This window comes from Talpa occidentalis, unplaced genomic scaffold, assembly GCF_014898055.3.
Source record: "Talpa occidentalis isolate TD23 unplaced genomic scaffold, MPIMG_talOcc4v2.1 talOcc4.6, whole genome shotgun sequence".
Classification (NCBI taxonomy): Eukaryota; Metazoa; Chordata; class Mammalia; order Eulipotyphla; family Talpidae; genus Talpa; species Talpa occidentalis.
The window spans coordinates 9,689,535-10,266,250 of record NW_023604972.1 but is presented as its reverse complement, the minus strand read 5'-3'; the positions used below and the strand labels follow the sequence as shown (position 1 = coordinate 10,266,250).

General features: G+C 40.0%; 2 protein-coding genes and 1 pseudogene across 10 annotated transcripts; 2 read left to right on the top strand and 1 right to left on the bottom strand.

The window, feature by feature from the left end:
* The first annotated feature begins 104,208 nt into the window (after positions 1 to 104,208).
* KCNIP4 (potassium voltage-gated channel interacting protein 4) lies at positions 104,209 to 517,348 on the top strand. 3 transcript variants are annotated; one of them, XM_054687959.1, is made up of 8 exons: positions 104,209 to 104,391; positions 439,546 to 439,670; positions 493,214 to 493,283; positions 496,958 to 497,028; positions 512,672 to 512,779; positions 513,914 to 514,018; positions 514,580 to 514,642; positions 515,932 to 517,348. In XM_054687959.1, the coding sequence occupies exons 1-8, from the start codon at positions 104,292 to 104,294 to the stop codon at positions 515,977 to 515,979; spliced, it is 690 nt and encodes a 229-aa protein (XP_054543934.1). In that variant the 5' UTR covers positions 104,209 to 104,291; the 3' UTR covers positions 515,980 to 517,348. The 3 variants fall into 3 exon arrangements, with proteins under 3 accessions (XP_054543934.1, XP_054543933.1, XP_037386561.1); XM_054687958.1 differs by lacking the exon at positions 104,209 to 104,391 and adding an exon at positions 348,619 to 348,881; XM_037530664.2 differs by lacking the exon at positions 104,209 to 104,391 and adding an exon at positions 422,958 to 423,053.
* Positions 341,651 to 341,799, top strand: LOC119230246 (U1 spliceosomal RNA; annotated as a pseudogene).
* On the bottom strand, positions 509,585 to 532,731 carry PACRGL (parkin coregulated like). 7 transcript variants are annotated; one of them, XR_005128994.2, is made up of 11 exons: positions 531,287 to 532,355; positions 530,628 to 530,701; positions 530,351 to 530,505; positions 525,116 to 525,183; positions 523,281 to 523,371; positions 523,024 to 523,158; positions 522,449 to 522,556; positions 520,958 to 521,038; positions 518,428 to 518,689; positions 517,736 to 517,896; positions 509,585 to 510,446 (listed from the first exon to the last, which is right to left on the bottom strand). XR_005128994.2 is itself a non-coding variant. In XM_037530663.2 (9 exons), exons 1-9 carry the CDS (start codon positions 531,319 to 531,321, stop codon positions 518,633 to 518,635), a joined length of 804 nt encoding a protein of 267 aa, XP_037386560.1. In that variant the 5' UTR covers positions 531,322 to 532,355; the 3' UTR covers positions 517,906 to 518,632. The 7 variants fall into 7 exon arrangements, 1 of the variants encoding a protein (XP_037386560.1); XR_005128991.2 differs by lacking the exon at positions 509,585 to 510,446 and adding an exon at positions 532,391 to 532,560 and having other exon boundaries at positions 515,778 to 517,896; positions 531,287 to 531,450; XR_005128992.2 differs by lacking the exon at positions 509,585 to 510,446 and adding an exon at positions 515,778 to 517,635.
* Between the last annotated feature and the right edge of the window lie 43,985 nt (positions 532,732 to 576,716).

The following is a 576,716-nucleotide window of genomic DNA, read 5'->3' as shown; positions in this document are numbered from 1 at the left end:
ACAAACTTCAACTCAGCCCCTTTAAGGCCTGTGTGAGGTGCAGGAGGCACAGGGCCCTGGGCAGGACTGCAAGGAGGAGGGAACACTCCAGAATATTTCACAAGGTAGAAAGAGCGAGGCTTTGGAGTTTTCGAAACCAGGATGGGGCTGTTGGCTCTGTTCCACCATTCGACCCTCTGCAAAGATGTCAACAAGGTGTGTCTCAGTTTCCCTGTCTTTAAAATGTTAATAAAATGGAGCTAAATGAGATTATGGTCATTGGGTATCAAATCACCTACCATCCTATATAAAAGATTCAGGGAATGGTATTGGTTAGATTTTCTATCATAGTCCTTGTTACCTTGCATTTTAAGCCAGATCATTATAATGTCTTACTAAGAAGGCGTCACAGAGGTTGTCAGTCTTACCCCACTTGTCTCATGCTCAAATCTGGCACCCACAGTAGGATGTGAGCTTCTGTTCTCAAAACACCACCTTTTCTTTGAGTCTATAGCTTTGAAATGACTACCCCAGCCAGTGGAAAAGAAGGTATTGATGGCCCAAAGTTCCCTTGTCTCTGGGTAGTCTGTGTATCTATGACAGTGATTCTTTCTCTTGCTATCAATATCCAAAATGAAATAGGTTTATGACCATTAATTGCGTTAAGAATAAAGGAGTGAATTTCCTCCATGAAGGATACCCTGCTCTTCACACTAGCAACTTTTATGGTATTAACTCGTTCAAAAGGCTTTGCAAAAAAAAAAAAGAAAACATTTTTTTTTTTTAAGAGATAACAGAAGCTTGGGCTTCCTTCCCAGGCTCTGACTTCTCCAAAGAAACATCATTCTCCTGCAGCACAAATGACAGTGCTAGTGATGACAATGATGACGATAATTACAGCAGTTGTCATGGTAATTGTGACAATAATGGTAACTGATATTTATCAAGTGCTGATTTGGGACTGGGTGCCAGTTTGAGCATTTCATTGTTTCAGGTGTTTTGTCAATACCACCCTGTGTGAGAGGAAAGTCCTCCAAGACCACACCTGTAGTTGGTAAACGTGAGGACAGGATGGGAATGTAGAATGTAGTGACATAATCCTAAAACCCAACTGCCAAGCAGTGACAAGCCAGGTGAGAAAGACTCATTCCCTTCCAGAAATTTCTACCCTTTCTTCTCCAGGAGTCTTCTCTCCTGGCAGCTTCTCCCTGCATTTCCCCATCCTCATAAACTGCATCTTGGATGTGCATACAGGGGATTTAAAATAGAGAATGGTCAATGCAGGGACATCATGTGCTACTATGATTCTGCTTCTTAATTTTCTTTAAAATGGTAAAATTTTGAAATTCTCTGGCTCTCAATATGTACAACAAGCACAGATTCTCTCAACACTTAAATCCCTGATGGCTTATGTATGTTGTTAGGGGGGGCAAATTCTGCTTGCCAGCTTGGGAAAGATTGCCAGCTAAACAATATTTTTTTTTTTTTGTCTTGAACTTATTTCACTTAGCTAATTTTTGTGAAGAATAATTATCTTTTTTTTTTTTTTTTAATAGACAAGAATCCCCATTATCTTGAATGGCCAGATGCCCTAAGAACGATTCTTAAAATTTCCTTTTCCTTCCATCCTCACTTGACTCTGGATCTGAAAATGGACTTGAAATCTGCTTCATGCCAAAAATGACATTTTTCACATTATTTTCTCACATGTCCTTTAGTGAAAATCACTAAGACCACCTTAAGATCACTTTGATTACTGTTCCCACACCACTGATATATTTGGCAACACGAGTGACTGTGCTACCTCATTAAAGAATCTTTTACTTGCCCTGTGGGGAGCAAAAAGACACTCTTGAATTATTTTCTCTGCTATAAAAACCGCAATGACCACTAACTTCCGTAAAGTATGCCACAATTTAAGACATCCACATACTTTTTATTGCTCAAACATGTAAAATAGGAGTAACTATTTGTATTTTATAAATAATGAATATCAGAAAGTGAGGCTATGCAACATATGTCTCTCGTGGAACCAGGATCCCAAACCATTTTTTCTGACTTTAATCTCTTTTATTATCCCATCGTGTTGCATTAATCCATATTAGAATATTTTCTGGGATATTATGCCACTGTGGCTGTGTGAGTCTGTGATTATTAGGTTACAAATGACATAAACTTGTTTCTTAGTACTGACTTTTCACGTTATGCCACTGCTATTTCAGCCACCAAATGCCAGATGGGAAAGTGATGTCCTTTTTCACTACTCAGGAACAGTAACTATGGAATATGAATCAACTTCAGATTACAAAGAACCACTTGCTATTATCACAGATCTAAGAAAACTTCCCCACTGTCTGTGGTAGGATACTGAATTTTGTTATCCAAAAAGTTTTGACTATTCTTTTAAAAGTATGAAACACCTCTCTTATGCCACTAATATTCACTGTTATGTCATTTTTGCCCTGAGTTTAAAATCACCCATTTGTCCTCTTAGCAGTAAGCAGAATGTCTAAATTTTAATGTCCTGAATTCTCAATATGGCAAATTCCAGATTATTTTGTCACTTTGAAATAACCACAATGGGCCTCTCCTGGTGGCTCAGGTGGTTGAGTGCAGCACTGTGAAGCTGTCTGCAGCCTCTGCAGTGCTAGTTCGATCCCGGCCGGCCGGCCAGCTGGCGAGGGTTCCATATGGCACAGCAGACTTCTCCTGTCTGCCTCCTGCTCCCCTCAGCAGTGTATTTCATCAATATGCCTGTTCTGTTCCTCGCTTTGTCTCTGGTGAATCCTCTCACCCTCCCGCACATCTGGCCTGTACCCTGGTTCTTGTATAAATAAATGAATCTTAAAAAAATAAAGTGTTTTTATTAAAAAAAGAAATAGTACAAGTAATGATTAATCTATGATAGTATCTCAATAAAATATCTCCCTGAAATTTAGATTTGTAAAGCAATTGAAAGGATCATTACATGCTTTGTTTATTACAAACCTCCTGAGTCAGCAAGGAAAATCTTGTCATCAAACTCCTTTTATTAATGGTATATAGATGTGTGGGTATGAAAAGTGACTTCTCCAAATCCACTAAACTATTAGGTGTCAGATTGGGAAAATCAACTAGAAACTTCTTATAAGGGACGATCAAGACATTGGCAGTGGTCATGTTTATGTGTATGTCTCTATTAGATAGCTGACAGGAATTTGTTATGTAATTACTGAGATGCCCTGGACATGGCGGTGAAATTGGGGGTTATTAGCATAGTGATGGAAACCATTATTTGTATTGTATTAATTTCTATGTAGGCAGCATTGCTTTATTTCATTGTATCTGATTTAGGGATACAGGCTTACACCTCTTTAGATGGATGTTACAACATCTACCACCAAGACACCCAGAATCTTCTACCATAGTCCATTGTTTCTGATCCCCAAAATCCCCTCTGGTAGCCTCAATTCTACAATCAGATTTTTAGGTTTCGTTTTGGCTTAGTGTCATCTGTTCCTTTGCTTTGTTTCTTTATATTCTACCTTTGAGTAAAATCATTCAAAATTCGTCTTCTCCTTCTGATCTATTTCATGTAGCAAAATCCCCTCCAGGTCCACCCACGTTGTCACAAATAGCATTTAGAGCTATGTGCACGGATCCTACTTCTTCCTCCCCACTGGGGAGGGAGTGGGAATTGTATGGGGACTATAACCAAGATAAAAATGCAAACATTGTACAAAAATGAAAAATTATGTAAAAATATATAAAATTAAAACAAACAAACAAAAAATAAAGTTTGAGAAAGACAAGTACTAGATGGTATTGTTTTACACATGAAGTATAAAGAAATAAAACAAAAGGTTAAATAAAGTCAAATCAATAATTACCTCAATTAAAAAAAATAAAGCTATGTGTCTCGTTGAAGTCATCCAGAGTAAGTAAAGATAGAAAAGGAATGAAATATAAACGGAACCTGGGATGCTTAGAGTTCACCAGGGAGGGAATGATAAAGAACCAGCAAGAGGAATAATCGGGGCCATCAGTAAATTGGAAGAAATTTGGAAACTGTAACTTGGAAGATGTGAAAACAAAGACTGATAAGGAAAGAAAGTGGTCAAGTGGCAAGTATTCTGGATATGTCGGAAGGTAACACTGGAAATGACCTCACATCCAGCATTGCAACTATCTCTACTGACATTGCTCATAGAAGTTTGGGGCTGGAATAAATTCAGGAGGGGATGGGAAGAGAGGAATTGGGTAAGGCAAGGATCAGCTCTTTTGAAATGCATGGGGTGAGAGCTGTGGGTTCTTATTCTTAAAGTAAGTGATTGTTATGTCTCAAATGGATAAAATCAACAGGGACAATGGTGACATTAAGTACCGCAGCTCCCAGAGAAGTATTGAGGGCCTCATTCTTTTATCTCCTGGGGTGTTCTTTAATTCCTGGAGAAAAAGTTGTCCATGGTAGCCTCTAACTCACTTTTTGACTTAAAATGTCTGGCTTGCAGTGCCTTGAATTGAAGAGAAATATTATTGAAGGCAATTTACTTATTTCAGCAATAATGCAAAGAAATAAAAAGCCCAGAATAGGGGAAAAAAAAAAAAGAAAACCAAAAACTAAACATAGAGACAATGCAACATAAGAAAGATGAAAATAAAACAAAAATTGGGGCCTCCCTATTGGTTCAGGGTTCAAGTCCCAGTGATATCAAGCTGTTGCCAGCCACTGTAGCACAAGTTCAATCCCAGCCAGGGAGGTGACCCACACATCGTGCAGCAGACCTCTCCTGTCTCACCAGCTGCTCCCTTCAGCAGTGTATTTCAGTAGATCCACCTGTTCTGCTCCCCACTCTGTCTCTGGTGAATCCTCTCACACCCCACACTTCTAGCCTGTACCCCAGTTCTTGTATGCATTAATAAATCTAAAAAAATAAAAGAAAAAATGATAAGCAATTAAAAGGAGGACTGTAACACCACTCTTCAGTAACTCCTAACTCCTTTGTAAATGTGGTCAAGTTGCCGGTAGCTTGTTTTTTTTTTTTTTTTAAATTTTTATTTTTTTTTAAAGATTTATTTATTTATTTATAAAAGCACTGGGTACAGTCAGAAGCGCAGGAGGGTGAGAGAATTCACCAGAGCCAGAGCGGGGAGCAGAGCAGGCAGACTGATGAAATACACTGCTGAGGGGAGCAGCGGGCACGGCAGGAGAGGTCTGCACGCCATGTGGGATCCTTGCCGGCGGCCGGGGATCGAACCGGCACTACAGAGGCTGCTGGCAGCTTCGCAGCCCAGCGCTCAACTGCTACGCCACCAGCGAAGGCCTTTAAGATTTAGTAAATGTTAGATATTTCCAGAACCTCCCTATATGCCTTGCCATTTTCCCTCACAATAGCTATATCTACCCTATCTGACAAACTCTTTTCAATGAAGACAAATGTGCAATAGATTTGAAAGTAATCATGGAAGGATGAGTCGGGTAGAGGGAATTTATTATTAGCCCATGATCTTATTTGTATGGGGGAGAGAAAAAAAGACTCTGGGAGGTTATGTAATTTGCCCAACCTCTGTGCTTTCTATTAGTGCATCTTCCAATCAATTACATTGCAGTCTGAAATTGCAGACTCTACTGACTGGACAATGAGGAAAGGGGAATTGAGAAGGGCAGTGTAAACAAGGGCAGATGAAACCCCTGAAGCAGTGAGAATAATTTAAATTTGATACAGAAGGTGACAGGCAGCTCTGGAGGGCTAACAAGGGGAAGGATATGGTCAAAACTATGGGCAAGGAAAATTATTTTGACAGGGATTGTTACTAATTGAACATTTTGTAATTTAACACTGAGTTTGAGGTCTTAGGAAGATATTTTATAGCTGATCATTTTCTTTGTTTTTCCTAGTTTTACACCAATTGCTATTTGCTATACATTCTAGGAATTAGGCTCTTGTTTTGTTTTGCTTCATATCAGCAGGTCAAACAATTGAATTCTGTGAGTGCCACTAAATAGCTCAAATGCAAACATTTCATCTGGCTTAACACAATATAAAAATGGTTCTGATATGTATTCAAGCTGAATAGAGATGTATGATCCCACCAAGTTAATTATTAGCAAGAAAAAAAAAAGAGAAGTGTGATATTGTTTAAATAGCAGATGTGTTAATACAGAGTAATTATGTTGACTGAAAATGAGCAGTTCCATCAGGCAGACACCCAATTTTTCCCCCTACCAATGTCAACACTGAATGTCTTTTAATACACCGGAAAATTACTAGGCAGATTTGAAATAACAAAGCAATCACTGCAGGCTTTGTTTCAAATTCCTCTAGAGAATAGGACAAATAAAATGATTACAGTTATTTGAATAGTCAGAATTTTATAGCCTTTCACTTAGAAAAGCAATCTCCCAGTTAGCTGACAATTGATAACATCTGATATTTCCTGAAATGGCTTCACCTGAATATCGATCTGCCTTTCCAATCTGTGGGCCACCTGAAAGGAGATTTTTGCCCTTAGAGTGAACACATGTAAAATCTGTACATACACATGTGCATGTTTTGCTATTTCAAATTTATAGTCGAAATGTATTACCCGTGTATGAAATTTTACTTTTTTTTGTACTGTTAAGACAACTGCAACAATATTATGCTGGATATTAGTGAATTCAGAAGCTTTTTCCCCATCCACTATAATTGTCTTGGGTAGGATTTTGAATTTAATGCTTTCATTTTCCTTTGTAATTGATATAGAGAATATACAGGTCCACTGTGTTTTCAAGCCTGAGTGTTTGAGAAGGTCAAGTTTGGATTGTGATCTTCTAAGGTCAGGCACATTAGAGTTAAAAGTATTCGCAAGTGTTGTTTGCATGACTGTGAACTGAATAACACTCGGTCACCACATATCTGAGATCTGTGCTTCCTTTGTAGCAGAAAGCCAAATCAATGCTGTCTGAAACAAGTAGAACTTTAGGTCTTCAGAGACCAAGACAATTGGAAATAGGTAATTACTCTAATGTGGATGGACAACATTGGACCCATGGACTGGCAACTCTTTGAGCCTCGTTCTCTCATGCTGACAAGATAGCTGCCTCAGCTCCATGTATAACATAAATGTTCACGTCAGTAAGAATGGAGAAGGGAACTGTCCTTCCTATTTATCACAAAGCACTGACTTACTTTAGTGCCCTTAATCTGGCCAACTTTTGTTTATATCACTTTGGCCAGAACTATATCACATGACCCTTCCAATGTGCTAGAGAGTCTAGAAGGACTATAGAGTTTTTACAGTCTCACTAGTGGAAATATACAAGAAGATAAGTTGGGAATGAGAACTGCATTAATTAGTCACCTAATCATATCTGTTTCAACCAGTAAATTATACAGATTTCCCATCCATACACAGGGCTTTATTTATTTAGCTATATTTTGCTTAAGATTCCACCAGTCATTAGGAAGATGTTTACCAATTAACATCTCCAGCATTGATGTTTAATGGGATATTTAAGATCATGACTTTGAAATAACCTCCTATTCATGTACACGATATAAGAGGCACTCAGAAGTCAAGGTCAAGTTCAGTCTATCTTCTTATTGTCGACTTTCTCTACATTTTGATCATTTCTAGTCTATTGTTTTTCTCCCTAGAATTCTCCTGAATCCTTATTTTTTTTTAATATTGTCTAAGTTATAGCTTCAAAAGTATATTTAGCATAATCATATGAAATATTTATAATAGCATTACTATGCAAATTAACTTCAATTAAATTCAATCTGAATTCATTTTATTTGCATGTCTACATTAGTTCAAATAAGTACTTGGTATTTCATTAATAGTTTGTGCTTACCAAACAAAAGATACTAGAAATAACAAGTGCTGGAGAGGGTGTAAAGAAAAAAAGCAACCCTCTTATATTTTGCTGTCAATCTTGACTGGTCTAGCCCCTGTGGAAAATAATAAAGAGGTTTCTTAAAAGACTATAGGTGAGCCATGTGACGCAGTGATTCCACTTTTATGTATCCACATGAGCAGTACAAAAACACTAATTTGACAGGAAACTTGCTCTCCCATGTTCTTGTAGTACTATTCATAGTAGCCAAGCAATGGAAACAACTTAAGTACCCAAAAACTAATGAATGGATTAAGAAGATGTGATATATATACACAATGGAATATTATGCAGCAATCAAAAGGTAACTTAAGCCATTTATGGCAATATGGGTGGAGCTGGAAGGGATTATGCAAAGCAAAATAAGTGAGAAAAAATACAAGTACAGCATGGTGTCACATTTATATGGAATGTAGGAAAACCAAACAAATGCCAGATAAATTCTAACTTAAAAATTAGTAATTGAACACTGACTATAAAACAGGCACCTGGGGGAGATGGTGAGCAGAGAACAAAATGGGGAGTGAGTATAATGTTCTCTGGTTTTAGATGATGGTTGCCTTTGTAGTGGGTGCTCTCTGGCAAATGCATCTGAAGGTAGGATTCTGTAGGAACCTGGACTTCCAACACACTGACAATGATGTAAACTGATGATACCTCAATAAGAAAAAACAGTTTGTGATAGTTTCTCACTTTTTTTTCATATAATTTATCTAGGTCCGTTATGAAAATCCTCTTTCGATATTTTCATGTTTAACATTGTTAATGCAATTTTACATAGACCAGCTCACTCATACTATAACAACTAGTCTCATAAAAATATATTTGAATCATATATTCTATCAGGAAAAATGTTATTAGATTAATATGCATCTCTTACTCTGTCTTATAGAAATTACAAATATTATGATCTAAAGTTTAGAAAAGTTATATAGTTATGATCTAAAGTTTAGAAAAGTTATATATATATATATAGCTATAATAACTCACACAAAAAAACTGCATTCAGAATCCTCAGAAAATGTAAACTCTGGAACAGAAACATTACCTTTATCAACACCCAATTGGCTTTATCATGTCTCCTTTCCTGGCTTCCTTTGAACCTGGAGATGTGTGTGATCTGCTGCTGCCAATTGTCTTGACTTGGAGGGCTACATAAGTGTGTAATATTGAGCAACTTTGATGTTGGGTGAACACATGGTCTAGAAATAGCTGACAAAGGACATTGGTCTAATACAAAGTGCAGAGTGGTTTGTCATTGCAAGATTCAAGAAATTCATTGCTGGTGAACTAAATTAGTGAGTATGAACACACACACACACAGAGCTATTTGTAAAGTTAAAAGACCTAAAATCTTAAGTCCTATTGACTTCTTGTTGACTAATCACTTTAGCCACACAACTTTAATTAAAAGAAGGTTAAATTAACAAAAGCTTTATCAGCCCTTTTTGGTATAGAGGAGTTCAGATTCTTTGCTTATCTTGTTTAGCAACCTCATCACTGGGTATTTAGTGAAGTCACTTTGAAAGATCCATTGACCTCTATTTACATATTTCAATTTACCCTTTTGAAACCAATTCCACTAATCCAGGAAAGGAAGTTAGATTAATGGGAGTTGAGACATCCAGAATTACTGGGTCCACTTCAGATGGTGTCCCCTGTAACCCCAAAGGCTCCACAGAACTGACCCAAGACTCAGAAGAAGGGAATGTGGAACTGGCGGGAGAGCAGCTGCCTGGTGCCTCAAAGACACTAGAATCCTTTGTAAATTCCCAGAGATAAGCCAGAGCTGGTTTTTATGTGTTAGGTCATTTGACTTCAGTAAAATGTTTTGTTTGAAGAAAAAATATGGCTTGTTTTAAGATTTTGATTGTTGTTGTAAGCAGTTGTGCTGAGGAAATACAGGTGAATAAGCAGGAGGAGAGAAAGGAATTTCAGAAATGGTGTTGTCTTTGAGACTGTGAAATGGTCTATTATCTGGTGCTGTATTTTGTACCCAAAAGAGAAAATCTTTGGTGACTCATGCCCCAGGCTAGCCATTGCCTGGCACTCTGCTATTCAAGCACTGAGACAATGCAAGTAATTCATTGCGGCCATATAACTGCAGAAAGCAGAGAGCTCATTAGAAAACGTGGTTTCCTGACTCCACCTGACTCTACTCATCCTCTTAGGACTTTGACTTGTCAGTTTGTAAAATGGTGGCAATTATTTGTTAAAGACCTGCCATATGCCAGGCACTGAGCCAGATACCCAGGATCCAAATATGAACGTGATCTTGTGCCAAGAATGCACGGGAGAGTGGTCGTCACCAAGGGTCAACCAGCTGACATCAGTAATTATTGTAGGCTCAGCGGTGTTTGGAGCACTTCTACAAAAATTGTGTTTTAAACCTTCATGAGAATTTGATTTGGTGCATGATATACATGTTCCCATTTTATAGATATGGAAATGAGGCATAGACTGGTTAAATAATTTAACCCAAGTCATATAACTAGAAAATGCCGAAATGTTTCTGAGTTCTCAGAATTTCAGAGCCTGTGCCCAAAACAATTTCATTCTATTGCCATCCTTAAATCGAGGCAATGTGGCAAGAAGTGATGAGCTAGCAGTTTTGCCAATGCATTTTTTTTTTTTGTTTTTTTTAAAGATTTATTTATTTATGCATAGAAGAGCTGGGGTGCAGGCCAGAGATGCGGGGGTGGTAGTGAGAGGATTCACCAGAGACAGAGTGGGGAACAGAAAAGGCAGACTGACGGAAACACACTGCTGAGGGTTTCTCCCTGGCCAGGGATCAAACTCGTGCTGCAGTGGCTGTGGATTGTTTCATAGTGCTGTGCTTTACCCCTTGTGCCACCAGGGAGGCCCACAAATGCTTTTTGGAAACAATATTCTGTGCAAGTGTTATCCTCAAACCAAGGAAAGAGAAATAAATCAACCCTGAACAAGTCACAATTGCCAACATCAAAAACCATGTAAAGATGCAAGCAGAATACAAATTTGTGAAGAGGCACTTCTTCAGGTTTCAAAAATACGGATAATACCTTATCAAGTACTTTCCTACCTTCATTTGGACTCTCTTCTGGATTAAATATTGGTAGGAAGGTAATATAAGGACCAGCTATTTCATAGACTCTATGTGTCTGTCATTCTTAGCAGCCAGCAAGGTAATCCAAAAGTAGATACATACAAATTTTATGACACTCGGCACATTTACTCCAAGCAAGACCTTGGATTGGGTGCCAGGCATGAAGCAATGATCTAGAGACTGAATATTTTTGAGCTAGAGGCTGAATATTTTCAGTGGAGAAATGGTGTCACTTGTGTTCAAGAAATAAACCACCCCATCATTGCCAAGCTATAATGGTAAGGCAATGTTCATTGTGTCCCTTTATTGTGTCTATTATCTCTTCTATTCAAAGTCTATTTGTAGATATTGCATTTGTAAATAAATGCAGATTAGAGTAACTTCAAGGTCAATGGCAAAGCTGAAATAGAATCAGTGTTAATCACAGCATCTATAGAAGACATCCTCCATGTCAAAGTATCTGCAAACATCTGAGGTTAACGGTGGGATTTAAATCAGCTTATAGGGGAGAAAAAAAACTGTCCATATTTGTTATTTTGGTATAACTCCTAATGTCTAGCCCTTTATTAAGAACATGAAAATAAGCATTTTAGAAATTTGCTATCCAGTGTCACTCCTCAATTAACTTTTATTCATTCAGGCAGCTAGAATCAGTGTTCAACCCTTTTAAAATAAGAGGGTTCTTTTTCTATTCCCTTTGCTGTTATTGACACTGTTAATCATTTTAATTAGTGGCTTTCCACGATTGCAATCAAGCCCATTTAGACTCAAACCCCATAAACAATGAAGAGGTGAAAACAGCAGTTCAAAACATGGATTAATCTCACTGGTACAAAGTGGAAATAGCTGCATTTTAAATTGCTTCTATTCACCTTTAAACAATGGCATTCCCTGGTCCCGCTGCCTATAATGGCACCTGGTGGCTTTCGTGAAAGGAATCCACAGTCTTGCCTGTCAATGAACTTCATCTTCCATGTCCGGTCATACCTGTGTCTGCTTGTCCAGTTATTCCCCACCATGCCCTGTTTATGTTGTTTCATAGCAACTCCTAAGATCCTTTAAATTTCTTAAACCTGCCTGTATCTCCGACCCAACATGTGCAGGTTTCCCTGCCTTTATGTGCCCTTGAACTGTCCTTGTCCAGTGTTCCTTAGTAATGAGGCATTGGCTTTGTCAAAGATGTTAGAGAAGTACTGTGTCTATGTTTTCAGACAACCACAGTACATCTCTCCTGGGTACATTACTCAGCTGTTGCCACAATAACGCTGAGAAACAATTCCAAAATATGTCAGGAGGGTATGTTCACACTTACTTTGCCTGGTCTAAGATGGGCTTAGCCATTTTTCTGCTTCATGCGATGGGTCATGTAGGCTTGGCTAAAGCCTATGTCCAGGTAGTTACGCTTAGTCTTATGTTGGTCATTCGTGTAGGAACTGAATCAAGTCAGTCCCCCAGAAGGAAAATTGCCAAATACTAAATGCTTATCTTTCATAGAATGGCTACACTTAGCAATATGACTTTTTATTTTTTTATTTTTTTTAAAGATTTATTTATTTACTTATGCAAGCACTGGGTACAGTCAGAAGCATGGGGAACAGAAGCAAGCACTGGGTATAGTCAGAGTCAGAGCGGGGAACAGAACAGGCAGACTGACAAAATACACTGCTGAGGGGAGTAGCGGGTGGCAGGAGAGGTCTGTCACGCCATGTGGGACCCTCGCTGGTGGCTGGGGATCGAACCTGTGCTGCAGAGGCTGTGGGCAGCTTTGCAGCCCAGAACTCAACCGCTACGCCACCAGGGGAGGCCCTACTTATCCTAGTCAGTTGTCTGACTCTTATTTGGTAGGTGACATGGCACATGCTATCTTTTAGGTGAGCCAAGAAATCTTGTCAGTATTCCTAGGTCTTCACAGACTGTATTTCTTGGAAACTTCAAATTTACCACTGATATTAATCCTATTATTTCTAAACTTCATGGTCTTTCCATTTTCAATAGGTGACATGAAAGAGTTAGTTCATTTTGAATCCCGGGTCTGGCATTCACTGTCTAAGATTTCTTGAGCAGGTTACTTACCTTGTCTGAAAGGAGAGCCTACATTATAGACAGTTAAAAAAAAATAATAAATTGAACCCATGAAGATACACATTTCAATCTGCCTTGCAATATTTTCTGAAATTTTATAAAATTCATTGAAAAGCATATTTAAATATTCCTGACCAATAACTGTTTCTTAATTAATAGTAGTATGCACTGTTATTTATCTTGCATCATATGTAAGATATTTGATAATATTTATATATGGGAGATGGTAGGTGTTAGATTTCACTTGGACGGATTAGAAGGAGAGTATGGTGGCCTATAGTAAATATCTCACCAAAGGGACTCAGATTAGAAAGCAAATTGTACATAGTAGAGCATGAATCTGATTGGTGGAGAGAGTAGGAGACTGGACTCAATTGAAAAGAACAAGAAAATTAAGATTACAGTTACTAGCACTCAGAAGCATGTGCCTCAGCTGTTGCCACAATAATGCTGAGACACAATTCCAAAATATAATGTGAAGATGGTATTCTCACACTTATTTTGCCTGCTCTAAGATGGTGTCTGCCATATTTCTGCTTCATGGGTCATATAGACTTGGCTAAAGTCTGAAGGTTCAATTTAGGTTTATTCCATGCATTTTTATTCTGTGGTTCAGGCTAAACAGCAACAGTTCCTACAGTTCTCATGGCGGGTCATAGCAGAAAAAGCCCAGTTACCTATGCACATATCAAGCTTCATTTTGCACATCAGGGCTTCTAATATACTCTTGGCCAAGGCAAATCATGTGGCTTCAAACCATGGGTTATATTCCACCCATCTTCAAACAATAATATGAACATACCATTTTAGAGAAATGAAAAATTGGCTCAGTAAACTAACCTACTGCACCAAGGTTAAAATGGAATGGCATTAAGATTTAAAAACTGGTGAATCTTTGGATTATTCCTCTGGTGTTTCTCCTGCCTTCTGCAGAAAATCCAGATTTGTTCCAGAATCGAGAGCTCAAATTTACACTGGGTTTGAGAACCATCAATGTTGGAATAGGGTAAAGATTACACCAGTAAAAGAGGCAGTCAGCCTGATTTTTGACTGACACCGTTATTCACCTGGTTCATAATGCAGCCTGTATTTACCATGCAACCTTTAAATCCTTTGCTTTGGTGTGGGGGTGTTACTTGTTTGCTGTTTCTAAGGTTGTAGGTACATATTCAGGCAGCTCTTGATTACACACCTATTTGCTTTCTTAACTTTTTTTCTCCAGGAACTTTATGTCTCACTTTTCATTTTCCCTTACTTGAGTAGCATTTGTAAGTACAATCAGAAAAATCAGTTGTCTCATGGTTGGTGTTGGACTTTTACCCAACCAACTAATTTACACAGTGATCTTGAAGTTCCGATAAGATTGTATCTCCTTGTTTTGTGCTTGAGAATAGAGGTACTGTTTAGGGTTGTGAAACATCATGACCTATGTTAACATTTGCAGTGCATATCTAATCCCCAACCTGTGTGTGTGGAATAAATTCTGATTGTAGTGCTGTGCAGTTATCGTTATGCTTTACTTGATTGAGATCCTTTCTTTAGATCAAAGAATGGGAAGCAACTTAGTCTAAGTTTTGGGGGACACTTCTGATGACTCTTGGGAGAAATGACTGTAATTATTCTTTGAATGGTTTTCCTGACTTTTCTTAGAGTTTTACCGTCTCACTCGGCCAAAAGCCTTCTACAGGAATTTTTCTCAAGAGGAAATTGAGGTCACTCAGCTTTCAGATGTCTGTGCTCCTATGAGATTGTATCTTGTACTTCTATTATAACACTCTGAATGTATTGTGAATATTCTTTTTTTTCTCCCCCATCACAAGATTATAAGAACAATATGGCAGGTACAAGGCATTTATGCAAATATATCCAGTACCTGGCATGTTCTTTGTGGATAGTATTTTACAAGATGATGCCTCATTGTGCTTTGGGGTGCATCATACTGAATGTTATGAGGCAGACTTCACATTATATCATCCCTAATGTTTCTTAATTGTGTTTCTTATTCCATCTGAGAAATGGTGATTCATGGCACTAATCTGTCCTAGCAGCTTAGTTCAGCCATAATCGTTTTAATCAAATGACCATGTGCTCATTCATCTTGAGAGTTGACCCTCTTTGAGTCATCGCCCTGTATTTTCTTGAACATTTCCATTTTGCATCAACTTAGTACTAATTCTTGTTCTGAATCCCTCTGGTGATGTATCAGTGTTATCTGAATGGTCTCTAAGAAACATCCAGTACACAATCTATGACAGAATTGCCTTTGGAGGCTAGGTCTGAATTTATACATAGCTGAACATCATTTACTGACATTTTAGAAACCTGTCTCATCATTGTTGTGTAGTACATATACACTCATAACCTTCCTTCTGGGAAAAGTTACAGTCAAAGCAAACTGAACAAATGTAGCTGATACTCTAAGATTAAAAAGATTACAAAAGAACATGCCCTTCTTAAATTTATTATGTGTCCCTGATGTCACTTTTTAGTGATTGCAATGTTCTAAAGTAGATCTTTCTTGCATTTTTGTAGAATTTCTATTAGTTCTGAAGACTCTTAACTTTTACCTGAAAATTTTATGGTCCTCTTTGCTATTCATCTGTGCCTTCTTACACATAACTCTGTATCCCTTAGTCTTCCTTCCTTTGAATTTATTTGGTATCCTGGCCCTTCTCTTCTGTCTTTAATTCAGTATATTATATTGAAAAAAATATTATGGCGAGTTGACAAAAATCTGTCTCATCCCTCACTTTCCTTATGTCAGAGGATGTTGATCTTGTAAGAAATGCATACCAGAAACACATTCCATCCCATTATTTTTTACATAGCTTTGATGCTTTGTTTGAATACTTCTGTAAATATCTTAAATCAGTGCCTTTCTTTTGAAGGTCTTTGAATCTATTTGGAATAGTGTGACTATTTTTATCTCTGGCTCTACACATATATTTCATGATCCAATTTAGAAGCAGTAGAGTGGAGTGAAAGAGCTGGATTTACTCAATCTGAGGTTTTGAATCCTATGTCAGCCAGTTAACTACTGCCATGACCTTGGCTCCATTACTGAACCTCTCTGAGCCTTGGATTTCTCACCTATTAGTCTTTCTTTTTTTTATCTATAAAATCTTTAACCTTCCTGGGCTATTGTGAAGATAAGGAATACTATCAGACATGTAGTATTTCCTTCATAAATGATGCCAAAATAAAGCTGACATCTACTTGGGTGATATTCAGGGAATTACTTTTAAGTCATTACCCATAAAATTAATCTGCAGTAGCTTGATTTAGCTGTGGCTTCTCTCATTAGCATCATTGCACAGTGTGGTAATGGGCATGTGACATGCCTCCCTGGAGGTGATGGCATGACCCCCTCATATTGCATTGACCTTTTTTTTTTTTAATTTTCATAACAAACTATTGCTGATAACCTTTCTTTTTTGTTTTCCTTCCCTTTGAAATAAAGTCATTCAAAAGAGCCTTAGCCACTTTCAAATATGTATGCAAACCATTAAAATATGCCAGTAAGTACAAAATAATGTAAAGAATAGATTACTAAGGAATCATTTTTATTTCTGTCCATTGGGATAAAAGAGATGTCAATGGGGAAACAAACTGCACTGCATAGAATACCAAGTCTGATAGGAAGGAGGAGACCATATTAATTCTGCTAATACCTTCTGAGAACCGATGTGCAAGACGCGGTGTAGGTTTGTCAGTGTTACGAGGTTTTTCAGGCTTGTGAGGATGATGCTTTTGTCAGTGGAGCTGCTTCTGAAATGGAAGTTCTTTCTGAATTCTTTGCAGTGACTGGTAAAGGATAATGCTGAGTATAATCGACTTAAATGAAGGGAAAGATCAAAACTTAAAAGTCTTATTTCATGTTAACTTTAGAGCTACAGATCTTAAGATAAGTTAGAAACATTGTTTTGAGTAAGAATGGATGGTCAAATGACAGGAGAGATGGGTTTTAAAAAGCATTTTACTTTCTAATTTGGGGGTAAAACAAGTTTACAGAATTATCAAAATAAAATGGCATCAAAACAAATTCTTGTTTCCTATCCATATTTTAGAGGCTTTGCTGAACTGAAATTCATATTAGAAAATGTGCATCTTAAATCCACCATTCCTACCTTTACTTAAAATGTCCCCTGGACATTTTCTAGTCTCATGTTTTGATATCAAGCCCACTTATTCTGTGCAAGATCTTACTAAGGAGAATATTTTCTTAGTCATGGATTGGAAATTTCAGTCTCAATTTAGGAAAATACTATCCTGCTAAAAAAGAGTTGGTCCTCCAAGACCAACTCTAGTGTGAATAAAAAGTAATGATTAATATGATTTTATTGAAGATGTGATTTGACATAAAGTATCTTCGGCAAAAAAGAAATAAAAATTAGAGTCAAATGTTTAAATGTTTCCTTAGAAAAATAGTTTGGGTTTTACAGAACCGAATGTATGTCTTTAGGCATCTTTAACATTGATATCTTCTCTTTATTAAAGTATATATATTTTTTCCATATGTTCACCAAAGGGAGATACATGTTCAAATACCCACAGGCAATTCAGATAAAGAGGAAAAAAAGGGGTGTGTGTAGTGCCAAGATGGCACATAGCAGGATCACTATGATCTGGCAGACCGGGTAACGGAGGAGTCCTGGAGCCCTCCGTGGCTTTCTCAGGCCTTTATTGAGCTTTTACATGTTGTGCAGCAACCAGGTATACAGCAGGCAGGGATGCTGGGGGGAGGGGGGTCAGGAGGCTGGCAGGTCTCCAAGCGCCTGGCAAGTGTTCACTCTGGGTTTCTCTGGCCTTTTTCTCTCCTTCTCTCTCCTGCCTCTTCCTTCTGCTTCTCTTGGCAGATATCTCCATACTGAGCCATGGCCCACAGAAGTGAACAACACAGACTACAACAATGTAACAACAGCAGGTGCCCATCAGGCAGGGCAATCCTAATCGTGGGAGGGCAGAAAAGACTGAAAACCATTTACCCTGCAGTGTGTCCTAAAAAATAACACCCCAAAAGGGTTTCCACACTTTCAGTATCCTGTTGTAATACACCTTTCTCTTTCTGTGTAGTCTAAATATTTTATTGCTTTTTCAGAGAGTGCATTCACAGATTTTAAAAAGTTTTATTAAGGTATACTTTACATATCATAAAGTTAACTCATTCAAAGTATATGATTCAACAATTTTCATTACATTTACAGTGATGTGCATCCATTAAACCACTCCACTTAGAACATACCCATCACGCCATACTATTGGATTCATAAGTACATAACTTTCCCAAATAATGGTCTCAAATGGATGGCATTTGCTCATCCGTTCTTACCAAAAAACCCACACCAAAAGGTCCTCTATGATCATTTGCAATCTCTTATTTCTACTCTGGAATCCACTGAAAAAATTCCTGCCACAATGTCTTTGCCTTTTCTAGAGATTTCATTTAAGTGGCACCATACCCACAAATAAATAAATAAAGTTCTGCAATATGTGGTCTTTTGGCCTGCTTACTCAGCATATTGTTTTTGAGGTTCTTAAAAACTGCAGTATCTATTCATGCTTTGTTCCTTTTTTATTACCAAATAATATTCCTACACATTGCTTTTCATCTAGACTAGCGTACAACAGTGACTGCAAACATGTGGAATATCTTTCTTTTTCAAAAAGTAATTTATGTGACCACGACTTCTGAAAGAACTAAAGTAAAGGTCAATAATGTATATTATAGTTTCAGGTATCATTACATATAATATATGATCTACATTCTTATATGTAAATATGATCTGACCATATAGAAATATCTTACAGAAGTTTATCATTTCATTCATTCATAATTCATCCCTTGAAATATACTTTTATTTGAATAAATTTTTCTTCCTGCTCAATATGCTTACATACTTAACACATATTTTACTTCAAAGTATAGAGAGATGAGGTAAAAATAGGGTTTTTAAAAGATTTTTAAAGGGGCCTCCCCGGTGGCGCAGCGGTTGAGCGCTGGGTTGCGAAGCTGCCCGCAGCCTCTGCAGCGCCGGTTCGATCCCCAGCTGCTCCCCGGCCACCGGAGGAGGGTCCCACATGGCGCGCAGACCTCTCCTGCCGCCCGCTGCTCCCCTCAGCAGTGTACTTCGGTCCTTCTGCCTGCTCTGCTCCCCGCTCTGGCTCTGGTGAATTCTCTCACCCTCCCGCGCCTCTGACTGTACCCAGTGCTTGTATAAATAAATAAATAAATCTTAAAACAAAACAAAACAAAAAAATATTAAAAAAAATAAATAAATAAATAAAAGATTTTTAAAAAAGATTTATTTATTATTTATGCATAGAAGAACTGGGATGCAGGCCACAGGTGCAGAAGGTGAGAGGATTCACCAAAGACAGAGTAGGGAGCAGAACAGGCAGATCCACTGAAATAACTGCTAAGGGGAGCAGCAGGCAAGAAGGGAGAGGTCTGCTGCCCCATGTGTGGGTCACCTCCCTGGCTAGGGATGGAACTCAGGCTGTTGCTGAGACTTAACCCCTATGCCACCAGGGAGACCCAAAAAGATCATTTTAATGTTCTACTGACATATCAGGTAAAATGGCTAGTATAATTATCACAGGCAGTTTTAGTTGTCTCTTGAGATATCAAAATATTTATTTTAAAAAGTGTTTAAGATTATGTAAGTATAAAGGGTGTAAAGGATAAAGGGGGGCAAATGGGAAAAAAAAAACAAGGGACAGAAGTGAAAAAAATGACACATTCATTTCCAATTAAAATAAAAGCTGGAATGTATCAAATCATTATATTATACAGCTTAAACTTAGAAAATGTTATGTATCAAAAAAGCTAGTTATATGTATATATATATATGTATGTATGATTATTGTAAGACAAAAAGTGCTTAATTTTGAGACCATTATTTGGGAAAATTAGGTATTTATGAATCCTATAGTATTGAGCTTAAAGTTATGTTAGAGAAAGGTAACATTTTATGCCTATTCATTTTACTCCATCAATAATGTAAAGGGGTTAGGGCCGGATAATGACCTGATAGCACCAGAGTCCTTCAAAGGTCAGGTAAAAATAGGTTGTTGAGGATCTTGGTTTCATTATCTTTCCTGATTCTTCCCTGCTCTCTTCTCCAGTGTCCCTGCTTTCATTCTTTTTGTCTGCATCTATCTCATCTCAGTTCTGGACAGATTTCTTCTCCCTTGAGTTAAAAACAAATAAACAAACAAAAAACCATTGTTGTGAGAAAATAGGATTTATAAAGAGTGGTTGGAAAATTAAAAAAAAATTACAGTTAAGTCTAAGGGAATTTTAGGGCAGGCTCTTTATTGTATCTCCTGACAGAAGGCACCCTGCCCATCCTATCTGCAAGGCATCTGATGAATGTTTTCTAATAAATATGACAGAATAGCAGGAGACATGGGGACCTGCTGTAAAATACTAAAGTTCTATTTTGAGTTTGACTTTCTCTTATGTTTTAAGAATCTCAGTAAATAGTAAGTAGGAGTGTTGTGAGATGGGTCTAAGGAAAGGAAATTCCCTTTATTCTTTTTACTAAATACATATTGGAATAAATCAGATATTCCAAATGCAGATACCCTGTCCTTTTATTGATACAGAAGGTAAATGTGCGTCTACACATCCCTTAGCCTGATTTCCATGCTGCTTTGTAAGCAAGAATAAAACAAGAAATATCATAAATCATATGGCTCTAGTAGGATGGTATACATGCAAATGAATTGCAATGTTCCACAGTGTGGTTTTCCCTCTATAGATTTTAGTGAAAATACATCACCTTTGATATAAAAAAGTTGTGATATAAAAATTCAGTTAGGTTGAGAAATGCATGGAACATGGAATCCAGGAATGGGGGTGGGGACAGAAGGAATGGTTGTGGGAAGTAGTTAAAGAAACATGTTAGAAACAAACCACTAAATTGCTCTATTTCCTCAAGTAACATTACTTGTTTACTTTGCCATTCAACAAAAACTTATAAAGCACATGTTTTGTGTTACATAAAAATGTGAGCCACAGAAACATAGTTTATATTAAGCAGAAGAGTAAAAGAGAGGGTTTGGTTACTTTTCTTCAGGAAACATGGTTTCCATGTAATTGTGAGTTCATGCTGCAAAACATGTAAAGTGAAATTACCTTTTAATTTAATGATAAAGCTTTAAAAATTATATCTCAGATGGTAAGTCATATATCTTCTTGTAGTAGTAGGAATAATACTTAAACATATGTTTTGCAGTCTTTTGATTTCATTTGTTTTGACATAGTGGCTTTTCATGAGTAGTCTGAGGTTGGAACCTAGTATCAGGGCTATGTCTCTTATTACAAGACAGTTCTAGTGCTCTTGCTTTTAAATAAGGATCTGTTTTCAGGGCAACTATTATGGACAATCTCAGTATAGAAGATGGTTCTCTTGTCTATGTGCTATCTGCTCAACATCTAGCACTATCAAATGAGCCTGATTCGTCCCATCTGGCTCCAGGGCATGTTGAAGAAAGGCCTAATTGGTTCTTCTAATTATGTGATGACTTTCATTTCTGAAGCCTAAGGTACTAGATGTAGTCCTAAATTCCTGCAACGAGTGTCCTTTTCATCCCAACACTAGGTAACTTCTGGTCAACCAGTTGTCACAGTATTCTTTACCTTTCTTGAAATTCTAGCATCCTTGATTCCTTTCCCCACAATTAACAGCCCCAAAGAAAGCCTCTCAATTTCTGAACTTCCATCTAGGTAGCCTATGATGACTATAACAGCTTCTATCCCAGCCTTGAGTTATTCCCAGGCAGTGGCTTGAATTGTAAGTAGTACAGGCATGCATGCACCAGATGATTCTCCCAACTGCCTCAGTGTCCCTAGGAGCCTTACTTTCTATCACTTGGAGCATCACCCCCAAGAAAGGGAGGTGAGCATTTGTATATAACCTCCCATCCCTCTCTCAGAAGTCTCTCCAATTCCTCTTTTGGTCTCACAGACTCTTTCTTTACATCAATCCTGCCAATTCTTTCCAGCCTGTGATTTATAATAAAGGTATTATTAAAGGCAAACTGGAGAGATTTTAGAATTAAAAAAAATACTATTCTTGTTTTTTAGTACCTTAAGTTTTGTGATTATGTTCATGTGTTGAGTTAGTGTTAATGCAGCCAAAAGCTGAACATATTTTTTTCTTTTTTTTTTTAAATTCCTTCTGATCTTATCTGTAGCCAAGAGATACCTCTCATTAAATAGGGGGAGGTTACATTAAAAAATAAGTATTGTTCTAGTCTTTCAAAGACTGCAAATAATGCAATGTGAAGAGTGATATGATTGTGGAAATGTAGTCTCCAACAGAGGAAGTGACAGTTTGGGTATGTCCCACATTGATCTAGAATGAAGAATGTGAGTTCTCAAAGAAAAAGACTCTTCAGCTTGAAATTAAGCTCATAAAGATGAATAAGAGTTATTCTATTGGGAGGCAATTACTTATACCAGAAGAGAGTTAAAAATGGAGAGAATGGGCTACTTAGAGGGCAGTGTTTCAGGTACAATAAAAAACTCTACAGAGAAACCAGAGCAGAAACCAGAAGATGCCCTAGCTTGTATTAAGGACTCTAGACCTCATTAAGTAGAGGTTATTGAAGACCTTTTATTCTTTTTTTTTTGTTTTTTCTTCTTTAATATTCTCTTTATTTTAGTACATTGGCTTGCAAATTTTTAATTTTTTTTATTTTAACATTTATCATTTTTTACATTTTTCAGACAATGTTTGCTTCCCCCCACCCCTTCAGATTGAGTCCCCATAGAATCTCCTTCCCCAAGGCCCCGTGCACCATCTCCAGAGTCCCCTGTGCTCCTCTCTCCCTCCCTCTCACTATCCGATGTACATGTCACATGGTGTGCCATGAAGAAGAGGCTGATGGGAGGCATGACCTGGAGTATGACAGTAAAGGGGAAAACCTATAGGCAATTATTATGCATCATCCTGTAGCATAGATGATGGTGCCCTAAATTAGAGTGGAGTAGTATGGTGGGGGAGGGGAGAATTCAGTGGGCAGGCGAAATATTTAAATAATACATATTTTGCCCTTTTTATTTTTTACAATCCCATCGAATAAATAGCTCACCCCCCAGTTATCAGGGCAGTGCATTCCTCCCTCATGCTTATGTATCGGTGGTATGCCTCTTCCAGGGGATCTCAGGCATCTTGTCAGCATTGACAATTAGGTAAACATTGTCTGTCTCCTTGAGGCCACACAGAGCAGCTCTTACAAATAGAGAAAAGTAAGGCTGCAGCACTTGGAGAGGCCTGACCCATCTCTGGTACAATGTCAAAGTTACAACTGAAATGCCTTTGCTTGTAATTATTTTTGGTATTGGAATGACCCTGGTTGCAAATTCAGAAAGAAAGTCAAAGCTATAGGTCCTGTGTAATTATCCATCCGTCTCTGCTCAAATCGAACAGCTGGAGGCAGTGCAATTTCTGCATGTCCTGAGATTCATTTGGAGGATTTGGTCTCATAATAATTTCCCCCTAAATCTCTTCTGCATCCCTTTCTTCTTGGGCTGGCTAAACAATGACTTGGCAGGGAGCACAGCCAAATCGAATCAAACCAAAAAACTCAATCTTTTCCTTCTTCTGCTTGCTGTCTTTCTATGCTTGATTTCCTCAAAAAATAAAAATAAAACAATAGTTAATCATATTTAAGCCCTTAGAGGTGCTTGACACTATGCTAAGTGCTATACCTATATAAAATTATTTAGTCATTTCAAGATAGGTGTTATTTTATTAGATAGAATGAATTATTATCTCTATTATATAGATGAGCAAACAAAGACTTTTAAAAACAAATAACTTAATAGCACTGGTGTTATTAAACCTCAGGCCTCTCTTGCTTTTTGGTTGTGCACCTCTATTTTCTGTTCTCTTTCACTGAAATCACCATCATCCTCAACACCTTAGTGTCTGTACCTTAGCATGGAAATCAGGAATATGCTCTAGAAAAATCTCTGGGGAGGTGTTGCTTGGGATGAAAGGGGAGATTATTCTAGATCATTCATTTTTCAACATATGTCACATTCCAGATTCTGTGCTTGGTGCTGGATCTGGGCAAATGTTGTGAATCAAGGTTTTGGTCTCACTGCAGTGTGGCAAGTAGAGAAACTGGCTGCTGACAGGGGCAGATGCAGCGGGAGGAGGCATCAGGGGTGGCTCCATTCTAGGAAAAGTCACTAAGGAGTGGGGGGAACTGCCATGGAGGCGCCTGGTGCTGGGGGTCGGAGCACCTGACACCAACTTGCTCTTTTCCACCTGCCCTTCTTTCCCTTTGCTTCTTTCTTTCACCTCCGAATAACCTCACTCTGGCTTCAGACTGTGCTCAAAGAAAAGAATCATCCCTCTCCTTGCTCTAGTAGAAAGGCAGCTCTTCATGATGTTTTCATCTTTCTGGATCATCTGGGTTTCTGAGCAAAGACCACCTGGGTCAGAGGAGGGTTCCCTAGTAGCCCCGGGGCTGGGAGCTCCAGGGACGTGTACAGGCTGCCAGCTCCCTGAGAGAGTGGATTCCATCTCAGGACGTAGGTTGGAATGAGGCCTTCCCCGCCCCTCCTTAAACGTGAGTTTTGACATCATGGAGCAAAAGTTGCATATTCTAGACCCTTCCAGCTAATCCCACAGAGTTTTTTTTTTTTTATTTGTTTGTTTTGTTTTGCTTTGTTTTTTTCTACTAATCTTTTATCTTCCAATATCCTTCCAAGCCCTTTTCCAGCATCCCCTCCCAGGCCACATTTTGAGAAACTCTAAATGTCCCTGCATGGCTGGAATGCTGCCCTTCCACCTCTCTCCTTCTTGCCCTTGGGGGCTTCTTCCCTGATGCTTGCACAGGAGTTTAGTCATGGCTCCCTGGGTCTAGTCTTTGCTGCATGCAAGGGAGTGAAGGAGAGGCAGAGGAGCATGGGTCTTTCAGGAAGAGAATGGTGGGTGTATGGAGCCATTTTAGACTCTCAAAGGGTCCAGAAGGCCATCTGTTGCCTCCTAAGACACCAAAGGCAAACGTGCTTTGCTGCAGTACTTGTAATTCATTTTTTTTTTTTTTCCTAAAGGCAGCATGATTTCACATGGGAAAAACCTTCCCATGGAAAAAAAAAACTCACCCACCTATTAGCAACACATTGACCCTACTCATTTCAGAGCATACCTCTGGCATCACTGTTTACAGAGTGTGTGATTCTGTCCCCTGAGTTTACTGAGCTAGTGGAATTCTTCCCAAATCAATTCTTTCTAATAACAATGACATACAGCCCCCTGTCGTGGTGGGAAATAAGACTGTAGTCTAAGCCACTTTCAGTGAAGTTAGATATTCCATAGGATTCTTTTCCTGCTTCTACATCTGAAATGAGTTCTCTTAAGAAATAGGTGTGTGTCTAGCTTATATTTGCAAATCTGGGGGCCTTTAAATGTGTTTACTGCTCTGTGCTACTTCATTCATTTTCCTTTTTTCCTGTCTTCAGTCATTTTTCTTTGCATGTTTAAGTGATGGTTAACTACGAAGAAGACCAAAATAGACAAAGTAATTGCCCCTGTTCCTTTGTCTCTCAGTGACTTGCTGTGCTATAAATGTATTTAATCTAGACCAAACTGGGGAGGTAAAACCTAATTTAATAGCTATCAATCACAGGCAGCAGGCCTGTAAGAGGAGAAAATAAAAAGATGGTTCTGTTATGCAGTCCTCTCTCAGGAAAACAGTGAAACATTAGAAGCTACGTACCTTTACAAGCTCCCTTTAATCCCTCCACCAAGTTACATATAATTTGAAACCCCGTGTATTCCATTTCTACTTACATGTCACCACCCTTATATTCAAAAGTGTGACTGACATGTTAGCTAAAATATTTAATAAGAATCGAATATATTGCACTTCATTAGAAGGAAACAGAGCAACTTGATATGAAATTCAAATACTAATTAAATAAAGTCTCCCTATAAGGAGCTAAGTGACTGCTTTTCTTAGCCCCAGAATTATGTGTATGGCTATGCCTTTCAGGCTTCTAAAGGTGAGACTGTCTGCCTGTATTGTCAGTTAATTCTTCTAGAAGTTTCTATATCTGCTTGCCATAGTCAGAGGAGTTCAAGGGCTCACTGTGTGTTATTTCCCTGATACCTCATCCCCTACCCTCTTCACATGTCTCCTTGCTCACTGTGCTCTAACTTCTCTGGCCTCCTCTCACACAGCAGCTGCAACCATTTCAGTTTTTGTACTTCATTCATCCTCTTTCTGGACTTTTTTTGGTAACATGTGTGAGTAGTTCCCTCATCTCCTTCAATCATCACCACCTCAGTGAGGCTATCCTGATCTCTCTGCTAAGGTAACTACCTCCACACTCCTTGTCCAACTTCTGTGATCCATCTTTATAAAACATAGCACCATCTAACATATTCTCTATTTTAAACATCTATTTTGCTTATAGTTTGACTTTCCCAGTTAGAATGACAGGGAATCTTGTTGACTTGTTATATCCCCAGACTAGTGACCAACACAAGGGAGGCATATGAGAAATATTTGCTGAATAAATGCAAGAAAGATGATGAAAGTCATTCTGATCTTTTCTGCAAAAGCTATAAGTGTATTCAAAAGGAAATTGAGTGTAATGGAAGCGGTCTAAAGGTTACTTAGGTTAGCGACTAATAACCCTCTTGTAAATAGGTTGAACCTCTGTGGACTACATCACACCAATCCAGACAGTTTGGGTAAATAGTAACTTTCCCTAGATATTGAACATACTCATTCTTTTCGGTGGCTGAAATAAAACACAGAGTAAAGGAGCTGAAGATTCATCCCTTCATATATTGATGGCTTCTAAGATGGTCTCACTCATAGCAGGAATTTAAAAACCTAAATAAGGGACCAGGAAAAAGACTAATTATAATAAAGTAAAAATCAAAATCAACAAGCTGCTATAAACCAGAGACATGCTACAGGGGTGGGGGAGAAGGGAGTAGGATCAAAACAAGTGGGTGGGAATTGTTTGGGGACTATAACCAAGAGGAAAATGCATACATTGTGCAAAAATGAAAAATGATGTAAAAAACATATACAATTTAAAAAAGGAAAAACAAATCTATAAAATTAGAAAACCAGGCAGTCTGCAAGAGGCTTTAGACATTTAATACTAAATAGGGTCTAGTCTCTGTCCTTACTGAGCTCAGTGTGTTTGGGAACACATACAATAAAGCAACTCCATACAGTTCAGCACTGAGTGCTATGGGTGCTCAGTAAGCAAAGTTCTAGAAGAAAAAGAAGGGTCAATAAGCTGACCTACCTAAAGGGACCTGGCAAAGTGTTACAAAGAAAGGTAGATTGATCTGGATTTTTGTTTAAGACCCTTTCAATTATAAGTAATGGAAACTGAGCTCAATTAGGCTTAAGCAATTAAAGAAATTTATTAGCACAAGTATCTGAAAATATCCCGAGGTAGAGAGGACTTCAGAGCTGGGAATCAAAGCTCCATGGCCACCCCTCTGTGAGTTTCTCTGGTCTGATCTCTTCCTTGAGGCAGTTTCATCCCCACAGGGGACTTCTTTCTTAGCTTAGAAATGGCTCAGCACTGTGCCTAAGTGACGAATCTACTGCCGTGCCCCTCACACCGAGAGTTAGTTTTCCCCCATTAATGAATAGAAACATAATGGTTAAATCAAATTCAACTACCTAGGGCCGCTGTCCATCTGAATCAGTTATTGTGAGGAGATGCCATGGGCAAACTGATGCACAATTGGGTGGTTTATGTTGGTCCAGCCTCTTGATAGTAATGCTAATGTGGATAAATGCCTGGGTAGGGCATTCACCTTCTCTAAAGAGGTTGTTGAGGTCATTGATGATAATGGGGAGAGCATCTTGGCTCCTGTCTAGCTGTGTCCTGGAGTCAGCCCTCTTAGAAGTGGATGCCCCTTGAATATGCATGCCTTAGCATCAAACTTGAGTCAGCCACTTGCATTACATAAAAGGAAAGTGAATATCTTGGGGGAGTTTACAATAAACTGGGTTACTTGCCCAGCCCTACACTCACCACTAGAGAAGGGGAATGGAATTAGGGTTTGTAGCTTAGAGCAGGGAAAGTCCATTCTTGAAGCAATGTGCTGTGGTTGCTCCTATCCAACCACAGCAGTTACAGAAATGGGGAAGGGACAGAGAGTTGCTTATGCAGCAACTTTAGTGTGTCTGTCAATCTTAAATTATAAGTGGGAGCTTGCCACGAGATGATGGATAAAGGTATGATAAAAGTAAAGGAACACGATATGAAAATGCAGGGAAGGGCCTCTCTGGTGGTGCAGGGGTTACAGACAGTGCTATCAAGCTTCTGCCAGCTACTACAGCATAAGTTTGATCCCCAGCGAGGGAGCTGACCCACATGGCACAGCAGACCTCTCCTATCTCGCCTGCTGCTCCCCACAGCAGTGTATTTCAGTAGATCTGCCTGTTCTGATCCCCTCTATCTCTGGTGAATCCTCTCACTCCCCCCCACCTTTGGCTTATACCCAAGCTCTTGTATGCATAAATAAATAAATCTTTTTTAAAATGCAGGGGAATATAGAATGGCATATGCTCTTTTGGGGAAACTGGGGGTAGAGTGCCTGAAAAAGTGAGGCTCTAGACAAACTGGAATGGCTCCTACATATAAAGGAGACAAATGGGATAATTTGGAGAATAATTTGAAGTTCTGGGTCTTTTTAAGTCAAGTAATCATGTAATAAAATTGTCCATCATCATCAAGACGTGGAGGAAGTTACAGGAGCAGAAGTGATGGTTTCTGTCCTCAGAAGTCGTAGAGACAATCAAGTTGACAAACCAACATAGTACTCCAGCATGCTTCATTGACAAAGCTTGTCACTAACACTAATTAAAGGGGCAGATAAAATCTTTGAGAGCTGGTAGGTTCAGGAAGGTTTCCTGAAAGAGTCAAGAACCTGGAGAAACCTTGTAAGATGACCCCATGAGGAAGAAGTGGACATTCTTCATAAGGGGTAGATCCACATGTGTTGAGTCTGAAGCTTAGGGAAGGGCATTGTATGCACAGGAAAGAGGAAGGGGCTGCTGGTTGTGTACGGGATGAGCAGACAGCAAAGAGCTGCAAAAGGTAAGACCAAAGACTTCTGTATCCTCAATACAGGTTTTGAAAATTGATTTCTTTCTCTTACACTAATTTTTTTCATTTGTATGCAAGGACAGCCATCTCTTTTTACATGACAGTGTACGTAAGAACTAAGAAAATCTGAGTATACAACATGCTCCTGGGCGTGGAGATAATTTATAATTGGTACATCTATCTCTTCCCCATTCTTTTCTGATGGGCATAAGTATGAAGATGATGATGATGATGATGAAGATGATCAGATTAGAAACCCAGATTTTAGTAGCTCACTAAGAACAAAACAGAAAAAATAAAGAACAAAAGATGGTTAAGAGTGTTCTGACTTCTGATCAAGAAGAATGAGGCAGAGCCTTTCCTTTGGCCTTCTGTACTTGAGAGCACCAGTCATTAACATCATTTACTGTCTGTAACATTTTTCAGACTAAACAGGCAAAGGTTCATAAACAGATTTTTCCATCACCCTTGTCTTAATGTATCATAAGAGAACCAAATCATTGGCTAAATATTGATAAATTTTCCTCACCCTTCAAGAGCTTACGTTTCTGCATTTTTTGGAAAATAAGAAAATGAAAAATATTTTGACAATGATATTAAAGTTCATTTTTCACCAATATAGACTCTGCCCTTTCTCTAGTCTCAAGACATTTATTACCCTAAATTTTAATCTGTCCCAAAGTGAACCCCTCTACCTAAGGATTTTTAATATGGACTGCATCAACCATTAAGACATTCTAGTTCAAAAATGTGGTGTCATCTTGAATGATTGAGTCCTGACAGCTATAGGTTTCCTCTCTTATTTCTCTGTCATTGTCCTTCCTAGGTCACCCCCATACCGAGAGACTAAAATAGACCCTCATTTCAGGGTGTTCTATTCTCTGAGCCATCTGATCCCTTTGTCAATGTTGCCACAATGTTATCACCAAAATGTCACCATCATCTTGATAGTCCCCATTTCAATACCTATAGAGTGGCTGAAAGGTCAAAAAACATAAGCTACCTTTGTTATTAAACTGGATGCTTTCATTTGTTATTGCTGCATAAGTAGGCATCACACAACTTACTCTTAAAATTATCAAAAGTCTTGATTATAGTTTGCAGCTTCTGTGGGTCTGGAATTTGGAAGTCATTTGGCTGAGTGGTTTTAACTCATTTTTCAGTCAAAATGTTGGTCCAGACATCTGACCAACCTAAAGGCCTGAACTGGGGCTGGATGACCCACTTCCAAGATGGATCATGTGCTTGATTGGCGAGGTGGAGCCAGTTTTTGTTAGGAGGCCTAAGTTTCTCTCTTCACGTGCCTCATGGTACCACTTGAGTGTCTTTACAAAGTGAAAAGTGGCTTTCTCCAGAGAGATGGACAGAAGATAGTGATCACAACTGAAGTTATATCATTTTATTTTTTCAAAAGATTTATTTATACATACAAGAACTGGGGTACAGGCCAGAGGTGTGGGGGTATGAGGAGTAACCAGAGACAGAGTGGGAAACAGAACAGGCTGACTGACTGAAATACACTGCTGAGAGAAGCAGTGGGAGCGACAGGAGAGGTCTGCTGTGCCATGTGGGTTGCTCCCTGGCCTACTGGGGATCAAACTTGTGCTATAGAGACTGTGGATAGCTTCATAGTGCTGCGCTTAACCCCTTGAGCCACCAGTGAGGTCCTGAAGCGATATATTTTAAGTGACATTGCAAGTCACTCTGCTACCTTCTATGGTTAGAAAATAATCATTAAGTCCAGCCTGCATTCCAGGGGAGTGAAATTAGCATTGCCTTTGGAATGGAGAACTGTGAAAGAATCTGCAGACCTATTTTAAAAATATTATGACCTTAATCACATTTTTCAGGAATATGCTCAATATCATTTTCTTCAGTCTCCAGCACCTCTTTAGGCAAAGTACCCCTACATTTAAAAGAATAGGCCGTACTCTTAATCTGAATAAAATACAGCAAGTATATTGCCTTCCCTATGTCCTGGGCTTTTGAACATTTTGTAGTATATTGAAGGTGCGCCCATCAAGGAGCTGAATCAGTTGTTTTTATTGACAGCTATGCTTACTTACTTTTACTTTTGCTGGCTGGTCTTGTTACTCTCCCAATTTGTGTGTTTTTAATTGATGCCTCCATGGCTTCATTGAAACACTCCTTCTTCCTCTGCTCTGCCTTCTAAACCCTTAGCATTAAGCACTTAGAATAGACAAATTCTAGTCGGATCTACCCATGAGGAGTTGACTATTAGCCTTGGCAGGCATGGGCCCCTAGTTCCCACCAGTCATACACACTCATATTTATTTAACCTGATTATCTTTGGTTCAGCATAATTCTAACCATTTTGATTTTGTAATAATGCCTGTTCATAGTAAGACTTGTTAAATATTTATTGAATGAAAATTAGATTAAAATATTTAATTTAACCCAGATATTTAAAGTATAGCCATTTCAACTTGTAATCAATATAAAAAATATTAGCAATAGAGTTTGTATTCTTTTCTGAAGTTTTCAGAATTAAGTATATATCACATATCTCAATTCAAATGCTGTTTTTATTACAAATATTTGATCCATATTCAGATTATATATATTATATATATATAAAGAAAGGAGATTCACATGTACCTTATTGGAAACATTCTGAAAAGTTTTCCAATAATGAAATTAAGTAGCTATTTTTATATTTAAATGAAGTAACATTAAAATATGTAAGTTTCTTGGTCTCACTAGATGCTCTTGTAGGGCTGAATCACAATATATGACTGGTGACTACCATATTGGAAAGTGAAATCCGGAAGAAAAAATAAAAGTTGGGATCTCATAGTGTTATAAACTAACCTTAAGTGGATTAATGCTTGGAACTTGAAAAAGTGGAAGGAAACATAGCTCCTAACAATCAGAAATTGTCGATATTGCCAGAAATGAAATTTTGTTAGCAAATCACTATAATAAACATTATACTGGGCCTCCTAGTTTGTTACATCTAAACATAAAATAAATATAATTCCAAGTGCAAAATAGCATAGCAAAGTAATTTGGCATTAATAACATTTCTTAAAAAGGGTCTAAAGGATCAATTAAGTTGCATTGCATTAAAATAATTGAATTGAAACAATTGTTCTGAAAACAATTATGTTGCCATGAACACAGCAAAACATCCCCAGAGCCTTTTCTGCATCTCTCCTTACAAACCCTCACACCACAGGGCTTGTGCTTACGTCTCCTTTGCTGCCTCCTCAAGCTCTCCTCCAAACCCTCAGCCTATCCACTTCCAGTTCTTCCCTTTCTTCTCTGCTCACATCCAGAAACTTTATAATGAGTAAATCTTAATTTCATTCTTGCAATTTCTCATGTCACACTTTCTCATGATTGGTGCAACATTGAATTCTCCTTGGCAGGGGAGAGGCAGAAATTTAAGACAAAGGAGTGGGGAAGTCTCTACTTCTTTTATTTTTTTTAAAGAATTTTTTTAAAGATTTATTTATATATACAAGAACTGCGGTACAGGCCAGAGTTGGGGGGGCGGGGTGAGAGGATTCACCAGAGGCAGAGTGGGGAACAAAACAGGTAGGTTGACTGAAGTACACTGCTGAGGGGAGCAACAGGCAAATAAGGAGAGGTGTGCTGCGCCATGTGGGCAGCTCCCTGGCCAGGGATAGAACTCGTGCTGCAGATGCTGTGGTGAACTTCATAGTTTGTGTCTTAGCCCCTTGCGCCACCAGGGAGGCCCAGTCTCTACTTCTTTAGAAAATCTTTTAACAACAACATCAACAAAATACATCATTTTAATTAAGTTATATGCTTTAATGATAATATTTTTTATACATTCACATGAGTATATAAATCTTAGCTCGCATTGTTCTTTGGACTAGAGGCACTCATTGCCCTTTGTTTTAAAATATATATGCATATATGTATAAAGATTTTGATTAAAAATCTTTTCTATGAAAAGATGTTGAAATGGGCCAAGAAGATTGCTCTGTTTAATGTCTGTCGATAACTGTCTTGGTTTTCTGATTCTATGGGGTCTCTGTGTACTTGAGTTATAGGGTTAGCTATCACTCTAAATTATCTTATATTGTGTCCTGTGGAGATTCTGGTTTTTTGCCCTGTGATGATCAGTTTTACTAGGTTTGCACCTATTTAGCAAACTTATTTTAGCATGCCTAATGGCCTATGTTTGAGTAGTTGTAAAGTCCTTACAACTGGCTCAACATATTACCTTTTCTCTCCTTAATTAATTTTTCTTTTTTTACATTTTAAAAGGACAGGTTTACTAGGAACAAGAGAAAGAAAAAAAGAGGCCCCTGCAGTCACTTGGAGGCAGGAGCTGCCACTACTGTTTTGCAAAGGGACAAGCTTTGATTAAAGCCTTTGGGGTGGAAAAGGAAAAACTTTCTGACAAAAAAAAAATCACTTTAATTAAGTTATATGGCTTAAAATAAAAACCAGCAAGGGCATGGAGGAAAGAGTACTTGTAAAATTTTAGAGTTCAAAATAATGCATCAGTCTAGAATTTGGATTCTGGCACTAAACTGATATTGATCAGAATTGACTGCTTTGCCACCAAAGAGCTGTGTGAATTTGTTTAAGGTATTTAACTTTTCTGACCTTAAGTGTACTAGAATTTAAAATGTTTATTCATTCATTGATTTGTTCATTCAACATATATTTATTGAGTATATATTATACCCAAGATATTGTTAAGTAAAGTCTCTGGCAAACACCAATAAACTGAAGCAACAAGCAAATTCCCTGTCTCATGAATCATACATCCCTTTGGAAAATTCTGGCAGCTCTCAATATATTTGTTAGGGAATGACCAATAATCATAAGTACTATGAAGTGAGAGGGGGAGGGGAGGAGATAGGAGAGAGGAGAGCATAGTGGATACCGGTGAAGGACTATGGATGCTTTGGTGGTGGGAAACTGTGGTGACCACACCTGAGGGAAATCCTATATTGTGAAATAGCAAACAAGGATGTAAAATAATGATCCAGCATAAGAAAATAATAACAAAGATTTTAAAGGAAATAAAAGAAAATGTCAAATAACCAAGTTACTTCATTTTGTCAACTCTTACCTCAAGACAGAGGTTATCAACTGTGTCAAATGTGCCTAATCAGCCCAGTGAGATGAGAACTAGTACACTGGGTTTGACAAAGGGGAAGTGACCATGGAAGTGGGGGTTGTAGACTAGATTCTGAGTGAAACTGGCTTATAGATTTATGAATGACCAAGAGGGATATCAAATAAAGAAGCATAAGTATCAAGGGAAACAAGAAAACTCTGACTGGAGAGGGGTGAAGGGCCCAAGGAAGGCTATATGAAAATTAGATTTATTAGGGTATGCCCATAGGCTAATAACCCAGTGCAGAGGGGAAAATGATGCTGTAAAGGAGAAGAGATACATCCTGGAGATGTGGGGTCAGAACCCAAGCAGAAGAGTAGACTAGGTCTGTGGTGTGTCTGTGACCTGAGCAATCTGGGTAACCCAGGCAGGTGAGAGATTTGGCAATGGGGTTATGTGGACATTCTAGAAGGTTCTATTGTAGGGCTGAAGCCTTTTGGAAATAGCAGTAAAAGAAATACATGGAGAGGAAGACAGTTGTGAATGCACTTGCACCTACCCTTATTAGGAAAGCAGCTCATGAATGGAGTCTTGCCTCCTTCAAGGAAACCTGACAAGATTGAGCAGCCACTTACACCCTCTTAATGTTTTGTCTTTCTCAATGAAGAGAATTCCAAGGTGAGATATTCCTATTCAGTGTGACTATCATATCCATGATTGGGGTAATATGAAGAGACCAAGTCTGACTAGTGGATGAAAATTTGCAGATTCATTTATTCTTCAAGGCAGTAATAGCCATTTATGCTTCATGGATGAAATTTGAATTTGCAGCCCTGAGAAAGTTATCTATTTTTAAATAGCTCTACTTTCTTAAAAAATAGAGCATTCAGATTTGGGGAAATTGAAGTAAAATCAGAGAATTCATCTAGCCCATGAATCTGAAGAAGACAAATCATTTTTTTCCCTCATTTCTCTGCATTTCAAAGCAGTTAAAAATGTGTCCACTGTCGTTAGCTGGAGGATAAAGTATATGTTTTTCAAAAATGAATTACAGCAAAGGATCTTTAATGCCTCATTTTAAAGCAATGCTATAGGACATTACTTGCTTTTTCTTTTGTGACATAGCACTGAAGAGTCCCTTCTATGATTGTAGGAGTGTATATTAGGGGGAGAAGTAAAATTCAGTATCAATTTCATTATTAAAATATCAAGAAGTAGAGGAAGAAATAACATGGGCTTCTGAAAAACACAGACCTGGATTCTTCTTCTATCAAAGAACTGTTCTCATGCTGGTCTAGCACCTCTGTTTTCTAAACTTGTCCTCCCTAGAGAAAGGTCCCAGAATCTAGCTAAATTATGTAATGGTCCATGTCATAAGTGGAGAATAAGCTATGAATTAGCACATCAGACTCATTTTCACTGGTAACCTGATTTTACAGCAGGTTTCTCTTTGTCATAAGTATAAGCAGATAGAACCCAATGCTCTTTAATTCTCAGAGGCCAGCAAGTTAATCCAGGTTTACTTAAGATGCCAAAAGTCATTCCTTTACTTGCTACACTCACATCTGAAATAGGGAAATATCACTTGTCTCAAGTTCACAGACCCACATCCAAGGCAGGCAGATACACTTGCTGCTGAATTTTCTGAACAATGACACCTTAATAGGTCTGTCCCAGAAAAAGACAAATTGAAATGTTTGGGGAGCCCCTTGGGTTTCCCTTTGAGCTTGGGCATTGGAGATTTGTAAAATGGGACAGTTCTCGTACTTCTTCCTTCCTTAAAGAGAAAGTCTGTATTTTTCCTTGTTTGAGAAAGATCCAAATGAGTGATTCCAGGGTGATGGGGAATAAAATAAAAATAACACTCAACTGTATAGTTTCACGTGGTAATCTTTTTTTTAAAGATTATTCATTTATACATGCAAGAGCTGGGGTTCAGGCCAGAGGTGTGAGTGGGTGAGAGGATTCACCAGAGACAGAGTGGGGAACAAACAGGCAGATTGACCAAAGTACACTGCTGAGAGGAGCAGCGGGCGAGACAGGAGAGGTCTGCTGTGCCATGTGGGTAGCTCCCTGGCTGGCCGGGGATTGAACTCATGCTGCAAGGGCTGCAGATTGCTTCATAGTGCTGTGCTTAACCCCTTGCGCCACCAGAGAGGCCCTCATGTGGTAATCTTTAAGAGAAAAAATCAAGGTGATGAGTCTGGCTAAATGCCCTCAAGGAAAGAAGAGAACATTTGCATTCTACAGCCAACATCAATGGATTCAAGTCCCAGGTCTTAAAGGGTCATCAGTTATGCGATCACCCATTTGTTCTCACACCTACAAAATCAGACGCTTGGTAAAGGTCTTATCCAAGTCTGAAATTCTGCACTTTTGCTGAATGCAGTTCTGATGGAGAGTTCATCAGCCCTAACAGAGTCTACCTCATGTAACCCCTTAAGCCCATTCAACTCCACCCACTCTGTAAGCTCTGCGCTTGGCAGTGCTGGCTCACACATGAGTATCATTATGCCTGGAAAAGAAGAAGGAAGGCGAGATGGAAGGATGGGCGCCCAGGAAAGAAGAGAAGGGTCAGCAAGAGAGGAGGAGCTATCGGTATGCGGGCTTAGGCCTCCCTCTGCTACCGCCACCACATGCCTCTCTCTCCACCCAGGTCCAGCTCAAAGCTCTCTCTCAGGACTGGCCTTCTTGCTTTTTCTCTGCACCCAGGCAGCAGGTGCCACAGAGCTTCTCTTGTTTTTGCCTGTATTTGTTCCTCTAGACAGATTGAAGTCTTTGAAGTGGAAGAATTGGAACTTCTCACCCATGCTCTCCCGCAGCGCTCTGCGTAATGTGGGCATAGACTGTCTTCTGAAAACACCTGATGAAATAAAGCGCATTAAAGTGAACATCCCAGAGTATGGTGCTTAACATAGTGGCTGTTCCTGTGGCCTTTTGGTGGATGAATTCCCAGACTTGGAAACTGGGGAGAGGACCAGATAGGACCAGGGGAGAGAAGAGGCTTTGGGAGGATTGGCTTGATAGATACCTTGGCTTTTCTATTGAAGAAATTCCTGCACTTTTCTGATATGTGTGTTGACAAAATAGTTGTTATTCCTCAAAGAGCAGCATAGAAGACAGCTCACTGCACACTGCGGTATGATTTGTCTCTATTTGGTCTCAGGTCTCTTTCCCTGCTGGCCTTGCTGCAGGAGTTAGGATTAAGATGGTCAGAATTCCCCAATATTGAATGGAGCAATATTCTCCTGTAAAGTTACTCACTCAGTATCTGGAATTCAAATTTAACCAGACATCCTGTATTTTATCTAGCAGCCCCACAGAGGCTCAAGTGGCTTGAACCAGCTCCATTTGGCTTCAGCAACAACAAAAACAAGACCGTACGTGTCCATATCATCAAATGTCCCAGGTGGTAATTCTGAGCTTCAGGGGGGACTTAATGTGTCACTAGGAATCCATTTCATTTCTCAGCCCTGGCTACTACCCTAATGGCTTTATTTTCTGGCTTCATGTGGTGCTAGGTGATTGCAGACAATGCCAACCTCTCATCCTGTGAGGGTCCCTGTGGTGGGTGAGGACGGCTGCCTCCTGTCTTTCAGACCCAGTGGACGTGGTCTCGGGCACACTCTGCCCCCGAACCCGCCTGTTTTCTGGTCAGGGCAGCATCATGCTCCTATTGGTCAGCACTGAGTCACGTGCCCCAGCTGAGACTCTGCTGGAGGTGCCTGGGCTGATGGGTAGCAGAGGAGGTCCTTACGGACTGACTAGGGGTGCCCAACATTTCTCAATAAGAAAACGCATGCTGGGTGACAGAAGCCAGAGAATAAAAAAAGTGGGGAGCCTTTCACTACACTAGCTCTAGATTCCTAACCACATCTTTTTTCATTTTTTATTTTTTTCATTTTTTTTCTTTTTATGTATGTTTTACATCATTTTTCAGTTTCGCACTATGAATGCATTTTCATCTTGGTTATAGTCCCCATACAATTCCCACCCCCCTTGTTTTGATAAAGTAAAAATCAAAATCCACAAGCAACTGTAAACCAGAGACACACAACAGAGGGGGAGAGAAGGGAGTAGGACCTAACCACATCTTTATTGTTTAAAAGAAATGATGGCAGCAGAGGTTCTTGGCATTCAGCCAGTTTTCATACTGACCAAATCAAGTTGCTTTGACTTGAAGGATCAGTGTCGTCCTGCATGCAACTGGCAGCCAGGAAACTGGCGACTTGGGATGTCCTTTCTAGTCTAAATTCCCCAGTTCTGTGCATTGTAGCAGGAGGGTGGTTGTCAGAGAAAGATATATAGAAGTTTTCCAGGCATTTTATGTGTTGGGGATCAAAATGCAGATGCTAGAAGGATCATCTTACTATACATGGAATAGGGGTTTTATTTATATTATTCATCCTGGTTAGTTTCTACTCTGCTTCTGTAGCTATTTAACTGTCTATGCAAATGAGCCTGGTGTGTGTGCATGTGCGCGTGTGCGCTATACGCTTGCACATTAAAATTGTTCCTCAGTCACAGACAGTAAGTTGACTTTTTGCTCCAAATCAGAGAAGAAAAAGTAACTGAGATCCTAGAGGAATGATCAAACTCTAATGATTTTATATCAACAGGGTGTACCATTAAAATGGCATAGGTTATTCTAGTGCTGGCAGGTTAATAGCAACATGTAAGCTTTTAAACAAACCCTTTGAAACATTCAGATGAAAGGAATTAGGCTAGGTTTTAAAGTAAGAAATCTTATTGCTGTCTTTTCTGCACATGCAAATGAAGAAGGAAGTCGATTTTCCTTCTCCCTTTCTTCAGATGTTTTTTAATTTGCCCTCTTTGCTCCAGTCTTCAAGTTCAAAGGCAATTCTTCAGACCTGAATAGACTTGACCAGACTTAACCTTGACAAAAACATTCAGTGCAACAGGCCCAGACCTTGGTTAAAATTGTAGCTGCCGCTAATAACCTTGTGAGGTCTGGCATTTCAACTAACTCTCCAAATCATCCCTGCAGGGGTGACCCATGGTGTGTGTGATTGTGACCACTTCCAATTTTTGCACAACAGCTTGCTGACTTGGGGCTTTCTGTACCCAGTCATCTTGGAATAAAGTATCAGGACTTCCAGTGCATCAGGACATCAACCCCTTCAACTTATAGAGGGGAAGCGGAGACCCATGGTGGTAATAATAGCTTATTCCAGGGCAAAGAACTATCAAGATTCAGTCCTCCTGCCTCGTTTGCCTGTATTGTCTGCATACTTTAAGAGTGATCATGCATCTGTCATATTTAACTTTTGATAAGACCATCACATTCATGAAGCCCATTCTAGATCATTGGGTACAATAGAGGTGATGGTATATTTCAGAAGTTTCTAAAAAATATTGACACTGATTGTTAAACCTCTAATGTCTTACTTTGAGGAATAATGTAAACAAGGGATTTAGATGATTATTGGTAAAGGTAATGATATAATTCATGGATAGATATATGAATTTCAATGTTTCTGTTATTGTAAGTATCCCTAAGAAACTTCGTAATAATCAAAATGAAATGGGAGTGTTGAAATAGGTACTGCAACACCTATTGCAGGTGAGTTTCTTTTTATTTTCCAGATCTTGTCCCTTAGTTATTGGTACATAATTTATTAACACTTAGAGCATCAAATGTAAAGTCCTTTGTTTCATATTTACTTTTTAAGAGGCTTGAATATGAATATGTGACTTTGTTGTGCAAGATTTGCTTTTTAAATATGTATTTAAATTTTTGTCTCAGCTAAGGATGCTAAAGGAAATCCACCCTTCCCCCATTACAGAGGCAGATGCCATGTAAATATTGCATTTTATTTCCCTCACTGGGAAAACATGTGAAAATGTATTAGTTTCCTACTGTAATGGTAATAAATTACCACAAACTGGGTGACTTTAGAACAGCACCAATTTATTTTACATAGTTCAACCTTTCGGGAGTTTGAGATCATTTCACTGGGTTAAAATCAATGTGTTAGCAGGTCTGGGTTTCTTCTAGAATCTCCAGGGAAGAATCTATTGCTTTGTCTTTATTTATCTTCTGAAAATCATCCTTAGCCTACCCCCCCGGGCCATATCCCTCCTCACTCCAGTCTGCTCCCACCGCCCCAGGTTTATGTGCTCAAACAGCACAGCATTTTAATTCTGGCAATAATTCTTCCTTGCTAGTCCCTCTTCCCTGTGATCTTTCTGAAAACAGGTAGAAACACTTGTACCCAATGGTATGTCCTTCTATTGCACTGGTTCCCTCTCGTCAAAATTCTGTCATGTGGGATTTTTACACATCTTGAAGATTTCATAGTTAAATTAATTAGAAAAAATATCTTCTAGAGCTTCCAAAGGAAAAAAGAAGAAAAACATGCAACACCCAAACATTAAACAACTTTTGACTTGACTTTAATTCTTGTTCTGTGCCTGCTAATGATAAATATCTATCCTGGTGGATATTTGAAAGAGGTTTTCTAATAGTGATTTGACATTCTTTTTTAACAAATATATCGCAGATACAGTCACATATCCTCCTACTGAATAAACGTTTCCAGGAAAGAGAGACAAATCTTTGAACAATATTTCATCACAACAAATTTGATTCCATTTTATGTTTATATTTCAACGACAAGCCTAATACCTAAATCAGTGTATTTAAAAAGAAGCCCCTTAGATTTCTTCAAATGATTTATTACCTTAGTTACATTATTGCTTCAGGTGTAATCAGGAATATTTGTCTTCATGTCATTGCAACAGAGATATGAGATAGAATATGCTAATGTGCCTGTCTCTGTACATAATGTTTTATTACTCCTTTGTTTGTTTCAGTCTCTTAATTAGTGACAGTCATTTCAGCCATCCATCTTTGTTCAGATTTATGCAAATATTATAAGTTCATAATGAGCACTTTATAGGACCCTGTTTATCAGCCTTTATTTAGCGTTTGCTAGTCTATTAGTTTGTTCAACTCAGTAAAATGTCATTTGAAAAAGTTATAAAACTAAGATTTATCAATTGCACAATAACTAAAGGTTCATAAGAATAATTTTGTGTTTCACATCAGTGCACAGATACACTTATGAAGTTCAGTAATTCTTCCAATATCCCCTTATGCTTATGCCTCAATGCAGCACCCCATCTATATCTTAAGTGGCTGTTTTTTTTTTTTTTTCGTGATAAGGTCCTGTTAACATTTACTCCTAAAATGCCATTTGAATCGATTGACTCATTGCAATTTAAAAAAAGAATTCTGGTAGTTTAATGGTAATTGGAGTTAATGTTATAGAGGTTGATTAAAGTGCTTGTTGGTACTATAAGAATTGCACCCTTAATTATGATCTTCTTAATAGTTAGCTCACACAATCAAGACAAAAATTATCACTTTGCTTGCAGCTTTGCATATTCAGTGTGCAGTCACACATTTGGGTTACGTTGTTTTGCTCCAAAATTCTTATGGCCCATAGTTTGGCAGTGCTGATATGTAATTCTCAGGAGTGATTATATTGCCAGGGTCTCTAACTGTGTATTGGAATGTACAGGGATCAGTAGTTCCAGTAAAATATCCGGGTTGCTTCCCTTGCAATTCAGATAGTTTAGAGACTATGCTTGGTGGTGTGATTAATAATATAATCCCTGAACTACACTAGTTATAGACTAATGGTAAAAACAGACAGGGAATAAACAGTAAGCTTTCTAGGATCACAGACTGGACCATGTAACTATTATATCTCTACTGCTTTGCATATATCAGGAGAAGAATAGTTACGGAAGTAAAGCTGCTTGAATTAAAAAGAAATTGAAGCACAGAGGGTACAAAGGAATGTGACTGTAAGCATCTAAGTGGATCGCAACTTATTCAGTAAAAATTCAGAATTTTTCCAGGACACAAAGGGGTGCAAATTTTCTTTTTTCCTTTTTTTCCAAAGGTCTCATATTTTCTTTTTTTTTTTTTTTTTTTTGATAGAGGCATGCTTTATTTATTTGTTTGCTGGTTTGTTTGTTTGTTTTGTTTATACATGCACTGGGTACAGTCAGAAGCGCGGGAGGGTGAGAGAATTCACCAGAGCCAGAGCGGGGAGCAGAGCAGACAGAAGGACCGAAGTACACTGCTGAGGGGAGCAGCGGGCGGCAGGAGAGGTCTGCGCGCCATGTGGGACCCTCCTCCAGTGGCCGGGGAGCAGCCGGGGATCGAACCGGCACCGCAGAGGCCGTGGGCAGCTTCGCAACCCAGCGCTCAACCGCTGCGCCACCGGGGAGGCCCCAGGTCTCATATTTTCTTTAGGAATCTTGGAAACCTATGATTTTCCAGCAGTATGATGCAAAGGGTTAGGGTATTGCAGAGGCTGGTGTGGTGGGTGTGTCCTAAAAAAGGAAATGGGAAGGTTTTACTTAGCTGACATGATTGGGAATTTGATTGTTATTCTTCGAGTTGAAGGAACCATCAAAGATGTGCATTCAAGGCACATTCCTGACAGAAGTTAAAAGAACAGAGAACATTGCAGAACAGAGATGGGTTTGTGTACTCTGATATGTTAACATGGTCACCTTGCCTCAGAAAAGCTATCACGCAGACTTTGTTGTTAATTACATCAGAATCTGTAATACTTTTTGCTAGATAAAGTGCTCCAACTCTGATCTCAAGTGTCCTAATAGGAAAAGTAGGGACTATAATACTGATTTGAAAGATGATTTTAAAATATTGAAGATTTTATATATATATATATTTAAATGTTTTTTTAAAGATTTATTTATTTATACAAGAACTGGGGTACAGGCCAGATGCATGGGAGGGTGAGAGGATTCACCAGAGACAGAGCGGGGAACAGGCAGACAGATGAATTACACAGCTTAGGTGAGCAGTGGGTGAGACAGCAGAGGTCTGTTGCACAATGTGGGATTCTCGCTGGCCAGCCGGGATTGAACCCGTGCTGCAGAGGCTGTGGACAGCTTCACAGTGTGGCGCTCAACAGCCTGCACCACCAGGGAGGCCCAAAGATGATATATATTTTAAGTGCTTGGAGTATAATGAATGCTCATCAGATGCTGAGAAAATATAGAAATTAATTAACATTAATAATAGTGTATACTGAAATGCTGTAATTAAAAAAGGACAAAGATAAGAAAAGGCATTTCTCCAAAGGAGACATAAAATGGCCAGTATGTTCATGAAAAGATGTTCAAAATCACTCGCTGTCAGAGAAATGAAAATCAAAACCACATCGAGATACCATTTCACATCCACTAGGCTGTCAATAATATAAATCATAAATTTAAAACAAACACTGGCAAGGAAGAGGAGACATTAGAACCCTCCTGAATTGCTGGAGTGTAAAATGATACATTCACTTTGGGAAAAAAATGTCGGAGAGTTCCTCAAAAGATGAAGTATAGTCATGAATTGATCTAGCAAATCTGCTCCTAGGATTACATTCATGAACATATGTCCATGCAGAACTTGCATGAGAATGTTCATAGTAACATTATTCATAATAGCTAAAAGTGAAAATAACTCAAGTGCCCAACAACTGATGAATGGATACATGAAATGTTCTACATACATACCTATGATAGACTCTCATTAGTAATCAAGGGAGTGAATAGATAGATGCTACAAAATGAAAGAATAATGAAAATATGCTAAGTGAATGAAAGCCACTCAAATGACCACATACTGTATGATCCTATTCATAGGAAATTTATTTGAAATCTCCAGGATCGGAAATATCCAGCACTTTAAACAGGGCTGACATTTTTGAATGCTTAGAAGTAGTGATTGACATTATGATACACCTTTAATAAGAATTATTTTATTCAGTCATCACAAGTCTCTGAAGAGAGAGGTAAAGTGACTACCTCATTCTGGTTTGCTGGGAACTTTCCCATTTCAGCACTGAAACTCCCTTGTCCCACATCTCCCTGGCAAACCAACATGGTGGCTCAACCTGTGAAAGGATTCATTTTGGCTCATCTGTGAACCAAAAATTTGATAGGGTGCATTACTCTTTTTTTTCCAATAATAGACCGTCTTTAATTCTGTACTCCATTTTAAAAGCTAATTTTTAAATCTTACCCCTCTTAAATGTTACTTTTGATGGCATGTCATTTGTCAATTGGATCAACAAGCTTCATGAAGGGAGGCCAAAGACAGTCTCAAAATAGTAACCAAGTGTATTTTCAGAGATATCAACAAATGAGTTGCTACAATAATTAAGCACACCTGAAATATGGTGTAAAATATAATTATGAGTTTCATGGAAACTTTTATGTTGAACCAAAGAAAAACATGCCTCCTCTTTAAATGTCAAACTGATCATTGTGCTTTATTTTTCTTTTGGCTATAGAATGACATTTCCATGAACACTTATTTCTAGCTTAGTGATACTGAAAAACACAATAGCTATTACCAATTATTTAGTTCCTACTGAGCTGCCCATAAAGGACTTGTGAAAGCAGTGGCATCAATTGATATTCTTCCCCTTCCCTCTGCTGCCTGCTCCAGTTAAAGATAACATAGTCTGAGTCTTGGCATGAAATTAATCTATCCTATCCTGAGTCTCTTGCTTCCAAAAGCCAGTTTCTGTCTTCCCCTTCTGCAGCTCAACCCAAAAGGAAGTTATTTCTTTTGGGGACTGTCCACTCACATAACAATTCCAAATTTAGATTGTACAGGAGGAAGGGTAGTCTGTAGGAAATGTGCTTTCTGAATATTCTGTTTCTTTCAAAGTCTGTGGCAATTCTTTCCCTGAAGATAATGAGACCAGACAGGCATTTATAGCAGGAGCTAGCCTGCTGCCTGTCACAGGAAGCACTTGAGAAATGACAACTTTCCTTTCCTCATCTGAGGGAACTAAAACAAAGAACTTTGACCTCAGTGCTTTAAGTAAATCTTCCAGAAAAGTAGGGTTCATGAAGGAAGAGGAGCATAAACATGCCTCATGCACTGCAGTGTCAGCCTTGGCTACCAGTAATTAACAGTAGTTAAGGTGATTAGGTAGTTAGTAGTACTGCTTGGAAATATTTTTATGATTTATATTTTATATTGAAGAATGAATTAATGAATATGTCAAAGTATATCTCAAGGGGAAATAAGTATAGTTTCAAACAGGAGGCATAGAGAATATGTTAAATACTTTCCCTATTTTTGAAGACAGTTTCTTGTAAATATACTCATCATTTTGGCATACAAACAGCTGTAAAGTGGTAGCCTTTGTTGCAAATCAATTTATGGCTCAGGTGATGAAGAACACATGCAGTGAAGACAGTTCATCTCCCTCATACTTTTTGAGGAGCTTCATGTCTATTATTACAGGAAAGTCATTGTCTCAGCAGTTGTTCAGTTTCCCATTATATTTGAAGAGGGGAGTCAATTTCATGTCAACAAAGAGCAGGGATAAAAGAACATAAATAAAGATGCAATTACATTTTCAATGTTTTGAAAAGTAATGGTCAACTTCTTTATTGTTTCTAGTGTATTTGCTATTAAAAAGTCATTCCCTAGAATTTATACTATCCATTACACATTAAAATATAGTCTCGGAGCGACATTGCAGTAATATCCTTGCCTTGGTTGATGAGTGTTAGGTCAAGTACCTACAACATGTTCTGTTTTAGTTCTTCCAAAGTTGTATCTATTCAATTGTTGTTTGATTCAATGTTGATGTGTTCATCAAAATCACAAGTACGTTAGGTATAGTTATTTAGTGTTACATGAGATGAATTCTTTACTCCAGAAGACTCTTTTAACCTGACACTCTATAAGTAAATTCTGTGGCATCTGATTTGTGACATTTCTGGTTGGTTCTATCCAAAACTCAACCTATCTAACCACCCTCCCTAAGCATCAGTGTCAATCCATACCTTGATGAGGGTTGTGGCGATAGTGATGTTGATAATGAAAAATAAGATAATGGAGAACAACTGAGCACTTATTATAGGACTAAAACCTACCAAGAGGCTATAATACCTCAATTCTTTTTATCTTCACAGCCATCCTGTATGTTCTAGCATTTTCCTTTTATGGAGATAAAGAAACTGTGTCTCAAATTGCTGAAGACACCCCACTAGAAAATGGAAATTTAGATTCAGGTGTTCTGGTACTGGAGGGCACACTCAGTGCCACTGTACTAAATGCTCCTCATTCTAGAGCTCTTATATCTCTCTAGACCCAGTTCCCTATTGGGGGTAGGAGCACAGACACTCATGTAGCATGTTCTCTGCTTAATGCCTGCCCCACCTCCATTCGGTTGCTCTCTGTCTGTCTTTCAGTCTTCAAGGTCTATGTCAATGAAGACCTGGGAAACCCTGCTTCACCACAGCATAGGATAGACAAGGAGCTTATCTTCAGAAAAAAGCCAAGCATCCCTCCCAATGCCAGAAATAGCTCAGCAAATCAATGTAAATCACACTGTAAATATAGAGAGTTAATGATATTTGACTGCGATATATTTCATCTCCCCTTCCAATCTTTCCCTCAGAGAGTTCAGTTATTTAAAACAAAATTCCACTACCTCCCAAACTACTTCCATATGATAGAGACATTGCCAGTATTGTCATCCATAATTCACGGGACACTTTATCTCATTAAGTCATTTGTTGAGAGTGACAATGCCAGTTGGCAAACCCTTTGGATCAATTCTGTCCCTTTGGATTCACTGTGATTTGTGGGCACACAGGAAATGTCCAATGCATTCTAATCAGCACAGGCTTAACAACATGCCACATGTATTTCACATCAGTCTGGGATGGGGATTTTACTCTTGATTTTGTCCTCTTAGTCTACGAGGTTAAATTTATCTTTACTCTCTAGGGATCGTTCAAAAGATCCCTACTATTCCTGTTTCCTGTCAAGATGGACTATGAGAATTTAAATTAGAATCAGCTTGGATGACATAACATTAGTGAAGTAAACACACATACACACACAGAGTATGTCAGCCATTGGGGGAAAGCAGTGGACTAAAAAATTAGATCCTTATTACCATTGAGCTTAAATTATGCTGTGAGGAGAAAGAGGGATGGTGAGTGGGGAATTACTTAAGTAAATGCTATGTTTATATAGTTAAAAACTAGTTAATATGCAATCAGCATTGTAAAAAAATAGAGTATCGTGATATGATAGATAACACCATGGAAGTGTAGAGGGGAGGTACATTTAGATAGATGAGATTAGAGACTCTTACCAATAAGTTGATGTTTTGATGGGGTAATAATGTTTCAGGTGGCACCTGAAAGATCAGAAGGAGACGGACCTGGAAAATGCCAGTGAAAGTATTCTGGATAGAGAGAAAAGCAAGTGCAAAGGCCCTGCGGCACAAGAGAGCTTGGCATGCACTTGTGAACCAGCAAGATGTCAGTTGGCAGGGGATGGATTGAGTTAAGGTGGGATGGAGAGCAGGATTAATGGAATCTGTTTATCCAGGGGTCTTCCCTGGACCCCATATTAAGATCACTTACCCTGGAGCATCCTAAATTCCCCTTATCATGGGACTTATTATCTCTTTTTATATTTTTGTTCAGCATTAGATGGTAATGCTTGAAAAAAGATCTACAGTTTTGGCATTGTATTAGGTTTTTTTTTGTTTTTGTTTTTGTTTTTGTTTTTTTTTTTTTAGGAGAATGTGGGTTTAAACAACAGATATGCATTTCATCACAGTTCTGGAGCCTGGAGGTCCAAGATCAAAGTGTCAGCAGGCTTGGTTTCTTCTGAGAGCTCTCTTTGTGGCTTGCAGATGGCGGGCTTCATGCTGTGTCCTCAACATGGTCTTTGATCTGTCACTCACATCCCTGGTGTCGCTTTGTGTGTCTAAACTTCCTCTTCATAAGAAGACAATATTACTATTGGATTGGAGTCCACTCTAATGGCCTCATTTTAATTCATCACTCCGTTAAATGTTCTCTTTCAAATTCACTTGCATTCTAAGATACCGGGAGTTAGGATATCAGTATATGAGTGTGCAGAAATACAATTTAGGTTATATGTCACTACTATATACACAGTATCTGAAACATAGCAGACATTCAATAAATGCTTTGATGAATGTTGTCTTATTGCATAATTATTATCTTGATAACAGTTACATCAAATTATATGATAGCCTCCCATCTATAACTGCAGAAATTTAATCCTGAATGATTTAAGATTTGATGTATGGGTTCAGTTGACTTTTCAATAAATTAAATGGTTAGGTATAGCTTTCTTTATTACCAAGATTCAAAAATTACTTCACATGAAGCTGCTACTAAGTCGTGAAGTCTTCCACAAATACCTCATTTTTAGAACAGGATTCCAAAGGTTGAACATTAGTGTGTGTGTTGTGGGTAACAAATTGAACCAGATACACTCCAGTTAAAGTTATACCCTGCAGTTGCCTTCATTAGCTCCCCTGGATGTTTAGTCATTTTCATTTCTACTTTGAATTTAATCATATGACCCTCTTCAGTCATTATACTGATCCTTTAAAGCTGTTGATAACAGCAATGATTATCTTCAATTTTCAGTTGATTGATCTCTTTTTAACACAAACCTGTTCCGATCACTGCCCTGCTGAAAGCTCATCTGTGTTTTCTATTACTTTCGGAATGAAAGTCATAAGCCTTATCATAGTCTGTGATGCTATGAATGTTCCTGTTTTCCTCATTAGACTCTGAGCCTGTCATCCTTCCTTCCTGTGAGTTCTGGCCTAGGTAGACCGTTCACTGTCCCTTGATCATTCCACAAATTATAGATGTTGGCATGTGCTGCTATCTGTGTTAGGAAATCTGTCCCCTGGCTTTCTCATCTATTCATCTAAGGGTACACAACATTGCCTTTGGACAAGTTGGTGATGTCTCCACTTGCCTCCAGTGCATAGATATGTTGCGTTTGCTCTAAGCCACCTCACTTCTTATGAATTCGCCTGCCCCCTTCACAGAGGTTTGGAACTGTGGATCAATTACTTAAATATGTGTGTGATTGACAAATGCAGGTCTCCATGCTGGACTGTGATTGCCTTGTGGGAGTAACTGGGTCTCTTCATGTTCACTGATGCATCTCCAGGGCTTCTCAAGCTAACATTAAGGTGGTGCACAATAAATAGCTGTCGACATAAAGTAAAACTGGCAGTCACAAGGATGTTTGTTTACTTGTTGGTCATTCCAAAGTAGCAAGAAAATGAAACTCCATGTTTCCCATTTCATTGCACCATCTGATGTGGCTGGGAGCGTATGAAGCTCAAATTAAATTTGAAAACTAAGAATAAACCAACCAAATGAATCCAATTTTTAACTCACCTGCCCTAATGATTAACTCAGTTGGAGAGCTTATTTATACATGACACATGATTTTCCCAAAGTTCATTTTTTACCTCTTCATCTTTGTCTTGAGATGGCAGAAGCAAGATGAATGAAATTAAATTTTCAGTCTGAGTAATTTCAGTGGCAACAGTCAACTTAAAATGATTTTATGGGCATCATGCTAAGTTTCTTTTCCATGTACATGAATCACCCAAGAAACCAAGTACGTTGAAAAGCTAACCTAAAGTGCTACTTGGAGTGTGGATGCATATGAATGGTAAATCTAGCTCCCAAATAGTGTGTGTCATTGCTAATCACTACAAATCTACTGTCTGCCGAGCTGGGAAAAAGTTCCACTTCAGTTATTCATGGATCACCTCCTGGAGAGATACTGAAGACTTGGAAAAGTAAAATAAAAGTTTCAAGTTTAATTGGGTGACAGTGAAAAAGCAGAGAATTATTGTTTAAAGTTGAATTTTCAATGAAGTCAGTGGGATAACTGGAAGAAATGACATCTTGCACCTTCCCTCAAACTGACATTTGGTTATTAATGAAGGTTCGGAACACCTTTTAGTTGTTTACTTAAACCCACTGCCAAATCTGTAGGCGCAGCGGATCTCAACCACAGCTGCCTTTCACTAACAGTAAACAAGAGCTTTGATCCTCCAGATTTAAAAAGCAAAAAAGCAAACACACTTGGGTTTACATCCTAGGCTTTTCAGGCCTGGGCTGAGAACATAAACCTTTTGCCAGGCTTATCAATTGCCTCTTCCTCTTTTCTGTTCCCCATGTCAATCCTTGCATGCATTTATCAACAGCCCTGATGGAAATATTGTATGTATGTGAGTGGTAAGGAAAGGTACTGAAACCGGGAGGGAAATGGGTTTTAAAAATTATCTATGAGTGAAATAGATGTGTCCAATGTCATCAACATAAAGGGTGGTCTGTATCGAAAAGTGTGGATTTCTACTCAAGTTGAAATATCTACATTTTTTTCATTCGTAGCCAGTTGGTTGGAATAAGTTTTTAGATACTCGAATTTTCTCAGCATTTTGGTGATTCATTCTTGAAAGCCCATCCATCAATAGTCATCAAAAAATGTTCAAATTGGAAGTGCTCTATAGTGGAACTGGAAGCAATATGAAACATCTATGTGTGTCTGTGTGTGCAAAACATATGTGCTTATACACACACCCCTCCCCCTTAGGGTAAAAAGCACAGGGACTGTATTTTTCTCCAGTTGTTGAGGCCATTTCTACTTCAGAATTATATCAAGGAAGATAAAATATTAGCAACATTTAATATTAGCAAAACAGTGTAGAATCTAGCACTGCTAACATAGCATCATCTAAGGAAGCAACAGGAATCACGTCCTGTGCCCCAGATAGGCGATGTAACAAGCGTAGGGTGTGAGCCCATGAATTTAAGCTTTAGAGTCTGATGCTTTTCGAACATAGGCTTGCCTTTTCCTTGTTTGGTAACAGTGGCAAAGTTATAGCCCTCAATTTTCTCATTTGTAAAATAGGAATAATTGCAATGTCCCCTGCCAGTAACAGCTGTGCGTGAAAAATATTTATATATGAGAAAATCGTCCTGTGCTAGAGCATAGACAATCCCCAGTTAGAAACATTACATTTTCTCTTCCTTGAAAATTGTATGCAATAAAGACCCTGTTTGTCAGGTAATTCCAAAGACCCTGATGTCAGGCAGTCCCCGGGGTAGGTGTAGGGGAGAGCAGTGAGCAGGAATACATAATTACAATATGAAATGTGGATGCAATGATAAAAATTCTTCACAAAATTCCCAAAGAAAAAGGCCAAACCTAAATTGTTCTTGATGGGATATGTAAGAAGAGTTTAGAGAGAGTAGGGAATCAATCAACTGTTCCTGAAGGATTTAAATGAGCTATTGTTTACTCTGTTGTGTACAAAAGCCTATGCTAGAATGATACAGAAATTGGTTTTTGGGTTATTGGTTTCTATCATAACTTGGTTTACCCACTTGAGAAAATCCTACAGAGGAATTTCATAAAATTGACAAACTATGTGGTTTGGTCCCTAAAACAAATTTAATTGAGAGGATTTGCCCTAGACAAATTTTCCCACCAGGAGTAAGTGTGGTGTGAGAGGGACAGTCCTTAAGGATTTCAGATAGGCCAGTGGCATGACATGATTTGCTTTTTTTTTTTTTAATTATTATTTATATATATATTTTTTTGTGGGACCCTCACCGGCAGCTGGGGAATGAACCGGCGCTGCAGAGGCTGTGGGCAGCTTTGCAGCCCAGCGCTCAACCACTGCGCCACCAGGGGAGGCCAGACATGCTTTGCTTTTTAAAAGGAGGCCCAGAGAGCTGTATGGAGAGTCCACATGGGGAGTGTCCTCAGAGGGTATGTGTAGACTGAATGGGAGACTGTTCAATAATCCACACGCTTCTGTGGTACAGACGGTTGGGTCACGGAATCCCTGTAGGATGTGCAGGACCCTTCTCTCGCCTTGCTGACCTCCTAACTAGAGTGGCGATGATAAGCTGGAAGGGCCAGGAAGATGGATGGCACTCCCCAGCTCTCAGTCTCGCTTTCTGAATCTTTATTTCCATGTGGCATTAACTGAGCACTTCCTTTTACATTTGCTTAATATTCTGACAAATTGCCTGATAACTCAGGTGCTGTGGACGACCAGTGAGGCAGAGTGAGGCAGCAGCTTCGTGCGATGACGCGTTGCCTCTAACATCAGACATGTGATTTTATTTCTTTTCCCTTTAGCAAATCCTTTGTACAAAAAGATCTGATCTGGATTTTTACTGCAGTAAAGGACCCATATAATGGCTGCATGAGGATTTAAACCTTTTTGATAATCAGTGCGAGGTGAATTCCCATGGAGCCATCTCTCATGTTACTCTCTTTAGCAGTCGTCTCTGCAGGCCCTGTCACCATTTATTTGCCACAGCTGGACGTGGTCTATAAATAGCTCTGTGCAATGATGGACAGTTTTCAAGGCTTGTTGGCATGGAATCAATACGTGACTGAAGGGACCGTATGAATCAATTACATCGTCCCTGGCAGGGTTGCCATGGAAGCTCTAGCTCCTCATAGCACCTCACTTCTCCTGCACCGGTAGTATTCTCTGTGTATCTTTAATTAGAATGGATGCAATTTATTTAGTAATGGAAGGCTTACTTGAGCAAGTTCTGTGAAGGTGTCAGACAGAATTCAACCTGCCATGCATATTCAGAGAGGACTAATGTGAAATGCAAATGCTTCTTCTAATTTAATTCCTTACTTGACAAAGGGGGCAGGGATGGCTCCTATCTTGGAAGTAAGTGACCATTGATGGTAAAGAAATTATGTTTGATCTTTCATCTTTACTCAGACACAAAACAAGCACCAGTTCTTAAAATAGCTTGTTTTACTGTGGACATAATCATCCGTATATGCATTGCTTCCTTTGCTCTCTGACATGTCTTAGCATTTACATTGTCTACAACAGCTTGGGTTGGCCACAGCCCACGGGGTCAGAAGGGAATCATTACTGAGTCCCCAGATATGTCTGGCCCTGTGTGGATTTGGGAAGGGGTGGGGAATCAAAGACACACCTTGTTTTCAAGGCATGAATGAATGAGTTTGGGAGAGAGGCAGGCAAAGAGGCAAATCTAACCCACACTGCTAAAAGTCATGGCCAGTATCTGCAGAATTCTTTAATTGATCGAGGAAGATCAGAAAACTTGGCAAGACATGGAGGGTGCGGGCATTCAGTATACACTTCCTTAAAGGTGTGCTTGAGATGAATTTTTCTTTTTTAACTGAAATATCATTGTTTTACATCCATGCTAGTGTTTTGATTGCCTAGGATTTCCCCACTCTGGTGTAGTCACCAGAGCATGCCCACCCCCAAAGCACCCATAATTTTGACTACCGTCCACTGAGCTTTCCCTCTTTCTAGCCCTCCCCCAGTGGCTACCTCAGATTTATGTCCAGCTTTCGAGTTTAGAAGTTTGTCTTTGTCTGACCCTTTGGTTTTCTATCCTGTATTTATCTTTCTCCTTCTGGCTTATTTCATTTTGCATAAACTCTTCCAGCTCCAGCATGTTGCTGCAAGTAACATGGCATTATCTTTTTTGTTCACTGAGTAGTAATTCACTGTGTATATATACCTCATTTTCTTGATCTGCTCATCCTTTGGGGTCACTTATTTTGAAAGGTGGGTGATAACGGGCTAGCTTGATGATGGGGGACAGACATACTGGAGGAAAGTTACGAGAAAATACATGATTTCTAAAGAACCATAATGTATTTGAGAAACCCCAAGATGAGATTAGGACTAGACAAATGCTTTGTAGGTGCTCATGCCCTAAGTCAGATCTAGATCACGAAAGAACGTGCATTATTACTACCCTAAGAGTTCCAGTTTTATTTTACTGGGAGTTGGGAACTGTTTTTTACATGAAGGAGAAGTAAACTGTCACTCTGTGGGAAAGAGTAGTGAACTAGTTTTAGCAAAATTTTGCAGGTGACACATTTTGGGAAATGTTACTACACTGTAAACTCCTTTTGATTTAAAATTTGTATTTGCAGCAAAGATTTTGAAAGAAAAAATATGAAGTTGTAAATATAATTAGGGCAGAATTATATTATAACCACAAGTTACTTTGAGGGGTTTCTTTGAGTGACAACAAAAAATATTTCCACAGGGCTTGAGATATTCTTGAGTCAAAACTAGAAGCCCAAAGAGTAATCTGGGAATTTCAGGTGAGGTGTCCTGAGAATGGGTGTGTGTGTTTGAGGAATCCTCTTTCCTTGCAGAGATTTGGCAGCTGCTTATTTGAACTTAGGACTTTCTCACCCCTCCAAATGCTGCTGAAAAGGCCAATAATATTAATAATTGTAATTATTAAACACTAATAAAGTATGGTACTCTGGCCCTGAGCAGTTCACTTACATTCCCCACACTGTATTTCCAGCACACCACAAGGGCATTGTTAGCCACCTCAGGGTACAGATGAAGAGATTGAGGTTCAGAAATAGAAGTGAGCCAAGAGCAGTAGGCTGATTGAGAGCAGTTGAGAGGAAGTGAAACTTATGTTTGAATCCAGGTTATTTTCACTTTAAGGCCCTTGTGGAGGAATTTACTTCCTCAATCATTTTTTTTTAAATTTTATTTTATATAAGAACCGGGGTACAGGCCAGATGTGTGGGAGGGTGAGAGGATTCACCAGAGACAGAGCGGGGAGCAGAACAGGCAGACTGATGAAATACACTGCTGAGGGGAGCAGCGGGCGAGGCAGGAGAGGTCTGCTGCACCATGTGGGTTGCTCCGCTGCTGGCCAGGATTGAGCCGGCACTGCAGAGGCTGCAGACAGTTTCACAGCGCTGTGCTCAACCACCTGCACTACCAGGGAGGCCCCTCAATCATTCTTTTTTTTTTAAAGTTTATTTATTTATGCAAACAACTGGGGTACAGGCCAGAGGTGAGGGGGTGAGAGAATTCACCAGAGACAGAGCCACATTCTTTTTTCTAAGATTTATTTATTTATACAAGCACTGGGTACAGTCAGAAGCGCGGGAGGGTGAGAGAATTCACCAGAGCCAGAGCGGGGAGCAGAGCAGGAAGACCAACAAAATACACTGCTGAGGGGAGCAGCTGGTGTGGCAGAAGAGGTCTGCGCGCCATGTGGGTCCCTTGGCTGGCGGCCGGGGATCGAACCGGCCCTGTAGAGGCTGCGGGCAGCTTCTCAACCCAGCGCTCAACCCCTGTGCCCCCGGGGAGGCCCCACAATCATTCTTGAATGAAGCCAAGCACGTGTGTGCAGCCTCTTAGTATGGAGACTCAAAGCTGGACAGAATGTAAAATAAAACAATAAATATAAAATCTGCCCTCTGTGGTCTTGATGACTAATGTCCTTCTAGAAACATTGCTTTTGAATACTTCAATAACCCATTTGCCATCTGTTGCAAATTTAAATCTGCGTAGTTTATACATGCTCCTTAAATAACCACACTAAGTGCTTTTTGTTCCCCATTACCTTCAAATTCTGAACAACTCACTCTTCTGAGTATGATGTTTAAGGTTACTTTAAAAAAATAAATGTAAAGTCAGCTGCGTTTCCTCTGCTATCAGGTGCCTGAACAACACTGAGGTAAACTCGCTTTGGGAAGTGGATTTTATCTCATTTATAAAAGGAAAACTAAATTAGTCCTGGTGGATAAATAACTCCAAGAAATGCTTCCATATCTGTGCCAACTGGACAAGATTGAGCTTATCCAGTGACTGAGCTGCATTCTCAGAGGGCAAACCGGTACATTTGGGTACATTCCGGGATGGCAGCCTGGCTTCTGGGGAAAGTCAGATGGGCATGAATCTGACCCCACATTTTATATGGGATTCATCCCATAGTTCATGTCAACAATAGAAAGACCACCCACAGTGAAAATAAACTATCATTCTTTAAAAAAAAAAAAAAACTATCAGTGATAAAATACCATGCAAAATAGAAGGAGAGAAACAAATATTGCACGGTTTCACTTCTATGTGGAATATAAAGAAAGAGTGTAAATCTGACTGTAAAACTGAGGCTGCCAGAGGGGAAAAGGGTGGAAAGAACACTTGGGAGAGATGCAAGTGGATGAAGACTTAGATTCTGGAGGCAGGTGTGGTAACATACTCCTGAGGAGGTGGATGATGTATTCCTGAATCATATACGATGCTGTAAACCAATGTTACCTTAATAAAAAATGCATGACTAAAAATAACAACCTGTTGACATATCATGTACCTTTCGTGCAGGCCATTCCTGTTTGCCCCATTCTTTAAATAAGGCATTTGTAATAAGTCTTGCCTTTGTTGGCCGTGCTGGTTTACGTGGGTAGCTTTGACATGCTGGGTAGTCCTGTATGGCAGTCGTGTCTCACGCATTGTTAGATAATCCTCAAAATAATCTTGCAAGCTGTTTGTATTAGTGTTTCATTAGTGTATCAGTGTTACATTTCATTAGTGTATTAATGTTTGTATTAGTGTTTGTATTAGTGTTAATATTAAAGCTAGTGTTGTTTTTATATAAAAAATGGGAACACGGACTTTTGTGCAGATAAAATAACTTGTCCAGAGTAACAGCAGCCCGGATGGAACCGTCAAGTGAGCCTCAGACTTGTGCCCTCAGCTTTCTCAATATTCCATGTACATCAACCAATACCAAGAAAACAGGCAATGGATGGGGGTGGGGAAGGCGATCTAAAAAAACCCAGCTGTTGTGACCAAAAAGAAAAGAAAAGGTATGCTTAGAACAATCATGGGCTATTTTAATATACAAACCTTTGTAGGTCCAGATCTTTTCAATTGCAAGTTGTATTAAACTATTTATCTATCTCAACTTTCTGAAATTTCACCAAAATTTTTTTTTATCACACCTCTTTGTATTTTAAAGATATTTTCAGTGTTATTTGCCATGAAGAGACATGGTCTTCAATGTAACCTGTTCAATAAGCCACTGTATCCAATCCATTGAAACCCATTAATGAAGATATTATATTTGAATAATACTTTCTGCCCAATAATCTGCTAGATTCCCACTCACTTAAGTTGAATTCTAGCAACACAACTCTGCAAAGTGTATTTTCATATTTTTTTTTTTTTACCTTGGATCCTGTGCATTTGGGATTAACCGGTTTGATTAACATTGCTGTTGTCACTCCTTAACATTTTGGGATATCCAGGATTTTGAGAACTGAACAAAAGACTCTGACTTTGATAACTACTATCTGTTTGTCCCCATGGTTGTTTCATCAGTTTGTGTTCAAATTCCTTGTAGTTCTTCTTGATCAAAGGAAGACATTTCATGAATTTACTAGATACTATTCAACATCCCCTTTGAGAAAGTTCTTAATGCTGAGATTTAAATCTCTTCATGCAAAATCAAATCAGCGTCTTTTCCGCTACTAGCTGCAGAGTAGCTGAGTAGCCCCAAATAGAGAAGAACCTTATGATTAGCTTTTAAAAACCTACCTGTTATGAACTTTAATACATAAAACAGAACTAGGGCCTCCCCTGGTGGTGCAGTGGTTGAGTGCTGGGCTGCGAAGCTGTCCGCGGCCTCTGCAGCACCAGTTCGATCCCCGGCCACTGGCAGTTACCACATGGCGCAACAGACCTCTCCTGCTATGCCTGCTGCTCCCTTCAGCAGTGTATTTCATCGGTCTGCTTGTTCTGTTCCCCCCTCTGGTTCTGATGAATCCTCTCACCCTCCCGTGCTTCTGACTGTACCCAGTGCTTGTATAAATAAATAAATAAATATTAAAAAAAAAAGCCGCATAAAACAAAACTAAACAATAACTGAGGTGGTTTCTCAAAGAAAGGTTCTTGCTCTCTCTTTATATGTGTGTATATATAAACATACATACATACATAGACACACATCTCTACTGAAATGAAGAACTTATAAAAATAATTCTAGCTAATTTAGGTTATTGAGCACCTATTAATTTTAAATAAAAGGAATTTTAAGTAAAACTAATAAACAGGGATAGGAACCAATCTATTCTTGTGACAGGTAAGATTCAAGTCTGCTTATAATCACTTGAATTTCTTGTAAGTGTAATGAACCCTCCGAAGTGATTTACGAACAATGCTGTTTTCTTGGATTCTTCAATATGCTGCTGCTGATTGTCACTTCCAAAGCATTCTCATTACAGAGAAATGGTCATCAATCAAAACTTTCTGAAGCACTGAACGGTGTTTTGTAGTCCATTTGAGTTCATAAAATATGAAAATTTGGCAACAGTAGAGAGATGTTCATTGTGTTTCCTTAAGAGGTGACAACTTTTTTTTTAAATTTTAAGAGCTATTCAGAAATGTTTGTTTTTTTATTTTCAGAGATCAGACTTCCTAATTATCAAATATTTAGAGTTATTGTGACCTTTTTGATGACCAAAGTGTTGGTTCAGATGAATCCTGTTATATGTATTGGCCTTTTGAATGCTGAATTTGGATATTAGGGATCAATATTTAGATTTATGTAGTGTGATCACTCTCCTGAAATCATAGAGCTTTCAATCATGTGTCCTTCTGTTACAGCCTATAAACCTGGGCCACTCTGTCCTTCTCGCTCCCAGCTCCTCGGATGCTAAATACAACAGCAGCTGACATATCAAGGGGATTTACTGTGTGCCAGACACACAGCTAGTTCTTTATCCATATTATTTAACATAATTCTATTTATGCAGGAGGTACTTTTATCAACCCTATTGTTTATAGGGAGTGATCAATCAAAGTTGGATACATGCCTGATGTTAAACAGTTAGCATGTAGTAGAGTAAGAACCTAGGAAGCTGACTAGTTCTGGGAGGATCCAGATGTAATTCCTGTTTTCCAGCTTTCCCTCAGGCATCCTTTGTGCCAGAGGACTGCTTATCTACTGGTGTCTTGTACACCAAACTCATTCTTATTCCAGATCATTGCTATTATTGATCCTCTTGCCTAGAACACTCTATCCTTTGTCCTTTCATTTACTCAAATGTCTCAAGTGTCTCAAAGATCAGCACAAATCTCATCTTCCTGGTGAAACCCACTGGAACATTTCAGGCTTGTGCCTATAATCATTTAAAGATCTCTACTTTCAGGACCTCCTTGGTGGCCTAGGAGTAAGGTCTCAGTGTTATCAACGCTAAGGCTTGAGTTCAATCCCCAACCAGGGAGCTAACCCACGTAGGGCACAGCAGACCTCTCACCCGCTGCTCCCCTCAGCAGTGCATTTCAGTAGATCTGCCTGTTCTGCTCCCCACTCTGTCTCTGATAAATCCTCTCACTCCCCATACCTCTGGCCTGCACCCTACTTCTTCTCTGCCAAATAAATAAAGAAAGAAAGATCTCTGCTTTCAAAAGGACAAAGCCCAAACTTGTGAGCCTGGCTTGGAGCTCCTTTATGATTTTCTCCCTTCAAAACTCTAGTCAGATCTCCGGCTGAAGTGCCCTATTTGGCCTCCACCACTCCCACCCCGCCCCCCCACCCCCCCACCCCCATACACATGCACACACTACAGATTCCTGCATGCTTGTGAGTTAGATCCACCTCTTCCTACTACTCAAGGATTTTTCTCTGGAGTTCTTCACATTCTCTCCTTTTTGTTTTTTAAACATTCAGCTGAGAAAGCTTTTCTTAACCCCACTTCAAATTCCTGTCTTGTTCCTTCTTCTAAGAGATACCTGAGCACATAGTTTCTCCCCATCTCTCTCTTGACCACACTCTGATCAGAGTTTGTTCAGACAAGTCTCCCTGGAATGTTCCTGTCAAGGTCACCCAGGACTTCACTCTTCCCAGAACAAATGACTCAATCCCACCAGTCACATGTCCTTGTTGGAACTTTGCAGACAGGCCTTGGTCCTTGTTTCATGACAAATTCTCCCCTAAACATCCCTGTGCCTCCCCACAGCCCCTTCAGAGCTTGATTCTCGCTTTCTCTTACTATTTATTTAAAACTGGAAACTAACTCTACTGTCAACCTGTGCTGGCCTCGTTCTTCCCTGCTTCATTTTTCTCAATAGTACTTAGAACAGGTTTTATATTTTACTGCCTAATTCTCATTTGTATTATTTGAATATTAAATGTATTGAATTAATGCATGTACATTGTTTAGAGCAGGGCTGGCATGCAGTGTACATCCAATATAACTTTGCTATTTTTCCTTTGGGTATTGTTCTCTGCTGCACCTGCATTACATACCTTTTACTTTATCACAAATGAATTTAGTTGATACTTGGAAAATAAACTTAAGGCCTTAAGCCACAAATTTGAGCTTTTTGATACAGGCAATCCGGGGTTCATTGTAACTAACAATATCCTTTCTTTACTGAAAGCTTTTAGAATCTGGTGTCACTCTCTTATACATTGTTTCTGTTCATTACACCAGCCTCAGCAGGTGTCACTACCCCAATCACAGTGCAGTTGGGGACTTCTGTAAGGACAGAGACTAGATGTGGATTCAACCCCTAATCTATCTAAACCCAAGTTTAGTTGTTCATTCCGCAACCCTAGTATGATCAGTTTGAAATGGAATTTTATCTCAGCCTAGCAGAAGGTGTTGACAGTAAAAAGTATGTGTGCTTTATTTCAGAATCTGTCAGTTACAAACAATAGCTCCAAGTCTGCTTGTATCAGGCATCTTTGGGGAATTGCTTGCATTTTTTGCTATCTCAGATCAAATGTAGCAGAGCTAGAAAGATGTCAAATTGGGGGTTACTCCTAGGAGCTTCCATGTTTACAAGGTAGCGATAGCATTGACTTTGCATATGTAGAGTTGAAAATTTCCCCAACAGGTAAAATGTAGGTATGTGGCTTGTTTTTATAGGAATTCCTACACAGATGCCTTTCACAACTGCCAGCTCCCAATGGGTTTTCATTGTGCATCTAGTTTTTGACACAACTGTATGGGTTGGAAGAGATTCTAATGAAAACCTTCAGGTAAATATTCTCTAAGTTACAAAATGCTTCTGACTATAAAATGTCCGAACTTGCCAGAAGTAAATGTCCTGACCCAATCTGGGCTTTGATCCCCACTATCTTATAAGTTCTTGAAAAGTAGAAAGTCAATTTTGTAAAATCTCTAGTATGCAGAATAGTATGTGGCTAAGACACTGACAAAGAGATTAAAACAGACAGGCAGATAAAATAAGCAAAATAAGATGAGACAGAATAGGATAGAGTGGGTATGGATCAGACAAGATGGACAGAACAGGAGCTTCTGCCGGGTGAGGAATAGTTTCCTGTCCACTTTAGGGTAGCTTCATCAAAGGCAAGACCCTGTATTTTTTTTTAATATTTATTTTATTTATTCATACAAGCACTGGGTACAGTCAGAAGCGTGGGAGGGAGAGAGAATTCACCAGAGCCAGAGCGGAGAGCAGAACAGGCAGAACATGAAGTACACTGCTGAGGGGAGCAGCAGGCAGCAGGAGAGGTCTGCGCGCCATGTGGGACCCTCACCAAAGACTGGGGATCGAACCGGCGCTGCCAAGGCTGAGGGCAGCTTTGCAACACAGCACTCAACCACTGTGCTACCAGGAGGCCTGAGACCCTGTATTTTTTATTAACTTTTGAGGTTCTATTGTGATGCATTAAACTAGAAATGGATCTTTTTCTTTTCTTCTTTTTTTTTTATTTTTTAATAGGTAAAGATTCACTTAAAATATGGGCAATGTGAAAAAGGGACTAGTATTTCCCCCTCATTATCCCTAGCCTGAAGTCATACAGATTAGAGGGTGCAAGGGGCTTCTCTTCAAACTTGGGGTAAAGCCACCTCTTCAGTCCAAAAGCTTTCTTGTATCACATGCTTTCATCAATTAAAAAAAAAAATTCCTTTGAAGTCACACTGGTTTATGACATATAAGTGCCAGGCATGTAGCATTTATAACTTGATGTCTGTGTACACTACATCATGATCACCACCAAGAGCCTAATTTCCATCCATCACCCCACAATTGACCCTATCAATTGACTCCTATCACCACATTCCCCCACCCCCAGCATTTCCCCTCTGGTAACTGCCTATCTGCTCTCTAAAGCTAAGTGTGTTTGCTTTGTTTCACTAAATCCCACATATGTATAAATTAAATCCTATCTTTCCCTATCTGACTTATTTCTTAAAAAAAAAGATTTAGTTATGCATACAAGAACTGGGGTGTAGAGCCTCCCTGATGGTGCAGCGGTTGAGCGCTGAGCTGCGAAGCTGCCTGCAGCCTCTGCAGCACCAGTTTGATCCCTAGCCGTCAGCCGGCAAGGGTCGCACTTGGCGCGCAGACCTCTCCTGGCGCATCCGCTGCTCCCCTCAGCAGTGTATTTCGTCAGTCTGCCTGTTCTGCTCCCCACTCTGGCTCTGGTGAATCCTCTCACCCTCATGCTCTTCTGTAACCAGTGCTTGTATAAATAAATCTTTAAAAAAAAAAAAAAGAACTGGGTTGTAGGCCAGAGGTGCAGGGGGTGAGAGGATTCACCAGAGATAGAGTGGGGAGCAGAACAGGTAGATCTACTGAAATACACTGCTGAGGGGATGTGGGTCAGCACCCTGGCGGGGGATCGAACTCATGCTGCAGTGGCTGGTGATACCTTGATAGTGCAAGACTTTCACTCCTGAGCCATCAAGAAGGCCCCTACCTGACCCCTTATTTCACTCAGCCTAGCACTGTCAAGGTCCATCTCTGTTGTGGCAAAAGGCAAGACTTCACCTGTCATTTATTTCATTATAGCTGAGTGGAATTCTATTGAGTATATAAACCACATCTTCTTTATTCACATGTTCATGGAAGGCATTTAGTTGGTTTCAGACCTTTGCTATTGGAAACAGCACAGTGGACACGGGGGTACATGTGTCTCTCCTGCCTGAGCTGGCAATGAGCCCCTGGTGCATCCTCCTCGGGCTCTGCCTCTTCTCCCTTGTGGTCTCTGCACACCAAAGTGGCAACTTGAGCTCCCGACCCTCAGAATCCCCTTATTTTTCCCTCTGGTTTCCCTTTACTTCTGGAGACAGGGGGGACAGGGGAGATGTCATGTGAGGAAGTCATAAGTGCTCAAACAGCTGCAAGGAGTTGCTCTAAGTAGGAAGGAGTTGTGCTGAGGGCATCACTGCAACACGGCCTCCATGCAGGTGGTGAGGAGGTGGCCAATAGCACAGGATTGTGGGTATTTGAGTGGTGGGTATCGTGAGGTGACATACAATTGAGGAGGTTTGAACCTGTTTCCCTAAATCCTATACAGTGGTGTAAAACCAGGGTACCTCAATTAAAAAAAAAAAAAAAGTAAATATTTGAGAGTGGTTCCTTGTCTGCCAAACTAAACACATAGTAATTAGTTCTTTGTCACCCTGGTGTAGACAGCTGAGCATAAGGTCTTCATCAATAATTTTCAAGTCTAGCTTACTTGATGCTGTGTTGCGTCATTAAGAGAAATAATTGTGTTTATAGAATGTGTGGAAAATAAAGTTCTATGCCTCAAAGCTAATGTTTATACTTAAAGTCTGTCTATTTGATGGGATGACCAGGGAACCTTTGTGAACATAAACATGATTAGATATTTTTACAGCAGAGGATAACCTATTTTTAGTCTAGGCTCAGGCAGTGTGATCAGCATAAAGGAAATAATAGCAGAGTAATTTGTATAAAAATTAACATTTGTAATTTCAGGTATTTCGGAATGCTTTGTTGACTTTGGTAGATGACTAGCAGCTAGTTAAAACTGAGAGATGAATGTTTCCTTAATGGACACAAATATATCATCCAGATCTCAGGCTTCAAATTATGGCTAATCTGAATAATTTCTATTTTGAAGGTGTTTTAGATAAATGTTTGCTGCCAAGGTTAATAACAATGGGAACAGAATAAAGAGTTATTGGCTGAGAAAACAAAAGCAAAATAGAATTAGAAACAAATTGCATATAGTTTTAAATCCATCACACCTCGTAGGGTGGAGAAAATCAGACTATTTCAGGCATCAAAGGTTTGACTTTTTAAAATTTGACCTGGAAAATAAAGATAATTTTTAATGGTGCATTTGAACTTTAGATATAATTATGATAGCCCTTGTCCTGAATTACCTTAACATTTCCCTGTTGCCTGCCACAAAATTAAAAAAAAAAAAAAAAAAAAAAAACAACTTTTTTTTAAAATTTTATGTCTTTATATTTTTTTATTTTATATATTTTTTACATCGTTCTTCATGTTTGTGCAATGTATGCTTTCTCACCTCGGTTATTAGTCCCCATGAAATTCCCACCACCCATTCACCCATGTTCAATAAACACACTTGGTTGGTGCCTCCCTGCTGGCGCAAGGGGTTAAGCACAGCACTGTGAAGCTGTCTGCAGCCTCTACAGCACGAGTTCAATCCCTGGCCAGCCAGGGAGCTTGATCCACATGGCTCAGCAGACCTTTCCTGCCTCTCCCACTGCTCCCCCTCAGCAGTGTATTTCAGTCAATCTGCCTGTTCTGTTCCCCACTCTGTCTCTGGTGAATCCTCTCAACCCCCACCCTGCACCTCTGGTTTGTACCCCAGTTGTTGTATGCATAAACAATAAAAAAATGAAAATAAACACGTATGGCTGGATGCATTGATCATGGGAGAATGAATGTATGGATGGATTTAGGAGTTTTTTTCAGTGGTGTGATGTCTGTGGGTATAATGTGTTTGGAGGCAGAATGTCCAATTGAGGGAAAAATCCTAATAAGGTAACGTTACCTAAATGTTAACAATACTAAATTAAGCGTTAACAATGAGCTCTACAAAAGAGGGATGATCAATATGAGGAGGCTTAAATGGGTTTACATTTTCTTGGTCTCTGGTTCATATCTGGAGTCTAGAGCTATTTCCAGTGATTAACCTCTGCATTGGCAGAGAGAGGGAGGTGGGGAAGCCTTTATAGCTTTATGCCCTGCTTTTAGGCAGATAGGGGCAGAACAGAAAGCTTTTTTACAACCCCTTCTTCTCAACTGCCTTCAGCTTGAAGTAATCTTTATCCCAAAGAGGCATAGCTTGGAGCAGTATAAATTTTATTCTCCACATCAGTTAGTAAATATTAGTAAAACAACCCACAAGAATATTCCCAAATTTATCTTTGCTGACATTCTCCCTATGTTGTATGTCTCTATCCAAATTCCCCCTTTTGATGAAGACATGAGTCCTATTGATTTACCAGCCTAATGACCTCATTTTAAATTGATTACTTTTGTAAGATCCTATTTTGAAATAAGGTCATAAAATATGGGTTATAATTCCAACCTTTTTTTAAAAAAAAAAAAACACAGTTCATTTTTTCTGAAAAGGAAATTGTCTCAGAATATTACCTAAAAACAAGTGTCCATTAGGGTGGACACTTGCCTGTTACCTTATTCAAATTGTTGACCAGCAGTGATGCACCTGACATTTCCATCTCAACAAATGACGAATGTGGAATTGAGCGAGATCAAATAAGAAACACACTCTTGTGTGAATGATGGGACCAGGATTCAAATCCAGGTCAAAAGTCTGTGTGTATTCACTCTTCCCTGCCTGGTAGATGCCATCAATATTAGCAGGCCTTTTCATATAATTCTCTACTGTTATCGCTCCTATACCTAAAATAGTTCCTGGCACAGAACACATGTTCAAATAAACATTTGTTGAACAAATAATAGGGAATGTTAAGTGACTTACTCACAAGTGGTTTTCCTCATGGTCATATGGAAGAGTGAGTGTTCTGATGTGTGAGCATTAATGGAAGCCTATCTAGCCTGTGACCTTCCACAAAATGAAAAATGTCACCCTATACCATCATCAGTCAGTTTGAGATGTGGAGAGTTTGTTTTTTTTTTTTAATCTGCTACAAGACTCTTAATCATGAGTTCATATCGGAGAAGATGCATGCCCTATACAGCTTTGTGAGATATACATGTGACATTTATGATGAGAATGTAATTCCTACCCTCCTTCCCCTGCCCCATGGTACAGAAATCTATGCTGAGAGAGCTTGGTTTCAAGGGTGAGGCTATTTCAGAGATCTTGTACACCGCATGTGGGACTGTTACCTGGAAGTGGAGAACCAGGGTTAAGTGCTTGCTCTTGATGGTAGCAAGAACAATTCCTTTGTCAAGTGATGAGTGGACTGGGAAATGCAAAACAAGGTCAGACTCACCTTGAAGGTGGTAGAGGTACTGTGCATAGAAAAAGAACAAGATATTTTCTAGTCTGGGTGCCATTCAAACGATATTAATGTCAAAATAATAATTAATGATGTTAAAATTATAATATGTGAATATATTAAAATAAAAATTAACAGTACTTTTAAATTCAAATATGTTAAAAATATTGAAAGACCTGAGTCAGTACATATTAGAAAAATTTTAAGAGAAATGATTGACTGAAAGAGCTGTTGATGATATAAAGGGTATGGATGTGCAGAAATGCTTTCAGCAGCAATAATGACATTAAATGAATGAATGAGTATGTGAGGGCAGGAACACTTTTCTCTATGATCACAAGGGGTTATAATGTCCGATGTTACTTTTATTCCTATGTATTATTCGGATATACATCGTCCACGTTACACATGTGTAGAAGAACTAACTGTGATGGTGGGTAGGGGAGTCTGAGAGGGAGGGTTGGAAATCCCCATCTGGCAGAAGCACTTCCTCCATCCAGGAAAAGTAACTGAGCCAGGATGTCTTGCTGGCAAGTGCAGTGTCCAGCTTCTCCTGGCAGGGGAAAGCGTTTTCATTTGTGGTAACTGGTTTTCCTTTGAATTATCCTAGTACCTTATATTACATTTTCCATTCATATTTATAATATTCAAGAAGAAGATGTTACAAAAGTCTGTTTCATTACTTGAACTTTTACCAGATACACAGTTGGCTGGGAACAAGGGACAAGGAAGTCTGGAAGGAATCCAGTGTAGATAAGCAGGATGCTATAGCAGAGGATGATTCAAGTCATCGTCGGACTTAAAATTCTTGGCTAAAACCTAATGTGTCCATAGCAGTTTTCTGAGTTTTCCCAAATAATATATTGCTGATGATAAAGTACCAACATTGATGGATACTTTATTAAACAAAGTAGAGTGGTTATTCCTCTAATTAAATATATTTCCATTTTGATGAATGTTATTATTGAGAGAACAAGAAGGAGGTTGTGTTATAGAGGCAGCTGGCTGGGGAGCACACAGAACCTTGGTATATCCCTGGGAGTTTCCCTAGACAAGAAACTCTTTCATTATTTAAATCAGCACAGCAACATAAGGTTAAGAACTGCTGTTCTAGCTCTTTAGATTAAAGTTAATGTTCCTGAGAATTCTACCCCCTGCGCTGCCTTTCCCTCCCGCTTTATGACCCCAGAGAGCTGATGGAAACATTTCCTGTGTGATCAGCTCCTTTCCATAGCAGTTGGTCACCCCCATTTTGTGTCAGGGGAGGACTATGGGTAACTAAACGTAGTTTGTAGTGCCAAGAAATGCCTCATCTCAATTTACTGCTTCATTAGGGTTTAGAGAAGCAGTTGTTGGATGCACATGCTCTGTGCATGTTGGCATGCTGCATGCTCTGTACTTCTGGACACTCCTTCAAAGCCTCCCTCAGAGTACTTCTGCCCTCCCCATGCCCCCTACCACCACCTCTTGTAGACGAAGAACAAGTCTACCTTGGCTGACTGACCATCAAAGAGTATCATGTTTTGTCTCATTTTACCCTTCTGCCTTGGAGGGATAAATGCATTGTGTCCTTCAATGATAAATTTATAGTAGCTAAATATTGACAATCATTTATAGGATTTAGGCATTGTCTCTGCTCTTTTTTTTTTTTTTTAATGTTTGCAATAACCCCATGAGTCATGGACTAGGACCATTCTTACTGTCTACTTGAGCAAACAGGTTAAGTGACTTGTTCAGTGTTATTTACTAAGTTACTGAGTATCAAAGTCAAGGCTTGAACTTAACAAGGGTAGCTGCAGAGTCCTGATTCATGAACACTGCCCTGCACACTCTCTCATGGTGCTAGCCTTCTATTGTCACCACTAATCCTTTGTTGAAGGTTTCTCTCAGCCAGAAGCACCCATCCCACTCATCCATCTGGCCCCCTGTAACCAGACCATCAAAACCCAGCTTTATCCCCATTCCACCACAGACTCACCCTACATCTTCCAACCCACAGCTGTCTTTCCTTCAAATATGGGTTGTTTTCTGCATCAATTATTTTGACTCCTCGCATATGCTAGATGGTGAAGTCTCTAGAATTGTTGTTTATATCATTGTTTAACTCAGTAAATGTATAATGAATAAATTAAATGATTCAGTGCAGCTTTGAAGTATTCCAGAATGATACATTTTGGATCATCATTTACACATATATGTTAATGCTGGTTGTCTTATTCCCTTTGCTGTTCAAACAGATCTATATTGAATTGAATTGGTTTAATATTGGCATGAATTAGCTAAGGTGATGGTGATCATTCACAGAGACTGTAATCTCTCTATGGGCTTGGCTTACAGACCCCCAAAGAAGATGGACTAGGATGGCACACTGCTAGACAGAACACTGACTTGTCTATGCTGTAAGAACACAGACTGGAATAGATATGGACCAGGCTATTTTTCTTCCATAAAGGAGCCGTATGCCAGCACTCTGGTTTCTTTGTGATATAACTAGCAGAGACATCAGCATATGCTTTGTAAGCTTTTGACAACTTGGCTTGGGGATCAAGTCTACAGAAGAACTTTATTTTTATCATTGAGGGATTATTAGTGCGTTGGTAATAATGTAGCTTCTTAGTTGGCCATGGCATAAGGAAAATCATGCAGGTCTGGTTCTAGACAAGAAAGAAAACAATCAGATGACCTGTCAATCTCAGCACTCCTGAAATCCAATTAAGGATACCATGTAGATCTGTACAGTACTTCAGGTAACTCTCAGTGCACACAACTGACCACTGTGGATGAATGAAAACACGCTCTCTCCCTCTTCTTCCTTCTTTAAATCCTTCATTTTTTTCCAACTTCACAACCCACATTTTGAGCACATTCCCAACTATGCTTCTTCTGAGAGTTGCCTCTGAGTTCACCTCATTGATAAGGTGCAGGTTCTTACAGTTTGCCTAGTAGAAGACCTAGTAGAAGCCCTTCTGGTTCTAGCATGGGGATGAAACGGGTATTCTCCCTCTTATAGACAATTTCTTGCAGCATAATTTTGATGTATTATTATACTACTAATATTATTTACAATCTCCCTAAAGCTCCACATACCAATAGGAAATGGATTCAAGAAGAGAATGGGGTGAAGGGAAAATATAATCATACCACCAAAAGATGATGAAGATGATGATGGTGATAATGATAATAATAATGTACCAATTCCATATTAAGGACTTAATACATTTCACTTAAATAACACAATGCCCATATTTTGCAGATGTATATCTAAGAGTGAGATAGAACATTACTGAGTGTTAGTAACTTACTGTGTTGTTGTAAGTCTGCTCTCAAAGTCTGCTCTTCCCTTGTTCTGATCTATAACACAAGGAATTATATCTCAGGGTCTCTCGCTGATAGCCTTGCGGTTGAACTTAACCTCTGAAATCTAGTGGAAGGGGCTGGAGGCTGGAAGGGAGGCGTACTTGGCCTCCTCCCTGCCTCAGTGGAGGGCCTGACATTGGCCTCTCCTCACTGCCTCCACCCTCCTGGACAAGCTGCTCTGTGTGCCAGCTGCTACCTGTAGCTTCTCGTCCTCCTTCGTCCTAACTCTAGGGGAGGTGATGGCTTCTGTCTGGCTGGTGCTCACCTCTCTGTAGCCCTATAGTTCACCGTTTGACTTCTACGGTAATAAATCCCCTATATCAAACCACTTCGGTTTAAAATTCCTAAAGTGATTTTCACTTTGTTGGACTCTGTCTGATTCACTTGTCTAAAATCACACAGCTAGAAGACTGTGATGCTAGAATTCTAGTCCATTGTATCTGCATTCATACCTTTGTTCCTCACCACTCTCCTTATCTTCTGAAACTTCAATTTGAAAACAGTTAAACTAATATTTAGCTTAATGCCTAGAAATGTGAATTTTGTAGCTAGATATCCTCTTGATTGGTGAGATTTGATTATAGCTAAAAGCTAAAGCTGTGAGTCAGCATTGAGTCATCTTGTGCATTGTGGAAACTCCATAGTTGCTTTCTTAAATTAGGTACTTGCTGTATTACAGCTCAAACTGTGGTCTGAGTTCCAACAATATTAATATCACCTGAGAGATTTTTTTTTAACAAATTCAGAATCCTGGGTCTTATTGCACTCTGTGTTTTAACAAGATCCCCAGGCAATTTGTATGCACAATAAAGTTTGACAAACAGTGTACTAAAAGAATGTGATTGGAGTGAAGAATAAAGCAAAAGCATCCTTAAAATTTAAAGGATAACAACATCAAAAAGTTGCTTGTGTAAGTCTGTGTTCTTCCAAATTTAACAGCCACTATGCTTCAGCTTATAAATGAGTTATGTTCAAAATTCTGTTTGCTGGTACAATTTTAGAATTAATTTTCTCATCAAACCCGTGTTATGAATTTTGATTAGGTTTGCAGGCCAGCCCTGTGGAGCTTTGCTTAAATCATGTTGTGATGAGTATCAGTTCATTTTAATATAGACAAAAATCTCTTTACTCTTTTCCTAGACACAAAGTCTGTTCAGCATCCCCCTATTTTTCCATAGCTGAAAGCAGATTCAACTCAGGGTGACTCTTCATCACTTTATCATTCCTTCCCAAGTGTCAGCTCACGATGGACCCTTAACCCAAGCCTGATGTCACCCCAAAGTTATCTAGTGAACACCATTCCTCCCTCATTAAAAGTCTTAGCATAGGTCATTTTAGCAAGGAAATTTTTATGAAAGTAATAGACTTTATTTTATTTTATTTTTAAAAGATTTTATCTATCTATCTATCTATCTATCTATCTATCTATCTATCTATCTATCTATCTATCTATCTATCTATCTATCTATCTATTTATACAAGCACTGGGTACAGTCAGAAGCGCGGGAGGGTGAGAGAATTCACCAGAGCCAGAGCTGGGAGCAGAATAGGCAGAAGGACCGAAGTTCACCGCTGAGGGGAATAGCAGGCAGCAGGAGAGGTCTGCACGCTATATGGGACCCTCTCCCGGTGGCCGGGGATCGAACCGGCACTGCAGAGGCTGTGGGCAGCTTCACAACCTAGCACTCAACCTCTGTGCCACCGGTGAGGCCTATTTTATTTTTAAGATTTATTTATGCATAAAGAACTGGGGTACAGGCCAGAGATGCGGGAGGTGAGAGGATTCACCAGAACAGAGTGGGAAACAGAACAGGCAGACTGACTGAAACACACAGCTGAAGGGAACAGCATGCGAGACAGGAGAGGTCTGCTTCCCCATGTGGGATGCTCCCCATGTGGGATCAAACTTGTGCTGCAGAAGCTGAGGATTGCTTCATAGCGCGGTGCTTAACCCCTTGTGCTACCAGGGAGTCCCAGAAAGTAATAGACTTTAATTTAAACTAATAGCTAGTCATTAAACACCCTCAGAGGGGTTTTCATATTTACAATGGGATAGTTGTTAGCTCAGCTGGATCTCTAATTTATTCACTTAGAATAAATGCACCAGGAAGCAGCCTAACAATGAAGAGGTCAGAAGGGTAGTCCCCATCTGACATAGCCCATGGCATTCTCTGGACTACACCCCATCAATTTCCATAGTAGTCAACTTTTATTACAAAAGTGCTAACTTTACTGTCATTTTTTTGCAGTAATTCCATTGACATAGGACAATGGTTTCCAGCTGGCATGTGCAACTTGCTTATAAGTCAGGATTACCTGTCATGTAGAAACTGATTGGTTCTCTCTATATTAGTTATCCATATTACATAAAAATTTTCCCAAAATTATTGGCTGAAAGTACAAACAGTTATTATCTCACAGATTTGGTGAGAAGTTGGGTAGTTTCCACTCTGAATTAGGATGATGCGCGTGTGTATGTAAAACATGCATGTTTGAAGCTCTTATATGAAAAATCTCTGGAGGTGGAGTTAAGAGAATGTGCATTCTGTGTTCGCTGGGTGATTCTCTTAGACAATCAAATTTGAAAGCTATTGCTTCTCGGAAATGCCCTGATCACATAGATCCTGGTAGATTACAGATATGTGACATTTTTATTCGAGGAGTTGAATTTTTCTAGAAACTATAAAGAACAGAATCTTCATAATTCAAGCATTTTATTCACTGAAAGGGAATACCATACTTACAGAGATACTACACTACTTACAGAAGTGGATGGTAAGAAGAACATTATTGGAAAATTCAAGGCTCAGAAAAGAAAATTTTTAATCAGAACTTAGGATGCCACCTACCACTTCTTGACTCTGGACCTTAAGCTACATTGCCCACAGTGCCTCCCCATTACTAAATAGGTAAAAGAAGAAATGTTTGAACGTTGACATTTAGGGGGGCATGGATCAGAAAAATGATACAGAAGAGGGAGGAACAAAAGAACACATGTATATCGACAGAATCATTCTTTCTCTGCAGGGAACACAGCAATCTGTGAGTCCAAAAATAAGATTTGATGTTTCAAAAATGAAATTAAGGGAAAATGGAAGTTTGAGATCCCATATAAGATCCTTGCACATTAGGTAAGGCATTTGGAATTTGACTCATCAAGTGTTCAGGGAGGACAAAACAATAAATCACGGCTTGTATACACAAGTAAATTGGATTTATAGTCAAAGAAAGTGTGGAATACTTGCAATAAGTATGTATCCTTGGACATAATATTTATGTTTTCAATTCCCTCAAGAAGGAACAATGGCAGTGTTGAGCTACTTAGAGGATTAAATAACTGATGTAAAGATACCTTTGTAGATTTAAAAAAAATTACTCTATAGAAAAATGCACAGCATTCAGTTATCTTAGCCTCAAGTGATGTATCTGTTCCCTAATCACCCCATTCTAACTCCCCACCTTGACTGGGACCTGCTTTTAGTAATTTTCCTGAGGACCCCACCTCCCTGTGTTTGCCCCTATAGATAGTCCTCTCTCTACCCTTGTAGCTCACTACTTTGGTCTCTTTGCTACTCACCCTTCTAATTTTTGTAGGGAAAAACTTATCTTTGCAAACCTGACTCTAGGTCTCCATTTAGAACTCTGAATCCTTGTTTCTGCTGTGGGTCAGAGGGGGAACCAGCTCCTTGAATTATTCGTCACAAGGAATAAAAGCACAGTGGACATAATCTTGTTAAATTGCACCTTCGTGGGCACAGATCTTTCAGTCTTCATACTATTCCTTGGAAAAGCCAAGTCTCTGTCGACTAGTGAGAATCCATGAAGCGATCAGACTCCAGGTCAAGTCAATAATCACAGATGGTGGATTTGGTGCCATCAGAATGGTAGGAGTGACAGAAAATTCATGAGAGAACAAGCTCACCAAGGAAGGTCCAAGGAGCTGAGAGCCAAAACCTGAATCAAAGAGAAGTTTATAATTTGTGTAATACTATTCAGCTATAAAAAAAAGTTGAAATGTTGCCGCTTGCAACAGCATGAATGGAATAAGAGAGGATTATGCTAACCAGAGTAAGTCAGAAGGAGAAAGTTGAATACCAGTGATTTCACTCATATGTGGAACACAGACAAAGTGGTAGGTGTGGTTTGGTGACATACACCTAAAAAGGTGGGGTCCTGTATTTCTGAATTATAGTCACTGTTGTAAACCTATATTACCTTAATTAAACCAATATTACCTTAATTAAACCAATATTATCTTAATTAAACCAATATTACCTTAATTCTGAAGAAGTAGATATCTAGTCCTCTAAATTGTATGCAGTATAGTAAATCAACATTATCTCAATTAAAATTACATGTTACTAATAAAAAAGAGTTTATATTTTAGATATGGTAAGAACTAGAAACACTGAGGAAGAGGAATGTACAGAAAGAAGCATAAGATTCTGGCTTTAATAGCTAAATTAGTATTTCCAGAAGAAATATAGTCCACACATGCCTCTTCTCTTCCTGGTCCCCTGGGTGGCAATCATTTGCACATCCAAACATGCAGTGAGAATTGTTAAATGAAGGAAAATAAGAAAAGTGACATTTTCAACCTGATTAGCGTTTTCTTTATTTTTTTTTTCTTGATTTGAAAATGTGTTTGCCTAAACATATCAAAATATGTGTGCTTCATCCATGTGTCTGCACAATTATCAAGTGAAAGGGGAGCAGTCAGTGTGGGGAGAGCAGCGCCCTGGGACTCTGTAAGGGAATGGAAGTAAATCAAGTTAGAGTTGCCAATGTGTCATCTGAAGCTGGCATGTTTCCTACACTGCCCTAAAACACCAGCTGTCATAAAACCACAGAAAATTGTTCTCTCACATGCTAGAGGCTAGAAGGCTGAAATCAAGGTGTCTCCCAGGTGGTGGTCCTACTGAAGACTCTAGGGAAGATTCCTTCACTGCCTTTTCATAATCTCTGGTTGTTGCCAGAATCCTTGCATTCCTTGGCTCATAGCTACAGTGCCCTACACTCTGCCTCTACTACTATAGGGCCTTTTTCTTCTTACATGGTCTTTTTGTGAGAATGTCAGTTGTTGGATACCAGTCATTTCAGGCCCGTTCTGACCCAGTATGGCTGCATCTTAACTCACCTAAGGACATCTGCAAACACCCTATTTCCTATTTCCAAATTAGGTCATGTTACAAGGTTCAGGGTACACATAAATTTGTGGGGATACTATTCAGCCCAAGACAGAGCTATTTGTCTGCCTTGTGTACATGTAATGTGGACAATGTAGCATATGGATTTGACAATTGAGATGAACCTGATAAGTCCTTTTAATGCTTCTTTTTATTGGACCTTTACTTCCCACAAACTCAGCTATTAAATCTCATGATAGACTGGACTCTTATCTGTGTATTAAAGGAGAAATTGCATAAAAAGATACATTTTTTTTTTTTTATAAATTTTATTGTTATATTCCCCATACAATTGCAGCCCCCCATTCTGACCCCAATCCCTCCCCTCCCGCCCCCGCCCGCCTAAAAGTGTCTCTGGTTCATAGTTTTTTGTTGATTTTGATTTTCACTTTCTTATAGTTATTCATTTTCCTGGTCCCTTATTTAAGTTTTCTAGATTCCTGCTATGAGTGAGACCATCCGGTATTTTTCTTTTTCTTTTTGGCTTATTTCGCTGAGCATGATCCCTTCCAGCGCCATCCATGTTGCTGCAAATTGCATGTGTTTATCTTTTTTGAATGCTGAGTAATATTCCATGGTATATATGTACCACATCTTCTTGATCCAGTCATCTATTTTTGGGCATTTGGGTTGTTTCCAAAGCTTAGCTATTGTAAACAGTGCTGCTATAAACATAGGGGTGCAGGTGCTCTTTGGAATTGATGTTTCTGTGTCCTTTGGGTAAATACCTAGGAGTGGAATTGCTGGATCATATGGAAGCTCTATGTTTAGTAGGTCCAGAAATCTCCACACAGCTCTCCATAGTGGTTGGACCAGTTTGCACTCCCACCAACAGTGCACAAGAGTTCCTTTTTCTCCACATCCTCGCCAACATTTTTTGTTGCTAGTTTTTTTAATATGTGCCATTCTCACTGGTGTGAGATGGTATCTCATGGTAGTTTTGATTTGCATTTCCCTGATGGCAAGTGATGTTGAACATTTTTTCATATGCCTGTTGGCCATTTGCATTTCCTCTTCAGAGAAGTTAAAAAGATACATTTTTTTTTCTAAAAATAGATTTTTTTTAATCAGCAGTTTATACAATAATGATAGACACAATTTTGAATCATTTATGCCCTTCAGATGCCCCCAGCAGCTGTGTGTGATCAAAAATTTCAGCAGCAGTTATTCTGTAGACTTGCTCCATACAATAGCTCCTACTTGTGAGATCCTGCAAGTTATTATTCCATACATACCAGAACAAACCAGAGATAATATTAATCAAGGTCTGTTCTTTCAAGTGCAACAAATTTCAATTTAAAAAACAGATGGTTTCCAATAGTTTTCTGAGATCAGATCTACAAGAATAATTAGAAGGAGTAATCTGTTTAATACTGATATGATTTTTAAAATGTAAATGGGATGGTTTTAAATAAGAAGGAATACATTTTTAAAAATCTGCCAACAGGTAAGATAGTAGATCTTAGAAAAGGTTAGCAAGTCATAAATCTAGAAGGAATTATAGTTAGAGTATTTTAATGATTTTGCATGGGTCCAAAATCTTATCAAGTGTTATTGAGCAGGAGAGAAAAAATGATGACTAGTGTTTCCTTTTGGTTAATCAGTAAGGAAAAAAATATGAAAGGATAGATAGAAAGTTCTTTAAAAAATGGGAAATGTAATGTCTGCAGTGTACACTAATTTCAGGTTGGAGGATTCAATGTGAAGGAACATCATGTAGAAGTGTGTAGAAACTACACACAGTTAGACATATGCAAAGTATTGAGTGATTGATGAAGATGAGACTCTAGCAAGGCTAGAGGATGTGTAGAGCATTTATGAAAAATGACAGGCTTTCTCTACCATTAGCTCTGATCTCTTATTGACACCAGCCATGCAATTCCAAATTATGTGTGTTTCCTGAGATAGCCTATTAACATTTCAAATTCATCATAAGTGCAACTTTTTATCTTCTTCTGATGGTTTATTTTGACTCTAGTTATCTAATTGCTTTTCATGACAGCAACAAATCAGCCAAGATTGGAATTTTAGGGGATCTCAAAGGCCTCCATTATTTTTTCCTAAACATAATCTTTACTTGTCAGAAGTATTCTGATTCTAATTCGCTTACTTACTCCCTTTCTGTCCATGTCCAGTTCAGATCTCATATTCAGATCAACAGATATTCTCATAGTCAGGAATTCATTTTCCCTTCTTTCCCATTCACTCAACATAGAGATAAACAAACCAGATAAAACCTTCAAAAGTATGATTCTCGTTTTGTTGTCTTGATAACATTGCTTGGTTTTCGGCTTCAGAAGCTCCTAGTAACTGCCTTTCCATACCCTATGTTCAGACGAAAGCAAGCTACCTCTCATTCTATGAATTAGAACTCTGACTCACTGCTTTTACATTGATTCACACCATTAACTCTGAAATAATTTCCCTCTCACTCTTACTATAGATACTTAGCAGTTTTAAGATAAACAGATATTTCTGTAATTGGATAATACTGAGCTGTCCTACTGGTGTTTGGCTAAAATCAATTTACTTGTGTGTTTCCGATGCTGCAGTAGAGAGCAATCATATTTTATCATTCTGCAGCAAAACACTCCACCTATTAGGGGAAATCCCATGGTGTATCCCAGTGGGAAGCACAGGCTTACTCCTTATTACAGTATTTCATGGAGCTTGAAACATATTCTTAGGGGTGTTGACTTTAGTGAACCTTCTTTGTGTTTTGCATTTCTCTGCATCTAGATCTTTAACTCTCTAGCGATCTTTTGCCTTCTACAATTCTGTAGCCTTTCAGTGTAATCATTTTCTGTTTGTCAGATTAATTTATGTTTCGTCAAGTATAATGCAGAAGATTTGAGTAGCACAATCAGAAAATAATTTTACTAGCTGTGCCATTTGATCTGGACCATGAAAGCTTAACATGTCCTTGAAGGAGCTGATATAATTTTATTAGTCAGAGTTCAAAATAATTATTTGGGAATAAAGGTATTGCCTGGTTACTGTATGCTAGGGTTTGCTTTCATTTCATTTTTAACTTTCAAAGTAACTTTAAGGTTGATACATACTAGGCACTGCTCCTTGCATATCTAAGAGAACTTTAATTTGGGGGAGGTGGTAATGTACCCAGCAAAAATATAGGGTCGTCCAGCTTCCGATGCAACAGGAAATAGACATGTGTCTTAGTTGTGGCCAATGGGATCCAGTGACAGACCTTTATGTAGAGCACCTTTTACTAAAACTGCAAAGTCTTACAAAGGAAAGGGCTTTCATACCTTCTCTCTTCTGCAGTGGTTAATAATAAAGGAACTATCTTCAAAACAAGGACAAAAATCTATATATCAAGATTTGTCGTGCTGGGAACATATCTAGACAGCTCCCTTGCACACTTTAGAGATTATTTGTGTTTTGCTAATGGATTGCATGTTAATATATGTTTATAGGAAATACTATTGGATCTGTGGCTTGCAAATATCTGTCTTCCATACCATAAGTTGCCATAAATTGCTAAAGAATACATGTAGTACAATACCCTCTCTGTAAAGATCTATATCTACAAAAGCCCAATAATGTACCTTACTTGGGGCAACATATATATGTTGAAAAGTGTAACTGTGCTTGGGAAAAGTCATGGTCAAGTGCAGGAAAGTGTTGAGGTAAGGACAGAGGAAATTGATGGAGGTAGAAGTGATTAAGATGGGCTACAAATTGTCTCCGAGCACAGCCAATCAATTGTTTTAAAGTTCTGTGCTTGTTACAGGCATGTTCATTTTTTATTCTTTATACTTTTCCTATGTGTTAAATATTTAATAAGCAGATTTAGCAGTGACTTTTAAAAATTGGTTAGGCCACAGGCTTCGGAGGCAATTCCAATTCCAAAGTGAAATACCCCAGGATGCTCTGAACAGTGTCAGAATAAATGAAAAAAAAATGTGTATAATCCCTGAAATGACTGCTTTGTAGATAACATTTGTTCCTGGGATTTATACTTTATAAAATGTTTGATAAAAGAATCCATCTTATTTCGTTATGGTTTCATGCCCAGTTAACTTTGCATGAAACAAATGCCTTAACAAAAAATGGCAAGAAAAATACAATGATTTGCAAAAGAAACTCAAAAATTTGAGAGACATGTTGAAAGCATGATCTCCTTAGAACCTGGATTCTACGTGCAGCAGGAGAGCTCTGTAACATCCACTTTCTGAATCATTATTTTCATAATTCGTTCTAGCCTCCCATGTAATGCAGACCAAGAGAGCACTAGAGACCAGGAAGGTGATTTATTGTGTTTTGTTTTCTTTTGAAATCATTTAATAAATAAAAATAATAAGGCTTTTCAAGGTGCAGGACAATTCAGAGGATATCTAGTTGCTGTGTTGGTCCACAAACAGATACCTTAGGAATGGAGAATAGGTCTTTGCCAAGGTCAAAGGTGCCTGAGGGGTTCAGTGGGCAGAGACAAGAATGGGTGTGCTTTTCCACCTCATTGTATTAGGACCCCTCAGCATTTAGCAGTGAGCTAGAATCAGAGCTTCCCTCCTCTCCTCAATGATGTTCTGGCTTCTCTTAGGGTCAGGTCCTTAAAACCGGGAAAGGAGGGCTTTCCTGGTGGCACAAGGGTTAAAATCTCAGAAGTATCAAGCTATTGCCAGCCACTGAGGCATGAGTTCGATCCCAGGTCAGGGAGCTGCCCCATATGGCACAGCTGACCTCTCCTGACGTGCCTGCTACTGCCCTTAGCAGTGTATTTCAGTCAGTCTGCCTGTTCTGTTCCCCTCTCTGTCTCTGATAACTCCTCCCACCCAACCACACCTCTTGCCTTTACCCCAGCTCTTGTATGCATAAAAAAGGCTGAAGAACCTGAGTCATTGGTTGAATATCACACAGCATCTGGAAAGCAGAGGAGAGCCTTGAACTTGGTTCCCAGAATCTGAGCTGTCCACGAGGACTCTGCTGCTCGCCTACTGGGTACTTTGCAGATGTTGTCATGAAAGAAAGATGAATCGTTATGACTGTTTTCCTAAACTGACTTTGCAGTAGACAGTGGGCAAGTGCATTACAAATTTTTTCTGTCACAGCTTTAGTACATTAAGGAAAATAATGTCTTTATTAGTTCCTGCAATTTATTACTGAAGTGATATGATAAAGTAGTTGTATAAAAACCTCCAAGGTTTTTAGACTGTTATTAAAGAACAAGAAAACAATTGCCTTTTGGCTACCAGCCATTATTAGCCTATCACCAGAAGAATCTATTCTCTTTCTTTAACACATCTTTAATTTATCATGACAGGTTTATGTAGATTTTTTAGAGATTGTTTTATTTTTTGGTTGTTTTAAAGAGACAATGCCAGTGTGTTTCATCATGGAATTTGTTTTCATTTCTTTGATAAAAATATTACCCGGTAGAACAAAATTTCATAGCGAGATGTCAACAAGATAAACTCGTAAAATTAAACAGTGGTTTTGATAATATAGAGAGTATAAAAGCAAAGCACTGGGATTAGATTCAAGAACTTACATTAAAATTTGAAAATGATCTAATGCTTTGAGAAACCTGCTTTCATCATTGATTAAACATAAATAAAACTGTGTAGCTTAGAGAGCCATTGTGACTATTGCAGGCATATGAATGTGTGGACACACCTCTATTCAGAGCCTAGGTGCTCCAGCAGGGTCTGTTGAGTTTACTTATTTTTAATTACCTTACTGTATTTATTATTTAACACATGTGATTTTAAGTGCTTTGTTCTATACTGGTCCTAGGGGATAAAACAGGATATGAAAGAAGCAGTCTTTACATTAAAAAGTTTATATTCCAAGGGGGAAGGCAAGTAAGATAAAAATCACAAGAGCAGTTATTTCAAAAAAAATCAGTTATGTTAAGAGATTATCAAATAAGATTATGAGAACAAATTTTACAATCATATTATGGTGGTGTTGTGGGGACAGCTATTTAAATATCATGATCAGGGAAGATCTCTGTTTAGAGATAATATTTTACAGAAACCAAAATGCTGAGAAGGATCAATCAAAAATGAAAAGTTAAGCATAGACATTCAGGAAAAAGGAACAACATGTACAAAGACTCTGAACAGGTGAAGAACTTGTGTCACAGGAGCTGAAAGACAATCATTGAAGCAGGAACCTTGTTTGAATTACTAAGAGGAAAATAATACTTAATAAAGCATACAAAGGATTTGGAATTTTATTCTAAATGAAGTGGAATGTTACTGACTTTAAAGAATAGGATCCCAAAGTATATTTTAAGAAGCTGTTTGGATCCGAAGGATTAAGAGGAGGGCTAAAGAGGACAGATGGGAAGTTGTTTCAATATTAAAACCAAAAAGTCATGGGAATCTTTACTAATGAAATATATTAGTGGAGTTGGAGCGAATAGTTTGATTTATTTTTGGATGAAGACTCTGCAGAGCTGGTTACGTGAAAATGAAGAGGAGTGTCAGGTTCACTTCAAGGTTACTGTGCCTGGGTTTCTTAGTTGAGATGTTAGATGGAGCCTTTACAGTGATAGGCATGTCTGTTCTCACAGAATGAGCCTTATTGAGAAGAGACAGTCATGTGAGCAAACATTACTTTGGAAGGTGGTGAATGTGATATTCTGGGAGTGAATTAAAGACAAGGGATTGACAAACTTTTAAAGATTAGAAAATATTTCATGCATCACCTGATAGCTTAGTTGAACTATGGAGGTTGAGCAGAACTTTCTAGGAAAACAAGAATTAGATCCAGGCAAGTTGGAGAAGGTGGAAGAGCATGAGAAATATCACGTGGCTCTGTCAGATGCCAAGTCTAGCACTAAGCAGAAGTTTGCTCTGTATCACTTGTTATCTGCTGGGTGAATAAATGGATGAATGGGCCCAACAATTTTGCCTTCTCAATATAATTTACTAAGCTCCAATTTCTGGGCAAAGGAAATAAGGGAAGGACTCCTTGTACTTACATTTCATATTTCAATATGAAATGCCAGCTATGTAATTGCGTTGGAAATTCCTAGAGACAATATAAACAGGTATTAAATAGTGTGTATATGGTTGTGTGTTTGGAGAGAGACAGGGAAGGAGAAAGGAAAGGAGAGATCATAAAGACTTTTCAAAAAGCATTTTGATGAGGGCCTCCCTGGTGGCACAAGGGGTTCAGATGCTGCACTATGAAACAGTCCACAGCCACTGCAGCATGAGTTCAATCCCCAGCCAGGGAGTTACCCACATGGCACAGCAGGCCTCTCCTGTCTTTCACCGCTGCTCCCCTCAGCAGTGCATTTCTGTCCATCTGCCTGTTCTGTCCCCTACTGTCTCTGGTGAATCTTCTCACCCCCCACATCTCCGGCCTGTACCCCAGTTCTTGTATGCATGAATAAATAAATCTTTTTTAAAACAGCATATTGATGAAGTGAGCGTAAAAGGAGAATGCTCTAAGATGGTGAAAGAGAAATAAACTATTGGGCTCAAAAAGGGAAAAATATAACAAAATATAGGTGTTAGCTAAGAATGAGAAACAAAATCCATAGTCAAAGGTTACAACAGGAAGTCAAATGAGACTATCAACCCAGGACAAGGAAGATGTGGTCTTACACAGGAGCCAGGGCAGATGATCATGACCTGGGGAAACTGAGACATCCTAGGAGGATGAGTCATGGAGCAAATCAAGAATAATTCAATTCAATGCCAGTGCCTGATTCCGGTTTGACTTTCAAGGGGCAGATCCTGACTTTCTGGTCCAATCATTCAGTGTCATAAAGTGCTCTTGAACCCCGCCAGGAGTGGTGCACAAGGCATGGTTGTGAAAGAGGGGGCTCTTGGCAAACTTCAACAAAATAAATGGTGCGGGGGGAGTAAAGACACTGCTGAGGATGGGGTAGGAGGATTCTGGTAAAATTCATTAGCAAAAGGTAATCCTTCACTGGAAGTAGGAGTGACCAAGTTCAAAAATAATGTTGATTATATTTTAGAAGTTACAGAGCTCATTATTCATTAAAGACATCACATTTTTGTTGAAAACCATTCATGCAGAATGTTTTATGAGGTTTTAATTAAATTTGCCCAAGAAGAGATATGAAAGTATTCTTTGTTTCCATTTTAGGAGAATTAATACATAATATCTAGCCTGACCCTATAAATGGGTAAAATGAATGCCATCACTCAGTTCTAGTTTATTTTTGTATGAAAATCCATATTGTAACTCTTTAATTCTTGGAATTTATATAATCAGAATTATGTTGTCATAAACCATCACAGCCATTTAATTCCTGGGCATTGTATAATCAGAATCCTGTAGCCATAAATATTGCCCATAGTTCTTATAACTTTGACTGCACTGTGCCCCTTACAATCAGTTTTTCAAAATAGTATTTCAGAGGAGTGTTTGTGAGATTCAAAGATTTATTCAGATTCAGAGATGTTTTGTAATATATCCATGCTGATCAATTTATGTGCTTTTATATTATAATTATGTAATTTAGAAGGAAAAATTCTCACTCCTTAGCTTTATATTAATTGGTATCCCATAATGTCCCTTGCTGAAATGATGAATTTCCAAAAAGCGGATCTGCTCTTCAATGCTAATGAACATTTAAATGATCTAAAAGATGATTAAAAAGAAACCTGAGTGATCCTCATATATTATCCTAAACAAGGAACATATTCTTTAGCTTATGTAATCTCAACACATTGCTTTTAATTTGTTCTTCTACAATGAAGAAAGGAAACTTGCCAGTATATTGCTTGAAATGTTAATATCCTACTTGAAGAGGCTTTGAATACATCACAGTATTTATTGATGGTGTAGTGGGCCTGAAAATAAAACCTGTAACTAAAAAATTTTAGGTACCATTTATACCATCCTCTCTCCAAATATTAGTAATATTGCTCCTAAGAATTCCTCATTACTATATGCTACACATATTGTTAAGCCTTCATGGACTGATATAAAATGTTCCCTCTTCTTGGAGCGCTTCTCTCTGTTGACTTGGAAAACTTCTACTCATTCTTCAATACCCAGTGTGGGCATCATTTCCTTTGGGAAGTCTTCTTGGATAAATCTTCAAACCTACTATCAACAGAGTTACACTTGTGTGCCTCTGCATTCCATGAGTACCACATGCTTTTACCCAAATGCTAACCATGATTAGAACTGTATGTTTGAGTTTGTTCTTCTCCAGTAGACTGTGGGTTCGTAAGAGCAAAGCTCTCACTTTATTCTTTTTATATGCTAATGCTTAACCTACATTCTGGTACACAACAGGCATTCATGAATATTATTTGAACTGAGAATATTAGAAAGAAAATCTCAAATGGATATTTAATCTTTGATTTGTTTACCTCCTCATGCATTTATATCTTGTATCACCAAAGATTTGTAAACTATGTAAATTCAAATATTGGATCCTCTATTTCTTTGTATCCTTTTGGGAGCACATAACAATTTTTTTTTTTACATCATAAGTAATCAAATACTATATATAGGCTGTCAGTCTTTTTTCTCAATAAGCATATCATACAAGATGTGAAGCAGTTGTAAATTAAACCTCTGTTAAAATAATACACATTAGGGTTTAATTTACACAGAGGTTTAAATTAAACCTCTGTTAAAATAATATACACATTAGGGCCATTTTGGCTTACCTGAGACCAAGGAAATGTAGCCCATTGTTGTGGTAACAAAAGCACCAAGAAAGGCAAAAGATACTTTGCCATTATGGGATGTCATTTTACAGACGAGACAGTAATTTTCACAGATGGAATTCAACAGTTGGTGAAAAGCTGGCAACACTTTATCAATTCATGCCCCAAAATGCTGGATATTATTTTTCAGATCTCAATGATACCATCCTTTCCCTTCCACGGAATCCAGCACATGTTGAGTGTTTACTGTGTGTCAGTATTAGGGCAGTCACAGAGCAGAAGGTATAATGGCAATGTTTTGAAGGTAAACAGACTGGAATTCTACTCATTCCTGACTTTCTCATCCTAAGTGATTTAAAGCAAATTACTTAACTTCTTTGACCTTATATTTTTAATCTGTGAGATAAAGAAGATGCATGTCACCCTCATGGGAGTTTCTAAAGGAGATAGGACAAGCATAGTGTTTAGCATCTGGTTGATGCTCAAAATTTGTTAACCTTGCAGTTCACCGAAAACAAGAGACACTTTCCTCCACCATATTAGAGTGAAAAAAAAAAAAAACAAAAAGGAATCTTGAAAGGCTCCTTAGGAAGGAGAATGCCAGCTGCAAAGCGCCAGTAGGATGGGGGTTGTTTGCCAGCTGTCCTATCCCAACAGCATTACTATGTGTTAGATTTTTCAAAGAGAAAGGTGTGCCAAAGAGGTGTTATAATTCAGGTTCAATTACAGTGACTGTTATGTGTAGCCGGCTAGCCACCTATCTTGGCAAGTACTCTGTGCCCGGGTCCCGGATTTAATAGCAGTAACAGCTTTGCACCACTACTTCAGCTCCCCATTACTGTCTCCCCTTGATTTAGTGACAGCCTTCTCCCCTGAAGGAGGGTGCTGATGCCTTCTCCCTGACTGGCTTGGGTTTCTGGGGAAGTGTCCTTTCTGCTACAGAATGGCCAGAATGGATTTCTTATGTTTCCTGTTACTAGTTTGCAGTGGAACCAGATATACTTCCTTATTTCTTTTTCCTTTCTACTTTTTTCTTTTTTAACTAATATCTGTCACCCACACTAAGCAGAGACACTTTATAGAAGTATTCCTTGCATTCTATCTATTCTGCATTTCATTAGTCACTGATGAATATTTATTATAAATATAATATTTAATGTCTTTTATAGTTCAGAAAAAAGTCTACCCATAAATCAACATCAATATTGCTGATGTATTTTATGGAGATATATGTAAGGGAGAAAATCAAGATTTATTTCCTTCCTTCTTTGCTTCCTTCCTTCTTCCTCTTTCATCCCTCATCTTCTTATTCGTTTCATTTCCCCCCTCTGCTCTCCTATGCCCTCCTCCTTGCCTTATGTTTTATTCCTCAACATAATAAATCCATTGGCCAAAAGCCCCCCTGTGTTTGTCTAGTTCAACTCATTACTGTCCATCCCTCCACCCCTGTGAGTCTTGACTTGTGGCACATTTACAGTTCCTTGTATTTCCTGTATTTACATTCTCCCAATATTTGTAGATTTTTTATTATCTCAACTGGTTGTCACTTAGCCAAGTAATAGGCATTTATCTCCTTTAATCTGGCCTCATAAATCAAACCTTTCTTTTCTCTAATCATTTTTTTTATCCTTTTCTAAATGGTTTCCAATTTGTCTAAGTCTTTCTGCAATGGAAGTGCCTCAGATTTCATGCAGGAATCCAAGGCTGAAATCTTGCTGGCTGCATTTTGCCGTTCTTTCTTTCTGAATAAACATTTCATAACAATTAATTGTTCTGTGGTTCTCTTATCTTGCCAACTTATTGTTTTTCAGACTCAGGCAGAATAAGTCCTTACTGACCTTGTCTAAAGTAGATTAAAAAATATTCTAGGAGTCAGAGGGTTAAGTGTTTCCACCCCAGTTCCTCACTGTGTAACTCACTTTAACCTGGAATGAACACTGTTTTCAGGGCCAGGCCCCAGACTGGGGCCAGGCCCACAAGGTACACAGGGCATTCTCTGCACCCCGAGAAAAGGCTCTTAAATTTTATACCCCAGGACCTCCCTTATTCCATCCTCTTTCCAGCCCATCTATGAGGACAAAATAAAGTCTGAAAATGCTTTGAAAAATGTGAAAACATGGCTGAGCGTGTATACTGTCCTCACTGTACACCTGTTCAGTTCAACTGGTGCAGCTCCGTAACAAGAGACTTTAGCATGCACGGCTCCTACAAGTCCTTCCCTCTAGTCTCATTAATTCTCTCTTCCAGGTTTACCAGGGCCTCTGATGTTAGCACCTGCCTGCCCAAGCACTTCCATGCCAGGAGCTCAGTACACTCTTCAAACACAGAACTCACTATTCTTTATCCTGCCAACAAAATGGACTCATCTACTTTCCTATTCACTCAGAGCTCTGGTTATCTTCTTTCTGGAAAATAACAAATTTACCAGAAGAAATTGCATTTTTGGGCCTCCCCGGTGGCACAGCAGGTTGAGCACAGCGCTGTGAAGCTGTCCCTAGCCTCTGCGGCACGAGTTCGATACCTACCCAGCCGGGGAGATTCCCACATGGCACGACAGTCCTCTCCTGTCTTGCCCGCTGATCCCCTCAGCAGTGTATTTCGGTCCTTCTGTCTGTTCTGCTCCCCACTCTGTCTCTGGTGGATTCTCTCACCCTACCACCTCTCTGGCCTGTACTCCAGTGTTTGTATAAATAAATAAATCTTTTAAAAGAAAGAAAAAAAAAGAAATTGCATTCCTGCCAATGTCTATGAGGAAAGACTAGCTTATTATTAATGTGTAATCTATATCAGCCACACCTTCACAATTTCATTAAGGAATTTTGTAGATGTGCTGCTTTCATACCCAGGTACACTAATACATGGTTTATAAAACTATTTTGATCATGAACCCATGGTGAGAAATATGTATCCTTACTGCCAGTTTACAGGAAAAACATGTAAACTTAAATTAGAAAAGATTCCACAAAATAGAACTAACCCTTTCTACTTGCAAGGCACTTGCCTATTCTAATCAGTCTAGTCTAATCTATTATTGTCTTTCTAACTGAACTGTCTTATCCTAAAAAAATAACCTGCATTCCATCCTTTGCTGGATTCCATCCTTTGCTCTGTCCTCAGGTACACGCTAGTCTGTTACAATTTTAAAACTTGTTGTCCATGAACCTATTAAGTTGATTTTTGTCATTATGAATAAGACATAATCATTTTCTGAAAATAAAAACACTTGAATGGGTTATAGTTCAGTGGAATTAGATGGATTTATGGGGGGCAGATGTAGTGTTTGTGTGCACATCTGTGTGTCTGCGTTTGTCTGTTCAGGGTGGAAGGAGACAGTGTTGGGTGGAATTTGCCGCGGGGCATCCAGCACTATTGTATCATTCTCACTGCTATTCGACAGGCCACTAGTTAATTCCAGAGCCAGTCACATTCAACACGAGGTAATCAGACTCTCGGTGGACAGTTAGATAATCAAGTAGGACACTGAGGCAAAAGTGACATCCAGAGATCTCGGGGGGACAGTCAGAAATTGGGCGCTTTCTAAGCAAAATGAAGAATCCTGATGATAGAAAGGCAGGTATTAAAGTTAAACTGTGGATTTAGATAGAAAGGAAAACTAATTAAAATTTGGACCCACGATCATAGCAGGGCTGCAGGCAAGGTACCTGCCATGCTGTGTCGTGTATCTGCTGGCTTTTGCTCTTTAAGTCTGTTCTTACTTTAGATATTGGTCCAACTAGAGTCCCATCTTAGGAAGGTTAGACTTAGGATGTTTCAGTTTTATGATGGTGTCAAAGCCATATAAACCGTAAGTAGAAACCATCCTTTGAATTTCAGTTTTGATCTTGTCCATGCCTGGGGATAGGTGACACAAAGCTCCCTTGTGATTCTAGATAGTGGCTGTGGCCACAGTCATGCGATCATGAGGAGAAACAACCTTCTACTGGTTTCTAGTCTCGGGCTTCAACAGAAGAGAATTAAAAAAAAAAAAAGTTACTGAAGTATCGTTGGTTTATATAGTTAGTATTATGCAGTTAGTATTTGTAAGTTAGTATTTTGTAAATATTTTGTAGTATTTTGTAAGTTAGTATTTGCAGTCACCATAGTGCATCCACAACCAAAGGACCCCCAGCTACCCCTGCAGTCCACTGTGCTCTCTCCCTAGTTTGTTCTCACTTCTCTCCTCCCTCTTTGGGTCCCTCAGTTCCATGGTCAGGATTATCAAGGGTCAACTTTTAAGTTTGATTTTTTCTGGCCCTTTTTTTGGTTTTCCACTATAAGTCTCCAAATCCTCATTTTTCTTTCGTCTTCTGACATTTCACTTAGTGTATTTCCCCCCTCAGCTCCATCCATGTTGCCATGGTGACATGAGTTTATCATCTTTGATGGCTGAGTAGTATTCCATTGTACATATAGACTATATTTTTTGGATCCTTTCATCTCTTTGGGGCATTTAGTGTGTTCCCATAATGTGTCCAATGCACATAGGTCTGCAGTAAACAAGGGAGTGCAAGTCTCCTTTAAAAAAAAAAAATTGGGGTGGTATTCATCGGGAATATCCCTAGGAGTTGAATCACAGGGACATATGGCAGATCCATTTTTATCATTTCAGAAACCTCCATACTGTTTTCCACAGGGGCTGGACCAGTCTAGCTTCCCCCCAAAAGTATAGGTGGGATCGATCCTTTTTTCTCCACACCCTCGTTGTTGTTTCTGCTCTTCTTGATGTGAGCCATTCTCACAGGGGTGAAGTCATGACTCCTTGTGGTTTTGACTTGCATTTCTCAGATCATAGATGGTGATGAGCTTTTGACAACTCTGTCTCTGTAGCATCCGCATCATCTGGCAATGAATTTCAGTTCAATGCTTCACACATGCATCATTCCCCCCGTGCTGCCTGACCACACAACCATCTATCTGTCTTTTCCCTTCAGTACAGGGATCAGTACAACACATGAGATAGTCAGCACTATTATAACATAGGATTTGTGTGAGATGACCTTGTACAATGGTAGGATTATGTAAGAGTTCTGAGCACCTTTAGATAGACCAGGCTGAATGATGATGCTTGATAGGTTGGTGTACTGAATGCATTTTCTATGCATATTTGCGACTTACAATGTGTTTATCAGGATATAACCACATCGTAATTTCAGGAATATCTATTCCTGCAAATGCAGCCAGGTCTTTGTCCCCTTTAGACTAATCTTTGACTTTTGCTCTTTTTGTCTGTAATAGAGCGGGCACTCAGTGCCATATTAGAATTTGTACCTCCTTGTATATATTTTAATGCACTTCTTTGTTGTTTCTTATTTCAAGAGCTTCCTCTTCAAGTTGCTCTGGTATGTCATCTGCTTATGAGCTATTTGTACTTTATTTGTGCCTGTACCTGTACCTGATTCTTATCAGGTATGCACAGCCATTATCAAATTAGTGATATTCCAGAGTTCATTTTTTAACAGAAGAATTATGTTGAGTTTTCTCCATAAACCGTTTATGGCTTAAATATAATTACTCTCTAATCATGATTCTTTGTATTTTCAATTTAAAGGATTGAGTCCATGAAGAAATGTCTCTCTTATTCCCAGACCCGTTACCAAAATGAATCCAAGTTCTTATGTAAACTTGAGTTTACAAAGAACACATATCAAGGAACACTACAAAAGTAGCAGGGTTTTAGAAGGAAAAAAAAAAAAACAAACACAGAATACTGTGTGTCATTTTCTCTTCGGTGGTACAGTAGTCACAAAGCACTTAGATACACAATGTATAAATATCGAAAAAATAAAAGTAAATAAATGATAAACTCTATAGAAAAATGACCTTTTCAAAATCCCACTTCAAACTTTCAAAGTCAGGAGCTTAAGTGAATGGTGAATCTAAGATGCCTTTTCCAAATGGAATAGATTTGTAGAGACTCATTTCTACCCTGGGTAGTAAGAAATTATGAGGATCACTTTGGACTTCTAATCATCTCAGGTTACGTAAGCAAGGATAGTACAAAATTGAAAGACACCAGACGCTTAATCTAACCATGGATTTCTAACTCCTGTCCCAGAAATATTGTGCATAAGTCAATGAAAAAAAAAAAAATCAAATGGTCTTTGTAGCATTGTACCTTTTTCCCTTCCATCATTCCCTTTTTGGTGAAGTTGTTTGTAAATATACATAAAGTAGTTGCAATGTGACCAGAAGGAGCCACAATTTTCATGTGCATTGGGTACAATTTGAGTGGTTTTCCATGCTAAGGACAGTGAGGACACAGGTAGACTTCAGGCAGATTCCAGGTCCTGTTTGTTTTCTGCATGTGGAAATGTGGAAACAATCTGCAAGTGGAAGCCTGGCCAACCTCTCCAAGATCAGGAGCCCAGGATTGCTGGTTGACCAGATGTGTCATTTCCAGTGAGATGAGACAGAGAATCAACCATGTAAATCTTAGCTGCTGCCAAGATGTTCATCACATCTCAAGGACCCAAGAGCCACCCACCATCTTCAGAAAAGCTTACAAATAAGGATATGTCTCTAAAATTGCAATCCATTGTTACTGTCAACAATACAGAGGATTGCAAGCTTTCAGCATGTTGACAACCCAAATTTAGAGGGAATTCCCCAAATGAGAGCTCCAAACTAACTGGAGATGTGAGTATCGTTGAACAACTGCAGAACTCGCCTTCCCAAAGTGACCACTCTGCAAGGCAGAGACCCATTTTAATGTGAAAATTCTGACATTAAAACATAAAAACACTTCCATTTTGTTCTTTAAAATCACATCTTGTCACTAACTATACATACTTATATTCACATCTAAGGAATGATTGTTTTTTATAGAATTTTTTTCAAGAAAATAATGTCATAGGAAAAATATTTTTTACACATGGAATAGAAAATATTTTTGTGATTTATGTTAATCAAAATGATTTCTATGTGCATTAATCAAAATGTATTAATTTACTTTATGCTAAAATCATTAGGGTTTAAGAATCATGGAAAAAAAAAAAAAGACCTCTGGCATAAGAACAGACAGTGTGATCAAATGAAAACATTATGAAAACAATCTGAAATACTCAGCACCACAATGTAGATGCCAGTCTTTCTTGTTCTAATGACATGCATTTTCATCTCACAAGAACACAGAATCACCTTCCCACTCTTTCTCAATGGCTGCCCCTCCCCCCCAGAAGTGTGAAGGCCAGAGCAACTCCTAAAAACAAATTGATGTTACCTGTCATCTGATAACCATGCCAGACAGAACTCCTTGCCAGGCAATTTGGCTTCCCAAAGAAAGGGAACATACCTAAGCCAGTTGTTCCCAGCATAGAAGGCAACTTCTGTAAAGCTGTTGTAGAAATTTGGGAGGTGTCATTAAACAGTGAGGTAGTGGATCATAAATTATTTTAATAAAGCAAATGTAAATGTTCTGTGTGGTTAAAAAATACCATATAGAAAGTGGGAAGAAAGACACAATTTTTCAGATTGATTGTTTTAGGATTTCGATTATCTTAGAATGTTCTGGATTGTCTTAGAATCACACTGGAGTTTCTAGCTCAAGTAACTGGTCTAGTGGATGAAGCTCTCTACTTGCCAACAAACTGGTTTTGTAACTACTTTTCTTCATGCACTAATGCCATTAGGCATCAAGTTTCTAGGTCACCAATGACCTCACTTCTGCAGAAAAATAATGGAGGAAACTATTTCACACCATGGTGTAAGTGATTAATGTTTTCTGACACTCAAGTTGGTTTCAGGACACCTGGAGTGCCTAATGTGAAAAATTAATCTTGATGGTGGGATTCAAGGCACAGTGATTATTGTTGGAGGGATGTGCATCCTTGTCCTGCAAAGGGCATGTCATTGGTTTCTTCTTCCCTCCTTGGTCCATGCTTCCTTCATTTACTGCAACACTTACTGATCAAGCAATATATTCCAGGCACATGGATATAAACTGATCATACAAAGATAAATAGGATGCATGATCTCTCCTCTCAAGTCATAATTTCACAACTGACAACCAAGTCAAAAATCTTAGAAGGATCATAGTTGAGAAAAGAAGGGAATCAATCTTTTCTAGTTAAGAGAAGGGACTTGAGCAAAGCCCCAATCATGTAGAAACATTTAAGTTGATGATTAAATAAAGGATGGGGCTTTCTTTAAAGGAAAAAGAAGCTTGGAATAAGGAGCCCGAAATTTGGACTACAGAAGAAATTTGTACTACATCAATGCAGGATGTGAAGACAGATGGTTGGGAGATAAGACAGAAAGCTGAGTTCTCAGTGCTTTTCAAGGCACCTGTTAGGACAGACCTTGTATGCCTTACTGCAGTTTCAGGAATCCCTTCTGCAGTCACTGAGATCCAATTGAAAATTGATGCTGAAAATGACATGTTCCTATTACTGTGTCAGCAACATAGGCCAAGGGTAGGTCAGAAGAAGAAGAGAGTCTTAATAGAGTTATAATAGCTATGTTAAGTGGATACCATAGGTCAGACATGGTGCCCCATTCGGGGTATTATTTGGAAGAAAAATAACCACAGTACCCACATCATTCTATTTGTAACAATAACAGATGAAACATTTATTTTTCACATGGTGCTGCCCTGGATGCATCACATATTTTAAGTATTTCAATTCAACAACTGATGTGAAATTAATATGTGCATTTTATAGGTGTAGAAACTAAAACTAAGGCTGAGAGCTAGTATGTGCCCAAAGTGATCTAGTTAGAAAAGTAGCAAGTTAGGATGTGCTCCAGGCAGTCAGTTCACTGTGATGTACTGCAGGGGAAGTGAATGAGATATTTGAAAGTCTCCCATGGCCACTGGGAGAACATAGCTAGTTGCTATTACAATAAGAATTGGGAAAAATACAGGGAAAATGTGCTCTATAATGAATGACATCTGGAATGTATATAGTGGTTAAGGTCCAATACATGCTGCTCCTCACACTGGCCTCCATAGTGCTTTCTGCTTCATACACATCACGGGACCAAGCTGTCTGTTCAGCCCAGTGACAAACTGGTTAGCCAAAGTGCCAGTGTGGATTTTTGCAGCCATTTTTCTCATTTGGCTGCCATGAAGTTGCTGGTGAACAGTTTCCACTTCAGGACTTCAAATCTGTCTGTTATATTCAGGAACTAAATGCTCAGTAGTTCTGTCCTAAGTCTCCTCCCAAACTTTGTTTTAAAAAAAACATAATATAAAGAGTTCCTTCAGCTTCCATAACCACAGAATAGCTAATGTGCTGGAGCAGGAATAAACCTTGGCAGGTAAAATTCTAAGATCACCCCAAGTTTCTAAGCTCTGCTCAACACATCCCTTAAAATTCCTTTAATTTCAGTATGTGTATGATTTGTGAATATGATGGGTGATCAGTACCATAACTTTGGTACTTTATATGACAGAGGTGATGTTGCAGATGTAATTAAAGTCCCTAATCAGATGACACTAAGTTCATCAACAGGGAGCGATCCTAAATGAGCCTGGTCTAATCAAGTAAGCCCTAAAAAGAGGTTTGAGAAACTTGCTATATGAGATTATCCCCCTGGCAATGAAGGCGTGAACTGCCATGCTACAGAGTGGGCAAGGCATTGAGAATAACTTTTAAGAGCTGAGAGTGCTCTCTGTCTAGCAGCTAGCATTAACATAGCTGCCTCAGTCTTAACAACCACAGGAAAGGAATCTGCCAGTAGCCAGTGGCCTCAGAACAGAACCCAGAGCTTCAGCAGTGCTCATAGACTCACCCTATCCCTTGATTAAGCCTCAGTAGAGGACCCAGCTAACGAATTACATTTCTTTATCCACAGAAATTGTGAAATATTTAATTTGTATTGTGCTAAGTCACTTAGGTTGTGATAATTTGCTGTGCAACTGAAAAAGATCACACGTAATAATATAACACCGAAGTTCTGAAGTACTATCCTGAGATTTTCAAACCAGCATATCATGCTTACCCGATTTTCTTGATGGGGCTTCAAAAGGTTTAATCTATTAATGACTCTCTCTGTAAATGTAACAGGGAATTCCCTTAAATATCAAAAAAAGCACATCTTTAATTCTTTGAGACTACTTTATACTATACATGTCTATTGATAGTATTTTTTTCTTGTCTGTATGGTTCTACTAAAGGCAAGTGTTGTGTATATGTCCGCCTAACATTTAATTGTTAGGCGAAACTTGATTCTAACATGATATAAATATCACAGTTGTTATATTTTAAATATTCCTATTGAAAAGCAAAGTTATTAAAAAGTGATTAAGTTAGAGTTGTTAGTAATTAAACAACAACATATAAGTAGCATGAATAATTGTCAAGGGAATCGTGCATTACTTTTTAGATTTTGAATTTCTTTGGTGCAATAAAGAAGAAACAAATTTTATACTCAATTACAGTGAGGAAGTACAACATGTTAACTGTAATGAGGAATAATTTGTTGGGAGGAATAATATTTGGAATGAAATCTGGTTAACTATATATCTGCAACTAAGACTTCCATTAAGAAGGACAAAAATCTCTAGAAATTGTGCTGGGTTTAATGATCACATAAATAATATGGTTTCAATTATTTGAGTCTTATAAGTTCATAATAAATGAATTAAACATTGGACAACTTTGTGTCTTTTATTACTGTTACGGTATCGATTCTGATAAAGATTAGTTCCAGTGGCATAATGGGAATTAGCCTCATGTGACCTGATTTGGTTTTCTTATTAGATCTCAAACTGAAATACCTATTTGATCTAAATCTGATTTACACTTCTAAACATTGGCATCAGTCAGTTGTGATTTATTTCACTTGGCTTGGTTACTCATATGGCTGCATTTCCAGTGTTGTCCCTCACTTAAGTGATTTCATGTGTAGACAAAAGGGAGCAGCTCCAGGCACAGTCTGAAGATGAACTGTGGGGTAGGAAGCGATGCAGAGAGGTAGGGAATGGTCCTTCAGCCTGTCTTCACTTAATTTTGTGCTTTGAGGTCCCTGGTGAAGAAAGTTGTGATGAATTCAAGGAATGAAAAATTAAAAGAATGCTTTGACAACATGTAATAGAAGTATGGCTATTCACAAAGGGTTTAAAAATATCTTCTAGTAGGTGAAAAACTTTCTGGAGAATTTGGAGGAACTAATGGAACCCATCTATTCTTAACCGTGTCAAGTTTATAAAATGTGTGATTCTTGGCTAGTTTTTAATAAGCTGGGGAAAGGTCTCCCTAGAGGCTGTGTTACTTACACCGGTGAGAGTGTATGGGCAGATTAATGCAGTGTTTCTCACGGTGTGGTCCAAAGAATTCCTATAGTAGAATCATGAAAATGTTTGATAAAATTGGGGATTCTTGGGCTTCACCTGAGACTTATGGAATCAGAATCTCTGGGGAAGCTCCAAGGATTCATTTTAAAGAAAATCCCTAGGTAATTCTCAATTTTTAGCCCCACCTGTTAATATCCAGAAGTTCTCTGTTCTCTCTCACCTGTGCTAGATAATATTGCTACTATTTGCAATGCCCTGCATTAATATTATTTATTCCTGTAAGAATGCACTAAATTGCTGCTTCAAAGTGTTCCTGACTCACTGTCTATTCTTCTTGTGTTTAACCACCTTCACCGACTGATTGACTTGGTGGATTCATCCTGAGGACAATGTTGCTGGGTAAAGCCTGGGTACTGCCATTCCCTTGCCTCTGAGGATATTGTCTAGTCATGGAATGTGTAGTGTGAGGCAATAAAGTGTGTCCTCGAAAGTGAAAGTCCTCAGCAGATGACGGACTCTTAAACCATTCTAAACCCTAAGTAGAATCTGTTGTCTGATATGACACTAACACTTCATGGTGTTTGCTTATCCTGTAGAGTGTTCAAGGATGGAAAAGGATGGAAACTGACTACAATGGCCTCCAAGAAAAGAAAAATACCCAGGAAAAACTGAGGAAAAGTTTTCCTTTACTATAGTAGACATGTTTTTTCCATTTCTCTTAAGAAAGCAATTTAAAAGTCAAGCCACTATAAATGTCCAAATTGTTCCGATATGACTTGTAGTGAAGATGGTCATTCACAGGGCAGGTAGGTGTGAGCAATGTGTTTTCTTTAGAAATCCCAAATAGGTTTAAAATACCCTACTCCTTATCTGCATGGTAGTTGGTCATAATATTAGCACTGAGCTCATGTGGTGTGCAGCAAGGACTCAGTAAGTAACAACGTTAACTATGGTTTATTGAGCATTTACAACATGACAGTCTTTTGTGAGAGCTTTGCATGAATCATCTCAGCCACCTGTCCAGTGTCACAACATTATAAAGGAGCTGAGTGTGTATTTGAATCTTAACACGTTCCTAACCTCTGCCTCATTCTGCCCTTCATAGCTGTGGGTCGTTATGTCATCACATTATTACTGCGATACATTTCTGATTCACTGCTTCATGGCTGGTTATAATTTGAGTTTGTCTGGGAGGGACAGCTGTGCTCCCTGTTGACTCAGTCATGGGATTTAGCCAGACTTTTGTTGAATCAAGTAATGGTCAGAGGAGGAGAAAGCATCAGAGAGAGAAGATGGAAGCCCATTTCTTTTTTTAGGATTTATTTATTTATTTATACAAGCACTGGGTACAGTCAGACGCACGGGAGGGTGAGAGAATTCACCAGAGCCAGAGTGGGGAGCAGAGCAGGCAGAAGGACCGAAGTACACTGCTGAGGGGAGCAGCGGGCGGCAGGAGAGGTCTGCGCATCACGCGGGACCCTCCTCCGGTGGCCGGGGAGCAGCCGGGGATCGAACCTGTGCTGCAGAGGCTGCGGGCAGCTTTGCAACCCAGCACTCAACCGCTGCGCCACCGGGGAGGCCCCCTGAAGCCCATTTTTGATGTCAGAAAAGGAGCTGGCCTGAAAAGGAAAGAGGAAGAAACGTCTTGGGAATATCTGGGCAAGCGAGGTGTCTGGCTTTGACTGTTTTACACTCTGGGGAATTCTCCAGCAATATTAGTCCCTCTCCACGGGTCTTGTAATGCACACATCGCACGCTAAGAAAAAATAATGCCACCTACTCTCTGTAGGATCCAAGGCCAGTGTGATAAAGTTGATCCTGATTCCTGCCTCCCACTGTCATTCAGGCCTCCACATGGGCTCTCGCTCGCAACTGTTCTGCTCGCTTCCTTCAAGGCTTTCGCCCGATGCTGCCTGGATGGTGATTTTTGTGACTGCATGAAAGTGTTATCTGTTGTCACCTATGGAGTCAAATCCGGGTTTCAGTACTAGGTTAGATCTGTCCTGGAGCAGTCTACTGAGCCTCTGTTCCTCAGTATCCCCTGGTGAAATGGAGATTACAGTGGTAAACACCTCCCATGCGGGAATGCAGGGAAGGCTCTTTACAAAGGACTTAGTTCACTTTGTGGTCAAATAGTGATTCTTCTTCAAATATTATCTGGTATCACCTATTTTTCTTGTGATAAATTTTTAAGCCATGTAAAAACTGAAGATGGGGCTTTAATTACCCCCACCACCTTGCAGAGTCCCTGGATCCTAAGTTTCCCAAGTGAACACAGGATGAGTAATCAGAAACAAGCTGAGCACTTTAGTTTTGGGTCAGGCCAACTCACGGAGATTCTGAGATTAGGGCATGGAGAAAGCTTGTCCTCTTCCTGCCCTCACCCCCCCTCTATTTAATACCACCCTCAACATGGAATCAGAAAGACATGGCTAATCAGAACCCCTTTGTCTCTGCATCTGAGGGCAGCCCAGTTCCCATTCGGAAGGAAACATTTTTCTTTCAAATGTCCTATTGCTGAAAACAAGCAGAAACAGGCTCATTGCTGCCAGCAACTGGTGATTTTGAATAAACTGTACTTTAGGGACCTCCTTTGAAGTCAGGTGTGTGAGGGTGTCTCTAATTAAGTGTGTTTTGTTTTTCTGGGAAGAGGCCAAGAGCGGCTTGGTGGGGTCGCTCCTGGGAGTGAGCGACTCCCCAGAGTTGCCTCGTCCAACTTCCTTTAAGCATCGAGACCTTGATCTGCTTCTAAGTGTCCTTGTTAGGTTCTTGACAACATGGCATGTGGAAACATTTGGCAAACTATCACAGTGCCATCCTTCCTTCCCCGCTACCTCGTGCTCATCCCGTCCCCCTCCAGCCATCCCCAGGGAAAAGGGACAGAACTTTCTTGTGCTTAAAATCACATCAATCCAGGACTAACACCCCTTTCAGAACTGATGCTCCGGTGTTGGCTACTTCTCCCGGTGCTGTTATGCTAATGAAACATTTATTAAGTGTCCCTGGCAGCCACCTTTGGGATATGGGGTGATTTACTAGCTCTTCCAAGCCTCTATTTCTTCATTTCTTTCTTTAAAGTTTTATTTTATTTGTGCATACAAGAGCTGGGGTGTTGGCCAGAGATGCCGGGGAAGGGGTGCAGTGAGAGGACTCACCAGAGACAGAATGGGGAGCAGAACAGGCAGATGGACTGAAAGCACTGCTGAGGGGAGCAGCGGGTGAGACAGGAGAGGTCTGCTGTGACTTGTGGGTCACCTCCCTGGCCAGGGATAGAACTTGTGGTGCAGTGGTGGAGGATAGCTTCAGAGTGCTGAGACTTAACCCCTTGTGCCACCAGGGAGGCCCCATTTCTTCATTTCTTTGGTGGGAATGAAAACCTTTATCTTCTAAGTTCTGTGCATAGGTCAGTGCTTGGCAAGGAAGTGCTGCGCTGCCTGCAGTCTGTGTCATTTACATATCGCATAGCCCTCAGGACACCCCAGGAGAAGCATATTGACCCTATTTGTAGAGCAACAAATTTAAGGATGAAGTAACTTGAATGAGGTCAAAGATTTGGACTCTGTGCCCAGGTCTGTCTACTCTACTGGATTCTCTAGTATTTCTCTTATAATAATGAATTCCAGGCTCCAGTTTAAGGAAGGTTTTTGGATTAGTGTTTTCATTAGAGTTCAAGTTGTGACTTGAAGCTCAGAGTTTTGACGGAATCACTTCACGTGGTTAGACAAAGGTGTCCTTTCAGCAGAAAATCAGGGGTGGGTGTGGATGCTGTTCAAGGGGCTCCTCATCCTCCACACCAGTGGCATTGACTCTTGGGGCAGCGAGTCCCTAACTGTGGCCTTCCCTGTAGAGCCACAGGAGCCACAGACCATATTCACATTAAACTCCAGGGAGAGAATGTAGCCTGATGCTCCAGGGTTAGTTCAGGGCTCACAGGTCACCCTAAAGAGGCATTCTGCTGAGGGTGGTTTCCCCAGTGCGGGGTCTCCTTAGGGAATGTGCATAAACCTCACACGTGACCACAAGCAGACTTGACACTCTAGATTATAGGTCCTGGAAGAACAGTGAGAGAACAACTGGTGTTTTAGGGAAGGTGAGAGTATCACCTTCATCCCATAGCCAAATTCTTGACTCAGTACATCTTGATTCAATCACTGAGTATCGTAGTGACCAGATGGGCAAAGATCTTCACCTTCATAGGAAGGAGGTTATATTCTAGCAGAAGAGATATTAGTGAAACAAGGCAACAAATACACATGTTGGATTGTGACAATGCTTTGGAGGAAAGCAGTGCCAGGGATAGAGGGTGCTGGTGCACAGAGGGCAAGATCCTCTCCGTGATGGGACTTTTGGGGCTAAGACCAAAATGTAGTTGCTTATTCATGGAATGATCTTGGAATAAACCTTCCATTAGAGTGAACTAAAAGAGTATAAGCCTGAGCTTATGAGGTCAACAGTCTGAAAAGTAATTTAATTGGCCCTGGAAAGAACAATTCAGCTCTCAAGGGAACCTTAACTGTAGCTTCCTGAAAACTGTGTGGAAAGACCCTCAAACTCACACCTTGCACTAGCTTCCTGCCAACACAATTTTCAGTTCAAGAATATCAACTTCATTTCATTTTAATAAAACTTGCACATATTTTAAGGTAGACCATCTGATGTGTTCATATATATGTATTATATATACACATATTACATATATATATATAATGCAATAATTACGAAGTCAAGCTAATTAAACTAGCCATCTCTTTATATAGTTACCTTTTATTTTTTGGTCAGAGAGCACCAGACATTTACTTCTCAGCATATTTGAAATACACAAGACATTCAGTATTCTTAACCATGTGACTGCAAATATGTGCCGTTTGAACAGATTTCCCCATTTGCCCCACCTCCCTGCCCGAGGTTATTACTGTTCTAAGCTCTGCTTAGACGAGTTTGATATTTTTTAGATTCTACATAGAAGTGAGATCTGCATTAATTTTCTTTGCATCTGGCTTATTTCAGTTAGCATGATGCTCTTCAGGTTCAAGTTTATGCATCTTGTTGCACATGGCAGCATTCTTTTTTTTTTTTTTTTAAAGATTTATTTATTTATGCATACAAGAGCTCGGGTACAGACCAGAGATATGGGGAATGAGAGGATTCACTAGAGACAGTGGGAAACAGAACAGACAGATTGACCAAAGTACGCTGCTGAGGAGAGCAGCAGGCGAGACAGGAGAGGTCTGCTATGCCATGTGGGTAGCTCCCTGACTGGCCGGGGATTGAACTCATGCTGCAGGGGCTGTGGATTGCTTCATAGTGCAGTGCTTAATCTCTTGTGCAGCCAGGGAGGCCCCTGGCATTTCTTTTTCTAATGACTGGATGATATTCCATTGTGTGAGTGTGTGTTCGTGCGTGTGTGTGTGTGTGTGTGTGTGTGTGTGAGTTACAATTTCTTCTTTCATTCACTGACAGTTCCTTAGGCTGTTTCCATAGATTGGTTATTATAATTAACACTACAGTGAACATGGGGGCTCTGGTATCTCATTAACACTCCAATTTCATTTCTTTTAGATATATACCCAGAAGAGGTATTGCTGAATGATATGGTTACCCTACTTTTAGCTTTTTTGGAGAACTTCCATACTGATTTCCATAATGGCTTACCAATTTACATTCACACCAACATTACACAAAGCTTTCCATTTCTCTATATTCTTAATAATAATCATTATCTCTTATCTTTTTTAAAGTAGTCAGGAGACTACTTTGTATTTGACTACTTTGACTACTTTGTGGTTTTGCTTTGTATTTCTTTGCTAATTGATGATATTAAGCACTTTTTGCTACATACCTGTTAGCTGTTTGTGTATCTTTTTTTGGAAAATTATCTATCCAGGTGTTTGCCCATTTTTTAATCAGTTGGCTTACTGGCTATTTATTTGTATGAGTTTCTTATATATTTTGGATATTACTTCTTATCAGATATAAATTCACAATATTTTCATCCAATCCATTTGTTGAATTTTCATTTTATTGATTATTCCCTTTCCCGTGCAGACACTTTCCAATTTGATGAAGTCATGCTTGTTTATTTTTGCTTTTGTTGTCAGGGCTTCAAAGTACAAGGTCATTGACTTCCATTTGTGGGCCAAGCCGAAGGGTTCCACTGAGTTCTCTGGGGCAGGAAAACAGAAATCTCCTCTGAAGATCATAGGACATGTGTATTTAAGTAATAATCACCCTGTGAATGAGCAGAAGGAAGAATTCATGATTCAGTCAGTTACTAGTTTGGAATCTTTTCATGCTCTAATATTGCTGGGGTTAATGGATTAATTAGAATGTCAGAAAACAGTTTGGGAGAATCATTTTGGTTATTACCTTTAGTCCTGGACTGATGAATACTTCTGCTTATGTTGGGATTTTTAATTCATTGAAAGCTTTGGGGAATAATGGTAAGAAATCATGTGCCTTGAATTGAACAAATCAGAGGTTGAATCATGGTTTCATCACACCAGAAGCCTATCTTTGAACCTGATAGTTAATTTCTCAGAGGTTTAAAGTTTCCCTGTAAATCTTACCTGATGAGGCATTTTCAGTGTGGCTAAGAGGAAAAGCAATGTATGTATAACCTCTGACATGTGGTAATTACCTAATTGATGATCACCGCTATCACCCAACAAGCATCTTTTCTCTCTCTTTGCGTTCATGAAACATGCTGTTTCCTTCTTGGAGGCATCTTGGGGATGTTAAGGTAGGATAGGCATGATTTCTACCTTCTAGAAGCTTTGCTTTACATTGTACAGACATGTACCCAACCAGCTAAAATATATCAAGACAGGAAAAGGTACTATAAAACACACACAAGGGAGTGATTCCCTCCTATTCTGGTTATAGGAGTTTCATGGAAGAGGTTTCGGAACTTGACAAGCAGAGATGGTGTGGGAAGTTCTTTTATTCTTCCAATTAACTAGAGTGGTTTGAATTAAGGCATGAAGCTGGAGCTCAGAATGTGTTTGGGAGATGCTCGCAGAGCTGTCAGGTAGGGCAGAAGGACCCAAGCAGAGTCATAAGGAGAATTATTCCAGGAAGCACCCGATCATGGAGCCCCAGATGCTGTTGGAAGGTGTCTGGACTTCATTCAGTCAAGTAGGAAACCATGAAAGATTTTTGATGAAGGGAATGAATGATCTGATAGAACTGGACTTCAGAGAGATTACTCTGGCAACCCTCTGTGGTGTACACAGAGCACGGAGACTTGTGATAGGAACAAGAGCCCTTAGTGATGGTGGACATACCACGTTGCGAAAGGATGACTCATTCCTTGCAGCGCCCAGTGAGCTAAGTGCTAGGACCTTCCTCCTAGTTATAATGAAGCATGGGGCTGTCGAGTGACGCATCCAAGGTCACCCAACTGGTAAGCCTTTGCAGACCCAAATCTGCGTCTTTGTACTCCGAATCATTATACCCTATGTCCTCAAAAGCCAGCCAGATATCCAGGATGCCTGCATTCTACCCTGCTGTCTCTTTCCCTGACCTTCCCGGCCTCAGTTTGCTCATCTGTGAAACAAGAGACTTGACTTAGTTTCTGAGACATTTTCTAACTCTTGTTTTTCAGACCTCTATATTTTAATGTGGACCTGATCTTTTGGGGCAGCGGTAGTGTAAGTGGGGGCTAGGAGTGGAGGGAGAGGATGGGCAGGAAGAGGTTGGATGAAATGATAGTGTGAGATAAAAACAAAACTCTAAATAACTTTTGCTTCTGATTGAGATTTTTTTGTTCTCAGAGTTTCTCTGGCTCTACCTTTACTTAAATAATTAAAAAAAAAAAAAGCATAGGTGGCACACATTGAATAAAAATGCATATTTTCATGTTCTGAATGGTGGTGACGGTGCATCCTTTTAAGAATACACAGCTTCTCATCCCCATGTGTTGAAACCCTGTGACAGTTACTACTCAAAGCTGCTGTCAGTTCCCGGTGACCCAGACTGACCCTTATAAGGAAACTCATTGAAAAGGAGCAAGTCAATACCGAACGACTCCTTGAAGGCTCACTGCCCTTGGCGCTCAGCTACTTGGGACAAAACACACTTTTCCTGACTAGTAAACTGTTTCTGAAGCAGCTCGATCCAAGCTGTCGCTCCGCCCCTTGGCGAGTTCAGATTTTTCTCTTTATTTCGAGACATGGTGCTGGCCTCCCTGTCTGCAGCAGGAGTCCAGCCTGAGTTACTTTCCGTTTCCAAGGCAACTGACCAGCCCAACAAAGCCACCAGCTCTGCGGGCTGCTGGTCGGGGCTGCCCAGCCATCACCCAGAGCTGAGCTTCATTTCCCAGGACCTGCCTGCTGACCTCCTGGCTTTTCGGGGGATCTGCGCTTCACTTCACGCTGGCTGTCTCTCTGTGTAGGAGCGATGAGGAGGAAGCCGATCATTGTGACAGGCCTGACTTGATCTGGCTGCCAATTCTGACCTCTGCTGCGTTAGACAGTGTGCATGTATTTTCTCTCATTCACGCCCTTTCTTCCAGCCTCATCTAGTCTCCTTCTCTCTCTCTCTCCCTCCCTTCTCTGTCCTCTCTCCCTGGTGTGTGTTCTCTCTCTCTCTCTCTCTCTCTCTCTCTCTCTCTCTCTCTCTCTCTCTCTCTCCTCTCTCCCTCTCTCAGGCCCTCCCCCCCCTTCTTGGGCTGTAGCCTTCTTAATGTAGTTTAATGGATTTACAAAGAAAGCCAGGCAAAGGAGCACTTCTCACTGGCTGTGGTCGGACCATGAGCTAGCTGACCATGAACTTGGAAGGGCTTGAAATGATAGCAGTTCTGATCGTCATTGTGCTTTTTGTTAAATTATTGGAACAGTTTGGGCTGATTGAAGCAGGTTTAGAAGGTAAGGGAGTGCTCTTCAGTGATTTCTACAAATTCTCTGTTTTGCAATAAAAATTTCGGAAGTGAATGTCAGAAGCACCTGAAATGAGAGCAGGGAAATGTTACTCTGGGGTGGACATTAAGAGAGACAGGTTTTTCAGGGGAGAGAAGATGAATAAAATAAACTTTTTGTAAGTTTCAACAATTTTTTTTTACAACAAAGAATGTTAGAACTGTGAGAAACACTGAAGCAAAACATTAGAAATGCAGGGTTTATGATGAGGATGTGTGTTGACATTGAAAGTATTTAGTCTATATTGATATGATATTACTTCATCTATTATTTTATTTCATTGTATAAGCAAATTTTAGGTGGTATGTTGTGAGCTCCACTTGTTTCTTGCTTAGCAGATGTGTTCATCAAATAGAAATGCACTTATATGTATTTTAATTTCTTATGGTTTAAGATTGGAGCTGAAAAATGAAAAAGGTTTTTATATGGTTGTCTAGAGAAGTATTTATAAGGATTTCTATTTTGCATCCCAATGGAGACTCTCAATGTGCAGTCCCCAACTCATAGGACATAGAATCCAAATAGTCAATTGTTTTTGAAATGTTGCTATTTTCCTTCATCATAAACTCCTAGTCTCCTTAACAATCATCTTTTTCTTTAAAAAAACAAAAACAAAAACAAGGCTTGAACTTGCCTGTATCTTTTCCTGAATAATTGTTTCTTTGAGAATCAGAGTAAATTTAGATGATGATTTTTCTCTTTGCTCAGAGCTTATCTGAGAATATGTCATGCAGCCAGTTATTGTCTCTGTAAAGTTCTCAGAGCAATTTTTAAAAATATCTCCAAATGATGTTTGACGTTGTGGTGCTTCGGTATTGCTCCTGCTCCACATTTTAAAGTGGAGTAAACATGCAAAAATGTTGAAAATGTGTTTACCTCCAAAACTCCTCCAGTCTCCAGAGAATGATGGCCACATGTGACATAAATAAGGTTGCATGTACAAATAGCAATTACCTAGTTACAGTCAGTGCCTCTCTCTGATTCAGGATATCGGAACCTACCTTTGTAACTTCTGGTGGAAGGCAGAAGGGTGGTAAAAAGCAAGGATTGTTAAAGTAATTTTAAAGTAACTTCCAAGCCCTCCCTGATGGAAACCTTTATAGTTCTCGAGAGGATACCTTCTAAATCCTAGAAGTGGGGACACTTTGAAATTGACTTTATCTGGAATCAATAACACAGTTTCTATGCTCATTAATGTGTGTTATTTTACCTGCAAATGTGATTGGGACCTCCCATTTTAATGCACTGTTTTTTATTCTCCTGAGATTGATGTGAACGTGTGTGGGTACTCCTAGTTATGTTGAGAGATTTGTTTTGCCTTATTTCCAGGCTGATGTGTGGTCATTCTTCAAACTGTTTGACTGAGGGCTTTTACTCTTGATGTTGTTATGAAATTTACTCTACGGTTGGGTTTGTTTCAAGAGAATAATACTCACGCTCCCAAATTCTGAGCTGTGGGAAACTGTTTTTCCTGTTTCTTGCTAATTATACTTAGAACTGTATTGGTCTGTATTTTCTTTCATGTATTGTCTATTTTACAATATCAAAACTTTCCAGGTCTACATTGTATTCATGGTCTAGGGGAAATGTATTCGCTCATTACTTCAGTATAAATCAGAGCTGATATCCAGTGTTTTTAGAAACTATTTTAAAGAGTAAAATGTTGATCGCCACATGAAGGAGGAATTATATTTAGTGTGTAAAAGTTGCTAGAGACAGGGAATGATAGATCTTTGCATTTTAAGTTTGCATGAGACTTTTCTTCAGCATGAATGCTAGAAAGTCAAAGACTTTCAAAACATTATTTAAGTTGGGTGCATATGCTGCTTACTGAAGATCAAAACCATTGTATATAGTTTGTATACACTTTGAATCTATAGATGATACTGTGCACACCCAAAGTCACCACTCATTTTTATTTACTAAAAAAGGATAAACAGTATTTAATATCAAAGTAACATCTTTTATAGACTTTGTAAAGCACTCTGTAAAACAAACACTGCTTTTTCTCTCAGATATTTTTTTTTTTCACCAAGGAGTTTGTTGGGGGTGAGTGGGGTTAATATTATCTTTCACCTTTCTGATTTCTGTTTGCTCAGGTATCCTCTGAAAGAAATTTGAATATTATATAGAATAAATTGAACCTAGGTTAAAGCCTTAGGAGAATCATTTTGGATTATTTCCCTGAGCAATTAAAACTTTTCATCTAATCTGCTAAGAGTTTTCACAGTGTAGTAGCATTCCAGAAGCAGCTTTCCTTTTTATTGTTATCTATGCAATATGCTTTATGTTCTCAAGGGCATATGTAATACTATGCTTGCATAATGTAGATATTCTCTTGCTTAAAACATGTGTAGAATAAATGTAATTCAAAATAAATTGGCAACATGAAATATTTGCATTTGTTTATCTTTGAATACTTTGGCTTCCCTTTATTTGCAGGACACAGGGAGGGGTTGGGTCTGGGCCCTTCTGCTCCACTCTGTGGATGGCATCTGCAAGCACACAGGTCTATGGCATATTTTTATAAGTGAAAAAATTGCACTTTTGAGTGACATTCTTTAATATGACAAAAGAAAACCGCAGCAGCAGTACAGATTCTTACCCCTCCTGTGCTGCTCTCTTGCTCCCTAACCTTGGATAAGCACTTTACATTTCAGTCGCTTGGACTTGACAGTCTCCAGGGAACTCTCATTCCAACAACTCTGTGAGTTTACGGGACAACTGAAATTTGATCATTTATGTAACACATACCCTTTCTTATGCACTAGGTATCAATGGCCTAGTTAGGAATTGATCAACAGTGCACAGCTGTTAGACTCATCATTCCTCACCTCCATCGAGGGATAATTTATCATACCTCAGGGAGATTTTCATTGTATTTCAAGAGAATAGAGAAATGTCCTTTCCGGTAGCTCTAGAATTTGACATTTAGGGCTGCTATTTTAGGCATCCTTGTGATACAGTTTCTCAAAACTTAAAATGATGGTAACAAATAAGTACATCAGTCTATAATGTATTAACATTTCAAGGTTTACTTGTTTTTGTTTTATGTTTTGTTTTGTTTTTTTTCCCTTTGATAATTCTGTTAGACTTCAATAAGTTTTCTTTTGAAGAAAAGTAATCTTAGTATCAGGTCAGCATGCATTTAAACAACAGTTTTAATCTGAGCCAAGTTTTGAGGATAATGTACAATGCCAGTGTTTTGAATTCACAGGCTCATTCTACTTTATGAGGAGTTTGGGAAGTTTCAGATTATGCTGGTTTGCAACACTACTAAAACCTCACAATAGTAAATTGCCTGTTTCCCAGCTATAAAAATGAAAGTGGTTTTCTGTTAACATATTCCAGGGAGGAAGCGAATCAAAATTTTAATAGCAAAGCTATTTCATTATCTCTGTATGCAACACTGGGTTGGGAAAATATCTACTTTCATTCAAATATGTATTAAATCATGCTGAAATAGTTACTGAGTTAAGAAAGAGCCTTCCTACTCCATACTCGCACCCTTACTCACAGACAAAATTTTACGAAAAATGCAGTCACACAAGTCTTGATAAAATTCACTTTTATTGGTAATTATTTTTGCTCAGAAGACAAAAACAACTGATAATCTTTAGTCCTTTATCAACTATGCCCATTAGCATTTCTTTTGTAATTCTTCAGCTTGCTTTACTAGCAGATATCAGTAAAAGTATAGCATAAGCTTCTTCAAGAGATCTGAACCTGGTATGAACACAGGAGAATGGAGAACTTGGCTTCCTGGCCTGTGGCTGGAAGTGTGGCTGCGTTTAGTCTTTCAGTGAATTGGGCCAAATGGAAAACAGTATTGACTCTGTTGTTATTCCAAAGTCTTAAATGAGGACCAAGGGGCTGGAGATGACTGGAGCTGGGTCATGGTTTCTATCTCAAAGAGTTTACTTGAAATTCATACAGCATAGTTATAAAAAATTTCCTAGAATTCTGCTGCCCCAACTGCAATGGGAAACCAAAGTTGACATGTGTTTAGACTATCAGAAAATCTTCTAAACTGTGAGGCTTACCAAAGACAAAAATAATGTACAGTGAATCTAGAAAACAAACCACTGCTTGTTTTTTTTTTTTGTTTTTTGTTTTTTGTTTTTTGTTTTTTTACCAACTAGGAATGTAATAAGATACTACATATCCCATACAGCTTTCTTTAGGGTTTTTTTTTATAGTGAATAATTATTTCAAGAACTTAATGCTATAAAAGGAGTCATTAGGAGTATTTAGCGCGCTCAGAGATTATATTCAGAAAAATTCAGTTATTGCCTTATGTACTCATCACAACTTTTCCCCTTAATAGTCATGTAATTTAGGAAAAATATTTGAACTCTATAATCCTTATTTTTATGCATAAAATAGAATAACGCTAATTAATATTAATATGTTGCTTTGTTGAGAAATACCTATACACAAGGTAAATGTTAAATAGTACAGTATAATAGCAGATTGTATTAAGATGTGAAACATAGTAGCATATATATTAGTATTAATGTTAATATTACTATAGTAGCATCTTATTTAATTTTCAGTATGATCCTCTGAGATAGTACTGTCGTTCTCAGTTAGAAATAAGAAAATTCAAACCATAGAGCCTAAGTAAGTTAGTTCAAGTTTACTAAACCAGTAAGTTACGAAGTTTAATTCAAACTCGGCTTATCAGGTTGTAGATCATATTCTAAAATTTTAATTTCCTAGATATTGTAGCATGATGGCAATGGCTAATAATTTGGTGAGAGAAAGAGCATCTTAAGTCAAACAGCCATCAGCTCATTCTACAAACCTTCTTCAGCATGTTCTATAGGTGAAATACTCACACTCACGGCATGTTCATACTAACATACTGATTGTACTATTCTAAAAACAGGATAAGGAATACTATGAAGCCCCTATTGTGTAAATTAGACACACTCTTTTAGTATAAAGGAATCTGCATTAAATTGTATTCAAATTGGGGCCTCCCCGGTGGCGCAGCGGTTGAGCGCTGGGTTGCGAAGCTGCCCACAGCCTCTGCGGCGCCGGTTCGATCCCCGGCTGCTCCCCGGCCACCGGAGGAGGGTCCCACATGGTGCGCAGACCTCTCCTGCCGCCCGCTGCTCCCCTCAGCAGTGTACTTCGGTCCTTCTGCCTGTTCTGTTCCCCACTCTGGCTCTGGTGAATTCTCTCACCCTCTCGCGCTTCTGACTGTACCCAGTGCATGTATAAACCAAACAAACAAACAAATAATAAATAAATAAATAAATAAGACATGCCTCTAGAAAATTAAAAAAAAAAAAAGAAAATAAATTGTATTCAAATTGGACAGAGTCGTTGGGTTCTAGGATAAAAATTTAGAAGAAAGTAAATATGTGTGTTCGTTCTCAAACTAAGTCCTGTTTACGTTATTTGTCTGTGGGTGACACATGAGGCTGTCAAAAGTAGATGGAACAGAAAAAGGCTGGTGATTTTGGAGAAAGGTAAAAAATCAGCCTGTGTCACTACTACATAAAAATGGGGAAGGATCTAGTTACCGGAACAGGGTGCAAGAGAAGAGAGTTTATTACTATACAATAGACAGGATGAAAGAAGAGCTACATGTGCCCCCAGAATATCAACCATGCAAGACTGTAGGTGTTATTTCTCTTTTTCAGCTGGATAGAGTGGAAATTCAGAGAGATTAATAATGTGTTCAGGGTCACAGGCAAATAAGTGAAGGCATCTGGATTATTTCCAACACCTTCAAGCTGTGCTGATCCCAATGGCATTCACTGTGACTACAGAAGATAAATATCGAAAAATACAATATGACATAGATAAGCAAAAGCCATCAGTAATGTAAACCCTGTCTACAGAGCATGACTATAAATATAAGAAAATACTTGTTTTTATTTATTTTTTTAAGATTTATTTTATTTATACAAGAGCTGGGGTACAGACCAGATGCACGGGGGGTGAGAGGATTCACCAGAGACAGAGCGGGGCACAGAACAGGCAGACTGATGAAATACACTGCTGAGGGAGCAGCGGGCAAGACAGGAGAGGTCTGCTTACCATGTGGGTTGCTCCAAGGCCGGTGGGGATTGAACCGGCACTGCTGAGGATGCGGACAGCTTCACAGCGCTACACTTAACCGCCTGTGCCACCACAGAGGCCTGTTTTTATTTTAACTGAATGTTTGTACACCTAGTTTTATGTACAGATGGTCTGTTTAAAAGCAAGCTGTAATAATGCACAGAGAGACAGAGAGAGAAAAAGAGAGAAGTATCTAAAATTCACATCAAGTTGTGACTTATCAAAGTTTTAGAGAATGGAACATATTTCAGAGATTAACAGTTTCAAATTGATCATTCACTGAATGATCAGACAGAGGCACTGACTAACCAAATGACATGTTTTTACTTTTATTTGCATTTATTTTATGCTGAACATATTCCGGGGCCATAAGGTTTTGCTTCTTCTGTTTCTTCTGGGGTCTTTTTCTTCTCTCCAGTTTCCTCTTCTGGTGTGGGAACCAGCTGCTCCTTTTCAGTGAGGACGATCACAATACGTGGGGAGAGCTCACAGGAGGGTCTATCTGACTGTGAGCTCTGTAAATTCTGTGACCCGTCCTAGCAGCTTTGTTCGCCTGGATGTTCTCAATGACCAGAGAATCTACACATTAACCCTTAAGGCCAGCATTACTCTCTGCATTGTTAGGATATGCAATAAAATCCAGCATCAGGGGCTTCCCTGATGGCCTAGGGGTTAAGTCAGTGCTATCACCAATAAGACTTGAGTTAGATTCCCGGCCAGCCAGGAAGCTGACCCACGTGGCACTGCAGACCTCTCCTGTCTCTCCTGCTGCTCCCCTCAGCAGTGGATTTCAGTAGATCTGCCTGTTCTGCTCCCACACTGTCTCTGGTGAATCCTATCAACCCCCACAACTCTGTCCTGCACTTAGCTTTTCTATACACAAACACACGTACACACACACACACACACAAACACACACACAAAACCCAGCACTCATTGTGAGCCACTGACCCTGTGTCAGGCCCCACTTCAGGCCTGGGTGCACCTGCTGACTCCTCCCTTGTGACGACAGAATGCATGTTGCATGTGGTGCTTCTGCAGAGCAATCTCCTTCAGGTATGGGGTGGGTGGCCTTTTGGATGTGCATATCCTTGATGGCCTGGAAAGTTTCTTGAGTGTTCTTAAAATGAACACTAGGATTTAAATCTCTTGATTTATGGACTTTTGTTGGCTTTTAGGGGTCAAATGCATAGCAAACCATTTTCAGAGGTCACCCCAGGCTGCTTAGGGGCAGGACTGAATGTCATGTACCTGACAGAATTCTTCTCGAGAGAGAAAAAGCTAATGGGTTATACTCAGAAAACAAACCTCAAACATAATCCAAATTCCACAAAACATTTATCCAAATTGTAGTTCTTCTAGGTTATTCTGATAGTGGATCAAGTATTCTAAGACTTGGCTGATGGTAAGTTGCTTTTACACTTTGCATTATCATCAGAGACATGTGCTATGCAAAGAATCCTTTAACTGAAGGACTTGGCCATAAATTGAGGTGTTTTCCATCTAGATGACTTATCTGAATATGTTAATGGTAGAGACTCATTACCTGACACCTGACAATCAATATTGGCCCAGAGGATGAATTTCTGGAAGACTCAGCTTAAATACCCAATGCATATAAATTTGAATAACACGAATAGTTATCCTAATGGCTCATCACCCTGATTGTTAAAAACTGGAAGCTAAATGCTTTACCTCCTTAGGTGCCTGCACCATCCCACCTCTCTGCTTAAACTCCACTTCCACTGTCTAGACTGTTGGAAGCAATTCATTGAGACACATTTGAATAGGTCAAGTGATTCATCAAAACTCATCATCTTACTGCTGAAACAATACCACCTGTGTGTCTTTGTGTGTGTGTGTGTGTGTGTGTGTGTGTGTGTGTGTGTGTGTGAGAGAGAGAGAGAGAGAGAGAGAGAGAGAGAGAGAGAGAGAGAAAGAACTGGGGTTTAGGCCAGAGATGGGGGCAGGATGAGAGGATTCACCAGAGACAGAATAAAGAGAAGAACAGGCAGATTCACTGAAATACACTGCTGAGGGGAACAGCAGGGAGACAGAAGAGGTCTGCTATGCTATGTCCCTGGCGGGGGATTGAACGCAGGCCACAGTGATGACAGCGCTGAGACTTAACCCCTGTGCCACCAGGGAGGCCTAGGGATGTTTCAGTTCTTACAGAGGCCTTAAAACATAGACACTGAGAATAGACTCTAAAACCAAAGTAATTGGACTTAATACTTACGTTCCAATTCCAATGCATATTAGCTACATGACCTTGTGGAAATACCACAACCTTCTGTACTGAGTTTATTTCTGTCTTAAATGGGTATAATCATAGCACCTCACTTTCCTTTTCTGTGTGACTGGTTATGACTTAGTGTTTCTTGGGCTTAGAGTTGTGTATAGGATATAATGAATGATTTATGTGCGTTAGCATTATGGCCAGGTACCATCTTTCTTTCCGAAGGAAGGAGGGCACCTCTCAATATCTGAAACCAAAGCTGAAGCCATTGCTGGCTAAGCAAGCGAGAACTGCACTGGGCAGATACAGCCATTCAGAGCACCACACTGCAGATCGTCCATCGCAGGAATTACATTCTAACCAAACTCTGCTGTTACTAATAGGAAATCGTTATTGATTGATTGAATTGGGTTTAAAATTGGCTCGGGTGCTACTTGCAACTACAATCAAAGAACATGCATTTCCTTTTTTGAAACCACAGCAAATGAACTTTTTATTTTCATTGCAGACTGTTTAGACATTTAAGACTATTTATTGAGCAACTCCCAAGTGCCAGCCGCTGTTCTAGACACTGGGGTTGCAGTTGCAGGGGAGAGACACAAACCTGATGGTCGCAATCTCCTCAGCTAAATTTTAAATACTATAAATGCTACCAAAATTGTACAGGAGACAGAATAATTATAGCAGAATTCATTCTTCATTTATTCTGCTATGCCCCACACTTTGTTCTAGGTACGTTAGTGAACAAAACCAATGTCCTTGTGAATTTAATGTGTTAGTGGGGAAGCAAGACAAAAAAGATACATAAACAGGGGGATGCATAATCTGATATGTAATAGAAGCAAACAGAAAGTAAACAGCTCCAAATGGTACATAAGCCAGGGTGCTACTTATGACAGAGTGGTCAGAGAAAGCCTTTCTGAGAAACTGCCTTTTCTGTAAATATTTGGAAGAAATGAGTGTGAGAGTCACAGTAGAGTCTGGTACCAGAGGATCCAGGCAAAAGGATGGTACCAGGAAAAAGGATGAGCAACTACTAGAAGTTTTGGCTGGAACAGTGTTTTCTGTGTTCCAGGGGTCTGGGGTAACCAGTGGCGCTGGAGCAAATGAACTAGTAAGGCCTGGGGGAGCAATAGGGGGTTGGCCAAGATCATACCACGAGGGCCCTACACAGTCGTGGGCTTTACTCTTTGTTAACTGGCAAGTCACAGAAGGATTAGGATACAGAGTCACCACCAGCCCCCAATTCCAAGTTCTTCTATGGGCCTGACAGCAGCTTTCAAACCACAACTGCCTGCCCCAATTTTAACATGGGACCTGACCCCCAACACCTCATTGTCTTGCCCCAGATCCCATGTGGATTCATCGGTTTTTGTCTGACCTTCCTTTTCTGCAGGGGGAGATGGGAGAACTGCCTGTACTTGCCATGAGCAATCTTTAACATGTGCCCAAGACAAATATTCCTCTTTATGAAACAAGATCTGCTCTTTCTCCTGCTACATGGGGCAGCCTAGTCTTCACTGGGTTGCTTCAAGATCCTGCACTATATGCTTGATTCTTAACTGCATCTTTTACACCAGTGCAAATTGTCCTAATAAAATATAACTAGAGAAGACATTTTAAAAAAATCAAACAACATCCTTGAGTACCTTCCATAGAGAGACTATTATGACTATAGAAGTAAAAAGCCAAATTTCCCAAAAAGGCAGTCCATTGTTTTCCTTGGAGTAACCCCTCCTCCACCACATACTAGCTTCAAAGATAAATATTCAAATTGGATCTTTTCTAAATTGAGAGGAGAATAATACATTTATGTCCCAGACAGTTGTACTAATGCTTTTTTTTTTAACTAGTGAGAATTATAGAGACTATAGCCCACCCTCCTCATTTAATGATTAAATTGAGGCCTAGGAAGGTTAATTGAATTGTTAGAAATGACAAGACTAATTGGTTGCATTAGATATCATAATAATTACAGCATCTACAATAGAGTGATGAATGATATTCTAGGTGGGGAGGTAATAATTTTACTTATTTGCAGTAGCGATTTAAAAAAAAAAAACCTCTAAGAATAATTGCATTAGCTATAATTAGAGGAATTCTGGCTATTTACTTATGTATATGTTGTGAACATTCTTTCATCATTTTGTTATTTTTCAGTTTTGTTGGCTTATGGCCAGGGAGATGGAGGGGTGGTGTTCCCACTGCAGAGGCAGTAACAGGATTCCTGGTGAGACATGTGAAACTGTGAGGACTCAGCCTCGGTGTGGTGTGATGAGATACCAGCTTGGGTTCATCAGGAATTGAGGCCTAAGTCTCATTATCAGGGATCCACCCAGGCTCAAAATTAAATGCATGGTGCTCAGGCAGGCATCAAATGAACATAGAAGTGACAACCCAAATGGGGAGGTCTCAGTGTTGAAGAGCAAGAAGAATGCATACCAATACCACTCCCAAGCAGTTTCTCTGCATTATACTTGTTGGCAACATTCTTAATACAATAGTTATGATTGAAGATTTAAAAAATGAAAATATGGGAGACTCCCTGGTGGTGCAGCAGGTTGAGCGCAGCACTATGAAGCTGTCTGCTGCCTCTGCAGCACCAGTTCGATCCTGGCCAGCCTTGGAGCTACCCACATGGCACAGCAGACCTCTCCTCTCTTGCCCACTGCTCCCCTCAGCAGTGTATTTTGTCAGTCTGCCTATTCTGCTTCCCGCTCTGTCTCTGGTGAATTCTTTCACCCTCTTGCGCCTCTAGCCTGTACCCCAGTGCTTGTATAAATAAATAAATCTTTAAAAAAAATAAATGAAAATGTGTGCATGTTCAAGAAGTTTGGATCCCTTGTCTCCAATGACATACCTAGACAGGGTCTGGCTGGGATCTGAATCCATGCTGTCAACATGAAAGCACAGCTCCCCAACCATCACAGCCCTGCCTCTCAGTCTGTTCTAGATTATGGTCAGAGGCAGAGTTATCTTGATTCAACTGAATCCCTCATGTGTGTGTATTCCTTCCCACCCACATTATAAATATATACTCTCATACAGTATCCCATATCTGTGATTTTGTTCACTCTATTTTCATCAACTCTTCTCCCCCAGTTAACTAAGATTATGGCCCCACAAAATAATCTTCCCCTGTAGTGAACTTAGAAAATCTTGTCCTTCCTGGCATGAATAAGGTTCATGACTGGAAAGTGAGATCCACCCTCATTCAAAGGAAGTTCTTGTAGAGGGTCCCCATCTCCATAGCAGCTGTGAGGGAGATGCTCTCCAGATCTCCCAAAGAAATGACTTAGAAACTAGTTGTGTCTGACCTCCAAGAAGTCCCAGGCACCATGTGGTAGAGTCGCCAAGTAGAAGGAGCACATGTTTCATATCAGACAAACATGGATTTGAATCCTACTTTCTGCATTTGCTGCTTGTGCTGGGGCAGCTGACTTGATCTTTTTGAGTCTCAGTTGCATCCTACATAAGCTGGCCTTTGTCATAAGGACTAGTAGAGAGGACTCTAGTACCTGCTGTGTAATGTGCTCTAAGGGTGAGGTCTGACTGTTAGCTCTCATGCAGAACTCATGCAGGACAATGACTGCAGAAATGAGGCCTGGATGGACAGCCTCTATTTTATCATTTGTTTCACCAATGATTATTTAGTTACATGCTATAGTGAAATATCAATCTAGATATGCCTGTGTTTGCACTGTCCTCTCTCATTTAGGACAGATGGACCCTTCATATTCAGAGATATTCATTCATTCATTCATTCATTCATCTTATAGTTATGTAGTTCCTACCAGCTACTATTATAGAGGGCTAGGGATGTGATCAGGATAATAACCGAGGTCACTGCTGCTATAGAAGAGTTGCCTTGATGGTAGCAGAGACTCCCTCCTGTATGACATTAGGGAGGGCACAGAACAGGGGCATCCATGTTGGCACATTCAACATGAAAGCTGGGAGAGAGTCTTTTTGTCTACTTTTTTCTCAGTTTTTATGAAGTTGGGGAGGTGAAATGCATGTGTGGGGAAGGGAGGAGAATAATTGGCTGTTTTATGTAGAGAGAAAGTAAGAATAGTCTTTGTAAAGTTGGGGGAAGTGAATTTACTGAGCCAATATGAGAAGACTGTTGGGCAGTGCTGAGTGCCCCTTTGAGATCTGTAGTCATAATTTTCATGGGAGATTCTCCTGGACTTGGATAAAATAAGATTCTCCCGGATTTGGGTACATTACTGCAAGATCATTCTTTCTAGACATATTCGAAGAGAAGGATATAATTGGGTAGCAAATGGAAGGATAGAAAAAATAGCAAGGAATTTAGAGGAAAGATGCTTAATATAACCTCTAAATATGCTAACAACAGATATAGCAACTCAGACTATGGAGGCACAACCACAGAAGATTTAAATTGAACCAGTTGGGAATTGTGTCCTCCAGTTATGTGACAGAGGTCAGTGAATGAAAATTTCATTTCTCAATTGTGTCTACATAATAATAGTGTATAAATCAAAATAACCAGTAAAATTGCTCAATGATGAGATCCAACAGAGTGCTTAAAAATGCTAGTTAATTTTAGAGTGAAATTGCTTGAGGAAATATTTTCAGACATTCCCCCCAAACAACAGATGAAGTCCTTGAAGCTGTAGATGTACTTCAGAAATGGAGTAAAATTCAAATACACTGAAAGGAATTTTCAACATAAATTCTGAGTTTCAAAAATAAAGCTTTCCCATCAGAATGTTTTTTAACTGGGGATATATTTATACTTCTCTTGCACCTACAACTTTTAGCCACCATCTTATAGTATTGAAAGTTTCATCAGTGCCTACCTTCCAACATGTGTGTTCAATGGCTATTAAACTTAATGAGGCGATGTATTTTTGTATGTTCTAGTCTATCTACTTGTGTTGCCAAACACACTGTAGACTTATGGGTGAACAGACATGCATATTTCATACACACATACACTAAGAACAGAAATTCTGAAGTCTTCAGTTAATATGTATCAAACTCATTGAAGAACCTCAAGTCTTAATTCTTTTGTATCTGTGATGATTTCTTGGAAGGAGGATTTATTTATATTTAACCATGGGTACAAGTACAATTAACCTTTGTTCAAGTACAAAAGAGAGGAGTACAGTGAAAAGGAACACTAGGTAGAGAATGAAGTTTGATGATGGGTTGAAGTACAAGTTATGCCTTTAGAATAAAAATCCAACTGCAATTCCCAATTTAATTAGCTATTTCCTATAAGGCAACTTACCTAAACTTTCTGATCCACTTGTTTCTTCCATAAAACCCTCAACTGGATTTAGCTCAGACTACTGTCTATAAAGAATACATGTTGCCTAGACAAAGTGCTTAGTAGGGCTAGTTCTATTCTTACTTTGGTTCTTACTCCCCAGGGCCTGAAGCTGCCTTCTTCATCGGGAGGTGCCCAGTCTTGGTTTCCATCTGTCTGTTCTTAATCTGACCTGCTGCCTCCCCTTCAGTGTGGGTTCCTCCTGCCCCTGACTGGTGCCTTCTCCCTTGGCCAGGCTTTTACTCTGAATTAATTCAGTTTGGCTGAGAGCCCAATTTCATCCACATGTTGAGAAAGTCTCCCATTTCTCCAGCATATGTCAGATGACAGTGGCATATGCCTCTGTATTGAAAGGATGTTTAGGATATACTTCTTAAGTTTAGAGAACAAGTTTTAAAACAGTCTAAAAATAACAATCCCATTTTGAAAATACAAAGAAGCTGGGGGAGACTGAGCATCCCATTTTTAACTTCTTGAGAATGAAAATTATTCATTGTTGATGTGTAGTTGTTTAACTTTTTAGGTTAATTTCATTGTATTTTATTGAGGTGAGGGGTTAATTTTATAAGGGAAATGAGTGTCACTATGAAATGTACATATTGTTTTTGTTTCTCCCCACAAGAAACACAGTGCCCTATGAGACATCGCCATTTATCATTTTAAAATAAAAAATATATTTTTGAATGCAGAAAGCATATTTAAAATTGAGGTGATGTGTGCTTGATTTTTTTTTAATCTTTAAAACAGATAATTCAGAGGAAACATCTTGGAACAAATGAGAGATTTTCTTACTTTAAGGTCGATTGTCAATGACAAACTATTTCTACAATGGTCGTTAAAGAGCTGTCGCCAAAAATATTACATTGTCAATGAAATTATCAGGGGTCCAAGATATTGGTATTATACCTAAGAGTCTCACATCCCTAAAAAAGGAACTCATTTTTTACACTTTTTATAAGGAATTGTAGTTTTATGACTCTCGGGAATCAACCATTCCATGCCATTGATGGGCTTTGCTTCATTTCCTCTGAAAGCGAAAATTGGATTGGGTGTGTGATAGTTGAGAAAGGTGGGGCGGGAGGGGAGAAAATAGGGGGGTTTCTGCTGCTTGGCAATTCAAACTTCCCTTGCATCTGAGCTTCAGTAATTTTCTCTCAAACAGCAGTTCACTTACATCTGACTGGGCACCATTCATGTGAAAAGTTAGGTAAGAATTATTTAACATGGGGAACAGAGTAAGTGGAAAGGAGTGATAGAAGCTTCAAGAAGTACAAGGAAGCGTTTAAGACCAGCTCAATGATTCCATTAACTGGCTCCCCAGCAAAGAATTCTAAGTAGCTCTCAGACTTTTTTTTTCCCCTTTAAAACTTACTTTATAAAACTAGGACCGAGACATGAGCCCCATGATTTGTCTTTTTCATTAACTAGGTGGATTTTCTCTTGAATAATGAGTATGAAGAAGACTAGCTTGACTTTGATACAAATTGGGATAATTTAGTGTAGAAAAAATCTCTACTTTGAGACTCTAGACTATGATCTTGGAATACAATGTAGGAGCTGCACATTGACAGAGATTAAGTCCCAGGACAACACCCCAAAATGTGAACATTGTGAAGAGAGAAAAGTGTTCGGTTCCAGTAGTCTTGTGTTTTTATGCAGACTTGGCCTATAGCTAGTTATCTGATCTTAATTTTCTTGCTCACACAGGTGGGGATATAGCCTGATAGGGGTTCTCAGGAAGAATAATAAGCTGATCTAAATACAATGTCAAGTGCAGTAGCCGGCAGAGGTCAGCCACTGACTGCTCAGGTCAGCTGAGCCAATAGCCAGCAACACACACCATAGGTCTCATGGCTGAGTCTGAGCCATAGGCTGGGCACTCACCCACTTTGTTAGCTTGGACACCACACTGTCTTTGCTGTGCCTCAGTCTCCTCGGTAAATAGGAGATAATAATGGTTTTGCTGCTCTGTGGTTTTCAGCATAAATGAGTTAAAATATATAGCACCTCTAGTGCCTGGTCCAAGGTAAACACTTTGAAAACCTTTGCTCTTGGGCCTCCCCGGTGGTGCAGTGGTTGAGCGCTGGGTTGCAAAGCTGCCCACAGCCTCTGTAGTGCCGGTTCTATCCCCAGCCACCGCATGGCGTGAAGACTTCTCCTGCCACCTGCTGCTCCCCTCAGCAGTGTATTTTGTCAGTCTGTCTGTTCTGCTCCCTGCTCTGGCTCTGGTGAATTCTCTCACCCTCCCGCTCTTCTGACTGTACCCAATGCTTGTATAAATAAATAAATAAATCTTAAAAAAAAGAAAACCTTTGCTCTTATTATTTTTGATAGTCATTGATTCCTTTTCAAAATCTAGTTTAAGTGCTTATTTTGAAAAATTATTTTTTGTAATGGCGATAGTGGCTTCTTTGCTTTTACTTTTTTCTGCCTATAGCCTAAGCATGCACCCATGTATGGTCAAAATGTCATAGGAAAACAGACAGGTGACAGGTACATCATCACTTTGGTGGAGTAGCTGTGCTATGTGCCAGTGCTGGACTAGTCATCTGCAGGTGCCACATACCTCCGGCAACATGAAAGACCTTGAGGGTCTGTGTGCAAGTCAATAGACCCAGGTTCTGGGAGTCAAACATCTAACCCTCCCCAGGAATATTCTCATTGCTGTTCAGAGAGATGAGTTTCTGGCTCATGCTCGTATGCCCAACAGCAATACTTAGTAGAAAAACAACCAAAGCAATGGATAGGAGTAGCCAGACAAATGACCTTGAAGTAAACTTTATATAGCAAAGTTGAATTTGTACTGAAATTTTCTTTTGGGGTGTGTGTATATATATACATATATATATATATATATATATTCACACACAAATATATATATCATTTTATACACCCCCTCAAGGATACATATAGCTATATTGCTATCATATGATACTATTTATCAGATTTACCAATAACAAAAGCACAAAAAGTAAGGAAGAAGGTGGTAGAGAGTTAAGTAACATACTATAAAATCCTTGTTAGTCTTCACATTGGTTGTAAAATCCTTCCAAAGTTATTCATCTAGACTCCTTTACAAAATAGACTTGAGTGAGGGTCCTAAGCAGTTTGGAAGAGTAGAAAACTGTTGATTACCTGGTCTTGCCACACGTTTGCTGGGGAAAGTCTCTGGTAGGACTTTTGAGAAGTGAGTTAACTTGTCTGAGCTCCAGTTTCCTCATCTGTCACACAGAGATAATAATGTCTGTCTTGGGGAATGGTTATCGTAATTAAATGAGCTCACATATACCAGGCACTGGGAATAATAGCTGGCCTTACATAACTCTGTTACTGTTTTAGTAGTGTAAATATTCATCAGACATTGCATGAATATGATCTCACTTTTATCTTCATTTAGCAATTGTAAGGGATGTGGGACTTTGCTAAGTATTTCCTTGTATTTATAGGTACAGTCTAAGCAATATGCATAGTATGGTTAGCATTATTATAACAATATTACCTTCATTCATATAAACGATACTCTTTTCTTCAAAGTAATGCAAACTCATAAAATACCAGGCAATGCAGAAGTCGATGATATAAAACTTGAGCTGACCTAGTCCTCTCCCTTCTCTTCTTTCGTGTTGTGGAGGACTATTGGAAATTGTGATTTCTGAAGTGTTTTCAGCAGAATTTAAAGGTCAGTCAAGAAAAGATCTCTATTGCCTGGGCTTTAGGAGACACTGTGTCCCATACCCCGTCTAAGTGATTTGAAATAACCTCAAATATATTTAAAGTGTTGAGAATTTTTGTAAACAAATCAGTCTTGTATTGAACCCTCAACGATGCTTGCCACATACTAAACCCCAACAGAATGCAACTGGAAACTGCATTCAATTATAGGCAGCACAAAAAAGGGCAAAGGGCTTGGACATCTGAGTCCAAAAGGTCTGGATTTGAATTTGAGTGTTCTCCCCTCGGGAATCTGCATTATGTGTGTTTTCTCCTTAATGTCTTAAAGTTTTCTTGTTAGCAAAATAGAATAATATTTTATCCTCAAAGATTCATGCTGAAAATTAAATAGCAGATGAAAAGCAGAAACGTATGTCACAAATGTTACCTCTTTCTCTCCAATGAATGGAAAGAAATTTGCAGAGAGGAGTCGAGAGGCATCAGCCACCCCTAGGGAAGTGTCTTGCAAATTGTGCATTGAGGAGAAATGTTCTTGGTGGTGGCAGAAAAGAGGATGGCAGATGCCTCACTCTGAGACTTCCTTGTCAGAGAAAACACTTCTTGGGGCTTGATCTCGGGCTTTTACTACATTTACCACCAAACAACAAATCTTCTCTCCCCCATTTTGTCATTTCCAGGGCATACAGAGTAGCCTTTTGGGGTGCCATTTATCACATAATATGCACAAACCCTGTTAATTTCTACCTGCTCCACCAGTTACTGTGTCATTGTAACAGGGCAGGCTGGCCTTCCCACAGGCAGCGATCTCTGGAGGAGCATTTCTTTCATGTTCAAGTGAAATGCACATACAGTGTCCAATCAAACATTCTATTAGCCCCAAACATCTTTCCCTCTTCTCTGCCTATTTTAAGTTGAGAGCTTAGAGGCTGGCTTTCAAACTAGGCAAAATACAGACAGGTAAGGAGAAAAGAAAGGTAGGCCCGGTGAGTGGAGGGCATGGAAATGCCCCTGTCGATGGGCTTTTAAAGAAAGGAGCTGAATTGGAGGAAACCCCAAAATAGATGGAAGAACACAGGCCCGGGGCCCCGTGTTTCCAGTCTGTCATTCCTTCCAAAGGGCGCTTTGTAAGACTGCAGCAAGGCCTGTGGTGGTTGGAACAGAGCCAGGTCTTGCGCAAAGCTGGGTGGTGGTCCCACCCAGCCCCTCTGGTTCTTTTTGTTTGTTTGTTTTGTAGGTTGTATTTTCTTTCTTCCTACCAAAAAATTCTACTTGCTGAGAGTCTTTGATCTCTGACCACAAGAAAATTAAGATTACATAGAAATTTCTCTGTTATTCAAATGGACTTACTTGGAACATGTAGTGAGTAATAGGGACACTCTCTGAACTGAGGTTCTGAGGAAATCCTTATAAAGATTGTAAATGTATTAGTCAAAAGAGGATTTGGAGTGGGAAATATTTAAAATGCTGAAAGAAGTCAACTATTTTTGAGCAACCTCCGAGGTCCTCAGACACTATTTAAATAATGCATGTAATTAAAAATTATTTTTATCTATTCATTAAAATTGGGATTATGGAGAGTGCCACACACACTTGACTTAGTTATTTTAGCTTGATTTAATATTTAATTTATAAATAGATGCTAATGAATAGACCCAGGCCATAACAGGGGTGTTTTATGCATGTGTGTGTTTGAAAGGAAAAATATATCAAAATATGGTATCAAAGAAAAAGGTCGGGCTTGAAGGCACTGATGTAGGCATCAGGATGACTGGCGTGGCGTTTGACCCCAGGAATTCTCATTGGGGGTCTGATGTGGGCCAAGAGCTAGAGCAGATGCTGTTAGTTCCTAGCAGTTATCTTAACCCCCTTTTCCTTTCCCAGGTGGGTGTGCCCAAGCCCCGGTTGGACACGCACTAAAGTTCACCCCTGAATTCTCTAGTGAATCACCCTGAAGTGAGGGCAACCACAGAGCATGGAAATCACACACACACACACACACACACACACACACAGATATATTCAAGTCTCACTCCCTTGCTTCAAAATAGGGCAGGCCCCTCTATTTTCCCAAGTTCCCTATGGATTAGATTGAAACTAGAATATCTGGGCCTCCCTGGTGGTGCAGGGGTTATAGCCTCAGTGCTCTCAAGCTATCACCAGCCACTGCAGCATGAGTTTGATCCCCAGCCAGGGAGGTGATCCACATGGCGAGGCAGACCTCTCCTGACTTGCTCACTGCTCCCCTCAGCAGTGTGTTTCAGTCTGCCTGTTCTGCTCCCCGCTCTGTCTCTGGTGAATCCTCTCACCATCCTCACTGCGCACCTCTGGCCTGTACCCCAATTCTTACATGCATTAATAAATAAAAATAAAAATAAATAAATAAAACTAGACTCTCCCAGAAATAACCTCCCTCCTCCCATTTTCCTCTCTTCCTGCATCTCACTTTCAGTTTCTCCTGAAGTTCCCCCTCCATCAGCCAGGCCCACAGAGAATCTTCGTCCTGTTCTGAATCCAAGGCTCCCACCTAAGACAAGAGGCTTAACTAGTTCTTTTTCCTGGAATAATATCTACAAAATAAGAAACACCCCTTATCCTCACCACCCCAAGGTTAGGGTTCTGTAATTGTGGTCATTCCTGATTTAGCTGCTTTTTGCTGTCAATTTTATTATTGCTTGAATTAGAAGGTAATGTGTTGAGCTATTACACTCTTTTTTAAGGTTAAATAACAAAGTGTAGATAGAATACAGAGTTCAGAGCTCTCTGTTTGAGTATACCCTCATGGAGTATTTTAGCATGTGTTTTTGTTACCATTAGCCTTCATTAAATTGAATTTGCTTCCTCTACTTAGATTCAAGAAATATTTATTTTTACATGAATTAGTCCAGAGTAGTTCACATATATAGTTACAGTTCTCTAAGGATATTACACAAATACTCCAACAAATGTGATACACAGAAGGATTTACAAAGGCAAATGAAAATGGTTCCAGATATAGCAAAGAGAAATGGTGTATTCCTTTAAAACAATGAAAGGTCAATTCAGAGTGAGCTATGAGAGAGAAAAGTGTAAAGAAAGGAAGAATGGATGAATGGGTGGATTGTTGGGCGACTAGGAATATATAATAACTTTATTGAAGGATAATTAGTATGTCTCCAAATTGACCTATTTGATGTGTACATTTCAGTGAATTTTAGTAAATTTACCAATCTTCAAAACCATACTGATCTGGTTTTATGTTTTAAAGATTTATTTATTTACGCATACAAGAGCTGGGGTATAGGCCAGAGATGTAGGGGGTGAGAGGATTCGCCAGAGACAGGGTGGGAAACAGAACAGGCAGACTGACTGAAATACACTGTTGAGGGGAGCAGCGGGTGAGCCAGGAGAGGTCTGCTTCACCATGTGGTTTCTCCCTGGCAAGCTGGCATTTGAACTAGTGCTGCAGAGGCTGCGGATTGCTTTGTAGTGTGGTGTTTAACCCCTTGCGCCACCAGGGATGCCACTTATCAGGTTTTAGAACATTCCATTATCACCACAAGATTCCTCCAGTCCATTTAGAGTTAATCTCTACTTATTCCCCAGCCTCACACTACCACTGATTTATGTTCTGTTCTTATAGATTTTTTCTTTTCTGGACATTTCATAGAAATGTGTTCAGACAATACATGGCCTTTTGTATCTGGCTTTTTTACATAATGCTTGTGATCCACTGATGTAGCATATGTCAGTAATTTACTTTTCATTGCTCTATAGTATTCCATTATAGATGAATAACAACTTGCTTAACCACTCAATTGTTGATGGACGATTTGATTATTTTCACTTTGGAGTATTTTGTGGAGGGTAGATGTATTTTAACAGTTGAATATGAGCTAACAACAGAAGAAATGCTATGAAGTAAAGAATGGAGATAAAAATTTGGGTTGTTTTCAAGGAGCATCTAACATTTAGCAGAAGCAAAGAACATCATAGAGGATATGAAAAATAACTAAAACAATAATATGACTTGCCAGTGTCCATTGAAAGCAATACATTTCTTCTAATATGTTCCACCTAGAAAATATTTCATGCTAAAAATATTTTGAGACACTGGATAACATATGCCCCTCTGAGAAAATAGCAAGACTCACTAGCATTTTAATATTTCTGAGACATTCTGCACTAAATATCAATTTTCAAGATACATTTTAAAATACCTAAATTTTGTTTAATTTGAGAATTCACAAAAAGCTGTTTTTCATTAGTTAACATTCTTAATAATTCATGAATCTAATGTTATTTGGACAGATGTTGGTTACTCTATATAAAATAAATAAATACCAGGCTTTGCCTTGAAGTTTAGAACAGGAAATTGTGAAAAATTACTCTTTGTAAAGAATAATGTCATTTCTAAAATTAATACAATTTTCTGATTTTGTACCAACCCTCAATCCATACTTCGGTTAGGACAAATTTCATTTTGTCAACAAGCCACATTTTTAAAAGAAGGCAACACTATTCAATGTTCTTCCTTCAAGTTGCTGTTTTATAAAGTGTTGGTCACAAACCACTTCTCTAAATCATGGTTTTCCAAAGTTTGAGAAGAATTGCCTGAAAGCGCAAGCTATTGTTACAAGGTGATACATGGGGAAGACTTCCTGACACTGTATCGGGAGGGAGATCTTTCTACCCTTCCTAATTATAGTTCAATCTTTTGATTGTAGAATTGAAATTGTTTCCTTTCACTACCAGTCTTTAATACATCAAAACACTTATTTCTCTTCTTTGAAAAGAGATACCCATCTTGAGCTTAGATCTACAACTGGAAAACAATAATGTTTCATTATATCTGATCCTTATTTGCAAATGATCCTTATTTGCAATTTGGTAATGATATCACCTTTCCTTAAAAATAGCATATTTAAGAGTAAATGCAATTAATTTGAGTAAAATAAATAACAGCTTAAGTAAAATAGGGATATGAGTAGATATTAAAGCTGGCTATATGAATAACTGAAATTGGAGAACCACTGTTTTAAGTTTTAGTAAGAATGTCTCATGTTTCTAGGAAATTCCCTAATTATTATTTTTTTTTGTAAATGTTCTCATGTCCCTATGGTGATCAAATTCTGATATCTGGGAATCAGCCAGTCTATTTTAGAAGTTAGTCAAGTCTACAATATGCAGTGGTCTAGAGCTGAATGTTTGGGAGTGACTTGAAAACCACTATTTTATGGAATTTTTCTTCTTTCTTTGCCAAGGAATCTGCAGAGATTGCAGTAAGTGCTGTAAGGCCCAGGGCTGTTTCCACATCTCTCTCATTAGATGAAATCCACTCAGTCAGTTAGCACTGCCAGGATGTTTTACTTAATCCAATATTCAGATCAATGGGAAGTTGCCATATGTACACATATAACTGGTTTTCCAATAATTAGAATGCAACAGTAGACCAACACTCTCCAGTGCTGTGGATAATTTAATCTCTCTTGTTGAATCACACGTGAATTCAAAATTTCAAAGATTAAGGAGAATATCAATTGGATCTGAACTATATGTGTACAAAGATAGAATTTAATCAAGTTGTGATTTTCTTTACTGTGCACCAGAAAACAGAGTTTAATCTCTGCTTATGTTCATTTATTACCTTGAAGATTGACTTGTTGCTCTTCTAATTTTGACATAAATCAGTATCTTACTCCAGGCGTATGTGTGTCTCTTATGTATCTGCATCAGAATGCTGTTACTGTATCAGCAGAAAGAACTGGTTGTTTTAAAGCTAGTTTAGGCCATTGCAGAGTGTAAATTGTATCCTAGAGAATCAAGAGGATCCTTTCTATAGGTATAGGATATACAGATATGTGTGTTCCTCTTGTTTTCCTGGGTTTAACTAGGTAACAACATAATAACCAGACCATTCATGTCCCCTCCTCAAATTTAAGTCTGCTATACAAGGAATCCAAATCCCTAGATCAATAGGAATTTCCCTCCTAACTTCCTCCAAAATTCTTTTTCACACTTTTCCTGGACCCCAAGAATAGATTGTTTTTCAATGTCATAATTGTTTTTATGTCGATTTTAATGCCCAGCTAGTCACAAGGGTAAGAATTGAATCATATGTGTGACCCAAGTCTCACTGGTGTCTCATTGATCGAGTCTTTCCCCCAACAAACACTTTTTGTAAGTTACTGCAGGGAATTTGGCCATTTGAGGAAAAACAAGAGTGATTTGGGGCAGAAGAGTGCTATGAGATGGCTTTATATTTTCACTAAATTGTTTTCGCTGATGTCTTCATGGGGTGAGGGCATGGCAGAATCAGGAAAGCCAGTTTGAAGGCTTTTTGGTTACCAAGGTGAGAAGTAATGGCAGCATAAACTAGGTAGGGGAGAGCTTGCTTTGTGTTTTGCAATGTGCATGTTACATTTCTGTTTCCAACATATTGTTTAATAAATATGTGGTTCTATGTCCCTGTGTGCCTTATACACCACTTCCCAAATTCTTGACCTTCCAATAAATATAAAAAGAGCTATTCTCTGAATATTTACAAAATTGTTTCACTATCCTCAGGGATGGGCAGGCAATGGTGCATTATATAGATGCTGTGTTCAGCAGAATCATTCTTTTGCATCATATGCAGTTGAATGAATTTTGATTTTGAACAGTTTTATTAGATTTTCTTTTTGCATAGGCAGAGAAAAAGAAATAAATGGATGTGAACCACATATTCTGTTAATAACACCATTAAGAAATACTGTTATATTTATACAAAACCAGATGTGAATGACTAGATGTTGAATTCAGGATCTACTTATTAGCACTAACGAGAAAAGTAGTTGTTTTTCTGATATTGGTCATCTTATCTTTAGTAGTACAGCTTGCAAGTGCTAGAAATAATTGTGAAGTTACTTTTGGAATAGTTTAAGATGTGTTTTGTGAGGTGCTCACTTAACCTTGGAAAACCTGTTTTGTTTTGTTTTGTTTTTTTAACCTGGCCACATCCTTATAATTCATTTTTAAAATAATAAGCAAGTAAAATCATGCTCATTTTACAGATGAGGAAGCCAAGGTTCAGATACATTACACAACTGGGCCTGGTCACACTATCTTAACAGACCCAAATATGAACTGATGTCAGAAGAGTGTCATGTAGTATGTCCTCTGCTGTCGCCTCATTGTCTGGACTAGTGTAGGCTGAATTACTAGTAGAAGAATAAATTGCTGAATGAGCGAATGAATGGAGGCACAGAGCCAAGATTATAATACAACCTTGACATAATAGAAAAGACATAAGTTGTAGAGGGATGGGAGATGTGGTCTACAGATCCATGGTAGTAAAAGCCTAAAAGTAATAATTTATGTGATACTTTTAAACTACTATGTAGTAAAACAATAGGCTATACCAAGATGACCAATTTCCAAAAGATAAATCTAAATTAGAAGGTAAAATTAAATGTTTATTTAATATTCACTTTCATCAATGTAGTACATGAATTTAAATAAAATTGTTCCCCAAATCTTGTGACTCTCCCCCATAACAAAAAAAAAACCCACAATTTGATGAAAATCTTAAAAGAAGGCTCTTTGAGTCTCTATGCTACCTCTGAATTCTGCTCCACACTTGAGACTTTTTGTGACTTTACACTGTTTATTTACTTATGTACTTTTATGATAAATTACTTTTATTTGTATTTTTTGACTTTTCAATTTCAGATATTATTCACTGTCTTCCTGGTATACAAAGTGAAGTTTATTCTTTCTTACATACCTCTTTTTCTATGCCTAAATCCGTCTTCCAGTCTTTTAAGTGTCTTCGATGAACCTTCCAGGGCTTATGTTACTGCAATCATGTAAGGTCACCCAAAGATTTTAAAGATGGTGGACAGTGATTGCTTTCCTTTCTGTTCTCCTTGAAGTTAATGGCTTTTGCTTTTGAGTTTGCTGAATTTCCCATGCATGTCTGATTTCCTAATCTCAATCTCCAAATATTGTTCTCTCTCAGGACAGATAGACATATTCTAAAATCCCTTCATTCCATTTCTTCCCTTGGAAATCCCTCTTGGACCCTCTTCCTTTTGTTCTAATTTGCAGCTATTATTCTCTAGGTCTGCTGCCTCAGCTTCCTACAGAGGCTCACTTAGAAACCCCTTTGCTGAGAATTCCTTATTTCACTTAGCATCATCACCTTGTGATTTCACTCATTTATGGAATATAAATAACCAAAGAAATACAAGTTCAAACTGGAAAAACAACAAGAGTAGTTGTTAAACTCTGAAAAATATGTTCTTCAGGGGTATGGGGGAGAGAAAAAGGGGTGGGAGGTAGGGGGGCAGGGTAGTCTTGCTGAAAGCTCATGGCGGGGTGAGGCTGGGACCCATATGGAGGGGAAGTTTTACTCCCAAATCATATAGTTATGTAAATGAGTGAAAAAATTGATCACATTTGAGAGGAAAAAAATAATTCCTTTTGCCTCCCTCTTAGGTTGCATTCCCAATGCAAATAGCTTCTTATGTGCTACCCCTTCAATTAGGGATAAGAAAGAAAGAGGCCATTTAATTTTTTGAAAAATTTTCCATCATCTGTGACCTGTAGTTTATGTGGGAATTCTAGGTCAGAGAACAGTTTCCTCGGAATTATAAAAGCTTTACTTTTTCAATCTGCCAGTATTGTGTTTAAAAGCCCAGTGTAATTCTTTTCATCTAAACCTTTTCTTTTTTTTTTTTCCCCCTTCTGGAAGCTGTTAGCCTTTTATCTTTTTAAAATCCCAAATCATGTACCTCAGTATGGGATTCTTGCCTCTCACTGTTTTGTATCATTGGTAGGACTTTTCAATCTGAAAACCCAAGCCTTCAATTCTGGGGATATCTTTTGCTTAATTGGTTTGAAATGTATTTCTTTATCATTGACTCTACTTTTTTTTTTTTCCTAAAGATTTATTTTATTTATACATACAAGACCTGGGGTGTAGGCCAGAGGTACGGGGGGGAGGGGCGGGGTAAGAGTATTCACCAGAGACAGAGTGGGGAGCAGAAAACCTGGATCTACTGAAAGACACTGCTGAGGGGAGCAGCAGGGGAGACAGGAGAGGTCTGCTGTGTCATGTGGGTCAGCTCCCTGGCCAGGGATCAAACTTGGCCACAGTGGCTGATGATAGCTTGATAGCGCTGAGCTGAGACTTAATTCCTGTGCTACCAGGGAGATCCTGACTCTGCTTTTTTTCTACTGCAGATTCTATTAATAAATATTGTGTCTTGTGAATTGATTTTATAGTTTTCTAATTGTTTCTCTTCTGTTTTCCAATGCTTTATTTCTTCTTAAAAATATGGTTATTGAGGTAACTAACACTCTATATATTTAGGGGTGTAGGCTCCCACATCTTCAAATGTATGTTGCTGCACCACACCCACAAGGAAACCCCCAATAATCCTCTACCTTAGTGTCCCCTCCTCCACCTGCTCCCTTCCCTCTCTGGCAGCCTCAGGTCTGCAGTCAGATTTCAAGTTTGGTTTGGTTTGGTTTTGTCTGTTCCTTTGCTCTGTATTTTATACCCTACATGAATGAAAACGATAGATGAGTAGATAAAGAAGATGCAGTGTTTATACACACGGAATACTACTCGGCTACAAAAAGAGATGAACTCTCCATTCACAACAATATGGGCAGCACTGGAGAGGGTTATGCCAAGCAAAATAAGTCAGGAGGAGAAAGGCTGATTTCTTTATGTGAGCCTGTTGCAAATTTATTTTCTCCTTAGTGAATTTCTTCTTATATCTGCTGCAAACACATTTTTTAATTTCCCAGAGTTATTACTTTATTTTCTTCTTCCACAGTGACTACTTACTCTTTTCCCAATTTTATGAGATTTTAGAAATTTGCATCTGAGGCTTTCAAATATATTTCTGAAATTTACTTTCTTTTATTTCCTGTCCAGAAAGTTTCCTCTGAATCCCTTACCTTGTTTTGTCCTCTGCCTTTCCATCCCAGCTGCTGATGAATATTTCATAGCAAGATAAGAACATGGTGATTTCATGAAAGAGCAAAGCCCATTTATTTGGGGCTTTTGCTTCAGGCTGCTCAGTTAAAAATTCTGCCACTGAATCAGAAGATCCTGAAATGTTTTCCTATCTGTGGATCTTTCCTCTAGGCTTAGTACTGCTTTCCTATCATTGATCAGTTGGAGATTGAATTGGGCTATATCAAGCAGAAACTTAACTTCAGTTATTTAACCAAATGAGACTTTTCCCCCTGCCCTCTCAACAAAATGGCTGTGGGCCTAAGCGAGGTGTGATTTTTCCTTCCATCAAACTTGATGGCTTTAAAAAAGCCATTTGGCTTTCATCACCCGTATTTGTCACCTCGAGTCTCAACAAGGTTTATCCCACCCCAATCTCATCTCCATGTTCCAGATGGGAAGGTGGGGAAATAATGCGTGAGGAAAGGGTAGCTGTGTTACAAATCAATGAATGAATGAAGGAATGTCTAAATAAATAATCATTCCTAGAAGTATCTAGCAAAGTTCTTTTAAAGATAGTATACATTATAAAAGGGGAGGGAATTGTATGGGGAATATGACCAAGATGAAAATGCATGCATTGTGCAAAAATGAAAAATGATGTAAAAAATATATAAAGTAACATAAATTATAAAAAAAAGAAATTCAGGGGATGAACTTTTCTTATGGATGATAAAAGAAAGTGGCTTCTTCAGATGGAATCTACTGTTGGAAATGCTATAAACATTAGTGAAAAGATAATAAAGTATTTGGAAAAGTAAAAAAATATATATATAATATGCAGTGATTGCTTTATGTTCTGATTTTCCCTAAATTTAATAATTGCTTTTTCTTATTAAAAACCGTTTCTAGTTACAAGGGAGTCCAGGAAATCGAGTCCTATAGCTGCCAGCTCTCATTCTGAGCACAGTCAGGCTTCTCAAGGAAAGGAAGAAGGAAGAGTAGATTTTGAATAGGAAAACTAGCAGTGTTCACTACATAAAATAAAGTAGATACAACTCCTTGTCCATGGCCAAGTTGAAAAACTTCAAACCTAGAGCACTGTGTGCATTAACATCATCTTCATACCCAATAATATAAGATATAACTCAAAGTATAGGAGGCTATTCATGGACCTGCTCTAGCATTAAGATTAGGATGCATTTATCAAGGCAAGGTCCTAGTAGGTATTCCACTGTGTTCAACAGCTCTCCTTAGAGTTACTGGGGAAACCTCAGCACACACAAATGGAAAGAGTTTTTACTGATAAGTAAGTTCCCTTTAAATGGATAATGTAATTTTACTCTGAAAAAAAAAGACACATCTAATGCAATCTTACACTGAAAAATAAAAATAAAATGTCCAAAGCACAGCATCATGGTACTGCCTGCTATGCCTCTCCTTCACTCAAGCCTTTGTGAGCCCCTCCATTGCTTGGTGCCCTTCTGAGGCTTGAAATCTGAGAATTTAGATCAAACTGGACCTAGACACAGGTCTATTACCTGTTGGCTAAATGATGTTCGGTAAGAGATGAATTATCTTTGACTTTTATTCTCTTTGTTTATAGAATGATAAAAAAAAAGTGAAAAGCTATTACCTACTCCAAGAGATGGAGATGATTAAAATTGCAGTGTGAGGCACACAGTGGCTCCTGAATGAATGATTTACATGGATATTAATCATTCTATTTGAATTCATTAATTGATTAGAATTCATCAATCTTATTAATAATGATTCAGCATCTCAGTGTGTAACTCTTCCATTTCAAGTCTATTTTGGGAAAAAAAAAAAAGTTTACCAAAGCTTTTAGCTTTTGTATAGTGTTAAAGGATTGTTTCCACTTAGTCTGATCTCTATGCTATCGAGTTTATAGTGAATCTGATGGCTGTTGGCCAGCAATTGTGACACGAATGCAAGGGACAGAATTGCTGTTTAGAATGTTGGCGCTGAGGATGGCTGTGAATATAAATAACGCCACAGGCTTGACCAGCTGGGTTCAAATCATGGCTCTGGCATTTCCTTGGAGAAATGAAGACCTTGGACAAGTTAATGTATCCCTTATCTCCATGTCTATAAAATCAGATTGAATATAATATACACACCTCTTAAGATGATTAGGAGGATTATGTGAATAAGTATGTGTAAAGTACTTACAGTTATGCCTGATACTCAGTAATCACACTAAAGACCCATATTTTACTGTGAGGCTTATTTGATGTTTTTATGTTTAAATATATTTCTTTCATGACCCAAGGTACTATGGATTTATGCAATAAATTCCACATTTGCTTACGATAGATTTACATAAATCCACTTGATATGAAAGACTTATAAGTCCACTTTCACATTTTACATTTAGAATCTTAATATATTAATATAAAAGAAGTATTTTTATAGGCTATGACTAATTGAGCAATGATCTCAGCTATATAATAATATAACACAATAGTGAAAATAATACTATTGACTTTGGGGCTGATGAATGTATACTAAGCACTTTACATTTTAAACACTTAATCCTATGACAACTCTGTTTTCTTGGCTCCTGGGATGTGCTTGGGGCTGTTAGCAACGATTCCAGGACTATATAAACACAGACGAGAAATCTCCCAGAGCAGGTACTGAAAAGGGAGTATTGGCATGAGTGAAGCTGTTTGCCCTCCAGTGGCCCCTGAGACCACGTGTTCTATGCTTTCTCCAGTTCTCCTTTAAGATATGACTTCTCTTTATGTGAGATAATATTTGGAGAAAAAACATAAACAATTCTTACATTTCCCAGATAGGAAAAAGACTCATTTTCCACTCAGAGGATTGTTGGGAAAGAATAAAGACCAATCTATATTTATTCATATTCATTTGTAAATGACACATTCATTCTATTTTATAATTCCAACCTTAATTTTTTTCTGGTCTTCAGAAGTGCTGAGGACACCAGCTAACAGACCCAGCAACACAGAAATAGATGGGAGACTGTGGTGCCAACACTCCCTGCTTCTCAAGGAAGATGGTCAAGGTTGGCTGTGTGCTATTAATAGTGACTACTATTTCCCTGGGGAATTGTGTCACCCTCCCCCATTGGGTTGAATTTAGTGACGCCATTTACAAATGATGGGATCCCCTGTGCATGGAGAGGAGTCCTAAGCACTTGGCATTCTGCATAGTTCAGGGGAAAATGCCCAGCAGAAGGGAGAAGACACAGTAGATAGTGGAAATAGCAAAGAGAACAGAGTTTGAACCCTGTCTCAGCCATGCATTATTTGTTCAGTTGTGCTAGACTTGCGTGGCTGGAGTCCCTCTTGTATATCAAATGAGAAGAACAACCTTTGATTCTCATGGAGTTGTTGGAGGAAGGCATGAATTCTGTATTTCATTTGGACCAGGTCTGGGTTAAGATTATTAATAACTTGCTTTCCTAACTCTGGCTGTCACACTTGCATCCTTGGAGTGCCCATTTGTTCATTCTGCTCCACAGGCTAAATCTTCTGAGTTGTGTCCCTGTTTCGTTCATCTGTTGATCACTGTGCTCTCTGATGTGCCCAGTGGCATTTAGCATGGCTACGTCATACACGGATTCCCAAATGCATGACCTTTCAGTCTCATAATATAAGGAGAATCCATCTAGTCTCTGCAGACTTGCTTATCAGTTGTGAGAGTACAGGGGGGACTGCATGTCCCTCTCAGCCACCCTCATTGCCAATGTGGCAAACAATGATTCTTTCCCTTGCACTGGCTTCACAGTTGCAGGCCAACAACCATCAGATATGGTATAAACTTGATAGCATAGTGATCAGACTAAGTGGAAGCAATCCTTAAGCACTGTGCAAAAGTTAAAAGGTTTGCTAAACCTTCTTCCCCCCAATTTTCTTATCTAGAAAGTAAAATGTCTAAGCTAGAATCAAATGCAGATCTGTGAGTCAGCATCAAAGTCTGCCTATTGGACATACCAAATCCTGGTTTCTTTCTCACCAACAAGGATCTGAATATTAACAGTAGGGCCCAGACTAGTTTTCTGTTTATAATTGACCCAGGTTTGAGGACAGTGGGACTTGGCAATCATTGTATTTTAAATGTTGGCATTCTAAGGCTCCACATCAACACATTTAATGTTTTTAAAGTTCCTAAAAGAATAATTTCTTCAGTGGCCTCCTAGGTGGTACAGGTGTTGAAGTCTCAGGGCTGTCAAGTTATCACCAACCACTGCAGTATGAGCTCGATCCTTGCCAGGGAGCTACCCACACTGTGCAGCAGACCTCTCTTGTCTCACCCGCTGCTCCCCTCAGCAGTGTATTTCAGTAGATCTGTCTGTTCTGCTCCCCATTCTGTCTCTGGTGCATCATATCACCCCCCGCACCCCTGGCCTACATACCCAGTTCTTGTATGCATAAATAAATAAAATAAATAAATTTGTTTAAATGGGGAGAATGAAATTAACAATTTGTATAGTGATTTGGAAGCAACATCCTCATTCCCCTTTTTTAGAAATCACACGGCAATGATTGATTTCTGAATATAGAAGTATAGATCCTCAGCTGAATGAACTTGCCAGAGTCAGTAAATTTAAAACTTGCTGCAAGGTTAGAATAGTCAGACTTTGGGATTCTGAATTCTACAGTTACTGGGAATTTGAACTTAGATGATTTTATCAAGTAATTCATACTATTTGAGGAAATATGATAATTTCCATTGGAGTTGAAGATTAGAGTTCTGTGGTGTTTTCAGTAAGGCCAATTAGGAGTCCCTAGTAATTAAATTTTTCCATTGTGTAACCTTTTAGACGTATGACCTTTGACATTGAAGTTGGAAGTGATTACTACAAGTGTTCTCAATTTCCCACTAGCTCTGCTGGTTTTATTTAATTTAATTTATTTTTTTTTTTAAGATTTGTTTACTTATTTATACAAGCACTGGGTACAGTCAGAAGCGTGGGAGGGTGAGAGAATTCACCAGAGCCAGGGCGGGGAGCAGAACAGGCAGACTGATGAAGCACACTGCTGAGGGGAGCAGCGGGCACAGCAGGAGAGATCTGTGCGCCATGTGGGACCCTCACCGATGGCCGGGGATCAAACCAGTGCTGCAGAAGCTGCGGGCAGCTTTGCAGCCCAGTGCTCAACCACTGCACCACCAGGGAGGCCCCTCTGCTAAATTAAAGGATTCTAAGTTAAATGTCTAAGTTAAATGTCTAAGTTAAATGTCATATCCCAAAGTGAGAAATCAGGATTCCTCTCTTTGTGATTAGATTCCTAAAGCTTTTGTTCTAATTGTTGATGGTTACCTGTGACACGATTTCTGAGTGGTAAACATATGGAGATCTCTCAAGGGTGGTTGTTCCCTCCTTGCTCTTCCTTGTTTGGGTTCACAATATTTTAATCTCTCATACACTGATGGGGTGCTTTGCAATGTGTGTAAAGTTTTCATAGTAAAATATTCTCTAGTTTGATTTTCACATGAACATCTATTTCATAGGAGGATTTTTGTTTTTTGTTTTTTTTTTTTCAATGAAAGAGTAAGTTAAAGAAGAGAGAAGTTAAATGGTTTTTTCCAGGTCAAACCCCTAATGGTTCTCTCTCTTACCATCCTCTGCTTATTCTGCAATAATTTATCCAGCGGCTCCTATCTGACCACATACCATGATCAATACTAGACATTAGGGATTCAGATATGGAAAAGAGCTTTTCAAAGAGAGTTCTAGACTAAAAGAAGCACACTGTACATATGGACACACTCATATGCATGCATGCACACACCCATGCAGCAGTGTGGAAAGCGTTCCAAGAGAAGTAGCTACAACGTACAACTGCAGGATATGGAAGGTGGTCATGAACTCTGCAAGGGGGTCTGTGTGTGGTAAGAGAGCAAGTTGGAGGATCTGAGCAGATATTTTATTTTTTTAAAGATTACTTATTTATGCATACAAGACCAGAGGTGTGGGGGGTGAGAGGATTCACCAGAGCCAGAGTTGGGAGCAGAACAGGCAGGTTGACTGAAATACACTGCTGAGGGGAGCAGCAGGCAAGTTGGGAAAGGTCTGCTGTGCAATGTGGGTCACCTCCCTGAGCTGGGATTGAACCCATGCTGCAGAGACTGCAGATAGCTTCATAGTGCTGCATCTTAACCCCTTGTGCCACCAGGGAGGCCCCTGAACAGGTATTTTATATGTAGGTAGAAGTCAGAGGCACTGCAATTTGCATAGAAATCGGTGTTACATTATTTGTTTCAAATTGTTAGAAGAAAATTTATATAATATCAAGGAAATGTCAATTACCCTTATCACATAATATGGAGGACTGGATAATGCCACTAGCATTCTTTCTTACTGCCACTGCCAAAAGATGCCACATTTCTTTCTGGAGTGACTGGCTGAGTAGAAAAGGCTTTCAGTAAGATATGGCACAGGAAAGAAAACAGGCCTTTTATGAGAAATACTTCAGTCGCAGTCTCTCCATTGCTTGTGTCATCTGCCACCAACATGTTTTCCATTAGAAGAATCCACAATAGGAAGAAACTTCTCTAGAAGGTGTAGGTCTTCAAAGGGACTAAATGGGCAGACCCTGATGGAGTCAGAGGGATCATGCACTTTTTAGAAGAGGTCAAATTAATAAGAGAAATCTTTATTCAGTTGTTCTTTCAACTTTTGGTGTACCATCAGTAATAATTAAGAGTAAAAATAAATCATGGCAACTGTGTTGTCTACAAAGCAGCATTTTCAGAAAGTGCCTGTATTGTCCTTGGCAATGACACAATGAAAAGAGACGTAATCTAGTCAGGTAATTCATAAGCCTATTGCATTAAAATGCTCCGTCTAAACAAAGGTTATAACTCGTAGAGAAATAAGAAAGTAAATTTTTCTTTGTCTTACAATAACTGTGCTGCTAGATAATTGACAATGGGCTTTGGAGGGAAAATCAGAGAACCTTTGAATTCATTAGCATGTATACCCTTCATCATCCTAATGACACAAATGAAATATAAAATATTAATATTTGCAAGTGGCCTAGTAAAATAATGCCAGGAGGACAGTGTTGTGACATCTGGGGGTATAAATTGCTGAACTGCATTAAATAAGAGGAGCTGCCTTAATGCACCTTCTTTGGTTTAGCCATTTAAAAATAAAGTGCATTTATTTCTTTTATTGCACTACAAATGAAGGAAATGTTTTAAATTACTAGGAAAGAGATTTCAGAATTCATCTTTAAAAGATGGTGGTAATGCATGGTAATAAAGAATTTCAGGCCAGGGTTTTGCTGCTCTGTTTACTAATCTTTAAAATGGGGATCATAACAGGTTTATTTAAGAGGTTGTCTTGAAAATATACTTATGTACAGAATGTCCGACCAGATACCTGACTCACAGAATTCACTCATTAAACATTGGTGATTATCAAAATTTAGTCTTGTTTTTACATATGAATAAATAATATTTATAACATGGCAGATACTATTCTAAGTGATTTTCCTGAAATAACTCATTTACTCTTCCAACAACTCCATGTACTCATTACTACTTTTTTTTTTAAAGACTCATTTACCTATACAAGAACTGGGGTACAGGCCAGAGGCGCGGGAGGGTGAGAAGATTCACCGAAGACAGAGTGGGGAGCAGAACAGCCAGACAGACCAAAAACACTGCTGAGGGGAACAGCGGGCGAGACAGGAAAGGTTTGGCGTGCCATGTGGATATCTCCCTGGCCGGTGGGGAATCAAACCCACAACTGCAGAGGCTGCGGACAGCTCCACAGCATTGCACTCAATCTGCTGTGCCACCTGGTTACTACTTTTATCCTGAATTATAGAGGATGAAACAGGTAGAGAGAGGCTAAGGAAAATATCCAACAATTATTTGACTAGAAATGGAACCCAGCTGTCTTTTTTAGAGACTCTGACAACTGCCTCAAGATAAATTGCTGGTAATGCAGTCACCATAAATAATGATGCAATTTGACAGAGGAGAGGTATTCTATTTTTATTATTTGAACTGTTTTAATCATGGTAACATTAGGATTTTACCCACCAGATATTACCTCCAGAAGTTATTGGCCACCAAGTTATTCATATTCTACTACCATAGTCCACTGCACCTCCTGGCCTTTCTGTTCCTACCCTCCCACCTCCTTCCCCTTTGGATGCACCATTTGTATAGTCAAGTTTCAAGAGTTAGCTTTTAATAAGTTGTCTTTCTCTGATGCTTAGTTTGTGTTCTCTATATTTTGGTTATTTGTGACACAATAAAGTATTTATCTTTCTCCTTCTGACTTATTTCATTCAGCATTTTGTCTTCCAATCTACACACACACACTCACACCCTATCTCCATGATCCATTCATCTGCCTTTGGGCATTTAGGTAGTTTCCATATCCTGTCTGTTGTAAACAGTGCTGCAGTGAACATGGGAGTGCAGATTTTATTTCAAATTAGTGTTTTTGTGTTCTTTGGGTAGATACCAAGCAGAACAACTGCTGGGTCATATGGCAGATCCATTTGAAGCCTTTTGAGTTGGCACTTCTCCAAATAAGACATACAAATGGACAACAGGCACATGAAAGAAAAAATGCTCATCATTCAGGGAAATACAAATCAAAACCACAATGAGATACCAGCTCATATGTGTGAGAATGCCCCATTTAAAAAAAAATATCAGAAACAATAAATGCTGTCAGGGAAGTACAGGAAAAGAAAGCTTCCTGCACAGTAGGTGGGAATTTAAATGAGTCCAAATCCCCATGGAAAACAGCAGAGTTCTTCTTCATATTCTATAGTTTCTAGGCAATAGTGCCTCTTCAAGAACTAATATAAGTGAAATGTGTAGGGTACTATTGATGGAAATCCTTAGTACTCCTTGGGAATACTCTTTGGGATTGCTTGTAATAGTTTTGCCTCTCTGCCTTGTCCTATCCTGAGCTTATTTGGATTGCAAATGATCTACTTTCCCATTCTTGATAAGTTAATGTCAAACTATTGGATAATGTTTTTCCTTTCTCCTTTTTTTTTTTTAAAGATTTATTTATTTATTTATACAAGCACTGGGTACAGTCAGAAGTGCAGGAGGGTGAGAGAATTCACCAGAGCAATAGCGGGGAGCAGAACAGGCAGACTGATGAAATACACTGCTGAGGGGAGCAGCGGGCGCGGCAGGAGAGGTCTGTGCACCATGTGGGACCCTCGCTGGCAGCTGGGGATCGAACCGGTGCTGCAGAGGCTGCAGGCAGCTTCACAGCCCAGCGCTCAACTACTGTGCCACCAGGGGAGGCCCTTTTCCTTTTTCCTTTTCATTGATAAATTTCTGCCCCATTTTCATGCTTCATGAGTTTTTTAGCAACCTGCTGATTTATTTACAGAAATATTCTATTTTTTCCATGACCCCAATCGTCTAGTGGTGTTGCTCAAAAGCATCACACAGTAGCAACAAGGCCAAGCCCATGCCACATTTATATCTCTACCCCCACCCCAAGACCAATGGCAGGAAGTCCTTCTAGTTTTCTCCTTTGACTCCATCATTCCTTTCAACAGTGTGAGTATACTTGTTTCCAAGAACTGCTTCTAAGCTCAGGTCCCCCGAGAATCATAAACAACTTGTTGAGAATGCAGATGAACACAATTGCATGAGTAATTCCACCTCCCCTAAAATTCAATATGTTCAAGTATGAGTCACTTATTTTGACGAACAACAGCTTTTGTGTAGACAGCACTCTTGATGTTGAAAATAAGAAGTCTTTCCTTTTTAACTGTCTCCACTCTACCTGGAAAGACAAGGGTGGAAGAGTTGCTCATCAAAATGTCTCACACTCACCTGTCAAAGCAGGAGGGAAGAGCAGCACCATGAAATTCCCAGACTAACAACTTGAAGTCTTTACTGTCTGACCATAATCTGCCTGGTACTACTGTGGGGGAAAAATGACCTCGTTGAAAACCCTCCTCTATGTGTCAATTAAATCACTGCAATCTGTCGGCCAGATTAAAATTCTGGTTCCCAAACCACATTTCATACTTCAAGCTGTGTCAGCAATCCTTGTGAGTTCTGTAGAAATTGCTATTTTGGGGGAGATGCAATGGACCCACTGTCTGGGTTCCCATCACTTCACTGCTATGGAGCAGTTCTACTTTCATTCTTTTCACTTTAGATTTCCATGTAAATGCTAATTTGTTCAAAGAAGTTGGTAACTACAAAATGTTGAGAACCACTGTCCTAGGTAATGTTTAAGATTGCTTAAAACTTGGAAGGTTTTTCACTTTGAATCTAATATACTCTTTGGTGACCCAACTATTTAACTGAAGTATGAAAAGCTCCCTACCCACATGACCACCCTAGTATTCATGACAGACTAAGATGGGCTTTTCTTAGAAACAGAAAAGAAATAGAGCAAAATTAAGGTGCATTCAGTTTAAAATCATTGGCCAAATTCTTTGGCCCTGACTGGTAATATCTAGTCAACCCCAAGCTCTGTCTAGTAGATTCCCCATTATTGATTGATCTAGTGCCTCTTCCCTATTCCTTTTTTATCACTAGAAAACTGTGTTTCACTTGGATCACTAAGGCAGGCTTCTGAGGTATTTCCCCATCTATTTAGCAGTTGTGTCTCCTCACCATAATGAGTGATGGTTATAACACTTTCTTGTATAACACCACAACCAGACTCCTTCACGGGATGTGCTAGGTCCCTGCTCTTGTTCAGGTATGACCTTTTACCACCCCATCCTGTGAACTCTACTTTCCAGCCACACTAAAGTCCTTGTCAATCTCTGATCAACAAACAAATCTACCTTCACTTTGGTATTTGCAATTCTTGCCTTAAACACTGCCTGGCACAACATCAGTGTTTGGAAAGTATGGGTGGATGAATTGCTCCTTAGTTCAAATATCCCACAGGCTAAAAGACTTTGTGTGAAAGAAATATTTTTCTCCTTGATTGAAGCAGAGCCCAACACATGTCTATTACTTGCTGTTCTCCTCTGCCTCCCTCAAGACGAAGTCAAGCTCATTAATTTGGAAGTGTCAGTGATACATGTCTTCCATATTAATTTTGTGGAACATTAATGACTAATTAGTGAAAGAAAACATGGTAATATTGGTATTAAAGTAAGAAAATATTAGAATGGGAAATAGCATCATTATACAAACATTCATAGGCATTGAGAGAACCACGTTTGATGTTAAAGGCCTCTGTGCTCCACTTGGTCTCATTAAAGATCAGTAAAACCTGTTTATGTGCAGCCAGAGACTCTGTTTTCATCTAAAAATATTATTATGCAAACAGTCATTTCAAAATACACACTGAGACTTGAATATTTATTCAGTTCAAGAAAACTCTGCTTTTGATATTACAGAAAATGCAAATGAGGAAAGATTGATACATGAAAAACCCAATTCATTAAAAGTGACCTTTGAAAATGTGTTGTAAAACTTAGCTGCAGGATTGTTATGTTGTACACAGGATAGATGGTCTAAAAATAACTCCAGGAGAGACTTTTTTCTTCAATCCAACTTTTCTATTCAGGACTTGAGCTTAGTCAAACACAGTTATGATGTTATCCTCATCAGAGAATTTAAAAAGGAACTGAATGCATTTTTCAAAGAAAAACAAATTCAATTAAAAGTACACATAAATAGTAGGAAACTGCCAGCAGGATTATTATTCTAGTGAGGCAAATTCAGTAATATAAGATTTCTGAGTCATGCCTACTTGGAAAAAAATAAACATGAGCCAATGGCTATCATTTTCATCATCACACTAGAATCCTATCTAAAATGGTGATAGTTGAACCAGCTGCCTTGATTGAGTCATGTCATTTTACCTCATAACTAGCCTGCACTGGACCAGCTGTCATACCCACTTTACAAATAAGAAAAATGAGGCTTCAAGAGATCATGTGACTTTCCCAATACCTACTAGTAGTGAATGATGGAACTGGGATTTAAATTATATCCTGGCTGATGCCACATGGTCCACATTGTCACTGCTGTGTCACACCCCTTTCTGTCATCATGGGACTTTATCAGATGGTCATTCTGGGTAGTTCTCTAAGTTTTGTTTTATTTTTCACTTATTTTTGTTTGATTGGCTTTCTGATTTTTAAGAAATGATTGTTCAAGTCAAATGTTGTCCCTCAAAGAAAACAACTTTATATGTAAGCCAATGGATAATTTGTACAAAAATAGACTGAAATAGGAAGAGCAATATATTTATTGTCCATAGCAAGCTTTGGGATATGATATACTCAGTTCCTTAAAAAGAATGCTCGAATAGACTTCAAACTATATGATAAAGCCATAATAATTAAAACTGTATGGTATGGGAGAAAAAACAGACATATAGACTGATGGAATCGAATAGAAAACCCAGAAGTAAACCCACCTATTTATGGAAAACTAATCTTTGACAACGGTGCAAAAAATATGCAATGGAACAAGAACACTTTGTTCAATAAATGTTGCTGGGAAAACTAGACTGCTACATGCAAAAATAATTGAATCTTGACTACTACCTCATACCATGCACAAAAACCAACTCAAAATGGATAAAAGACTTGGACATAAGATTTGAAACCACAAAAAAAATAGAAGAAAATATAGTCAAAACACTACATGACATACATCTCAGAAAAATCTTTAAAGACACATTCCCCAAATCAAAGAAAGTGAAGAAAAAAATGAACCCCTGGCATTACATCAAATTAAAAAGCTTCGGGGCCTCCCCGGTGGCGCAGCAGTTGAGCGCTGGGTTGCGAAGCTGCCCGCGGCCTCTGTGGCACCGGTTTGATCCCCAGCTGCTCCCCGGCCACCAGAGGAGGGTCCCACATGGCGCGCAGACCTCTCCTGCCACCCTCTGCTCCCCTCAGCAGTGTACTTCGGTCCTTCTGCCTGCTCTGCTCCCCGCTCTGGCTCTGGTGAATTCTCTCACCCTCCCGCGCTTCTGACTGTTCCCAGTGCATGTATAAACAAAACAAACAAACAAATAAATAAATAAATAAAGCATGCCTCTATTAAAAAAAATTAAAAAAAAAATTAAAAAGCTTCTTACAACAAAAGAAACATTAACCAAAACAAAGAGATATCCCACAGATTGGGGGAAAAATTTTTACACACAATACTACCAATAAGGGACTGATCCCAAAGATCTACAAAGAACTTACATGACTCAACAAAAACAGTAAACAACCCAATCAAAAAATGGGCAGAATAGCTAAAAAGACACTTCTTCGAAGAGGAAATGCAAACGGCCAACAGGTATATGAAAAAATGTTCAACGTCACTTGTAATCAGGGAAATGCAAATCAAAACTATATCACAATACCACCTTACACCAGTGAGAATAGCACATATTAAATAAAAAATTAAAAAAAAAGGAAACCACAAATGTTGGCGAGGATGTAGCAAAAAAAGGAGCCCTCCTACCCTGCTGGTGGGAATGCAAAGTGGTCGAACCACTATTGAAAGCTGTGTGGAGCTTCCAGAAACTACTAAAAATGAACCATATGACTCAGCAATTCCACTCTTAGGAATCTACCCAAAGGACATAAAAACATTAATTCAAAAGGATACCTGCACCCCTATGTTTATTGCAGCACTATTTACAATAGATAAGATATGCAAACAACCCAAATGCCCAAAAATAGATGACTGGATCAAGAATATTTGTTATATATACACAAAGGAATACTACTCAGCAATAGAAAAGATAAACTCATGCCAATCACAGCACATGGATGGAGCCAGAAAGGATTATGGTCAGTGAAATAAATCAGAAAGAAAAAAAAAAATAGATGGTTTTGCTTAAGGAGGGATGTAGAGGAAACCAAATAAGGGATCAGGAAAAAAAATAACTATAATAAATTTTAAAAAACCAACAAATTAACAGGCAACTATTAATCACAGACACTGCAGGGGATGGGGAGGGAGACAGATCAAAACAGGAAAGGGAAGAGCACAAGGGACTATGGTGATGGTGCAAAGGTGAATTGGTGGTAAGAATTTTGTGGGGGGCCTCCCCTGGTGGTGCAGTGATTGAGCACTGGGCTGCGAAGATGCCCACAGCCTCTGCAGTGCCAGTTCGATCCCTGGCCGCTGGAGATGGTCCCACATGGCGCGCAGACCTCTCCTGCCATGCCCGCTGCTCCCCTCAGCAGTGGATTTCGTCAGTCTGCCTGTTCTGTTCCCCGCTCTGGCTCTGGTGAATTCTCTCACCCTCCCGCACTTCTGACTGTACCTAGTTCTTGTATAAATAAATAAATAAATCTTTAAATATATATATATATATATATATATATTTATATATATATATAGGAACTACACCTGAGAGGAGAAAGCATGCATTGTACAAAAAGAAAGAATGATGCAAAATATATATATATATAAAATAAATTTTTTAAAAAGAATGCTTGAATTCAGCTATAAATATGAATATAAATATGACAAGAATTGTCAGCACATGCACAATCAGTATAGACTCCCTAACACTTTCTGCTTTACCACTCTATCTCCCTGTGTCTTAAAATGAGTATTTAAATCTCTTTAAACCTCTATTTCTCATCTGTCAAAAGGAAATAATAATACCGATCTCATTGGATTATTGAGAGGACTAGCTGAGATAATATACCTAAATTGCTAGCATAGTGGAAATGAGCAAATGCTGAAATTTTTTTTTAATTATTACAGTCTTACTAAATTGATTACCCTAATATCATTTTATTTATAGACACTTTACAAAGTTACTAAGCCCTTTATCCTACAAAATTGTTTCTTCAGTGTTCCAGATATCATGAAAATTGATGACTTTTTTCATGAGTTCAGAAGTCAGAGACAATGTGCATTCAACTGTCTTCCCCCTCTTCAAATGGGTGTAGGATGCTGTGTTTTAATTTAGAACAGCAATTTCTGATGGTGAAAGTTATTTTTTACTGTGTTTCTGTCTCTTTGCCTCAAGGTCAAATACCTTCACTCAAAAGAAGCTCTTTGACCAGAGAAAACAAAATTGGTTTGCCTGTTGCTTTGATTTCCCAGAAATCTTTCCCATCATATTTTATTATTTTGGGTTCTTACCACTCTTGCTAGGCTCACTCCTACAGCCCAATAAGTGGTTTCTATGCTCCTGACTGCACTCAACAGAATTTATCCTCCACACTGTGGTCAGAGTGACCTTTCTAGATTTCAAATCTGTTTGTGAAATACTTCTTGCTTAACACTGTTTTTTTAAAAATTTATTTATTTATTTATTTACTTACTTACTTACTTATTTACTTACCTATGCAGGCTCTGGGTACAGTCAGAAGTGCAGGAGGGTGAGAGAACTCACCAGAGCCAGAGCGGGGAACAGAACAGGCAGGCTGAGGAAGCACACTGCTGAGGGTGGCAGCGGGCAGGGCAGGAGGGATCTGCGCACCATGTGGGACCCTCACAAGTGGCCGGGGATCAAACTGGTGCCGCAGAGGCTGTGGGCAGCTTTGCAGCCCAACGCTCAACTGCTGCGCCACCGGGGAGGCCCTTGCTTAACATTTTTTAACCGGGTTTTATCAACAACAAAATCAAAACTCTGTGCTCATGGCCTGACCCCTCTTATCCAATAGCCTTGTATCTAACTTCTCCTCTTTTGTCATTCCCTTTGCAAACAGACATAGATCAAGAACCTCCCTAAGAACACAAAAACATTGATTCAAAAGAACACTTGGACATCTATGTTTATTGCAGCACTATTTACAATAGGTAAATCCTGGAAACAACCCAAATGCCCCAAAATAGATGACGATGACTGGATCAAGAAGATATGGCATATATACACAATGGAATATTTTTCAGTAATCAAAAAAGATAAACTCATGCCATTCACAGCAACGTGTTTGGAGCTAGAAGGAATTATGCTCAGTGAAATAAGCTAGAAGGAAAAAGAAAAATATCAGATGGTTTCACTTATAGCAGGAATATAGGGGAACCAAATAAGAAATCAGTGTAAAAATAATAATAACAGCACGAAACACAACAAAGCAAAAACAGAAAATTATAAATCAGGGAGGCCCCAATTAATTTAATGTTTAAGATGATTCTCCTGGTGAGTATACTATTCTTATCCACATTTTACACAAGAAGAAACTCAGGCACAGAGTTTTAAGTAACTCAGCTGATGAACAAGGGGTATAGGAGCAGTAAATGTGCGAGTTTCTGGAATATAAATGCTTAACTTGTACTTTACGTTCTTAAATGCTATGCTACCATCTCTACCCACGCTGGTGTTGGAAGAACTTTTAACGCATACTTGCCAGGTATAGAGTTTGGATAAATACAAGTAGGTGAATACACTCATAATTCATTGTTTGTTTTTTGTGCCTTCCAGACAATCGTGTTGTTGGACCACAAGGCCAAATTTTATTTTGCAGAATTCTGTGCATCTGACTAGCTCCTCTAAAAATTCCCTGTGGCCATTATCCTTCTCAAGCTCAGTCTCCACTCTGTTCTTGGATCATAGAAGTCAGAGAAGTTCCCTTATCCTTATCCTGTATGTTTTACAGAATGTGCATGAAATTTTGGTGCCACACTGAACTTTTGGGTCACATATCTAAGTTTTGGGGTCACACACCTGTGCTACAGCACTTATCTGCCAAAGAGCAGAAAGTGTTGGTAGCACTTGGAACATAAAGGCCAACTGGAGTAAATAGTTGCTCAAATAAATCATGTCTTTCTAAGATTTAGTCCTCTATACACAGGACCCAGAAGCTCACTCTTCTCACTTGATTAGTTACTAAGAGAATGAGTCAGGCGAATCAAGCCTTACCTAGAACAGAGGCAGCAAGACCTATCATGTGTCATAAGTGTACTTTGTGCAGTCAGACTTGGGTTCCAGCAGAGCCTTCTGTACTGATGAGCTCAGAGATCCTGGTAGCACACTGTAGGCCAAATCTTAGTGTTTTCTTTTGAAAAATATCTGCCTCACAGCAGTGTTTGCTAGAAATTAAATAAAGTCCTGCCTTATTTTTGCCTCCCACATAGCAAACTCTCAAAGGGTAACAACAGATGATCACTACTAGGACTGCCAAGTGGACAGAATTCACATGTCAGCATGACCGAGACCTGCTATTTTCACAGCCATGCTTTATGAACACCTGAGTCCTAATCAGATGTTCCTTGGTGATGCCAAGGAAGTAAGAACAGGGCAGATAGCTCAGCCTGGGCAAAGAAAAGCATCAGGAAAGGTTTTGTTATTTATTCAGTCATTCATTATACAAATATTAATTAGGCAACTACAATAGTTGAAGAAAAAGCTCCCTCAAGTTGTTTTCAGTTTATAGTTCATGGGAATATAGTTAATAAATAAATGAACTTGTAACTCAATATATAATAATAGTTTTGGACAGAAACTAAAAAAATAAAATGAAGGTAGGTCATTAATGGAGAATAACTGGGTAGAAAAGTCGGGGTAAATTCTTAGTTTGTTTTCCCAGAAGCAGATCTTGGGATGAGATTTCTGTATCTACATGAGTTATTAGATGGCATCTCCAGTAAAGGGTGGTACAGATGTGGGGGATTGCTAGGAATAGAGGGGAACACACAGGAGTGTGATAGACTCTCAGGGGTCAACTTTGGCCCGGTCCTGCCAGATCGCTCTTGGGGAATTAAAGTTTATCTTCAGAGTTGGCCTCATCATCAGTTGGGGAACTGGAGAACTTAACTCCTCAGCCACCAGGCTCCCTGCATGGAGGGGGGTATCAATCAACAGCTACTCCCACCTGCCTGAGTATAGTTAGAGCCATTCTGGGAGCCTGAAGTCACCTCCAGTGAAGACACACAGATGCTGGCAGTTGGGAGGGACGTACTCGGAGAGGTCAAGCTCACAAAGATAAGAGAGTGACTTGAGGTGATGTAGGCAGAGTCTCGACAGCATCTGCTCCAGGAGTGTCATCCCATGGGATGACTTTAAAACCGAAACCTGAGAGATGAGAAGGATCCAGCCAGTGAAGGACACACAGGAGTGTCTTTTCCAGAAGAAGGAACTTGGGGACAGGCATTGAAGTAAGAAAGATCAGTGTGTTAAATTGTTGTAAGGGGCCCTCCCCTGGTGGTGCAGCAGTTGAGCCCTGGGCTGTGAAGCTGCCCACAGCCTCTGCAGTGCTGGTTCTATCCCCAGCCGCCGGCGAGGGTCCCACATGGCACGACAGACCTCTCCTGCCGCTCCCACTGCTCCCCTCAGCAGTGTTTCATCGGTTTGCCTGTTCTGTTCCCTGCTCTGGCTCTGGTGAATTCTCCCACCCTCCCGCACTTCTGACTGTACCCAGTGCTTGTATAAATAAATAAATAAATCTTCAAAAAAAAAACAAAAAAAACCAAAACAAATTGTTGTAAGTCAGGAGCATTATGAGTGGAAATAAAAATGTCCTAAGACTGAGAATATACAGGACCCAAAAATGTGTGGGTCATGGGAAGGAGTTGGGGTTTATCCTGATTGTGAGGAGTTTCCCTTTGAAGATGTAAAGCACTGGAATGACAGGTGATTCCATTTGTAGGAAAATCTGACTGACCATCAGACTCTTGAGTACAATAGGGATTGGACAAGAGCAGAAACAGTTACTATTCTGTCATGTATCATTTCAGGTGAGGCGACAGGGACAGCACCATCACCAGGGTGGAGGGAGTACTGAGGACACAGATGGGTGGATGCAGCAAAGATATTGAAAGTGGAGCCAGTAGTATTTGCTGAGGTAACAGTTGACAGTTGAGAGCATGGAAGTTGTTAGTTGTGTGTGATTTTCAAGCTTTGGGTGTCGCAACTGGGAGGATGAGGTGGCCTTTAATCAAAAATAGAAAGAATGAAAATCAATAAGGTCAGGTCAGTGTAATTTGAAGGTGAATACATATCCTTCAAGCTACCTTCTTCCAATGCCAGGTTGACTCTGAGATTCTAAATGATGTTCACGACAAAGGCAGATAATTAGTTCACCTGAAGTTGGGGTTCCCTCTTGATATTTACACGCATCTATCTTGGAAATGGCACTGAGGAGACTGTTCTGATGCTTTATGTGATTGTAATCAGGCCATGTTATACATCCTCTTGAACAGAGACTTTCTGGAAAATCTTTCCTTTTTCTCCCAGCAATGCATTACTTTTGGTTTCTTCTTTTAATGTGATAATTTCAACTACCATTTTAAAACAGCCTTGATTCAAAGCCAGATTCCCTGTACTCATTGAAGCTTTTTTACCAATTTCTTTACCTCAGTGTTTGATATTATAATCACATCTTATATGGCAACAGTAAGAAAAGAACCTGGAAAAAAAATCAGGAGCAGACTCTTAGGGAACTGTAAAGTTAGCCATTAAATTCTAACATCTCCATGAGAATGGAAAGAAGTTCTGCCATTGGAAACCTGTTGAAGTTAGCGTCGCTGTGAAAACAGCTGAGAACTCAATTGAAAGTCATTCCGTGTCTAAAATGATTTCCCTGTATCTTCCTGGGCTGACAGGTAGGGATGACATGTAACCTTGGCTGCAGCAACTACATGGGTAGGTCACAACTGTGTTCTTATCTTCTGTAAATGACAGGAGTTTTACTTTGTTTAATAACAGGAGTTTGACTTCAAATCATAATGGCAAAGAGGATCCATATTGTGAGCCCACTCATGTCTATTGTCAGTGAATGCCTGAACTGTGTAGAGAAGGACTCTGATGACCATTCTGGATTCAGCAAAATCATATCCACCTGGAGATAAGCTCTATTTACCATGGACATCAAAAGAAGAAGGGATTGGTAGCCAGGAGAATTGGGAGGCTCATTTCAATGCCCATATTGAATAGTTTACCTTGTCTCAGAAACTAGCGATTGTGTATTCATTCAGAAATACTAGACAGCATCAAACATGCAACAATTAGAATGGCTGCCCTAAGTTAAAGGTATTATAGCATGAGACGATTCATAATACTTTATCAATATCTACATGTGATCTCCTGGAGAAGACTTTGCCTCCTCATATTGTCTAAAATATAAAACACTGATCTCATAGGTTTAGGACAACGCTTTGTTGTATTTCAATGGTGCATTAAGCATCAGAATATTTCAGATTTGCTCTCTGAGAAGGTACAGGTAGGCATAGCTTCTCAAATCAAGAGAATCCTTAGAGGGAAATATGGTTTCATGTAGGCTAACCTCTATGAAGTCAAGGTCAAAACTCTCAGAACTAAATTCATGATCATTTGTATCTTGGTTTAAATTATACATAATCCTCTTATGTCATTTTTATGCTTCACCAGCTTTGAGTCAGGCACTTACAGTGAGGTCTGATAAGATAGATGTATTTAAGTGACTCTATTTCAAACATCACACACACATGTCCATCTCATTGTTACACACAAACACACACACATGAACACACACAGAGGCTTTTTCTTCCTTAGACATTCAGTCACATGTCGAATCATTAAGGTGGTGCACTTTGGGGCAGAAGTAGGTGCAGGAGACTTGTGTGTGGTTCAGAAAGAACCAGGAGAGCTGACATCCAGGCAATAGGCAAGGCAGGCTGCACTTTCAGGGGCTGAAATGCCTTATTTACACAATGCCTCCCTCCCTTCCTTCCTTAGCTACATGGCCCTTTAGGAAAGGGACTGCTTTTCTTCACATCTGGAGCTGTCCTGCTAAATGCAGAATGTCTGCTAAATATTAGGAGCTGAGCTTGTATTTTTTAAAATAACAAGTGTTCCAGTATCAAAACCAGTAGCCAAAGACAGAAAATGAGATGGGGGAGGGAGAGAAAGATGAGAGAGGAGATTAAATGCTGTGAGCATTTGACATCGCCAGTAACTGTGATAGTATGTGTTTGCTACAGCCTTTAAACTAGGAAATTGAAGACAGTTTTCACTTTCCAACCAGGTGTATTTATGCCCTTGTGGCCCAACAAAGCATCAATATAATTAGAACAGAGCAATTGTATTTGGCTATATGGCAAATAGAAGACTGAACACATCTGACTGAAGCACTAACTGATGACAGCTTGCAGGGGTGTGGTGGAGATAGTTTTCATGAGGCAGAAATGGAACACGGGGTAATGCATCTGGCTTTGGAGTCTGACAGTTCTGGATTGAAATCTATGAGTGTGGTTTGGGAAATTGTTTAAACTCTCTGGGCTGTATTTTGACCATCTGTAAATACAGGCAAGTCCCCCGTCCCTCCTGGGTGGCTAAGTGTTACATCCATACTAAAATGTCGCTAAGGACTGAAACACAATAGGCCCTCAAAACATGCCTGCTATTGTTATGATCATTATCAGCATCATAAATGTTTGAGTACTCTTTCTATAGAATAAAATAATATTCCTTCTTAACTTTTGAATGTCCGTTGGGCTAAAAGCCAAACAATTGTGTCTGGGGCTTTCTAAACAAAGCTAAGTTTGACAATGTATTTTGAAAGCACATTGAAAATTCTACAGCTTTATGCAAATCTAGGAGCATTTCATATTGTCATGTGTCTGATAAGCTAAAAGCATTCCAGTCTGAGTAGGGCTGTGTTTTAGGTTTTAAAATAAAAGGCAGATAACATTGGCAAGAAGCATTCTCAGCTTGACTGCATGTGGCCAATTTTCCGCATTGCTCAGGTAATTCAAAACAGAGGTCAAAATACAGAAACATAGAACACTTTCAAAAGCATAATCGATTAATAATAAGTTGAAAGCATCAGGAATTATTGAACAATATAGCAATTGTTATTTTGTGGAGAGAAGGAAGAAATTAATGTGTTAAAAACTTCATATTATTACTGGTGATTTCCCACAAATTCCCATGTTGCCAGATGGTGGGGGTCTGGATATTGTTGGGTACAGAAAACTGGTTAGGGGACCTTCCCTTTAAGAATATAACAGGGACATTATCATTCTGAGTTCTCTCTTTCTCATCTATTTCTTGCTAAGATGAGACTGTGTGTTCTTGAATACTATAATGTCTATTTCAGAAATAATTCGTTCAGTCAATGAATATTTAGCGAGCATCTATTATATACTGGATAAGACCAGCATTGTAGAGACACACTCAAGATTGATACATATTCCTCCCATATTTGCCAACTATGAAGTTTTGTCTCAGATCTGCCTAGACTTGTCATGTGGTCATTGATAAATCACCCAGAAGGACTTTGTTGAATTATGTTCATAAGTGATGCAGGGGTAGAATTATGGATCCCACCATATCACAGTTGTTCCAGAGGTTAAGTGACAGATTAGAATGTGTTTTCAAAGTTTAAAATTATTTTTGTGAAGTGCTGCTGTTACCATTGCTATATCATTTAAAAGTATAGAAAAGCATTTGATTCTGTGGACAAGCTTATGGAAGCAATTAAAAAAGATCAAGCAATAAAGGCAGATTTGATCAAGGCAAGATAAATAAAAGGTCAAAACAGTTTACTAGTTGGAATAGTCACCCCAAGCCATTCATTTCCTGTTCAACTCCTCCTGAAGTCCGCATTGAGAGACTCCGACAGTGTCTTAGACAGGTGGTTTCTCAAAGGTGGTGTGTGGACATCACGAGTGGGATGTGTTCAAACACTGACACTGATTCCTCCCCCAGTGATTCTGATTCAACTGAGGTGAGGACTGAACGTACATTTCCAACAAATTTCAGATTAAGCTGATCCTGTAGGCCTGGGGAACACTCTTGGAGATGTTAGCAAGCCCTGCTCTTGCTGAGTTTGCAAACTAAATGGGAAAACAAGGCTTGAAGGAATGAAAAAGTAATAATCCTTGTCCTGAGCATCAGACTCAGATCAAAGTGCCTACTTTTTAAGAGGTAGCTCAAATCTAACTTGTCCCCAACTGGGACTTTTTCTTGCTTTCCAGCCACAAAACTGATCTTGTCTCCCCCACCTCTTTTGTTGACAAACTCTCAACTCAAGGGTTCAAATTAAAAACTTAGGTGTTTAGCTCAGCATCCACCCCTATCATTGATTCATTGATTCAATAAATGTCTACTTAGCACCTAGTGTATGTCAGGCGCTGTTCTAGATAATGAGGCAGCAAGCAATGATTAAGACAAATCAAATTAAGACAAAATCAAATTTTCAAATAACTCAGGTTAATAAGTAGAAAAGACCTAGCAAATAAATAAGCACATGGTTGATAGCATGTACTGTAACCAGAAGGTGAGCATTTCATACCATCTCCATCATCCTGGATTCTGTCATCCTCTCATGCCTCGTCTACTGAGGTGGACACTTAAACTAAGCCTTCTACTCCTACTGTTCTCCATCCTCAATTTTCCACACGATGTTTAATAAAGCTTTAAGATATTTTTTCAGAGAGTGGCATGCTCCTCTTTAAAACCTCTGGGGACTTCCTTTGCATTTGATATTAAACCCAGACTCCTTACTTCACATGACAAAAGAGACCTCTCCAAACGCTCTTACTTTTCTCATCATTCAAAAAGCCCCTCTGGTTGTCTTTCTGCTCTCCGACAGAGTTCTGTCGACCTCAGGGCCTTTGCACGTGCAGTTCCCTCTTCATAATCCTTTGAAATATGATTGTCTTTGTCATCATTTAAGTCCTAAGTCAGTGTCACATCCAGAAAAATTTAGTTTCTGGACCTAATTCTACCCTATCTCCCTGTCACATATCTGTGCTTGTTTTTTCTTTCTTAGCATTTATTGCTCTCTGATATTATCTAGCTGGCTAAGCAGTTATTACTACAATAATGAGGCCAGTGACTTATTCAAATTTATTCATTATGTCTCCCGCATCTAGATTAGTGCCTCTTATATCATAGGCATTCAGTTAAAATTAATTCAGTAAATAAATGGATGTCCATGATTAATTGTCAAGACATTTCTTTACATTATTTAGAAGTAGCTTAACATCAATGACCATGTCTATTGCATCTTTACACCCCAGCGTTTAAACTTGAGTTGTGCACATAGTAGATGCTCAACAAGTGCCCACTGCATGAACACATAAACACCTCACTTCATTGCCTTTCTGTCAAAGCATCCTAAATTATATATTATTAGAAAAATTCATGTAATCAGATTTTAAACATTCCCCCCCCCAAAAAAAAAAAAAGTTTAAGGATGTTTTCTCAGTAGTGGCAAAGAACAAGATTAAAAAACAGCAACCCACAATGTCTTACCCTCTCAGAAGCTGGGGGAGGGGAGAGTTTGAGAAGATTAAATGTCAGTTGAGCAGATGCTGAGGAGGACAGAACATTGAAGAATGGATTTTTCCTGAAGATGGATTTTGATTGAAGAGAGAAGTGGCAAAAGGAGATGAGAGTTAAGGAGAAAAGTGGTAATGAGGAAGTAAAGAGGAAAGAGGTATATGAGAGATTGTTTAAGAAAATAGAGACAAATCTCTGTTCACATTTGGATAGTGTTACTTGGACAAGGGGCTGGAATTGTAACATTTAAATAAAGGCAAGATAAGAGCCAGTGAAGAGGGAGAGAAAGGATGGGCCTTGGGTCTGTGTATGGGAGCTCAGGCAGGGGGACAAGATGGCATCACAGGTGTGGCAAGATGGACAGAGGCAGGTGGATGGATGCAACCAAAGAGACATGGCCTCCCAGGAGTAACTCATCCAAGACTGACTTGGTCTGATAATATGTAATGAGACAAAGGTAAGCACTCACCCTCTCTTGAAGCCAGAATATCCTGGAAACTTCAAGAAAAATACAAATTAAAAATAGTGGTCCTATGTAGATGAATCCAGGAATGGGAGCAGGTGAATATCTGGCATAAGTAGATGATACAGATGGAAAAGCTTTCCAGGAAACATTAAAAGGAAAGGATTTGGGGAAGTCAGAAGTGAGGGTGTGATACTGTAGGAAATAGAGTGGGCAGAAATGAAGAGTTAAAGAATCTTTTAGTTTGGTTGCTGACTTGACCCTTTTCTAAGGAACTAATTTCCCTCCTCATAGCCTTAATTTCCTCTGCTGTGAAGGAAGATTGGCATTATTTGTGATAATTAAAAGAGATAAACCCAAAGCAGAGGAGTTAGATCTAGAGAAATCCTTAAAAATGGCACCTAGGCCCTCCCCTGGTGGCACAGGTGGTTGAACGCAGTGCTGCGAAGCTGTCCACAGCCTCTGCAGCGCCAGTTCGATCCCAGCTAGCCGGCGAGAATCCCACATGGTGCAGCAGACCTCTCCTGTCTTGCCCACTGCTCCCCTGCACAGTGTGTTTCTGTAGATCTGCCTGTTCTGCTCTCCACTCTGTCTCTGGTGAATCCTTTCACTCTCCATACCTCTGGCCTGTGCCCCAGTTCTTGTATGCATAAATAAATAAATCTTTAAAAAATTGAATGACTTGGGGACATTATTTTAAATGCATAACCCTGCCCTAGCCCTCCTCTCCCTATGAGTTTCTGGGTCTTTAGATCAGCAGTGGAGCCTGGAATATGCACAAGGAAATGTATGATCTCATAACCAAACCAGAAGTCTCTTAAGAGTTAGGATTGGAGGGCCTCCCCGGTGGCGCAGCGGTTGAGCACTGGGTTGTGAAGCTGCCCGCAGCCTCTGCAGCGCAAGTTCGATCCCCAGCTGCCAGGTGAGGGTCCCACATGGCACAACAGACCTCTCCTGCCGCCCGCTGCTCCCCTCAGCAGTGTACTTCATCAGTCCTCCTGCTCTGCTCCCTGCTCTGGCTCTGGTGAATCCTCTCACCCTCCCGCACTTCTGACTGTACCCAGTGCTTGTATAAATAAATAAATAAATCTTTAAAAAAAAAGAGTTGAGATTGGAGCAGTGCTAGGAGGATGTGGTTATTCAGTATGAAGCTAGCATGGAAGAGTTATGGTGGTGTTTGCAGAAGTTTGACCTCCAGAGCAGGATTCGTAACACAAAATATTCAGCAAATACCTGAATCTTCATGATCTAAGTCATCATGAATCCACCCCCTATAAAACCATTCATTCTTTCATTCACATTTATATTGTTGTATATCAACCATTGTCAACTAGTTCTAGATCATTTCTGTCACCCCCTCAGCCACCAGCCACATTCTGTCTTTATAAATTTACCTGTCTGAATATTTCATATAATTGGTACCATACAATCTGTGGGGTTTCATGAATGAATCCACTCTGTAGAATGTTCTTGAAGTCCATCCATGTTGTAGCTTGTATCAGAACTTCATTTGTTCCTTTTGATGGCTAATATTCCAGTGTATTCACATGCCACAATTTATTTAGCCATTTATCTTTGAAGGGCCTTTACATTGTTTCTAACATTTAGCTCATGTGAATAGTGCTATTTTGAACACGTCTGTGCATAAACTCTTCTTTTTTTTTTAAAGATTTATTTATTTATGCATACAAGAACTGGGTTTTAGGCCAGAGTGCAGAGAGGGAAGGGTGAGAGGATTCACCAGAGACAGTGGGGAGCAGAACAGAACAGGAGCAGACAGACAATGGGGAACAGAACAAGCGGATTGACTGAAATACATTGCTGAGGGGAGCAACAGGGAGACAGGAGATGTCTGCTGTGCCATGTGGGTTGCTCTCTAGCTGGGGATCGAACTCTTGCTGCAGTGGCTGCAGATAGCTTCATAGGTTGCGCCTTAAACCCTTGTGCCACCAGGGAGGCCTGTGTGCATAAACTCTTAATATTTAGATGTTTTTATGCTGGGGTCAGTACTCAGACCCTGTGTTCAAGGTTTTGATTTGAGGGAAAATGGAATTGCTGTGTTATTTTAACATAATTTAGAAGGAAAATTCCTTTTCTGGAACTGATTGGGCATTCTGCCCCTCGGTTAGGCTCAATGATGCAGACTAGAAAGCTGGAGAAGGATCTGTGATTCCTAAACCAGAGTGAACAATCAGAGTGAGTGAATTAGCTGTCCCATGGCCAACCTGACCAGAGCACAGGGCATCATAAATGACCTCCTGAAATGTACTCAACTTTTCTCTCACCAGAAGACTGCTTTCTAACAATGCCCAAAGAGAGAGTGGGGGTAAAACATTTTATAACTGTTGGCTGAATAACAGCTGAATGAACCAAAAATGAGCTTCAGAGACTCCTCACAGGGATCTGAGAAGCATCAGGGTTTGTCAAGCCTGCATGTGAATTGTGTCCAGGTAAAAAAGAAACTTCTGTGGCAATTATTTTAATGAAAAGGTACACTCAGGCCCATACATTATCCTAGCCATGGATCCATCACTGATGTCTCAGAAAAGTATGAGTGTGGCCTTTGATTCCAGGCTTTGTACTTCTGTAAAAACTCACTTCTGAGGAGTTCAAAGCGCTTTCCACGAGCTTTCAAGCCCTTTGTGGGATAGATGACAAGTGTTATTCTCATCTCACAGATGACAGGAAAGCTGAAATGAGAGAGGTTAAGTGGTGTGTTCAAGACTTATCCTTCGTCTTTTAGGATGAGCTCCCAGCTGCCAGAGTCCTCAGAGTTGCCCTGTCACCCTCCTGCCTGGTTATCACAAGGTCAATGTATAATAGTTACTAAAAATAATAAAGTATCTGTCAATGGTGGAAGACAGATATTTTCAATTCAGCACTGTCAACTGACAGTATTGAGTTTTTGGTCAGACTCTCCATAGCATCGGTGATTCTCAGCGCCAGGAAGGTTTCCACATTCATTTTTTGTATCATTAGTGTTGGGTATCGCACAGTTGTGTTAACATCACTGGTGTTCCGCCAAGTCTTCATAAGGCACCATCCTTAGGTGGTAGTGTGAAATGCTATACTTTCTTTTTTTTTTTTTTAATATTTATTTATTTATTTATTTATAGAAGCACTGGGTACAGTCAGCAGCGCAGGAGGGTGAGAGAATTCACCAGAGTCAGAGCGGGGAGCAGAGCAGGCAGACTGATGAAGTACACTGCTGAGGGGAGCAGCGGGCGGCAAGAGAGGTCTGTGCGCCATGTAGGACCCTCCCCCAGTGGCCGGGTATTGAACTGGCGCTGCAGAGGCTATGGGCAGCTTCGCAACCCAGCGCTCAACCGCTGTGCCACCGGAGAGGCCCAATGGTATACTTTCTTAACACAATTCATTTTTTTGTGGTGGAAGCCACGTTGTAAAGCAATCTTGAGCATGTTGTTGACTGAAAAGGTCACTGAGGTGTGATTGATTTTGAGTACAAGATGAGTTGTTTTTCCTCCCCTAAACAAAATGTATAGTAACATTCTTGAAGTGGGTAAACAGGGCTCTAGTTATTTTTTTATTATTATTTTTATTTTATTTATACAAGCACTAGGTACAGTCAGAAGCGCGGGAGGGTGAGAGAATTCACCAGAGCCAGAGCGGGGAGCAGAGCAGGCAGAAGGACCGAAGTACGCTGCTGAGGGGAGCAGCGGGCGGCAGGAGAGGTCTGCGCATCATGTGGGACCCTCCTCCGGTGGCCGGGGAGCAGCCGGGGATCGAAACGACACTGCAGAGGGTGCGGGCAGCCTCGTAACCCAGCGCTCAACCGCTGCGCCACCGGGGAAGCCCAACAGGGCTCTAGTTATTAAACCTTGTTCTAATATCTCAATATCATTTTAGGCCCTCGGTGTTCTTACCACAGGTTGAACATTAGAACATGAGAATTGCTGTGTGTATTTTCTTACTTATCTGTTAACTGTAAATTTAATCAAAGTGATGAGGAAAAGTCAGCTCGTAGAGCAGAATTTAAGATGAAAAGTAAATATTTCCTTGTCTGTATTATTTGCGTAGAATGATCCGGATTATATCACAATGCGTTATATTGTGATGATATATCTTAGCTCTCCTTTAATCCATTACAACTATATGAACCTAAAGTTTGCTTTCTGTTACTTACATGGTATTCCATTGTTTGGTTATATAATAATCCATTTAATCAAATCCCCTTGTGATAGACATTTTAGTTCATGATCAGTAAAAAAGCTATAAATAATGAACAGTTGAGGGCCTCCCCTGGTGGCACAGCAGTTGAGCACTGGTTCGATCCCCGGCCGCTGGCAAGGGTCCCACATGGTGCAGTAGACCTCTCCTGCCACCGCTGCTCCCCTCAGCAGTGTATTTCGTGGGTCTGCCTGCTCTGTTCCCCGCTCTGGCTCTGGTGAATTCTCTCAACCTCCCGCGCTTCTGACTTTACCCAGTGCTTGCATAAATAAATAAAAATAAATCTTTAAAAAATAATAATGAACAGCTGTGCATATAGCAATTATACATGTTAAAATAGAGGATGCATTTGCAGATAAGGAATTTCTAAGATAAAGGGTGACTATAGTTTGCACATGTGTATCTTCAAATATATGTATATTTGTTATATATAGATATATGAGTATAATATGTACTACATATTATATTTATTCCTATATCTTAACATACGATCTCCCTCTCTATGAGTGTGTATGTTTGTGTGTGTGTGTGTGTTTTGTTGCTACTTATTCCTGAAGAGATTTTAAATGAAAACACAATCTGTCAAGCCCTGGCCTAAAGTTTCTACTGAATCTGAAACTCCTAGTGTGCTTATTTAATATCATGTTTTTCCTCTTTAAAGCCAAACAGTTAATTCTGATTCACAGTTCAGTGAAATCCTCCATCCCACAGAATTGCCAACAAGAATACTAAGACTGTTTTCAGTCTATAGTTAATATAAAACTTGAATTTCTAAAAATCATAAAGCTCAACCTATTTTTATATTACTCATATACAGTTGAGAGGCCACTATCAAATTTTGTGTCCCGCACCATGCTCCTGGAAAGCCAGTGGCAAAATTCAGTTGAGGAGATTTCTGCTTCAAGGGGACAGGCAGCCTTTTTTTTTTTAAGTGACTGCTACTTCCTGAAAAGTTCAGGCATCCACTTAAGCTGAACAGTCATTGTCATCACTACATATTGAAATTTCAAGCAGAATGGGGAAAGATTTGTGATATAATAGGAAAGATAATTTATACTGCATAGAAATTTCCAAGGCTATGAAATATCTGTGTGGCTTTTTATTATAATCATCAGCATTGTGTGCAGATATTTTCTTTCTCTACGTCACTGAAATTTTGAGCAAGTGTGTACTTGTCTGGATGCTTTTATAACCATCTGTGATCTTGCAGAGAATTATTCCTGGAAAATAAAAATGCAGGAAAGAAACGGGGTGCTTCAGCCTTTCTGAGTAGCTTTCCGGTCCCTTTACACTTGTAGCGAATGTGCTGCTTGGATAGAATCTCTCCTAAAGAAGCCTGAAGGGATATCACAAAATCACTACTCTGAACCCCTGCTTAATAAAAAATACATAGAGACTTGCTTTGTCACAAGACAGTGCTCTCGGTTATCAGGAAGCTATTATGCTTGCATAGAATAATTAAACCACTGGTGTTGAACTTATTGAATAGTTCGAGGTGAAAAAAATCTTTCATAGAAAATATTGCAAAAGTCTTAACATCATTTATATGACTGGTACATTTTGTTCTTCAATATCAAAATGTTGCTACACTTTAGAGCACCAGACTGATTTAAAGAATGATCAGATTTAAATAAAATATTGTGCATATTCCAAATGAACACAACCAAACAATACTATCATGTTTATATATTTAACTCAGAGAAAACCAAAATGTCGGGGGGTGGGGTGATTTTTTGGTACAAAGGGGAACTAAGTATCTATGGACTGAGAAGGACATCTAGATTATTTCATATTTCACTGTCAATTCAAACTTTTCAGGGTGTCTGTAGTTACCTTGACTAAGGCTAAATGGCCAGGACTGCTGTTTTCTGCCGTTGTAACTAGGTTGAGGTCTCAGCATGGAAACTGATTCATGTTCAAGTGCACAGTTTATTAGACCAGTAGCTTAGACAAGTCACAGGGTCTCTCTGTGGTTCAACCTCATTGACTGTGAAGTGGTTAAAATGATAGTAATTTTCCCACAAGATTGCTAGGAGGGTTAATTATTATTAGACTTGCAGATTACTTGGTGTTGTGTTTCTCATATAGAAAGCACTTGTTATCCTCATCAATTGGGTGCATCTTAGAGTCACTGTGACTAGTTATTCCTTAAAGAATTGTCCCCAGTCCCCATGCTTAGAAAATTCTCTAAGAGCCAAGAGTCAATAAAGAGACAAAGGAAAGAAATGATATGTGTGGGTGTGAACTCTGCTGTTCAGTCTGCTAGGTATTTGATAGATCTCATTTCATCCTTTCACCAATCTTTCAAGTTCAAGAAAATAAGTTTTAAAATGGTTATACGTGTCAGAGTTAGCAGGCTACAAAGCCAGTTTTGAAACTTAGTCAATCTGGCTCTAAGATTGGAAGGAAAGAGCCTCAATATTCACATTTATACCATTCACTTTTTCTCCTCCAGCCCACCCCATCTCCGTGACCATCACTAATGTGTCATCAAGAGGCACTTCTTTGCAATTTGATATTTCTACTTTAAACTGTAGGCTTTTTTCCCTGACAGTTTTCCATTATCCAACTCTGCTTTATATATATTCCGTAGTATTGACATGGGGGATCCCCAGTATAATAGAATTGGCACCGATTACTAAAAATATCAGCCTCTTATATTGAATTCACCTCCATGTATAAGATGTTAAAATGTAAGTTTCTAATGTAAACTAAAAAGAAAAGTGTCCAGTAGATAGTCACAGTTTTACAGAACAAAGTGTGTGGAAAGTGCTAAATTATTCAAAAGTGGACCACTTAAGCTGGCGTGCTAGGGAGATGCAATTGCCACAGCATTGACTTTAAAATTAGTATATAGAGGTTCCAATCACACTCCACCACGTGATGGATGTGTGACTTTGCAAATTATGTTACCTCTTAAAGCCTCAGTTTTCCAGATGAATTTGAACAATAACAGTATCTATTCCATCGACTGACTTTTTAGACACAGGGTAGAATCCAGGTAAAGCCTTTTCACTGAGCTTGGTCCACATCAAACTGGGGGAGATGTTACACAGAACTGAGCACCCCCAAATTGTGACCTGAGCTTCATCAATGCCAATAATAGAGTACACTAATCCCAGAAGGAATATTATATCCTCTGGCACTGCTACACAAAGGAGAATAGCCTAAGTCTATGTATACCATAACCTATACCATATCATACCCTGCCTGGCTAAGTAGCACTTGGGAACTCCGCAGTTATCAAGGTTTTGGATAGCCTAAGCAATCACTAGTGAACACTAACAATTCAGGGAAACCCAAATAACAAGTCCATGCAAAGACTCCCAGAGAAAAAGAATGAGTCGAAGCCCAAATCCTTTTATTTTTTTTTTTATTTTTTTTTTTACATCTTGTGCTTCTTTTTTTTTTTTAAATAATAAATTTTATTTTTATATTCCCCCATACAATTGCAAACGCCCCATTCTGACCCCAATCCTTCCCCTCCCACCCCCCACCCCCAAAAAGTGTCTCTGGTTCATAGTTTTTTGTTGATTTTGATTTTGAAGTGATCGTTATAGGTTGTGTTTGCTAATTGGCTAGATTTAACTTATTCTAGCTCTCTGCACCTCTGATGCCAATAGCCAAGTCAAGAGTGTCAGGTAATATCATGGTACCCACGGGGAAAAAAAAATGGTGACACTGGCTCATGCACATACCATGACTTATTAAGGTGGATTGATTATGACTGTCCCCCTGTCAGGAAGACATGCAGTGTGGAAGCATCCCTGACTTCACCACTTGCCATGGTGCATGAGAACAACACTCACAGTGAGCAGGACCCGACTTTTATGTGACCCGCTCAACCCCTGCAGGCCTGTGTGTGAACCCCCTTAGAGACTAGAGATGAATATTTTACTATATTAACATATCAATCTTGATATATTAATGGATATTTCCTGATATAATAATGTTATAAAATATTAATGTTACTCATAATGTATTATTAGATAGCATAAAACTACATAACATAGCATCTTGTAGAGAGGTATGTAAACGTATCTGTGTGCATATTCAATCTCACCGTAATGCCGTTGGATCCAGCTTTCCTCGCCCTGTTTATTGGGGCTGATTTCTAGGGAAAAGCACCAGACTCACACCTCCCTGTTCTAGCTCTGGTAGGTCCCTGCGCTTCTGGTGTAACATTTTTAACCTTTCTCTTCCCCCTTCATAAGGGTGCAAAGTACTGATGAGTGAGAGTATGTGTCTGGCTCACCCACGCCCAGGGCTGCATATACTTAGTTCTAAATAGTTAGGCAGTGGTGTGAGATGGCTAACTGAAGACATGGGACTAGAAATTGAACCTATTGATGATAAAGTGTAAAAGCTAGGGCCTTCCTTGTGGACAGGGGTTAAAGACAGGGCTATCAAGCTTTCAGTAGCCACTGCAGCATGAGTCTGACCCCCAGCCGGCTAGGAAGCAACCCACATGGCACAGCCAACTTTTCCTGTCTCACCCACTGCTCCCCTCAGCAGTGTATTTTGGTCTGTCTGCCTGTTCTGCTCCCCACTCTGTCTCTGGTGAATTCTCTCACTCCCTAAGCTTCTGGCTTATACCCCAGTTCTTATATGCATAAGTAAATAATTTTTTTTTAAATGTAAAAACTATAACTTTTAAGCAACTCATCCTCTTTCGGTCTTGATTTATATTAATTTACAGGTTGGATTAGATGATCTACCAAGTCTCTTCCTAAAATTCTTAGATGCACTGAAATATGTAAACACCTTTGTTCATTTCATTTCTATTTTAAGCTCAACTTTACTGACTTGGGGCACGCTAGTAGTCCCCCCAACCAGGATATTAGTAATAATCTTCATCACTTAAGATCCCTGCAAGAACTAATTAATAAATAATAAGAAACCTAGATGAAAGACAAAAAGAAATGGGAAATTACTTATTATATTTTCATAATTGCATTTTAAATGGTAATAGTTGTGGGTCCATGTTTCACTTATGAGAAGAACTTTAGCTATTAGTACTTGTAGGAAAATTAGTTCCAATTTTACATTCCTTGTTCCCTAAAGACTAATTTTCATATTTTATTATTTTTCAACCTTTACCATAAAACCTAAAACCCAGATCTATCACAGTAAATCTGTAGGCCCTGTCTCCTTATTGCTTGAGAATAAAGCTTTCTCTCTCCCATTCTCCCAAACACTAACACAGCACCTGGCAAGGAGTAGGTGCCTCAGTGCTATCTGTTGTTGAATGAAAGAAGAAAAGCAGACATAACTCCACATAAAATGCTTATGGTGACTTTGTGGCTTCCACAGATGATGGATTGCCAATGATTAAAGGCATCCTCTTCAAAGATTTTGCTTTAGCACTCAGAAGAATTTTGCAGCATGCCTCACATGACCAATGTTCTGAAAGTAAGCTCTAGTTAGCAAAATTAGGCTATGCTTGGAAGAGTTTGGGGGGGAGACGTTGGTGTCTGCCACGTTGGATTAAGGTGGGTTGCGTGCTGAGATGAAGGAGATCAGGTAGTCTGTGTCCTGCGAATTCCAGTAGAGACTAGGCTGTTTGAAAACAGAGTTTCCAGCCACCCAAAGCTACACACCTCCACCGCCTCTGTATAGGGAAGGGATTCTTAGCTGGTAACACTGTGGTGTCCACATCCCTCGAAGAAAGACCACTGCAGAGATGACTCTAGCCCATGCAGAATCGGGGAGAATCAGAACCCCAGTTGGTCTCCTGTGCAGCAGAATTAGCTCTGACACCTCACGAGGTATAGCACCCGAAGCTGGAGTTAGTCCTACTTTCTTCATGGTGTACTTATATGTAGTTATGAGACTTCTGGCATGTGCAGGAACACTTCTTCTTCATTGAGAAAACTCCTCAGGGTATTTGCAAAATCTGAAAATTGTTCTCGTGTCCCCCTTGCTATGATTTATGTAAAGATCAGCATTTCTCCTTGTGGATGACACCCCACTTTGTGTTGTCTTTGGATCTCAGAGGGATGCTCTAGACAATTCACTATAGCTTGCGTCATTTGTGACAAATGATCTTGCACTAATCATTGCTCATGTCTTCTTGTGATCAGGACAAATATGTTTAAGGTGTTTATTTATGGCAGAGTGCAAGGTTATGGTTCTAAAACAAAATTGTGATACATGGTTCACAAGAAAATTGTATACAAGGTGGCTTAATTCGTATCTATGGCCCAAGGTCTCACCCCTTAAAAAAAGTTGGTGCTGATCCTAGGAAAGTGTCACTTCCTATATATTTTATAGACTTAGAAAAATTTTATATTGATGCTGTTTTTTATACCTGCACATATTTAACACTTCTCTGTTTTGTTTCTTATTTTCTTCTTGACCTTGATGGTTCTTTAATAGTTTCTGATTGCTGCGTAACAAAATGATATAAACTTGGTGGCTTTAAAGAATGTATGATCTCACAGTTTCATGATTCAGGAGTCTGAGCTCAGCTAACAAGGGTTGTCTGCTTAGTGTCTCCTAGGTAGCAATCAAGATATTGACCCAGATAGGTCTCCTGTGGAGACTGGATATGGAGGAGGGATGGGTCTGTTTCACCCTCGAGGTTCCCAGCAGTATTCAACCTCTGTGTAAAAATCATAGCAAGTTGCTTCTTCAAAGTCAACAAGAGAAGAAGATGCTGGTGGCCCAGATTCTGCTGTGATGCTCCATGTGGTCATATGCACCCTATCACTTTTGTCACATATCCAGGGTTAGATTCAGGTCACCAAACTCAAGCGAGAGGATTACACAAAGAGAAAAATTTCAGCAGGTGAGGGTCACGGAGAGCTCCTAAAGCACCTGTCATCACATGTCCCTCCAGGTGCTCTCATTCTCAGTGTGGCCTCAGTGACTTCTCTTCAAGTCTCAGCTCTGAGTCTAACGTATTATCCTTATCCATCTCTTGTGATCCCTGTTATTAGCTCTGGACACAAATTCACCTTCAAAAGGCTATCACCCATAATCTACGGAGATTTTGCATATGTGTTCACTTAAAATGTTTATTAAGCATGTACCATACAAAAACTATAAAAATACATGATATATAGAAATAAACAAAAACGATCCACCAAACCAAAGACAAAAGTAAAGCAAAATACTGCATTCATGGATTTTGTGCTCAGAGCTCAATGAATTTGGGATTCCTGTCTGCTTACTCAAATCAGAAACAAATAAAAATAAATGAGATTCTACAATTCTTCTAAATTCTGTAAAGTGTGTATAATAGAGTGGGGTGGTGTAGGCAGGGAGTCAGGGGAGCTTGGGCTAGAATGAAACTTCAGAAAACTCGTTTATTTCTCATTGTGGAGACAGGTCATTTATTTTCTCACTTTAACCTCACAAGCATTGTCGGCCACATTCAATTTAAAAAGAGTTAAATAAAGCAGCCCTAGGTCTAATAGTTTGTGGCCACAAAGTGAGATTTGGGACTAGATCTTCATTCCACTAATATTAGTTTCCCTCGTTCTTATTTGTATAGGAGAGCAATGAATTTGTTTGTCTATCCATTTTAATTCAGAAACAGTCTTCAGCGTAATAGATTTGGACAAACAATCTGTTGGCTTTTGATTCAGTGACATTCAAGAAAGGTTTTCTCTAAAATAAATTTGAATTTTTGTAGTGCATAAACAATATTCAATGTGTCATTTTATTAGAAACGAAATGGAAGTTTTAATTATTGTTATCAAGGACTTAGTAATTTAAAGCATCAGATCTCAGAGATGTGTCTCTTTTATACATGAATTTTAATAAAACATTTGTTCTAAAAATTGAGAAATATTCTGATAGTTTCAACTAACCTCAAACTTAAGTATTTTATGATGCATTAAAAATTGTATTTTTAGAATCAGAATTCATCAACATTGGGGCAGAATTAACATTCTACATCTCAGGTTGAGATAGAGAATTCAACTGGAAAGACATTTTCCTCTCTGTGGGATTAGTGTGTTTATATTTAATATTATAAATAGAATAGTCCCATAGTCAATTGCAAAATGTTTTTTTTTTTTCAAAATTAATTCTCTCTACTGGTATGAATGTGCACTATCTATTTGTGTGATATAGCATTATGACTTAAACATCTCTCTATCCCGAAAGCAAAAATAAGGTATTCAGATTATTGAAAGATATATAAGGAAGCTATTTTAAGGTGGCTTAGTCTTTAGACATTTATAGCCTGGTATTGGTGGTGAGTGAAGGGAAACTATTTGTTTGCCACCATTTGTTAATATTCCACCATTAAGGAACATGAATCAAAAATGAAATGAATTTTCATGGAAGTATTGAGCTAACTACATGGGACTGCACAAAGTTTCTTCCTCCTCTGGAAATCCATTTCCACACAGGATTGTCTGTTCTACGCACTGCAATAGATTGGGCATAGACCCAGTTAGAAGGAAGCCAAACTATGTTCCTAGAATTTCATTTGCAGGTCTTATACATAATGCTATTTGTTTAATAATTGTGGGAAAATAAAGCTATCGTCACACCAATGTCAATTTCTTTCATCGTATCAGTGTTCATGATTTTATTTTATTTTTTTAAATTTTACTTTCTTATATCATTGTTCTCCCCTCAGGTATAGTCCCTGTTTTTTTTTTTTTTTCTCACCACCAAGGCACCCATGAATTGTAACCATCACCCCTATTCTCTCCCATATTTCATCTTCAAATAGTGAAAGTAAACACTGGTGTATATGGAAAACTATTCAACAGAACGTCCTGAAAAAATATAAATAGACCTCTCTCTATTTTAATCCTCATTTTAATTTGATTATACCATGCATAGTGAAATACCTTCCACCAAAAAGAGAGGTTTCTAGTAGGATGCAGTTATTTTTGTTCAGAGAATAAATAGAGCTGAGGGAAGAAACAGCCACTTCTGTGAATCCTCTTGAGGAAAGTGGCCAATTGATCAAACATAATCACTAGCATGTTGTGTTGGAAACAATAACATTAATAACGTGACTAACCATAGCATTATGAGGTGTCAGGCCCTCTCTGTGTTTCATATCCATAGACACATTCAGTCATTAAGCAACCTGGGATGGGCTAACTATTAACTCCACTTTACAGATGGTATCTCTGGGGCAGAGCCTCAAAAAAATGCTATTGTATTTGCTCAGGGTCTCACCTAAGTGTAGTGTTTACAGATTGTAAAGTTTTTCTTCATAAGTTTGTTTGGTTAGTTGTTTGCTTTGGATGGGTGTTGTATGCTGTATGCTCAGAGAAACACTTGCAACTCTTTGGCCTTCCTCACAACCCTAGAAATGAGGCAGCCAGGGAAGCCATTGATCGCACTTGTAGTGAGTAAATGCTCTCACTGTGGCAGCTTAGCACTGGGAGCTTCTAGTTGGACCTCAAGGTCTATGGAGCTTAAAACCAAATGATGGAGAACAAACACAAAGCCTGACCCTCCTCCCAGAGCCTCAGGATGTGAGGCATCCTGCACAATGAACTCCCTCACAATACACGTAAAGGCTCCACTGGCCAAGCCCCAAAACTTTCTGAGTCAGTCATGTCAATTCTTAGAGAGCCCCTGCCATCCTGTCTGGCTTATTCCTCTGCAAGTACTGGAGTTTGCTATCAGCATCGTTCTGCCTTTAGTCCGCGACCCACAGCTTGTCAAACTGGGGACTCTGCAGAAGGCGCTGACTTGACTCTAAGGCCCACTTAAGTATCAAAGCATGAACCTGTTGCCTCTTCAAGAAGTGGTCACCACTCAAAAGGAGAGACATTTGCAAAATAATGTCTTTTCCTGTTTATAAAGGTAGCTTGTGAAAAATCTTTGGAAAAGCAGGAGTAAAAAGTGGTTTTTTTTGATTACTCAAGTTAGTACTATTCACTTCTGCTTATACATATCTACATATATTATGCTAATAGTTTTTCTGTGAACACACACACTTCGGATTATACCGTACATATAATATGTAAACTGTATTATTCCCTTCTTAACTGTTCACCATCAGTATACTCTCACATCATTAAATATTCAGCAACATCTTTTATAGCTCTGTAGGAGTCCACAGCCATACACATATAGGGATCGTTGTTAATTTATCTAACCATTCAGTATTATAAATAACAAGAGGAACATCCTTGTATATAAATACCTGATTGCATCTTTTGTTATTCTGTTTTATGGAGATATAATTGACATATAATAGCATATTAGTTTCACAACATAATTTGATATGTTTATAATGCAAAGTGATCACCACAAAATGGTAACTGCACATAGTTACATTTTTTTTCTTGTGATGAGAACCCTTAAAAGTAATACCCCTAGTACCTCTAGGGATTAAGTCTCAGCACTATGAAACTATCAACAGCCACTGCAGCATGAGTTTGATCCCCTGCCAGGGAACTGACCCACATGGTGCAGTGGTTCTCCTGCCTCGCCCGCTTCTCTCCTCAGCAGTGTATTTCAATGTATCCACCTGTTCTGCTCCCCATTCTGTCTCTGGCCCCCCACATCTCTGGCCTGTACCCCAGTTGTTGTATGCATAAATAAAAATCTTTTTAAAAAGGTGACACTCACAGTGACTTGCAAAGATACGACACAGTATTATTAACTGGTCACATGCTGTACTGACTGCCCCAGGGTTTCTTCATTTTATAACCAAAAGTTTGCACCTTTTGACTATCTTCAGCCATTTCTCTTGCTATTTCTTTAGGGTAAACTTCTGAAAACAAAATTGCTACGTGAAAACAAGTGTTCATTTTTGCGGGAAAGTGTCTTAGCATTCTAAGGGCTGGATATTCACTAACTGGCTGTACTTTGAGTGAGTCACACCACCAAGAAGAGATTTTTCATTCGCCAGTTGGTCTTCTTTCAGCTGTTTCTATTCTCCAGTTCAGCTTATGCCATGTGGCACCCAGGAAGCCTTCCCTACTGGGCCATGCCTCCCCCGGGGAGACATTGATTCAGACAAATAAGCAGGACTTCAGGCTCGAAACTGGGAATCGGTATCAACAGGCTAGAGGGGATGAGTGGCATTTGAGAAATCCTGCTGGTGATGAATTTTAATGGAATGAGTGACTTTTTGGTAGAGGGTAGATTTCAAACAGTAATGTTTGCTCTGTGGGATCTGTTTCCCACCACAGATGGCTTGAATATGGACAGGAATATAGGAATTCTTGCTTTTCCAGGGAGCTACTTTGGAAGTTTGAGGGCTCACAGAGCAGGTGTCTCTGGGTCCAGTCAGCAGAGACCAAGAAGGAGAAAAGCAACACTTCCACTGGTAGAATGTCTCAGTTCAGTACAGATAGTCTGAAGGCACATTTAATGAAAATAAATGGCTTTTGCACTCAGACCTTAATGGTCGTGATTTTGCATTTTCTTTCTACTCTCCAAGTTCTGAATTAATTAAGGGATTTGTAAAGAGGCATCTCAAGTAGGTGTATATAAATAACGCAGAGGGCAGTTTGAATATTGTGTAAAGGTCTGGAAGGATGAGTTCCATTAACCAAGAACGGGGAAGCTAGGACAGGCACAACCTTTGTATTGCTATAACCACATTACTTTTCATGAGATAAATTTGATTTATTTTTCCATTTAAACATATTACATCCATTCGAAACCATTAAAGCAGAAATGTAACATTTGAGTCTTAACCTGCAAGTAATTGATTCTGCTGATTGTTTTTCCTCATTCAAGTGTTTTTTTTCCACATTCAGATGCCTATATTAACCAGACTTGACATAGACTTGGTTTTGTACTGATTGAAAGAGTGGTTCAGTATAAAATGTCAGCAAGTCTTATCTGAAAATGCCAGAGCCAGAAAGTTATATCTGGTACTAAAATCAGAAGTTGACCTAATTTTAATTAGCCTCCAGTTAGTGAAAAAAATAATAAATGGTTATTTAGTTTGCCCTTTGAGATATGCAATTGGTGGATGTAACTTTCTCCTAAATTATGTCCCTTTGCCCTTCATGAGCAAATCATAAAACCAACGAGATGTACAGCTGCTGAAAACATATCTAACACCATGTACAAAATTAGGAAAATTAATCAGTACACAATATGATGTTCTAAAAATGCAGACATGTGAAGGGTCAGAGAAAGATAACAATCCTTTCACTCAGCCTCCCAATATCACTGAGATCAAAGTTACACTGGGAGCTATGTCAGGTGCTAGACGCACGAGGTTAGACAAGGTACCTGTCTAGTGGAATTTACTTTCCAATAAAGGAGATAGATAATGAGCAAGCACCTAAACACATGAGTTCAGATACTTATAAGTGTTGTGAGACAATAAAAGTAGATAATAATGGGATTTGGTCCTCCTAGATCTTCAACGTCCTCTAGCCTAACCGTGGTTGCCAGACTGCTTTATTTGCACAAATGGTTAGTTAGAAGAGCCTTAACTACACCCAACGTGTGGATGGAGATGCTCATGCTCGCTAAGTACACAGAGACGTGTTAGAAAGGAAGACCCAGTTAGAGTGTCAGAAGTGTGCCCAGGGGCAGGGTCACATAGGAAAAATTCACGGATCACTATAAAGTACCAACAGATCAAGCTGGCTATTTGAATTTTTGCATTATATATCATTCAGCCATTATTGCGATACTTTTTAATATTGTTAGTATTTATGTTTGCTTATAAAACTATTTGCATGAAGCATTGTTCCTTTACGCATGCTGAATTATATGCTCCCTCTTGCTAAGTTGCCACCCCTCTTTCTTGCACTTTACCTCTAATGATATGACCTCTCCTGACCTATTACAACACATAGATGTTTCTTGCTTTGGAACATTTGTCTAGGCTGTCTCCCTCCTTGCATGCCTCTCTTAGACTTTCTTATCTTTTTATTCTCATCTTAATTTTCCCCTGTTGTTCTTTTTCTTTTTTTAAGATTTATTTATTTATACAAGCACTGGGTACAGTCAGAAGTGCGGGAGGGTGAGAGAATTCACCAGAGCCAGTGTGGGGAACAGAACAGGCAGACTGATGAAGTACACTGCTGAGGGGAGCAGTGGGCGGCAGGAGAGGTCCATGTGCCATGTGGGACCCTCGCTGGCAGCCGGGAATTGAACCAGTGCTGCAGAGGCTGCGGGCAGCTTCGCAGCCCAGCACTCAACCGCTGTGCCACCAGAGGAGGCCCAATTGTCCCCTGCTAAAGAACTACTCCATGAGCTCAGTGCTCACCTCCATTCGGAGCTGTGCTTCCTGTCTCCATCACCATAATGCTCAGTGCAAAGCACTCTTTGTACCTTCCAGACAGCTTAATAACTATGTGGTAATATATCTGCTTTCTCCCAATGACTGAGTTCTTAGAAGGCTGAGAATGCATGGCCAGCACACATTAGGTCCAGAAAACTGTGTAGGCAAATGGATAAGTAAACAACTGACTGAAAGTCAAATTAAGACAGGTTGCTAGGGACAGAGAGTAAGTAAGGCATCCATCCTGACTTCAGAGAGCTGGCATAGACCATAGGTGATGGATTTACTAATGTACTTACAAATAAGTGGGCTCTAGTGCTAGAAGAGAGGTATAGTGTAGGACACTGGGGGATTAGCTGATTGAGCAATTATAAAGTGCAGTGTGCATTCTAGGGATTTGAGGAACTGTCTGGCATTCAAAGTGGGCACTGAGGAATCACCATTTTTTTCAATTTTTTAAATTTCTTTTTTAGGAAATGGGCTGGTTGTGCGATCTGGGGATTGTGAAGAGGTATTCAAGTCTGGAGCCTGTGTGAAAAACAATAATGTAGCTTTGATGTCCTGTTATAAACATGATTAGACATTGTGTTAATGCAACTGGAAGATAGGTGGAGCAGAGGGAGAGAGGCCTGGTATGGCTGTGCAACGAGGAGACATTACAGATGTGTAAAAGAGTAAAGGTGCGTGCAGGGTCTGGCTGCCTTTGTGGTGACCCAGACTGCACTATCTAGAAGGGCTTGGAAGAAACATGTCAGGGTATGAATGTAGAGTATAAGGACAGCACATAACTGAGGGACAGACCTTGACTGCATAGGACAACAGGATGAAGTCCTATCAATAAAGAACAAAGTGTGGTTTTAAAGGGAGGAGGTGACCAGATCTAGTGCCATCTGCTGGAGTCAAAGGGGAACGTTGAAAGATGGAGTAGTCATTGGCCTTCAAGGAAGCAAGAAAAGTAAACCACAGATCCTGGTGTTTCTTGGTCAGACAACTCTCCAGCTCTAGTCAGGAAGAATTGTACACTCATTTGTGTTCCATTATGTTTTTTCTTAAGCAGTTTTAGCAGGGTTCTACCCAAATTGTAGTCTGCAGGTAGGGTCTGTATTGCAAACTATTGGTTACCATTTGCAAGGATGAAGTACAGAAATTGAGCATAAACATTTAGAAATCATTGCAGCAATGTGATAATATCACAACATCACAAGCACTCTTCTGTACTTTATAAAACTATCTGGTACAATGAACTTTGAAGAAAAAGATTGAAATTGATCATAATATACAGCCTGAGAGTTCTGTTCTATATAGCCAGTCTGTCCCAATGAAATAAAGAATAGCTTTATTTAGAATATCTGTCTGCTTCTCCAGTAGTTTACATGTTCTGTGTGGAAGGTGGGTAAATGTATCCTTTGTGAAATCACAGCTTTAAACATGGGAGAAAACACAGTAAACATGATCAAGAAATAATTTCTATGGCTGTGAAATAACTACTTGGTCATTATTTACTGTTGAGAGAGCAGTGTTAGATTGACTAGTTGGGCTAGACTGGTCATAGGACTAGAAATTAAGAGACTGGACTAGACACAAGCAGGAATATAAACACAAATTTATAGTTATAAGCAGGCAAGTGACAATTCTCCTGAGATGTCCTGGCGGAGAGAAGAGCAGTGAGAGGAAACTGTAGAAAAGGTAGACCAGTTGTATGTTTCAAACTTTGCAGAACTTGAGATTTAGTTCAATATGTGGAGAAAGAGCCAAACTGTCTTCAAAATCACAGGGTAAAGTGAGATCTTTTGAACACACTTCCCTTCTGAGACTAACTTCCACTCTCAGACAGATTAAGCATCATGCACTGAAGAAATGGAAAAATGCTGCTAGTTTCCAATGACCCAAGCATGGCCCATCCCAAAATAAATAACCCATCATCCATGGCCCAGCAGAACTCTGCTCTTGGTGATGACCTGCCCTAAGAAAGACAGATGATTACCGATTTCACCGCAACATGCTCAGCCCTGTGGACAGACTGGGCAAAGGATCAGCTACAGATCTGTTCAAGCTCTTGTTGTTACACTTGATCTACCTAAAGAATTTCAATTAGTTTCCATCTGTGAGATTCAAAACTGAATTCTTCTGAGTGTCCTGAGGTCTTTATGAGCACCGGGCTATGTTGCCAAAGTGACAATTTGCAAGTAATTTCTGCCGTTTTCAGAGAATCAAAGTCAAGTCAAATTTGAAAAAAAAAAATTAGTAAAAGTCTAGCCAAGCCTCCATTATATAGAAAGGCACAAAGCAGTAAAATAAGTCCTTCTGGGCCCTCCCTGGTGGTGCAAAGGGTTAAGACGCAACCTGTGAAGCTGTCTGCAGCCTCTGCAGCACGGGTTCGATCCCCGAATAGCCAGGGAGCCACCCACATGGCACAGCAGACCTCTCCTGACTCGCCCGCTGCTCCCCTCAGCAGTGTACTTTGGCCAGTCTGCCTGTTCTGTTCCCCACTCTGTCTCTGATGAATCCTCCACCCCCCACATCTCTGGGCTGTACCCCAGCTCTTGCATGCATAAAATAAATTTAAAAATAAAATGAAATAAATTAAGTCCTTCAAAATCATGATGAATGAGTTCAAATTAACTAAACTTTTCCTAACTAAAACCCCGTACCCTTTATACTCCTTGTCAATGCTACTTGGTCAATTATCAAGTCACTGCAGTATGGATATCCCATTAAATAAAAAAAAAAAAAATTCTCCCAGATCCCAAGACCAGTTGAGCAGGAAAAAAATTATCTATCATTCTTGCTATTGCCCACTAACTACAGCCGTCCTTCTTCTAAAAGAGAACCCAGATGTGGTCAGTATAGATAATTTGTCTTGATCGTTATGCTAATTGGAAGGAGAAATGTTAGGTTGCCTGAGGACGATCCTCTGACTAATTAAGTAGGTGGACCTAGTAGCTTTTTTAGTGTAGGTTGTGACCTCCATCGTGGGCAGGTGGGCAACTAAAGGTAAACCTCAGACTAGAGATGACCAGGACCTCCCCCTCCTCACAGATAAACAAGCACACTCTCAAAATGGAGATTGCCAAAGACAAATGCTCATGCTCGATTTTGGTCAACTAAGTCATTTTGGGAAAGGTATCACCGATAGATGGCTTTTGCAGTTGAAACATAAGGAGACATTGATATTCATTATGCTGGTAATCTGTGCTTTTACCAAGAGTTAATATTTTTTGAACAGTTTTGTTTTTTAAAGATTTTATTTATTTATACAAGAGCTGGGGTACAGGCCACGGTTTCCTGGAGGGTGAGAGGATTCACCAGACACAGAGCAGGGAGCAGAACAGGCAGAGGGACTGAAAGCACTGCTGAGGGGAGCCGCAGGAGAGGCAGGAGAGGTCTGCTGCGCCATGTGGGTAGCTCTGCAGCTGGCCGGGATGGATCCCGCGCTGCAGAGGCTGCAGACAGCTTCACAGCGCTGCACCCAACCCACCGTGCCACCGGGGAGGCCTTATTATTGAGCACTGTTAGATGTGCAGTGCGTGCATTTACAGATTGATACTGTGCTGTGAGGCAGGTTCTGCTCTGCTCATTTCATACTTGGGGAACTGAGGTCCCAAGATGGTGATTGATTTGCCTGAAACCTTTCATAATCAAATCTAGCAGATGAGTTGCCCAAATCTTCTGGAACAAAGAACCACAAACATAGGACCTAAAGCAACATAAATGTCTTTCCCTACTGTAGTTACTATAGTTCAGAGTCTCAAAGTATAAAGTGGGTTGTCAGGACCAGCTTCTTATAGGTACTGTAGCAGAAAATTTGTTCTTAAAATACTAAAAGCCACCTATTTTCTTGACTCACGGTTTTATATTCCAACTTCAAAGGCGATGTATCTTCAAAGTCAGTTTCTCTCTCTCTCTCTCTCTCTCTCTCTCTCTCTCTCTCTCTCTCTCTCTCTCCCTCCCTCCCTCCCACACACACACACACACCCTGTCATCACATCACCTTTTTCTGACTTTACCCCAGTTTCCTTCTCAGTAGCTTTGTGATTGATTACATTGAGTCCTTGAATCATCCAGGATAAGTTCTTCATCCCAAGATATCCGTGTTAGTCACACGTACAACATGCCTTTTACTGTGTAAAGAAGCATTGAGTATCCTGCCTTCCCCAGCAGGGTTCAGGCCCTGGTCTGGCTGCAGGACCTGCTATGTGAAACCACTGCACCTTCATCGTACCTGAAAAAAGTTTCAATAAATACTTTATCTGAGTGTGTGCAGCACTGAGGGGCTACCTCTCCTGATAGATGCAATGCTGAAGTATACAACCCTGACCCTGCCCTCATGTGGAATACTGGCATTAAAAATAAAAATTCAGAACTCAAAAAATATATATAAGGATCATTGTTGAAGATCATGTGAAGTTCTATAAACAAAGACTAGCACAACGTGGAAAAGACTAGCAGAGACATGGAGGGGCTGAATAACAAATCAGAGGTCAAGGAAGACCTGCGGAGACAAGGAGGCGACATTTAAGCAAAAGTCCAAAGGATCGAAAAATGTCCATGATGGTGTTTCTATAAATAATACTTGGAAAAAAAATTTAAAAGGGTGTTGATCACAGTTGTATTAAGAGAGTAAATCACAGATGATTCCACCCTTCCTTCTGCTTTATTTTCCTTAATTTCCCAAAGTTTCTGAAGTGATAAAATATTATCTTTACATTAGGAACATGGAAAAAACTGTATTTTTTTTTTTCACAGAAACCCTCCATGAAAATGGATTTTGGGCCTGTTTCCAAAGTGTCTCTCATGCATATGTAATCAAGTTTCTTTCAGACCAAGGCTTTCTTACACTGCATTTCTCATTATACTCTGTATCACTCACACATGAGAGAAAGTAGAAAACCAGCCCTACAACAGAAATTGCAAAATATTTTTTTAAAGATTTATTTATTTATGCATACAACATCTGGAGTACAGGCCAGAGATGCAGGGGGAGAGAGGATTAAACAGAGACAGAGTGGGGAGCAGAACAGGCAGACTGACTGAAATACACTGCCGAGGGGAGCAGTGGACGAAACAGGAGAGGTCTGCTGCGCCATGTGGGTTGCTCCCTGGCAGACCCAGGATCGAACTCGTGCTGCAGAGGATGCGGATTGCTTCATAGTGTGGTGCTTAACCCTTTGCGCTACCAAGGAGGCCCAGAAATTGGAAAATATTTAGGATGTTTTACACATTCAGTATTTTCCAGGCTACCCTGCTTTTAATTTCAAGTTTGTTTATATTTTATATGTGGGAAGGGCACTGCCTCTACTGAAATCCAATTCCACTCACTTCTATTGCCCACAGGTACCTGGCCAGTCGATATTTAGAACAATTGATAGTTGAAAAAAGAAGCAGGTCCCTTTCATCAGTGTTTGAACTGTGAGATGCATCCAAATGCTGGTGTGCTTTCAACCAAATGTCACCATGGGCCACAGTCCCAAGAACTTCCTATGAATAAAAGAGAACAGGAAATAGAAATACTGTAGGAATATCTACGTGGGGCCAGGTCTGTTGTATTCATGTGGCTGTCTACGTTTAGATGGTAACATTTATCTTTCTGATTTATCTCTCTCTGAGGCCTTCCCTGCTCTACCCCAAGTCTGAAATGCTTATCTAACTGAACTCCCTCTCCATTCCTCCTCCTCCTGCCCCAGATGCTCCGCCCACCCCTGCCAGGGGAATCTACCTAAATGAGGCTCTCACCACCCTCCCTCCCTGTTCAAAATCAGTGTAGTCCTACAACTGTTGACTAGGGACAGGCCTCATGCTACAGCTCCGAGCTTCCCAACATGAGTAAGAAATAGCTCTGTCCTCAAGAAAATGAAGGTGTTTTTCATGTACAAGGTAGTGGGGAAAAGAAACATTTGAACCATGAGCTCCAACACGGAGTTGGAAAGGCTTTAAGAGCACAGGGGAATGAACAATGAATTATGTTCAGTTACAAAGAGGTAAGGCTTGAGGTTAAAGGACCTGGCATTGAATTCTAGCCCTGAAAATTCTCAGCTCTATGACTTTGAGCAAGTTACCTGATCTCTCTGACCCTTAGCTTTCTAATCTCTAAAATGAAAACAACGATATCATTCTTCCAGTGTGTACATGAACATTAAATAAACTGGCATAGGAAGATCACCCAGAACAGTGTCTGGCTGACAGACAGGATCCAATTCAGTATAAACTCCCCTTTTACATTTGATTAAAGTAGACATATTACTCAGCCTCCTATTTATCATAGCAGTTAACACATCTTATAAATACTTGGTGCTTAGAAGGTCTTGAGTTAAACTACATTATCAATACATCCAGTGATAGTATTGGCAATATAAACTGTGAACACACAGTGATAAAAGACACTAGCTACATATGTGATTGCTAGTATGTTCTCTTTATCATTTAATAATTGCATATCAGAATAATCCATGTTGTTATGTCTAACAAATCACTCATGGAGAATTGATCTTTGTGAAATTCTCACCCATGTGAAGTCATTTCTCACTCATCTTATATTCATCACACTTTGGAGATTCCTTAGGTAACATGTTTGTTTTTCCTGATCAACTGTGACTCTCTCAAGGAGAGCATGTCCTGTTATTCATCTTTCATCTCTAGCTCATGATGCAGCCTGTCATATGTGCCAAGCCCCTGGTCTCAGCCCTTCATTTCTGGAGGAGAAAAAAGATCCTGAAGAAATAGAATAACCCCCCTGATGTGCATGTGGCAGCAGCTGAGCCTGGAGAAATACTCACGTGTGTGAGGAGCCCAGGCAGGTGTTCAGGGGAAGTGATGCGTGTGCTGAGACTCAAAAAAAAAAAAAAAAAAAAGACAAAATGTTCCTAAGAAAAGAACACTCATTTAGTTAAATCCATGAAAGTGACTTTTAGTTAAATCACAAAGAAATATAGATTATGATGCTGTCTATTGAAGTTAACCATGGAAAACTCTTCCATTTTCATGACCACAAATCTGCACAACTTGCCAATGGAAACTGTTGATCAGAATAAAAAACATACAGCAAGTGTGCCAGGAGAAAGAAGAGATGTTCTAAGCCTTGCTTTTTGAATCAGCTCCATGAGACAACGGTGAGTGTTGCATCGTTTCAAGCATATACTTGAAATGATCAATAAGTTTCCCTGAAGACTTCTGAAAACACTCCAGAGTGAAGATAACATATTCTGTTATCACTGCAGTTAATTTGTGAGTCTGAGTAATTAGATCAATGGACTGTCAATATGGCCCTGTAGGAAGAAGCACTGTTCAGTGCTGTAGATAAGATCTTCCAGCCGCACTGCAGGGATCTCAGCACACATTCCCCCCTCCTCCACCCTGATATTTGGATGCTGGTGCCCTTGCAACTCATAATGGAAAGTTACCAGCTAAAAACAACAAATATTTTCAAAAAGTCCACCTAGGACGTTTGCTAAAAATTTGCACTGGGGCACAGAAAAGACTAAGTAAATGAATTACCTTCTGCTTGTCAGCCCCAGAGCTCAGCCTCACTATGGAAAAACAAACAAACAACAATAACAAAATAATAAATGAGAAAATGGCCTGAAAAATAGCAACAAGGAGAGACTATAGAAGACAGGGCCTGGGGTAGCTTTTTATTATTTTAAGGTAGAATTTGTATATGTATCTATACATACAAAAGCTGACAGGGCAATCAAGTTTTAAATTAATGAAAGAAAACTTACATAAATGATAAGAATTTATTTCTCAGCTTCCACATAGGGGATACAATGCTATATGTTATTTTTGATAATCAGTGGAAAGATGGGCTCTATGCATTCAACACAATCATCAAACTATTGGAAACTTCTCATCTATCTTTTAACAACAAAATTACAAAAAATTTGTATTATGTAGCTACGGAAATTTTGTTGACAAATTGAATGAGATAGCCCAGAACCAAAGACCTAGCAGGAACTTAGAAAGTACTACTTTCTTCTTTCCTGTGCAATGCTGCCTTCCAACAGTCTCTATATTGCATATTTCTTCTCATTTTCTCTTTTTTTCTGAGATAGAAGCAGCAAATAGACAGAGTAAACAGAGAATTTAGTCCATGGAAGACACAGCAGGAGGCTCACTGGGGAAGCTGACAGGCAGGGTACCTCGAGGGCTGTCTGAAGAGGAGCTTCCTCTGTCTATATTGATGGACGAGTAGCATCCAAGCCTTTATCATGAGGGTTGGTTCCCCCCAAAAGTGGGCTTTCACTTTTATCAGTCCTTCAATGGAAGAGAAGATCTCTATGACTCAGAGGTGAAGAGAAAATCTAGGATCAAGTTCACTTTGCTATTTGTGCTCAGAACTTGACAAGCATTTACACTGGAATTAAAGTGAACACTTAAGTCAGATGCTTATTTTGAGGATTTAGTCAAATAAACGCCTAGTACCCACTTTGTACCCAATATAACTTACTCTGTTTTCTCTCTAAGCAGCTTTACTTTCTGAAATGCTATTAGGTGCAATTATTCCATATAAAAAAGGCAAAAATGTACATTTTATACAACAAATATATGAGGATAATAATGGCTTACATTTCTAGAACACTTTAAAGATGTAAAATATCTTACATTCCTATTCTGTAAGAATTACCTGAAATGAGTAGGAGTGACATTATAATACCTGTTTTAAAAATCAGATAACTCAAACATCCTATGACCAAGTTCATATAGTAATAGGTTGTGTAGCTGGAATTCAAATCCAATTTCTTTAAGTCTAAATCTAGATGTAAACTCTGCTGCTGCTTACCATGGCTAACATGTGCTCATGTTTCACACATAAAATCTGGTGATTTTTTTTCAGAGTTGTTAATATCTATAAATGGGCTTCCTTTTGTCTCAAGCTTAATAATTATCCAGTGGTAGATATTAAATTTTCATTCATTTTATATTGGTGATCTCTGTCCATAACTTTCCTTGATAAGTTATTAGGTCTGAATGCTGTTGGAAATTCAGTTTAATTCTCCTTTTAAGAAAGGATTTGAGAAAATGCTATCTTCTTTCATGGACTTAGGGTGAAAGGATTGAAAATTATAGTCCCTTTGGTAGATACTTGGAAGGAATATGAACGGAAACTTTTTATTTTAATATTTTCAGTTATGCACATAAAATGTAAAATCTTGAACAGGGATGATCAACTGCTTTTTTTTTCACCCCACCAAAGTTATTAGATAACTTTGTCATTTTTCTGCAAAGGTCTTTTTAAAATAATTTTAGTTTATAGGGCAATGATAATGAAAATCAACTCATAATTATGTTATATAGTGGCTTCCCATCTATGCCTGATCTACCCAAGTAATAGACCCCCAGTGTCCAGCAGCATTCCACTTTTATTTAATTTACATGTTAATTCTCTAGATGATTTTGATGGTAGGAACTCTCAGCAAGTAAGTGTGAAGATCAGAATACTACATTCCAAAAGCACAAACCCTACCTCCTTCATAGAGGGTTTGTCAGTTTAATAACAGCAGCAGCTATGAACAAAAGTGCTCAGAAATATTTAGAGCAGAAAGAGAAAAGAGGCAACAATTCTCAATAAGTCAACAATCTTTACCAGTCAGCTAGCTAACTCAAGATAACATTTCCACTATTCAGAGTCTTTGAGAGCACTGCAATATACATTTCTTTATTAATAGCTCTCCTGTAATCCATTATTTAGGCATTGTTCCACATTAAATCACCATTGTGTCTGTCTCCTAAAGCAATACACCTGAGGGTTTTAAATAATATTTGACAGGAAGTTGTTAGAAGAAAATCTTATTTCAACTAGGTAAGCATGTGTGAGCATGAACACGACTCCATTTGGAGCTAAAAATAGGATACAGATGAAAAAATATTCAAGTGTTTTTTTTTTATTAGGACATTTTGTACTTAAAGTGTGATTTGCAAATGTTGGAATCACATTTATTTTGGTGAAGAATTAAATTCAATTAGTGATCATGAACATAAATGGATTTGGTGAAAGTTTATAGACATCTGCTATATTGTCAACAGTATAGAAGACACTGCTAGTTATGTAAAGGAAGGAAACAGATTATTTCCCTGAGTTTCAACAGGTTACAATCCTGTTGAGGTACCAAAGCATGTAGGGAGGGAGGGAGGGAGCAAGGGAGAGAAGGAGATAGATAGATAGATAATGAGAGAGATGATAGATGACAGGTGGACAGATGGACAGGTAAATGACGTATAGATAGGTAGGCAGATGATAGAGAGAAGGAGATAGATGAAGCCATGATGGATGGATTGATGGATGGATGGGATGGATAGAGGGTAGGATGGATGGATGGATAGATAGATAGATACATAGATAATAGTTTCCAGGATCTCTAGAGAGTATGTATAAGAGAGTATGTATATGTGTGTGTGTATATATATATATATACACACACACACAAATATATGCACACATATTCTCTAGGATATGTAAACATTTACATTTGATAAAATAACATTAAAGGTAAAAATGGTAAAGATTTGAGTTACTAATGAATAATTTAAAAAGTGAATTCAATAGGCCTAGCACTTGTAGTAGGCTTTAGGAAGAGATCCCACTAGAAAGAAGATAAGCAGAAGAGAAGAAAAAAGCCTGCTCTGGACAAAGAATAAAGTACAAATCTATGCATAAAACGAGAGGCTTAGAAAGGCCTGGGCATGGAATAAAAAGATCTGGAAGGTTGATGTAAGATAAAAGCCAAGGAAAATGTGGCTTGTTGTAAAACTAGAACAACTGATTATGAAGGGATTTTGATAGCTATTTTGGAAAACAGCAACAGGTAATGAGGGCATGACCATTTTACTCAAAAACTATGTTGACACACCTGACATGTCTTATAAAGAGTGTGTAGAGGATTTGCATCCATGATTAGGAATCACGAAAAGGAAGGAGGCAATTAGAAAGTGATCTAATTGTCCAGGAATGCAGAGAAGAGGTCTAGGCAAGCAGAATGGAGAACAGATATGAATAAATAATGGAGAATGCATTTCATAAATTGCATGATTTTAATTGATCCATTTTAGTTGATAGAAAGTAAATATTTTTTTAGTGGAAAGAATTAACTGATTAAAATAGGCTCTTCCTCTGAAGACTTCTTGTCATATAGCTATTTAAGAAATTTAGGTAAATGTCACACAGATGATTTAATATAGAATGAGGCTAAAGATAATGCATGACACCAGAGGTATTAACAAAGGGGCATATATTTTTGATGCCACCATCACTTGCAAAGTTAGTCTCCCCTAGAAATTTGCTACAAAGGAAGTTGCTTTCTGTGATCCTAGGTAGTCTGGGATTGCTTGATGATTTGTGGGTTGCTGGCTATAGGCATATATTTGTGAATCTATTCATTCAATTTTAGTGCACAGATAATTCATATTTATTGTGAAAAAGCTAAAAAAGTTTTAAAAAATGAAAAGACTAGAAATTCTGCAATCCCACACCCACAGACAAATATTGTTTAGAGTTTGAAATATGGTCTTCCTTTAGATCCTCTGTATATATATTTACAACAACGCTTGTTATATAAAGCATTTCGAAGCTTAATCTTTTCTTCCATTTATCCCTTTCCTAGTTATCTTTACCTCTTTTATCTTTTCACCTCTATTTTATTGAATACCCTTACGCTAATACATTTAACTTACCAAAAAAAAAAAAGCCATAATATTTCTCCTTAGCCCATAGTTTGGAAACACAGAGACTCCCCTACTTTCTGTAAATTTCAAGGAATCGTCACGGGCATAGCCAATGACTATCTGACCAATGTGGAATATGTATAATTTCCAGAGACTCAGAGATACTTTCAGAGAAGTAGTTGTGCAGGTTGCAATGGGCTGGCCCACACCTTGCACATTTGATGTTTTGGGGAGAGAAAGGGGAAGAAGTAGCAATGCCAACATCTGCTAAGTCCAGAGGAAAAATGAGCACAGTTTCAAAAGTGCAGGAAAGCACCAGAGGGGAGCCCCGAAGTGAGAGCACAGGTTTTCAAGCCTGAAATCCCTGGGTGTGTGTCCTGGCTCCCACTCACTTCAGCTGTCTTGTGAACTTCAACAAACTGCTAAACCGCTCCAAGGGTCAGTTTTCTGTAAAAGGAGAATAAAATAAATATCTCATAGATCTGTTCTGTAAAGTAGATGCCATGTGGCAGGTACCTGCCACACCGCCATGCTTCAGCTATGCCTGAACAAGAGGCAATGTCAACACCTATGCTCCTTAAAACAAAAAAGCAGCTGAGCTTCAGAGGAAAGCTTGCTCAGGGCCACATAATACAGCAGTGGCAAGAATGAGACTTGAATGGACCAGCTCATCAGCCCAGACACCTCCTCCTTGAGTAAATAACTGCTTCATTCCCAGTATATGGAGATTGTGAATAAACCTGCAGAAAACCCCATGATAGCATCCCCCAAAACAGTGAGTTGTGAAACGTTAGATTCCAGTCAGGCCCCCATCCATGAGGCATCCCCAACTATTCACAGCAAAGACATAGTCTCCATAGTCTCCCTCTCCACATAGTCTAACTCTTTTTTTTAAGATTTATTTATTTTTATACAAGAGGTGGGGTACAGGACAGAAGCATGGGAGGGTGAGAAGATTCACCAGAGACAGAGTGGGGAGCAGAACAGGCAGACTGGTTAAAATACACTGCTGAGGGGAGCAGCGGGCAAGGCAGGAGAGGTCTGCTGTGCCATGTGGTATTCTCACCGGCTGGCCGGCATCGAACCCGTGCTGCGAGGGGCTGCATACAGCTTCACAGCGCTGTGCTCAACCCGCTGCACCACCGGGGAGACCTGTTTGACTCTTAGAAAGGGTCACAGCCACTTAGTATGACTAATGTGGATGCGGACATTTTAGCTCCTGCAGTACCCAGAAATAATTTATTACCCTGACATTATGTAAAAGAAGTAAGTACAAAACAAATATTTATACTGGCATTTTAAAATCTGTCAGTGGAGCAGATCAAAGAGTCCCCATCTTTGCTTTATATCAAGATGAACTTCTTGGTACCTGTCATGGGGTGAAGATTATCTGGACGCCACAGGAAGCAAAGGTTACCCTTAACACAATGCAAAAGGGCAAATGGATGCTAACATTTAATTAAAGCCACAGGAAAAGAGTAGCAACATGCAGGTCAGTGTTGGAAGGCAGGTGTGCCAGGTTTTAGGAGACAGTCTGGGTGAGCACCAATGGGTGACATCTGTGGGGACAGCTGAATTGGCCGTCTGGGTGTCCCTGAAGTTATCCTGCAGCCGCTTGTCTTCAAGAGAAATGCAGTGGTCAGTTCCATGAAGGTTTTGAAGTCAGATCTGCCTGGATTTGAGAAGCAGCCCCTCAGCTGTGCCCAGCGAGGGCTGCCTGCCCCCTACTCCAGACTTCCGCACCAGCTCTGTATCCTAGTAACTCAGGCAAGCCACTGAGTCAATGTCTCTCATTTTCCTCTTCTATAAATTGGGGTTAATACTCATGTTACTCGGGCAATTGTTCGAAAGAGTAAACAAAAGAGTTTCTGTTTGGAACGCACATAGGATGTTATATTAGTATTTGTTAAGTATATTTCTGAGTCCCAGACCGACCACTTATGTGCTATACTTCTTAGATAAGTCACTTAGCTTTTTTCAGCTTCAGACTCCTCAATGGGGAAGTGGATTTAATCACAGTGCCAGTTGACTCCGTTGTGAAAGTTAAGTGGGAACTGCAGGCACCACACCTGGCCTACACTGGTCCAGTGATTATTTACTTGGTTGTGACTTCCAACTAGTTCAGAAGCTTCTGGGGTAGATGCTCTGTTTTCTCTGGGTCCTCCTTAGGGATTTCTGTATTGATGTCTGTAAAAAGAGCAAAGGATAGAACAAAGGTAAGCATGTAACAGACATGTTCGTTATAAGCATGTTATAAGCATGTAACAGACATGTTCGTATCCAAACCTGGAGGATGACCTCCAAAAAGAATTACATGGACACCCACTAAAACATAAAAAAAAAAAAAAAACGTGGAATTATACTCAGTGTAAAACAATGAGGTTTGATCTACTAATCACATAGTAATAGCCTCTCCTGCATCCTTGACAGGTCATCATCATTTCTCATTTAAACTTCCACTAATCCACAGTCAAGTCTTTCACTAAGTGAATGTATTCCTTCTTCCCTACATCCCAGAGGAAATTTAAAAAGAGCTCTCCTTGCTAGCAATTTTAAAAGTCTTGCTTTGGAGAGTCGATCTCCATTTACTGAATGGTAATCCTTTGAGATAAAGGATTAAGGATCTCCAACTTATTATTATACCCCAACTACATATGGACTAGTCCTATGTCTCTAGGAGACGCTCAACAAATGTTCATTAAACAAATGGTGTATGACCTATATGATGTTTTCCTTTCGGAGAATGTTGCTCATTTTAAGTGAAGCATCTCCTACACCAATTTTTCCTTCAGTCTATGTGTATTTTATCTTAGGTCAAATCTTGAAATCTAAAGAGATCAGTTTTCATTTCCTGACTAAAGTTGAATTTATATTATTTTTTAATACTTGACATTTTAATTTCATGGATAATTAGACCCCTGCGGACAGTCAAAATTGTCTGGTCATTTGCCATATTTGGGATCTGAAACCAGTCATTAGCAGAGCCCAGCCTTAGAGCTGAGTTACCTGACTCTAACCCCGCTATTCAGCCAGAGCTTTAAAATTTACAAAACTCCTTTAACCATGCATAAACTACAAAAGAGTAAATTGTGAACTTTAAATCCATGCCAAAGAAAGAAAAACAATGTGTTTTCAGAGAGAGAAACCAAGTCTCCAGGAAACAAAGGATAGCAGTGTTAGGAGAGCAGTAAAGTTGGGAGATACCAACATCTTCAGTTTCAATGTGTTTGTATTTTTACCTTTCATTTAACCAAACTAAGCCAGTCTGTATAAATATGGAGAGATCTTTAAAATGGGAAAAGCAGTGAATTACAAAGTAAAGGTCTATCCAAAGATGGTGGTGCTAGTCAACCTCTAAAGTATATCCTACCCAGTCCAGTATCAGCTAGACAATTCCAAGGCTCTCACAGTGAAACCAATCCAGGGATGGCCACATCGCAAGTGTGCCCTCACTTAATTCGTGAAGACAATGCTGTTTCCCTCCACGCATGGGCCATTTTGGGGTAGAAAACAGGGAAAAAGAGAACCAGCGCTCACAGGGTCTTAAACATTGGATAACTTTACTTACCAGGAAGAGAAAACTTTACTCACCAAAAAGAGAAACTGGGATATATCTAATTAGCAAATTTAAATCAGCCCATTGCTTAAATTCCTGCTGTTTTCATATCACTTGTGTCATTAAAATAGATGAAAATACGTTTGAGAAATTCGGAAGAAATATCTGTGAGGCTGCCTCATGGGTGGAATACCTGACATAAGGTTCTGAGAAGGCCCCGTGTTTACTTGCCTGACCCCCACAGAGTGGGAGCCAGCAGGGGTGTGAGCAGCGCAGTTCCCTGCCTTTCAGACACAGGAGCTCCAGGGCTGGCATGCAGCTCTGGTGAGCTGGAGACGTGTGTCTGCCCAGGCAGAAAGAAATCACAACATTCTTAATGAGGCATGGCAACTTGGATATTCTCTGTTGGAATCAAAGGATTAAGCTGAAGTTGTCTTGTAGCTGGTGAGTAATTAGCAATTCCAAGGGATAAAATAAAAATATGGTTATGGCTCTTTTCTTTGATGCCTGTCAAAAGCCCATTTATTACAATGCTCTTCTTTCCTGCCAATCAGTCAGTCAACAAACACCTTCTGAAGATCCACGTGCACCATGACTTGCAGGGGGTTACTCAGGGCATCTTCCAGCATGCTGTTCCACTTGGGTCCAAGGACACCTGCTCACCTGGTGTCCATGCTTTACCTTCAGATCCACTCTGTCAGTACTTGCGATCCCAAAGCCTCTTGCCCTTGTAGCCTAAGCCTGCTCTCAAGAGAGGCATGAGACACTTTTCTGAGCCCAATTTCAAAATGGTGAACTTCACGAAGGTAAATGCAACTCTAGACTGCGAGAGGCACTGAGTGTTGCTTGTTGGTGGAGGGTGTGGACTGTACTTGGATTTATGGGCTGGAGCATCCATGCCCCACTGCGCTTGACTGGACTGGGGTAAGAGGAGAGCAGTGCCCGCCACCAGGAGTTCCCTGAATGTTCAACAGATGTGAAGAATGGATCCAGCAACCTTTTCAGATTGCGCCCCTTTGTTTTTTTATTTAGTGAAGCAGCCAATGAGGCATCTGTGAGGCTGTTATGGGATGATAAGTGGATGTACAAGGTGCTAATACAGACCTGATGCAATGAAAGATGCAAAGAAAATAAATGGGACGTGCAGGGTGGAGTGAGACAGACCTCAACCCCAGGTCCTGACGCCACTTCTTAGCTCTGAGAACTTGGGCAAATTATTTTCTTTGTGTTTAAATATTTATTTTTATTTATCTATGCATATAAGAACTGGGGTCTAGGCCAGAGTTGCAGGGAGTGAGAGGATTCACCAGAGACAGCATGGGGAGCAGAACAGGCAGATCTACTGAAATACACTGCTGAGGGGAGCAGCGGGCGAGACAGGAGAGGTCTGCTGCGCCATGTGGGTCATCTCCTTGGCCGGGGATCAAACTCATGCAGTAGTGGCTGACAATTGCTTAATAGCACTGAGACTAATCCCTGTGCCACCAGGGAGGCCCTTTGTGCAAATTATTTTCACCTCTCTGAATCATGTCTCTACCATGAGGCTTAAAATTTTCTCTAAATTCTAGATTAGAGTGGAGAGTGAATATCATGCACTAGGATTTTTTACCCACTCAGTAGGCAATCAACAAGGTAGTGATTTTATAGGTATAAAAAGTAATAAGGAAGTAGATCGTATAGGACTGAAAAGACCTAGATGATGTGGGGTGTATTGACCTTATTAGAAAGGTCAATGTTAATTAGAAGGTGATGTCTAACTGAATCTGTTCTGATTCTGTTTTGAGAATGCTGATTTACCTAATTTCTTAATACAAGTAGAGCGCATTTTACTCTTTTGTTAAAGACTATAATAAATGGGCAGTGTCGTGCAACTGGGTAATTAATGAAAATGTATGAGCACTTAGGATTGCTGCAGGCACCACTTCAGAATTCTTCCCTGACATTTAGTCCTGTTTTCAGTTCCTTTTTGTGTATCTTTCTCTTTTATTATCCTTCATTTGTTGTCCTTGTAATATGAATGTTTTCAAACCTTGTCAACCTTTGGACTGCAGCCATTAAAAAATTTGAGTACCTATCAGTGCCTCTATTGAAACATCTATCAGGGAATGATAGATATTGCTAGAACAGAGGGCTTGATGGTGCTCATGTGAAGATTGCTATATAGGCATCAGCAGTCTCCAGTATATCCTCAAAATTTAACATTACTTACTAAAAGTTAACTGGGAAAGAAGTAAGTTGAAAGTCCGTATTTGGAATGAGAAAAATCCAGTAGTTTGAATCTCCACGCTCATCCCCTAAAAACCTTGAATAAGATACTCAACCATGTTGACTCAGTTTCCACTTTTATACAGTGGGCACAGCGTAGCTCCTAAAATATAGATGTGTGGCAAAGATTCATAAAGTGCTAAGCATCATGTCTGATGGTATGAGAAAACAGTTAATAATGATCACCCCATGTAAGGAAATATTCTTTTATCCCCTAACTATTCTCCAATCCTTGGCTTTATCATTAAGAATAAGTAATATTTCTGTGTTTTCATAGTCAGTTATAGACAGAAATGAGCGCTCACAATAGCAGTGGTTCTTTAAGATCCTCAGTGGTGAACACCTGACACTGTTTAACATCATGGAGGAGGGCGCTGGGGCAGGTGGGAAAACATACCAAATGGAGGTATTTTGAGAAGTGACAATAACATAATTACAGAATTTTACTCCTGGAATGCCAAATAGCTATCCTGAGCTTCATTTTTGGCTAGTATCCTTACTTGGATTATTAATACATACATACATGGATAGGTATAGATACATAATACCTGCTAAATATTTCCCTTTAAAATGTCTTGAAAGAATATCTGACCTTTTTGAGGGTGCTCAAGTTGTGATTCTTCATGCTAATATTCAAGACAATATATTTAGGTTTGCTTTACTTACGAGTGAGGGTCAAGTATATTTGTGCTAATTGAATCCAAAGTGAAGATATTCTGACAATTCTAAGTATTAGGTAACTTAAAGGACAATGTTCAGAAAAAATGGAAATTGCCTATATAGGCTTTCAGAGACAGAGTCCCTAGGATTAGCAGAAGGACTCAACTCACTGGAGAGTGATAATCTACTAAGGCAGAAAAATGTGATAATTTTCATCCTTTTTTTATTGAAGTATTTGTTGGTTTGTATTGTTCTTTGTATTTTAGAAGTATAGGATCCCCTGTTAAGAAGTTGTTGCCATAGAGCACCCAAAACCAAAATACCCATAGTCTACCACTGTAGTCCACTGTGTTTCCTACCATTTTCAACCACTCCCTGAGCCCCTATTCTGGATTCCCCAGTCCTGCACTCAGCTTTCAAGGACTAGTTACTTTGGCTTTATCTGACTCTTCATTTTTTTTCTCTATATTCCATATGTATGTGACACCAGCTAGTATCTATCTTTCTTGTTCTGACTTATTTCTCTTAGCATAATGCCTTCCAGTTCCAGCATGTTGTCACAAATGACAAGAGCTTATCTTTTTTCTGGCTGAGTAGTATTCCATTGTTTATATATACTACATCTTCTTTATCCACTCATATGTCTTTGAATGCTTAGGTTTCTCTGTAATTTGACTATGGTAAATAACAGTGCAGTGGACATGGGAGTATAAGTTTCCCTTAGAATTAGTGGTTTTATACTCTTCAGGTAGATACCTAGGAATGGAATTACTGGATCGTATGACAGAAACAACATCCATTCTGAAGTAAGATTGCAACCTGATCTTACTGGGAGTCAAAGTGAAGGAAGTTGTGTTATAAAAAACAACAGTAATGATCCTGGAAAGTATAGTCTTAAAAGCTGTTTTGTAGATGGTGAATAATTGTCAGCCTTAATAATAAACCGAGGCTCAAACCAAACCAAACTAAATTTAACAAAATGAAAATAAAACAATGCAATAATGGTTATTGGTTTTTTGAATGACAGCCAGCATTCCCATTTATATCAATACCTCTGTTTCCTGCCACGTAGCTGATCAATAAGGACCTTTTGAACCCCAATGGCATAAAGCAAGCAGTCTGTGTAAAGTGCTGTGTCTGAGCTGCTTTTTGGTGTACAAATGAACCTTGGTCTCCAGACTTCTGTGAAACCGTTCACAGTTTTTGATGGATGCCTATGTTGTCAGTCAATAGTTCATCCAGCAAGTATTTGTAACATGAACTTTCCAGAGCTTTCAAAATCTGACATAAATGAGGCTTTGTATTAATACTAGAATTGATCTCCCCCTGTGTCACCTGGGCAATCACCTTCCTCAGTTGTTGCTGGGGAGACCACACTGGCTGGGGGGGGGTAGTCATCTCTGCTCCCTGCACTTCTGCTCTAGCCTCCTGGTGATGCCTGCAGCTCCTCAAGCTGCTTTGAAGTCTGTGCCATGTCAGTGATGTTGGGGGGACATCCTTGTTAATGAATATTCTCTGGATAAGTGCTAAAAAGGGAAATCATACAATTCCAAGGAAAGTATAGAGGTGATGTGACCTCAACAGCGTAGAAGAAAAGAAGTAATACTTGTGCTGAGATCTAAAGGCTAAGTGGGAAATAGCAGGGCACCCTCAGGATGGTGGGGGGCAAGCCTTCGGTGGGAGGGAGTTTGATGTGCACAGGATGAATTTGTTAAGGGGGAAAAATAGAAGTTCTGCCACAAAATACCCTTGAAATGCCAGTGTGTTCACATGACAACTGTTTACTCCTGGCTCGTGGATGTTGTTGTGGGGCTCATGGCATCGCACAGTAGCTCAGGAACCCTGGCTGGCTGTAGCTCCATCCTCAGTGCTGAGCTCAGTCCACTTGTATATTGTTGTCTGTTGAAGAACCCACTTCAAGAGGGCAAGCAGAAGAGCCAGGGGCTTTGTATGGGGATTCCTATGAGCAAGGCCTGGAGGAGACATTTAACATTTCCACTCCTACTGCAACTGCCCTGTCTCTGGGACATGGCCACAAACGATGGGAAGATCAATGGAGGAATTAATTTTTTTAAAGATTTATTTATGCATATAAGAATTGGGGTGTAGGCCAGAGGTATGAGGGGTGAGAGGATTCACCAGAGACAGAGTGGGGTGCAGAACAGGTGAAACTACTGAAATACACTGCTGAGGGGGGCAGCAGGCGAGACAGGAGAGGTCTGCTGTGCCATGTGGGTAGCTCCCTGGCCTGGGATTGAACTCATGTTTCAGTGGGTGCCAATTGCTTGATAATGCTGTGTCTTTAACTCCTGCACCACCAGGGAGGACCAGAGGAATTAAAATTTAAAGAAAACAATTTCAAGGTCAGAATCTGTTTATGGAGATACTGAGATTGTTTACGGCTGGTAGTTGAGATAGTCATTCCTTTACTCTTTCATCTACTAATTTTGGGAATGCTTTTCAGGTAACTACCCTGTGCTATGTTCAGAGGCAATAAACCATACTTTCATACAGAGAGTAAGAGGCTAGACAAGGTTATAAACAAATGTCAGAACATGTGGACACTTTTTTCATTTCACAGTTTGGGTAATCATTTCAGGAGAAAAATGGTATTAGTTGCTCTTTGTTGCTAAAGTTAAATTCTCATCAGTTCTGCTCAGGTAGAATTAGGAAGGGAGTTTTAAAATAGAGATTTCATTTTTTCCTTGAAAAAATCATCAGATAAAGTGATATTTGTCTAAGTGTCTTTAGTGCAATTTTGTTCTTCAGATTCTGTCTGTGCTGCTACATGTTCCAGACGTAACCACTCAAACCAACCTTATTATGCACTGAAAAACTCAGGAGTTAGAGTTGTTTTACTAATTAATAAGGATGTTAAAAAAACACGTGCCAACTTTGCCATTCTCCTCTTGTGATTTTCAAATAAATATTTAAATGGCAATATGCAATCAATACTGAATGAACACTAGAGATGGATTTGCAGCTGCCCAAATTCCCACACAGAGGAAAGTGAAATTTCACCATTTTCTTTATTATTTGGTGTCAAACATTTTTCAGTTTGAGCAAGACCCATGAGCAAGATTAGAGTGTACTCGTTATCAAATAAGCCCATTAACTTATTTTGCATTCATATTTGAAGACTTTCTCTGTCATCACTACTGTCTCCTTGGCTCAGCTGTGACTTGTAAAGAGGCTTTTAAAAGAAGGTGAGTAATTAAAACAACAAGCCATTCACTAATCAAGCCTGAAAAGTAGCTTACCCTACAGCAACAGCCCAACTGCAGCTATTTTGTAGGGCAGCCTCGGCGAGGATAATTTGTGGGCCTCCATTGTTGTTCTACAACAGTTTTATGTGTGCACTGATACTTCAAACACCTTGGCCTTTCTTCAGTCGCTGTCCTTAGCCCGTGTCCCCTCTCCGTTCTATCAACAGGACCTGCCTTTCTCCCCAGTGCTCCCCTATCAGCAGACAATATCTGTTCCTTGTGGGAAGTCTTCTCTTAGCATCTCTTCTGCCTTTCAAAGAATCTGTGTAGACACTTGTCCTGGGCTCTGGCCTCCTGTCCTGTTCCCAGCACAGCAAAGTAATGTTCATGGCCCAGTGCAGGGCTCCATATTAAGAATGTATTTAAGGATTGAAAGAGGGTTACAGCCTCAGAGCATCAATCAAGCCTGGATCCTTCTGAGCACGGTGACTCAACAGGCTGCTCCTCAGGAAGCTGACCCTGGTCACAGCCCTGTCTGTGTTCGCTCCCACTTTCTTGCTGGTGGCAAAGCTGCACAATGCAAAAACCAAATGTACTTGTTCTCCCTCCTTGTGATATTATTTCAGTTTACATGGGTTGGTGTAGGGACAGGAAGGACACAGGGCAGGTTTTCTGATCCAGCAGATGGGGTGAAGGAGGAGTCAGAGTCCTCAGTGGCTTTTGCGGGTCTTTTATTTAGATTTACTAGGCACATGGCAGGCAGGGGTGCTGGGGGGTGGGGAGGCTGGCAGTCCTCCCAGCCCCCAGCAAATCCTCACTCTATCCGGGATCTCTGGCATTCTCTCTGCTTCTCTTCTTCTTCTCTCAGCTTCTGTTCCTTCTTGGCTTCTGCTGGCGTCCCCGCGATGTCACCCTTATAAACTCAGTCTCTCACCCAGGTGTGCCCACTTTAGGTGGCCGCCATAGGGCATGCATTCAGGACCATAGGGTTCCCTCATCTATCCTAATGGTGGGAGGGCAGAAAAGCCTGATACCTTTTACCTTACCCTACAGTTGGATTTCTGTTTCTGTCTCCTGTCTCTATATTATCAGGGCAAGGGCTTTATTTCTCTCTCCCCACCCCTTCCCAGAAGGATATATATATATATATATATATATATATGTATGTATATTTATCTCCTGTATCTCTGTGTGTGCATACATACACACATATACATATATGCACACACATCTCTGTGTGTGCATACATACACACATATACATATATATGTAGTGCCTAAACATTTGTTGAATAAACACATGAATGATCATTTGTAAATTTCTTCTTGAGTAATTTTATTTCTTTGACAAAAAATTAGGAAGGCAAACTGATTGCTTCCCCTGTGGTGTTTGCATATTATAGTCCAAAGGTCAAATTCAACCCACTTGTTTTGTTAACTAAAGATTTACTGGAACACAGCTGTGTCTGCTCATTTCTACAGCAGTGTTCACATTTGTGAAACAGTGGCAAAGCTGAGAAGTTGAAACAGAGACCATATGGCTGCAAAGCCTATTTTTTGCCTGGATTTCAGAGAAAAAGTTTGCTAATCTCTGGCATAAAACACATACCATTGGAGAATATAAGAACAAATCACCTGTCAATATTATCAATTTAGGATCAGCTGCATTAATGAACAAAATGGTAAACAAACTGCAAAAAGTCATTTAATTTTCTGTTTAAGTAAAGAATTTTCATATTTATCTGCTTTTCAGGGAACAACAGAGCTGCATGTGTTCACTCAGAGAATGTGATGAATCAACTGGAGCTGTAGTTAGCTTTCATTCAGAACTAAAAAGAGCAGGCAGGGGGAGGAAAATCATTTTTAAGAGAAGCCAAATTTGTTAAGAGGAGAAGTTCCTTGTTATGTGTTTTTTACTAAATACAATTTTGTCTTTTATTTAAAAAAAGGAAGACAGATAACGACTAACCTGTGCAAAGTGCCAGACAGATACTGAGGGGACATTAGAAAGAAGTTCAGAGCATTGAACACAAGACCCAGCAATTCCTCTCCCAAGTGGAAACCCCAACACATCGACAGTGAGAACTCAGGCAGAGACCTGTACACAAGTGTTCACAACCACACTCTTCACAGAGGTAAAAAGTGGGCAACACGGGGACTCCCTGGTGGTGCAGGCAATTAAGTCAACACTGTGAAGCAATCTGCAGCCACTGCAGCATGGGTTTGATCCCCTGCCAGGGAGTTAACCCATATGGTGCAGCAGACCTCTCCTGACTCACCTGTTGCTCCCCTCAGCAGTGTATTTCAGTAGATCCACCTGTTCTGCTCCCCACTCTGTCTCTGGTGAATCCTCTTACATCCCTGCACCTCTGGCCCTCACCCCACCTCTTGTATGCATAAATAAATACATCTTTAAAAAAAATGTGGACAATGACTAAGCTGTCAAGAAAGGGAAAGAATGACCCTAGAGGTAATCTGACATCCTAAGAGCCACTTCTTAGGTTTCAACAGAAGCCCTGGGCTAGGATCACTCCAGGCCAGAGGGTGCCCTGCTCAACCAGCGGAGAGAAGCAGGTGGTCAGCATCCTCTGGAACCTGGAGGGGTGATGGCCATCCCAGTGAACCTGGAGACAGAGCATGGAACCCAAAGGATTATTTGCTGGTGTTCAGATCCCATGGCATGTGCCTGGCTAGGCTTGGGACTTACTGGGGATCAATCACCCTCCCTTTCTTTTTCCTATTTCTCTATTTTCAAATGAGAACCTTTATCCTCTGCCTCTCCCATCATTGTATTTTTAAGGGAGTATTTTTTATTTTTATTATGATAACTTGGCATTATAGCATGTTTTATGTGTGAATTATTAAAAATAAACATGTGCATATACTCAGTTAAGTTCATCACTGAAAGTCCAGTTCCTTCCTTACTATTCAACTGACAGCTGTACTCAATGTAGTCAGCCCTGCACCCCTTCCCTTGTGGGAACACTTGGTTCTATAGTCTAAAAGTTTGGGTGTTTTCATTCAGTTAAAACATCTGTTTATTTTCTCTGTGTACCACGTATAAGTGGAATCCTCCAGGATTTATCTTTCTCTGTCTGACTTATTTCTCTAGGCATTATCCCCTCTGTGTCCATCCATGTTGTTACAAGTGTCAAGATATCATCTTTTTAATTTATTTTTGCAAAGATTTATTTATGCATACAAGAACTGGGGCATAGGCCAGATATGCAGGGATGAGAGGATTCACCGGAGACAGAGTAGGGAACAGAGCAGGCAGACTGACTGAAATCCACTGCTGAGGGGAGCAGCGGGCAAGTCAGGAGAGGTCTGTTGGGCCATGTGGGTAGCTCCCTGGCCAGGATAGAACTCGTGCACAGTGGCTTTAGATAGCTTCATAGTGCTGAGACTTAACCCCTTGATATTATCTTTTCTAGAGTTGCATATACACACACTCACCCCTGACTGTATTTTGGAAACATAACTTCTTCAGTTTTCCAGGCTCACAGCTGGAGGTGAATCTTACCTAGGGTTTATTGTACCTCAAGCCTCATCCATATCTAATTCAGATACCTTGATGACACATTGGACTTTGAAATTAATAGAGTGGATGCTGACATGAGTTAAGACTTTTGAGGCTTTGGGGATGGCATGAATAGACCTTGCCTGTGTGAGCAAGATGAATTTGGGAGGGCTGAGAATACACTCAATCTGTAGCCTTCTGCTGGATAGCTCCAAAAAATTTTGGATCCACCCTCCTTGAATACATAGATTGAATCTCTAAAGTGGTAATAATTGGAGGTGAAAACTTTAGGGGGTAGTTATGTCATGTGGGTGGCATCCATGGTGGCTTCAGTGTCTTTATAAGAGGAAGATATCTAGCCCTTTATCTTAGAAACATTAGACCTCAAATGAGAAGATAGGGCCTCCCTGGTGGCCTAGGGGTTAAATCTCAGTACTGTCATCCACCATCATGGCCTGAGTTCTATCCCTGGCCAGGGGGCTGACCCACATGGCGCAGCAGACCTCTCCTGTCTCGCCTGCTGCTCCCCTCAGCAGTGTATTTCAGTAGATCTGCCTGTTTTGTTCCCCACTCTGTCTCTGGTGAGTCCTCTCTCCCTCCCCCATGCCCAACCACACCTCTGGCCTACACCCCAGTTCTTCTACACAAACATTTAAAAAAAAATAAAATAAGAAGATAGATATTTATAAAGTAGGAAAAATGCCTTCATCAAGCGCCTAACCATCGTGGCGCCTGATCTTGAATTTCTGGATTTGCAAGCTGTGAAAAATAAATGTCTGATTTTTATGGCACCCATCTGTGTGCTTTTGTTACATCAGCATGAACAGACTAAGATAGGAGTGACTGGAGAGTAATTGAAGATGAGAGCTGTCATTAATAAAATGAATGTAATTGTGTTCTGTATTAGTTTTTCCTCATGGTATTATATGTCTAGATGCACTTTAACAACATAAAATCATGTAAGATTCTTTGCACTATTTCAAAGTCACAAGTTATGCTTTTCTCAACTTCAAAATTACATAATTTATTATCTTAAAATGTTCCTAAAACCAGGATATGGTTTATAATTAGTCTGTGCATCTAATGCAGAGTTTTTCTCAGAAGAGAGAAGTTGACACTAAATGATACCCTAAAATTGATGGCATCATAGATTAAAACATTATAACATTTTGATGAAACTATTTACCTGTAAGAAAATGCTGACATTTCTGCCGGTAGACTACTCTACAGTTAAATTCCTCTCCTAACTGTAATATTTTTCCCTCTGAGTATAATTGGATGACTGCTTGTAAGTTGTAAGTATGGCGAAGGGCTTTCAAAATCAATTTATGTCCTTAAGGATAATATAAAACTCTTTGAAATGGATGAAGACTAGGGAGAGCTATGAATAAAGATCTCTATTTGGAAGCATAAAAATGAGTCCTGTTGAGCTCATGTCATTCTAATAGGAAAAGCAATCATAGTAGTAACACTAGGCATGGTAGAACAAATGACTCTACTACTCCTTGTGTGCCTACTATGTGCCAGGCACAAGACTACTAAGTGCTCAGCACTCTCTGCTTTACCTATATCCATGCAGTCAAGGAGGTGGTGTAATAGGAACTGTCAAATCAGGAACAAAAATATTGCTTTCTCATAAGTCTCTTAAGTCACATTATCTGCCTTCACCCTGCCACCTTGAATTCATTTCATCCATTATCTAAGAGCCTAAACTGATCTCTGGAAAAATCCATCTCATCTCTGAGGGACTGTGCATACTCGAAGAGGAGCACAGCTGTGTTTTAGTATTGAGTGCACTGGCCATAGTGATTAGACCTCTGGTCCTCATTCCCAGGACTCTGTTATTTCGTTGGCACACATGTGACCACCACATTTCAGCAGGGGGAGCAGAGTCCTTATATGCTCAAATAGCTGATGCTCACATGGCACCAGTAAGACAGATCGGCCTATGGCAATGGCTGGTGCATGATTTCCTGGTAGCATGAAAAGCTTCTGAAGACTGTGTCCAGCTTCCCTTGTTGACTTGTACATGGTTGATCATTTCTGATTATTTTCCAGACTCTAGAAGTGGCAACAGAAGATTCCAATCTCATTTTCCTTCAAAATATCATGCCTACACTATCACACAGTTTTAACATCCCAGTAAACATGATTTCTTTTTCCTCTGCTTTCAAATACACAAAACTCTCAATTGAGAAGGTGACTCAGAATGCCAGATAAATAATGTGTTATTTGTTCCCCCATGTTTGTGCGAGCTATCAAATTCAATCTTTGTTCAGAATTTTTTGTGCTTACTGCAAACAATTCTCTTTTGGACCATTTTGCTTCTTACTGTAATAAATGACAAAGAAATTGAATGCATGGAGGGATTGCTTGGAAAAAATGATACTATCAGATTGAATTTCAGTGTAATGCTATTATTTTTGAAAGCCACAATTCTCTGATCTACCAGGATTTGCTTTTCTTTCCCTATCCAGGGAAGGATTACTGCTGACAAATTGTAGCTCCTTTTCCAAATATTTACTTTTTTTCTTTCACGGTTTCCTTATGAAACCTTTGGAACTCACAAATAAAGGTGGTGAGGAAGGAGGACCAGATCAGCTGTACCAGCTAAATGTGATTACACATCTAATTTGCATGTGACTTAGTAGGTGGGAGAATATGAAATAGATCCTTATTTCTATGGTCATTAGTGTTTCCTTTCCCTAGGTTTCTTTTCTTTTCTTTTTTTTTTTTTTTTTTAGGGATGGCAAATAGGCACAGTGCCCCTAGGTTGATTTTAAGCCTGTGGGGTTTAGGTTGTTGGTTGATAACTGTTTGCTAACCTTTCTCTTTCGGTTACTATCCATTTTTTCTTGGTTTATCATTAAATTTCAAGCACCTGATCCCATGTCTGAACTACAAGAGATGCCCTCGCACCCTCTAGCCCCTCAAAAAGGAAACAAGGAGAGATTGCACTAATTCAACATGGGATAGGAAGGCTCCACTTTTCACTCTTGTCAGCCAGTTATCTTCTCACACACCTGAAATAGTGCTATCCAGCCCTATTCAAAGGGAGACCAGACTTTTTTTCAAAGATTTTTTTTATTTATGCATACAAGATCTGGGGTATAGGCCAGAGATAAGGGGGGGTGAGAGGATTTACCAGAGAAAGAGTGGGGAGCAAAACAGGCAGACTGACTGAAACACACTGCTGAGGGGAATAGCGGGTGAGGCAGGAGATGTCTGCTGCACCATGTGGGTAGCTCCCTGGCCAGGGATTGAACTCATGCTGAAGTGGCTGCAGGTAGCTTCATAGGGCTGAAACTTAACCCCTTGCATCACCAGGGAGGACCCAGGGAGATCAGACTTTTTGTGCCCCACAGTTGAAGGATAGTACAAGAGGTCTGTGATGGTTTGATAAATAGTACATACTAAATGAAACAACAACAGTGTACTCATTAAAAGCACTAAGAAAAAGGTAGGAGCCCTTCCTTTGTCCTGGCTTCTGACTTGGGGAATGGCAGATCCAGAATGAACAAAATTAGTTTTCAGAAGTACGAAATGTTGAAGACCCTTCAGTGTTAGCACAGAAATTTTGCAATCTTCTCCAGGATTCTTGTTTCAAATTTCTTAAGAATTGTGTTTGTGAACAAATTATCATATTAGTTCTTTTTGTTTCCTTTCATATTTAACCATAGAAATGGACTCGAATTACCAAGTTGTATGCAGATACTCAGACACATCCTTGGATAATAACATATTTTGAATCCTCCTTGGTGTAACTGAGGTCAGAAAATGCAAAAGAAAATGCACATAAGTCAAAATGAAAGTGAAATCCATGAATTTAATGATTTACTGGACCTTGGCATTAGAATAAAGATTTTCATAAACCCGAGTAATTGTTAAAAATATACTTTCTATGAACATAATATTTTTTCTCTTATGTGGCAAAAAAAAAAAAGACAAAGAAAATGGAGGAGTTGAACTAATTGATCCTTTATATGACAAGTATTTCTGTGTTTTGCTTTTCTATACTCATCAGAGGGGAACCTCATGGTGAAGACAGCACCATTCTTAGTAAACTTTTACTGAAGCAATGGTAGCACTTTGGGGTTTTAAAACATAAGTAGGTGATGGTGCACGGGTGCCTTGGGGAAGGAAATTCTATGGGACTCAATCTGAGGGGGTGGGGGGAAGCAAATGTTGTCTAAAAGCAATAAAAAACAATAAATGTTTAAATAAAATAAAGCACACATAGGTTTTGCACATACTTTTAAGAGAAGAATCTTTATATTACTGATGGATATAAGCTGTTATATCAACAATCTATTTTGTCCTTGAAAATACAAATTGATAATAGGGATGGAATCTTAAATATAGACTCTGCAACATTCCATTTCATGGACATTGTTTTTGATGCTATTAAGTGCTTTATTTGAAGTTTGAAAGCTGAGTATAAATTCCAAATCATATATGAATGGAGCTGTGAAGCAGGTGGAGGGTGGATGGAATGATGCCTTTGAAAGACTGTGGACCTGGTCCTTATAATCTCATAAAATATCGCTCTCTGCATGTATTCGCTTGTAACATAGTAAAGATAATGCTGGAAATTATTTATGAAACACATGACCTGTATCAGGTATAACCATGTGTTTGATACACACATTTTTTTTTAATTTTTAAAGATTTATTTATTTATACATACAAGTACTGGGGTGTAGATCAGAGTGCGGGAGGTGAGAGGATTCACCAGGACATACGGGGAAGCAGAACAGGCAGACTGACAGAAGCACACTGCAGAGGGGAGCAGCGGGCAAGACAGGAGAGGTCTGCTGTGCCATGTGGGTAGCTCCCTGGCCGGCTGGGGATCGAACTCTTGCTGCAGTGGCTGGTGATAGCTTGATAGTGCTGTGTCTTTAACCCCTGTACCACCTGGGAGGCCCAATTCTTTTACTCCTTATAATAGCTCCGTAATGTAAGTTATTCTCCTTATTTTATCAAAGAAGAAAGCAATTAGGGAACTTAATTTTGCGCAAGTATGCAAAGAGTGTGGGGTTTTATCTAGACTCAAATGCTAGTCTAAAGTTAGCTTCTGCACCATGGCCTGCTCTGCTTCTCCAAATTTTTCTTGAGTGTTTACACTGTCCAACACTTTTTAAAATTCTGGAGATAAAGTCATGAACACGTCTGACTCCTGCTCTTAGAGACTGCCATTTAGGTTACGAGTTAGACTGAAAACAGATGGCAATATTAGCAATTAATCCATTACCATGATGATTAATACTATTTAGAAAATGTATACAGGATGTTATTATGGCCAAGGGGGATGACACTCACTAAAAATATATGTGCAAACTTGCACATATGTGTGTATTATGTATGCATATATGCATATATAAGAGTTGGAAATTGCATTGTTTACATATGGCAGGATGCTTTTTTAATTTAACTTAAAAAATTAATATTCAAAAATTTTTCACAACTGAACTGGTTCACTATAGTTAGTCGTATTTTTAGATCAAGATAACTTAATAAATGTTAAATATGTTATTATTCTAACCTTTAACACTTTTTCATACCAAAAATTCAAGTTCTTGTTTGAAATTTCAGGCCTGGGGTTTCTTGCTGCTGTGGATAAAGTGGTTTGAATAAAAGCAGGATTTGATGAGTTAGGAGGTTTTTACATTGAGGTTTGCTTTTCCTCTACTGATGTTTCTCTTTGATCCAGCACAAAACTGCCCCCTCACTTTATTAAAAAAAAAAAAAGCACCCATAAGGAAGTTCCCATGGGGCTTTTTCGAACAATATTGTCACTAATCAAAACTCATGATGAAGATAAAAACCTAACAAAATGGTTACCTACAACAAGCCTTTCTTATTACTACCTAGAGAAGTAATATTTCTTGAATGCAAACCCTGTGCCAGGTGCTACATGATCTGTAAAGATTTTCTCATTTTATTGTTACATCAATCCTATAAGCTGTGAATTGGTGCCAATTCCTGGCGGTACTATTAGGCCCATTTGACAGATGAGAAAAATGAAGTTCAGGAAAATTGAATGACTTTTCCAAAGCAAAAGGCCAGTCAAGTCTGCAGTCGGGTTCAGCTCTGGGGATATTGTGCTGCAGAACCGAGGCTCAATCCATCCACCAGGAGGCTGCCCTGTACTCACCATCATTTTGTCTCGAGCTAGTAGGAGAGTAACGGTGTATGGTCAGGAGGCAGCAGACATCGAGAGCGCAGGATCTGCATGCACAGCCAAAACCTTGTGGAAGGGAGGAAATGCTAGAGAATGAATAAGGAGAATCTAAGGGTCCAATATCATCATATCAGTTCTCAGGTAAAGACTGACCTGTAGGTTATCTGCTCCTGACAAATAATTCTCCTCTGTTCTGTTGAGTAATCAACCCCCTATTAATTTTCTCACCTAGTTTTTTTTCTATCACTAGCAGAGGAAATGCATGAATACTTAACAATGGATTTCAATAAATTGAGTAGAAATCATCTCAGCCAGAGTGAATGACCACATCCTACCTCGGAGCACATGCCTCTCTGCCATTTGCCACAGTCTCCTGAATGTTCCTTTACCCTTAAACATATCAACGATCTGATGATATATGTATTGCCTCAGCCATGAGAGAATTCATTTGAATTCTAGTCTGCAGTCATGTATGATTAGTTTCCATAGGATTTCATTTTTGCTCAGTTTAGCACAAGAAACTCAAACCTACCTATTAAAGAGCTATTTTAAAAAGTGGCCGTGTTATCATCTTAAGGACTGTCAGAACTGGACCATACACCCATGTGAATAATAACTTGGCCTTTTTTTTATTTAAAGATGTAGTTACTTATTTATACAAGAACCAGGGTATAGGGCAGAGGCACAGGAGGGTGAAAGGACTCACCATAGACAGAGCAGGGAACAGAACAGGCAGACTGACGAAATACATTGCTGAGGGGAGCAGCAGGCGAGACAGGAGAGGTCTGCTTGCCATGTGGGACCCTCACCAGTTGGCTGTGATCGATCCGGCGCTGCAGAGACTGCAGACAGCTTCACAGCATGGCGTTCAACTGCCTGCGCCACCAGGGGAGGCCCATAACTTGGACTTTTATTGGCTTCAGCTGTGCTATTCCTTAGAGGTGTAGCAAAACAAATGAATTCCTTATTGCCATATTGCCCAGAAGAAAATGAAATGAGAAAATATCCACATTGCCTTAAGCCAAACATATGGTGTCTTGAATTAAAAAAAAAAACACACTACCATCAAATATGGTGTTTGGTGGCTGGCTGCTTTTTTCCCCAAAACCTGTTAAATTGGACTATTAAAAATGGGTTGAGAAAGGCAGGAAGAAGATTGTTTTATTTAAGTGTATAAAGCAGTGGCAGTTTGACTATCATCTAAGTCCTTCTTAAATTATTGAGTTCTTTAACAGTAGGCATTTGAACCAATTTAACTTAGAGATGCTTGATAAGGTGCTATGTGCTCTGCAGGAGAATTTATTTGATCTACATTAACTGTCCTTGCTCTGCTTTCACTTTGGATTCACTATCTCCCTCCCCAGAATAAGAGGACTATAAGGGGTCCCTGATATAATACAGGGGTTCTGTGGATAGAGTACAAGATTTTTTTAGGATTTATTTATTTATGCATCAATAACTGGGGTGCAGGCAAGAGGTGTGTCAGGTGAGAGGATTCACCAGAGACAGAGTGGGGAGCAGAACAGGTGGATCTACTGAAATACACTGCTGAGGGGAGCAGCAGGCGAGACAGGAGAGGTCTGCTGCGCCATGTGGGTCACCTCCCTGGCCTGGGGTTGAACTCATGAGGCAGTGGCTAGTGATAGCTTGATTGTGCTGATACTTAACCCCTACACCACCAACGAGGCCCATACAGATGAGCTTTTTGGGAAAGTGTTTGTAGGCACTGCTAGTTGTGTTTCAGTGCAGGGAGTGGGTCTGAGATAAGTATATGCTTCCCTCAAAATATTATTGATTGCTCTGACAGTTTAGCCAAAATCTTCAAGTTCATAAAAGTTTAGAGCAGAAAATTCAAAGAGTAAGGGAAGTAAGCCAAGAGAAAGGAAAGAGCTGATTTTTTTTAAATATATATAACACAAAAAAGGGATATTGAGGATACAGGCTTGAAAAAGGAAATGTGAACAAGTAGACAAATAGAGAAGTAGTGCCCACCTGAAGATGAGTTAGGTGTGTGTCCAAGCGCGAAAAAAGAAGACATCTCTTAATCAAGGAGAGAGAGGACTTTGTTGTTCCAGGTCTGCACTGAAATGCATGCTCAAGTTTGAATAAATAGGAGTGTAGGAAAAAGGATCAGAAGTGAGAGAAAAGTGAGAAAGTCCTCACTCAGCCAGCAGAACTTGCTCTTTCTGATGATTCTTCTCAGAGTTACCTGCTGGCTTTGTAGATAGCTCCTGTGGTCCATTTGTCATTTGGGGAAATGGGTAGAAGGGTGGTGAAGCGCCTCTTAAATAAATTGACCGTAAGGATTTGTTGAGAAGATCTATAAGGTCGAAAATGATTAGCCACCGTTCACTGAGTATTTACTCAGATATTTATTTTTTTTACAGTATCAATTGGGTAAGGCATGAATTTCTACCCCCATTTCACAGATGCACAGATGAGTAAACTGAGACAGGCAAAACCTTGTAACTATGATTAAGGGAGGAAAACATGCAGAAAAGAAAGGTAGACAGAAAAGAAAATCTCCTAACAAAATACCAGGTAAATTTCCAAGGGGAAAAAAAGGTAAAGGTTTTCCCTGGAGCCCTGAAATCCTCATGACTAACTAAGAAAAACAAAAATTTCCCAAAAATGAAAGCCTCAGACACATGAAGATGAGAATTTCCCTTGAATTTCAGAGGAAACCAAACACTGGTAGAAAAAACAAACTAAGAGTGATGCATACTTTTTCTTGGAAAATATTTATGTTTCTAGAAATTATACTAAAGGAAACCTTTTTTGGGAATTCTTGGTAATTTTGTATCTAATGAAATTGCATTTTCCTTGTTGGATATGCTTACCTAGTACCACCTGGTGGTAGCTAAAAATATTTCAGGAAAGAAAAATAAACATTCTCAGTTTCTCAGAAGCCAGTGCTAGCCACTGGCATCATGATTGGGGAAGGGGGCCTGTGTGCTAGGAGGCTTGAAATTGGTTGACAGCTACCATCGAGATGTCTTGTTGCCAATACCCAGAATCACTTCTTTTTATTAGGAACAGATATTCAGATGAATTTTCCTTGGCCATCACTGATTCCAGGCCCTGATGACTTATCCAGCAGACTGGCAGAAAGAATGCTGAGTAAATGATTGCAGCAGAGAAACTAAGGGGAACACACACAGGTGTCAAAACTGTCACCTTGGCCTCATTAATGTCAGGTTACAGCTAATTGTGCTAACAACACTCTCCAGTCTCTCTATCATTATGTAAGAATGACTTTCTTTTCATCACTGACTTAAATTGCTTTTTCAGATCTAGTCCCCTATTTTTTTTCCCCTCTTTCTCTGGGCACTCTCCTATTACATAGCTTTCCAACCAGTATTGATTATCCACTATTGTCAATGTATGCTAGATGCTAGGAATTGTACATTGAACTAGAGAACTAAAATTCCTACTCTGACCGTACTAATGAATATACTGCAACAACTACTATTCCTACTACTAATTTAGATCATGCTGCTCTGTGTCAGGCTCTGTTCTAAGTGATTTATTTTGATTGACTCATTTTATTCTTACAACAACCCTATGAGGTATTATTTTTATTCCTATAATATTAATGGAGAAATTGGGACCAGGGAAGCTAAGTAACTTCCATTGTCAAGCTATAATGAGTAGAAAGTTTGGGTTTCAAACTCAGGTTGAATCCAGAGTCTGTCCCTCTACTCTCAATAAAAAAGAAAACAAACAAACAAACAACAGCAACAACAACAAAAAAAAAAAAAAAACAGTATGGAAGAAAAATTGTTAACATATTTGCAATAAATCACAATAACAAATCATTATTTTAAGATTTAGATAATTCTAACAGAATTTGCAACAAAATGAGCCCTTTGGAAAAATCAAATATACAAAGAAGAATAGAGGGTGGTGGTCTGGGGTCTGGGGAAGATTTACTAAGTGAGGAGTAAAGAGGGGCTTCTCTGGAGTGGGTGGCCAGAGTTAGCTCTCAAAGACCACATTACAGTTGAGATCTGAATCATTAGAGAAAATCCATTTTGCAACAGCCAAGGGGGAAGAGACGTCAAGCAGCAGGAACAAATACAATGTTTGGAGTTTCAGCAGAAAGATGGCTTCTGCATTGGATGTGTAATAAGCAAGCAGGGGGAGATGAAACTGAAAAGTTAGCAGGGTCTGATCCTACAAAACAATCAATGTAATGTTAATTGAACCTAAACATTAAACGTGAAGGTACAGAGTTAGAGAATGTGTGATCTGGTGCTGCCGAGACTGCCAGGCCCTCTCAAGAGACCCATTTAAATCACATTAAGAAGACACTGGGTGGCTTTGAGCAAGAACATGATAACATCACTTCCATCATCCCGATCACTTCTGCTGAAATGTTGCCCCTATTCACAGCTTGCCCCGTCTTTCTCAAGATATGTACATGTGCATAGGTGACCTGCATTTAATGTCCCAAATGTCCTGGCTAGTTCTCTCACTGAAAGGCCAATAGCCCTTGTTCTCTAGACTGTTCTTTTCCAGATATTATTCTTCCTAACTGGTCTGAATGTCTACTCACAGCCTCTAATATCAGCGAAGGCATAGCCACAATTATAACTCCTCTGTCTAAGGGCTACCATAGAAGCATTCCAACAGTGCTAAAAGCAAATGAAATCATGTTTTATTGCTAGAAACTGGAGACTGTTTGGCATTTAGTAAAGCAAATGTTTGACCCAGGGGCACTATTTTACCAGTGTTAGTCATGAATCTATTCTATGTTTGTTTTATTAAGTTTCAAGATTTTACTATTTGATGAATAATGTTCCCGCAGTTGAATGTTACAGACCCCAAGGAAAGCAGTACTGTATCCATAGCAATGATATCTAATAAATGTCGTGAGGTTGGAAGAAAAGCTGCCTGGTTGTCCAAAGCCAAGCAGGGTACACGCTTCTTCAAATATGTGGAATCTCTGAAATTCTTCAACTTTCTGCTTTTTTCTGCCAAATGTGCTTGCCTTAACCTGATTTATTAGATTGAAAACTCCCTAATTAGAGAATTTTTGTGGATTTTATTACCATAACACCAGGAAAGACACATATATGGTTATTTTGAATGGATAATTGAATGGTTGCAAGGATCAATGGACAGATGTGGGTGGGGAGATGGATGGATGGATAGTTGAATAAATGAGACTTCAAAGGTTTTCAGAGTCAGAGTGAAGTCTAGGTAAAACTTAAGCATACCTGGTTAGTGATTAAACTGTATAAGGAAACGTGATTCAGGAATTGAATCCCACTGAGAACTAGTCTTAGGCTAAGCTTCAGCTTTCATATCTAGGAGAATGGCTGCTTTCTACCTGTCCTATTTCCAAATCTGCAGCCATGCAAGTCAAGGACATTTAGGCGAATGTTATTAACCTGTTCTGTTTCCCTCTTAGTCTGACTGACTCTACAAGTCTCAGTTTAGATGTCTTAATGTTACTTCCTTCTAGAAGCTATTCCTGATCCACACAGCAGGCTAAGTACCCATCTCAGGTGCCTCTGCTGTGCAAGAATATACGATAATTGCCATGTAAATGTCACATGGTTTCAATTTATAGCCTCAAGGTTTGTAACCTAGTATGCACTAAAATTAGCAAGGATGTTGCCTTTTAGTGGGAGAAATTACTCTGCCTGGTGTCCAAATTTATAACAGATCCTTCCCTTCAAGTCTAAACCTTTAAATATATCCCTGGAATCAGATTAGGATATTAATATACAATCAATGCAATGTATGGTCAGTATTTTATTCGCTTCATAAAAATAATACAGATTGCAATGATGATAGATAGATAGATAGATAGATAGATAGATAGATAGATAGATAGATAGATAGATAGAAAGAAAAGCAGGCTGATGTTTGCAGCAGATAGATGTTTGCATTTTAACTGATAGGGTCCATCTGTGAAGCTCCGATACAGTCATTCCGTTATATGTTTGTCTATAGGTAATCAGAACAGTAGGGGTGTGGGGGAGCACTTTGAGGAAAGAAGTTATTGCAACTCGCCACCATTAGCTTTTTGTCTCTTTATTGAACCTAAATAATAAAATCAGTTTAAATATTTTTTCCTTTCAATACATCTGTAAAGAAAATAGGTGGGACTATGATGTTCATTACAAAATGATTCATATGATGCATGTGTGTTATTTTTGTTTTGTCCTTGTGTTTTGTTCCAAATAATACCAAATTTACTTTTGTTTAAGATTTGTTTGTTTGTTTGTTTGTTTGTTTATGCAAGCACTGGGTACAATCAGAAGTGCAGGAGGGTGAGAGAATTCACCAGAGCCAGAGCTGGGAGCAGAACAGGCAGACTGATGAAATACACTGCTGAGGGGAGCAGTGGGCATAGCAGGAGAGGTCTGCGCATAATGTGGGACCCTTACTGATGGCCAGGGATGGAATCTGCGCTGCAGAGGCTGCAGGCAGCTTTGCAGCCCAGCGCTTAACCTCTGCGCCACCAGGGGAGGTCCGAAATTTACTTTTTTGTAGCCATACATTGACTTAAAGTACAGTCTACATTAACTATCTCTACTTATTTCTTACTCACTTAGTCCTTAGCTATATATATGTTGTTTTTATTTTATTGTTTTTTTATTTTATACAAGATTTTTCTAAATATATGTATCTTTTCATTAGAAAAATATATTTTAATACTTAAAAAATAGAATTCTAAGCATATAGAGATTTTATTGATTGACATTAATGTAAATCAATCACTTTTTGTTATTATAAATAACAAAAAAGTATGAATGGGATTCTAGTCATAAACTCTGGAACTGGAAGTCTGATTCATGAAATTTATCATGAATTATTTAGAGCATATTGAGATATTTATGGATTTTGGAAGATGTACCAGTCAGATTTATAAGAATTGAGGCTGTTGTATTTTCAGACACTTACTAAAATTGTCATCAACATAAGCACATAGTGTATGCGTGTATTTCATAGACTTTAGTGATTGAGTAAGTAGATGTGATAGAAAGTGCACTTGGTTTCTTAGCAGCTTCTGATAATCCCTTGGTGGAAAAAAAACGATTGTTTAAAAGGTCTGCTTGGCACCACTATACCTCCAGGGACTTGCTCTATGCTTCTCCCAGTGTGTGACATGTCGGGGGGAGTTGCGTGGACTGTCATTAGGTTGAGGAATAATTGAGAAGTGGAGACAATTGGTGTAAATTGTACCTTAAAGATATTGATAGCTAAGAGAAAAAAAAATGAGGCATTTTAAAAAGGTCACAAGGATAAAAGAACAAAAGAAGCATATGTGAAGACCACTGTTTTCTCATCTCTATTATTTCCTAGTATATAGTTAAGGTGAGGGTGATTTATGGATTGGATCTAGTGAATGCTATGCTCAAGATTCACAGAAAGGAACCAGAGAATGGGTAAAGTGAGGAGCTTCACAAAAAGGAATGGTAAAAGTTGACCTGAGAAATGAGTCTTTAAAGGAATCTGGGATCCACTTTCTCTGTGGTAGAAAGGGGGAGGGGAAAATTGTAGAAAATATATGAGCTTAGTGTTAAAAGGGGCAGAACGAGAGGGTTTCCTCCTCTATTTCCTCTTTTCAGTGACATAGGAAGCATGTCCTTCTGATGAGATGGGAAGCTTTGAATATAGTCAAAGACTCAAGGAGATAAAAATTTAGAATACAGATCTCCCCTAATTTGTGAAGGCTTAACAGTTTTCCAAACTGAGTATGAGGATAATTTTTCAAACGGACTATGATGTAAAAGCAGTTCATGCCTTTCTTCCAATTTTTATTTTGATCTCTCCTTCACGTGGTCCCCTTGTGATGCTCAGCAAAGCATACAGCCACAGCTCCCAGGTGACCACATGGTTATGAGGATAAACAACAATACTCTACAGGCTAGTTTTCACTTTCAATACAATTCAACGACTGCCAGGAGATATCCAACACTTTACTATAAAACAGGCTTTGTGTTAGATGATTCTAGTGAACTGTAGGTTCTTATAAGTGTTCTGAATGGTTTAAGGTATGTAAAGCTAAGTGGTGATGTTTATAGGTTAGGTGCATTAAATGCAATATCAACTTAGAATATTTTCAATTGATGAAGTGTTGTCAGGGACATAACTATCAGAAGGCAGATTTGTAAATCATTTTTGCAGGGGGAATTGTAAGCCAAGGGCTGGCAAGACTAGCTTATACTTTCTGAATCCCAATCACTAGTCAAGGTCAATGCTCAGGACAATAATTATATTATTGATGAAGAAATTAGACTCATAGAACTTGAGTAACTATAACAATGTGTGTGACTCAAGCTGGAAGAAAACCTCGGTCTAGGACTCCACTGCCCTCATGTGAATACAGAAGCAGTGATAGGATGGACAACACCTGGAATGGACACATCATTGTCAAATTTGAAACACCTTCTCTGGGGAGAAAAAAAGTAATAACACAATCTTCACTGCTGTCAATATTTACATTTTGCAACTAGAGAAATTTCTGAGAGAACTTGCATTGACTTTTGAGCATATTTTCTAACTTACAATTGCACAGAGCATCAAAATCAAGTCTTGAAACTGCCCTCTGCCTTTCGGAGCCCCAGACTAACCACTTTCATTAAGAGGTGGGACCTTATTTCTAAAGCAGATAATTAAAATATGTTGTAATGAAGATGGAAGTGATAATGTCTTATGCTAAGTAAGTCCACAGGGATTTGTAGCTGAAGTAGGTTGAAGCTATAATAGTGAAAAGATGTCTTTGATAAACCTGCCTGGGGCATGTTAATAGATAGGTCTTGCTCAGCCAAATTTAATTTGAAAAAGCATAATAACTCGTGAAATATAGGAAAATTATTGGGAACTTTGTTTAAAGTTTGCTTTTTAGATGTACTAGAATTCAAATGCAGGATATAGTTTTGAAATGCTCATGCACTTAACTTCTGCATATAGTCGACACTTTATAACTTGAATAAATAAGTCAATTGCACGTGTCATCCTGGCCCAGGGATTTGGAATTCTCACCTAGTAATTTTTTTTTAAGTATTAGGAAATTATCTCCAAGTAGATAATTTAACAGACTCCAAATTAGAGTGAATATTTATTATCTGTGTGGTAGCTCCTCACTGGAAGCCTGTTTATCAGCAAAGGTCTTAGATTAATTTGAGAGAGCTGAAAGCAGACCCTGGGGGAAGAAGAGACATATTTCATTTGTTTAGGAGTCCAAGGATGGAGCTTGAGATTTGGAAAATATCACAAAGTGTTAAAACTTGAAAAGTCTATAAAAATGTCAGGATGCCTTTAAAATTGTTTTCAGCTGCAGCTGTTCCTGTCTCTTTCCAGTGAGGTCAGAGCAAGATCCTAATTATTTTTATTGATTTGTTAAGTGTATATAATCTTTGAGACCCCACTTGAGGTCCTCTGAGTCCCCTTTTCCTTTGTCCATTGAGGCGTGTGAAGAATCAGCCCAATTCAACTATGATACTAGCAACCTATTAGAAAAGCAATTCAAGGTCATTTGACTTAGATTACCTCTGTAGGATAGCTCCCTTCCTAGAAAAATGTTCCTGCTGTACCATGAGTTTACAATACTATTAAATTCCTGTGCTTCTAATGAATGCTTATACATGGAACTAAGTGTCATACAAATATCAAAACCAGAAAGCCTGTGAGAGCTCATCAAATGGGACTAGTTTCCATCAAAGTAGTGAGTGACATAAAGGTGAAACTGATCACCCCTCGTGTGAAATAAATCCCAAATAAATAATAAATACCTACATAATTTCTAATCCCCAAAATAATAGTTCTTATTTTGCAGAGAAACAAACAGTCTCAGAAAAATTAAGTCCTTGGTTCAAGGTCAGATTCCAGCAGTGGTAGAGCTTTGATTCCATTGGACTGTTGAACCTCAAAACCCTTGCTTTTGCTAAAATACCAAGCTTCTCAGAAACCTTATCAGGCCAAAGGCAAGAGAATGCACATCTATAATGTCATCCTTTCCGAAAGCTGAGAAGTCAACCTTTCCATTATTATGTTCCCAGTTTTTAGTGACAGTGGGTGTGAAAAGGAGAGGTAAAGAATGAGTGAACCCATTGCCTGGACAATGGAGCTATTCAATGCGCAGCCAGCTAAGTTGCAAGGTGCGATTTGACATTTTCCTGGGAGAGACCATGTACGCACTAAGGACGTCCGGGCCCCATTAAGTGGAAGGCTGGTGACCTTTCCTTTCTTTGCCTCTCTACTTGGCATTAACAGGAGAGGAGTGGGTTGTGCAAAGACAAGACAAGCTCTGTCCTGAGAGGCTTTTTACCTCGTTGGACACAGTGAGCCAAGAAGCATTCTATGGGAAAAATACAAAATAAGTGCCTTCTCCTTTGTTCAGACTACAGCAGGTGACTCTCTCTCCCACTCTCATCAATCTGAGGTAAATCTATTCACGGTTCTACTGGAGAGGTGGTTTAGGGTGTGAGGTCCCCCAGCTGAGGTCACAGCTCTCTGCTGAGATTACTGGGCCTACTGTCCCAGGCTTGGGATTCTACTATGTACTCCTGAGAGCTGATGACATTGAGCAAAGCATTTTTTTCCTTCTCTGAACCTGTTTCCTTCTCCATGGAATGGTGTAAATGAAATCATTCCTAAGATTGGTTTCTTAAAGTCTTTCAATTAGGAGTCTAGAGAGCTCCCCCAATGGATGTTTCTTCTCAGGGAATTTTTGAGATCACCCCCATTCTGAAGAGAGGCTTCCTTCTTTCAACTCCCATCCTGCTGATGGTACCTCTCAGGGATAATGTCCTGTCAGTCCTGTTCACAGGGAAGGTAGCAGGTGTGATGGAATATCCAGAGGCAGGTTCTCTATATCTATATATTCAATCTGATGCTTATTTCTTGTGTGATGTGGATCAAGACTTAATATCTAAAGCTCAGTCTTCTCATCTGCAAAATGGATGTATAATGGATATTTCCCAGGTCTTTATTTTCCTGCTTAGCACTTAAAAAAATATACATTCCTGGTAATTGGAGAATCCCTTTTCTTCTGAAACACCTTTTCCGATTTAAACCACACGTTTACTTTTCCACCCAACTTTGCAGTTAAGAGTCAGACATTCTGACCCAACCCTCCACCAGTCACATTAACCATCACAAGATGTCTGCTTAAATAGGATGAAGCAGTACTGCTAAGAATTCATTTACTAACAAGGAGATGGGGGAGCCATGCACATTTCAAGGAAAGAAGTGTTAAGGAGTTGCATATCCAGTGTCCACTGCAAATTTAATTTTTATCCCAAGCAGCAGCTCTGAGGTTGTGGTTGGGCATTGAATCTAGCAAAGGACCATTCAAGAACGATGTCTTGGGGCCTCCCTGGTGGTGCAGCCACTACAGCATGAGTTCGATCCCCAGCCAGGGAACAACCCACATGGCGCGGCAGACTTCTCCTGTCTCACCTGCTGCTCCCCTCAGCAGTGTATTTCACTCACTCTGCCTGTTCTGTTCCCCACTCTGTCTCTGGTGAATCCTCTCACCCCCTGCACCTCTATCCTACACCCTGGTTCTTGTATGCATAAATAAATGAATCATAAAAAAATCCCAAATTTCTGAACCCAGATCTCTACCCTGGGATTCTATGAGTCCTGGATTCTCCTGGCAAAGTGATTCAGAGTGACGTTTCACCACTTCTACCCTTTTAAAAGTGCATTTGTCATTTATTTAGTAAGTGGAGACATATTTATGCCAATAATTTTAGAACGTATAATGGCTTGGAAGCTGCTGACGAAGTGGGTTGACAAGTGGCTCTCCAAGAACTGCAGATTCACTGCTTCAACCGCCTCTGACAGCACGGAGCACCATTTCCTTTTGCAAATTCTACATTTCGTGAGACTGCACTTGTTTCGGGAGCTTGTGAGCAGTTGCTTAAGGAAAGTTTGGTTGATAATTTCCCACTGGCTATGACTCTTTCCTTTACCCAACTGCTTAGATAAATCTCACTTTGTCGTGGCTGTAGTTAGATTTGGCTGTTTAACCACCTGAAAGCATAATTAGAAGTTTGCCAAAAGAATCAATAGAGTAAATGGAAGCATTTATGTAGATTTATTTGAAACTGACAACTGAATCAGTCAATATCTCAGTTGTCAACAACAATTGAATTGAAAATTATTACCATCTCTCAGAATATACACTAAGACCAAGGAAAGCAAAATAGTGTGTGTATTAAAATAGAGCATATTCCTACTCCATAACCCATTTTCCACTTAAAATCAAATCTACTTTTGATTAAAAACAGCAGTTGGAGATATAAAAAAACATCTGACACAGGGAATTAAAGAGGAATTAGAATGACAAAGAAAACTTCCACATCAGTAAAAGGGAAAATTTGCCTTTCACAAATAAAGATCATTTGCAGCTGATATATACGCAACAGATGTACTATCCTAAGTATTAAAATATATTTTAAAGTTCATTTCCAGTATGTATTTACCATGTGTTAAATAAAAGCACAGCTATTTGTGCCCCTGTAATACCAAGTGGTGATCATGATGCAGTTAAATTCAGTTTTCATTAGAAAGTCAGACTCCATTCATCACTGTATTGTTTCTTCCAGTCCTTTTATATACTGATGACCTTCATTCCCCTACTCTCACTCTACCATAAAGCCCAGGGATTGATATTTTAAAATTATAATACAGAAAATTCATATTTAAGTACATTTTTTTTATGTGCATTGACACCGCCAAATACAACTTTAGAGTGCTTACCTGAATTTTCCAGAGATTGGGGGCTGACACTAATGGCTGGATGAAGTAGCACACCATTTTCAAAGACTCAAGCTAATTTTGCATGCTACTGCATTACATTGTCATGGTTATATTTATTTAAATAATAATTCCCTTCTCCTGCCAAAATTAGTTTGGTAAAATTAATGCCAAAGGAAGGCCTACCATGTTTAACTGTGATTTTACATATATCCACATGGAGCTCCATGAATGGGGAGCCATTATCTGGCTTGAGCCTTCTTACAAACCCTAAAAAAAAAAAATCTCAGTGGTAAAGCTTTACTAAATATGATTGGATATTTCCTTGAAGCTACTTTAATCTCCAGATTTAATCTTCTCCTACTTTCTGCCTATTTGAATTCCTATTCACTGAGGCTATGAAAAAATAGAAATTCAATTTCTCTATAAATGATTACATGAACAAGGTGGAATCCCTTCTCTTTGCTATGTGGGAAATGTATGTAGATGCATTACAGAATTGCTTAAGAGAGCAAGGATTCTTCTGGAAAATTACTCCATATATGAAAGCATAGGGATTCACCAAAATTTTAAGCACAAAAAAATAAGTGGCAGAGGCTAAACATGGGGCTAAACATTCTGGTCTTTTAATTTAGGACCATGCCCTTATATCAGAAGTCTACCTATGGAGAGAGGATTACACTGAAAAATAAATAAATAAAAAGCATAACAACTACAAAAAATAAACAACCAAACAACAAAAAATGCAAGATTGTGATCAAATATGATAGCATTGTATCCTTGCAAATTCAATAATAATTTATTTCCCACAATATTTTGACAACAAACCCTCTGATGTAGAGTTTGATAGGACTATCTGAAGTGCTTAAGTACCTACCTCTGGAGTTTTAATTCTTTTTTTTTTCCTTTTCAAAGATTCATTTATTCATTCATACAAGGGCCTCCCCGGTGGTGCAGCAGTTGAGCGCTGGGTTGCGAAGCTGCCCGCGGCCTCTGCAGCGCCGGTTCGATCCCCGGCTGCTCTCCGGCCACCGGTGGAGAGTCCCACATGGCGCGCAGACCTCTCCTGCCGCCCGCTGCTCCCCTCAGCAGTGTGCTTCGGTCCTTCTGCCTGCTCTGCTCCCCGCTCTGGCTCTGGTGAATTCTCTCACCCTCCCGTGCTTCTGACTATACCCAGTGCATGTATAAACAAAACAAACAAACAAATAAAATAAATAAATAAATAAATAAATAAATAAATAAATAAATAAATAAATAAATGAAACATGCCTCTATTAAAAAAAAAAAGATAAGTATTCATTCATACAAGAACCAGGGCACAGGCCTGACATGCAAGGGGTGAGAGGATCCAGCAGAGACACAGATGTGATCAGAATAGGCAGACTAACTGAAATACATTGGTGAGGGGAGCAGCAGGTGAGACAGGAGAGGTGTGCCTTGCCATGTGGGTATCTCCCCAGCCAGCTGGGATCGAACCAGCACTGTAGAGGCTGCAGACAGCCTCATAGTACTGCATTCAATTGCCTGTACCACCAGGGAGGCCCTGGAGTTTTAATTCTTGATTAGAGTTCCATCGGTGTTCAAAGATAAAAATATAGATTGGCTTACACACACCCCTCTCAATTCTTTAAAAAGAAGAAATATTATTTAAAGATTTATTTCCATTTATGCATATAAGAATTGGGGCACAGGCCAGAGGTGCTGGGGTGATAGGATTCACCAGAGGCAGAGTGGGGAGCAGATGTACTGAAATACGCTACTGAGGGGAGCAGTGAGCAAGACATGAGAGATCTGCTGTGCTCCCTGGTCAGGGATTGAACTCATGCCAAAGTGGCTGGTGATGGCTTGATAGTGCTGAGACTTCAACCTCTGTGCCACAGGGAGGCCCTAAAGTGAAGAATTCTTTAAATCAATTGGCCCTTGTGTGCAGCCTCCTTGGTGCTAACAGTAGAATAGAAGTAGTTTAAACATGTATTTTGACTATCAATCATAGATCTAAAGGAGACTAAACAAAGAGAAAGAAACTGTCAGGGATCCCTGGTACCTCAGTAGGTAGTACTTGTGAGCACATCTGAGACACACCAGAGAAGTCCCAGAGAAACTTGCAAGTCATGTTTAAAAACTTAGTGCAGAGTGCAGTGCACACCAAGAAATGATGAGGTCAAAGGCAGATAAATTGACTATAATTCTTATCTTGACACATTTTGTTTTTAGCAGGTTAATATGGCCTTGATATTTAATGTTTACAAATGTAAAGTTTTTGATCTTGCTGGATATAAGATGGGAGCTCAAATATTGTCATCATCCTAATCTATCAGAAGGAGTTGAGTTATTTTTTGAGAATATTGGGAATGAAGCCTCCATCTGCTTTAGGATATAGGCCTCTGGATGTAGGAAAGAAATGTAGATGTTTCTTTAAAACTGCCCTGCCTTTATTTGCATTTCCATAGTCTGCCTATGGATCAGGCACTGTATCTGGTACACCTGAGGGTGAGAATCCACCTTATCCATGAGTTGCAAGAAGGTGTTGAATGGATCTAAACACTCTTCACAGAGGCTACAACGTCTTGATTCCCTGACCTGGCCTCTAAGTTTCTCTTTGTGCTCATTGCCCAAGAGATAAAGTGTCCCAATGAACACTGTCCCATCACTGGACACGCCTGTGACAAAGGCAATGATTAAAGTAAATTAGATGGTATTGTTCAGTGTGTGAATCTCACCTACCATCTGTTTCCTCCCCCCCTCCCTCTCCTATCTCTCAAGGTAAAATAATGCTCTTCTCATCTCGTACATGGATAAATGAATCCTTTAAGAAAGACCCTCTATTAAAAAAAATCATTTGTCACCTGGGAGGCAAGAAAATTCAAAAGTAGCCCGGAGTTATAATGATCACAGTTACAGAGTGATGAGACACTGGTTTCCTGAGGACATTGAGGTCGCCTCATCAGAGACCCAGCAGTCTTCCCCAGGATCAGGAATCACTGCATAATTTCTGTGCCAGGACTTTCCTATTCCCAAAGAAAATAAGCGAATACGATTTTCACGAAGAACTGGAAATAGTGAGCTCATCTCTCTCACCCCAGTCTCATTGTTAACATTAAGGCCTTGGAAGGTGAGAGGGAGGACTTTCATTTTGCAATCTCAATTATTGGGTGTGATTTAAATTGTTCTTAATTATGAATATGTGATCCATTTATAATTCATAAATATGCATTAAACAAACTACCTAAGGCCAGTGATTGACTTATTTTTAACAGGTGATAATGTTTTAAATGTCAATGTAAAGAAAATATCAGCATATAAACATTTAACATATAATCTGCTTATGTCAACACAATCTAAAGAAAGGTGAATTTAGAGCTCTGAGAAGTGGAGGGATAGTAGTTGTTATTGCAAGTTCTAACCCTCTTTCAAGTGGCAAAGTGTATGGTGAGAAGCAGAGGATTTGATGAGTCTGTAACATACTTTGAATCATGAAAAATTCTGTTTTGTTTTTATATTTTTAATTAAGATATGATGATATTCAATAAACTGAGCATCTTAAAAGTGTTTAATATAGTAAGATATATATTAATATATACCAATGAAATAATGTTAATCAAAATAGTAAACCTATACATCTAATAGCCCTCAAAAGTTTTTTCATGTCTTTTCGTAATCAATCTGTCTCTCCTAGCCCTCCCTACCACCTTCCCCAGGCAACACCAGGCAACCCCAAAACTATATTAGTTTATGGTGTTTTTTTAAATGTTAGCTAAATGGATTATACAGTATTCACTATTGTATCTAGCTTTTTACATTCTGCATACTTATTTTGAGATTCTTTGTTGTGTGTATCAATATTTCATTCCTTTTTTAAAGCTGAGTAATATTCCATTTAATAGATGTACACTTTATTCTCTTTTTGTTGGTTATTTAGGCTGTTCTAGTTTGGGGCATTTTTAATAATGCTAGTTTTAATATTTGTGTCCAAGCTTTTGTATGTCTGTATTTTCTTTCTAATGGGTAAATCCCTAGAAGTTGGATGGATAGATCATTTAGTAGGTTTATGTCTAACCATTAAGAAACAGCCAAGCAGTCCTTCAAAGAAGTATGATTTTACATTCCCACTAACAGCATAAGAGAAGTTATACTATGTCCTCATAACACTTGGCATTTTCATAATTTTCTTTTTAGATAATTTGCTAAGAGTGTAAGTGCATCTCATTGTGGACTGAATTTGCATTTTTCTAATGACTAATGATACTCAACATTTCATATGTGTTTGTATGCCATCTCTATATTTTCTCTGATGAGGAGTCCAATATTTTGTCCAGTCTTTAGATTGTTTTCATGTTATTGACTTTTTTTTTTGTGTGTGTGTGTGGGACATTTGCCTGTGGCCGGAGAACCAACAGGCGCTGCAGAGGCTGCAGGCAGCCTCGCAGCCCAGCACTCAGCCGCTGCACCACCAGGGGAGGCCCTTCATGTTATTGATTTTTAAGAGTTCTTTACATAGTCTGGGTATAAGGTCTTATTTTTTCCTATAAGTGCTTTGTTATCCATTTTCTTCTGTTTAAGTCCAATTTAACATTTTTTCTTTAATGTGTTATGCTTTCATTCTCATAGCTATAAAATATTTGCCTAAGCTACACACTAATTCTTTCTGTGTTTTCCTCTAGGATTTTCATAGTTTTATATTAATTATATTTTAATTTCTGACTCACCGTCACATAATTTTTATATTTGATGTGAGGTGAGCGTTGAAAATGGTTTGGTTATTCTCTTCTTTTGGTGTCATTTGTCAAATGACTTCTCAGCTGATTTGCCTGCACTGTTATTAAAATATCAATTTTCCATGAATCAGGGAGACTGTTTCTATTCTATTCATCTATTTGTTTATCATTACATGCATGATATATTTTATTGATACTGTAGCTGTACACTGTCTTAAAATCAAGTAGTGTTATTCCTCCAACATTGTTCTGTTTAAATCTCCTCGACTGTATTGTGTTCTTTGAATTTCCACTTGAAGTTGGAATCAGCTTGTTGCTTTCTATTAAAAAAAAAAAAAAAAACCTTCTGGGAATTTGATGTTCATTGTGTTGAATCTATCAGTCAACTTGGGGAAAACTGACAGCACTGAGCAGTTTTAGATGCTATTATAAATATTACTTAATTTTAATTTTAATGCCCTCCTATTTAGCATCAATATAAAGAAATGTAAGTGGAATCTATATTGATATAATATTCTGTAGTTATACTAAGTTCATTGATAAATTCCGATAGATTTTATCCAACTTATACTGAAATTTACAGTTATAGTGCCTTCAAATAAGGATGGCTTTACTTCTTTTTTTAAAATCGTGTTATATTTATTTCTTTTTCTTTCTGATTGTTATGTCTACACCTTCTCTACATTGTTGAATAGAGAAAATATAGCCTTGTCTTATTCAGCCTTTCATAATTAGGTTAGCTAGCTGTGGAAGTTATTCAAAGATGCCTTTCATCAGGCTGAGTAAGTTTCCTTTGGTTACTGGTTTGTGAAGCGTTTTCATTAGGAATGGGTGTTGGAGTTTTAGCAAATGCTTGTTTAGTTTCTGTTGAGATTATCACCTGTTTAGCTTATAAATTTGGTAAATTGCAAATATTGACTTTCTAATATTAAACCACTCTATATTCCTGAGATAAGCCTCATTCAATTATAGTATAATTTAATTTTAATGTAGTGTTGAATTTGCTAGCAATTTACTTAGAATGACTGCATCTATATTCATTGGAGATATTGATATGATATTTTCTAATGTCTGTGTGATTTTGACATTGGGGTAATGATAACCTTACAGAATGTACTGGAGGAAGTCTAGCTCTTCAGTTTTTTGGAAGAGCTTCATTAGAATTTCTGATTTTCTTCTCACAAGCATGATAGCATCACTGTTGAAACTATCTGGTTCTAAAGTATTCTATATGAATTTTTTTAACTACAAATTTAAATGTCTTTAACAGATGGTGATCCAGAATACCTATTATTTTTATAAATTTCAGCTTCACTGGGGTATCACTGGCAAATAAAACTACAAGATATTAAACTGAAACACTTATCTTGTGAATGGATTTCACCTATGTGGAATAATCAAAACATTCATCATCTCCCATATTTATCTTGTTTTGGTGTGGTGAGAACATTTATATTTTATTCTCTCACCAATTTCTATTATACAATATAATGTTATCAACACTAATTATATTTTATATTATAACCCCACACTACATTCATCTGATAGATGGAAGTGTATACTCTATACCCTTTTACCTGTTAGGACTTCAATTCACTTGTATTTTCTTCTATGATATCTACAGTACTATAAATCTTATTTTATGTATTTTGTATCTGTACATTGTATTTTTGTCTCTAGGAACTTGATCTGGGTCTTTTCTATTTTTTTCTATTTCTACTTTATGTTTTGAACTTAAGGAATACAGTTACAACAACTATTTTAATCTTATCTATTGTGATTTGGTTTGGTGGAATGATTTTTATTATCTGTGTTGGTTGTATTTTTCTGATTCCTTGTATAGACCCTGGTAGTCTTTGATCACCAGATATTGTGTGTATGTTTTTTTTCTTCTAATAAATATTCTTGAGATTTGTTCTAGAATTCAGTTAAATTATTTATAATCAGTTTGTTTTTAATACTTTGTTAGACTTATTTTACTCCCCCTGCTCTCCTAATACTTACATACTTTCATTTAACAAATTCTAGTCTGCACATTTTACCTCTCCCTGTGTTAACTCTTCAAAATCAACTTCTTCTGTCCATTGCTATTTCAAAATTTCAAGCTTTTGCCCTCCAGGCTTACCAGCATTAAACTTCCAGTTTTTAAATCGAGAATCCACCACTAATAAATGATTCTTTCTAGGACTTGGCCTTCTTATGTCCTCCCTGGAATTAGGAACCCATAATAACTCTTCATTTCTTCTTGAATCAAATTCAAACCTGATTTCCAGGCCTAAAGCTCTTCCTCCTCATCTATCAATGAAATAATATTTATCAAAATGCTTCTTTATAAACTTCAGGACACATTCTTCACTTCAATCTTCTCTTTTAAATGTGTCCTTGCAGCCTGTTCCCACCTACATGCCCTTGCTTACATACCATGCATACCTCTTCCAAACAATGTTTTCTAAGATTCTTCAGCAGAGGCAGGATGTACATTTCCTTCTAGGGAATCTTATCAGTTAGAATTTGTGACTGAATATAATAGAAGACTCAAAGATCTAGTAACTCAAACAAATGGATATTATTCTAGGAAGTATCTAGGCATGCAAAAAAAAAAAAAAAAGGACATGAGGTTCCCTCCAATCTTTCTCTTCTAGAGAAGACTAGAGCAGGACTCACCAAGATGTAAGTCACAGGCAGATCTAGCCCTGTTTTTGTTTTTTTGTTTTTTTTAATGAACTATTAGTTTTTTTTTAATAAATTAAGAATTATTTTTTCATTTTTAAAAGATTATAGAACAAAGCAAAACAAAAACCAAGCATGAAAAAAAAATATACATTGGAAACTAGCTGTGGTCCATGAAGCCTAAAATATGATCTCTATCCTCACAGAGTTTGGGAACCTTGCCCTAGAGCTTGACTTTCACACGAAAACTCACTTCATTGTCAAACAGGGTAGCTGCAATTCCAGCCCTCATGTTTATATTCTAACCAGCAGAAAGAGAAAAGAGAAAACGGCAAGAACAGCAGAACTTCCTGCTGAGACCCTTTTCTTTCGGGACTTTCTCAAATTCTTATACCACTTCTTATACAACACATAGTATTGAACTTTAGCATCCCACCAGATTCAGCTGCATCAAATATGGAAACAAAAGGTTGTTTTGCTGGCAGCTTTATCACTCCTGGTGTAATTATCATTCTATTATTAGCAAAGGCAGATATTGGATAGCCAAGTATCCATTTCTGTTGCAGATATGATAAGGACTATAATAAGTTCTCTAGATAACTGTCCAGCATCAATAAGGTAAGATTCTAGCAGTAGAGAATTATACAATGCCTGGGGAAGCACAGTGAACTGTGAATTAAAGAAATGATCACATACCTGAAATGAATTGAGAGCATATTAAATGATGGCTGTTCAGCATATATTATAAGATCCGTTTGAATTTGAATTTCTGTGTTGCTCATGTATAAATGTGGAGTCACCATTGCCTCACTACCACACTATACACTGAGTTCCTTTAAGGACAAAAACATAACTTATTTATCACATTCCCTCAAGTGCCCCTCAGCTGTTGTAGAGATAAAATTGAGATTTGGATTCTTGTTTTAATCTATTGAGTCATCTTACTTTACTGTAACTCATACTGAGACAGAATGTGCCTCTTCACTCACACATAGTTACTGAGCATATATTGCTAGCCAGCGAATGCATGAAGAAGGCATAAACATCCCCACTGCTGGAACTCACTTTCTGGGGCCATAACAGAAGCAATACGTATACAAATGATGAAAATCTATTCTGTCAGATGACATGTGTTATTGCAAAACTAAAGCAAAATAAACTAATGCTAAATAGAGAATTTTTCAGGGGGACTAGTGGTTAATAATTTCAAATACATGTTCAGGGAAGTGAGAGAGCCATGTAGATACCCAAAGGAACAGTACTAAAGAAAGGGAAGACTTCAAACCAAGGTACATGGTGGGTATGCTTAAGTAACAGCAAGGAAACTGCTAGTATGAGTAGAACAAAAGAAACAGATATTATAATAATATAAATGCAAATTAAAACTACCCTGGACTATAATTTTTGTGGATCTATCTGTATTAAGTATGGCATTGGTATGAAGAATATGAAGAAGACAGTAAAAGGTTCATATAAATACTTGTAACTGACTCTTAGGAGGTTGACTTCTACTTTGAGTGTCAAGGAATCATTGGAAGATTTTTCCCAAAAGAACACTATGATCTGGCTGACATGTCACAAGGAATACTCTGACTGTTAAGGTGAGAATACAGAAGATGAGCTGGTTGAAGGAAAGAAATCAGCTGTAATCTATTGCAGTGTTTTGGAAAGAGAACATAGTATCTGAGATAAGGTGGGAGAAGTTCAGGTAGAGAGAAATACCAGATTGTAGACATATTTTGAAGGTAGAAAGAAACAACAGAACTTGCTGATGGATGGATATAGGGTGTGTGACAATAAAGGGTTAAATAGTGATTCTGAGATGTGTAACCTGAGCAACTGCAAGGATAGAGTTGCCCTTCACTGAGATGGGAAATACTATCCAAAAAGTAAGTTCTGAACAATTAAAACAGCAGCAGAAAATGTTAGGTTTGAGATTTCGATAATAGATCTATGGGAAGATGGGACTGTCTGGTAAATGAAACTGGGGGTCAATGAGAGCCCCAAGATGGAGATATAAGGTTGAGAATTGTCAGCATAGGTTTAACATGGTAGATATTCAGGGAATCGTGTGAAAACTGTTTCAAGGATGAGATAATGATGAGTTGTTTCAAAAACTATCCATTGATCAAGTAAAATAACATTTGAGCATTGATTATTGGATTAAATGCATGAAGTCACATTTGATCTTGACAATAGAAATCTTAAGTTTAATTATATCTATAATCTGTATGTTTATGTGTGTATAGATGTATATAGACAGATAAATTGAGAAGAAACAGAGAGAGAAATTAAATTGGTTATTAACCATATATGAAAAGAACTCAATGTCACTCATTATATACAGATGCAAATTAAAACCACTTTGAAAGATGATTTATTTTTATGGATCTGTATAAAACATTGCAGTTTGTTGGCAAGGTTTCAGGGAAATAAATACTTTCATGTGTTGTTGGGAGTAGAAAATAGTACAATTCCCATGGAGGAATATTTGGCAGTAATATGCAAAATGAATGACAGATGTGTTTACCCTTTGAATGAATAAACTACTACTAGGAACTTATCCTGCACAAATTTGAAATGCCACATGTTCATCAAGTTAATTGTGGTATTTTTATAATAACAACAAGTCAAATATACCCATGATACCAGTGATTAAAAGGTAAAAGATGAAGAACTCCTTTAAATATTGTCAGTGAAAAAATCTTAGGTTATATATCCTTGAGTCAAAGAAAATGAACAAAATGCCTATCAGTCTGTATAGTATACTGCTTTTTGCAAAAGGATCAGAAAATAGAAATAAGTAATTAATAAAATAAAATGAGAAAATATTTTCTTCTTTCTACGTATACTAATTGGGAAGAGCAGCAACACCTTCTTTGACTTTAGTTTTCTTTATTTGAATTTTGAATCATGCTGTTATTTCTTTTTCAAAAAAGAGAGAGGTGAAAGACAGTGAATAGAGACACATTACTTAACTGTGATTCTCCATATTGTGGAATAAAAATGATGAAGCATATTGAAGAGGCACATAGCATCAAAATATCCCTACAGTTTATTTTATTTCTATATTTATTTGAAAGACAGGAGCACTAGCAATATGTTGTAGGTTGATGAGGACTGCCCAGTCAAGAGGGAAAATTAAGGATGAGGAAGTAAAAGGGTTGAATCCTTGAGGGTCAATGCAGAGAAGAAGAGGTCCATCTGTAGTAAGGTAGTAAGGGCAGGAACAATTGCCATCTAAGCACAATGGGGGCTCTAGGGGCTGAATTGCCCCCCTATTTTATTTTAAAACCCTAATATCCAATGTGGTGGTATTTGGAGGTTCAGTCTTTGGATGGTTATCAGGTAGGATTTATATGTTTGATCCAGTGCCTTAAATGAAGAGTCATGGGAGAATTTTCTCTCTAACTCACACCATCATATGAGGACCCACCTAGTAGTCAGGCATCCACAAGCCAGAGAGAGGGAGGTCCCCAGAACCAGGGCATGCTGACATCTTCATCTTGAAAATCCCAGCTTCCAGAATTATGAAAAAAAAAAATCTGTTGTTTAAGACAACCTGTCCCTGTTATTCTGTCACAGCAGCCTGGGTGGCTTGAGGACTAAGAGAGCAGATGTGGTCATGGAAGTACATGGAAGTCATTACTTATGGTTCTAATTTTAATAAAATTCCCATAGTTCTTTTGTAAAAATTGAGGCACTTAGATGTTGGCCAATCAAGTCGGTGTCAATAGGATCAATAATTAAAATCAACCTCCTGTGACAAACTATCTGTACATCTTTGAGGAACAAAGATTTCTACTGCAATTGTCCTAACAAAGGTAATTTCCTTTAACGACCCATTAATAGTCTTAAGTTTGTAGCCTTTAGTGTTTGCAACTATTCAAGAAACTTAATATTACAGAAAGTTTTTATTCCCTTCTTAGCAAGCAGAATTTTAGATAGAAACATGACAATTCTGTGATGGCAAGATACAAAACGAGTATAGAGATGTATAAACGAGTATAGAGATGTAACTTCAATGTTTTCATGACAGGGAGATAAATTTTAAATTCATTAACCTCTGTGTTGATTAACAAAAGTAATGGCTAGCTTGGGGCTTGTCTTTTTAAAGCACCAAAGTCAACAGATTGTCTTTATTTCAACTTCCTTCATTAACTACTTATTAAGATGGATAGTCTCTAAATTTAGGTCTATGTTTCTGCTAGGACAGAATTCAAAAATACAGAATTTATCATTTTTCAGTTTCCAGGTTGTCCAATTTGTTGCCATATAATTATTCTCTTATGAGCTTTTGCATTTCTGTAATAGGTTGCAGCATCTTTCTTTTTCTGAATTGATTCATTGATTAATTGATTGATATTTCCTCTCTGTGAGTCTCTATTTGAAGTTGCTGGATTAGGCAGGGCTTTTCTTGGGGGGTGTGGGGGTAGAGCATGGAAGGTTGCATCTGCTGTGTGGTCCCCATAGTGTCACTTGTCTGCAATGTGGTCCTGTTAGGGTTACTGTTAGCTCCCGCTGAGGGGCCTGAGGCTTGGCTATCTGTGAGGATAGTGCAGGAAGAGGCATGGAGGTGAGTGTGGTCTTGAGCACCTCCTGCTGTCCTCCTTGGGAGGTCCTAGCCTGTGGGAGCATCCCAGCTCCTGCTGGGATTTCACCTGGATTGAGGTTCTCTGCCTCCACATTTCTACTCCCCCCCCCAGCGCTATGGGTGTCCCCTACCCCAGACTGAAGGGTCAGCCTGCTATGGGTGTCCCTATCCCAGACCACAGCGTCCAGGAGTATCCCTACACTCACTTTCTGCCCAGTGCATGTCCTCCCAGCCCCCTCTGGTACAGTACCCATTGGATTCGGAGGTGCAAGGGCATCTTCAGTCTCACCCCGAGGTAAGGAGCTCTCAGTGTCAAGTCTTTCTGGTGAATTAGAGGTGTTCTTTTGGGAGATAAGCAAGGAAACTTCTCTAACATCAACTTGGTGACATCATCCTCGAGATCTGAAGCTTGAGATCTGCCAGCATTGTCAACACAGTGAAATAATTAAATTAAAATCCCTGTTGTTATAGCCTCGTTGTCCCCTTTCATATTTCCTTGTCTGCTCTATTGTATTCTGCTCCTTCTCCTATTTTTCATGTCCTCAAACTGTGAAATCATGTTCATTTCCAGTGCATTATCACACGGTTTTCCCTTTTCTTGACTTCACTGCTTGCTACTAGCTTTCCCCAGAGTCTTGCCTACTGCCCCAAAGTTTGGACATATTCCTCACTGAAACTTGTTTCCATCCTAATGGTGATCATTCCTACTTATCTTTCAGATGTCAAGTTAGAATCATTTTCCTCAAGAGTAGGACAAATGCTCCTGTTATGGGGTTCAGAGGCAATCACTTAGAGTACTTTAAAATGTGTGGTCTTTCCAATTACTCAGATGAAAATTCTCTCATCACTCTTATCTTTCTTGAAGACATGGATATTTGGATATTTCAATATCTAATCCTCATTTCCAGGGACAAACTTTGCATATATGAGTATTTCAATAAATGGCAAGATACACAAGTGCATGAAGGGAAAAAGAGAGAGACTGAAATTCAAGGTTTTGCAAGGTTTGTTTAATCTGGAACTATTAAAACTCTAATTCACTTCCACTGTCTTTGATCGAGCTAGTTGTTTCTCTCTGTATAATTTTTTTAGCCTTTTGCTGCACTTGCAATTTCAAGAGCGTTTCAAATATAGGGATGCCATAACCAATTATTATTTTAGTTTGCACTCTTATGCAATTCCTCTTAAGCAAAGTGTTTTGGTTTAAACAAATCTACTGGAAAGATACTGCTAAGCTGAACATTCATCTTTTAATGCCTTGTACTCAAAGTCAATTAAATTCACATATTTTACTGTATCCAAAGTGACATGTTAGAAGCAGTGCAATTTTCCATTCAGCAAAGTTTGAGTGTTTATAAAAATAGATAGATCGTTTATATTGCCACTCAGAGATAAATAAAATAATTTAGCAAATTGAATTGTGCTGTCTTTCTCAGTAGGATTAAATTTAATGTCACTTGCTAAGATTTGTCACTTCATTTGGCCTTTTTTAGTGTTGTTTATTTCAGCTATTTTTTTTTTCTTCTAGAGTATCACATTTTGATTTTGGCCCTGTTCTCTTTCAGGAACAATAATTTTTGAACCAAAACAGGCAAGAACCATGAATAATGCATCTTGATAGCAGAAATTTAATGTGTATATTTAAATATATTAAAATTAGTAAAATAATTAATAGTTGGTGAAAGCATTATATGGTAGAATGGCATAAATATGCCTTGATATTTGATAATATCCAGGCACCATGATTGAATACATGTATATTATGCAGGTGGGTAAAGGGTAATATTAATTTAGTCACCCAAATAGGGTTTGGGTCCTGCCAATATTCCATATTTCCAGATTATTAACCTCATTATTCACCTTCCTATTCAATATCTTAGCAATTGTTGAATCAGTGTACTCTGTTTTTATACTCTGAAGGTTGTTATTTTGGGATACATCATTCCTGTATTATGAGCAATGTTTAAGAGCATATGGTTTCTTAGCTTAAAGGCCAACAACACAACAAATATAAGCACTGTTGTACATGTAAGCTATGGAGTCAAAAGTATTACATTGAAAGTTAAGTCATGAGTCAGCATTTTCTCAATGTTCATATTATGAAGACGTTAATAGTATAGTATTTAGTCTGTGATTTGAAAGAAAAATTAATAGTGATTTGTATGGCTATAAACTCTAAATAGCCAGAATTTATGGAAATTTGACTTGATTTTCCCTATTATCTCTTTCTGAATGGTATAAGCTAGAACTTCAAAAAAAAAAAAAATCCTGCCATAGAAAAATGCTGAGAAATAAGTGCATCTTTTAAATTTTTGTTCATAGAGGAATATAAGTTCTATGTGACAATCTATACAACTTTGAGGCAGTTCATCAGTGATAGACTGATCTGTGGTAGTAACATTCAGTAAAACAGCAACCAGAGACCAAGACATGAAGAGGTGGAATGGGGTTGGGTCTTTTGAAATCTTACTAAAGGAACTACTTATTAAAGGGTGGAGGGAAACCATAGCAAGGGGTGCATTTTCCCAGGTTAATTCCCAGGACTGTCTGGAGGCCTGAGGAAATGAAAAATGAGCTTGGCAAGGATGTGTATGCAAAGGTCAAGAGATGAATGTGTGAGGACCCCCAGCTGCAGCCAGGCCTTAGGGAAGGAGCCTTAACATCCCATCCCCTTCACCAATTTCCTCTCAATTCAGGCTGGGGCACCCCATGACTCAGAGGGCTTGGGAGCCTTTAGGACTCATCTCAACCCTCTAAGACAGAGAGCAAAGAGGATGCAGGTAAAGACAGAGATGCCCCAGTGGGTAACCACAAGAAACAATGGCATGTGTGTTCATTGAACAAATGAACAAAAAAAATGCTTATTTACAACTTCCAAGGTGCTTAATATGAAATAATTTCCTTGCTTGTTTTGAATATTAAAACAATTTATTATTCTACCTTGTTTTTAAATGTCATCATATTAGTTTCTGGGAAAAAAAGAATATTCTTTACACCAACATTATTTCTTTTTTAAAATTATTTCACAGAAAATTGTCATAGTAACACATGCCTCTCATAACAATTTTTCCAAGGGTTCTATATATGGGAGACTCTGATCGAAAGTGGCAGAATGATATATTGTCTTCATTTAGAAGTACAGGAGATTCTCTAACCTGCATTTCAAGGGGCAGGACGAGGCTAGGAGGTAAACTCATTACTGTAACTGGTGCCCCTCTGTTCCTACTGAACCTTAATTCTTCATGTCAGTATAGCACTTTTAAAGACTTTTCTCTTTGCCCGAATCTGAAACAATTTTGTGGATGATGGACTTTAGAAAGCCAATATATAACAAACGATGACAGAATTCATAGGTTAAAATGGCCTGTATTTACTACTTAAACAGTATAATTTAAAATAAAACAATGACGTTTATCAGTTTCTTATTTTTAACTTTTTTAAAAGATTTATTTATGCATACAAGAAATGGGGTATAGGCCAGAGGTAGGAGGGTGAGAGGATTCACCAGAAACAGAGAGGGAACAGAACAGGTGGATTGACTGAAATACACTGCTGAGGGGAGCAGCGGGCAAGTCAGGAGAGGTCTGCTGAGCCATGTGTGTTGCTCCCTGGCAGGCAAGGGATTGAACTCCTGCTGCAGAGGCTGCAGATAGCTTCATAGTGCTGTGCTTAATCCATTTGCGCCACAAGGGAGGCCCGAAGTTATCAGTCTCAAGTGATAGGTAGACAATATTTGCAAGGTGGTACCAACATTTATACCCAACTTCTTCTTGCTAAGGATCCAGCAAAATCTTTGGTTGAGTGTGGCTACTGAAAATGTGCCTGTTCCTATGTGACTTTTGCTCTATTTTCTTTAATTAAAGTACCATGCTTGTTCAAGGTTTGCATACTTGTTCATGTTTTGAAGTATAGCTTTTCCAGATTTAGCTGTAGTCACCAAAGCACGCACATATCAAACCCCGTGGTCCTCCATGATCCATTGTACCCCCCACCCCAGCCCACCTGTTTTCTCTCTCCATCTGACTCCTCCCATCTGACTCCTCATACTTGAGATTCATTTGCCACTGTCTGCTGAGTGCCAGGCCATTCTCTGCTGTGATGATCCTCATCAAATTCTTTGTTTTACTTGAATGAAAGCCAATACAGTTACTTGAGAGAGAGAGAAAAGCAGTTACCTACATTTTAGATTTTAATCAGCACTCTTCTCACCTCCATTTTTGGGTGGCTTCTGTGCTCTCTCAGAACAGACTCAGTGTCCAGGAAAGGTCGGAGGACTCTGCTGCCCTCTCAGAGTCTAGACCCTTGGAGACAGGATCAGCTCACTTTGGGGGCAGTTGAAATATCGCCATGATTTTCAAACTCTTGCTATCTAAGCCAGCAGCTCCCTTTTCTCTGTGGAGCTTTTTAAACAGAGATGCCCTTGAAGATGGTATTGGAGGTTACCAAAAGGGGAGGGAGAAGGTGGGGAGCAGAGCAGGGATGGTGCCTGATGGAATATGGTAGAAGAATATGGGTGTCTGCGTGGTGGGTGTGGTGTGGCCACATGCATCTGGGGAGGTGTGATCTGTACCTCTGAATCACATACAGTGTTGTGAACCAGTGTTACCACACACACACACACACACACACACACACACACACGCGCGGATGTTTTTAAAAATAAATAAAAATAAAAGGTCATCATCCATAAAAAAATGAAAGAAAGAAAAACTGTGTACAGGAGTGGAGTGGGAATATGACTCAGGATTCTGAATGTTGAAAAGCTCCTAGGTTTGTAACCTCTTTCCACCTCCATGAAACTCCAAATAACCTTCTGGAACATTGATTGCATAACTTGTTTCCTTTTCTAAGAACAGGGAAAGAGCTGAGAGTGAGCTCTGGGGCTTTTAAGCTAAGGAAGCATAGGTTGCAGGGTCCCTCCTGGCCATGGCCTCTGAGAGCGTTGGGAGTTACAGGAAATTTAGAGTGGGGAGGGGCCAGGTCAGGCATCATTTCTATGTAAAGTATTTCCAGTAAATTGGCACCAGAGATTTCAAAACATGAGAACATGAAGGCAGGATGATAATTGTAGTAGTGAACTCAATGTCGCAGAAACCCAAATTGATTTTCCAGTTGTGCCCCTGAAGTGTATATTTTAATGCAATGTTACTTCCATTTTAAAAATTAATAATCAATTGAAAAGGCTCACTTTGTTGTGATTTTTTAATCTCATTCTGAAGAAATATCTAATTTTATATTCACTATCCATAATACTACCTGACGGTAGTCATCCAAATAACAGAAGTGCTAGGTACCCCAAAATGGGTCTGGCCATGCAGGGGCTGCTTTTAGTGTGAGAAGGAAGGCGGTGGATTGAAAGCAAAAACAGAAAGAGGAGAACAGAAGATGAGTTCACAGTATTTGATAGCCGATTGCAGGCGGGGAGAAAGGGAAGTGAACAGAGAAATGTTTCTAAGCAGTGAAGCTTGAATAAGCAGGAAAATGCTAGCATCAAGAAAGGAGTAAGGAAGACGCGAAGAGTATGGGCCGAAAGTGAAAGGAGGTGGGACTCCTTGGTGGCCCAAGGGGTTAAGCACAGCACTATGACGGTATCTGTAGCCCTACCGGCCAGGGAGCTACCCACATGGCGCAGCAGACCTCTCCTGTCTCACGTGCTGCTCCCCTCAGCAGTATATTTCAGTAGATCTGCCTGTTTTGCCCCCCACTCTCTTTCTCTGGTGAATCTTCTCACTCCCTGCATCTCTGGCCTATACCCCAGTTCTTGTATGCATAAATAAATAAATCTTAAAAAAAAAAAAAGAATGTGAAATGTGGTGACCTTCATGGCAGCATGGAAATAGCATCATCCTTGAATTCCAGTGGGATAAGATCTCTGCTCCAAGATTCCGAATGTGCTCCAAGATTTCAACCAGTGTTGGCATATGTCTGAGTCTTGAATTCCTATTTTGTTTAGTTAAATTAATTTCTTTATTTTCTTACATTGTTGTTCATTTCTGTACAGTGTTTGATTTCTCCCCTAACAGGTAATTCCTCTAGTTCTCTCACCACCATAGCACCCATGATCCATCACCTTAGTCCCTTGTGCTTTCCCTCCCCTGGTTTGACCTCGCTCTCTCAACTCCTCTTACCAGAGTTGGGTGTGAGGAACAGAGGAAGATTTAAATATGACATTTAGCCCTTTTCTTGACATGAGTTATGAGATGTATAAATATTTGTCCCTGACCTGGAAATTCTGGAAATCCCTGAATGAATCTCTATTAAATGATGCATTTTAAAATGAGGCCAAAGCATATCTCATGTGCAGATGCAAATGAATACATGTCAAATATTTTATTTAACTCATTAATTAGTAAGGCAACCAATGGGATGTTACAACTGGATCAAAAGAGAATTAAAAATACCACCCACATGTGAAGGCAGATAAGGAATCCTCAGATGAATTTACAAATAGATGAAAAACTAGTTTATTGGAGGAGGAAGCAGTGGTGTTGTTCTGATGGATGAGGCTCATTTGCATGCCTATGGAGAAAAATAATTTGTATTAAATTCTGTATTATTATTATCGATCAAATTCTATGACTTACCGTTTTACAATAGCTCAAAGACAATGAAAGGCACAGTCAGCCATAGAATAAAAACCCTGAATATATGCACCCAATACATTAGTTTTCAATTGCTGTGTAACTTTATCACGTCTCAGTGGCTTAAGACATGCCCATTTATTAGCTCATTGCTCTATCAGTCAGGGGTGTGACATGGCTCAACTGGCTACCCTGTTTAGAATTTCATGATGCCCAAATCAAGGTATTACCTAGGTTAAGCTCTTATCTGGAAAGTATAAGAAAGAAACTTCTTCCAAGCTCATTCATATCAGAATTCAGTTCCGTATGGTTTATAGGACTAAGCTTGGATTTTCTTGTTGGTTATTGGCCAAAGGTCACTTTTTGCTCCTCCATCCCACCTATATTATATTTCATGATCGTCCCATCTTTAAACCAGGATTGCCTCTTTGAGGCTTCCTTCTGCCCTGAAGCTTTCTGCCACCTTCTGCCACCAATTGCAGGGCGGGGAGGGTTGCTGCTGTAGGGGCTTAGTGATTAGATTTGGTCCTTGTCTGTGTTCTCCATATTCTAAATTCAATGGAATTAGGACTTTTATTTTCATCTGCAATATTTCTTTATATCAATTCCTAAATTAGAATTTGATTGAATAACCAGGAAACTAGAATTTTAGGAGGATTATCTTCAGGATTCTACCCACTACCCAGCTAACTATTGGATCCATTTCAATGTATTTCATAATTTTTTCCTATAAGCCAGTTTAAAGAGATTGCTCTCTGTGATTACATTTTTAGATCCACTTGTATGTTTTAAATAGATGTGAATGTGACATAGAATATCCAAATACTTCCTTCTCAATCATGGGTTTATTCTCCATTAAAATACCAGTTTTCAATTCTGGGACATTTGTATGTCATCCATAATAGTCACAGTTTAATCCCTTAATCCTCAAATCATTACATGGCATTAGGATTATGATCACTGTCTAAATAGCCCTGAAGCATTTCTCAGGAAACCATACATCTCCTCTCATCAGTGTCAGTAGCTACTCAGAGATCATAACAAAGACAGGGGGTGCTGGTGAGAATCAAGAGCAGAGGATGGGCAGGGAGGAGTCTAGAACTTCTGACCTCAGATCTTGACTGTTTACCTGCAGCTAACATACCCAGGAGCCAGCCGAGCCCTAGAGACACAGGAAGGGAATTGTATTCTGAGACAGCAAATCAGAGATTACTGGAGATAATCTTTCCTACTGAATCTCCAAAAGGGGGTTAGCCAAAGCATCCCCATAAATCAGGAGCACAAATCCTAGAATCACTATATGGAACGAACTCCACTGATGTCACACTCCTTTTCACTGATTATTCACCAAGGCAGCCAGGGCATCACTGGCTCTTCATTATCATGTGGTTCAAACTTCTTTTCCTTTAAGAACAAACTACCCATTGAGCAAATAATACAGAAGTTTCCATCAGGCTTTTCTCATCAGCCCTTGGCAGTCTTCATTTTTTTTTTTTTCCTGCTGCTCCCTTTTCCTGGAGCATTCTGTACAGACCTACATAACATCTGGTTTTCTCCCACTTATTATTTTTAAGTCCTAAAATAAGATTTTCTTGTCAAATTAATTCAGATTCAAACTCATTTGAGTCATTTAATTTACATTAAAATGCATTCTGAGAGTTAAGTGTGCATTCCAACAAAAGACAGGTCATGCTTTTCTAAAACTTCACTGCTCGCTCCTTCTATTTTCAGTTTATATTTAAACATCTCGTCAACACTGAAGGCAACACAAACCCTACATCAAAACAGGGAGTGCACAGCTTACTATGAAGAGTCAAAAGTCCTCCTTCCTCATACTTTTCAAATTGTAGCTCCTTGTTTTTTTGCAACTAAAATAAGCAATACCACAAGTTAGTACATGTAATTACTACTACTCAGTGGAAATCAATAGCTAGTTGTTGAATGTCTATGATAAGAAAAATTACTATAGTTTTTCCTAGGACAAGGGGTCAGAAGCATCCTAAAGCCCTCAGTCTAGTTTACATACAAGCCACAATAGACCAGAAGGATCAGAGTGTTATATGGTGACTCAAGGAAAGAGAAAAATGTTTATTGTAACCAATGCAGGCTTTGGGGAGCAGAGAAGGAGACATGCTGCAAGGAGCAAAAATGACATCAGGGAGAAATTGGGACTAGAGGGCCTGAAATATGATAAATGTGGTAGGGAGGGACTTTCAAACTGTCTCATTTATATGCTTTCCTGTTTTCCTTTCTTTCCATTTCCTTTTCTTTGAAGCACAAAGCGACTCATTGAAGCATGCTTTGATTATAGGTGAATTGTACCCATACGTTGAAGCACTCACCGCCCAGTAAATCAGAAAGTGACAGTATTTGGAGACAGACTCGTTTAAAGAGGTGATTTAGTTAAAATGAAGCTGTTATTGTAGGTTTAAGTCAATTCAACTGGTGTCCTTCTAAGAGGCGATACACACCCAGAGACACAGGATGTCCAAGTACAACTCCCCCCACCGCCAAGGGCACAGTGAGAAGAAGGTGGGCATCCCTGAGCCAAGAGACACGACTGGAGAGAAATCAAGTGCTGTCACTTTAATCTCCCACTTCCAGCCTCCAAAATTGTGATAAAATTAATATCTGTTTTTTAAGCCATCCATTTTGTGATAGCTCGTTATGGCAGCCCTCGCAGACTGTTCAAGAGTTTATACCTACACATGATGTAGTTTTTATGTTCCCAATGCTTGCCCCAGAGAGAACCAGTAAGGAAATCTAAGTCTTGGTGTGAATTGGGTACTTGATTTGAAACAAGGCAACATGCAAAACTAAAACAAAACAAAACAAAATGCTTCCTTGGTGTTAGACTAAGGGATTGATTGTCTTTGTTGGCGCTCACTGCTCTAACAAATACCACTAATGAGCAATTTGAAACTATATGACATTTTCATTTCATAGTTCTGGAGATCAGAGGTTCAAAATGCATTTCACTGGGTTAAATCAAGGTTCTGACATGGTTGAGTTTCTTCTGGAGGCTCTAGAACAGAATCCATTGATTTGCTTTTTACATCTTCTTGAGGTTGCTCGCACATCTGGAGTCTAGGTGTCCTTCCCTCTCCAAAGCAGTAAGAGTAGGGCTAGTTCCCAAGCTGTGCCACTCAGACACTCATGTCCTGCCTCCCTCCTCCTCCCTCAGGACCCTCTTGAAATCATTGGCCTCACCTAGCTAAGTCAGCATAGTATCTCCATTTCAATCATGCACATAGAGCCCTTTTGTCATGGAAAGTGACACGTTCACAGGTCCTGGGATCAGGATCTGAGCATCTTTAGGAGACTGTTTTTCTGCTGACCACAGAGATATAAAAAAAAAAAATGTGAGCAAACAAATGAGAACTGTATTATCTTTGCCAGGCTAGATGCTGGGAAAAGTCTCAGAATGTGAATTTAGTAGGTTAGTGAGTGATTCCCAGGGGGAATAAAAATGAGGACATATTTTCTAGACAGAAAGACCACAGCATGAAAAGTATATTTGTGTTTAGAGAAGTACAGAATAGATATGGCCATTCAAAGCAAGCTGCAAGTACAATAAAAGTAAATAAGAAAGAATCAGACAGAAAATAGTGTATTTGAACAGGGTTCGTGGAAATAATATTTAAATGATTTGAATGGGATTGACTTCTGGGGAGCAGGAGTGAGAAAAAATTGGAAATAAAAAAGAAAATTCTAGATGACAGAAACAGCATTAGCCAAGTCATGAAGATGGAAATAACTGAGAATTTTCATTTTACTCCATCTTAGGGAATGCAAGGATTATATTGGGAAATATGGTCCTCAAAGGCTGCTGATAGTCTAAAGCTTAATATTTTATGATTCAAAAAAATTGGCAGAAGAGAAGGAAAAACTCATTTTAGAAAGAAAGTTTTCATTGAACATTAGTTTTATACATGATCATACCAACATCCAGAGTTTTCCATTTTTTATGGAAAGTTTATCTATTACCAACATTCCCACTTTGTCACTATTATGTCAATAATGTAATAATGATTACCCTTTATCAAGCTTTTTTTTTTTAAAGATTTATTTATTTATTCAAGCACTGGGTACAGTCAGAAACATGGGAGGGTGAGAGAATTCACCAGACATAGAGTGGAGAGCAGAACAGGCAGACTGATGAAATACACTGCTGAGGGGAGCAGCGGGCGAAGCAGGAGAGGTCTGCACGCCTAGTGGGACCCTCGATGGTGGCTGGGGATTGAACCGGCACTGCAGAGGCTGCGGGCAGCTTCACAACCCAGCGCTCAACCGCTGTGCCACCTGGGAGGCCCATATCAACTTTTATGGGTCAACATGGCAGTTAAGGCTAGGTTAGAAAATGTTATATCCTATGAACAGGTGAAGAATGGAGAGCTCCAACTAGTTAGAACATTAAAATGCACGGAGTTGGATCCAAGACTCCTCCAAACACAACTTTACGGTAAGATCACTAAAAGCTAAAATAATTTGCCAATTTGATAAAAAAAAAACAAAAAACAGAATCAAAAGAAGACACTCTTTTTCCTAAAAAATATAGTAACTTCATGTTGTAAAGTATTATATATATATATATATATATATATATTAAAAAAAGTGAAAGAAGAGAAAATGGAGAAGGGAGGAGAGAAAGAACCCCTCCTGGCTTCCCTGATCTGAAAGGCTTGAAGAATCTAGTGCTGAAAGTTAAGAGATGCTGGTCTCAAGAATGGAGGTGCTTAGACTACTCCCCATCTCTGAGAAGGCTATGCACTGCTGCTTTCTTTAATCTGAAAGGATTATATTTTCTCCATGAAAATAAAGAGATTTGCTTTGTGCCAAGCTCTTCAAATACAGCAGTGAGTACTCAGATACTAGAGTTCCAAAGAGATTCTGAGGTCTCTGTGCAGTTGAAAACTAGCCATAAGAGTTGATATTTTACCATGTTCTGCCCTGATACTTTCTGTTGACATAGTTCACCAAGATGGGAAAATAGGGACATTAACCTAATGAAGTCTTTGGCTCTGTAGAGTCAAAGAGATGAATGCCCAGAGGTCAGTTTTGAGAAAGGGCTAGAAGTTCACATGGGCGGAGTGTGAACACAGCTGCAGTTGGTTAACATCAACAGTGTGAGGGTAACAGTATTTTGGAGGAGAGAAGAGAGACATAAACAAATGGAGGATATTCTCAAGGAAAAAGTGGCCATTGAAGGCATCTGTTTTCAATGAAGACTTGTATGGAACCCATCTTTATCCCCAACTGGTATGGGGGTGAGGGCACCAACTATACCTGTTTTCTCCACAGTGATTTTGGAGACCCTCCAATATCAGTACTGAACTTGACATAGGCTTGTGTTGGGAGATGACTCCCTAGCATTTCTCTTAAATATATTGGTCTTGGAATTTCATCCCAAATAAATGTAATCAATCTAAGCTTCTGAGAAATTCTTTATGGGAGGAGCAGGGTAAAACCTGGCCTGGAATGTTCTGGTCAGAATGCATCTCCAGGAATTGGACAGTTTTCTCAAGACTGAGCACACTGCAACTTCTAGCTTACAAATCCAGTGAAATCTAATCTCTACCAAACTAATGAAGACAGAACAATGATCAAACTGCATTTCAATCTGGTAATATTTGAAAAAAGGAATGTATTGTTCCTTCTGTGTTTCTTCTGTGTTTATTGCTTCAATTGTTTCTTCTAAAAAGATCCTTTCCTAATTCTCCCTAAAGATTACTAGCTTCCTCCAGTGGTTATTTGTTCTTTAGGCAAGGCATTAGGTGAGGAACAGAAGGTCAGAAAACAAAACACTTTGTTCCACTGGCCATTAAACAGTTGTAAATAAAGTTAAAACAAAAGATATGTTGGGACCTTAGGGCAAGGCAAGCAACCAGAAACATTTCTGAGGCTCAGAAAATTTAAGACATCACTTTAAATTACACAGTTAGTGTCAGAGCTCAGTCTCGACTTTAAAAACAACTTTCTCCAGGTAGCTCCAGCATGTATTTAAACCTGGAATAAAATAGTTTTGTTTTAAAATATATAATAAATTCTTCTTAAACATGAAAGTTAGTATTTACAAAATAAAATTGCTTATTTTGTGTCAAGGACAGCTAACCTGTTATGATGGGATGTCTTTCATTTTTTTAAATAATTTTAAATATTTTAATAATTATATGTATATTTTACATTGTTCTTCCTTTGTACAATGCATGCTTTCTCTTTTCAGGTGTAGTCCTGCAAAATTCCCACCACCAATTCACCCGTGCACTATCACCACAGTCCCTTGCGTAACAACACATTCCCTCCCCTGTTTTGATTGTTCTTCCTCCCCTTCTCCTGCAAAGTGTCTCTGATTAATTGTTGCCTGTTAATTTTGTTTTTTGATTTATTTATTTTTTCCTATTCCCTTATTTGGTTCCCCTACATTCCTCCTGTGAGTGAAACTATCCTACACTTTTCTTCCTGCTTATTTCAGTGAGCATATTCCCTTCCAGCTCCATCCATGTTCCTGTGAATGGCATGAGTTTATCTTTTTTGATTGCTGAATAGTATCCCATTGTATATATACACCACATCTCATCTTCTTGATCCAGTCATATCATGAGGTATCTTAATTAAATGTTTATTATAACCATAGGAGGGGCTTTTAGTATTTACCCATTTGACAAAAGAGGATGGTGGAGTCCAATGATATTCAGTAACTGACTCAAGATAATGTGACTTATAAGTGGTGAATCCTGGCTAAGCCCTGTTATGTTTAGCTTTTGAACAAAAATCTGACCTCATTGTGTAGATCACAGACTACTCTGTATGCCAATACTCTGCTTATCAAAAGATACTACTGACACACTTAAAAGGTAAGTTTTCAATAAAATTGCACAGCTCTCTCTCTATATATATATAATTCAGATATGCATGTATGCATATATATGTATATATACATATATAAAATTAAGTTTAATTTATCGTTAGGCTTCAAAAAACATTTTAGTATTTTTCAGCCTACTGAGGTGATAACCCTTAAAAGGAGTTGTCGATTTTTCTGCAAAAAAATGCAAAATAATGGCTAATATTTCTGCACTAAAAATGCTTATTAATTTAATGCCTGCTGCAACGTATAATACAGTCAATATACTTTATCAATTAAAGGTCTACAAAAAAGGGATTCATTAGTGAAATTAGCCAGTCACGGATGACCATGATTCCAGCCCACATGATTTCAAGAATATGAAATCACTAAAATAGTTGGACTCATAGAAACAGAGAAGGATGGTGGTTGCCAGGGGCTGGAGGGAGAGGGAATTGGAGAGTCTGTTCTGTGGGGATAGTTTCGGTTTTGCAAGATGATTCCCTCTAGAGATCCGCTGTACAAATGTGTGCCTGGAGTGAGCACTGTACTGAGAACTTAAGACTTTGTTAAGATGTAGACTCCATGCTGTGTGTCCTTATCACCATATAAAAAAGTGGTAATGAATTGCTTTAATGCATCAAAAGATCCTCATTAGAATTAGAGTTTCTCTATAAGAATATAGATTGTCACCTATGAAGTCATGTTAACAGGTGCAGTCACTCGGCATCTGTCCACACTTGGAAAGTTCTCTGTCTCCCCTCTTTGACCCATTCCCCTTTTCTAATTTTAATTGAAGGGAATAATGCTTTTGACCAGCAGAGAGCAGCAATGATATGCTTTATAAGAGCAAGTTTGGTGAAGCTGACCATCTTTTCGGAAATGTCCCTTTGTGAGATCGCCAGGACTCTTCCTTGAGCCATCCAGTCTTTGGGAGGTTCATTGTTACAAGAGCCTGAGATTCCCAGAACTCATTGTAGGAGTTTGTTGCTGCTGGTCTGACTCTCCTTCCCATTTTATATCCGCTGGGTGGCCTTGGCCACTGCCTATAGCCTTGCCTCCTGGTGCTGCCAGTAGAAGCCAGATGTGGGTCACACAGCTCCAGTGTCTCTGCCTTCACTCCCCTGCTGCGTCCAAGGGAGGAAGGTCTGGTGCTTCGTGCTCCTTGTATGATACTCTATGTCCACCCGCAGTGCAGTCTTCTTATGTAAATGGCTGTAGAGGGTCTTTGAGGATAGTGGAAGGGGTCGCACTGATAGAACAGTCAGAGGACATCAACTTGGGGGATGTGTATTGTCAGGAAATGGGAGTTGAGGAGATGGATCAGGAACCTAGATGAAAAAGTAGAGAAGAAAGAATTTGTGAATAGAATCCAGGAGATGTGAAAATTTCAAGAATAAGAGATCTAGTTTTTAAAACTAGATTGAAGGTGATTGAAGGTGATAGTAACAGAAAAGGTATTGACTTTGGGAATAAATGCTTCTGGAAAAACCTCAGAACAGCTTGAAGCTCATTTTGATCACATTCCATGGAGTGGAGAGGTTGTGAAAAAAGAATTTGCCAGAGTAAGTTGGTATCAAGGGAACTTGGGAAAGAGAAAGACCCTTCTTCCTCCAAAGCTGGAGGGAAGTAAAAAAGAATTAAATCATGATAAATAGAGACTTTGAAGTGCAAAGGAAATCAATGGTCTCAGTCTGTTCAATAGAGCAAAAGGTGTTTTCTCTCTGGCATATGTGTTGTTTTTTTTCCAGCATTGGTGCCTTGAGAAAAAATTAGAAAATGAAATACAATGTAAAAAGGAAAGTATCATGTGTCCAGCTGAGATCATATACTCAGAGACTATAGTAAAGAATCAAAAGGAAGCATTGTCATGTTTTCTTAATTACCCGAGTTGCCAGTGTTCAGGAGCGAGTGTGTGGTACAATTTACTGAGTAGCACTGGGGGTGGGAAAGATCAAAGGGGTTGATGAATCCAGGGAATGGAGGCTGAATTGTCTAAATGTTTTATCCAGGCAGAAAGCTAGATAAGAAAAGATGGGAGGGCCTCCCCGGTGGCGCAGCGGTTGAGCGCTGGGTTGCGAAGCTGCCTGCAGCCTCTGCAGCGCCGGTTCGATCCCCGGCTGCTCCCCGGCCACCGGAGGAGGGTCCCACATGGCGCACAGACCTCTCCTGCCGCCCGCTGCTCCCCTCAGCAGTGTGCTTCATCAGTCTGCCTGTTCTGCTCCCCGCTCTGGCTCTGGTGAATTCTCTCACCCTCCTGCACTTCTGACTGTACCCAGTGCTTGTATAAATAAATAAATAAATCTTAAAAAAAAAAAAAAGGTGGGGCATGATGATGGATTGGGGAATGGGAGTTTGAAAATGAGAGACCCACAGGAATCCAGAGGGGTGGGGAAGCAGAAGGACTGCAGAAGACAGTGTCTTCTTTACCCAATAGCCTCACTAATCTGCCTTGATCATATTTAGTTTTTGGCACATGGAAGATAATCCATATATATTCAGTAAATAAATAAATAGTAATTATTAAACCCAGGTCATTTTCAAAGTAAATCATGAGAGTTGTGTATGCCAGGAAATAAGCACCTCTTCTTGAAAACAGGTAAAAACTAGAAACATTTAAAATAAGAATATTTTAACTGTGTTCCTTCTGCCCCACTCCATGTCATTATTAAAGGAGGGCCTTCTTAGCGTTTTCTAATAATTACCTAAGAGGCAATTAATGAATTCCCTTACCTACACAAAGGATTATTTTTGACACTTTCCAAAACTTCTTATTCTAACTTCCTATAATGCATCTGCTGCATGGTTTCAAACCCATAAAGAGTGTTTTGTCTTTCAGCTGCACTGCCTATGAATCCTGATTCAGTTAGTCAGGGCTGTAGAGGTCTAGGAAGCTAAATCTGGAAAATTCCTTGGGAGCAACAAGACCATATAATTTACCTTCTGAACCAAGACAGCTCTGAAAGAGAAAGGGAACACTTTTAATAATTAGCCAGATCAAAGTTGAAACTGAGCAGACTGTTGAATGCGTTCAACAGTCATCTGTCAAAATTCTCTCATTCTGCAGATGAAAAATAAAGGCTGCCAGAAGGGAAGTGCTTTCTCCCAATCTGGCATGTCCACTCAGTAAGTGTGAGGGTTTAGATAAACATTGAAGCTGCTGATGATTTTTGGGTGCTATGTTACAAAAGCAAGGGACAAAACCAATTCTGTAAAGTGTACAAACATGTAATAGCAACTGATACAGGAACAAGGGGTCTGGATACAGTCTATTCTTGTAAACTTGGTGCAGTTCCTGCTCTTGATCCTTTTATAAACATTCATAAATATTTGCATGAACGATTCTAAAGCAATTGCAATAAAATTCACCATTTTTACATTAAGTTTTATATTAATAGAAGTAGCATTGCGCTGTAACACTATAGAAGTTTCAAGTAGTCATCATGGAGAGTCAACAAGTGTATCTACTATGTTAAGACTACCACTAAATGCAAATCATTCCTTCATCATACCATTGCCCCATTGTTCCCCGTTTACCCAGCCCCTCTCCTTTCCTTCGGAGCCACTAGTCTTAGAGTTCAAATGTTTGTTTTTGTTTTATTTAATTCATCTGTTTGATTTCTCCATATAATGCATGGAAATGAAATCATGCAGTGTTTCTCCATCTGTCATCTCACTAAACAAAATTCCTCTAGCGCTGTCCATGTTGTTGTAAATGACAGGATTTCATCTTTTTATAGCTGAATAATATTCCATTGGTTGTATAAAATACACACCTCCCCACACACACATTTTCTTTATCCATTTTTTTATCAATTTATCAGTTGGTTGGCACTTAGCTTGTTTGTATTGGTTAATGTAAATAATGCTGCAATAATAGTGGGGGGTCATATATCTCTTTGAATTAGTGTTTTTGTGTTTTTCAGGTAAATACCTAGAAGTGGGGTAACTGAATCATATGGAATTTCTATTTAAATTTTCTGAGGACTCTCCATACTGCTTTCCATAATGATTGCACCAATTTACATTTACCCAAACAGTATAAAAGGGCTCCCTTCTCTCCGTAGCTTCTCCGACCCTTGTTGTTTCTTATATTTTGGAGAATTGACATTTTCACAGGTATAAGGTGATATAGCTCATTGCTGCTTTGATTTGCATTTCTATATAGTAGGCCATGATAAATTATTTGGAAATATTTTCAAATTCATAGAAGCTACTGGAACCCCACAAAGAACTTCTGCTCTTTACTTCATCCAGATACTCCATCAGTTCCCCACACCCCGCTCTTTTATCTTCTCTGTGCTCCTTAATTCTTCTCTCCTCCCTTATCCTCTTATAACTACTTTCCAAATCAAGAAACAAACACTACCATCCAATCAAGTGACTGCATCTGAGGAGTCATGTCTGGAAGGCAGATTCTTTTCAGATGTTAACTAGGTGTTCCTGAGGCTTGGAAGGAAGTTACTTCAAATACAAGTTTATACCAAAGTGCTTTTAACTGCTTTATGGAAATACAATGTATATATAGGAGAGAGCGCGTATCATGAGTTTACATCTTGATGGGTTTATAACCAACTGGACATACTTGTGACACTTACCAGATCAGAAGCATCCCAGAAACCACTCTCAAGCTCCATTTCAGTCTCCATGCCCCCCTGTGGCATCAATATGCCAACTCCCGAGAGCAGCCTGATTTTTTGATTTAGTTCTCCATGTAGCTGCACAATATGTGGTATATGTGCCCTTTGTTATTGACTACATTTATTCAGAATTATCACATCCTTGCATGTGTTTATAGGGTTCTTGTTGCTGCGTGGTGTTGCATGTGCAATTAGACCATCATCACTTTTCCATTCTATTTTTATGGACGTTGGCTTTTCTGACTTGTGGCTCTTAAAAATGGTGCCACTGTGAAACATTCACTTTGTGCCCTTTGGTGAGCACGCTATGCATTTCAGTTGAACACATACCCCGGGGGGAGTGGTATTACCGGGTCATAACGTGCATATGTTCAACTTTATCTGCTGTCGTGTTGTAGGGGCAGGAATGGACCACAGTGAAGGTTTTCTGATCCCATGCAGACCAAGTAAAGGAGGAGTCAGAGTCCTCGGTGGTTTTTTTGCAGGTCTTTTATTGGGATTACAGGTACACGGCAGGCAGGGGTGCTGAGGGGCCGGGAGGCTGGCAGGCCTCCCAGCCCCCAGCAAGTCTTCACTCTATCTGGGCTCTCCGGCCTTCTCTGCTTCTCTCTCAGCTTCTGCTACTTCTTTCTCGGCTTCTGCTGCTGCTGGCGTCCCCGTGACGCCACCCTTAAAAAGCACAGTCTTAGCCCAGGTGAATCCCATCTACCTATGCCCACACCCTATTCCAGGTGCCCGCCATCAGGTATGCACTCAGGACCGCAAGGATCCATCATCTATCCTGATGGCGGGAGGGCAAAAAAGCCTGACATTTTCTTTACCCTACACGTGTATTAAAGCTACTTAGCGTCAATGTGGCACATGAGTTCTACTGCGAATCTGTAAAAATAGAACCAAGACAAATAACCAGGTATATTAGCCCACTCTAAGATCCATTCAATCCTTAACATGTGTTTATGTAGCTCCTACCTGACATCCTAGGCACTGTAGAGAAACAACAATTTCTAAGTTCTCTCCACACTCAGGGAGGAGGTGAGGATTAGGCTACAACACAGAGTAATTTTTTTAATACAAAAGAGCAGGACCAACACCACTGATGGAGAAGCTTCTTGGAACTGGTGTTTCTGAACTGTCTATTGAAGAATGCCTGGGAATTATGCAGATGACGAAGAGTTTAGTGTGTGTGGTTCACAGGCAGAAAATCTTAGTGCAGTGATTCTCAAACCCAGCTGCTCATTCCAGTCATCTCATAGAGTTTTAGAATTTTTATGATCCTGGGGCTTCACCTCAAATTCATGAATTAATCTCTGCTGGTGAGGCATGGGTAGCTTTAACGTTTACAATCTTGCTGGGTGGTTCTAATGTCAGGTCATGATTAAGAGCAACTGGGTTAGTGAATTTACAAAGTGACAAGTCAGTCAGGATAGTTGATACACAGAGCAGGAGGGAAGGAAAAGTAATTTAAAAAGGCCCAGGAGTGAGAGGCCATGGGCCGAGGAACCAAGGCTTACCTCCTTGGGCAAAGGTTTTGCAGGGAAAAATCTCACTGGCACTTCATATAATTCAGTAAATTGAGTGTGAAGAATAGGTTGGGGGGCAGTGCTTAAGAAGTCTCCCAGCCAGCGATGTATAAAACATCATTTACATTCACACTGGTTTAATTAGCATTTCTGCTCTGACACTGGTTATATTATCTCAGTTTCTGACACATTTATGCCAAGAACAACAACTTATATCAAACAAACACATTTTAAATAGCCAACTTAAAGACTCTTCCCCTAAATATTTTGCATTTGTAATGACCCAGGGTCTGTGTCTGTCTCTCCTGTGAAGTGGGAAAAATCCCCCTAATTGGAGAACTTCTGCATAGTCGCTATTTCCAAAGCCAACAACAGTGAGTTGAAAGTAAGGATGGTGTGTGCCAGCAGCTGGCGTGTGTGACGAGGGAAGCCAGAGTGAAAACGTGTGTGCTTTGTATGTTAGTGACACTGTGATGGGAGGTCACCAGGGGAGGTTCCAGCTTCCCTGCCGCACCCTGGGAAGTAGGGGGCTGAGCAGGGAGGACGAGAAGCTGCAGAGGGCCTGGGAGGGAGACGAACAGAGAGTAAGAAGGAGGCGCATGGAGCAGAGAGATGTGAGGAAGAAGCTGCTCGTGCTTCTCAGCCTTGCACTGGCTGAAATAGATGTGGGTGAGAGGCCCGTGGGGAGGTTAACAACAGAGGCTTTTATCTTGATTCCGTGTGTTCTTTTCCATCCAGACTTGTCTGGCCTTTTCTGCCCCTTTCCTATGGGTAACTCTGGATGCTTCATTTGGAAACTATATTCTTTATCTTTCCCTTCTCATCTCTTTATTGCACAGTAATCATATTAAAGTTCCTTCTAGTAAAGGTCCTTATGCACTAGAATGTTTTGTCTTGATGTGGCAGAGGGCAGAACCTATTTAGAGCAGGTGATGTGGGGGTTTTGGGGTGCCCCTCACCCTTCCCTGTAACAATACCTCTGTACAAGAAGCACTGAAATAGGAGAAAGACTATGGTATCAAATTCCAGAATCCCTGGTGTAAGGGCAGGACTGGACCACTGAGCAGGTTTTCTGATCCAGCAGACTGGGTACAGGAGCAGTCAGAGTCCTCAGTGGTTTTTTGCAGGTCTTTTATTGGGGTTCACCAGGCATATGGCAGGCAAGGGTGCTGGCTGGGAGGCCTCCCAGCCCCCAGCAAGTCTTCACTCTATCTGGGCTCTCTGGCGTTCATTCTGCTGCTTCTCGGCTTCTCTTTCGGCTTCTGCTTCGGCTTCTCCTGGCGTCCCCGTGACGCCGCCTTTCAAAGCACAGTCTTAGCGCAGGTGTACCCACTCCAGGTGCCCGCCATCAGGCAGGCATTCAGGATCACAGGGTTCCCTCATCTATCCTGATGGCGGGAGGGCAGAAAAGCCTGATATTTTTCCTTACCCTACACCTGGTTCCTGGATTACCAATTTCTTCACTTCCCAGCGGGAGATCCTGTGGACTTCCAAACCCAAGTTTCTCATCTGAGGAAGGGGAGGGTAACACATTTTCTTGAGGCTGAGCTCTCTTCTAAGTCTTGCATGTAAGCTTTGAAAGCCTTAGAGCTGAACCCCCACCATGGAATGTGTTACCATAAAGTGATTAGCAATAACAGTCCATCTTCCATATCAGAAAAAAGAAACTTAGAACCTAAGCGACTAACTCTGAACCTTGGTGTAGCAGCGGGAAGAGCTCAGGGCAGGATCTCTACGATTCTGGGCAGATGGGGTAAGGAAAAGTCTTGGAGCCATCAGGGTGTGTGTAGACTTTTATTGGGATTCACCAGGTACACAGCAGGCAGGGGTGCTGGGGGACTGGCAGGCCTCCCAGCCCCCAGCAAGTCTTCACCTTTCCTGGGCTCTCTGGCCTTCTCTCATGGCCTTGTTCTCTGCTTGTTCTCCTCTCTCTGCCCTTTCTCTGGCATCCCTGTGGCACCACCCTTATAAACCCAGTCTTTGCCCAGGTGTACCCCTTTACATATGCCCACACCCTACTCCAGGTGGCCGCCATCAGGCATGCATTCAGGACCGGAAGGATCCATCATCTATCCTGATGGCAGGAGGGCAGAAAAGCCTGATACCTTTATTTACCCTGCACTTGGTCTTTTAATTCCTACACATTGTTCACTTCTATTTTTTTAAAAGATTTATTTATTCATGCATACAAAAACCGGGGTACAGGCCAGATGCACGGGAGGGTGAGAGTGTTCACCAGAGACAGCAGGGAACAGAACCGGCAGACTGATGAAACACACTGCTGAGGGGATCAGCGGACGTGTTCACTTCTTAACACAAACCCTATGAAGAAATAGCCTGTTCTGTTACTGTAGAGAGAAACAACAGCCAAAAATTACCCCAGCGCACAGCCACATTGTCCCTACTGATCATAATGTCAGCAAAAGTGGTGTAGGGTAAGGTCAAAAGTGTCAGGCTTTCCTGCCCTCCCACCATCAGAATAGATGATGGATCCTTGGGGTCCTGAATGCATGCCTGATGGCGGGCACCTGGAGTAGGGTGTGGGCCGAGGTAGATGGGATTCACCTGGGCTGAGACTGGGCTTTTAGGGGTGGTGTCACGGGTTCTTCAGCAGAAGCCGAGAAAGAAGCAGAGAAGCAGAAGCACCACGAGAACAAGGCCACGAGAGAAGGCCGGAGAGCCCGGACAGAGTGAGGACTTGCTGGGTCTTGGGAGGCCTGCCAGCCTCCCGGCCCCCCATCACCCCTGCCTGCCATGTACCCGGTAAATCCAAATAAAAACGTGCAAAAGCCACCAAGGGCTCCAGGATTCCTCCTTCACCCATCTGCTGGAATCAGAAAACCTGCTCCGTGGCCATCCTGCCCTTACAGTGGACTATGCTGATGTGGGGTGAATGAAGTCGATCAAGCTTTTTACGCCACTGGCCTCTGTGGCTATCACCTGCAGCCTTCATCTTGTTAACGCAGAAGGCACACAGGAGTGGGGCACGCATACCTGACTGTGGGGACGGAGGCTCCAGTTGCTGTCTCCCTGCTGGCTGAGTCCCCTGCTCACCATTAATACCTGTGAAATTGATGCCAAGGGCTCCAAAGTTCTTCAAATCGCTAGAACCGATGGGGAACCTACCCGGCCTGTGATGTTTACAAAACAGCTGGTCTGAGCACATTGCAAGTGAGGACCTTAGCTCCCGGAACAATGCAGGTAATTGTACTTTATTTTTCAATGCAGTGTTTATTGACTACCTACTACAATATATGCCCACTTCTAGGCAGTGGGGGTATGAAAAGTTGTTGATAAATAAAATGGGTAGCTCTCCACCTTCGGTGCCCCTCAGTGTGTTCTGGAGGCTGAGCATTTCAGGGAACAGCAGCCTCGTCCTCAACCCGTACAGCCTCATATCTGGCTTGGTAGAGTGAAAAAGTCTGCTACAAGTGCTCTTCATTGTTGCTGTGCTGTGTTTGTCTATTTGAACAAACTATTAACAGAAATATCCCTATGTCATATGTCAAATGCCACCTGCTTCGTGAACAAGTACTCATTTGCGTTTGCTTTTTTAGGTTTATTTGATTTTGTTTGTGTTTTTAATCGAGGTGACATTAGCTGCATGTGATTTAGAGGTGCAGGATCATCCCTTTAGAGTGTTGTCACCACACCACACCCACCAGCAAGACCCCCTAGTCGTCTACCTCTGCATTTGTTTTTTACTCAGGGGGAAAAGTGTCTCAACAGACATGGGTTTCTGGTCTCTGTGGGACCATCTCTGAGCACACACGCTCTCTCTCCTACTTTCCTTCATCTTCATGACAGCTATTTGGTTCTTCTTGTGCTTTTCTGTTATGCTCGCTTCTCCTCACAGATGTTTGTAATATAGATGATTGAGCAAGCCAATATGATTTGTTCTAATTCTCCAGCTTATTAAATCAAGCACTTGAAGGTCAGTGTTAAACAGAAACAGACCAGGAGCTCTTTTAATAAACGTAGGTGGTTATGCAAGGCGAATGTGATGGAGCCAAAGGCACAGAGGCTTCTGTTTCAGGACAACTCCAAAATGCTCTTGTAAATACAGATGGAGGTGAATAATAAATGTCTTGGCCTCAAAGTCTGGAATGATTTTTACGTACCTATGTAAAAATGTGATTGTGTAGAACAGTTTGCTTAACAAAAACTGATCGATCAAGGAGAAGCTAGAAAAATGCAAGAATTAAGGCATCTAAGAGGGTATAAGACCAAGAACAAAGCCCCTGATTTAGCCAGAGAAGAAGCTGCTTTGTTAGCCAAGATTCCTCTACACTGAAACACTGGAGAGTTTCCTAATATTTGGCATCTACATTTATTCATTTGGTTTATTAAAAAAAAAAATCATGTTGAAGACCTACTAAGTATTGGTGCTACTCTAATTTCTGGGAATTCCACAGTGAGCAGGACAGGCCAGGTCACCGCCACCTTGATGAGTGTGATCTGTTAGAATCTGGTGGAGTGGAAAAGACTGGGAGGGGCAGAGGGCTAAGTAGAAGGGCGATGCAGGTGCCAAACAAGTAAATGAATAAATAAGATGTTTTCAGACGGGAAGAAGTATTATGAATAATACACAGACTTCAGAGGGGTGGAGGCAAAGATGACATTCTCTTTATGTTTGGGTTGCCACAGAGCAGGGGTTACAGACAAGTGATTTATTCGGGAGTTGATCCCAATGAGTGTGGTGAGAGCGGGGAGCTGAGGGAGCACAATGAGGCAATCGGTAAAGACTAGAGAACACCCTCTGTGTGGCTCTGGATGCAGAGAACCATTGCCCGGTCCTGGACTGTCTACCTGGGCTTTGGTCTGGGCTGGGAGGTAGCCCACATTTGCAGATACCAGGCTGAGGGCCCTTCTGGATGGGGTGGGAGGGATGGTCTTGAGTTGAGACCTGAACAGGCTTGTGAAAATTCAGATGCAGACTGTTCCAGGCAGCGGGAATAGCAAATACAAAGACTTGGAAGTGAATACAGATTTGGTCTGTTGCAAGGACCCAGTTTGGGGTCTCAAACTGCAAGCAGTTTGGGGTCTCACCCTGGTGTGCCTTTTGAGGTCAGAGCAAAGATTTCAGATTTGGTGATCATGATTGACCTTGGGGAGCCCATGGGAAGCCTAGGTAGCAGTCATCTTGCTCTCTTGCTAGCTTGCCTTGGCTAGAAATGAACCTCTTTTCTCAAGTTCTCTTTTTGGATTTTAAAGTGTCAGAATACCATTGCCATTTGCCCTGTGCCTATAAAAAAATGATCCAGCTTCTCTGTTCCTTGTTTTCTTCATGTGTGCACGAGAACATTGCTGATTCCTCCAGAGATATGCTGACTCTGATGCACTAAATTGGAAGCACCATTAGAACAAGAACATTTTCGCCAGCTTTTCTTCTTCTCACCTAAAGCTGGTGCTGAGTAAATATCTGTTGACCAAATGTTGAATGTTGCGCTTCCCAAGGGCTGTTGGCTTTGGAGTTAGATGCACAAAAGCTCAAGTCTGTGTTCAGTCCATGTGGGCTCTTCTCCCCGGGACTAATCATTTCTCAGGACCTCAGCTTCCCTGTGCACTCAGTAAGAATTGTATTTGCAATAACTTTTCAAAGAATGGACAGGATTATAGGAGGTATGCATGCAAAACCATCTAGTGCAACCCCAAGTGCTTAGATTTATTATCCTCCCATGTTACAGCCCAATAAGGCCAGTGAGAGCAGCCCCATGGCTATATTGGTGTCCAGGAGACTCTGATTGCAGACCTGGGCCTCCAAAGCCTGATCTTCATTTGGATACCATAACAGATCACATTTATCTTAATCATTAGTCTTTGATGTTGTGTTTATACTTGGCAAAAGGTCGCAGAGAACTGAATGTAAACCTAGATGGGAAAGGCTACAGACGTGGTCTGCTCAAGACAATTACAGGGTATTTATAAACTCGGGGGAGTGTGAGCCATGGATGGAAGCCTCATTCCACTCCTAATGCTTTACCTCTCTGCCCCAGTGACTGAAAAGAAATGGTTCAAATAAAAGTTGCAGTCACAAGGTGACCCCTGCTGTTTCTCAATGAAGTCCCCTTGCCTGCCCAAGAGAATGTAAAATAGTAAAATGAAGCCTCTAAAAGTGTCATATGGCATTAGTGTGCTTCTTATGGACTCTCCCATCAGAACAGGTGTGCTAAGATTATAAGGGGTGATGTGTCCCTCTTACTTCACCATTAATATCAAGAGGCTGGAATGATTAGACTTTTATCCCAGTTGGGGGGGGGTACAGGGGCAGTAAGTAATGGAAACATTTTGTGAACAGATTGCAGAGCTCTCAGAGATCAAATATTTTGTTCTTTTCCTGTAGCTCACGTCCCCTTCCTTAATGCTCTGCAGTCCTATATTTTCAGTGTGGTCTGAAGTCCAGCAACCGGGGTAGTGGGGCCACTTGGGACTTGAAAATGCAAAATTTTGGGGCTCCATCCCAGAGCCGCTAACTTAGAAACTAGAAATCCATTCTAATCAGTCCTTCTGAAGGTTCTGATGGAGATTTAAGTGTGAGAACTGCTTCTTGAGGCATCTACCAGAGGGAGAGCTGAGGCAAGAGCGGCCTCCTGACTTCCTATCCAGGTGGGGTCGACCTCCCTGAAGTCACCAACTTGCTCCCTCTACCAGATGTCCCAGGTATCCCTATGCTACTTGGCTTCTTATCTCACAGTCCCAAATACTCACTTCCTTTAAGCCTTGGGATTCATGACTGATGCAGCATTTTCCGGAAGAGACTGAGATCACAGGGATGAGGTCATGCTCGACAGGTCGTCCATGTGTTGAGTCTCAGACCTCCACTCCATGGTCCCTGAGATCCTTACCATGGCCCATAATTAATTAATTAATCCTGTCCTTTGCAGTCCTTCTGGGCCTACACACCTGTGGTCAATACCAAATCACCTCAATGTCAAGGTGTCATTATAGAATAGTACTGAGCTTTGACTTTGCTGAGAATCTATAGCTTTTTCATCTTGAGTATCAAAGATGCCCTAACTTTATCCTAGTTCCTGTGGGAGCCTGGCCCAGAAAGATGGGGATGCAGGGAGAGCAAAAGGTGAAAAAGTCCATTCATTAAAATATTAAATGACCACGTGGGAAAGGGACAGCAGAGAATGTCACACATATGGAAAAGTTTCTGGCTATAATCCACCCAGGCCATTGTGTTCAAATGGAGGGAGCAGTGATGGGACACATAAAATGACTTCTGGGGAGCACAGGCTAGAACTCAAGTCTCTCAGATGTTGAGTCCCAGAGTCTGCTCCGCGGGTCTCTGATCCCTGCAGAGACCCATAAAGTATACAATATTTTCACAGCCATACCTTATTTGTGTTTTCTTCTCTCATTCTCTCACAAACACAGTTTTCTGGAAGCTGCATGACAATGATAGCACAAATTGAATAAGGAAGCAGACATGAAAATCCAGCTATTTTATTGAACTAGACAGAAAAGGTGTGCAAAAATGCAAACCAACGCCACTCTTCTCACTTTTATGGAAAATAACAGTTGTTTTATATAAAATGTTATTCAGGGCATTTAATGGATTTTATGCATTAATATAAAAAAAAACATTTAAAAATGTAATATAGCAAATCTTACTGATTCTGGTCTTGGCCAGTGATTCCCCCACAAATTATGAAAAGCCAGTGATAATTTTTAAGCAAGATGCGTTTATTGTGGAATACACATTAGGAGAGTGCAGAAGGGATCTCCACAGTGTCCCTGGATACAGCTGACAAGACCCCCAGCCCACTCTTACCTGGGGGTTCCTGGATTTTTAGGGCTGGTGACCAGGGTATGGTGGGGGTGGGGCTCAGCATGGAAGCGCATTTTAAGCTGGGCTACCAGGGGCACAAATAGATGGGGTCCCTCCATCTCTAGGCCCCATATCTCATTAACCTCTTAAACCTTCACCCAGGGGTGCATTACCATCTTAAACCTTCGCCCAGGGATGCATGTTAGGATGCATGTTAGAAAAGAAGACTTGATCACTTCTGGTCCGCCTTCTGCCATCTGTGGACAGCCAGCATGTTTCTGCTGGTCCAGGAGTTTCTCAGAAGGCAGGACCTTCTGCTGGGTGGAGGGGCAGAGGGCTGTTCTCACTGGAGTCTGGCTGAATCCCTCTTAGCCTGGGGGGTCCATAACAGGAAGATCAGACAACCCAGGTCTAGGTCCTAGTGTTCCTGTGACATAAATACTTATAGACAAAATTACATAAACAGAAGTGCTTTGTGTCTTGTCTCCATTTTGAGGAGTGTGCAGATTCTGAGCTCAAGAAGTCCGAGACCTGCTACTCTATTCCAGGACTTTACAAAACTGATTGAATCTCAGCTCAGTTATAAGAAGACAGGTTTGAAACTCTAAGTTCTGTGAGGACAGAGATAGTTGTCTTCTTTGCGCAGAATTGGTTTCCACATTTGTATGTCAGTGTCTGGCATATTCAACTAATAATATTTTTAAAATCCACAGAAGACATTTGCACAGTGACTGCCCCATCTCTGGGCTCCTAGAGGTAGGAACTGGGCCAGTGGCAAGTGACCTACTTATTTATCTTCCTGATGACCCAGAAATGACATGAAGTAGGAAGTACCCGCAGGGTGACCTCAACTCCTCCTTACTTTCACCAGTGCTCCTTTCTCATTTTCTCTCCCATCCTCCATATTACTGCCTTTGAGCATCAGCTTTACCTTAAGAGGTAGAGATGTGAGCTGAAAAATTATAATTTAGGAATGATGGCATTCTGTCCCATTTCTACTTTCTTTGTGCTCAGATTTATCAAATGCCTGAATAACTGAGGAAAGTGATCTTGATTTACCAAAATTACACACTACTCCATTTTCCGTAGGCTACTGTTTCTGTTTTGTTTTGCTTTGCTGTGTTTGGCTGAGAAATAATTACTCAGTTACCGGAAATAGTATTTCCGGTCTCCCTGATACGTCAGAATCAATGCTTCCCCAAAAGGATGTCCTCCTGACGGGTGATATTCCCATCACCTCAGTGGCACCTGTTGTCTGTGAGGCACAGTGATTGCCTACAAGTGACTCTTCTTGGCTTCTAGCTTTGGATTGTGCCAAGTCCAAAATTTGGCATTGTCTTTGCCCATTCAGCTACTGTACTGAAATACCACAGATTGGGTGGCTTGTAAAGAGCCATACTCCTCACAGTTCTGGAGCCTGGCAGTCTGACATGAGGCCCTGTCAGATTCAATATCTGGTGTGAGTCCACTTCTGGTTTGTGGGCAGCTGGCCTTTCCCTATGTCTTTAAGTGGCAGGAGAGGCAAGTGGTAAAACCTCTTTCCCAAAGGTTTTACCATCATGTCCTAGCTACCACCTAAAAGGATTACCTCCAAATACCAACAGTTGGGGATTCAGAGAACATGTATATTTGGTGGGGAGAAGCACAGACATTCAGACCTCAGCTGCTTTGATCTCTACTTTATCTTGAGAATTCTGAATAAGTCATCAAGTTGAGGTTACAGTTCAGGCTATTGGACTCTTTGTAAGGACATTTTTATTTTCATGGCAATTTGGAGAGATTGGACTAAATTATATTTCTACCTGTAGTATTAAATTAGAAAAGAAAAAAGTCATGTGTTCGGCAATGTGCTTAATATTTTACATGTATTTTCTTATTTACTCTTCCTTAATGTTGTTAATTTTAACCAGTGAGGAATATGAAGTCCAGAGGAGGTAAGAAACCTGCCCAAGGTCACGCAGCAGCAGCATTAGAAGTAGCATTTTAATAAAAGGTGTTCTGTCTTTTTAGATGCCTTTACAGTACTGTCTTTCAAATGAGAAGACATACAGATAAGAATATTACCTTTCCTGGTGTAAGATTTGTTTTTCTATGTATGATAAACAGTGGTTTAGGCTTTTTTCATGCTTACCAATATCAAATGATGAGCTTAAGAAAAACAGACCATATGGAACCTTTAAGTAATTGAAAGAGTCTTATCTGGAATGGCCCACCAATCAAGAAATCAGTGTTAACACACAGTAACTATACTTAAATCTGTAAGTATTGGAGCTCACAGCTAGTTTCTACCTGTCTTTCTTCCACTCCTTCTGGGAAAAGAAGCAAAAGCAGAGCAAAGGACAGCCAGGTGATGGGCAGGGGACACCTGAGCTTTTAATCTAGATTGTAATAGGTTCAGCAAGTATAATTTCTCTCACCTTCATTAGCCAATTTTGCTGGAGATTGGAGGATAGGAAAGCATTTGTACCATTCCAGAATAAGATGGCATGCATATTCATGAGAAGCTAGTTTGTTATTTTAAAATGGCCTCCGTATCTACAAAACTCTCCAGCAGGTTGAATGGACTGAACTGTGGGCTCCCAAAATTTATATATTGAAGTCCTAATCCCCAGTGTCTCAGAATGTGACTCTATTTGGAAATAAACTTTGAAGAATTAATTAAGGTTAAAAGGTAATTGGAATGGGCATGAATCCAATATGACTGATGTCCTTATAAGGTGAGAAGATTAGGACACAGGGAGAAGAGGTCCATTTACAAGCCAGAGGCCTCAAAGGAAATAACCCAGCCAACACGTCCCTTGATTTGGGGTGTCTTGTCTCTATAACTGTGAGTTACTCCTCCCAGGGGGAGTCCTTGTTAGGGCAGCCCTAGCAAATGAATACGCAGACCAGCATTTTTCATGAGCACTTTGGTCTCTTCTATGGTCTGAATGTTTATGTCTCCCCAGAGTTCATATATTGAAAACTGACTACCCAAGGTGTTGGTATTAGGAGGTGGGTCATTGGGTGGAGATTAGTGGATGAGGGTGGATCCCTCAGAAGTGGGGTTAGAGGCACCAGAGAGTTAGCTTACCACTTCCACCATGTGGAGATGTGGTGGGAACTTGGTGGTCTGAGTCCTGGAAGATGGTCTTCTCTAGAACCTGACCCTGTTGTCACTCTGACCTCACACCTCTAGCCTACAGAGTGGTGAGAAGTAAAGTTCTATGATTGATAAGCCACCCAGTCTTGGCATTGTGTTCTAGTAGCCAGGATCAACTAAGACGATCACATGATTAGCCATCAGCAACCAAGGATCCGGAGCCCAGATTTGCTAATGTCTAAAATCAGGGCAAACACTCACCCCCTGGGAAGGCTGGAGACACCCCAGACATGGCTCCTCATCTCTTCCCTGCCAAGAAGCCCACACCCCTCTCAACACATCCCCACTCTGCTTTCTGGGGTGTGAGCCTTCTCTATTCTGTGTTTCTAAACCACACAAAGCTTTGGGTTGTCAGTGCTGACACATTGAATAACAACACTTAATTAACAAGCACATGCATCTCTAGCACCTTTTCCTAATTAATTTACCCCAACTTTAATTTCCTTTGCCTCTCAGTTTCTAAATTCTAACTAAACCCGCTAATTACTCTGTGCTCATTCTGTTGCATTCTTCTAGAAAGGAGTAAAAAGTCTTACAAATATTAGTTTTGGAGATAAAGGCAGGCAGTGAGTTCATGCAGGACCCATGTCTTCCATCTGCCATATGTACTGTCTTTGAGCATCATACATGATCTTGTCATTGGTTATATTCTGAGTCTCAATTCTATGAGGAACAGGTAGGACTAAGTGAGAAAGGCAGTGCTTCTCCAAGGTTCACATGATCCATTTGAAATCACATCCATGAAGAGACAGACACACGTGTCACAAACATTAAAATTTCACAATCCATCTTGCCCTATTTGTCTATGCACCAACCCTCCAAGGTTATCAGGTCTTTGGGAATTTCTCTTAATGTGTCCATACTCGGTTTACTGACTAACACATAACAAATTGGTGCTTGATAAATATTTGAGTTTTTTTTCTAGTTCTTTTTTTCATTATCTTTGGATTGACTGACTAACAGAAAAGATTGGGCTCCAGATAGAAACTAAGCTCCAGTTGCCTATTCTGAGTGTTAATTGCCTAAAGTGCTGGGGTTGCCTCTCCTACAGCTGAGGTGAGAAAGCAGGGGACACCCATTAAGGATAATAGGAGGCAAAACTGGAGAACATAAAATGAAGAAATGGGCTAAGGAACCCACTTAGAAGGCTTCAGTCAGCTTGATGTGCTCCTTGGACACCGCCATGCCTGTCTGTATGAAGTGAGCGCCACTGAGCTGGTTGTTCACAGGATCCCTTCACTGCCTCTCTCTGGAAATAGCTTTAGCTCTTTGGCAAGTGGTCCAGTCAGGGCAAATCAGTTTTGACAAAATTGGTTTCGTTATTTTCTCTGAATGTCAATTAAATGTTATTGTTATTTTTATTTAAATGGAACTGTCGGAACATATTTGCTTGAAAAATAGAAAATGAGCAGCTAATCCATTAAATTGTCCATTAACTCATTTATTACCTAATGGTTACTAACTTAGTCTGTAGAGCAGTGGTTTGCTAACTTGGCTGAATGATAGAATCATCCATCAAGACAAAATAATTCCTTATGCTCAGGCTGTACCTCAAATCACTAAACCAGAAACTGAGGTAAGATCCTCAGGTGATTCCAGTGTCCAAAGTGGAACATTGCTAATCTAGAATTAGACCCCCCAGTTTAAATCCCAACCACCCTGCTTATGAATGGAGCACGTTTGACTGTCTTGCTTATTTTCATGTTTCCTCAAACGCAATCCCTTCTCTATATAAGATTAAAAAAAAAAAAAAACCACACAAATAAGTGTTAATCCTTTGGCTGGGTGAATAAATGAACCTAACAAAACAAGAACAAAGGATGTATTTGCCAAATGGAATCTTGAAAGTGTCGTGGATTCCAAGGGAGTGCATGCTTGTGGTCAAAGGACGAACCACGGTTTGTGGTACCTGAAGTTTAAATTGTTGGGAGAGCCACGCCTTCAAAAAATGAATTTTCATGGGCCTCCCTGGTGGCGCAAGGGGGTAAGAACTGCACTATGAAACAATCTGCAGCCTCTGCAGCACGAGTTCTATCCCCAGCCCGCCAGAGAGAAACCCACATGGCATAGCAGACCTCTCCTGACTCGCCCGCTGCTCCCCTCAGCAGTGTATTTCAGTCAGTCTGCCTGTTCTGTTCCCCACTCTGTCTATGGTGAAACCTCTCGCTGCCCCGCATCTCTGGCCTGTACCCCAGCTCTTGTATGCATAAAATAAAATCTTTTTTTAAAATAAAAAAGACAGACTGAGGTGCTGAGTCCAGCATCTGTATTAAAAAAAAAAAAAGGAATTTTCATTATCTAACTTGATCTCTAATAAATATAGAATTAGGAAGGTCCTGAGTAAACAGTGCCAAAGCTCCATCTTCTCTAACTTCATGTTGAATTCAGAATAAAGTGGAGGCGGGATGGCATGAAAAGGAGTGTGTTATTTCAAACATCATCTCTTTTACTTTGCCTAGCCTGACACTGGACTGTCCTCCTTCAAAGACTTCTGGTCACTTGTGAATCATTAAAAAGTTTTTATCTGTTGGACATCGACCTTATCTTGATGAGGTTCTAGTACATCTTATTTCATTCCAGTGAAATATATTGATTGTAAAATAATTTTTTTCCATTCACTTATAAAAGCCCAGAATACCTTTGCTAAGCTTTGCTTTTCCCTTTGGTACCCATTTATTCCCAGAGGCTAAAAATCCAATTTATTATTATTGATCTTTCAGTAGAGTGCAGAGCTTTTTTGGATTAGATTGTTTTCATCTCTGCTTAGATTAGTTTTATAATTAAACTCCTACTAAAAGTGAATTTTGAACTGTTTTAATAAGTATTGGAAAGATGCATTTAATCCTTTTGCTACCATTTTGAAGTTACCTAAACAAATAGGGTATTTCTATAAAATTCATATGGTAATATTTTATCTTTGAACTTAGTTCTGTTATTTGCTGTAACAAGAATATTTTCGGTTTTTTATGAGTTTAATATTCTCAGTTGGGGTAAAAATACAGAGTAAATCCACAGACCCTGCTTTCAATGGACCTATTTATTTTAGATAAAATATAAAGAATGCAAACTGTGTGAAACTATTACCTGTAGCAAGTCAAGTATGGATGCTAACTCTAATCGCAGCCGTGTTGAACTGTTTGGTGACAGACGTGATCTGGAAGGACATGTGCAGACAGACTCAGTGGAATTATGGAAAGAAGGGGCAGAAAATGCATTTAAAATCATGCTGGGGACAATAGTGCAGACACTATGGCAAGACCTTTAAGGAAAATGGCTTGGTAGTGTAGAGGACACAGGCAGAGGTCCCACATGGAACACATGGTGGTGGAAATAAAGTTTCTACAAGGTGGAAGATAAATTTTTTGATTAACTGCCAAATCATTGTAAACCTTAAGGAGTTTTCTTATAACCCTGTTTCTAAGTGGGGACAATGACTTTATTGTGCTATTGAAGGTTTAATATCTCTGAATTTTCAAATTGTATTTGAAAGCTGTCCCTGCAATTGTTACTGACTATGAACTTTCACCAAATTACTTTACCTTCCTAAACTCAGGTTTCTTCATCTTTAAATGGTTGCATTAATGATTGTACGTCTCTTAGGTTTGTGATGAGTTTTTAGCAAAGCAACAACTAGTCAGTTTATATTATTGACATCTAGGAACATTGCAAACACTGTTTAATAACTTCTACCATGACTCCAAAATTAGTCTAGTATGAGTAACACTTCAGTGATGATTATAACTCAAATAGGAAACTAGTTAGATATTTATTTTGTTATAAATATATTGAGTTTAAGATGAAAACAAAGCCTGTAATTTGACATTATAAGTAAGAGCAATACATGCGTTTGGGAGGGGGGATCATTATTTCATTGAGGTGCCAGAATAATCGTTACTATAGACTTCATGCATGGAAAGGGGAATGAATCATTAAAACAATAAACAGATTAATCTTAGTCCTGATTTGTACTCTTGCTTGAACTTAGAAGATATTGACAAGTTGTTTATGTAAAGTGAGCCATCTGGATAATGATGTTTGCTCAGAGATGGTAGTCTGTGGTAGGAGAGGCACTGGAGGAAGTTACACTGTGGAGACACACACGTCTGGGTATTTATGTCAAGTATTCTGCCAGTGGGAGCAGAGTGATACAGATGATGGAAAGGACTTGATAAAATGGAATCAGAGATAGGAAACAGGACACTGTTGGGTCTGAACCATATTAAACTTTCTAGGTTTTCCATTTTCAGCCTGGTCAATATGACCAACCAGCCAACAGAAAATGGAAATAGATACTTAATTCTAGATTTAGATCAAATGAACTAATTTTGATTCTTTGATGGAGGAAAGAACTAATTGTGACATATTAAATTCAGGTACATATTGTCTATTCCTTGATAAAGTTCTGCTACTTGTGGGTTTTTAAGTGACTGCATGTGACTTTATTTCATTTTAGACAAATATTACCCAAACACTGATCTGTTGGACGGATGACAAATTGTATAAAACAAATTCTCTAAAGTTAAAAGCAGTTTCTCAAATTGTTAGCCTGTCTAAAAATTGACTGCAGTTTGTGAAGATGCAGATTCTCAGGCCTAACCCCAGACTTTAGTAGGAATGGGAGGGACCTTAGAACCTGCAAATTACTATTTTTTTAAGATTTATTTATTTATTTACACAAGAACCAGGGTGCAGGCCAGATGCACGGGAGGGTGAGAGGACTCACCAGAGACAGAGTGGGGAACAGAACAGGCAGACTGATGAAATACACTGCTGAGGGGAGCCGCGGGCAAGACAGGAGAGGTCTGCTGAGCCATGTGGGACCCTCGCCGGCCGGGATCGAACCGAGGCTGCGGACAGCTTCACAGTGCGGCACTCACCTCCCTGCACCGCCAGGGGAGGCCCAGAACCTGCAAATTATTGACCAACTCTTGACCCAGGTGAGAGGTGAAGAGATGGTGTCCATCTGGACTTAAGTCTGCCCTTATTTTCTGTTTGCACTGGGGAAAGGAAGGATGAGTAGGACAAAATGGAAGTTAGTAGGAGAATCAAAGCAAAGGCTAGACGTCATTTATTTATGTATCTACTTTTTTTCTAGTTTGTTTTACCTTCTCCATTTCCACCCTCAAAGATGTCTAGGGTGATTGTGATTTTCTGTTTACGTAGCTTGGGATGAATAGCAAGCTGGCTGGCTAGACAAGCAGAAAGATTTTATTTGTGACATTCTATAAGAAACTTTATATCAGGCCTTCCCTGGTGGCGCAGGGATTGAGTGCTGGGCTGTGAAGCTGCCTGCAGACTCTGCAGCACTGGTTCGATCCCCCGCCCCTGGTGAGGGTCCCACAAGGCACGCAGACCTCTCCTGCCGCCCGCTGCTCCCCTCAGCAGTGTACTTCATCAGTCTGCCTGTTTTGTTCCCCGCTCTGGCTCTGGTGAATTCTCTTACCCTCCTGCACTTCTGACTGTACCCAGTGCCTGTATAAATAAATAAAATAAAGAACAAAAAAGAAACTTTATTTCTTTTTTGATTTCTCATTCTGCTATTTGAGAAATTAAGTTAAAAAAGTTAAGTCAATCTGCCTTAGCCTAGTGTAAGTGGTTCAGATTAGAAAAAGCTTACCAGTTTCACGTGAAAATGCCACAGAATAAATTAAAATCTAGAAACCATCTAAGGTTGCAGAATAGAGGAGTAACAATATGAAAGTTATTAGATAAATAATGTTGATTTCCTAGGGTAAGTTGTAAAGCTGGAAAGACAAGTAGAGAGTTTTGAAGGTTGCCTTGTACATTAGTTTTTGTTTCTACGGTAACCATTAAATGAAAGTCAACCACCAATTCTCATATCACCTGTTCAAGTATTGAACATTGGTGTAAATGTTCATCTTTTGAATCCCACCCCAGAAAAATTACATCTGTCCACATAGGCTTTGACGTTGTGTAGGTGTTTTCAGTGCTTAAAGAAGATTCAATAAGCAATCTCTCCCTGCAAACCCCTTTTGCCCTATCAGTTGAGCAGCCTGTAATTAGGAAATTCCTGTACCCTAGATTTGGTCCCAGAGAAGCTAGCTGAAATATTTGTTCAGTGTCTCCCATCGAGTGCCTCTTTTCTCTTCCTCTAAGACAGATTCAGCCTTCTCTTTCTATTTCATTCAACTTTCAAAAGCAAAAGAGAGAAGTCAGTCTATAAACAAGAAGAGGGGAATCATTTTGTCAGTTGCAATAGACAAGGAGATGACTTTCCCTGCTCTTTGCTCAGCTGAATTACAGCCCCATGTTTGTGTGAAATCCAACTTGATGAGATTGCTTTGGTTGCTGTTGCTGAAAGAACCTGTTTCTGGGGAGTCCTACCTGGAACTAGATTGTTTTGTTGCTGCCTGCAAAGCAAATGTGTAGTCAGCAAGCTGATCCCCTGACACTGCCAATTGCTGCTGTATATCACCAGATAGCCCCCCAGATTTTGAGTTCAGTGGAGTAGATATTGTAAAGCATGTCAAAAGCTTATGTTTATGCATTAAGAATTGATAACATTTACAGAGTAGTATTACAGTATAGAAAATATTCTCCCTCAGGGCTCAAAGTCTGGGAAAAATTAGAAAGTAAACATAATCAGATTTCAAAATGGTAGCAGTTGAGCTATTTTAATATCAATGGGATTGAACTCTATTTTTCTTCCATGGCTGTTGGAGAAAAGGGAAAGGAGAGAAAAAATAAACATTTTTATTCCAGTTCCTAGGAAACAGAGGAATATGGAAACAAGCTTTTCTGTTTTTCTATATAGTTTACACAACCAGACAACATTGCATTTAGTTGGCTACCTCAGTTTCTCCAGATGACTGAGAGGTAGATAGGCCTGGTGATGTTCAGTGCTGCAACGGAGCTGCCCCCAAGGTGGTGGCTCTGATTTCACAGTACCCACGGACCACTCACAGTAGACAGTGGGTATGGAGAATCAACATTGACAACTGAAAGTTGGAAATCTCCAGAGGAAGCACAAGATCTTGTACCTCCAACCCTGTTGTCTTGTGGTAAATTGTCCATCTTCGTATATTATCTTGAAAGTGGCACACACAGACATTGCTAGTCTGGATTTTCCATTCCTGTCTCACAACTTATTCCCTCAAACTCATCCATACATAAAGTGGGGAGCAGTGCATCTGTAGACCCAGCCTTACTTGTAAAGTAGAACTCTAATGTCATGACTATCAAGTATCATCAGAAATAAAAGCCCCAAGTCCAGCTCAGTAGAAATTTCTGGGGTGAATGGGGCGAGGTAGATCTTGAAATATATGGATATTTATGTACCTCTACTTTTTTTCTAGTTTGTTTTACCTTTTCCATTTCTACCCTCAAAGATGTCTAGAATCTTCAGCTCTACTGTAGACTTGATTCCCATCATGATTTTCTGTTTATGTAGCTTGGGATAAATAGCAAGCTGGCTGGCTAGACAAGCAGAAAGATTTTATTGGTGACTTTCTATAAGAAATTTTATTTCTATTTTGATTTCTCATTTTGCTAGGTATTAGAAAGGTGATTCCACTAAATTAGCATGTTCTCCTTTTTTGTACATGGAGATTATATAATGTGATGACACAGGGGAATGTGGGTGTGGGATGGGAATGTGGATCAGGTGTGGGCTTCATCTCCTGCACTGCCCCACAGTGTCCTGCCTCCTCTCCACCAATAAGACCTGTTCAGCTGTGTGGTTCCTGACCCAGGGCACTCACACCCCACAGTGCAGGTACCCAAGAAGCATTTGCCTGCTCCTGAGCCCAGGTTGGCTGAATAAAGCCACTCTCCACAGTTCCTTCTGGACATCATTTAACTGCTCTGCTGCTGCAGATTCTGGAAATTCTGAGACTGATCCACACTTGTCCATCTAGATCCTCAGTGGGAGTCTTTTTTCTGTTCCCACCCATGCTGGGTGAGAAAGTGGGAACAGGGCCTCCCCTGGTGGCCCAGCGGTTGAGCACTGGGCTGTGAAGCTGCCCGCAGCCTCTGCAGCGCCGGTTCAATCCCTGGCCACTGGGTGAGGGTCCCACATGGTGTGACAGACCTCTCCTGCTGTGCCCACTGCTCCCCTCAGCAGTGTACTTCGGTCCTTCTGCCTGTTCTGCTCCCCGCTCTGGCTCTGGTGAATTCTCTCACCCTCCTGCGCTTCTGACTGTACCCAGTGCTTGTATAAACAAACAAACAAATCTTTAAAAAAAAAAAACAAAAAAAAACGGTGGGAATGGGGGCATTACCAACTTCCTGGGCTTTACTGTAAATGGGCAATGTATCCTTCCTATACCTGAATCCCTCAACCTGCCTGGGATATTTTTTGTCTTATTTCTCCCCTTTGAATTCAGTACTGTGGATTCTTGACCCTGTGTGAGGATGGGAGTAAAGTGCAGGTAAACATTCTCTAATCAGATATTCTGCTGAATCTTTTATCTATGTCTGAGCCTATGCTATTTGAAACTCAAAGCCAAAGATCAATTCTTTTGTACTGTCTTTCTCCTATGTTCTTTCTTTGGCTGTAGCTGAAAACAAGGAAACATCTAGGGATAATGAAATGCCTGGAATAAAAAACAGCATTGATTAATAAATCAAATTATATTTCCTCTATAGTAGTAGATCTTAGACATTTTTTTAACTCAATGTTTCTGTAAGATATTAACAAATAACAGTCTCTGGAGAATTCTGATGATTAGGAAACATTTTACACAGAAATTCTTTATCAAGCTAAAAGGGCAAAATAACTAACATTTCAAGAGGTGACTTTTTCCCATGGTGAACATTGTGTAAATAATTTAAAATGTTAGCATTCTTTTTAACATTCAAAAGAAATGCAAGATGCACGCGTATTGTTCCCAATGTATAGCGGACAAAATTGAGGTTCAAAACATTAGCATACAGTATGGGGAGTATCTCCAGATCTCAAATTTGCATCCTCTAAAGGGGTCTGTGTACACTAAGACAAGGCATACATCTAGTGTGAAAGAACTTTAATAGGATAATATGCATAGAGAGATAAAAGAAGTGATAATAGTTTTCCCATTAAAATACCCAGAGTTATCCATCCCCTTGTGGGTAAATACCCAGCCAAAACAGGATCAGACCTACGTAGGGCTGCTGAGGTCTGAACATAGGGGAAAGACAGAACAAAAAGCTTGCACAAGTCTAGGCACCTTCTGGCTGGGAGCCATGGAAGGGTGCAAAAGAGGGCAGGCACGTCTGATCTGAAAGGAGCAAAATCAAAGTACAAATCTAGGTAACAGCTGCCATTGTCAGCCTCCCCATATGTCTCTGTATGTCTGTCTTTCACATGTCTCCTCCAAGTCCCCCAAGTTCCTGGTGCAAGTCCAACGCTGAGAAACAAGCTACCTTTTTCTCCATGTGTCTCTCGAGAGTCCACCTGGTAGATAGCGTCACCTTGTCTCTCAGATGCGCCCAAGTTCCTAGTTGCTAGTCCAAGGTAGCTGCGTGTAAATGGGGGTCTGGGACATGGTACCTCCCACTTTCATGGAACTGCCTCTATGACTGAAACAGAAAGAAGTTAGCTTCAGATCACATAAATAAAATGTGTTAGGTACAGAATTAGATTTCTTATCTGTCGATCTGGCTTCCATGTCTCAGCTCATTCCCTGGTACTCATTGCATGAATAAATGCCAAGTTGCATTCAATTCAGCTAGGGAAATGATAGTTGTAGTGGTAGCAAAGGCTGTTTTAATAGGTTATGTTTCACTTTGTGAATTAATGGCTACTGGGCTTTATTACATGCATGGCTTTTATGTCTATTCCTAGGCATTATCACGTGGTGGAAGGTAGTTCTAAGACACAGTTCCTTTCTTTAGGGAACTTGTAAAAGAATCAGATACCATGATGAGCACACGTGTATGGGCTCTGGTAGGAACTGCTGCAATGGTGCAGGTTTTACAAAGCAAAGAGACATTGATGGCAAACTTTAGCTTGGGGAAGCAGATAAAACTTTGCAGAGGCACTTGCTGATGGGATATTTTTAAGTCTCAGCACTCTGAAGTTATCAGCAGCCACTGCGGCACAAGTTCAATCCCTTGCCAGGGAGGTGACCCACATGGTGCAGCATACCTCTCCTGTCTCGCCTGCTGCTCCCCTCAGCAACATATTTCAGTGGATCCATCTGTTCTGCTCCCCACTCTGTCTCTGGTGCATCCACTCACCTCCTGCATCTCTGTCCTGCACTCTAGCTCTTGTATGCATAAATAAATAAGTCTTAAATAAAATAAGAAACACAGAACTCACTGTGCAGAGAGGGAAGAGCCCAATGAAGAGGAAGAGCTATGAGACCTGGAGATGCACTAAGAAACTTTCACAAATATATTTAATAATAATATTTGATGCTATACTAAATGTGCTTGATTATGTTCTGAGACTTGTGTAAGTGTTTTTTTCTCTATTTTTCTAAATCTTGCATTGTATGTTAAGTCAATTTTATTATCTACAATGGCACCAACAAGACAGGAGGAAGCTGTCACAGAAAACGAGTTTATATGATTCCCCCAGAGTCCTTGGTACATTATTGAGAAAAGGACAAGAAAAAGTTATTTCCTCTAAGGGGACCTGCTACTTGGTTACATGTTACTAGAGGTGAAGGGGTCTTGAAAAAATTTCAGTTAGATGCTTCTCAAACTCCAGGAAAACACAAACCTTTGATAGGACAAAGTCCTCTAAAATATTTATTTAAAATTACATTTCTTAAAATGCCTTAAATTTGTACAGAGGAAAATATAGAACTCTTATTGTTTACAGATCATAGACAACAGGAAAATCCAATTCCCATTTATAAATGAAATGTGAGAAAAATTACAAGACCAGAGAAATCTGAATTAACTGGCATTAATATGACAGAAGATTATGGTGCTGACTGTCAAGAGCAGGCACAAGTATGACATGTTTATCCATGCCTGCCATAGGTCATGTATTAATTCAATTCTCCTGTCATGTCTCCTCCCAAACTCTGGCAAGACACTCAGTGATGCAGTGAGCTAAGATAGCTTTTTTGTTGTGGACGCGTCATTTATATACATCTGGTTGTTTCTCTGCTCATTAGTCTCCAACAACACAAGTGAAGGAACTTTATCAAGACAGTCCTAAACATTGAAATCACCAGACCATACTCAAGTGGTCCTGCTGCTGATGATGTTTTCATTTACTTATCTTTGGCACAATCCTTCAAATGAAAACCCTAAGTCTAAAACTCTAAAACTCTCATTAAAAAACAATTAACAATCAATAAACTGGAACCTAAATTCTAATCTGATTACTTGGGAGCTGCAAATAAAATGACAGCAACAAATTGTTAGTGTGTGACAGAGGACTCCTCCAAATTGCATGTTCTCAAGGGGTCTGGCCATCCGTGCACAAAGACAAAACATACTCTTAGTGTGAAAGAAGTTTAATAGGATCAGTGGGCATGGAGATGAAGGTGAAGAAAAGATATCAGTTTCTCAGTGAAACACTCAAAATTTCCCATGCTCTTGTAGGTAAACATCCACCCACAGCAGGATCAGACCTAGCCAGGGTGGCTGAGGTCTGAAATCTTGCCACAAGTCTAAGGTGCTTCTGGCTGGGAGCGATAACAAGGGTGCAAAAGGGGGCAGGCAAGTCTGGCACAAAAGGGGCAAAATCAAAGTACAAATCCAGGTAACAGGTGTCATTGTCAGCCTCCCCCTGGGTCTCTCACATCCCTTTTTAGGGTCTCCCCATGCCTCTCTGCCACCTGTCTCTTCCAAGCCCCCCAAGTCCATGGTGCAAGTCTGAAGCTAAGACGTGAGACCTTGTTCTCCATGTGTCTATCCAGAGCCACCATCTTCACCTCTGGCCGCTCAGTTCCACCAATTGTTAAACGGGGCAGTAAACATGGTACCTACTTAACAAAATAATTAAAATATTTGGCCCCAAACTACTTAATAGTAAAACTGGAATGACGTATGGAGACCAAGAGGTTTCAGATGGCTGCAGTTATCTGTAAGTGATGGCTTTGTATATTTTAAGTAACAATGTATAGACATCAACAATACCACTTGTTTTCCTTATACAATTTTTCCTCCAAAATTTCAGTTTTTGCTTACTTTAGAAAGAGGAATTTCAGGTTTAGCAAGCAAGGAGTTTCTAAAAGTAGCTGAGATCAAAAGAAAGAAAATGGGTGGGCATCAGGAGAGGGAGGGCAGTAGGGAAAACACACATTTCAGAATGCTCCAAACCACTTGGTTACTTTGAAATTTTGTGGGAATTACAGCTGGATAATTCCCCTTTGATTTAAGATCTCATTTGAGATGTGAAAATAATGGTAAATTAAAAAAAATCCCCATAATTATCATGTCTACCATCTACTAATGATAAAGTCAGCAACCAATTTACTTGGGTTTAAATATCTCATGTAACTCTCACCAAAACCCACTGGAGACATAAATATATTGCATTTGTGTACATGAAGAAACTGAATCTCTTTGTAAACCAATGATAATTCAATAAAAAAAGTGAATCTAACAAATTTTGTAATTCACCATGATCATAAAGTTAATAAATAGGAAAAGTCATTATTCAAAGTTTACTTGATTCCAAATCTTGGCTCTTTCCTATCTATTTCTGTATCTTAACATTTTAATGGCCCTACCAATAAAAGTAACAATAAAATGCTACATAGCAAGCATGAGTGGCTTTATATCAATTAATAATAAATATTTAATAAGGGGAAGGTAGCTATGTTATTTTATGTTTTACTGATCTGTGAATTGACTCACATTTTCAAACTGTGGCTATCTCACAAGGAGTACCTTATAGAAAGGTAACAAAGTGAGATTTGGAGAAGAAATATCTGCAAAGCAAGCCAAGGGACTTTGCATGGTTGAAGATAATTGGCGAGAACAACAAATATTTTCTATGAACCAGCAAAACAGCTTTGTTTACAGCTACTATTGTTCTCCAAGAAAATGCAATATGTTTGATTTTAATAGGCTTTTATTTCTTGTAAAATCCCAAGTCAAAAATAGAACTAATTGCTTGGACTACTTTGTGTGTGTATCAGTTAAAAGTAATTGATTTGCTATTGATTGGCAAGTCACAAACACCCATGAGTTAAACTACCCTGAAAACTTCTAAATTATATTCTCAGTCTAGATCCATAAATCAAGATGCAGCCTACACACCTCCAAGTCACAGGGCTGAATAGCAGTCTGTTCTCTGGGCTAGAAGTTTACAAAGGCAGAAGCTCATTTAAGGACACTTTAAAGTCTTGTTCATAGGACTTTTTGATCAAGCACCATTGCTATTTATTTAATGCACAGAGAAGAACTCTAAGAAGCTTTATTAAGCAATTGGAGATGCTTAAAATTATTTTGTGATTTCAGTATTAGCATATGAAAATCAAATGTATGTATTTAATACCTAAAATATGAAATATAAGGTAATTCATTTCCTATATTCAAAAGAAGTATCTTTTTTTTCCTTCAAATTAACTATCCAAGAACTGCTTTTGGGGCCTCCCTGGTGGTGCAGTGGTTGAGCGCTGGGTTGTGAAGCTGCCCGCAGACTCTGCAGCGTAGGTTCGATTCCCCGGCTGCAACCCGGCCACTGGAGGAGGGTCCCACATGGTGCGCAGACCTCTCCTGCCGCCCGCTGCTCCCCTCAGCAGTGTACTTCAGTCCTTCTGCCTGCTCTGCTCCCCGCTCTGGTGAATTCTCTCACCCTCCTGCGCTTCTGACTGCACCCAGTGCTTGTATAAATAAATAAATAAATAAATTAAAAAAAACAAAAAAACTGCTTTGGTGCTTTGGAACATGATTCTTGTTTTCTATAATGGAAGTTGTTGGCCTAATGAGATATCTGCTGAAGACAACACATAGTGACAAAGAATTTAAAAAGCAGAAGGAGCCAAGAATCAGGATAGACTGTTAAATAGCTTATTACCCACAGTGAGTATTGGCACCTATTTAGGGGAAAAAAATGACTTAATGTTATATGTAAAATGTGGCAGCTGTGAGTTAAACAAGATAAATTTGGAATTCAGCAACTTATTGATTGTTAGAATCTTGGTGGATTTTTTTCCTTGTACAAGTGAAATAAGAGCAGTAATGGCACAACCTTAATAAATGAGAGTGAGGTGTGAGAGTGTCAGAAAATCAGGTGGGTTGGTAGAATAGGAGCTTGGCTTATTACCCACAGTCTGGTTAATAGCATTGTTGTCTCAGTCATGTCTAGTATACTTTGTGTATCAAAATAGGAATTTAACCATCCCCTTGATCATTTTTGCATCTGATCAATTTAAATAAGTTGAGAGAGTCTGGGGGGTTTCAATTTTATTTTAGTAAAAAAAAAAAAAAGCCAAGTGTCATATTCAGATTTGTAAACACAGGCAATTGGAGTTTGTAGTGTATACATTATGTATTAGGATTTGTCCAATTTAACTTTTGCTGGTTTCTTGGGAATTTTTGTTTCAGCATCTGTGCTGAATTTTCTTGATCATTACATGCAGCAGTGCGTTACAACTAAGCAGCTGTGAGCACGTATAAAACTCTTCCAAAATAACAACTGCCACATCTGCCCCTTCATAGCTCCCCATAGAGAGAATCTTATTTATTAAAGTGACTTATGTTGAAATGAAATAAAGTCACAGACATGGGGGGGGAAAAAAAGCTAAACCCCCAAAACTAATGTTTCTCTTGGTGATTGTCAACCATGAGAGAAAATTGGAGCAAACATCAGTTCTCAAACAACAATGTTTTCTTACACACTAACAAAGCTTAGGGTGTACAATCAGAGTATTAGTTTTTTCTCTGGTTACTGCAAAAGAGCTAATGCGATTATTTTTTATGGCATCAACATGGTAATTGAATTCATTGGACTAGATTTTATTTAATTGTTTTTAAAGATACAGGTTTACTTTGCAATAATATTATGTCCGTATTTAGACTAATAAAGATAAGAAACAGTCAAAAAGAGGTCAAGTGATGTGAGATACTTTCTAGTCTCTTATGAAGCTCCAGAAAGAGAGTGTTGTAACCATTTTCACTTGAGAAAAGCCATTTTTTTAACAATGTTAGTAGAATGAACCGCCCCTTTCCTTACCTGAGAAAGCTCTATGAGGGATTTCCCAAGCCAGCCCACTCGCTGCATTCCCTGTGTATCATTGTACTTTCTACACTTTGCTCCATGAGTGGCCACATGCATAGATCCATCACACACATCACTTCTCAGACTGCTAATGTCTGATTTCCATTTAATAACCCCACTGGCTTCCCTGTTAGACGTACTTGAAGCATCAGAGCTGTTCTCACCGTGACTTCTCTCATGCTCCTGAATCAGAAACCTTTCTGAATGTTTGCATTCTGTCTTGTTATGTGTCATACAAATTGCTGGTCACATTCCTACCTTATTTCTTCCGTCAAGAGGCAGTAGTTAAGGACACATACTCTGGGTTCCTAATCCTGTATCTGGCATTTCTTGCTTGTCAAATCTCTTCAATGCCTCAGTTTCATCATTTGTGCAATGAGTAAGTTAATGCTGCAGTTCTTTTCTGCATAGTTTTCCAGAAGACTTCTTGAGTTTACTTACAACAAGGCAGCTGGCTTCTTCCCAGCGCAAGCAATCTAAGAAAGTACAAAGCAGAAGCCACAAGATCCCGTATAGCCTAGGCTTAGAGGTCAGACAATGTCGCTTCTGTAATAATCTCCCAGTTACACAGGTCAGTGTGGGGCCTCCCAAACGAATGCGCATTCCAGGAGGCAAGGCTTCTTGGGGCCCTTGTGGAGGTCAGCCAGCTATCTTGTCATCAGTTCCTTTGCTCTAAATCCTCCTTTGCCCTAAATCCTCCTTTGCCTTCCTCTTTTCTTACTTCATGGTCACAATTTTTCCCTCACATCTCCAATAATCTTCCCATTGCCAGAGCTTCCTCTTATCAGCTTTCTATGTATCACTGATACATTTCAGATACTAACTTTGTTATATTATATGTGAGTATCTTCTTTGATCAGAACCTTTGCATTAGATAGTTTTCAATATTTGAGGAAGATTGCATCTTTTGGTTCTCAAACCTGGACTTGTGTTGTGATTTCTTCTATCATCCAAAAAAAGTATGATTCCTCTAAAGAGTTCGTGATATTTTGTTCTTTTGTGAGCTAGAATGTTATCTATTTAAATAAAATTTCGGTTCATTTGGAATTGTTTAATATCTGTAATAAGAACTGAATATGAATCACTTTAAAACACTGAAACTTTTGTGTTTTTTATCTTTTTCATGTTTTTCTACTAGTCTCTATTTTCTAATTTTTTATGAAAACATTAGTTATCCTTTATCAGAAAAATGTTACCATCTTCATTATGATAAACCATAGTGTCTCTAATTCAATGTCTCTGGGAAACAGAAACCTGGTGCACAAATATACTTTTGATAAGGTGAATCACTGAGTCCTCAATTTTTTCTCTCTTTCTTTCTGAGATCACAAATCTTGAAGTCAAAAGAGCTTTGTTGGATATACCACACTGATGTTTTTGTAATGAAATTCCTTACTTGTCATCCCAGGGCATACAGAGTTAGTTATTCAATTTCTTTTTTTTTTTTAACATTTAATTATTTATACAAGAGCTGGGGTACAGGCCACAGGCTCAGGAGGGTGAGAGAATTCACCAGAGACAGAGCGGGGAGCAGAATAGACAGATGGACCGAAGACACTGCTGAGGGTAGCCGCAGGCGAGTCAGGAGAGGTCTGCCGCGCCATGTGTGTTGCTCCCTGGCCAGAGAGGAATCGAACCTGCACTGCAGAGGCTGCAGACAGATTCACAGTGCAGCACTCAACCCGCTGCACCACCGGGGAGGCCTTAGTTATTCACTTTCCTGTCTAATTTGGGAGGGCATTTTGCATTTAGTTTATGGTGCCCTTTAAGTCAGGTGAAAAAGAAGAGTCGGTGCTTTAATTATTAGGCTACAAGTTACATCACATCCTGATTATAATTAAGGACTATTCGGAAAGCAACTCATTTTCCTACTAATTTGAGGGAAGATATGTCTGAATTTTGAGACACCATAAAATCCCCCACTAATGAGGTGTCATTTTTAGTGAAGTGCCATGTATAAGATAGAATTGTATTTTTAAACAATGGTGCCTGTTCATCCTTAAACATTTTATTGGAGAAAGTCTCAAAAGGAGACTATGGTAAAAAAAAAAAAAAAAAAAAAAGATTTGTGCAGGCTAAATTTTCATACTTATTTACACAGACTTTTATATTATTCAGCTTTTCTTAGAGCATTGTTTCAAGACCTTTATATTTTTGACTTTATGCCTAGAGGCAAGGGGTTGGTATGCCATTAAATGGACTCAAACATCTGTTTTACACTTTGCATAATAAATTCTTTCCTATTGTTTTTAGATGATCCCAGTCCATGTGTCTGTGTTCATTATATTATATTTGGTTATTTGGGCCACTATTTCAACACTAGTTTGCAAGTTGCAGCTTACTTAGGAAGTTTCCAGGGACCTGATTAGTCATTGTTTAAGCCTCCTGGCTATTCATTTATTTATGTCTTGAAGTCACTACTAACAACTCCCTTCATCTGGGGCCTTGCGATCTGACTCTGAGAAAAAGGGAAACCGTGTGCTTCCTTCCTCACTGACTCTCTCTTCCAAACGATCAGCATTGCCAGAAATCTCTAGAGGTGGCTGAGGAAGGCAGTGGGAAAGGAAGAATCATCACAGAAATTTAAACATGGTTCTGATACCTGGTCCTCACTCAAGTTCATTCTTTCGCCCCAATACATATTTACAGAAAAGAGTAGAGGGGAAAGAAAAAAAAAAATGTTGACCACGCTAGGTTTGGAATTTGTAAAGGATTGTGTATATTACTTGAAAATGGCTTATTTTTTTTCTGGTTGTGGTTATTAAGTGAAGGTCAATCTTTTTAGACTAACCCCTGCTGAGAAATAGACAACTGTGAGTTCTTTAGTTCTCCATCCTGGGGAAAGCCAATAGCTTTTAGTATTCTTAGTATGATTTTGAGATAGTGCACCTATCTATTGTGTGTGTTTTTTTTTAATTGATGTAACATTGGTTTACAAGACTGTATTTGATTCCAGGTATAGTTTCACACCTCCTTAGTGGATTGTCTCCTCACCACACCCACCAGCAAGGCACCAGGGACACTGCCCTTGTCTACTGGGACCTCACCACCCTTTAATCCTCTTACACACCCATGGCATTCTCAATTCTACTGAAAGATTTCAGGGTTGGTTACTGGTTTGGTTTTGTCTGACCCTTTGGTTTTTGTCTCTCTATTCCACAGATGGTATTTGTTTTGTGCAAGTTAAATAAGTTGATTTATGGAAAGTGCTTTTAGGTTGATGCCTGGAAAATACCTTTAAGAAGTGCTACCTGGCACTGCATTTGCTCAATAAATGGTAGTTACTTAATATAATTAAATGATCCACAAATACATGTGAGAAAATGAAATGGAGTAGACACAAAGCTGGTGATTGGAGACATTACATAGGTTTCAGGATTGGGCAGATGAACTTTGAATTTAGTCTCTGACAAGACTTAGTTCTGTTCCTTGGGCAGTAACTGAGCCTGTACGGAGCTCAATCCCTTAACAGGATAGCAGGCATAGCAATTAATCTTTTCCATGATTATGGGGATTCAATGAACATTCATAAAATGGATGACCTGGTACCTGACAGCACTCAAAAAGGGAAAATCCTTTTTCTAGGACTCTGAAGACCTGGAATCCAGCCCTATTTTTTTCCATTCACTAGTTATGATATTTTCATGAAAGTATTTTATTCTCTTAAGCCACAGTATCCTTTTCTGGAAAATGAAGAGTGAGATGAGATGAAATGGTATTCAGTGGTTGTACTTATATTTCTGCTACCACTTATTTGCATTTTCAAATGTAATTACTCATGACTTTTTTTCTTACCATATTTTAATAGAATTATTTGCTGTTGCATATTCTGAACCTAGCACAGTGCTGGGAATATAATTTTCCTCAATAAATGCTGAGTGGATAAGAAGTACATTAATGCTGCAGGAAGCATGCATATTTTCACAGAAAGGATGTATTAGCAATCTTGAAGGACAGAGGGACAGTGAGTGTCCTTGTTTCACACAAGCCATGAGCAGGGATTAGAAATTTAGAAGTTGGTTGACCAAAAAGTCCCCAAGGATATTAAAGACGAATAGCATTTTCCTCTACAAGAAATTATTCCTAACACAATTACATGGGTCAAAATCAAGTTTACTTTTACTGCCAGCAAAAGGCGAGATGTAATTGGCACTGACTCTATTATAATCAATCTGTTTTTGCTCTGGTGTGTTTTTTTTTTTTTCAATTTTAACGTAATATTTTCTCATTAGTCATTTACTTGATTTTTCCACAAATACAGTTGAAGGAAAAAAATGTCATCTATAATGTTTTAACCTTGTAATACATGTTTTTTTTTTTTCCCCAAACCTGATTACATTTCAAAATGAAACAACAGCAGATGACACTGAGGTCTGTAAGTACAAAAATCTATTCTGAGAAGCTTTTTTTAAATCTTTTTTATTGGAAAAACAAGATTATTGCTATGAAGGTATTTAGGATTACAAATAACTGGAAATATCTGGGTGAAAAAAATTCCACTAGAAGGCGTTTTTTGTTTTTTGTTTTTTGGAAACTAGAAGGTGTTTTTCTTCTGAAATAGGACATTTCATGTACATTGTGCAAGTCCATCGCCAACACCTTCCGCATTGCTAGGGTTACATAAGCTCCTGTTTAGCCTCACTTTTGTGACTCAACTGTCTGAGTTTGGGGTTTTAATTGTCCTTGTGTCATCCCAAATGGGTCTGTTCCTTTGCCTCATCCATTCAATAATTAATGATTTAGTGCCCTGACTTGCAACAAATTCTCGTGTATATGATGACAGCTCATGTCATTTTGATGGCTACCCTGTGAAGCACATGGTTTCGGGAAAGAGACAAACATATAAATAAACATACAAGGGGCCTCCCGGTTGGCACAGTGGGTTGAGCACAGTGATGTGAAGCCATCTGCAGCCTCTGCAGCACGGGTTTGATTCCCAGCCATCCATGGAGATACCTACATGGTGCGGCAGACCTCTCCTGTCTCGCCTGCTGCTCCCCTCAGCAATGTTTTCAGTCAGTCTGCCTGTTCTGTTCCCTACTCTCTATCTAGTGAATCCTCTCACCCTCCCATGCCTCTGGCCTGTACCCCAGCTCTTGTATAAATATAAAATCTTTTAAAAAATAAACATGCATGTAAATATGTGATAAAATGTTGAGATGAGTGCTATGAGGGAAGAGAGCTGGGTGTGTGTTTGAAAAGAATAATAGCAGGGTAATAATAAGGGTAATGCTAGTTTACAGCACCACAGATCATCTTTCTGAGGAAGGGAAGTTTATACCAACACCTGTGAGATCACTAACTGGAGGAAGGATTGAGGGCAGCCAGTTGGAAAATAATGCAGGTAAAGGGATTAGAGATTATATCAGAAGGCTCAAGAGTAGGAATGTGTGTGATGTGACACAAAAGAGATAGTAGGTTATGAGGTTATGCAGAGCTTGGGTGGTCTGACCAGGTGTGCATTTTGAATTCATCACTGTGGATGAGCTGTGGAGAATGAGTAGTGTTTCAAGAGTACGAGGGAAAATACCATTGGGGGACTACCTCTCTAATAGCCCAGGGTTGAGATGATGGCTCCTTTGAGGAAGGCAGAAAGCATGGAGAAAAGTGGACAGATTTGAGATATGTTTTGAAATTTGTGGCTTTGTGGACTTCCCCAATTTTTGTTTTTTAACACCTAAGAACTTCTTTTTTTTTTATTTAGTCAATGGAATTTCAGGGTTTATTTTCCAGCATTATATTTTGTTCTTTAATGACATGTTACAATTGAGGACATCTTAGAATCAATGGAATATCTTCCATTGGAATGGAATATATTCTATTCCAGTCAATGGAATATGAAATTTCATTTTTAACTGAGATATCTTTGAAGTTACATTAGGATATGATATCATTAGGATATATTCTATTATCAGATATTTATTCATTTATTTCATAAATATTCCAGACACTGTGATCTTGGGGATACAGTGGTGAGAAAATAAAATATCTTTCTGTAGACTCTTCAAATGTAGCTGGGAAGATACACATTAAACTATGAAGTAGTGTAGCTTGCTGTGTGAAAGCAAGAGATGTGTCTTATCTTGTCTCGAGGAGGGGAGAGGAAAAAGTTCTCGAGGAAATGGTGTTGAATTTGAGACCTGAAAGTTGAGGAGTTAATATGGAGAAAGAGGAGGGAGAAGTCTTTGCAGGTCTGTTTCCTGATATATTTGAGTAATGAAGATTTGGAAGTTTGAAACCCAGAGAGGGTGAAAGAGAGAGTGATGAAAGATGAGGTTGGTGGGACCAGACATTGCCAGGTCTTATCCTATTGTGACAAAGAGGAGGGATCAAAGGGTTTATATACTAAATCTTGCTTTTCCTGAGGTCTTGTAGTCACAGTTGGGAATGGATAGATCTTTGAGGTGGTGTGTGAAGGCCTGTGGAGAACAGCCATGGTAGTCCTGGAAAAGGACATATATGGGCACATACAAGAAACAGTTAGGAAATAGGATCCTTCGGGTTTGCTGCCTTACGTCAGTGTGACCAGCCATCCCGATTTGATGAGATCATCCCTATGACAGCACTGAAGGTCTCGCATGTCAGCAACCCTTGAGTTTCAGGAGAATCGAAATATCTGGTCATGCTGTAGGGGAGAATGAGAATTCATATGAGACTCTTGTTTTCTGGCATGAACAATGAGGTAGATTATGGTAAAATTTCCTTTGTCAGAACTCTGAAGGAGGACAAGTTTTGAGTGATGTTGGCTTGTGGATCTGAGTCAACAGTAAGACAGCAAAGGGCAATGGAGGCAACTGTGGGCCTGATTTTTTCAAGTTCTGCAAGCCTATCTGCCATTGTTGTTACATGGATGGGAGAATCACTGCAGGGGAAAGCCAGCCTTCTGTACATGAGGTCACCTTGATTTAAGTCTTCAATGGTATGGAGACTTTGCAAGGAAGCTAGGAGATTTTGGAGCCAGAGGACTAACATATATAAAAACAAAGGCAATATTTATAATTATTAATAATTGTCATGATGCGAGTTTTGTAGCAACCCCTCCAAGGCCTGCACTACCTGGTGCAGACCATCTCTTATATCCACATCAGGAATGGTAGACAACTGTCCAGCCTCACCTTGAGATCCCAGTCAACTACCGCATTGCTCATTGGACATCTTTGTGATTCAGCGCCTTGGCCTAGGGTGATGTCATTGGAGACTTTGCTGTCCACAAGTACAGCCTGGCTGTGCAGGGAAATCAACAAACTCAACCAGCAATGGAAGGATAAACATGCCTTCTCTTTCTAAAATGTCTGAGAGTTTCTCAGAAGCCCTCCCGTATCGAGCTTCTGGCTCCTCAGCAGCAACCTGGGCAAGGTGCAGGGATGGGGATTTTCCTCCACCCCTGCCTCCCCGTTCCTGTTCCCTGAGGAATGACTTGTACCCCATTCCTGGTCTGCCCTTGGGGAGCCCAGACTGACCAATCAAATACAGCAGAGTCCCTTGCTGATCACAGTAGATACCTGCTAGTTTAGCTTCATCAGTGAGTCCTTCCTGGGCATCAACTTTGTACAAAAGCACAGAGCCAGGAAATTGTCTGGTAATTCCAAAGAACCAGGAGAAGTGCACGTGACTAGAACATAGACCCAGTTACAAGGAGAAGCAGAGAAGGCTGCAGAGGTAGTAGGCTTCAGAGAGAGAGAATATCTATAGTCATTATGGATATTCTATGCTTATATAATATGGTTATTTATAAAATGTACATATATATAACTGTATATGTGTGTACAGACGTGAATATATGTTTATGAGTGTGTACTTTTCTGTTTATGTGTTTATGTATCTTAATAGAAGACATGCTTGAATTGAGTTTTAGGAAAGCTTGTGCTGAGAATAAATTTCAGGGGGTAATTCTGTAGGAAGATGGATCTCTGGAGAGGCCTTATTTGGAACCTAAGGTCTCAAAGAATCCATGTAGGACAGGGGCTGGAAAGAGGCCCAGGCTTGAAAGAAGGGAATACCTAATCTAGAGAAGATGGAGACATCAAAATGATGTTGAAATTATTTGGCACCTCACGCTGCACGGGCACTGCTAGTAGGAATGGAGTTGTCTGCAGGGCCCCAGGAAGGTAGACGTGGGGCATCCTGGCCAGTTATCAGGCCAGGTTGGAAGGGACCACACTAAGTAACACCCAACCTACAGCTATCTCGGGGTCTACCGTGACTTTTCCTAACAGTCCACCTGACGCAGAGACAGTAGTCTCAGCCCTGTGCGATGGCATTGGGATGTATGCATTGTCCTGGTGTTCTCATTTCTCTAACTTTTAGAGATTTCTGGAAACATCCATTTTGATAACTTAAAAAATGAGTTCACCTTCGATGACTGAGTCATGATTGACTCTGTACGCTGAGACCCATGCACACCCATAGCAGGCTTTCTCACCTACCTTTTCTTTTCTGCAAGCAACAAGGGCTGGGGAGATGGCTGTGCTCTTAGAACCAAAGTGTGTATCAGCGCAGGTGTTAGCAAATTGATAAGAACTCAGGCAGGAATGAACACTTCTCTGAGGCTCAATCACCTTTTTATTTTCTCCTGGAATGTTCCGATTGTGTCGGAATCCCTGCAAAGTCAGGTTGATTTTTCCTGACAAACATCTATTGATCTCCAACTAGATGGTGGTAATCAGATGGTCTTGGAGGATAAGACGGTAGCAGAAGACAGGCTGTATGACACTATGTAGTCTTAGGCAGAAGTAAAATGCTTCCTGACATTTAGCTTCCTTCCTGTTTCACTACAGGTAAGCACGCAGTGTTTTTGCATTGCAATTTCCCCTGCCACCAATTTCAGGATTTAAAAGAGGAGAAGGATATTAGTTTCTATGGCAGCCATAAGAAATTACTGCAAACATGTCTTAAAACAGAATCCATTATTCTCTCACAGCTGTAGAGGACAGAAGGCTGAGATGAAGGAATCAGCAGGGCCACAGTCTCCCCAGAGGTCATGGAGGACACCCAATTTCTAGCCTCCTACAGTTCCTGTTGTCTCCGGCATTTCCTTCTTTTTTTTTTTTCCTTCCATGTTCACAAATGTTTTCTTATTTAAAATACCACAATAATTTTATTTTAAAAGAAATTATTGGGTACCATTGGCTTACAATGCTACATATTATTCAGAGGTACCAGATCCCACCTTTCAGGTGTATGTTGTTACCACACCTACCACCAAGGTACCCACAGATCATCTTCTGTGTCTCCTTCCCACTTCACTCAACCTTCCCCCTCTCTTACCCCTCTGGTAGCCTCAATACAACAGATTCTAGAGTTTATTATTGGTTTGTTTAGTCTGACCCTTTGTTTTGTTTCTCTATATCCCATATATAAGTGTCACCATTCTATTTTTCTTTCTACTTCTGACTTACTTCACCTAGCATAGCCCCCTCCAGTTCCATCCATGTTGTTCAAATAAAAGGGATCCCTTGCCTTATAGCTGAGTAGTGTCCCCTGCGTATGTACACCACATCATCTTAATCCACGCCTCTGTATTTGGCCTCTTAGGTTTATTTCATAAATTGGATACTGTAAATAAGGCTGCAGTGAACACAGGAGTGCATCCATCCCTTCAGATTAGTGTCTTTACATCCTTTGTGTCGATACCTAGGAGTAGAATTGATGCATCTATTTTTCATGTTTTGAGAGCTCTCCACTCTGCCTCTGTGGCCTCATTACCTCTTACTCTGCTAGCAGATTTCTCCCTCTAGACTGAGCATCCCAGAGGGAGGCAGATATCTCACTCTTCCTACAAGAATACATTTGATGGCATTTAAGGGCACACCAGAATGAGCTCCTCTTCAAGATCTCTAACTAAACTACATAAGCAAAGGTCTTTATTCTGAGTAAAGTAATACTCAGTAAGGTAAATTTCTGGGATTAGGTCCTGGACAACAATTTAATCCATTAAAAGAGTAAAATTTAAGCCATTTGTAATTTAAGAGAGAGAGAATCTTCCTTAAGATTAAAAAAAAAAAAAAAAAAAGACAGTATGATGGAGCTAAGAGGAATCTTCACCTATAGTCTCATTCCTAACTTTACCTGAATAAGAAACATGGAAGAAGTCAAAAGGGGAACAAAAGCAAATAACACCAGCATTTGACACCAGCATTCAAATCCCACTTAAATGACTTAGTAGTTTTGCTACTCTGGTTACATTATTGTCATTAAGGTAACCATGAGAACAGCTATGAGATCAGGCAGACAGACAGAGACTCAACAATCCTACACGGAAAGTATAGCTATAGATAACGCTCTCTTTCTCTCTCTGTCTCTCCTTGTATCTCTATCACTCTTTCTCTCTGTCTCTGTCTTTCCCTGTATCTCTCTCTTTATCTATGAATATGACCTGGCACAGAACGTGATGTGCAGTTAGAGACTTAGGCACTCCACATGGTCATTTCTCTCAAGAATAATCAGTACACATTCGTTATAAGCACATTTCAGAAATGTCTTCTTCAGGGCCTCCCCTGTCCCTGGTGGTGCAGTGGTTAAGTGCTGGGTTGCGAGGCTGCCCGCAGCCTCTGCAGTGCCAGTTTGATCCCCGGCCACCGGTGAGGGTCCCACAAAAAAAAAAAGCACATCTTCTTCAGCTCTAATTGATTAGTAATACTGACTTAATCTATTGCTCATCATTTCTTCATGCTTGATTATGCCCTATGGAATGACCGTTTTTTGCCCCCATAAGACTTTATTGCTTCTCTCTCTTGCCCCAGACACTCTAAATCATGGTGGTATCCAAGGGAAGGAGAAGACTACTCTTTAAGGCAGATGTCTTCGATATTACTGTAATAAAGCAAGTTGTCAGGTTAGAATAGTGCAGAGACTTGTGTTCATCATAACTCATGCTAACCCAAATGATCTATTAATGGGATTGCTCTTTGAGTGATAGATCATTTTGAAATATGGGCAAAGGGAATTGAAAGTCTTTACAGAAATTCCCTGGGGTGCTTCTGTTCCTAGTAGCTTTCTTTGCTTAAGTGCCCCTAATGACACCCTCCAGTGGAAATGGAAGTGTTTGGCTAATGCATTCTCCAAGTGGGATTTGCCAACTCTTAGGGGAGTCTCATGAGCTTTGATGAGCTACCGTCCCTTGTTTTCCTTTAAACACTTAAAAATCAGCATGAGAAAAAATCATTACAGTCATTTCTAACAAAGCAAAAGACAAATTTAAAAAGTTCACCCACACCAAAGGTTAAACAAATCTGAGCAAGTTAGTTTGTGCATTAGCAGGATCAATTCAGATCTGCTAAAAAAAAGTAGACTTGCTTGTCCATGAAAATATCAGCGATCTTCTTTTTCAAAGGAGAATTACCCCTTTGCTGTAAGACTGGTGGCATCAGAAGTGAAAATGTATCACTGCATTTGGCATAGAGCTTTGAAAGTGTGCAATCTGTAGACATGGTCTCTAATTTACAGGATGCTCTTTCCAAGTTGGTTTCAACATCTCAATATAGAAGTCCTTGTGTTTTATTTCACACAAAAGTATCTCTAATTTCTCTCTCAAAAATCATTTTACTACTCAATAAAATTAATTGGTCTTTTATCCACATAACAATCATCTGATATAAGTAAAGATTTGTTTTTTGGCATGTAATTAAATTGCAAATATTATACAGTAATTTCAAAATAGTGACCAAAAAGCATAGTCATCTTTTGATGACCACTAAAGAAAGAAAATGTGGTTTAGAAAATTTAATTTCCCTCCTCAATAAATGACTTTTCCTTTCACAGTTTTCACAAATATTGAAACAGTTGGAGAGTAGTTTCAAAATATACCACCAAAGTTAAAGGCAGCTGACCTTAGCTAAGTTTTATTTCTTGTGCCATGCCAAGTTAGAATAACCTGCAACAAATACCAGTGTTTTAAGATTAAATGTAGCTGTACCCCCAAAAAGAACTTACTACTAATGAGAATATTAATTTAGAAACTTGAATATTGATACCCGTGGTAGTTACACTTACATTTTACTTCATTTCTGAAATAATCGTCAGAAACTTGTCATCAGAAAACCAGTCTCTTTAAAAAAAAAAATCATTGCCATACCATTGGTTTACACCTCTGTTAGTATTCTGGAAGTATCGGATTTCCCCCTGCCAAGTTTACAACATATTTACAGGGTCTGGGTATGAAGATATAGAACTCTCTGGAGGACTATTATTGTAACTACTGTTTAGAGTATGAACTGAAATTCAGTGGCAAGAAAGAGAAAAAAATCACTATGGCAAATTTGAAAAGGGGTCAGTTGACCACTCATTAAAGAGGACTATCAAATGAATCTTTCTATAGCAGTCATGAGAGGAAGATAAATCTTTTTCCTACTAATTAAAAAAAAAAAAAAACATGTAAACTCCATAAATATCCATTAAGCACTTAGTGTGTGCTGTGGAGGATGGAAAGCATATAGTATATTTTAGATGGTTTAATTATAATACAGTTAATACATTTAAATGAGTCCATTGTGTGACTAAATGAGGATCTCAGATGTGTTGCTGAAAACGTGGAAAATTTCAGAGAGGTGGGGTCTCTGAGACTCCTACAAAGTATACCTTTTTTTTTTTTTTTTTTTTAATGCCTCAATACTGAAAAGAGGCAAAGAAGCAGAAAAATGGAGTAAAGCTGGAAGTCACCAACACCAGGTTGGGAACAGGACTTCGATATGTGATAAGGTGGGCCTGCTAACATGAACCACATGTTAATTTGAACTGGCAGAGTGTGGCCTCAGAAAGGAGGCTCCTGGGCAACTGACGGATCCCCACTGTAGAGTAAGAGAGGAGAGACCCAGTCTCCACAGACAGGATGTTCCCTAGAGAAAGAAGACTCTTGCCTGCATTGTCATTTCCTATAAAACCTGTCAGGTAGATCATTCACCTTCTCAGGGACAGAGAAGCCAGAAGTGCCATGTGAAAATTTTTCTGCTGGGAGGACATATGAGCAGTAAGGAAGAAGCATTTGCTCATATCATGCCTCAAATTCTTTTTTTAAAATATCTCCCTAGTTGCTCAAATTAGTCATTTGAGGGTCATCCTTGATTATTTACCTCTCAGTGGCTGAGTCACGTCAGCCCTGTGAAGTATGATGTTTTCTCAAGCGGATTCCATCTGCCCACCTGTCTAACAGGTATTGGCAGTCATTGAAATGACTCGCACGGGAATCCTGCAGTCATCACTCTCCACTTGACCTGTTTCCTCCTGCTAAATTCATCTAAAATCTAACTCTACCCAAGTCATGTTGTCTCCAAAGGCCCTGCCAATGACTCCTTTTTAATTTCTAAGACTCATAGCAGGAATCCTCTACTCCAATTATACTTTCTGGTACCCAGGTTTTCTTAGGTGCCTTCTTCCACACTACCAGGGTGTCTGGTCTAGTTCTGAATCTTCATCTTATTACTTTTAATAAATAATAAATGCCCTGCTCAAAAGATGAGCTTAATAATAATTATGATGATGTTATGAAAATGAATGGCTCTAATTGAGTAACTTTATAACCCTGTGTGACTTTCTGGAGAGTATTAAGATCATTTCCCAAATGAGAATATTCTCATAAGAATCATGAGAAATTGATGTTGCTTTGTGCACTTTATCCATTAGGAAACTGAGGTTATCAGGTTGACTTAGAGTTATATAACTGATAGTTAACAAATCTGGAATTTAAATTCAGGGCACTCTGATTACAAAACATGTGGATTTTGATCCTGAGATCCTTATCCAAATACTAGCAGGTAGAGGACTAAAGTACTGAAAATTGTGTAATTTGAAATGTCTATGAATGAGGAAAGGGACCCTTATTACAAGAAGTTGTTTTCAGGTAACTTCCAGAAACTTTGGCCTAAGGAGAAAAGACTAGACAAGGATTTCCAAGGCCCCAGTTCTGTTTGCCTCAAGGATAAATGATAGAATTTTCAAGGAATCAGATTTCCCAATCAAAGTCTCTTACCTCAGTTCTCTCTGGATCCAGTTGATGTGTGAAACACAAGATCTCCTTGATTTACTTTGAGGTGATGGCTAACAATGATTGATGCCAACTTAAGTAAATGGTGGAATAAAACCTATATATTTCTTTTAACTAATCTACTCAGTATAGGCGATGGCTCCATCAAAACTCAAAACGCAAGTGAGCTGTTTAGGAAGGTCTTTTAGTTCACCCTACTGTTCACTCTGTCACTGGATAGCTCAGTAGATGCCAGAGCCTGGATGAATTGAATGATGTCATATTAAGGGCAATTAACATAGGCGACTTTAGTCTTCTTATTCTATGTACTGCTTTAATATTGTAGCATTAAGACTAATAACGAACCTAGAAGTTATTTTGTCAATTTATAGTTATTTTTTGAGAACCTATTATATGCCCATATTTTCCAAACACTGAGAAACAGAGAATCAGAACAGAAACAGCATGAGAATCAGTCCTTGGCTAGAAGTTATAACCTAATATAGAGAGAAGGCATCCACGACACAATTAGGAAACTGTACAAGGCCTATGTAGTTAACTACCTAATTTTATGGTAAAGGCAATAGTATTTCAGAAAAGGCTGAGCGTAGAGTGGACTGGAATTGTCAGAAAAAGTTCATGGCCAGTGAGCGGATATTGTTGGGATCCTGAAGTAAGGGTGGCAGGGGGCGAAGGGATAGGATGGGAGGGCAAGAGTGGGTCTGTTTAGGAGACTGGCCTAATAGGAATAAATGTCCCCTGATGGAACTAAGTGGGAAAAAATCGATGCTATCTTTTCCATTCTTCATTTCATGCCTCTAAACTCAATTTGATAATAGGTCTAATTTTAAAATTTCCAGGGAAAGAAATTTCATAACTAATGTCCCTGTTCTATGTAATTACATGAAATTCTTTATCACAACCTGTGTATATAAGCTGTAGCCTGACAAATTATCTTTTAAGTACATTGGATCTGTTATATTTGCATCGCTTAAACTCATGATGGCTAGTATCACTCTCCTTCAGCATTTATTTTATTAGTTTACATTTTGCTGGGTCAGGAGTATATTCAGAACTATTTGACTAATGGTGGTAGACAGAGCAATAACATTTTGCATTTATACAGAGCTTAACAATTTATAAAATATTTGCACATATATTAGCTCATTTGATCCTTACAATAATCCTGAGAGAGAAGAGAAGGTGTTATTAACACTGCTTACCAAATTTAGAAACTGACACTGAGAAAAATTAAGTGACTGATTCTTGAAGGATAGCCAGATATTAGAAGAAACGAAACTCTGAACTCTTATTTTTTACAAAGCTTTAATAAGAAAACAAAACAAAGTACTCACCACCATCCTTTGTACCTCCTTCACCTACGTCTGGTTATCAAAGTTACCAATGTTTGTTTCATCAAGGTTCACTAGTTTATTTTTATTTTTATTTGACAGTTCCTTATATTCCCCACATATGTATAAATCATCCAACATTTGTCTTTATCTTTCTGGCAAACTTCACAGGATCCCCTCAAGGTTCTTCCATTTTGCAGCAATTGGGAAAGTTTCATCTTCCTTCATAGCTGAATAGTATTCTACGGTGTGGGCATACCACCTCTTCTCGATACAATCACCTATCAGTGGGCACTTGGGTCTCTCCCACATCTTAACTCTTGTAAATAATGCTACAAAACTCTTAACTCTTCCATCAGAATTCAGACAAATCAGCATGTTCCATGCAATATTGAGACATCACCAACTTACCATGCTTACCATATTATCTTTCACCCAACTTAATATAGTTCAGGATTTATACATTTCTTGTGACTTATTGACACACTGTATTCATATGAAGAAAACCTAATCTTTATTATCTACACATGTGCGACAAAATTAGTTCCAGCACAAACTTACCTGGTACAACTGCTTAAGGCCCCTAGTTGTCCCAGTTTCTCATAAGTACCTGGGGTCAATATAAACCTTTTGTAAAGATCTAGTAAAGCAGGGAATAGAACACATCGAATAAAAAGTAAACACATTATCAAAATATGTGCCCTGTAACTCCTATATTCTATTCCAGGAAGATGCACGCATATGATGTCCCCATTCCTCTGGCCAGGTACAGCTAAGACCCTGGAGCATTATATACAAAGCAAACATAAGAAGATTGATGGGGATCAGTCAGAGAAAAAAGTAGATCCATTTGGGTCCACAGGATCTGGGGAACAAGACAGTTAGGAGCCCAGTGAGTTGGCATCACTAATAGGGCAGACTGAAGAAGTCCTAGGTAAAGCGACTGTCTAGGCAAGAACTGGGGTGGGGGCACCCAAGTGAAGAAAATCTTCAGAGAGTAGTTCTCATCCAGTCAACACCACTGAAAGCACGGTGGTTAAAAAAGTGACCATGAGAATGGAAACTTGTACACATACCCTAAAAACCAGTTGGGCAATTTCCTTAAAAACAGTATACAATGACTCCTGGCCCTTTAACCCAGGGAAACAGAAACTGTATCCACACAGAAACCTATGCGATTGTTCATAGCAGCTTGATTGCTAATGGCCCCACACTGGAAGTGATCCCAGTGTGCCTGGGAAGTGATCCCAGGGATTGGTGGTTGGACAGACTGATGTGTCTGTTCCATGGAAGTCTACTCAGCAATAAAAAGGAACAAACTGACAATACACACCGTAATAGGGTAGGGTCTCAAGAGCATTATGATGAATCGAAAAAAACAATCTCAAAGGATCCCATTTACATAACATGGTCTGATTCCATTTCTATAACATTCTCTGACAAAATTATAAAGATGGACAGAGCAGGCTGGTGATTGCCAGGGGCAGTGGCACAGGGGAAAGCTCTGTGGTGGACTATTCCTATGTGTTAATTGTGGGAATTACATGAAAATGATATGCAACAGTTCACATGTCACCAGCATTGAATCCCTGTTTTTATAGAAAGGACTGTGTAAGAGGTGACTCTCGGGGGAAATAGGTGAGGGTTCTCAGAAGCTTTTGTGCAACTTTGTAAACTCCTAGGAATTTATATTACCCAATGAAGAATATAAGATTCATTTATTTATGCATACAAGTACTGGGGTACAGGCCAGAGATGTGGGGGTTGAGAGGATTCACCAGAGACAGAGTGGGGAACAGAACAGGCAGATCATCTGAAATACACTGCTGAGGGGAGCAGCGGGCAAGTCAGGAGAGGTCTGCCGAGCCATGTGGGTAGCCTCCTGGCTGGGGAGCGAACTCATGCTTCAGTGGCTGTGGACAACTTCATAGGTTGTGCCTTAACCCCTTGTGCCACCAGGGAGGCCCCCGAATGAAGAATTTTTAGAAAACGAGCTGCAATAAGGGCATCTTCCTCCTCTCCTGCAGTTTCTTCCCTTAAACCTGACTCAGCTGAGGTGGCTTTGTGGCTTCATTTGTCCTGCTTCTCTGTAGACCTTGCTCCTCCTGCAAAGTGTCTTACAGGCCTGGCTCAGGCACACACAGGCCTCTGCTGGTGACACGTGAAAGGCAAAGCTAGAAGATGCTACTGGCCTCGTGAATGCTCCCAGAAGCCTCCAGACTGATATGCCTTGAACTTGACTACCGATCCGGTTCCAAATACCCACAAAGGCACTTAATGAACAACAAAATTGAAATCCTCAGCATTTTCCCAGGTCACGATGATAAACTGAATGTAACAAAATCAGACCCATCAATATAAAATCCTTTAGTTGCTTCCCAAAAGGCAATGAATGAGGACAAAAAGGGAGAAATGCTGTTTCACAGCAGCACACAAGAAAAAAGTCTTAGTTTCATATTATCCTTCAACCGCAATATGAGTCCTCAGTGCAGCTGCCAAAAACATGGTGGTGAGACTGCTTTTCTCTTAGATGCTAACTTGCTGTTAGCTATGCCTTCTACACACTGCTTTGCTTAATTGATTTAATTCTTACAATAGTCTTAAGAAGAAAGTAACATTTTGACCCCTGTTTTTACTATGTGCTACTTCAGAGGCAGTAATGTCAAGTCACTTGGTGAGAGTCTCACCAGTGGTGAGATCATCGATTCAAACCCAGGTTCAGACTCAGTTCTTTTTAAAAATTATTTGTTTTAATTTTTTACATATTGTAGTTTCATAATTTTTCAGATGCAAATGTGGCTTTTTTAAAAGTTGTAAACCAGCACTACCTCTGTAAGAAATAATACAACACTGTATATAATGCCAAGGTCCAGGTTCACCCCTCTTCTGATGTATGTTGCCATCATGCCCACCACTGAAACCCCCTCATTCTGAGTTCTTAATCTTATGATACATCACAGAATACATCTGCTTCCTGTGGTCATGCATGTGTCCGTGTGCAATCATTCAATGCTACTCAGATGCCCAGCATTGTTGCAAGATGGTTAAGACCACTGCGATTATGGGCCTTATCTCATTAGTAAAATGGACAGATAAGACTATATTAAAGGTGGAAATTTCTATTATAGTTAACATTGGGTGACAGGTTAGCAGGAGATGAGAAAAAGGCTTCATGAGGTGGGGACATTTAAATGAAGACCTGCATGACAAGAAGGACCAGCTGTGTGGGTGAGTGTAGACAGGATTCTGTTCAAGAACAGGCAGTGGAGATACCTGAAAAATACATATTTTTTAAAAATCTGCTTGTCCTCCTCGAGATGTCAGGAAGGACAGCTGTGGTTGGAGAATGGTGAATGATATGAAGGGAAACTGAAAAAGGTGAAGTTTCATAAACAATAAGGGGCAAGGAGTTGGGACTTCATTGTCATTACAATGGGAAGTTTCTGGAATACTTCTAGCAGGTGATGATGATGTACTTTAAGTTTTCAAAAGAACCCTTTGGTGGAGAACAAATCGTAAGATTGTAAGAGGGAAGAAAGTAACCACTTAAGATTTTACTGAGGTTGCCCAGATGAGAGATGACAGTGACGTGAGTGGGGAATTGGGTTGTGCAAGGGGAAAGAGAGAAACAGGTACAGAAAATGGGTGGAGGCTACCAGTTCTCTGCTGGGCAGACCACCATCCAAGTACTGTGGTCAATGTTGGCACCATTTACAGTGAAAATAGCAACAGATTAGGACAGGGAGGAAATCCCAAAAGAAGATTCTTAAAAAAAAAAAAAAAAAAGATTTATATATTTATGCGTACAAGAGCTGGGGTGCAGTGTGCAGGCCAGCTGGGGTGCAGGTGGGGGCATGACAGGATTCACCAGAGCCAGAGTGGGGAGCAGAACAGGCAGACTGACTGAAATACACTGCTGAGGGGAGCAGCGGCCGAGTCAGGAGAGGTCTGCTGCGCCATGTGGGTAGCTCCCTGGCCAGCCGGGGATCGAACTCATGCAGCAGCAGCTACAGATAGCTTCATAAATTGCGTCTTAACCACTTGCGCCACCAGGGAGGCCCAAAGATTCTTTATGTATACTATCACATTTTAAATACTTGAATAGATATTTTATGCTTTGATAGGAAATTTTGTTAATTTTAGCAAAAATGTTATATTTGAGCAACCAGCAAAAACACCTCTTCCACCAAGAAAACGATGGAAAATAAAGCTTGATAAATTATGGTAACGGACATGTTATGAAATGGCTGAGAGACCATGAAATTGGCCATCTTCAGGGGAGATTTACCTGGGTGATGAGTCAACCATTTTCTGAAACAACAGTTGATGAGACCGAGGGATTTTAGGTTAAAATAGAGACCAAATAGCTACCTGCTAGTGGATAAAGGACTGTGGTGTATAAGTAAAACACAATTTTTATTTAACCCCAAAAGGAAAACTAAACAAATAGGAGTATAGGGAAATGAGATCATGCTTAGCATAGAAAGAACTTCAGAATCATTAGAACTTTCCACTATAGGATGGATTTTTGAAAATTCTTCACTATATACCATCCATGTAAGTGAGAAATAAAACAAAGAAGGGGCTTCTTTTAACCCTTGGGTTCAACAAAAAATTAAAAAAAATTATTAGTAACTTCCAAAGTATCTTTTCCTATACTATACTTTTTTTATTCCATATTCATTTTAATGTATTTCTTATTAAGGTATAGCTTTGGTTTACAACACTGAATATGATTGAGGAACACAGGATCCCACCTCTTAGGGTATAAACCACCACACCACGCCCATCACCAAGGTACCCATACCCTCCACCATTTTTTCTTCCCTATCCTTGATAAAAGTTCATAAATAAGAACTTTGGCAAGTAGATACTATCTAAATCCTAAAAACGTCTCAAGTATTAAAAAATATTATTCTTCTAGGACCATGCTGGCAAGATCTAATTTATATTTGCATTTAAAAAAAAACTGTAAATTATAAAATACATTTTAACTAATTTGATCTTCACTTATATTGTTTTTAGAAATGAAATTCTTGAGTTGTATATATTTTGTCACAGTATCCACTATATTTTCTCATCTTAGTGTTGCTAACAAACCACTCCACTTCACCCTAGATTTAATTTCCATGATATTGAGATTTAAGTTGGATAAGATAATGTAGTTGTGTTATTTATGCTCTGTGGTACTTGAAAATAATTTTTCTTTATCAGTACATTAAGATAATTGATTAACAGTGAATTAAAGCAATTAAATAAATTGATTTAGCATTTGTGATGCTAGAAGCTGTTATCTTGGACTATAAATCAGGCCTATTTCAGCCACTATGAAGTCTTTAAATACAATTTCAGTAGATCTTACTTATTATTGTCTCCCAAAATCTTGTCCCTCACATTGTTGTTTTTCCAAGTTCAGCCAGCAAAGTGCCAGGTACTCATTTTTCATGTCATTCTCTGCTACTAGATTTTGTACTTTGCTGGGTTAGAGACCCTTAACCTTTCTTATGATATTTGTAAGTTACCCATAACGTCTGCTTGGAGTGTATCAGGAAAGCTTAGAAGTCAAACATGAAGGAAGGAATAAGCTGACATGAAGGTGTGACTATGTGCTTGTGACAAAACATTGTAAGACTAGAAAGGTTCTGGGCCTCCCTGGTGGCACAAGGGGTTAAGACGCAACCTATGAAGCTATCCACAGCTACTACAGCATGAGTTCGATCCCTGGCCAGGGAGCTACCCACATGGTGCAGTAGACCTCTCCTGTCTTTCCCACTGCTCCCCTCAGCAGTGCATTTCAGTCAGTCTGCTGTTCTGTTCCCTACTCTGTCTCTAGTGAATCCTCTCACCCCCACACCTCTGGCCTGTATCCTAGTTCTTATATGAATAAATAAATAAATCTTAAAAAAAAAAAAAAGACTAGAAAGGCTTCTAGTGAGTGCCCAGAACAGAGCAAAGGCTTGTAAATCTTGGTGTGTGTATGAATGAAATGGGGTTACTTAATGAACCAGCATGCAATTGTGTTTACCGTGAAAATATTGGCAAAATTGTTTTAAAATAAAAATCATAGCATTTCAAAGTGAGGTACTAACCCACATTTTGGCATTAAACTTTTCCAGAGGGTATTGGCTAGGCATTGACAAATCATTTTTGTGCTTAGGTTGCGCTTCTTTGTTTTCAAAGTGCTCTCATCTCTGCCTCCTCATTTTGGCTTTATAACAGTTTGTGGAGTTTGAGGAGTGGGGCATCCTCACTTCTGTGGGCTCACTTCCTCGTTCAATACCTGCTCCCTGGGTAGAGAATGATGAGTATATCTTAATGGTAACTATATATGTATGTATATATGTATAAAGTATATATATATATATTATTTGTGTATGCATGTGTATATATAATACATATAGTTGCAACATATTAAATATTGGGCATCCCCTCTAAATACTCAGTGAGTATTAGTATTAAGTTTAGTACTAATAATATTTAGAATAAGTATTAAGTTCCCATGGATTATGTTACTCAATCTTCACAGATACTCAGAGAAGAATAATCTAACAATCCCAGTTTATAGCTGAGAATGCTACAGTATAAGAAAGTAAATCACTTACGTGGGTAAACTACTTACCCATTAAGATAGTTAATAGAAAATCCAAGAATTCATACCCTGAGCTATCAGATACCAAGGCACACACTATGAATTGCTGTGACATGCTGTGGTAGCATTTTCCTTTCTTCTTGTGGGACGAGGAATATGAAAATGTCAAAGTACTGTTTTCGGAGATCAGTAATCATAAAGAATTCCATCTGAATGCTTCAACAAAAAGTTGGAAACCGTTTGTGAGGACAATATATGTGAGAGGGCATTTCATTCTCGAAAGCAGAAACATAAATCATTAACTAGACGCCGTATTTCTTGTCAATGTCTCTGATTTCAGCATGGAAGTATTTGTATTACAGTATGTAAAGCAGTAATGTGATAGTAAATTCCCAAGTTGAGAGGCTGTCAGTATGAAATTGTTGGATTGGCAAGAAAATAAAAAATTACTGTTTTAGTGACAATCCTTGAATTGGAAAGTGAAAAATTAGGCAAGGATTAATTATGCTCAAGCTTCCATTCAATTACAGCTTTTTGACACTGAGATATTAGTACGAATCTTGAAACTTGTAGCAATGTAAACACAAGTGTTTCCTGGCATTGACACTTGGATACAGGTGTTCATTTATGATAAGATTAAAACTATTTCTTATTACTATAAACCAGAGTCATTGGATTGAGAACATCATGCATGGGAATGAGATTTCATACTTCCTTTCCCAAAAACTATTATTTACTTAGGAGTTCTTTCAAAATACTCGACTTGTTTATTGTTTCTCCTTTTTTTGAAGTAGCTCAAGAGTTCCCAGACTCAAGATTCTCTCTTAAAATCCTGAGATTTTGGGTGAAGTGGAGCTGAACTTTGCCATGTACTCCCTTTGGCATTTCCATCAGTACCTGATCAGAAATTGAACTCCCCTTGCAGCATAACTTTTCTGGTAATTATAAACTATAGCAATATTGATAATGATTTTACCCTTTGGAACTTTTTATGTCCTGGGGTAAAATAAAAAACAGAATATTGGCTGGCTTTCCCAGTCTTAGATTTTACTAGCAGAATTTTTTTTTTAATCTAAGCCTTCGATTTAGGCAACATCATGATTCATGCTTTTATCATAAAGATTACAATATGTTGTGTTGTATTGTAATTCAACATAATACAACATTTTTGTCATTAAGAAATCCCCACCACACACATACACACACACACATACAACTATGGAAAGAAAGGAGATTTTTGTTGCTATTTAGTTGAGGACCTTAATCTTCCTTCTTTAATACTCAAAAACATACTTCTCTCTAATCTGGCCCCACCAGCAATAACCAGACACTGACAAAATTGATTAGGCTATCAGTTGAGCAAAAAATTTATCTGACAAGTATGAAATAATGTGTGTGTGTGTGTGTATATATATATATATAGTATTGAATGATATCAAAACATAAATGTGAATATTTTATAACAAAGGCCAGGCTTTAGTTTAGTCAGCTCTAATTCCCATTGTCTAGTACATTACCTGGTGGTATATAATTTTTCAGTAAAATTATATTGAATGACTAAGCGAATGAATGAAGTGAAAAAACATAATTAAGTAATCTTCATTCATTTAACTAAAGTATGCATTTGTCATTTTTATTTTCCACTTCATTTCTACTTTTCTCTAGAATCTCCAGAATTCTAGAATAATTAATATCATAATTTATAGTTTCCCTTCTCCATCTTATAAATGCACTCTCAGGGGAAAAAAGCAAAAAGTTCATGTCAGCTATCAGGCCCTCATTGCTAACGTTCCTTTGTCCAAGACTTATGGCTTCAATGGCCATCGTTTTCTTACATGGCCCCAGGCTTCTCTTCCCCAAGTGGCCCTGGAAAAGAATGTCAAGGGACTCCTATTTCAGGAATCCTCTGGGCCAAGAGGATCCTAGGTACTGAGGCTCTTCAGGCAAAAGCTATTAAGCCATGTAACTTTGTGAGTATGGGGGAAAAAAGGAAGATGCTAGATTCTTGAAGAAGTGTTTGGATAACTGAGGTCAATCATAGAGATTGGGCTCTCCTGAAGTTTGGTGAGCAGGAATTGGAGTTCAGCATTTATGGAAGAAACTGTAGAAATACTGTTCAGTGGAGGAAGTCTAGTTATTGCAGAACCTCAAAGTGTCAAGCAACCCCACAGAGCTTTCTGGGTTGTCAGAGACCTCTTGTGATGGCCTAGAAGGGTTGGGTCTTAATAACCATCACAATAGCTTCTTTTTTTTTTTTTTTTTTTTTTTATCTTTCATATTTTAAATTTTATTTTAAAATTTTAAGTTAATCTAAAGTTAAAAGTACTTCACCATCAAAAAAAAAAAAAATCTCTAGATTGGATTATACCCCTAAACACAAGAAATAAAACCTATTCAAGTTTACAAATCGCCATTGTTAAATCCAATCTTACTCTTACTCTGTTGGGGAGAGATCGAGAAAGAACCCAGTTCCAAAGTTTGCTTTGGGTCCCTGGATTTGGCCATGTATGAGCCCTGAATTTCTCTCACTGGCAATTAAATGAACCTATTACTTCCCTTTTATTTTTCCAGAACCTGCTCACAGTAGCTTCTGAAAGCCTTAAAAAAGTTACTAATACCCTTCCTACATGGTTCCAGTTCTGTGCAGACTACATGTCCACAGTTTAGGGTTGTGGATTGAATAAGATGGCCTCTGAAAGTTTTCAACACACAGTAGGTGGTCAGTAGCTAAGTCGATTGGCAAATCAGTTTGGAGAGACAGGAATCTCTTAATTTATCACGAATGCTGTATTTGTTGTAAAAGAAATGAAATAATGTCTTACAATTCTTGATAGCACTTCAGAGTTTCAAGATTCCTGCACAGCTATTATTTTACTTTATCTATAAATACCTTTCCACCTATCCTAGCTATTTCCCAGATGATTAACCAAGTAGCTAAGCTGAAAGAGAATGAATCTGAGAAGGAAGTACCTATGTAAGGAGGGGGGATTTCATTCCAAAGCCAGAGAGAGATGTTTATCTACCCAAAAATATTTACTGGTCCCTTCCCTGTGAGGCCCTGGAGTTACAGGGGTGAATAAGACAGGCAAAGTCATTGGTTTCATGGATGGAAGATGCCCAGAACCAAGAAGTCAAGTTCATTCCACCCAGGGCTAGAGAGTGGCTGGCAATTGCCCTTCATCCACCTGTAAATGAACACATGAAGATCAGGTGGAATTAACAGGGCCCAAGTTTGGAACAAACACCTTAAAGCTACTATTTATAGGATTTGGGTCATGATGTCACCTCACCTTTCTAAGCTTCTAGTGAGACCTCCCTCACAGGGTTACTGAGAAGATCCAGGAAGATATCACACATCACTTCATATCCCTGGCCACAGAGGTGTTTGATGATGGTGAGGACTTATATTTGAGGGGGACTGAGAAGATCCAGGAAGATAACACACATCACATCATATCCCTGGCCGCAGAGGTGTTTGATGATGGTGAGGACTTATATTTGAGGGGGACTGAAGAGTCCAGTGGTGTTTTTCAGTGATAGCCATTTTGTGTTACATAAGCACTGCTGATGCACCACATAGAAATCTGTGTCATTCATCCATAATCCCCACAGCCTCCCATTTGCTGAGATCTTTTTTTTTTTTTTTTTTTTATAGTCATTCTTTTTTTTTTTTTTTTTTTATTAAATTTTATTTTTATATTCCCCCATACAATTGCAAACGCCCCATTCTGACCCCAATCCTTCCCCTCCCGCCCCCCACCCCCCAAAAAGTGTCTCTGGTTCATAGTTTTTTTGTTGATTTTGATTTTCACTTTCTTATATTCATTTTCCTGGTCCCTTATTTAAGTTTCTAGATTCCTGCTATGAGTGAGACCATCCGGTATTTTTTTTTTTCTTTTTGGCTTATTCGCTGAGCATGATCCCTTCCAGTGCCATCCATGTTGCTGCAAATTGCATGTGTTTATCTTTTTTGAATGCTGAGTAATATTCCATGGTATATATGTACCACATCTTCTTGATCCAGTCATCTATTTTTGGGCATTTGGGTTGTTTCCAAAGCTTAGCTATTGTAAACAGTGCTGCTATAAACATAGGAGTGCAGGTGCTCTTTGGAATTGATGTTTCTGTGTCCTTTGGGTAAATACCTAGGAGTGGAATTGCTGGATCATATGGAAGCTCTATGTTTAGTAGGTCCAGAAATCTCCACACAGCTCTCCATAGTGGTTGGACCAGTTTGCACTCCCACCAACAGTGCACAAGAGTTCCTTTTTCTCCACATCCTCGCCAACATTTGTTGTTGCTAGTTTTTTTAATATGTGCCATTCTCACTGGTGTGAGATGGTATCTCATGGTAGTTTTGATTTGCATTTCCCTGATTACAAGTGATGTTGAACATTTTTTCATATGTCTGTTGGCCATTTGCATTTCCTCTTCAGAGAAGTTTCTTTTTAGCTCTTCTGCCCATTTTTTGACTGGATTATTTTCTTTGTTGTTGCTGAGTCTCATCAGCTCTTTGCAGATTTTTGTGATCAGTCCTTTATCATTAGTGTTGGGTGCAAAAATGTTCTCCCAGTTGGTGGGGTTTCTCTTTGTTTTTGTTATTGTCTCTTTTGCTGTGCAGAAGCTCTTTAATTTGATGTAGTCCCAGCTGTTTATCTTTCTCTTCACTATCACTGCTTTGGTGATGTGTCTGTAAAGATGTCTTTGATGTGCAAATCCGTAGTGTTCGCCTATATTTCCTTCTATGTATTTTATGGTTTCAGGTCTTATGTCTAGTTCTTTAATCCATTTTGAGTTGATTTTTGTGTATGGTGTGAGGTAGTGGTCAAGCTTCATTCTTTTGCATGTAGCGACCCAGTTTTCCCAGCACCATTTATTGAACAAACTTTCTTTGCTCCAATGCATAGTCTTTGCTCCTTTGTCAAAGATTAGTTGACCATAGATCTGTGGGTTTATTTCTGGATTTTCTATTCGATTCCATTGGTCTGTATGTCTGTTCTTGTTCCAATACCATGCAGTTTTGATGATTATGGCTTTGTAGTATAGTTTGAAGTCTGGGAGTGTGATGCCTCCATTTCCTTCTTTTTTTTTCAGTAGAGCTTTGGCTATTCGGGGTTTTTGGTGATTCCATATGAATTTCATCAATAATTGTTCTATTTCTTTGAAGAATGCCATTGAGATTTTGATTGGAATAGCATTGAATCTGTATATGCTTTTGGTAGGATGGCCATTTTAATAATGTTTATTCTTCCAATCCATGAGCAGGGGATGTCTTTCCATTTCTTTGTGTCTTCTTCTATTTCTTTTAACAGTGTTTTATAGTTTTCTTTGTATAGGTCCTTTACTCTTTTGTTAGATTTATTCCCAAATATTTGATTTTTTTGTTTTCGATAATAAAAGGGGTGGTTTTTTTGATTTCTTCTTCTTCAGATTTATTGTTTGTGTATAGGAGGCTACTGACTTTTGCGTGTTGATTTTGTATCCTGCCACTTTACTGAATGATTGATGAGTTGAATTAGTTTTTCTGTGGAGATTTTGGGGTTCTCTATGTATATTATCATATCATCTGCAAATAGTGATAGTTTGACTTCTTCTTTTCCTATTTGGATTCCTGGATGTCTTTCTCTTGTCTTATTGCTCTGGCTAGGACTTCCAGTATTATATTGAAAAGCAGTGGTGAGAGTGGACATCCTTGTCTTGTTCCAGATCTTAATGGAATTGCTTTCAGCTTTTCACATTGAGAATGATACTGGCTGTTGGCTTGTCATAGATGGCCTTTATGATGTTGAGGTATGTCCTTGTATCCCAAGAATTTCAAGGGCTTTTATCATGAATGGGTGTTGCACTTTGTCGAAAGCTTTCTCAGCATCTATTGATATTATCATATGGTTTTTATATTTCTTTTTGTTGATGTGTTGGATAACGTTGATTGATTTCGGATGTTAAACCATCCTTGTGCCCCTGGAATGAATCCAACTTGGTTGTGGTGAATTATCTTATGGATACATTGTTGGATTCTGATAGCTAAAATTTTATTGAGGATTTTTGCATCAGTGTTCATTAGGGAGATTGGCCTATAGTTTTCCTTTTTTGTGTTGTCCTTATTCGGTTTTGGTATTAGTGTAATATTGGCTTCATAGAACGTGTTTGGTATTGTCCCTTCCTTCTCAATTTTTTGGAAGAGTTTGTGAAGGATAGGCACTAATTCGTCTCTGATGTTTGGTAGAATTCATTTGTAAATCCATCAGGTCCTGGCTTTTGTTTTTGGGAGGTTTTTAATTACCTTTCAATTTCGCTGCTTGTAATTGGTCTGTTAGGTGTTCTATTTCTTCTTTATCTAGCTTGGGTGATTGTAGAGTTGTAGGAATTTGTCCATCTCCTCTAGATTGTTGAACTTGTTTCCATATAACTGTTCATAGTAGTTACTGATTATCTTTTGATTTCTGCTGTGTCCGTTGTGATTTCTCCTCTTTCATTTATGATTCTGTGTATTTGTGCTTTCTCCCTTTTTTCCTTTGTTGAGCCTGGCTAGGGTTTGTCTATTTTATTTATTTTTTCAAAGAACCAGCTCTTGGTTTCATTGATCTTTTGGATTGTTTTTTTAGTTTCAATTTCATTTATTTCTGCTTTGGTTTTTATTATTTCTTTTTCTTCTACTGGTTCTGGGGTTTTTGTTGTTCTTTTTCTAGATCTTTGAGCTTCGAGATTAGGTTGTTTCTTTGAGTTCTTTTCTTGTTTTTTGATGTGAGCTTCTATTGCTATATATTTTTCCTCTTTACTGCTTTTGCTGCATCCCATACATTTAGGATATTGGTGTCCTCCTTGTCATTCAATTCAAAGAATTTTTTAATTTCTTCTTTGATCTCTTCGTTAGTCCAGTGGTCTTCCAGTAGTGTGGCTTTTAATCTCCATGAGGTAGGATAGTTCCTTGCCTTCTTTTTATGATTTATTTCTAGTTTGATGCCTTCGTGGTCAGAAAAGATGGTTGGTATGATTTCAATCTTGGTGTATCTGTTGATGTTTGTCTTGTGCCCCAGTATGTGATCGATCCTGGAGAATGATCCGTGTGCGCTTGAGAAAAATGTGTACTCCGTTTTTTTTGGGTTTAGTGTTCTATAGATGTCTGTTAAGCCCAAATGCTCTAGGTCCTTATTTAGAGCTTTAGTTTCTTTACTTATTTTTTGTCTTGTTGATCTATCCATTGTTGATAGTGGTGTGTTGAAGTCTCCCACTACATATGTGTTTTCTCTGATGTCTGTTTTCAGAGAGGACAACAGTTGTCTGATATATTTTGGTGCTCTTTCGTTTGGTGAGATATGTTAATGAGTGTTATTTCTTCTTGAAGTATTGTCCCTTAATCATAATGTAGTGACCATTGGGGTCTCTTTTTATTTTTTTGAGTTTGAAGTCTGTTTTATCTGATATAAGTATAGCTGTTCCTGCTTTCTTTTTGGCCCATTTGCTTGTAGGATTGTTTTCCATCCTTTGACTTTGAGCCTATTTTTATCTCTTTGTAGCTAAATGTGTTTCCTGGAGACAGCAAAAGGTTGGGTTTTGTTTCTTAATCCAGGCTGCAACTCTGTGTCTTTTTATTGAAGAGTTTAGTCCATTTACATTTAGAGTTAATATTGATATGTTAGCATCTGTATTTGCCATTATGTTTGTCTTTCCTTTGATTTTATTTATTTATTCTTTTAATAACTTTTTTTTTTTTTGGTCTTCTTCGTTGTTATTCGTCCCTCTGAGGTTCTGGCTTTAGGATTCCTTGTAGTATTTTTTGGAGTGGGGGTTTAGTCGCAATGAAATTCCGGAGTTTCTCTTTGTCTGGGAAGGTCCATATTCTTTCTTCATGGAGGAAGAGAGCTTTGCGGGATAGAGTATTCTTGGTTGGCATCTGTTTTCTTGGGGAGTCTGTTGACTATGTCCCTCCACTCTCTCCTTGCCCGTAGTGGTTTCTTCGAGAATCTGATGTCAGCCTGATTGTTTTCCTTTGAATGTTATCTGTTTCTTCCCTCTTGTCAGCTTCATTATTTTTTCCTTGTCCTGGATTCTTGGGAGCTTTACTATTATGTGTCTTGCTGTGTTTTTCCTTTCGTCGTGGAGTTTGGTGTTCTTCTTGCTTCTTGTTATCAATTTTCAGCTCCTTCTTCTCATTTGGGAAGTTCTCTTCAATTATATCCATGAATATTTTCTCTGTTCCTACATCTCTCTCCTCTCCTTCTGGAATTCCTATAACTCTTATATTTCCTTTCCTCATGGAGTCAGATAGTTCCCGAAGTCTTTCTTCATTCTTTTTCCTTCGTACTTCTCTTTCCTTTTCTGTTTTGGTTCTTTTTATTTCTGTGTCTTCAAGATTACTTATTCGTTCTTCCATTTCATCTATTCTGCTTTCATTGCTTTTCCCAGAGTTCTTTAGTTCCTCCATTAATTCTTTGATCTCCTGCATTCTCTTACTTCCCTCTTTAGGGACTCAATTTCCTTCTTCTGATCTATCACTTTTTAATCATGGCAATTTTTAAATTCTCTTTCTGGAAGGCTCAGAAGTTCTTCCAAGTTGCTGTCGTTGCAATCTGGGGAGTGGTTTTCTTTTTGTGGTGTGCTTCTTTCCTGAGGAGTTTTTAGGTTGCGTGTGGTTCTTCTACTCCCTACTGTCTGTTTTCTAATTTGTCGTATGCGTTGGGACACTGTGTTGCTCGGACTGACTGACATCTTGGTGAACTTCTCCGCTCCCCTCTGGCTCTTCCAGGAGCCATCTCTGTCTTCTGGGGGAGCTTTCTGCTGTTTTAGGCAGTTTTTACTGAAGAAATGTCCCTGTTCTCAAATGGCGAAGCGGGATGCAGTCCCTGCGCCTCCGGTTTCAGGCACACTCTTCTGCGCACCCGGTCTGCCCTGGACGTGGGTGCCTGCTCCCTCTGTGGGCTCAGACTGCTGGTCGGAAGGGGCCTGGCGTGGAATAACTTCCCGGCTGGCCACTGGGTCCTCCAGAAACCTTCTGCCCTTTTCAAGCAGACTTAAGAAATGTCCTGTTTATATAGGTGTTAGTGACTTTTTTTTTTTCCTGGTCGCTAGGTGGCGCCAGAGATCTCTCCTATTGTCCTTGGGGGCTGTTTTTCGCCTCCCCCCACCCCGTGGGACAGAGAGAGCAGAGCGGAATGGTAGGGTACACCTCAACAGCTTTGGGTGCTGTGTCTGCCTTGTGCCCCACCGTCGTGGAGAACCCACGCCCCGAATTTTCGTGCCCCGGGTCTCAGTTCAAAGCCCTCAGGTCCAGGACGCGGGCTGTAGCCCAGTTCAGTGGCGCGGGAATGGCGCCTTTTGCACCCGGCTCCAGTGCCTGGGCGCCTGGTTCCTGCTTACTCAGGGAGGGACCTTCACCTCAGTGAGGACCTCCGTGCGTCTCCCCGCAAGCCTAGGTCGTCTCCCCGCAAGCCTAGGTCGCAGGCGCGGGGACCTGGGCAGCCGCGATCCCGGTCTGCACTTGCTTTTCAAGCGCGCCAGGCGCGCCGCGTTTCCCGCGCAGGCTTACCGGCAGCCCGGGCTGTGTGCGCGTCTCCCGGGGTCTTTGTTCTTCTCTAATGGCGCCCGGAGCCGTTCGCTCACCGCCGCGGCGGATCCTGCAGGGTTCGCCTCAGCTCCCGTTCACGGGTGTGGTGGCTGCAATAGTTCCTTTCCGCTCACAGTCCCGCTTGCTGCCTCGTTTGTTCTTGTTGGTTGTTTTGGTTTGTTGTTTCCTCCTCTCTGCCGGTCGGAGAGTGCCGCCTCTGTGGGCGGGGGAGGGGAGCAGGGTTCTGCGCTTCCCTCCCTTCTAGTCCTCTTTTATGGCCACTTTCTTCTTCGGGCAGTTCGCTGGCGTCACCCGTTTATCTTCCGTGTCCCAGTTCTCACTGGGACCTGCCGCTTTTCCTCCCTATTCACTTTTTTTAATGGGAGATCTTACTCGCAGCGTCTCCTCGCCGCCATGTTGCTCCGCCCCCTCGAATTATGATCCACAATAGCTTCTTGATCAAAGCAACTCTCATCACTAAGTTATACCCTGAATCTTCTGGCATCCTAAGACACTGCTGTGTGGCAGGTCATGAGCCCATAGTCATCCATCTCTGAGACTTGACTTGAGGACTCTGCCTTGCTGCCAGTGTAATTCCAAACATTCATGGGTTATGGACCATGCTAATTTATTTCCTTCTTGAGCAATTTGGTCTTTTCTTCCTCTAGTGTTATGCTGGTTGTTGTGTAACCTGGAGATATGTTTCCTGGTTAGTCGTTGAACATTTGCATCATCTTTCCTCTTGTCTAGCTTCATAAATCCTTATTAATCAGACAGATGAAAGTCAGAGGATCTAGGTGGGTTTTCCTTTTTTTTAACCTCAAATCATTGAGTTATGCCCTAAGGTATAGATATGCTGGACACTGAATATCTTTGTGCATGCTGTTATCTCTTTTCCATATTTAGATTATCTTTTCAATGACTTGGAATATAAAACATTATCCCTATGGTTAGAGAGTGTGCAATGGCTGAAAGTCTTTCAAATGTTTCTATCTTATATAGTAGTTAATGTGATACTTTAAAAATATGCCGTTAAATGAAATACAGTTAGCCAAACACTATAATAATGAAACCCACAGTTTCCAACATCTTCATGGATTTAACTGTTATCATTTCAGTTATTATCCAGTGATTTCCAAACAATGGGTTGAAACACATTAGTAAATCATGAGAACTTTCCGGTGAAATACAGCCTTAGAGCGTTAATAAAACAGATAATTCTCACCTCCAAGATAACCACTATGCTATGAGTTATTTTTGAAGCATTTAAAAAGAAGTTAAAGTTAATTTCAGCCTCATAGCAAAAGTCTCTTTCAAATGGAGATGCTATTGTTCAACTCTCACTGAGTATGATTACAAGAAACAATGGTTAATCCTTTTTTATGAAAAATGGATTTAAGTCCATGTTCACTTTCTGGGGGAAAAATTGAGGTAATCAAAAAAGGTCTGAAAGTATTGTATTGAGGGTTTTTTTTTGGAAAAATAATTGTTGCAGCTACATTTTAAGCGAACAAAAGCTTCCTTCATAAACGATGAACTGTGAAAGGCATTGCAAATGCTTTCTGATGTGAATGCAAAAACAAGTGATTGAAAACCTACTTCACAGCGGAAGGATGTAGCTCTTTTGAACAACTAGAGATACTGCTTAGGCATAGTAGTGGTGTAGACCAATGTTCTACAAACTGTTGCTGGTTCCTAAATGGTTCCCCACACAGGTACACAATGGTGACCCATAGCACCCACACTCCAAAATGTAGGGACCTACACTTAAGAAGTTACCACTTATGTGACAATAAGTACCCAAGCAATAAATATTTCTGAATATCCATCACATGTAGGTCACTGTTTATATGCTCTATGTCTTAGCTTGGGCTGCTACAACAAAACATTATAGACTGGATGCATAAGTCATAGACATTTATTATCCCAGTTCTGGAGGTCATGAAGTACATCAAGCATCCAGCATGCCTGTGTCCTGCTGAGATGTCTCTTCCTGACTCCTGATGACAGACAGATGGAGAGAAATGGAGGGAGGAAGAAAGAGAAAGAGCAGAGAGGGACAGAGAACAGAGGGAGATTGCTCTGTGATCTCTTCTCAGAGAGTCCAAATTCCATCTTGAGGACACCATCCTGATATCACCCCACTGTGATGGGGAAGGGATAGGACATCAACATGGGAATTTTGAGGGTTTCAGGTCTCTCAACAGTTTATAATAATAAATTGATATGTACTGATATGTATAAATTGATGTATACTGACGGTAAGATCCAGAATGGCAGAAGATAACATTCCCTGGTTTCATCTTCAGTTCCAAGTACAATAATCCTGAACATGGACTAGATGTGTGTAGAGCGAATGAATAACAAAGAGACATGAGACAGACACATGGACATACATAAATAACAGTAACATCAAAATGAATACCTTAGGACAAAAGACACAAAACTTTGTCATACATATGGTAGCAACAATATATTTCTTGGTTCCAGAAGGGAAAGACTTCATCATAGAAGTAGATAATCTGGAGTTGGTAAGAGCATCATCCTTACACTCAAAGTCTTTTTAAGAAAACATAATATCATGGAAAAGTAAATTAATATGCTGGTAAGAAAAAGTCTTACAGAGACACCACAATTCACTAACAATTTATTATGATGATAAAAGTAAGTGCTTTTTTGTTGTTTTTGTCAGTGAGAAGATAATCTTGTTTAAAACTACTGGAACTTTATGTTACTTTTTTAATGTGTTATTATTAATAAGCACCCATGAAGGTATTGTCACAGTTTATAAAGATGTATGTCTTCAGACTGCACCTCCATGTTTTGTTCGGTAGGTCTCATGCTCTATAGTGACAGGTACAACTGTGCTCATATTCAAACAGCTTCCAGTAAAACATATAAAATTTATCTTTCAGAAACTAGCCAGTCACCCTTTACCTCAAAGATCTCTCCTTTTCAAACAGAATACTCCTTGTCTTGATTTTGAAATCAAGGCCTACCTTTTCCTGCTTTGTCCACTACCCTGAGATTGAAGATCAAAACAGAAATGTCAAAGCATAAAGAAGTAATGTCTTCACAGCCAGGACAAAACTTGGGGAGAGAGTGACAAGTTTGGAAACAGGTTCAGGAAAGACATGAGGGTTCCAGGAGTCCCGTGGCTCAGTTCTGTCTCTGCTGACACCCTGGACTTCTGTCCTTTGCCGTCCTGGGTCTACTTTGGATATTTTCAATATGCCCAGTCTTCTTCTATTCATTATTCCACTCAGTCCTTGGCACCACCCTGGAGTCTTCCTACTAGGAATCATGATAAGTCTACATCACATCTTCTTTTCATTTGCATTGTGCTCGAAATAGGTCTGTGAGAATGAACAACATCTTGACTGCCTTTTGCATTTCAATCAATGCAGGTAATCCCAATAAATGCATTGAAAATTGGATGTCACTGTGACAGTTCCATCAAACATCTTGTCAACTGTCTCAAATTAAAATTCCCCATTCTCCTATTTAAATGCCTATCATTTCAAAGTCCTTGCACAAAAACCCTGCTATGTCTTACAGCACAAAACAAAGGCAATAGTTTTCTGAGTTTATCAAACACTCAGATAATCAATCACTCATTTCTAGAGCATTTCATTACCTCTGTAATGATATCCCTGCACACAGAGCATAATGAATGGCAGGTGTTATTTCTAGTTGAAAGACAAATTTTGTTCTTAATGCTTTATTCATATTTTCTCCTCTATTTCTCTGTTTGTGTTTCCATTTTCATAACAAAATATGCAATCAAGAGCTATGACTCCATGTCAGCAATTTTATCAAAGAACAGGCCTTAAATATGCCTCTCATCTAAATGTTTGTACATCCTGTGCTCAGTGGAATAAGAGAACAACAGAGAAACAAAAGGAGTTGTCATTGATTATTGACTGTGAGTTTCCCTTTCATTGCATGAGGATTGCTGCACTTGAGTTTCAGAGCTTTGGCCAATAAGCAAAATCTGGTGAAAAATGGGAGACAGGAAATAATTTGGGACAAAGCAGATCATGGATGTTAGGAATTGATTGAAAGGCTGTAGACTTTAAGTAGCAAAAGGGTGTGTTCCATACACCTGCAACACCATTATCATCTGGGACCTTGCTTAAAAGCATAGAATCTTAAGACCCCCCCACCTCACATCTACTGAATGAGTTTGCATTTCATAAAGATCCCTAGAGGATTCGTGTGGTCATAGAAACTTGAGAGCACTGGGCTAGGATGTATTATAGATGCATTGACCATGAACTTCAAAAAACCCTTCGGTAGAGAGAAGTGCTCTATCTTGTGGGAAAAATCGAGGAGGAAGAATTCACTTAAAGTTCAGAAAAGGAGAACTCAGCTGATTGAGTTCATATGGTTGGCCTGAAGTCATGTGGTTGAAAGTGATGGAAGCAGGATGTGCAAGTCGGCCTGAGTTCACCTTTGACCTTTGCCCTACACCACAAAAAAAGAATTTTATTGCTAATCTTGGAAAAGAGGATTGCTTTCTTCTGCTTTCAAAATTTAGATGGTGATGCTGGTGTGCCTCACTGAAACCCTTGAAACGTTTATTCCTCTGAGCATTTAGGCACTGCCTATTCAATCATAATTTAAAAGATACCATAGAAGTTGTTTTTGGAAAATGGCAGTCTTTTCTTTCTTAAACAGTTCATAGCTTTTCTTCATAGATTCTGTACTTGTAAATTCATGCACTTGCTCAAGTGCACACCTTCATGGCTGCATTCTTTTAAACAGGGGAAATTGGATGAAATATAGGCACAGCTTGTTCAGAGGCAAATATTGGTGGGAAAACTAAAACAATAAGATCAGGTACTAGAGAATTTAATAATTCTACAACAGTGACGTGAGGAAAGAAGTGTTGGAGAGATAAACTTAATAAAATGAGTATGAAGTTGACAACTTCCCCTCCCAGAATTTGCTATGGATTCTGTGAGAGGTCCTATTAGGATTATCCAGCTGCGGGTGGACCCCTAAAGTTTCCAGAAGATGGTTGAGGAGGTCATATCTGCCAGAACCCTTGAGTAGAATTTCTATCGAGAATTCTAAGACATGTCATTGAGCTTCCTCCACTATAACCCTGACCCATTCAAAGGAAACCAACGGCATTTTATAGGAAGTTTTAGTAAGTGATTGAGACAATACAGCACAATTATATTGGCTTCTGTGTTTGAATGATTTGAATTGATTATCAGTAAGTTTCCCTTTGGGTACCTCAGTTACCGTCTATGCATGTGAGGCTTGAGGAGCATAATGCAGGCAAATACTTAGAATAGCACTCAACGTAGAAATGATTATTTTGATATTTTTCATCTAAAAATATCTAGCACAGTTTTAGGCACACATCATATGTCAAAAAATTGATTTTATTTTCTCTTGAAGTATTGTATTTAGGAAACAAAAGTAACACAGTCCTCTAAAAGCCTTGTTCACCTCAGTGTCACTGTATTATTTCATTGCAATGGAATGACTTAAATTTGAGTCTCTTTGAATCTCACATGACATCAATGAGGGTGATAGAAACTTTTCTAAAATCACAGACAAAGGTAGCTTTCTTTCCTGACAAGTCAGTTTTCTCCTGGTCCTTAAAACATCTCCAGGAACACCTTGCCAAATAACCTCCACAGTGTAACAGAATAGAGAGACAGACCTTGAATGTTCCAGACAACCTAGACACTAGGCAAGAGCTAGTCAATTTGCCTGCATGTTTGATCATCTGTTGTTACAGTTCATTTATGTCAGAACTCTGATTTCTCCTTTTAAGAAACCACCCTCTGCCCCTTTGTGGAGTCACACTTTTTTTTTTTCTTCCAAATACAACTGGAGCACTATGAGATTACTATCTTCTTTTAGCATCATAAGAAACACACTGCACCACTAAAGCTGGTCGCATTGCACAGATGAGGAAACTGAGAATTCCAGCCATCCAATAATATAGGAGAAGGCATGGATGGGACAGTGCTGGTGCCTGAACTTCAGGCATGGTCAAATCCAATCCTTATGCCAGCCCCCAAGAAGATTAGGCTTTATGTCTGCATTTTATAGATAAGGACAGAATAGCAAGTAACAAGGCCAATATCACGATTAGTTCTGATTTCTACTTCCCCTATTTCATGCCGATTGTATCAAGAAGTCTGTTGGCTGCCAACCCCACGATATGTTTCACCAGGATAAACAATGTGTGCCTACCAGATATTTACAGCACGTTGCCTGCTGTGCTTCTACGTTTGCTCCAAACTTCTTGTTTTTTTTTTTTTTTCCTAGTTATTAGGCTGACCCAAAACTTAGTTTCTTGCCATCACTGACAGATCATTCCCAGCTTTTTTGCATTTCTCTGGATGAATTCTTCCATCTAGTTGCAATTAAATTGTGGTCAACAGCAAACAGAACACAAGGAGTGAGCCTGTATTTGTGATTTTCCTGTGGTTTTTTTTTTTTTAAAAATATGAACAGTAGTTCATTTGAGGAAGCCCTCCTTTTGTCTTGCTTGGATTGGTACATAATCCAAATTCAATGACTTTAATTTGAAATTGTTTTGCATGGTTACTTTTTTGAAATGTGAAGTTAAACCTTTAAGTCTGAGGCTGCCTGAAAACCTCTGATAGGATACTTCATTGAGCAAGGGATGCTCAGAGGGTGCACAGAATGATTGCTAATTGAGTTAGTGGACGAGTTATATGTGAAATAAGTACAGAGGCCAAATGTCAAGCCCAGTAGGTCTGCTCTTTCCCAGTGAGTCAACAAAGGATCTAGAACATGTCAGGTGTTCATGGGTGCCACCTGGAATCCTCACTATCACTATTCTTACTGTGCTGTAGTTTGAGATAGTCACACATGATCAGATATTCTTGCTGCAAAGCTGCAGATTAAATCTTAAAGGAATGCTAGAGGTTGAAGCTTGAAGATAGTAAACTGAGAAAGTAAAAAAGTTCAGAACATTGCTTGGTCTGGTCTTACATGGTAATTTTTATGTTCTTAAATCTTAGTTCCACTTTAAGTAAAAAAAAGTGTGTATATATATATATATATATATATATATATATATATAGTCTTACACTATGAAGAAAGTTAACCAAAATAACAAAATAAGTCAGAGAGGAAATCCATGTTATTTGACAAAGAACATCCTATATTCTTGGACCAGGCACTTGAAAGTCTCTCTGGTCTTTTCCATCTACATACTTGAAGTCAAGTTTGTTTGCTTGTTTGTTTGTTTGGATACCAGAGCCTTCATTCCTCAGTACTTGGTTATTTGAAATTTTTATTTAGTCAAGGCTAAGCTAAAGAGAAATTCATATGGTTTCTCTAGAAGACTTGCTTTTCATCTATATCTTGTCTAAAGTAGCATTGTAGTTGGGAATATGGTGATAGGGTAAAACATAAGATTTCTTCAACAGAAGATCTGAGACCATTTTAAAAATGCAATGTTATAAAATCAAATGCACTTTCAGAGTGCGGCCATTTCTCCTTCAGTAAGAGGATCAGCAGCAATATTCTGATAGTATATTTGTTTTCTAAACCCATCCAAGAAACCCAAATCCCCTAAGTCCTGAAGACCCAAATCAATATTTCTTTTTAATTATCTTTAATCCTTTCTGGGAAATAGCCCCTCATGACCTTATCCCCTTAAGGTGCTCAAAGGATGTAGCCACAAGTGGAAAAGGTGACAGAGTGTATAATCTCTCTCTTATTAGAGGAACACCAAATATTTCAAAGAGAGGAATTTTGAAAACATTTTGGCTATCATTTCAATGTAGGAAATGGGTCAGTCTTTGGGTAACTCATTTTTGCTTTTCAAGCAATCCTTTGAGCACTTCCATTAATAGTGCTGTTTACAAACATTAGCCTATTTACTCATTAAATGAGCATTTATGGAGTAGGGAATATTGTGTTAAAGATTAGGCATATGAAGATGAATTAAAAGTAGGGCCTTCCCGGTGGCACAGCAGGTTGAGCGCAGCACTCTGATGCTGTCCGCAGCATCTGCAGCATGGGTTCAAGCCCCAGCCAGCCAGGGAGATACCCACATGGTGCGGCAGACCTCTCCTGCCTCACCAGCTGCTGCCCTCAGCAGTGTATTTCAGTCAGTCTGCCTGTTCTGTTCCCTGTTCTGTCTCTTGTGAATCCTCTCACCCTCCCTTGCATCTAGCCTGTACCCTAGTTCTTGTATAAATAAATTTTTAAATAAATAAATAAATAAATAGATAAATAAATACAAAGTACTGCTCCAGGAACTCAGACTGGTGTGAACATGTGAACAGGAGGAGCAACATATGCTACTCGCTGTTATCTCAATTTCCATAGCAACACTCACAACAACCTGAAACTGCCCGGTTTATTTGTTTCTCCTACTAGGATGTAAGTACTTTGAGGTCATGGAATTGGCATGTAGCAGGACTTCAATAAGAATGAAGATTGGTAGAGAAAGTAATATTAGGACCTTCTAGGGAACTTCAGGGCCTTTAAGTGAGTAAGTCTCTCCAGGACTACTAGTTATTCTATTCGCATGTAAAGCTCATTTCTGCAGATGAATGTGTTCCCATGTCTGCATGTCCATGTTCACCCTTTCTTGTACAATTAGCAAAATTGCCTCAGCTCACCCTGGCAAACATGGGGGTGATGACCTGAGATTTCACCATGGTCCCCACATGAGGCAGGCCTTCCCATTCAAGCCACTGAACTCAAAGGTCCATTATAAAGGAGTCGGGGCACTGAGTTGGAATTGGAAATGCATGGCTTTGCATCTCTGCTCTTTGAAGAACTGAAGTGAGCAAATCATCAATCTCTCTGACACTCCAACTCCTCATTTACAAAGTAGGGAGTTACTTCACAAAGCTGAATGTTTAAAATTCTTGATACTTTATGTACCAGTTGAAACTGTATATTCAACTAATGTTTAGATGTTATCATCCAGTTTTGCAAGGTTTCATTCCATGTAAGTCATTCCTCCAACCGAATGAAAGGACTCCAACTTTACCAAGTTCATGTCCCATATTGCTGTCTCCTCGATGAAAAGTTCTAAACCCTTCCACAGAAGGGAAATCGCCATTATGTGTGGTCAGTGTATGACATGAACACTCAGGAAAGTAGGAGGAGACAAGTTCAAATAGGAGACTATTGTCATGTATGAGTTAAAAGACAGAAAATAGAATTTGGGGGATAAATTTATTTTTTAAAAAAGGATTTATTTTGGCATAGAAGAACTGGGGTATAGGCCAGTGGTGCAGAGAGTGAGAGGATTCACTAGACAGAGTGGGGAGCAGAGCAGGCAGATCTACCGAAACACACTGCTGAGGGGAGCAACAGGTGAGACAGGAGAGGTCTGCTGTGCCATGTGGGTCAGCTCTCTGTCCAGGGATCAAACTCAGGGCCATTGTGGTGACAGCACTGAGACCTAACCCCTACGCCACCAGGGAGGCCCTCTGGATAAACTAAATGACAATTCATGAGGAATGCTTTCTTGGGAAGTTGGTAAAGGTATTTATTTTATTTGCTTTCAGAATTATTTCATAAAACTGTTGTGGCAGAAACTCTGTGGAAGTTAATAATGACTAAGGTCAAGTGAAAGATAACTATAATTCTATATATTTGAGGCCCCTAATTTCACTAATTTGCTATGAAATAAACTGAGCTGAAAGTTTTCTGGACCATCATCATAGTCCGAGCTTCTTAACTTCCTTGGTAGGCAGCAAAGGGTGATTTTATTGATCTACCTTTGCAAAGATCTATCATTGGCAAAGACATGAGTCTTGCAACTTCTCATCCAAGAAGTTTATTTTAGAAAATAGTCATGAAAAATATCAGGTAGTAGTTCTTAATTCTTGTTATATTTCTGATGTCAAGAGATACATTTGATGCTTAATACGTTTTTTCAGCAAATAGAGAATATAAACCTGTGTTTGTCTTCAACTCCTCAAATGGTGTCTTCTTAATTAGAAGTTAACATTTGCATTAGATCTAGTTGGTAGAAGTCATTGATCTCCAAGTGCATTCTTCCCAAAACAGTATCTATGTATCCACACCCCCTGCCTGTGTGAGTATAAAATGTAATAAATAAAATATATAAAATAATAAGAAATAATAAAATAAACTGTAATAAATAAAGCATAAGACAAGATTCAAGATGCATGTTTCTCTACCACCCAGTAGTTCTATGGTATTGGACAGGTTGATGGAAATCTCTGATCCTTGATTTTTCTGCTACAATTGTACAGATGCAATATGCAGGGTATAAAAAAGGCATATCCTGTGTAATGCAGGGCTTCTAAAAGGCATAGCATATGTAATATAATATATGCAAAAGGCATAGAATATGTGTTAGACTTCATGTAAAATTCACAACATGTCTCAAGAGAAGGATTCCTAAGTAAGAGATTCATTTATTTTTTTGAAGGATTTATTTATTTATTTATTTATTTATTTATGCATACAAGAACCATTTATTTATTTATGCATACAGGCCAGAGGTGCGGAGGGTGAGAGGATTCACCAGAGAGAGAGAGTGGAGAGCAGAACAGGCAGATTGATGGAAAACACTGCTGAGGGGAGCAGCAGGTGAGACCGCAGAGGTCTGCCATGCCATGTGGGTATCTCCCTGGTATCAAACCCGCGCTGCAGAGGCTGTGGACAGCTTCACAGTGCTGCTCTCAACCCACTGCACTACCAGGAAGGGCCTGCAAGTGATTTATTAAGGAAGTGCTCTAGGCAGAAAAGAAAAGGAATGGGAGAATGGAAAACCAAGAAGGGGAAGATTGCACACCAGGATATGTTTCAGGCAAAGTCCTTGCAGTGTGAGCCTATAGAGAGGAACTCCAGTGTACAAATTATGCTTTGGAGTTTGGCAGGAGTTAAGACAAGAGAGTTGGGTCTTCTCCCTCCTTCACCAATCAATGCTATGGACATCTTGGGGTATGAGCTCTGAGGCACTTCCACTCTCTGTCCCTGTAGATAGAGGGAGCTCCAGAAACTCATAGGTTATCCTCCCAAGCTATGTCCCAGATGCTGATCAATAGGTGAAGCAAGTGCTCACCAAGCCATTGAGGGGCACTAGGAACTGGTATCAGGGACTCAATAGGATCAAGGCAGAGCCTCAATGCTCCACTCCAAGAGTACATTTCAAGTCTCAGTAAATTTTAGTCTCTCTTCCTTCCTTTTCTTTCATTGTCTCCATTGTTGTGGCATTACTAGCCTCCTAGTTATTGAAGCCTTGTGGTCAGAAGTTGGGTATGTTCTGTGTTCCAATGGCTACCCAACACCACCACTGAGAATTTTCTGGGCCCACATTATGGTGAAACTAAAGGTCATTATGCATTTCTGGTTTGCTATAAATCTCAGAGTCACATAGGAATGATAGACAAAGGTTGTTATTGCTTGCTGGTAGTTGCAATTAATTACACAAAAATTTCAACCAGTTTTTTTTTTTTAATTTGAATGTCCTAGTCTAATCTGAAAATATGCTTAATATTTATTAAAATTAGTTTTGACAATTGTAGGCAAGGTAAAGGATTCAATATGTCAGAAACCACCAATTCTGACAAACTAATCAGAGTAGCAACTCTTCATCTTAAAGATGAAAGCAAGACCAGCTAGCAACTTAGAGAAGAAATGAAGCTGGGATGCTCTCACAGAAAACATTGCATCTGGCAAGTTTTCAGCAACTGCCAGCCCAGACTGATGACCATTAAAAACAAATAAGATTGAGAGACAAGGAAAAGAGAAAGGAATGCTTTGGACCATTGTTAGATTTCCTATTGATCATGCTGGACCATAGCATGCTATTTGTAAATCTCCCACAAGCTTCCAACAAGTTGGTGGTGAAAAAGAACTGTCCAGTAATCCCTACCCTAGGGGGTAGGACAGTTGGCCAACGATGAATATGAGGTTCTCCAGGTGTGAAATCACCATATTGCCTAATTCCAATAGCTGCAACTCAGGCCAAAGGAAATATTTTCCCCAGCTGTGTTTATTGGGCTGAGTTTTAGAATGTGACATTTACTTTTAATTCATTCAGTAACTCTTTTGTCTGGCATATAATCTCCACAAACACTTAGGATGACAGATGGAACTTACACTGTGTCTTGAAAATTAATGTGGACCACTACTGATGACTGACAGATGGAAACTTTCAGAACAGCTGAAGAGTTCTAAGGCCGTCCACAGTCCTCTAGAACTCAACTTTGAGGAGCATCTCACATGACCAGGGAAAAGACACAGTGTCCCTTGACCTTAGGAGTTGGCGATCTCGGCTGAAGTTTAAGGCCATTCTTTTCTTACTCACTCTGCATTTGAGAGTGGAAATAAAACAGAAACAGCATATGGAACCCAGAGAGAACATTCTCAGCACAGCTTGTGTTATTAAAGAGGCAAACCGCATCCTTCCAGGATAGCTAAAGTCTTCAGGTTGATGTGTTTTTAATACCAATCAGTGAGCAAATACACGTGATTTTCTCAACAAGGGTTGCAGGCGATAAATAATTCAGCCAGGTTCTGTTCTGTGCCAGGACTCCAGAAAAGGGCTTTGGCTAGTGTGAATGAAATCCTACTGATGAGATGTGAAACAGTCTTCTTTCTCACCTGCCAACCCGTGGTTAGGTTTTACATGGAAAACACAGATTTCCTTTTGGATTCTAGACCTTTGGGCAAATACTTAAGATGTTAATTACTTGGAAAACCAAACTGGATTATATTTATTTATCATGTGATTATGTGTTTATGACACTTGCTGTCCAATTCACATTTCCTTTGAACATAAACCCACTAGCTTTTGCCAGAGAAAGTTATATGCACTTTTCCTTTGGAACCTGCACAATAAATAAAAATCAATATTTTCCTCCGAGTGGTTTCCACATAAATTGAATGGCTGTTTATTGCCTTAAAGTTTACCACAAGAAAGTTTTCCCTAATTACTAAAAAAATCCATAGTGACCCACAATTTAAGTCAGAAGATGTTTATTCCATAATTCTTCTTTTATAGGAAGACTCAATATAAAACATGTAATGACCTCAATCATTTATTCATTCAGTGAATCAGTGGATATCCACCCTATCTGATAAAAATTGTAGGCTAATATCTTTGTTTTTCACTATATTCTATGCTAATACCTTCTTGGTTTTCACTCCTCTGATTCTGTCCTCATTTAAGAGAATCTCAGCTATAAAGTAGGAGAAACATCTAAAAGTCAGGTGAGCAGCCAGCACGAAGGTACCCCCTAAGGCCAAGATGCCTTAGGAATGAAAGGTTTCCCTTTGTTCCTAAAGGGCAAATTGAGAACTCATGTTCTCAATAAGCACAGTTCTGCTTGACTTTTCAAGAGTTTGCTTATTAATGATGTCAGAACCCTAAACCTGAGGGAACTGTATATACTCATTTGTTGAAAGTCAGCTATAAAATTGACCAGGAATGATAAGACTGCATACTGGCTAAATGGTGATCCAGAGATGTAGTAGGGATGGGAAAGGCAGGCTTCTTATTTAGAATGTGTCAAAGCCTACTTGTAGAAAATGTTCAGCGTTAAATCAGCACCTACCTGGCAGTACAAGGGGTTAAGACACTGCCGATGGGGCTGTCCGCAGCCACTGCGGACAGTGTCTGCAGCCACGACCTCTCCTGGCTCCCCCACTGCTCCCCTCAGCAGTGTATTTCACAATCTGCCTGTTCTGCTCCCCACTCTGTCTCTGGTGAATCCTCTCACCTCCCCACCCTCTGGCCTGTACCCCAGTTCTTATATACATAAATAAATAAATCTTAAAAAAAGAGTTAAATCAAAATCTCTATACCCTGGTGGTTTAAAATTTATTTTCTTTAAAAACAAAATTGTAGTAGACTGCTCTCTTAGAGAATCCTAAATACTCAATATGTAAAGCAGATTTTAAAAAATTGTCAAGGTACAGGAGGAAAGGGGGGTGTAGAGTCCAGACAGCTTGCTCTGGCCCCTTCCCTCCTCTCCTGGGGGTGTGGAAGAAGGACTCTGCAGAGAAGGGGACCTCACCCCCTCACCTAATGCAAAACCTCTAAACGGCATCATTGGTGGGTTGTTCAATGTATGCTTGATTATATCTACTAGCAAGTAACTCACTGCTTCACAAAACATACTGTTTCAACTTTCTTGACAATATTTATGTAAGTTTGCTAAACTATCAATTATACATCACTAGTCCAGGAGAGATTTTTAATACAAATGAGATCAGAAATAATGTTAGACTATTATTTTAGGTATTGTATGTTCAGAAAACCTGCTGAAAGTTCCAACACTGAGCAGCAATGAATTTTTTTAGGATTTTTCAGGTTCCCTAAAACAAGCTCATGGAGAGTTCCATGAAAACTTTCTACCAAAAAATTATGTATCTCTTGAACAACATCAAGTTCACCAGACTCAATCTCAAAGAAAATGTTTGTTCTCAGAGGTACAAGTCCTTAGAAAAAGCTTGGTGTTAGAAGAGTTATAATGAAAATGCCAATAATAGACCCTTTGCAGACAAACCTGCTCAGAAACTTTGATTGTTCAAAAGGAAAGTACATCCCAAATGCAATATTTATATATGCTCTAAGGCCAAGTACAACAGCCATGGAGAATTGACTGTTCCTGGCCTTTCAGTCCTGCACAAACACAAAACCAAAACTCTCTCTGCCAAACAGAAGCAGCTCATTAGGCTTGGATAAGAAAGACACAGAAAAGCATCCTTTTCCCTTTATTTCATAAACAGCAATGCGAGAAAGATCAGCAAATTTTCTGAGGCCAGTGAGACAGAAAATAAAAGTCCTATTTGGAATTTCCCTGCCATCTCTTGGCTGCCCTGTCTTGACACAAGAGGTCTAAGAAGTGTTCTGTATGTACAACTCCAATGTCCAGTGGTTTTGCTGCCTATTTTGTAAATAGTTTCATTGAAACACAGTCATACTCATTTACTTAGTTTTGTCCATTACTGCTTTCAAACTGCAAGAGCAGAATTGTACCTGGTGGACCCTAATGCCTGGAATATTTCTATCTCGGGCTTTACAGAAAATGTTTGCTACCCTCTGCTTTAGAAGTGGTTATAAAGAGAATTGGATATAAGCAAAGGCCTGGAACTATAGAATTACCCAAGAGAACTAGACTAGTAACTCAGGTTTGTATAGCATTAGCTTTCAACGAATTCCTAAAGATCATTTGGGCCAAAGTGTTTCATTCTCCAGTTGAGGAAAGAAGCCAAGAGAGATTGCATGTGTGACAGCAGAAAGATGCACATTATACCCTTCAGCTGAAACCCACTTATAGAACTGAATTTTAGAGAATGTCACTATAACAGAGTTAGTCAGAGGGTTATTGTTCGCCTTATTATAATGTACTGAACAAAGGCACAGGATAGTCATAGAACAATAAAAGCAATAGAAAAGTAGAAATAGATTCCAGGCTTTACCACCTACTATGATTCATAATTTTAATCTCTAAACTTCATCATTTGTCAAATGGGTATTATAAAAACAGAAACAAATATTTCTGAAAATTCAGACATAATCAATGAAAGGTGTCTGGTACAGAATGAGGATTCAATAAATCTCAGTAAAGAATTAACAAATAAAGGTCTTGGTTAAGATTCTCTCCTCTTCCCACACTCCATGGCCGAAAGTACATGCTCAGATAAGCATGTTAGTGGACAGAGTTTGGGAAGAAATGTCAGGAAGTCCTGTGAAGGAATGGGAGACAAGGAAGAGAGGAAGGTTCCTAAAGGATGAAGGGGTATGTGGGACCCAAGCCAAAGGAGAACCCTCTGAGAGATCACATGGAAACTGCTTCTAAATTTTCCCTCTGGAATAATCCCTGGCTTCTCATTGGACAGAGGCGATGCCTATGACTTCCTATGCCTATGTCACTTCCTGATTTTTACTTTGCTGAGCTCAGGGACAACCTTCGGAAACAAGATTTCTACCTCTTCTGGTCAGTTTTCATTCACCTGCTGAGCTCTGGTCAAACTATCTCTTATCTCTTCTCTCTCGACTTCATCTGTGTGGGGGTCAGGCAAACCCTGCAGGATAAATGATGAATTATGACAAGAGTTAGCAAATTAGTACTAGACCCAACATTTGAACCCACAGGGCCCACTGGGGTGCAGAGCGCCTGCACCAGCCACATCCCCCCACAGTATCCTTTGGCCACAATTTGGATGACGCAACTCCATGACTTTAATATGCAATCATGTTCCTCAGGAAGAGGCCTGTGATTGTGATCTTAAGATAAGAGCCCTTTTGTCTTCTCCAGTAGTTTTCCATGCAGGTCCTACTTGGTCCTCTTTTCCATCCTCTTTCTGATTTAGGGGAGTTCAATGACCTCTGCCTATTAAAACAGATATTTTCCATGAAACAAAGTTATCACTTTTCTTCCCTTGTAATTTGCAGAAAAATTTGAATAGAAAGGCTTATGAAGTATTGGGCATTTTAAGAAAATAACATACTTACTCAAAAATAATTTTCTAAAATTTGAAGTTGATTTTTTTTTAAATCAGTATAAAGTCAATGACAATAAAATCTCATTGCACAAACCAGAGAGTGTAGCCCTGAATTAAATATCTTGACATTCACTAAATGCCAGCAGGTAAGGTTGAAATTTAGAAGAGACCATTAAGGAGAACTTTCTACTCAGTCTAAGTATAGCCAATTAGTACAGATAATAATAGATTTATGGCTTGGTGTTTAATGGTAACTTTAGAAAAGGCATTAATGTAGAGGGATTTCTTTGGAAATGCATGAAAGTGAATTTTTCAGCTCAAAAAAAATCCTACTGTAAACTCTACCATTTGGCAAGCTGATTCAGACTGTTTAGTTGATAGAGAATGACTACACTCTTCAGCATTTGCCAGTTTTTCAAGAATAAAATGACTTAGAAAAATGTGGTACTAAACAGAATTCAGTGTTTCACAGGTTAAGAAGGGATCTCATAATCAAGCCTGGCCCCCGTGTCAGCTTCATGAACATTATCACCTTGAAGCAGAGATCTATTAAAGAGAGAACTCTTATGTAAGAGTGAGGACCTCTACCAATTAGAATTTAAAGACTCATTTACAAGTTAATAATGTTGCAAGGGATAAAGATTCAATTTACTTGGTTTCAAACTGTTAATATTGAAAAATAAAAATGTACATAATTTTATCAGTAAAATTAAATTGCATCAGCAAAATGAATGAATTAAATGTGGACAGTAGGAACCATGATATAAAATCAGTTGCTTGCTCAATCATATAGTAAGTATTTAATGAAGGAATTGACAGTTTTTCAAAGGGGTTGCACTTGCTTGATTTCCCACCAGCAGTATATGAATGTTCCACTCTCTCCACATCCTTGCCAATACCTGTTCTTATCTTTTTCATGATCACCATCCTGTGGAGGTGAAATGGAATCTCATTTTTTTAAGATTTATTTATTTAGTTATTTATACAAGCACTAGGCACATTCAGAAGCGCGGGAGGGTGAGAGAATTCACCAGAGCGGGGAGCAGAGCAGTCAGACTGACGAAGTACACTGCTGAGGGGAGCAGCGGGTGCAGCAGGAGAGGTCTGCACACCATGTGGGACCCTCACCGGTGGCCTGGGATCAAAACGGCGCTGCAGAGGTTGCAGGCAGCTTCACAGCCCAGAGCTCAACTGCTGCGCCACTGGGGAGGCCCTGGTATCTCATTTTGATTTTGATTTGTTTTTCTTTAATAGATTAAAGACATTGAGCATCTTTCATGCACTTATTGTAGTTATTCTTTCAAGAAATGTCTCTTCAGAGCTTTTCCCACCATTAAAAAGAGTTTTTAATCTTGTGATTATTTAGATGTAGGGTTTCTTTTTTTCTAGATACAAGGTTATTATCAGATATCTGACCTACAAAAATTTTTCATATTCTATGGGTGGTCTTTTCACTTTCCACTAATGAAATTTTTGCTTATAGTATTTTTCATATACATTTCCATTTGGATTCTTTTAATAATTTCTGTGAATTATTTAATGTACTCACTATAAGGCATTATATGATAGAATCAATGGAAAGAGAGAAAAATAGTCTGCTACAGAATTTCAAGTGGAAATTAGACCTCAGAAAGGCAACTTTGGGGTACTACAAAATAGCGTTCAATTCTTTTTTTTAAGAAGCTTAGAATAAAGAAGCTTTAAGATTCCTTCCACTATTGATGTTTTAAGGTTTTTGTTGAAAGAACTGCTTTCAACGAAAAAGTTCACTCCCTCACTATTTAATGAGAGTCAACTGTGTGTCATGTGTTACTATAAAAAAAAATATGGGATGGAAAAGACTCAGTTTTTTCCCTCAAAAAACTAACTTATGAGATCATTATTTTTAAAAAGATTTATTATATTATTCATACAAGAACTGGGGTGTAGGCCAGAGGTGTAAGGGGTTAGAGGATTCACCAGAGACAGAGTGGGGAGCATAACAGGCAGATCTACTGAAATACACTGCTGAGGGGAGCAGTGGGCGAGACAGGAGAGGTCTGCTGCACCATGTGGGTCAGCTCCCTGACCGGGGATTGAATTCTTGCTGCAGTGGCTGGCAAGAGCTTGATAGCACTAGGCTTAATCCCTGCACCACCAGGGAGACCCAGGGTTAGATTCTTTACTATGCACACTGAAATTCTTTATTTTTCTCCCTGGAAGACCTTAACTTAAATTGTATTCAGCAGATGTGTGTGATCACACACCATATACTGGCCAGGGCACTGGGCACCCCAAGAGCCACAGGTTTGGTCTCTGCCCTCTAGAAGCCTGTGCCCTGTTGAAGGCTGGGATTCTGTACAGAGCCAATAAGTGGACACCCTGGTTCAGTTCTGCCACTATTGCTTCCCTTAAAAATTAGCTTAGCAGGATTCCACGCCTAGGCATCTACAAAGAATACAAATACACTGATTCAAAAGAAAACCTGAACTGCTACATTCATTTCAGCACTATTTACAACAGCTAAAATTTGGAAACAACCTGAATACCCCAAAATAGATAAACAGATCAAGAGGATTTGTCATATACAGAGCAATCAAAAAAGACAGACTCATGTCATTGGCGGCAACATGGATGGAGCCAAAAGGGAGTGTGCTAAGCGAAATAAGTCAGAAAGAAAAAGATAAATATCATGTGGTTTCACTTTTTTAAATTATTTTTTACATCATTGTTCATTTTTAAACAATGTTTGCTTCCCCCCTCCTCAGGTGTAGTCCCCATAGAGTTTCCTTCCCTAATGCACCCCCACACCCCCGCCCCATGCACCATCACCTCAGTCCCCTGTGCGCCTCCCTCCCTCCCTCTGATCCCTCTCCCGCCTCCTCCCCTGCAGGATCCTCTGGTTTATAATTGTCTATTTTTGTTTTATTGTGTATTTTGTCTTGCTACTATTTTTTCCACATCAATGTCTTATTTGGTTCCTCTATATTCCTCCTATACGTGAAACCATCCAATATTTTTCTTTTTCCATCTGACCTATTTCACTGAGCATAATTCCTTCACCACCCAAGTTGCTGTCAATGGCATGAGCTTATTTTTCTTGATTGCTGAGTAATATTCCATTGTGAATATAACAAAACTGAACAAAGGGTCAGGAGAAAGACAAAGCTTGCAAGCTGACCACAGATCTGAGGCACACAGCAGGGATGGGGCAGAAGGTAAGGAATGAGGGAGATGGACTATGTGGTGGGAAGACTATGGGCATGACTCCTGAGGGGAGAAATCAAATAATATACAAAAATGAACAATGATATAAGAAAATAATTTTAAAAATCATAACAAATGAACTGGAAAATAAGAGAAAGAAAATTAGCTTAGCAGAGTCTTATGTTCCTGTGGCTCTCCTCTCTTTCTTCCTGAAAGACTTCAATCATTAAAACTATTTTGAGATACTTATTGGCTTCTTTCATGATGAAATAACTAGGAGATAATTCCTCCAGCTTGTCTCCATTAGGACACAGAAGCCATGTGATGAAATGAGATTCTAAAAGGAGTAAACAGGAGCATTAAGGACATCCAAAAAGACATCTGTTGAATCTGGAGTTAGTGTGAGCATGTGAGACTTTTTCAAAGACAATTTAGAAAGCAGATTTTAATGGGATTGCTTGTGATTCTTTAAGGCCTACCTTGGGAAGGTCATCTCTGCAGTCATTCTCAAAGGAGCTTGTTTTTGGTTGACTTGGAAAGACAAAGTGAGAGGACCTCTTTATTAGCATCTATGTGTTTTTCTAATTGGAAATAAGAAGTAGATGTGCTCAGTAAGCACATATGTGCCCAGAGATTTGGTTGCTGTGAATACTTTCTATAAATCTAAATTATAAATAATGATTAGAGAGAAGAAGCAGGTGCAACGTAATATGCAAAGCTGTTAGTTGCTATTTTTCCAAAGTGGCTGTAAATAGTCCCATATACAAGAAGATGGAAAAGTACGGAGGGAATTCATTGCATTGGACCAAGTATCCGAGACCCTTAAAGGACTTTCTGAGCACTGACAATTTGAGAAGGTTACCCTTATGACTCAGTGATCAGAAACATTTCAGAAACAAGGATGGTAGTAAATTTTGAGTCAGTTGGTATCTGCAATGCCACTGGGAAGGGGATATGGCGGAAACAACATTTCTAAACTTAATCATGTTGCTGGCTAGTGTGTGTTTTACAAGAAGTAAAGATTCCGATTATTTCTAGGTTTGTTGTTTTTTTTTAAAGTGACTGCATTTTACTCCGCCTACCTAATTATGGTCAAAATTATTATTCATCTTTTGCCCAGTTGTTCCCTTCTGATGAATCCATTGTTGCTGCAGTATCTGAAGACATTTTGTGGAATAAATGAGGTGGTGTATAGATCTTAGACAGGAGAATCCAACCCAAACTTGTTTCATCAATCCTTGACCTGAAACTATGAAATTACCTAACAACAACTGAAATTGGACTTCTTTTAAATGAAAATCCAAGTGTGCAAAAACAGCCTTTAAAAACCTGAAAAGAGGGCCTCCCTGGTGACACAACCTGTGAAGCTGTCTGCAGCCACTGCAGCACGAGTTTGATCCCCAGCCAGGGAGCTAACCATATAGCAAGCAGACCTCTGTTGTCTTGCCCGCTGCTCCCCTCAGCAGTGTATTTCAGGAGATCTGCCTGTTCTGTTCCCCACTCTGTCTCTGGTGAATCCTCTCACTCCTGCACCTCTAGCCTGTACCCCAGCTCTTGTATGCATAAATAAATAAATCTTAAAAAAAACTGAAAACAAAATCAGAATTTAATTTTAGATATAGGTTGCCCTAAAAAATGTTCACCTTAGTCTACACACTGAAGATTGCTAAACTAACAGTGAATGGAAAATATCAATAGCTAGAGTGTAGTTGGTCTTAAAACAAGTTTTGCAAGCCCAGGAGTGAAGGTATTGTGACTGGACTGAGATCATTCCCAGATTTGTCCCCAGAGCAGAATTCCCTGGTGTAAGCGCTTATCTTGGTTGCAGAGTTTGTCTCCAAATACAGTTTTGCTCTTTCCAGAAAGCAAATCCATTGTATAAAGGTCAGGGATATTCCTGGCAGCAGACATTCAGAAGAACATACCACAAACTCTTCAGACAAATCCCATGAAGAATCCACAAAGGTGCCCAAGCCTTAGTTAGTACATTAGGCTGTGTGCATCCCACTGGGGCTACTTGGGAAGGCATCTTATTTCATCTCGATGTAAAAATTCCATTTTTTAATTGTTTTCTAGCTTTGCTAGGATATCATTATTATTATATCAAGCACCAATGTAACTAATTAAACAATTTGGTGAGTTTAGATCTTGGTGTGTATGCATACCCTCCTGTGACCACCATCACAATCAAGGAAGTAAACAGATCAATCACTTCCAAGCTTTTCTTTGTGTATCTTCTTTGTTGCTATTTTCTTTTAAAATTTAAAATCCAACACATGACTTTATAGTCAAATCTTGTATTCCTTACAGTGAATAAGGGAAAGAACTCCTTCCTGGAAGAAGAAAGCCAAGACACTATGCCTGAGGCTTTATTCATGGCTGTGGTTGGTGGTGATAACTCTGTCTCCTGTGGCTTCTGAGCTCCCAAGTCCCTCTGTGCTTAACAAGTGACAGAGACATGTCTACGAAGCAGTGGGTGTGTGACTCTAATTACCCTTTTCAGAAAAAGTCTGCAGCTGCTAGATGTGTGTTACTTCCCAGGGATCCAGGAATGAGCCCTGAATCGATGTCTGTCTTAGGACATCAAAGATCATTGTCACACATGAAAGGCGACCTCAGCATTGATGAACCTTGGGACACAGTGTGGCAAGGCTTAGTGGCTTCCAAACACTGGTCATGAGTCAGAATCTCCTGTGGAGGTTTTCAAAAATATAGAGTGAGGGTGCCCTATCAGAGATTGTGTGATTCTTGACAGTGGGCCTGGGGTTGGGCCTGGATGTTGGTGTTCTTCAAAGGTTTCCCTAAGCAAGATGAGCCCACCCACGCTCAGACCAGTGCTTGCAACCATCTGAGGGTATTGAAAGGTGAGGGTTCCTCTGTCACTGTTTCCTAACTACATAACCATGCACTATAAAACTTTGCCTCATTTCTAATGGGAGACTTTAAATGGCAACCCCAGGCTATGGTTAGGATATAACGAACTACGTGTGAGAAATATCTGGTGCACAATAGACACTCAAAAGAATTCTTTCAAGACTGTTCCTGTCACTATGGATTGAATGTTGGTGAACCCCAAGAGGCAGATATTGAACTCTGCTTTCCAAAGCAATGGTGTTTAGATGGGGGACCTTTGGAGGTAAAGAGGATTAAGTTAGGATATAAGGGTGGGACCCTCTTGATGGGATTAGTGGCTCCACAAGATCTACAAGAGCCTTGTCTCTCTGCCTGCATACACCTGGAGAGGCCGTGAGAGGGCATAATGAGCGGTCAGAAGCCTGCAAGCCAGGCAGAGAGCTCTCACTTGGAATCAGTTCAGTCAACACCTTGATCTTGGACTTTCCTGCCAGCTGTGAGACATAAATCTCTGTTGTTTAAACCACCCCATCTGTAGCATTTTGTTAAGGGAACTTAAGCAGATTAAGAGGTAGGCAAATACAATTTTTAAATTGTACAGACTTAGGAGAGTTGCTTGGGCAGGGGGAGTGGACAGAATTTTGTCGTGCAAATAGCATCCGTGTGAGCAGCTTTTCAGAGGCTGTGTCCAGAGAAGCTCAGCGTGGGCGGCCCAGCTCCGCGGCAGAGGGGACCCGAGCCAATGTTCTCCAGTAGACTTTGGCAGGACATAGACTGAGGTGCCCTAGGAACTTGGAAATCGTGGGAGAAGTGATATCTTCTGAGAATGAAGATAAATTAAAATCCATTGCAATGAACATGGGGGAGAAAATCAAGAGATGGTAATTAAATGGTTATAGAGGCGTTTAAGAGCAACCACATATTTCATCAAGGAAAGCTGGAGTGATCTCTAGGAGAGATGGACATGACTGAAAATTGTCTACTTGAAAACGTAATCAAATGTTGTCTCCATTTACATTGTGTGAGATGAAAGGAGATTGTCAGCCCTCAACACAGAAAAGGAAAGAAGAGCCTCAAGGGACTGAAGCAATTGGGAGCATTCAGTTTTATGGTGTTCTTTTCATTTATGGTGGAGTCCAGGAACCCAGAGGTGCTGATAACTCGCTTTCATGACCATCCAAGCCCACCCTGCAATTTCATTCACTCGTTGACCATCAACCATTTGTGTTCTGTCAGGCAGGTGTTGTGTGTGCATATCACAGTCACTGCTTTGCTTGTGATGTGTATGATAGTGTGTGTGCAATTGCCTTTTCTAAGAAGTTGCATACATTTAAAATGATTTTCATTTGGCCAAGAGCCACAGATCAAAGGGCATAGTATTTGATTATTATGACCCAGGAAACATCTGCTCCTTTAGTATTTGTGAAAGGTTTTTTCTACTGTACTAGTTAGTTTGCCAAATATACAAGGCAGACAGAAGAAATCCTGAGATCCTAAACTTTGCAGGGGGTGAAACTGGTATATAAACCTGAGAACACAGGTGCGTGGAGTTAAATCATTTAAGCATGCCTTCTACAGAAACACCCAGTGATTAGAATCTTGCAGTTTCCAAAAAGGAAAATACCCAGAGCTACAAGATGAAGTTACATTTATTCTGACCCATAAGTATCACTAATTTTGTAAATAACAGGGTTATTTTTACAACAGCATTTTATAGTATAACACAGATCTGTGGCAAGTATTTTAGCCTAATTTCACATAGAAACATTGGTAAAAACTTAATGGACGCCAAGAATTATTTGGCGCATGGACGCCAAGAATTATTTATCATACTCTCCAAATGAAGAACCAACTAGAAAATGCCAACAGCAAAAAAAAAGGGTGTTGATTGGTTGGCATTGGGGGAAGAGGTTGGGTACAAACGTAAAAAGTAAATGTGATTCTAAGGTGGAATTTTTAAACAAAATATGACTTGGATAATTGGATATGATTTTCTTTTTAAGCTAGAGTCATCAATCATTTTTCCCTATTCCATCCATCCTACAGACCTCAGTTCTGAGCAATATTGTTTGGTGGAAACATCTTGGCAGTGACTGTATAGTGAAGGCTTAAATATTTTTTAATCATTCCAGACAAGAAGACATTTTATTTTACGTGAAGAGCAACCTATGAGATGGGAGGCTCTCAGCAAGATAAACAGATGAGCTCCAGTTATACTCACAGGCACATCCAAGGAATAGGGGAGGTTAACTTTCTCAAACTAAGGGGTATGGAACAAACAAGCCTGATTCAATGTCCTATGGAAAAACCAGCCAAGGCATGGGTCGCCACTGTCTTCTCATCAGAGGACTACTCATGGGCTGACACTAGGGTCTCATCACAGACTGCCCCCAGCACCATTGCTTTCTTTGACCATAATCCCTGAGCAGTATGGAGCACCATCAGGGTCAGATCTCTTCACTAAACTTTTGAACCTGTTCACACGTAATGGTTGCAGCCTTTTCTCTTGCTTTACTTTCTTTTTTTAATATTTTATATAATTCTTATATCATTTTTCATTTTTGCACAATGTATGCATTTTCATTTGGTTATATTTCCCACACTGTTGCACCCCGCTTATTTTGACCCCAATCCCTCCTCTCTCCCCATCCGCCCCATAGTGTGTCTCTGGTTTATAGTTGCTTGTTGAATTTGATTTTTACTTTGTATTAATTAGTCTTTTTCCTGGTCCCTTATTTGGGTTTTCTAGATTCCTGCTGTGAGTAAGACAATCTGGTATTTTTCTTTTTCTTTCTGACTTATTTCACTGAGCATGTTCCCTTCTAACTCCATCCATGTTGTTGCAAACTGCACATGTTTATCTTTTTTGATTGCTGAGTAATATTCCATTGGTATATCTTGCTTTACTTTCAAAATGACTTTTCCTAAGGTCTGCAATAGGGACACCATGCATCCTAGGAGCAGTCCTTGCCAGCTCCTTCTCCTTTGGTGGAAGATTTCTTCCTGTACAAGCTCTGCAATGGAAGAGGTGGCCCATGTCTTTGGGAGAACTTGTTTCTGATCCTTCTGGAAAAAGTGACTCAATTCTGCCCATTAGATTCACTGGAAGAGCTGAGACAACCACACGTATAAACACCACTTTCTGGACATCTGTTGCCTCTATTCAAGAACAACAGAGCCTTCTCTTATGTAGATGTGTATTCCTCTAGTGATTCCAGGGCAGCCAGAGCTGAGAGGCACTCATTTAAACAAGGTACCTGTTTAAAGAGTTTCAAAAGCCAACAGGCACTGCCAGCAAATTTACTGGGAGTATTTTCAGAAACACGGTCCTAAAACTGACAGCATCTGTTGTAAGAGCTTCCCAAGCTAAATCCCTGCCACATTTTGTTGAAACATCCCCTATGACCCCACATGCTGAACCCTAAATTATACTTATCCTGACAATACACCTGGAGATGCCATGTTTTTCAGCCCTCCATGCCACCTCACCTGGTGTTCTCTCCCGGGCCCAGAAGCCCCTCACTGCTGCTCCAGGTAGGAAATGCCCACCTTCTCCTTTACAACCCAGCTCACCCCCACCTTCTTCCTGACATACTCATCCCACCCACAGCAAACTTCAAATCTCTATACCTCTCTGGAATCTCGAACACTTCCCCATCATAGCGCTTGATCCATACTGCCATTCATCATTTGACCTCTCTGTGTTCCCTATATGTGCTCTGGAAGGGAGACAAGGCAGATAGTAGGGAGTGTATCGTTGAGAAGTTGTTCAAGAATGAGCTGCTTCCTATCACAGGACCTTTGCAGCTTTTCTTTTCTCAAGTAGTATGTGCTGTTGCCGCATCTTTATAAGGAGAGGGAGAAATTCAAATGTTACCTCCTAAAAGAAGCTTGCAAGCAGTGACTTCCCAGTCTGTCTCTATTACCTTGGCCTGTTTTATTTCCTAGTACTATTTAATGATCATTTAAATCTCTCTCACCTACTTATTTACTTATTTAGTTAACACTTCCCTCCTCTTTAATGCAAGTTTCTTAAAAGCAGCTATCCCTCTGTCCTACCTGCTATTAAAACTAGGGCCTAGAATAGTATCTGCATCAATATAGTATGTGGTAAATAAATGCTTGTCATTCACCAGCTTTCAAATCAGAAAGATCTGGATTTAAGTCTTAGCTGTATTAATTCCAGTGTCTGAATCTGCGCAAGATACATAAATTCTCTATACCTCAATCTCTTCCATCTGGAGGCTTTCTTACTATCCTATAGATAGAACCATTTTTAAAGTGAAAAAAAAATAATACTGTACTCAATGAGTAGATCAACCAAAAGTTGCATGCAAAATCCAGGGGAAAAAAATGAAAATGTCAGGGGAAATAGTAGGTTTTAGAATCACACCAATTCACAGTAATTGTTCACAATAATTGGATAATACTTCCCTAGCAGGGCTGCTGCTGAGATTTAATAAGAAGGTGTTTGAGGCCTACCTAGCAAAGACCTGCTCTTTCTCTTTCTCTGTGTGCAAAATCACTCCCTATTCAAACCCTGCAAGAATACTGAACATCAACAACCTCAAATTAGATCACTCCATTTTCAAATAAAGTTGTGCCAACTCATATTTATATTGAAATTCATCAAACTTGTCCCACTATTTGGCATGATTTGGGAACCCATTTGGTCTGAGCTCTCAGGCAAGTTATATATTGGAAAAAAAATTAGAAGTGTGTGTGTGTTCACACAATGTTTTAAAGAAGTTTATTTAATAAATAATTAAGTACAAATTCTCAACCATCTGTATATTTCTCAGAGCTCAAGCAACTAAATGCGGATCTTTGGAATTTATTCAGAAAACACTCAACAAATAGGAAAAAGTGGAATGAACTGGAGGATTACTGGTTAGGTTTATCAGTCACGCCTGCATTGCCAAAGATGTTCTACTGAATTACAGAGATTTGAACACACTTGCCAAATCAGAGGAGTTGGGTGTAGCTTTACTTCTGTGTGTGAGTGAGGCCTTCCATGGCCAAATGGGAGTTGGAAGAAACTCAAGAAGTCTTTTCAGACATCTGATCTGCTGCTAACACTATAATCTGGGAACCCCTGGAGTTTAACAAGGAGCTTCCAGCTGTAGGAAAGACTTAATTCCCATAAAAGTATCATGTTTAATATGAGAATGGCTCTACTCATGTTACTCACATGTGTTAACAAGATTTCTCTAAGCCAGATGGGTAAATCACACCTTGTCCATCCCTCTGCTTGCTGATCAGCCCCATCCATCATTCCAGCTCTCTCTACCTTTTTTTTTTTCCTCACTGTTCGCTATTCAGGATGTTTCTATGTTATGCCTAAGTCATTCCATTTATACATTTTAGTTCTCCCTGTTTCATATTTTTTAAAATCTTATAACAAAAACACTCCTATTCTCAATTCTGTATCTGACATCCCATGAAATTGCATTTCTATCCATACGGCTCTTCTGGATCAGAGACACTGAAAAAACAAAATCAGTTTTGTTTTTTTTTTTTTTTAACAAGATGCTGTGCATTTAAAACTAATCCTCACCAGTTGTCGTAAGTGTGGAAATATTTATTTTTCCTTTTTAATATCAGCTTCCCCTCTCTCCTTGTAACATCTCTGTTCTCTTTCTCCTTTTTAAGGGTTCTCCTGGACTCTGACCTTGACCTTGCTACCCTCTGACCTTGGGCAGCCTAACATGTAACAGGTTTTGATCAGATCTCTCCAGGATTGCTTTGCAGTGATCATCCAGTGATGATGCAGAGACCTCAACACTGGGTTTACTGTTTTCACATGACCACATGTATCCCTACTGCCCTCCCTACCTTGTCACTATTCACCAGTTACCCAAGCTCCATATTTGGGAGTCACCTTTATACTTACTTAGTCAATCACTAAACTGTGGTCATTTTACCTCTTGTGAACATTAATATTCAGAAACCCTATTTAAATGAGGTCAGGAGGTGGGAGAGAGAGTCTCCACACTGTGCAAATCAGCTTCAGGACCCAACATGCCTGTCACAGGGAGAGCTGCTGTTACCCTCCCACAGGGACTGCATAGGCAGATATCTCCCTGTGGTTAAACATATTGTCAGCCCAGGTTGTTGGTCCTGAATTCAGCAAGTGTACAATCTGATCATGGTCGTGAATGAACTTTCCTATCTGCCTTCTTTTCTCTGTTTCTGAAAAAATCCCTACTTGTTGCTGGAATAATGGATTGTTTTTGTTTAAGGTCAACAGTCTCAAAAAAATGGTTTGAATCTTTCCTCTCTATTTTGTTGTTAATAGAATAGACCTTGCACAAACTTTGCCTCCTTTTACCTGGAATATTACAGCTGCTCTCATTATCCTTAATGTTGGATTCTGCACCTTCCTTCTGTACCTTCCTGCCTGTGATGTTTCACCATCCAGGCTATTGCCAGGGGAAGCTAAGATGCTACGATAAAGAACTCAGCCTGTCATTCTCCTGTATAAACTCTTTAGTAAACTTTTATAAATTTCAAATGTCTTAATGTTACCTATTAAACCCTCCATGACCTGAGCCCCCCACCCCATATCTCTCCGGTCCCATTTCAACTTCTTCCTGATTTGCCCTTTTAACATGTTAGGACTTTGAAATTTTCTAAAGGTTCCCCATGTGCAACCTTTGATTCCAGAAGCCAATACCTTCACTTAGGTCATTGCCTCTGCCCAGAATTATCATCTTAACTTTATATGCTTGAACAATCCTTGCTTATCTTTTAAGACTCTGTCATGACATATCTTCTTGATAAACTTCCCTTGAAGGTGGATCTGTCATGCTGATCCTTAAAATGGAATCTCCAGTTGGATGTAATAAAATAATGTCAGTAGCAGCAGAACTCCAGAGGGAAGTAAGATACATCTGGTCATGCTCCTGCCCCTCCCCAGTGATGAGAGCTTAGACAAATCATTCCACTGCTCTGGTTCTAAATTTCCTTTCTCCTAAAATCACCTTTTTAAGCTAGAAGATTTCCAAAGCTCTCTCCAGTTTCTACTTCCCACGTATTTTTACCAGGGGCAAAACATCTCAGAGTTGTCAATAAATCAGCAGCTTAGCACAACTATAAGCCTTGTTTATTGATCACTCTTAGGTGATTTTATATGGAGTCAATATATGTGTTAAATGTATTCAAAGTAATTCTTAATATACTGAGAGGAAACAAACTGACTGTCTCTTTAGTCCCATTTTACTTTCTTTTCCATTGATGAAAGATAACCCATTTGGGGGTGACAGACCTTGGCAGGAGGGAATGAGCATGGATTTTGGAAGTCAGATCTGGATTCAAATATTAGCACTATCAGTTACATGACCTCTCCAGGATTCATCAAGCATAATTCAAGCTTGACAAAACACAGGATACATGGGAGACACTCAGATGTTTTGTGTTAATATTTTTATTATTATCATTTCAGTAGCTAGAATATATTCCATATAAACCAGCATCAGCTAACCAGAAGATGCTCTGATGGGAGATTAAGAAGCAACTCAAGGATATTATTGCAACTACTTTATTTTACATATAAGGAACATGAAAGTCAGAAAGAGTCAATGATATACCCCAAATAATCTTCTACCTACTGATGTTACATGGACTTGAATTCCATTCTTCTGGGTCAAAGTTGAATGCCTTGCCTTTAACGGATGCTTCTCAAACTCTAGCTGTATCTCAGTCATCTGGACAGTGTGCCAAACAGATTGCTGCACCCCACTCCAGAGAGCCTGATGCAGTCAATCTGGGCCAGGACCCAGGATTTGCCTTACAAACTCCCATGTACTACTGACATTGTTCTTTGGATTGCAGTGAAATAGACATCTCAGCTCTGAATAAAGTAGGAGTGGTTCTAAGCTTTCTTAATTAGTTCACTCTCAGGAAGTGATAAAGACAGAAAGATGACACCATGTGTCTTGCTAATCCCCCAGCAGGCTCTGTGCGGGCTACCCCACTGACAGTGAATGGAGGATGAGCTGTTCTCTCATTCTTGGTTTTCCCACTACACTGTGAGACGGGGAGTGTGAGGCTTCAGAAAAAAACAGACTCCCCAGATTTATTTTATGAAATTCCAGTTTGTTTGGGCTGACATGTTTATAGTCATGTTTGAAACTTCCGGATGCACATTGAGATCTGCAGCGTCTGAGCTGAGAAATTGGCTCCAGGGATCATCATTTACTCCTGTGCGGTATAAAATCTTGCAGCTTTTGTGTTTCAGTGGTGGGAGAAATTACAGCACAGCCAAATGCTATCTGGGAAGATGGCACAAGAAATATGTTGAGGAACTGAACACTGAAGCCTATTTATCTCGCCTGAAAAGAGGGAATGATCCTATCTCCAGCATTCATTTCTTAAACAGGCAGCGGAGCCCTCCAAGCTCCTATTTCCATAGAAACAATCGTGCTTTACCACGTTTTATGTGTTGCAAAGGGTTTTAATGAACTTACCTGGAAACCAAATTCCCACTTGTAAAATAATTTCTAAGGAAAAATGTCTTCTACTTTGGGGTGAGAAGGACAGAGTGGTTGAAAGAACAAACAAGAAGTATTTGTTGAAAAAGGAAGTATAGTAGTAGATTAGATTAGACCTCATGGCCAACAAATTTGATGCAAAAATCAGTGTGTTTTGAACCTCATTCAGTTTCCTTACCTGTGAAGAGCAGGTAATTTACTTAAGCAGGTAAACCCATGTGAAGATTCTCTCACACTCTGTCTTGGACAAAGTAGGCACTCAGTAAATTACTATTGTTTTTTAAGGAGCTTGAATTCTCTGATCACTATTTCTACACTATTATCTTTTCAACCCACAGAACTTTGATCCTTGAAAACCTAGAAATAGGAGAGGGTAGCCCTTCAAAGCCCTCCTCTCTTAATTATGCAGAACATGCAAAGCATTCAGTTCAAATCCAAAGTTTATATGCCCAGATCTATCTCAACACTCAAAAAATATTAGGAACTCTTCATGCAGAATCTATCTACTTCAAAAGGCAAATTCATGACTTTTTTTGTTAATCATATTTAATTGAATTTTATCTACTTTTTACATTTTGAATTTCCTCATGAACAATTTATGAAACAATTTCATAGTATTTCCTCCTGGAGGAAACCTGATTTTTTTTCTCTCTGTTTATATTACATTTGAACACTAAATATTCAAGGGTGATGTATTATATTTCTCTGGGTCAGCCCAGGGAAACATTGTGTGTGCTTCAGCATGGATGTTTGCTGCTTTAAGTAGTTATTTCAGTAATAAACTCATTTTCTAGCACCTACTGCATGTCAAATCTGTTCTCAGTTTTGGGGTTTGTGAATGGAACAGACCAAAAAAAAAAAAAAAAAAAAAAAACAAACCCCTGTCTCATGGCAGTTACAGTCAAGAGGGGAAAAGAATGGGTTTAAGATGGATGATAAAAGAGGTTGGAAGAGGTGAGGAAGAATTGAGTGTGGAAGAAGGTCATATTGGATAACAGCAATAGGGCTAAGTTAGCTGATCATAACCTGACACTGTTGAGGGAGTGAGTCATGTAGAAGCCTGAGTAAAGACTGATCCAGTTAAAGAAAATCACAGGTGCAGAGGCCCTGAGGTAGAGCAGGTCAGCCCTGATTTAGGCATAGGAAGGGGATCAGTAGGTCTAGAGTGAGTGAGTTAGTTAAGAGGAAGCAATAAGACGTGAGATGAGAAATGTACCAAGGCACACTCATACCCCATTTTATTTAGTTTCATTAAATGTACTTGTCTATTTTCTTACACCATTGTGCATTTTTTGTACAGTACGTGATTTCTCCTTTCTGGTGTATTTCCTGTAATTCTCCCACCACCAGAGCACCCGTTATCTGTCTCCACAGTCCCTTGTGTTCTTCCCACCTGTTTTGACCCTTCTTCCTCCCCCTTCCCTGCTGGATGCCTCAGATCTATGGTCAGCTTGTAAGTTTTGTCTTTTTCCTGACCCTTTGTTTGGCTTCCCTATATTCTGCATATATGTGTAACCATCTGATATTTATCTTTTTCCTTTTGACTCATTCCATTTTTAATGAAAATTTTCTCTTTTACTTTTAGAAAAAAAATAAGTGCTCTTGGGGGATTTTGAGCAGAAGAGTCAGGTGATTTATCACTATTGTAAGTCAAATGACTTATCAATACTGTAGAATGTGGGAAGGCAAATGTAGACTGATGACTTAGAAAACAGATGTTGGGAAGGAGAGAACGACATTGTGAGTTAGGACTGTGTTGAGACTTGATCGGGTTCTGGATAGTCTTTGAGAAAGACCCAAATGGATTTGCTCATGGTTTGTGTGGTCATGGGAGAGCCTCCTACTTGGTGTTATAAGAATTGATGGTATGGACCTACCTGGAGAATTCACTGTCCTGAAACAGGTGGAGGCACGGAGAGTCCACTGATCAAAAACATTCTCTTTTAAAGCTCCTAAAGAAATGCTCATATGCCACTTATTCTCAACTCAATTTTGCTCCCTTCCTTGATAATGACTGGAGATGAATGTTCTAGAAGATTAAGTTGCCTAGTAGCATTCACACTGCCATATCCTTCCTTTGATAGTGTATCGTGCATGTAGTCAGTAAACTTTGTTTCTTGTTTCAAGCCTACATATATCAATTTGTTAATCTTTCATACATTTTCATTTTATATATTTTTATTGTGGTAATATTGGTTTACATTATTGTAAATGATTCATAGATATAAGATCACATCTATTCAGGTATATGTCCCCACCCCACACCCACTAGGAGGCACCCCTAATCCTCCACCACCGTCTATTGGGCCCCCTCCCATCATTGCCCTCATATGTGAAATACAGAAATAAAAGAGTCAGACAAAATCAAACCAAAAATGAATCCTAAAAATCAGACTGTAAAGTTGAGGCCACCAATGGGGGAGGGGAATGTAGGGAGCCAATGTCAGTCCCTTCATAAATATAATTAATTTTGCAAATAACTTCAACTTTCAACCAGAGAGGGTACATTTGTGGGGGCGGGGAGGGGAGGGGAGGTGTAAACATTCTGGATTCTTTTCCTCTCTAGGCCTGGAGGGCAGACAGTTCCTCATACTTAGAGATCCGTGACCTCTGGTGCCTCTCACATGCATCCCAGTCTGTCCAGCTAGTGGGCCATGTTCCCAATTCTTCTCTCACTTGGATTTCTAGAACAGTTTCTTAGTCATTTTGCTTGTGGTTTCATCACCATCCAATCAGTTCTTAGAAGCCACAACCATCTTTCAAGAATATAAATTCAATGCTATGTCATCTCTGCTTTCAATTCTTCATTGGCTCCCCAGTGCTCTCAAAACAAAAAAAAGCAACTCCTTTTGCATTATTAAAGCATCTTTGTGATCTGGGTCTGTGAATGCAGTGAGTAAATGTGTGGGAGGTGTTTGTAGGTGTGTATTCATGCAGAAGGCTGGAGTGCAGGGTCGGTGTGGGAAAATAATTCTTTCACATTTCCATCCAATGCAAGACAACCCTACAAGTATTTCTGAGCATCTTGTATGTGTCCCACATTGACACAGGTGCTGGGGTACCCCATGGACACGTGAGGCATCTCCTGTTCCCTTGACGCCTACACGGGGGCTGCAGTGGAGAGACTGCAATGAGGAATACAAAGAAGGAAGCAGTTATCAAATATTGTATTGAGATCAATGCTGGCTCATCATGGAAGATTAGACAGACACTTAACTCACACTTGAACCAAGCAGGTTTGCTGGGGAAAATAATATCACATGAACTGAGCCATTAAGGATGAGTGGTGTCAGAAAAAGATGGGGAAAATGTAGAAAGAGTAGAAACCAAGAGAAAGACCAAATTGCATTTTAGACATAGAAGTTCAGTGAGTGGGTTGTTTGGATAGGAGCAACACAAAATGGATGGGATGGATGAGAAAAAATTGCATTTCAAGATAAGAGGCTGCTGAAGGAAGGCCATTATCAGGGAACTTTTGTGAGAAACATCCTCTAGCATGGCAGTGTCTAAAAGCAGACTGTAGAAGTGATGCCGGGTGGCTGGAGTCTAGGATCATGTTAGCAGATTTGGTGAGAAATAGAGAGAGGTTGTTTTCTGGGGGTGGAGACAATAGTATCTGTTGAATTGGATTATATTGAAGAATTTTATATTTTAGCATCTAGGAAACACTTAGCAAGCATTGTTGGTGACTCCTGGAAGGCATGATTGAATCTCTATGTGTGGTCAGACTCACACTTCCTCCTTTGAACTCCCAGGGCACTTTAAACACATTTTCTTATGAACAACTAATCTTCCATGGGCTTCATGAATAATGTGCCTTCCTTTTCTCCCCTTGCAGTCTCTAAGCTTAGTCATGATTTTATCGCCCTCTGTTTCTTGCATATTTCACATGGCATATAATCATTATCAGCCATTTTTGAAGAATGAAAAATTCCAGGCACAAATGGCATGAGATGGAAATGACATGAAGGTCAAGGTCACCAGGTAACAAAACGATTACTGAGCAATAGCATCTGAAATCAGAGGGTCTTTCCAAGGTAGGTTCAACAATTCAGAACTCAATTAGTTTAGACTCTGCTTTGCAGGGAAGCCCAGGGCTCACTGAGTACTGAGTATGGCACTGGCCCAAGGAATGAGCCCCAAGAGGCAGCGGGGCAAGCTTGTGTGAATGAAGACACATTCTCACCTGTCTCTCTTGGCCACATACCAGCCTTATAGCAAGTGTCTTCACTGACAGGGGAGATACTATGATCACGAAGGTGGTTTTCCCAGAGCGAGGCTTATCCATTGTACTCTGGATGTGCTGACCCCTGCAATTTCCCCAAATGTGTGGGAAACTTGACTTCATAATTTGTGAATTTCAGTTTCTGCTTTTGTCAAATGGACCTAGTAGTAAAATACCCAAGATGGTTTGCAAGGATTAATAATAATAATAATAATGACTTTTGTAAATAGAGCATTTGCTGTGTGCCCTGCAATATCGAAATGTTTTAACTGTACCACATATTGATCCATGTCCTGCTCAGGACTTTATTAGGAAGTGTGCACTTTTATTATCCTCATCTAATGGTGAATGTAGCACCCAACACAGCAGAAGCATTCAGCAATTACTAGAGAAGGAATCAAATAAACAAAAAACTATTCTTCAGAGTCCTTTCTTCAGGGACAGGGATGCTAATTAAAGCTGGCACTTCCTTCCCCAAGGTTCCTGTCTATATATTAAACACACACACATACTCATGCACATATCTAATGTGATTTTCTCCTGATGAAATGGAGTCTGTATTTGTAGATTTCAGTTGAAGGTTATCTTTTCTTAAAAGAGCATTTCTTATTTAAACAAGTATTTCCTGTTAAAAGTAACATATATTATCACTATGTGGTAGGCAGATCTGGGCCAGTCACGACAGGAAACTGGCATGTAGAGAATGAATGTCTGCATGACCCACACCCCGAAACCTGTACATTCACTGGGCCCTTTATTCACCGCCCATCAAGAATGGTTACGAACTCAGCTCGGTGCAAAGGGAAACTCTCTGTTCAACTGGGCCTTACTGTTCCAACCTTGCAGATAAGGGAAATGATTTCAGTGATAAAGGTATATGAGTGTGTGTGTGTGTGTGTGTGTGTGAGAGAGAGAGAGAGAGAGAGACAGAGAGAGAGACAGAGAGAGAGATGGCTCTTGAGTACTATGAAAATAATAGTACCATGTAGTCCCTACAAATTCTTTATTAAACAAAATGTAATCAAGATAACCTTGCAATTTGGAAACCATCTGTTGGTTTCTCTTTCCCAAAAACTGCTGCCAGGCACTGGATGAGCCACATAGGGACTCTCGTGCCTACTGCCTGAGAGAGCCAAGCTGATGAACTGGTCAATCTGGGGGGAGCGGGGTCCTGCCCCAAGTGAGCATGTAGGTGTCATGGGCCTAAGAATTGATGTTGAAGTTAGAACTCAAGGTCCTGCCACAGCCAGTGCAACACCCATGGAGATGCCATTAGTCACACAGCTAAAGCCACCTGCTCTGCTTCCAAGGTCGCTTGAAGCCACAGCTGGGGAAGTGGAGCTGAAGAGACCACAGTGCGTCTAGCTGTAGGGGCTGAGGCTGGCAGCCCTGGGGAGGTGGGACTAATTCCCTGAGAAATAGTCCCTTGTGGCTTCTGGCATCTGCTGCTTCTCTCTCTTTCCAATAGCCTTTTTCACTCCTGCTTTAGATGACATCTCCCTGACAGTCTCGGAGAATCTCACCAGAAAATAGGCTCCCTTTAGTTCTGGAATCTGTCACGACACTGGAATGAAGGATTGCTGTCTCTTCCCGGCTGGCTCCCTCCTTAGCTCTCCTCTCTTCCTTTCAACTTTTCTTATTCCCTTTTCTCTCCTGAACCCCACCCCTTTTCTCACCTCTCTTTCCCGTGCTCTCCAGATCTTGCTCCCAGGAAAGAACTTGATATAAATATTTACACTTAAGGATGAGCTTAACACCACACCACATGCTGTTTTCCCAGAATTCAGTTGAAATCTTGCATTTTGAATTTATTTCTTGTTTCTCTTTGTGATTAGACCACAGTAAAAACGCAGCACAGCAACATTCGTGGTCTTTACACACACACTTCCCCACAGATACAAGAAAAGCCTTGAGTGAGAATTGCTGAGGTCAAGTTCCAACACCTTGATTTCTACCATGTAATTTTTGTTGGAAATAAAATGTTCTCTCATATTCACAACCTGAGAGGTTGCAAATTAGGCTAATGAGAGACAGCTCAGCAGGGGAGAAGGGTATACTTTTTATTAATACTTGCACGTGCAGTATTTCACAGAAAACTGGTGAAACTCAAAGAAGCAGTTGAAATCCAAGGTTTATATACCAATTTAACTAACATCATGGAGTTTGGGCTTCAAGAGATGATAAATTGTGGAGAAGTGACTAGGAAATATATGAAGGAAACTAATAGAAGATAAGGCTTATTTTAGTGAAGACTGTTTGTGAAGACTCATCTCCATGCCAACTATCTCTCTCTGGAGATAAGAATTGCTCTCTTATTCTTGTTACAGGAGAGGCAGATACAGCTTCCTGAGGGAAATTTATGCCACCTTCACAGAGGGAAAGGTATGATTTGTCTTTAGGTAGATAAGAGAAATACAGAAGCTATAGCATCTGCTTATTCTCAAAAGCCTTCAACTCAACATAAACCTTGTACGAAAGTGTCGTATTTTGTGGTGGCATACCCTGATCCCCTTCATCATCTTGACAAGTTACTTAAATCTTTTGCATTTCAGTATCCTCATCTACAAAAGGGGGTTTATTTTAACACCTGCCCTATCAGGATGTGGTGACCACCGCTCAGTGAGATCATTTATGTAATGCACACACCCTCTGCCTGGCATATGTTAAGGGCTCAATTGTGTTGCCATCTTTATTATAATAAAGAAAAGGACAACCTTTTTTCCCACTTTCTATTTTTTTATAATTTTTTTAATATTATTATTTTTTATTTTTATATCAGTGTTCATTTTTAAACAATATTTGCTTCCCCCCACCCCTCAGGTGTAGTCCCCATAGAATTTGTCCCCTTAGAATTCCCTTTGCCAGTGCACCCGTGCACCATCACCTCAGTCCCCTGTGTTTCTCCCTCCCTCCTTCCCTCTGATCCTCTCCCGCCTCCTCCCCTGCAGGATGTCTCTGATTTATAATTGTCTGGTTTTGCTTTGTTATGTTTTATATTGTTATTATTTTTTTACACTGATAGTTTATTGGGTTCCCCTATATTCCTGCTATAAGTGAAACCATCCAATGTTTTTCTTTTTCCTCCTGGCTTATTTCACTGAGCATGATTCCTTCTAGTTCCATCCATGTTGCAGAGAATGGCATGAGTTTATCTTTTTTGATGGCTGAATAATATTCTATTGTGTATCTATGCCACATGTTCTTGATCCAGTCTCTATTTTTGGGCATTTGGGTTGTTTCCAGGTTTTACCTATTATAAATAGTGCTGCAATAAACATAGGTGTACAGGTTCTCTTTTCAATGAATGTTTTTGTGTCCTTTTGGAAGATCCCTAGGAGTGGAATTGCTGGGCCTTATGATAGCTATTTTTAGTAGACTGAGGAACCTCCAGACAGCTTTCCATAGTGGTTGGACCAGTTTGCACTCCCACCAGCAATATAAGAAATGTAGGAGAGTTCCTTTTCACCACATCCTCACCAGCATTTGTTGTTGCTTGTTTATATATATATATACACACACATATTATATAATATGCCATTCTTACTTGTATAAGGTGGTATCTCAATGTGGTTTTAATTTGCATTTCCCTGATGATAAGGGATGTTGAACATTTTGCCATATGCCTGTTGGCCGTTTGCATTTCCTCTTTGGAGAAATGTCTTTTAAGTTCTCCTGCCCATAAGAAAAGGACAACCTTTAATATCATCTTTGAGGATCATTGCCCTAGGTCAGTCCTTTGCAGTGGAATAGAGCAGACACTTCTTATAAAAATAACACACAAAATAGTAGTGCCATGAGGACGAAAGCTGTATGCCATATTAAATTGGTGAACTCAGGGACCCACTCATTTTAGGTCAGAAAGGCCAGGAAAAGGAAATTAGACACACACAAAGAGTCATAAATCACAGAGAATATTATATTCTTACAAAAGCCCTCTTTTCCAAAATGGCGCTAGAAAGTCATTCTTCCTCAAGGGCCCCCTATTTCCCTAGATATCGCATCAGATGAAGCAAGAAACTCATTGAAGCCACTACTCCTTTACAGAATCCTGCTGCAGGGTACTTGTGAAAGGCCCTTGAGAGCCAGAAGATGCTGTAGCTAGAGTTATAGAAAGAGCTCAGAAGCCAGGTGGTAGCAGGACTTCAGTGGATGGGGAGGGGTGTGCCTCTGTGACTCTCAGCTGGTGGATCTAACAACGGGAATGCTTTTGTCTCACAGGAGGACTTGCTGGGAATTAACAAAGCAAATCCGTGGGTCCTTATGTGAATTTTGAAAGATGGTAGCGATTTCTTTCCTGGGAAATGAGATACGGGTGCTTATTTAAAAATAGTTTGCCTACCTCTATAAATCAAGTTGAAAAGTATTTGCTGAAACTGCTGAAGGGAAAGTATGAATTTAGGAGACACAGGAAAGTTTGAATTCAGGACCTATTACTTCCCCACTGAATGACCTAAATCAAGTCACTTACTCTCTTTGTACCTTATTTTTTCAGCTAAAATATTATATGACATCATATTAAAAGAGACAGTTGACTTTACCCAGTTAATTTCTGTAACTTCATGTTTCTGAACTGTTGACTTCCTATAGCTGCATGTTTGCAGGAATGGCACAGATGGTTGCACACATCATTTCTTTTCCCATCAGCTACTGAGACCTGCTTCCCTTCAGTGGCTTGCTGACATAACTGAAATCAAGTTTAGATGGATAGGTGGTTGGGTAGATGATACAAAGATACAGATACAAAGATAGCTCTCATAAACATACTGTCCACTGTCCAAAAGGTAAACACTTTTATAAGGGCCAACTTGATGGAGTGAGTGGGGTCCTGTTGCTCAGAGAGGGAGATAACCCTGGGGGCTGGGGAGAGCAGAAAGCCTTCATAGGAAAAAAAAAAAAAATCAGAACTAGACTAACTAGACTTAGGAATAGGGAGGGTTGGCAGGACCATGCAAGAGCAAAGTCATCTCTTACATTTGGGCCAGCAGTCCTTGAAAGGGTTGTCAAAGCTGCCATGTGCTGAGCAGGGGGATCCCCAAGGTTGCATTCAACTGTCCACATCATCAGCCATGAGGAGGCTGTAGCAACCCCACCTTGAACTAAATTGAGATTCCAAGATGGAAGAGTTCCCCACAGTAAGTTACAGAAGTAGGATTTAACTTTAGACAGTGTCTGCATCTCCCCAAAGCTTGCATATACTGTACTGCTAGTAAGGAGGAGAGCTTCAATTAATGGTTGCTTTCTCTATGATGTCCCCTTCCAGCCACCAGCACCCACCTTTTTCCAGGTGGGGCTCACTTTACCTTCTTGCGCTCCCACTGTGGCCTGTAGGGACAGCTATTCAAGAGCTAGTGTACTTATTGATCCTCCCCTAAGTAGCCTGTAGGTCCCCCCCAATAGTGTTTGACATTATTCACCATTCATATACTGTTCAAGCTCCTAATAGCAGTTTAATCAATGTTCATGAATAGCCAAATGAGTACCTATTACCTACCAAGCACTGTGGCTGCACTTTGGCAAGTAAATTAACCTCTTTACATTTCTCATGTGTAAAATGTATAAAATGTAGATGGGCATAATACATATCACACATACCACACACAACTATAGGGAGGGATTAATTATTGATAAAGCACTGCCCTGTTAGCGGGAACATAGCAAGTGCTCAGTAAATGTTAGCTACTGTTGCAGTCATGCTTCATTCCTATAATCACATCTAAATAGAGACCTTTAAATAAAATGCTCTAATCTCAGGTTCACCAAATAGAAACTATTTTCTGAGAGGTTAGATGTGTTACAGAAAAGCAAGCAGCAAGGAAATAGACCAAGAAATGGCAGGAGAGGGAGGTCTGTAAACTATACTCATAAAGGCTTATGTTTCCTAGTAAATTCCAGGGATCCTATGTTGGGTCCCGGCCAGTGGATTCTCTTTACCTCCACTATCTAGATGGGCTTCAGCAGAGAACAGAGAACAGGTAGTGATGAAGCCAGAGGGGTCTGGCAGAGCCCAGACTCCCTGGCCACACCCACAGAGCCGCTCAGGTGGCTTGTCTGGTTTGGATCACCCCAAGGCTGGGGAACCACCTGCCTGGTGCTCCCCAGAGGCCAAGCATCCCCTGGCTTCCCATTTAAGAACACAAACTCCAAAACCCTCTGAATCTGACTCACCAAGTGTTTTTAACAAGCACCCCAGGTGATTTTTATCATCAGGGAAGTTTGTGAAACTTTGCTTTGAGACTGACTGAAGCCTGACTCTCTAGGATAATGGGGGGTACTTATGCTCAGGGGGGAGGCATTGAATGCAGATGTCCTTACAAGGTCTGGCTCTGCCCCCACCCCACCTCTTCCACCCTTGTTTGTAAGTATAAGGACTAAATTGATCTCCCTAATAATGCTGAGGATGTGTCAGCAGGGACCGGAGCAGCCCCAGAGGAGTGGCAGGTGGGAGGAGGCTTCGGTGCTGCGCTCCACGGAGCCACTGAATCATAGATGTTTTGCTCCTGCACTTTTCTACCTAGAAAAGCTGCCCATGGGCTTTTTGCTGAAAAGGCTGTAAGGCACCAACCGCCAAGGCTGATTTTTCCCTAGCGTCCTGAGAGGGAGCTGAGCAGCTCTCTGAACGCGCTGGGAGAGGAGCCAGCAGTCGCTATAGCAAAAGGGGGACACTCAGGAGCTCCCCGGGCAGCAAACTCGCGCGCAGGCAGCCCCCACCAGCCCCGCGCTGCAGCCTCAGCGCCCTGGGGCGCCGCTGCTCTCCAGGCAAGTTTTCTGAGTGTCTCCTCTTCACGGACGCAGCAAAGTCTCCAGCTCTCCAACAGATGGTCCCCTCGCAGCTCTGAAGTCCAAGTACTCGCCGGTGGCAGCGCAGAGTCCCCAGACCTGACGCGGTGTTTGGGGGACCCCACCCGGCAAATGCCAGCATCAGCATGAGAGGCTGGACTTTAGTCGGGGTCGGTCCTCACCCCGGGGGGCCGCTGCTGTACCCCGAGCCTCTGCGAGGAGCTGCTCTCTTTTCCCCCTAGCCAGGCTTTGTTCCCAGCAGCTCTTCCTCGGATTGTCTAATTAACTCCCTCCGCTCCACAGAGGGCTGGAGGCTGGCATGCGCTGCCCGCCCGAAAGATGCTGACTCTAGAGTGGGAGTCGGAAGGACTGCAAACAGTGGGTATTGTTGTGATTATATGTGCATCTCTGAAGCTGCTTCATTTGCTGGGACTGATTGATTTTTCGGAAGGTAAAGTGGTCGCTCCCAGGCTGTGCCTTTGGTCAGGTCTGGTTGGGAACGGAATACAGACCTACAGACGCTGCAGAAGTTGAGCAGGCTTAATAGCCAAAGTTTTAAAATATGCATGCTTGACTTGGAGCAGCCTGGCGTTGGACAGTTGCTGTCTGTTTACCCAGATATTTGATGTTGGGAGGGCAGGATCGGGTACCTGTACCTTTCTATTAGAATCCTCTTTCAGAATGATATTGGGGCTGAAGTCTATTCTGTCAGGATGGGAGGTTAGGACTCTACTACGGGGTGGTAATACAGGCTGTTTTTTTTTTTTTTTTTGATTGTCAAGTTCATCTTGGCAACCACGCCTTAATGTCATTAGTCATCCCATGCTTTGAAGGCGTACCCTGGTTTGTGTGAGAAATATCCTCAGTGTGCCTCATTAGTTAGGTGGTACGGGGGTGGAGCTGGGTTGTTGGTTATGATATAAAATGGGTAGGCTTTTGGTTGGAAACTGAATTAATGGGTATTTAGCAAAAATGTGCTTTGAACACTTGATGTGCAAAAGTGTTTCATTTGCATTTGTCAGTGAGCCACTTTGCTGATATATTTTGTGGGTGGGGACTCGCACACACAGGACAACATTGCTGCCAATGTTTTCTCCGTCCAACATGTATTTTTACTAGCCAAAGCAGTTCTGTTATTCAAAGACAGGAGAGTAAAACAAGGCTGGTAACTTTGCTTTAGCAATTTGAATATTTGTATACAAACACACACATATATTGTATATAATGCCTGCATATGTACTTTTTATGAAATGATTACTGAAATAATATACTTTACATCACTTCAACCTCAATCATAGGACATCAATTCTATATTCAAGGTCTCCCTTCTTCACAAGTGAAAGAATGGAATGCATGAGACAATTAGTAACATTCCTTTGGAAGAGGATATGATTTTTTATTGCAACATTTTTAAATGTATGTTCACTTCTCACATTGTGTGTAGTGTTGGAAGGTGATGGAAATGCGTGAGACTGCATGCGCTTCTACTCTTTCTAACTACAGGCGCTAAGACCTGATGCTAAAATGACATCATCCTGAACTAAATGGTACACAGGTTGTTTCTGTTACTATGTCAATAAGGGTCAGTGCATCTTACCATCAAAGAATTATTTTTTCCTACAAAGTGGATTCATTAGCTTCTACTCTTTAGACCAATTTAAGAACATAAAGAAGTTCTCTAATTTTCATATCTTCATTTAAGTATTCTCAATCCGTGACAAGTTCTGCTCAGGCACACATGAAAATATTGTATTGAAATTAAATGAAACCTCAGAAATGAGTTTCTTCCTTCTCTCATATTGCACATTCATTTCCTCTAACCTCTGGAAGGAAAACAATGCATAAGCAACTTTCTCCAAGTGCCATACAGCAAACTTGCAGTATTTTTACAATTTCTGACTCAATAATTAATGTTGGTGTCAATAAAATACAGACAGATTATTTGAATTTCTATAATTGGAATAATTTCTCCTCTTTCCTTCTGCTTTCACATTAATTTCATATTAGTTTTTATTCTCTAGACTTAGTTGGGCTATCACCCCAACTTTAGGTCAGGAAACAGTGCTTTCAGAGCTGGATGAAGCAGTCTTCTAGAATGGTCACGCAGGTATTTGAGGAAGTCAGCTTTCACAGCACTGCAAGCTAGCATACCACTCTTCCATTGCCGATGTTGGCCATGTAAACGTTCAGACCCAAAGTTCCCAAGCTTAAGACCCCTGCTAATGATTCAGCTTTTCTTCTTTAATTTATGATGTAGGTTTTCACATGAAAATATCAACTTTGAGTTCAAGCAATAGGAAAAATAGAATTGTGTACTCAATTCTCCTAACTAGAATCAAAGAATTTTGAGCTGTTCTAAAAACTCTTCTTTGGGATGAATATCCATATTCATATCGAAATAATAGCCATATCCATATATGAATATGTATTTCTATACACATACATATATATAGATGTGCCTACATATTTATAGATACTATGTAAAGTGTCCGACAAGCTGGGCAAACTTTTGCTTCTATGTATAAGCCTTGATAAGGCAAAAATACAGAGACCCGGTCTCCCACCATAAATGAGGTAGTACCCATCTCTCCTTACTTGTTCTGAAGCCAACCTTTTTTTTGTTCTAAAGTAAAGATTTAAAAAAAATTGCTGGTCTGTTCCAATTCTCTCATTTTCCATGGGAGACAGCTGCAACTCAGTGAGGTTAACTGATCAGAAAACAGAACTAACTGGGAGCAGAGGCAGAACCCAAACCAGGGTCTGCTGCATCCTATAGAGTGTTTTTCCTACTGCAACACACTTACTTTCCTTTAATCCTAATCTCTAATATTGGGAAAGGGAATTCATGAAAACACAACATGGAAAATTACCTGAATCCAGAACCATGTCCTGAACTATCCACAAAGAAAATACACATTCCCAGAAAATAAGACCACACAGTAGTCATGAGTTCTGAAAAGTTTTGATGACTGCCATCAAAACCTTGGGTCCCAAGCTTAGCATCTAAGCCAGACCATGGATTTAGCATAGACAAGAAGGAAAACTAAACAATAGTAAACCAAGTGGTCTCTTGAGCTCTTTTCTCCAAAATCTTACCGAATTTTGACCCTCTGGGAAATATACACACACACACGCACATATATATATATGTGCATGTGTGTGTGTGTGTGTGTGTGTATGTATATATATATATATATATATATATATATATACAACAAAGGTCAATCCAAGTGGAGTCCAATGATGAAACCCAATAAGAGCATGAGGATCCAGTCTAGTTTTCCATCTGCCTTTCTCAGACTGTGGCAATGCCCACGCAGAAACAGAACTTGGGTTTTTGGTCACCAGCCTAGTGAAGGAATAAGAAAAAAGTCACCAATATTGGATGACCCAGGTCTCCAACCTTTCTACCTGCAAGTATAAAAAGGTCAAGGGAGGCTATTCTCATGTAAATTGACTAAACTCCACTGAGAGCAGGCCACCTAGAAAATATGGTCAGGGAACCAGCCAATCTTTTTAGTAGAGAAGTGAAGGTGAAGAGATGCAGAGAAGAAATTTGAACTTCTTTTAGGCAACAATTGTCCTCAGGAGGCAATGTTTCTTCACTGATACCACTATGGAGTATTTTTTCCAGTGTGACTGAATTAAATTAGTTAATTTAGATACCAGTTCTGAGTCTCTTGAAAGAGGAATTCGATAGTAGTGTTAGAATAAAGCAATGTTACATTAGTATTTCCTACAATGGCTGGTGAGATTAGTCATGGGTAGAAAGGGTTAAGAGAAACATTTCTGCTTTCATCAGAATTAGATTCCGACTTTGATAAAACCCTGTTTTACAAAATAATTCTCTTTCAGATGAAATGCAAGGTTTAAGAAGCAAAAGCAATTTGTAAAGAGGATTAAAATGACTAATGGGATTTTAATATAATGATTTGAAGTTTTATACTCATAGCTACTCATTAATACAGGGAACAAGAAAGAACATTCACAACATTAATCTCATCATTTCATCATTTAGCATGTCATGTATGTTTTACTGAATTCTAAATGTGTGGAGGGTCCTCTGTTAGACAATGACTGGTGAAGATGAACATTAAAGGAATCTGTCCTCAGAATTGTTTACATTCTAGTAATTCTAATAAGGGAATAAATTATCAAACATTAAAGAAGAAGATAGCATTGGACATAAGCCCCAAAAGGGCCTCTGGAAACACAGCTATAGCTGTTGTATAGAACTTTGCAGTGTGAGAAGGATTTCCCAAATTGGACACCTAAGGGAAGTACATTCCAGGTGGAGTAAAGAACTTAGGCCATTACCCTAAGCATTGGCAGGAGGTGGCTTTTATGAATATGGGAAGAGGCTCATAGTGTAGGTGGGAGTCAGGATGTTGAAATGGGAGATGGAGCTGAAGAGGTAACTTGAGTTAAGGACAGAGGGCATGCATTAATTCTCTAACTAGTGAAGAGCCATTGACTCATAATCCTTAACTGTGGGGGGAAGAAAATAAGCAGTAGACACAGTATTCCTCTAGGTGGGTCAACATTCAGGTAAAGTTGAGCATAGTGGTAAGAGAGGGAAGTATAAATGACTCAGAGAGACAGCAAAGGCAAAAATCTGTATAAATGCCCTCTTCCTTGATTAAAATGGCAATTTCCAGTTTTTTTCCCCAGAAATTCATATTTAATATAATATCCTTTGATAACACCTGTCTGAAATGGAATCTTTGTATTTTATTTCAGGTTGATGATATTTGGCTTCAAATATTTTATAAGAAAGGAAGGAAATATGTGGCAGAAGAATTCAGAGTTATAGATACTGAGACTATCTGTGGGAGAAACTAAAATTCTGGTACATGTCAGCTATCTGATATGTAAGGTGTTCAGTTATTTTGAACTTTTAATTTTGGGAAATTCGGCATTTAAAGCAAAGTATAGAGAATAGTAAAATGAACTGTTATGCATGCATCTATCATCCAGCTTCAATCAGGATCAATACTTTGTTATTTTTGTTTCCCCAATGTCTTGCTAAAAAAATATTTCTTAAAAATATTTTTAACTACCTAAAATATGTCAGACACTCCACTATATTTGAGATACAAAGATAAAGAGAGTAGCTATACTCAAGGAACTCTTTAGTTGTGAGACTGGGGCTATAAAAAAAGAAAATTCAATGTTTTGTGGTAGATAGAACAACCCAGATAAGTTTAAGATAGAGAAAAAGAATGAGAACTAATGAAATCTCAAAGGAAGAAATAGAACTGATCAGAGATGACTCCCTGGAGGACGTGACATCTAAGCTGGGTTTTTAGGAATGAAGAGAAGTTTATCATATTCATATACTGCAAAGGTGCATATACAAGTTCTCCATGCAGTTCATCAGGTGAGGTAATGCCATGTACCAACACAGGGACATGGTACTCAATATGAAGTTCCTAGAACAATAGCAATGTACAAAGGGAAAGTGACACAGTTTTATTCTTTCTCCTTGATTAAATGTAATTATCCTTGCTGTGTAGCACAGTGATTGGTATTTAGAAGATATTCCAAAATGTACAGCATTAGCATCATTCACTCCCATGCGGTGGTAGTGATGGTTGCCTTCCACTCAACGCTACATCATTGAGAGCCTACAAAGCCTCTTTCAAATTTCCATGACAGTATGAAAACTGTTGATTAGTTGATTATAATTTTTTATGCTTTTTATTTTCTGCTAGTGAAATTTCGCTTTAAAATCCCCCTGCAAAGTAAAGATAACCCACACACCAAAGGCTTCTGGAGAAGTTGTTCATTAGAACCCCATAGCCCTGGGAAATAATTTCAAATGAGGCATCCAACAGTGAGCTAAAAATGCACAGCTCAGATGGGCTTCAATTGTGTTAAGAAAGTAGCCCTTTCAATTCCATAACTGAAAAAAAAAAACAAAAACATGGATTTATAAGAGGAATTGAATACATAAGTATTAAGCGACTACTGTTTAAAGGGAAATAGAGAACTTTATTTTACTGTCCTTAAGAAGGAATTCAACTTGATTAGAGATGAGACAGCTTATGTATAATGAACCCAAGGATAATAGGTGGGATCTTTTGTTTTGGCTACTTTTTAAAATTGAGGTAACATTGGTTTACGTCATTGTTTGTGTTTTTGAAGTGTAGCATCTCCCCTTTCAGATGTTACCGCACCACATCCACCACCAAAATATGCGTAGTTCTCCACAATATCTTTATATTCTCTCCTCCCCTTGTTCTTACCTCCTCTTTCCTCTCTGGTGGTGTTAGTAGTCAGCTTTCTGAGATTTGTTGTTAGTTTGGCTTATCTGACACATTGCTTGGTTACTTTATATTCCACATATAAGTGATATCCTCTGATCTGTGCCTTTCTCCTGACTTATTTAACTTAGTGTAATCCCCTTCAGCTCTGTCCATGTTACCACAAATGATACTAGTTGATCTTTTTTGATAGTAGTATTCCATTCTGTGTATATAGCACTTCTTTCTGAGCCTCTCTGTATTTGGGCTCTTAGTCTGTTTCCATGACTTGGTTACTATAACTAGTGCTACAATGAACATAGGTGTGCATGTTTTCCATTGAATTCATGGTTTTGTGTTGTTTGTGTTGTTGTAGGAATGCAATTGCTGGGGCATGTGGCTGATCCATTTTTAATCTTTAAAAAAAAAAAAAAAAAACCTTTGTAATGTTTTCCATGGGGGCCGGGCCAGTTTACCTTCCCACAGTAGGGTAAGGTATTTTACTGTTCTTAAGAAGAATGTCCACAGAGGATGTTTCTCCACATCCTCACCAACATTTGTTTCTTCTGGTAAGAAGCAGCAGAGTCTTTAGAAAAGTGAAAGAGCCACCCTGTGCAGTTGGGGGACTTTAGGGAAGGCTGTGTGAACGTGATGGCATTTGAAATTTGACAAGTTGAGAGATCAAAAAATTTGACAGAAATTAGAAGCCAAAAATAGGAATGTAAACTGTAATCTTAAAAAAGGAAATTTCCTGAAGGCATTGTTTGTAACCAGGTTGGTTCTAAAAGTTCATGAGTCCATTTGAAATACCAAATGTCTGATCTGGACATGCATATTTGCTTGCTGCTGTTTTGCTTGTTTACTATAATTTTTTTCAGTATTACTTACTTTGGGAAACCCATTTACCACCCCTGTTGGAAGCAGAGAGCTGGATCTTAACAAGGAGGAAGAAAGATAGTGCAGGGATTGTCCATTCCAATGCCCTCCAGTCAGAGATCACCAGGAACACACCTGTAGCTGAACAATTTGTTTTCATTACTCTTTTTAGAGAGCACTTGGTATACTATGGGGAACTCAGGGCTTCTCAGTAAGAGGGTGTTAGAAAGGATTTATAGGATTTGAAATGTGTTGGGGATAATGATTTAAGGAAGTGGGGCTTTGCTCTGGATTAATTGAAGTCAGGAAACCAAGGCAATTCTATGATAGCGCATATTAATAAGCCATACCTACAAATAGGGGACACTAGACAGAAACTAACACTGTAATTGATAAAGAAGCAAGTTTTATTAGTTAGGATGAGGGATAGTTAGTCTTTTTTGTGGTTTAAGCAAAGTTGATAGTTTTGCCTCTGCTCACATGAATACAGACTGGTTTTGTTTTTTTCTTGATCAGACTTAGGCAGACAGAGTGGTCTTATCTGATGGTTATATTCTGCAAAACTTTACATTCAGTAAAAAAAAAAAAAAAAAAAAAAATGTCTGGCTGAGTGGACCAAAAAAACTGTCTCAGGAAGGCAGGGAATGTCCTCTCCCCACATAGGAGAAGAGAGCTGGCAGAGTAAGGTGAGCTGAGGCAAGTCGACTATATAGAAGACAGACCTGAGTTTGAATCCTACTTCTGTAATTTTGAACAGGGAACTTCTTACACTTGAGTTGTCTTTTTCATAAGAGGAAGCTAATGAATCCAACCTTTCAAGGTTATGATAGGGGATAGAAAAATGCAAGTGAAATAGATAACTCAGTGCCTGAGAGCTAACACATGCCTTTCTTGTAACTAGGACTTTACACAGGGTGCCTAATCTCATTGATAGGGTATGACAACATGGACAAGATCCTTAAGTTTCAGCAGTGTTTCTCAAACTCTAGAGTATATCAGAGTCAGCTATATGACTAGTTTAGGAGACAGAGTGCTGGGCCCTGTCCTCAAAGTTTCTGATTCTGCAGTCCTAGGTTAGGGTCTGAAATTTATATTTCAATGATTTCTCACTTTAGGTCAACACAACTGGTTTAAAGGCCACGGTCTGAGAACCAGAGTTAGTCATTAATTTGAAAAGCCAAACCTTTGTTTATAAGTGTTCATCCCTGAGTGCTTTGACATCTGTAGAACTTGTGTTAGACCTGTGATCAGTCAACTTTACCTGCAGCAGACATGCTAGCTTCTGTAGACCTTGCGTTCTGTCATAACAACTCAACACTGTTGCTATAGCACAGAAGAGGTTGTAGGCAGTATACAAATGATTGGTACAGCTTTGTCCCAGTAAAACTCACTTTATGTACACAAGTCTGAATTTCATTAACTTTTATGTCACAGTTTTATTCTCTTTATTATTTTTTAAACCACTGTGAATGAAAAACAGTGCTTAGCGACCAAATATTTTTAAAAACTCAGGCAGCAAGTTAGACTTTACCTATTGCTGGATTAGCCAACTCTGTTCTTGAGTTAGCAATAAAGAAACCTGTTAGGAATGGGTCTCAGGGCCTCCCCTGGTGATGCAGCGGTTGAGCGCTGGGCTGCAAAGCTGCCCGCAGCCTCTGCAGTGCCAGTTTGATCCCTGGCCACTGGGCGAGGGTCCCACATGGCATGCAGACCTCTCCTGCCGCACCTGCTGCTCCCCTCAGCAGTGTATTTTGTCAGTCTGCCTGTTCAGTTCCCCGCTCTGGCTCTGGTGAATTCTCTCAACCTCCCGCACTTCTGACTATACCCAGTGCTTGTATAAATAAATAAATAAATCTTTTAAAAAAAAAAAAAGAATGGGTCTCAGGGGCCTCCCAGGTGGCTCAAGGGTTTAAGAACCTCACTATGAAGCAATCACAGCCTCTGCAGCACGAGTTCGATCCCCAGCCAGCCAGGGAACAACCCATATGGCACAACAGACTTCTCCTGTCTCACCCGCTGCTCCCCTCAGCAGTGTACTTCAGTCAGTCTGCCTGTTCTGTTCCCCACTCTGTCTCTGGTGAATCCTCTCACCCCCTGCATCTCTGGCCTGTACCCAGCTCTTATATGCATAAATAAATAAATCTTTAAAAAAAAAAAAAGAATGGGTCTCAGGTTGCTAAGACAACTTTACCAGTCAGCATCCTTCTCTCCTATAGTGCCTCTTCTTGCCATATGCCACCCATACCTCCCCACCTTAGCTCCAATCCAAAACTTCTCTCTTTCTAATACCACCTCTCCTCCCTCATCAGAATTTAATCAGTCCTGATGTAATTTCTACAAGGTAGCCCTAGATATTAATAAACCTTCATGTATTATTTCCCAAATCACTCAATTTGTGTTCATTTTATTCTTCTGCTAGAAAAAGGAACCATGCTCCTTCAGCAAGATGTGATTTTTCCTTGTATTTCCACGGTGTCCAGAGTGTACAAAGTGTGTCATGGAGGCTCAACAAATACTGGTTTTCTTAGTTGTGTCTTTGATAGATGAGATTGTCTCTTTACATCAAGATACTTGTGTCATCATAGCCCCAACCCACTCTCTTCAAATCTGTCTTCATATTCTCACAAAAGCTTGTGCTTCGGATTGCCCTGTATCACCTACTAAATACATTCTCATGTGTTTGCATAAGATGCAAAATATAAGGAGAAGCCCTATGTCACCCTGTCTGGCCTCTTACCTTGTCACTTGTCCTTCCTTTTTCTCCTACCAACTCCATGTTCCAGCAACAGTATGCTGAAGTCTCCTGAGATCTCATATTGCCTCCAGCGTTTACACTTTCACATTGACTGTTCGCTCTTCTGGAATGTCCTCTCCTTCTATTCCTAGAAATCCCTCTCCAACGTTCACTCTGAGTTCATATCATATGCTTCCTTCTCTAGGAAGCATTTCTTGAAGTTCCTTTAGCAGAAAAGAATACTCAGGACTCTGTCCATTTTCTTTCCAATGAGATCAAACTCCTAATGTCTCAAACACGCCATGCTTTTTTGTGACTCATGCCTTCGCTTGTTCTATGCATGCCCCTTGCTCTAGGATACAATTCCCATCTTGATTAACTCTTTGTTATCCTTTAAGTTCAGCTCAGGAGTCATCTGTTCCAGAAAGCCTTCCTTGAACTACGTACTTGGATTAAAGACCCATTTCTGTTGTCCCAAAGCACTCTAACTTAGCACTTCAAACCACATTAAACACTTGGTTTCTATGTCTTTTTCTTTTACTAAACGTCAAGCACCTCATAAGCAGAGCTCTTATCTCTGTCCCCTAGTGTCTTATGGGAATGAGTGGATGGAAGGATAGATAATGGATAGGCGAGTTATACAGAAGTTCTGGTAATAAACTTCTCAAAGTTTCCATGACAATTTTGAATTAATACAACTTATAAATATTTGGTTTGAAGCTGTTTCTCATCTGAGCACTATTGACATTTTGGGCAAAGTAGTTTTTTTTTGTGACACTATCTTCAGTATTGTAAGGTGATTGGCAGCTCCTGGAATCTAGACCTATTAAATGCCAGGAGCACTTTTCCCCTAATTAAATCCACAAAAGTGTCTCCAGATGCTGCAGAATGTGCCAGGGGCAGGAAGGCATGCAAAATAACCTCACCCATGTTAAGAACCATTGGGTTTAAATATGATCAAACACAATCTGTAAGCCTTTTTTATTAACATATATTCATAAATCATAAAACTGAATTTAAGTGTGAAAGTATCACTCCATTGGAAATAACTAGAAACTGAAAACAAGTCTTGAGCAGGGGTATGTTTTTCCACTTGGTAAGTATTAAATAATCCTTATGGAAACTTGATAAACATAGAAAAAGAAAGACATATCAAGAAATACTCATTACCCCCCATTGAAAGAATGGTTATATTTTTATGTATTTACTTTCATCTCTTTCTATATATAGACCTGTTTCTTTAAAGTTAATAACGCAGTGTTATAAAAATTTTAAGCAACTTTAAATTCAATACAACAGTATAAGCATTTCTATATTACATTACAGTCTTCATAAATATTTTAATGCCTACATTATAGTCTGTAAAGATATGTGCTACAATTTACTTATCCTGATTTCAGAAAGAACATGTAAGGTATTTGCATTTTCCCCCAGCATTTGAAAATTTCTGTTATAAAATCTTTGCATGTGAAGTTGCTTATATATTTATTATATATTAAAAATTATGTCCTTAGGATAAGATCTTAGAAAAGGAATGAATGGAACAAGAGAATGATCTGTTATAATTCTCTTGACAGACAGGAAAGATCAAATTGCTTTCCAAACGGGTGACACTAATTTCCTGCCCACTCTAATCTAGGCGTTCCCAGTGGTTTGCTCTCATTGCAGTATCACCACGTGCTGTTGCATTGGGACATTTTGAATGTGGTCACTGAAAACCTTTTTGGCAAGCTCAGTGTTAAGAAACCATGTCTTAGAAGTACACTTTTAATGCCTTTTAAATCAACATAGGAATCTTAATTTTGTGCAAACATGACATCCCCATAATAGACTGAAGGTGCTCTTTCTCTTCTGTTCTATTGCCAATCAGGACACACTCCCCTGTAGGAAAAGGTCTCAGTTCTTTACCGCTCATCATGCCTATATTCACCATCAATATTGGGGCTTAGTGGGCATCAGAGTATTTATTAAAAGAAAGGAGGTCACAGTTCTGCCCTAAATGAGGTAATTCCTGTGTCTGCTTTTTTTAGGAGGGCAATTGTCCTGCATAAAATAATTGCTAATACACATTCAAGTAAATCTTTCCTGTCTTACTAATATATGTATTTTACTTAACTGGATTTAAAAAGCAGGGGAGGAGATAATGTCTCTTTTTAGAGGCATGCCTCTGTCGCAAGTAAAAGTGTGGTACATCTTGTGCATGTGACAAGGTTTGGAATGAACAAGCATGGGTATTGGGAGCAGGAAGATATGGAAGCCCATCCAGCTAATGCACTCAGTTATATATGGTCATGATAGGGAGTGACATAGAGTTCCTGTATGAATTAGTGGTCGAGCCTGGTTGTGCAGGCAGAACAGAGGTTGGGAGACATTGGGTCTTCATGGTAGACAATCCTAGATCAAATCCTGCTTGTTGAGATGTACTGGCAGTAGGTCCTGCGCAAATCACCAAATCTCTCTGAACCTCAGGCTCCTCACCCAAGAACTGGAGACCACCATACTTCCAATTGCATAGACCTTCAAAATCATAGTGTTTTAGATGCACAGAATAATTTTGAGACAAGGCACACAGTGTATCATAACTCTTCATTATTTCTTCAGTCTCTCCTCTTACATAACCACTGGTATTGGGGATCCCAAACACTGAACAGAACTACCTCCCACTTAATTTTATTTATGCCAATACTGAATATTTTATGCTGTGACCTGTATTAAACTCAGTTCAACCACATAGCAGATAGTTCACAGGCATTTTCTAGAGTCACTTTTATAGGTCAGAAAATTTATTCAAAGAGGGTATGTAACATCCCATACACACGCCACCAAATTGTGGGATTGGACTCAACCACCAACTTTAAAAGCTATAGCTCATGCTTTTCCTATTCTCACCTTGCTTGTGAGTGCTAAGTATTTTCCTAAATCTCTAAGCTACATGATGAAATACCCTTCTGCCTGGATTAGTAAAATTAATATATTTGTGGTCAGTTACTTTGCCAGACATCCCATTTGAATAAAATTCATTTCATGAGTGATGTATATGTTAGTAAACTCATAGGTATTAAGGACACGGTCAGAAAAACTTTCAGGAATAAACAGGAGACCATTGAAGACCTGAAAGCAACGAGGTTAATTGGTGATGTGATTCCAAATTTAAACAAATTACAGGGAAAGATAGATAATGATAAAATAATGAGACTGAGGCACCTGAACAAACATTCAAATCCCACATCTGTCTTATTCTACTCAACAGTTCCTAAATATCAGTGGTGCATTGAAGAGGAGATTAGCAGAGGCTTCCAAGCATCACCTGAGTGAAAAGCAGATTAACTCCTTCCTGTTATTGCAAGAGTTCAAGAGACTGTGGAGGGAATTAGCCAAATGTGTTCATCATGAGCCCAGAGGTCACTGAGCGGAAGCTCTTTTTGAAAATTTATCTTGTTAAAAATATGCACAAAAGCTCTAAGTCACTACTAAGATTTTAGACTAAAAATGCAGCATACAGAAGAGTCAGCTGGGCTCAGTATTGTTGTATACCTCTTCTACAACACATTAACAATAAAACTAACATATAACTGAGCATTTATGGGTATAAACAAATGCAACATCAGCAAGGAAATTCTGTGGATGCAAAAATCTTTGTAAAGTTCAGAGTTGACCCATCTGGATAATGTATTTCAAACACACACATTTTACTGTAAACAGGAAATCTTCTTGCCAATGGCTGTCTAAGGTGAAGAGAGAAATTTTTCTAGGAAAACTGATCTCTTCACCCTGCCATACTCCACAGGGACCTGAATTTATCTTGTCCTTAAATTCTGAACTAATTATTTAAGGGAAGTCTTCAGCAATTTTATTTATTTTTTTTAAGATTCATTTATTTATACAAGCACTGAGTACAGTCAGAAGCGTGGGAGGGTGAGAGAATTCACCAGAGACAGAGCGGGGAACAGAACAGGCAGACCAACAATATACACTGCTGAGGGGAGCAGCGGGCCGCAGTAGAGGTCTGCTTGCCATGTGGGACCCTCGCCGGCCAGCCAGGGATCGAACTGGCACTGCAGAGGCTATGGGCAGCTTCACAGCCCAGCGTCAACCACTGCACCACCGTGGAGGCCCTCTTCAGCAATTTTAAATCTATTTTCTCAGGTTGGCAAGGGGGGGTGAATATTTAAGTTCATAGGGGAGGTGGCTTGAGACCTAATGCCATAGGTCCTATACCAAGAGCTTTCACTCATTTTAATATGCTGGTGACATTGGTGTGCTTCCTTCCAGTCTGTATTCATTCCTCTTTGATGTGGGTTGTGTGTTGCATAATAAGCCACAAAAAGTCTAGTGAGGTATCAAGCACATTATGGATTCACAGAAACCAAGAGTACTGGTGGAGACCAGTTCCAGATATGGACAGTCTAACTGGCTATCCTTTCCTCACTTTTCTTTGTCATGAGCTCTCTTTTAAATATAAATAAGTGTATACCATGTTCACACTTAACTAAGGTAGCAAAGAAAAGAGAAAAATCCCAAGTGAAGGATCTTTTAGAAACAAATTTCCTACTCCCCCCAAGTCTATAATCTACTGGATAATGTTTATGTAATGTGCCTCCAAATTAAAATCTTTCCAGAACATTTCCTGACTTAATGATAAATGTCTTCCTCTGTAGGTAAGAATTAGGATCCTTGAAATTGGACTTGACCCTGTCCTATCTCATCACCAGTGACTGTGTTATCAACTCCACTTTTCCTCAAAGGCTAGGAAAAATTGGATAGTCTGAATAAAGCAAAGATTTTAATTTACATACTATCAACTCATCAATTTAAAACTAGTAAATATTCACGTTGCTGCCAGAGAAAATGGATATAGTGAGCATCAAAGGGGCTTAAGAAATAACTCACAATAATTTTTGTGACAGAAACTTACCTCTGAGCAGCTGGGGAAATCATTGGAAAAGAGCATGAAGGCCAGAGCACTCAATTATTGCCAAAAAATGATCTTGCTGAACTTCAGCAGAATGGAAGTGCACTTTCTTCCGTTGAATGTTACCAGCAAATTTTTTTTCTACAAATGATTATAAAGGTTATAAAGAATGATGATATCAGAATGATAAAATATTGAGACCACATATTTTAACCAAGACTTGGGTATACTCTTTAACTTCAAGGCAAAAATGTCACTGTCATCCCCATCAGCAGGCGATGTAGCCAGAGGTAGACATGCATGGTGAACAGAAGTGTAAGTTATGGGCTTGTATTTTCTCATTCCACCATTTGCAAGAGGTGTGGTCTCTTATGCAAAGAGCAACAGGCTTTCATAGGTTGTTGTAAGGACTGCAGATAGTCATGAGAACTAAAGGTATAATGTATATGTAATACTCTATAAATAGAGTTCAATAAATGGCAATTCTTTAGTTGTGCATAAATGGAGGCGATTATGCTAATCAAAATAAGCCAAAAGGAGAAAGCCAAATACTGGATGGTATCACTTATTAATGAAATGTGAAGAAACAAAACAGAGATAAAGCCAAAATAATAACAAATCCTAGAAATCTGATGGTAGAACTAAAGCTGTAGAATGAGGGTATGAGAGCAATGTGGAGAGGGAACACGGTGGACTATGGTGAAGGACTATGGGTCAATGAACAAACAAATAAATGTATTTATTGTGGGGAAAAAAAATAATAGCCTACTGTTATTATACTAAGACTAGAAAAATAGAAAGTTGGTTAAAAGCAATCCATAGAGATTTTTTAATAGATACTTTAAAACTATCCTTTTGTCTGTTACCAAAATCCATAACTGGGACTTTGGCATGGGCCTTTATTTACCGTGAGGATACAGGATGATACACAGTGAGCTGTTACCCACCGGAGGAAATTGTCTTGTCCATTATTCCACCTGCTCATGCCTGTTTAACTTCCCTTGCATCTGTCTCACTCAAAATGACCTGCGTGCCCTCCTCCAAACACATGAGTCTAGACTTTCTTTAAAACCAAGCCTACAGCTTGATTTCTTTAACCAATTCTTATGACTTTTCCCACACAAAATCCACTCTTACTTTTTTCACTTTCTGTTTCCCACATGTTAGTTCTATCTCTTCTCTTATGTAAGAGCTTCTTGACCCCAAGAAGCTTGTTCTAGTGCTTACTGTCTGGAGAAAGTTCCTAGTACTTGTAGAATTTCATCAGTAAATCATGGTTGTTTAACCTGAAGTAAAAGCTATAGCAGAAGTACATAGTCCTTGGATTAAAACAACACATATTCCCCAGGAATCGGAACACTAATTCATAAGAGAAATAGTCATTCATAATAATAATTTTATTATTTATAAATCATTGAGTTGTATTCACCCATTTCATTTTTTGACATATTTCAGATGAGAGTTCAATTTCTATCCCCATTTTAGAGACAAATAAACTGAATGTTAGAGAAATTGAATGACTTCCGAATGCTGATCTGCCAAAACAGTCTAACGGAAGGTGTATGTTTTATTATAAGTCTAAATCAAATGTATAATAGAGAAGCTGAACAACACTTTGGAGATTTGGGTAAGCACCCTAAAGCTAACATCGGAATTATTGGCACATCATGTTCTCGCTTACTATAAAGTTTGCTTTATGTATTTTTATTTAAAAAAAAAGATTTATTTATTTATGCATACAAGAGCATACAGGCCAGAGGTGTGGGGGGTGAAAGGACTCACCAGAGACAGAGTGGGGAGCAGAACAGGCAGACTGACTGAAATACACTGCTGAGGGGAGCAGCAAGCGAGGCAGGAGAGGTCTGCTGCGCCATATGGGTTGTTCCCTGGCTGGCTGGGGATCGAACTCATGCTGCAGGGGCTAGTATTGCTTCATAGTGAGGTGCTTAACCCCTTGTGCCACCAGGGAGGCCCCGCTTTATGTATTTTTTAAGATGTTTTTTGGATGGTATGAATTTTTACTGATAGCTTCTTTTTCTTTCCTTTTGAATGAATAAAATAATAAGAGAAATGAAAGATTTTAGGCTTATTTTTAAATATAATGACACAAACATGACTTGTAGGATTCAATGTTTGGATCAATGTCCAATATTGCTACTCTGATGTCTGCATATCTATGTGACAATAGACTAGCAAGGTCAGATAAATCACATCCCCTTTATTCCCACCTATTTTTTTTGTGTGTGTGGGACCCTCGCTGGGGTGGCTGGAAATGAACTGGCACTGCAGAGGCTGAGGGCAGCCTCGCAGCCCAGCACTCAGCCACTGCACCACCAGGGGAGGTCTTTCCACCTATTTCTTAATAAAGAAGAAGACAAATGAGTAGTAGGTAGGGTACAAAATGTGATCTGTCAAGAATAGGGTCGGGCCAGAGTCTTTGGCGCCATGGGAGAGCCATGTGGTCCAGCTGACTGGGTCCAGAATTAGGCTAACCTGGCCTCTTAGCCACAGGCAATGCTTCCTGGAATGGACCCAGCCCATAACCTGAGAAGGGCCATGCTGTCCAGGGGACACTTAGTCGTGGAAGAACAGAGAATTCTACTCTTTGCAGACAGTTTGCTAACAGAAAGACAAAAGGGGCACATTTAGTACAGCAGAACAGCTGTCCTTCTGAAGTGCACCAATCAGAATTGTCACCCCTGCTCAGCGAGGGAGCAAATGAAGGTCAAGTGATGCCAGAGTGGTTTAGAGAAGATGCATTGTCATAGAAACCCACAGGGGAAGTGGAGCCTTTGCCTCCTGACCATTCTGATCATTCCTGATCATTCCCAAAGTGCTAGTTTTGAGTTAAAAGCTCACATGGGTGGTAATTATTAATCCACTTCTAACCAAAGTATGAGGAAATATTCATAGGTTGTGTCTACCGCACATTGAAGTTTTCTTCTACAGAAATGGATGTTTTGTTTGTTTGCTTTCATGGAATTCCAGGGACTGTCATTTTCTGTCTGGGGACTCCTGGGACCTGAATATCTTGTCATAAATTAGTTGCCCGTATGTGTGTGGTTTTATTTCTGGATTCGCAATTCTGTCCACTAATCTGCATGTCTGCTTTCATTCTATAATACATAGCATTTTAATTACTATCACTTTGTAGTATAAGTTGAAGATGATGGGGTGTATGGTATCTCCATTTCTGTTCTGTTTTCTCAAGAGTGTTTTTACTAAGGGGTCTTTTATATTTCCAGATGAATTTCATCATCTGCTTTTCTATTTCTATGAAGAATGCCATTGGCATGTTGGTAGGGGTTACATTGAATCTGTATATTGTTTTATGTAGTATGGCCATTAAATGATATTAATTCTGCCAGTCCATAACTTTCAACAATGTCTTATAGGTTTTGATTTACATTTCTTTCATGTCTTTGGTTAAATTTATTCCAAGGTATTCATTTTTGATCAGATTGTAAATCAGAATATTTTTCTTATTTCTCTTTCAATTAGCTAATTATTTGCATAAAGAATTACAACAAATTTTTATATCAATTATGTAGCCTGCCACTTTACTGTATTTTTTTATTATGTGCAATAGATTTTTGCTGGAAATTCCAGGATTTTCTATGTAATTTTGTCATTTGCAAATATTAATAGTTTTACTTCTTTGTTTGAATTTTGTAAAACTTTTTTAATATGGACATTTCTTGTCCATATTTTCCATAATCCATAGGACTTTATTTATTTTCTTTATTCTCTCTACAGTTGATTTTACTTCTGGGTGACCCATTAAACAGCACCAGAATTTTGTAGTGTTCAATGTTAGTTGAATGACTGGATACAATTAAGTTAAGAGTTAATGGATTAAACTAGGTGAGGTGGGTGTTTCTCAGAATAGTAGACTGTTTTACGTGGATCTCCATTATCTGTACAGGCCCTTGACCTCTTCCCCCTGTGTACATAACAAAATCTTTCCTGGAGCATTAGCTGGAGGTAGTGCAGGGATCAGTCCCAAGTATCCAGGACCAGGATACAATAATGGAGTTTTCAGTGAATGGGAAATAGCAGATTCTTTATTGTTTCCCACTATATACTTAATTTTGTCAATGTGTTTCTGAAGAAAGTCACTTAATTCAAATCTGGCCAACCATATCCATGGAGTTCCTGTTCTTAATTCTGTTTTAGAACCCTGTAGGACATAAATATGCTTCCTTTTAAAATATGTTAGGAAACTAAGTGGAGGTTTATTGAGAAAACCTGAATTTGGCATAGAGGGAGAGGGCGTTCACATTCATCTCTGAACACACACTTCCATCATATGTATGCTTCTTATTTCATCACAATTATTAAAAGAGCTGACAAAGAGGCAAAAAGTAAACACTTTAGAATTGCATATTATGGAATTTCTTCTTTTGTATACATATCATAAAATTTTGCCTGGCATGAAATAAAACAATGGTATATTTAATAAAGAAATGATGGCAAATACTTAACTGGGCCTGGTCGTATCCAAAGCAATCTGTATGTTATTCCCTCATTTAATCCTTACAGTAATCCAGCAAAGCAGGTGGTCCCATTTTGATCATTAAAAAGATGATATTAAGGATCATACTCTCGGTCACACAGTGTGGAACCAGGCTTTTCTCGTAGGGAGTCTTCTTGCAAAGCTCATTTTTAATACCAGCACACCAGTTCCATAATGAGATGATTTCCTTCCTAAGGACTCAAAGTGGGGAGTGAGATACACAAAGAGAGACATCATAAAATGTCATGAAAATGGTGGGATAAGAACAAAACAACAAACTGTGTACTAGAGCTGGGGAAAACTCCAAAGAAAGATGATTTGAATTTTCCAGGTAGAAGAAGTATCCAAAATAGCATAGGAGTAAGAATTTAATAAGCAACCTTTCTCATGAAGTAGCTTACAATGCTTTTAGGTCATTCCCCACCATGACTTTTTTTTGTTACACATACAGTTTAGGAACTAAAATTAATCTCTATTCATTGGTAAATAAACTGGTCTGCAACCATAACAAATGCTAAGCATACTATAGCCATTGTAGTAAAAGAAGACAATGGACATATAGTGTTAAAATCATTATTTAAAGCATTATTTGAAAATCATTAAATTTTGGCCACCTGTTGCCAGGAGCCAATACGTGGACCTGTTATTCGTATTTCCTTGCATCCAGCCTCTCCCATGCTATTCTTAGGTAAGGACCTTAGTTTACATGAAAAATACCTTATTCTAAATCTCCTTCCCTCCTTGGTTTTATTAAGTAAACTCCCTACATTGCAAAGACGTTGGCTAGAGATTTATATATACTTACCGATTTCACTGCCTTCCATGATGACTGGACTTCAACTTTGTGTGGCATCCCATAGCTGCAAAGGGTTAATCCTGAGCTCTGTGCTCAGTAATGTCAATTTTTTCATAGGCTGTGTGTGTCCATCAATATTCTCCCCAATTTTAAGGGATATACAACTGCTGGCATCCATATAGTAGAAATCAGCGCCTCTCTTCTAGGCATGGCTGATGGTTAAGGCACAGAGAAGATTGAATACTCTGATGTGTCTTGTCAGATACAGGTATTTCCTAGCCCAGCTTAGATTATTTTAGAGGTGTGCATGTCTCCCAGATCGTCAAGCAGTCCTGTAATAAACCTCTAAACTATTGCTTAATTCTTCAAAATAAATGACTTTTAGGAATTGCCCAGTCCAACATCTTCCTTTCACTCAATTCAACTGAAAGTCACCCTCTGTCTAATAATACATATACTACAATCTGCCCAAAGGGAAGCCATGTGTCGTGTGTTCCTCTTCATCTGTTTTTATTATACAGTAAAAGGAATGAAGTTTGTACTTATTCTTCAGAGGAATCTGTGACTTCCCTGGCTTAGTCAACAGAGCAAGGATGTTAGAGAGTGTAGTGGATTTCTATCACCCTGTGGCTTTAAGAGGCATCTTCCTTTTCCGGGCATTTCTTCATGAAGCGCCCTGTTTTCCAGCTGAAGAACTAAGCACAGTTGTACATTTTGTAGATGTCACATTGGATTAATAGTCTCCTGAGGAGGAAGTTCACTGGTCTTTAGGCTCCCCACCTACCGCATCCTCTGGATGATAAAAGTGACTCTTCGGACCCCTGATTGTCACATGGGTCCTTCCTACAACACTTCCACCGGGGCACTTGCCCATAAATGCTTGTTGAGTCAGGTTACTAAGGAAACCAGTGGCCCAGATAGTAGCAATTTGTGCAAAGGTTAACAAAATGTACAAATGCAATCCTTGTCTGACTCAAGGATTTTGCTCCTAATTTCCTCAAGATACAGAGCTGAGACACATTTTACAACAATTGTCTTAAAAGGGTCACTGGTCAAACTGCTGCCTCCCTTCTTTTACTCCATGCACAATGCACCCCTGAAGGGGTTTGCAGAAAATCAGAAATGATCATGAGATTTTCAGAATATCCAGTGATATCTCCTGTAACATATACAGATCAAGCCATGACTGCTAGACAAATCTATAGTTGTCAGGTCAGTGATTAAATTATAATTATTAATATTAGTAGTATGTCATATAATTAGGATACTTAAACAATAGCTATAATAACCCAGAGAACTTCCGAGTGCTTCTCATTATTTGTCTTTATAACCCTTTATAGCAGGAAGGTCATTATCTCATAGCTGAAGGTCAAGGGCACTGAACTGTAACAGTGTGAATGAACAACAAGGTCACCATGTGGTTGGTCAGTGAGGGGGCTCCTGGCCCACAGCAGACATGGGCTTTGAATCCAAACAACCTTCTTCCTCCTTCCACCCCTCTCTCACTCTCCCCCCTACATGCATCCATGTTCTCTTTCTTTACTTCCTTTCTTTTAAAATTGGAACAGTACTGATAAACATAATACATATGTCAGACTCATGGAGCTAAGGTGAATTTTAATATACTTAAAATGCCTTGTATTTTATAGGCAGAATGTCAGGGATTGTTTTTGTCATTCTGCCTCCTCTTTGGTATTCTTTTCGCTTTATCATTCTACTCAATTTCAGCAAAAACTGTCCTGTCAAGTACCTTATACATTTTATGCAGTGGTCACTGTACTTCTTTTAAAGGTTTATGTTTTACTTCTTGCTTTAGCTGCTAAGAAACTCACCAACAAATTTAAGACCCACATTGACTAATTTTCAAAATTGTTCAAAGCATTATATTTCTCCACCCTGGTTTTAGTTTGTCTGTGATCTGTCTCTCGTCTCTTTCATCTATTATTCTTCAGCAGTGAATATACTTTCGAACTCCTCCTCAAATAAGGTGGGAAGATGTAACATGGCAATAGCTATGTGATAATAATGGTGAAGGCAAGAAAACTTTTAAAACATACTCTGAATTTTTACTCATCTGACTATGGAAGTAAAGTTCATTTGCTTTTAAGTGTAATTTATTTAAATAGCCAATAGGTGTTGAATTTCCATGTAATGCCAGGACACTCAAGTCCACTATTTAGAGAGGCATGCAAAGACGTGAAGTGAAAGACAGTGGAAACTGAACAATTAATGGAAATATACAAAGAGACACAGCATAAGAATCAGTAATATAATGAATATGACAGCGGAAACAAATAAATGCCTAGTTTACAGCCTTCATTTTGTTCTTAAATAATAAAAGCACCCAAGTTCACACTATTATTTTTTTCTCTCATAAAATTGGGGTAATGAAAGAAAGTTGGTACTGGATTTAGAATAAGTAATGGACTTAGGTGAGTAATTACGCTTTTAAATAGAAGTAAGATGATGCTTGTTCAAAAAAGTTATCACAGTGTGTTTGTGAAAGAGGGAAGAGTTTAATCTCCTATTAGGAAGGAAACTATAGTGACCAGCAAATGCTAGTTCTTACAACTTTGAAAATTATCAAATGCTTAATTATTTCTAGATGATCAAATGTTTTCTCCTTACTATTAACTTGATATCAATTGAATTAATTTGCAAGGACTTTGGCATCTTTCATCTAATTCTTCTACAAATTGATTCAGATTGATTGTGTATTAATTAGCTGCTACAGTAACATACCACAAACTGGGTGACTTGAACAACAGACATATTCTCGCAATTCAAAAGGCCAGAGTTTCAAGTTCAGGGAGCCAGCCCGGATGGGGCCTGGGGAAACATTTTCTTGGCTCCTGGAAGACAGTCTTCTCTCTCTGTATCCTCTGTGCCCACAGGGGGACCCAGCTCCCTGGTGTCTGTTTTTATAAGGAAACTAGTCCTATTGGATTAGGGCCCCGCCCCGATGACCTCATTTAACATTAATTACTTCCTTTGAGGTCCCATCTCCAAATACTGCTGGAGGAGGGGTTAGGAAGCTTCAACATTTGAATATGGGGGAACATGAACACTCAATCCCTAAGAAGCAGATCCCATGTCACTTTAGGTTTATATTTCATAAAAGACTGAGTATCTTGAAATGGAGAACAGAAAAGTAGAAAAGAAACAGAGCAGTAGCAAAGCTGTACAACCAGCCTTTAATGTGATTTTCTCCTTGAGCATTGCAGCATTAAATTGGTTTGGGGAAGTCAAGTCGGTTTTGTAAGAGTCTTGAAGCAAAAAGCTTTGATTGCATTAATAACTGCAGAATTTGATTCTGAGGCTATAACCTCATTGGTATCAACATCCCAGGCTGCTGCACCATTTGGAAAGCTCAGTCTGAGCCTGCAAGAGGGAGGAACTTCTAATGGCACCACACTTGCCTATAGAACACTGATTGCATCAGCTGGCAGCTAAATTGCCACCAAAAATCTAGTTAAAGCTCTCCTTGGTGGCTTGGGAATTTTGATTGCAAAATGGCTCTGAGTGGAATGTTTCCCAATATCAAAGAAAGCAAGGGAGATTAAAAGGAACTCAGGGTTATTCATTCTAGCCAGAAAATATGGACAGAGTGAAAAATCCAGAAAGAATCCAACTAACCTCTTGGCGTGATTTCCACTTTCTGTTCAGCATCGTGACTCAAAGTCGTGAGAAATGGTAAGAAAGAAGACCAAGTGGTGAGATGCTAGTGAGTCCACTTATAGTTGTAGATCTGCCTGGTGAGGAAGACATTTTCCTAGAAGTCCCCTTCCCATATGGAGAAAGAATCAACATCTCCACTGGGGAAGGTTTTCTCTCACCCGTCAGGAAATCTTGTGGACAGAAGCTCACACGGATTCTCCCCAGTTCAGTTCTGCCATGAAGAGTCTGAAAGTAACAGGTAGAGGTTTGAGATATTTTGTTTTTTTTTTTTTAATTTTATTATTGTGTTGAAGAACTGGAGTGTAGGCCAGAAGTATGGGGAATAAGAGGATTCACCACAGACAGATTGAGGAGCAGAACAGGCGGATCTACTGAAATACACTGCTGAGGGGAGCAGCAGGTGAGACAGGAGAGGTCTGCTGTGATGATTTATTCTCCCTATGCCATCAGGAACCATAATAAGGTTAACAGACATCCTTTCCTTCAGAACCTTCTTGTACTATGGTTATGGGTATTATGCACAGTAAGAATTTCTTGAGTTCTATTGCCGATAGGGCAGGAGACTAGAAATCAAGAAGATGAAATGGTAAAAGATCAGTTCAAGACTTCAAGCATTATCCTTTTGCTGGGAGGGGTGACCAGTGAGGGCCAGTGAGTCCAGTGAGGTCTTTATATCCAGAAGGAACATGGGAGTAGCCTGAGCTAGAGATGTTCATGGAGCCTTGGTTACAGATGATGGGGACTTTTACCTGAGCTCTGAGGATAAGGGCAACTGAGGGCAGTAGAGGTGTTGGAGCCCTGAAGGAGGCCATGTGTAGTTCTCAGCATCACTTGTGTAAGGTGATAAGGATACACAGACCTGATGAATCTTATTCAATACCGATGATAAGTTCTGTAGGACAACAAACTAAAGTTGCTGTGGGCAACAAGGACCACTGATTGTGTTTGGTTAGGTTAGCTGGCACTAACACATGCTATGAGTTATGAGTGAACTTAACACAAAAGTTAGGCAAATGATCATCCTCATAGAGACCCTGTTGCTACCCTATTATTGGTGGGTCACCAGTTGGTGGTGATGTTGGTGGGTATCAACATCACATTGATACCCTCTCTTCCAGGACTCACAAACTTTGTGTGAGCTCACTTATGTAAGCTGTCCTCACCTTACACCCTACCTTCTTTGCTTACCACTCTACCTGCTATTCCTTGGTGCTCCCAACCCCATTCTCACCTGGGAGCTTTGGCATTGCCTGGAAAGCCTTTTGCCCTGATATGCTTCATCATTAAGGTTACAGTTGAATTTTCATCTCCCAGGAGCTACCCTGAGCATCTGGTCATAAGCAGAAGCACGTCACTCTGGCTCTCAAAGCACATTTCATGACTCAAAGTTGTCCTGGTCATTGGATTGCTGGTCCCTGTCTTGTCCCCACCAAGTCTTTGTTGGCCTTGGTCATGGCTATGTCCAAAATATCCAGCACAGAGTCTGCCACATAGAAATTGCTCAATGAATATTTTCTACAAGTTACTGTTAATGTTGAATGGATGGATGCCATGGACAGACCCTCTTATGTCTGCTTCCTCCTCACTCAATCTTTTTCTTTTCCTATTTCTTTCTCTTTTCCACTAAATCACAGTAGATTTGAGTGACTCTCAAGAATTAAAAAACAAAAGGACTGCCATCTGCACCTTATAGTGCACCCTACTGAGCCCATAACCCCAAATCTTTAGCACTATCTGATCTCCAGCCCCCTGATCTCAGGTTGCCCTGACTTGGTGACAACAGAGACATGTTGAAGGCCCCCACAGGGCCCATCCATTTTAAGAACGCTTCTGAGATTTAGAAGAGAAAGGATTCTTTTTTTGGCAACTAGTCTGAGAATTAGGTTACATTCTAAAGTAAGTAGGACAAAATTTGTCATATATGGCCTAGTTCTTTACTAGTACTTACACACACACAGAGTTTTTCGAGGATACAAGTTCATCTGGCTTGATGTAATGGCACATTTGTTTGCCTGAGACATTGACATACATAAAGGCCCTGCACAGACACGGTCACATTCCACACCGGCAAGGAAACAGGCAGCAGGCTGCATCCCACGTGACCCATGTGCCAACAAAGGTCACCCAGAGGTGTTCAGGACAGAGACAAAGGTTGTCCTGCTGAATTGGAATCCTGGATTCTGAGCTGGATTCTGCCTGGAATATTCTGGAAAATAGCTCTATAGGGCCACTCCCTGGAAAATGAGGCATGCATGATATAAGGCAATACTTCTCAGAACTCAGGATGTCACTGGGCCTTCTGGGGGTCATGTTAAGTGGCAGTCCTGAGTCAGTCAGTCTGGATAGGACCAACTACTCTGCATTTTGAGCAATGATTAGCCATCCCCATGTGCTGGATGTCCAAACTGCTGGTACATGAGCCACACTCCAGAGTGTGAAATGTGAGAGCTACATGGACTTTGGTTGGGTCAAGGTCCCTGGGCTGACAGGTGCATGGTAGAATGAAGAAGTGTTGATTTGATGGAATGTGGCTCTGAAATGCGATTCCTCCTCCCTGGCATGCCCCTGTTAGAGGTGTGTTCTTTGTTACTTACTCTATTTGATTGAGATGATTAACAGGGATCAGCTGTACCAGAGAAAGGCAATACTCAGGTTTAGCAGGGAAGGGGTTGTGCCAAACTAGGACTTTGAAACCAGAACAAAAATTTTAGTATCTCCAGAAGCAGGTGACATATGTGCCTAAAACTCAGTGTCCAGATAGTGTCCCACACCTTTTTTGGCTTGTCTTTATCTTGGTTTATCATGGGATGAAGGCAGAGGAAGTGACATATGGTGTGTAGGCTGAGGCTTAGTTCTCTGGTTTTCCTGGAGCCATGCAAGGCCTTGGGGAGGCACCAAGGCTGACCCCAAAGCTTTCTCTTTCTCTGTCAGATGAGCAGAGAACTGTTACTGTGGACAGGCCTCTGTGGATTTGCATTTCGATAGAAGATTTCCAGCTGGGAAAGAGAAAATGAATTATTGCAGTTTCATTTTTCATCATCTATTGAAGTATAAGTAAATTTTCCATTATGCCTTGTCAGGGCCTGAATTCTCCATCCCTAAGAGATGTCTATTTCCCTCTTATTATCCACTAATCACAGTGAGTGAAATGGACAGGACTGCTTCTGAGCATCAGACACCCTTCTGTCTGCAGTCAGGGTCAAGGTGAATCTCTTGTCTTCCTCAAGACCCAAGCGCTGGATAGAGGTCATAGAGCTGTTCCTCTAAATCACATGGAGCAAAGAGTGTCCCCTGCTGGGCTAGAGCAGCAGAGAGTAATGGAAGGTGCTAGACAGAGGTTTGGAGTGGGGGAAGAGGCTGTGGTGAGTGTATGTACTCTTGACACAATCACCCAACAAGATAAGTGTGATTATTCCCATTTTGCAGAACAGGGAGGAAACTAAATCTGCAAAGCAACTGGCCTGGGTGTGTGTGATGGCCTCAATTCACCCTGTCATCTACTCACTATCCCTGTTCCAGGATCACCCCTACTTCCATCCTTCTCTGATATCCGTGCTCCTTCTGACACTTGCAAGAATATGTTCCTTAGACATTTGATCCCAGACTGGGCTAATCAAAACTACTAATCATGTGAGAGTCCTGGGGACACAGGCCATAGGAGCTTATGCAGATCTGCATGCTAAGCTCTTGTACCTGACAGCTTCTGTGACGCACAAGCCACATTACAGCCCCTCACTCGCCCTGCATGGGTCATCTATTGGGGGGAAGCAGAGACACCTGCAATTTAGATGCTGCACAGTTGCGTGCCATTAACTGTGTGTGCTTCCTCTCTGAGCTCAGTTTTCTCCTCCATAAAATGGTGTTAATAATCCATCTGGGGGTCCCTGGGAGGATTAAATGGAAGGTGTGCAGAATAGTCTGTAGTCAGTAATGAATATTCACGGACATAATGAGCATTTAACAACAACAGAAACAAAGCTTCAGTAGGCTGCAAATGAATCATGGTAAACTGGAGAGCAGGAATTGGAACTTCAGCTCTTCATCACTAAAATATTGCTTCTGGAACATATAGTGGCTTTTCCTATGAATACATATTCAACATCCATAAGAAGAGACTAAGGTGTGATTGTGTGTGGGCTAGGGGATGCTCACTGCTGATTCTAGGACCACTTGTAAGCTAAGCTCCACAAACCAGGAGCCTCTCATCTGCTCACGAGCAGAGACCAGTATTGCTCTGCTGACTCTCCCCACAAATGTATTTGGTTGCCTTTATTTTAAAGGAAATCTAAATGCCATCATTCGATGATTGAATAAATATAGTTTAAAAATAGAATACAGAAAAATCAATGCAACGCCTTACAAACTCTAGCTTGTACTTTGGGATTTTATTATTTTGTCAAATGTGTTTCTTAATCAAGTACATTGATTCTGATTTGTGGTTTAAGTCAGCAACCTCAGGCAAAATACATAAGCTCCTTAGAGAGAAGGAATTTGTAGAAGTTAGCTTTTGTTATAAAGCCACAGTCACCTTGCAAAAGTGATTTAATCCTCTCCCCTCAGTTTCTTTATCTGAGCCCATGGCTCATGTTAACCCTACTTCTGGGGGCTACGGAGGCCAAAGGAGAAAGCACACAGAAAATACTGGGAGTTAGCTGGTCTTCAGTAAAGAGTGAGCATTTTAGCCACTCCTGGGACTGTGTTGTCCTCAGAGGCAGCAGCGCAGGTGCTGGGGACTAGATGACTACATGTTTATTTGCTGAGCGAGTGTACGTGAGTTTCTTTGGTTTCATCTATCCTGCTGCATTATATGGAGGACGGTAGAGCTGACTCTCTTCCAAGTTGGTTGAGATGGGGACTTGTGCGATGTGTGGGCTTGCCCAATGCACAAAACATAATTCTGAATCCTCTCCCCACACCCTTGCTCAGAATAACAGCTGCCAACAACTATCGAGAGAGGGAAGGAGAGGTGCCACAGAAATGGCGCTGGCCTCTGCCTGCAAACTCTGGTGTGATTTAGCCACAGGCGTGCTCCCTGTCCAGAGCGGTCTCTCCTTAAATATCACCTCTTCAGAGCAAGTTGCGCTGACCATCCTTTATGACTTAGAGGATCAAGGAAATAGGAAATCAAGGCCACTTTCTTTCCTCAACATGGCACTGTTACTACAGCACATCCCCTTCTATTTGTTTTCCCTAATTGACTTCTCCCACTAGCATGGACCCTCCATCACGCCAAGGACCTTCCCTGTTTTGTTCTCTTTTTTTTTTTTTTTTTTTGTTTTGTTTTGTTTTGTTTTTTTTGTTTTTTTTTTTTGTTTTTGTTTTGTTCTCTTTTAATGCCTAGAGCAAAAGTTGACAAAAAATATACCCTCCATCCCTCCATTTTGCTGCTGTTTTTAAATCTGCCCCGGGTCAGATCTGTACAAACCAAACTCATTCCAGGTCTAAGTAAATCTTTCTAGAAAAGGCCAAATAGGGATGTTTCAAATAAAGGATGAAAGTTCACTGTCATGTTTTTCTCCTTTATTTGTGTACTGGACAGAAAATAAAATATTTTTTATATCCCTCTGTAGAATTTGCCTTTGATCCTGTTTAGCCAGTGAGCATCATTTCAAAACTAATAACTATGGCATTTTAAAAAATATGTATATTCTTTAAAATAGTTAACCTTTCCTTAAGGCTTTTTCTTAGATGCCTAATTAGCAGTAATATCTTGTTGCTTGTCATCTAAAATGTAAAAGGTCCATAAGCATCAAAAAAACTAAACTTGCTTAATAATCAATCTTCATAATGAGAAAGTTTCTACCTTATTTTTATTGAAGTACCTTCAGTTTACAATACTGTATGTGGTTGAGAGGCATAAGATCTTCACACCTTTCATTACTTCTTACTCCATTCATTTGACACTAGAATCTTCACTTGAAATTTTCTGTCTAACCTTTTTATTAAGAATATTTTTCTTTTGTAACTTTTGCTTTGCTATAGATTTTCTTTTGGCCAATTAAAAAAAGTTCATCCAATTTCCACCTTCATATAGTCAAGGACAAAACTTTGGCAACCAGTTAAGCAAAGCAGAAATAAGTTCATTACCAAGACAGAAAAAAAAAAATCTTATTGTACACACCTTTATTTTATTTTACTGAGAATTTTACTTTTAAGAAAACTTATTTTCATTATATAGGATAATAGCAATTAGAGTACATGCAAATATTCAAATTTTTACTTAGTTCTTTTGGGTTTTCCTATTATTTTTTTGTATATTAAGTCTAAATAGATAAAGAAGAAATTGAATTATTATGAGATGTACTTTAAATTCATTAACTCATGTAATCTCACAGTAATATTAAAGAATAGCACTATTATTCCTATTTTAAGAGTAGATGAAATGAGACCCAGAGTGGTTGAGAAGTTTGCTCAATATCACAAAGTCACAAGATATTTGTTACTAGAATCCAGTACACCCATTTCTAAGTCCACGTTCTTCCTACCCTCCTGCCCTGCCTTCCTAAAATGGGAATGTAGTCAGTGTTCAGATTTTCTGCTAGTGATTGGTCTTGGGTGGAAGTAGAACAGCATGGGCAATGGAAGGTTAAGGATTAATGGAATATATAAGAGTAATTCTCTGGATAAACAGTTGTGGCCTGGATAAATTATTGGTTAAAGGGAAATCTCAATTAGATGACAATCTCATAGCTATTTTCTTTTTTTTTTAAGATTTATTTATTCATTTATACAAGAACCAGGGTACAGGCCAGATGCGTGGGAGGGTGAGAGGATTCACCAGAGACAGAGCGGGGAGCAGAACAGGCAGACTGACGAAATACACTGCTGAGGGGAGCAGTGGGCGAGACAGAAGAGGTCTGCTGCACTGTGTGGGACCCTTGCCGGCCGGCCGGGATCGAACTGGCACTGCAGAGACTGCGGACAGCTTCACAGTGCTGCACTCAACCACCTGCGCAACCAGGGGAGGCCCTCTCATAGCTATTTTCTATGAAGTGAGCAATGACCTTAATATTCTTTATAGGAAATGACCACATAAATAACTTATAAGTTTCATATCCTGACTGTTTAAAAATAAAGATCTAAAGAAAGTACTTATCCCTTTAATTCATCAATCTCTGAACACAAATACTATATCTTAATTCTATTTTTCATGGACAAAATAAGGTAAAAGGGAATCATTTTCATCATCATCTCTACAGTCAATATGTTGTTTTTATGTCTATTTTGTATCTTTACCTTATAAGATGCTCGGAGGACCTGAGTGAAAGAGATAGCAGTCATTACATCAGTGAGCTCACAGGGTTTAGGAAGACAGTTAAAAGAATAGGTAATCCTCCCCTATAGCCTACTGGGCCCCCTCCACATTGCTTCTCATTCCCTATCAACCTCTGCTAGTAGCCTCAATTCTATAGTCAGATTCTAGGGTGTGTTTTGGTTTAGTTCTGTCTGTTCCTTTGGTCTGTTTCTCTGTATTTTACATATAAGTGACACCATCTGGTATTTTTCTTTTTCCTTCTGATTTATCATTATGAATAATCCATTCCTGTTCCATCCATATTGATCAAATGGCAAGATTCCATCCTTTTTTGTATCTGAGTAGTATTCCATTATGTATATGTATCATTACTTCTTCCTTCACTCATCTGTTGTTAGGCACTTAGACAGTTTCCATACCTTGGAGATTATAAACTGTGCTGCAGAAAACAGAAGAGTGCACATATCCCTTCCAATTAGTGTTTTTGTTTTATTTGGGTAGATAACACATGGTAGAATTGCTGTTCATTTGGCAGATCTATTTTCAATATTTTTACAAACCTCCATGCTAAAAAAAAAAAGGATAATCAAAAAAACCTAAGTGACACGCCTAATAATTATTCATTGTAGGTCTAATGTGACATGGCATCTCATTCAAACTGGAAAGAACAAGGGAGCTTTCTAGTGGATTTCATAACTCTGTTTAAATAGACAGGTAAACGCATGACTGAAAATAGGAGTAGAAGCAAGAACATTATCAAACCAGAGGCATCTCACTGTGAAATAGTTGGTGGATGCAGGCATCTTCTTCAAGTGCAATTCAGGTGGTTATAAGAAATAAGTCTAGAATTGGAATAATATTGTCTTTTGTGTGTATGTCTTCTTTGTGGTTTACACGTGCAGGGAGGTGGGTGTGTTTAAACATCATTCTAGCAGGAGCTCAAATATTGAAAAAAGCCTGAACCTGAGCAGTGGTCATTGGATGAGGCTTAAGGGGGAGATGGAGAGAGTAAGGTCAACAGAGCCTATAAAATTGTCAGAGTCAAAACGATCATCATTTTTTGACTTGTTGAAATTTGAAATGAAGATGGTCAGATTTATAGTACAGGGGACTGGCTAAGAGGTTGGTACATTCAATTAAGATAAAAAATGATCTGTATGCTATTTAGTGGAAAGGTTTAAATTTTAGCATCTAGCAATGAGAGAAGCAGGAGAAATTTAGGAGGGTCTGCTTCACAGACTGTGAGGACAACTTTTATTTCCCAGATGGTAAATGAGGACAGAGAAATATAACAGTGACTTCAAGATATGTGTAGTGAGGCCAAGGGTGACATAGTGCATTAAGGCAATAATATGGATGCAGAAGGGTAAAAAGGAACACTGAGAGATTTGTAGTGAGAATAAGCATGAACCTTAAAATTTCCTGAGTGTCAAATGTAATAGTAAATTTCAATAAGTGAGCCTAAAGCAATTTATTGAATTTGAAGATTAAGGAATAGTAAATGACCATGTCAGAAAACATTTTGCTACAGGGTTTGGAGAGTAATTTCTAGTTGATCAAATAATGAATAAGTAATTGGAGAAATGAGCATAAAATACTATTTTAACAAATTTCCATATGAAGGTTGAGAGAAAAAAATTGGAAGTTAGCTCTAAGGTAGGGATCATCTGAGATGTGGGGTCTTTTGTTTGTCTGGGATTGTACTAAGCCAGGTGTCAGGAAAGATCCTTGACAATAGAAAGAATGTTCTGCAAAACTTGAGAACATGTAAGGGACATTTTGTTCTGGTTTTGTTTTGTTCCTAGGGTGAAATGCAGACTCCAGTAATCACAATGGAAAGGGTCTGATGGAGAGGCAAGTTGGAAGAGTTGATGAAACTGTGAAGCATTCAGTCTAGACAGGAGTTTAGACGTGGCTGTGTGATAAACAAAGAATTTTTTTCAAAAGAATTTTAAAAGTGGGAGGAACTGTTTGTATGCAGTGACCAAGGATAGAAGAAAGAGATGTAGTTGGAAGTGTCTTCCCTTACATACTGTAACTGAAAGCCCTATTATATGAGTGCCTCAAAGAGTAAAGGACACCAGTCATCACAAAACAGTGGCCAAGACTGATTGAACTTAGAAAAGATCTATTGGGTTCCTGTTGACTGAGTGGTGACAAGCAGTGGTAGGAAGGTTGGCCAGATTGGGTTAGGTTCATGAAATATAACTAATATCTGAGCAGATAAATACCAAAAGTAAGCATGTGAGTTTTCATTGGCTTCTTCTTTTCTTGCTTCTTCTAATTTAACACCATTCTTTAATTGAGCAGTGAAATTATATTCAAAAAATGCTCTAGTTGAATCTTTTGTATGAGAAAATCTAGGGAAGATTCAATGTGAGTACATCAAAAACTTCATTTAACATTCAAGGTGGTATTTGCATGTGTTCCGTTTCTTTGGAACTCAAAGGTATGTATTTATGAGAAAGTCTATTCATGCTTGGATGACTTTTTCTTTTGTTGTGATTTAAAATTGAAAGCCACTACACAGGATATTGTTGTTACTTCATCTATCTTTTCAAAAAAAAAATCTTTTTATGTTGTGTTGAATAAAAAAGTGGAATTATTTATCTTTAAAAACATTATGCTTTAGATTCTGGATAGAAGAAAGATTAAACTTATGATTTGACCTTGTAGTTGCTGTCTCATTATTTAGGTTAGGAAATACCCTGGGCGGACTGAAACCCAGTTTGCAAACAGGGAACTCTCTCACTGTGTGAGCGACAGTAGCTTCATCGAAGTTAGGTCCTAATTTTTACTCAAAGTCAGCAGCATGGAAAAAGCATTCTTAAGTCTTAAAAATTAAAAAAACATTATGGAACTTTCCCCATTATGTGTTAAAAATCAATTTTAAATAATTGAATATAAGTTAGGGAGTTGAATGGTATGCTGATTTTCCTAGAATGATTACATAAATGCTTTTGTTTCCAAATTTGAACGACAGGGCCTCCCCTGGTGCACAGCCCTTGAGCGCTGGGCTGTGTGCCTGCAGCCTCTCCTGCACCAGTTCGTCCCCGGCCTCGGGCGAGGGTCCCACAAAAAAAAGAAAAGAAACAAATTTGAACGACAAATGCTTTCCCAAATCTCTTGGAGGACAATCACCTTTTGCCAATATCCTAAGCAGGCCATGCGCTTATGAGATGATCCAGGCACTAAATAAAGGACTTCCCTTCAAGTCATGTAAGTGCCTACACTCACAAGGTGGGGCTTTATCAGCAAGCCAGCCTGTGCCCCCAAGGAGGTGAACCCCCTCTTTTTCATGGTATCAGAGCAGTACAGGAGAGAAGAGCAGACTGCAAGACAATTACATCTTTTTTTCTACCTTTTCATTAATATTATTTTTAATTTATTTTTTATTTTATATGTTTTACATCATTTTTCATTTTTGCACAATGTATGCATTTTCATGGTGGTTATATTCCCCATACAATTCCCACCCCCCCTTGTTTTGGTCCTACTCCCTCCCCCCACACCTGTAGTGTGTCTCTGGTTTATAGTTGCTTGTTGATTTTGATTTTTACTTTATTATAATGTGGTACATATACACAATGGAATATTACTCAGCAATTAAAAAAGATAAACTCATGCAATTTGCAGCAACATGGATGGAGCTGGAAGCAATCATGCTCAGCGAAATAAGCCAGAGAGAAAAAGAAAAATACCGGATGGTCTCACTCATAGCAGGAATTTAGAAAACCTAAATAAGAGACCAGGAAAATTACATCTTTTCCTTGAGCTGGCAGATAAATGCACCAACGCCTGCTGAGATGGTGCCCTGGACAGAGCTGCAGGCCCAGCAGAGCCCAGGGGAGGCTTTCAGGGATGACTGTTATTCTCACTTGTAATCTGCACTCTGTCTTTAATAACCATGGACTTTTATTACTAGCCATTTTTCAGGTACCAACCCTGGGCTAAATTTCATTTTGACTGTTTTATTTTGCCCTGGGTGGAATGTAGTGAGGGATTAAAAATAACAAGAGACATACTTTTCTCTCCAGTTAGTTATGGAATAATTCAGGATAGACACAGGTGCAAATAATATGGAAGAATAAAGAGATGAGTGGATGTAGGTAAGATATAGGAATATCTGAGCAATTTAAGTACCAATATTTGTGAATTTCTGCCTTGTCAACCAGAGCATTGGGATTTTTTGGTTCACACCTATTGGAGCACTAGGCATAGAACAAGTATTTAATAAACACTTGTGGAAGAAATGAGAATTACTAATTGATTTATATACATGGATATATGCATGTATTGGTATGTCTTCATGAGTGATAAAATCTTTAGGACACTTGCTTTTTAAAAAATAAATCTATCTCATCTCAAAATCTGGCCCATAAAAGGAATGTTTGTTAAATGAAAAATGATTGAAACAGCCTAGTCCTAATTTTTTCTACACTGTGGTGTATTGGTCAATCCTACCTGAGTCTGAGAGCAAGTCTGGACTCTTCAACGTTGTTAGCATCTCACAACTGACTTTATCTCCGGCAGAACCTTTCCTGTCAGCCCTTCTTGCTCTTCTTTTAGAACATTATGAGGCCTGATGATCCTTGTCATCATTGTTATCTTAGCTGAAGTCCTATGAGGTGCCGGTGTGTAAAAATATCTTTTTAAATTAACTAATCCTTCAGATGACAATTCTATGAAATGAAGATTAACTCCAATTTCTGAGTAAGAAAATTGAATCTTGTGTGCAATCAAGAAACTCACAAGCAGGAAATGCGTGGTCATGTTTATAGTTTTCTAGTTTATACCATGGGAAAAGTAGCATCTACCTTATTAGGGCACTTGTGTAAATTTCAAACTCATGTGCACAGTAGGCTTGTGCGTTGAAGCACCGTCAGACACTGTTGCTGCTCCTTCAGAGGGTGGGGGTGATGGTGGTAGCTGAAGCTCACTAGTAAGTTGCAACCAGTTGAAGGTGGCTGGTTTACAGAGTGTTTGAATAGCTGTAGTAAGAGAGGCACCAGGTGTGGAGGATGAAAAGGTCCTTGGAGACCCACCACTATGCCATCTCTTTGGCAAAGCCTCCATAAATGTATCCCCATCAAGTTTCAGATCAGGTGCCAGTCTATGGGTTTTCCCAACATCCTTATTAACTTAGAACCTTGTACTATCAGACTCAATTATAAATATACAGCTCCTTTTGGGTATTTCTCACTAGAACATGAATCTTAGAGAATTATGTTATATTCTTAGTAGGTATTTAATAAATGCCTAGCTATGTTCTACTCGGCATTTTTTATAAATAATAGTTTCAGAAATGACAAGGAATATTTTAGCCATGGTGGTTTCTAATTATTCCAGTATTGTAGACACTTGAGTTTTAAAAGTAAAGCGTGTATTTCACTATATTTGTTAAACACATTTCAATTCAGCAATTTTTTTCAGATCTGCTTATTTATATTTGTGCCAAAGAGAATGTTTTAAAATTCATATATATGAAAATATTAAAAGGTGAAAATTAAATCTGCATGAAAGATGTTTTTATGAGCCTGCTGTGATTAAAAAAAAAAAAAAGTAAAACATTTACCTGGGATGATCTTAAAAAAAAAATCTGAATTTTCTAAGTATAAGATAATGTGATCTGCAACTTCTACAAAGTTTGAATGTAACATTAAAATGTCATATATTAGAATACACGCTGAAAAAAATGCATTTGTTTGGATATATTTTATGACACATTCTTCCCTGTGTCTAGAGATTTCTTACACGCACACACCCAATTCTTAGCTTTTGTTTCAACATTTTTTCTATTGTTCCTCCTACAATTGAATAAGTTAGTTCTCTGGAAATAAATCATGTCTTCAATTATTAAGAAGCCTTGGAAACAATAGACATTTTAATATAGCACAAATACTAGCTTTAAAACATATGCTATTGTATTATAGCTTTAAAAATACCTTTTAAAAATACAGACAAACATGACATTTTCTGTGGCACTGGCTCTGCTCCATGATAGACACTGAAATGGTATTAGGACCGTATGACTAAATATCACCATTTTAATTTAAACTGTAATAAATGTTGAAAACAAACAACTAGAACTCAGTCTCAAATCCTCCTCCAGAAGTCAAAGTGCTAGCAAAAAAAGATACATGTTTATCTTCACTTTTTTCTTTCCTTAGTAAGCTATGCCACAAAGAAATTAATATTGCCTCAAGGAAAAGCTTTTTTACATTATCATATTTCAAAGAACTCCAAGTGAAAAACATTAGAGTTCTCAAAATATTTTAAGATAGGGATAAATATCCTTGAATTCTAAATATTATTGTTCCAGCAGATACATGCACTATTATAGTTGCAAAGAAAACAACAATTTAAATATTTTATTCCCACACACTTCTTTTTCCTTTTCTGCTCACTAAAATAATCACTCACTTTCTTGGATAAAGGCCATCTAACCACAGTCCCAAAATAAAATCAACAAAAATAGCTTAAGAAAACTACAACACGGTTGTATTTTGATACTAAATGTTGATTTTATTAATTCCTGTTAAGTTTAGAGATGTGTAAGGATTTATTTTTGACAGTACAATTATTCCCAGTAGCCAAAAGCTACATTATTTGAGTAGGAGAAACTAAGTTGAAAGCACAAATACCATCTGGTAGCAAAAAAAAATCCAGAAGAAGCTTTTCTAAGTTCAGATACCAATGAGGTTTGGTGTATTGAAATGATTTGTGTAGAAATTCAGCTGTGAAAAGTTCAAATGCCCCACCACTGTGCTTTACTTGACAAAATCACCAACACAAAACTGAACTTACAGACTTGATGATTTAAGGCATGAACCTTATCAAGAGAATTGACACTTTACCAAAGGATTCTTTCGAGCTTGACTTGAAATATCAAGCTCCAATATGTGCAAAATGCAGGAATACCAATAGGAGGCAGTTTTCAGGAATGCAGTTAAAATAGTCTTGTAGGATGGGTATTCAATCATCTCTGTTCAATCTGTGGTAATAATGTGATGAGATGTGAAATCCAAAAGGAAAACAAGCAGATAAAATAATGAATCCATACCATGTCAAAGTTTTCATCCCTGTCTGCTCAGAAGGTAGCAAAGGAGGAATCCCACTGTTTTTCTGGTTTTATTCCCAGCACCCCTCATTGTTCGAGCTTCCCTTTAGTCAAGCATCCCAAACACACAAAAGACCCAGCATCTTCTTCAGCCAAATGCCCTTAGGGATGGTGTTAAAAAGCATTGCCATTCAGACCTGAAAGCACTAGCCACACACAAATCCACCTGCAAAGGTGACCTTGGGCGTCTAGGAACTTGGGTTTTATAATGGCTCCCAGTATTTCCTAACTGGTCAGAGCAGCTCGCTGTTTCTAAGCTTCTGTTTCGTGAACCCCTGATTTTCTTCTGGGAGTCTGAAATATTCCTTGTCATTTCTGGAACTATTTATAAAAATGCAGAGTAGAACCTAGCTAGGAATTTATTAAATGCCTACTAAGAATATAACATACTTATATGAATGAATGATTTCACAAATGAAAAAATTAATTCTGTAGTTTCTACAAAATGATTAGGTATGGAGCTGGAATTCAAATCCATGATTCTAACCCCAAACCAATACTTTTCCCTTATATTAATATTCACCCTTACACTCAGAGTGTGTGTGTGTGTGTGTGTGTTCCTTTACTGATGCAAAAAACTACAATGTAGAGACTTACCAACTGGTCCAAATTCACTCATTCCCTCGACACTTATTTTGACTCACTATGCACTAAGATGGTGCTAGATTGTTAGATATAGGTTGAAAAAAAGAAGCAAAGAAATATTCAATAGCATGAATAAACCTTAATTTAAAAATATATAAAGGGGCAATGGAATTGGAGGATTCTCTGACTACATAATCGTATAAGTACTAGACGACATTCTAAGGTTTGCCTGACCTTAAGTTTGCGCTTAAACTCTTGGTACAAGCCTTCAGAGAAGGCCACTCTTGATCTTACCTATTGGAGTTGCTACTGGCAGTGAAAAGAGTCTGCTATTTTCCACACTGAAGCGATGACCTGAAAGAAGCATTGAAATATTGAATGATTGTCTCAAGCTCTCAGTTCAGTCAAGGTAGTTAGACTCAATGTACAAAAGCTCCAAGACTATTGACCTTGTGTTGAGCACTGAATGCTCTAAGAACTTAAGCCCTGCATACTCAAAACTCATAAGGACTGTACCGGACATTTTAATATATCCCAGAGCTAAAAGAGTGAAATCTACAATAGAAAAAGAATAGATCACGGTTTAAGCATGAATTTTATACTAGGAGCTACACAATAAAGAAAGCAATTCAACCTTTGATCTTGAGAAAGAACATGTAATAGACTACATGGCAAGACACCACAGAAACTACAAATGTATTGAATATCTCAACATGTTGCAGTCCATCATACTTTGAAAGAAAATTTTTTAAGACATTTGTTATTAATTAATGCAGAGGGAATCGGAGAGACTAGACATTGCTTCTTATCCAGTCTCCTTTTTTTCCTCACTACAGAACACCAATTTTGATTGGGGTAGCAATGTGCCTAGAGAAAATTCTTCCTCAGTCATGTTCTTTTGCCATTAAGGATAACCATGTAACACAGTTGAAGCAGCCAGCTACAAGTGAAAGTCTACCTGTATGTTGGGTAGAATCCCCAAAGAGCTATTCTCTTCCCAATTATTAAAAAGAAAGAGGAGAAAGAGAAAGAGGTGGAAGAATGGATGTAGTTGACACTTACTACCCTTCAATCTTCTATTTCTTTCTGATTATAATGAAGGTGGGAGATCTAGAGGTACAGGAGCCATCTTTGGCCATGCAAAAGTTACAGATTAATAACCAAAATTAAAAGAAGGCTTAAATTAGACTGTCGACTACAAGACTTTTGCTTTATAGAAACAAATGTTTATTTGGTTAAGATACTATAAAGCAAATGAAGCAGGAAAATGAGATTAACTGATACTTCCCGTAGGCATAACATTTTTCTTCATCTAATTGCTATTCTGACAATTTTTCTTCCTAAGGCCATCTTAGAACCATTCTTACTAATTAAAAGCTAAGTGTCTGTAGGTGCTTTTGTGGGTATGTAAAGGTGATGTCTATATAGTGAAGAATCTTAGCTGGTCTGTCATGAAGGAGACACTGATGATACAATATCTACTGCAGAGATCCCACTTCCAAAACAAAAAAAAAAAAAAGGCAAGAAAATTATAGGAATGGTATGAAATTTACAAATAATGCAATAATAATTGGGTTCCTTGAGGTGATCTCTAATTCATTTTAAGTCATACCTTGTAGCTGATCCATTCATGATGTTAGTTTTGTGCCCAGTGTGATGTGAGTGTTTTCTGTTACAAGTAAATGAGAAAAAAAAAAACTTACAACTATAAGGACAAATATTTAGTAAAATCTCTGAAATTTATACATGCAAATGGTGCTTAGCCTTTAATGAGATGACTTAAAACATTGTTCTCTGATTCTGATAACTTAAACAGATTCTTTTTGATAAATTATCCCTTGGAAATGGTATAACGAGGCAGTTAATCCAAGGAAGAAAATCCATCTCCTTACTTTGCAATCATGTTTAAAAAAAAACGAAATCTCAACTACAGTCCATATAGTGTGTCTTAAGTTTTTGAGAGCTAGCTTAGAAGATATTTGGTATATATTGATATATATGCATATGCATCTTTTGCTCAATGTAAAAAAAAAAAAAATATCTCAATGGCTAACACTGCATTTCCAGAGGCCCTCTCTCTTTGCACAGACAGAAGTTCCCTTGAATTAAAATGTGACATTGTAGCTTGTTAAGTAGTTTGAAGGGCCCTTAGGGTAGTTGCCTATTTTCCTAGTAAATTTCTTGTAGAACGTATTGCTAAGAAAAAAAGAAACCCTCTTCTTTTGTAGATTAAAACTAACCAAAATAGGGACCTCCCTGGTGATGCAGCGGGTTGAGCATAGTGCTGTGAAGCTGTCTGCAGCCTCTGCAGTGACTGTTCGATTCCCAACTGGCCAGGGAGAAACCCAGATGGCACAGCAGACTCCTCCTATCTCTCCCACTGCTCCCCTCAGCAGTGTATTTCAGTCCTTCTGCCTGTTCTGCTCTCTGCTCTGTCTATGGTGAACCTCTCATCCTCCCATGCCTCTGGCCTGTACACCAATGCTTGTATAAATAAATCTTTTTAAAAAACAACCAAAATATCAGTAGGTATTCAGGCAAAGATTTTCCTTAATATGATACTAAAACTATGTATTCCTCTAAGATTAAAACGAATATACAAGGACTGATGGTCCTTGTATCACTATTTGTCTCTCCCAGAATTATCTACTCTGATTCCTCTCTACTCACATCTATCTGTCTGTTCCTCAAAATCACCACTTGGGATCAAATACTCTGCTGGATGAATAACAATTAGTATTTAACAAACAGTTGATACATAATGCAGACAACTAACTTGGATCCTTGAGAATTCTAATGGCTTAGTTTATAACATCTCTACTATGTTCCTTACTAAGTTTATTCCCTAATTACTCCATTCTTAAACTTGGAAGGTATTTATGTAAAAAACCATAGCTTTCAAAATAATATCCTGAGCACACCAAATGAATTATTTTAGAGTATGCCAGATTATTCAGATACATGTTCAACACTCCAGGAAAATGTATGTATCCAATGAAGGTTATGGTAAAAGACACTACATTTTGGTTATTCATTCCTCCACGTATCACACATGCCCCATCAATCTACTGGACCTAGTTTCAGGTGACACACTGCCTCTCCCACAGTGTATTTTTTAAAGCCTAGCCAGAGTGAATTTCACACTATCCCAAAAATATGCCTTTTCATAATTCTGAGCTATGCTATGTTATTCTTTCCAAGTAGAATGTTCTCAATGGAACAGGAGATTGTAAAGACAGAAGTGAAGGCATATCAAATTGAGAAGTACTGCACCATAAAACCATTATTAATGTTATTGAACACATCTCAATCATTTAAAAATTTTCAGCCTGAATGTACAATGGCAATTGATTTTTTCCTACTCTTTATCTTTAGGACTGTGAAGAACTGTCTACTATATCATTTATCCCAGCATATTAAAGAATCATATGAAATGAGTGGTTTTAAAACTGAATAACTTTGGTAAAATAGAAAACTCAAATAGGTTTCTCCCTCATATCTCTTTGGGAATTGTGCATAATTGGACATTATAAATTTCAGTGCATGAAAATTATATTCTTAAATAATTGAATTAGTAAAGAATGGAACAATGATACTCTACTTTTCATTCGTTAGAATTTCTTTATGCAAAATGGCTTAAATCCCTTTAACAAACATGTCTGTCACAGAAATAAGTGAAGAGCAGTTCCCCTTCAGACTTCAAAGCAAGAACTGAAAAAGTGAAGAACAGACTTCACCCCACAGAGCCATGTGCAAGCCTGAAATTGGGCTTCCGAGGCCAATTCCACCAAAATTTGGTGTTAGAGGAATGGATTCAGAGATAATAGTAATGGACATTCATTGAGCACTTTCTGTGTACTAAATACATAGTACATACTAAGTGCACTAAGAAACAATCCTAAGACAAGCTTATTTATATGCGCAACACTTGAAAATGAGATGTGAACAGGGTCTCTTCCAGGGACACCAGCCCGACGCAGCAAAGTGTGTTCTTTTCATTCTCAACCATCCCTCAGTGCCAGTCATGCTCCATGCTAGTGCCAGATGCTGAATGCAATTGACAAGTCCCCCAGAAACCCTACCTTCCCTGCTAGTGTCTGCTGAGTTGACAGTCAGATCAGCTGACCCTTTTCTATTGCAACACACTGAATAAGGATGTCAAATTGTAAAACATATTAAACCTGTTTTGTTACTTTTATAACTGTTAAGAGCCTTCCTTTCACATCTGCCCTGCTGTTAAACTTCATTTTCTTGATCATTTTCTGTAATAGAGAAGGGAGATGGAAATTGGAAGGGTTCTCCTATGCTGTGCCTGGATGTCTTGTCCAAGCCCCTTTGTGTATTAGCACCTCAACAGAAGAGAGATATAGCCTGTGATATCTCTGCTCCACATTATATGTTCTGTACACTTGGTCTATTCCATGGACCTTTTTCTCCCAGATTTAATTTTCCCAACTGTCGAGTCTTCCCTTGCGGATTATTGGATTGAGCCTGTAATACTATAAACCCTGTTCTTGATATAAAGTACATTCTTGGTTTGAGACACTGCCTCCTCCAATTCCAAACTGTGAAATCCTAAGGAATAATTCTCAAGGAAGAAGAGACGAAAGAGAGGGAGGCAAGGTAGGACTACTCTGGGGAGACTTCAAGTTCCAGCAGTAGCAAGAGTGGCTGCCTTGTTTACTGTCTAATTCCTAGTATCTTCCTGAGCAACTAGTACCTTCCGGAACCCTGTAGAAATTCAACAAATGAGTATCACACAGCTGAGGCAGGGTAAAAGAGTTGTGGAGGGTTCAGGATTATAGACAACATTTCATATATTCAGAGAAAATATTGTAAAAATCTACTCCCCAACAACGACAAGAAAATGTTGAAAGAGAAAAAGGATAGATTTGTCTTGACATCAACCCGTACCATCTCCACCTGATTTAGTGTAAAAAACAATTATTATCCAGGAAGTGAAGGGTTCTTCATCTATACTGAAAATAAAAAAGAATATAGACTTAGAGTGCAAAAAGGTTGTTCAATAGCTTCCCTGTGAAGAGGTCGGGAAGCCCTGGAACATTTTGTGGAAGGAAACTTCTGTGAGATTAGCACCCCATCTGTCTGACAAGTTGTCAGAATGTCTGTAGGAAACAACACAGGAGACCTTGCCTGACACTCCTTTAATATGTGTGACTTAAGTCCATTTGAACAATTTGAACAATTCATCCCAATGTTAAATATCTGACAAAGAAGAAAACTTCTACCAAAAGTGTTTAAGTACTTTTGCCTTTAATAATGCTTCAGACCTTTCTGTACAAGGTAGAAATGAAAAAGAAAAAGACATAGGACAGAAAGTGAGGGTTTTCATGTGAAAATTAACCCTAATCTTGAGATTGTTAAGAAAAAAGGCTCCGACATGGTAGTCTACCACTTACTAGATTTTATGATGAGTCTCTAATTTATTTGATTTAAATCAAGTGTGTTGGCAGGTAAAATGGATTTTCACAGCAGACTCACACTTACATCTCATTTTGTGCTCAAAGGACAGTACTTGTAGCTTCTGCAATATCACTTGAATTGAAGGACTTATTTGGTCCATCAGATGATCCCAAATTTCTTCACTGGACATTGCAAGTTTTCTTTTGCCCAATGGAAGTCAACATGGTGTTCTACATTAACTCATTGGTTATCTAGATAGAAAGTATTTCTGAGCTCTTACTATGTACTGTGCTATAAAATTCTCAGGGGAAAAGAATATAAAATATGGTTTCAGCTCTCTAAGAGCAAATAGTCCAAGGCGATAACCAATAAACAAATATCAGCTCATTCTAGGCCAATATATGTTTGGTTCAGAGAAGGCAATCTTATTGCCTTCATTCTTAGAAGTTGAGGCAAAAACAATTTTTAGAATTAATGCAATGGAATATTTTCAGTGATTTCAAATGAAAATAAATGTTTCTCCATGCTCAGAACTTTCCCAACTCTGTGTCATTCAGGTGGTTTAAGGAATGATATTCAATGTTGTGTTTTTCTCTCTAGACTTTCTGGTACCTACTCATTAACTCTCAGATAGTCATTTAAAAAGATACTTATTCTTGCCACCAACAACAACCACCATATTTATGTAGAAGAGTCTGTATAGTAAGCATTAGACTTAGTATTTTCTAAACACTATCTTAAATTGTCACAACAAACTCATAAAGTGAGCATGATTTCTGGATGAATCACCAAGATTCAGAGAGATTACATATCATTCTCCAAAGTCATTTTTTTAATCAAAACTCTCAGTGCCAAGTTTCAGACACCAAGTTATTTGGAATGTGTACACTGTCCACTGGACCCTTCTGCCTTTTCAGAATCTATGTTTTCCTGCAGACCTGCTTCCCCCTTTTCTGCTCTGCTCTGCACTGCACTGCTCTGTTCCCTCCCCTCTTCTCTCTGCCTCTATTGTAGTACAGCTCCTCACTAAACCCCATGTATATTGTATTAGTTTTCTAGGACTGAATAACAAAATACACAGATAGTTGGCTTAAATATATTGAATGTATTGGCTCAGTGTTCTAGAGGTTCAAGATATCTGTAGAGTCTTTTCCTGCTGAGGACTGAAGTAAGTATCTGTTCTCAGCTTCTCTCCGTGGCTTATCAATGGACACCTTCTCCCTGTCTGTTCATATTATCTCCCTTCTACACATATCTCTGTGTACAAATTTCTCCTTTTCATAAGGACACCAGTCATATTGGATTAGGGACCACTCATGACCTCGCCTCCATCTTCAAATAAGGCCACACTCTGAATTAGTGGGGGTTAGGGATTGAGTATTTGAATGTAGGAGGATGGGGAATAAATACAACACAGCCCAAAATATGTGACACTGATTTAAAGTCTAGCAACTCATACCTCCTCTTCTATTTCATCTCTTTTAAGCACTACTATCCAAGTGGGCATTCTAAGCCATGTATCTAATCACAACTCTGCTCTCCTTAAAATCTTCAAGAGTTCCTCATTGCTGGCAGTCAAGGTCTAATTTACAGGCATGGCAAATAAGGGATTTCACAGTGTGGTCTAACAGGTCTTCTGGCCTCCATCCCTATCACTGCTCTGTCACATGCTCTGAAGATAGGGATGATTTTTTGGCTTTTTCATCATCTTGGTTTGTGTCTATTCTTGCTCTTTAAAAATATATCTGGTAGAAGGAGGAATAAAGGTTTTCACTTCCCAAAATGTTTGTTATGTTTCCTAAAAACGAATTTTATAATGTGACTTTACCCACTTTTTAGACATGATTCTACTGAGATACTGAGAGATCATGGTTTGTCTGTGATTGTTCCCCTACCTTACACTGATATGGTCAGTGATACCAAAGATCCCGTAGGGTTCAGCATTTATCTCTTGTAAAATATTTGGAAGTATTTTTCATCTTTCCTTTCTCATCAATCTATGACTTTCCTGTCAAATGTCACTAGTTCTTGATATAGTGTCTGTGATATAATAGAAGGTCAAAACATATTTGATTAACTAAATCAGTTTTCTGACAACCAAACCCTAGTATATTCTGTAACAACACTGAAGAAGAGGTTATTATTTAAATGTCTAGTGTGATTGGAAAGACAGACCTTTTATATTCATTCATTCATTGCAGATATTGTTCCAAGTTTTAAAGTTGAATAGTAAGTAAATTGACAATGTATTCTCCCTCTTGGAACTCAAATTGCAGTAGTGAAGTAAAACTAGACAGCAACCATTAGCAACCATTCATTTTAGGTATTGATCTATCGATACCAATTATAGCTTTAAAAATGGTATTGTCCACAATGAAATACTACTCAGCAATCGAAAAAGATAAACACATGCCATTTGAGGCCACGCAAATGGAGCTGATAGGGATTATACTAGGCAAAATAAGCCCAAAGAAACAAATACCATTTATATGTGGAATATAGAAAAAACAAAGGGTCAAAGACAAACCAACCCTTGAGAGATGACCATAGATCTGCAGCTTTTGGGGGAGGTGGAAAGGTAAGAAGAGAGGAAGAGCACAGTGGACTGGTGGAGGAGCATAGGTGGTGTGGTGGTGAGAAAGCTATGGTGACCACACCTGAGTTGAAAAACCCCATACTGACAGGCTGTTAAAAAGGATGTAAAATAGCGATACTTCATTTTCAAAAAAAAAGTAATTTAAAAATGTGGCTGATTTGGTATCTGCTTTATCATTCCTCAGAAATACTACATATATATGTATATATATATGTGTGTATATATATACATATATATATATACACACACACAAACATGTATATGTGTGTATATATATATATATATATATATATATATATATACTCAATACTGGAATTCATTTTGATACTTGTCTATCTTTCATAGCACCCTTTAGTGTTAAAAGATGATTGTGTTTAGATGTTAAAAGATGATTGTGGCATTTTATGTTCTGTATATTGCATATGCTAAAATAATAACATACTTAATAAATATATGTAATTGCTATGATGAAACAAGCAAGAACAATGTGATAACGAATGGGTTGGAAGTTGGTTGAGGAGCAGCACAGGTGTATGAGGGTGCCCAGGATGTCCTTTTTAAGAAACAAGGATGTGAATAGAAAGAAGAAACCAGCTGTCCAGAGATTTGAAATCAGATCATTCCAGAAAGAAGTAATAGCAAGCATAAGACCCTGTGTCAAGAGGGCAGATAGAGCATCCAGTAGCTCGAAAGGATGCTAAAGAGACAGTGTGTAAAAGAAGGAGGGATTGAGACAAGAGAACCTTTAAAAATAAGCAGGGTTTATGATTATTGTCTCAAAAGTAATTAGAAACAAAGGGTTAGACTGAATTTGGAGAGTGGGATCTATTAATAATCACATTTGTGTTTCATACATGACATGTTCAGCCCTGAGATGTCATCACAAACTGTTCTTAGACCTTCTTCCCAACCCTGGTTCATTTCTTTCTTATTCTTCCTCAAGGCTATAGTTCCTTTCTTTCAGAACATTGTGATTATATAAACATTAATGTGACTAAGACACCTGCTTCTTCTGGACCAGAGGCTTCATGTGAGGGCACCAGCTCTGGTCTTTTCATCCTTAGTTTTGGGGGGTTGGCACAGAAGGGGGCAATGGATGGCTCTTAAAACAATGGACAGGAGTCTAAAGAACTACATAAAAGCTTCCTCTAGAGAAATAATCAAAGCAAGAGTCCTTAATAAATACAAATCATAAATAGCCAATAGTAGAAAACCCTCTCTCGGGCCCCCTACCCTCCACCTCCCCACCCCCACAAAAAAAAAAAAAAGGAAAATGAACTGAAAACAATCACAGTAAAGTTGACTGGGGTCAAGCAGAAGCAGTTTAGCTTAGCACATTGGAGAAGTTAATCATATCAGAGCTTATTAGAAAATGGTAAGTTCATTATGGATCTGGCTTCCCTGTTGCTGCAGGACAGTTAAGACACAAAACAAATTGTTGTGAAAGCTGAAAAGGCTTGCTTTCTTTGAGCAAGACTGCCCCCAGGGGTTGGGGGAACAGGGAGAAATTATAAACTAGATTTCTATTTCGCTAACATAAACTGCATCTAGAACACGCTGTGCTTATAAATAATAATATTTCTGATTAAGTGGATGCTAAGGGCTACCAATTAAAATAAACTTCTAAAATCTCCTCAACTCATCTGTTCACTGAAAATTCATTTTTCCTTCCCTGCTGTTTCTCTCTTCTGTTTTATAATATTGATATTTTCTCTCTTGGGTTGCACAGCGACCATATATAGGATTTCTGTTAATGGGTAAATCTACTGAAAATCTCATGAGAGAAATGGTAACTTTAAGACTGTTTCACAGGATGAGTCAAGTGTAAACAAACAAACACAGGAAAGCTTAACACTTGAAAAGGGCACCCTGGGGTCATGTGGACAGGAAATGTGAGTGGAGGTCAGAGAAGAGAGCTCTTGGGGATAATAATCAGATTTTTATGGAGTGAAAAAGTTTTGTTTTGTTTTTCAGTTTTATTAACCTTTTATTTTTTTAATTTATGTTCTTACATTGTTCATTTTTATTTGTTTTTTAAGATTTGGAGTACAGGTCAGAGGCATGGGAAGGTGAGAGGACCCACCAGAGACAGAGCGGGGAACAGAACTGGCAGCCTGACTGAAATACACTGCTGAGGGGAGCAGCAGGCGAGTCAGGAGAGGTCTGCTGCACCACGTGGGTAGCAACCTGGCTGGCCAGGGGATTGAACTCATGCTGCAGCGGACAGCTTTATAGGTTGTGTCTTAACCCCTGTGCCACCAGGGAGGCCCCATTGTTCTTATTTATTTATTTATACAAGCACTGGGTACAGTCAGAAGCACGGGAGGGTGAGAGAATTCACCAGAGCCAGAGCGGGGAGCAGAACAGGCAGAAGGACCGAAGTACACTGCTGAGGGGAGCAGCGGGCGGCAGGAGAGGTCTGCGCGCCATGTGGGACCCTCCTCCGGTGTCCGGGGAGAAGCCGGGCATCGAACTGGTGCTGCAGAGACTGCAGGCAGCTTTGCAACCCAGCACTCAACCACTGCGCCACCGGGGAGGCCCCCCCATTGTTCATTTTTAGACATTATTTGATTTCTCCCCTCAGGTGTTGTTCCTCTGTTTCTTCCACCACAGCAGCACCCGTGATCCATCTCCCTCATTCCTTATACTCTTTTCTCCCCTATCTTGACTCCTCTCTCTTCCTTCCCTGCTGTATCCCTCAGATCTGTGGTCCTCTTGCAAGCTTTGTCTTTTTCCTGACTCTTTGCTCCATTTCTCTATATTCTGCATATAAGTGAAACTATCCAATATTTATCTTCTTCCTTCTGACTCATTTTGCTAAGCCAAGTTCCTTCCAGCTCCATCCATGTTGCCACCAATGGCATGAGTCTATCTTTTTGATCGCTGAATAGTATTCCATTTTGTATATATACTACATCTTCTTGATCCACTCATTTGTTTTGGGGCATTTAGGCTGTTCCCAAGTCTTAGCTATTGTAAGTAGTGCTGCAACAAACATAAGAGTGCAGGTTTCCTTTTGAATTAGTGGTTTTGTGTTCTTTGGGTAGATTTGTAGGCATGGAATCACTGGATCATATGGTAGCTCCATTTTTAGTGTTTTGAGGACTCTCCACACAGCTTTCCATAGTGGGTGGACTGGTTTACATTCCTATCAGTACTGTAGGAGTTTCCTTTTTTACCACATCCTAAAGAGGAAGTTTTTAGAGAGAAGAAATTCTAAAGGAAGTGGGCAGAACTGACTGTGACAGTACCATGTAGTGGCTGTGTGGATAGTGGGGCTGGGGGACCTTGTAAATAGCACTCATTCATGACTTTCCCACAACTGTCTCCCACAGGGGGGAATATAAGAAAACATACCTTGCACGTTTGATGCATATTCTGATTTTCAAAACAAAAACTTATTTGCATTAAGTATATCTTTATTTTCAAAAGGTATGTTTTACCTTCATAAAATGCAGAAAGGTTATTAGCTACTTTTATTAAATCTACACAATGATTCAGTGCATTTAATATTGGTAATTTAATGAAAAGCATTCTAGTCCCATGGATGTATACAAGTTTGAGAGAATAAGCAGAATGATAATGTGAAAATCTATGTAAAGTTTGCTATGTCAAAATATTATGCATAAAGTTTAGCTATCCCAGGGTTTCATCAGGTTTAAATCAATAAAGAAATTGTGTTATGAATGTCTTCCCTTTGTCCATTCATATGATAAAATGATCCAAAAGGGGAAAATAAGAAAACATAGTTTGAAAAGACTTTTCAACTCTAATATGCTCAGATATTTTTTTCTGGCATTAAAGAAACATTTTCACTTACTCCCTACAATGTTTAACTAAAGGAAAACAAATTATGCATCTGTGAAAAGAAGGCAGGATTAGAGTGATATTGTCAATGACAAGTCTATGCTAAATATTGCATTTAAAATTATAAAATATTTTCTTCAGTGACTAGTAGATCAAATACTATTCTGCTTCAAACCCATTGCATGTGGTTATGTACATACATAGATACATATTTAAGTACATAGGTATTTGTCTTTGTTCCACATTAATCAACATCAAATCTTTTATTGAACAAAGAAAAAAAAAATCATTATTTCCCAGAGTCTCTAGAAGCTAATTTTAGTGGAATGCTATTTTAGAAAAATCCTAACTATACAAGTTTTTTTTTCTTAATTTGGCTCTAAGATAATTTGTGCTATTAACTGATATATTTTTAACATGTTGACTCTAAAGCTTCCATAAATAAACGTATCGCCTTTAGTTCTTTTTTGCCAATCTGTAAATATATCTCAAAGCAAATATTTTCATGGTTTTAATTTTCTTTCTTGGAACTCTTTCTCCCTAAAAATAAGTAATGAGTCATTTTTTCATCTTGCTTTGCACTCCTGCTGTGTAGATCTATGTGCAAACTTCAAAAATCATTGCTTATGGCTTGGCTGCAAGAAACTGGTGTGTGGACAAGAAACGGAACCCATTTGAGTACAGTATTTTCTTTCCTGGGGTATGTAAGAGAAATACTCATGTAGACAATAAACAACCTTTGTTGACACCTTAAAAAAATATAACTGGTGCTGGAAGATTATAAAATGATGAGTAAAATAGTCATTTGGAGACAGAAAACTACAGGATAGGGAATACAAGCTACTACAGGAATATTTTCTCTTCCTAGACTCTTTTACTGCAAAGATATAGAAGCAGTCTTTAAAGGATCCAAAAAGTCCAGGATTTCTCAGGAAGTTATTAAAGCTCAGAGTTTTCTTACTTCGCAAAGACTCTATGAAAGGGGCAGATTTGTTTCTCTGTGTGGTCACATAGCTAAATTCATGTTTTACCAGACACAGATTGCAACATGCTTGGTTTGTCATCTACCCAGCTGTGTTGGTCACATCTTGATCATCTCAATACTATTTGGCTAAGGTGATAATAATCTGATGGCAATTGACTACTTTTTACAGTCAATTGCCATCAGATTATTATTATTATTATTATTATTATTTATTATTATGTCTCTGAGGAGACATATTGTGACTCCATTCTGACCCTGGGGTTGGGAATGACTACTTTCTAAGTGCCTGCACTGATAGAGTAGGGTGCAAAGCTGAAATGACACAGCTAGTAATAGTAATACTAGTAACAGTCATAACAACAATGATACAAAAAAAAATTGCTTTAATAATCATAGTACATTTAGTATGTACTTATTGAATGCCTGGTACTCTTCCGGGGCTTTGCAATTTTAATTCAGATCATCTTCACAATAACCCAATGAGCTAGGTACTTTATTATCACCAATGCACAGATGAGGAAATTGAATCCCAATGTGATTAAGTAAATTGTTCACAATCATACAACTGGAGAGTAATTTTAAAACACATACTATCCTTAAAACCCACCTCCATAAACACTACACCAAATTGCCTAGTACAGTGGCGTAAGTGGGAGGAGAAATGTGGAGTGGCCTTAAAAGTTAGGAGTGTTTGTATGGAGAAGTTAGTAGCTAGATTAAACTTGAGTTTCATTCATTCTTTCATTCACTAATTCACTAATTCATTCATGTACATTTGAGGAAGGTCTTAGGTGCCAAGTCTCAGACACTGCCAGCTTGGGCCCTTGGGCACCAGGAGGACAGAAGAACAAGTAAGGGAACTACACAGCTCTCATCTTATAAAATGAGTCATGGCATCCGAAAGCACTAAAGTTATGAGCTGTTTCTGTAAATGTACCCACCATCTTTTCTTTATACATAATCCCTTAAAATAAATTTAAATTTAACCCCATCTTCAGGCAGCAGATAGAATAAAAGAAATACAATACAACCTATCTCTATTCATACTTCATTAGGGTTTCTTTGATGCTATAAAATCTGTAAACCAAAAATGTGTAGTTCTTGAATAATGAATCATAGAAACTGAAGGCCATGAGTAGAATCAGCGTTATAAGCAACAAAATTTACATTCCAGTTCACTGAACATTTAGTCAATAAGACTCATAACGGTCAATTGTGCTACACTATACATACCAACTTAAAATGAAGTCATTTCCAGAAACAAGAATCATTTGTAATTTTCAGAGTCCAACAAGTCATTTTTTGCATAGTGTGAAAAGATAACCTGTGAGAAATCAACATAGAACTCCTGCTACAACAAAGCCAGGCTTCTGTCTACACCCTTTCTTCCAATCCATCTGATGTGGCTTTGTCTTAAGTTAGAAACTTATTGGACATGGTAGCTCATTATTTCTCTTTCTGAGTAAAGTCTTCATTATGAGATCCCCAGAACACTAAGTATGCAGACACCCTTTATTTAATTCTCCAGGAAAAGAAATCAAATTCTCAGCTAAGGAAAATCATCCCTGACTAACCAGGACCAAAAACTACCCCCAGGAACTCTATCATGAAGCAGGCAAGAGACCGTTGTAGATCATCAGAGCAATGTAATCAGTAAGAGGAGGGATTTTTATTGGAAAGGTGGAATCCAAAGAGATAATTATGTTGGGTTAAAGAGTTATATACACGGATATCCATTATCTGTATAATACTGCAAATTTTAGTGAATCGGAGACTGCAATTAAATCACTGAAATTCTGGGAAAAAAGAACCAGACAAATATCAAAATTTGAGAGTAAGAAAAAGAATTTAAAATTTTTTTCCTGAAATATTCTTTAGGCTTCTTCTGCCTAAAAATAAATAAAAGGCAACCTCTCTCTATTCTTACTTCATTAGGGTTTCCTTGATGGTACAAAATTTAGCAGTAGCAATATTTTGGTGTATTTTGGGAGTCTATCTGATGAGCAAACAATAGCCTACTTTTTCACTTGGCAATGGATCTAGAGCTTTTCTCGTATTAATATTCTTTAATAACAGAATTTTGATGACTATATCATTTTATCATCTGGAGTTACCATAGTTAGTTTACTCAATGCCTAATTGTGGACATGAGGTGGTATCCATTTCTCAGTTGCCACAAATCACTATGGTTAATGTCATTATACCAAATGATAACAATATTTAGGAATTATCTACTGAGCAATAGCCTCAATAGCAAGGACTTAATATTAATTACATCATTTGCATTGCCAAAGAACTAAATGAGGCAAGGAATAGCATTATCCTTGTTCTACCAAAGAGGAAATTGAGACATAGCAGCTTAAGGAACTTGGCCAACCAAGCACCACAGGTATGTTGAGTGCCACAAGGGGTGACAGTTATAACATGCACCAACTCTGCCTGGAAAGGGTATCAGGGAAAATTTCCTGAGAGATGTCAATAGAAATTGGCCACAGTTGCAAAAGAATCCCCGATCTGTTTTCTTTCAAAAATTATAGTGAAGCAGCTCAATATGAATTTTTATCTATCCCTTTTATTGATTTCTCATCAGCTTTAGAAACAGTGAATATCAGAGGACAGTTCGAAGCCATGTGAGGAAGCAAACCTAAAGCAATTTCACAATTAATAGGCTAGGAAGACTGTAATGACAATAGTGAGCATTCAAGTTATTAGACTTTTGGAAAGAATGATAAGAGGACCCTGTCCTAGAACACCTACATCTAATTTTGTTAACTATATAAATAACCAACATCAGGTGTTCAGGAACTTTACAAAATATACACCATTCTGCATCAGGAATCTCTATATCAAAACATGTTGGTAAAGTAAATATGTAGGAGGAACTGGCTTAAAAATGTTGGTTTGAAACATCCACTTGGCCTCCCCAGTGGTGCAGCGGGTTGAGCGCCGTTCCATGAAGCTGTTCTTAGCCTCTGCAGCACGGGTTCGATTCCTGATTGGCAGACTTCTTCTGCCTCACCTGCTGCTCCCCTCAGCAGTGTATTTTGGTAGATCTGCCTGTTCTGCTCCCTGTTCTGTCTCTGGTGAATTCTCTCACCCTCCCACACCTCTGACCTGTACTCCAGTTCCTGTATAAATAAATAAAATGTTAAAAAAAAAGAAAAAGTCCACTTGTTCAAGGAAATTTGATTTTATAAACTAACAATGGTACAAAGAGAAATGCCAATGCATAAAATCAGTCATATATCCCTAAATCACCAAGTTAACAATCTCTCTTAAATACCCCAGTGACTATGCTTTGAAATAAATCACATATTTCTTACCCGAATTTGTCAATAGCGAAGTTTACTCAGCAAAGCTATGTTATTGTTGTTGTTATGGTTATATATAATGTCTAATGATGCTTTAAGTTTTTATTGTGTGTATAGTATTCCATTCGCATTTCCAAAATCAACAATTGTATGAGATAGGTAGATTATCTGTCTATATTTTATATAGTTTTAAGGTGATGTGGTTAGTATTTTAAGAAAACTTGCAAGAAGATCAGCAAATTATGGTTTCCTAACTTTTAGTCAAAATTCTTAGACTATTATGTGTTAATTGATCCCCAAACATCATATTAAAGATCCTTAAAATTCACATAATGACATAATAAATCACCTCAGTTCTAACCTGTGTTTACATTTATAAGTTTCCTTTATAATGAGCCTCAAGGGTGAAGTTATTCATTTTATGTGCTGGAGTGTTATTGTATTTGTCTATCTTCTGAGATCAAAGATTCTTCTGGATCTCTATAACTTTAAAGGTAACATTATTTCCTTGCTGGCCCAGGTCTAAAATCATATGCTCATAAAATCATATGTTCATGGAGTATTATAGCAATAAACAAATAGTCAATATGCTTTCATCACCTTCCAATACTGAAATCAACATTTCCAATTTCACACATCTTATTTTTTTTCTTTCTCTTTCTCCATTGAATGGTTCCTTCCCCATTTCTCCCAGACATTCAATCTAGAAAACATTTTAACCATCCTTCTCTTTCACCCCATAGACATGAAGCCTTGTTATAGCATGCAATGGTAGATCTATAAAGCTCAAAGGGAAGTGTGTATTTGTTTCCTACTGATGAGAGTAGATGAAAAGCTAACATAGGGTGCATTGTTTGAAAAGTACAAAATATGTTTAAGAAATTAAATATGACCCCGTTGGAATTCAGTAATAGCAAAATTTGAGGAAGAGACCATGAAGAGTGGATAAGATATGAATATTGGTTGCCATATTATGGAATTTTTACTTTATCTGGGAGGCACTGGGGGCCAGTGAAGAGCTCTGATGGCTCCCCCGTGTTTCTCCCATACCTGGTAGATTTCATGCCATGACCGCACACAAAAGTGTTACCTGATTTATTGACTGAATGTGGGTTTTTTATGTTGGAACTAACTATACATTAGGAAGTCTGGACTCATGGCAGCATGAGACATTGATAGTTTGGGGAATTGATTATATTATTGCAACGGTACAATCACAAGAGAGTCAGGAAGTGACTGGGAGGAAGCAATATGGACCTTGAGATGGCCAGAAGAAACTGGCACATTCCATTGGCCACCACCTCAGTGGATAAGGCTCAAGTAAGAGAAACCCTCATGGTTATTACTATTTCCCAGTTGATGTCATTGCCCGAAGCAAGTCGGCAAATCTTTATTAAAAGCTATGTCTTATAGACTGGATTGTGTCCCCGACAAAATTCAAACTCCTCAGATGTGGTCACATTTTGAGAGGTGATTAAGTTAGAATGAGTTCATAAGGATGGGATTGTTATCTTATAGGACTGGAGACCTTATAAGACAAGGAAGAGATGTCAGGGATTCCCTAGCACACAGGAAAGGCAAGTGGTGACAGAGTTAGATGGTGACCAGCTGCAAAACAAGGAGGGCAGCGTGAAAAACACCCAACCTGCTGACAACTTGACCTTGGACTTGTAGTCCCATGAGAAAATTGATTTCTCTTTAAGCCTCCCAGTCAGTGGCATTGTTTCAGCTACTAGAAAACATTCTTTCCATCCTAAGAAACTAATATACCACCTACATGTAGAATGTCATTTTAGCCAAGGAAATATTTTTACTTTTAATTACAAGACTCTCACCTAATATACTTAGGGTTGGGCTGAAAAAATATCTTCTTCCCCTCTTCCTTGTCCTTTTTTCTTCCAGTAACGCATTATGACTACTGTCTCTCTAAGACTAAATCCTCAGATGATACATATCAGTAATATTACAACCTCATAGATTTGTTTAAACTGAAATAAAATTGAATTTGAAGCAAGTGTTCTTGCATGAAACTCATAAATTTTAAAATATCATAGGTATTTTAAATTATATTAGTAATTGAACATTTTCTAATCAGGATTTAGGAAAAAACATTTAAGTTTTAATTAAATAAGATTTTGTTAAGGACTCTCCAATCAAGGGTGCTAGAAAAATATATTAGCTATTTCAATGCTGTGCATTAGCTGGGTATGTTTTGCATTAATTTTTAAAATCTACAATAAAGTTTTTCTCTGTGATATTAAGCATTCATTTAAAAAAAAAAAAAAGGAACATGGAAACTGTATTCTGTCTGACTATATGGGTTCAGAAAATTCTGGATGGTTTCTGAATGATCAATGTATATTGACACATAGTTCCACAGTGAAGTTTTGCAACCCTAAGACTTTCCTAGGATTTTGAATAATGTATAATTAAGCCAGTCTTACTAAATCAGTAACAACCTATAAAATTAAGCAAATATGGGCACTTTCTGTCAATTCTTGAACCTCAAGTCTAAGTGAACGGGTTGAACATGAGAGCACAGAGTGATCTTTGAAAGAAGGGTCATATAGAACAGAGAACTGCAGAAGGTTCTCCTTTTAGTTGATTCAGTTCTTCATTCACTTTATACTCGGGTAAAGATTGATAGAATTCTAACTGAGAGGGAAATTAGCTCAGTGGGTAAATCTGATTCTTTAAAATACTACTTCCATAAATCTTTGGCAAACTGAAAATAGCCCATCAAGGAAGCCAGGTGGCACCTGCTGTGTCTGATTTAAAATGGATAACCTAATAGAATGGGTTTGTAAGCACTGCCTCTAGGCAGGGAAGAGTGTGTGCCAGTCTGATCGATGGAATCAGCTCAGAGTATTAAAGGTACTGCCAGTTGGTTATGAACTTTCTAGATAAGTTTCATGCTTTTCTTTCTTTAGCTAGCATACATTGACCAACAAGAGGCCCTATAACTTTGGTGTGTCCTAGGGAGTAAATGCAAAAGAAGTTTATTTAATTATATACTTTCCCCTCAATATTTGCTCTGATTTACAAGTTAGTACTCCAGGTGCCAGACATAAGTGATTATTTAAGGTTCTAGATAGAGTAATAATATGAAATATGTTAAAAATGATAAGGAACTAGATGAAAGAAACTAAAATCAAGCAATATTTTAAAAACTTGATTTGAAATGATGACATATAGTTCATCAGTAAAATATAAACTAAACACAAAATATAAAAAAGAAAATACATCTGAAAGGCAGATATTTCCAAAGATAGCTAATAACAATCACAAGTGAAAAGCATACAGAAGAAAATACATTTCAAGTAATTTATAGTAATTAGAAGACTCTCAGCTCTTGAAAAGTGTGGAGTTATATTTAAAGATAGATTCAAGTTTCATTCATGATTGAAAATAATCATCTATTTTCATTTGCAAATAGAAAAAAATACTGTAATTGAGGAAACATTGCTTTACAACACGGTATATGACTCAGGGGTTCAGGTTCACGTCTCTTCATGCAGTTAACATTCCACACCCCCCACCAAAACACCCATCGTCACATGCCTTAGTCAACTGGGACAGAAGAGTTGGAAAAATTCTGTGGTTTTATTTACACTATGAAACTTTATGGTGAAAAGGAAAGTTCCCTATCTTTTGACTAAGCATAAAGCAATGTGGGTGGAGCAGGAAGAGATCACATTAAGTGAAATAAGGCAGAAGGAGAAAGACAGGGCCTCCCTGGTGGCACAAGGCATTAAGTCTCAGTGCTATGAAGCAATCAGCAGTCACTGCAGCACAAGATCAATCCCCTGCTGGGGAGGTGACCCACATGGCGCAGCAGACCCCTCCTGTCTCACCTGTTGCTCCCTTCAGCAAGAACAAAGGAAGAGTTACCCATTGTAAGAGGACCTGGAATAGAGTGTCCCCTAGACCACAGCTGAGCCGTACTCTTTCTAACTGCCCATGTTTTCTCATTTGTATAGTATGGAAGGTCGTACTGAATACGTTTATCTCATAGGATGTTCTGATGATTAGATTCACAGTGCTATGTACAGTGACCCCTCTCCACCTCCAAAAGGCATTTGTTACTATTATCATTATCATGAAACTCAGACCTGTTCAGTTCAGTGTCCTGAAAACCGCTTAGACTTCAGATCTATTTGGCTATAAAACATTTACCAAGGTGTCCTGCTCTGTTCTGTGCACAGCGATCCTGAGGCAAGACTGCCTTCAATGGCTTTACTCATCCAGAGGATGAGATAGAATCTGTCATTTCCCTTCAGCCAGGAAGCCATTCTTACAAATGTCTATGAACATCTAACCTGAAAGCACAATATTGCTTTTTCTCAGGAAGGATATCTTTTCTCAGTTTCATAATTCTGGCCTGTTCCCTTTTATGATCTGAGATTTAGCAGCACTGTTTGCTTAGACTATTAAAGTTTACTGACAATGCTGAGTTCCCTACTACCACCAGCTCCCCAGAACCCCACCCCCCAACTGCCATTAGCCAGCAGCCTAACATAGAACAGGGAACCCAGTGAGAGCTGGCTCTGAGCTCCCAGGGCACCATTGTCTCCAAGTGCTAGCTAGCTTTGCCAGGATCTGTCATTACAGATTGCCCCAATGAAATGCCAATTGTTTTTGGAAACCTTAAAAAAGTTATAACTTATTCATAAAAAAGGAGCTTCTCTACTCCTTTGGAACTCAACCAACATTGATTCATTCATTTAACAAATACATATTGAACAGCCATGTTGTCTTGTGTGGATGCTGGCAGGAGGAGTGAGTGTATCTGTGGCTTCGGTATTCAGACACCAGGTTCTTAGACATAGTCCATTATTTTTTATGTTTCTTATCTTTGGACAAACTGAAACATTCCTGGGCTCAATTTCTCCCTTGATCAATGATTCTTAAGCAGCTTATATATGACAGTATTTGTAAGGTGCCTTTCATGATGCTTTGTTATAGCAGACAACTGCAATATGATGTTTTGGGCTTTTTAAAAATATTCTAAAGCAGTCATTTCATGGAGATTTGGAAGAACCAGGGAATCGTGTTGGTTCATGTACAGTGTATGGAGTTCTGAAAGAGGCAGACAAAATATAAGCCTCTGGAATGAAACATTTTTTCTATATTATTTCATTTTCATCTGTCAAAACTTCTCTTCAATACAATCCCAAGATACCTGGGAAGAGAACTTAAGTGCCATCAATGAGTTCAAGGCATCATCAAATATTTGTAGAATTGAATGGCGTGATGCCAGGCTTTTCAGTATTAACATTTTTATGCACACTCTGTTAGGGGTGTAGTCTAGTTAGTGAGAACTACAGAGGGATTGCATTTTATTTAAAGCACATGTTCTTGCTGATCTCAAGTATTTAAGGTCTTGATTGGATGTTTCCATGAGGCTAGCCAGGCTGGGCAGTTTCTGTGACAACCTTGAAGGGCTATTGCTTGAAGTGATATCCTAAATAGCTTACTGTTCATTCAATCTGTCAGCCTCAAAGTCATGAAATTCTTGACAAATGTAACAAAAATCTGTGCATTGCATTACTTTCAAATTTGCACATTGGGTGATACCTAACTCTTTATGTGGTATATTTCAATGTGCACACAAAATAGGACTTCACTTTATGTAACTCAAAAAGACAACATTTTGATGTGGTCAAGATAGTTACTTTTCAAAAAGCGTCAGACAACATCTACTGAATTGTCATGCAGTTAATTTTCTGCAACAGGACATAGCCCCTCAGCTGCTGTGATAAATCTTAACGATTTTCCTGGCTCAATTTAATAAATAAAAATGTTGAAGAACAGGCAGAGTTGCTTGTTTTGAAGGACAATATATCACATTGTGTATCAGCCTATATAGCATTAGTTACTAAAAATCAAATTAGCAGGGAGAGTCCCTCCGATCCATCTCAGGGACATTGATTTCTTTTCCTTGACTTTTCTGTGGTGCTGATAGGGAATTTAGAATAACCGCATTAGGGAACTTTCTGCCCATCCTGTTTAATTGATTGTGACTTATTCTGAACCCACATTATTGATAGAATTTATGGATATCATCTGCTCCTCCACACGTACAGTATTCCTCCTAGTAAGTAGTGATCATTTTATTATACTGAATGAGCTGAAAAATCTTCATTTATGTTATTTTATTAGCAACAAGAATGTACAAACACCTTTTCTGCATTAAGAGAAGCAGACCTGAGTTCGAATCTTCATGGAGATGTAGGACAAGTGACCTAATATCGCTGAGCTACATAGGTCCTTTGACAGTAAGCCAAGTATCACGCCAAATTGGAAGTTGTCTTAAGACTGAAGGATAATGTCTAGTAACCTACCTCGGTGCAAAATACTTAATGGCCACATTGAGATAGCTATTTTTTTTTTTTTAATTTAAAGACAAGTGAACATGAACCACTCTTCACAGTTTATATTTATTTATTCAACATATTTTTATTGAAAAGTTTACTATTTGCCAGACAAATAGTCTCAAGTGCTTAGCACAGTGTCCATCTTATAATATAATCAATAAATATTTATGAAATTAATGAGCAAATAATTTTACAGAATATATTGTTGAAAAATGAAGACTGAATACAGTGACCCAAAAGGATAGAAGAGTAGTGTTTCACACTGGACGTCATAATGGATTATGTGTTATTTCTTCTCATATTTGAAGGATTTTGCAGAAACAATTATACCATTTATCTCCTAACATCCTTTAGATTAGTAGGTGTCACGTCTTATTACTCCCATTTTTCAGATGAAGAAATTGGCTCTCCTTGTGCAGCTTTCTCTTCAACCGCATTATTATTTTTTAATACCACCAGGAGTTTGATGGATGTCCTCAAGAAAATGGAATTAGAGGCAGCAACTCTAGCAAATGCAGGTCACAAAGTTTTCATCATGATATTCAAAACAGGATGATTTAAGAAGTCTAACTGAGGGGGCGGGGAAGAAAATAAAATCTACTCCACAAAGTGAAACAAATACCCTGAAGGTATATACCCATTTAGACACACCTAGAAGATGAAATAGTCTTGTTATTTGTTGGAACCATTAGTGTAACAGAGAAGTAAGAGTGGCACACCCAGCAGATAGACAATAGACGTGAGTTCACATCTTCACATCGTGGGACCTTTAATTTAAGCTCTATGCTTAATTTCCTCAGCTCTCATAATATTACCTATATCTCTGATAATATTATCTACTACCCTAGGTTCTTGGGAAGGGTAAATGATCTATTGCTTGTAAAGTTCTTGGCATGTAGAAGGTTCTTTTCATTATTGCTGTGTTTGAGCACATTGCATTTTAGGCATGATTGAACTCTGTCTTTCCTTAACACAAGATCACGTTCAAATGAAATATAGAGAACTATATTGTTTTATTATTTAATTACCTTTCCCATTAGATCATAAGTTTCATGAAAGCAGGAACTATGTTTATTTTTTTGTCAATGCCTAGTAAATACTCAGGTAAAATTTAAGTTAGATTATATCCCTCCATTGCTCAAAAATTCTTTATTTTCTGTCTATTTTATTCTAAGTACTAGCCAAAGTTCTAAAGTGTAATATGAAATGCTATAAGATTTTATACTCAAAGAAACTAAATAGAATGGAAAAAAGGAAGCAAGTTATTTCTTAGATGTTTTTAAGCAAGTTATTACAGTCAAGAAATCGGTGAATCAAAAAATGAAGAAGTTATGTGAACCAAGCTATGTGTCAAGTTAATGTGGAGGGGGTGGGGGGGTGCCCCCAACCCATTCACATTATATATTCTTTATAAGAAAGATCACTTATATAATAAACTCTATTTGACAAGAAAATTAACTTTATAATTCCAAATCTTATTAAGATTCAATTCATAAATTGTATTTGTGATTTCTTGTCATCAAAAGAATCAACTTCCCTCAACTGTAACTAGCTTTCTAATTTTAAGTATGAATTAATGATAAGATAGACTTATCCCAAAGGGGAATTTGAAATTATAATGCTTGATCATGAAAAATGCTTAAAGTAAGTACATATATATTAAAAATATGGGTTACTTCTGTTAAACTGAAGAACTAGCACCATGGAATTAAGGTTTAATGTGCCTTTATAATAAAAATTTTAATGAGGAAGGGCCTCTCTGGTGGTGCAGGGGTTAAAGTCTCAGCGCTATCAAGCTATTGCCAGCCACACTTAGTTCGATCCCCAGCCAGTGAGCTGACCCACATGGCGCAGCAGACCTCTCCTGTCTGGCCCACTGCTCCCCTCAGCAGTGTATTTCAGTCAATCTGCCTGTTCTGTTCCCCACTCTGTCTCTGGTGAATCCTTTCACCCACCTCACCTGTGGCCTACACCCCAGTTCTCATATGCATAAATAAATAAAAGTAAAACATTTTTAAAAAATTTTAATGAGTCAATGGTCAAGATAGAGATTTGGACATGGAGGCTGCTTTGACTGTGGCTGTGTCAAGCAAGTACTCCTGTCATTTTTGCAATATTTGTTTTTGCTTTGGGTGCTGAGCCTTGAACTCATTTCTGTGTCGGAAACACACTTCTTCCAGCATCCAGTAGATAGGGGAGGAGACCACCATCCAGCAGCAAGTGCTAAGTGACCTCACTTGAACATCCTAACTTCCTTGGAGACACCCAAGCCTAGCACTGTCATTCTTCATCATACAGTTGAGGCCAAAGAGTTTCATTGAGGTTAAGTTACTTTTCCAAAGTCTCATAAAGAAAAAGTGGCAGGATTTAGATTGGAACCAGTTCTTTCTGCCTCCAAAACCTTTCTATTACAAATGCTAGAATTAATAGACCCTTAAGTACTTTCTTTCATCAGCTTTCTCTGCTGCTGAGAATATTCAACCTGAGATCTAGCCTCTTAAATATTTTTTAAGTGCAAGGCACAGCATTGTTAAATAGAGACCCAGTGTCCCACAGCAGAGACAAGATGCTCACAACTGAAACTTTATAACCAGTTCAGATCTCCCCATGTGCCCCTCTTCCAGCCTCTCACAACCAATATTCTACTCTCCACTGCTATGATTTTGCCTATTTTACATACCATGTTTACGTGACTCCTACAGTATTTGACCTTCTGTGACTGGCTTATTTCACTTAGCTTATTGCCCTCAAAATCTATCCATGCCATTGCCTATAGCAAGAGTTCCTTTTTTTAAAAAAATCTGGATGTACTTACATTCTACCAGTGTATTTCATCTTCCTTACTAATTAAAGCTATTTTTAAAATGCAACTTTTTATTTAGAGCATTTTTTATTTCTGTACATTCAGAACATGTTCTGGCTTTTATTAGAATTTTAATATTTTCTCCATAGATTTCTGGTGCTCATGCTTAACTTGTTTTTTTCACTGTCTTATTTTTCATTGAAGTGACATTGGTTTGCAGCATTCTGTATGATTCGTAGATACAGGTTCACACCGCTTCAGGTATGTCACCACACTGCGCCCACCACCAAAACACATCATCCTCCACCATAGTCCACTGGGCCTCCGTTCTCTCTCTCCTCCACAGCCCACCCTACCCTTCTGGTAGCCTCAGTTCTATAGAGAGATTTCTAGGGTTTCCTTGGGTTTAGTTTTGTCTGTCCCTTTGTTTTGTTTTCTGTATTCCATATATGAGTGAAATCATCCAATAGTTGTCTTTCTCCTTCGGGCTTATTTCTCTTACATAATCTCTTCCTGTTCCATTCACACTGTGAGAAATGGCAAGATTTCATTCGATGGGATCATATATCCATTTTTAAACAATGCCATTTTTAAATGATGATTTACAGTGTAAGGGAGAGGCCGTTTGGTTAACGACTACACGTTAACTCTCTGGCAACAGACCTAACTGGTTGCTCAGAGAGCATGACCATATAATTTTCTATCAAAACCAGAACATACTTGAGCATGAAAAGGGGGTGCTTATAAATAGGATGTTAGGACAACTGTCATAAATGGCCACTGTTCTAGGCACACTGGAAGTTCTGTCACCCTACTTATAGACTCAACCATCCCAAAGCTATTACCCTAGTTGAACATGTTCAGAAGAACTAAGGAAGAGTGGGCTTTGGGTTCAATGATGAATATTGAAATAGTACAAGAAAACAGATGACTTTTCCATCTTTTTCCTACTAATTTTCTCTGACTAGTTGTGCCCATAAAGGAGATAGCAGTGTAGATAACTACTTACTGCTGGTTTGGAAAACACTGTAGTTTTTTTTTTTTTTAAAGATTTATTTATTCATGCATACAAGAATTGGGGTACAGGCCTGATGCACAGGAGGGTGAGAGATTCACCAGAGACAAAGTGGGGAACAGAACAGGAAGACTGACTGAAATACACTGCTGAGGGGAGCAGCGGGCAAGACAGGAGAGGTCTGCTGCACCATGTGGATATCTCCGCAGCCGCCGGTGGGGCTCAAATTCACACTGCAGAGGCTGCGCTCAGCTTCACAGCACTGTGCTCAACCACCTGCACCACCAGGCAGGCCCAGCACTGTAGTTTCTGCCCATCTAGTTTGCCAGTGTTTGCCTGGTGATAAACTACAGTAATTATCCTGCCCTCATTGGTCTCTCCAACCCTACATGAGGCATGCAACCACCTAAGCATGAGGAAGATCAAAGGGGGCACTGCCTTGGCAAAAGACAAAACTTGCAAGCTGACCTTAGATCTGAAGCATCCAGCAGGGGAGGGGGGAGGGAGAGGGATCAAAAGAAGGGAGGGAGGAGGGTGAGCACAAGGCTCTGTGGCGATGGTTCACTCACAGGTGCTGTGGTGGTGGGAGAGCTCCTGGGACTACACCTGAGGGGAGAATTGGGTATTGCACAAAAATGATCAGAGATATTAGAAAATAAATATTCCAAAAAAAGGGACCTTATTTTGATTGAAAGAGTGAGTCAGAGAGAGGAAGGGAGGGAGGGAGGGAGAGGAGATGAAAGGGGAAATGCAGTTGACAATGGAGATAGCAAAAGACAAAGAAACAGAAATTTGGAGAAACTCAGAGGTGCTATGAGGGAGACAGATAAGGAAGTGACAGAGACCAGGGAGAGTGAGGGAGCCAGAGAAATCAAAGGCAGAGGCAAAGACAGGCAGAAGGAGAAAGGGGGAGACACTGGTAGACAGATTAGCATTCTCTGGGTGAGAAACAGGTGTCTTCAAGGAGCAGTCCTAAGGAGACTCAAATTTATTCTATTTGCATGAGGTTTTGTAGATTATTTCCAGCAAAATCAAGCACCTTCTGGTTTTCTCCTTCTGGATCAACTGTTTTACAATCAGGCAAAAGAAAACAGGTCAGTTAGGAACATCAGTATTCTGCCTCCAAATTTCATCAAGTTGCAAAATCAAATATAGCTTATTCCCCGCATTTCCATCACTACCCTGCTTCCATCACTACCCCTCCTTAAAGGTGAACAGACTGCAGGATCATGTAACAACTGGTCTGGCTTGGCAGAGATTTTTAACAAGAATTATCTCCAGGATATTAACTCCAAATGATCAGGGGTTCAGCTATTTTCAGGAATAAATTTGAAAATACAGAACAAAGTGTGTGTGAGAGAGAGAGAGAATTTATAACTCAGGAGTCCATTTAAAAAATAGACATGCCAGCAGATAAATTCACATTTGCAGCTGGTGAAGAATGGGCTTCCTGGTCCTGTCCTCAAGCCCATGAGTCAGTTTATCACTGAGGTGACGCAGACAGGATCACAGTGCCACTGAAACTCTTGATGATTTTTGGCATTGTTTCTGACTCATGGAAAGACATCACAGCTGAGGAAACATTGTTAGCCATTTTCCTCCACCAGACATCCATAGGTTTAGGATCTAAGAAGAAAAACACTGTCCATAATTTAAAAGCACAAGAGGGAGGCTAAAGAGGGCTGTGAATTATGGAGTAGTAGCATTTGTTCCCATGCAAAGTCACAGAAAATATTCATTTTTGCAATCACCTCAACTACAAAAAGGAGGAAGAGAGCATAACACTCATTATGGCGAAATGACCACTTCTATTACCCTCATCATTACGGGCAGAATTCATAATTCATGGCCCATCACTCATCACTGAAGCCTGACATTTACATGCAGTGGCATTTCTTGGGTAACAGAAAAAGCAGTCAGTGAAAAATGGCCACTTGCACAGAGCACTGTTAAAGTGCAGGTCACAGATATGAGCCAGAGGAGGGGAGCAGGTGATGTGTTTTCAGCAATCTCAGGCTTTAGAAGATGAAACCTTTCCCACTGGTAGAAACGAATGCATTTGCATTCAGTCTCATCACAATCTGAAATGGCCTACTTATCTGCACACTGCCTTTTTAGTCTCTTCTTGTCTTATTTTGTTCCATGATTTTTGAAGTGCTAGTCTACTTGTAGTTTGACTTGACTTCTAGATACAGGGAGTCAACAATTTTTATTTCTAGGGCATCCCTGGTGGCACAGAGGGTTAAGCACAGCACTGTGAAGCTGTCTGCAGCCTCTGCTGCGCCAGTTGGATTCCTGGCCAGTCAGGGAGCTACCCACATGGTGTGGCAGACCTCTGCTGTCGTGCCCGCTGCTCCTCTCAGCAGTGCATTTCAGTCGTCTGCCTGTTCTGCTCCCCACTCTATCTCTAGTGAATCCTCTAACCCTCCTGTGCCTCTGGCCTGGACCCCAGTTCTTGTATAAATAAATAAATCTTTAAAAAACAGTTTTATTTCTAAAGGAATCAACTTGAGAATAAATCACTGTAATCAATAGCTTATATAGTCATTAATTTGAGGTGTTTGTCCATTGTAGGTGCCAATAAATCTTAACTTAGTAACTTAATAAATGAATACAATTAGTTGCTCAACAAATATATATTAATGCTTACTTTATGTAATATATTGTACTGGTTGCTAATAATCAAAAGAGCGTAAGACATTTTCTTACATTAGCTAGGTATTTTTGTTCAAATAAAGCACCATGAAGCCTTCCCTGGTGACTATATTTAAAATTACAAGTTTTTTCCCACACCACCTCCCACCCTGTCCACCAATAGAAATGTCTAGAAATCTCATCATTCCTTCTTTCTATTTAATAAGTTTATATTTTGCTAATTATTTTTATTATTTTTTTTCTTCCACAACTATAATGAAGGAACAACTAAAGTAGAAATTTTTGTTCTATTTATTCACTGCATTACTTGAGCACCCAAGACAGTTCCTAGTACATTGTAGGCACTGAGTAAATGTTTTTGTATAAATGAGTTAATGAATGAACAGAAACTCCCATCGGGGGAATTGAGGATTCAGTGAAGCAATCAATCATCCAGTGTAATAGATGTCATGATTGATGTAGATGGCTAGACAGTGGAGAACAGGGACTTTTATGGGACCACAGATCTACAACAAACTTTATTTATGTTTATAATATACACATTATAATAAAAGCTTTTGGAATAATTCACTAAATATTTATGTGATATACAGTAATTAATCTATCAAAGATTATATAGTCTCTAGGGGGGTAAATGCCCTCTGATGACTTTGTCAAGGCACTGTGCTGATTGAATTACTTTCACCATAATTTTTCTCTATGCTGTTAACTGAAGAATGAAGTATCACCCTTCGCAGAATGCCTTCCCACACAGCTGTCCTTCAGGGTGTGGGAAGGAGACAACCACACATTATGAAGAAGTTTATTATGCAAATTTCATATGTATCTGCTAATTCCAAGCATGCAGCTGATCTGTACATTTTGAGACCATCACATGAAATACAGCATCTTCATTTATGCTTTTAGGAGATACCGATTAGATGCTTTTTATATTGTAGTTACTGTGAAAAGTAGTGGAAATATGGTAGTGAATGAGGAGGGCTCAGTACTTTGTGTCATCTGGTTGAGTGTAAGTCTCCCATGTTATTTATCCTCTACTTATGCTCTAGCTTCTTTCTTTGGTCTTCACTCCTTGACTTCTTTGGGGTTAATTAAATTGCTTCAATATTTCATTTTTCACACTTCAATTGGACTGTTGAATGCACACCCTTTTATTATTTTACTTGTCTCCCTAGTATCTAGAGATGGTACTATGTCTCCTTCATTTGTTACAAGCTGCATTGAGTTAATATTGTACCACCTTGTGTACAATATATAATAGTGCAATTCTAATTATCTTCACCTGTCCTTTATATTATTGTTGTCAGAAAATTCAATCTACAAATATGATAAATACCACAACACATTTTTTATTTAGACAAGAGGAAATCAGATGATATTTTATATTTAGCCATGTATTTTTAATTTACAATGCTATTTGTTTCTACCTAGAGAACTAAGTTTCCATGCAAGTCATTTCCTTTCAGACTGAAAAAATTCCATTCGTAATTTTGTAATGCAGTTCTAGTAGCTATGATTTTCTCTCGATTTTAGTTATTTGAATACATCTTTATTTCACCGTTATTTTCAAAAGACTGTTTTTACTGAATATAGAATTCTGGGTTGATAGTCTACCCTCCCCATGCCCCCATACTTTAAAGATACATTCCATTGTCCATAGACTGTATTTCTATATGTAATGTGTCATTTTATTTTGAATTTAAGAGTTTTCTCATTTTCTTCAGTAGTTTGATGATGATGCACCTATACATGATTCTTCACTCATTTATCTTGACTACAATTAAGCAAGTTTCTTGGATTTGCATGTTGTTATTTGTAAGGAGATTTGAAATATTTTGGTCACTACTTTTTCAAATTTCCCTCTCCCCTCTTATCTGGTTCTCTAATGACACTTATGTTAGACTTCTTGATACTGTCTCACAGATCACCAAGGATCTGTTTATTTTGTTAACACCTCTGTCTCTTTTATTTAGATTGGATAATTTATTTCTTTTAATCTCTATTCAAGCTTATAACTATTTCTTCAGTAGTCCACAGTCTTCTATTAATTTCTTTTAATGATTTTTTTTCCATTTTTAGATATTTTATCTTCTGTCTCTAGAATTTCTATTTGGCACTATTTTGTATTTTTAATTTCACTGCATAAATGTTCACTTATTTACTTAATTGTGACTATCTTTTTCTTTAAATCCATTTTCTGCTATTTCCAATATCTTAATCATCCAAGGGTCTGTTTCTATGCTAGTTTTAAAAATTTCTATATTTCTACTGACTGATTATGGGTCACATTTCTCTGATGTTTTTATGTATATGGTAATTTTTGATAGCAAGAAGGATCTTAGTATAATACATTTAGGGAAATTTGACTTGTCTTATTTTCTTTAAAATTGTATTAAGTATTATTCTGGAAGATACACCATAGTCACTAACATATCCTCTTGATATTTCCAACATTAATTGCATTACTCTTAGGATTGGTCACTTTTGGACTCTACTGTAGGAAATGGTTCTTATTGCTAAAACAGTCCTCTCTGAGCTCTTGAATGAGTTCTGAAGATGCTCAGTGTAGCATTTTATTTCTTTTTCTTCTCTTCCTTCTACCCCTAGTCAGAATTCCTTCAGCTCCCAATACTGTATGACTTCTGGTTTCTGAAACTATTTTCCCTGAAGCTTCTGCAGGCTAAGTAGTAATATGTCTGACCTGAGCATGTATCACCCAGCCTTTACCAGCCATCTGGGCATCCTTTAGCCCAGTCAAGTTGACATATAAAAGTAACCATCATAATTAGCCTCATTTAATTCTGGTAAACATCTTTCCCTCTGACATATATGGAGTTCACTTTTCTCCAGCACCCTGCTCTGCAAATTTTGGTCACTTCAGGAGTCTATGGTTTTGTTCTCTGCCACTTTAGCTTATTTAACATGAGTTATACTTCTCTGAACAATGGGGAAAAAAACATGCTACTAGTCAACTGGACTCAGGACATGTGAGGACATCACCTCTTAGGTGTCTTTTTCTCTATGTGCCATAGTTGTATATTATATGTTCCCTCATATAGCTTATTTTGTTGTATAGTTGCTGAAGTTGAATAGAACATCCAGTAACACTTATGCTCTAAAAGTTGGAAGTAGAAATCCTCCATTGTACTTTCTAGTAGGAAAGCCATATATCAAAAATACACCATTGCATCATAAATTATTTTAATTATATTTGTGAAAAGCTATGAATGATAAATTAAAGAAACTGTATAAAAACATAAAATACAGTTGTTATAATCTGTTTTGGTCTATCATATAAGGTTTTCCTCAGAAACTGATTATTTTACTGGCATCTCAAGCATGAACAGGAGTTAATAGGTCACAAAGAAGTAAAACAATAGTTCATATGGAGATCACAGCATTTGGGAATGACCTGAGGTAGGCAGGAATATGGGGTGCTCAAAGAACAGAGGAAAATAATATTTAACACTGTTGAGAGAGCATTATGAATAGACACAGTGCAAAATGCTTTATATATTCTTATTAGATTTCCAACAACTTTTTGAGATAGGTACAATAATTACTCCATTTTGTTAATGAGAAAACTGAGATTCAAAAAGATTAAATAACCTTGCCCAAGGTCTAATGGGGCTGGGGCCTGAATCCAGGCATGAGTATAGTAGTTGAACACTCAGTCACTACACTTTAAGAAGAAAATAGAAGACTGGCTGAACTGATGGGGGTTGGGGGGAGGGAGAGGGAGAGGTAAGGAAAGGAGAGGAGAGAAGAGGAGAGGAGATTGTATGAAGCCACATCCTGTCTTCCAGAAGTTAAAGGTCTCCCTGCAGAGAAAACACCATAAAAACATTGCCTTAACCATAAATCTTTTATATTAAGTAAACTTCTAAAAGAGATCATTTAACTGTGCTTTGACAGCTAAGCTTCTTTAGTTTAGATCCTTTTGTTTTCCAAAGAAATACAGAGGCCCAAAGAAATTTAATAACCTATCCAATCTTATTCAGTCTGAGGTAGTAAAACGGGGGCTAAAATCTGGAATTTTTAACTCCCAGTAAAAACAGCAACCTACGAACCTTGTGGTCTCTCATGCAGCTCAAAATAGGTTCCAGGGAAGATGATTATTAATTGCCAAATTGTGGGCAGAAGCAGGGGTGTAGCATTTATATCTCAGAGTGTCTGGGAAACAGGAAGCTGCCTCCTCCCCTCACATCCATATTGAGGGTCCAGAAAGCTGTCGCAGAGAGAGTAAGCTTGGCAGATAGGAGAGTTTTCTGAATGCCTGTTATATACCAGTTTCAAGGATTATGGTTGAGTTTAACTAGGGGGAGGTCAAATCTTCAAAAAAAGACACAAAAGTGTCTCTCCCTCTGCACAGGACAGGTATAATCTCCCTACTCTAATTCCTTGTCAGAGCAGTGTCTTGCTTTACAATATGGTGTGATGCCCAGAACAATAGGATATGATTCAGGAACAATAAAGGAAACAGAGCAAATGATGGGGCAGACTATCTTCCCTCAGGAAAATGCAAGAACCACAGAAAATGCTTACTAGAGGCCAGTGTGCTTGAGCTGAGTTTTAAAGCCTGCACAGTCGTGTAGAAGTTGGTCCTTGGTGAAGGACCACTAGGCTATGCATAAAAGGGCATGGAGACTTGAGCTGGCATGAAGAAAGTGAGAAAGTCCTAAAGTGAAATCCTCACATCCCAGAGAAATTTACAAAGGATATGGCACTTAGACGGATGTGTTCCTCTGGGAACAGAAGGAAGAATCCAACTCAAGTATATTTTATGTAAGTCAGATTTATTTTACAAGTTCAAACACTTACTCAGATACTAATCTGAAAAATGAAAATGGATCTTCTTCAGTGTTGAAAATGAATTTATTTACTCAGTTAGCTGACATTTATTGATTTTTTCTCATGTGTCAGACATTCAACCAGCTCATGGGATAGCAAATGAACAAGATATTTCACAACAAAGTAAGAGTCAAGGTAATAAAAATAAATAAATGTCAAGGGCAAAAGAGGGGTCTTAAGTTCCAACAAAGACAAGAAAGATAGTTTGGGCAATGTGGATGATGTTTCAGAGAAATGGGCATAATGGGGAGAGTCAAAAATGTTGCCAGGAGTGAGGCAGGTCAGGTCATTCAGGAATTGGGGTCCATCCTGGGAATTGTGATTTTTTTTTTCCAAATTTCAACCTGAAGATTTCTGAGAGCTTTAAGCAGGGAAATGATCTGATTTGATTTATGTCTCCACTAGTATACTGTCATCTCCCCCACATGCAAAACCTATCAGGTTTTTTTTTTTTTACTTTTTTTTTTTTAAAGATTTACTTATTTATGCATATAAGAACAGGGGTACAGGCCAGAGGTGTGAGAGGATTAACCAGAGACAGAGTGGGGAGCAGAACAGGCAGACTGACTGAAATACACTGCTGAAGGGGGCAGTGGGCGAGTCAGGAGAGGTCTGCTGCACCATGTGGGTTGCTCCCTGGCCGCCCAGGGATCGAACTCGTGCTGCAGAGGCTGCAGATTGCTTCATAGTGCAGTGCTTAACCCTTTGCACCACCAGGGAGGCCCCTATCAAGATTTTTTAATCAATAGACAGTGAATGTGAAGTGGAAATCTCCGAACAGAAACAGATCAGTAATCTTGTTGTCAGAACGATTTTGTAATTCCAACACAGGAATCATAAATTAGAAAAGTAACAAATGATACATTTCCCAGTACTCCATTATAAAATGGTCTAACCTTGAATTAAATTGGTTCCCTTGTTGTTTCATAATTGACACCTTCCAAACTGCTGTAGGAAGATGACAGATAAATAGACGGATAGAGAGATATATGAATAGAGAGATAGAGTTGAGGGGGGGTGAATGAGAGGGAGATAGATGATAGGTAGATAGATAGATAGATAGATAGATAGATAGATAGATAGATAGATAGATAGATAGATAGATAGAGACAGAGGGATAGATGATAGATGGCAGAGCCATCAGCATGCACATCAGGCTTTTGAGCACTGCAGTGGGTAAGTGGGTATGAGTTGGGCAATTGTAACTCTAACACCTACAGCTGCTAGGTTGTCCACTTGGTAACTATTGATGTTCCTTGAGTCCTGCCAGCTATGTGAATTTGCAGATGCTGATCCATCTATCCCCATTTATAATTTTGCAACACACCTTACTTTTGGGGGAACTTATTTTGCTTCAATGAGCCCCATCCATTAATGCTCACACATGAAAAATGTGAAAGGCTGTCACCTCTTTAGGCAAGCAGGTTTGTGCTAATCAAGTTGCATACCAAGCACACCTATTTCTCACTTTCAGGGAAGGCAAAGGTACTAACAGGTGTTTGCGGTAAGAATGATGTATGAAGAGCATCTATCTCTTCTGTAATCAAAGAGCAAGGGCAATGAGAACAGAAAATATTCACATGGGACCTCAATGTTGTTTTGAATTTGGAAATTTCAATCCCTTAATCTCTTTCAGTGATAATTGTTTCATTCTAATCTAAGACCCAAAAAAAATTCACCAAATTTTATGTTTGCTAATCAAAAGAGTCATTTGCATGTTTCTTTCTTTTTGTTTAACTTGGTAATGAATGTTGAATGCTATGCAAGAAAAAGGTTTGAAAAGAGAGCCTAAAAAATGTGAAAAACAGAGGGGGAAAAAGGAATTCATTTTTTCCTTCTGGGGTCCCTTGCCTGTGATCGCTTGAGCAGCTGGCTGCCTGCACCCAGACCCTGCCTGCCGAGTTTCCTCTGATTAACCCTGCCTCAACCTGAGTGTCTGGGGGGACCACCGCATTAACACAACCTCGGCGTGTCTTCTAGGGTTCCTGTACTCCCAGAACAGCACCAAGCGCAGCATTAAAGAGCGGCTCCTGAAGCTCTTGCCCTGCTCCGCTGCCAAAACATCATCTCCTGCTGTTCAAAGCAAGTTTGTTTGTTTATTTTAATCCCCCAAATGTATGTTAGTTTGGTTTGTTTTGGTTTGCATGCATGGCATTTGTCTGCTTCTAAAAAGAATCAAAATATTATATCCTGCCAAACTCTGTGGATGTGTTCCTGTTTACCTAAATACCCAGAGGGTGTTTTGTGCAGTTAGGAGGCAATTCTGAAGCCTGGGCTCCAAAACATTTGCAAAGTTTTGCTTGATCTGAGGAGTAGGAACTAGAGTCAGATACCCTTGTAATATCTGACTTGTTAGCAGAGCAGTGATATACTTGAAACTGTGCACCTTGTGCACTGTCTGACTCACGCACATGCATTTGGTATATAATTTAGATACTGTCAAAGTTCAGAAATAGCACTAGGTTAGAAAAACAGTGAAGAGAAAAACATTTGCAAAAACATGACTTTTCTATGTTGCCTACTCTGTCTGTGTGTCTGCCAGGTTCTCTAGAAAAACAGCCCCAATACATGCATATCCATATAAATGTAGCTGCACCTGTACTTGCACACCCAAGCACACTCACAAACACACACACAGGCATGAATTTTAAGAAGTGACTTATGCTACTATGGGGCCTGACATGTCCAAATTTCAGAGGACAGACTGGCAGATTGAAAACTCGGGCAGGATTTGATTCTGCAGACTTGAGAGGGAATTCCTTCTGATTAAGGAAGCCTCAACTGTTGCCTAATGCAAAAACTGGTTGGGTTCAACTGATTGGTTGTGTTCCACCCGCATCACCCAGGGTAAGAAACTTTACTTAAAGACAACTGCTTGCAACTTGGTTATAGTCCCCATACAATAAAAAAGGATGTAAAAAATATATAAAATTAAAATAATAATAAATAAATAAATTTTAAAAAATAAAATGAAACTTAGTAGAACTCTGGAAAAAAAAAAAAAAGACAACTGCTTGCAGATGTTCATCCCACCTACAAAATACCTTGACAGCAATGCTTCGATTGGTGTTTGGTTCAATGACTGGGTACCACAGCCTCCCACACGGACAGGCCAAGCCCTCTGTTCGCCTCCTCTTCTCTTTCTCTCCAATGTGGTGGCATTCTTGGGAAGTAGAAAATAGAATATCTGAAAGGAAACCCTCTATCTGTTTTGTGAAGATGCTATATATAATTTATTATGAACGTTCTGTGTTTATTGACATTCTTTCATACATGATTGATTTCAAGCATCAAACAACTGTTGGAATCAGGCAGGTGAGGTGGGTTTTGCCCGTGAGGAACAATATGAAGAGCTGGGTGAGATGCTGCAGGTGGGGGCTGTCTTTGTATTCTGCCACATCACCTTATGGGAATCGATGGACTCAACTAATGATTCTAAAATATGAATGCTTTAAAATTTTACCAGTTTCCATTAGACGAAATGGAGAAAATATGAAAAGTGCCTCAAACAATCCAATACACCTGGTGAAAAGTCCCAGAATGAACTAGTAATTTGTTTCAATGGCACTGAGCAAAATAATATGTCATAATACTATTTATTGAATTCATTTTTCACTCAATAAATATTTAGTATATGTCAGTCCTGTTCCTGGGCTGCAAGATAAAGCAGTAAATAAACAACTTATAAAAAGCACTCACCTACGAGTGTTTATATCTCCCTTTAAAGGGAGAGCCAAGCAGGGAAAAAATGACTTCTATTAGTATTAATCCTTTGTACAAAAACCTGAAATTATGGTTGAGATAGATTGCTTTCATTACATACACATGCATGCCACCTCACAAACAAAACATAACATGTCATTTGCAACCTGGGCATAATCCAGAATAATGTAAAAAAAAAACCTGATCCTACAAAATATTTTAGCTGCAGGCACTTTTATTGCCCCTATTTGTCAGTAAATGTGGTTTATTAGAACCATTGCTTTTCTCCTTTCAAGTTAAAGTCAAAATTGCCAATATTTACCAAATATCAACCAAATTAGTCACTTGTGCAATGTAGAGAATTAAAATTTAATTTTCAAAGGGCACACTATATTCACTTGGGGAAAAACAAAATTATCAGGCCCTGGTAGCCCTTCCTGCACCAATAGGTAGTAAAGCCATATCCCAAGTGAGTGTTCATGGAGATGCAACACAGTTCCTGACTAAGTGTGAGGGAAAAGTCAAGATGTCTCTTAGAAAGAAAAATAATAACAGAAGTTATTAAAAATGAGCAGAATAACTCTAAAAATGAGATTTCATAAAAATGATAGTGTCTCCACTATCATTGACCTATCATCTGTGGGCTCTAAAATATCTGTAGATGTAAAATGACCCCACATCAGCCATTACTTTTCCCATTAGCCACCCATTACAAGAAAACCCTAGTGCATAGGCATAGGGGTAGGTTATTTGAAAGGAAAACATGTTAATCCCATTGCTGTTTTAGGAAGATGTTTTATTAGGTCTCTGTCCATGATCTGGGTCTTAAGCAGGTGAACACAGGACTGAAATGTGGACATGAGAATATGAAGCAAGAGGCAGATGGTCAGAACAAGACACCACAGAGGCAGAGAACACTAAGCCACCAGGAGAAAGAGCAGAGGTGTGGGGCCTCCCTTGGTGGCTCAGGCAGTTGAGCGCAGTGCTGTGAAGCTATTCGCAACCTCTGCAGTGCCAGTTCTATCCTGGCCAGCCAGCAAGGGTCCCACAATGCGCAGCAGACCTCTCCTGCCTCACCCTCTGCTCCCCTCAGCAGTGTATTTCTTCAGTCTGCCTGTTCTGTCCCCCACTCTGTCTCTGGTGAATCCTCTCACCATCCCACACATCTGGCCTGTTCCCCGGTTCTTGTATAAATAAATAAATAAATATTTTTTAAAGAGAGCAGGGGGGATACCAGTCTTCTATTTGGACCCCATAGCACCCCCAATGAGGCTTGGCTTGATGGAGAGAGTCTGACTCAGGAGTCTGCTGTCCTCTTCACTCTGTCAGCCTTGGCCTCACTGACCACCTCTGATCTTGATGGATGAAGCCCCTTTCAGTATATAATTGTAGCTCTTTTGCATAATAGAATCACTGATCTTCTTACTGGAAAGAAACTTGGGCCAACATTGGGTCTCACTCTCTGCCTCCAGGAAAGTAGGCTTTAATCCCCACTTCACAACTGAGGTAATATTGGCCTGAAAAGTTTGTGATTAGTTCACACAATTCTGAAAAGTTGGAACAAAACCCCACAACCAAAAGCTCCCAAGTGCAGTGGTACAGGTACTTACTAAGTAACCTTTAGACATGAGACTGTCATATGAACTGAAGAAGCTATCATGGATACATTGAATGGAAACGTGAAGGGTGGTTTTGTGTAGTTGGCACATAGGCGGGTCCATTGTGCTAGATGCTAAGCAAAAGGTCATCATATATGAAATGTTGTAACACTCATAGACTGTAATAATAACAGCAGTAATGATAACTTAATGTAGAGAATATAACATTTTATATTTCAAGGAACTGAAATCTAGAGCAGGGAAGAGATTTTGCTCAAAATCACAAAGCTATTAAGAAAAATCTGGAATGAGAAGCTTGACCCCATCAAGAACTTCCCAAAACTGAAATTTTTGGTAATGGTCAGGGTGCAGGCAGGGGACACAGGCACAATTTCATGGGGCATTGGAGGGGGACACAATAGAGGGATTATTTGCAAAGCTATGGACCCAGCAAAACTGATGAAGCATTCAGTGCCAGCAAGTATGAGAGATCATTTCTAGCTAAGAGTTCCTGAAGTTGACAAAAACAGTAGTCATTGCTGTTTACCAGAGAAGAATTGACAGCAAGGACTTCTGCCCTAGGTGAAGGAGTGTAGCCACTGTCACCCCAACCTCCACCAAGGAGAGAACCCAAAGAATAAATACCCCAATCTCTCCCATGTCCTCTTCTCCAGTCTCCTATAGGTGCTTCCCATTGAGAAAACCCAGTGGGAAGCAAAAGGCTGGAAGTTCTTGCCATAGAGTCCCGTGTCTCCAACCCAGAGATTGTGAAGAAGGATGGAGAGTAGCTCAAGAGGCTAGAGATGTTTTCCAGTTTCCACACATCTTAGGCACAGTACAGTTTCTATACAGTTTCTGCACTGCTCTTCTTGATAAAATGTCTTCCAAATCCTTTGACATCTTGGAGGCTGACAATTGGCTCATGAATACATGTTGATATAGATCATTGTGGGTCTAAGGAATTTAGCTAGCTATTTCATGACTGACTTAAGAAATCCCTAGCTGCTATATTCTATGTATGCATAATATGTTTTTCTTTTTTTAATCAAAGCAACATTCCATTGGGATATTAATTAAGTTTCAGGTGTTTATCATTGAGAATCAGCATATTTTTTTCGTTGAAAAAAATACTGTCAAGTTTTGCCTCTATCTCTTTATTGAATAACTATGACTAATTCTCTTTCTCTAATGCCCCAGTTCTTTTTTCTAAAGTAATAATTACTCCTATTTATTCAAAGAATATTATGATTCCTTACTAGATAATGCAAGAGATAAAATATTAAACACTTGATTATATGTGTGCTTATATTTGTTTCTTACTTAAATTTGCTTACATAACATCTACCCAGGAAAATCTCAGGGTCCTCATTCAATCAAAATAGTTGATTCTCCAAATTAAAACTTCATTCCAGACATTTATGTTGTTGATTTACACTGACAGAGAAAGGCAAGTTTAATAAGGTTATTGTGGGGCTGGACTACTTGTAACTGGGGAGCTGTCTCAGTACATTGCTTCATGTAATTGCAAAACATAATTTTCTAACTTGACTTCGGATTTTTAGTATCACACATGGCACAACATTTCAGTGTAGTTTGTTTTGCCTGGTAACATATTGATCGTGGAAAATTTTAGATGCCTCTCTTGGCAGAGAAATTATCAGCATTTGTCTGTTAGCAGATTTGTTTTCAAAAAAAAGACTTGAACTGCCAACATATTGCCAATTAAAAATATAACAGTAACCTCCAAGAAATTAAAAAAAAAAAGAGTTTAACCTCTGACAATTAATTAATCTCATGCTAAATCCTTAGTGACCAGCTAAAAACTCTGACCTGGGCAGAGAGTCAGGAAAATCTTTGGTGGAACAGAAGCATAACCTATAAAGATTTATCAATTTAATATGCAAGTAGAAAGCAAGGTCCTTTGATTTCATCATCTATATGCATTTTAAAAATGTTATATTTGAATTCTAAGATGTTATTTTTATTTATTTAACAAACAGCACTTTGTGGCTGGTAGAGTTCTAAGTGCTTTGCAAAGTTTAACTCATTATATTATAAAAATAATCCTATAATATAGATACTCTTCATTATTTCCATCTTCCAGAGTAGAAAACTGAAAGGTGGGAGGTTAACTAACTCACCTAATCAAATCGTCAGTGAGGGACATGGGGACAGGAGCAGGCGTTGCCCCAGTCATGGAGCTCTGGGGTCTGGAACTGCCCAAAACTCTAGTTGTACAGAACGCTTTGGTCAGTTTCACAAAAGAGCAATATGGAGACTTGGAACTAACTGCTCAACACAGGACACCCTTGTGCAGCTTCTGTTGTCCAGAGAGATTGCTGTGGCCCCTTGAATGAGAGATTCCTCTTTCTCAACCTCACTCTCAACACCTGCAAATGAAAAGCAGGGACTGTCTCAAATCCCCTTTCGGATCTCACATAGCTTCTTCTTGTAGAAGCCAGTGAGAGAGCATTTCTTATTTCCTGCTATGACAAATGGTGAATATTTCAAAACTAGAATCCAATCTTCTCCTTTCATAGCCCTTCACTATTCATGAGAAGCAGGACGTGGGAAAAGTAGGATAGAAGGACCACTTACCGCAGATTCAGAACCCACCGGCGCTGTCATTTACTTTTCGTAAACCATGAGTTTAAACAATTATTGGAATAATTGTTCCTCCCCCTTGAGTGATCTTTTGTGTTTTATCATAATTTGAAACAGTGTGTTTTAAAATTCTCTTCTGTCACCCTCTCATAAAACTCCTGAGAGGGTGACATATGCCAGAATTAGAGTCCCCACTTAGCAAACTGAAAAATGGTGAGATTAAGTGGCTTGTCCAGGGTGACACAGATATTAGTGACAAATGGAAAGATGGGCATTCCTTATCCTGGTCCATCTCACATCTACCAGAAACCTTCATTAAATCATGAATGAGTGTCCAGCCAGGAAAGTTAGAAGTCTCTGGGCATATGTTTCCAATTGGCAGTTTAGTGGATTCCACTTTGACACGACAGGCATTTATGGAGCACTAACAATTTCGAAAGCAATGGTGCCAAACCCAGGGGAACGCATACATCACTATCTCTGAAGGCTAATAGTGTGCTGAAATAAACAGGCATATATAGAGTTCACTAAGATGCAATAAATACAAGTAAATTCTAGGAGCAGCAATTCTAGGAAGGTTTTACAGTTGAGGTAAGAGGGAGAACTCTAGGATTAGCCTATTTACTTCAAACAAGTTTTCATGACTAACTAGCTATGGAATTCTTAGGGAAGTTGCTTACCCTTTCTGAGCTTCAATTTGCTCATCTGCAAGGTGGATATAATATTAAATATTAAGGTTTGCACAAAAAATTAAATGAGCACATGAAGTATCTACAACAGTGACTGGCTAATAAGTGGTCCATTAGCTGGTGGCTGCTGATGCTGCTATCCTAATATTACTATGAGGTTCACAACTACTAGTCACATAAATGACAATGATTCTCACCTGCCTGGTGCATTTCTGGAGAGTGATTGTTTGTCTTGATTGGGTTTTGAGAGGGCCAATGCCAAACATGGCCTAGCTGGACACAAGTCCAACTTTGAAAGAATTGGTGGTGAACTTGAAGTCAGAGAAAAGACTAGAAAAGGATCAAGAGCAAACTTTGAAGACAAGACACAGACAAAACTAGCAGCAAAAACTGGTGGGATGTTGGTTTCTGAATAAGGAATCAATGAAATGATACAAAAATAAATCAATAAGCAGGGAAATTATTGAAGGAAGGTGGTGGGGGGAGAACAGAAAAATCCATTGGAAAGCTAATTTCAAAGACTATGCAAGAAAAATATCACCCACTAACTCTTACGGACCACAACACTATTCTGAACCTGAAGAATCATTGAAAATATTTCCTACAAAGTAGGAGAAAAGCACACTTAGAACCCCCACTTTGGTGAGAGAACCAAAGAAAGAAGTTAAATCATGAACCCAAGGTCTCGCTATTAGTAAATGTCAAAGCAGGTTGACCTCACACAGTGTAATGCCAGGCTTAAGTTCTTCACTATAGGATTCCTGCCTGCAAGGGAAGACAGAGTTCTAAATACAAGGCAAGCATCATGGAAGGGAGAGGATGGATATACGATGGGTGTGTTGGAAACAGCAGGAAGCACTTGGCGGTGTCGAGTAAAAGAGGAAAGAGACAAAGTGATTCCAACCAGAAGATGAAGGTGATATCACCTAAGAGAAGGAACATGGAAAGTTCATGAAAGTAGCTTAAGAAAGGGTGATAGCTTTATTTTAGACATGTTTAAAGTATCTGAAGAGCGAAACTCATTCTTGAAATTCAAGTTTTGCTGTTGATGGGTGTGTCTTTTTTTTTAAGTTGTCTTTGTGATAAAATCTTTACATTCCACTTAGGTTTTTCACTTTGAGCCAAATGGGCTAAAGTGATGACTAGTAATTAGAAGTTACAAAGACGTTTAGGTAAACAAAGGCTTTTTACCCTTCTACTGAGGATGTCATGACTGATCTCTCAGAATCATAATTAGCTATTTTACATTTTCATTGTCCTATGAAGTTGTATTTGGGCTAAACATCAGTCTAATCAATGCTGATTTCTGCTGGTTTTCTTTAGACACCCAAATGGAGCCAAACACTTCAAGCAGACTCAATTTTATACTCCACCAGGCCTACAAAATGCAGAGCATTGCTATGTTAATCTGCTTAGATTGCAGGGTGAAAGTTGAACCTTCTTACTTTCAAATTGCCTTCTTGCCAGTGGATGTGAATTTCTTTACAAAAGCACAGGTCCAACTTTGCTTCTAAGCTTTCAGGAAAAGAAAAAGGAAAAAGAATAAAAATACAAGTTTTCAAAATAAACTGACAGAGAAAACCTTTTTCACCTTTCAGCAAAACATTCTTATGTGAGACTTCAGGTAGAAAAACAAATCCACACTACACTATAGTATACTCTGAATGTGCTTGGAGGGTAGGCATATTTTATAGTGAGTATTCCTGGAAGAAATAAAAAAAAATCACACTTTATCTCATTGACAGTTTTAAATTAATTAATGCTTTAGGTAAGCCAATCCATGTTAGGAGGATCCATAGTAAAACCATTATATGCTAATATCAAAAAGCATAACTGTGAATTCCTGGTATGTATCTTATTCTATGCAAAATGCTTTACATACATTATTTCATCTAATTTTCAATTATTGATGCTATTATTGTTACCACTTTATAGATGAGGAGATTAGAGATTTGAGGTTTTAAAGGCTATGCCCCAAATCACATCACCCCTAAGAAACAGAGTGGAGACACAAGCCCACCTCACTTAGCCATTTGGAAAATCTTGACCACTACCTGCTACATGATGGGCATGTTCTTGAATGATGAAGGCACAGTCATGAGTGAGTCAATAACCAATCTCATCCACCAGGGGCACACAGTCCAACAGAGATCAGACAGGGTGGAGATCAGACGGGGGCTAGGCAAGAAAGGCCCATGTTTTGTTGCGTCATTGTTTTCTTTCCTGGCTCTGAGGTCGCATCCAACTCGGCAGATGACATGAGAGATTCTATTATTTTTGCCATGAAAATGAATTTAGGCACCATTATTGGAGAGGTTGGATTACCTGTTAGCTGCCTCTGGTCACTGTGGAAAAATGGACAATCATTTTGGTCAACCCCCTTCCATATTTCCTTCTTCCTCCATCCTAGCCTTTCTCTGTGTAATTCCCTCATTTACCCAAAAGCAAGAGCCTGCCACTATGAAATAGCCACCCTTATAGGGGCTATTCATGATTTTCTGCAATATGGCAGAATGCTATACAATATGGCAAATGCTAATAATGAGCATTCCAGTTGGGTGATATTTTAAAATCCAAGCTTGTGTGAATCGTGATTTGTCAGTAAGGTAGAGGCAATCCGTTCAGAAGTGCTCTGAGGCACAGCTCCAGCAATTTTCCTCTGTGGACTTATATTTTATGTGACTGAACACAATCATGAAATTGCAAAGGAACTCCAGTTTTCCTGTGATGGAAATCGCAATGTCATTGCCAACAACCACCTCTAATAGGAGACATTCAAAATAATTGGCTGTTTTCAAAGTATGTTTCATTTTCATGTGATAGATAAATATTAAATAGTACAAAGTGCTCATTATAAAGGCCTTTTTTGGTTCTCACAAACACTCAGGACCAAAGGTGAAGAAACACAAGTCTCACTCACAGAAATTTGGAGGCTCCCCTTGTCAGGGTGGTCTGGGAAGTGCCAGCTCCCGCAGCTTCAGATGGATTGATTGCCTTCTCTCTGTGGGCTGTGCATGATCAACTTGGAGTTAATTGTTCCTATATTCTCCGTGTGCACCTGGAAATAGCTCCAGTGGGTGGGTGAGTGAATGGTTGTGAAGACAGGAAGAAGCGGGAGGGCTCCCAGGCCCTCACATTCTTGAGATACAGCATTGGAGCTGACAACGTTTAAAGAGTTGCTTCCAGGGTCTGGCCCAGGTTTGAACTTCCACCCAGAAAAATCAAATGATACAACAAGGAAAAGAAAGACAGTTTTGTGCCAGATCCTAATTCCTGTGCTGATTAGCTAAGTAACTTGTGAACTTGTGTCAACCTCCAGCCCCTGAAAGTGTATCCCCACATCTGAATACAGTGCCGATGTCTTTGAGCATTGTGAGGAGTAGAACCAGGAAGGGGATCCTCTGGTGTGTTGTCTATAAACAGGAAGGGCACCTGGTGTGTTGTCTATACCTCTACATGTGTCAAAACATAAAAGAAGAGAGGAAAGAAATTGCATGGTTGCCTTGTGAGATGACATTGGAAATCTTCCTCCAGGCTCGCCCTGCTGTGTCAGACCTGAACATTAAACAAACACTTACATCTCCTTTTTCCAGAAGTTTGCAGGAGTAGTTTCCAAAGCTAAAGTCAAGAATCTTCTAGTCAAGAATCTTCCAAAACCTGGAGCAAAATAAATCAACCTTCCTCCAATACCTGCTACTGGACTAAGCTATTAAATACGTGACATATATTCATAAGAGATAACCATCCCCATAGTGATGTTATTGCCAAAACAATCAAGTCACTATTAAAGCAATCTTTAAAAGGGTAAACAGAAGTGATTAGGGCATTTTTATAAGTGATTGAAAACAATATAAATCAGGCTAGTTGAGTCGACTAGATAAATCAACTTCAGCTCAAATAGAATTTTAAAGGTACAGTATTTATGATCTTTAGATAAAGAGCAATGGAGAGGCCTCCCTAAGGTGCAAGGGGTTGTGACTCAGCACTATGAAGCTATCCACAGCCACTGCAGCACGAGTTCCATCCCCAGCCAAGGAGGTAACCCACATGGTGTAGCAGATATGTCTTGCCCCCTGCCCCCCTCAGCAGTGTATCTCAGTCAATCTGCCTGTTCTGTTCCCCACTCTGTCTCTGGTGAATCCTCTCACCCCCTGCACTTCTGACGTAGGCCCCAGTTCTTATATGCATGAATAAGTAAATCTTTTTTCTTTTTTTTTTTTTTAAAGAGCAATGGATGCCTTTTGTAGAGTCAAGTTGTATTATAAATGGACATTTGTAGATACACCCACTATGCTTGGAATGCTTCAAATAGTTATTGGTTGCACACTATTTGTATTAAGCACTTCTGTATGCATCCTATATGCTGTTGGGCTGGGTTAGCCAGCATTCTGGCAGGACCCAGGCAAAAGAATAAGGCAAGGGCTTCACAGTGCTTCATCAAAGAGAAGCAAGGCCCCATCTCTATGCAGGAGACCTGGGTTCTGGACCCACTTCCTGAAAGAAGTGACATCATTCTTCATAAAATGGCTTTATTTCAGCATTATGGGGCATATTTATAAACATGTGCATTAGAAAGGCAGGCCTCACACTCATGTTTGTCTGAAAGCAAGATGGTCTGTACTCATGTTCAGGGTTTGACCTCTGATGAGTCAAATTTGCATAATTATGAGTTGGTCTGTCATAAGCTTCTACTGTATTTTAAGAGATGTTGTGAGAAAGATGGCTATTTTTAAAACTCATTCTGTTGTTCTCGGGTGATTTGAATTCCAATTTCTAGTCCAATTGTGTCATGGCCTGAGGGGCAGTTCCCCTCAGAAATTTAAATCTCAGGAACAAAGAAAACCAGGCAGCTGGGCACTCATGAGTGGCTTTTTAAGTTGGGAATTTTGTCTGATTAAAATTAAATCTGTTAGAAGATAGGCAAATTAAAATACTATTTGTATTCAGCTTATATTGGAATGAAAGACAACTTTGGAATCAACCACTCAGCCAGACACCTGCACAGTTACACATTGGCCAGAGCAGGTCCATGAGGCCAGAGTCCTACTTGGCCCTGGTTTTAATCCAAGACTAACCCTCTCAGCCTCTGGCCTAAGTTTCTCAGTGGCAAGATGCAAAAAAGTCAACAACCTTTTGTGTTTTTATAGCCGTAAGGCCTCATCACTCCACCCCTTTTTCCATGTGTTCCATCAGCACAGCCCCAACACCTAACCCAGAGCTCTCCTAGTGGCTAGGGCAGTCCCCCTGAAGCATTTGGGGTGCAGTGTCACCCTAGTGTGTGGTTTAAAATAGTTCATCCCCTAGGACTTTAGACCAAAATACGTGACTTCTACTTTCTTTTAAAATAGTGTATTGACTAAGCTCATGCTGTTGATGTCAAAAAGCCAGGGATCAAATCCAAGCTCTGTCAGTTACTAGCAGTGTGACCTTGAGTAAGTTATTTAAGATCTGTGAGTCCCAATTTATTCCTTACAAAACAAAGGCAATTATAGCAATCTCAGGGGATTTTTGTCAGCATGAAAAAGAGATAATATACAGCCAGACTTAATGTAAAAGCTCTCTAGGGTAGTGGTTTTCATTATCAGCAGAATGTTTAAAGCATTCTCTTTCGGGCATTGAAGACATCTGTCTGCTTCAATACTAACTAGTTATCTGACCTTGAACAATTTATTAGGCTTTCCAAGTCTCAGTTTTATCATCTATAAAATGGGGTTGCTAGCCCCTCTCTTGAACAGTGTTGTAAAGATTAAATAAGATTGAGTAACAAACGATGCAGCAGTCAGACTCTGAATAACAAGACATGATTAGATCCACGTATGTCTAGAATGCAGGTGTTTATATTTGTTTGCTCAGGGCTTCCATAGCATAATGCCACAGACTAGGTGATTTAAACATCATAAAGTTGTTCTCTCTCAGTTTTGGGGGTTGGAAGTTCAACATCAAGGCATCAGCAGCAATGGTTTTTCCTGGGCCTCTCCCCATGGTTTGCAAACAGCTGACTTCTCGTGTGACTTTGCAAGACCTTTCCTCTGTGTGTTTATTCCTGGTCTCTCTCCTTCTTCTTCTAAGGAAACAAGGGGCATTGGGTCAGGGTCCAATCATTTTGAATTGCATAGATTACCGTCTTAAAGGTCCAATCTCCAAATATAGTCATATTGGGCATTGAAGCCCAGTTGGGGGTTAGGCCTTCAATCTATAGATGTTAGGGGCACACAACTCAAGATCAGAAATCAGGCTGTAATAGATTAAGTAGTGAGCAGAATTAGGACATGGGCACAATAAATATAGCCAATAATTCTGAGACTTTTGATAACACAATAGCAAAGAGAGTTTGCCATTATATTAATCATTGTTATGTCTGTTAGTTTGGAGTAAGGCATAGTACAGAGAACATAAGTTTTAGCTTCAAAGACGTGGATATACCTCCTGTCTCTGTATTACCTCCTGTGTGACATCTGGCCACTTATTTGTCCACCCCTGTAAGACTTGGTGTCCACAAAGATGAAAAATGAATAAATGCTCATTGTGTAATTATAGTGAGAATTAGAACTATTTCAGTACAGCATCTACCTTGTCTCCTGCCCTATAATAGGGGCTTGATGCATCTCAGGCATGTATTAAAATCCCTCCAAATGCAAGCTCTTCCATAGCAGCTGAGTCACTCACATCATGAATTCCCGAGTCTTCCGTGCAATCATGCTGTGCTTTCTACAGTTCATCTCCAGGAATCAGAGTCTTGATTGGGTTAGGCGGTGTTGCTTTTTTCGCTTATCATAGGGTGGTGATTGCTGATGATTTCAGGTATGTTTTTAGAGCCTGTCAGTCTCCTAGAAATAGAAGCAGCCCTTTGGCAGATAGGAGTCATTAAGGGGTAAGGTACCAGTAGCTGGGAAAATAAGAGTCCGCAGGCAGACATGTCAAGTGAGTGCTTTGAATATTGCCTGTGGCGATCATTCTATCACACACACTTATTCCAGTAACACTGACCCTCTGGCCCCAGGTCTTTTGTCTCAGTCTCAGCAACTGCAAGTCCAGGGCAGCTGGAGGAAAAGACCAAGTTGGCAGTGCAATTCACACCACTGTGTGGTTACAAAGGCTGAGAAGTTAATGTGCTGTTTTGTTTCTTTCCAGAGGAAGGGCCACTGGGTCGAGAGGAGGTTATGTGACGATTGGAAGGCTGCTCAGAAAATATGATTAAAATTTCCTTTCCTTTTGCCTATGCTGTATTTCTCGGAACCATGCATAGAAAACACTGGGATGTGAGAGGAGACACGAGGTCGACCAGTAGTCCTCAAACCTTTGGTTTGAGCAATAATTTCCTATAGGGAAACTAATATACAAGGGGCTCCAGAGGAATGGAAACTTTCACTATGACATCATTTGTTTATTGATTCATTGACTGAAAAATTATTGAGCAGCTATCAGTATCTGATGCCATGTGAGGGCCAATGAATAGGCTGATGTGTAAGACCTTGCTCCTGTTGTCACAAACGCACAGTAGAGAAGACAAGCCAAAGCAGATTATCATGTTCTGTTTTACATGTTGCATGAGAGGGAGGGGGGCTGTGAGAATGCTGGCCATGGAGCCATCGGTTCTGTATGGTATAGCAGCATGGAGAGAAGAGGCAGTGATATTTGAATCGGAGGAGAAAAAAGATATTTCACCTAGTGGAAAAGGGAAAGTAAGACATTTTGAGCTGAGGACATTGTTCAGAAGTTGCTGATATCAGCACACTTGAAAAATCAGAGCTTTACCATTTGTTGTTGTCTATTCACATCAGGTCTGTTCCTTGACATTTGTTTTCTGCAGTGTCCACTACATAACTACAACACAGTGCAGTTCACTGCCTCAATTGCAACCCTTGCAGGTGCCATCTTTCTTCAGCATCTCTTGACCAGGACCCACTGAATGGGGTCAACATATTCCTTGCAATGAAGGAAGAAGAAATTTGAAGGAGCTCCATTTTGACTTTTTCAACCTATGAAATCCAGTCTGGCATCGATCTGTTAAAGTCTAGCCACTTTTTTCCAGCTACTTTTAGCTCTTTCTACTTTCTTTAGGTGTATGCACCCACTTCCTTTCTCATCATTTTTATCCTTGTCAACTCAGAGTTTATTCTTGGCCTCCCCATCATATTATGTCCCTTTTATTTTTCTTAGCCATCCATCACTATTCTGTAGATTTTTCCATATTACTTTTCCAAAATAAATTATTATTATATGAAAAGTACAAGACGGATGTTTCCCTTTATCCTCCTCTAACTTGCTTGGACAAACACAACCATTCCAGTTATTTGCCTTATCACTATTCTTTGTCTTTTACAAATTCCCTCAGGCCCATGATTGGGACATGACAAAATTATCATTCCACTGACCTTCCTTTCCCTCCTAAGTGACTGCTCTGGCCCCTCATAGCACTCAGTGAGACATGGCAAGAAGTAGATTCAGATATTAATGAGAGGCAGCATTAATAAGTTTCAAAAACAATGTTTTTAGTCAAAATGCCCATATTTCCTGCTAAGGTAAGACAGGTTGAGTGGACAAGGAGCTCAGGGAACAGAGGTGATAGGAGAAGCTATTCTCCTGAGTCTCCCCTCTCTGAGGTAGAATCTGGAGCCAAGAGGAGAGAATAGAAATGAAGGAGGCCATGGCATCAGGACTGGGCCTGGCCGTTTCTCTTGCCAATGAGTTCCTTAGCTGGGGGCCTCCCCAGTGGCACAGCTGTTGAGTGCTGGGTAGCGAAGCTGCCCGCAGCCTCTGCAGCACCAGTACGATCCCTGGCCACTGGGTGAGGGTCCCACATGGCGCGCAGATCTCTCCTGCCACCCGCTGCTCCCCTCAGCAGTGTACTTCGTCACTCTACCTGCTCTGCTCTTCACTCTGGCTCTGGTGAATTCTCTTACCTTCCCGTGCTTCTGACTGTACCCAGTGCTTGTATAAATAAATAAATAAATAAATAAATAAATAAATAAATAAATCTTTAAAAAAAAAATTAGTTCCTTAGCTGAACTCTCAGCTGAAGAGTTCCTTAAGCCTCCATTAGGCCGCACTGCAAAGAAGCTGAGGTTAAGTAAGGATACTGCACTTTGAGACCCTCCAGTACTCTGATCCTAATGTATCCAGATGCCTCCCAATTCATGTAGTTCAACATGACCCTAGAGCATCTGTGCAGATGTGACCCAAGCTTACTCGTACAGAGGAAAGGGTTCTATAGACAAATGTCTTGGAGTCAGCTTGGTTAGGCAAAGATAAATAGAATTCTTTGCTGCAGATCCTCTCAAAACTTATATACCAGTGTTTTGTTCCCAGACTATGCTAACAATTATGTCACTTTCCAAGTTTCTATGGACACAAAATTCTCATTCAGAGCTTCTTTGAAAAATTATGGTATAATTTGTAATACTGCTAGGTGCAGTATTTTAGAATTCATCTGTAGTGATGAACCCCCTTGGCTGCAAGTAAGGTCAAGCCATTACGTCCCCAAGACCCCTGCCTTGTTGGGGTGCACCTATGACAAACAAGCAACTGGTACTCATGCCAGCACCCACTCTGAGTACCTTATTTGTAGCAAAGGGAAAATATTCGATAACACAGAGAGTCTTTGCAGAGTTCTTTCTCGTAGTTGGATGATACACAGGGTGATATCGATTGTCATGAAATGAAAATTCCTTTTTTATAACCACACTTGGTATGTGCACATTATTCCAGTTTTTAAGACTGAAATTGTTTTAAAAAACTACAAATGCTAGATTTGTAGTAACTAGTGACCAGAATATGTGAAAAAAATATTATGTAGAATTGTCTTAGCTTAATACTATAAACTGGGAAATGTAAAGGCCATGACTACCAACCGGTGCAAGAAACCTTCCTCTGGAAAACTCACAGTCATCCAGTAACCATGTCTTTCTGTGTTGCTGTGTATGAGTATTGGGGAGCAGTGGCTATTCTTTAAGCTGTATTTTTTGTGGTTTTTCTCTGCAGATAGCGTGGAAGATGAACTGGAGATGGCCACCGTCAGGCACCGGCCTGAGGCTCTTGAACTTCTGGAAGCCCAGAGCAAATTTACCAAGAAGGAGCTGCAGATACTTTACAGAGGATTTAAGAATGTAAGATCTTTCTTTTCAACTTTGCATCCACATAGTTCTCAGAGAAGCACTAATACTCTTCTCTGAGAACTCTACCAAATGTACATTTCACACTGATCTTGCCTAGGTGAGAATATGTTAATAACCATTTGGACTTTGATTCACTTTGGCTCAGCAATTTTCATACAATGTAGTGGCAGCTTTGACAAGGACAAGCACGGAGAAGGCTTGACTCAACTCAATCCTTAGTTGGGAAGCATTTTCTTTTTCAGTTATAATGACAGCATTTGAATGAGTTTCAGGTAAGGTGTTTTTTTCATTTTCAAACAGTATAGTCTATAGTGCTTGACTTGAATCTCAGTTATGAATTGGGCTCTATCAAGGAATTCCGGTCCTAGCATTACAGAAAAGTCTGTGAGTTTATAGTCCTTATAAGAGCAAGCTGTCAATGCCTTATCACCACAGACATCTTTAAGTAGTTCCTGTATCTAGTTCTCTCATCCTCACTCCTGAGTGAATCATCATGAAAAGGTGGGGTAACCCATGCATGCCAGAGAGTGTGGGAGAAAGGCCATGTGCGGTGGTCTGGGCAATTTGTCACACACACTCTCTTCCTGAATACTTGGTATGGACTAAGCCAAATACTGCAGTTTATCCCAAGACAGAGAAGATATGCTTCTGTTCCCAAGGAGCTTATGGTCAGAATATAGAAAGGTTTGTAGTAATGAATGTATTCAAAAGCAATTCATCCTTAAAACTATCAAATGCTTCTTGCAAATGTACATACAACCCATTGTGCATTGTGCTCTGGTATACATGTAAATCTTAGGAGCTATATAAGTGCCCCTTGGGACATAGATTAAATTACTTTGATCCCTCAACACACTTACCCCCCTAGGCCCTCAACTCCATGGCCTAGAGTGTCCAAAAATGCTGCTAATTCTAGCACCTCCAAATATGATCACCTCAAAGAGGACCCATGTCTAACCTCATGGAGATCAGGTCAAAAGCTTTGTCTCTTCTGTTGTATCCACAGAGCATTTGTAATGCTAGCTGACTTTTCAGAATATATTTCTAGGAATCCAGTGTACATTTTTGCATGCTAACTTCTACCATCTCTTTAAATCCATGGGGTCTCTCTCTGTATCATTTCTGTTCCTCTCCACTCTTCTTGATTGGGCTTTCTAAATCCCCCCCCCCCCCATTGCACCTCTGAAATGCAGCCCTCTGCTAACCCCCTGGGTGGGGTGAGTAGCTTGGGTGGAGAATAGGGAAAATATGAAAATGGGAACTCACCCCACACAGACTGGACTCTGATTAAAAGGAAACTGGATATAGAGTCTATCAAGATGACACATACAAATAAACATCCATCAAAGAAAAGGGACATTGAAAATTAGGCTAAAGGATTATTAGCTATGTCTGTGCTGCAAGAATCTACAGGTTGCAAGGATTGCAAGCACTTCCAATGAAGCAGCGACACAGACCGCTGGCCACAGAAAACCACTGAGCAACCAGGATGGGGAAGGAGAGGAACTGAAAATGGAAAATCCCAGTCTTTACAGAAAATAAATGCTAAGGGAAAGCTAATCACAGACTGGAAACAAGTGCATTCCTGCTATCATCTAAACTACTTTGCTCTAATTCAGAGATCTTGTAATAAGCAAACTTTTTTTTCTCTGTAACATTGGATTGTTCCATCAGGAACAAAACGGTTGTTGAATATAAAAGAACTTAAGCCAACCTCTCAGCGTCCCTGTGTTCCTGGGCTGCTGGTACATTATTACTGTAGGTCTCTCCATTTGGAGGCCAACTACCTTTCATCCCATTTGTGGCAAATTGGAATCCTGATTACCGCCATCATTAACCTTGGGAGCCAGCATCTCTGCAGCATGTCTCCTACAAGTGGCACTTCACAGAAATTGCCCAGCTCCTGTCTGTATTCAGTGCTTTCCTTTATTTTTTTCCTCCGTGTCCTCTTTTCTTTCTTTACTCCCATAAACCCACTTTTTCTAACCTCTTTCCTTTTCCAACCCTCGGATCTCTTCTCTATTTCTTCATTCCTCACCTTTCTTTTTTTAGCCTCCTTTGTCTCTTCTCTTGTCCATTCTTGCCTCTTACTTTCAAGTCTTCCTCTCCTCCCTTTTTATTATTTTCTCTGTCATTCTCTCCCCTTCATCCTTATCTGGCTGCATAAGATAAATCCCCGTCAGACCTGAGTGTGCCCAGAGTGGCCGTGGCCTTTTTATTTTGAGTTTAGATCCCATAGTTAATTGTGCAACCCAAATAGATGTGCCCAAATGTGTAGCAAGAGAGGCAGGACAGCAGGACAGCCACTTTCAGGGTTTACCAGGCCATCAACCAACTGAGCATCAGAGAAAGCAAACCAACTACCAACTAAGCAAACCTCCAGTTACCTGAATAGCAGCTATCTCAAACCTTGAAGAGCCAAAAATCATTCTACAGGAACCGATTGGCATATTCATTTTTAAGAAAGCATTTAAAACTTTCCATATTCTGATTCAAAGGGTCAACTACTCATCAACACCTTCAAACAGTTGTACTTATATGAAATTGGCTCAACATGGTAATGCACCCCTACAGCTACACATGACCAGAGTCTCCCAGTCATACCAGGGTACTAATGTAGTGCCCTGGGGGGTGGGAGAGAGAGGAGATACTGAGAAAGAATTTCTCAGCCACTCACCCTGTCATCTCTACTGACTCACCTCCATGTGTTTATTTCTCTTACCACACACTGAATTGAGTTTCCAAATGTAGGCAGCCGATAGAACTGGAGAATATGTGTAGTATAGTGTTTTTCAACCCTTGGTGTGCCTTGGGATCACCTGTTAAAGCACAGATCTCAGGGTCACAGTCTGAAACATTATGATGTAATTGGTACCAAATTGGTGTGGAAAGTTCATAAGTTCCCAGGTGATGTTGATATTGCTGGTCTGGGAGTGACACTTTGAGACCCTCTGGTCTAGTGCAGACATTGGCAGCTCTGGCGCCATCACACTGGAGTTCATAGCTTCGGTGATAAGGCACATCCCTCTGAGTGAATCGCCTCTGTGCCCTTGACTCTACACGCTGGGATAATGACACCCACAGCGAACAGATTTGTTTTTGTTTCCCAACCACCATCCCTTACATCTCCTTGTCCCTTCCCCACCCCCACATGCCTCTTAAACCCAGACTCCTGAGGACGTTTATTAATATCCACTAGTTTTTTTAAGTGTTCTACATTATCAAATTATCTGCTCCATAAATACCTGGTATTTGTTATTATCATTCTGATTTACTTTGTTACACAAAATTCTTTCAAACTTCTCCCATTGTTGGTGAATGTGACAGCATTCATTCATTCTCATGGTTATATAATGCTCCATGGTGTGGATATACCACATCTTCATGATCCAATCTTCAGTGGATGGGCATTTAGCCTGCTTCTACGTCCGAGCTGTTATAAATAATGCTGTTGTGAATATTGGTGAGCATGTAGAGTCTTTTTTGTAGATGGTTTCATATTCTGTGGGTGTATGTCCAAGAATGAGCTTGCTGGCTCATACAGTATTTCCATATTTTGTTTTGTAAGGCAACTCCAGATTGTTTCCATAATGCTTACACAAGTTCACATTCCCACTGACAGTGTAAGCAGGTTCCTTTTCACTGCATCCACTCCAATACTTGTAGGGAGTCTTTTCAAATTGTGCCATTTTCTCTGGTGTGAGGTAGTTTTTCATTGTAGTTATAATCTTCATTTCTGTTATTAGAAGTGACAACATTTTTCATGTCTTTTGACCTTCTGGAGATCCTTTTCGGTGAATTGTCTGTTCATCTCTGTTGCCCCTTTATTAATTGAGTTATTTGTTTTTTTATTGCTGAGCCACATTTTTTTGCTGTATCTTGGATATAAATCCCTTATCATTTATATATTGTGTGGATATTTTCTCCCATTCCGTAGGTGTCTGTTTAATAATGTATTTTCTTTTGCTATATAAAAGCTTTTAAACATGAGTCAATAGCATGTTTATATTTTCTTTTCCTTTTTTAAGTAAGATTAAAAAAAAAACATGAAGTTCAACAAGAAGAAATTTTTAGGTTGTGACCTCCCAAAGAGTCAAGCTCAGTTTTGTGTCCCAACAAATGGGAGTGTCTCAGTTGGCCAACATGCCTCCCACACAGTGTTCTTGATATTGAGCTACATAATTATGGATTAGAAAGGATGCAGGAATGATACAAGGTAGTGTCTGCATATCAATAGCCTAAACTCAGCTACAAAGTACAGTCCTATGGGGGATTTTAAAAACAACAAATAGTTGGGTACCATGCTTGGCACTGTTGATGTGATTGCTCTAGAAGAAATTTGAGCATGAGGATTTGTAAAGTTCTCCATGAACATATACTAAAAGAACCATTAGAATTGAGAACCATTGAGCTGGGTGTCTAAGATCTTAATGGTAAGGTGCCTTTATCACGGGGAGAACTGTTAATTGTGATGAACCCTATAATGTCAGAAACCAATGATTATATCATCTAATAGGAAGCTTATGATATTCTTGGTGGGTGGTATATGTGTATTGGAAAGGGAGTGGGCAGTAATGAGCCTTATTGCTGATAATTCTTATTCAGTTAAATCTGGGGTGATGCTCAAAAATCCTTTTTTTAAACTCCTCACTTTAACAGACCACTGACAAGCAACATTTTACAACCACTCACGTGGGAGGTCACTCAAGTATCTATATACATGACTCATTAACTTATTTTGCCATTATCTTTTAAAATTGAAGATAACTTCAGTTCAATTCTAGATTATCATGAACTTACTGGGCATTAAGTTTTTATGTAGCTATGCCTCTTTGTCATTTTTCTCTCTTTAATTAATAATTTAAAGCATATTCTTCCAGTTTTTAATACACAGGATGAGAGATAGTTGCAAGTAGCTAGACCTGTATGTTTTGGACATCTTTTCTGTCCCAAGCCTTTTCTTGCTTCCTTTATTCATTAATTTCAATAATATTAGATCAAAGCATCCATTTGATTCAAATATATCTCTAAGGAGTCACTCGAATACTTTTTCATGTCCTTTGTACTAAAATGTGGAGTATTAATATCCTTTTTACCTAAAAATGAAAGTTGTTTCTGTTAGTTTTCTAGTGTGTGTAACAAATTACCACGTATTAAGTGACTTATTTTTTTAATATTTATTTATGCATGCAAGAGCTAGGGTGCAGGCCAGAGATGGAGGGGGTGGTGACAAGATTCACCAGAGACAGAGTCGGGAGTAGAACAGGCAGATCTACTGAAATATATTGCTGAGGGGAGCAGCGGGGAGACAGGTGAGGACTGCTGCACCATGTGAGTCACCCCCCCTGGCTGGGGATCAAACTTGTGCTGCAGTGGCTGCGGACAGCTTCATAGTTAATTAAGCATCTTAACCTCTTGCACCACCAGGGAGGCCCTTAAATTACTTTAAAAGCATGCATTCATTATTTGAGAGTTAGGGATCCAGAAATGACTTGGCTGGGTCCTCTCACAAGGTTATAGTTAAGGTGTTGGTTGGCTACCTTTGAGCTGGATTTAGAGTGCTTGCCCAGGCTCCCACAGCTGTTGGCGGGCTCCATGTCTTAGTGGCAATGTTTCTGAGCTGCTTACTCTTTCACTGACTGCACTCCTGGAGTCACTCACCTCCTCCAGGCTGCCTGTGGTCCCTGCCAAGGGCCTGTCACAGGCTCTTTCATAACATGGCAGCTCACTTCTTCAAAGTCCTCAGGGGCCAATCTCTCTAATCTGCTAAAATAGAGTCTTATACTAATGCAACATGATCAAGGACATTGCATTCACCCCACCACCTTATCCCAGTGCTCAAGGAAAGATTAAAGAGTGTGACTTATGAGGAGTCACCACAAGGTGTCCATCACTGTGGTGTCTGCAAGGAAATAGCAGCCCCTGGGGAGTGCAGCAGCTGCATTTGGTCTGAAGTCTCACCTCAGGCAGAGCTTCTCCCCACCCTCAGTGTTGTACCTGCAATCCAGACATCTCCTTCATGGCTTTTATCAATAGTGGTACCAAACTTTATTCTTGATTTCTTCAAGAGGTTTGATGTGAACAAATTTCTTCCAGCCAGAGATGGGAGTTTTCAATGAATCTTTTCTACCCCATTCCAAGCATGTGAGAATTGCTGCTAATACCTTTAAAAATAGATGAAGAGAACTCAGGATGAAATTATAGGGATCTAAATTTTTGACAAAGTACTTTCACATAAAAAGCACTAAATCTCAGTTATTATGGGGAGGCAGAGTGGGGGAGAGGGCCCATGCAAGGGAAAGAGTAGGGTATGGCGGTTAGGGGAGAGACGGAAGCTGCTAATTGCACAAGGCAATTGCTGTTTTGTCATGAGCCCTCAGAGTTATTCTTGGACCTTTCACAGAACTGATTGTGTGACCTACAGTAAATCACTTCATGCCTGGCAGCTTCTGTCTCCCTTTCAGCAAATTAGGGATTAAGATCTTCCCTTCCAATCATGAAGGGGAGTGGGTAATAATTGGTTTTGTTCTGCTCTTGAGAGACTAAGATAAAAGATCTTCCTTAAGGGCAAAGTATTATTCACATACTTTAGAATCAAGGTATAAGAACAGACTCAAAGTGTTATTTCCTATGCCCTAGCAGAGTTTTCTGTCAGACTTCGAGAAATAGGGCTTGTCTACAGGTCTGAGCAGATAACATGACTGCCTTTCTTACTTCCAAGGACTGGCCTGGTACAGAAATTTCCACACTTCTACTTCACTCTTGTCCCAAAGAGACTTTTCTTTGATGGACCAGACCCACACCTTCCCACACCACTATAAACCACTGTTCCTCTCTCCCCTATACACCCCCCCCCCAAAAAAAAAGGAAAAATAAATAAAAGTGAACTAAGTACTCATACTTCTGTTTAATCTATGGACTTTCTAAAAACCATGTTCTGAACCTGGTCCACATTGACATTCTCCATTCCTAATTCAATGTAACTGGCCATTGTATCACTTGGTACCTGATTTTGGTGTGAAAGTCCTAGACCTTGATCACAGAAAAAAAGTCATCCTGCATCATCCACATAATGCTTAACTTTTAAAATTGCTTTTACTTTCATTAAGTGAAATATGTATGCAAGATAGTAAACTTATCTTTGTCTTCTAAACCTGATTTTTCTCAGGTCATCTAGAAATCCAGATGTCTTTCTATACTTCTCCCTCAGAAACTTCTGCATCTAGATAATCTCCAGTGTCTGTCACTTTTCTAGTCTTTGCAGCGCTCACATCTACCCCTTCCTTTCACTTTCCACTGCTCCTGCTTCTTAATGCAACTTCCATCTTTCCTCTGGATTACCACATTGGCCTCCCAGACTTCTGGTCTCCAATCTTGTCCTATGATCCATTATCTGCAGTGCAGCTGGAGAAACCTTTTCAAAAAACAACTAGCCTTGTTATTAATTCCTACATAAAACCGGTTTACTAACTTTCTTTTTTTTTAAAGATTTATTTATTTATTCATACAAGAACTGGGGTATAAACCAGAGGTGTAGGTTGTGAAAGGATTCACCAGAGAGAGTGGGGAGCAGAACAGGCAGATGTGCTGAAATACGCTGCTAAGGGGAGAAGAGGGTGAGACTGGAGAGGTCTGCTGCGCCATGTGGGTCAGCTCCCTGGCCAGCTGGGGATCTAATGCATGCTGCAGTGGCTGGTGATAGCTTTATAGTGCTGCCTTTAACCACTGCGCCACCAGGGAGGACCCCAGTTACTAACTTCCCATTGCCAATAGTAGACAGACCCAAGAGGCCTATACACTCATCCAACAGTTGAGTACCTACTATCAGACAGATTCTGAGTTAGATGCCCTATGAACTGTAGTGACCCAAGTACCCCCCAAACAACTAGCCCCTGCTTATTTTTTTAGTTTTACTTCTATTTCCTACTCATTCTGCTTTAGCCATAAAGTACTGTTTGCAGCTCATATCATTCCTTTTGAGCAGTTTTTGCCTAATTTTCCTCCTTTATGGAATTCTATTTCCCTCAGCTCTCTTACCTTCATCTGGCAAAGTCTTAGACCTGTTCCACACCTCAGCTTGAACTTTATCTCAGTGTAACTGCTCCTCATCATTCATTCTCAGTGTTGACTCGGGGCCCCCCACTGCATGAGGTATTTAGGATATGCTGGTTAAAATGATGAGTGACTTCCCTTGGAGCTTGCATTCCAGTCAGGGTTGGAGTGGGGGCTGATGAAAGGGAAGGGCAAGACAATAAGAATTAAATGAAGACTACCTAGTGGTAATGAGAACTAAGATAAATTGTGTTACACAGAGGCAAAAGAGTTTCTTTTGATGGGGTGATTTGGGAAGAGTTCCCTGGGGAGATGTTTCAATTGAGTCTAGAATGTCAGGAAGGACAGAGTCATATGAAGATAAAGAAAGGACTTTGCAGGCAGCAAGAACGACCATAAAAGAGTGAGTAAAGACTGTCTGGAACCAAAAATATTATTAGTTTTATAATTTCTAAAGATATTGAGAATTTTTTTTTAAGAAGCCATGTATAATGCAGAGTAATGATTTTTAGAAGATGGAGCTGGAAGAGTATTCTAGTATAATGGAGTGTAAGGGACCAAGTGAATCAGGGAGACCCTCAAGAAAGCTATTTCGAGAGACTGAGGAAGGAAGTTTGGCTTAGACAGGAGGGTGACGGAAGAAGCGAGAGATGCTAGGCTATGCTCTGTGATGGAGATCAAATTGACTGGTTTAGATTGAAGAGGTGAGGGGAATTGAGGGCTGAGAGCAAACTTGCAAATTTCAGGGTTGAGAGATTTACATGCAGAAAAGTATTACCTAAGACCTCCTAGAGTAGATTTGGAGACCCTCCCAACAAGTCCCATGTCATTGCACTGATTTAGCATTTTCCTCTGTTTCCTCCTATTCTGTAACTCCCTGAACCTCCTTTACCTGAGCAGTCTGAGAAATTCAGAGTAGGCCTTATATGTCACAGAGGGTCAATAAATGTTTATGAATAAGTGGCCCAGGTAAAAAAAAAAAAAATGAAGAGAGGGTCATCACAGATAAATTTTTTTATTTTTCCTTGCCTTCCTTTTAGTTCCTCCACAGCTACCTGGTAAGGTTGAAAAGCTATTATTTTTTTTTTTTTTTCCTGGAACAAAAGGTCTAAGTAAAAGAACTACACACAATAGATTGGCACATTCATTGAGTTTACCAAATACTCCTCAAAAATGTTACAGGCAATTTCATATGATAGTGCAGAATTTCTTTTGGTTCTCTAGTAAGAATATCCATTGTTGGTCTGCCTGGTGGTGGAGGCAGTTGAGCACAGCGCTGTCAAGCTGTCCATAGCCTCTGCAGCACGGGTTCAATACTGGCCAGCTGGGAAGATACTCACATGGCGCAGCAGACCTCCCTTGTCTTGCCTGCTGCTCCCCTCAGCTGTGTATTTCAGCAGATCTGCCTCTTCTGTTCCCTGCTCTGTCTCTGGTGAATGCTCTCACCCTCCCACACATCTGGCTTATACCCCGGCTCTTATATGCATGAATAAATAAATCTGAAAAAAAAGAAGAATATCCATTGTTTTCAACTATTGAATCACCCATGTCCTGTAATGCTCATGAAATACTCTATCAAATGGGCAATAAGATTTCTGTGGCCAAAGAACCCATTTCACCTTAGTAATACATTTCAAAGATTGAAAGAAAAAGATTGTGTGGTGACATATAGCATGTTCTCATATGTATTGTGCAGAATAAGTTCACTACTATAACACACACAGAGACAAATATGCACACAGTATTTCAGTGGCTCAACACAACAAAAGTTTGCTCTCTCATCTCTACTCCTCTGGCTCATTGAAAATGTTCCCCCCACTTAGTGCTTATCTATAGGTTATGGCTTCAGCATCCCCTATTGGGTTAACTGTCTCTTGCCTACAATCAAGACAAGAGAGAAAGCAAAGAAGGCTGTGTGGGCAGGTTGGGCTGTTCTGGAGTGAAGGTTTTCCCTTTGCCTACATTCCACAGGTCAACTCTTGTTCTAACTTCCAGAAAAGCTAAGAAATACAGTCTTCCTATATACTTAGGAAGAAAATGGAATACTATTCCCTTAAAATTAGAGAATGCTATTGAGAAAACTTATGTCAGAGTTCCCCAAGATCCCCCACTCCCACCCCCAACCAGATTGAATGATTGTCTACAGGACTCAGCAGATAGGTTCACAAGGATGATCTAAAAAGTAAAAGAATACCACGTAAAATCAGCATGTGGTAAGGTACATCGGGCATTGCTTAGAGGAAAGCAAGTGCAAACTTCCAAGAGTTCTTTCCTACTGGAGTTGCACTGAATGTGTTTCATTTCCCTAGCAATGAGTTATGTTATCACATGTGAAATGTGAAATAACAAAAAAGGTCACTAGGCACTCAGCACCCAAGACTTTTATTGAGGCTGGTCATGTAGGCACCCTGTCTAGAATGTACCAAGATTCCAGGCCCCCAGAGCAAAGCTTGAAACGTATGTTGTGTTGTTTGCTTAAACAATGTGGGTTCAGTGAGTCATTCTAACCTGGGAATGGTGGGAACACTCCCCTGCTCCTAGTTCCCATATACACCAGTCAGGGACTGAATTGTATCCTCTGTTGAAAGCTTAATCCCCAGTTAACTGTATTTGGAGAAAGAGCCTTTCAAAAAGGTAATTAAGGTTAAATGGAGATCACAAAAATGAGGTCCCATTCCAAAGCAACTGTTGTCTTTATAAATCAAGTTATAGTACTGGCATGAATCATGCAATACTTTATTAAAAGAGGAGGGATGCATGGATGCTTAGAAAAGAACACAGAGTGAAGACAGCCATCTGAAAACCAACAAGAGATACTGCAGGAGAAATCAACCTTGAGGACACCTTGACCTTGGACTTCCAGTCTGCAAACTCTGAGAAAATAAACTTTAGTGACCCCAACAGATTGACAGGTCAAGGGCCAACCTTGCAAGTGGGCCTTTTGATGGACAGCACTATTAATCCTGCAACGGTTCTCTTCTCCACAGACGTACTCATAGTTTGAAGCAAAAATGACAGTGTGATTAGGTACCAGTTCCGGTTACCTTTGGACAAGACATTTGACCTTTCTGGCCTTAACTTATCTTAAAAATTGGAGAAATAGCTTTTCAGAGATATTTTGCAAAGAGAATGAATGTGAAGCACCAAAAACAGAAACTGTCTCTTGATAATCCTCAAAATCTAGATTGTTATTATTCTGTTATCATTATCCTCACTGGCACCACAGTCATGCTGTCCCTCTGAATTGAATTGGATGACAGTCTGGAAGCTCTTTCTTTGCCCCACATCCTTGCTTAAGGACGATTTGGAAGCAGCGTACTTTATTTAGATCTTTGTTTTTCCTGTTCTTTCTGTCCTCTACTCTGTCATAGTTTCTCATAATGACTCCCTCACAGGCATTCGGTGGAAATCAAAAGCAATAGCATTATTTGCAATGTTTTAAACATGCAGTGCAACCTTGAGATGTCATTACTTTTTCCAGAACAACTTCTATAAAAGCACCTCTTACATAAAGCAAAAATTCATTAGAAACATTTTCGAAATCTTCAAGATTTTTCTTATCTATTTACCTGAAGTAAGTCAGATCAAATTTTATGTTTCTCTTATGCCGAGGTCGGCTGGTCCAGGCTAAAGGAGGCATTTCTGCTCCATCAAAACATTTGTAGATCCAGGGTCTTTCCAACACAGTTCCCTGCTGTTCCTGGATTAGGCTACTTACTGTTCGCATGTGTATTGTGTAAACTAGCCACTTTCATGTTCATCCCCTGCTCATGTTCAGGTGAACAAGCTTTTATGAAAGATAATACAAAAGTCACATATATCACTAGCATACTGTTTGTCATTAGTTACACGAACCACGCAGCTTGAGAAGAAGCTAGGTAGGCTGGCCTCTACATGGATGGCAATGTAAGCCTACAGAAGGAGGAACTACATTTGGGGAACAACTAATTCTTTGCAAAAGTCAACAGAATCTCCTTCTACCAAATTTCCCAGGGAAAATAGCCCATGTTAGTTCAGCTAATCCTCCTAAGGCAAGTTTTTGTCATCTGAATACAATGTGTCAACTGATACTTCAAACACATATCATTTGAAAATAATAAGTCCCTGTCTTCTCAATGTTCCCTACTTCTCTGAGCACTCTACACCAGAATTGAATACATAACAAGTTCAAGAGAAGCTTCAGCCAAGGATGTTTGCTGGTATAAATTGTTCTTTGAACCTGGTCTTCACAGCACCGAACGCAAGCTCAGTGAGGTGAGGAGACTGCTGTGTGGATCAACTCTAACAGCATTACTCCACCTCCTTCTTTCTGGAGGGGCTAACTGGTTCACAAAAATGTATCACTAGGAATCCAATAAGTAATTTTTCAAACTCAGTACATGTTCCTTAAAGAACATATTTCAAAGCTTGGATGCTTTGTGGCCAAAACTGAAAACAAACACAGAGCATCCATTCATCACTGCGAGCTATTGGCAAAGATACTACCCCATAAAATCAGATCATTTTCTGTTTTTTTCCCATTCCCATTTCAATGTGTTCATTGATATAAGCCTAACTAGCAATTATTCTAGTGGTTCTGGCAGACTTTCAAATCTTCATTAAGATAAAATAATTTGCCAAAATTTTGGAAGTCTTTTCAATGCTACATTTGAGTAGATTTATTAAACTATAAATCCTCTTAAATATGAGTTGATTAATTCAACTTGAGAGAAATACAAAAAAAAGGTGTCAAAGGAAAATGAGAAGGGATCAGTAGTTTCTTTATCTGTGCACATTCTAATGAGTTATGTTTAAGAAGATTGAGTCAAAACTTCTCATTTCAAGCTCCTCCTTCTGGTTAATCCTTTCTACAAATAAGTGGAGTACTGATGATTTATTTAATACTTATGACATGCTAAGGATTTATTAGTATTAGGTACATATTAATCAGTGATCAAAAAAAATTGTGCTCAACTCATGGGCATTCTTGATTAGTGCACGAAGTCCTAATAAAAAAGGAAAAATAAATATAAATCTTGGAACATTTAATGATGAAGAAGGCTAGTAATCTCTGAGGGAGATCCATGTGGGCCCATAAAGTGAAATAACTTCTATTCAGTGCACTTCAGATGTAATTCTCATTATACTCAACAGCCCAGTGGAAATCAGTTTATTAAATAAAGAAGCTAAAAATCCCTTCTTTCTCAAATTTTTGGAAGAGGAAAAACAAAAGAGAATATGAATAAATGAGACTACATCAAACTAAAATTTTCTGCACAGCAAAATAAACTATCATTAAAACAAAGTCACCTTACTGATGACAGAAAATATCTGTATGTCATACATCTGACACAGTACTGATATTCAAGGTCTTGTACAACTTGACAAAAAGAAATATAATGCATTAAAAAAATGGGCAGAAGATCTAAATCGATACTTCTTCAAAGAAGAGTTACAGATGGGGCCTCCCCTGGTGACACAGCTGTTGGGTGCTGGGCTGCGAAGCTGCCTGCAGCCTCTGCAGTGCCAGTTTGATCCCTGGCCACTGGTGAGGGTCCCACATGGCGCAACAGACTTCTCCTGCCATGCCCGCTGCTCCCCTTAGCAGTGTATTTTGTCAGTCTGTCTGTTCTGTTTCCCACTCTGGCTCTGGTGAATTATCTCATCCTCTCGCACTTCTGACTGTACCCAGTCCTTGTATAAATAAATAAATAAATCTTATAAAAAAAAAAAAAAGAAGAAGAATTACAGATGGCAACAGACACACACAAAAATGCTCATTAATCAGTTATCTTCAGGGAATGCAAATGAGTACCATGATTAGATACCATCTCATACCTATGAGAATGCCCCATATCAAAAAGATCAGAAACAACAAGTATTGGCGAGGGTGTGGGAAGAAAATGAACCCTTCTACACTGTTGGTGGTAATGTAGCCTGGACCAGCCCCTATGAAAAACAGAAAGCAGATGTCTCAAAATATTACAAATAGATCTGCCATATGATTCAGCAATTCCACTCCTAGGTATCTACCCAAAGAATGCAAAAGCACTAATTCAAAGGTATTTATGCACTCCTATATTCATTTGCAAATGCCAAGTTATGAAACAAGTGCCCAAGGACAAAATGACTGAGTTAAGAAGATAAGGAATATTTACACCATGGAATACTACTCAGCTATGAAAAAGATGAGTTCTTGACATTTAAGACAACATGGATGAAACCACAGGCAATAGTACTAAATAAGTGAGGAGAAGACAGACATCACATGGTTTCACTTCTATGTAGAACATAAAGAAACAAAGAGTCTGTCAAAACCAAACAAAAAACAAACCCTAGAAATCTGACTATAAAACTGAGGCTACCAGAAAGGGAAGGAAAGGGTAGAAAAGATGGAAAATAAAGGGGGAGAGCACAGAGACTTGCTGGTGGATGTGATGTGGTAGCATACACATGAGGTGAGATTCTGTGTTTCTGAATCATATACAGTGTTGTAAACTAATGTTATCTTAATTTTAGAAATATGTTACCAAAAAAAGAAGCTAAGGCAAAAGTAATGAAGGAAATAACACAACCAGGAAGCAGCAAGACTGGGATTTGAACAAAGCTACTCTGGCTCCAGGGCCCATGCTCTTAACCATTGAGGATGACTGGAAAGATAATTGAGGAGGATCCAGACTCAGGACTAGGGGAATTCTGGGATTTAGAAGATCAATGCAGGAGGAGGAGACAGAAAAAGCCATTGCAAGGGAACACAGAAATATGGGAAGAAATACAGCATCATATAAGCCCATAGAGAGTAGTCCTGCAGGAAACAGCAAATTTGTTGAGTGAGGTTAAACAGACAAGCAGAACTAGGACAAAGAGGTGTTTGTGCATCAGCTAGGGTTTTGGATGATGAGCAACAGCAAACCTAGCCAGCTAACAAGAAAAAAGGAAGTGCTCGGAGGGATCTAGGGCAGTTCACAGAAATGAATGAAATCATGAGCATCCAGACTTTGTAAAAGAGAACCTCCTGGGAGGTCAAAGTAATCTGTTAGGAGTACACTAACCACATCTGGGTTCTCCATCCTGCATTCTCTGTGTTCCAGTCCTGCTGAGCTCCTTCCAGTCTCCTAAGCCCAGTTCTTTCCAGAGAAGTAACTAAATCCTGACATCTGCAGGTGAAAATCTGGAGGCAGGAGCTATGCTCTGGCTGGGAGAGTCAGGAGTGGAGTAAAACCACCTTTCAACTGCTTTCTCTCCTGTCCCAGCATGTTCTTCCCAGCTGCTGCCCTGACCCTTTCATCCGGGCCTTAACTACAGTCTTGTCAGGAGGTACTATTTGAAATATATATATCATTGAAAAAGATCACTGTGGAAAAAAGCTTCTGGCTCTTTCTGCTCTTAGAACTTTCTCCCCTGTGATTTCCCTGGACACATGTTCTCTATTATATAGTATCACTTCCCTTCTCATACTTCCAATATTGTCTTTCACTTTTCATATAAAAAATCCTCCTTTATTTCATTTATTTTTTTTTTAATTTTACATCTTTTTATTTAACTCACATTGCATTAAAATATATAATTTTCAAGTGTGCATCACTGAGAATCAGCAGATGCAGATACTACATTAATTTGGTGCTCAATGTCCAATATCATCTAAAATCACCTCCCATGATCACATGGGAGTACCCTCTACTCCTAAAAATACTGTCACAGCAACCATTTTGTTCCTTTCTTACGATAATCATCATCTGTAATACTGGACTTGTATCAATCTCTGAAAGGAGAAATTAACGAGAGTGGGACAGAGATGTCTGCCTCAGCCACATATAGTCCATTACCAGTATTTTTCTTGGTACCTAGTTGGGTCTTAATAGATACCTGTTGCCTGAGAAAATGAACATGCTCAGGAGCCTCACACAGCTCCTTCCTTAACCTTCAGCAGGCTGAGGTCTCTCTGGCCAGGGCCCCAGGGACTAGCCCTCAGCCTCAGGAACTTCCTTTTGCCTAATTCTTCCTTAAAACTGGCTGCCATGTTAAGGTATCTTGGGTCTCCATCTTGTTTCTTTATCCTGGATTTGGTGCCAACCTTCCAGGTGAACTTTCTGTGGTAATCCAGACCATGTACCCCCACACAGGTTATCTCCCAGATTTTCTTGGACCCCATAACCTACAGTCTGCACAGAACTGACCCCCACTCCTGCACCAAACTCCTAGCTAAGGCTACTTCTCTGTCCGGGCCAGCCGGGCAGATCAACGCGGTACCCGGGGGAGGAAGCAGGGGCTTGGTATGGGACAGGGGTACGCGAGGAGTGGAGACAAAGCCAGGATCATCGCCAGTCTCATTTATTCAGGAACGTGTACAAGGTTATATAGGGTTCAGAGGGGGAGGTCTCTCGTTATCTCGAACAAGGAGAGACCTCCAATGCAAACAAGCCACAAGTAGCAAGCAGGGGGAAGGGGTCAGTCGTCACAATAGGAAACTTGAAACCTTCCCTGGAGCTAACATTCAGTACCTGCTTCAGGCAAGAACCCAGATGTTCAGGTCTGGGCCCCAGGTCTGGGCCCCGACACTTCTCTGGCTGTATGTGCCTGCAATAAGGTTTGGAATAAGCAGATACAAAGATTGAAGTGACAATGTGTCTGTCTTCAAGTGCTTTGCAAACTAATTATAAAATAAACATTTCTAATGGAATTACTGAAGTAAAAATGAGCCCAGACTCTAAAATCTGTCTGCAAAGCTCTAAGATGTTTTCAAAACACCATTTTGAGGCATGTTGGCTTCATTGTGAGTGGAGTAAGTGGCTAGTGATTTCAAGAAAAGCATTCATATTGAGCCCACCAGACCAAATTATATATATATATATATATATATATATATATATATATATATATAGTGATTGCACATATATATGCAAAAAATGATCCATTTATGTAGTACAAATACCATGTTAAAGAAATGGATTGAAATATATGACAGTTAACATATGATAGAAAACTTCAGGAGAGAAAAGGCAACACTGAAGAACTAGCAGGGGGTAAATATGACCCATAAAGATGTGGAAATCACCCTGAAATATCATAAAGAGAAAAGAGAGAAGCTGCTTCCAAGTGAGAGATGTTGTTAATATGTTAAAACGGCTTGTGAAAAGTGTGTGCTATCCATTAAAGTGCTTTCTCTACATTAGGCCATGTGGTATCAAAGCCACAGCAGGAGAAATAGTAACATAGTCAGGGAAGAGAATAGTCAGGGAAGAGAATAGTCAGGGAAGAGAACACAAGGGCAGGACATTTGTAAGACTGACCCAGAATCACAAACTTTTTGGTGGCAGAATAAGGACTCAGTATTGACTTCTTGTCCAGTTCCATTTTGTCATAGCAACCTCTGCTTACCACACAGAAAACTTCCAGCAATGTAATCTACAAATAATAAAGTGCCTTTAAAACCAGCAAGGGATTTCAAAGGACCATTTCACTAAAGAAGATAAATTTGCTCCACAGATTAACTCATTGTCCACGTGAACCAATCCCTTCCTTCTCTAGTTTAACTCTTCTGGGTTAAGAAAGAGAAATGTTGGGATAAAGCAGAAATATCACCTGTCAAATCCTTCTAGTGATGGACATTGTTTTTTGAATTTAGATGAGTCAACAAGGAAAGAAGCAAAACCATTTGTTTTTAATGTTATTTTTAAAGCTGCTATAGGTGGGCAAATATACAACCTAATTTCTAGTTTCATTTTTAATATATCAGCTATTGATCTTCAAAGATTCTGAAGAAAAAGCTGGAGGTGTCATATAATATGACCAGTAAATACAAATTGTAGCTTCTGTGACATTGAGGAAAGGTAAAAGATTGATGTTCCAAGGTGTAAGCCAGGAGAGGTACCTGTTATTGGGGATCACACTTAGTCCTTAGCCATGTATTCAGCACTGTTTTGAATTGCTTTTCGCTAAGTGGACATTGACAATTTCCCCTCATTTTTTCCCCAGATTTTCTCAGTATAGTCCCTGGTTTCATTCCATTGTAGGCAGTGATCTAGTGATTTATTCCATCTGGTTTTCTAAATCATCATGCCCCTTTTTGTCCATTAGAGATGATTAAAAATATTTGTCAAAATATCCAGACAAGGGCCTCCACAGTGGCGCAGCGGCTGAGCGCTGGGTTGCGAAGCTGTCGGCAGTTTTTAAAGCGCTGGTTTGATCCCCGGCCACCGGGTGAGGGTCCCACATGACACGCAGACCTCTCCTGCCACCCGCTGCTCCCCTCAGCAGTGTACTTCGTCAGTCTGCCTGTTCTGCTCCCTGCTCTGGCTCTGGTGAATTCTCTCACCCTCCCGCGCTGCTGACTGTACCCAGTGCTTGTATAAATAAATAAATAATTTTTTTTTAAATTCAAAAAAAAGAAAGAAATCATTATAAAAAAATAATATATATATATATATATATATCCAGACAAAGGAAAAACAAAACAAAAACATTCCAAACAGTTATGTCTTACAACCAAAGAATGCAATTAGCAAGTTAAAAAAGCATGAAATAGAGTGACTTAAGTTATCAATTAAAATGCAACCACTTGTTTATGAAGACACTGATGAACAGATACTCAAAAGGTAAGGACAGGTAAAACCTGGCTGTGAGAGGTGGACAGTTCAAATCCAAATTGCATCTTCTAACTAGATATGTGGTCCAATACAGTGCTTTTCATAAAAAAATAAAAATTTAAAAACTAAACATAATTTGAAATAAATTCCAAGACAGGATATGATTTGCTGCTCGGTGGTTTATTGGTACAGTTTATGGTCTGTGGTTATTTTAAGCCACTGAGTCCCCAGGTATCACCCATGGTTCTTGGGGTTGGGATGGTGTTTTATCCAGTTTGGGATCTCTAGGGTGCTAATTACCATGGAATAGGAATGTTTCCTTCATAGCTCACAAAAAAATGCCTATAGCCACAATATGAATTTATAGGGGAGAGGCCTGGGAATTCATATTACAATAATACAAAATACAATTCAAATGGCAGCAAAATGGGAAAGGTAATGAAACTTGTGACAAAGAAGACTGGCTCTCAGAGTGGGAGGGGTCCCGTCCAAGAGCTCCTGGAACCTGTTCATGTGCCACTTGTCAGGGCAAGAGTCCCAGGTAGCTGTCACCAAACCTCAGAGAAGGCTCAGGACTGCAGGCGTAGTGTCCATAAGCATGGTAAATTGTCCCTCTTTGCAGAGCCGTATGATTAGGCCCACCTCTCCCAACCAGGTTTCTGCCTGTCCTTCCCTTTTGTGTATCTGTTCATCAGTGTCTTCATAAACAAGTGGTTGCATTTTAATGGATAACTTAAGTCACTTTGTCTCAATTGCCCACCTTTCCATGAGTCAGTGTCTTTATGACTTCAATACATACGACATCTCAATCAGGATCATTGCAATCTCTACATATGACAGGTGGACAATAATGTTTTCCTTGGAACTAATAGAAGATTACATCTTAATGCATCATACACAGCTGAGCAATTTACTGCTTGTCAGAGACAGAATCAAGACACCATGTAATATGCATGATGAAGCGAATGCTAATAATGCCTTCTTGGATTGTTCTGGAAGTCTACATAAAACCCCATATTAGTTTTCTAATGGAAGGCAAGCCTATTTCTGAACACACTTTGTATAATCACTAATAAATGCTACTGATTTATTGGATAGATTACATTTATTGAACACAGAATAGGATCACACAGTTAATTACCACTTTTTCCAAATTAGAGTTTTATGTGACTAGAATATCCATGAGCTGATCAGAATGCGCTCTGCTAGAACACGATAAACTTGATGTTGAAATGACCTCATCTCCAGCGGCACCTGACGCTGCTCTCTGTCTAGATCACTGGTTTGGGGGATTGAGGTGGGGTGTGATTCAGTTCAAAGTTGAAGATTGAGAACCACCTAATCCTGTATTTCAGTTCCAGCTCTGACTAGCCAGTATCACCTCCGCTTCCTTACTTCCTTACTTGTAAATGGGCACAATATTATCTCACTCCTTTGTTAGTGCATTTAGAAATGAATTGACCGTCTGAAAGACTGAAGGAAGGACACACTTGGAGGGGAAGACCAGGAGCCCTATCTTATTTGGAGATTTAGAATGCCTGGTAGATACCCAAGGAGAGTAAGTAGTTGCATATGTGTGTTTAGAGTTCAAGGGGACAGGACGAGCTTGAAAATATATATTGGTGACCTCAATATCTAAATCATATTTATCTCCAGGAGACAAGATGGGATCCCCAAGGAAACCAACACCAGATATGGTCGATTTATATTTTAGAAATCTCATTCTGACAGAGCAGAGAGCGAGGAATGAAAGTCAAAGCTATTAGTCTGTCTTGAAACCTACTGTGGTAGTTCAAGCTTGAGATTAGCAGAGGTGATAAACACCAGCAGCAACCATGGCAATCAACAAAAATGAATCAGAATGCTATGGAATTGTGCTGAAATTGAAGGTAATACCAGTTACAATAAAAATACAGAAAAAAATGCCACAGGGCCAACCCCACCCTTATTTTTGTAATCTGCAGGCAGAGATGGCAGAGATTAGTCTGTCTCTTAGAATTTGTGCAACTAGCCCCGCAAAGAAAGAATGAATTCCCATCTGACACTAACTCAGAAAAGACAAATTTCACATTTTAAAGATGAAATCTCACCCAACTATAGAATAGATACTCTATCCCTTATTGAGTTTGCCCTCATTCTAGCCCTGCACCCCCAGCACATCCTACCTCCCATATTAAAAAGTTAGAGGCAATAACACAAGAGGTAGGAGGGAGGTTTCGGAATTTACTTTCTTTAGGGTTTTGGCTCATTTTCAGCAAATCTGGGCATCATAAAAAACTTCTATTTTTCAGCACTCTTTTTCTGAGTGCCTAATTATAAGTCTTGATAACGTCTATCTAAAATTCATACATCAAAAATCACATATGTGCAGAGTTATGTGTTTGTGTTATGTGTTAAAAATCAATAAACAAGGTGCATAAGAAAAAAAAAAGAAAGTAGAACACGTGTTGCTTAGGAAACAGAATAAGAGAGAAAGGATGAGGCAGCTTTGGGCAATGTGCTGAAGTTCTGATTATGACGCAAAGGAATGGGAAGGACAGTTGCAGGTCTTCTTGTAGATGTAGATGATGTAAATGTCTCTGATTTTATTTCAGACTGTGCATTACTGGTTTAAGCACTTTAATTGTATAATAATGTTCAAAATAGTGCTCAAAAGGTCTTCTATTAATATACACAAAAATGCTGTGGAATGTACACCATCGTTACCTCAATATTACAGAAACAGACGCTCAAATACAGAGGTGAACAGGGTTCCCTAAGAACACACAGGTAGGAAGTGGCAGAGCTGGAATTCAAACTTAAGCAGTCAGCCCAAATTACATGCTGATAACCATTACCCTATGCTCTATATATCTCACAGTATCTGCTTTCCATTGCCCTCCTCCTGTGGAATGTCAAGACTGACTATTGCAATATCTTTTTTTCTTTAAGATTTATTTTATTTATACAAGAGCTGAGGCACAGGCCAGAGGTGTGGGAGGGTGAGAGGATTCACCAGAGACAGAGTGGGGAGCAGAACAGGCAGACGAACCAAAAGCACTGATGAGGGGAGCAGCGGGCGAGACAGGAGAGGTCTGCCATGCCATGTGGGTATCTCCCTGGCCAGCCAGGAATCAAACCCGCCCTGCAGAGGCTGCGGACAGCTTCATAGTGCTGCGCTCAACCCCCTGCTCCATCAGGGAGGCCCTGACTATTGCAATATTTTAACGTCTTCATTTCCAGCCATCACCCATCCACTTTTGTCAAGTGTCACTTTGTAAGTTTTATAGCAAACTGATTGATGCTGACTGCTTGAATTATTCAATGACCCTCTATTCTCTTATTTAAGTAAAATTTAAGTTCTTTTGCATGATATTCAAAGCCCTTCAGGATTTGGTCTTTCTCTATTTCTCTGTTCTCATTCCCAGTCATTTTCCGCATGAGAGTTTATGTTTTCGTCCCCCTGTATTAGGAACCCTTCCTTCCCTGAGCTGTAATAGGTCCTCTTGCCAACTCCATGATCTGGTTCTTCACATTCAGGCTTTCCAAGTATCACCCCAAGTCTCTGATATCAGTAGATTCTGCCCTCAAACTCCCAGATCATTCTTTGCCCTTGTCTTTGTAACATAAGTTTACATTGTGGAGGTGGCTTATTTGCCTACTTCCCTAACTTACTGTGAGAGCAGGTGCTTTGTCCCTTCATCTTTGAATCTTTAATTAGCAGAACAACTTTCTTGTTTCCACTGTAAATGAGATACTAAAAGTGCCTTTATGCCTATGTACATCATTTGTGATGATTAAATGAGATTCTGTAGAGAGAAATGTAGAGTTGGAGGTGGAGGGAAGCCGGGTGACAAAAGAAGTGTGAGACTGTCTTCTTCTGTCTTCTTATTGTTCAGGATCATTTCAAATCCTAGTGGTCAGGCCTCCCCTGGTGGCGCAGCGGTTGAGCACTGGGCTGCAAAGCTGCCCGCAGCCTCTGCAGCACCGCTTGGATCCCCAGCCGCCGGGTGAGGGTCCCACATAGCGGGCAGACCTCTCCTGCCGCCCACTGCTCCCCTCAGCAGTGTATTTCGTCAGTCTGCCTGTTCTGTTCTCCGCTCTGGCTCTGGTGAACTCTCTTACCCTCCCACACTTCTGACTATACCCAGTGCTTGTATAAATAAATAAATATTTACAAATAAAATAAAATCATAGTGATCAAGAAATTACACAGTGTTCATGAAATTACAGTGCAAAATGTTCTTTAATTCTGATTCTTAATTTCATTATGGGCAGCATTCCTCTCCTGCTTACCACACGGTAGACTTGATTTCCCAACCAGTGGATTCAAGTCTATTGGATTAGTGATATAAGTGGCAGTTTAGCTAGCAGAGCTCTTCCAGGTGAGAAGAGCAATGGTTCCCTCCCCACGACATTGCCAGTGGTCTACTTCCCTGGTGCTATGCTCAGGACACTTGAAAAACAGCCATAACACCCAGGGAAGCTCTACTCTCACTGGACCACACCCCCCCCCCCCCCCCCCCCCAGTCAAAAGGACTTTAGTCTCCAAGAATTGTGCCTCCAAGGCATGGAGCTGGAGTGAGAGCTGAGCCAGAGCTCTAAGAAGCCACACCAAGGGCAAGTTGGCTGCTGCCCAAGAGGCAGCATTTCTTTGATCACTCCATGATCACTCAGGAGTCTCATCATATAAACCCAACGGTTTATACAACCTCCACAATTATTTCAGTTTGGCTGAAAACATTTGAGTAGAGAAAACTCCAGGGAAATCTTCCCTACCTTGGGTGGGAAACTGATGAGTTCCTAAGACCTTAAGAAAGGAAAATTGCTAAAGGGTCCACTTTGAACATGACGAATCCGTCTCCTTTGGAAGCATTTCTCCAGCCTCATGCACTAGACAATCATAATGACACCAAGTTAGCACTGCACCCAGGCACTTGTCAAGGATGAGGAATTTTAATTTAATATTCCCTGGAGCTAGAGAAGTCTTTCATCTTACCCTGGTCTGTTTCTCACTGAGGCTGCTTTGTTGGGACATTTCCTGGGGTGTCTTTCACTCTTTTGCTCAACATAACTCTGGAAAATTAGTTTCTCCCTAAAGCATTCTTCCCACCTTCTAGAAAAGGAGCATGTGAAACCTCAATAGGACAGCATCTTGAGAAAGGTTCTGCCTTCTACACAGAGATTTCTAAGAGCATTTCCAAGTGTGTTCACTCAACAAAACTACCTGTACATGGCAGTTTTATTTCCTAAAGGGCAAGCTGGAAACCTTCAGAAAGTTATTTCACATCAGCAAAGCATCATGCATCATGCACCCCAATGCTAACACAGAGAAAATAATGTGCGCTCACAGTGTTGTGATATTTTTAAAGAGACTTGGTAAGTCTCGCCATCCAAATGTTGGTTATTATTTTTATCATTAATATTGATAGTAATAAATATTTGGACAATGCCAAATATAGTATAGACATTTGAAGGTCAATCTTCTCATGAAAGAGTTTGAGGTTTTCAAGACAACTGTACCTCAAGAAAGGGGTCAGGTTAGTGTAGCCCATGGGCTTCATGTGGGTTGACCCCCCAGATAAGAATGTGCAGGACAGTATCTATGTGTGTTTGCATAACCGCCTGCTGTGACAAGTGAGACCTAGAACTCTTTTTTTTTTTAATATTCATTTATATATATTTTACATCATTATTCTTTTTTTTTCTTACAGTGTTTGCTTTCTTTTCTCACGCATAGTCCCCATAGAATTTCCACCACCAATTTACCCGTGCACCATCACCAGAGTCCCTTGGTGGCACTCTTCCTGCCCTCATTTTGATCCCTCTCCCTCCGCCTCCCCTGCAGAATGCTTCAGATTTATAGTTGCCTGTTGATTTTTGTTTTATTTTTCATTGTTATTATTTTTTTCCCTGATCCTTTACCTTGTTCCCCTGTATTCCTCCCATAAGTGAAACCATCTGATATTTTTCTTTTTTTCTTCCGACTTATTTCACTGAGCATAATCCCTTCTGGGACCTGGATATCATTTTACAACTCGTCATTTTGCACCTTAGATCACTGAGTATAACTTTTTGACATTAATTAGGGCTCCTGTAAAATCTGAATAATAAAATGGTACCTGGTGGTCTTGAAGACAGACAATTCTTTCCCTCTGGTGTAGTGCTCGTCACATACCATGTATTCTTCAGGGCAACTGCCTCATTCTCAGCAATGGCTGACATCATTGGCCTGCTCAGTTTATTCTATGAACGCCAGTCCAACAGTGAATATATAAACATATATGAAAACAATATTTTTCATTTTTTCCTCAGATTTCAAGGAATTGCTTATCTTAAATATTTGAACGAATAGGTAGCTCTTCCTAAAACAGTGCGATTAGGATCCTGAGGATTGGCCTGGGCTGGATATTATATTTTGAGCGTTGATCCAAAGCTATCTTTTTCTTTAAGGTACTCTTAACTGTATGTGAAGTTGGAAGTCCTGGCCTGACATCATACTTCATAAGAAAACATTGATTCAATTAAGTGTGAATATCCTCATATTTTTTTAATTTCTAATTATTTATTAAGTCCATTTAGTATTTGCATCATTACTTTCCTCTATGGTGACAGGACAAGAAAGTCTCTAAGATAGAGTTGAGAATTGGACCAGGCATCAGTAGGTCAACACGATTATTAAAAAGATTCTCTATTAACAAGTTAATTCACCAGAAGGACAGTTCCAACTCTTTTCTTTGATCATCTTTAAACATAGTGCACTAGATAGTTTGCTTTCCCTCTTGGCTATTTTGGAAATGATAAAATTTGACCTAATCCTTAAGGAAAACTTATGGTTTATAGTTTACTTTTCCTCTGTAAATTAAGGACAGGTTTTGTCTTCCTGAGTGGCTTGGTGGCATGAACGGTGATGTCAGTCTCAGGTAGGTGCCAGCCTCAGGTGACTCTTTGGTTTACTCCCCAAATACAGTGAGTTAATGTATCCCACCCACTTCAAAAACCTCAGCCTTCTCTGTTGATGCCCTGGTCCCAGTATCCCAAACTTCCACATTCCTGGAAGCACCAGATACCAAAGGATTTCACATGCAGCTGCATTTAGTGAAAGCATGCCAAGGTTCCAGTTGAAATTCCACTTGAAAGTTTTATGAAGTTTTACAAAAGGCAATTCCAAAAACCTTGCATAAACAAAATACTTTAAAAAAAAATAACAAGGGCCTCCCCGGTGGTGCAGCGGTTGAGCCCTGGGTTGCAAAGCTGCCTGCAGCCTCTGCAGTGCCGGTTTGATCCCCAGCCACCAGACAAGGGTCCCACATGGTGTGCAGACCTCTCTGCCGCGCCCGCTGCTCCCCTCAGCAGTGTATTTCATCAGTCTGCCTGTTCTGTTCCCCGCTCTGGGTCTGGTGTCTCTCACCCTCCCGCGCTTCTGACTGCACCCAGTGCTTGTATAAATAAATAAATAAATCTCTAAAAAAAAAATAATAACAAGCTGTTATTTCAATGGCAAAAGACAATCCTATTCTTGCCACTGGTTATCTCCTCATTGTCCCTGCCAAGCTCCAAACTTCGCCATTCATTGTGGCGTCCAAGTCCAGTGGATGAAATGTTTACTGGGTTAGGACACAATCTGGAGCCATGATGAAGATGACTGTTGCTGTGGAGACAGAGTCGGGGGTCATGGGCAAGATGGTCAGAATTCCATATCCAACTATAGTCCCTTTTAACTTTCATACATTTGTTTCATACAAACAGAGCTTTAATTTCACACAGAAAAATTGTCTCTCCCTCCCCCCTTCCATTTCTATTCCCTTGCTCTTCTTCATTGACTCAGACAAATAAACCCAAATAAAGCGAAGCACACAGTTTTCGATATTGTCTCTGACCTGAGGTCACAGAAAAAAGACTCAAAATGAAAACAGAAATCAAATCATATCCATAAATGGATGCCAGAGGGGACGATAAAAAAAAGCACAAAGAGGCTAGTCCAAGCTTCTCATTTTCTCCACAAAATGACTTTCAGCTTGAACAATGGTCTGCTTTTGCAGTCTTTGCTCTCCAGTGGCAAGAGCAATGAGGTAAACTGCTTCAAGTGATGAACTGTCCATGCTGGGAGTTGAAGAGAAGCAGCTGGACCCAGCTGCCAAAAAGGGGAACCTCTACTTGAGGGCTGCAGTTGGCCGCAGAGCTTTCTCTTTGGCCAAAGTGAGTCATGCCGAGTTCATACAGGTTCATGTCCAGAACAACAAAGAATTGTTCTCCCTACTTTGCGTCTGGGTGCCTGTCCTAAACAGCATGCTTGTCCACACGGCAGGACCTCTGGATTGCTCATTTAGGAGTGAGGGCTGGGTTTTAACCTGCTGTAGAGTATGGAGGGAAGAGCAAGTGTTGTCTATCAAGCTGACTCCTGAGATTAGCTGCAGCTGCAAGTCCCTCCATAAGGCAACCCAAGAGTTATAAAGTTTCTTGCTTTGAGCTCTTGAAAGAATATTGCATTTGAAATTACAAGAAAGTAAGCATATTACCCAAATATTCCTGGTAATAGGAAAGCAGGAAACCTCACCCTGTAACTTCGAGAATGACAGTGATCAAAAGCAATTGATGATCCGGAATGGTAGAAAATAAATATCAAGGTCATTGAGAATTTATGAATTCATTTCAGTGTTGCGGGGGAGGGAGAGGGAAGAAAGAGAAAGAGAAAGAAAGCAGAAGAGGAAGGGAAAAGAAGGGAAGAGGAGGCGAGGCGGGGGGGACCAGCAGCAGCAGCAGCCACCTGAAGTCCACATCTCTACAGAAAAGTTCCAGGAGGCAAGCCCCTTCAGTGTTAACCTTGCACTTTACAGCTTGTCCTGCAGCCTCTCAGAGCAGGAAGGGGTTGAGTATAGGCAACAACAACACAGAGACTCTCCAAAGACTCCAAGTCTTCTTCCATCACAACCCTGATGCCTTCTAACCTTTGCATTCATGCAAGGAGGTCGTGTGTGTATTTTCCAGTACCTGTATTCTTCTCCTTAACAAACCCTTTGGCCAGAATTGGACAGAGTGGATCCCCATCCCAGTGATTCACAAAGTATAGACACTTACGTCACTGGTGAGCTAATGCAAGTTCACTATCATAAAGAACACTGATGTTAGATTCCAAGGTGTTTTAGCTCCTGATACCCCAAGGAAGAAGGTTTGGGGGAACAGATGACTTTGCACTCCTTCACAGGGCAGGGTCCTAGGAATGCAAAGAAAAACTCTGGACCCTAAGGGGGTGGCAGGGGGAGGGGACAAGGCAGTCAGTAGCTTCTGATAGAAAAAACATTGACAGCTGATTTTAAAGTCTAAGTTGAATTGAGCTTGTAGAAAAAAAGTTTTGCACAGAGATGAAGTCACAGAGTGACTTCAAAGGGCTCTCTCAAATCCTCTCATTATTAGTTTGCCCTTATTAACTCTGTGTGGGCCTGTCTGTAGAGTTGACTTTTAATCAATGATGATAAAATTGTCCAGCGCTCCAGCCTTGATAACTGCTGCACCTTTACCAAAAAACAAGTTTGGGTTTCTCTGGACACTTTTTAAGGGGAACATTTGTCTGTGGGTGCTCTGATTTCACCATATTGACTAGCATAAAGAGTGATGAGCCAGTAACTCAAGAGTCACTAATATGAAATATAAATGAGTGTATCTATAAATAAATAATGCAAGTGAGTAATTATGCACTTTTAAGTCCAAGAATTAATAAATACACTGATCAGTCTCTTAAAAGAGCTACGTATAATTACCTCTAGCTAAATTGAGGTAGAGATGACATCTCACAGCCTATTGGCGTAAATGTCATTTTGTTTGTGGTTTTTAATGTGTTCTCGGTCATTTCTGCATTGTGGGAGGAGAGAAGCTGTCTCAAGTAGTAGATGTAGTTCTTTTTTGGCTTCATGAAGTACTTTAACACATAAATTCATTATTATCCCCAGAATTTTGCTTAGACAAGCTCCCTGTAAAATGCTGTGTTCTTTCGCGGTAATAAGAGAAAATGGGTCTGGATTCATCTGGTACCGTAGACAAGTTGACTTTAAATCAGGGAACAGGGTGTTTGCTCCCGTGCTCAAAAGCTCCCCCAAGAGAACGACATGGTGGTCTTTTGCTCCAAGGGCATCTCCATGTCTCCTGAGAGTCCATGACCTAGTCTCACGTTGAGCCATATCCGTGGAAGCCGAATACTTCACCCACACTCTGAGTTCCCTTGAAAACTGCCTTTACTGCATCCCATTTTGATCTGATGTCATCAGCCTATAAGTGGGATTGTTACATAAAATAGGGCTGTAAAAGTTGCTTTCATAGTTATTGTCAGCACAGCAGAAGAAGGTTGTCATTACACCCCAAAAGTGTTCTCTTTACAACAACCCTGGGAGTAATAAGTGTCAGCTCTCAGAACCAGGATGGCTGTGTTTCTCCTGAACAATAGCCTACTTGTGCTTTTATCTTCCAAATATCAGACAATGAGTAACTAGTTACATTTTCCAGCAGGTAGAAATGTGTTTTTCCCTAGAATATATTTACATCACAGCATCAACATGGTGGGACCTATTTCTGATTTCTGAAAAGATATCCCCAAGGGCCCTTGAATCATTCTAAAAGATTTTTCTTTTGATTTTTATTTCTTTTTTTTTTTGATTGAGGTAATATTGGTTAAATCATTACATAAATATCAGGTGAACAGCCTTTTAAATCAACATCTATCTCTATATCTATATACTACTTCATGTTTGCCACCAGAATTCTAGTTTCCACACATCACTCCTTTGACCTGATTTATACCTTCTTCCCCTTCTCTTCTAAAAATCATTATTTTCTTCTTACAGTCTAAAACTTGTTTCTGTGATATTTAGTGCAGTCATATGTTTGTTCTTTGGGCACCACATATGAGTGAAATCATATGGTGTTTATCCATCTTCCTCAGACTTATTTCACCAGACACACCACCTCACCTTCTAGCTCCATCCATGTTGATACTGAGGTGGAAAGATATTCCAGGACAAGGACCAGCAAACTTTTTCTATAAATGGTTAGATAGTAAATGTTTTAGACTTTTCAGGCAACATGTATGCCTTTTGTATGTTCTTTTCTTTTAACCACCAAAAATGTTAAACTATTCTTAAGTCACAGTACACTTACAGAATTAGATACACAGGACGTCGCCCACAACCATAGTTTACTGACTCTTATTTGGGATGACTGGGTGACCCCAGTGTTCTAAAAACCTCCATAAGACCACAGGGTCTTCACACTTGTGTTGCACTGATGAACATGTCAGTGCCCAGTTGAAACGTTTGCACCAATAGGAGGTATTGCAAAAATAAACATGGAGTGTAATGGGTGTGGCTGGTCAATGTGAAGGTCAAGTGTCAGGAAGGCAACTCTACAAATGAAGATTTCATGTCATTCAAAAGATGGTGAGAGAATTCACTCAGCTCACAGCAGGGCTGGAGTTGTGTTCCTTATGGAGTAGAACGCTGTCCCGTATTCTCACAAGGGGGGGCAATTTTATTGCAGAAAAAAAGCAGCATTTATATTAAATGAATGTCATTAGTTTGAAGTCATCTGACTTTGTGATGTATTAAATGTTTAAATTTTTAGTTTGATGTGGTCTTGAGTAATATAAGAACATTGCAGACACCACAGCAATATTTCTTGCTGAATTTAATGGTTACACCACTTTCTGCACATGTCCCCAAGTCAGTTACTTAAGAATAACAAATTATATTTATAAAGTTCTTGGAATGGACCTACTACCATCACCATACAACATGTCCATTTGTACATACTTCAATAAGGAAAATTAATATTTTATTATGTCATTTATAAAAATAAAATAATTTGAAGCACTAGGAATGGAATTGAAGAAAAATGTACATTTAAAAAACTTCTATACATTTCTCATGAGAAAAGCTACAGTAGTTACTAGAATACCTTTTCCCCAGTTCTTATTTATTTTCAAGTCTTGCTTTTATTCTTTTTGCACAAATGTTCCCTTTGGCACATCTATCTCCTCTCTACACACACATCCACATGCCCTGTGACAAAAGGTGCCTTAATGCTTTAAACTTATTTTTAAGTAATAAAAATAAAACATGGCCATGGCAGTAGATCAAGATAGCAGGTGGTAAATCTCCCCATGCTGACTCTACCTCCCGAACCCTTCCCCCAAGGAACTATCAGGAATATATTTTTGTATTTTATTCCAGAAATTCTTGAATTTTGTTCTGTTTGGAAAATAATCTCCTTCCTTTCCAAAACTGCATCTTTCACAGAATCATGAGAATGATTTAAAAACACAGCAGTTGTTGAGGGACAGACAAGCCTATGAGGGAACTCAAGCCTGAAATAGGGAGCTGTGAAGGAGGAGCAAGAGGGAATTGCTTTCTGAAGGGCTCCCAGAGGTCCAGCCCAGCATGTGACTCAAGAAATATGGGGCTTTTCTTATTGTCAGAGTGTGGGTGAGCTTGATTCAAAGGGGAGGGAGATAGGAGATGTGCAGTAAGAGATGTGCAATAAGATGTGCTTTAGACAGGCAAGCACTGGATCCCTGAGAATTTAATAGTTTTTATTTTATCCAGAAATCACTGGATGGTCAATAATGTATTTTAAGCCAGAAATGGCCCAAGTAGAACTGCAAGTGAAGAAGGGACTGAGAGGCCACATTAGCACCTGTGACACGGCCCCGTCTCCAGAGTTTCTGATTCTGGGAATTTGCATCACGTGCAAAATCAGGGGCTGTGGATGCTACTGGTTTAGGGACCACACTCTGATGAATGTTGGGTTAGAGCAAAGGTAATAAAATTGTTTAAAATAAAGGTAAGTTTGAGGGTTAAGTGGATAGATTAAGAGGTGATGGATGAAAGGAAAGGATTCAAGGGTCAGTCTCAGATTCTGACTAATATGCAGTAGCTAGGATTGGGGAGGTGAAGCAGGTGTTTCCCAAAGACCAGATGATGTCTTCCTTGGGGACGAGTCAGATAAGACGTGATTACGATGCACGAAGGAGAGGGAGATCTGCTGAGAAGGCAAATAATTGTGTCTGCAGGTAAGAAGAGACATCTGGACTAATAATAAAGTTTAAGGGGTCAGTATAATGTAAGGGACAGAAGTCACAAGGGTGAATGCAAGAGTGTGCAAATGATTAACAGAGGTATTTTGGGTAAGATACTATTATTAATTCTTTAAAACTACATTGGCCAATATAGAAATATAGAAATGAAGACCACGATGAGATACCATCTCATGCCTGTTAGAATGGCCCCAAACTGAAAAAAGCAGGAACAACAAGTGCTGGCAAGGATGTGGACAAAAAGGAACCACCTACCCTGCTGGTGGGAGCGCAGACTGGTCCAGCCACTATGAAGAGCTGACTGGAGCTGTCAAGCTGTCATCTGACTTGGGAGGGAGAACTCTCACCCGCCTGGCTCTTCTCCAGTCACACTGCACAGAAGGAGTTAACGCTGCTGAATTTTTTTAATATTTATTTATTTATGCGTACAAGAGTTAGGGTACAGGCCAGAGGTACGGGGGTGGGGGGTTGAGAAGATTCACCAGAGACAGAGTGGGGAGCAGAACAGGCAGATCTACTGAAGGGAGCAGCAGGAGGGACAGGGGATCTGCTGAGCCATGTGGGTCACTTCCCTGGACAGGGACTGAACTCCTGCTGCAGTGGCTGCTGATAGCTTGATAGCGCTGAGACTTAACCTCTTGGACCACCAGGGAGACCCACACTATGCTCAATGTGATGATTACTACTGCCTTCAGTTTCCTGGGAGCTTCACACTTGTGTCTATACTATGCAATATGTGCTATTTGGTACATTATTTAAACATTATATCAATGGAATCACATTGCTCACAGGCCTTTGTGATTTGCCTTTTTTTTTTTTTTTGGCTTAATGCTGTTAGTGATATTAATCCATACATACCTATTGGTATGAGTTGAATTGAATTGTGTCCTCCCAAAATTCTAGTCCTCAGTGCTCAGAATATGATCTTGTTTAGAAAAGGGGTCTTTGAGATATAATTAGTTAAGAAGAGGCTGTGTTGGGAGTAGAGTGAGTCCAGCAGCCGGAGGTTACAGGATTCGTGCTGGTCCACATCCCACCCAACAATTCTATCGCCTTCAGTCCCCTGGATGTTGCACAGGAATATATATATTAAAAGGTATTAAATTAGTGGTCTGGAAGGCTGCATAGAGAACATAAAATGTTGGTTTCCTCTAAAGAAGGGAGGCGAGGATCATACCTAAAATTTTAGATAATTAAAAGTGAATTAAAATGAGAAGAAATGAAGAGAGAGAAAAATCAGGGAGGAATGGAAGGGGAGAGAGGAAGAATAAAAAAAGAGGGGGAGAGAGGGCAGAGATGGACGAGGAAACATTCCTTGTTTCCCTGAAGGGCCAGGCTGCGCGCGCTGACTGTAATCAGTTTGCATTGTATCTCTTCATCCACCTCAGAGGTCACCATATGTCTGCCCTTGGGTCACCTATATATTTTTTCCCCTTGCTCCAGAATAAAACTTTTTCTTTTTTTTTTTTTTTTTTCATCATGTACAGAGTGGAGGTTTATTAAAATGTATGTCAAAACATACATATACATATATATATATATATGTATATATATATATATATACCCAAATCTGCTCATTATCATTGGTAGGAATGGCAATTTCCACCTCTACAGTCATCATTATGAATTCAACCCTCAAAAAATGAAATATATTTTTTTTGAGGTTAAATGAGATAAAGTATTTATTTATTCATTTATTTATTTATTTTTTAATTAAATCAGTTTTCTCCTTCTACTACTTTTCTTTTCTTTTTTTCTTTTTTTTATAATAAATTTTATTTTTATATTCCCCATACAATTGCAACCCCCCCATTCTGACCCCAATCCCTCCCATTTTTAAAAAAAAACAAGAATGTAACTTGCAGTATGAATAAATTCTAGAGACCAAATGTGCATCATGGCGACCATAGTTAACAATACTGTATTGTATATTTGAATTTGCTGAGAGTTTCTTGTATGACATACAATTGCATAGTAGTTGCATATAATCTTTGCACTTCCTCCTATAGACTTTATTATTATTTTTTTAATCTTAAATTTTATTTTTATATTCCCCCATACAATTGCAAACGCCCCATTCTGACCCCAATCCTTCCCCTCCCGCCCCCCACCCCCCAAAAAGTGTCTCTGGTTCATAGTTTTTTGTTGATTTTGATTTTCACTTTCTTATATTCATTTTCCTGGTCCCTTATTTAAGTTTTCTAGATTCCTGCTATGAGTGAGACCATCCGGTATTTTTCTTTTTCTTTTTGGCTTATTTCGCTGAGCATGATCCCTTCCAGCGCCATCCATGTTGCTGCAAATTGCATGTGTTTATCTTTTTTGAATGCTGAGTAATATTCCATGGTATATATGTACCACATCTTCTTGATCCAGTCATCTACTTTTGGGCATTTGGGTTGTTTCCAAAGTGCAACACCCATTCATGATAAAAGCCCTTGAAATTCTTGGGATACAAGGAACATACCTCAACATCATAAAGGCCATCTATGACAAGCCAACAGCCAGTATCATTCTCAATGGTGAAAAGCTGAAAGCAATTCCATTAAGATCTGGAACAAGACAAGGATGTCCACTCTCACCACTGCTTCTCAATATAATACTGGAAGTCCTAGCCAGAGCAATAAGACAAGAGAAAGACATCCAAGGAATCCAAATAGGAAAAGAAGAAGTCAAACTATCACTATTTGCAGATGATATGATAATATACATAGAGAACCCCAAAATCTCCACAGAAAAACTAATTCAACTCATCGGTCAGTTCAGTAAAGTGGCAGGATACAAAATCAACATGCAAAAGTCAGTAGCCTTCCTATACACAAACAATAAATCTGAAGAAGAAGAAATCAAAAAAAAACACCCCTTTTATTATCGAAACAAAAAAAATCAAATATTTGGGAATAAATCTAACAAAAGAGGTAAAGGACCTATACAAAGAAAACTATAAAACACTGTTAAAAGAAATAGAAGAAGACACAAAGAAATGGAAAGACATCCCCTGCTCATGGATTGGAAGAATAAACATTATTAAAATGGCCATCCTACCAAAAGCAATATACAGATTCAATGCTATTCCAATCAAAATCTCAATGGCATTCTTCAAAGAAATAGAACAATTATTGATGAAATTCATATGGAATCACCAAAAACTTTTTCTTGAGCTGATTTATGTTAATTTGCTCTCTCCTAGTCTAACAAGCAAATCACAGAGTAGGCCAGGAACTTCCTTTCCCCAAAGGTATGAGGTTTGCATAACTAAGGAAAGGACCAGGCTCAGCCTAGAAGCAAGCTCTGACAACAAGCCCCAAGCTGGTTTCTGTTTGCTTCTCCACTGCTGTGGGGGGAAAGATGATTAATTGCTCTGGGATGCTGTATTTGGAATTTTCAGGCATGATAATCATTAGGTATCTGGGAAATTATGAGGAGACCTCAATAAGCCTGTGAGGTAACCACAATAATTATACTGAACTTCTGGCATCCCTTCTCTTCATTCTTAAAATATGGGCATTACTTACAGCTCTGCATAGGCTCACAAGCTCTCTAAATGAGCATAAAACTGAACATTGGATTCTTTTCAGGTTCTGAAACTTACAGGGTGTCCATGTTAGCTGCGTTGACTCGTGTGGAAAGACAGGTCATTCCATTGCCCTGTCCTAATAGCACAGTCTTTGGGACTTGAGTCACAAGGTTGCCTTATAGGTTAAAAATTCTGAAAAAAAAATGTAGACTCTAGCACATAGTAGGTGCTTAATAAATCATTCAGAGGTGAATGAATGTATGAACAAAGGAATCTCAAACAATCATCAAAAACTCATTGGTTGGGATCCAAACCATATATGTTCACTTTGCATGGCTGCTTAACAAACTATCCAGTTTTAGGAGCTAAAAGCAACATGGATTTCTTAACATCTATGGTGTGGATTGAAGTCAGCAAAGTCATCAGGCTTCCTTACTCAGGGAATCACAAAGCCGATATCCAGGGTACAGTCAATCAGCTAGACCGAGATCTTCTCTGTAGACCAGAAGGGGATGCCACTCCAAGTGCATCTTCTCTTGGCCAACTTGAGTTCCTTGCGGGTATGAAACTGAGTTTCCTCTCTTCTTTCTGATGGACAACCCAGGATAGCCCTCGGCTGCTAGACAGCTGCAGGCCATCTGGCTCTCTAGTCCCTCCCCTCTTTAGGAGAACAATACCTTAAACTTCTGCTTCTCATTTCTTACTCTTCTTCAATCAGCCAGAAAGAGTTTTCTACTTTCAAAGCATCTTGTGATTAGGTAGTTCCACCCAGTCAATCTCCCTATTTTAAGGTCAGCTGGTCAATCGTGCCATATAACATTACCAAGAACAGAGCAAAATCCATTAAATTCATGCAGGTCATGTATACAAGGGGACAGGAACTCTTGGGGCTCATCTTAGAATTTTTATGCCATGTCATGGAAGATTCCAGAAGTGGGCATCGGTGCACACCAATGCACTACCCTCTGTGAAGCCAGAGTTTCATATTCTAGAGAATGCTTGATTATTATCTTAGGAGACCTTCAGGTTCAAAACCAATAGATCATTTTGTTTTCTCTTTATGCTTTTTTGAACTGTATTTTCTAACCTTGCATCTGTGTGCTTCTGAAATAGGTTCTGTAGCAGATAGAAAAATCCTATTACCTCTGTCCATTAAATGAGTGGAATACAAATGTAGACAAAACCAGAAAATAACCCCTTGGAAAATTCTGGTGACACTTGAGCCCCTTTCAGCTTGTAGCACTAAAATTGAATTTTTATATCCACTGTAACAGTTCGCAAAAAGAAATATTTGTACAGAACACAGAACCAGCAAGGCTGCGAGGGCCTGCCCTTCTAGCCCGGTATTAGTGCTTTAGAGGCTGTCTCATGCTTACGAGAAATAGAAAATACAGAAATACAGAACTATTGTTTCAGGATTTTTCCTTTGCACTTAGGGCTGGGTCCTTGACAGAGACATCTTTAGAAGGCGCCAAACTGTTGTAGAGCAACCCCGATACAAAACGGGGTGCCTGACTGGCGGTCCTCACACATGCACTTAAAAGGACTTATCAATGCTCTACTGCAGGCACACACGAAAGGTTAATAAAGGTTTATTTACAAGGGAAGGGGAAATGAGGAAATGTACAGCTCAGGGAGAAAAGTGGGAGACAAAGTTTTAAATGAGTCCTACCCGATCCGCCCATCAGGAATCCCAAATGGCACCCTGAAAGCTGGCCAGGAGCCGTGAAGCCAGGAGGCGAGCAACAGAGTGAGCCCCCCAAGGCCCACGTGTTTGGTTTTTATATCCAACGTGGCTGCCCAACTCCACCCTCAGGTCCCAGCCACCCTCCCTTTGGTGGTGATGGGATTTGTCTTTCCCAATGTCTTGATGGCTTTAGTCTGGAGTGGGGGTGGGGTCCACAAAGCCTGTATGGGATTAGCTCAGGACATCCTTTCCCCCTAACAGAATCGTCTTTTGTTGAAAATTTTAGTGTTTAATAACTCAACCTATGCTGCTATGTGAATTATTTCCATTATTTTATTCACTTTATATATTCACCTGAAACTTTTTATTTGGGTCCCTACATTTTGGGGACTTTATTTCTTACGTATTTCCATTTTATTGTTTATCCGTTTCTTAAAGTCTCAACACAGAAATAATTATATTAGTTCATGAAGTAGTGAAAGAAAGCAATGAATACTTTGCTTTTATAGAAAAGATAGATGATAGATAGATAGATAGATAGATAGATAGATAGATAGATAGATAGATAGATACATAGGCCTTAGCAGATACTAAAATTGTACAAAATAAAGAGTTAGAGGGAGTCAGCTCCTATATGTCCCCTGCACCCAGTATCCAGCCCAGTGGACCATCACATCACACACACAACGTTATCATGAGCATCCCTGTGAAGTGTTTACTGAAAAGACTTGGTTTGAAAATCAGTGCAGACTCCTTCCTGCTGGGTGACATGTGATTGACTAATCCAAGATGCAGAATGTTTAAGAATCAAGATGAATATTAAGTTAATGAATATTCATCAAAATGAGGTTTTTACCTGCATAACAAAATAAGTTCTCGGCAGCAAGCTGGTAAATTTTATCTTTCAAAAAGTAAGACTTAAAATCAAAAGCATGAGAAATAAAATGTAGAATTTATATTTTTAAAAGGCATTCACAGAGAACAACACTAAAATACTTGAATAAACTATTGTCATTGGAATAAAACTGTCTAAAAAATACATTGCTGGTAGCAGATCAGTTGGGGAGGAATAAACATTTGAAAGGGAATTTATAGCGTAAATGCCATTATTATTATGAAACATGAAAGCGGTCTCTTCAGATACAAAGTGTGGGGAAGGATAATTATAGTTTAACCATTTCCAGTTTTAGTCATCTAAACTGCCTACCTATATGTTAATATTTTTAAAGATTCTCTTTATCAACTGCAGAAGTAGCAGATCTTTAGAACAAGTCTCCCTAAGTCTTGAGTCCCTACACAGTGTTTGTGATTATGACTATTGTCCTTAAAAACAAATTTTGTGGGTATAGCATCTTGCAGCTTCCAAAATATTTATACTTCTTTTAAGCCATCCTGTCTGGTGGATGGGGGGTGTATTATTAGGCCCACCTTGATTGAGAAAATAGATGCTTGAACACTAAAGGAATCATTCAAGCCTCTATCATAGAAAAACATAAAGAGCATAATTCAGACCCCCTGACTTCTGGTTGAATAGCTGTTCTTCTCTACCCCATGATTCCTTTTCTGGCAATCCACCCACTCTACCTCCAGTCTGGGGGCGTGGGGCGGGGGGCAGGGGAGAACAGTTGCAGGAAATTACCAATGACCACATACAAGAAGCCAACAGTGTAAATTCTAGATGAGCCAAAAGTAGTCTTTTTAACATTTTGCACCTTTCATAGGGGAGTATGATGGAAACTTACTGAGGTAAGTTTTTTGATCGTGGTGATTTTTTAATAAAATTTCATCTCTTTCTAACTACAAAACTAATTCATGTTCATTAAAAAGATGGAAAAAATATAAAAGACTATCATAAAGATAATTAAGATCACTAATTACATTCCAGCCTTTATTGTGATTTTTTTGAAAGATCAGCCAAAGTCTTGGCATTTTTATCAAACTCATCTAAAAGCCACTTGCAATAAATGTACAATGATGGTTCCTCCTTGTGCTCTGAAATTGTCTGACTCAACTTTAGACCTGAGTACCTTGGGAATTGTGTGTATCATTAAATCAACTTCCAATAATCTGAGTTAGCCTAGATATATCAGAAGAGATCATCTCAGGTAATTGTTTTTGGACAGTGTTAACTCTTTCATCTGGGACCATCACTGCTGGTTTCCTAAGCAGAAATATTTGTCCATTTATTTCTTCCTTAATTTCATTCATCAGAGTGTTGTAATTATCCTCTTTTAAACATTGTACGTGTTTTGTTAGATTTATATCTAAATATGTCATGGGGGTAATAATGTGTATTTAAAATTTCATGTCTTGATTGATGTAGTTTGTTGTTGTTGCAGTAAGAAAGGATTCTAACTTTCTATCCTGTAAATGCGGTTAGTTCTAGAGGCTTCTGGTTGATTCTTTCAGATTGTGTGTATAAACTATCATGTCATCTGTGAACAAAGAGTTTTGTCTTCCTTCCTAATCTGTACTTCCTTTGCTTGATTTATTGTGCAACTCTGTTCTAATAGCATAATTCAAAGTATATTATATTATAATTTTAAGTTTTATAGGCTCACTTGATCATGGAGGAGTAATAGTATTATCAAATTGGGTGTGAAAATTATGACTTGATAGAAACTATGACACATCTGATTGCTAACTTTCAGGTGGTGGTAAAGAGAGATTATTCTCTCCCAATTTGGGAGAGAAGGAAATACGTGCAGCATCAGGCAGAGCTGGATCAGGGCTGTAACACTATTAGCATATGTGTTATCCCTCCCTCTTGTTCTATGATCACACTGGCACGAATTTCCTATGGATAGTGTAACGAAGTAGCACTAACTGGGTGACTTAAAACAACAGGAAATTTTCTCTTAAATCTGGAGACCAAGGGCCTCCCCTGCTGGCACAGTGGTTGAGCACTGGTCTGAGAAGTTGCCCACAACCTCTGCAGCGCCTGTTCATTCCCCAGCCGCTGGCGAGGGTCCCACATGGTGAGCAGACCTCTCCTGCCGCGCCCGCTCAGCAGCGTATTTCGTCGGTCTGCCTGTTCTGCTCCCCGCTCTGGCTCTGGTGAATTCTCTCGCCCTCCCGCGCTTCTGACTGTACCCAGTGCTTGTATAAATAAATAAATAAATCTTTAAAAAAAAAATCTGGAGACCAAAAGTCTGAAATCGGAATTGTTAAGCTAAAATGAAGATGTGGCCAGGTTCATGGTCTCTCCAAAGTGCCAGGGAGAAATGTTCCTTGCCTCTTCCAGTCTCTGTACAAGCATTCCTTGGCTTATGACTGCATCACTCCCAAGTCAGCCTCATCAGAGTTCTCTCCCCATTCTCACATTGTCTTCTCCTCTATATGTATAAATGTTAAATCCTTTAACCACTCCCATAAGGACAGTTATGATAGCATTTAGGGCACCCACTGGATAATCTTATCTCAAAATCCTTAATAATATCTGCAAAATATAAGATAATGTAGCAGATTCTAGATATTAGGGTGTGGATATATTTGAGGGACATTTTTTAGCCTATCAAAATGCCCATATATCAAAAAAGCAATTTGGGGGTCAACCAATAATCTCTCTTTACTACTGTCTGTTGCACAGACAACCAGAGGCACAATAGTTTCTACCAAAACACAATTTTCACCCCCAATTTGATGGTGCCATTACTCTTCCATGATCAAGTGTCTCCCATCTACCGTTAGCTACAGTTAGAGACCTTTATACTCTGTACAGCAATCCTGACTCCATCAATAAATGTATCTATAGAAATACCTGTTCTCTCTCAGAGTTACAGACAGGGGAATTTTGACTGTCTTCTTCAATCACCACACCCTCAACTCGGGCAAGTCCCTCAAACAGAGCAAGGCCAGGATCATAGCTAGCATTTGATTAGTATATATTTACTGAGCTATTCTTTTAAAAAAAATTTATTTATTTATGCATTCAAGAGATGGGGTACAGGACAGAGGTGTGAGGGGGTTAGAGGATTCACTAGAGACAGAGCAGGAAACAGAGCAGGCAGATCTGCTGAAATACACTGCTGAGGGGAGCAGCGGGCGAGACAGGAGAGGTCTGCTGCGCCATGTGGGTCACCTCCCAGGCCGGGGATCAAACTTGTGCTGCAGTGGCAGGTGATAGCTTGATAGTGCTGTGTCTTTAACCCTGAGCCACCGGGGAGGCCCTACCAAGCTATTTTTTCCAGTATAAAATAAAAGAATGCTGTATTTTCCCTGTGTTCTTAATCCCATACCTTCTGCTATCTTGCCCTCCCTTTGCCCTATATATGTAATTTCTCTCCAGCCTCTCCCTGTGCTGGCTGCTTCCTTATATCCTCTAAACCTATTCAGGTCTGTTTCACCCTTAAAAAATGCGGAAGAAAACATACCCCAAATCACCATAGCCAGACTCTATGTATACACACAGTCCTTTCTCAATATTGGCAAATGTTAATCTTATAATCTTATACAATTCCTAAAAGAATGGTCTAAATTTACACTTTGCTCAGATTCAGGCCTTAGTTTTATTTACTGCCCTTGTCTTATCCTTTAAACTTCTTTTTTAGGTCAAAACATTTGTGTGTATGTATGATTTTTTTTAAAATTCAACCCTTTATTTTTATATAACTTTAGATTCACTTGCAGTTGTAAAACATAGTGCTGAGAGGTTCCTTGTAGCTTTTTCTCCCAGTAATATCTTACAAAATTATAGTAAAACTGCGCAACCAGGCTATTGACATGGATATAATCTATCATTCTTACTTAAATTTTTCCAGTTTTCTTTGTTTCAATTTATGTTGTGTCAAACGTATTCCTTTATTGACTGAATACTTTCCAGTCTTCACATTAATTAAATGCTTGCTTTAAACATACTAAACATGTTTAGTCCATACTATGTACCAAGATTTTGTCCAATATTTAGTCCATACTATGTACCAAGATTTGGTCCAATATTTTATAAATATTGATCAATATTACCTTTCTATGAATTCTATCAGTAAATAAACTACTACTAGTTTCATATCACAGATGAGACCATTCAAGCACAGAGAAGTTAAGAAATTTGCCCAAGACCACACAGCTAGGAGTAATAGAACCCAGATTCAAGCCCAAGTATTTTGGTTCCAGCATCAAGGACTTTGAAACTTTATTCCACTTACCTTTCTCTGGACCTAAATGAACCATCTAATGAGGCTGGGACTGGAGGCCATGAGCTTTGTAAATGTCTCCTCTTCCTCACATCCTTTGATGTCACAATCTGCTTTTCTCTTCATAGCTCTCTGACTAGTCCCTTTGAGTCTTTACCAAGGAGCACTCATTCTATTCCCATCCCCTAAATGTTATTCTTCCTCCAAGTCTGTATTTTCAACTCTGATTCTTCTCACTCTGCTTTCTTTGAGAGATTTCTATATACATGTCCTAAAAGAACACAACCCAAGGCAGTAAGCTTAAACCTCTTTCCTGAGACAGACTTATTCCTGACTAATGATGCTCTGTTTTCCTCTGGATGCCATTAGATGCTTCAAATGTCCACTTGTCAAAAACTGCACTAATTCATCTCTATGCTGTTTTCCCACAACCACCACCCCCACACACACACTCCAAAAGAGAGTCTATTTTTCTGCCTGCATTCTGACCTTAAGTAAGGATGCCACTCATTAATCTATAGTGCTCACACCACGGAGAAGTAGTAATAGATGAATAGCTGTGCTGTGCTCATATTGATTCCTTTATACTCCAGAACAGTTTGATTCATATTTTCAATTCAGAATAGATGAGCAGGATTTATTCATCCACAGTGTCTGACACAGTGACATAACATGGAAAAATGCAAAAATCATTCTTGTATATGGAAAGGTGTGATAAATAATTTTCTCATAGTAAAATTTAGGAAGAAGCTTTTAAAAAATAATATGAAGTATGTGAATAAAAGTGGAATAAGAAACAATAAACTAAGATAAGTCCACATCTCTGAAAAAACAAAACTGTCCCGCTTCAACTTAGTAACATAGCTAACAAAAGATGCCTGGGGTGTCTTGAGAGGTTATATAGAGGCCAAGCTGTATAAAATTTCTCATTCCTGGGCCTCCCCTGGTGGTGCAGCGGTTGAGCGCTGGGTTGCAAGGCTGCCCACAGCCTCTGCAGCGCTGGTTTGATCCCCGGCCACTGGCGAGGGTCCCACAAAAAAAAAAAAAAAATTCTCATTCCCAGCAGAGAAAACAAGAAACAGAAACCTGAAGTAAAACTTTATTTTTTAAAAGATTTATTTATGCATACAAGAATTGGGGTACTTTAAATCCAAACACTAACCTCTTTCTGGGAATCACTAAAGTTCACAGCTGACAAATCAGAAAATCAAACTATCTATATGACACTGAGCAAAACAGGCATTGTTTTTCCTTCATTATGTGGCAAGAACTTAAAGCCTGTAGCTTTATGCCTCCCTAGAGAGCACAAATTGTTATCGCAAACTTATGTAACTGAGTTTTGAAGAGCATCTCTGGCTGATTGAAATAATGTCTTCATCACATTGGGAAATAAATGTCTAGGCCATCCTGGGGCTTTAAAAATGAAAAATGTGCAGATGTAAATGAAGAGTGAAAGCGATAGAGGTTTTCTGGTTTGGGGATTCTTTTTTTATTTTTTTTATTTTTTACATCATTGTTCATTTTTAAACAGTATTTGCTTCCCCCACCCCCTCAGGTGTAGTCCCCATAGAGTTTCCTTCCCCAAGGCGCCCGTGCACCATCACCTCAGTCCCCTGTGTGCCTCCCTCCCTCCCTCTGATCCCTCTCAGGCCTCCTCCCTTGAAGTTTGTCTCTGATTTATAAGTTTGTCTCTGTTTTTGCTTTGTTGTGTTTTGTGTCGGGGATTCTTTTTGATGCCTGGAACATTTTGAAGACATCAACATTTCGATATGTATAAATATAGATGTAATATTTAATGTACTGAAATAGGTAAGGGGAGAGGAATATGATTGAAATTACTTTGATGTTCAAGGTCCTCAAGTCCGCACAGGCCTGGGCTACATCTACCAGCTTGCCCGCCTTCCCACCCTTCAGAAGGATGCTAGGCTCCTCAAATGATATCCTTACCAGCACTTTGTTTTTAACATTTAAAATTATTTTTATTTTTTTTATCCAAGTTATGTTTACTGAGGTAAAGCAGGTTTACAACTTGTATCTGCTCTGGGGATTATAGGTTCAAACCTTTACAAATGTGTAGTTGGACACCCTGCCTGCCACCTGTGCCCCGTCTTCCACTGGCCCCCTCCCTACCCCACTGCCACCCCGCACAGGAGGCCTCAGTTTTGCAGGTAGATGTTCAGAGTTTCTTCTTTTTTTTAAGATAGATTTATTTATGCATGCAAGGACTGGGGTATGGGGGTACAGGACAGAGGTGCAGGGAGTGAGAGGATTCACCAGAGACAGAGTGGGGTGCAGAACATCAGAGCTACTGAAATACACTGCTGAGGGGAGCAGAGGGCGAGACAGGAGAGGTCTGCTGCACCATGTGGTTAGCTCCCTGGTCAGGGATCAAACTCATGCTTCAGTGGCTGTGGAGAGCTTCCATAGTGCTGAGACTTAACCCCTTGCACTACCAGGGAGGTCCAGATGTTCAGAGTTTCTTATTGGTTTGGTTTCAGCTGACCCTTTGCTGTGTTTCTCTATATTCCACTTTCAAGATTAGAGAGCTCCAGTGTCATCAACTGTGCCAGGCACAAGTGTGCTTTGTTGAAATGCTGCCATCATTATTAATCTTTAGCTACAGCAAAGAAAGATGTAGAAGTAACTCCTACATACCATTGAAAACTTCTGAGTTATTCACACAACTCAGAAATCCATGGCCATGTGAGTTCATTCTTGTGTTGTTTTTGTTTTTTCCTGTTTGGGGATATATAAGCAAGTTCACTTAATTCTCAGTTATATTGAAACTTTTGTTTAACTGAAATAAATTCACACAACAAATATAACAGTTGATCAGAGGGAGGGAGAGAGAGAAACAGTTTACAGAATATAGGGAATTTTGCTGGGCATTTTATGAAAATTATCACAATGATCCCTTTCCCTGAAATAGTTGTTTCTATTTAACTATTTTCCCTTACCCTGGAATAGCTTCTGTTTCCATACACCTGATTTGCAGACAGTAGCTCAGGGTCACCTTTCATAAAGAGAAAACAGTTGGAAGCTCAGGGACAGAGCTGGTCTGCAAGGGTAGGGAGCAGCGAGGGGGCCTCTCCAGCCCTGGTGGAGAGCACTGCTGCCCCCTGGTGCCTCCACTTTGTAATAGACGCTCGCGCCCCGGAGGCTGGCCTGGGAGCGCAATGTCAGCCCTTGGGAGCCTTGTGAGGCCTCTGTAGCAGCTGCCTGAGAGGGACCAGGCTGGGGTTGCTTCTGGGCCAGCCCTGCAGGTGATGGGAGCCTGGAAGCACCACAGGACAGAGTACAACTCTTCTCTCAGGCAGCTTCTGGGAGCCCGGCTGATTGTCTCCTTTGGAGAAGGATCTCTGGAGCACAGCTGGAAAGCAAAGAAGGGTAGATATTTCTCAAGCATTTGCAACAAGCAGAATTTAATTAAACAGAATCAGCATCTTTTGACTTAAGACCAAGCTTTAGAGAGTCAGAGCTGCTCCTGGAAACTGACTCACTAGGTGAGAAAGATGTGAGAACAGGATAACGTGTGCCTTTCTCAGAATGGGCAGTAAGAGCGTGAAGGTGAAGGAATAGATAACAAAATGTATTTAGAGCTAGGTTTGACTTTTACTACACCTTCCTGAGAAAAGCAAATAATCCGCAGACTCAAGGTATAGTCCTTCATCTCTTCATGAGTGACATTTGAATGAATTTATTAAAAAGCAATTTGATTTTTCATGCTGTTTTGGCCTGACAGGTTTTAACAATGTACTTATGTGTGTGAATATCTGAATAATGCCTGTGGCCCTGCCCATTGCCAATAAGCTCCACATGGGGGGAACCTGCTGCTGGACTAGAAATAATTGCCTAATAAATGATTTATGAATTTTTTTGTAAATTAATAAGGTTGAAAAATATTGGGATAAAAATTTCTCATGGGGTATTATTCTTTTTTCATCATTATTCTTGCCTTTCAATGGGGCAGTTTTGTAAAATATTAAAGGCTTTTTTTAAGATTTATTTTTATTTATGCATACAAGAACTGGGGTACAGGCCACAGGTGTGGGAGGTGAGAGGATTCACCAGAGACAGAGTGGGGAACAGAATGGGTGGATTGACTGAAATACACTGCTGAGGGGGAGCACTGGGCTAGACAGGAGTGGTCTGCTGCACCATGTGGGTAGCTCCCTGGCCGGGGATTGAACTCATGCTGCAGTGGCTGGCAACAGCTTGATAGTGCTGAGATTGTGCTTGATAGTGCTCCCTGCACAACCAGGGAGATCCTGAAAGGCTTTTTTTGACAAACTCAGGTTCAAATCCCATTCCTACGGATTAATATCTGACTGACCTTGTGAAGTTTCTTAAATCTCCCTGAACTTTCTTCTTGCAAATTATTTGGGAAAATGTCTCCCTCCCCTACCTGTTATGAAGACTTAACTAAAGCACACATCTCCTACTCAGCCTGGCCCAGTGCCCAGCAGACCATGGGGATCATTAGTGTTGCTTTTGTTTACCCTCCAACCCCTACACTCCCTAAGAGCTTCTTAGAATATTCCTTGGAACAAGGTTTTTAAAAAAAATCTGTATCTACCTAGGCAAATCAAATCAATAACACACACACGTACTGTGATCTCTAGGTTTTACTTTATCAGCAGAACTGCCACCAAATTTGTCAACAAACGATAAAGTTTCCCATTCTGTACACAGGTATCAGAAAATGACAAAAGTGTTATTGCTTATGTTAGGATACATTTGACTGTAAGTAACTGAAAACTGTTAAATAAAAGTGGCTCAGACCATGAGAGGGTATAAGCTCACATAAGACATCAAGATCCAGTCAGCCCTGCGTGAAGAACAGAATCTAGTCAGTTTGGTAGGTGAGGAAAATTAGAGAATAAGATTGTTGCAAAGTTCCAGAAAACACATCATATATACATCTGTATGTCACTGCATGTACACATATTTTCATCTTAGTGTCTTACCCTTTCTGAATGAAACATTGTATGATTCAGTTGAGGATTTTTTCAATGGTCTCTTTCTGTGTAGTTCTGCCCACAGTCACAGTTGACCTGTGCTGCTTATCAAAGATGGCAGATCTGGGCCTCCCTGGTGATGCAGGGGGTTAGGCACCTCACTATGAAGCAATCTACAGCCTTTGCAGCACAAGTTCAATCCCCGGCTGGCCAGGGAGGAACCCACATGGCTCAGCAGACCTTTCCTGTTGCACCTGCTGCTCCCCTCAGCAGTGTGTTTCAGTCAGTCTGCCTGTTCTGTACCCCTCTCTGTCTCTGGTGAATCCTCTCATCCCCCACCCCGCATCGCTGGCCTGTATCCCAGCTGTTGTATGCATAAGAAAATAAATCTTAAAAAAAAAAAAAGAGGCCCAGGGGTTTCAATTTCTGCCCCTGACTGCCATTGTGTGGCGTGTCCTCAGCCACAGAGGTGTGTGTGAGAGCTGATGACCTGAAGATGCTAAGATGTGACATGATAGGAGGCATCTAAGGAACTATTTATTTCATAAACACTCTTAACTTGAGTCTTTCCCTTATTTAGAGGCCATCATTAATTTTTTGATTCCTGAAGAATTGTCTCTAGATATTTAATAATAGTTATGAACCCGAAGGGATAGCTTATTCCAGAACAAGATAGTTTATTGTAAGAAGAGATTTCAGCCAGGGAAGCGGACAAGTATTATTGAGAATATCCATCTGACTTGCATCTCTGAAACCATTTCTAGAACATTCCACCAGAGCTCTGACAATGTCCCAGGAAGCACTGAAAGACATTCATATAACAAAAAATATGAGGCTCAGGATGCACTTGAAAAAAGTTTCCTTACAATTTTTTATGAATACATGGATCTCTCTTGAAAGCACCATCCCAAACACTTTTCTGGAACTCTGTATTTCTAAAGCACTCATCCACACATTACTGGGGGAAATGTTCCTTTAAATTAATGAATAAAAGGCTCCGGGGTGTCTACTGCCATTTATTTCCAGCATGGTAGCCTTTATTTTTTACAGCTGCCATTTACAACTGCAGTATTCCCCTGCCTTTGAGAGTAAACTCTGAAGATATTAGATAGAGTAGATTCAATTTATAATGCTGGAGTAGGAGGCATAACTCCTCTCTGCTTTATAAACTCATTGCATAATATCAGAAATGCATTATATCAGACTCAGCCCTTTTGATTATGATAGTTTAATCCTGGGAATAGCATTGGTGGTACAGTGACTGTTGGATTGAATTCTGCTTAAAGAAATGCAGGATTACTACTATTGTACTAACCTGCTAATATTTAATGAGCAAATAGGATCTTCGAAAGGGGGGTAAAAAATAACATAGCATGCATTATCTTATTAATTTGAACAACCCTCTGAAATCATTAGTCATCCCCATGTCTTACAGGAGAACAATGGGATTTAGAGTAAACAATTTGTCTAAAGCTACATAGCTTTTAAGTGACAGAGCATAGGTTCAATCCAGGTCTTATACTTCATGCTACAGCCCGGAGCATAAGCATTTCACTAGATGACTCTAAACTTGACCTGGCAGAACCTTCCAGACACTGTATGGAGACATCTAAGGTGTCAGTGCATCAGCCTAGACCTCAGGAGACTAAGTCACAAGCCAGGACTCAGCAGCCCCACTTTGTGGTTGATGGACAAGTCCTGTAACCTCTTCAACCAGTCTCCTCACCTTTAAAACGAGGCCATTCAACTGGATTGTATCTAAGTTGCTTTGACACTCAAATTTCCTGATTCTGTGCTCAATATCCGGAGACTGTGCTCTGCCATTTTCTGATTATGAGTCAGTGGGTTGTTTCCTTGTAATACAATTTTCTCCTCCATAAAATGGAGATACTCTAATGTGTGTTAAAAATAAGACAACATCCCCAATGGAATCTAATCCCCAAGTCACCAAACTGAACTTAATTACAGTTTCTGCTCCCCCAAGAATGGAATCTTGAGCCAGTTAACCTGGAATCACCTGTCAAGTCATCTGGCTGATGGACCCAGGTACCCCCTAAGGAAAGCAACTTTGCAAAAACCTGCCCCCTTTATTCCTTTCATACCATCTTTGTTTCTGTTCCCTCTGGATTTAAAAATCTTTCACTTTATTCTTCTCTGCAGCCACTCCATCCTGTCTGCTAGATTGAATGCTGCCTGATTTGAGTCAGTTTTGCCCACGCAAACTCTTAAAATGTTCAACAGTCTTCAGTTTATTTTTTAACACATCCGTTCATTCATGAAAAATGAACCATGTAAAGCACTGAACACATTGTCAGGGAAATAAAAAGCAAACATATGATCCTCCTCAATCTCTTCTTCCTCCTCCTCACCATATTAATTATTTTAAAATATCAATATTCTATAACATACTAATAAAGTGTTATATCAGTAATAGCATAATCACAATTGATTTTGACACACATATAACAGGACACTATCTGAGAAGTCTAAAAAGGGTGATTAGGGAACATCTGTAGGATTTCCCTCCACCTCCCCCAAACTCTCTTTACCAACTGACAAATCTAAGGCATCTGTGTGCTAGGAAAATCTCATTCCACATTTATTGCAAGCCGATCATATCACAGTGAAGCCTTTAAGAAGCAATAGAGGGGCCTCCCTGGTAGAACAGGGATTAAAGACAGCGCTATCAAGCTATGACCAGCCACTACAGCACAAGTTTGATCCCCAGCCAGCCAGGGAGCAACCTACATGGCGTAGCAGACCTCTCCTGCCTCGCCCGCTGCTCCCCTCAGCAGCGTATTTCGTCAGTCTGCCTGTTCTGCTCCCCACTTTGTCTCTGGTGAATCCTCTCACCCTCCCGCACCTCTGGCCTGTACCCCAGTTTTTGTATGCATAAATAAGTAAATCTTTTTTTTAAAAAAAGAATTCCTAGAATAAAAGCAAACAAAATGTACCAGCTGAGGATATAAATTAACATAAGGAATATGAGATGGAGAAAGACTCACTCACCTGGTGATAACTTGCCCATCCTAAAACTTAGAAGGAGCTTTCAGTCGGCAGAGAAAGGATTTCATCTGACACAGGCATGCCGATAAACATAATACAAATGCATATGAGACAGTCAATTTTTAAATATTCTGCATCATAATCTATAGCTATCAATGCATCTAGAGGCCAAAGACAGCTGACCAGTTTTGTGAGAACAGATGTCCCTTCTCTTCCCATCTTCATCTCCCGCTTGCATCATTTTAACTCCAAGTTCTCAGCTCCGACCTTGCAAAAATTTATCTCCTGATGGCAGAGAGCCATCTATCAGCGCCCTCCTTACCATCCCAAGCAGATGGCTCATAGTTAAGTGACCAATAAATCACAATTTCCATGTGTGAGAGTGTCCAACTACAAAGTGCTTATTTGGTATTAAAATTGGTTCTCTGACTGCCAACTAGATAGAGTCATTTAGTCTATATGTAAATGACTAAAACTGAAATGACTTGTCTATCTAAAACTTTTGATTAGCTATCTTCTTTCCTTTTTGACATTGGAGGTATTGATTGTTCATTTATTTGTATATTAGGCAAGATTCTCCAGGGAAACAGAATCAATGGATGGGAATATAAACAGACAGAGATTCATTTTCAGAAGTTAACTCTCATGCTTCTGGAGACTTAGTCAATCCAAAATCTGATGGTGTGGGGGATAGAGATTCAGGAAGAGGAAGCTCAGATGAAATTTGTAATTCAAGTTCAAATTCATTCTGCTGTAGAACCAGGAAAAGTCATTGTAACAGGAGGCTGTTGCCTGGAGAATTCTTTCTTTTGTGGGGAAGATCAGCCATTTCTTCAAGTCATGCTCTCCACTGACTAGATCAGCTCACCCACATGATGGAGGGCAATCTATTAAATTCAAAGTCCACTGATATAAATGTAAATCTCATCCAAAAACACCCCCACAGGAACATCCAGTATAGTGTGGACCAAACATTCAGCCTTTGCAGCTCATGCAAGTTGACACAAAATTAACCATCACAGTTTGCTGATTTTATTATATATTTTTTTCTTCATTTGCTTTTGGTTGTGTTTTCTTTTCTCTAATCCTCTTAGGTCTTTGGGGTCATTGTTATTTCTACAGGGTGCATCAAATGCAAAACCTAGAGGTGACCTTGTCAAAAGTCCAAGCCTGCCTTCCGGCTCTCTCACTGGCTGGCTGAGTGACAAGGGCCTTTGTCCTCAGAACCTCAAGTTCTGCCTCTGTGAATGAAGAGATCTAAGTCATAGGTTGATTACAATGATCACACGGGAGAAATGTACATTGACAGGCTCTGCAAATATCTTGAAACTATTATTTTAAATTGTGTTTATGTATCAGAGGCCCTTCCTTTCACACCAATGAATGAGAAAATAGAAAACTCTTCTTGTGAAGGAACCACATCACTGCTGTGAGTAACTGGTTAATTGGAATACAGAAAGATCAAATTAATAAATCAAGTTGATTCCCAAGAGGACAATGATTTTTAAGGCTAAGTGAATGTTTAAACACAAGAGATGATTTTTGAAGATCTCAGAGAAAATGGCAAATTAAAATCACATGGGATATTTTTGTCTAAAATCAAAGAAGTTAGCACACCCTTGACTCTCTGCAGTGAATGTGGGACTTTATATCATACAAGTAGGGGAAGCTGTGACTCCGGAAGCATGGGGATCCCGGGGATCACGGGCCTGGAATGAGAAGTGACCAAGAAAGTCTGGACAGAGCTTCACTTCCCCACCCTCAGTGGACAACTGACAGCCCACAAGTGACTCAACATGACCGTCAGCCCCCACTGCTCCAGGAGGCGCTGCACCTCCAATTCCCTACCAGACATTTTTTTTGAGATTGAATATTTTTCTGCTTACTAATTATTTTCATTTCCTGTGTTGTGAATTGTCTGTGTTTTAAAAAAATATCTAGTTAACTGGAATTTTGCAGAATATTTTTAACATTTTTATTGGGGTAATATTGGTTTACATCATTGTTTTCATAAGAAATTGTAGGATTCCCCCCTTCAGGCAGTTACCATAGTGTGTGGGCCCCCAAAGGACTCATATTCCCCCACCCTAGACCCTTTGCTTCCTCCCTCTTTGTTCCCCTACACCCCTTTACCCTTTTCTTCCCCTGTCCAACCACACTTTTCTTACATACCCAGGGAGCAGAGAGAGTTTTGACCTCACTTTGGTCTAAGGTTCATTTCTTAGTTCTCTTTTCTGCACCAAGGCTGACCCTTTTAATATTCCACTTTTTAATTTCTTTTTGAGAAAATGCCCAGTTCACTCTGGGCCCAACAGGTACACAGCCCAACATTCATAGAATATCTAAAGTTTGTGAGTATCCAGCAATCTCAAATAAATCCACCCACAGGATGAAGAGCAGGAATTCATGATGCCCAGCCTGTTTCTTTTCAAGGCTCCCCTCCAGAGATTCAAAAAATCTTGAGGTTCTGTCTTATTCAAGGTCACATGTTATAAAACCATTTTATTGTGTATGGTTAGTTAAGTTCATTCATTCATACTTGAAACTTCTCGGGTCACTTTAAACTTTTTTTCTCATTGAACTAAAGAGTCTTTGGGTCCAGCAAATCATCACGGACACAACACAAGTTCCAACAAAGTGCATCCTAAAAACTTCCTTCAGTGTCTGTGCAGCAAGAAAAGCAACCTAAGTTCCTCTTTCTTCATTGATAATAAACCTGTGTTCTGTTTTTTTATTTTATTTTTTATAATAAATTTTATGTTTATATTCCCCATACAATTGCAATCCCCTTATTTTGACCCCAATCCCTCCCCTCCCCGCCCCCCACCCCCCATAGAGTGTCTCTGGTTCATAGTTGTTTGTTGATTTTGATTTTCACTTTCTTATAGTTATTCATTTTCCTGGTCCCTTATTTAAGTTTTCTAGATTCCTGCTATGAGTGAGACCATCCGGTATTTTTCTTTTTCTTTCTGGCTTATTTCGCTGAGCATGATCCCTTCCAGCGCCACCCATGTTGCTGCAAATTGCATGTGTTTATCTTTTTTGATTGCTGAGTAATATTCCATGGTGTATATGGACCACATCTTCTTGATCCAGTCATCTATTTTTGGGCATTTGGGTTGTTTCCAAAGCTTAGCTATTGTAAACAGTGCTGCTATAAACATAGGGGTGCAGGTGCTCTTTGGAATTGATGTTTCTGTGTCCTTTGGGTAAATACCTAGGAGTGGAATTGCTGGGTCATATAGAAGCTCTATATTTAGTAGGTCCAGAAATCTCCACACAGCTCTCCATAGTGTAAACCTGTGTTCTTAAAATCAGCAGTCAGTTTTTTAATGTCAGAGCAGCTTTGACACTTACGTGCAAAAATTTTTGCAGCTGCCATTATTTTTTTTCTTCCTGTGAGAAATGGAAGGCTGCTTTTAGTCTTGGCAATAATGGGCAGATGGCTAAATTTTTGGGTGCAACTTTGCAAGGTAGACAATTCTTTTTCAAATTGTGCAAAATGAAATCAATTTTATGAACACTTTGTTCCTATTCTTCTCTGCCGCCTTCTGTAGGAATGCCCCAGTGGCGTGGTTAATGAAGAAACCTTCAAAGAGATTTACTCGCAGTTCTTTCCACAGGGAGGTAAGTATAAATGTGGGCTTGTTAATCTACTCTCAGAATTATGCTTACAATCTCGAATTTGGTTTGAAATCATGACATGACTCAGCGTTTTTACCTTTATTTGAAAGAATTCATTGCACATCATTTTCAGAGTATCATGAATGTGAATTACTTACAAGGTATCAAATAACCAAGAGTTCACTCTTGAGTTGTGCCCTGCCTCCCCAATGTACTCTCCGTGACAGTTTCACCTTGGGGATGGCACAAAGCTCTTCCACATGCATTATAGGTCTCACTTCAGGCTCCCAACTCTCAGAATTAGGACAAATGTAATTATCCTCAATTTTCAGATGTGAAATCTAGGTCTGAGTGTAGTTAAACGATTTGCTCAGGGCCACACATCTCTTACGCAGCAGATCTGGGTCAGAATCTAGATTTTTCTGTAGCCTCCCTTTTTTGGCTTCTGTCTCTTTCTGTAACTCTTTCCTACCACTCTCCGCCCCCCCCCCAAAAAAAAAAATATCTGAGAAAACATTCTCTTTTTTTAAGATGTATTTATTTATAAATACAAGAGCTGGGCATAGGCCAGAGGTGCGGGGTATCGGGGCGGGGTGGCAGGGTGAGAGGATACACCAGGGACATTGTACAGAGCGCTGAAATACACTGCAGAGGGGATTGACTGACTATGTAGTACATCCAAAAATTTTTTTGATCAAATTTCCTGAAGGTAGTTTAAATAAGGGTGGGGGACTTGTCTGTGAAAGAACAACTAATATTGAAATTTAATATGAACATAGCACTGTTCTAAACGCTTCACATGCAGTATCTCATTTAATGTTTTCATGGCAAGTCAGTGAAATATGTACCGTTTTCGTTTTACAAATGAGAGAGCTGAGACAGAGAGGTGAAGCAATTTGCCCAAGGTCACACAGTTAATATTTGGTAGATCTGAGATTCAAATTCAGGCAGTCTGACTCCACAACACTATTAACAATTATTCTCTACGTGGTATATCATGACCAAAAACTGACTTAGCTTCCACAAAAAATTGCCAAGGTAATTTTAGAAGAACTGCACGCCCTCTATAACACATTAGAGAGTGACCTCCCATGGTCAGGTTTTAAAACTAGAGCAACCCCATTTGAGACCAATTGTAAGTTTCATCTGCCCGAGTTTTCTTGTTTGTTTGTTTGTTTTTTTTTTTAAAAATTGCTAGCACTGTCTGTTCTGAGCCTTTATTCATAGTGAGTTCTGCTTGGTAAGGTAAAGGCATTTACCCTGATTATATAAATATGAAAACAAGAGACCTGCTTATTGAAGTTCATTATAAAATAAGCAAGATCTCTTTTTTTTTTCTTCTCCCAAAAATATGTTTAATATATCACCCTCAACTCCTATCTCCATGGGGCACCAATTACTTCCAGAAGTCTGGATAAAAATGCCATTGAGAACATAACCTTCGAAGTAAAAGTGGATTGACAATTCTTGATAGTTCAACCATGGCATCCTGTTGACTGCAATTAAATCCTTGGCCCCAGATCCCAAAGGATTTCTTCCTGGAACTTGTCAATGCTACATGGATGTCTACTCTACTCATAACTGTTTTATATACATGTAGGCCTACTATGGTGTCTATATACTTGATGATAACAATGTAATGAATTCATGGCCTCCCTGGTGGCAGAGGTGGTTGAGTGCAGGGCTGTGAAGCTGTCTGCGGCCTCTGCAGCACAGGTTCAAATCCCACATGGCCCGGCAGACCTCTCCTGCCTTGCCAGCTGCTCCCCTCAACAGTGTATTTCATCAGTCTGCCTGTTCTGTTCCCCACTCTGTCTCCGGTGTATCCTCTCACCCTCCCATGCATCTGGCCTGTACCCGGTTTCCTATATTCATGAATAAATCTTAAAAAAAAAAAAACAATGTAATTAATTCATATGTTTAAAAATGAGAACTTTATCACATCATATCCAAAGGTAAGAGGTGAAAGAAAATGCCACCATAATTTTGAGAAACTGTACAAACACATGACATATACAGCCTTCCATAATGTAACCAATGGGGTGAAGAATTCGAGCTAAATAGTTCATATTAGGTCAAGGGAATTTGAGAGTTGGGGGAGAAGTTTGCATGCCCTCTCACCTCTCTTACTAGGGGAGGACAATTCTCTACTCCTGCTACTCTAACTTAGCTTCTTGACAGCCTTTAAAGAGCAACTTATAACATAAAAGGTGAAAGGAAGTTTTATTAAATCCCAATAAAATAAAGGTTAAAAGTTATAAAATAGACATAGACAAGATTTTAAACAGAAGATGGAAGCCTAGAGCCAATGAGCTAAAAGGTTACAAATTTTTGAAATATAAAAAAGGTTAAGATAAAAGGCTAAAACCCATGAGACGAAACATTTAAAATAATCAAGTAAATTTGATCCAGGGTCAAATAGAAGCACTTAAAAATGAAAACTGTGCATGAGGAAAACAATAAGAAAAAGTACATACTTTTAAAATGAAAAGGCAGAGAGTTCAGAGATTAAGAAGACAAAGAGAAACTGGAGAGGAGAAAAGAAGGGAAAATTAGGGAGAAAGAAACTACTGGAAACAAAGTAGGAGGAAGTGCTGGATTTCCAATTACTGCAGAGCCATTAGGCAGCGTGAGGGGGCCCTGAGGCCTGAAGCCTGTCCCAAACTACCTATATCACCCAGAACCCCCAGTCCTTGCCAGGACCCACAGAGAACAAGGGCTCCCTACTCCATGCAACTGGGATTCTCCAGGGTCACATAATCCTCTTCCAACCTGGCCACAGAAATTTCACAAGTCACCATCTTCCCCAATTTATTATCATAAAACTTGACCAGCTGTGGGGTAGCCTGGGTTTTCAATCAGAAAACTCTTGAGTTATGGGCCTCCCTGCCAGTGCAAGGGGTTAAGCACAGCACTAGGAAGCTGTTCGCAGCCTCTGCAGCATGAGTTCGCTACCTGGCCAGGGAGCTACCCACATGGCACAGCAGGCCTCTCCTGTCTTGCCCACTGCTCCCTCAGCAGTGTATTTCGGTCAGTCTGCCTGTTCTGCTCCCCACTCTCTCTGGTGGATCCTCTCACCGCCCCCCCCCCCACACACCTCTGGCCTACACCCCAGTTCTTGTATCCATAAATAAATAAATTTTTAAAAGAAAACTCTGAGTTTTGTCCCTCCCTATTTCTTATTGACCATGTGACTTTGGGCAATTTTCTCAACCTCTGAGTTGTAAACATGAGGAACAATTTAATAATAATAATAAGACTAATAATGGCAATTCATTGTTGTCTAATTACTAGTGTTTCTCTTATTTTACTTGTAAGGATAGTCTCCAAGCTCTAAGTATTGCCCAGATGCACCTCACCTAACCCTCACACACATCTGTGGTACCATAGCAAGCTCCTTTAGGTCATATCACCCAAGACTCCCAGGGTCTGAATGTTTCCAACCTGAAACTCACAGAGAATGTCTGTCCCCAATGGCCTCTGCGCAGCTTGTTCATGCCAATGACCCTCGAATAAGAATCATCTCCTGAAAAAGAGGAGGGCAGCTGGGCAGAGGCACAAGTTAAAAGACACAGAGTAAATCTTGCTGGGTGAAAGGCAGCTTGGACAATCTGTACAAGTCAGATGCAGGATATTTGAAACTGAGGTTTAATGACTTTTCCTTTTCAATATTTCAGACTCGACAACATATGCACATTTTCTGTTCAATGCATTTGATACAGACCACAATGGAGCTGTGAGTTTTGAGGTAAGTCGAGACTTTATAAAAGTACAATTTGACTTCAGGCACACTGGAAGAGATTTAGTTATCTTAGTGAAAAAATTTGAGCTTAGCAGCTGTAATTTTGTTTTAACTTATGAGCTTGTTATACTCTTTTATTAATCATTGTGGTAAGAACTTTTAACATGAAATCTACTGCCTAACACATTTTTATGTGGACAATACATTATCGTTGACTACAAATGCAATGTTGTACAGCAGATCTCCAGATTTTATCTTGTTTAATTGAAATGTCATGTCTGGGTTCTTTCCCCAGAATCCCCCTCCCAGGTTCTGGTAGCCCATCATTCTAAGATCTGGGCCAGGAGCCTCAGCTGGTTATCTCATAACCACAAAGATCACTGAGACAGAAGTGTAGAAGCTGGTTGTGACTGAGTAGGTGTTGACTAGGAACCTCTGGTGGCCAAGCCCAGCTGGAGCTGTCCCAGATGGGGAAGCAGCTGTTATGAGGGAGGTCAGGACAAGTGAGATGATCATAGGGCCTGTCCCCTGTAATGTTTCTTTGACTATCAGCCCCTCGTGATCACCCCACGACAATATCCGATTCGTGATTGCTGCACTTTACCAACAAGATGCATCCCAGCACAATCTTACTTTAGCCATAATATAAAAGTCAAAGGTTCCAGTTCACCTAATAACAATTTTCATAGCTAGTCTGTTGGGATTACATAAGGCACAGACATCTGGTGATTTCATTGCTCATGTATGAGAAACACACCACCAATTACCTATAGCACATCATATCTTATTTCACATGTAAGTTTAGCATAGTGTTCATGATACAGGCCCATGCATAACATTGCTATTACAATATTCATGTAAAATATCAGTAATTACGATGAATATAGATAATAATTGGGGAAATTAGTGGTGCTGTGGATGTGTTATAAGCATGTGGCTGAATGTCTCTTCTTTCAAAGGTAAGCTAGTAGCTAAATTAATAAATGTTAAAATGAAATTGAAACTAGGTTATTGTGGTTATTTTTCAAAGCTGATTAGCTATTTGGAAAGCGCTTGAAAACAGGATGATTAGTCAATGAACACATTTATCTGGCAATTCTATCCTGGGAAATACAGCAGAGACTCTCCTGATTCCATGGGAAAGGGAAATGGAAGTTTTCCACTTAATTGGCTTAAGCCTCAGGGCAGAGTGAATAAAACAGGAAGGGCCCTGGATGCAGGTATGACTAGATCTGTTCCCCACTAGGCCACCAAATGACTACGAGACCCTTGGCTAAGTATTTTAACTCTATACACCTCAGTGTTCGTGTCTATTTAACAACAACAAGCAAAACTACTTCTCAAGGTTATGAAAGAATGAAAAAGCAATAATGACAAAGAGCTTGGCTCAGTATCTGATCCCCAGTATATCATTAGATATCACTATAGCTGTTATTATGTGGGAAATTTTCCTAATAAAGCCAATTATAAATGACAAAGGTCAAATAGTAAACTGTTTTGCCTGTGTAGGCTACTCAATTCTTTTGGTTGTTGTAACTACTCAGTAGGTACATAAACCAAGCCTAAGTAAGTATGCACAACTGTGCTCTAATAAAACTTTATTGACACAAATGATGGTGGGCCATGGTTTCCCATCTCCCATTCTAGATCATCACAATAGTGCCCCCTACTGGCAGAGAGACTGGGCCGCAATGTTTGCTAGAAAACACCTCTTTGCCATTCCGTGACTTGCTGACTGAGCATTACTACCAGCATTTGCAATCACACATCAATAATCCACAGGAATCAGGGCAAAGCACACCCAGGAGCATGCTCCAAATAGCAAATTTACGTGAATTACTAAGCTGAGTTAAAATTCATGTTTCATCTGGAACACTCTGAAATCGATATGCCTGCTTACTGAAGATAACTGATGACTTGACATCACATACCACAGTTCAGAGCTTCAAAAGACCTTTAACTGACAATCCAACTTACACAGAATAAAGTGTGAGTGGCACTGCCTGGAGATAAAGTCTAAAATGTGAAAAGTATATACCTAAAAAGCAATCACTTTGTCGTTTGCAGTGATGAGAAAAAAGTGGTTTTTCCCCAAAATTCGTATGGTTATGGGAAAGCTTGCTTTCTAGAATGAGTTATTTTGTCAAATTATTTCCTTTTGAGATGGCAGGCCTCAAAGGACATTATTTAGGCAGTGTTATCAACAGCTGGAATTCTGACTAATCACATTTAATAATTACTTGTGTCCTTATATCATCAACACACGTAAGTACACACACATACACACCAAGGAGGGATTTTTTTTTTTTTTTTTTTTGCTCTTTCTTTGATCCCTTCCTCACTTTCTGGCACAAGTTGCTTCAAGCTCAACATATCTTTTCCCACTCCAGTTGTAGAATCTGAGTCTCCATTTTTTGTTGCTATTTTTTTTATTTGTTTGTTTGTTTGTTTGTTTTCAAACTCTGGACCTCATGGGGGTCCAGAAATCTCATCTAAAAGAGAAAGTGCTTGAGGGGTCAAACTCAAATCTTCTATCTTTGATGCCTGGAGCTAGTTCCTCATCTCTCCTAGCTTGAATTTCCTCAAGGCAAATGGAAATAATCCTGGGAGATACCTCTCAAGATTAAATGATGGATCAAAGTAGTTTACCCAGGAAAGCCCTAAATTGATGTTAATGAACCTAGCTAGCATCTGCATCCAGTCAGTCTCAAAGAAGCCTCCTTCTAGGTCCTGGGCCTGCAACTCTTGGGATTCTTATTCTCAAAAGCTTATCTTCCTCTAATTTTCGTAGTCACACCTATAGTCACATACTGACTCACTTTTTTAGTAGTTAAGGCTGTTTTCTAAGTCATTTATAAGATAATTTCAAGGCAAGAATTCCTGGCATCTTCAAATATTCTACAATTATTAGATAGTAATTGAATTGCAGCATTATGGCTCAGTTTCATCCCACCTCCCAAATATGTCCTTTGATAGTAAAACAAATCAGATAGGGTGTATGGGTATAGCATGTTCTTCTGTGGAAGCACAGCCATTCCTTTGGTTCTAGTAAAAATGAGAACTTGGGCTTTGAGGGAGAGATTTGGGTTCAGGTTCCAGTTCTGGGACTCACTGGCTGTGTGTATACTTGGGTCAGTCACCTATTTCTCCTAATTTCCATCTATAACAACAGCAATGCTCATTCCCTGTGGTTGTGTGTGACCAACATGAATAATGCTTGGAAACTGCCTGGCACCACGTCACACACACCTATAAAGGAATTGTAGCTATGATTACTATTAAATGCCAGTGTTTCTAGGGTCCTCTAAGCCAGGGATTTCACTTTTTCCTAACAAAGTGAGTTGAAATGATGGCAAATAGAGAAAAATGTTTACTGCAGCATTATTTTTAATAAAGAAAAATCTAAATTAATTTACATATACAGCAGTAGGAAATAATGGTCAAATAAATTACAATTTTTCTGAGAACAGTGTTTTAAACTGCAAATTGCAGCCATTAGTAGATTGTAAAATTAATGGAGAGATTAATGTTCAGAATATTTTTTAAAAATTAATGGAGCAAAATTAATGGAAAAAGGTAATTAGTTTCTGGTTTATAATTGCACGTGTGTGTTTGTATTGTTTCATTTTAAACTTAATTCTTATTATGATTTTGAGTCCAAAATGTTCAAACGCCACTGGGATAGTATTATTAATTTAAACCATATGAAATTACTATTCTTGACAAATATGATCAAAAATTTTGGCAATTTCATAGATGAACCTAATATGTAGTTTTTAAATGGTGTCACCAAAGACAGAGTGGGGAGCAGAACAGGCTCAATGATGTGAGAAAATAGTTATAATTGTAAATGAAATATGTAGAAATATATATGTATATTTATGCATATACATGTATACGACCTTTAAATATATACTCAGGTGTACAAGAAAAAATATATAGAATAAGTGATAGGATTATTATGACTCCAGTTTTCTCTTCAGTACAGCTTTAATATTTTTTACATAAATCAAGCATATATTTATGTTTTTTGTTTGAATATGCATTAATTTTAATAACCTAGTGAGATCAAACCAAAGAACTCTCATCACTTAATTTAATGTGCCTGTAATCAACTTTTAAGATATTAAATTATAATAGTATTATGTACCAATCAAGATAAATATATAATCTCCTGAATGTGTAAATTCAGGCTACCAATCTTGAGAAATAAACCCTTTATTTTTTTTTTAATTTTATTTTTATATTCCCCATACAATTGCAACCCCCTTATTTTGACCCCAAACCCTCCCCCCCTACACCCCTCACCCCTCATAGAGTATCTCTGGTTCATAGTTGTTTGTTGATTTTGATTTTCACTTTCTTATAGTTATTCATTTTCCTGGTCCCTTATTTAAGTTTTCTAGATTCCTGCTATTGTAACAGGGTGGTACCCAGGAAAGGGGGAGGTTCCCTGCCCCACCCAAGGGAGGGTGGAGCTGAGCAGGAAGAGGAGAAGCTGCAGAAGAGACTGAGGAAGGAAGAAGCAGGATGGAGCCAGGAGACCTGGAGGAGGCGCATGGAGCCTAGAGACACGTGAAGAAACTGCGCTTGTCTTTTGGTCATGGACGGGGTGACACAGATGTGGGTGAGACCCATGGGGAGGTGACAATGGCAGCTTTTGTCTTGATGTTGATTTTGCTCTTTTCCTTCCGGGCTTGTCTGGTTGTTTGTGACCCTTTTCTGTGGGTCCCCACTGGAGGATGCTTTGGACTTGTGGCAGGCTTTGGGGCCTTGTTCTGGGCCGATCCCATTTGGATGGAGTTTTACCCACGAGGGGATGGGTAACTTTGGGTGTTTCATTTAGAAACTAGATTATTTGCTTTTCCTGTATTGTTTCCTAGTTTTATTAAAGTTCCTTCCCATTGAAGTCTCATATGTTTTGTGTTGATGCGGTGGATGGCAGAACCCATTTAGAATAGGCAGGTTTGCGGGGCTTGGGCTGCCCCTCTCCCTGTCCTATAACACTATGAGTGAGACCATCCGGTATTTTTCTTTTTCTTTCTGGCTTATTTCGCTGAGCATGATCCCTTCCAGTGCCATCCATGTTGCTGCAAACTGAATGTGTCTATCTTTTTTGAATGCTGAGTAATATTCCATGGTGTATATGTACCACATATCTTCTTGATCCAGTCATCTATTTTGGGGCATTTGGGTTGTTTCCAAAGCTCAGCTATTGTAAACAGTGCTGCTATAAACATAGGGGTGCAGGTGCTCTTTGGAATTGATGTTTCTGTGTCCTTTGGGTAAATACCTAGGAGTGGAATTGCTGGATCATCTGGAAGCTCTATGTTGAGTAGGTCCAGAAATCTCCACACAGCTCTCCACAGTGGTTGGACCAGTTTGCACTCCCACCAACAGTGCAGGAGAGTTCCTTTTTCTCCACCATCTCGCCAACATTTGTTGTTGCTAGTTTTTTTAATATGTGCCATTCCCACTGGTGTGAGATGGTATCTCATGGTAGTTTTGATTTGCATTTCCCTGATTACGAGTGATGGTGAACATTTTTTCACATGCCTGTTGGCCATTTGTATTTCCTCTTAAGAGAAGTTTCTTTTTAGCTCTTCTGCCCATTTTTTGACAGGATTATTTTCTTTGTTTGTGTTGAGTCTCATCAGCTCTTTGCAGATTTTTGTGATCAGTCCTTTATCATTAGCGTTGGGTGCAAAAATGTTCTCCCAGTTGGTGGGGTTTCTCTTAGTTTTTGTTATTGTCTCTTTTGCTGTGCAGAAGCTCTTTAATTTGATGTAGTCCCAGCTGTTGATCTTTGCCTTCACTATCACTGCTTTGGGTGATGTGTCTGTAAAGATGTCTTTGAGGTGCATATCCCGTAGTGTTTCGCCTATATTTCCTTCTATGTGTTTTATGGTTTCAGGTCTTATGTCTAGTTCTTTAATCCATTTTAAGTTAAGAATGATTTATTTATGAATACAAGAACTGGGGTACAGACCAGAGGTGGGAGGGTGAGAATATTCACCAAAGATAGAGTGGGGAGCAGAACAGGCAGGCTGACTGAGGGGAGCAGCGGGCAAGAGAGGAGAGGTCTGCTGTGCCATGTGGGTAGCTCCCTGGCCGGCCCCAGATCGAACTTGTGTTGCAGAGGCTGCAGAGAGCTCCACAGTGCTGTGCTTAACCCCTTGTGCCACCAGGGAGGCCCTTTGTAATTTTTTGACATGTTGATACTTTTATTAATTCCAAACAAATGCTAACTTTAGGGTGCACCTGATATTGCATCTTTCAACCACTTTAAATGGTAGCTCAGCTACTGTGGATCCACAGCCATTCTAGGAGATCCTACCAGAGAAAACAAGCAGCCTTAAAAAATTTCATGAAAATACATAAGCACCAAATAAGGAATATACTAAACATGTATATGACTTTTCATAATCCGTCACTGCCTAACTAGCCATCTCAGAAACCTTGGTGAGTCATCTGATGGTTTCCCTTCTGTACACAGGACCTTTGTTGCAAACAGTCCTCTCCCCATGTATGATTCTAGGCCATGTTGCTTTATGATGGGCCCCAGGAGGACAAATGCTTGGGCATAGTGACGACCCTGAGGCACCAGGTACTGTAACAAAGTGGTGCCCAGCAGTAGGAGAGGTGCCCAAAAGCCTGCCCCAAGTCTAAAGCACCTTCTGGTGGGGATCCATAGAAAAGGGGCAGAAACAGCCAGACAAGCTGGGAGGAAAAGAGCAAAATCAAAATCAAGGTGCCATGGTCACCTCCCCACGGGTCTCTCACCCACAGCTTTGTCACCGGGTCCACGACCAAAAGGCAAGAGCAGTTTCCTCACATGTCTCTGCTCCACTTGCCTCCTCCAGGGCTCCTTCTGGCTCCATCCTGCTTCCTCCTTCCTCAGTCTCCTCTGCAGCTTCTTCTCCCTGCTCAGCTCCACCCTCCCTCTGGTGGGGCAGGAAACCTGGAACCTCCCCTTTTCCTGGGCACCATGGGTTGCAATTGTTAGGGGGAAAAGGCTGTCCTAAAGCTAATTCCATACAGGCTTTGTGGACGCCACCCCCACCCCAGGCCAAAGCCAAAGACACTGGGAACTCCAAATCCCATCCCCGCCAAAGGGAAGGTGGCTGGGACCTGAGGGTGGGGTTCAGCAGCCAGGTGGATACAAAAGGCAGACACGTGGGCTTTGGAGGGGTCCCCCATTTTGGCTCTCCGCCAGCTCGCAGCTCCGGCCAGCTCTGAGAGTGACTTTGGGTTTCCAGGTCGTCGGATCGGGTAGGACGCATTAAAGACTTTATTTCCCTATTTTCTCCCTGAGTTGTCCATTTTCCTTACTTCCTTTTCCCTTGTAAATAAACCTTTTATTAATCTTTTGTGTGTGTCTGTAGTGGAGTATTCACAAGTCCCTTTTAAGCGCGCGGGTGAGGACCCACAGCCAGGCAACCTGTTCAATATCGGGGCTGCCCTATAACAGTTTAGTCAATAAATAAAGCTCAACTGCTGAGCAAGACTGAGTTACTATAAATTCAAATCTCTCTTCCTTTTCCTCTGTTTTTGCTTTAATCGTAATAGGATGGAAACCAGACATTTCCCCTCCCCCTTGTCATTTTTGTTCCTTAGGAAAAAGATGCAACCTTCTTTCACAGATTGCGGGGTCCCACTTTGGGAGTTTCCTGGGTGACATCGAAATTGGCTTCCATCCACCACGGGCAAGGAGAGACCAACGAAAGCAGACACTCCTGGCTGGCAGGTGGTGGCTTCCATACAGCCGGGAGCTTAGACAGGAGGCTTGTCTGAGGCAACCCCAGAAGAGCAGGTCTCTCTACACCTGTGCACAAGAATTTTAAAAGTTTATACAGAGGCCTTTTCTTCTCCCTATTTTTTTTTATTTAACAAAATTTTATTGACTTGCATTACTATTAAATTTGGGGGTACAACTTACAAAGGTCTTAACTGGGTTCGATCACATAATTCAGCAACATGTTCTCCATAACTCATTACTGTCTACGCTCTCCCCTTAAAATTGGCCCTTACTGCAGGAACAGAGGGCAGAGATACTATTTCAGGAGTGGGGAGCAGGTGAGAAGCCTCCCATTGCTGACGGGCACATCCTCTTGGTGCCCTGCTCCATTTTGTTTTGTGCGATTGACCCCTACAGTTTCATATGCTCCCCTCCTTTGCAAGGTGCTCCGAGTGGTTGGCAAGAGGTTTCATGAGCATGAAGGCAGCACAGTTAGATGGGAAAAGGTGGACTAGGGTGGGACCTGCCAGACCAAGACCCCAACACTCCCCCCTTCGTGCTGTACCTTTTACTCAATGGACAGTATGTTCCAGCACCCCCACCTGAGGGAGCACACTGGGACCCAGGGGAGACCAAGTAGTTCCTTTGCACCCAGGGTTATATCCTGTGGGAATTTCCATTGCAAATTCCAATAGGTAATTGTAGGGGAAGTGAATTCATCAGGCATTTTGCGCCACTAGCCTCAGGGGCTATCACCTGCGGCCTTGTTAACGCAGAGGCGCCTGGGAGCTCCTGGGAGCGTGGGGCGGGGCTCGAGTGCCTGATGGTGGACACCTGGAGGATGGTGTGGGCATGCGAAAGTGGGTACACCTGATCCTGGAGGCTGCACCATAGGATGGCGTCCCTCAGAGGAGGGCTACGAGTGGATGAGTGACTATAGAGAGGAGAGACCTCGAGGGGTTGGGGGGCTGGCCCCCTGCATGCCCTGCACCTGGTTGCCCCACTACTGGGCAGGATTTGACGCAGATGGGTAAGGAGCCCTTTGAAGACCTTGAGAGGGACTGAGGTGTGGCAGGCTCCTCTATGAGGGGTCACCTTCCCAGAAGTGGCCTGAGGCAGTTGCGTCCCCAGGACACAGGGAGTTGAGGACTGCGCTGGAGGCGCCACAGCAGACAGGTGGTGGCCAAAGTCCAGGAGCTGCGGGAAGAGCTGACGGCGCTGCAGGAGCACAGGAGCTGGACGAGGAGCTGCAGGACAAGACCGTGTGTGGCGAGACGGCCTGCAAGGCCCAGCTGCCCAGCGCTGAGGCAAAGATAAGAAACGGATGGACTAACAGTTCCGCCAGAAGGCCGGGGACTGTGCAGGTGGATGCGTTATGTCTGTGGAACCCAAGAGTGGGTGGGCGCATTTGCACGCTCAGGAGGTGAGAATCAAGGAGAGGCCGCTGGGCCTCGGGGGCCCGAAGCTGCTTGTGCGCTGCCCGGCTCTCCCAGGGCCATGGCGCGCGGCTGTGCTCCCGGCAGGGGAGCTGCGGTGGGCACAGCCCGGAGTGGCAGCGGCCCCTGCTGACAGGTCAGCGTGGGGCAGGGCAGGCGGGAGAGCAGCCCGAGGCTGCCGAGGGAGGGGAAGGAGGAGGCCCTCGTGGGGGGCTCTGCAGCCGTGGGGAGATGTTAAGCAGCGGAAAGGACGCTGAAGATGCGGACGACCCTGTCGACGTCACCCTGAGTGATGCCCTGTTCTCTCTCGGCCGAGGGTGAGGCCCAGAGGAGCCCACTCTTGGGGGATGGGCGGGGAACGCGGCTATGGTGGGGACCCCGGCCGGAGCCGGGCCGAGAGGCCGCCTGTGGAGCTTGTGTCCACGGCCCCGAGCCACGTGCACGTGCCAAGGGCTGGCCTGACGCCGGGTCTGCTGTCAGGTGGTGGTTACGGAGGCCGAGTGCGGGAGTGACAGCAGGGAGAGGACCCCTGGGGACTGAGCAGTTACCCCCAAAAGAGTACAGAGTGTGTCGCCGACGTCCGGTGCATCGGGGTGGATGTTGTCTCTGGCTGGTGGCCGACCCCACAGCCAGCGCAGGCCGGGAGGCTGATGGCTCCTGGCGGGTGACGGCAGATCCGTGAGTGAGTGGGGTGGATCCCCCTCGTATGCAACAGCCGACTTGATAGGTCTGCTGGCGCCAGTAACCTTGTCTTTTCGCCTCTAGATTGGTGCCCCAAAACCTTAGTGGACTGGGCTTAGTTGTATTTTGCTGTGTTCTGTTGTTTTTCGGGGTCGTGGATGCAGTGCTCCCCATTCGCCCAGGGAAACTTGTGGAAGGATGATGACTGTACAGCAAAAAGCCCTGAGGGGGGTGGATTGTAAAGCGAATTAGGCTTTTTGCGCCAGCAGCCTCTGTGGCTACAACCTGCGGCCTTGGTCGTGTTAAGGGAGGTGTTGGGGAGCTGTTATGGACCTCTGGGGCCTGGTGTGGGCACCGTAAGCGTGCGCATCTGAGCCTGGAGCCTGGGCTTTAAGGGCAGCACCACTCAGGACTATGGGAGGAAAAGTGTAAAGATTCGTGAGGGGCTTTGAGGGTCAGTTGCCTGCCTGCCTCCTGCCTGGTGCGCCTGTGTACCTGGTTCCCTGAGAGCATTAAAGCCTGAAAATAACCACTGAGGGCTTCAGACCTCTCCTTCATCCGTGGGCCTGAATAGATCGCGAAACTGCCCCGTGCTTGCTGGCTCTAGGGCAGCGCCTCTGCCCAAGCGTGATGGGACTTGGTATCTCCGCAGCACAGCACACTGGTGCCTGCTGTTTCCCGAGAGTCCCACACCTTTAAGGTATTGAGTATCTCTGTAGGAGTCCCCAATTTGTCATATGGGGTAACAGGTTGGTTAGTCGTTCAATGCACAACACTCAAATGTATTAAAACCTGGGGTAATACTTTAGTCCATCCACCATCTTGCCTGTGAGTAAGTAAATCTGCTTTAATATTCTGTTGCTTGCTGGGTTCCACTCGTGTCATGTTATCTTGCCCAGTAACAGTCTTGTGTTCTTTCTATTGAAGGTCTAACACAGTAGAGTATGTTTTTTATGTTTTTAAAGATTTATTTATGCAGGGCCTCCCCGGTGGCACAGCGGTTGAGCACTAGGCTGCGAAGCTGCCCACGGCCTCTGCAGCGCTGGTTCGATCCCCGGCTGCTCCCCGGCCACCAGAGGAGGGTCCCACATGGCGCGCAGACCTCTCCTGCCGCCCGCTGCTCCCCTCAGCAGTGTACTTCGGTCCTTCTGCCTGCTCTGCTCCCCGCTCTGGCTCTGGTGAATTCTCTCACCCTCCCGCGCTTCTGACTGTACCCAGTGCTTGTATAAATAAATAAATCTTTTTAAAAAAAAAGATTTATTTATGCATACAAGACCTGGGGTACAAGCCAGAGGTGGGGTGGGGGGTGAAAGGATTCACCAAAGACAGAGTGGGGAGCAGAACAGGTGGATCTACTGAAATACACTGCTGAGGGGAGCAGCGGGCGAGACAGGAAAGGTCTGCTGCACCATGTGGGTTGCTCCCTGGCTGGCTGGGGATCGAACTAGTGCTGCAGTGGCTGCAGACAGCTTCATAGGTTGCGTCTTAACCCCTTTGCCACCAGGGAGGGCCCAGTATGGTTTATCCTTATGCAGCAGATGTCAGAACTCATTTAGAGCATGCGGGTTTGGGGTTCCGGCGTACCCCTCACCCTGCCCTGTAACACTTTGGCAGTTATCTCAGGCATTGTTTAGAGCATGCAGACATGCTGCTATTGCTTTAACCAAGTGGCTGTATTTCTAGGGCAAGCCTGCATCCTTCCCAATCCATCCCATCCCGCCTGGGTGCTCCAGGGGCGAGTGGATGCATCCAATCTGCTGTATCCAAAGAAGGGTCAGTTGCTACAGATTTTTCCTGAGCTAGGGCATCAGCTACCTGATTGTTTGGGGGCATCAGTGCCTAAATAGGACGTGGAGATAGTGAGGGCCGCCTAGGCTCTTGCAGGAGAACCCAAATGTCTTTCCATAGAACCTGATTCCATAAGAACTTGTTTATGACCATTTACCCCCAAGCCTCCATTATTGTTCAAATTCCTTAAGAGTGGAACTGCCAGTGTAAAGAGCTAACAGCCAGGGCTCCCGAGTGCGCATCGGCCCAACCACTTGAGTTCAATCCAGCCCTGACTCAGCGGTTTGTCCCCTTTCCATCCAGGCGGTGCCGGTGTTGAGCTGCACAGTGACTGCAGTCCTTGGGGATGCGCTATCCCGGGCAGGCCATCTGCGCACTGGGGATCAGGGGGAATTCTCCCCGTCCCTTCTCTGTGGCTCCCGGGAGCCACGACAGGAATGGGGCCCGAGGCCTCTGGAGGATGTACACACTGTGCAGAAGTGGGCTGGCACACAGGGTGCCCCTCTGTGCAAATAGGCTGCTCCACAGAGTGGGGGTTCGAGCTATGGCAGAGGCGGGCGGATGGGAGAGGTCTCACTGTGCTGTTCCTCTATGAAAGCCCTGCCTGGAGGAGCTGTGTGAGATCTAGGGGATGTTCTGTGGAACAGATCAGGTGTCGCCCCAAGATGAGACCAAAGCCTTAGGGGGTGTGCTCTCTCCTGCTGTTTCATTTCAGTGTCAAAGCTCTACTTCTGGAACCACACACTCATCCAGTTCAAATGGTAGAAGGGCTTGGGAAATGCCCTGATCTTTAATCTGCTTCACTAGGATTTTTGCTTTTTTTGTTTTTGGGTGGGGGGACCCTCACCAGCGGCCAGGGAACGAACCGGGGCTGCAGAGGCTGCGGGCAGCCTCGCAGCCCAGCACTTAACCGCTGCGCCACCAGGGGAGGCCTGATTTTTGCTTCTTACAGGCAGCCTGGTGTTCGCCTCCTGTGTGCCTTTTGTTTACCAGGCGGTGTACGTGTAAGGGCCAGAGGTGCGGTGTCAGGCGGGGGATAAAAGTTATCTCAAATCCCCAAAAACGCTTGCACTTGTTTTTCAGCCACTTAGGTGTTGGATAGGCTTGTGCCTTGTTAATTCCCACCTCTGGGATAAAGTCTCCGCCAACCAAACAATTCCCTGAAACTGCACAGTGGTTTTCCATGAGCTCATCACCTGTTCTATCCCCCACAGATGCCCCAGCACAGCCTGCAGGATGTCCTGTAGAGAAGCAAATCTTCTCATGCTAAACGTACATCATCAATGGCACACAGGGTCCATCATCAATGGCACACAGGGTCTATTTTACTAAAGTGGGGACAGGTCCCGAGGTGCCATCCTGTGGCATATGGCGGGGCATGCGTGCAGCCAGGCTTCCAGTTGTGTGGGCCATCGTTGCCTCTCCCAGGTGCAGTTTAATCTCGAGACTCAGCAGCCAGGTGTGTGCTGTTAAAGGCATTTGCTAGAACCAGGGCAGCGCGGTGCACTCCTAGACTGTGGCCAAGGGAGCAATGCTGGAGACAGCCACATAGATGGGGGCGGGGGGGACACTACTTTGTCCAATTATTGGTGGTTCATGGTCATCCATGGGAGCCGCTGGCCGCACCAACCTACTCAAACCTTTATAGGCCAGGTGTGCAATACCCATTCGGTGCTGCTCTTGGGTAGTTTCTGAGGCCTCCAGGAAATCTGTATTGCTTGACAGTCACTATTCTGCAGAGTGCATATGTACTGGTTCCCAGCTGGTGTGGTGACTCTAACCTGGAGGCAGAATCAACGAGTCAGGTTTGCAGAGTCTGACCTTGTAGGGTTATCAATACCCAACGTGTTCTCTGGTGTTGGAGAGACAACCCCGTATTCTCACGGTGGAAAACACCTACTTTGCAGTGTCAAAGGAACTTTATCATTTGTTTTCTCTTGAACCACTGATGATGCCACGGAAGCCAGGAAAACTCACAGGGTTACCATGTCCTGGAGCTGTAGTATCAGTCGCCACACTGTGTTTATTTCTGGGGGAAGTTTTCTCAGGATTGGAATTACCTCCAATGACCCTCACCTGGCTTGCACCTATTAGCTGGGTATGGGAAGCACCTGCCCCAAACAGGACAGTAACCTGAGGCTCTGCTGAAGCTGTCAGGATTCCTGATGGTCAGGGCTGGATGGCCAGTCTGGCTACAGCTCGGATTTAGCCTTTTCACCAACCAACCAACACAGAGCCGGGGTGTCAGTTTATCATCTCAGGTGGGGTCCTGGCAGCCATAATGTCAAGCCATATTTGCTTCTGGGTCAATTACTGGACCCTTTTAACCTCTTGAATATCCTTTCAAGCTCCTTTGTCTCAAGTCCTTTCCAAATCCCTACTTTGTCAGAATTAGTTCGCCCAAATCACCAGTGGATCTTCCAACTGAAAAATACCCTGTCTCATGACTGGCTCAAGCTGGGTATCCACATCCCATGCTAGAGATTGGGCATGGACTGCAGTACCTGGACTTCCATGCTGAAGAGACTACAGCCCTATCAGTGTCTTCAAAGACAGTGGTATAGGCAGCCTCTTTCATTTCCAATTCCCTAAGAATTTTTGCACCTCTTTATAGACATCCAGTGCCTCATGCACCAAGGGAGATTCAACTCATTGGGTCAAGGCTCCCTGCTGGCTAGAGTAAGCCAAGCTGTGAAGTGAGCACCTTGAGCCCAGCACCACGAAGGCACTGCCGAGCGGGGGATGGTCATTCTCTCTGACTCCTGCCCACTCAGAAAAGAGACGTCACTCCCCCCCGCCACCCCCCCCCCCAACCCCTGTAGCCATATCCACCATGCCTGGGCACTTTCCTTGGCTTTTTGCTGGACTTGGCAGCACTATCAATCAGCCCAGTGGGCACATATTCCCACAGCAGGAACACTTCCTGAACTGGGGGCCGCCCCACTGGCTGGTGGTGGTGCGGATTTTGCTCTCCTTGCATCAGGGAGGGCACGGGGCTTCTGTCCCTTTACTGTCATCACCGTAACATTCCCCTCTTCCCTCCTCTCAGTATTCTGGGGTTCCACCTGTCTGCATCAGTCAGGCTTTGTCTTAAGCACCTGTACCTTATTTGGAGCCTAGTGTCCTCGCCTTGCAAAACAGTGCGCTAAGGTCTCCAGCTCATCTTGCTCTCCCGCTCTACATGCTACTTCAAAAGCTAACACATATTAGAGACATTTTTTAATTTCAACTCCTCCAACCTTTAAATACATTTCAGTTGGGCTTGGCGACCAGCGAAACTGCCCACGGTGGAGACAAGTCCGCTGTCCGCCATGCCCTCCCCTCCCCTTGTCGGCCTTGTGGGCAATGTGCCGCGCCTCAAACAAGCACATTAAAGCAGTTGGCATTTCAGGGCATCCTTGTACTCAAGTGACATTCTTCAAGCACCTAGCAAAAGAGTCCACCCCTCCTTGGCCCCAGAAATTGATGACCAATCCCTTGGCTCTCCCTTTGCCAACACTCATTTCTTCAGTCCCTTGGCCCAGCTCACCAAAGGCTGACTCGCAATCTTGCGGGTTTCCTGGGTGAGATCTGTCACTGGTCCCTGTACACACCAGGCAAGGAAAGACCAGACAAAGGGGCTGCCCACCCAGGCTAGCAGATGGCAGGTTTACTAGGCAAGGGAGCTTACATAGGAGCCATGGCTTTCGGCAGCTGCAGGTCAGGTGGACTCTGTGTCCATCAGAATCTTTAGAGAGAGGCTTTCTTTTGGGTCAGTAATGTTCTAAGCCCACGTCATCTCAACAACACATTGCTTTACATGTTAAAGCTGCAGAATGGTTTATGCACACGATGAATTCAGAGAAACAAATGACCAAGAACACATTTGTCACATCACTAAATGATTTAAAATCCAGAGGATGATAAGCTTTGCATCCATTAGATGACAGAATTTTTTTTTTTTCAGAGTTTGTGATTTACTGTCTTAGAAATAAAGTATCAATTTTTTCTTTTAATTTCTCCTTAGGATTTTATCAAGGGTCTTTCCATTTTGCTCCGGGGAACGGTACAAGAAAAACTCAACTGGGCATTTAATTTGTATGACATAAATAAAGACGGCTACATCACTAAAGAGGTAAGAAATGCCCTCACCCATGCTGCTCAGCTGGTCTTTGGGGACCATTTTTATTTTTTAACTTCAAAATGAAATTGCAATTGCTATTTTGAAAATAGTAATAGGAAATCTACACTATTTTATGTGGTGGTCAGTGTATTCTAGTAAAAAATCTGGAATGAGAGGGAACAGTTTTCAGTGAATCGCCAAAGTAAATAGAGACACACAGTATACCGAGCATATCTTGGGCAGCTAGTTTGTCCTGTCTACTTGGTATACAATAAATACTCTGTTCTCAGTCGCCTCCAGAACCTGAGGTATCTTGTGGCCCCTGCAATCTCTTTCTATCCCCGCCTATGTTTATTATACCTGACAAACTGCGTGTTCTATGCTGCAAACATCTTGATAACTTACCTGCACTCAAGACATCTCAAAAGGTCTCACCCATGCTCTACAAACTACACATTATCTTTACAATAGAATGGATATTCTCAAATGCAGATGTATTAGTTATATTACCAACTTAATCCAGAGGTTTTATGTTGAAACTTTTAACAGGGAGGCAACAAGTGTGAGATAAGTCTGAATGTCTAAGTAATTATAGTTTTATTAAGATTGAAAATGACAAGTCAAAAACTAGATCTTAATCTAAAAAAAAAAAAAAAAAATGAAATTTTCAGGCATTTACCAGTCATATGTTGACTAATTTACCAGTATGACTTCTTTAAAGCCAAGCAGGGAAAAATATAAGAATACAAATTCTTGTCAGTTAGGTCATAGTGCAGTCCTGGTGACGTGGACTTGATTGTATTCTTAATGGAAAGTGACAATCAGATAAGCTATATAATAAATCAATACAAAATATAGTTTATGTGAAGTCTGTGGCAACACAACCACCGAACCAGAGTTATTTCCTTTCTTGATTCCGTTATATTTGTGGGAATTTACGTCATCTTGAGACAAAGATCAGAATTCTTATGTTCTGATTCTGCCACTTTTAAGGACTGTTAAAGCTGATGGCTTCTCGGGGACAACCAAAGACATGTAATGAAGAATCAAAGAAAGGTCAAATATTTGAAACAGAGTAAGAATAAGCTGTCAGAGTGAATTATCATACAGTTTTGCAGCCAGACTTGAATATCTTTTACTTTTTAGGAAATGCTTGACATAATGAAAGCGATATACGACATGATGGGTAAATGCACGTATCCTGTCCTCAAAGAAGATGCGCCCAGACAACACGTCGAAACATTTTTCCAGGTAGGAATGCAAGTAGAAGTCAGAGGAAGAGAAACTAACAGTAAATTTTCCGACGCTTGCAAGTGTCATTAACCCGAACAAACAAGGGGGTGGGGGATATGGACAGGGCCGAAACAATAGCATTTCACCAGCTTCATAATTGGTTTTGAATTTATTGTAATATGGGAAACTCATTACGTCCTCGCTAGAACACTAAGAAATTCCCATGTTTCACGTGGAGTCCTCAATTTTCACAAGGCCTCAGTTTATAAACCCCCATCAGCCCCGTTTCTTGATGAGAAAAATCAAAGCTCTGAACGTTCCAGCAAATTGCATCAGCTGTCCCCGAGAAGACAAGATTTTACCTAGTGTGGTGAATTCCTCCAACAAATCTTTACTGTCTGTTGAAAAAGTTAACGGCCTAAAAACAGCCGTGTGATTCTGCTGGCTAAGGAGCTCCTACTGTGTGCTCTGAAGCCGCTCTTCCCCAAAGACAAGCAGCTGGCTTTGTTCCAGCCACTTGAGCTTATTCGGTTTGGGTGTTTAGTCTGAAAAGTGTTTGCTTCTTTACTTCCTTGACAGAAAATGGACAAAAATAAAGATGGAGTCGTTACCATAGATGAATTCATTGAAAGTTGCCAAAAAGTAAGTAATGAAGCAAAGAACTAACCCTTTTGCTTCTAGCTACCTACCATGAGCCGAGCAAATTCTAACATTTATGCGGCTAAGCTTCTTAATGCAGCACAGCTGAGGTAAGCTCTGTCTGTTCAATTGGTCAGTATTACAGAGCGCCTCCCCTGGGGGGGGGGGGGGGGGCTAGGTGGAAGTTCTAGATATAAAAACGTTGTGCATGTAGTTTTGTTCCCCAAATTCTTTAGAGAGAATTTGCCAAGGATAAAGTATGATTTGAATTGCTCTTAGTATATAACATGTATATCGTCACAGTTTCCCAGACTTAGAATACCAATTGGGTCACTGGCCAAACTGAACACCTGATTTCTAAGAGAACTATCACTGCCTAAACGTGTGCGGTGATCTTTGAGAAAATTCACGTGGTGAATTTTCAGTCAGCTTAGTGGAGATGTTACTTGGCTTCAAACAGAGGGAGTCCACCAGAGTTGGCGACCAGTTACTGTTACGCTAGGCAACTCAGAGAACCATTCGCATAGTGTCCATTTGCCCCTCAAATGCCCAAAGTCTATCCCTTAAGTTTATAGGGAAAATGTTAGCCTGAACATAGCCACGGGGAGACCTTTCCTTTCTAGGCTTTCTGAAGATCAGATTTAGCCTTAACAGAACCACAACAAAAGGTGTAATTCCTGAGCACCTGTGACCCGACCCCCAACTCTTATGAGGGTGGCTTGCATACAAACCCTGTTCCTTCTTCACCGACCCACTGTAATAGGGCCTGGAAGCTACAGGAATGCCAGCAGCTCACTGTCTTACCCTCAGTGCCTCTTTCATTTCCATTCTGGCCTTCTGGCGCAAGAACCCTCTATGAACAGCAAATAAGAATAGATGATGTTCAAAGCCTTATAAAAAACTAAATGAGTTCTCCATTGTCTCTGTGGGGAATGGATAGAATGAGATTTACATTTGCAAATATTTAGTATTTGATTTTTTCTTTATTGGGGCCTGTTTATTTGCAACAGGTGCTTTTTCCTCCAAGTGAATTAAATGGACTGTCTTACAAAAAGCATTATTTGGAAGTACAGAAATACAAGCTATCTGCAGTCAGGAGTCTGGTGGGCAACAGCCAGGACGATTCTTAAAGGAGGAAAACAGATAAACCCAATGACAAATTCTTCCTGCAGGATGTAAAAGCTTTTAATGCAAAAGGTCTATATTGTCAATCACTTGCAGAGAATCAAAGACTTCAGTGAACAATGATGCAGATACGCTGAGTTTAATCCCGCTCTATTTCTCCCTTACAGGATGAAAACATAATGCGCTCCATGCAGCTCTTCGAAAATGTGATTTAACTTGTCAGCTAGATTCTCAATCAGACAGAGAGGTGTGAACTATTCTACTGCACTTACAGTTGGAGCTGCCCTTGTAGCATAGACTGCTCAGCTTACACTGAGGCATATCATGCAAACAAGCTTTGTTTTAATATAAAGCAACCCCCAAAAGATTTGAGTTTTCTGGTTAAAAATTTGCATCCTTTTCATAACGCCACTGAGTTCTTGGGATGTTCTAAACCATTTCATACCCTGTGAATATTCAAAAGTAACAGAACCTGGCATATAGTTTTATGGATTCTCTAGCCACGGGACTATTGAGGCTTTCATGTTAAGAGTGATTTGAAAATATCAGTGTTTTGCTACTCATCTGTAAGTATTCAGCCCCGGGCGTTTCAATGGTTTTTTACAATATTGGCATCTGCACTTAATTTCAAGAAATTAGTTTCCACGCTTGTATGCTATAATTTCATTTACATAAACAAGATTACTACAATTAGAAAACAAACCCACACCCAGTCCCAGTTTTGATGGATCTGCTGCCTTCTGTCACAGACATCCATTTAGCTGGCATTTTTCAATGACACTAAATTAGCTTACTGCCAGCTGTCAGCATATGCACCATAAAGTTTATTTAATGAGCATTTAATTTTTCACAATATACATTACAGGCCTGCACAATGTATATAATTTTGGATTTGTTTAATCCTATAGGCTGAGGCTTCTATTGTTATTAAATGAAAGTCTAAAAGGTACGAATCAAAGCAAGGAAGTTTCCAGGACATCTGTCAGAGCAGAGTAATGCTGAAAAACAAGTCACTCTTAGCAGCATTAAAGGCCTAGTCTGTCCTCTGCCCTCCTCACAGCACGTTTGTCACGTGCCATCAGGAACAAAGCAACCTGACTAACCCCATGCCTACTAGGAATGACCAGCAAGCAGAATTCACTTTGAAAGCACCAGTAATTCCATCGTGTTGAAAACTACAATGCCAAAAGATCATGGAAAATGAATACAAGTGCTAAACAGCCCTTCTGGACTACATTATGATTTAGCGCATCATAAAATTCCTATAATTCCATTTCTTTTGAAAGATTTTAAGTCAAAATTGCAAGTCGCCACATGACTGAAGACATACACACCTTCCCTGTTTTGCTGAAATATCACCAAGAGGCTTCAGTAGGAGGAAATTTGTAACTGTCTTTGCAACAATAAATCAGGTATCTATTCTGGTGTAGAGATAGGATGATGAAAGCTGCCCTGCTAGCACCAGTGTAGAAATTAAGAGTAGTACAATACATGTACACTGAAATCTGCCATCGCGTGTTTGTGTAAACTCAACGTGCACATTTTGTATTTCAAAAAAAAAAAAAAGCGAATAAAATGTTTATAACTCAGTATACTATGTTATAGCTCTTTATTCCAACACTTTACAATCACTAGCTTACAAATACCATGCTTTGCTTCTGGCATTTTCTGGACTGGCGACCTCACTGTGTGGTGCTAAGTGCAGTGAGAAACAGCAAGAGCAGGCCAGCGGGCAGGCAGCTATTTTAGATCCTAGGCTCTGAGGATGTGGCGAGTGAGTACAGACCTGAATGAAATGTGTGACAGACAAGGGGGCCAGAGCTCAGAGGATGAGCATTTCTGCCTCTTTGATTACAGCTGTGAGGCTGTGTCTGTAAAGAGAATTGCAAAGAAGTAGCAAAAGAGGAGTAAAGAAAGTATCCTTTAACTTTGCCAGGATATGCTACTGCTATTTCCGTGTCAAAGACTGACCTTCCACTTGCCCCTTTGGCAGCGCTGATCTGCTTCAGGCTTGGTGTGGTCCACAGGCGCCCGCCGACCTGGGAGGTGGAGGGTCTTGCTCTCTATTTCTCTTCCTCTATTCCTTTCTCAGACTGCGTTAGCTTCCACTACACCAACACTCAGAACTATGCCTACAAATTATGTTTAAAGCTTTTTTAAAAAATCGAATCACTACATATAAGCAAGTACAACAAAACTGCTGACTACACAGGCATTTTAAGATTTTAATTTCTGAATATTTTTGTGTACTATTTTCAGGCTATAAAATACAAAAATAGCATTTACTTAAATATAATTAATACCTAAAGTTTAGGTAGTATTAACGAGTTGTAATAAACAACAGAGAATTTATACATTTAAAATAAATTTCCTAAATGAGAACACTCCAGAAATTTTCCCAAGCATTCTATATTATAAAACACATATTTACAAAGAGTAACAGTGAATTCTCAAGTTTGTCTACCATTTTACATTTTCACAGCCCTCATAAAACTCAAGAAATAGGAAAATGTCTCAATCGGTGCACAGCTACAAGCTGTGCCAAAGGGATGTTATAAATAAAGGCACTAGGAAGCAAGTACAAACAGCTACTATAATTCAATAGTGGTTGGTCACACAAACCATACAAATATAAAAAATAAACCCCACAAAACCATACTTACAGAACTGCTTTTAATTGTCTTCCATCATTAGCCATTCTTTTTTGTTGATGAATAACTTGAACTATGATTTAGTGCAACTGTAGATACTTATCGAAAACCAGCAAATAGTGAATGGTCGAGGTGATTTCATGTGAATAGTGAGGTGAGTCTGACAGCGCCAGCGGCGCCCATGCTCCGTGCTGGCCGCCGTCCGAGGTCCCCGTGCTCAGCAGCAGATGGAGCAGTAAGTTGGAATTTTAGATTTGATGATGATAAGGCTTCCCTGTTAACAGAACAGGACCAGCCGGATTAGCCTCCTGCCACCTCCCTAGTGAGTGTTACATTTATAAGAGCATGGCTATCTCCAAAGCAGAGAATGATGAAATGAGAAGACTATCTTTCTGAGGCAATAAAACATATATTCTCATTTGTTAAAAACACCTGCCAGAAAGGCAGTGAGGGACCCACAGTCAGCTTCTGCCAGCCGCGTCACTGTCAAATCCCAGTTAGGATTTCTCTGTGCCTCAGTTTCCAGACTGTTACTATTCCCCTCTAACAAAATCTATCTCTGATGACTACAATGAAAATGATAAATGAGTTTAATGTCTAGATAGTACTCTGTAGCCTACCTGGCCTGTAGTAAGTTCTCCTGTGGCTCAATAAAGATCAGGGTATAAGTATGTGCTTTTCCCAAGACAAATGTGTGCATCACTTGGAAAGATAATTTTAACACATTTCAATTTAAGGCAGGTTGTAAACTGATTAGTTATAAGAAAACGACACTGTGACCCCCTGTAACTGGCAATTTTCTTTCATTAGAAGGTGAGTCATCCCATCTCTGTGATAACACACAAGCCCAAAGGAAATGGGAAACAGCCATACTGAGTACTTTATAAAAACTCATTTTAAAGAAAGAGAAATATATCTAAATATTAAGTTTTTAGAAGGAAAGAAGAGCATTAATTTCATGAAGGATTACAAAGCATGAAAAGCAATAATAATTAAGCCAGAGACAATTTCATATGTAACTGCAATTTTCTAATATGATTCATCAATAATTACTATTAAAATATTATGTAAGACATAATAAAGAGGGAACAAGAGAAAAAAAAGATCAAAGGGAGATAATCCTAGCAGTTCTGGTAAACTTCAAAATCTCTTTTTGATATTAGCACGACTCAAAACTAACAAGACCGCGTGGCAATAAAAGGAACTTGCGTGCTGTCCCTGGGACCCTGGCTGGTCAGCCGCACCCTGGGCATGCCCCTCCAAATCTGAGGGTGCCGCTTCCAGGTCTTAATCAGATGCAGAAGAACCCTGCTGTACATGCCCACATGCTAACGGTGAGGTCTGCCCCTCCCACTCGGCCCACCCCCAGCACCAGTTCCCAGGGTGTGTGGAAACATGTGGGAGAGCTGCAGACCCAAAACATGCGCCAACATCGTGTAGTGCCTGCTTACTGGCCTATCGCAGGGAGGAAAGGGCGCTTTTATTTCACATTCTCATTCACAGAACAGCAAGCAACTTCCACGAGAGAATTTCCTTTCTGCTAAGGCTGGACACTGACTGGCTAGGAAATGGCTTGTACATCTCAAGAAGGTACCTGAATGCTGATCCTCTGCCCAGGACCCACACATACACACAACAAGGAACTCCATTATCTAGCAGCTTCCTCCTCATAAATTTCATCCTACGCATTCATCATAGAAAGAATGTAATCAATTTCAAGTCACTGGAATTGGTCAAATTAAGTAATCCAGACAAAGCTTACACCAAAACATCTGCCATTTTAAATCTGTGTATGATCGCACATATTTTCATTGTAATTAATTCCTTGGAAAGTATCTAGAATGAATCTGTGTTCTGCAACATTAAGATAGCCACATGCAAGTCTATCATTAAGAGCTGATTAAACATAATCTCCAAAACAAGACTAGGTCATTGCTTTATGAAGTTATTTCTAAGACTAGATTATCTGAACACTTCTTTCAAGTGATTAAAAACCAATTAACCTAGCTATCTGACACTGTAGGGATAGCACTGGGATCCACTATCCACCACACTCCTGCAACTTAGAATAATCAACTGAACTCCCTGTGGGAGTGTGTGTATGAGAGAGCACGCGAGAGCAAGCGTGCGCTTGCACTAATGTGCAATCCCAGATGTAGTAATGCAACCATCTGAAAATTTCATTCTAGTCTTTGATTATGGACAAACTGTATTTTAGTCAGAAAAAGATGACAAAGGAACAACAAAAACACTCTCTAACGAGTGCTCAAAGTCCACAGATTTTTCCACTAGTCAAGAAAAAGACCATATACAATATTCTCGGGGAAAACCCCATGAGGCTGCACCCCCGTGGTGTGCAGTGGGTGTCCAGGCCTGCACCCACAGCCTTTGTCCCAGGGCCTAAATGCCCTGGCACAGGACAAGCTCTGCTCTGGAATGAAAATAATATCAACATGTGGCTGAAATGAGCTAACACGCCTTTTTTGTGATATCACCAAAACTATTAAAAGAAAAACCACTTGGGGAATAACGGTCTGCTTACTCCTCCCCCGTGCTGCTCCAGCTTCTGTAAGGCGCTGGTGATCGGCTCCTTGAATTTCTTGTCCCGCAGTCTCTTGGAAAGCTTCAAAACGAGATTGGCAGAAGTAAATGATTGGAAAAAGTAACAGTACACACCATAAACATAGAAACATTTCACATAAAGTACCCTAACTAGAGATAATGCCACTGGAGTCTTCTTTACAGTAAGGATATAAATCCCACTTAATTTACTTTAGATTTCCAGGCTTATTTTAGGAAACATTTGATTGAAGTTTATAGAGATGGCAACCACTATATTTGTTTTAAAAAGGAATATTTATTCACCACCACTCCTACTTTTTTATGGATTAGATACCTACAGATTCCTATGGGTTCTCAGGTCTATCAGTCTTCCTATAAAGTAAGAAGTTCAAGTTCTAGAAGGTCAGATGGATGGGTTCAAGAAAAAAAAAAAGGAATTACAATCAAAATATAGGTCTCAGCCCTGAACTATAAGGATGTACACCTAAAAATCACAGTCGTGAGTCATTCCAGCCAGGACTTCAAACTTTGTATCACGGTGTGCCAAAAAGGTTTAGCCTGACCTGAAGAAAGATATGGCCCTTGCTCTAGGATGGCAACCTCTAAGTCCTTGGAATGTCCCACCAGGTAAGAATGACTCTACCTGGGGTGGGGAGGCTTGGGGCGCACCAGACTGTGCTAACAATGTGACACAGTAGGGGCACTGGACCACTGCCTATCAGCTCAAGCATGCTGGCAGTCAGCCCTGCCCATGTGACAGGCCCCTAATATGAACCCTGAACACCAAGGCCCAGGTGAGCTTCCAGACAGGCAATACTCTGCATGCTGCCACACACCAGTACCAGCCCACAGGAGTCCTCAGAGGACAACCACTAACTGCACACCTGTCCCTCCACACCTCTTCCCTTTGTGATTTCAACCCAAATCCTTCCCTTGTCCTGAACTATAATGAGGAATAGCAGCTGCTCTGCGTCCTCAGAATCCTCCAGCAAACTCTAAAAGCTAAGTGTGGTCTGGGGGCCCTCCTGCGCTGCAGCGCTCCAAGGCGTATTTGTGGTAAGGATTAAATTACATGTAAGATGAAAACCTCACATCCTGAGTGTTATTTACAGACTTACTAAAGTACCTACAATGAAAACCAAAGAAAAAAGATGGTAAATGCAGCCGTGGCGGCACACCAGAGGCACACGGGATGCCCGCAGCTCCCAGGCCGTCAGTGCCACCACGGCTCAGTCACGTCTGTCCACTCAACCTTTGCCTATTCTTTTTGTTACAAACAGAAAAAATTACAAAGAACACTGCTGAGTAAACATTCTATGAGCTACAAGGTCTGATCTCTACAGTTGTAGGTCAGCATGATGCGTTTTTACTAGGGGTTTGAATCATTTTAATGATTAAGTTGAGGCCTTTAAGTCAAAGGAGCTACAGAGCGTGAGTGACACAACCCGGCTCTCACGCCCTGGGCACTTACACTCGTCAGCAGGTGTTTCAGGTGGTCATTGAGAGAAGGTCCAACAATGACACTGAGCTGTACCAAAGCATTCAATCCTCTTTCAAACACCTCATCATCCGAATGGACCTGCGGGGGTGGGGGGGGGGGGTGAGGTGAGAAAAAGCAGGGAAAAAGAAAGGAAGAACGAGTTAGGAGAAAGGTCAAGCAGGTGGAGAAAAAGTAGCAAGCTTGGCTATCCAAAATTAGAAGAAAATCAACCAAACTCAGAATTTAAGAAACAACCTTTAATGCTGAAAATCTGAAAGCAAGGAACAAATTTTGGTTTAACTGAAACATTAACTAGACTGCAGCATAAAGACTAATTTGAGGTTCATTATTCTAATTACTCAAAATGCCCCTTTTTACTCCGAGTGCATCCACTAAAGGATTACTTCAATTAAGTCATTATCTGGTCCTGAGTAACAGTGGTTTAATTCTACACACACACATCAAAATCACAGATACAGGACTAATCTGCATATAATTTGGCAGAAAAGACAGACACAGAATATTCTAAATGTACCACAGAAAGGCAAAAGGGATCAAGGACACACCAGAGCTGCCTTGAGCACAGGAATCAGTCTAGGAAGCAAAGGCACCGCTTTTTCCGGAGCACCTTGGACCAAAAGTAATTCTCGGAAGCCCTCCTTGGACACGAAGGTGTAGGGATGCTTAGTCTCTCGCAGACCCTGCCATAAGGCCAAAAAAACAAATACAATCATTTGGTTATGTTAACTACAAAGTAACATTTAATACAATTCAAAAGATTAATTTTCTAAGGACATTTAGGAAAGATGGAGAATTTATTTACCTCAGCTAAAGTAATCAGAAGAGGGTCAAATGGTAGATTCTCAGGAGGACATTCCCACTGCAATCTGTGTTTTACTGAGCCATGGACCAATCTAAAATACAAATGTCAGTGAATGTAGCAAAGACGATCATGTAACACACAGCCATGTTATGTAACACACAGCCATGTTAGAATTATTTTTCACAACAAAAGAACACCAAGACTTTAAATATGAAGATATCATATAAATTCCCATACTTTCAGCAAAATCATTCAGGGCAAAACTAAACAAACCCACATGTGTTAAGCTGACAGTTTTGGAGTTGAATCAAGCTGAGTCTTAATGTCAAGGTATCAAAACATACGACAAGATAGGTAATTTACAGGTAATAAAAATGCAAACAAAATGTGATCTTTAGAAGCAAGGAACATTCTTTTTCAGCCAGAGGTCAGCTAAATCTCACACTGATGATTTAAAGGCAAGATTTATCTCTGATAAAGACCGAAGACAAGGTGGCGGAAGGGCCCACACAGGATTATTCAGTGGCAACCCAAAGGACTGGCTGCAGGGAGCCGCACACATTTCCAGAGCAGGGGACAGCGAGTTTCTGACGGATGAGTGCGCCCGCTGAGCCACAGCGTGGCAGGAACCCTCATCACACCCATCCTGACATTCTCAAATTCTGACTCCTCCTTTACTGTTATTTTCAGAATAGCAAGAGACCTTGGTGACCTTGATTTCACATTTTTAGCAACAGTAAACTGGTTGAAGCGGGAAAAGGGGTGTAAGAACCTTAAAACAGGGTCTCAATTCTGAATATAAATATGAAATAATAACAATAAACTGAAGGATGCTTCCTAGGCTGACTTCTCGCAGACCCAAATCTGGACACATCGCTTAAAAATAAATTTTATCGTGAAAATAACATTCTTTCCACAATGAAAGTGAAATATTCAATCATCTAGAACAGGTTAAAATTGAATATACTTAGGAGAAATCACTGTTTCTTTTTTTTTTTTAATAATTTTTTTTTTTTTTTTTTTTTTTTTTTTAATATAGAGGCATGTTTTCTTTCTTTGTTTGTTTGTTTTTGTTTATACAAGCACTGGGTACAGTCAGAAGCGCGGGAGGGTGAGAGAATTCACCAGAGCCAGAGCAGAGAACAGAGCAGGCAGAAGGACCGAAGTACACTGCTGAGGGGAGCAGCGGGCGGCAGGAGAGGTCTGCGCGCCATGTGGGACCCTCCTCAGGTGGCCGGGGAGCAGCCGGGTATCGAACCGGCGCCGCAGAGGCCGCAGGCAGCTTTGCAACCCAGCACTCAACCGCTGCGCCACCGGGGAGGCCCTGTTTCTTGATAGTAAAATCTAGAATATTCTAGTAGAAACTCATACTGCTTTCTTTGAAATAGTTCTGACGTCTATTCAGAAAAGCAACGAGATTATAAAAAGCAAAATGCTATGTACTCATTAAAAAAAAATAATTTCAAATATAATTTTGAAATATTTTCACAAAAATTAAACAATTTGTTTTAAAGTAAGTTTAAAAACAAAATGGGATTTGCAACATGCTCAACTCAAAGATGCTTACACTGTTTTAGAAATTGGCTCATTCAACTCCTTAAATTATTCGGGAGTTTACTATAGATCTACTGTTATTTCTGTGTTGAACTTAAAATGATTTCCTTGAACGATGTCCCAGGATCTATAATAATCTAACCAGCAAAGCGTAAACCAGTCACCTTTATTTTAACCTCCCTAGAAGAATAACACTTTCAATACATTTACACTGAATACGGTATCGATTTGACGCAATTATTTTGACTAATACAGTAAGTTACATCTTGCATTGATTTTACCTGCAAGGAATACCGCCTTTAGAATAAATAGCTGCAAATGCAGAGGGGGCTCGTGGCTGTTCACCAAACTGAAATCAAAAAGGACAGGAACACAATCAACATTATTATTTCCTCCCACTCTGAGAGCTCATCCATGTTCATCCTGCTCACGTCAGAGGCAAGGGACACCCTGACTTTCAAACCCCTAAGCTGGCATCAAGCGCGTCATTCTGCTGAGCAACAGGACTGAGAAGTTTTCAGTCCTCTCAGGATTCAAACAGCAAACACCATGGTACTTTGCCTACTTCCTTTTACCCAACCTTCCTCCCTCTTGTTTCAGAAGATTTGACAGTAGCTGAACCCAGACATATAACACAGATAAGTATAAATGCTACTAAGTACAAATATTATGAACAAACATCATCCATCTTTTCACACACATACCCACCAAGGACTGCCACCTTTCAAGGTGAGGGTTAAGTGGCAAGAGACGTTAAGTTGTGTGCAGCCTATCATTGCCTACTTGTCCTCCTGCCAAAAATGGGTAGTTCTTTAGCTTCTCCCAACTGAAAGGCAGGTGTGTCAGAGTGAAAGATGCACCATATGCCTGGATGTGTTTGCTTAGATACTTAACATTACAACTTTCAATTTTGAACATATTATCTTAAGGATAAATTCTGCATCTAATCTCAGAAACAATTTAGAAGATGTCAATCATAACACTAAATAATCACAGCGTAACCTAATTTTAATACACATGAGCAGAGTTAAAGGAAACTTAGGTACAAAAAGTAAATATTTTACTACATGGTACTTTGAATATAATCAAATGAAACACAGCTGTCAAAATTTACAAAATATAAATTTACTAATCTATTTTAAATATATAAGTAGCTAAAATAATTTTTTTACTCACATGCAGTAATTTAAAAATCTACTTAACAGTGTTAAGTGTAAAGCTAGCCCTCTTACCTCTGGAAAAAACATGTTTTAAATAAAAATGCATAGATGAAATATCATTAAAATATAATATCACTCACTTACAAAGCTTGACCCATATTCTGCATAGTAACTCACAGCAATAGTAATGTTTTAAACATCTAGTCAAAATTCTTTCTAATAAAAGTGTTTAAAAATTGCTTTCAAGGGCCTCGCTGGTGGTGCAGGTGGTTGAGCACAGCGCTGTGAAGCTGTCTGCAGCCTCTGCAGTGTGGGTTTGATTCCCAGCCATCCAGGGAGAACCCCACATGGCACAGCAGACCTCTCCTGTCTCGCCCACTGGTCCCCTCAGTAGTGTTTTCGGTCCATCTGCCTATTCTAGTCCCCACTTTGTTTCTGGTGAATCCTCTCAACCCTCCTGCACCTCTGGCCTGTACCCCAGTTCTTTATAAATAAATAAATTTTAAAAAAAATTTGCTTTGAAGTGAAAATTTGCTTTCAAAAGAAGTCACATGAAAAAGTACTGCTTACATTGTGTCAAAAGTTAAAACAAACTAGGGCTTTGTTTTACTACCAGTACCTAATACCACCTACTTACTTTTGAAGCTATAGCCCATGTAAATAATTTGCAAAGTTGCACTGCTGAAAAAATATCCTCTTCTATTTTTAATGCCATCACAGACCACAGTTCATCTCCAGACAATCAATGCACTAAATATACACGACTACGCTGAGTTAGCAAGTCTTAAAAAATGTTATTTCTAATGACATACCTGAAATGGGTGCAGCTGAAGCACATTAAGTGTCTAATAACGGTCAAAAAGTGAACATACCTATGAAACAACCTCAGGTGGAAGCCTGCTCCCAGTGCCCTAGAAGCCTCCAGTGCCTCTTCCCCATACCCACCCGCCCTGTTCCCAAGGGTGACCATTCTCCCGACTTCCAGCAATGCATTTGGATTAACTTCCACCTAGTTTAGACGTGGTCTTTTCTAAGATACTCAATTCTTAGGTCAAATCATAGAATCATTTCCCAAATAACTAAATTACTACCTTATTTTTTAAAAATAAAATTTAAGACTAGGGGCACTAAGGATTACTACCTCAAAAAGATTTTTCTTTAAAGAGTGAAAGAACAATCAAAGTGTCACCAAAACTCCCTCAATTCAACGTAGGAAAAGGAAGCAGCAGCCATCAGCGCCCTCCAATACCCGGTGTCCTCGACACAGATTACAGACAACAAAGGGCCAATTAGATGCGCAAACGATTTCTCATTTCTCTTTCATGAAGCCGGTTACTCTACTTCTGACCTTGGGGAGGTTGTTCACTGCCCCTACCGGTGTGCAACCATCCCAGGCCGGGGAGGGTCACCGTCGGTTCCAGCAGCTTAAAGGAGAACCTTGGCGCCCCCGGCCTCACCCCCACAGGTTAACAGCACGCAGGGGACACCGGGCAGCAGGGAGACAGCAACGCGGGCCCCTGCGCATCTCCACATGCTGTCTCCCCTGGCCGTCTCCCTCGGTCTCTTCCTCTGTGGTCCTCCCGCAGCCGCTCTCCGCCCAGCCATTTGGTGTGACGCCGCCAGGAGAGCCCCGGCCCAGGCCCAGGTGTGCCCAGGTGCGCACGCACGCCCGCCCCGGGCCCCACGCCCGCCTCCCAAGCGCCTCCCGCGTGCACGGCCGCAAGTGACCGCCGCAGAGCTAAGGGGGAAAAGCCTGCCCATCCCTTACCCCACAACCCAGCCCCGCAGGGTCCCTCACAGCGCAGCACACCCACAAGTCTCCCGGGGTGAGTGTGAACACTGCCGCCGAGGCCCCCAAAAGCAAACCGAACGCAACAGAATACCACAGAATACACCCAAGCCCAGGCACTACGGGGTCAGGGCACCAACCCAGGGGCAAAAAGGCAAAGAGGTGATGGGCGCCAGCGGAGGATCCATCAAGCTGCAGCCGAAGGCGCTGCTCGCGCGCGCGAGGCGGGGCCCCCCCATCGCCGGGGCATCAGCCTCCTGGCCTGCGCGAGCCCCCAGCCAGAGACTACACCCACCCGACGTCGGCGACACACTCTGTACTCTTTTGGGGGTAACCGCTCAGTCCCCAGGGGTCCTCTCACTGCTGTCACTCCAACACTCGCCTCCCTAACCACCACCTGACAGCAGAGACCCGGGGTCAGGCCAGCCCTTCGCACAAGCTCCACATGCGGCCTCTCGGCCCCGGCTCCTGCCGGGGTCCCCACCACAGCCGCGTTCCCCTCCTGTCCCCCAAGGGTGGGCTCCTCTGCGCCTCGCTGGAGAGAGAACAGGGCATCACTCAGGGTGACATCGACAGGGTCGTCCGCATCTTCAGCGTCCTTTCCGCTGCTTAACATCTCCCCACGGCTGCAGAGCCCCCAGCAAGGGCCTCCTCCTTCCCCTCCCTCAGCAGCCTCGGGCTGCTCTCCCGCCTGCCCTGCCCCATGCTGACCTGTCCTCGGGGCCACTGCCACTCCAGGCTGTGCCCGCCACAGCTCCCCGGTAGAGAACACAGCTGCCTGCCGTGGCCCTGGGCGAGCCGGGCAGAGCACAAGCAGCTTCGCCCCGAGGCCCAGCGGCCTCTCCTTGATTCTCACCTCCTGAGTGTGCAAATGCGCCCACCCACCCCCAGGAACCACAGGCATAACACCCAACTACCAAAAGTTCTCCCACCTTCTGGAGGAACTTTTACCTTTGCGTTATCACTGGGCCGCTCTGGGTGACTGACGGATCGTGGTCCAATTTCTTCCCCAACAAGTCTGCTGCCTCAGGGGTCATGGGCTGGTCCTTGTGGGCCGTTTCTTCCTTCACACAAGGCCTCATCCCACAGCTCCCAGACCTAGTTCACCTCCAGTGCTCCTGCAGCGTCTTTAGATCCTCCCGCAGCTCCTGGACTTTGGCCACCACCTGTGCTGCCATGGCGCCTCCAGCGCCGTCCTCAACGCCGTTTGCAGAGCTGTGAGGGGACACTCATTCCCCAGGCCTGCTTCTGAGCAAAGACCATGTCCATACGATGCCCCTCCCCCAACTATATGTAGAGTCTGCTCCACCTGCACCGGGGACTGGGGAGGCACCCAGAAAGGAGGTGGCCCACCGGCACTACATACTGGGGGCCGTCACTCCTCAGAGCCTCCTGAGATCCTCAGAGTTCTCATACCCGCCTGCATCAAATCCTGCCGACTCACGCCAAGTGTTCTGCAACCACCCCATACCGGGTAGGTTCAATGTGGGTTCAGGCAGCTTAAAAGAGAACCTTGGAGCCCTTGGTATCATCCACACAGGTTTTTTTAGTAGTACGCAGGGTAGACAAGCAGCAGGGAGACAGCAACTTAGGCCCCCTGCGAATCTATAGCTTTTTCCTTTGGGCTTTCTCTGGCGTTCTCTCTTGGTCTCCTCAGAAGTCGCTCATCCTCTCGTAGCTGCTCTCCGCCGCAGCTATTTTTGTGACGGTGCCATTACAGCCTTAGCCTCTAGGTGCGCGCCCTTACGCACGCCCACACCAAGCTCCACGAGTCCACCATCAGGCACGCGCACCCCGCACCCACGCTCCTAAGTGCCTTGAACATTCAAGGCAGCAGGTGATAGCCACAGAGGCTAATGGCGCAAAAGCCTGACCAATTCACTTACCCTATACCTACCTAAGTGGCAGCGAATTTCACCTGCCAAAGCTACGTCACTCTCATCATCCCCTTCAAAGGCTGAAACCACATCATCTTACCCCGCAGGGCAGGGCCAGACCCCACCCAGTGCTGCGGCCCAGCTGTATTCTCTTTCGGACAGTTCACTGATTTACATACTTATAATTATGCATCTTTATGCACTTACATCTCAAAGTCTGTTAAATCTGATTAATTGCTGTGAGAGGGGAAAAGGAGGCTTGTACTATAGTTAGGATTTCTGGTGGAGCTAACTGATAAATCAGAAAGAAATGACTGGAGACCTTTATACAATCATGAAAGCATGTCATTCATCCTATGGCAATTGAATCGAGTTTATTCTGACACCAGAAAGTCCAATAACCATAGTAAATCAAAAAGAAAGCTGATATGTAATTTATTTTATAGTCAACAGTACTCATCCATCAGAGTGACAGGCGGTAGCTAAAATGGCTAATCTCAACATCTTCTCACACCCACGCTCACATCAATATCTCTGTTTGTCATCATGATCCCCAAAGGCCCTTTCTTTGTCACTAGTTTAAAACTAACACACAAGACACGCGTGGGACAGCAATCAGAATGGCGCAGGTGTGCGTAATGCCTATTGCTCTAAAAAAACCCCTGAGTTAGAAATCTCTTTTGTACCTACCGGGTTAATTGTTTTAGGGTTAAGTTTATCACTTGGTCGAGGATGAAGTTTTCTTGCAGAGTCTGGAGAACTGGTTGATGATGAGGATTTGCTTCGCTGAACTGTAGTCCTGTGTTTTACTTGTGTGCTTGATGGTGTCCTGAGGTCACAGTTACCTGGAGAGAACAGAATATCAACAAAAAAGAGGTGAAAGCTACAAAGCTCACCTCCCCCCCCCATACACACAATAGTGTGTCAACTAAATCCCCTTCTTTGTTTAGAAAGCAAAGTTCTATACCTGCCACTCTGCTTCTCAGCTGCTCGCCCCCCTGGCACTCTGATTTCTGCATTGCTTCCCTCCTACTCCTGCAGCTGAATAAAACATAATTTCAACATTTAGGAGGTTGGGAGATTCATTAATAATGTAAACTTCAAAATGGAGCAGAATAGAAAACACAGTGAAAGACACACAAAACTGATAAGGTGTGGGCAAAATACTTGAACAGACCAATGAGAATATATGAAATGTCAACTTCACTAACATCAGCAACCGCAAATTAGAACGACTGGCTAAGAAAATAAGGGCTACAAAAACATTTCTTTTTTCCCCATTCAAACTGTCAAAAGAGACTTTTAGAAACTGGATTGCATTTCTCTGGCTGTTCAGAGAATACAGCTTTCTGAAAGACATGGCTGCCATATTCCCACAAGCTCCACCTTGTCTGGCCTGTTTACTTTCCAAGTTCCAAATGCGAACATCTGCCTATCAGCTCCTCCTTTTCCAGTGATGCAGCCAACTTCCCCACTCAACTTTTCATCCGCCCCTTGAACTGCACATAAGCTATAAACACCTTGTGAAACAGAGGTAGCTCCAGTTTTCTGATCCACTTAATCTGAACACCTACATGCTCACAACGTCGGAAAACAAACAAAGCCGACTCCACAGTGGAACCTCACTTTTCTCTTAGGCGTCCTTCGGCGCTGCAGGTCATCTACAAGGCACTGTAGGCACGTGTCGACGCTGGCAAGGCAAACATATGCCCCTTTCTTCTCTTGGACATCTCCTACATCCTATTTCTCTGCCTAGATGCATTTCCTTCCTGCAACCTGGTTTGAGACGACTGCAAATAAATGGGGGGCTAACCGGTCAGCGGCGGAGGCCATGTTCATGTCCTGCTCCCTATCTCCTTGCTTGGGAAGTTACAGAAGCATGGCCGGCGCCCCATTAAGAAAGCCGTGCTCTCATCTGGCCTGTACCCCGGTTCTTGTATAAATAAATAAATCTTTAAAAAAAGAAAGAAAGCTGTGCTCTAGCGCTGAAGCGCCTCCATATGTCAAAGGCCAGAACCACAGTCCCATATCCACCTATCCCAGTCACCCCTTTTTTTTCCTATTAAGTAAATCTAAAGGGCCAGTATTAGGGACTTGAAACTGTTAGGGGGTTTCATCTGAGACTATATCCTAGCATCCATATATTTGATCTTCATCACCATGGAAATGGTGGCAAAAAGTGAAAGGGGGGAATTGTTAGGGGGAAATGATGTCCTAAGTTAATCCCATACAGGCTTTGTGGACTCCACTCCCACTCCAGACTAAAGCCATCAGGACATTGGGAAAGACAAATCCCGTCACCACCAAAGGGAAGGTGGCAGGGACCTGAGGGTGGAGTTAAGCAGCCAGGTTGGGTATAAAAAAAAAACACGTGGACCTTGGTGGGGGGCTCACTCTGTCGCTGGCCTCCTGGTTTCACAGCTCCTGGCTTGCAGCCAGCTCTCAGGGTGCCATTTGGGATTCCAGATCGGCGGATCGGGTAGGACTTATTTAAAACTTTGTCTCCCACTTTTCTCCCTAAGCTGTACATTTCCTCATTTCCCCTTCCCTTGTAAATAAACCTTTTATGAACCTTTCGCGTGTGCCTGCAGTAGAGCATTGATAAGACCTTTTAAGCGCGCGGGTGAGGACCCACAGCCAGGCACCCCGTTTTGTATCGGGGCTGCCCTATAACAAAATCTCCCCATTTCCCTGACCCCTCTCTCTCCAACCCCATCCATTTCCACACACCTAAGACCAGGTGAGGTCGGGGCGTTACCGAAAATGAGGGAATATGGAGCAAAATTAAGCGAGACAAAGGTTTTTTAAGGAGTGGGGGGTGGGGGGGGGATTCTGTGGCCGGCTTCCATCCCGGCGGATGAAAACTCCTCTCGGCCAAGGCCCGACCCTGGAACGCAAGGCGCACCCCGCGCCCTCAGCATCTCCAACGTCCCTAGCAACGGGGTCCGGCGGCCTTAGCGACCAGCCGGCGAGGAGAGCACGCACGGCACCGCGGGACCCTGCGACCGCGCCCACGGCCCCCGAGACCCGTTCCTACCACGCCTCTTCCCCGCCGCGATCCGCACCCAGCCGCCACCCCAAGGAGGGCTTCGCCCAGCGCCCGCTCCGCTCACGGCAGCCGCTCTCGCCGCCCGGGGCGGAGTTCCGGGAACAGCGGCTCTCGCGCGGTTCCTGGATCTGGCGGCGCCGCGCAATGACGTCAGACGCACGCTGCGTGCTCTGAGCCAATAGCGGGAGGCCGCACAGGCGCCCGGCGACCGAGGGTTGCCAGGCAACGAGGCGCGAGCGTGAGGACCGCTCCAGAGCTGGAGGTGGTGTCGCTGGCACCCAAAGGGCACCTGTGGGCGGGGGTCTTTCGCGATGAGAGATCCTGGGCGCCTAGGGGAGCTCACGGCCCCGGTTCCCTGGGTCGCAGCCTCTCCCCAGATGATGTGCTTGCACTTGTACACGTCTTCCCCGCAATAAAATTACCCGCCTTCTCCAGATATCTTGCCCTGGACCCTCTGAGAGCTGAGGACCGTGAACTCCTGCCCAGGCTGGCCGGGACGGGAGCCAAGGCCATCTGCCCGCCCAGCTGCAGAATTGTGTTGCCTGTCATAGCTTGCTAATTCATGTGCTGTTGGACCCAACTGCATAATAATATGACCATATTTTAGTAATAAAAAGCATGTGCTTTTGCTCTCCAAATTATTTTAATAAAACTGGGAAATAAACGTCCCCCTGCTACTCCGCCAAAAGCAGCGTGGGTGTCATAGTGAACCTTTCAGACCTGTCCGCTGGATCCCTTTCTAGCATCCTCTTCTACAGTCAACATACGGCCTTGAATTTTTGTTGTTCAGAGACCGGCTAACTGCAGATTTGGCATTTTCTAAACCCTTCAGGCTGTGAAATCCCTCCCTGCCTTTGTTACTCCATTCTTTTGACCTGACCGCTGCCCCCCAAGTATCTTCGCTGGTGGTATGTTTCTTCAGGACAGGACTGTATCATTTTTCTTTTTGTTGCTCCAGCTTTTAGTACATTGTGAGAACCCAGGAAATGCTCTTTGAATACATAGAATGACTGGATTTTATGTAACGTCTCTAATGTCCTGTCAACCTTGCATGCAAGTCTTTGTTAACTTTTAAAATTCATTAAAATGTATTTACTTCTGGGGCCTCCCCGGTGGCGCAGCGGTTGAGCACTGGGTTGCGAAACTGCCTGCAGCCTCTGCAGCACCAGTTCGATCCCCGGCTGCTCCCCAGCCAGCAGAGGAGGGTCCCACATGGCGCGCAGACCTCTCCTGCCGCCCGCTGCTCCCCTCAGCAGTGTATTTCATCCATCTGCCTGCTCTGCTCCCTGCTCTGACTCTGGTGAATTCTCTCACCCTCCCTTGCTTCTGACTGTACCCAGTGCTTATATAAATAAATAAATAAATAAATAAATAAATAAATAAATAAATAAATAAATAAATAAATAAATAAATCTTTAAAAAAAAAAAAATGTATTTACTTCTGGACCTTCCTGTTGACCTAGAGGTTAAGTCTCAGTGCATTTACTGCTGCAAACTCAGCTCCATCCCTGGCAAGGGAGCTGACCCACAGGGCACAGCAGATGTCTCCTTACTCCCCTGCTGCTCCCCTCAGCAGTGTATTTCAGTCAGTCTGCCTGTTCTGTTCCCCACTCTGTCTCTGGTGAATCCTCTCACCCCCTCCCCCAAACCTCTGGCCTACACCCCAGTTCTTCTATGCAAAGGTAAATATTTTTTTTTAAATGTATTTACTTCTTTTTCACACTGAACTGTAATTGCCTCCATTGATTTTTCTATCCCCAATATCTAGCACAATGCATGCTTAGCTAATGCTTAAAACAAAAAGGAAAAGCATCTTATGATTTCAGCAACTTTCACTTTAAAATTTCTTGTACAGGTTTTTCAAGACATATTGAATCTTCTTGCCCACTTCCTCACTCCTATCATCTTCACTGTTAGACTTAGCAGCACCCAGTTTGTGGTCTCTTAACTGCTCTCCCTGGAGTGTAAAAGAATCTGTATTCAGTATTTTAGAAAAGTGAAGTGTTCTTGTTCTGGAGGTAAACTAGGTTGGAAACTGAGCACCATCACTTCAGCTGCAAGGTCACTTAATCCTTCTCTACCTTAATTTCTTCATCAAAATAGGATTCTTATAAGACTTACAGGAGAATAAAATGAAATGCCTAGCCCATAGAAAGCACTAAGTGTTAGCTAGTACCATTATTGAGGTGAAAGAAAATTAAAGTTTATAAAGAATTGTGAATGCATTGAGAAAAGGAAATATTTTGAAACCTGTTCTGCTATAAACAGAGATAACATATCCCCTTATCCTGTTGGTTTTAAAGTTGTGCTTCCTAATGTATAAATTTGCAATGGATACTTTTTTACAAGACAAAAAATTTACATAAAATACACTGTGAGTTGAAGAAATTTGAAGCTCAGTCTCAGCATTAGCATGGGACTATGAATAATGAAAAGGATTTTTCACCTCTTTGTAAATAACCACAATTACATGTGTGAACCCTTCTAAAATAATTAAATCAGACTCCCCTGAACTTTTTAATTCTTCATTTTGGAAAATAAAGAAACAAGTTCATTAGCACTGAGACTTTGTCAGGATATCATGAAGTAAATGGCAGATGCCTTCATTGGCAGTACTTTGAGGAACCTGCCAGACTTCCAGGGGAAGCTAAGCAGAAGGCTCTTGGAGATGCCCATCTGGAGCAGAGGGGAGAGACCTGGGCTTGCGCTGTGGATTTTAGAGTCGTCGGGACATAGATAGTATCTGAGGTCACAGGAGTAGATGAGGTGCTCCAGAGGGAACATGAAGCGTATGAGAAACAGGAAGCAGAGCTGGACTTTGTTGCCTAATCCTCTTCTGATTTCAAGGTTTAATTCTCTATTTGGGGAGAGAGAGAGGCAAGGGGAGGAAAAGGCTGGCCTATGTGTCTAGCAATACAGTGAATAATTCTAAAAATATGAAATGTACTATTTACCTCCCCGTTAGCCCTACAAATCTGCTCTGTCCATTCTCCACCCTACTTTCTGCTCTGGGAAGCTGATAGTATGGACTGGCATCAATAAGGCCTCTACACCTCCAAATTCCATTTGGGTTTGGCCAATGAGGAACTCTAATAAGAAATTGGAGAATGGGAGAAGAGTAAAGTCAGAGTTTTCATTCTCTTGCTTTCATTTGTAAGTTCCCCGGACCAGCTATATTCCTAAATCAATGCCACAGTTCCTTTCTGAATGCTAACTCCAGGGCTAACAGTACAAAATGCCAGGTTGTACTAATTTTGATTAATGTCCTGTTCCTGTAGTTCCCCTATTTTGTAAATAAAACCTTGTCAAAATATGCTATTTTTAATATATCACTACATATTATATAAAATTATTAATTATATAATTCTAATAAAATTTGAAAGCTCAGAATATTTCTTCTCATTGCATTGATTCTTATTTCACTTGTAAAGTTTCTTGATTATAGTTATTTAGTCACCAAGCATTCTAAAGAAAATATTTAGAGGTATTAATTGCTTGGCCTTAATTACTTTAAAGGAAATCTTTTCCTTTTTGTATAAATTGCACACGGGCATTCTCAATCATCAGGAAATGACATATAAAACATTTTCTGTGTAATTTCCAGGATAACCTGTCAGGAAATGTTAGATACCATCATATAATCATTAAGCATCCACATGGGAAAATTAATTTTTAGTTTTATTTTTTCCATATGATAAAAATTAAGCAGTGATGGTGTGTACTCAGGTGAAAGCAAATGAGGTCAACACAAATGAGCAAAGGGCAGTGTTGTCCATGAAATATTAAGTGGGTCACATATGCACTTAAACATATCCCATATCTTTATTTGCTAAAAAATAAAGAAACATGGATGAAATTATGTTTAATCATGTATTTTCATTTATATGAAAATGCCCAACTAGATTCAAAACATTTTCAAAGTGCAATGAGTATTTTAAAAATACCAGCATGATACTTTACATTCTTGTAATTATGCTAAGTCTTCTAAACATGGTGATTGTTTTTCACTTAAACAGCACATCTCAATTCAAGCATGACACATTTCAAGTCCTCAGTCACCAGGTGGTGACTAGTGGTTACGAAGGCTCAGATAGTTGTACAAACCCAGAAGCAAGTAAATGACCACGTGGTGTCAAATAGAGCACAGCCTACATATAGAACATTCCAGGCTATGCTGGAAGATCAATGCAAAATGTAAACTAATTAATTGATTATGAATCTCTATAGACTCAGTGCAATTAACAACTTCCTTTATGACTCATAGTTGAATGGCCTTTCTTTTATAAAACCCCTCTTGTCAGAGGAAGCTTAACCTTTCCTCTTGAGTGGTGAAGGCTGAAGAGTGAGGCATCTCGTCCTCTGCTGCCCTCTGCTGAGATGCATGCTGACCTTCCCTGTGGTTAGTCATGCAATCATCTCTCCTCATGGAGATTGATCGTGCAGGTCACTCATTCCCAGTTCTCATTCATAACTAATTTGACTTTCCCTTTAATTACCTGAGAAGTTTTCTATTCTCCCATCCAAGGCAAGAGAACCCAGCTGGTGGGTCACACACTGCAGCATTCATGGGAACTTGTGATAGCCTTCAAGTCTTTTGCATCCCCCTGCCCCATGCAACCATTTCTTCTGACCCTACATCCTGCTGGGTTCTGGGGCATCTGGATAGTTACTACTTGAGGGACTTTGACCTGTGGGTAAGATTGAGGATGGGTAGCGCAGGACACTCACTTTGCCTTTGAATCTGGATTTTGACCCTGAGTTTTAATATAGTCTCCCAACCCTTCCAAATAATAAATAACCCTTGACCTTGGCTTTGGTAAGTTTCAAGTCAAGAATCTGTTGCTTTTATTGAGATAACTTTGGTTTATAACATTGTACCTATTTTAGAGGTACAACTTCACCCCACTATGTGCATGCCACCACACCACACCCACCACCAAGCCACCATCTCTTGCCAGTGTCTCCCATCCCATGTGGTGATTGGCATCAATCATCCCAAGTGCAGTCTGCAGGGAGGAAGTGTCAGGGGGAGGCAGGAACTCTCATTTTTATGGAAACACATGTACTACATTAGTTTATAACTTATTTTAGAAATTTTTTTTAAAGATTTATTTATTTATTTATTTATTTATTTATTTATTTATTTATTTATACAAGCACTGGGTACAGTCAGAAGCGCGGGAGGGTGAGAGAATTCACCAGAGCCAGAGCTGGAACAGAACAGGCAGACCAACGAAGTACACTGCTGAGGGGAGCAGCGGGCGGCAGGAGAGGTCTGCGCAACATATGGGACCCTCGCCGGCTGCCGGGGATCGAACCAGAGCTGCAGAGGCTGTGGGCAGCTTCACAGCCCAGCACTTAACCACTGAGCCACTGGGGAGGCCCTATTTTAGAATGTTTTATAGGATAGTTCACTTCTTTTTTAATCTGGGCTTTGTTATTCAAAATAATATGTCATTTAGAGAACAATTCCCATCACTAAGCTCAAGCATAGCCTACTAGGCTGAGGGCTAAAGGAACACTAAAAAGGGTGAGCTTCTCATATATCCACTGGAAAGCAGAATATTAATCACAATTCAATCCATTCACTAAGTCCTAGGTAGTAGACTCTTGTTCTGCTGATCATAGGCTAATGAGTCTCCTCCTGCAAAGTCATTTGCAACAGAACTAAGAGAAGAGGAAAGCCTGACTCTGTCCTGTACCCTCTGACAGATGCCCACTGTGATGATGGCTGGTAGTAGAGGAAAATCTCTTCATATCATTTCATTCTCTGTGACCCCATAGTTCACTGAACCACTTTTGCTGAGGCAATTCTTCCGTTTATTTGTTTTTTAAGTTTTTTCAAGGTGACTTCATTTCTGAGCCATGGTTTGTAGAGGAGACTTTAAGTCACTGCTACTCAGGGTGGTGTGTACAAATTATCATCATCACCACTGTTATCTCCTGGCGACTTGTTAGAAATACAGAATCTGAAGCTCTCCCTCAGCTACTGATCAACCTCTTCATTTCACCAAGATTCCCCAGATGAGGGAAACACTAATTCTCCAGCCTAAGAAACATTAATTTAGGCATGCATTAAGGATAAGCAGAAACTACTTCTTAATGATCAAATTTCTTTTTTAAAAAGATTTATTTATTTATGTATACAAAAACTGGGGTGTAGGCCAGAGGTAGAGTGGGTGAGAGGATTTACCAGAGACAGAGTGGGGAACAGAACGGCAGACCTACTGAAATACACTGCTGAGGGGAGCAGCAGGAAAAACAGGAGAGGTCTGCTGTGTCATGTGGGTCAGCTCCCTAGCCAGGGATTGAACTTGTGCTGCAGTGGCTGTGGATAGATTCATAGTGTTGACAGTAAACCCCTTGTGCCATCAGGTAGGCCCCAATGAAGAGTATTTCTGTTAAATTATTAGGGAATCATGATTTATCTGAATGAAGATGAATGCAAATATTTATTGAAGCCAAATCCATAATAATTTGATAGGAGTTTAGTCAAAGGTCACTGAGAGTAGGGCTATATTACGGAGATTAAGATGATGTCATACTGAAGTATGGTAGACCCTTCTGTAATGTCTCAATAAAAGAGAGAAATTTGTACAGACAGGCCCAGGAGGAGTGCGTTACATGGAAGTGAAGGCAGAGATTAGGGACAATACAGAAGGAATTAGAGGACACCAGTGATTGCCCACAAACCTCCACGATGCAAAAAAGAATCTGGAAGATACTTTTCATCACACCTCTCCAAGAAAATCAACCTCGCTGACACCTTGAACTCAGAATTCTACCCTCCAAAAGAGCGAGCTGGTAAGTTCCTACTATTTAAGCCCCTACAGCTAAAGCAAGAGTCTTGAGAAATCCTCAAGATCCTCTAATTCCCACCATAACGTGTGCTATAATTCTGTGTTGAAAAATTTATATCAAGCTTAGAAACAAAATTTTGGAGGGAAAATCAATTTGTGGACAAGAATGTCCGTCTTTGAACTTGAGTAGGTTTCTCCACTGAGACTCACAAGATCACTGAGAGCACCTTGGAATTAAATGTGTATAATTAACCCAGGAGTTGAAACTCTCATTTGTTTTGTTAATTCTTATAATATTGTGGGATTCATCAAAGGGACAGATCTCACTGTAGTGAGACACTGGGGAGCTCCAGCATTCTTGAAAGGAAGAATACCAGATGATTGCCAATTCTTACCTGAATTGTTTGCTCCACAAATGTCATCTTAACCTGACTTATTATTGTTGAGATGTGAGTAGTGGAGTTAAAATAAGTTTAATGTATTTATTAGACATTAGTGTATTTATTTTTTCAAATATTGAAGTATTTTTAAATAGATAAAATAACTCCAGTATTCATTAATTTCTTGATTGTGTTGTAGGGTAGGGAAGATACCGAAGCTTCAGGCAAAGTTAAGTGTTAGCCACGAGGTGGCGATGTCTATCTGTTTTTGCTTGGTGGCCTTCAACCCAAGTTAATGTTTTCTATTGTCAGCTGGCAAATTGAAGACAGGCAAAATGGAACGGCTGTTTACTGATGATACCAAACAAGATAGAAGTGTTATTAATGGAGAACTGAACACATTTTGTAATTCAATGGCGAGCAAAATTATTTTCTTTATTGTCATATATTGGTACAGTTAAAAGCAGAAATAGGATCAGCATTAAAACATGTTCAAAAAAATACGGTCAGACTAAATGCAATCAGCATTGACTAGGAATCTTTACTTGAACAAATCATAAGTTGAGGAGAATGACTCTAACGTGATACAGCTGCTGAATTGCCTCGAAAAATTGTTTTTGACCACAGATAATAGAACATTGCATTTCAGGGTCCTTGCTCCCAAGAATACTCTTAAGCTTGCAAATGTCAAGAGAGATTCTGCAGAAGACTTTACTTCAATGCAAAGAAAAAGGTCACAAGGAAAATGTGCTTGGGGACCCAGGGTTCAATCTTTACCACTGCTGTCCTTTTGGATTATACTTAACACTGAGCTTTTCTAACCTGTGTCAAAACTTCAACGTGATCTATAGTGGTCTTTCTGAGATGGCTTCATTGCCAGGCAGAGCAGAAGCCGGGAATCCTGTGAGGCATGAGTGACAGTCAGCTACTATTTTTAAAAAATCTTTTCAGAGGCAGAAATCTACATTTAAAATGCAGATTTGACAGTGAAGAAGATTTGGGAAGTACCAATAATGAAACCATCCAAAGAACTTGGTAAGCATGGCCTCCCTGGTGGCGCAGGACATTGAGAGCAGCTCTGTGGAGCTGTTCGCAGCCACTGAGGCACCGGTTCAATCCCCGGCCAGCCAGGGAAATACCCACATGGCACGGCAGACCTCTCCTGTCTCGCCCACTGCTCCTCTCAGCAGTGTGTTTCGGTCAATCTGCCTGTTCTGTTCCCTGCACTGTCTTTGGTGACTCCTCTCACCCTCCCGTGTCTCTGGCCTGTACCCCAGTTCTTGAAAAAAATAAAGTTTCAAGTTAAAAAAAAGAACTCGGTAAGCATGCTTCCTAAAAGCCTGGATGAGAGAATATTAAAAACCACAAATATTGAGCAAAGTATTCTTGGACCTTAAGAACATGTTTAAGCCGTGAAGAAAGAAAGTTCAATATAACATCTCTTCAAAGGGAAAGAGATACGTGGTTCAGTTTAACAGCCTCTGACGCAATGATCATATTTTTGGAGCTGGGCAAAGGAAGACCGTGCTAGGAAGCCCAGGGGAGGCAGCTCCACCCCCTCAGCCTCCTCCTGCTTCCTGTAACTCAATACTCAGATTATCTAAGGAATCAAACTTTCATATTTCATTAGGTAAAAAATTTCATATTAATATAAATTGCAGAGCAATAGTACTTTCACATTTTTCAGAACACTAACATACGCAGAACCAACAATTGAAATAATGCTCTTTGTTTCTCAAAAATTTGTTTGGGGTGTGAAAAAACAAATTTCATCCATATAAACTTAGAGATTTAATTGGCTTTATTAAATGATTCATGAATCAGGCAGCATCTCAACGAGCAAGCAGAAACACTGTGGGAAGAGTTGTATAAAACAGAAGGTTTTTATAGTTAGAAAGGGGGAGGATGGGACAGGTTATTAGCAAGATAGATTTTTAAATTGTGGGGGACCCTAGTCCCCCAGCTGGTAACCCACCCCCCTCTTATTTATGAATAAGGGTCTCTGAGGCTCCCTTCTCTTCAGAATGAAGAGCTCACTTTCCTCTTTGAGGTAACAATGAAGGGAATAAATGTATCCATATGGGAGGCTGTTCTCCAGAGGCCAGTCTCTCCAGGTAGTAATTAGGAAGGAGCGTTACAGAACATTTAGCAGGGGTGCCTGAGGAGGGGGAAAACATTCATTCTCTCTTCAGACAGTTACTACCACAGGCTTATTTCTGGGAGGAAATCTACTTTCTTCTTTTCATAACAGAGATGAAACTAGAGGCTGACGTGAGGTGGGGGCAGACATGCATTGTCAATGTCTTTAAAAACAGAAAAGAAAAGGATTCAAGAGACTCAATAAGTCAAAGTAAAGACCTTTAAAAAAACAGTGATATGTGCCAGATGGCACCAATAGAAATCAATATTTGGAGTCCTTTAGGGACAGGGTTTAGTTCTTTTGGGCCCAGGGTAGCATCTGACTCAGAGATTTGTACTTAGTGGGCACCTACTGAATATTTATTAAATCAGATTGAACTGAGAGTGTGCGCACACACGCACTCAACACACGCAACTGGCAATCAGTAGAACAGCAGCTGAAAAAGTTATTGGTGTTATAAATGGATAAGGAGTGGACAAATAATATTTCAGCTTAATTTCCAGTATGTTTGTGCTCCATTTTATTTTTTTAAAGATTTATTTCTTTATTCATTCATTCATTCATTCATTCAAGCACTGGGTACAGTCAGAAGCACGGGAGGGTGAGAGAATTTACCAGGGCCAGAGCAGGGAGCAGAACAGGCAGAAGGACCAAAGTACACTGCTGAGGGGAGCAGTGGGCGGCAGGAGAGGTCTGCGCACCATGTGGGACCCTCTACGGCTGCCGGGGATCGAACCAGCTCTGCAGAGGCTGCGGGCAGCTTCGCAACCCAGCGCTCAACCGCTGCACCACCAGGGAGCGCCACCAGGGAGGCCCTGTGCTCCATGTTAAACTTAGTTTAAATCTTGAATCTGAGATTAAACAAAGTAATTTAGACAAATAATAACAGTATGTTAAAGGCATCATTTCATTCATTCACTTAAATATTTGGTGATACTATAGGTTAACAGACTGTCTCTGCCTTGAAGACATTACCCTGTGGTGGATGATTCCACTGAAGCACATCCATACACACAAAAGCTCCCAGGACATCCTTTGAAGCAGACTGAGATAGGCTCTGAGTGTCTCCTCTGTAAAAGAATAGCCTCCCTACACACCATCTCTTAGCTTCAACTCTCCCTGCCCTGCTCTCCTTTGTGATTCTGGGACGGGGTCAATTTCCCCATGCCAGCTGGCTCCCTATTACACTGTGCCAGCACCTCTGAACCATATCCAGTATTGGAAGCCAATGTTTACAATAAAAAATTAAAATAAACTCTGCCAGTAGGGGGCGTTAGTGGGAGGCTTGGAAGGCCATGAGTTGGCGAGGCATCTTGCCAACTTTTCTGTTGGCTTGCAGTTCCTGTAGGTGTCAGGTCAGCTCAGCAGCTGTTTTCAGTGAACAGATTCGTTCCACACAATCAGAAGCAGCCTGGACACGTTCCTCAGAGATGCTATCCCTGGTTGACTCCCGGCTCTCCCCAAATCCCAGTATCCCTGAAGGCACATCAGCAACCAGCAGGCGACCTCTTCATGGTTGGCTCACACCTCCACCCACATCTAAGTTTCCAGGTTCTAGTCACTCCACCCTGCCTCCTTTATCCCCAGCCCCAGGGTTAATGTTACTTCCCTGTCTCTTTGTTGCCTTCCTCATGCTCCCACACCCCCTCACCTATTATGCTCTTAACATTGCTGTTGTTTTCTGTTTTCCTCACCAGACCCTGACTTACTAGACCGATCACTCTGCCTCTTTTTCCTGCACTGCTTCTCCTCTGTGTGCTTGTTAACAGCCGACACACCAGCTCCCCTCTTATTCACTGTTCTCCACATCCAACATAAGCTCCATGACAGTAGAGAATTTGTGTTTAGTTCTTTGTAGGGGCAGGATGGGCCACTGAGCAGGTTTTATGATCCAAGCAGACTGGGTAAAAGGAGAGTCCTGGAGCCCTCAGTGGCTTTCTCAGGCTTTTATTGAGCTTTACATGCATTGCAGCAACCAGGTACACGGCACATAGGGGTGCCTGGGGGCAAGTCTTCACTCTGGGCTTCTCTGGCATTCTTTCTTCCCTTCTCTCTCTCTCTCTCTCTCTCTCTCTCTCTCTCTCTCTCACTTCTCTCCTGCTTTTCCTCTCCTGCTTCTCTTGGTGACTACCTCAATACTCCTCCCATGGTCCACAGAAGTAAACAAGACAACAACATAACAACTGCGGGTGCCCCATCAGGCAGGGCAGTCTTAATGGTGGGAGGGCAGAAAAGCCTGAAAACCATTTACCAAACCATTTTCCCTACATTCCTGCTGAATCTTTGGCCATTGGAACTGTTCTTCGGGCTTAGAAAAATGCCCTCAGTATGTATTCCTTGAATGAACAAATGCATGGATAAAGGATATGGAATGAATGAACGAGTGAAAGAATGAAATACTTGTGACTATGATCAGTCTACTGCTCCTACTCTCCACCATCCTTTCCCATCCCCTTCCCCATCATTCCAGTACCTTCCCTAGACAACTCAGTGTTGACTGGCACTTCCCTTGCTACTTCACACCAGATGAAGCCATCCATATGGGATCCTTTTGGTCACTGGTCCTCAAATTTTCTCCCCATGGGACATGTGGCAATGTCTGAAGACCATTCTGGTTTTCACGACTGGGAGGTAATGGACCTTCTAGATTGGGTAGAGGACAAGGATGGTATGACCACTAAACATTGCTCAAGACAACCCCCCACCTCTCTAAAAAGGATCTGGTGCAAAATGTCATTCTTGTAGCTACTTAGAAACCCTGGCTTAGTCATTTACCTGTTTAGAAGCAAGGGATTCCTCAGTAATATTTTCAAGTACCTTTTTGGTTCTGTGAATTTACTTCTTTGTCTACATAAGGCCAAGTGTTCTCAATTAAAATAAGATATAACTCTCTTCATCATGGTTAAAGACCCAGATATCTTTTATAAGGTACTTGGAATTCTTCAGACAGAACCCAGATGACTACCTAAATATTTGGCTGCTTGGATGGGACTTTTTTCAGAGCTATGTAGACAGAGCCGATGCTTAAAACTGGGGTAGTGGCATGCTAGCTGGAGGGCTGGGTGCAGGGGAGCAGCAAATTGTTTATGGAGGTGCATCGGAAATGTTTAGAAGAACAGAGTGTCTTCTTGTTATTGATTCAAATCCCATAATAATAATTACAAAAGCCAGCTGTTTTTATCCCAAATAATCCAGAGAACAGCCATTAGCTGGAGATACAGAGTTTAAAAATGACCTAAATCACTGGGGGATTTGCATTTTGAAGGTCATTTTTGATGAACCAGGTGGTTTCCTCCTGGACTTCAATTATCAAAATCTATTTTCTGGAAAAAAAATTGACCCACTTGGGTAATTGCTATTCTGATGAACTCCAACCCTAAGCTCTTCCTCTACTCCCACATTTCCTTGAACAAGTTCACTCTATCATCCTAGCTACCAAAATATCCAAGAGGTATGATTTTCTTTCCAGCGTATGGCAGTAATCCCATATAATACATCAAGGGGAATACAAAGTACTATGCAACTGTCATAAATTTTTCCAGCACAATTCCCAGAGTCATTACTTAGTGTCATTCTCTTTCCAAACTCTACTTACTAACTTTTTTGTAAACACATTTGAACCTTCATCCTTATTTATCATTCTTTAAATTATAACTCTACTAATCAGATAATTAAAGATGGTCATTAAAAGGACATTTAGTTGGGTTCACTTACTTGCTGCTAAAACTGCTGTCGTTGAGAGGCATGAAAGAATATTCCAGGGAGTATCTGTGAAGTTTGCCATATAAAATAGAGATATCCAGTGAAATTTAAATACCATGTAAGGAACATTTTTTTTTTTCAACCTAAGTATGCCCCATACAATATGTGGGGCATACTCACCTTTAAAAATTCTGGGGTTTATCTGCAATTCAAGTTTAACTGGATGCCCTGTATTTTTATTGGTAAAATCTAACAACTCTCATGCCCGTCTGCCAAAGGCAGACATCTGTGCTAACTCCTTTGCAAATTTATCTTTAGTGATATTAGTAAGAATACTTTCTTTTTATGTGATTTGTGGGCCTTTCTTTTTTAATGATGAGATGCTCATAAAATAATTAAAATCTATAGGAATCTTTACCTCACAAGAAATAATATATAGTCACAGACCCTAGTTTAAATCACAGACGTACAGTTCCTGAAAACAGCTCTGTGAGTTCACCCATTTGCAAAGTGCGTGGTTGTTCTTCCTTTATGCTCTGATGCAGTTAGAACGCCTTAATCACAGTTCCCTGGGGAAAACCCAGTGGTTCCCCTTTTGGTTGATGATCAGTGGACATGGCATGTGGGGAAAATAATTCCTTAGCCATGTCACATATGGTCATCCAACCAGACTGAGACCCAGCTGATCTGATTACTGAGTTTTCTCCTGATTAATTCTGAATGACAGTGAGAAATCAATCATGAAGACAGTCAAAATAATCCTCCAAGTCAGTTGATTCAGTTATATAAACTTGACCTTAACCTCCTTCTCTCAACCTATGCTCATTTCAAAGAGATTTCAACAAATGTGAGAAAAAAGTAAGTTATAGAGATAATGTTTTTCTGAGAATCTGTTGTCTTACAAGCCAATAATTTTAACTGATTCCATTAAACACAATTTACTAGCTTTAGGAATCATTTTCCTCTTTCTTTCTTCTCTACCAAGAAAGAAAACACACATAAACTCTTCATCATATAAAACATGTCCTCTATGTTGAATGCATACATTAAATAATTCAGTCTCAAATCTACAAATTGAAATGTTTTAACAAAATTCCTCTAACAATGTCCTGGTGCTTTGTAAAAGTGAAAAAAATATATACTGTTAACAAATAAAGTGAAAATGTTTTACTTTCCCACAATTCAAGGTGCTTTTATGAAAGTTTTCTTTCTCCTAGGCAAAAAGTACATCTGTTCTTCCGAAGTTAGATGTAAATATCTTCTGACTTTAAAATTCCAAAGGTCAGCTTCCTATGCACCACTCATTCTCTAAGTCACTACATAGTGATCGAAAGCTTGCTGTGTAAAAGATACAACTACTGGACACAAGGTTATAGACATGAAAATGAGGGGGAAGAATAGGAAGAAGTTAAGTCTAAAGTGAGCACAAACTACATCAATAGCCATAGTCAGGGCATTTAAAAGTAGGACCTGGGGCCTCCCTGGTGGCACAGGGGGTTAAGATGCAGCACTATGAAGTTATTGCCAGCCACTGCAGCACGAGTTCAATCCCCAGCCAGGGAGGTGACACACATGGTGCAGCAGACCTCTCCTGTCTCACTCGCTGCTCCCCTCAGCAGTGTATTTCAGTCAGTCTGCCTGTTCTGTTCCTCACTCTGTCTCTGGTGAATCCTCTCACCCCCATATCTCTGGCCTGCACCCCAGCTCTTGCATGAATAAATAAATCTTTAAAAAATAAAAAATAAATAAAAGCAGAACCAATAGGAAGATTTAAATAAGTATAACTATGAAGTCGAAGAATTCCCCTGGATGTACTGAATGATAATATATTTGAGGTCAAATACGATTTTTCCATCTGAATACAGATATACTCATCACAAAAAAAAAGGTAAAAGGAAGGTGAAGGAAGAGTAGGAGGGAGAGAAGGAGAAGAAAACCAGCAGCATATACATCATGAAGGCATAAAGCAGACTGGGTGTTGGTAAACTCAGGCACTTTGGAGGTTTGGAATATAAGCAATTAGTAGGAATACAGCTATAGACGTGAACAAAGTTATTGGCATTTCCCAGTGGGAGCTGTCAAAGGGAGCAGCCACCAGTTGCTTCGGGAACAATGGGCAACTCTCATGCAGATGGAACGAGAACTTGAAGCATCTACAGAGGGAACAGAGAGCCCAGGGTGCTCCAGAGGGATGATGGTCTTTGAAAGAGAGGGAGTTTGCTACGTGACATTTGGACACAATTTATTCAATCACCAAACACCTAAGTAGCTGCTATGACCCAGCACTGAGATGGGTGTTCTGAGTGGAAGAAAATTCAACATCGTGCCTCCCATTACTTGCTTCCTATTAATGTTTTAACAAATTTCCACAAGTGGTGACTTAGAAAAATCACAACTGCTTATCTCACAGTTCTGGAGGTCAGAAGTCCAAATGTATCTCAATGAAGGTGTTAGCCAGGCTGCATTCCCTTCTGAAGGCTCAAGAAGAAAATCCATTGTCTTACACCTTCCAGTTTCTAAAGATTGCCTGCTTTCCTTGGCTTGTGGCAACCCAACTTCATAAGCAGCAGTGTCCAGTTAGATTTATCGTATCACTCTAAACAGAAAATCCTTCCACCTCTTCCATTTTCAGAGACCCCTGTGATTACTGGGGATCACCTACATAACCCAGGGTATTCTTCCCATCACAAGGTCAGCTGATTAACAAACTTAATTGTAAGTGAAGCTTAAGTTTCCCTTTGTCATGTCCCATAATACATTCCAAGTTTCAGTGATGAAGATGTGGACATCTCTGAGGGAGAGACATTGTATTGCTTACCACGTTTGTCTTAGAAGTTTATGGTCTAGTCTCCCAAAAGACTTTGTTATGATGCTCTGTCACTGAAATTGCATGGACCTTTCAAGACCTTCTTGTAGAGAGGAAATTACCTGTTCCATCAACTATTGTGGACAGGACAGAATACAAGGTCTGAGCCTTCCAAGGTCAAATGAGGTCAAACCTGAGCCTTGACACTTTGCAGATTTACTGGAATAGAAAAGTAGCCTTTCTGTTTTATTTAGTTATCTCCTACTAGCCTGGTAAAACTACAGCAGAAAATTCATCATTAAATAGAAGAAGAATACAAGGCCACACAAGTTTGATGGTCTTTTGCAGGTGGGATAAACAGTGAGCTCTCAATGGACAACGTTTTTCCTGTTGTTAGGCCAACTAGCTGTGGTGGCTGAGTTGTTTATCTTTAAGAAAACATACCTATATCTTTTTACTTGACAACTACAATATAATCTGTCTGGGAGTTGTTCATCATTTAAGAAAGGGTAAAAAAAAAAATCCTCAGAAAGTGTTGGAATCTGTGAGCCGAAATGATGATAACATCATGAGAGGCATCATAATTTATCTGGAGCATGTAAATCATCCGGGCCCCTCCAAGGATGCTCACTAAAATGATGAATGGCCTTGTGAGCTGTAAGCGCGACCCGGAGGAATTCACCAGCGAGCTTTGACAGCAGATCTGCCTCCCAGTCTCTCCCGGTAGGGAAGAGACAATGACTTAACAAATTCAAAAATTTAGGTTTTTAACCACTTAAAATGTTCAGTTTAAGACTTGATGCACAGAGTCTGGAGAGAACAGAACAATAATTCCAGCACAATGGTCAAGATGGAAGCTGGTAGGGGTAGAGTTGATCTATGCAACTTGTTTTTTTCCACTGTGTTCTTCTATGTCCCAATTATAAACTCTTGGCCAGTATAAGTAATCTTCTAGACTAATCAGCCTGCATCTGCTAAGACAATAGCTCTCCAGTGTGTCTGCACATCCCTCTGCCTCCCACATAAGGCGGATGTGAAAATGCTGAAAAAAAGGCAAATGTTTTGTGTGTTCTATTTTTAGAAAAATTGAGCATTTATTATAAAAGATCAATTGATAATAGTCTCTTGAGGTTTTTACCAGATTACTCGTTGTGGATATGAAGGTAACTCTTTTTAGCTTTAGCAACTATTAGGAGCTGGGTGCTTATGTTCCCCCCAAATTCCTGTGTTGAAACCCTACTACCCCCAATGTGATGGTATTTGGAGTGAGGACTTTGGAAGGTGATTAGGATTAGAGCAGGTCATGAGGATGGGGTCCTCATGATGGTACCAGGACCCTTATAAGAAGAGAAGGAAGAGATTTACCGTCCTCTCAGAGCTCACAGAGGAAAAGCCAAGAGTGAGCACGGTGAGAAGGTGGCCGTGGACATGCCAGGTAATGGGCTCGCCCCAGGAACCAGATCTTCTGGAATCTTGACCTTGAACTTTTCAGGTTCCATAACTGTGAGGGGAAAATTCCCATTGTCACCAGTCTCTAGCAGCCCAAGCCAAGGCCATAATTTAAGAGTAAGAAATATCTTATGAAATGTGATGTTGCCTGCGTCTTCTGCCACAGTCCTTTAATGCTGAGCACTCAGTCTTTCAATAATAATGTCTGAGGGTGGCGACTGTCAGAGACAGGGTGTGTGTGGGGGGGGTGTTACTCTGTCAGGTGCAGTGTGAAGCACATGGCATGCTGTCATTCAGCAGGTGCTCACAGAAGCCATTGGAAGTATTAATATCTGGCCATCTTACAGCTAAGAATCAAAGTTAGAATTACCATTGACTTGGTCAAAGTCTCCCAAGCAGGAAGCAGTGAGGAAGTGACGTGACCCCAGGTTAGTCACTGACTCCAGAGCATGAGATTTCCTGTGTGCTAACCTAACTGCATTACTTTCCTGGTGTTACCCTAATACCTCACCACTAAGGAGTGTCTTAAAAGAAGAGAAATGTATTCTGCTACAGCTTTAGAGGTTAGAATCCAGGCATCTGAGGGCCATGCTGCCTCGGAAGGTTCTAAGAAGACTTTTCCTAGGCCATCCTTGGTCTTCCTTCACTCAATCTCTGTCTCCAGCTTCTGTGGCCTACTTTCTTGTGTCTCTCTGAGTCTTTTCCTTTTTGTGTAAGGACACTGCTCAGTGGACCCGCCCTAGTTTAGAATGAGCTCATCTGAACTAATTAAGTCTGCAAAGACTCAATTTCCAAATAAGGTCATATTCTCAGGTCCATCTGGACAAGCCTTTTCTTGGAAGGTTCTGGAACTATAACAAAGACAACACAAACTGCCTTGGTGGAGAGCATAGGTGAAGGGCTCTAGTTGAGTGGCAGAGGTGAAAGAGTTGAGCAAGAAGAGCAGTGTCAGAGAAGCTCTGTCAGAATGTCATTCGTGTTATTTACTGACCTTGAATCTAGCAATAGACCTCATGAGCTGACAGACTTCTGCTTTCTGAGCAGCTTGTCAGAACCTATAACTCTGATCTATAATTACCACACTATAGAACAAATCACAGGACACTTTAGTTTTAAGCAAGGGGAATGATTAGACTGTGACTGTTCAAGAGGCAGAAGCAGGGCTTACACTTCTGGGGATAACTCCTCAGAGAGTGATGCTCCCTCCACACGGGAGCCTGCCTCGTGTGCAAAGCTCTGGGATTGACACAACCCTGCCCATGGTTTATCTGAGCACAAGAGAACCAGACTGGCATTTTGGATACTGTGTTTGCCAAACTCAAAGGGATTTAAGCAAGACAAAAAGTTAAGGAAAAGAAGGAGGTAGAAGGAAAGGAAGAGAGGAGATAAGGAAAAGAATAAAAGGGAAGGATAGGGAAAAGGTAAATTGCTTAAAATCTCTAAAATCAGCACCCTGGAGGCGGGACATTGCTCAGGCTTTGGAGCCAGGTGCTGGGTTCTGCTCAGCCCCCTCCACCCACATTCTGTCCACTTAACACTGGGGCTCTTTGTAGCTGCCTCACCTGCTTGTCTCCCTCCCAGCTTCCTTTCTGCATCCTGTGTCTATACCTTCTTTTCTGTTCTCTGGACGTCAGCCTAGATCCTGATTTCTTCCAAGCTCAAAAAGCCACATGCATTCCCTTTAGGAACGTGAGGACTTCTATGTGTTTCTGTTCTTAACTCCAGAAATTTCATCCAAAGCTAACTGGCAAGGCAGTAGCACCTACTAAGGTAACTCTGGTAATGCATGACCTCTTTCAGGTCTGTCTTCACTGAGTTGTTCAATTATCCTGAAAACTTTTGCTTGCTCCTGGGAACACAAAGTAAGAGAAGATACATTCAAGATCTTAAGATATTTAGAATGTAGGTACAGAAAGTAATCACACAGAAGGACACTAGTGCTTCAGGGACCAACAAGACAGTCATCTAAATTTGCTGGAGGTATGTAGTTATGGAAGTCTTCTCAAAGACTGTGCAATTCTTTGTTCTACACTATGATCAGAACTTTTGTATGTGAACCGATGTACTTTCAGAAGGAACTCAAGTACCTTAAATAGAAAACATCTCAGCTCTTCAATAACATCACTGTGGGTGTCACACAGAGCAAGTTGGAGGGACATACCTCTAGTGCCCACCTCCCTCGGTTATTCCTTTGGGAAATAGCAAGTTTAGGAGTGTATATTGCTATGGCTGCCATAACAAAGTGCCCTAGGCTGGGTGACTCAACCAACAGAAATCTATTTTCTGAAAGTTCTGAAGATGAGAAGCCCAAGTTGAAAATATTGGCTGACATCTCTTTATTTGGCTGTGGATTGCCATCTTCGCCCAGTGTCTCACGTGATCTTCTCTTGGTTACAGCCTATGTCCCATGAGATTAGGGTCTACCCCATGACCTTATCTTAGTTTAATTACCCCTTTAAGATGTTACTGAGGAAAACAGTCACATTCTGAAGTCCTGAAGCCCGGGACTGCAACATATGAATTTGGAGGGACACAAGTGAGGAGGTCTTGGGTAACTGAGGAGATGCAGACTTTAGGGCCAGGTCAACAAGAGTTGAGATCTCAAACCTTGAGTACTCAGGGAGTCATCTCTCCACTCTGGCCTGGTGTGTTCATTGTAGAAAGGGACTGAGGAGCTTAGCAAAGACTGAGCTGTTCTGGCAGAGGGTGCTGAGCTCAGGTGGCAGCTTGATAAATGGTAGCTGTTAGTCCACAGCTAATGCTGAGCAACCCCAAGATAGTTTATGATGCTTCCCCAGGCATTGGATCCTCTCTCATCAAGTCTTCCTTTTCTGTGGATTCCCACAACTGAAAGACCATTATGTTTGCCCATCAGATTCCTGCCCTTCGTATCAGGACAGATGCGGCAAGGAGATGCTTCCTCGTCTCCCTCTTGTCTCAGTTCCAGGGACTGACCCTGCACTTTATCAACCTCTGTTTGCCTCTTACTGGAAGTTAGGAGAAAAAAAAAAAAGACTGTGGTCTTTGCCTTCCAGTAATGTAATGGAGTGTGTTTCTTTGGGGTTTGGCAGAAAGAGGGGCTGGTGGCAACAGGAAGGGGTCATGGCCTCCTGCTCACAGTTGCTATTTTGGTTGAGGATCCCCAAGTGCAGAGTGGGACCGTGGGAACCCCACTATTCAACCTGTCACCAGGCCATCCTGGGACACACACATCAAATTTTGGAAGAAAACAAACAAATATCAGCTTTTGAGGACTCTCACACTCAAGGGCATCCATGTCACACCCATGGCCCATGGGACCCCAGAGAAATATAACACCCGAGAGCAGCCCTTTGATCTCATACCTTCTTTGGAACGTTTTAATCAATTAACCATGAAGTCTCTCCACTTGGTTTAGGCCGGCCTATATATAAAATGACTTTGGTCTGGCTGACACTTTCTGCATCCGAGATCAAAGATTGAAACAAATACCAAATTTAGCCAGAATCATTCTGAGGCTTCCCCCCTGCATACTCCCCCCACCTCGCCCCCAGCTCTTAGAGGCACTTTTCTCTCAAGGACAGAAAGGGGACATTTTGGATGCTGATGGACACAAAAAGGGTTTCCTGAAGATTTAAGGGGTTCATCTGCATCATAGAACACAGCCGAGAACACCAGGACAAATTGCTAGAAGAGAGTCCATGTTCACAGTAAAACATGTGCATGGGAGAAAAAATAAAATACACTTTCTGAAGGGATTTGAGAGTGGCTCCTGTTTAGGAAATCAGGACATTGCTGTGAGATTAATTAGATATCGGGGGGTAGGCACAGCAGCTCCTGGACTTGGAACTGCAACCTAACCTAGTCGCCTGCTATTAATGATATATGATGCTGTCATTCTGGGGATAAAACTCCTTCCCGGATGTGTGTGCGTTAGTGAGGGCAGGAGGGGCTACCATGGGGGTTCCCGCCATTTTGCCACCACGGGAGAGTTGAAACAATCATTAGTTGGGAGCCTACTGTGTCAAGAACCTTTGCATACCACTATGTTGAGGACCTTTGTCATCGCGGTCACCCTGGGGAAGGCACAATAAGTTGTCCTCCTTCTCGGATGATGGGCGAAATTTCCGAGCAGTTCGAAGCTTCCTCATGGCCAGACACTGGCCCCACAACCCAGCTCTTCTCACACATGGACTTGTCATCACTCGCTGTGTAATGTTTCACCTTTGGGCTTCATTGTGTGAAAGATTTGCTCCACCACATACCCTCAAATAATTTATTTGCTGCATTTCAGCTACAGACATCTATAACTGCTGATCATTGCATTCGGTCAGCATGAGCTAACCAGAGTCAGGACACTGAGCTCATAAATCCCCAATCAAAAGGGAAGAAAGTGCAGATTCATCCCAGGAAAATAAATCATACCTTCCTAAAAGATAGAAAATAATCATAACTCTTTGTTAAGCACCTTTTATATGCCTTTTGTGGTTCTGGGACCTCACTCACCTCCTCATCAATCCTTTCTGACTTCTGGGACATAAACATTCCTATCCCCATTTCAGAGATGCAGAAGCAAGTCTCAGTAAGGAGGAAAAAGAATTTCCTCAGTTTTTCTCAGCTAGTAACTTGGATTTGAATCTTGAGTTGCTTTCCTATAGCTTTGAATATTTTATTAGACTACCAGGGTTTGCAAATCCAGACTGGGAGGGTTTGATGGATGTAGAAACACTATTAAGGGAGAAAAGTGATATTCTTAAAAGAGTCATCCAAAATCTGTAAAGTCCTGCAAGATGAAGAGAGCTCACTGGACCTGTGGGCCAGCCTGGACCTGCACATGAGCACCCGGTGGATTTCCAGCGTGGCAGCGCTACGAAGCCAACACCAATACACTTCATGGGGCGTTAAGTTTAATTCTTATTTCATATTGAAAGTATTTCCTAATGCTTGTCCCAAGAGAAAAGACAAAGGTTTTTTTAAAAAAAACATTTAAAATGAACTGGCTCTAAGCACTGTCAAGCTAAGCAAAAGCCAAATTTCAAAAAAAGAGGAAAGTAAAATAGGTTTTCACTGCAATTCCAAGAAAAGACAAGAAGCTGGAACTATACGCTGGGTCCACACAGCCAGAGTTGAGACATCATCGTCACGTGAAGCGAAGTGGAAAGTTTGGGGTGAGGTTTGGAAAGGAAGATCGCATGTCTCTGTGGCTAAGGGGTCGTGGTCGGAGCTGGATGGAGAAGCCGCCCCCTGCGTGGTGTCAGCCTCAGCAGCACATGTGGCAGGGACAGAGATTAGCGGCTCCGAGGGTCCTCAGAGGACCAGATGTGTATGTGGTTAGCGGGGAGCTTCAATGACCAGAATCCTGAAAAATAGGAGGTTGGTTTAGCTCCAGGATCCAGGAGGAAACCAGCACAGAGAGGTGGTTCCAAGATAATAACCGAAGCACTGCTTGGGGGCTGGCCTCACACGCTCTGCTTGGGTTTGGAATTTCTCTTCTGAGGAGAGAGTGCGATCTGAAAACAGATTTATTTTTCAGCATAAACACTCCACATAGGGAATGAGATGGAGTCACTGCTAATAACAGCCACTGTTATTGAATGTTTAGTAAGTGCTGAGTTTAAGTATTCCTTATTGTAAGTCATTTATCCTTACAGCAAGAGGAAAGAGAAAGTGAGGGTGCCCTGCTAAAGTGGGGGGAGAGGGCTGGTGTGCTGCGTCCAACTTTTTATCTCCCTTCCTATCTATCTCCCTCCAGCTCCCTCCATGGCCACAGTTCAGACTCCTGACCTGTACCGACACACAGGTGCCCACTCAACCCCCCAAGGATTCCACCTGTCCCTGCACCCTCAGACCATGCCATTTCTTTTTTTTTAAAGATTTATTTATTTATGCATACAAGAGCTGGGGTACAGGCCAGAGATGCGGGAAGGTGAGAGGATTCACCAGAGACAGAGTGGGGAACAGAACAGGCAGACAGCCGGTGAGATAGGAGAGGTCTGCTTCGCCATGTGGGTTGCTCTCTGACTGGCCAGGAAGCGAACTTGTGCTGCAGAGGCTGCAGATTGCTTCATAGTGCAGTGCTTAACCCCTTGCGCCGCCAGGGAGGCCCAGACCATGCCATTTCTTGCAACGTCCCCTAATTATCACACAGTCTTGAAAGTCTACCGTGTGAAGCACTGAGCTCCATGCTTTCGACAATGAAAACCAAAGTCAGATGTCAAACCTGCCTCCGCTACATCTCTTGTGGGGGAGATGTTGTTGTACATTATTAAAAGCAACACAAAGTGGAAAGAGGTTGAAGTTGCTGAGAAGTTACATAAGATTCTCATATTTCTGTTCCTTGATTTTGGTTTCTGAAGAAGCTAATAATGGAAGGGGGAGTCAGGACATGACTGAGCCTCTGTGTCTCTGATCTGGGAAAATATTACAATATTGAACAAGATCATGCAGTAAAAATTGCCACTTTCTGAAGCCTGGCTCAGGTGACAGTAACTGTTCTATACACTTCATGTGCATTGGCCAGCGATCACACGCCGTCCTGGATGGTGTCCTATGTAGTGACATTGAAATGCCCCTGACTGATGTTACCTGTATTGACATTATAATGACCCTGATTGGTGGAGTGGTGGCAATTGAGAGAGAACAACTTCAGTTAGCAATTAAAAGCCACTGCTTGTTTATGAAGACACTGATTGGAAGATGTGAAAGGCAAAGTCAGGTAAAAACCTGGCTGTGCAGAGGCCCCACCTAAATCAAAATTAATAGGTGTCCTGATAATATGTCTCTGGAAAGTGGTATAAATCTAAGCACCAAAATTGAGATAACATGAGATACTAATAGATTCGACTCTGGAGTACTGAAGTCTTCTCCAGAAGTGTGCCCCCCTCCCTGCAAATGAATGGCAACCAGGAAGCTCTGTCTCACCCACTGTTGTTTATTTTTTTAATATTTATTTATTTATGCATGCAAGAACTGGGGTACAGGCCAGATGTGCGGGAGGTTGAGAGGATTCACCAGAGACAGAGCAAGAAACAGAACAGGCAGACAGACCGAAAGCACTGCTGAGGGGAGTAGTGGGGGAGACAGGAGAGGTCTGCCAGGCCCTGTGGGAATCTCCCTGGCCAGCAGGGAATCGAACCCACAGAGGAGTCTGCGGACAGCTTCAAAGCGCTGTGCTCAACTGCCTGCACCACAGGCGAGACCCAGTCTCACCCACTCTTCATTGTCATTCTCCAGAACTTGCTGAGAGATTCTGTACCTTCCCTCCTTTGTTGCCAATTTAATTTCATGCTTATATTATCATATGCAGATTCACCCCAATACATTCACATTGTGGTTATATACATTGGGCTTGAGTCATAAAGCAAAACCAACCCGTTTCTAAAATTTAGCACTCTAGGGGTCCTGAGCTAGACAGACAAATGAGTTTACAAATGAGAAAACTGATGTAAGGAGAGTTCAAGTAAACTTCCCTAGATCAAAATTTCAGCCTGGACTGTGCTGGGATTTGAACCCTGGCTGGGTTGCTTCTCACCTGTTCCAAAATCCATTTCACACCAAAGAAGTGATCCTCTGATCAAGTATGTTGATTCCTACATTTAACAATTACTTTGTGTTATTGTGTAAATTCTGTGTCCAGAACACATCTTGAGCACATCAAAGAGAAGATATTCCAGGTTCTCACAGAACATCACAGAGGAAAATCAAGTCAACTTTTAGGTCTAATTCAAGTAATTCAATACAATGAGTACTGTGATAAGAATAAGGAATAAGATAAATGAGAATGACGAGAAATGCACTGTGATCTGTAGTTACGAAGCACTTTGACATCAACATCCCTTTTAATAGTCACACACACCAAACAGCCATGAAGAAGGGGCATGCATGAGACAGAGCAAAATATATTCAGCAAAACCCATTTTGAAGGGCATTGTGTTGTGGAAAGAAAAAAGATTGATTTAGATGCATCACAGAAAGTTCCGGGTGTGGGGAAAAAGGTTTGCTTCAGACAAAGAAATATTATTTACTTTCTTTTGGGGGGAGGGAGCAAAAATGCGGGAGGGAGACAAGGCAAAAAATAGAAAAAAGGGGAAATGTTGGGGGTGCAGAAAGGGGGTGGAGGGGTGGGGGTGGGGCTGTAGGTGGGCAGACTGAGGGGCATCCGCAGACCTGGAACTTGCATGATTGTAAGTGGGTTCTGCCATCTGCTGCATAAAGACAAGCACATCCTTGGAGCATAGACCCTTCAATAGAAAAGAACTTCAACACAATCAGTGTGCATAGCAGAGAGAGAAGAAAGGATAATAAAACATCCAAAGTTACCCATCTCCTTGTGGGGAAATGCTCAGCCAAACAAAATTGGCCCAAAGTGGGGCTACTGAGGCACGAAATCTTGCCACAAGTCTAAGGCACCTTCTGGTGAGGACCACAGGAAAGGCGCAGAAGGGCCAGGCAAGTCTGGAATAAAAGGAATAAAATCAACACACGAATCAAGATAACAGCTGCCATTGTCAGCCTCACCACGGGGCTCTCCCCCACATCTCTTCCAAGAGCCTCAACTCTGCATGTCTCCTTCCATGTCCCCACAAGTCCCCAGTGCATGTGTGCCCTAGTGCAAGTGCGGCCTCTGTCTCCTCTCAGTCTCTCTCCCAAGTCTTTTCAGCTGCCCCTCCCTACTCAGCTCTACCCTTTATTAGGTGGGACAGGAAACTTAGAACCTTCCCTTTGTAGATTATGCTGTTACAGCGTGACTCCCCACTAGCCCTTCTGCACAATTTCCGCAGCTCCCATGAGCTTCCCCTGTGAGCCCCTCAGCTCTGACTCGGTAGAGCTTGCGAAAACGCCTTTTGCTTTGTCCCTCATATATTTTTTTTTTTGGTGGGACCCTCGCCTGTGGCCAGGGATCGAACTGGCGCTGCAGAGGCTGTGGGCAGCCTTGCAACCCAGCGCTCAACTGCTGCACCACCAGGGGAGGCCCAAAATGCCTTTTGTTTTGAATGGATCCATCCACTCTAAGTCAGGGTTCCAAAGCGCCGCCCCTAAGGACCCTAATAAAGGCTTGTGCTGGGGTCCTGGCTCTGTCTGCCTATACCCTACCTTGATTTTCCCCTGCGGTCCATTGTGGAGTGTGTACTTCTGCAAGACTGGGGGCGATACACCTCTGTTTCAGCTTCTCCCTGGTCTGTTGGTGGAGACACTCACCACCCAGCATCCTGTGCGCCATTTAACAAAGGTTCATTTAACAAAGCATTAACACATGAGTGCGGCAGGTCAAGCAACTTGCCTGAGGGTAATAGAAGGTCAGTAAGAGCATTGTTAGCAAGGTGAGCTCAATTGATTCCTTTCAGCTGTTTGAAAATCTAGGGATGATGATCGAAATAATCTATATAAAACCCACAACTCACTGTCATCACACAAAACACACAGGTATTTTTAGTCCTACTTGCCAAGGCTGTAAACACATTTTTCTTGCCTGGATACTTGTCAAAAATGATGAGGAAGACTTTATTCAAACTCTCTCAATAGGGAAAAGAGATTGAATTCAACTCCAAATACAATAGAAACAAATGGAAATTTGTCACCAATGGAAAGTTGAAAGATTGGGTGGAAACTTTACAAGGTGAACTTGGTTAGGTACTAAGCGTGGGGTGAGGGTGAGGAGGAACTTTATTAGAGATCAGGGCATTGGAAGAAGAGCTGGGTTGACAATCAACCCAAGGGTGGAGAGTGTTCTCCACAACCTGGCTTAGCAGAATTCTTTGCTGAAACAAAGGACAAGCTTGAGTTAAGAAAAGGACTCGAAGGAGCCTGACTAAGGAAGGCGTCCTTATCACGAGGTCCTAATGGCCACTGGACTCCCTTGGTTCTCTCCAATGGAGACTACAACTTTTCTCCTCTCTCACATCCCTTCCTCTGGGACACAGACGTCTGCAACCTGGAGTGATCACTTCCTTTGGCAGCTGCTCCATTTGTCCTGGGCTGGTCCCCGGCCAGGGAGGAGAGGATTGGAGAAAGGAGGGTAGGTGTGGGGGTGGTTGCTGGTGGCCAGGGAGAGGGGAGGATTAGCTGGGAATTGCACCGTTTCTGGGAAAATACTTCCTGAGTTTTGAATACCTGGGGTTTTGCTCCGGAGTTGAGGATTACCTTCATGCTCCCAGAGTATCTCCTTATGGAAAAGGCAGAGTCTGTAGTGATTCTGCAGAAACTTTTTTCCAATACAAAGTTCTATTATGTTTACACGCATATTTATACAAAGTCATAACCCAGGAGAGAAAACTGCTACTGTCTAGATATGTTGACTGTGTGGGTAATGGTAAAAATCGGTATTCTGGTCTCTTTTGGGGATCATTACTATGACTTTAAAATTCAAGATATATTGCTTTCCCAGAACAGGCAGCCTGAGCTTAGACACAAAGTCTTTGGGTGATTAATGATTAGAATCCCTTAAGAGTGAGCTCTGGAGAAGCCAGACAAAATGGAATTAAAATGTTGCATGCTCCCTAACCTTCCCTCAGATGGCTCCAAAACTCCCTGCACATTAGTCATTTATTGTGTCCTCTTAAAAGCCAGTTACAATTCCAAATATCTGCAAGTTTAGTGAGACACTTGATTGAGGTAGGGTTTCTTTTTTTTCTCTTTCCCAAATGATTACCTTTAAGATTAATAATCCCCCTTTTCCATGGGTCTGTTTCTTAACAGGAAAATACAGATATGAATACTTATCCTCTAAGAACACTGTAAGAGTGAATGAAGTAACATATATGGACCTCCTAGCAGCACATAGTAGGTCCTCAATAACAACAGGCAATGTTAACATTATTATGTGAGATGATTAGTTGTTTTGATCTCACTAGAATTAGTTCCTGTAATTGAATAGTTTCTGTAGTTATTATAGCAACACCTTTTAGTTTCTTTGGGGTCTCTTTACTCCCCTGCTCTGTGTTTCAGTGGTTCAGATCAGACTGAGAAGATCATACCTTAGCAAACGCTAATAATCACAACTAATAATTTACCAGAGCTTTACCCTGTGCCTGCCATTATTCAAAATACTGACACAGAGTGTCCCATTTACTGCCCACAATAACTCCTTGATGGAATGCACTGGTGAAGGTAAGCAAAAATGCTGTTCATAGGACCCCCAAATAGTATGGTTTAAAGGACATGGAAGCTTGTTTCTCTCTCCTGTTATAGTCTTGATGACAGGGGTCCAGGCCAGTTGGTCATTTCTGCTCTGCATGGACATTCAGAGAACCAGTTCCTACCATAGTCATTTTTAGGATATATTCCCATCTGCCCTGAATTTAGCTATCTGAGTGGGCATAAATGGAAGCATGGTACCATGGGGTGACCAAAGACCCTGGAGTGTTCAGAGTTCTAAATGGGATCCGCCTTCCTCACATACAAGAGCATAGAAAGCAGACTCTTAGTATGAAGAGCTTTAATTGGCGGGGGGTGTGTGGAGAGAGAGAGAGAGAGAGACAGAGACAGAGAAAAGGGGGAAGGGGGAAGAGTACAAGGACCAGAGAAGGATTTCAAGAACAGATTTTCAATAAAACTCCAAAAATTACCCCATGGGCAAATGCCCAGCAAATGCCCAAAGTGGGGTAGCTTAGGCCAAAACCTTGCCAAAGTCTGATGCACCTTCCGGTGGAGAAGCACACGAAAGGGGTTGATATTCTGGTTCATTAATTCTCTTTTCAGGACTGGCTCATTCACGCTCTTTAAAAGTATATCTGTTTGCTGTTTAACTCATCTTGATGTTTAATTTCAAGTTTTATTGTTCATGTTTCCTTGGTTGTTTTAAAAATATACATGGTTTTGTTCCTGGCTCATTTTATGCCTTCCTCATTTCTTTAAAAATTGTAGGTACAACTATTTATCTTTTATATCTGATAATTCAAATATATGAATACTAGATGGATTTAATTCTGCTGACTCTTACTTTTGCTAACCCCACTGCTAGTGGCTTACTTCTTTGGGTGTTTAATATTCTATAATTTTGATTTTCAGCAAATGTTTGAATTACTGGTACTCATTTTCCACAGGCTTTTTGTGTTTGTTTCTGCCAGGTCCCTGGAGGGTTAGCAATTCAGGGCCACTTTAGATTAATTTATTAAGAGGTCTTGCAAATTTAAAATTCAGCTCTTGAAAAGCCAGGGCTGTGGTTGCTATGTCCCTGGATTCCTCTTTGTTTTAGTCATTGCCGTGGTCTTTGCTTTCTTACATACACAGCTATGAATTTTAAAGAATAACGATAATATTTTTATCTTATATCTGTATTGTGTGGCAAAAAGGATTGAAAAGATATACTTTGTGAGATTTTTTTTTAAGATTTATTTTATTTATACAAGAACTGGGGTACAGGCCAGATGCACGGGAGAGTGAGAGGACCCACCAGAGACAGAGCAGGGAACAGAACAGGCAGACAGACCGAAAGCACTGCTGAGGGGAGTAGCAGGCGAGGCAGGAGAGGTCTGCTGTGCCATGTGGGCATCTCTGCGGCCAGCAGGGATCGAACCGGCACTGCAGAGGCTGTGGACAGCTTCACAGCACTGCGCTCAACCGCCTGCACCACCAGGGAGGCCCTACTTTGTGAGATATTGCTGGACACATAATTAAATTCAGCTCCATCTACAATATATCAAATCCGACCCTTTTATAAAGGCACTGGGCTCTCCTGCTTCTTCATACTACACTATTGGCTGTCACCTGGATTCAGAGCTCAGGCAGGATGACATCAATAGAAAGATGGCACCCCCTTCTTTGTCAGTTTTGTTTGGGAATTATGGCCACCACTTAGCTCTACAAGTGCGGACTGGGGCATACACCTGTTTTGTGCTTGGTATCCGCAGGCAGACAACATCTCCGACAGCCCAGCTATGCACCTTGTCTTCTCCGAGGTGCCAACCCCAGCCCCAGTGCCTAGACTGTCTCTTCTCGGTGCCAAGATGGAATGATGACTTCAGTCCTCTTTCCTATTATTTCTGCCAGACTAAGTGTTACCTCCTCCAGGAAACCTCTTAACACTGACTCCTACTCTCTGCTACTGCTAATTATTTTTGAAAAAAGACAAGATTATGCCACTGCAAAGTATGCTTCTTTCACATATTTATTGTTTTGAACTGAAGGCAGCTAAGAAACAGCAAACACAGGAAAAGATCTTTCATTTTTCTTCTGCTTAAAGACAGGATATACATTCCCTTTTCACTGGAGATACTCGTATTAGAAAGCATTAGAAGCTGCAAACCTTGCTCCATTAGCCTCCACCCATATATATCTGTCCTCACAGTTTGCCACCCTTGGAAGCCTGAAACTGCTTTCCATTGGCCTATTACTATTCCACTATAAATTTACTGATCTTTGTTGAAGATGCCACATAAGCTGAAATTCAAATTCACTGCTGTGAGTGAACTTTTTGAGGTTTCTCTTGCATGAAGTATGCTGTATTCTGTAAAAGACTGTCTTTGTCTTGTTGATCTTTCTTTTTGCTAAAGATCCCCAGCTGAAAAAGTAAGATGGGCAGAGGAAAGTTTTTCTTCCCTCATACCTGTCATGCTGTGCTGTTATTTATTTCCTAAATGCATGTTATTATTATTATTATTTTTTTTTTTTTTTGCTTAGACACCCTTATCATACTAGGATTTACTTGATGTGGTCATTCATTTATGTTTACTTAATCCCTAGTAAAGTTGAGATCATTTTTTCATTAACTTATCTATTTATTTAGTTAATGTTTATCAAACACCAGCCTTTTGCTAGACAGCATGCTACCTAGGGCCAGAGAAGGGAACAAGACCCAGGGGTAGGAAACTTCCATTGAATTTAAGAGAATTCGTTCTCTAAATCATCCACAGCAATTTGTCCATTTGTGGTTATGATACTTACACTTTATGGGGCAAATATTTGATCACATGTGTGGACATCTTCAATCTGAGCGTGCTTCCAGGATAAATAAAGAACACCAGCAAATTTACTTTGTATCCCAATTATCTAGCACAGGGTTGGCGAACTCCTCTGTGAACCAAAATTGGCTTGCGGTAGATTTTTATATGGTCTGCACAACAGAGAATAATTTGGGCAACTTAAAATGTTTGAAAAATAGCAAAAGAAGAGGAATATTTTGTGAAGCATGAAAATGGAAATTATAGAGTATACTATTTGGTGTCCATAAATAAAGTTTTGTTGGAATACAATCTCTCATTTATTTACGTATTAACAACAAGCAGAATTGAGTGGTTGCAAGAGCAATCATCTGGTCACAGAGTTAAAAATATTTACTGTTTTGTTATTTACAAAAGCCATGTGCAGACTGACCCCCTGATCTAGCATTTTAGCTAGAACAAATTATGCCAAGGTAGACTCCAGGGGCAGTTGAGTTCTCATGAGGAGAAAAAAGGAGGAGCAAATGTCTTGAAATATTGTGATATAGAAACTTTACCTTTGGGTGGGTCCTATTGTTGTCTGTACTAACGGGGTCTTTGGAGAAGAACAAGAAACACTGAAGACCTGGATCTGGCTCATTTTGTCCACAGAAAGCAAGCTAAGCTCTACTTTGTCACCATGGCCATATCATTACAGAAGAGCTGTAAGGAGGTCTGGCTTCATTACAGGACACTAGTTGCTAAGGGGAAGAATCTTAGCTTTATGGGTAGAGGGAAAAGGGAAAGGAAGTGCAGGACTGTTGAAGTGGGTGGGGGATCAGGACAAGACTGGAGAAGGGGCAGGGAGGAGGTGGGAGGGGATAGAAGTCACATTGGTGAATGATAATACTTTTCGTTCTTATACATTCTCTTAAAAACTTGAAATGCCTCCTATTTGGCTAACATTTCAAATTCTGCCCCTTATGAAACCTTTCTTGATCAAGCAGGCCAGCCCCGTCTGTCTTCTGGAGAGGGGGTAGAAACAATCTCTTTATGTCAGAGAGTCTGTATGAGGAAACTATATGACCTGTAAGGGAAAACCAAGAGAGGGAGCTCTGAGTCTGAGATCTCTTGCAAGAGAATAAGCACAAGACCAATAGCCAGGGTAAAGGACAAATAGAAAGGAAAAATTTTGCTAATTTCTAAGGACATGGACAGCAATGAATGGCTCATCCAAGCAGGCCACCACTCTGCCATCACATCTCATTTTAGAAATGCCATCCTGACACCCTCGTGAGGCACAAGTTTGCCATATTGTGTCATCATAAATGCCCCAGCTTGGAGATGGCAAGTTTGCCATCAAGTTTGCTGCCCTGCAGAATCCTGGGACTACCTGCCTTGGAGACAGCAGAACTCTGGGTTGTGTTCCCCGGGACACAACATGCACATGGTGTATGACACGCATGCATATGGCGTATGAGAGAGCGTCCTGGCGGCACCACCTGTGGAAGAAATAGAAGGAGGTGGAATGGGCAGAGAGAGGAGGGACACCTGATTCAGTCTTAAAGAAGTTTCAGCTGACCCACGGGGAGCTCTGCGGTGGGGAAGGCCCTTCGTAAATGCCCCAGCTTGGAGAAGGAGGATCAGGAATGCATGTGCCTGCATCACCCGGTCATTGCAGAGACTGCCCTGGGAAGAAGGTGTGATCTTGGGCATGACCTTTTTCTTAAGTTGGGATGTCTAATGTGGTCTGATTACTGAGGGTTCAGCTGGCAGAGGTCCCCGCAGCTGGAAGGCGAGTCCTGTGGTGCTAAAGCATTTCCAGGTGATATGCCATAGTGTCCTGTAGGGTAAGGAAAAATGTCAGGCTTTTCTGCCCTCCCACCATCAGGATAGATGATGGATCCTTGCGGTCCTGAATGCATGCCTGATGGCGGGCACCTGGAGTAGGGTGTGGGCATAGGTAGATGGGATTCACCTGGGCTAAGACTGGGCTTTTTAAGGTCGGCGTCACAGGGACACCAGAAGAAGCCAAGAAGCCAAGAACGAGCAGAAGCCGAGAGAGAAGCAAGAGAAGCAAAAGCTGAGAGAAGGCCGGAGAGCCCAGATAGAGTGAAGACTTGTTGGGGGCTGGGAGGCCTGCCAGCCTCCTGGCCCCCCAGCACCCCTGCCTGCTGTGTACTGGGTTAATCCCAATAAAAAGACCTGCAAAGAGCTACTAAGGACTCTGACTCCTCCTTTACCCAGTCTGCATGGGATCAGAAAACCTGCACTGTGTCCATTCCTGCCTTACATGTCCCCACAAGACGGACGAGGGCCAGCTAGTGCATCCTTCACACAGGGCGGACACACACGTCTGTGACATTGTAGTATGAAGAAGGCAGCGCCAAGCCGTGACACCACCCCACAACTCCTGATTCTGACTCCTATCCTCGCTAGGGGCATGGTCACGTGTTACTGTGCTATAGTATGGAAGCAGGTACAAGGAAGGGGATGAAAGCAAACAAGGTTAAATGAGGAGACAAAGAGATTTTCCACTTCAGTTTCTCAGTTGTGAGCTCACCATACTTCTTTTGCCAGATGATACAAGCTGTGTTTCCTAATCAGAGGACTGTGCGTGTCATTCAGAAATTGTTCCCACTCATTTGGCAGCTCCAAAAAGAAGACAATAATTGTACCTAACATAGGAATAACAGGAATGAAAAAATCAATGTGGAGATGTAATTGAAAGTAAGAACGGGTGGCTGAGGTCATCGAATGGTAATATGGTAAGCAGAAGCCAAGTAGGTTCAACTAAGCATAAGATGAGGTGATTCACCCACGCACGTCTCATATCCCTGGGATAACGCGGGCCTCTGAGACTGTGCATGGCGACATTATCAGACGTGCCCATTTGAGACAACTTCCTCTCTAGGTTTTTTTTTTTCTTTCTGTCTTTTCATCTTCTTTATAAAGAATACCTTGGTTTGAGACCTGGGTTAAGTCCAGGACTGTGAATTTGATATAACTGGTCTATGGCGGGCCTCCCTGGTGGCACAGAGGTTAAAGACAGTGCTATCAAGCTCTCGCCAGCCGCTGCAGCACAAGGTTGATCCCCGGCCAGGGAGCTACCCACATGGTGCAGCAGACCTCTCCTGCCTCGCCCGCTGCTCCCTTCAGCAGTGGATTTCAGTCAGTCTGCCTGTTCTGCTCCCCACTCTGTCTTTGGTGAATCCTCTCACCCCCTGCACCTCTGGCTTATACCCCAGTTCTTGTAGGCATAAGTAAATAAATCTTAAAAAAATAACTGGACTATGGCATGTTCGATCCTGTCCTTGAGACCGTCTTACAGAATTCAGTTACTCCCAATCTCCTCACTCCATCAGACACCCCTGACCGGAGCCACTGAACCAGCCTCCTTCCTTACCTCCAACTTCAGTTCCTGGAAGAAAATTCCAATTAAGAGTACTGTTTATTTTCTTTGACCAAATAAGAGGCTATTAAGAAGATTTTGATGTGTTTTTTATTGGGAAAGTGAGTATTATTCACTGGCAGGTTTTTTAAAACCAAAATAACTCTCCTTGAGAAATACTTACCTCGCCAGCATTGTCTCATGAGGCCATTTCTAGTCTCTGCCTATCAATTCCAGTGAAATCAATATTGCATTATGGTTAGAGTCAGAAGATCTGGATTGTGTGACCTTGGGCAAGTCACTTAATCTCTCTGCCACAAGCTATGTGAAAAAAATTGAAAACAATGCTACCTTCTTCAAGAAGGGAGAGTAAGATTAATGATAGCAAGGTTTCTTTTAGATGATAGCCTCTGCGGCTCTTTCACTCCCACATTGTGTGTGTGTGTGTGTGTGCACGCACGTGTGCACTTTCTATGTTTCGTTTTCTTTAGAATCCAAATTCAGCCACCCACACAGTGACACGAAGACAAAGCTAGTTCCTAATGCAGGATGACCGTGGTTCCACGCGGCTGCCTTCTGCATCTCTAGACAGTCAGGGGAGTGTTTGTAAGTGTCCTCTATTTCCCCTTTGTGGGAGGACGAGGCAACAGAGAAGCCCATTGGAATAGAATCACTGTGATTCTCTTCTCTCTGTTTGGCTTGCTCTCGGGCATCCTGTTTTCTCAATCCCACTGTATCTGAGCCATACTTTTCACCTGTCATTGCTGATCTAGCTCTCCCAGTGTGGACCTCAGAACTCCCTCCAGGATAGACTTAAAGTATCTGTCCCCCCTGCACAGGCTGTGACTGTAAGGGGTAAATCATGCATCCCAAATCCCTGAATGAGAATCCCATCACTTAACAGAGTAATCATCCCAACTCTCCTCTACTTCTGCTGTCAGACTTTCTGAGAGATCAGTCTCGTCGCTTCTCTTCCTAAGCCAGGGCTACCCAGCTACTCCTCCATCACTCTACTCAAATATCCCTTTCTCCAGCTCTATCTTGGGGCTACCCCACTGGAAAAACATGAGCCATGAGTGAGAGCTGAAGTTGGGTCCTTCCTCTGCTCAAGTGCTTTCTGCTGTGTCTCTTAATCAGCAAGAAAACCCACTTTCTTGGTTTCAACCACCACTTCTCCATGGGTGATTCTTCTATCTGTGGTGTTAAACAGCCCCAGCCCCAGCTCATATTTTGTTTTAAACCATTCTTTCCTACCATTTGTCAATCTCAGAGCACATAGTGCATTGAAAGCTGGAGATAGTCACTTGGGAATATTGCATGGAATGGTTTTATCTTGCAAAGGTTGTTGATTAAAGGTATTTTTTCACATGATCGAGAGGAATGGATTGTTATCTTTCAATAGTCTGAGTTAAGGTCAGGAGGCTGGGTTGAGGCCAGAAGGCTGGAACTTCCTCAGTCAGCAACTCTGACTTCCTCAGTCAGCAACCCAGATTTCTATTCCTGTGATTTAGAAGCAGCGAAAACAGACAAGCTCTACACAGAGTTATACTTGATTCCCACTCTTCTCTGCCCAACAAAGCCAATGTCCTCATGGAATTACTAATTCTTCCATTGTAACCCCCTTTGAATCTGTACGGTCTCTTCTAATTATCTTACCATTTTTGCCTCTTAAGTTTCCAGCTGTTACCTTATTTTATACTTAAGAACTAACCATCTCAGGGCCTCCCTGGGGGCACAAGGGGTTAGGACACAACTTATGAAGCTATCCACAGCCACTGCAGCACGAGTTCAAGCCCCACCAGGGGGCTACCCACATGGCACAGAGACCTCTCCTGACTTGCCTGCTGCTCCCCTCAGCAGTGTATTTCAGTCAGTCTGCCTGTTCCGTTCCCCACTCTGTCTCTGGTGAATCCTCTCACCGCCCCCCCACACCTCTGGCCTGTACCCCAGTTCTTGAATGCATAAATAAATCTTTAAAAAAATAACCATCTCATCCATTCTATGTTATCATCTAAGATTCCTATAATTCCTGTAATTATTCCTATAAGCCATTCTGCTACTCAGACAACCTTAACAGATAGCTAGTGTCCACCAAGGAATTCTGAACTTCTTTGCCCTCGCCCCTGAATATAGCTGGTGTATGTTTACCACCATGTTTTTGGGCAATCCATTTATCAGCTTCTTAATGAGTCAAATAGTCAACTCTCCGATTTTCTGAATGGATCAAATGATTCCCTCTTTACATCGTTCTAAGCTGCATCACTGCCATAGTCCTTCCAGGTACAAGCCACATCTCAATGATTTCTTTACAAAGACTACAACTCTTAAGACTCAGTGAAGCCTTTCTGGTCTTCCCTCGCACTTCACACATTGAAAAAATTATTTTTGGTTTCGTTCATGAGAACTGGGACCACTTAGCAGATGAAGAGAAGTTTTACCTTGCTGAGGGAGGAACGGCCCTCAGCATCCCCATGAAAGGGGACCCTTCATCTGCTAACTTTTGTGAGTTTTCCATTTGATTGACTTCCAGAGTCTCCGGCCTTGGAACACACATGAGTTTCAAAGTATGGATGGGCCAGTAGTTGTTTCTTTCAATCCAGCCTCATCAGCTTCTGAGACCATAAAAATTCCTCAGAGATTTCTGGCAGTGCTATACTTAATTTTCAGGGCTCTTATACGTGTTCATATTTTCTGTGTCTTCACGGGTATTTCATTTGGAATTTGAGAGGAATTCACTAAACACAACTAACTTGTTGCTATTTAAAAAAAAATACAGACACGCACCCCACCGCCCCCGACTCCAGCCTGCCTGGGGGCCCGGCAGGACTCGCCACTTACCAACCCGCCTGGGACAACGCTGCGCTGGGGACCTCAGCCATGTGAAGGGACTTTCTCAGACTGAAAAAGGATAGAAGAATATGGATAAAAGGAATAGAAAACATAATAAAAGGGGGGCGGAGCAACATGGCGGCGAGGAGACGCTGCGAGTAAGATCTCCCATTAAAAAAAGTTAATAGGGAGGAAAAGCTGCAGGTCCCAGTGAGAACTGGGACATGGAAGATAAACGGGTGACGCCAGCGAACTGCCCGAAGAAGAAACTGGCCATAAAAGAGGACTAGAAGGGAGGGAAGCGCAGAACCCTGCTCCCCTCCCCCGCCCACAGAGGCGGCACTCTCCGACCGGCAGAGAGGAGGAAACAACAAACCCAAACGGCCCACAAGAACAAACGACGCAGCAAGCGGGACTGTGAGTGGAAAGGAACTATTGCAGCCACCACACCCCGTGAACGGGAGCTGAGGCGAACCCTGCAGGATTCGCCGCGGCGGCGAGCGAACGGCTCCGGGCGCCATTAGAGAAGAACAAAGACCCCAGGAGACGCGCACACAGCCCGGGCTGCCGGTAAGCTGGCGCGGGAAAGCGGCGCGCTTGGCGCACTTGAAAAGCAAGTGCAGACCTGGATCGCGGCTGCCCAGGTCCCCGCGCCTGCGACCTAGGCTTGCGGGGAGACGACCTAGGCTTGCGGGGAGACGCGCGGAGGTCCTCACTGAGGTGAAGGTCCCTCCCTGAGTGAGCAGGAACCAGGCGCCCAGGCACGGGAGCGGTGCAAAAGGCGCCATTCCCACGCCACTGAACTGGGCTACAGCCCGCATCCTGGAACTGAGGGCTTTGAACTGAGACCCGGGGCACGAAAATTCGGGGCGTGGTTTCTCCACGACGGTGGGGCACAAGGCAGACACAGCACCCCAAAGCTGTTGAGGTGTACCCTACCATTCCCGCTCTGTTCTCTGTCCCACGGGGTGGGGGGAGGCGAAAAACAGCCCCCCAAGGACAATAGGAGAGATCTCTGGCGCCACCTAGTGACCAGGAAAAAAAAAGTCACTAACACCCTATAAAACAGGACATTTCTTATGACTGCTTGAAAAGGGCAGAAGGTTTCTGGAGGACCCAGTGGCCAGCCGGGAAGTTATTCCACGCCAGGCCCCTTCCGACCAGCAGTCTGAGCCCACAGAGGGAGCAGGCACCCACGTCCGGGGCAGACCGGGTGTGCAGAAGAGTGTGCCTGAAACCGGAGGCGCAGGGACTGCATCCCGCTTCGCCATTTGAGAACAGGGACATTTCTTCAGTAAAAACTGCCTAAAACCAGCAGAAAGCTCCCCCAGAAGACAGAGATGGCTCCTGGAAGAGCCAGAGGGGAGCGGAGAAGTTCACCCAAGATGTCAGTCAGTCCGAGCAACACAGTGTCCCAACGCATACGACAAATTAGAAAACAGACAGTAGGGAGTAGAAGAACCACACGCAACCTAAAAACTCCTCAGGAAAGAAGCACACCACAAAAAGAAAACCACTCCCCAGATTGCAACGACAGCAACTTGGAAGAACTTCTGAGCCTTCCAGAAAGAGAATTTTAAATTGCCATGATTAAAAAAGTGATAGATCAGAAGAAGGAAATTGAGTCCCTAAAGAGGGAAGTAAGAGAAATGCAGGAGATCAAAGAATTAATGGAGGAACTAAAGAACTCTGGGAAAAGCAATGAAAGCAGAATAGATGAAATGGAAGAACGAATAAGTAATCTTGAAGACACAGAAATAAAAAGAACCAAAACAGAAAAGGAAAGAGAAGTACGAAGGAAAAAGAATGAAGAAAGACTTCGGGAACTATCTGACTCCATGAGGAAAGGAAATATAAGAGTTATAGGAATTCCAGAAGGAGAGGAGAGAGATGTAGGAACAGAGAAAATATTCATGGATATAATTGAAGAGAACTTCCCAAATGAGAAGAAGGAGCTGAAAATTGATATACAAGAAGCAAGAAGAACACCAAACTTCCACGACGAAAGGAAAAACACAGCAAGACACATAATAGTAAAGCTCCCAAGAATCCAGGACAAGGAAAAAATAATGAAGCTGACAAGAGGGAAGAAACAGATAACATTCAAAGGAAAACCAATCAGGCTGACATCAGACTTCTCTGAAGAAACATTACGGGCAAGGAGAGAGTGGAGGGACATAGTCAACAGACTCCAAGAAAACAGATGCCAACCAAGAATACTCTATCCCGCAAAGCTCTCTTTCCTCCATGAAGAAAGAATATGGACCTTCCCAGACAAAGAGAAACTCCGGAATTTCATTGCGACTAAACCCCCACTCCAAAAAATACTACAAGGAATCCTAAAGCCAGAACCTCAGAGGGACGAATAACAACGAAAGAAGACAAAAAAAAAAAAAAGTTATTAAAAGAATAAATAAATAAAATCAAAGGAAAGACAAACATAATGGCAAATACAGATGCTAACATATCAATATTAACTCTAAATGTAAATGGACTAAACTCTTCAATAAAAAGACACAGAGTTGCAGCCTGGATTAAGAAACAAAACCCAACCTTTTGCTGTCTCCAGGAAACACATTTAGCTACAAAAGATAAAAATAGGCTCAAAGTCAAAGGATGGAAAACAATCCTACAAGCAAATGGGCCAAAAAAGAAAGCAGGAACAGCTATACTTATATCAGATAAAACAGACTTCAAACTCAAAAAAATAAAAAGAGACCCCAATGGTCACTACATTATGATTAAGGGGACAATACTTCAAGAAGAAATAACACTCATTAACATATACTCACCAAACGAAAGAGCACCAAAATATATCAGACAACTGTTGTCCTCTCTGAAAACAGACATCAGAGAAAACACATATGTAGTGGGAGACTTCAACACACCACTATCAACAATGGATAGATCAACAAGACAAAAAATAAGTAAAGAAACTAAAGCTCTAAATAAGGACCTAGAGCATTTGGGCTTAACAGACATCTATAGAACACTAAACCCAAAAAAAACGGAGTACACATTTTTCTCAAGCGCACACGGATCATTCTCCAGGATCGATCACATACTGGGGCACAAGACAAACATCAACAGATACACCAAGATTGAAATCATACCAACCATCTTTTCTGACCACGAAGGCATCAAACTAGAAATAAATCATAAAAAGAAGGCAAGGAACTATCCTACCTCATGGAGATTAAAAGCCACACTACTGGAAGACCACTGGACTAATGAGGAGATCAAAGAAGAAATTAAAAAATTCTTTGAATTGAATGACAAGGAGGACACCAATATCCTAAATGTATGGGATGCAGCAAAAGCAGTAATAAGAGGAAAATATATAGCAATAGAAGCTCACATCAAAAACAAGAAAGAACTCAAAGAAACAACCTAATCTCGAAGCTCAAAGATCTAGAAAAAGAACAACAAAAAAACCCCAGAACCAGTAGAAGAAAAGAAATAATAAAAACCAAAGCAGAAATAAATGAAATTGAAACTAAAAAAACAATCCAAAAGATCAATGAAACCAAGAGCTGGTTCTTTGAAAAAATAAATAAAATAGACAAACCCCTAGCCAGGCTCACAAAGGAAAAAAGGGAGAAAGCACAAATACACAGAATCATAAATGAAAGAGGAGAAATCACAACGGACACAGCAGAAATCAAAAGAATAATCAGTAACTACTATGAACAGTTATATGGAAACAAGTTAACAATCTAGAGGAGATGGACAAATTCCTACAACTCTACAATCACCCAAAGCTAGATAAAGAAGAAATAGAACACCTAAACAGACCAATTACAAGCAGCGAAATTGAAATGGTAATTAAAAACCTCCCCAAAAACAAAAGCCCAGGACCTGATGGATTTACAAATGAATTCTACCAAACATTCAGAGACGAATTAGTGCCTATCCTTCACAAACTCTTCCAAAAAATTGAGAAGGAAGGGACAATACCAAACACGTTCTATGAAGCCAATATTACACTAATACCAAAACCGAATAAGGACAACACAAAAAGGAAAACTATAGGCCAATCTCCCTAATGAACACTGATGCAAAAATCCTCAATAAAATTTTAGCTATCAGAATCCAACAATGTATCCATAAGATAATTCACCACGACCAAGTTGGATTCATTCCAGGGGCACAAGGATGGTTTAACATCCGAAAATCAATCAACGTTATCCAACACATCAACAAAAAGAAATATAAAAACCATATGATAATATCAATAGATGCTGAGAAAGCTTTCGACAAAGTGCAACACCCATTCATGATAAAAGCCCTTGAAATTCTTGGGATACAAGGAACATACCTCAACATCATAAAGGCCATCTATGACAAGCCAACAGCCAGTATCATTCTCAATGGTGAAAAGCTGAAAGCAATTCCATTAAGATCTGGAACAAGACAAGGATGTCCACTCTCACCACTGCTTTTCAATATAATACTGGAAGTCCTAGCCAGAGCAATAAGACAAGAGAAAGACATCCAAGGAATCCAAATAGGAAAAGAAGAAGTCAAACTATCACTATTTGCAGATGATATGATAATATACATAGAGAACCCCAAAATCTCCACAGAAAAACTAATTCAACTCATCAATCAATTCAGTAAAGTGGCAGGATACAAAATCAACACGCAAAGTCAGTAGCCTTCCTATACACAAACAATAAATCTGAAGAAGAAGAAATCAAAAAACCACCCCTTTTATTATCGAAACAAAAAAAATCAAATATTTGGGAATAAATCTAACAAAAGAGGTAAAGGACCTATACAAAGAAAACTATAAAACACTGTTAAAAGAAATAGAAGAAGACACAAAGAAATGGAAAGACATCCCCTGCTCATGGATTGGAAGAATAAACATTATTAAAATGGCCATCCTACCAAAAGCAATATATAGATTCAATGCTATTCCAATCAAAATCTCAATGGCATTCTTCAAAGAAATAGAACAATTATTGATGAAATTCATATGGAATCACCAAAACCCCGAATAGCCAAAGCTCTACTGAAAAAAAAAGAAGGAAATGGAGGCATCACACTCCCAGACTTCAAACTATACTACAAAGCCATAATCATCAAAACTGCATGGTATTGGAACAAGAACAGACATACAGACCAATGGAATCGAATAGAAAATCCAGAAATAAACCCACAGATTTATGGTCAACTAATCTTTGACAAAGGAGCGAAGACTATGCATTGGAGCAAAGAAAGTTTGTTCAATAAATGGTGCTGGGAAAACTGGGTCGCTACATGCAAAAGAATGAAGCTTGACCACTACCTCACACCATACACAAAAATCAACTCAAAATGGATTAAAGAACTAGACATAAGACCTGAAACCATAAAATACATAGAAGGAAATATAGGCGAAACACTACGGGATTTGCACATCAAAGACATCTTTACAGACACATCACCCAAAGCAGTGATAGTGAAGAGAAAGATAAACAGCTGGGACTACATCAAATTAAAGAGCTTCTGCACAGCAAAAGAGACAATAACAAAAACAAAGAGAAACCCCACCAACTGGGAGAACATTTTTGCACCCAACACTAATGATAAAGGACTGATCACAAAAATCTGCAAAGAGCTGATGAGACTCAGCAACAACAAAGAAAATAATCCAGTCAAAAAATGGGCAGAAGAGCTAAAAAGAAACTTCTCTGAAGAGGAAATGCAAATGGCCAACAGACATATGAAAAAATGTTCAACATCACTTGTAATCAGGGAAATGCAAATCAAAACTACCATGAGATACCATCTCACACCAGTGAGAATGGCACATTAAAAAAACTAGCAACAACAAATGTTGGCGAGGATGTGGAGAAAAAGGAACTCTTGTGCACTGTTGGTGGGAGTGCAAACTGGTCCAACCACTATGGAGAGCTGTGTGGAGATTTCTGGACCTACTAAACATAGAGCTTCCATATGATCCAGCAATTCCACTCCTAGGTATTTACCCAAAGGACACAGAAACATCAATTCCAAAGAGCACCTGCACCCCTATGTTTATAGCAGCACTGTTTACAATAGCTAAGCTTTGGAAACAGCCCAAATGCCCAAAAATAGATGACTGGATCAAGAAGATGTGGTACATATATACCATGGAATATTACTCAGCATTCAAAAAAGATAAACACATGCAATTTGCAGCAACATGGATGGCACTGGAAGGGATCATGCTCAGTGAAATAAGCCAAAAAGGAAAAGAAAAATACCGGATGGTCTCACTCATAGCAGGAATCTAGAAAACTTAAATAAGGGACCAGGAAAATGAATATAAGAAAGTGAAAATCAAAATCAACAAAAAACTATGAACCAGAGACACTTTTTGGGGGGTGGGGGGCGGGAGGGGAAGGATTGGGGTCAGAATGGGGCGTTTGCAATTGTATGGGGGAATATAAAAATAAAATTTAATATTTAAAAAAAAAAATAAAAAAAAAAAAATAAAATGAAAAAAAAAAAAAAAATAAAAAAAAATACAGTTTGTTGCCATGTAAAAGCTCATGACAAACACATGTTCAGAAGAAAAATATGGATATGAAGTGAGTTCGGGAAGGCAGAGAAAGGTTATGCTTTATCATGCATGTGAAGTAAGTGTCTCCTGCTGGCCACTGCAACATCCTCCCTTTGTCTGACCCCCAAGCTGCTCTTCCTGCA

Bases quoted from the DNA above. Each gene is read 5' to 3' on its own strand.
- PACRGL (XM_037530663.2), bottom strand. From the start codon at position 531,321: ATGACCTGCAGCGCCGAAGGACGCCTAAGAGAAAA. The intron at 530,506-530,627 runs GTATAGAACTTT...TGTTCTCTCCAG, and splicing joins GCTGAGAAGCAGAGTGGCAG to GTAACTGTGACCTCAGGACA. The intron at 523,372-525,115 runs GTAAAATCAATG...TTTGTATTTTAG, and splicing joins AAAGGCGGTATTCCTTGCAG to ATTGGTCCATGGCTCAGTAA.
- KCNIP4 (XM_054687958.1), top strand. From the start codon at position 348,770: ATGCTGACTCTAGAGTGGGAGTCGGAAGGACTGCAAACAGTGGGTATT. The intron at 439,671-493,213 runs GTAAGATCTTTC...CGCCTTCTGTAG, and splicing joins TTTACAGAGGATTTAAGAAT to GAATGCCCCAGTGGCGTGGT. The intron at 512,780-513,913 runs GTAAGAAATGCC...TTTACTTTTTAG, and splicing joins ACGGCTACATCACTAAAGAG to GAAATGCTTGACATAATGAA.